General features: G+C 39.5%; 2 protein-coding genes, 1 long non-coding RNA gene and 1 other non-coding gene across 5 annotated transcripts; 3 read left to right on the top strand and 1 right to left on the bottom strand.

The window, feature by feature from the left end:
* The first annotated feature begins 94,487 nt into the window (after positions 1–94,487).
* Positions 94,488–431,860, top strand: LEKR1 (leucine, glutamate and lysine rich 1). Its single transcript, XM_089910962.1, has 26 exons — positions 94,488–94,578; positions 95,219–100,233; positions 101,220–102,053; positions 105,013–105,102; positions 109,183–109,222; positions 138,158–138,372; positions 222,295–222,414; positions 230,729–230,904; positions 244,683–244,868; positions 286,701–286,782; positions 301,575–301,652; positions 301,990–302,193; positions 329,720–329,813; positions 350,488–350,649; positions 354,178–354,477; positions 370,052–372,291; positions 378,763–379,970; positions 380,417–380,516; positions 383,965–393,046; positions 397,144–397,228; positions 412,666–412,803; positions 415,079–415,252; positions 419,494–419,638; positions 425,915–426,140; positions 428,645–428,954; positions 429,050–431,860. Exons 3-16 carry the CDS (start codon positions 101,584–101,586, stop codon positions 370,463–370,465), a joined length of 2,631 nt encoding a protein of 876 aa, XP_089767088.1. The 5' UTR covers positions 94,488–94,578; positions 95,219–100,233; positions 101,220–101,583; the 3' UTR covers positions 370,466–372,291; positions 378,763–379,970; positions 380,417–380,516; positions 383,965–393,046; positions 397,144–397,228; positions 412,666–412,803; positions 415,079–415,252; positions 419,494–419,638; positions 425,915–426,140; positions 428,645–428,954; positions 429,050–431,860.
* A 38,895-nt stretch (positions 431,861–470,755) lies between these two features.
* CCNL1 (cyclin L1) lies at positions 470,756–483,417 on the bottom strand. 2 transcript variants are annotated; one of them, XM_022573640.2, is made up of 11 exons: positions 483,008–483,417; positions 482,635–482,709; positions 482,019–482,128; positions 476,336–476,456; positions 475,037–475,101; positions 473,223–473,322; positions 472,993–473,097; positions 472,755–472,896; positions 472,409–472,520; positions 472,198–472,296; positions 470,756–471,566 (listed from the first exon to the last, which is right to left on the bottom strand). In XM_022573640.2, exons 1-11 carry the CDS (start codon positions 483,311–483,313, stop codon positions 471,218–471,220), a joined length of 1,584 nt encoding a protein of 527 aa, XP_022429348.1. In that variant the 5' UTR covers positions 483,314–483,417; the 3' UTR covers positions 470,756–471,217. The 2 variants fall into 2 exon arrangements, with proteins under 2 accessions (XP_022429348.1, XP_089767087.1); XM_089910961.1 differs by lacking the exons at positions 482,019–482,128; positions 482,635–482,709; positions 483,008–483,417 and adding an exon at positions 480,226–482,012.
* On the top strand, positions 483,341–484,880 carry LOC149749404 (uncharacterized). The gene is made up of 2 exons (XR_016393098.1): positions 483,341–483,596; positions 483,812–484,880. It is a non-coding gene; the product is annotated as an uncharacterized LOC149749404 (long non-coding RNA).
* A 14,612-nt stretch (positions 484,881–499,492) lies between these two features.
* On the top strand, positions 499,493–499,599 carry LOC115802403 (U6 spliceosomal RNA). The gene has a single exon (XR_004022869.1). It is a non-coding gene; the product is annotated as a U6 spliceosomal RNA (small nuclear RNA).
* Positions 499,600–576,716: the final 77,117 nt, after the last annotated feature.

The following is a 576,716-nucleotide window of genomic DNA, read 5'->3' as shown; positions in this document are numbered from 1 at the left end:
GCTTCAGTAGTTGTGGCCCGTGGGCTCAGTAGTTGTGGCTCGTGGGGTCTAGAGCACAGGCTCAGTAGCTGTGGCGCAGGGGCTTAGTTGCTCGGCGGCATGTGGGATCTTCCCAGACCAGGGCTCAAACCCGGGTCCCCTGCATTGGCAGGCGGATCCTTAACCACTGCACCACCAGGGAAGTCCTGGAGCTTTTCCACTTTTAACATTTGAAATTAATTCCAGCCAGAACTGTGATGTGTAAGTACACATGAAAAGAACTTTGTATGAAGATTATATATAACTATACTGCAATGCTCTATTTTTCAACATGTTTATCAAATAGCTAAGACATGCACAAGTAAAAAATGCAAAAGTTACAAGAGAATATATAGAGTTTCCCTAATTCTCCCTTAATCCCTGTTGAGGCAAAAACTTTGTTTCTTGTATACCCTTCCAAAGATAATGTGTATATATATATTTTTTCAAAGATGATAGCATATTGAACATAATTCTTGCATGTTTTTTCCTCGCTTAAATTTATCTTGGAGCTCAACCTCATTCTTTTTAATGACAAGAAATTTCTCTCATATGAATGTTCCATAATTTACTTAGCCAATCTCCTAGTGATGAACTTCTGGGTTGTTTACAGTCTTTTGCTATTATAAGCTATGCTGTGGTAAATATCCATATATATAGATAGATAGATAGATACCCATATATCTTCCTGCATATATGCCATTGTTTCCATAGATTAAACTCCTACAAGTGGGATTTTGGGTCTAAGGATAATTTATTTTTGGCCATGCAGCGCAGCTTGTGGGATCTTAGTTGCCCCACCAGGGATCGAACCCAGGCCCCGAGAGTGAAAGAACCAAGTCCTAACCACTGGACCACCAGGGAATTCCCAATAATGTATTTTTAATTTTAGTAGATATTGCAATTTTGACCTCCTTAGAGACTGAACCGATTTACAAGCATTCCTTACATACCTCTCCCAATTAAAAAAAAAAAAAAAGTATGAAAGAGCAATGCTCTCCTAATAAGTCTCTTTGCTCTATTTGAGTTTGTGTTTGTGGAATTGCTTTAAATATAGAGAATATCAGACTATAACACAACTGACATAATATTATCACTCAGGTCTCAACTCAAATGTTGTTACTCCCTCCACAAAGCTTCCCTGACCACCCAAAACACACATCCCCAAGCACACTCTAGCTCACTCTCCTTTGTGTATCACCGTCACTTATCGCTATCAGAAAATTACTTTGCTTCTTTGTTTATTCTCTCCCCCTACCCTGCCACCTCTCACCAGAGGGTAAACCTTGGGAGAACAGGAAGCACGACGACCCAGTACTTTGAACAGAACCTGGCATGGAATTGACACTCAACATGTGTGTGTTGGGTGAAACCCTGGCTTCAAAGGTACCTTTGTTACCCGTGGATGTGAGTTTACTCTGGAATAACTTTCCAGAGCCCTCCAAGAAAGGGGATGGGAGTTGCTCAGAGGAGTTTCTAACACATTCAGGGAATACTTTACAGGCCTCAGAGAGAAAACAGACTCCCACAATTTTGAGGAAAATAAATGGGGCTGGTAGAAACCATCCAGTTCTTTGATTTGGGCCCGAACAAAAATCACATTATCCTTAGTTCTGAGCAAACTATGGGTCAAAGTGGAATAGAAATTAATATTTGTAAAGTGGTTTGAAGAGTGTCAAGCACCATTGCTACGGCTATTAAGAGAATAGAGAGATAGATATTCTTAATGAAAAACAAAGAAGTGGTTTTTGACTTTCAGTTCATAAAGTGCCCCCTTTTGAGGAAGTTCTGTCAGGTGGTATCTGCTGGAGAGGTGATTCACTAAATACAGGTGGTAATAAATGAGTGTTTGTCAAATGGGTGTTTCTAAATCCTCTGTGGGTTATTAGCTGGGTGCCGGGTATGGCTGGCAGGCTCAGCTAGCCCTAATTAATTAGATTCAGCTGTGTGGGAAACTTTAGTAATGACTGTTGGTATGAATATTTCTCACTGCCCATTAACTGGCTTGGCACCAGGAAGACATGAAAATACCATTTGAGCTTTCTAGACGTTATATATTCCGGGAGATACAGGATGTTATATATTCTGGGAGATACAGGCGATACCATGTGAATTTTCCCATTGGAAAAGATTTTTCAGTCTTAATACAGGAAGTAGATTCATCTTCATTGTCCAAGAAAGTACATTTCTCAGAATTCTTAGAGAAGCTTGCTACTCAGTTCCTTATATAGAACTTGCATGTAGGCTTTCATGAGCCAGTGCCATGTCAAGGGGAGGCTTCTGGGGTTTAGACCACTTTAATCCTCATTGGAGTCACCTTTGCCAATTCTTTAAATGGACAGTGAGTGTTTTCTCAACCTTAAAGTGTTATGAAAGTGCAGCTTCCTAGACAAGTCTCCCAGCTACATGGCTGGCCCCGAGCACCCCCATAGAGCAGTCCTGAAGGCACCCTTGGGCCTGGTCCTCTAGATCTGAAAGCCCTGGAGAAAGCAGTCCTGGCAGGGCCATCTGTCCAAAGACAGCCTCGATTGTCAGCTCACTACTTCCTCCCCACCAGACATACCACCTCCAGGGAATTCAGTCTGGGTGGCCTTTCATAGAGTTCCCTGTTCTGATCTCAGCAAACCCAGGGCCTAAGTGAACTTCTGACTCTGGGGAAGAATGTTGTGGGACTGGGTTGTCCTGTGTGGAACAGAACAGGTTCAGGAGAACTTTGCTGAGTCTGCCAAGGGGTTTCTTCTCAGGCCCAGGCTCTACAAGTGGAAACTTCCAAATATTAACTCTTAGTAAAAGGGCCTGATAGTCACACAAGACCCTCCCTCCAAGAGCGGCACAAAACCCTGAGCCCCCCTAGACTGGGCCATTTGAGCAGGTGCCGTCTCCAAACCTGGGAGGAAAGTACAAAGCCAAGTCGGGAGTGACTAGAGGCATTCAAGATTTATTTGAAACACATGATTTCTAAGATGTAAGGACCAAAGTTGATCTGAAGGATTCAAGATATTCCTTTTCATACCACATATTTTCCAGGCCTTTTGTAGAACACCCTCCAAAGAAAAATGAAGGATATATTTGTGTTTAAGAAATACACAAGATTTTGAAAAAAGGTTAATGCTAGAATCCTGCCCCATTTAAGATTCTCCCGTAGATTTCCCTTACAGGTTATCAAACATCCGTCTGCCTGCCTTAGATTTTCTGTCCAGGAAATAAGAATTTTCCCACAAGTAACCTAAGCTGCCTAAGGGGAAAAGGTGGAGAGACACACATACTTCCTGGCATGTGGAATGAGGAATGATGTTATGATTCCCACTCACATGATCCACTGAGATTGTTGCTGAAACAAAATGCCCTCTAATTAAGAGCGCTGCCCCTTAGAAAGGCTCATCTTGCCAAGCCCTGCTTACAGTACTAACAATGTCTGCCTTTTGAATGAGTACCTAATAAGAACCTGTGTCTCCACTCAGTTTTGCAGAGATGAGGCACAGTGTAAGGACATGGCTTTCTTTTTTCCTTTTTTTTAAAAGTCCTGTACAGAACTGTTCTGTCAAGGACCTGTAGCCAGGTGACCAGTGTGGCTATGAATAGCCTAACCCTGAGTCAAGTTTGTATGAGAAAAGCCTATGTGGGATATTATCTTAGTCAGCTGGGGCTACCATAGCAGAATACCATTGCTCGGTGCCTTAAACAGCAGAAACTTATTTTCTCACCGTTCTGGAGGCTGGAAGTCTGAGATTAGGGTGCCAGCTTGGCCAGACTCTGGTGAGGACTCTCTTCCTGGTTCACGAATGGCCATCTTCTTCCTGTGTCAGAGACAAAGAAGAAAGAGAGAATATGAGGGACCCACCCAAAAGCCACACTACAAATACCTTCACCCCTGGGGGGTGCAAGGCTCACAAAGGCACCAGCCAGACAAGGCCCAGCTATCCGCACTGAAGGCTAAAAAAACACAGTCCAAATTCCTTCCTCCTTCGTCTAGTATTTATTGAGCCCCTACCGTGAGCCAGGCACAGGTCTAGGCAATGAGGATATGGCGACCAAGAAAGTATTGACATTCCCTGCCCTCATGAGGCTTCCAACTTATATATTCCACCAAAAGCCTGGCCCTCAATAATTCTGATACAGAGCTAGAGGCTCTGACAAGCTAAGGTCTAAGCACTCAACCAGTGTTGCATTTTTAAGATGTGCATTGTTTCACGTTTCTTGCCTTTGTCGAGTTTTGAGACACCCCAGGAGTCACATTCTGCTCCCAGGGTGGGAGCAGAAGCCCATGAGCCTCACCCCATGAGTACTGCTTGGCCCTGTGGCTAACATACTTGCCGCCTGGCTGTTGGGCTGCACACTGCAGACCTGTGAGCCTTGTAGTCGTCCAGTCTAGAGACTGAAGGAAGAGCAGAGACATCAACGGCTTATCAGGTAGGGGGACTTTTAGGCAAACATACGGCAGGCAGAGAGCAGAACATACCAGCCATCCTCGCTACCTGTGGGAGGAGACTACTATTTATAGAGGGGAATTAATGTCAGGTGGACTCAGTTACCAGGGACTAATTAAGCCCTATAATTAAGAGAACTGGGTAGTCATGTGAGAGAAGCTGGACCTGGTTGAGCAGGGCTATACAGAAGGCAAAAGAGTAGCCATCTTGAATGGCCAGATCATATATTGGCCCTGGACCAGACGGTTCCAACATGCACCCGTTTCTTCACTGACAAAGCGGGGATGATGCTGTTTACCTGTGTCCTAGGGATGTGTGTGAATCTTACCCACCAGTCAGAGATTGGAAAGCCCACTTAGGTGGAAAGACAAGTAAATGAGCTTTACAACTTGCCTTTGCGCAGCTAACTTGCTGCCTGCCTTTTAGGAGATCCGCGTATAAACACAGGACCATGTAATTAACCTGATGTCAACACCAGCTGAACAAAGGCACAGGGCTGAGGAGGGCCAGGTGGCCCAGGAGAGACACATTTGGGCAGAGGCTTTGGGAGAGAAGGAGCCCTTTCTTCTGGCTCCTCATTCAGATCCCTTCAAGGGAGGAATGACCTACCAAACGTGGGCAAACGGTTCCCAGAACTGCTGAGTTTCATTCACACAGAAAAAAACACAAAAAGTTACCCCTGGCAGGCATTTATTTTCCAAGAAGCCATGGGCAGCCAGCGGCTGTGGGCACTTGTCCAGATACTTCAGGTGGAAGCTGCCATTACCTGATATGGTGATGTCTGCTGTGCTAAATAGGGCGTGGAACATGAACTGCATTTGGTCCTGTGACTGCTGACAGAGATGGGGGAGGGGTGGGAGTTAATGGTTAAATTTCTATCTCCCATGTTGTCCAATGTTCTTCTTCACTTGGGGAAATAACTAATATTGTGATGAGATGATTTATAATGAATTTTAAAGGCATAAATGCCTTTAAAACACAAGGTGTGAGAGAAAGCCATGTTGTCACTATAGTAATAAAAAATGCAAAGGTAGGGCTTTCCCGGTGGCGCAGTGGTTGAGAGTCCACCTGCCAATGCAGGGGACACGGGTTCGTGCCCCGGTCCGGGAGGATCCCACATGCCTCGGAGCGGCTGGGCCCATGAGCCATGGCCGCTGGGCATAACCAGAATGGTTATCAAAACAGAACACAAGTAACAAATGTTGGTGAGGATGTGGAGAAAAGGGAACCCTTGTACAGTATTGATGATGGGAATGTAGATTGGTGCAGCCACTTTGGAAAACAGTATGGAGGTTTCTCAAAAAACAAAAAATAGAACCACCATATGACCCAAAAATTCCACTCTGGGGTATATATATCCGAAGAAAATGAAAACACTAATTCAAAAAGATACATGAACCCCAATGTTCATAGCAGCATTATTTACAATTGCCAAGATATGGAAGCAATGTAAGTGTCCATCAACAGATGAATGGATGAAGAAGATGTGGCACATATATACAATGGAATACTACTCAGCCATAAAAAAAATAATAATAATGCATTTGCAGCAACATGGATGGACTTGGAGGGTATTACACTAAGTGAAACAAGTTAAAGACAAGTACTGTATGATATCACTTATATGTAGAATCTAAAAAATAAAACTAACTAGTGAATATAACAAAAAAGAAACAGACTCACAGATGTAGAGAACAAACTAGTGGTTACCAGTAGGGAGAGGGAAGGTGGGAGGGGCAAGATGGCGGGGTTGGGGGGGAGTGGAAGGTACAAACTATTATGTATAAAATAAACTACAAGGATATATTATACAGCACAGGAAACATAGCCAATATTTTATAATAACTATAAATGGAGTATGACCTTTAAAAATTGTGAAGCACTATGTTGTACACTTGTAACTTATACACTACTATACATCACTATACTGCAATTAAAAAATAAAAAGACATAACGAGCTCAAAGACTGTCAGGGCAAGATGTGGCAGCATTAAGGAATCGTCTCCCCAAGGCTCTCCCACAATTTAAAGGAAACTTCCTTCCTTCCCTCTTCCTCTCCTTTCCGTCCTTCATTCTTCTCCCTCCCTGCTCTTAACCATGATTAACAGGTTTTAGTGCTTTAAATAAAAAGCAACACCTTTTTGACCTCTCTGTCCTCCGAGGTGTTCCAAGTGTGTCACCTGCCCAGTGTGACTGCACAGGAACGAGACAGACTTCCAGGTCTGGCTTGAGAAGATAAGTCTCATCACTTTGTGGTCACAGAACATTGTTTCGGGGGGATTATCAACTCCTAGGGAGGGAGTCAGGCAGGCAGACAGGCAGGCTAGTGACCCCGCAGGAATGCGAGCTCTGGTGAGTTTTACAATAAGCCAGCTTCCACCATGGGAAAGCCGTCCCTTCTAGAAGGCCCAGCAGGCACGCAGTGGGATCAGGTGCCTTGCAGCCTTCTTTGGGCCAGGTGTCTGACTGTATGTGTTCGTGGGGTGGGCAGGGCAAGAACAAAACAAAACAACCAAAGCAAACACACTGCTGCCCTCACCTTGAGTCCCTGCACCCTCTCTTCATGGGTCCCAGATCCCCTGATTTCAGGGCCCCTGCAACACATCCTTCCCGACACCCCAGGAGTTGTCCTCTGCCCTGGGTTCATAGAATGAGACCTAGATGATGCCGAATTCTGATTTCTACTCTGAACAGTCAGCAGAGCTGAGTTCTGAACAGCGTTGTTTGTTTGTTTGGGGTACAGTCTCTCTTTACAGGTTGGTCTGCTTTCCATTCAGTGGTTAACTTTTTAATAAATAGACATTAGGAGCTGTGAGTTCTCACTGGGGGTATTAGTACATCAGACTGGTGATTCAAGAACTCTGAGCCTTAGAAACTAATGACAAGCAACACAGGTCACCTTGTAAATGTGCTCACGTCCCCGGGTCTGTCGTGAACAGCCTCACATTCTGGAATAACAGACCTTCTTCCCAGCACGCCGGGCCCAGGCTTTCAGTCTCATAGCACTTTCTCTACCCCAAGGAGAAGCTGCTCTGACATAGTGTTCTGCGTAAAACATGCAGTCCAGCTGGAGGGATGGGTAGACATGATCCCACTTTATAATTTTTCCAGTTATCGCACTTCCTGTCCTCAGAGCAGCGAGTCTTTCTGTGCTTTTTGGAAACACATGTCTCAGTTGGAGTTAACGCTACAATGCCACCGATGGGGTTAACTATGGTCCAGGCAGTCAGCTTGTTTGTGGACATACCTTGTGGACTCAGGGGCTGGTCAAGATGATGAATTTTATACAGTCAAAAGGAGAGTCACTATGTTCATCTGTCATCAGGGTGCTGACATAACACTGGGTTTTTCTAGCATGCTTTTTTCACCTTCCCAAAAAAGGTAGCATCGACTCTCAGAATGTTTAAAAAATACCAAGCATAGGTTACCATAGGAATTACATTTCTTATCATTGAAAAAAATTGAACAAAATTACAAAAAGGCAAGGCAATATGTTGATCCTTATAGAAGCTAGGTAATACATACAGGGAGAGTTATTATACCATTTTCTATACTTTTATGTGTGTTTGAAAGCATTTAAATAATTTTTTAAAATAGACTCTGAACACCCATTTGAAACGATACAAGGACAGCTGACGTGCAAATTCTTACTCAAGAACTATTAAGAGCTGTCATTTATGGAACACTCAGCCTTAGATCTGAGGATCTTCTATGTGCGAAACCTCCACATGTGATTTCCAAGCCTCACAACAACCCTGCAAAAACAGGATAATTAATCCAATTTATAGGTGAGACTCACAGAGCCTAAATGATTAGCTCAAGCCACTTGTCAAGTAACAGAGTCAGGACTGGAACACAGACCTGTTGTTGTTCCCTAAGAAGAAGAACTTTCCACAACTCCACACAAACTTCAGCTTTCTGTGGGTGCAGAGTGCATGATTCCCTAGACCCGTGATTCCAAGGTCAAGAGTAAGGCAGGGGAAAGCCATGTTTACCTCCAGCTGATTCTCATGGAAACAGAATTTAGGCAATTCTCCAATTCTCCTTGATTTGAGGCTCTTGGATTCCCCCCTCCCCCCACCAAAAAAAAAAAAAAAAAAAAGGGAAACTTGTTCCTCAAAGTGTCCCCTCTTCAGAGCCTGTCTTTTAAAAATGTATTGCTTCTGGGTGGCATAAAACATTTCAACACATTCCTAATTCTTTCCCTCTGAGTTAATTTATTCCGCAGCTTCATTTTTTTTCCCTGTTGGGAGAGAATGTCCTAAGAGCAGGGACATCTGGGGCAGCGGAGTCACTAAGAGGTGATAAAAGGTTACAAAAAAGGAAAGTGGGGAAATCCAGCGTCCTTTCCTTTGTGATTTCGCCTAAGCTGCAGCCAACACCACACCCTTATGGGTGTATATTTGGTCTTTATACACTGTAAAGTCTAAAAATAAAAGAACGGTCTTTGAAAGGGAACACTGTGCCCTCAGTTTTTGTGGAGGATTTGAATCCAGTAATTAATTCTATCTTTCAAAGGCCAATTTTGATATCTGGATTTTCTTCCTCGATGCCTCTTCCTTGCCCGAAGCAGCGAGTGTTTGTCGAATGGTTGCAAGGGTCAGTTCCAGGCCAGAAAGAACAATGGGCGCATTAGAATTGCCAAGGGTCAGAAACTGAAGCATTTCACATCATAGGTCTGAGTTCCAGGAAACCATGACATTCGAGAGCTCTTTGGAGATACCGGCATTCAGAGGCATGGATGATTTCAACTTAATTTCAGGCCTGGGGGACTGCATCAGGTTGTGAAGATCTTCAAGAACTAACACCAAAAATAGATGGCTAGTGGGAAGCAGCCGCAAAGCACAGGGAGATCAGCTCGGTGCTTTGTGACCACCTAGAGGGGTGGGAGAGGGAGGGTGGGAGGGAGGGAGACGCAAGAGGGAAGAGATATGGGAACATATGTATATGTATAACTGATTCACTTTGTTATAAAGCAGAAACTAACACACCATTGTAAAGCAATTATACTCCAATAAAGATGTTAAAAATATTTATCCTTCCCAATACCATATCCACCCTCACTGTGAGGGATCCAGAAGGGCCTCATAATATGCCACTGTGAGAGAAGGAAACCAACACTGGATTTTTCCCCCATGTGCTTGCTTGCCAAGGCTAAGAAAACATTCAAGCCCATGGCTTCTTCTTTCAACCAGCTGAACCAAGGGTAGGGGAGCGAATGAGAGCGGGAGCCTCAGTAATTCCTACATCTGACCTCAAGTCCAAAGATGACGTCCTCCTTCAAAGAAAGAGCTCTTTGAATGTGTCCATGTAATCTTGAGACAGGGGGTGCAGGCGGCTGAGGCCTACAGGCACCCAGAGTAGCAGTGGCTCTCGTGTCCTTCCAGCCTAGGATGCCAGGTTGGCTGGACAAATGTAGCTGTAGGAATCAGACACACCACGGAGACACGGGGTCGATTATTATCAGTCGCTCTGAGGAGAGACTGCATGGTCAGCTGCTGTCCCAGAATTCCCCTCTTGGGCCCTGACGGGGGACTCTGAAGGCATCCAACAGGGACACTGGCAGTGCCACTAGACAACCTCCTCAGAACCATTTATAAAGTTCTATGACCTTAGAGGCCCAGGCCTCCGAGAATACAGACTCTCAGACCCAGAAGGCATCACAGGGCCATCCTGTCATGCCCAGTTAGGGAATACGATAGATCCTGTAACTGAACTTTCTTCTTATCCCTTTGAGCCCTACAAAATCTCTGGTAAGCCACTTTTGAAGGAAGCATTTCTAAATGATGTTATCTACTAACCTGTTTTATAAAACAGGTGTTAACGAACATACAACCTTTTCATAAGAACTTGACATCACCCTTAAACTTCAGTTTTCCCATCTATAAAATGTAGAAAACAATAGCCCTGACTTAATAGGGGTATTGTCATTATTGAATGAGACATGACATATGGAGTGCCTAGTACAGCCCCTTACCCATTATCAGTGTTAAATAAATGACAGCAAGAATTGGGATACCACTCAGTCCTAGCAGCTCCAACCATCAGATATCTCCTTGACTAGCAACACTGTGACTCTCCAGCAGCTCCCTGCCACACCCCTGCTAAGTCTGCTGTTTATCTACTGTGGACTGGGAAACTAGACAAATCAAACATGTCCAGAATTATATGTGTATATGCTCAATTAGAATCAATAAATCTCCAAATAGATCAGCTCGGTGCTTTGTGACCACCTGGAGGGGTGGGATAGGGAGGGTGGGAGGGAGGGAGACGCAAGAGGGAAGAAATATGGGAACATATGTATATGTATAACTGATTCACTTTGTTATAAAGCAGAAACTAACACACCATTGTAAAGCAATTATACCCCAATAAAGATGTTAAAAAATAAATAAATAAAAAATAAATCTCCAAATGAGTGGTTAAATGTATAGCTGTGTGAGTGCTTTCCTCCACCCAGGAATACAGTTTTTGTTTTGAAGGGTTGAATATATCATATATCAGCTTTCCAGGGTCTAGATGAGTAAGCTGTTACTGTATTTATTATTCCCTACATATACAAGCATGTATTTCTTTTTATAAAGTAGGTTTTTTTTTTTTTTTTTTTTGGTTGCGTTGGGTCTTTATTGCTGTGTGGGCTTTCTCTAGTTGCAGTGAGCAGGGGCTACTCTTCTTTGCGGTGCGTGGGCTTCTCATTGCAGTGGTTTCTTTTGTTGCGGAGCATGGGCTCCAGGCATGTGGGCTTCAGTAGTTGCAGCATGTGGGCTCAGTAGTTGCGGCACTCGGGCCCTAGAGTGTGCGGGCTTCAGTAGTTGTGGCTTGAGGGCTCTAGAACGCACTCAGTAGTTGTGGTGCATGGGCTTAGTTGCTCTGCGGCATGTGGGATCTTCCCAGACCAGGGATCAAACCCATGTCCCCTGCATCGGCAGGCAGATTCCTAACCACTGCGCAACCAGGGATGTCCCTATAAAGTAGTTTTAATCACGCATCTTTAAGGTCTTGCTAAGAAGTTACTCTTTTTCCACCTCCTGGCAAAGAGACACACCAGAGCACGCAGAAGTGATGTATTGTGATTAATAGAAACCAAAGCCATGGCTCCTCCAAGGACCATCCAGCTTTAGAGATATCAGATGCTTGTCGACCCAGAAGAAATCTCTAGTCTTGACTGTGCAAAACAAATCTCACAGAGGAATGTCTACCCCTGGCTCTGTAAGAAGGGGTAATGGAAAACAATGATGTGTTTCTGGGTTGGCAGTTTGGCATTGTCACTCTTCATCATAGGGGGGTGAGTGTAATCGTCTGTTATGAAACCAGACAGATACAGATGTGCTTTTGTAGTGAACTGTGGTTGATTTTGCCGGCTCAGCACCATTCAGCCTTCTTTTGGTAACAGCACTTCAGTCCAGGGATGGGTACGTGACTTGGGTCTGACCAACCAGAGCACCATATCTGAAAGGGATCCAGTGATTGGTTCTGAGATAAATATTTTAGCCAATGGAAGCCCCACTGGCATTTTTGTTGGTGCTAACTGGAAAGAGGCAGTTTCTTTCTTTTAAACTGGAGATGCAAGCCTGGAGCAATGGGCGGTCATCTTGCTACCCCAAGAGGAAATCTTATCTGAGAAAGAGACAGACCTTGGGGACATCATTTAAGTACCTGTATTCAACCGTAGCAAGGCTTTTCAGTTATATGTGCTAGTAGACACATTCTCTTTTATCTTTTTTCCCCCCTTGGGACAATTTGAGTTGGATTTTGATCACTTGCAACTGAGGGAGTTCTGATCATGCATCCTGATAATAGGCAGTTCTTGCCTCTCTGTGACTTCGTGTTAGCCAGCCTCCAAGACGGCCACCAGTGAACTTCACTTCCTAGTAGTCACATCCTTGAGTAGTCTGAATTAGGGCTGGTCTGTGTGACTAGAGGATGCAGCAGAAGCAGTGATGTATGACTTCCAAGGCCAGGTCAGAAAAATGCATTGCAGCTTGTGTCTTGGCTATTTGAGTCTCTCATTCTGGGGGCAAACCAGCCACAGTGTCGGGAGAACACTCAGGAAGCTCATGTGAAGAAGTCCACACTAAGAGCACTTAGGCCTCCTGCAAAGAGCCAGCACCAGTTAGCCAGGCATGTGCACGAGCCACCTTGGAAGTGGACCCTCCCACCCCACTTAAGCCCAGCTGACATCTTAACGGCAACCTCATAAGAGATCCTGAGCTGCAACTACCCTACCAGCTTGATCCCAAATTCCTGACCCACTTTGGGAAACTGAGAGATAATAAATAATTATTGTTGTGTTAAGTCACTAAGTTTTGGAGTAATTTGGAGTAACACAGCATTAGGTAACTACCAGACCTCTTCTGCTATTTCTCACGTCCTGACCCTGATGAGAAAAACAGGATACTGTAACACATACGTCCCAGGCTCTCATCCCTCAAAGTCTCACTCTGTTTCTGAGAGTTGCCAGAAGGGAAGTGATTATCATAGTGGAGTCCCTCCCACCATGGGCCCTCAAGTGCCACGCGCCACCATCACCTCTGCCAGGCAGCACCATCACTTTCCCAGCGGTCGGTGTCTCTGCCAAGTGACCGGCCCTGAGGCCTCCTCTACGGCAGCCCTCAATTCCCCATAGAGGAACTCAGGCCTCCTGGACGTTTGTGAGCTCAGGGCTCACTGTGTCCCCTGCAGGAATGACGTTGCCTCTTGTCCTATCTCTATGTCACTTTAACCTTTGACTTGCCCATGAAGTTTGGAATGTGTAATTTTGTACACACCATATGATATCTCAGAGGTCCAGCTTGACCATTTTCTCTTCAGTCATTGGAACAAATAACTTTTTCTTTGAAGCAGAGTAGCCGAATAGAATTTTCTGTGAAGATGAAAATGTTCTATATCTTCACCATCCAATACAGTAACCACTAGGCACACGTCATCACCGATCCCTTGAAATGTGACTAGTATGATATGAGTCGGATTTTTGATTATATTAAAATAGTCACATATGATGAGTGGCTTCTGTATTGGACAGTACAGCTTTAGATGCAGTGGTTGTCAAACAAAAACTTTTCATCTTGAGCAGACAGTCTGCACTAAGATCAATGTGACTTTAGAGAAATGCTTTAACTCCAATGTCTTAACCTAATTTTAATGGAAGTGGTTCCTTTGGGTTTTACTTTCAGAATTTCCTCCCACCTTCCCCTCAGGACTCAGACAGGAGCCCAGGACTGACTAACCCCTCTGTCCTCCAGACATGCCAACACACAACTGAATCCCAGTGACGGATGTGGCCCGCTTTCAAATGAATACCCTGCTACCATCAAATTTGGCATCTCAGGGTGGGAAAGGATCTGGAAGCTTATCTAGGCCACACTTCCATGGGCCCCTCACTGCTTATGATTGCATAACCATTCACTGAGCAGTCCCAACTCTGTTGGGTCTAAACACGAAGTGTTTTTTTTTTTTTTGCGGTACACGGGCCTCTCACTGCTGCGGCCTCTCCCGTTGCGGAGCACAGGCTCCGGACGCGCAGGCTCAGGGGCCATGGCTCGCGGGCCCAGCCGCTCCGCGGCATGTGGGATCTTCCCGGACTGGGGCACGAACCCGTGTCCCCTGCATCGGCAGGCGGAACTCTCAACCACTGCGCCACCAGGGAAGCCCACGAAGTGGTTTTAATTTTTCCAATGACTACCTTCAAATTTGATTTGCTCTGAACCAAACAAAACAAACTAACAAAAGAAAAACAAAAAGCTTTTCCCTTAGCACATCTTGGGCAGATTCCATTACTCTATTGTCACTTTCAGCCCATTAAAAATCCCCTTCTCATAATCTAATTCAGAATCCTATGCCAGCCTACTTCTCTGTTAGTTTTAAGATCCTCCAGCCTGTTGGAGTGGAAAGGGGTCAGGAAGAAGGGACCACATTGTTCCCTGATCTAGGAGATCCGATCGATCGGTGAGGCCTCCTCGCCACCTCTCAGCTCTGCCCTGGGTGGCTGACCACACAACCTCTTGCTGCCGGGTTCCTTTACCAGAGGGCAGCCCTCTGGAATGGATCCTGGCGAGAAAGCTCGAGACCAGCAATTTCTCTGGGTACTGACGCCCTGCCACCATCTCTAACTCAGGCAGGCAAAGGAGGAGATCTGCAAGTCCACAGCCCAAGCCGTTGTCCACCTGGGGAGGGAGATGCTCTCTCCCCTCTTTCAGCAGTGACCCCCTCCCATTTCTCTTGCCTGGGGCAGGGGTGGACTGGGGCATAGGGAGGGAATCACTTCCTACTGTGAACCCTGCCCACCGCTGTTGACTTAGATGACTCCTGCTCTTTTCCATGTAAAAAGAAGTAGGAAGGTGGTAGGGTGGATGTTGACTATGGAAGCCTAATATGTAGCCTCTTAGAAAGGGCAAGGGGGAGGGGAGAGGGTTGTAGTGTGGCTTTTGGTTTCTACTAATTCCCTTTTTATTTTCCCAGGGTAGAGATAATATTTTATTTCATACATAAATGCACACAATATGACTAAACTATGAAGGGCTGGCTCTGGGGTAGTAGTCACATTCAATTCTCACAAGCCAGGCCAGTGGAAACAGTATGTTTTGGGGGCTTAGGGGTGGAGGGGCACCTGGCGCAATGAAATATATTAAAAAATATTCTTGTGGCGGGATTTTTGAGGGACTCCTCTGCTTAAACATGCTAAAAGCATATTGCTTAATTTATGCATTTGTTCATAGTGTATTGACCCCTGAATCCATCCTCAGAGTGTGAAGCATTTAGCACCTTTTTTCAGGTGGGACTCTAAATGCCAGTTCCAGAGTCCCAGGAACACCCTCACTTCACCCTCCCCCTTCCTGATTTGGTTTGGTTTAAGTGGTCTTGAGCAGGAAGAGCGGATGTGCAGGGATCTTGGTGAGACACTGGATGGTCTCAGGTGAGCTGCTCGCAGAAGGGCTGTAGACAGAGACTGGCCTGGATGCTCAGAGGCTGGACAGAGACCCCAGCATGAGGCAGCAGCTGTCCTGGTGTCCTCACAGTGGGCAGGGGCTGTCCTGCCCCATGAAAGGCCAGGCAGAAGGGCTCCCAGTATGCTGGCCCAGGCCAGAGGGTTAAGCTCTTTGCTAGAATCTGCTGACTCACAGATGCATAGAAGTTCCAGCCTAAGTGACAGAAACCTCTGGGATCAATATGCCATTTATGGGGCATAGGGTGGCTTAGTGACCAGTGGTGGCTAAATTTCCCTGGAAGCAAACCCTGAAGGGCATGTCTAGGGGCAGAGGTGGAGGCTGGGCAGGATGGAGCTGGTCAGTTCACAGTGCTCCTTGGGAGTGGACGTTGCTCCAGCATTGGGGCGGCCTGCACTCGTTATCAGGAAGAGCCCAGCTATGGCCATTCTTAGTGACCTGCACATTGGTTCATGTACACAGACACCTGCAGAGGCCAGGAAGCTGGGAGTGAAGGCTCAGGCCTGGCACCAGCATCGACCTGCCTCTTCTGTACCCAAACCACCACTGTGTCCCAGACACGTGAACCCTGCCCCCACCCCACCCAGGAGAAAACCCTCCTCTGCCTTTCTTACTTTTCTCTCTCTCCCTCTTCCTTCTTCCTTTCTGTTTTAAGCCCAGCGTAAAGGGACAATTTACTCTATACCCACCATTCACAGGGAGGCTTGCTTCGTGGATTTCAAGGTGGTTTTCTGAGCTAGCTTATATTTTGAACTGGCACTTCTCTCACTAAAGAAGAGAAAAGAAAAAAAAACCAAATTAAGTCTCCAGGACTTGGCTCCAACAGAGTACCTGCTCCCTATGCACACTTGAGTAAGAGAAAGAAAAAAACACCATCGCTCTTAAAGTATTCATCTCCAGCTGGCTTTTGGCAGTCTTTTCTCAGCCTGAATATGTCCCTGTTCTCAATACCATCTGTTCTCACACACCTGCAGCATTTAAATAGGCCAAATGTTCCTGTGACAGGTAATAGGAATGATTTCCATAAGCAACATACCCTGTAAAGGAAATGTGGTTTCTTTAAACTCACTGGGTTCTGAAATTTATTTAGAATATATAGGGAGACCATCCCAAATGAATTCTTAGTAAAAGATATAAAGCATGATTGTCTTGTCTCTTTATTAAAAAGAGGATATAGAGCTGAAAGCTGGGTCAGCCATTTTTTTTCTCTTTCAACTGTTTTTTTCCTTGTGGCTTGGCTAACTTTTGAAAGACTTCTTTTTTTTCTAAAAACAATATTCTATTGATTCTTAAAAGATGAGAAGGTTTCACTCACTGCACTCAAGTTTACATTTTCATTAGAATTATGGTGGCGTTGTTCATCGTTCATTTTCTCACAACAGAGACACAACACAGTGTGGCCCCATTTTATTTATGAGAACACTGAGGCATGGAAATTTAGGAAATTTTCTCCAAGGTTATGTAACAATTGACTGACCTAAGATTTTTAAGTCATCATGCTGTCCCCAATATTTAAGCAGTTGTGCCACTGTTGACTTTCTGACTGGCTGAGAGATTTTCCTTTAGTTCTTGATGTCAACCCCTTGACCAATGTTATCAATTTAAATTCTCTTACAGTAGGTTCAGATTGATAAGTATATTAACTGGAAGTGTCTTGGTTTTTACAGGCGCCTAAGGAAATATGTCAGTAGATGTGGTCAGATTTTTGTCCCAATTTTAAATATATTGTATCAGCATTGATCTCACTGGCAAATCATATTTCTAATGCTTCTGTTTTAAATGAGAGGCCTTTCTAGCCTCCTGGAGTAAACATGAAAGGGAATAATCATTTCAAGTTGCTCCCCTTCTCATTGCTTACCTTCTATATGAATGGATCTTCTTTTATGTTGTTTTTTCATGTGTATCATTAACATCTTGTCTGTGTGTTCCTGCGTTCTTTTCCTATTTGGTTGTCTCTGATTCTCCTAAAGCCACTCAGATTTTCCCTCTTTTTCTACAGATGCATAGCCAACTGGCTTTCTCTCCTTCTCTCTCCTTCTCTCTGTTTGCTTTTATTTTTTTTTACTTTTCTTTAATCTGTAGTGTGTGCCCTATAACATGATCAGGAGATTTAGGAAACTGCATTTTTGGCCTTGGTCACATGGGCACCAACACAACACCTCCAGAGAGTAAAAGTTTGTGCACCCCGACTGCTCCAAGTTCTCAAATATTCAGGCCAGCAGTGTCGGTGTGAGCTGGTCATTCTTGGTCATAGCAGTAGGAAGCTAAATCCTAGGTGCTTTTGCTGGGGATGGGGGGAGGGGGTAGAGTGGGGTGAACAGCTCCAGGCAGCTCTCCTAGGCCATCTGCTCCCCTGGAAACTGGTAAGAATCTCTTCTTTCCAGAAACTTTTTGTGTGGCTACTACGTCGTGGCACCTGAGGAATGTGGGGCTTTGCCTCACTTATTTGCCTAGTAGCTGTCCTTTGACCCAACCTGGGAATGTTCTGACCCAATCTTGACTTCTGTGAGCCTCCATTTCACTCTTTTAAATAAAAAACATACTTTAAAAATCACCAAATTGCTCATCTCTTAATTTAGGCTGTGGAAGATTAAGACCACAGCCTGGCGAAATAAGGAGTGGCCTGAAGCCACGTGGACCACTTGGAAGACACAGACACTATGGCAAATTAAGTGCAAGCTAGCGTGGGGTGAGGGGGAATACTCAGCACTTGGAGAGACAGAGAGAGACAGAGAGAGAGAGAGAACACGTTAGGATTGAAAAGCATCTGCAACCCATCAAGTCCAGTAGTCCCAAAAGCTTATCTTAGCACAGGGGAGGACTTTGCTCTCTTAAAATGACCAATAGAAGGAGGTGCTGGAAAAGAAGGCTTTGCAAAAAAATGTATTTCTGGTCTCCAGGTTTATGAGCCACTAGAAATTTCACCTTCTCCCAATCCCCAGTTTACAGGTGATGCCCAGGACAGGATGTGAGTTTTCCAATATCTATGATCATTTAGGGCAGAACTAGAATACAAATTCCCCCAGCTTATTGGTCCATTTCTCCTTCTAGTACAACACAGAAATAATGTACCAGGACTGTGCTTGGGGGTTTGAGAGTGAGGGAAGAAAGCATTCTGCCAACAAAATAATAAGAGCTAAAGTACTAAGCAAAATCCCACTGTGTACACACCACTAAATATAAAATCAATAACCAACAAAGACCTACTGTACAGCACAGGGAACTATACTCAATACTCTGTAATAACCCATAAGGGAAAAGAATCTGAAAAAGAATAGATATAAAACCGAATCACTTTGCTGTACACATGAAACTAACACAACATTGAAAACCAACTATACTTCAATTTTTTAAAAAAAGATAAATAAATATTTTTTTAAAAAGCTCACTGTGAAAGGGGCAGTGGGACATGAGGATGTGAAGGCAGATTACCCAGAATACTGTTTGTTCCCAAACTCAAAAGCATTCAGAGGCCAGGCATGTCGCACAGATAAAACTAACTTGATCCAGATCTGGGAAATTATTGCCCCAAGTATGTTTATAGCCCCTGCTTCCTCCTCCTTCCCTTCCAAGACTTGGGCTGGCTTTGATGCATGGAGGTTAGATGGATTCCCTGGGAAGATTTAGAGACCCAGAGCCCAGGAGATCACTACAGCTCTTGTGTTCCTAGCACAGAAGTGAGGGTAGGAATGTATGACGCAGCTGTCTTTTGTGTTTAAGGAAAAAAAAAAAAAAAAAGGCCTGGGAAACCCTTAAAGAAAGAATATTTTAGGTCAACTATTAGGAAAAACTTGCTAAAACTCAGAGCCAGTCCTCTGATGATCTGGGGGCTTCCTTCTCTGCCATATTCAGATCACGATTTTTTTTTTTTTTACAGCAGTGCAGCAGCAAGGTAGAAACTACCATTCTGCCGAACAAATTCAGGTCTATCTTTCGGGTTGTCTGTCTTGTTTCTGCACTTTAAGAAATCCATTCAGTACATATAGCAGGCCAGTAGCATGACTGGCCCTTTCCCCAGTTTGAGTCAGCCCTAAGCATCGCTGCTTATAAGGAACAGGATCCTTTTTTAACCCTTCAGATGGTGCCAGGGCAAATTCCTCAGTGTATTCATGAGTCAAGGGACAGTATATCTGGCAGACGTCTAGCAGGCTGAAATTTCTGGGTGGCTTTTCCCACTGTAGGGATTCAAGCAAACCATTGTCATTCTTCCCTCTCTAGCAAGGGAAAGGAAAATCCCAGCTCTTAGAGCATTAGTTCTGGCTCAAGAACATGGGTTTTCTTTCCTGGAAACAGGGTCTGGCTCAGTGCGATGCCCTCGGAGTTAGTGCTTTGTGTTGCCAAGATGCCTGCTTCTGGCAAGCTACCGGAGAAAGAGGCTGCTTGAGAGAGAGGGTCTTGATGCCCCTCAGAATTACACAAAACCTCCATTATTTCATAGTTATTTAGCACGAAAGAACTTTTATCCCAAGAGAAAGGCTTAGACAACTTCACGAATAGGAATATTTTAAGAATTATAAACAGAAATCAGATCACGTTAAATAGTGGATTTCTGAGTACCAGTTAAATTGCCTAGTGGGCTGAGTAGGGAAACAAAGAAGTTAGTTGTGGATTTGCAGTGTTGTGAGTGTGTCTATAACTGGCAGCACATGGACTGGGTAAGCCAATTTCCTGTGCCCTCCAGCCAAGGCCTCACAAACACCTCAGCACCTGGACACTCCTAAGACTCCTCTGTTAATGGCCCCATGTGATGCAGCCACTGGGTCAATAGTGAAGTTGACCCAGATGCAGGGGCCAGACTGTGATGTAACACAGAACTGAGTCTCTTCCAGGCCTTTGCAATAATCACTTTGTATCCAGAACTTTTCCTAAGAGGTTTCATTTACCAAATTATCACCCACTGTAGCAGTTCTCCAAGTGTGGTCTGCGGACCCCTGGGGAGTCCAAAACCATTTCAGGTGGCCCACAAAGTCAAAACTAGTTTCAGGATAATATTGGGTGGGCCAAAAAGTGCATTCGCTTTTTTAAGTAAAAATAAAAGACACATTTTTCATTTTCACCAAGAACTTTATTGAACAACATATTCACCCTTTTTTTCCACTACCTCCTGCTATTTTTCAGGCAACTTCATAATTCCATCTTCCCAAAACTTTTTATCCTTTTGAGCAAAGAACTGCTCCAGATGCCTTTTATAGTCTTCCAGAGAATCGAATTTTTTTCCATTAAGAGAATTTTGTAAAGACCAAAATCAATGGAAATCCAAAGTTGCAATGTCTGGTGAATATGGCAGATGAATCAGAACTTCCCAGCCAAACTGTAACAGTTTCTACCTGGTCATCAAAGAAACATGCGGTCTTGCGTTATCCTGATGGAAGATTATGCATTTTCTGTTGACTAATTCTGAACACTTTTCATTGAGTGCCACTTTGAGTTGGTCTAATTGGGAGCAGTACTTGTTAGAATTAATCATTTGGTTTTCTGGAAGGAGCTCAAAATAGAGGACTCCCTTCCAATCCCACCTTATACACAACATCACCTTTGGATGAAGAACAGCCTTTGGTGTGGTTTGTGGTGGTTCATTTCGCTTGCCCCATGATCTCTTCAGTTCTACATTACTGTACTGTATCCACTTTTCATCGCCTGTCACAATTTGTTTTAAAAATGGAATGTTTCATTACGTTTCAGTAGAGAATCGCGTGCGGAAATATGGTCACGAAAGTTTTCTTCACTTATGTTGAACCCAAACATCAAAGCGATTCACATAACCAAGCTGGTTCAAATGATTTTCAACACTTGACTTGGATATTTTGAGTATGTCGGCTATCTCCCATGTGGTATAACGTTGATTGATCTCAATTAATGTCTCAATTTGATCGTTGTCAACTTCAATTGGTCTACTCGACTGTGGAGGATCATCTAGCAAGAAATCTCCAGCACGAAACTTCACAAACCACTTTTGACATGTTTGATCAGTCACAGCATCTTCTCCATACACCGCACAAATCTTTTTATGCATTTCAGTTGCGTTTTTACCTTTCTTGAAATAATAAACATAAGATGCCGAGAATGATGCTTTTTTTCTTCCATCTTCAATATTAAAATTAAAACACAAAAATTGACCAATTTAGATAGGTCTTTTTTTACATGCACATTGATATGACAGCTGTCACATACAATCTAATGAAATTGTTTCAAATGAAGTTAAAGACAACTAGGTGGTACTAGAGCCATCTTACAGAAAAAAACTGAACAAACATTTTGGCCCACCCAATAAGATGCCATTTATCTTTTTCACCGTGTTGACATTTACACTGATGATACACAAGCCATGGTGGAGAAAACCACTGGCGTTTTAGCTCAAGTCCAGGCAGTGGTACCAAACTATACTAGCAGTTATTGCATTCACTGCCACACACTCGAAGTGCCAAAAAAAAAAAAAACCCTATCGGTTTCATTTAAGAATGTCCTTAGGGCTTCCCTGGTGGCGCAGTGGTTGCGAATCCGCCTGCCGATGCAGGGGATACCGGTTCGTGCCCCGATCCGGGAAGATCTCACATGCTGCGGAACGGCTGGGCCCGTGAGCCATGGCCACTGAACCTGCATGTCCGGAGCCTGTGCTCCGCAACGGGAGAGGCCACAACAGTGAGAGGCCCGCTACCACAAAAAAAAAAAAAAAAAAAAAGTGCTTTCTTTAAGAATGTCCTTAAAAAAAAAAAGAATGTCCTTGACAAAGCCATTAACATTATTCATTGTATTAAATCTTGACCTTTAGGTTCACATCTTTTTAATATTCTATGTGAAGAAGTGGGAAATAAACATAAAGAGCAAGCATAAACAACAAATCTCTCTGAAGAAGAGAGATTTTTTTTTCCCATTTGTGGCTTTCTCTTAGGAAACTGAAAACTTTTTCTAGATTGCCCCAGCCTACTTACCCTCATATTTCATTGACCTGAATCTGGTCTCATGTCCATTCCTGAACCCACCCCTGTCCAGAAGGATGGGCTGTGCCTTTGACCAATCAGGTCCACTTCTCAGGTGGGGTCAAGCTTCCCTGAGGCACAGGCTTGACAGGTGAAGGGCTGATAACTGAATGAAATCAGGGCTTTGTTAGGAAGGGAAAAGGGAGAATAGAGGCAACCAGTAGGCCAGGGTTCACTACATTCAGTACATGGAAGTCTAGAACAGTGGGTCCCAATGCTGGCTGGCAGACTGGCTACGTAGAAATCACCTGGGAGCTTGTTTTAAAATATAGCTCAAACTGTGCTGTGCATGTGAATTACCCTGGGATCTTATTAAAATACAAATTCTACATTTGTAACAAGTGCTCAGATAATGTAGCCAACCACTGGTCAAAGAACCCCACTTTGATTCGCAAAAATATAGATTGCCCACTTCCAAATTACTTAGTCTCCAGGTGACCATGGTTAGAGAATTGGGTTCAATGTGATCAAACATCAACAATATCAAGATTGGCATTCATTCATTCACTCATTCATTCATTCATTCAATAAACATTCATAGAAATAGAAACCTCTACCCTGCCAAGTCCGGTGCTTATTGTTGAAATTACAGTCCACATTCGGCTGCGGAGGGAGAGCGGGCAGATCTACAAGCAGATGTTGTTAATATAATGTGAGAAATGCTCTAATAAAGCTATGTACTGTGATCGAGGGACAAGGGACAAGGAGTGACTCACTGGTGAAGGTGAGGTGACAGGTAGGGAAGGTTGCACAGAGAAGGACATTTAGCTGGGCTTTGTTTGGTGCCCAGAGTGAGAAAATGTGGGTGCATAAAAGCATGGAAATATGAATGGACAAAGTACATTCGGGCACAGTGAGAAGGTCTCCCTCTGTGTCTCATGTACAGGCTGAGGCAGAGGTGGAGAAAGAAAAGAAAAGGTCAAAAAGTTTGGCTGGGGCTAGATTATGGAGAGGCCTCAAGTGCCATCCTAAATCACTCTATAGCTGTTCCCACGCTGGCTCCTTAGAATCACCTGGAGAGCTTTAAAAACTCCTGATGCCCAGGCCACACCTGAGGTCAGTTAAATCATACTCTAGGAGTGGGGGAGGGTGGCAGGGAGGCAGCATCAGTACATTTTAGAGCAGGTGGTGCAACGTGTGGCCAAGTTGAGAGCCACAGCGCCTGCTCAACCTGTTTGCATAGAACACGCTCTTCAGCATGGATACAGCCCATCCTTCCTAAACGCACTTTTCATTTCAATTTGATATTCAAAATCAGAATTATTAAAAGGCTTTTATGCCACAGAGGCCATGTGATGGGCATTGGAATGACGCTCCCCCTGCACAGGGGCCTCTGGGGCGCGGGCAGATGAAGCCTGCCCTTTGTTCTCCTGCCTGCATCTGCGAAAGCTGATCCCTGCGAAGCTGCAGCCAGGCGGAGGGCACCTCTTTCTCTCACTAGCCTAGACCACGGGGATCTTTGGGTGAGGGTGCAGAGCGTTTGCGGAATGAGAACACCTCCCCCGCTCCCTTGTATGAACTGAATACCTACTCGGGAATTGGGGCATATTTTTATTTGATGAGATGAAAAGATGAACTCTCCATATTGTGAAAGCTGACAGAAGAATCTTTTTGTAGGCGCTTCACAGTGTGAATTTGGAATGCCTGCCCTTGGTTTTGATCTCTGTATACAGCTGCTAAAATGTTTTCGTTAATGAAAGTTTTCCCTTCTCGTTTCTCACCGTTAAAGTCCCTGAAGTAATCTTGAAAGTGTCCAAATGTTGCTCTGAAACTTTTGTAGTGGTTGTCCCCTCAAGTTGCAGAATTTCTGGAATGTTTTGAATTAAAAAAAAATATTTAAAACTGTCCCATGTATAAAACATAAACACAACTCAAAAACAGCACTCCAAACTTGTTTACCATCCGGCTCAGGCCTTGTTTTTAGTCAATAAAATATTCAGGCATCTTTAATGGAATGGAACAAGTTCTTCCTGTGGGAGACAATGGAGACTGGAGACTGATGTATGCAAATAACACAGCCCAGCAGGTTCCTGGGAATGCACGCCTGGCTTTGGGCTGACTTCGGTTTGGCCTTAGTGCCTATTTTGACTGTGTCCTGTTTTACAATTCCCCACCCAGCACACGGGAGGTGAAGTGCTGCTTTATTTTCCGAATTAAACTGTCTTCCAACAAGCCTCCTGGGGTCCCCTCTGCTTTTCCTCAGAGAGGCCCCCAGACGAGGGAGGCACTCCATCCCTCCTCCACAGCGATTCACAGGCCTTCGCTGCATACTTTTTAAATAATTCACCCAGCCTCTTCCCTTCGTGATAGCCCAGGCTTCCCCACAACCAAAGGATGTGTAATCACCTTGAAAAGGAAAATAAAACAAACACTTATCTGCAGCTCTGACTCAAAAGAACTGGATTCTATGGAAATTACAGGCTTTCACTCTGGCTGAGCAGATGTGACCAGGAATCCACGCCGTAGCTAATGCAGGAGGGGAGCTGGCCTCCATGTGCATAGAGTGCCAGTTTGTGGGTGGCCCGGGCCGGTGGGAGCAGCCAGCTCCGCCTGGATAGGCCTGGGATGGGTTGAGTCCCTGAGCAGGAAGCCCGGCTGATGCCTGACCACTTACAGGGAGAATATGTAATTAGTAAACAAAACCTCAACAGCCTCCACCTGGAGTCTGCATTTCCAGAGCCTCAGTGGTGCGTGGCCTCCCATTCCTGTGGCTGCAGCTGCTCCGACCCAGCGCCTGGCTCTCCCAAGGCCCCGCTCGGATACAAACAAGCTGGCCTTTGATGACAGGAAGGGAGTGGAGTTTTAATCTTGGTTCGAGGAGATGTTACCTCCCTCTTTGTGGATCAGTGATTGCTTTCAAAATACCGGGAATCATTATTTTACCTTACAGTAAGGGTTAATCTGTGCCATGATTAATTTAGCTAAGGCTCTTAGAAAACAAAGCTGAGTGGCCTTATTAGTCCCCATTTTAAAAAGCACTTTAACATCCCTGGACAGCAGGTCTGATGAGAAGTTCTACTTATCGTGACACTCATGCACCTTCCTTCTTCTGAGCTGATTCTCATGGGGCTTTTCAGTTGCTCTGATGAAAATGCACTGGTTCCAAATGAAATTTTTATCTTTAAAGAAGATCAATTTCTGTTTCTAATGAAGGAAAAAGAAGATTTCATTTCATGCTAACTAGGAGGGAGACATCTCGCATTTTGGAGAAAGGTGGAACAAGGGTTTGGGTTTAAAGTTTAATTAGAAAATGTCTACTGAAAAGAAAACCTCAATTTGAAGCTTGCTCACAGCCTGGGGCCCCAGATTCAAGCTATTCTCATCTCTTCTCACTGCCCCTTGCCCTTCCCTTCTTCATTCCCTCTCTCTCGCTCTCTCTCTCTCTCTCTCTCTCTCTCTCTCTCTTTCTCTCTCTCTGCCTCTCCCCCACCCCCAGTGAGGAATAGCACAGGGAAGGAATGAGTCTTTACAAAACACAGCAGTACATTTTGGGTGGTGCAGAAAGGCAGGGATTACAAACGCAGGGGATGGGTTGGCAGAGAGAGGCACCTCTCCCCAGCTCTGTGGATTCCACATTCTTCCCTGAGGGGAGCGGCCCCTTTGCCTGCAAACCTATACCACCAGCAGCCAGGGCGTCAGCAAGTGCCCTGAGAGCTGAGTTTCCAGAGTTTTCTGGAAACCGGTCCGAGCTGTACCTCTGTCACCAAGGATGTACCAGGATGTGTGAAATGCTTATTCCACTTGACAGTTTTAAAATTGCCATTTATATGTGCTTTTAAATTTTATTTAATAAAGGAACAATGCTTTATAATAAAAGCCCACTTGGTGATTAAAATCAGTTTATTGATGGCTAACAAACACAAGGAAAAGCTGATATAAATCTTTATGAGGCCCACAGCTGCTTGTCGACAATCACTCCGCTCCCAACCATGTTTTCTCTGAAGCATCGTGTCTCTCACTTTCCCCCAACTTTGTTTTGGCCTAGTAATTCTATCCTGTTGCACAATTGCTCATCCTTTATCCTCCTGTTTTTGATTACCAACTGTTCTTTATTTTAAATGTAGTTACTGGCTAATTAAATAGAAATTAACTACATTTAGAGACAGGGTTCCCAATTATTGGATTATTGCTTCTTCCTGTGGCAAATATTCATTCTTCTTTAGGCAGTTCTGACAGCAGAAATCCCAAAGGCAAAGTCCGACACCCTTTGTCAAGGCCCCTTAGGACAACTACCTGCTATACCCAGAGTTTCAGGAAGTAGGGATGGGATGCTCTCTTCACCCATTAGGACCTAAGCAAGCTGGGCTGTAACCAGAGCTGTTTCCTGTTGTGATTCGGTTAAACCATTTCCGATTTAAGGCTCTCCTACCAGAAGGTCAGGTTTATTTCACTGAAGAAGGGGGAAAAAACCATCTTCTGATTTTCTTCATTTTTGGAGACAGCTGGAATGCATCTTCCTTTCCACCCAAACACTGAACACTGTTTGGTTGAGTGAAGCAGAGGCTGGCTCCCTTCCTGGGTTGGGTGGAGCATGTGGACTAAATCAGTCAGATTCAGGGAACAGCTGAGCTGAAGGCTTCCTACTTTCAGGTCAGATCCATTGTGCTAATCACCTAGATAATCTGATACGGATATCATTTATTCCAAAATAAGAACAAGAAACGCATCGGTGACAGAATTCAATAGTCCAAGCCTTTTTCAATCTTAACATGTGCTTCTGTAGATTGCACAGATGTATATAAATTCTGCAGGGGTGTGTCTCCTCATTAACATTGCCTTCTCATCAGGAGATGTCTTCTCCTGTCTTTGCCTATTGTTAAGCTACCCATCTATCAAGGTTCAGTTCAGGCCCATCTCCTCTTTCATGAAGACTTTCTCTAAGATACTGAGTCACGTCCCAGCTCCATTACTTAATAGCTGTGTGGTCCTGAGTTAACCCTCTGAAGTTCTCTAGTTCTTATTTTCCTAATAAGGAAAATGGGGCATTATCGTTAAGATCAAAATGTTTAATAAGTGTGAAGAATATTGTTAAGTTCTACACAGATGTGAGACACCATTATAATTCCATTATAACTCCTTATTATTGCATCCTAGAATGCTATTTTGGGCATTCATTTTATCATACCTTACATCATTACTTAATTGTTCCTGATATGCCTATCTGTTCTCTCTTTAGGTTGTAAATGACTAGAAAGTAAATAATCAAAGATAGATTTACCTAGAAGGGGGACACAACCTTGTTTATAATAGCAAAAAAATGGAAAATTGCCTAAAAGTACAATATAAGGGACTGGGATTGGTTTTAAAAAGTAGGTTACATATTCATTTAATGGAATACAGTTTGGTCAGTAAAATGAAAGGGAAGGATGTAAAGAGCTAGAAGGAGCATCACTCTTACTCTCACAATGAGCGTAATTAGATTATCTTCAAAATCACAACTTTTCTATGTTAACTTATCAAAGAGCTGAGGTTGCAAATCAAACAACAGATCTAAATCCTAAGAAGGGATAATGTCTGCAGAGAGAAAGGGAATGCAAAGTACTCACTTGGGGTAGATGACACCAGACACCAGTAAGTGAGTTCAAATAAAATAGCCGATAAGTTGGTGAAGATGGAATACAGGCTGACAGACAAGTGTGAAACCCCTGAGGGTCACAGAATTTATGGGATTCTATACTTCTTTCAGGCTCTTTCTCCACAACCTTTACAGATGCTCACAGAAAAGATCGGAAAGAGCCCTAAGTTGGATCCATCATGTTGAAGACCTAGGAGAGTGGTGAAGCCATTTTGTGGGAGGGGCAAGAAATACTTGCTGCATCCAACTCTCCTACTTCCAATAGGGAAAAAAAGCGCCTTAATCTGCAGAAGGAAAGTGCACCAAGCACTGCTGCCCTTAGGGCATTGGAGAAAACTCATTGCGAATGGGTGAAAGGAGACAAAGGAAAAAATCAGGGAGGGATAGGATTACACACTGGGCCCGCAAACACAGCCGGGGTAGGGTAAGAGAACTGAAAGGCCATATCCCATATGGTGCAGGCCTAAGACTAAGGCTTATTCAGAACACAGAGAATAGATTCCCACACCACACTTCCCCCACTGCAAGCTAGCAATAACAAGTTACTTGAATAACAAATAACAGTAGAATACTACTGAGAGAGAGATGGGAGAAAAATAAGAGCAAGCAAAGAAACTCTTGCTGAGGTACAATGCAAAGAGAACACCTAAAATTCAGAATCAAACAGACGTTGTTCTGGTAAATTCACTTCCAACCTAATCAGTAGGTCTCTATAAGAAGTTGAAGTCTGTGATGCATTGAGGATAAGCATAGCAATCCAAACCTAGAATGCTTCAAGCCACTACATTAAAGGCTAACAGAAGAAAGGTACCCTCATATTAAGGCTTAAAAACTACTTACTCAAGTCTCTACTAACCTACACAAGATGATAAGCTTTCACCAGAAAATTACCAGACATATGAAAAGGCAAGAAAAAATACACTCCAAAGAAACAAAGCAAACATTGGAACCAGATACAGTTATGATACAGATGTTGGAACTATCTGACAGGGAATTTTAAATAACTATAATTAATATGCTAATGGCCCTAATGAAAAAGGTGGACAACACGCAAGATCAGATGGTTAATTTAAGCAGAGAGACAGAAACTATGAGAATCAAATCAAATCAAAATGGTGGAAATGAAAAACACAATAATAGAGAAAATGATGCCTTAGACAGTTTCATTAATAGACTCAGATAGATGGGGCATGAATCAGTGAACTGGAAGGTAGCTCAATGTAAATTACCAAGAATGAAGCACAAAGAGAAAAAAAGAGTGGGAGGAAAAACAGAGCATAATATCCAAGAGTTACAGGACATTATTAAATATTCTAACATATGCATAATTGGAATCCTAGAAGTAGAAGAGAGAGAGGGGGGCACAAGATACATCTGAAGAAATAATGACCAAGAGTTATCTAAACTTAATTTAAACACTAAACCACAGATCCAGGAAGTTCAGAGGGCATAAAAGTAGGATGATACAACACACATACAACACACCTAGCCATATCATGAGATTCAAACTGCTGAAAACCAATGACAAAGAAAAAAATATTAAAGGAAGCCACAGGAAAAGAAACATTACATACAGGGGAACAAAGAAAAGAGTTGCAACAGAACCAGTGCAAGCCAGAAGACAGTGAAGTGACATCTTTAAGTACTAAAAGAAGAAAATAAAACAAAACAAAAACCTGTCAACCCAGAATCCTATACCCAGCAAAAATGTTTTTCAAAAAAGAAAAATACTTTTTCTGACTTACAAAAACTAAGGGAATTTATTACTAGGAAACATACTCTATAAGAAATGTTAAAGGAAGTTCTTCATGCAAAAAGAATATGATATTGGACTGAAGCTTGGATCCACACAGAGAAATGAAGACCTTGTAAATGGAATAAATAAATGAAGGCAAAATAAAATTCATTTCTTTTCTTATTTTTGATTGCTCTAAAAGATAACTTTTCAATGTTGGAAACAATGATAGGGGCAATGTAGTCTGTGTTCATAGCACATGTAAATGTGAAAGGCATGAAAATAATAGCACAAAGGATAGAAGGGAGGAATTGAGACTATATTTCTTCTAGGTCCTTACACAACACATAAAAGACTATAATATTTGAAGGCAGGCCAGATTAATTAAAGGTGTATATTGCAAACCCTAGAGAGACCACTAAAAATATTTTTTAAAGAGGAATGAGTAATAAGTCAACAGGGGAGATGAAACAGAATAAAAAAACATTCTCAATTAACACAAGAGAAGGCAGGAAAAGAAAAAAAGGACAAAGGGAATAAATGAACTCACATTAATTATAAAGACAGATTGGTTAAAAGTAAAAGGACGAATGAAGAAAAATATGCCATGCAAACACTAATCAAAAAAAGAAAAAAAAGCTGGAGTAGCTATGTTATCAAAGAAAAACTTCAAAACAAGAGATATTATCAGGGATAGAGAGGTATACTACATAATGATAAAAGGTTTACTTTTTCAAGAAAATGTAACCAATTAATTTGTGAATGCACCTAACAGCACAGATTCAATAGACATGAGGCAAAAAGAGATGGACCTGAAAGGAGGCATATACAATTACCTCTCAGTAACTAATAGAAGAAGCAGACAGATAATTATCATGGAAATAGAAGACCTGAACAACGTGATTAACAATCAGACCAAATTGACAGATATAGAGCACTCCACCCAACAATAGCAGAATACACTTTCTTTTCAACTACACATGGAACATTCACCGATATGTATCATATTCTGTGAAATAAAACAAACTTTAAAATATAGAAACCACTCAAAGTATGTTCCCAGACCATAATGGAATTAAACTAGAAATTAATAATATAAAGATATCTGGAAAAATCCCCAAATATTGGAAATTAAACAACTGTCTTCTAATAATCTATGAACAAAAGAGAAAGTCTCAAGGGATTAAAAAAGAGTTTTGACTGAAAGAAAATAAAAACACACATATCAAAACATGTGGAATGCAGCTGCAGTAGTGCTTAGAGAGAAATTTAGGAATTAAATGCTTACAAGAGAAAAAAGCTCTCAAATCAATAATCTAGGCTTCCATCTTTATAAACTAGAAAAAAAAGAGCAAAACACACTTAAGTTACACATAAGCTGAGGAAAGAAAATAATAAAAATTAAAAAAGAAATCAACAAAATTAAAAACAGAAAACAATAAAGAAATATTAATGAAACCAAAAGCTGATTCTTTGAAAAGACTGACAAAATTGATAAACTTTTGGCCAGACTGACCAAGAAAAAAAGAGAAAAGATATAAATTACCAACATCAGGAACAAAAGAGGGGATATCATTACAGACCCTACAAATATTAACAAGATTGTAAGGGTATATTTATGAACAACTCTATGCCCAGAAATCTGATAACTTATATGAAATGGAATCCAGCAAAGGTACAAATTACTAAAGCTCACTCAAGAAGAAACTAGATAAATCAACAGTCCTATATCTATTAAAGACATTTAATTTGTACTTTAAAAACCTTCCAAAAAGAAATCTCCAGGCCCAAATAGATAGAATAGATAGAAGTCAACAGTGAATTCTATCAAACATATAAGAAAGAAATAATATAAATTTAACACAACTTTTTTCAGAAAACAGAAATGACACCAGAATTGCCCTAATACCAAGGCCAAAACAACATCGCGAAAGAAGAAAACTACAGAGCAACATCCCTCATGAATACAGATGAAAAGTAATTCTTACCAAAATGTTAGCATATTTAATGCAGAGAATATAAAAAAGATAATACATCACGGCCAAGTAGCCTTGCTCACAGGAATGTAACACTGGCTCGATATTTGAAAATCAGTCAATGTAAGGCACCGTAATAACAGACTAAAGAAGAAAATAGATGCAAGAAAAGCATTTGACAAAATTCTACCCCCATTCATGATTAAAACTATCAGCAAACTAGTTAGAGAAACTTCCGAAACCTAATAAAAGACATCTGCAAAAAGCCTTTGCCTAACATCATTCTAAATAGTTAAAGACTCAATACTTTACCTCTAAGATAGAGAAAAAGGCAAAAGATATCCACTTTCACTACACCTATTTAACATCATACGGGGGCTCCTAGCCATTACAATAAGACAAGACATGGAAATAAAAGGCATGTCATCTATTCACAGCCTACCACAACAAAGAATTATCCAGTTCAAAATGTCCATGTAGAAATTTCCAAATAATCTACACAAAAGCTCTTAGAACAACTAAATGAGTTTAATAAAGTCTCAGGATACAAAGTCAGTGAAAACAAAACCGTGGTATTTCTATACACTAGCACTGAACAACTGAAATTCAATATTAAAATAACAATACCATTTACAATTGCGCCAAAAAACCCAACTTAGGTATAAATATAAAAAAATTATGTGGGTTCTGCATGATGCAAAGAACAAAATACTAAAGGAAAAAAAGTAAGAAGACCCAAACTAATGGAGAAACAGATCATGTCCTTGGATTAGAAGATTTAGTATTATTAAGATGTTACATCTCCCCAATTCATTATATAGATTAAATGCAATTCCAATGAAAAAATCCAGCAGGCTTGTACATAGGTATTGACATGGTGGTTTTAAAGTTTATATGGAAAGGCAAAGGAACGAGAATTGCCAAAAAAATTTGAAAAGAATAACAAAGTTGGAAGACTCACACTATGTAATTCGGTGTTACTGTAATGCTATAGTAATCAATACAGTGGTTATGGAGAAAGGATAGACACATAGATCAATGGAACAGAAGAGAAAGACCAGAAATAAAACCACATAAATACAGTCAACTGAGTTTTGACAGTAAGGCAACTACAATTCAAGAGAGAAGACAGTCTCTTGAAACAAATGGTTCTAGAAAAACTGAATGTCCATATGCAAAGGGAAAAAAACCTCCTCAGCCTGTATCTCATACCTCACACAAAAATTAACTTAAAATGAAGCATAGACCTAAAATATAAAACATAAAGCCAAAAGCCTTCTCAAAGAAAACACAGGAGAAAATGATGTGCATGGCCTTGGATTAGGCCAGTGATTCTGAACAAAGTCACCTTTATATGCCAGGGGACATTTGGCAATGTCTAGAACGTTTTTGATCATCATGAATAGGTGGCAGGTGTGGGGGAGGAGGGAGTTCTACAGGCATCTAATGGGTAGAGGCCAGGGATGCTGCTAAACATTCTACAATGCACAGAACAGCCCCTCACAGCAAAGAATTACCCAGTCCAAAATGTTAATAGTGCCACCATTGAGGAAGCCTGAGTTAGGCAAAGAGTTGTTTTTTGTTGTTGTTGTTGTTGTTTTTGCGGTACGCGGGCCTCTCACTGTTGTGGCCTCTCCCGTTGCAGAGCACAGGTTTCGGACGCGCAGGCTCAGCAGCCATGGCTCACGGGCCCAGCCGCTCCGCGGCATGTGGGATCTTCCCGGACCGGGGCACGAACCCGTGTCCCCTGCATCGGCAGGCGGACTCTCAACCACTGTGCCACCAGGGAAGCCCAGGCAAAGAGTTTTTAAGATACAACAACAGAGTCATGATCCATGAAAGAAAAAAAGTTAATAAACTGGATTGTATTAAAATAAAAAAATTTTCTCTGTAAAAACTTCTGCTTTTGATTAAGAGAATGAAAAGGTAAGTCAAACTGGGAGAAAATATTTTAAAATCATATTTGTAAAAGGACTTTATCCAGAGTATATAAAGAACTCCTAAATCGTAACAATCAGAAAACAACCCAAAGTTTTAAAACAGGAAAAGAGCTGAACATATACTTTACCTAAGAACATATTCAGATGAAAAACAAGCATAAGAAAAACCCTCACCATCATTAATCATTAGGGAAATATAAATTAAAACCACAATAAGGTACCACAATATGCCTATTAGAATATTTAAAATGTAAAAAACCTGGCAATACCAAGTGCTGATGAGGATGCAACATGGCACAGCCACTTTGTGAAACAGTTTGGCTGTTTCTTATAAAGGTAAACATATACCTACCACGTGACCCAGCAATCCCACTCCCAGCCGCGCATCCAAAAGAAAAGAAAAGAAAACGTTCGTACCAAAACCTGTAAGTAAATATTCATAGCTGCTTTAAAATTGGAAACAACCTAGATGTTCTACAAACTGTGGCACATAATAGAATACTTTCAGCAACAGAATAGAATGAACTACTGATTCACAAAATAGCATGCATGAATCTTACCTGCATTTTACAGGGTGAAAGAAGCCAGACCCAGAACTGTTGGGTTCTATTCACATGGCACTCTGGAAAGGGCAAGATCGTAAGGAGGAAAACCAATGAGTAGCTGATGGATCAGGGGCTGTGGGAGTTGTCTCTACGGGAATAGCAGGAGAAACTTTGGGTTGATGCAATTGTGTATGGAATGATGGTTGATAATACTACTCTATGCATTTGCCAAACCTGATAGAAACATACAGCACAAAAAGTGAATTTTACTACAGGTTAAAAAAAAAAAATCTACCAGGATGTGGGAGAAAAGATGGAATGCAGATTGTGACAAATGCATTTAACTTATTATAAATGGATCACGTAAGCACACTGAAGGGGGATGGGGAGAAAAGGAGCCAACCTAAGCAACTTTAGATAAACAGTGTTTTGATTTGATGCAAGGCTAAAGTACACAAACACTGCACTTCAGTTGTTTCTCACAGGGGGATGGGCTAGGAATTCTGACACTACTTATTTTGTATAGTTGGATTAAACAAATAGCTAAATATATTGTAGATAATCAGAGTCAGGTCTCTCACTATTGGAGAAAGAAGTTAACACATAAGAAAACAGGGAAGGCTGTGATGACTCCTGTGGTGCTCAACTGGATTCAAAGGTATCAATATGCACCCATGTTTTAAATGTTAAATTTGAAAAAGTTTTAAATATATACAGATAAATTGGTACAGAAATATAGATATGTGTGTATGCATGAGTTAATGTATACTTACACACACACACACACACACACACACACACACATTCTTGGTTCTATCTACTGAGAGGGGTTAGAAACAGCGACGCCTCAGTAACAAGGTGAACACCTAACTCCTGATGGTATTGGTTTCTAAATACCACCCTCCAATATAAGAGATCAGGGATCTTTGGAGAACTGTTTGATTCCAGGGGCTGGGGTAGTTGATGATCCTGGAGCATCTGTGGTGTTTGAATGTAGGCAGTACAAAAAGTGCATAGGAACCAATCTGAAAGAGCTCCCAATAATCAAAGCTGGAACAATTTGAACAACAAAATAAAAAGCAATAGTACAATATTAGATTTTAACAAAGAGAATAAAATAAATGTTCATGAGTCCACATGGATATAAATGATTAAATAAATATATGGGAGAGGAGGAACAGCTCTTCCTCAGAGAAGAATACTGATAAATAAATACAGAAGGGACATGAGGGAAATAGAAAATCACCATTAAAATACCACAGTAATCGTTGCTGATGGCAAGATCCACCAAAGTATGCTAAAAAGAGTAGACAAATATTTAAGTAGAAATAGCTCTGCACTATTTTTATCATTCTTCTTTAGCTCCAAAACTGTTTCAAAAAAATTTTTTTAGTAATAATGAAAAGAGAAGAATATTTAGTAACATGGAAAGATGTTTATGATTTATTAAATTTTTGAAAGCAGTATGATTCTAATTTTGTGTACACCTACACACACACACACAAACCAAAATAATTTAAACAAAAGTGTGAGAAATATCTATCTGTTGGTGGTGACAATATAGGTGATTTAGATTTCATTTTATTACTATTGTTATAATAATTATTATTATTATTGCTTATCAGTATTTTCTAAAATTTTCTACAATGACCATGCATTAATATTAGAATAATAAAAATATATTTAAAACACTCCTTGAAGGATGTGTTACATGTCTTCTGTACTTCAAGTTGTGTTGAAAACAATAGTGGGTACTGTCAAAGTGAATTCTTGAATTGAAGCACTGCCTTGCTATTCCCCCCCCTTTTTTTTAACATCTTTATTGGAGTATAACTGTTTTACAATGGTGTGTTAGTTTCTGCTTTATAACAAAGTGAATCAGCTATACATATACATATATGCCCATATCTCCTCCCTCTTGCATCTCCCTCCAACCCTCCCTATCCCACCCCTCTAGGTGGTCACAAAGCACCGAGCTGACCTCCCTATGCTATGCAGCTGCTTCCCACTAGCTATCTGTTTCACATTTGTTAGTGTATATAAGTCCATGCCACTCCGTCACTTCGTCCCAGCTTACCCTTCCCCCTCCCCGTGTCCTCAAGTCCATTGCTATTCCCTTTTGCAACATAGATAACTATCCCCCTAATTTATATTCATATACAGCACTTATCTTAGTGCTCTGCACAAAATACTCAGTAATAATAGAATTATAAATATAGATTCTGCTGTATTTAAATTAGTATAAAGTGAAGTACACCTGAAAAAATAAGTAACATATCTATATCACCTGATAAATAGAAATAATGGAAAACATTTAGAGCTAAGTATGTAGTAGCATACTGTATGCTAGGCACTATTCTAAGCACTTTACATGTATTAACTTATGTAATCCTCACCACAACTCAGGGGTTTTTCCCCATTTCATAGATGACAAAATCTAGGCATAGAGATTAAGTAATTTGCACAAAGTCACACAGCTAGCAAGTAGCAGGCAGCAATATAAAGCACTTCTATATTCATTATCATTTTACCTCTCACAGCAATTCATTGAGTTAAGTATCATTACCCGAATTATCAGATTTATAACCTGACGCGCAGAGAAATAGGTGACTAGCCTAGCTGAAAGTGACAGGAGTGGGACACCTGACCTCAAAACACATGATTTTTCAGCTATATCATGCTGCCTCATGCATTAACATGAAGTGGGCAAACCAAAACAGGAAACCACCAGAGAACTGTCAAAACACATCTCCAGTGGAGAATTCTAAACATGGATTAGTTCTTTCCCAAGTCTGCTTAAATTTCACACCATCCACCTGCATGTTTTTTTCTTCTCTACCAGCTGAGAAGGTGACATTTCCTGTTCTCTGGTTTAAATCAGAGAAGCTTGCAGTACTATAATCACCAATGAAGCTACATATTAGCTTACAGAGATTTTTTTTTTTTCTCCTTTAAATTAAAGAGGCAGTGAAAGGTACAATCTTGCTTCTGTTCCCAGACCTCTGAGAAAGTCATTGTGGGCATTCTCCGGCAAAAAGAAAGTAACTTCGTTTGTAGAGAATAATGCCCTGTTGACAAGTTGGCAGGGCTGCCTTGTTTAGAAAAGAATGTGCAGAAAACCTGAAAGATAATTAACGTGTGGTGACCTAACAGCATGCATCAGGGCCGTAGTACGCCTGGCAGAGGCAGATGTGGCCACACAGTTCATTAACACTGTATAGTTTGTTTAATTCCAGTTGGACAATTAGAGAATGGTCTAGAACCTAGATAGAACCCCAAATAGACTCTCTGATCTCAGCTGCAGTGGGGTGGTTCTAAGCCACCACCTTGGGCCCCAGGAGATTAGACCAGAATTCCTCATAAACCTATTTGCTTTTCTTTAACAATCATCTCTACATTGCCCATCATGATGGAGGAGAGCCATTGCATAGATGGTCAAAACAAAGGAGAAGTTTACAACTGACCTTACGGTGTACTACACAATGATTCCAGTATTAAGCTTACCTTTTAACTTACGTTTTGTGTCAATTAAAATCACAGGTGCTTCCAATTTTACAGAATGAATAAATTTTAGTAAAATTGTTTGTGAAGTGATTTTCTATTAATGTAATTCTGTTCTGCTTATGATTTAAGAAGACTAAAGATATGTTTCACTGGAGGAAAAAATTAGCTAGGTAGCACTGATTTTTTTTGTATTTTGAAATGCTTTATAACAATGTGAGAACGTTCATTACTCTCCTGAGAGTTCTCCTATCCCCACCTTTTTTTTCTCCCTTCCCTTTCCTAGACCATGAAAATCCTCACTTGGGCCCAAAGATGTTCTGTCTCCCCCCTTGCAACTCTTGAAATTCAGAGATCTCTTTCTGCCTCTGTGTATTTAGTGCCCAACAGAGCTAGAATGGACTATCACATACAGTCGATAGGTGCTGCTCTAAAGTATGAGGGACCCCAACCTGATATACCCACTTACGAATTCTCTCATGCAAACAGGTGTTGCATTCAATAAGTTCACTGACCTTGAAAGTCTATCAGACGAATCTGTTTACAATGCTACACTTGCAGTGTGTTTTCTCTGAGCCTGGAAACTGATGGTGAGGGAAGCAATCCAGCATTATGCTGAGCAAACAGGGAAAGCTAAGCTGCCGCTAAATATTTTCCAAAAGTCATCCTCTGTGAGGTTAATCTGCCAACAGATAAACAAGTGTCTTTGAGTCATTTTCAAAAATTAAATAAGGACAGAATTTTTTCTAGGCCACATATACAGCCTGTCAGAGCAACACGAACTACTTGCCAAATGCCTGGACCACCCCCGCCCCGCCTGTCTTTAGCTGAAGAAAGAGAACATGTGCAGATTGTGTTTATAGCTGTGGGTCAGTGTGGGGTGTCACTGATCTGATCAATGCCACCGTGTGCCCTGGGCAGAACTCCAGCCTCCCCAGCAAAGGATTGCTAGATCTCGCCAGGATTTCTGTTGAGCCATTATGTTCTCTTTCTCTCTTTCTACCTGCCTTTTCCTGACTGCCGGGAAGGAGTAAGGTGGCTTTGGCAACTCCTCTACACTCCCACATCTATTTTTCTACGGAGTAAGGCAAAAAAACATTTTGTGACCTCACTCCCACCCCTTCCAAGGAGAGGGGACCAGAATCTCCAACATTAAAGCTTACTGCTGGTACTATGCCCGGCATGGCTTCTTGCACCTAGTGAGCCTGAGCAGCTCAGTGAGAATGAGACTTTACCCAAAGCTAGCTCCATTCGGCAAATGGCGTAGGCTTCCTGGCTTTATTTCCTCAGCTCTGGAGCTCATCATGCCATAAACCACAGGGGCTTTGTAGGTATGTTATTATATTAGCACCATATGGAGAATACTCATGGAACTCACATGCAGAACGTGTGATGTCAGACCAGTTTACATGAGTCCAAATTTTGTGCAGCTGTTACAATCAGATGTTTCATTTCATTTTTTATGTCAGCACCAGCCCAATAAATCCACTAATTCTGAGACTGAAAAGTAAAGAGAGTTCTGTGTGCTCGCACGTGCTTCGGAGCTGGGAAGCTCTGTACCACATCTGTGCAGACCTGCTCTCGCTACCAGGGGTCACACCAGAGCCTTGGCTCCTGTACTCCTCACAGAAGGGCAAGAATGATTTCTATGGAAATCAGTAGAAAAGCAAATACGAAAGACAGCAACTTTCATACAAATGAGAAACTATTACCTAAGATTGAATGTGCTCTTAGAAATAGACTCTTGCAAAGAAAATATTCAGGAAAGACACTGCAGTTTCTTTAGAAGGTATTTGATAAAAACAACACATCAAAAATAATTAGCCTCTGACGAGTTAGAAAAGTGTTTGCTAACAAGTGTCGCTGACTCTACCTCTTAAAGAATCATCAAGCCTGTCTTGCGTTTGCCTTAGTGAGGGCAAGATGAATCACTGTCTTTCACTAGTAAAGTAAAACCCCAAAGGTTGCCACCAAAATAATGCTGATCTTCAAAAATAAATAACTCTTAACATTTCCTTGGAATTAAGGATAGAAGGCTACACATTTTTTTAATGTCTGAATTTTTAGATTTATATATGCTATTTATGACTCTCCATAACATGACAACACACGTTATTTAAAAATAAATGCTGATAGCACAGGGAGATCAGCTTGGTGCTTTGTGACCCCCTGGAGGGGTGGGGTAGGGAGGGTGGGAGGGAGGGAGACGCAAGAGGGAAGAGATATGGGAACATATGTATATGTGTAACTGATTCACTTTGTTATAAAGCAGGAACTAACACACCATTTATACTCCAATAAAGATGTAAAAAAAAAATGCTGAGAACCATGGATCTTCTGTGATTCATTTGGGAAAGGTTGTGGTTCTTTGTGATTTGTTTAAGAAAAAAAAAAAAAAAACCAGAAATTTAGAGGTTAAAAAAAAAAAGAGGGCATTCTCTGCTGTTCTGGACTGGTGCAGGCACAGTTTCTGGGCCTAAGTTAAGACGTGATAAAAGGTTATTTCCTCTCTGCCCCACTCTCATCGCTCTACTTCAGGGATTTTCACAGGCTCATCTCCATGCCTTGTGATGCAGCAGAGTAAACCTCTGCAAACACAACAGCCTGTCAGAAAGTGGCTCCCACATAAGAAGCATTATGGAATTGCTTGCCTGACTTGTCTCCCCTCCCTGTATGGATTTTTGAAATTCAAAGAAAACAAATCAAAACTTCTGAAGAAGAGAGTTTATCTTCTGAAGAAGAGAGAAAACATTCGGCTGCAGCATGCTGTGAACATTTCAGGGCCTGCTTCTCCTTCCAGATGCATGGCGTGCCTTGCTACTTAAGACAGAAAATCCCCTGCCTTGTTCCATAAGCAGGCACATAGAGCAGATTTCATGAGCTCCTGGGCACAGTCTAGACTCTGGTTCTTAATGCTCAGTCATTAAAATTGCTATAGGAGATGTAACTCTGTTGGGTGTTATTTGGGAAGATCCCCCCCCCGAACGGCATCTTCCCAGATATGGCGGGGAGAAGGAATGGAGCTCAATTTAGCAACAAGGAAAGGGTGCACTTGGAATGAGGCTTAATCAGCTTGCTTTGGAAGATGCTGCCCTTTGAACAGAAAGCTTTGCTCCACTGCACCATCAACTTCAAAGATTCCTGAAACTCTCTGGACCTGAGGAAGGATGCTAAGAGGCTTAACAGTCCTTTCTGAGTATGGTGCTGAGATGTTGTATATAATTCAGACTAGGTAAGTCATGTAGCAGTACATGACTGACAAGCAACTGCTGGCAATTCTCATTTAGGAATATCAGAAGATTTGCATGAGGGCCTGGTGGCAATTGTAGCAATTATACAAATCGCTAAAGTGTGAAAGTTAAATCTTGTGAAAGATTCAGCTCTTGGTGAATGAAACCCTTCTGGATGTTTTTTTACTCTTCTTTTTTCATGACTCATCCTACTGAAGACTAAGCTTTCATCATTATCTTAACAGTCATATTGTTTTCCCTGTGACAAATGTATATCCATTTAATGAGGACATGTAAGAATTTGCAGCTTAAAATAAGTCTTATAGTAAAAAAATGTTGTACTATAAGCCTGATTTCTGGAGGTGGTTTTATTCTTATATTATTGCTGTTTTTTGTATCTCTTACTCTCAACCCCTCATCCCTTAAGAGGTATGCATCTTTGAGTTGAATTAACTCTCACTGCAGAAAATCCTCCGGGTTGTTCCTTGCACGGGAATGCGAGACTTAATGTCAGATATTCAAACACATGTGATGCGAACGCATCAAATGTATAGGTGTACTAACCACCCTCCTTTCAAAAGCCACCACTGACTAAATGTGCAGCTTATGTGTCTGATAATCTAACTTATCAGGACAATACTCACTTCGAATATTTGATATATATTTTTTTAATTACACTCACTTCATATTTTGTTTATATTGGTTAAAAATGCACTGTGGAACCAAGAGGGGACACTTAAGATAGAAAAACAGTTGACTGATTTTGCCATTCAAGACACGTAAGAAGCCATGGCTGGGTTTGCTAAAATGGAGAACAAAACAAAACTCTTCCCCAAGGGTAGAATGTGTGAAATCAAGTGGGTCTTCTTGAGAGGCAATATCCAAAGATGAGTCCCAAGTCCAGCAGACAGACTGACTTTTATGAGTTCAGGAAGAAGTACACCAGAATAAATCAAAGACAAAGAGGTGGCCCAGGTTCAGATTGTTCACTGGCAAGTCCTAGCAAGCCTTCAAGATACAGATAATTTCTCTATTATTTGATCTGTTTGAGAGTATACAAAAAGATAGAAAGCCTTTCAAGATGATTGACCAAATACCCTACCCAAAATCTCATTGAAATAACACAAGAAGTATAAAAAGTCAGAATAATCAACAACAGAGCTAAGAAACCAGAAGGGGTACCGTTAGCAGGCCCAGAACAGTGAGAAAGTCTTGAAAATTACACAAGAAAAAATTGGTATAAGTATATGTAAGTATATCAGTTCCCCAGAGACTATTTCCTCAAGGAGCAGATAATTCCTTAGTTATTTAAATTGTTATAGAGCAAAGACAAAGAGAGAAAACATCCCATGTAATGAATAAGGACAACATAACCCTGATACTTAAGCTTAGTACAAAACACATACAAGTTAAAAAAAAAAAAAGATACAGTGAAGTATCACCTCATGCAGGTCAGAATGCCTATCATCAAAAAGTCTACAAATAATAAATGCCGAAGAGGCTGTGGAGAAAAAGGAACGCTCCTACACTCTTGGTGGGAATGTAAATTGGTACAGCCACTATGGAGAACAGTATGGAGGTTTCTTAAAAATTAAAAATAGACCTACCATATGATCCAGCAATCCCACTCCTAGGTATCTAGGAATAACCATAATTCAAAAAGATACATGCACCCCAATGTTCATTGCAGCACTATTTACAATAACCAAGACACGGAAGCAGCCTAAATGTCCATTGACAGAGGAATGGATAAAGAAGATGTGGTACATATATACAATGGAATATTACTCAGCCATAAGAAAGAATGAAATAATGTCATTTTCAGCAACACGGATGGACCTAGAGATAATCATACTAAGTGAAGTAAGTCAGACAGAGAGAGGCAAATGTCACATGATATCGCTTATATGTGGAATCTAAAAACAAAAAAACAAAAAAAGAATGAACTTATATATAAAACAGAAATAGACCCACAGACAGAAAACAAACTAATGGTTACCAAAGAGGAAGGCGGGGGAGGGATAAATTAGGAATTTGGGATTAACATATATACACTACTATATATAAAATATATAACCAACAAGGACCTACTGTATAGCACAGAGAACTATACTCAGTATTTTGTAATAACCTATAAGGGAAAAGAATCTGAAAAATTATATATATATATATATATATATATATATATAAAATAACTGAATCACTTTCCTGTACACCTGAAAGTGACACAACATTGTAAATCAACTATACTTCAGTTTAAAAAAGTAGTTTAAAAAAGTAATTTATAAAAGGAAAGAAAGAAGAAAAAAAATGACTACATCAATACAACTCATGAATCAGATACTTAAGAAGTCTTAAATAAAATAATAGCAAACCAAAATGCATTAGAAGAATAAAATACTGTAACGAACTAGTGTTTACATAAGAATGCAAGAATGGTTTAAACATGTTAGGAAATCTGTTAAAGTAATTCATTACATGTATAGATTAAAAGAAAAAATCCACATGATCATCTTAATAGATGCTTCAAAGCATATTAAAAATGAATGCTTGTATCTTTTGAACATTATTAGCAAGCTAAGACTAGAAGGAAAACTTTCTTATCAGAAACTGTAATAAATATTATTCATAATAGTGAAATACTAAAAGCAATCCTATTAATTTTTTAAAAGGATGTGCATAATTATCATTACTAGTTAATAATGTGTTGGGTAAATGTAATAAGGCAGGAAAAAGATATTAGATGTAAATCGTAGAAATAAATAGAAAAGTTATCATTTGTGGTTATTGTAAAAATCTACTTAGGAAACCCAAGACAATTAATTGGAAAAAAACTTAGAACTAATAAGAGTTAAAATTTACTAATGTGACCAGATATTATATCAATATACAAAAAACAAAAAGCTTTACTATAATTAGAAGAATTGCAATTACAATAGCAACAAAACAACAGATTATCTGTTATAGAAAGAATAAACCTAAAAGAAGTACACAATACCCATATGAAGAAAACTATAAAACCTTACCCAAGAGGATATAAAGGAAGAGCTAAATAATGGCAGAAATGCCTGTGTTATTGGATGGAGAGACTGAAGGTTATAAAGCTGTTGATTTTTTCCTAAATTAATATCTAAATTTAATCAACTCCAATCAAAACCCCATTAGCATTTAAAAAAATAAAATTTGACATGCTCATTCTAAATGGAAAATGGGTAAAAATAGCAAAGATAGAGTTGAAAAAGCAGAACAAGAAAAATGACCTACCTCACCAAATAGAGCATTTAAACATAATATAAAGCTATAGGAATTATAAAAAGTGATTTTTAGCACAGAAATAAATCAATAGTTCATGAAAGTGGAATTGAAGGTCCAAAAATAGTTTGTTGTAAATAGGTAGATGAAGGATAGGATTTTCAATATGTATCTTTCAATAATAAAGGTGTCATTTTATTGGGGGGAAAAGTAGACTATTTGCTAATTGGTATTAGAAAATTGTTATTAATTAGAAAATAGTAAAGTATATCTTTACCTCATAACATACACAATAATGAATTCCATATACATTAAAGAGCTATATGTTGAATATAATAAAGTATTCAAAGAAAAAAAGAATCTTTTTATAATTTGGGGAAGTTAAAGATCATCTCTAAGCAACTAAAAACCAGAAATTAAGAAAGAAAAAGAAGGGACTTCCCTGGTGGTACAGTGGTTAAGAATCTGCCTGCCAGTGCAGGGGACATGGGTTCGAGCCCTGGTCTGGGAAGATCCCACATGCCGCAGAGCAACTAAGCTTGTGTGCCACAACTACTGAGCCTGTGCTCTAGAGCCCGCGAGCCACAACTACTGAGCCCACATGCTGCAACTACTGAAGCCTGCGCACCTAGAGCCTGTGCTCAGCAACAAGAAAAGACACTGCAATGAGAAGGCTGTGCACCACAACAAAGAGTAGCCCCCGCTCACTGCAACTACAGACAGCCCACACGCATCAATGAAGACCCAACCAGCCAAAAATAAATAATAAATAAAAATAATTTTAAAATAAATAACTAAATAAATAGAAATTATTTTTTAAAAAAGAAAAAGATTGACAAAATTGATCAAAAATATTTTAAATAAAAAAAAATTTAAAATATTTTAAATATTTGAGTATAGTTAAAGGCTCCACAGACAAAGTTATGGGAGAAAATACCTGCCATGTACATAACAGACAAAGGATTACTACACGTAATATATAAAATATTCCTGTAAATCTATAAGAAAAATAGTCAAACAATATGAACAGTTAATTTAGAGAAAAAATACAAATTGCCAGGATTCCAATCTTCACTGGTATAAAAGAGGTGGGAAATAAAATGCCTAGGTTTTGATTTTTCTTTTTTCTTTTTTATCTTGCTTGGTGTCTGTGGGGCTTTGCTGTCTATAACTGATTTTGGGAAATTCTGACATTATTATTTCAAATCTTGTTTATGCCCTGTTCCCTTCTCCTTCCAGTATTCCAATCACACACGTTAGCCCTTTTGATATTGTTCCACAGTTTTTTGTTTTTTGTTTTTTGCGGTACGCGGGCCTCTCCCGTTGTGGAGCACAGGCTCCGGATGCGTAGGCTCAGCGGCCATGGCTCACGGGTGTCCCACAGTTTTTGAATGTTCTGTTTTTTTAAATTGTTTTTTCTCTTTGAGTTTCAATTTGGGAAGTTTCTATTGGGCTACTTCAAATTCACTGTTTCTTTCCTCACCTTGTCCAGTAGATGAGCCCACTGAAAACATTCTTCATCTCCATTACAGTTTTTCATTTCTAGTATTTCCTTCTGATTCTCATAGTTTCCATATTTCTGCTGACACTACTGAATTGGTTTTACATGCTGTTTATCTTTATATTAGTGCTTTTTTTTTTTTAATGTGTGGGGTGTTTATTTATTTATTTTTGGCTGTGTTGGGTCTTCGTTGCTGCGCATGGGCTTTCTCTAGTTGGGGCGAGCAGGGGCTACTCTTTGCTGTGGTTCACAGGCTTCTCATTGCAGTGGCTTCTCTTGTTGCAGAGCATGGGCTCTAGGCACATGGGCTTCAGTAGTTGTGGCATGAGGGCTCAGTAGTTGTGGCACATGGGCTTAGTTGCTCCACGGCATGTGGGATCTTCCCAGACCAGGGCTCGAACCTGTGTCCCCTGCATTGGCAGGTGTATTCTTAACCACTGTGCCACCAGGCAAGTCCTGTATTAGTGCTTTAAAACATATTAATCATAGTTATTTTGAATTCATTGTCTGATAATTCCAACATCTGTATTATATCTGAATCTGGTTCTGATGCTTGCTTTGTGTCTTCAGACTGTGTTTTTCCTTGTCTTTTAGTATGCTTTGTAATTTTTTGGTTGAAAGCCAGATATGTTTTATCAGTAATAGGTAGTGAGGTAAATAGGCCTTTAGTGTAAGGAGTTATGTTAAACTGGCTTGGAGTCAGGCTATGTTTAATGTTTGTTGTAGTTATAAGTTCCACAGCCTTCAAATTCCTCCGGTGTCCTTACTTTTGTATCCTCTCTTGGCTTTAGGCCTCCCTTTGTACTCCCACTCAGAGAGCCTTGGGCTTTTCAGATCTTACAGATGTAATCCATTGGAAGCTTATTGGAATGGCAGTAACGTATGGGGAAGGGAAGTGTTCTATAATCTGATTAAGTCCATCTTTGGTGGGCCTGTGTCTTAAAAGTGCTTCTCTCCCTCCTCACTAGGTATATAGGACAATCCCCCCACGCCATACTCCATTCCCAGTGTCCTGTTAACTGTATTTTGGGTTTTTTTTAGTTGAGACCGGAAGGCTAGGGGCTGGAGTAGGGTGGAAATCCCTGCCTCCAAGTGGGATAAGGATTCAGTGTTGTCCTTGGAGAGTGGGCCTTCGTTATGGAGAAGAATCCAGGAGGGTTATACCTTTGCTACTCTTCCCATCTCCACCCCCCCACCCCTACCCCAGGGTGAGGAGGGGATTTTTCTCAGATCCTCACCATGAGAACCTAGTGGGGTTCCTGGGGGAAAAAGACCTCGAAACTGTGGGGCCCTCCTATGATTGGGGCCCCAGGTGTTTCTCACTCACACTAATCCACACTCAGCCTCCAGCAATTCGTCACAATTATTAGTTAAATTAAGTGGTCCCACCCTTACCGCTCCAGTGGCTTCTGTTGTATCTCTCTGAATGCACCTGTCTCTCCAGATTTCAGTGTGTGGTTTACCTTGAAACTTCAATTCTGTGATGTATCTAAGAAAAGTCATTGATTTTCAGTTTGTCCAGCTTTTTCTTGTAAGTATGGGAATGGTGTTTTCCAAGCTTTTTACGTGTCAGAGTGGAAACCAGAAGTTTGCAAACTAAAATGAAATTCCATTTTTCCTATCAGACTGGCAAACTTAAGAATGATAATATTCAGAGAGGGAGGAAGTGAGTATTCTCATATAGTGTTGACAGGAAACTAAATTGGGTATCATCTTTCTTGAAGGCAATTTCACATTATCAAAGTTTAAAACGCACAAGCCCTTTGACTGAGCAATTCCACTTAGAGGAATTCTAGTCTATAGATAAGCACACACAAATGAGAAAATATATATGTACAAGCACATTTACTAAATAATTGTCTCTAATATCAATAAATTGGAAACAAAGTTCTATCAGTAGAAGAATGGTTAAAAAAACAATAACCATGACTGAGTAATTCCATGACTATTGTGTAGCATGCTAAAAGCGTAGGTAGATTAATATGCTGATATGATATGTCCATGACATACTGCTAAGCGAAAAAACATCAAGTTACAGAACGGTATGATATGATCTTCGTATAAGCAAAACATTGTGTATCTATGGGACATGGGGGTGGGTATGCACAGATATGCATTTGTATCTGCTTAGAAAAAACGTCTGGGAAGTGTAGACACCAAATTTTAGCAGTTAATAGCTTCTCTTCTGGCAAGGAAGAGAAGCTTCCCATTTTAGGGGAGATTAACACATTTTAAAGCAAGCATGTGTTATTTTTATAATTAAAAATACATACGCAAAGGAAGCAGATCCTATTCCTCAATTAAAGAGAAAGCTGTCTGGGAAAAGATGGCAATCACCTTTAGTTCATATTTCCAAACAATTCCAGGAACTTTAAACAAGTTGCATTTTCGTCTAAGTAGATGACCTCTTAGGAATGGAGCAGAGGAGAAAAGCCACTTCTCTGCCAGTGGAGCAGGTTGGTTAACGTTGGCCTGTGCAAGAGTAAGTTCAGGGACTGTGTCCATCCTGCTCATCATGGTCACTCCCGTGTCTACATTGTGTTGGGCACGTAGTAGGGCCTCCCTATATACTGGTTGAATTAACAAATGAAATGGGGAAAAAATGGCAGTGGTTCCGCGACAGATTTATTGAACTGTGTACAATAGGGAAATCTGGCAAGCAATTGATCGGAAGTTTCTCTGTTCTTACTGAGTTTAGATACTAGACTCAAACTCTAGAATTTAAATAGGAAGTTACGAGCACCGTACCAATGCTGAGGTAATTACCCAGGCCGAGAAAGAATGCTGCTCACTGACTGAGAATCTTTTTCATACTGAAATAGCAGTAGAACTTGCCTAGGCAATTTTCCCTCTGCCAGCTCACAAAAAGGATCACTGATTCAGGAAGTGACCTATAACTATAACATTTTAGTTTTAATTTTTACATTCAAAAAGTAACGTAGTGGATGGGGCCAGAATCAGAATTACCCGGGGTTTTAGTGGGTTACAGTGTGTTACTGGGATGAAAAGAGAGAGAAGAGACTAAGATTTATTGAGCATCTCCTAACGACTCATTGAGGCACTGGCTTAGTCACTCAGCACATGGCATCTCATTCAAGCTCATCACAAGCTTGTGAAGTATTGTCATCATTTATAAATGAGGAAACTGAGACTTGAAGAGCTTGGGTAACTCGTCTCAGGACATATAGCCAGAAAGTGGCAGAGCTGGCTTATACTAACATGAGAGCAGTCCCTGTAGAAGACTTCTATGGGCTTGGTTCCTAAGAACTGACTAGACTGAACCATCACTTCTGTAGAACTAATCCAGAGATTGTACACATAGACATAAGATTCCCACCCCATCTTTGGGGAAATGACTCAGTATTAACAAACAGGACTCTCCAAATCTTGAATAAGCAAAGGTGTGCTGTATATCCCCCCAAACTCATCCCAGAGCACCCCTATGCTTAGACAAATCATAGCACCTGAAGAACTGCTTATGAGGGCAGCAGTGATGTGGAGACAGTCATGTGTTATAAATACCCTCATGGAATAAAGATCTTCATTTATTTTTCCATGGTATTTGCTAACTCAGACGAAATGGTTTTCATCTTTATTTTCACCACAGCAGAAAGTTAACGTACCAGAGTGCTACAGCTTTCAGCATGTTTATGTCATCTTTGATTCCTCCTCTAATGCATTTCATACCCAGGCCATTTTCATACTGTAAATGGCCTCCATTTACAGTATATTAAGTACTATGACAATTTCCTTGTCACGCTATCCTGAACCTCTAATGTTAGAGCGCCTTGTGGCCCGGTCCTGGGCTTCCCACTTTTCTCTCCTGCCATAGCTTTACGTTATCTTTTACAAACCAATTTCACCTCCTTTTATTTCTCCAGTCTTCGGATCTCCAGTCAGGTGTCCAACAGAAATCTCCCACGTAACAGAGCTGCAAAGGATTCTCTATTCTTACCTTCACCTCAAACCTTTTCCTCCCCTCACCCTGAATTCCACTCTCCATCTCATGACACTGTCATTCACCTTTTTGAACAAAAAGGTTGTTCAAACCTTAACCTTTTTCCTGGTTTCCTACATTTCCCTCACCTTTGTATCTAATTCTTCAGCAAGTTTGGAGGTTCTTGCTTCTAAAACATCTCAAATCCATCCACTTTACTTCCTGTCTCTGCCAATATTAAGCTACTAATCACTTACCTCAATTACTCTAAGCTAGCCTTCTTGCTTCCATCTGTCTCCCATAAAGCAGCCAGAATGATAACTTTAAAACATAAATAATACTGATAGCCTGCAGTCTTTCAGTGTTTTCCAGTTGCACTTTACTGTGGTCTACAGGACTTGCATTATCTAGCCCCTTCCTACCTCTACAACCTCATCTCCCAGATCTCTTTTAGCTCACAGCCTGCAGGCACCTTGTCCTTCTTCCTATTCCTTGACCACGACAAGGTTATCCCCTTTGGGCTTTCCCTGGATGCTCCCTAGGTTCTTCCTCCAGATTTTCCATGGCTGGGGCCTTCCTCATTATTCAGGTCTAAGATCATATGTTACCTCCTGAATGATTCTTCCATAACCCCCTTAGAGCAGTTATCCCTTTCTTTGCCAGTCAGTCTCTATCAAAACTTCCTGTTTTAGTTTTTTAATTGTAGCACTTATAATCATCTATAATTATTTTTCAATTATTTATTTACCTGTTTATTTATTGTCAGCTTCCCCCTGGAGAAAGACACCTCCTCATGGGCAGGGAACTTTTCTATCTTGTTCAGGGCTGTATCTTCAAACTTAAGACTCATCTCTCACTGAAATAGTAGTAGAAGTTGCCTGGGCAATTTTCTCTCTGCCATCCTACAGAATAATAGGAAAAGACCTTAAAGTATATCATTTTCGTTTTAATTTTTGCATTAAAAATAATGTAGTGAATGAGACCAGAATTAAGGTTCTAAATCAGAATTAGACTAGCACACAGTAGGTGTTTAAGAAAAGTTTTGTTGACTATTTGAATGCACAATTGCTTGATAATGAAGACAAAGAAGTGAAATGCTGCCTTTTACTAAACTGAGGCTATTATTATTATTATTATTATTATTATTATTTTTGGCCGTGCCATGAGGCATGCAGGATCATAGTTCCCCGACCAGGAATCGAACCCATGCCCCTGCATTGGGAGCATGGAGTCTTAGCCACTGGACTGGCAGGGAAGTCCCAAGACTATAATTATGATAAAAGAACATTGTTCTCATTTTAAGCAACATTCTAATTAAATAGCACATTCTGGCTTGTATTTAAAATATACATTGCATTGTGTCATGACTTACTGGATTATTTATCATATCATTCGGACTTTGTGAAATGTTCCCTGCTTGAACTCAAACAAAGAAGAATAGTACAGGGGAAATCTGCTTTCCTAATAGTGACCAACTGCCCTTACTGAACATTCCTATTTGATTTTCATCACTTTCCGTGTCTAATATCACTTCAGAACGCTGAGACAGCTAAATACGGGCTGCCCTGATTAATGACCTCCATCTCCCCTTGAAAACAATCCCTCCCAGTTAGTTAAACTGGATCATGGCAGTCCTGGCTCCCAGCCCAATGAGCCAGCAGTAAAGAGGGCTGGCTGCCTTTGAATGCCACCTTTCCTAAGCAGAGGTCCATGGTGAGGGCACTGAGCTCTCTTGGTAGGGGTGGCAGCACTGATTTTTCTCCTTACAAATAGGAATATATTTTTTATTCTCAGCCTCACTCGCAAAACGTTATCTGAAAGAAGCCTAAGATTTCCTTTTGCCTCCTAAGGAGGACTTCTAAATAGAAGCATTTTATAAACAGCTGCATGTGCTTTTGGAGAGGAAATTGAAGGAACTGGCTGGCTGAATCAAATGAAACATGGAGCTGTATGAATGCCTTTTCTTCTGATAAATTGTGGGTAAACCTGAAGGGGCAAGAGGAGACAGCAGTCCTTTCGTTATCTGCAAACTAAGCCCAGGGCATGTGGCATGGCCCAGAGTGACTTCTCCAAATTGAAGTGAATATTCTTTAACTCTGGGCTAAAAACAACAATAACAACAGCAATATAAAATCCAAAACAATCTTGATAAATTGCAAGGAAGAGTCATTCATTTCCATTAGATTTCTCCTGATTAGGTTCAGCTAAAGTGGGCAACAATGTGTTTTGCAGCTTTTAAGAGATTTATTTCAGGATTCTCTGTCAACAAAGAAGGCAAAATGAGTTCAAGTCAGACTCCACATAGATCGGGAAGAAGAAGAACATACAAATCATAATGAATGAAGTAGACAAAGATTTCCTGAGAAGTCACAGCAGTTAATTCTTTGGTCTTTTTTGTTTTTAATCTGGAAAGGGGATGTAAGATGACTTACACCTGCAAGGGAGTTAGGCTGCACTATTAGTTCTTAAAACTCAGGGAAGCCAAAAGATAATTTGAGCTTCGTTGAGGTCTCTGCACATATCAGGACTAAAATATCTGAGGTCATGGAAATTCAGAGTTAGGAAGGGCTTTGGGGACCTTCTACTCAATTCATGGATGAGGCCACAGGTCCAGGAAGGTTTCTGTCCCAAAGCTAGAAGTCAAGTCAGTTTCAGGCTTGCACCACTTTCCTGTCTATCTACCTCTCTCTTCTTCTTTAATTTGGAAATTCTAAACCTGTTTGAAACTATAGTGGTCAGAAAACAGCTTAGGAAAGGATGCTGGCTGGACTTCATGTCATGTTGGAAACACATCTCCAATTACAAAATGAAAACCAGGAAAACAAAGTTCAATAGAGGAGACTTCTATTTAGACAAATTTGCATGAGTGTTTCTGTTTTGTGTATTAAGGAATTCCTTTATTTTTTGGAGGTTTCTAAATAAAGAGTGAAAACGAAATTTGGTATGATTTGAAGATAGTGGTTTCAGTTGATTTTAATTTCTATTGACCAGCTAATTATATTCAGTATATTATCCTGTTCCTCAAACTCCAACCACCCCATCTCCAAGGTCTGCCTCTGTGTACTCCAGAGAAGCTGGAGACAATGAGGATTCAGGCATGTACATATACTTGGTCTAGAATACTTGGACACTGGCAACTTGAAAATACTAGGAAAATATTTCAACTTGTGAAACAAAGTATTTCACTGGTCTTCTAGACATAATGACCCCCAAAACATCCTCTAGCCTACCATTAATGGTCTATCACCATTGATACCAACCGAGAAAAATGAAACTCCTTTTTTTACTAAATCATACTCTACCCTTCTCTTAAGAAAAAGAAAAAAATAATAACTCTCTTTATGAGAAAACAAGCTCTTTGCACAAAAAAGTACTCTACTGCATTGATTATAATAGTGGACCTGGAAACTATCTTAATATTCAATACTAAAGTAGTGATTAAGTAAATTGTGGCACATAACCTGCATAAAGTATTGCACAAGTATCAAAATTATAATGGAAACTGCAGGAGTATGGAAATGCTTATTTAATAATTATACACTGAGTATCTACTGTATCCCAGGACTCTCCTAGGCAGTGGAAATAAAGGAATACCACCAATAGCTTGCAGGATAGTAAGGGAGTCAGACATGAACCAAGCATTTTAGGAAGAAAGTGAGACAGGAAGGGGGCAGGGCACAAGTAGTAAAAGAATGACACAACCATTAAGAAGAACAGAATACAGCAAAAACCAGTTAGGACCTACTAGGCCCAAGATGGTGGAAGCCCTGACTCCCAGCAGACCTTGAGCCTCATTATGCACTCATTGTAATACATTAGCATATGCTAAATGACACGCCCACAGGTGCCATGACAATTCCAAGACCGACCATGAAAGGCCAAAAAGTGGGCGGTGCCCCAATTCCTGGAAATCTCCACCCCTTCTCCAAAAATAGTTGGAATATTCCTCCCTCTCTTTTGCCTATGAGATTATCTAGCCCATAAAGACTAATCACCCCCACACCTCTGGGCTCTCTCACCTTTTGAGACAGGCTGCATTCTGTCTATGGAATGTGTATCCCCCAGCGCCACTCTCAGAGCCTTCTGAGATGGCCCACATTCTGTCCCTGGAGTGTGTATCTCTCTCAATAAACCTGCTTTCACTTTACTATGGCTTGTTTTTGAATTCTTTCCTCTGTGAAGCCAAGGACCCTCACTTGGCAGCCTATCCCAGGGACTCACCTGAGACCTGGGACATGACCATCCTCTCACGCCCCATTTTTCCGACAACAAAAGGACAGTGAGCTCAGAGGCCTAGAGGTGTGTTCTGGGAGCTGAGAGCCATTCAGTATGGCTAAAATAACAGGGGTGGGAAGGAGATAAAGCCAGAGAGGAAAGGGCCAGATCAAGGGAGGCCTTGCGATTTATTCTGTAGATAAAGAGATGTCATTGTAGTTTTAGCAGGATAAAATACATAACTACTGTAGTATTCAGGCAATCATTTGATTGTTCATTTGTTAATTCAAGGATCAGTTATTGAGTGTATATTTATTGTGACAGGTACAGGTACCATAAAGATGAATAAGACAAAATCTCTACTTCTGAGAGGTTAACAACACAGTGGTGGGACACTCATATAAGAAAGTCATTATAACACACTGTGATAAGCTCTTCAAAGGAGCCATCTAAAAGGTACTTGGGGGCTTCCCTGGTGGCGCAGTGGTTGAGAGTCCGCCTGCTGATGCAGGGGACGGGTTCGTGCCCCAGTCCGGGAATATCGGAGCGGCTAGGCCTGTGAGCCATGGCCGCTGGGCCTGCGCGTCTGGAGCCTGTGCTCCGCAACGGGAGAGGCCACAACATTGAGAGGCCCGTGTACTGCAAAAAAAAAAAGAAATGTACTTGGGAGGCACAAAAACAAACACTTTGATGGGGAGGGAGTGCATAAACGGTCCAGGTAGTCCTACGTAGGGAAGGAAAATCTTTTCCCTTTACTCATCTTAGGTTTATTGGCTGGGGCTCTGCAAATAAGACTGACAAAAGACAGATTAACAAGAGAAAAACAAACAAAAGTCTATTAGTGCATGCACTGCACACATACATGCGAGCAGTCAGTGATGAGTAACTCAAAGAGGTGGTTAGAACTTGTGCTTCATAGCATGTTAACAAAAATATAATAGATACTTCAGAGAAGTGACAAGACAAAGGAAAAAGGCTTTGAATTTCCAGGGCAGCAAATAGTGGGAAGGTAAATATGTGGGGGAATTAATGGAAGATAAGGGCTAGTTAGTAAAGTCTGTTATGTAGCTACCTCTGTGGTAATTAACTTCTGTTCTTCCTGGTAGAGAAGGGAGGGGAGAACACCTTTACAAATTTATGTCTTACTTTTAGGCAAATAGGGGAGGGCAGAGAGCTTTTCTTGTATCTGTTTCTTCTCAATTGCCTTCAGCTCTAAATAATCCTTACGTCAAAATGGCATATCTTGGGGTGACATATTCTGCTACCTTTCACTTAACAGAGGACAAGTATCAGTCAGGAAAACAAAAGCACATTAAGCATTTCAACAGAGAAAATTTAACATAAGAAATTAGTTAGTCAGGTCTTGGAGAATTGAAAACGCAAAAAGGGAACACTGAGATTTCACAGAGACAGCAACTTCAGGAGGCAACTACCACCTCTAGGTCTGAGCAAACCAAGGGAAGAGATTGGGGTTATCAGAATTTAGAAGCTGAATGAAGTACTGTGCAGAGATGGGACCCAGACCTTGCAGGAGGAGATAGGGCTGGCTGGTGCTGGTGTTTCTGAGGAAGGTAAGATGAAGCTGGTTCTTCTAGGGATGGAAACAACTGCTATTGTCAGGATGAAGGGTCACTGCTGGGTGACTTTACAGGAACTGCAAGCAAATAGGAAGGAACAAGTCCCTTCAACTTCCTCAGGCCTTCTGGTCTCCCAGTCTTCCTTTAGTGCCCCCTATTGACAGAAACCAAAAGGAATTCTGCTGTCTAAAAAGAAAGCTGGTTTGCATAGCCCCAGCCCCAGAGAAATGTGGGTTTGGCACTGACGGAAAATAGCTTAATCTCCAGTTTAGGAGTTTACCTTATAAAATGAGGAGGCAGACTTAAAAGGAGGGTATTTCAGGCAAAAGGAAACTACACGTGCAAAGGCATGATGCCATCAAAGTGCTCTGTGCTCTTGGGAGGTACAAGTATGAAATCCGTTGTAGCTGGAATGCAAAATGCATTGGGAAAGTATCGGGCAGAGCAATTAGAATGACAGAAAGGGACCCTTTGGTCTGAAGGGCAGGGAATCCCATGCTAAGGAGCAGAGGAAAATATTATTTTTTAATATCTCTTGCATTTTTCAGTAGTTCAGGTTTTTTTTACCCTCATTGCCATTAAGAGTATACCTCGAATCTAAGGTCTAAGAAAGGAGGAGTATTTGATACAGCATAGAACAAAGAGGTCATTGCCTAGATTTTTGAATTTCAAAATAGTTTTTTAATTACCTAGGGAAACAAAATAGCCTGAGAGTAAGCCCTTTTGATTTGCAAAAATTTGACTTTTTGAAATAGAAAAAGATTGACTCAAAAGTACAAAAGCCTTATGAAGATCCAATAAACCATAGTTTATTCTAGGGAGCCGCAGACAAGGAATACACAGGATAGGATATAAGGCAAGTTCCTGTTCCACAGAATGAAAAAGCCTTCTGCAGCTGAGAGGAAGAACCAACCACAAATTCAGATTCAGATTCCAGGGTTCTGTGTTCCCCCCTTAGCCCACACCTCTGGGTCAGACCTGCGCAGGGCAGGGAGTGGATGGGTGTGTGTGTGTGTGTGAACTTCCTGGAGACATTCAGTGAGAAATCACAGAACAAAAAGTTTATTCCTCAATTCCTCAGCTGCAACCTGTTCAAACCGCCTGTTCCTCAGAGAAGCCCTGTGTTGATATGGGGCTGCAATGATACCTTAGCATGGGTCTTTGATAGTGTATCACCAAACAATATGATGCATGTTTTTTTGTTTTTGTTTTTGAGTGTTGCAAAAATGGTATCATACTCTATGTATGGAACTTGATTTTTCCATATTGTTTCATGTAGGTGCAGTTCATTCTTAAATGTAAAGCATTTACGCTTAAATGTAATGCATTATGAGAATGTTCTATGATTTATTAATCCATTTTCTGGTCAATGGATGTTTGTGTTGTTTCTCATTTGTACTGTTATGAACAGTGAGGCAATGAACAAGGCATCCATTTCATTAGGGTATTATCAGGGATGGAATTGTTGGGCTATGTGATTATTCAATTTTATAAAATAATGCTAATAGTTTTTCAAGTTGGTTTTAACCCATTTGAATTCTCAGCAGTATTTTCTTTTTTTTTCAGCAGTATTTTTAAGAGTTTCTGTTGATTGTATCCTTTCCAATACCTGGTATTGCTTGACTTCTTAATTTTGTCAATCTATCAGATGTAAAATGTTATCTCATTATCATCTTAATTTCCATCTTTTTTAATTATTAAAAAGGCTGGACATCTTCCCATATGTCTATTTGCCATTAAGGATTTCCCTACTATGAAATTTCTTTGTATGTTCTTTGCTTTTTCTGTAAAGCCACTTGTCTTTTGATATTGATTGGTAGGAGATCTTGAGATATCCTGGCTTCTAATCCTTTGTTGGTTGTAGTTGTTGCAAACATCTCCTATTCTACTATAGTTTGTGATTTGAGTTTTCACTTTCTAAATGGTGTCTTTTGAGAAGCAAATGTTCTTAATTTTAATGTAGTCAGATTTATCATTCTTTTTTTTAATAGTTAGAACTTTGTGTATCTTAATTTAAGAAATTCTTCTCTACCCTGAGGTTATAAAATTTTTAAAAAATTTCTCCTAAAAGTTAAAAAAAATGTTGACCTTCACTTTACATTCCCAATCCACCTGTAATTGATATATCAGGATGATGTGAGGTAGGGATTCAATTTTACTCTTTCCATATGGATAACCAGTCATTCCATTTACTGAATAATCTGCCATGCATTGCCATGCATGTCCATATATCAATGTTCCGTAACTATTTTAGATTTTTAACAAGTCTTGATATCTGATATGAAAACTCTCCCATTGTTAAGAGTAATTTGGCTATTCTAGGCCCTTTGCTTTTCTATATGCATTTTAGAATCAATTTGTCAATTTTTAAGAAATATTCTATTTGGATTTTTACTGGAATTGCATTAAATCCATTCAATCTCAACCCACTCCATTCTAGCATCAATCCCTAGGACTTCACTAAAATTGATCTTGTCAAAATCACCAAAAATCTCCGTATTGCCAAATCAAATGGATTTTTCTTCATTCTCACTTTACTTGACCTGTTAACAGCATTCATAAGAACTCTCCTTTTTGACACAATTTATGCTCTGGACTTCAAGAAACATCACATTGTCCTGATTTTCTTCCTAAACCACTGAACTAGTCTCAATTTTTATAGCTGGCTCTTTCTCCTCTGCCTGAAATCTGAAAGTTGGACTGTTGAAGGGCCTAGTTTTCAATTCTCTCTCCTTAATTTTCTTCTCGTCCTATGGCTTTAAAAGGTTACTATGTGCTCATGTCTCCCAGCTATGTAACTGACCTAAGCTTCAGACTCATGTATCTAATGGCACAACTAACATTTCCAGTTGAATTCCAAATAGGTGTTACAAACTTAATGTACATAAAAAAAAGAACTCTTCAATTCTCCCCTAAATATGTTTCTCTCTCAGTCTAAGTAAACACTCCCATCATATACCCAGTTGCTTAACCCAAAAAACTGAGATCTCAGTCATTCTAGATTCTTCCCTTTTCCTCATTCTCTGTATCTAATCCATTGACAAGTTTGTAGGTGCTACTTCCAAAATATATCTTGAATCCCTCTACTTTACTCCATTTCCACTGCCATCATCTGAGTCTAAGCCATCATCCTCTCTTGCTTTGACTACTGCAATAATCTGCTAATGGGTCTGTCTCCTGTTCTTGCCTCCCCATAATTCACTCTCCACTAAGCAAGCAGAATAACCTAAGAGTAAGGACAGAACATGTGCTGCCTCTGGTTAAAACCTTCCAAAGCCTTCTTGTTGCATTTAGAATAAAATCTTAAACTCCTCACCACGACCTACAGGCCCTACAAAGCTGACTCCTGCCTACCTCTTGGGTTTCTGCTCACTAATTCCATTCGCATTGGCCTCCTTCCGCTTCCTCAAATATGCTAAGCTGTTTCCCATGTCAGGGCTTTTGCATGTGTTCCTCCAGATGCCTTCAGCTCACTGGATGGCTTATAACTCCTTATCATTCTTCTATCAGTTCATATATCCTCAGAGGGGACTTCCCTGACCCCAAAAGGTCTGGAATTATTTTATTTATTTATTGGTTTACATATTTATTCCCAACTAGAATTAAGTTCTTGGAGGACTGGGGCCTTAGGCTGTCTTGTTCATCATTATATCCCAGCACCTGGAACAGTGCTTGGCACACAGGAAGTGTTCAATAAATATTTACTGAATGGATAAAAACTTCTCCCAGAGGGATAAGAAAAGAGGATAAGTAAAGAGGACAGATGACTGAGGCTTATTAAGCATCTTACTTTTTTTTTCAACCACTATGCAAATAGACTTGATATAGAAATAAACAAAGAAAAATTAAAACAACTGATGTGTTAGGGTATGAGTGCTAATGGTATTTCCTTCCTTCTAATATTGTTGTTATGCTATTTGGGTAATACATTCAAATTAGTAGAGCAAATTAACTTCTTTAAATTTATATATTCTCATAATGAAATGGGCCACAGTCAGCTTAGGAAAACAATTTACACTTTTGACTTTGCAAGAAGAAGTGAAACCTATAAGAGGGTGTTCACCTAGGTGTTCTTTTCACTTTGTCTGACAATCCAATTTAGGTCTAAAATACTGAACTTACACGTTTGTTTTAAAATCTTAAGTAGTACTTTATCACTAAGAGTGTGGTTCTTTAACCCATATTTTTTGTGTCTAATCTATTTTAGAGAAGGAGAGGTTTAGACAACTCTCAATATGTTATTTTTCTTTAATTATTGTCTTAGTAAAATATAAGTTGGATGTGTAACTGAAAGTGTACTATGGCTAATACAACATTCTGTTTAAGAGATAGAATATGCTGGAATAGTCAGTAAATGATAACAAATAGGTACTTGTATGTTTTACTTATTTAACACATCCATACAAAATGCTTAGTATGTGTTAGGCACTGTTCTAAGTACTTTAAAATATGAACATGTTTAATTCAATTCTTATAAAAACCCTACGACATAGGTACTATTATCATCCATATTTTATATATGTGGAAAATGATATGCAGAGAGGTTAAGTAGTATTCCCAAAGCTCACATAACTAGTAGGAGATGCCAAAGCTGAGATTAAAATCCAGGCTATACTTGGTACTGGATATTCACTACAACTGAATGTGATAGCGACTGAAAAGTTGGTTAAGTAAATGAAAATATGTTTTCTTTGTCAAATTGAAATAATTTTGTGACGTGCTTGTTATTTTGAATAGTTGCTTGTTCTGAAATACAAGAAGAGCTAGTAAGACAAGCAGACTGCTGAAGTATCATTTACCACACATGGTATTCTGAAAGGTATCACTAATATTTCTATGGGCACGGTCACTATGGACTATTTTGTGACTTGTGCAGTGTACAACTCCAGAAGGCACCACCCACATAGGTTCTATGTGAATGGCACCCCTTAGACTTGTTTAGGGTATAACCATCTGTAGTGGCCCTGCCAATGGCCTAAAGATTTATTGGCAGTCTCAGTGTATGACTTCCAAGCAGGAGACCCTTCTCTCTACATAATCCATTTTTAGTTTTACACCCATCAAAATTTATTACTATGAGAATATATTAAATGCCACTTTGTGTACTGGATAATGGTCAAGTCTCTTCCATTTTAAGCTTACTAGAAAGAAAAAAATGCTTACAGGTCTCCATAAATGGTGCACTATAGAAACCCTTTTTCTTTTTCTCTATGAAACGTTATGATTTTAAATGCCTTTCTTGGTACTTTTAGAGATGGCAACAAATCTAAGCCAAGATTTCATGAAAGGCCAAATCCATTTCATAGTCCACTTGCCTTTAGATAGTTCTGAGAACATCTTATTAAATTCTCCATTTAGCTAACAGGCAGTCAGCTGGTTTGGTACTCCTGGTCCACTGAACTTAACTCCAAAAGGTGGGTGTTGTCATTGCCAGAATGGGCAGAGCTAGAGAAGTCATGGTTACATGGGGCCTGAGTTGTCATCTGGCCTAATTTTTCCTTAGACAGGTGAAGAACCTGAGGCCTGGGAAGTTGATAGCAGTCCAACTGTACACAGCTGGTTGGTGGCAGGAGTGAGACTTGAATCTGAGATTCTAAACTCTTACTTTTTGGCCTTTATCTGTTACACCTCACTATATTCTGTTCCCCTGTGGAAAACACAAACGTTATCTTGTGTAAATACTTCAAACCACTATGTCCCAACTTTGTTATTTGCCCTTGTCCACATTCACTGGTACAATCAGTACAGTCCTTTGAGCATTAAATGTGATCCACCCCATTTTTAAGGAAGGAAAAATCCATTACTAGCTCAGAAATATAGACTTGTGGTTTATTGGTCATCATTCAGGAGTCAGGGCTCCACGCGCCATTGTGTGAATTTAATTAAGTGGTCAGTTAACTTCTATGGGCTTTCCCCAATTATGAAATGAGAGGGCTGGACAAGTGGCCTGACATGTACTCTGCAGCTCTTGTATTTCATGTTTCTGTGAAGTACCATTGTGATTCTCAATTATCTTGTCCTTAAGGTACATTTGGAACATGTAACATTCTTTTTAGGTCTTATTTAAATTAGATCATGATTTTTAGTAGCCTAGTACTTTGCTGCCTTATTTTTCACATGTTGCTTTCGATACTTAGTACCCTAACCCTCTAATAGTCTGTTCTTTTCTTCCAAATTGCCACTACATATATGGTGACCTGTCATTCTGCTCTGGCTAGCCTAGTCTTACTTTTTTGTTTTGTTTTGTTTGGGAAAGGATTGTTGCTAAAACGAGCAGAGAAGGAAATATTCCAGGTGGATTCTTCAGAGTCCCAGGGACCTGCCAAGGATTGCCATGCTTAGGAGCACATGACTGGTTAAACCAGGGGTTGTTGCCTGGTCCACAGGGAACACATGGGGGGCCTGGATTGAGAACTTAGTCCAAAATAGATGCTCAGAACTAGACAGTAACCAATGGACCCAAACAGATCCTCTCTTGGAGCCTTTGAATGGAGGCAAAAAGTGGGCTATAAGCAGGAGAGAACAACAAAGACCTAGAGACATGCCGTTCAAAGTCTCAAAACAGAAGTATTGAGGTAGTAGAATCCATGAGGTGGGGGAAAGTTAGTCAGAAAGAAAGGAAAATAAATGAAGATAGAGAGTAGCTGAGTCACAGTAATTGAGTCTAGTGGGCTCACTAGAGCAAGGATAAATAAGCCTGAGGCAATGACCAGATGACCAGAGCTCTTGTTTCATGAGGGTGTCAGAAGCTCTTGCTGCATACTGTACTATGTTCTAGTTCTCTGTGAGCCAGCTAAAAGCTGCTTTTTATAGCTCCATAGTTCCCCATCTATCTTTCTAGTAATTTCCATCTCCTGAAGTATCCCAAATAGGCCTCTGTACCTTGCCACTTGAAAAAGCCTAAATAACATGGTGTCTTAGTTGAATCCACACACCAGGCTCTTAGAGTGCCTGCATGCTGCATCGTGCCATCATATAAGAAGCTCTCAGTAGTGTTTGCCGAATGAAGCTTTGAGATGTACAGAACTACTTTGGGAGTAATCGAGTCCAAGTTAGGCTGGTGAAAGAGTAGTTCTGTACAAGGATCAAAGTGTATCCAAAGTTATCTGATAAGTCATGGGCTGGAGCAGAGTGGAGCCTTGTGAGCAGGTGAAGAAAAAAGTGATTTATGTAGCAAGATTACCAGCAAGGGCACCTACCCCAAATATTCTGCCTCCAATTTGCCACACTGCCTGAAATTCATACTGAGAGATTGACTTCTTCAGTGGAAGTCAAAATCTCCCCAAATGTCCACTTATAAAGTACTTATGTTCAGAGATAGGATTAACACTTAAACTTGTTACCAGTATTTCACACCAAAGTGTGCATTCATTCAGTAAGAGCATTCCTTGCAGTTTGTTCTCTTAAGGGACTGAGGAAATAAGAGTTTTGATGGTGTCGGGTCATGGGAGGTAGAGAGGGGATACTTTCAGAGCGCGAAGCACTACTGAAGGAAATTATGGTGACCAAGTGGACAAAATAAACTCTGGCTAATGTCAGTGATGGCAAGAGCAAAGGAAACAGTAGGGATGAAGCCAGATGTGAAATACCTCCAGGCATCATTCTAGATGATCCAATTACCAAATATAATACAAAAAGGACAACCTTCAAGGATGATGTATGTTTAAGAAGATCTGAGCTCTATGTCCACTCTCTACTGCTTGTTTATTATACATATAACTTGGAGTCTCTGGACCTCAGTTTCTCCATCTATAAAATGGGACATAATAATAATATATAATTCTTCAGAGGGAGGTGGTAGGGACCAACTAAGAGGATGGAGGTCAAATGACGTTGAAATTGCAAACTGCTGCTAATGTTGCTAAGTAGTTTGATCCAGGAGCTGATGGAGAGGGCCTTACCCCCAGGGTAGAGCCTTTTTGCTGTTAAACCCTCACCACCACCACCCCCCCCCCCCACGCCTGGGCCCAGGGAGGGATACATGGATTGACTTGTGTCCCACCCAACATTGCTATGGTGGCTACTCATCGTTGTGAGACATTTTTTCCTCAACCTGTTCTCAGTAGCAATCACTCTTCTTTTCCTTATTGGTCTTGCTCTTTTATACTTAGTTATGAAATTAACCTTAAAAGTAGCCCATTAGATTCTCTCTTTATCCTTTTCCCTTTCTTTTATAAATATTTTCAAACAGATAGAAGCTTTGGTTGCAAATTACAGAAAAACTGAATCAAGCTAGTATAAACAACGTGGGGGTTTAATGGTTTATATTGTTAAACGGTCTAGAGATAGATCTTCAGGTCAAGCTTACTCCAGCAGTAAAATGATGACATCTGGGACCCAGTTTAATTCAGTTTCTCTGTTCTGCCCTCCATCATATTGGCTTTATTTCAAGGCTAGTCCCCATTATGACCCTACGATGACTGCCAATTGCTTCAGTGTTCTTGTCTACCAGGAAAAAGAGAATGACTCTTTCCCAGAAAATGCCTCAAGATTCACTTTGATTGGATGAGCTTAGGTCACGTGCCTCCTTTGAACAAATCCCTGTGGCTGGGGAACAGAATGCATTGACTAGTTTAACCTGAGTCACATCCTCTATTCCTGGGGCTGGAAGAAGATTAAGTTTTTCCAGAGCCTCATGAATCCCCAAACATTTTCTGGGCTGATAAGGAACTGAGTAGGGAGCAATGGATGCTGAGGAGGCCACTAACCAAGGACCACTGCAAAAGGTTAGAAAGAGATACTATCCCTACATGAAAAGCTGCAGCGAGTGGCCAAATGCTTAAAGATTTTCCATTTGAAAACTAGAGCACATGCTGTTTAAACCAAATCTGATGTGTCTAACGTGATACAAATTGACTTTCATCAGCAGGCATGAAGAACAATCATTAACCTTTCAATTTTGTGATTTTATAAGGCATTGAATTGTATACTTCAGTGCTCTCATGAGGGAGGCTTTTTTGTTTATGCATTTTAGCCATTTTCAACATGCCCTAAATTGAAACAGAGAATGTGTGGGGTTTTTTCCTTCTAGTGTAAAATCAAATAAGCAACAGCACACTGCAGGAAGTCAGTCTAGCCACAGCAAATCTGTACTTGTTTTTGTGAGAGAGGATGGGAGAATGAATATTTGCCCTGTGGCATCAATTTCCTGTTTAATGTTCTCCAAGAGGCATTTGGAAAATGCCCAGCAACACAGATGTACATAAATACCACACATAACTTGTTTTCGTGAGTGGAAAGAGGAGTCTGTAAAATTATGACAAGACTGATTTACCCTCATCGCCTGGTAGTTGGTGAGTCACTCTACCTTTCACTTAATAATTTGGAGGATGGATCATTCCAGAGTGTGGCATTGGAAGGACAAGAAGTATAGGAATATCATGGCATTTGGCTTCTTAGCCCAAGTTCTTATTCATTTAGGGCCACTTACATTCCAAAGTTTGCTTGTGCCTGCTGGAAGCTGCCTTCAGACTGCCTGTAAGAGATATATATCTATATCTGTATACATATATATATAAAATGACAGTTTTCTAAAAAAAACAAACAAAGAAAATAACACGCCCCATCTGTAAGATTTGCAGACACAAATTTGTTTGTTTTCAAACCACAGAAAAACATATGCACATACCACATAGTATCTCTCAAGGTGTGGGAAGATGTGTTCTCAGTTCTGTACAGTCATATTACCCCAGAACACTCACACACCATTTTTGGACAAATTTGAAAGGTCATGGCTTGGTTGCAGAACAAAACTCTTATTTTCGTTTCAGAAACTAACCTCTAGGGCTACTATATAACTTAAGAACTTGACATAGAAAGGAAGATTCAGACTTAAAGAATCCATCCTCTAACTTACTCTTTTGAGCCACTTCCTCACATAAGGCAAGATGAGAAATAATAGTTATGATCTGTTAAGTATCTACTCGGGTGCTTAAGAAGGACTATGCAAGGAAGGCCTTTATATATCTCAATGTTAATCCTTCTCATACCCCACTATTTGTTTCAAGTCTCCCCATCTTATAGATGAGGAAACTAGGACTTACAGAAGATAAATTACAGCCCAAGGTCACCTCAATAACTAGTGGAACCAGTAGTCAAGCCCAGATCTGTCTGGCCCTGAAGCCCATGCTCTGTTCTCAAATTTAGAAATTATTAATTTAGGATTCATGGATGGGCTTCAGAAGATTCACAAGAGCCTAAAATTAAATGTATATATATGCTTTTTTTTCTGGGGAGAGGGTCTAGAATTTTCCTCAGACTTATCAGCTGTAATTCCAGAGCCTGACATAATCTTGAATACAGTAGGCATATGATAAATACTTGCTCAATTAACAATATGGGTCCAAGACACAAAAAAGGATTAGTACCACTGCTTGTCCCATTATCTGACCTACAGCTTAATAGATTTGAATTTCCAGTACAACTGGCTTTGTTTTGGATACATAAATTCATTCCTTTAAAGAGTTAAAAATGCTGAATTTAGTTGATATTCCATTTGAAACTATTTGATATTTATATAAAAAGATTAAACATTTTTAGAGGCTATTGTCCAAGGAGATTTTTTTTTTCTTAAATAGAGCTTGCTAAAGCAAAGGAATGGAAACTATTTAGACCACTATAGAATAGAAATATAATGTGAGCCAAAAAGGCAAGCCCCATTCGTAATTTTTAACTTTCTAGTAGCCACATTCAAAAATAGGAGAAAGAAACAGCTAAAGCTAATTTTAATCATGTTTTATTTAAGTCAATACGTCCAAATTATTCTCATTTCAACCTGAAAGCAATATGAAAAATTATTAATGAGATATTTTACCTTTTTTCATACTAAGTCTTGGAAATCCAGTGTGTATTTTACACCTACTTCAGACTGGCTTCATTACTTATGCTCAGTGGCCACGCTGGCTCGTGGCTGCTGTATTGGGCTGTGCACATGGAGACCCGGGTGGTTGAAAGCAGTGGGCAGTGTTGATGAAGCACAGAGTAAAGCAGGAAGAGAATGAGGCAGGTTTGGGCACGTGGGGACATGCTCTGACAATCCAAGATACAGTGACGTTAGGTTAGGTTGCCAGCTCGTATTGCCGAAATTGTAGCTCTGCAGGTGATTATTAAGACAGGTTCTAGAAAACAGTGTAAAATCCAGCATTTCAGCAGAAGTCTTTTCCTATTCCTGCAGTCACCTTCTTTTCTTGGTAACAGACGTGCAGATCCAGGGTGCACATTTAGGGGAAGATTTGATGTAGAGTGACTAAAGTTACACCTAGTAATTATAATAATTTTGTTCTTTTAACCACCCCTAGAGCAAAGGATCTGAGTTTTATAGTACATAGCTCAGGCTGTCTCCACGTCCTGGAGTTGCATTCCTCCATTTGACAGACCCAGGAAGGAGGCTGCAGAGCCCTGAGGTCATACACTACAAGAACAGACAGGGCCATAAAACAGCCCAGGAAATTTTGTTCTGCACCCTGCCCAAGCTTCACTCGTGTTCTTTTATGTGCTTTTTGAGGCTGTCCTAAGGCTTTTTCACAGGGTGGTCCTAGTCTACGCTTCTGTCTGCCTCTTCTAAGGCTGAGATTGAGCTCATTATAACACCTTTTGCTCCTGTGCGCAGCTTGTGATCTAGAAACACATCTAGAAATACTTTGTTGATATAAAGTATCTTTTGGAGTTTCTTCTAAATAGTTCAGTTACTCAACATGACAAGCATAATATTGTATTTCTCCATAAAATACTTAGAAGCCATTTGGGGGTTGACAGTCTGGTTAGCACAGGTACCATACCTAGAATTCCCAAGAATTGAGAAGTTACCTGAATCCATATGACGTGGTTTCATTTTACCTCTGGCTTTATGTTAAATGCATTTATTTTAGGCAAGTGGTAAAAAGATATTTTAAAGGAAAAACAGATAACCAAACATATGAAGACCTATGCCACTTGAGGAAAATAGAGATACTGTATATTTGGGAACTTTCAATTTTAACGTCATACGCTCCTGATAAACTATGAAACATTGACAAGATAAGTTCAAATTTATCAAAGTAAAATGAATTCCTACATCCATACAAATATTTGCTGGGTGAGGTGCCGATGTAGTTGAACAGATTCTTTCCACCATCACCACAGTGGTTACCACCACAGTGGTAACCACCACTGTTACCACCACCACAAACATGCCTCTCCTTCCATTAACCTACTTCAGGTAGTCGGGAAAAAGAATCTAGGGAAACAATACTTCATGGAGAGTCACCTCTGTACTCAGGGCCATGTCCTCCAGCAGGTTACTGGGTCATAGAGTGGTATGAATTGGAAAATGCAGCATTTCTAAACCAATCTGCAATCCAGACACTATCTTCTTCCTCTATAATGATGCAAAGTTATTTGCTGAGGTAGACATCAACTAGCGTAATAGAAGAGTCTAAAGAAAGCAATTAACTAGGAGGGTGAAAATACAAGTCAGAGATGATTGTGGCTGAAAACCCTTGGGGAGTAATGAGATAGGAATTTCTTAGGATTCAATTCATAATGGAGAGCGTCAGAGTGTGGAGGAGTGGATGGGTAGGTGATGATTCATATCGCCTGCTCAGGGTACGACCTCAAAATACTGAGGTTGCTCCTACAAAGCATATATGAAAACCAGTCTCAGAACTGCAGTCACTACTCACCATTGACCATTGACTCTGTGCTGGTTAATTTCTAAGATTGCTTTTATAGCAAAATAGTGCCTTGTTCACAGCTAGTTTACAAGCAGAAGCCGTTAGGAGGATGTTCTTCAACATGTGTGATCTGTTTCTTAATTCTCTGAGTCTCAGTGGCTTTATCTGTAAAATGGGAATAATGCAGTATAAATTAGAAGATGCAAATAAAATAAAATTCAAAAAAAAGAAGATGCATAATTTATTACACAGGATCTTCAACATATATTAGGAATGATCATGATAACATGGACCTTATTTACTAAGAGAATGCTTGCCTTATCTCTATTAACCTCTTAATATCTCTAGGAAATAGATACTATTATCACCCCCATTTTATAAGCAAGGAAACTAAGGCTCAGCAAGGTTAAAATCACACAGCTTGCAGAAAGATTTCTTCTACTCTACTTTTCACTGTTGGTGCAACTAGATTTCTTTAATTTGCAATGGTTTAGACATCAATGGAAGATGAAAATTATCCAAACCCAAATATAAATACATATAGAAAAACTCACTAATCTGGACCAACTGGGCCATTTTGAAGGAAATGCAGCTTTATTACTTTCAAGTACATACAGTAACCAGAAAAATGACTAACAAGTGCTGGCAGTTCAGACCTAGATTTAGTTAATAGATAAAAATGATTATTGTATCCAAGAAGTTCTGGTCTTGCCTACACTTTGAATAGAATGTTTTATAAGTAAAAGAAATCTCAAGTGTTAGAAGACAAATTATTTTCTTTGATAAGTAAATGCTTTCTTTCAGATATTATTTATACTGTCATTATTTACTAAGCCATTTTTTCATAGATAGTATAAAAGAACAGACCAGCTCAGTCCCTGCACACGTGATAAAAAATTTAGAGGTTAAAACTGTCCAAATTAAGTGCTGACATTTTTAATTAGCTTAACTTATTTGTCTTTTAATTCTTTACAATATAATGTTCCAAATAAATGTAAATTTCTAAAATGTTTTTCAAATATTACGGTTATTCAAAGTTTATAGAAAATATTTATTCTGGTATTAATATGAAAGGCATAGTATCAACTATGTCCTTTGTTACCATAGACAGTTTTTGAGGAATGTAGTCTTTTCTCAAATGAAATATTTATGTTATCTATGAGTACTCTTTATAGTAGAAAATGGAAAAATGGAGAAGGAAGTGTTCAGACTATAGTCTTTGACAACCCTGGTGCTAAATCTGCTCTCAGTTACAGACCTGAGACTTCCATTCACCTCAGTGTACAAAGTATAGCCCAACTTCGGTGTGGAATCTTTTAGCTGTTGCTGTTAATCCATGGAAAATGTTTTAGTGTGATATGTTCCCATCAAAAGTTAACGAATTGTTGCAAAAAGAATAAAGGGATTTATTAAATATGGTGGTCTTGTACCATGCCAAATATTTTGTGGTTTTGTGGGAATACAGCAAAGGTAATAATTGGCATTATAACAAATGAGGGTCTCAGCAAGTCCCAGCTGTTGAACACATGATTGTTACTTGGGAGGGCAAATAGCAATATTTTTCCATCTCTTAAGTATAGTCTGCTCTTGATACGTCCGCATAACTACAATGAACCATTAGTGGGAGTTACATACAGAGAAAGGAGACTGAGGGACTACATTTCTTTTCTCCTGCCTAAATGCAACTTCATCTGGTTGGTATCTGTCCAGAGTTAAATTTTCCATATCCACAAACTCTGTGTCAGTATTATAATTGCATTTGATAGGATGTCTTTCTTTATAAAAGCCAAACAAACATTTGTAATAAATTTTTCATTAGGTAGTATCTGTTTTTTTATTGCATATTTGTGTATATAACTAAATTTAATGTTCAACAAACAACTTTTTTTTTTTTTTGCCCACACCACACAGCATGTGGGATCTTAGTTCCCCAGCCATGGATTGAACCCACGGCCCCTGCATTGGGAGCATGGAGTCTTAACCACTGGACTGCCGGGGAAGTCCCTCAACAAAAAACTTTTAGGCATCTGCTTTATTCCCAGCACTATAAATTGCATAAGCAAAGAAAAAGAACCAGGCACTGTCCTTCAAGAACTTTAAGTCTGGGTAGAGAGATAAGACATATTTATCCAGCATCATAGAGTTAGAAGGGACCCCAGAGGTGATACAGTCTTTGGGTTATATATTCAAACTCTAACGGAGAGTTAGCATAAACAAGTGAAGTGCCCAGGTCACTAGGGTACCATGTCACATCAGAGAGTTCCTGCCCTGTGTTAAGGGACAGTTACTTTGCTTCTCGATGGATTTGCTGCCATGCAGAAATATAGGCTTCTTGTTGCCCGATCTGTTGATTTTTTTTTCAGAGAGGGTAGAATTCCAAGCTTTCCAAAAACTTCCCAATTTTTAAGCATTGCCAACTATTTTGAATTTTCCTAAGGCCAGATGAAACACATCTGTGGGCCTTATTCAACCTGTGGGCTGCCATTTTGCAACCTCTGGTCTAGATTAATTCTTCCATTTTACAGATGTGGGAAATGGCCTGTTCAAAGTCTGGAATTGTTCTCCAGGACTCCCAGTCCAAAACTTCCATCACTTAACTACACCTTCTCTCAGTAAGCAAACAATTTTAGATGACTTCAAAAAGAAAAAAAAAATTACAAGGCAACACTGATTTTTTTTAAAGCACAAGATAATATCATGAAAATGATGTGGTGAATCTGTGGGGGAGAAGTAATAGAATGCTCATGGCAGGAAGAATTTGAGAAGGGTTTTGCATTTGTGCTAAATCTTGAAGGAAGTGATTAATACAAATTCATAAGGAGGAACAGTAAGGCGAATTCAGTAGAGGGGAATAGAATAAAGAAAACACATGATTAATAATTTGTTAATGTACATGCAATACAGCACAGAGTATGGCTTGACTTAATCAGGGAGTAAAAATCATGTCACTATCATTCACTCAAAAAATATTTCTTGAGCTCTAACTGTGTGCTAGGCACTTGTCTAGGCCCTGTAGATACAGCAGCAAACAAGAGAGCCAAGGTTTGGTTTCTTGTGGACTGTTTTGTCCAGTGGCACAGACAGGTAATAAACAAGTAAAAAATAATATAAATATGAATAAAATAAAACTAAGAGATGTGACAGTAGCAGCTATGAATGCACATTAGAGAGGATGGTCAGGGAAGACTTCTCTGAGGAGATAGCAGCTGCACTGAGTCCCAAATGATGAGAAGAAGCCAGTCATGCAATAACCTGGGCAGACAGCTTTCAAGTCAGAGGGAAAAGCTAGTGCAAAGGGCTTTGGGCAGGAAGGAGCGAGTGAACTAAAGCAGAGTGAGCTGTGGCAAGTGCGGTAGGAAACAAGGTCAGAAAGATAGGCAGACACTTATTAGGCCTTGGTAAGGAGTCTGGAGTGAAATGAGGTTTCCCACAGGGAAGCAACATAATTTGATTATAAATTCTCAGTTCTTAACAAGAAAGTAGCATAATTTGATAAGAAAAGGAGGTAAATAACGGAAGTTCTTAAATGGAAGCTGATAAAATACAGTTAATTTTAGGGAATTGCTATAGATTCCAATGGGCAGAACAAAGATGAAAAGGGTGGCTGAGAGTCTACTCTGCCTGCCGAATGCAGAATGGATTGGGGTCAGGAGCTCTGGGTGGAGGCTGTGGACAATCCAGGGATAAAGGGGATTAGGATTCAGTCAGCAGTGGTGGAAATGAAGGAAAGTAAGTATCACAAAGAGAAAAGAATGGATTGATGCAAATTAGAACAACCAGAGGAGAAAAACTGTTGTGAGGAACTCTCAAGTTTCAGAGTTGGAGGCCATTTTGGGAGTGGCCTTGGTGACTAAGATGGGAGAAAATTCTATCAAGATACTAACTCTTAGGGGATCATGAGACATATAAACAACTAGAAATATAAAATTAAAGAGGCTTTGGGGGTAACAGGGTAGGACAGGAGAGAGGTTTGGAACTACTCTTTGTAACAATAGAAACTGAGGCTAATAGAGAAGCAGAACTCCCAGGAGGTAATGTATTTGTTTTGTTTGTTTGTTTGTTTGTTATTTGGCCACAGCAGTGAAAGCCCAGAATCCTAATCATTAGGCCACTAGGGAATTCCTCAGGAGGTAATGTAAAGAAGAGAAACAGGTCAAAAAACTCAACCCTGATTATATCCATAGCAAGGCTGAGAGTACAGTATAACTAGGTGTTTGTTTTTTTTCTTTTTTTAATTGATCTGTTCAATCAAGGAAAAAAGCACAAAGCCCATTTGTCAACTAGGGTTTGGGAAAAAATAGCTTGCTAGAAGCATGCAGCTATTCTACATCAGTGTAATAAACACTAATATGTTTTACTATAAGAAAGTGTTATTTGAAGCAAAATTTAAAGGAATACAAAACTTAGACTTGGATGGCTTCTCTCTCATTTTCACTTACTATTGATGATTACTTAATATTTGAATGTAAACCTGAGTGTTTTCCTAGAATCTGCAGCCTCTCTGTATAGTCTAGGAAGGCTGATAGTCCTGAACTTGAAAGCTCTCAGTTTGAAAACAAAACAAACCAAAATTTCAGGCAGACTTTTAAACTAGCTCTTTACTCTTAACATAGCAAAGCATTAATTTTATATTTTAAGAAAAAAATTTAAAAAATTTTATACCCACAAATGTTTATTCAGTGCTTATGTGCAAGAATGAAGAAGATATGGTTGTAAGCGCCCATGGAGCTTACAATTTCATCAACAACAAAAAAATTGTTCTTCAAAGTAGAGGAATTACTTTTAGCAGAGCAGAGAGTGAGGGTTAATTTAAAGAATAAGAAGTTGATTGTTTTATAGGAAGACCCATGGTATTGTCAGTTCCTTTTAAGAATAATCAAGCTCATAAAATGAGTGGAGAGGAAAAGATCAAGGAGCTATTTTCCCACTCAAAATGCCAAATTGTGCCTTCCTCAGAAAAATTCTGAGGAAATTTGCTTGGTCAATTAGGAAAATTCTAAAAGATTTCCTTCAATTATTTTATTTATTTTAGTTTTTGGCCACACCCTGCAGCATGTGGGATCTTAGCTCCTCGACCAGGGTTCAAACCTGCACCTCCTGCATTGGAAGGCAGAGTCTTAACCACTGGACTGCTGGGGAAGTCCCTCCTTCAATTATTTTTAAAATGCTTTCAAATTTTATTGTTTTGATTTTGAGGAAAATCACTGCTGCTTTCATAAACATTAACATGTTCATCAGTGCTTGTCATGAAGAATTCAAACAATGAACACAGTACAAATATGAACATGAAAAAAATCATCTCACTTCCCACTAGTTCATAATGAGATCATCATTATTATGAGCAGCAAAACATCATCTGGGTGCTTATACTCAGATAGAAGGATAGATTAGAAGGGTAAAAAAGGAGACGGGAGATAGGGACATATTTTTATACAAATTAGGTTCTGTGTTGCTATTTTTAATAAAATATATTACATTTAATTGTATCTGAGCTTCACTGGAAGAAAAGAAAAACAAAAAGGCAAAAATAGAAGGGAAAGAAAGATGGAATAGAGTGTGAGAAACACCAGAAGCCACTGAACTCTGGCCTCTAGTGCCACACTGCTCCATACTAGGTGTACTAATCTGTGATTTAGTAGAGGTTTTTATTAGCTTTATTTATGTTATGTTAAGGTACATGTTTAACACTTCACTTTGATGTATTGCCCTTATTAATCTTCCATGTTTAATCCAGTTCAGTTATAACATATGAGATAGCTTTCTATCATGAGCACATATTTTTCCATTAATATATGCTAAAAACTAACAAAGATGATGTAGAATAGGCAGTCCTCTACATGGTTCTGACATGCGTGAGTTTCAGTACCACACTTTAATTACATAACACCAGGGCCCCAATAACACAGTTCATTTTAGTTAGCATGCTACGTGGTATATTAACTGTGAGTAACTGCATAAAGTACAAACTTCGCTCCTAGCACTTCAGCACACAAATCACTATGTAAATAACAGATGCGCATCATGATCCATGACTAATCACATCACTTCCTCCAAAGTCTGTATGGTCACCTCACATCTGTTATTCAGTTCACCCAGATCTGTTTGCTATCACACAGATAGCAAAGTGTGCAGTTGCACTGCTTCCTTGTCTCCCAGAGATAAACCTCCGTGACATTGTACAGAAATGGTCAATCAAAAGAATGAATTGACCAACAACGATGAAAGCACAGCAAAGTACAAAAAGAGATAAAGCTGGAATTGAAATCCGAATGGGGATTGGGGCTATAGAAGAAATAGCTGACTGTGGCAATGTTGTCACTGCTCCAGTGTGAGTCCCTCTACGTATGCAGCAAGCAGCACTTAGTGAAGGCAAACTAATGACATTAAAGAGGAAAGTGGTTGGGATGAAAAGGATGACGATGTCCCAGAGGAAGTGAATCCTGTAAAATACTTCATATTAAGGAAGCTCTTGGAGACATGTCACAACATTGAACATGCAAAGGATAAAATGTTGGAAGCTGATCCAGACTTAGAAAGAAATATGACAATTTTGCCAAAGCAAGGAGAAGATCTATTGTAAGTTGTACGATAAGACAGTAAGTACTGCTGAAACTACTCTCGGTACGTTCTTTACAAGGAAGTAAAATGCTTTAATCCTCAATGTTTCTAATGCTTTAAATTATAGTTTACTGAATATCTGTGTTTACTACTTTTTTCTTCTCCCTATACATTTATAACTGGCCTTAAGAGGAGTTTTAATGTTTTCACAAACAATTTTAAAGGTCTTGGAATAATCATAATATTTCCTATTGATTATGAAGATCACTTGGCACGGCTTCAGCTCGCATAGTCATTTTTACGTCCTATACTCCCAAGCAAAGTGAGATCTGCCTTACTTAATTACACCATGCAAATTAGCACTTAAATATATTTTGTCCCCATTTTGTGTATCTTGACTCCTCAACTGGAGTTGAAACTGCTTAATTGAGAAATAAGGCAAACCCTATTACTTCTACATTGCCTACTCCACCTAGCATAGCACTGAATATTTGGTAATGGCTTAAATAGCACTTATTGGCTTACTAAATAGCTACTCTTATGGCGAACAATAGGGATTTTATAAAATCTGAAGCCATAATAATAAATATTATTCCTTTTATGAGAGTGTAAGATTTACCCATTTTATTTTCCACTGTTAGGGCAACAAAGTATGGCTCCCAAGGTTGTGTATTCCTAGCTCACAGGTACACTGTTCCTTTGGTTGATGAGGTAAATGGTGGCCTGTGGATTTGCTTTGTACACAGTTTGTATAATCCCACAGGCAGCCCCGACTCCTACCCCTAGCACCTAGAACAATGCCTACCATACCGAAGGCACATGATAAACATTTATCAAATGAATGTAATTAGTAATAATTACTAGGACTGTGCACTGCACATTGTGCCAGATTTTTTATATATATTATCTTATACTATCCTTACCACAATCCTATGGTCCCCATTTTATAGATGAAAAAAGCTTGCCTCGGAGAGATTATGTGACTCACCCAGCAAGGGCCTACTAGAACTGGAATTTGAATATAGGGCTGTTTGATACTAATTCCACCACACTGCCAATAAACTGACATTAGTGACATCAAATGATGTGCAAATGGATTAGAGAGAAAGAGATGATGCAATTAAAAATCTCTTCAAATTCATTTCCTCTTATCCCAGGCCTATTCTGACAAGGGGAGAACTTCTCATCAGATTTTTTTTTTTGCATAATTTTCCAGTTATAATTTCCCTTGTGACATTCCTTTTTTAAAAACCAATTTTTCGAAAGAATCACAAAAACTTATTTCCTATACTAGCTTAAAGCAGAAATGATTGTTAATTATTATTATTTTTTGCGGTATGCGGGCCTCTGACTGCCGTGGCCTCTCCTGTTGCGGAGCACAGGCTCCGGACGCGCAGGCTCAACGGCCATGGCTCATGGGTCCAGCCGCTCGGCGGCATGTGGGATCTTCCCGGCCCGGGGGACGAACCCGTGTCCCCTGCATCGGCAGGCAGACTCTCAACCACTGCGCCACCAGGGAAGCCCCAGAAATGATTATTTAGAACAGTCTCTATATTTACATCATTTTATGACGCTTTCAGTATATAAAAGAAGGTGTGTGTGTGTGTGTGTGTGTGTGTAACATCCTTTATATTTTAAGAAGTTCATGTTTTAAAAAAATCAGTTCCTTTTCTGCTTTGGTATTTCCCTACACAAACACTTTATAGGTACTTCTTGGCTAATAAACTAGTGATCACAGGAGGAGACATACCACTGTAACATAATACACTACATAAATTTCTATTAATTTCTTATTCTAGTAGCAACACATCAGATCAGCCACAGCAGGCTCTTCATGCGAAGGGTCAGGAGGCACATGAAACCTGAAGAGGCCATCATGGGCCATCAGAGACTGTGATGTACCTGGGCAAACCCACTGTTTTTTTGGAGGGCTGCTATCACTGTCAACTCAGCAAATGCCCCTGCTTCAAACTTGAGTTAGTTTGAATCCACTGTTGAACAGAACACGGTTTACTGTCTCATTTCTCTCTGTCTCCTCTTTGTATCTGTCTCTCCCTGACTCTCTTTCCTGCTGTCTCTCCCTGACCACATCCCCCCTGCTGCCCCATCCCTTTTCTCTTCCCAGGATTCTATGCTAAAATTGCTTTTTAAAATCAGGCTTTTGTTCTTTGGTATTTGTTCTACTTTTAGATTCTTACTGTATGTCTTACAATGCTCTTTCCTGGCTGTTCACTTTGCCTCCCTTCAAATTTTCACACTTGTCTTCCTTTCTCTCTCTCTCTCTCTTTTTTTTTTTTTTTGTGTGTGTGTTTTCAAGTTCTAGACAGATGGGAGAGAAAAATATAAAAAACAAAACAGAGGTGGAAGCCCATCTAGGCCAAACTTAGTACATATTACAATTTTTATGACATTGGAGCTGGCAACATTCTGATTAAAGATCCACGACTTCATTCAAAAGCAAACGCTAGCTTAGTATAATATGAAATAATGTAGTATGAAATAATATAGAATAGAATAGAATAGAATAGAAATGCCATGATTCAAGGTGGAACTGTGAAAACCATACTTCCAAAAAATACTGTCTACTTTCCTCTCCATACAAGGTAGAATTTAGAGGGCAGGTGCTCCATGGTGAATGGCAGAATGAAGAGGCATAAGACAGCAGTGTAGTTGTCAGGATTAACTCCTCTCTGGGAAAGAAGCCACAAGAGAAAACACTGAAACTCTTTAAAAGCAGTAGATCTTTTCCAGTCTCTTGAGACATCTATCAGCCTGCATGGCTCAAGAGAAAATTTTACTTGCACTCTTGTTTCCCTTTTCTGTTCTGTGCAGTGAGTGGTCTTTGATCCTAACTTCAAATCATGTACTACTTCTTATTTTAATTAAATTTGTCCTCAAAGTCAGGCATTTCAAAAGGATGCAACTTGGCCGTTCTTCTTGTCTGCCTAGAACTTCCTGGTGTAACCTCTCTCCTCTGTATTAAACTGGGTAATATTTTCCCATGGGTCACTGAGAGGGTGCCAACTTTATTATTTTTTTAATTTTGGTTTTCTCTATTCTCCTATTCAATATTCTGTCAAGTCCCTGAGTGAAATTTTTATTTCACACATTATGCTTTCCTTTCTCTTTAAACTAAAAGATCTGTTGCCTGAGCATTTAGTCAATGCTCCATTAAGGTGGTAGCTTGGCTTGTGCTCAGGACCTGAAACAAAGAGTTCTATCAATTGTGGTCAGTTAGTGGGGTTTTTCCATCAATATTCTCTCTCAAATACGTCACTCTCCTTGGGGCTTAAACTATATCCCCTCCGTACAAATTCAGTTGTTCAACAAATATTTATTGAGCAACGACTACGTGCTAGGCCTATAGATATGGTGGTAAACAGAACAAATAATTTCTTACCTTCATTGAGCTTACATTTTAGGGGGGATGACATTAAACAGAATAGTAAATAAAAGGAAAAGCAATATAAATTTTGATAGGTAAGTGCTATCACAGGGGAGGAAAAACTTTTCCTCTACTTTCTTACAATCTGTCGCTAGGACCTGCAAATTAAGCTGACAAATGACAGATTAAACAGCAGAAATTATTAACATATACATTTTATCTGATGTTAATAATTTCAGATGGCACAGAGGCTTCATAGGAAAGAGGTGAAAACCCTAAAGAAGCAGTTAGACTTGGGGGCCTATATACTGTTTTAACAAAGGGTGATAAATTGTGGAGAAGTAACTAGAGAAAGGAAAGGGGTTTGGGCTTCTAGGCGTGGTAAATTGTGGGAAGGTGACTAGGAAGTATATGCGGGTACCTAATGGAAGGGACAGGTTATTTTAATAAGACTTGTTTGTGAAGATTCATCTTGGTATCAACTCCTCATCTCCAGATAAGAATGTTTTGTTCTTTCTGGTACCAGGATGGCATCTTTTTCACTGGAAATGTATGCCCTGCTTTTAGGTAGAAATGGGGAAGGGCAGAGAGCCCTTCTTGCATCTGCTGTTTTTCAATTGCCTTCAGCTCAATATAATAAATATGGCCTAAGCAGTGTATTTAGAGGTGCATATTCTGATTTCCTCACTGTGAAAGCAGTAAATGGGTACTATGATGGGGTAGAGATGCACTGCTTTAAATAGGGTCATTAGGGAAGGTTTTTATTAGGAAATGACATTTGCTCTGAGAGCTAAAAGCTGATATCCTGGACTGTCAATTCAAGGTCCCAAGAAAGAAGTCTGCAGGTAGAGGGAACAGCATTGCTACCCTGTGGCAGCAATGAGCCCCAGAGGCTGTCTTGCTGAAGAAAAGAAAGGCAGCCAGAGGGGCAGAGGAGAGGTGAGCAAGGGTGAGTGTGGAGGAGGTAAGGTCAGGGAATCATCAGGGGCTGGATCCTGTGGGGCCTTTGTGGGCCATGGGAAGGAATTTGGATTTTATTTTAAATGCCATGGGAGACCTCTGGAGGGCTTACACTTAAGGGTGACAAGAGCCAGTATACTTTTAAAAGCTTACTCAGAATATGTGTGGAAAACAGATTTTAGGAGGTGGGATGGTAAATCCAGGAAGTCTAATTGGGAGGTGAATCAGTAGTCCAGGTGGCTTGGACTAGGTGGTAGCAGTAGTGATGGAAAAGTGTACAGATTTAAAACACATTTTGGAAGTAGAACTACCAGGATGTGCTGATGAGGTAGATAGATACAGGAGAAAGGGGAAAGGGAGGAGTAGAAAATGGCTCTTAAAATTTCGGCTTGACCACTATGGTGTGTTTCCTGAGACAGGGAGGACCAGCGGAGGAAGAGTTTGGGGAAGAGGAATGAAGAGTTCTGTTTGTGCGGGTTCAGCGTGAGGTGCCTATTAGACATCCCAGGGGAGCTATGTAGAGCTTGGAGTTCAAGGGAGGTCGGCATCTCTTGCCCTTAAGTTTGGAGGAAATTTTACAGAGCAAATAGTGTAAGAGAAATAACAATACATCTATCTTGAAGTTAGAATTATATCTTCATTTATTAATGTTTGAGTCAACTGCTTTATTTTGGAAAGCAAATGACTGGTGATGGCAGGTTAATACAAGAGGAGGACACTTTTGACATTTGCTGTTAAATCAATGTAGATAGTATTTTTCAGAGCAGGATTCTAAGTGTTCATCTGGGAATGTTCCAAACGATTTCCCAGTTTATTCTGATGTTTGACTGGATTTAAATCCCAACTCTATCACTTACTAACCTTATGATTGTGGCAAGTTATTTAAGTTTCCACAGCACTGTTTTCTTGTGAGGAAATGGAGATAATACTGACCTCACAGGGTGGATTTTATCAGCGGCCTCTTTAGTCTTACGTGGACGTTATGTGAAGGGAGACAAAAGATTAGTGAAAGTTATATTTGCCTATGGCTCCCAAAGATGACCTAGATTCAAGCTGGATCGGCCCAAGAGGGGCCAGCTAAGGCGCTCAACACAGCACTGCAAGGAGGCCTCAACCCTATCCATCACCTCCTCCACTTTGAGATGCATTATGAGGATAGTGAGCCCTGCTGGCAACCTGGAGTGGATGATCATTTAATAAGCTCAGAGGAGGGTGTGGAGTTGATCCCTGACTCTAAGCCTGGGGCCACTAAGACTTGCCTTGAGAAAGAGACACATGTTTCTTATTCAGACTGATGCCCCTAATGCAGTGGTTCTCAAATTTAAGTGTGCATCAGAATCCCCTGGAGGGTTTGTTAAAGCACAAATTGCTGGGCCCCACTCCCAGAGTCTTAAATTCAGTAGGTGTTGGATGAGGCCCAAGAATTTGCATTCCAACAAGTTTCCAGGTAATGCTGATGCTCTGAGAGCCATACTTCGAGAGAACCATTGCCCTCCTGCAACCCAGAGACCTAGGCTGTATGTGTGACTGTGACCTCATACTCTGTACCTGGTACAGGCAAGAGTTATCCATCTTGGCAACAATGTTAACAATGCATACAACAATGATGATCTCATACAACAATCCTCAACCTATGGGGAAAAACTCATCTCTAAACACAACTTCTCTCAGCTCCAGAGAGAAAATTAGAATCCTGGCTTTCAAGATCAATTGGATCCAAAACCCATATGAAATGAAGAATATAGAAAAGTAGAAAACTGCCTTAAAAAGCTATATACCAATCCAGGGCCTGGGACCCCTGCCGCCTCCACAGTTTGCATCTAACCATAGGAATTGGGCCCAGGCAGTAGGCTGGACCTGAGCTACTACAGCTCCCATGTCCTCTCTGAAATGGTACCCTACCTCATGGAGATTGTATGGGATACATTAAAAATTCCACCTGGGGCTTTCAATCATACCACAGGCAGTCAAACTTGGCCCAGAGGAAAGAAAGGGCTTGAAGTTTCTCTTAGTCCTATCCCCAAAAGACTATTTCATTTCTACTCTACAGACAACTAAGGGACTTTTGCTCTTTTGTGCATTCTGAATTTTGTGTCCTTTTTCTCCCCTCCTATCTCCTGAAGGAAAGTCATCGTGTAGGTTTGCTCCATTTGGCGCCTCTGATCCTGGATTTTCCTGTCAGAGCCTATATTGTTCCCGTTGGAGGTTTTCTTGATATCTGACTGGCACCTAAATTTCCTGTCTCGTTGTGCCACAATCTACTTGACTTGTATTTCCCCTCCCACACATCCCTACTACTGCTCTCTCTGGCTTCTGGAATGAATGTCTTATCAGTCAGGTCAAGCTACATTATGGTGCAATAACACATGATCTTGATATTTTAGTGGTTTACAACAACGAACGTTGTTTTCTGATTTAATTTCTCATTCATGTTCTGTTCCACGTCATCTTTATTTCGGGGCTTGGACTGAAGGAGTAATCCCTACCTGTGACACACTGGTCATTTTACAGCAGAGAGAAAAGCAGTGGCAGAACCATGCAATAGCTTTGAACGCTCTGCTAGAAGTGTCACATGTCCCTTCTACTCACATTAGTCAAAGCAAGTCAGAAAGCCAACCCTAATATTGGTGTGTGGAAAATATAATCTTCTCTCAGTATAATCCCTCCTGTAATATAATCCTCCCCTGCTGGGAGGGGCTGGCAGGGTGGAGCTGGACTTGTGTTTGTTTTTACAAACTGATACAAATTAAATTCTAACTTTATGGACATCTAGGAGATTCAAGTTAGCAGTGATCTGCTCCACCCTTCTTCCCTTTTTACTTTTGCAGCCTCCCTGTTTTCACTGGCCATTCTACCCATTTTCCTTCTGTCATTCAAGCCATAATCAGCTTCTTTGGACTCTACAAATTGATCTTAAACTTTCTTTGGTTGAGAGGTTGAGAAAGGGAAGAAAAGAAGTGAAACAGGGAGAAAGAGGAAAGGAAACTACTTTAAGAATCTTAAACCAATGTACTTTCATAGATTTAAACAAAACTATGCTCCACAGGAAAATTTCATCTGTCCAGCGTGGTACAGACTAATGACATTACCAGTTGTCAGTGGCCATCTTTTAGTCACTGCCATGTTTGCTGTGATCATGCCTATATATGGGGGTACTTTATGAACCCTCTTGACTCTGTTTTGTCCAGAAAGTACAAAGGCCATGGGACCGTTGGAAGAGCTGGTAAGAAGACACATATGGCTGTGATGGAAACCAAAGTGGAGAGAATAAACATTTTAAATGAGAAAATGATGAGAGTTGCATGTGTACAAGGGCTGAGTTGCTTCCCAGAAGGAATAGTTCTGAAGGACAAAGAGAATCAGGCAGCAATTGAAGAGCTGGGCTTTTGCAATCAAGAGTAATCAGCAAGAGATGAGGCACAGTGATTAACAAAATGGAAAGCCTTGCCCACGGAGATAGAGGATCAGAATCAACACAGATGTCCTTTAGCCTGTGTTAATTCAGGAGAAGGCCAAGAGTTTGTTTGAGAACTTAAAGGCTAAATATGTTTGTGGTAGACCAAGGCCAGGCCCGCCTACAAAATAAGTGGAAAACTCCTACACCCTGCCGCCCAGGTGTAGATAAGGAGTGACTGCCCCAGGCTGGGCACAGCAAGCATTTCAAGGTCTGGAATCTGGACATTAGCCTGAATGAAACAGCTTAGTGAGTAACTACATTTTTGCCTTATACGGTAGCATAAATTTTTTTCTGGTTGCTAATGTGTGTGGAGGTATGAAAGACAGTGAGTCCACACTTCTGGGCTCCCCTGACCTCCCAGACATCTCACTCTCTTCAGGCTGCCAAGACCACCACATTTATGATGTCTCTGTGAAAAACAAAGGAGGCAATGGACAGCTGCATCTGCCTTACCTCATGTCTATGCTTTGCACTGCCTACACGATGCTTTGGAAATAAATCAACGGTCAGCATCTTTGAACTGAACTCGAGATGTCATTCTTGCCCATTCTCTCACCTAGACCAGACTCCGTGTTCTGACTCTGCATGGGGTGAAAGTACTGCTGAGGAAGCCCCTGTTAAGAGCCACAAGTGATCCATTAGTTTAAGGCTGGGCCCCATCTGCACTGTCAAATGACTAGGTAAGTGCAGATATTATATCTGTGAAGGTCAAGGGATTACTGCCTCAAGAGGTTTTCAATGATCTATTCTGGTGGAGAAAATGCCCAATAGCACACATGTGTCAGTAGAAAGGGGGCGAATGATTTAAAAGTTCTGAGAACCATCTAACTCAGGTAGAATGTGCTTAGTTATTATAAGCTTAAACTCTTAGTCACATTAGACAGTGGCAATGCGTCCCAAATCCCACCCGCTTGGTGTCTCCTTCTCCCTCTGAAAGTCTCTCCCCAGGCACCTTTACAAACCCCGGGGCTCCTTACACCACAATATGAATAGCACTGCCCTACCTTATGCAATATTAGTAAGTTAGAGTCCAAACTGGGACATTTTTGAGCATGAAAGGGAGCACGGCTGGTAATGATGCCAGACCACAGACCTAACTTGGGACCATCCTGGGAAAACTGGGATTACAGTCACCCTATAGATGTCCTAATCCCAGTATCTGCCTGCTGAGGCTCCTTCTGAAGGAATCCTGCTCTGTCCATAACCCCTGCTGGAGAGGCAGCCCCGGGCTCATCAGGCTGACCCTGAGCCACAAGACTGAATTCTAGTTGAGCATGCGACCCAAGGCTGGTAAATAACCCTGGGCTAGTGACTCTGGGAGACCTTGAGGCTTGGCTGGACACAACAAGCCTGGTCAAGCCGATTCTCTCTTTCATAAATCAGAAATACTGACCAAAGTAGCTGGGGGGTATGATGATTCTATCTTTTCTGCTTCCACACTGTTAACATGGGGAACAAGCACTGCCATTGTCAGTAAGTCACATCTGTCATTATACTGCAACAATTCTCAACTGCTAGGGAGTGGAGCGGGGAAGCGGCAATGTAAAAATTTCCAGCAATGTCTGCTAAAACCACAAATGTACACATCTTGACCAAGTAATTCCAAGCCTAGAAATTTATCTGACAGATATCCTTGCACATTTGCAAAATGATGTAGGTAGATGCTGTTCATTGCAGTCATGTTTTACTAGCAAAAGACTGGCCCCCCCAAAACGCTTAAATGTTGATCAATAGGGAACTTATTAATATATTATGTAGGACCATAAAATGTAAAAACTGAATGTACTAAATGGAATGACTTTCAAGATATATTAAGTGAAAAGAGCAAGTGTGAATAATATGCTACAGTTTGTGTACAAGGTAGGACAGAGGAAATGTTTGCGTGAGCGTGTGTTTTTTCCTGTATATGCAAAAAATAATAAGGATAATAAAGGTTGCCACCAGGGAGGGAAACTGGATGGCTGGGGAGTGAGTTGGAGAATTCTTCCTGGACACTTTCATACTTGTTGAATTTTGGACCATGTGAATTTATAACCTATTTTGAAAATGAGTAAATAAAATTAGAGACCTGGGATGTATGACAGCTCTTAGGTAGGAGGTATTTAAAAGAAGTTGTCTTAGAAATATTAACTCTATCCTTGCCAACAGGGCTACCTAGGATTTCTTTGGGCACAGTGGGCTCAGGAACAATGAGATTTGGGGATTGGCAGTTTGGGGATTGGGTGACAAAGTCCTGACATCCAGCAAATACGTGCTAGGCTCTATGGGGATTACAGATATTAATAAGATAATTTACAGGTGCACAACAAAGTAAGTATAGTTAACACTACTGAACTGTACATTTTAAAATGGTTAAGATGGTAAATTTTATGTTATGTGTTTTTAACCACAATTCAAAAAACAAGGTAATAATAATACGAAACCAAAACAAAACAAAAATTTAGTCTTCTTAGAGCCTGGATATAATCCAGTATTTTGCCCATAGATGATGCTCAACAAATGTTTGATAAATGGAATAGAACTGGCAGAAGAGAGAATTAAAATAATAAATTAAAACACAAAATGGAGTGAAATAATTGCAATGATAAAAGGATAAGCCAAGTGCTGAAAGAGGGGAGGAAGGGCCCATTAATTCTGATGAAGAGGATCAGGGGTATGCACATTGTGATGGAAAGGAACAAAATGAAGGTTTTTGGATCTTACAGTCCTGGGATCCATTCCTGGCTTGACTCTTTTTCTGGCTAGGTGACAATTTCTCATTGCTGCCTTGTATAAAGCAGTGATACTACCCACCTTTCAAGTCTACTGTCCCTTGTAAATGAGGTAACTCAAATAAAGCACCTAGTAAGATGTGTACTTTACATATGTTGGACCCCCAGTGAGATTCAGTAAGAACCTTAAAGGATGAATAGAAATAGACAGTCTGGAAAAAATCTAGGAAAAAAGTATCTCAACTCAAAGGACTATTATGATTGGGTGAGTCAAGCAAGAGAAGCCTTGGGATTTTCATGAAAAACATTCAGAGGACTTAAGTAACCTTTGAATATGGCTAAATGCCAGTGCAAGACCTGGGTCTCCTCTTTCCTTTTCATTTTTGCTTCTGCTAATTTTCTTCTTTTGATTTCTTACAGTTTTTTTTTTTAAATCCTTCTCCTCCTTTCCTTCCTCCTCCTTTTTTCCCCTTCTTTTTCCTTTTTTTTTAATATCAGAAGGTAGATTCTATTCTGAAGACCATTATTATTTTCCCAGGTAGTTTCAAGGAAACTACAAAACTTTTCTGAAACAGCGTAGTTTCATAGGAGTTAAGACCTGGGAGGAACGTGCTTTCAAATTTAAAACAGGGAGGACAGAGTTATTTGCTCTACTGAGACATAATTTACAAAGGAACAATGGTAACATCTCCTGTGTACTGAGTACCTGTTAGGTGCTTCGCATGTGGTATTATTATTTCTCACAACTGCAAGGCAGATATTAGCCCCATTTTACAGAAGAGAAAAATCAAACCTGGAGAAGTTAAGTGCTTAGACTTAGTGGAACCAGGGTTTGAGCCCAAGTCTCAGTTCAAAGATCAAGGTCTTTCTTGTGTACTATCTTCCCTCCCCAGACTCCTTAATTTTCTCCGGTCTCCTGTCTCTAGCCTTCTAGTAATGCTTGCTGTCCTTAGTTCTGGAAGACATAGTCAGGTTTAACAGAAAAGAGTGCTTGAGATAGGTCATCTATATAAACTAGAAAAATGACAATAGTATTGCTATCTTTTTGTTGGTTCTGAGAGTAGAATTGTATTTAATAGAAGCCTAAGTTATTAATAGTTTATTAAAGTACATGAAAGACACAGGAACGCCTTTGATTCCACCAGATTCTCATAATGATTGATACTGAATCAGTGAACCCCCCTTCCTAAACCATTTTGTTTTTAATGCCTGAGGTCATATAGCTGGCCTCTTTCTGTAATTCCTTTTGCTTAAACCTACTATGCAGTGAACAGAATTATCACCATGCAGAAAAACATGGAGAGTGTGTCCTCTATACTCAGGAGAAAAATGTATTGTTTTGAGAATTTAACAACTATTGTACATATTTTATTCATTTGTTCTCTTAGTGACTATGTTTTTACACTGGTGGCCTGCTTTAAATGCTGGTGTGTTTTCTTTAATATTCCAAGTATTGTTTGTAAGGCTCAACAGTTTTTTAACTGGACTGTGCTCATGTCTGAATACAACTATAATTGGAACAACTTCTTGGGAAGTTCCTTTGCTTATGAGAGAAATGGTTCAAGTATGAATGTGTACAATTGCTTAATTACTCTTTGTTTTTATTTTTTATGAAATGCTTCTCTCTGGCTTATGATGTTCTGATGTAACTTTACCATTGGTGTCTACACACACACACACAAACACACATATATCCCTACTTCTTATCACATTTCTAAGATAATTTTTCCCCTGGAGGAAGATAAGACTTCAATGTTGAAAGAGGAGGAAACTTATGGGCTTTTTGCTAGAATTATAGAATATTTGTTGTAGAAATGGCTTTAAAGAATATTTGTCTAAAACTTTCATTTTACAGATAATGACAATGAGACCCCAGCAGGCAAAGTTACATACCCAGCTAGAGGGTCACTGAGGCAGGATTGGAATCTATTTCTTCTGACTTCCAGGTTGAGATATGGTAGATTGATCAGAGGGAGCAAGCCTTAAAACAATTTGTGTTAAAGGTGTCACTTTGAAACCATGTTCCCTTTGCTCCTGGTGACCTTCTGCTCCCTCGTGTTTCCTTATCAGTACTTTTGGTTGAAATTTATAGCCCAGACTCTTCTGTGCCTTTCACCTGCCTGCAGCCTTTCTTTTATCCTTCCCAACTCTACTCCAATTCTTATGTGTACTGCTGCTTCTTCTTACTGGGCAAGTATTTTACAAACCTGCTCAAAATTCAAAGGGAGTCACTGAGAGAGGCATTATGTAATGCAAAAGACTAATGGTAAAAATTTAGACAGCAATGGAAGAGAGGTTTTTATTTGTTAATTACATTAATTAAGTACATAATGTTGGTTGGAAGAGGGGAGAGCTTAGTTGGAGAGTGGTTCTCAGCCTTTAAATAATAACCCTCTAGTCCACTGTGAACCACCAAACCATACAAACACCTTTGTATAAATTAAGCTTAAAATCCATAGCAAAAATGAGAACTAGGATTTAAAAGATTGCCCTTTAAGCCTGCAAAACAACTAACATTTTTTATAGTTCCTTACAGTTTACAAAGCACTTACACATTCATTTTCCTCTTTGGGCCTCAAACAACCAAGTGAGCTCAGTAAGGCAATCAGTGTTGTCATCTAGAGGAAAAACAGAGGTTCAAAGTTGGAGAGACTTACCCAGGGTAGACTCAAATCTAAGTCTTCTAATTCTATAAATCCCAAGTTCCTATCATCTGGCCACTCTGTCTCCCAAAAAGTCCAACTGCAAACTCACAGTTTTAGAAATTGAGGAAATTGGACCAAATCTGTTTAGAAGGTATGATGGTTAATTTTATGTAGCACCTGCAACAGGTCCAGGCTGCTGTGCAAGCTGCTCTGCTGTTTGGGCCACACGATCCCAGAAGGTTATATTGATATTATAAGACACTATTTCCTGGGTGCTGTGGCAGGTGAGGTCAGAACATGAGGCACAGATATGCACAATGGAGAGAACTTGGCTGGTTTGGGATGGTTCAAATACAACAGTAAACACTTGCTTACTTACTCTTATTTTTATGAAATGCTTCTCTCTTGCATACATACAGACAGAGATTTTATTGATGAGAAAGCTGATATCTGACAGTTACCTTCCTCATTTAAAACCCCAGTATGAGACTTCTCTCCCCACTCACAAGACCTAAAAAGGCCTCCTTCTGCCCTGTTCATCATTGGGCCTGGAAGAGCAAAGAAGAACAAACATTCCCTTCAGGACAGCTCAGTCCTAAAGAAGAGAAGATGCTGGGCTACTCATGGGCTGTTACTCTTTCCAAACTCAGATGTCGAGAGAGGAGCCAGGATGTTTACATTTATGGAGCTCCCTCCACACAGGAGGAGACGACAGGGGTGGGAAGACACATTCCACCCTACTATAAGTTAGTGAAGATTTCAAGAGCTAATGTAGGTGAAACACTTAGGGCCTGGTCCAGAGTCAGTACTTGATCAATGCAAGCTCTTTTAATTAGACATCCACAGACTTATTTCTGGTTCCAGCTCCTCCATTAACTGTATGATTCAAGGCAAGAAACCACATCTGTTTGGTTCACTGCTGAATGCCCAGAAGCAAGACTGGTGCCTTGAATAGCACCTGTAATACTAATAATAATTATTATTTTTTAAAATAAATTATCCTCTCTAAATTTGTTTCCTCACCCATAAAATGAGGAATTTGGTGTCTTGATGCCATTTAGATTTCTTCTTTGCTCTATTGATATACTTCTATAATAGGGAGTTGAAGCAAATCTCATACACAGTTTTTTTGTTTTTTTTTTTTAAAGATGAACGGGTTTTCTGCCAGCATTGGCATCTAGTCTTTGCATATTGAATTCCAATATTCTGAAAGGGCAATTCACTTAGAATAGCAACATATGTATAATTCTCTAATAATGTTAGGGTTAATTAATTTTGCTCTATCCCCCAAATATCCCAGTCAATAGTGCCAGCATTTTCTTTTATTCTTTATAATTTTTCAAAAAACTTTCATTTGGGGGTGATAAAAAGCTTAACTCTATTAGTAAAACGTCTACAGCTATGCTACTATAAGTTCTTCTCACTTTAAAAGTTTAGGATTTTATGGAACAAATCCAATGTTGCCAAGCGTATAGAAAATTGTTTTAGAAAATAGTCTCCTCCTTGCCCTCTGAGCCAAAACCAAAACCATCCTCCAATTGTTACCGTATTAGAGATGAGAAAATAGGCTCGGGTAGTAATATGACTGGGGCACAAAGCCAATAAAGGGCTGTACCTTGTTCTGAGCTTTATAAGGTGTCTTTGTATCTTATTACTATCTTATCAAGCAGTTGATACTTACAATCATGTGCCCCATTTTCCACTACACAGCTGGAGAGTTAACATGCTCCAGAAGAGAACATGCACAGAACATAGTAGAATTCTGAAATTTTCCATTAGAAAATATAAAACTCCTTACTTACATTTGCACAGATTTGCCAACAAAGACAAATATAATCAGTCTAAAGTGGACAGCCTCAAAAGGCACAGTGAAAAATACCACAGTAGGTGAATGAATTCAGCAATTCCAAACACAAATGTTCTTTAAGACTCAGATCTCCTTTATGCCCTGCTGTTTAGTTTGGAGTCTAAAAGACTATCTATCTACTTTGTGTCTGACTTATTTTCCTGTCAGACAGGAACTGGAATTTGAACTTTGCTCTCCAAAAGCCAAAGGCCAACTAATTTAGAAGGAGACTCTCAAAATCAGTGATGGTTTCTTCTAGTTTCATTAGTTCTGTCTAAAGTGATTAAAGGATTTGATTCCCAGATAACCATGATCCTTACTGCTATTTTTACAAATCACATTAATTTCTATACTTAATTCTGATCACTTGTGGCATTCCTGAGGCAAGTCTGGATTCATGCAGCATTCCAACCTTGAGTGCCTTTTCAAGTTTCCAACAGAATCCTGTGCTGGTGAGTGATGATACCTTTATTGTACTAGCCCCAAGGTGTGGAAGTTGTTTCCTGTGGCCTAGACTCAGCCCAACCCCTCCACTTGTTGAAACATCTGCAAATATTTTGTTCATTTCAGAGGCATCTGACCACAGCTAGCCTCCCATCCGCATTGCTTCCTTTTTCCTGATTGCTCACGTAAGGCATCAATAATCTGGGAAGGCACTCAGCAAGAGAGAAACTGGGAGGGCCTAGGGATTAGAGTGAAGTGCTTGGAGGATAGTTCTTATGGGTTTTCTCTCATACTCATTCATTAATTGATTCATTCAATCATCACCATTTATTGGGTGGTACTAGGGCGATGCAAATATCAACAACAAGCAGTCTCTGTCATCGAACAGGAGACAATCTATTGTGTGCTACATTTATTGTCTCAAGTAGGGAATTATATTAATCAGCTTATAATAATAAACTATATCTACCAGGTGTCTTCTATCTGTAAAGTTCCACAATTGCTTTAATTCTTATCTTTGGTAGGCATAAGGTTTATAGAATCTTTCATCTGTTTCTCCACTTTGAAACTACATAAAACGGAAAGCAATACTCTCTAAAGGATTTTGTAGATAATGATCGTTAATTAATTTAAGAAATACCATAGGAATCTTTACTTGATAAGTGAAATGATAAATTGTGTAGTGCTGAGTAAACACATTCCTTCGTATGTTGCATTTGCTTTAGTCCTATATGTTAAACTACAAAACTATCTGCTTAACTATTATTGGAAAGGGACTATATTTTAAAAGATGCTAATGCAGTTGGATCATTTTTATGCATATTAATTCCATGTTTTAAAAATATATCTATCTTATGCACACATTTGCACGTTTTATTAAGTTTATTATAATCAAATCATACAAAGATCTAATTAACCCATCCCCTGAGTTGTTGAGCAATAATTATACCTTCAGAGAACCAGGAGATTTAAGGTGTATACAGGGTGGGGCCCATCCACCCAGGATTTCAAAACCACATGGTTCTTCAGGTCCTGTTGGGGCTTATCTATTTGCACGTCTCCCCTGCAGGAGTTTGGACTAATCAGGTCACTACATCTTGACTGCAGTCTCTACCACTCATTGTCTGCAACATGAATTAACATCAACAGGCCACAGAGAAGTTAGCAATGGGAAAAGGAAAAGGCTTTAATACCAAGGTTGTCCCCAGGGTTCAGCAGGACATATATCTTCTATCAAGTCATCTGACATCAAATCCTACAAATAAGGGCAACCAAAAGGTTGAGCCATGTTGTCTGATGATATCGTGTTCTCCGGTTGCAATGCAGTACTGAGCAACCTGTTGTGGGTTGACAGGTCTTCCAGTTTGCTAAAACGGAAAAGGCAGGTTGTTGCTCCAGCATTGTTTCACTTTTGCTGCAGAACATTCACACAGCATCATGCCTTGGCTAGTCTTCATTGATCTAGATTTTTTAAAAAATAAATTTATTTTTGATTGCGTTCGGTCTTCGTTGCTGCACGTGGGCTTTCTCTAGTTGTGGTGAGTGGCGGCTACTCTTCGTTGCGGTGCGTGGGTTTCTCATTGTGGTGGCTTCTCTTCTTGTGCAGCACGGACTCTAGATGCGCGGGCTTCAGTAGTCGTGGCTCTTGGGCTTAGTTGCTCTGCGGCATGTGGGATCCCGGACCAGGGCTCGAACCTGTGTCCCCTGCATTGGCAGGCGGATTCTTAACCACTGCACCACCAGGGAAGTCCCCATCGATCTAGATATTAATTGGACATCCTGGAAGCTGACGGGCTGGTTCATTTCTCCTTCAGCCTTGGCTTCTCCCCATCCCCCAGTGCTCCCTGTCTTGCGACTCATAACAGAGCAGTGCTATTAAATACAGTATGAAAATACACGTCAAGGGGCAGATGGGAGCTAGGTGCCTGAGAACTCTGAAGAACAAAGAGAGCCCCTGTGCCCTATGGTGCTTTGTTCAAATTTTTAAGAAGGCACCCCTTCCTCAGGTGGATGGTATGTATCTTAGGAGGTGAAGCTAGGGGCTGGAGTTCAAAGCCTCTCCACCTCCTCTGCCAGGCACCATTATGCAGTCAACAAACCGCACAAGTGTATGGCGGCTGGGCAGAAAAGGTATGCAGAGCCTTACAATGATAGCAGAGGACATTAAGAAAGATGTGGGCAACTTTGAAATGAAGAATAATGGAAAACAGGCAGTACTGAGTGATTTCGTCTTACGATTTTCTAAATAGAAGAGGCTGATTAAGCATGGTATCTGCCTTCTGATTCAAGTTAAAACCACTTACCACTCTGTAGTGACTTCCTTTCCCTCTCAGATCTCTTCTAACAGCTGAGATGACGAGCTAATTTTACATTTACACAAGGATGTACGTACTGTGTTACTATTCCTAAGGTGGTTTGCATTTAAATAGAGGCAAAAACATTTAAACATTAAGTAATCAATCAGTTTTGTCTGTTTCCTGCTCTATCCCCAACATCTATAACAATGCCTGGCACACAGTAGGTCCCTTAATATGTTGATTAAGTAAATCTCTAATCCTAGACTTTCAGTCACTGAGCATCAGGAAAATACACCAAGATGGTCTCTTGCTTTCAAGATTCCACAGATCAAATTAGAAAGTCATCAAAAATAAGTTTTCTTCTAGGCACTTCATAGGCCAGAGGTCTCAGCTCTCTTATAAAATACCAACACCACAAATACTACTCAAATATCAATTATTTAAAACTTCCATTGCAGGGAATTCCCTGGTGGTCCAGTGATTAGGACTCTGTGCTTTCACTGCTGAGGGCCCGGCTTCTATCCCTGGTCTGGGAACTAGGATCCCGCAAGCTACTCGGTGCGGCCAAAAATAAATAAATAAACATCAAACTTCCATTGCACATCATGAGCTTTTTGTCAACTGACAATAAAACGTCTATAAACCAAATAGATTACGTAAGGATGCAGCCTCCCACACTGTAGTTCAGTACTTGATAGACAAAGTACAAACAAACAAAAATTGGTGGCACAGTTGTATTTAAATATTATTTTATACTTTTCTAATTTTATATATGGGCCGTCATAATTGCAGTGTATTACTTATAATATTTGAATGTATCACCTTCCTCCAAAGATCTCAAAGCACCTTTGGTGAGTAAGGAATAGTCCTCCCCACACCTCTGAAGTAGGTATGCTGTAAGCATTATTTCCATCATACCAGGATCCCACATGAGTCAGTGGCAGGGCTGCATTACTCAAGACATTTTAGTTCACAGCTCTAACCATCAGAGGACTGCCTACACATTCATTCATTCACTCATTTTTTACTTCATTCAAAACATTCATTTGATGCAGTTTGCTAGGCACTTAGGTTCAAGTCCCTATTTCCTTACTGAACTTGCATCATACGAACAATCTGTTAAAAATTTTTTTCTCATAACAAATATTTAAAATTCAGAGCAGAGATTTTTCTGCATTTTGTGATTAATTCTATTTGTTTCATAGTGGCATACCTAGCAGTGAGTCACATGTATACTAAGGAAATGACTGAAATACAAAAAAATTTAAAGATGTATCTCTCTTATGTTATGGATGTCAAGCATGTGTCTATAACATAAAGCTTTTTTATTTTTATGTTTGCCTGGTGAGCTAAATACTCGCGCTTTCTGTGTCTAATTATAAGTTTCTGCTGTGTGTTATAGCTGAGTTGGTGCAAGATGTTCAAGACCATGAAAGGATGAATGTAATGGCTTCCTCGTGTCATGGTCAATTTTTTTTTTTCAGTTCATTTGTCCTTTTAAGTAATCATACTGTTTGTACCCTGACTCTCGTACTGAATTCACAATTATCCCTCTTGCCAAACCATGCCTCCTGACTTGACTGTGTAGACTGAATTTCATGCAAGCATATGCAAACCCTGTGCACCGCCTGTCGAACGAAGTAATATAAGCAAATTAAAGGCACATTTTAACGACTTTTGAGTTCCGTGTTTGAGTGGTTTTTAGACAGTTACCTACTGGGCAAAGTATAAGACACCGATTCACAGAGGTCATCATCAGTGTGCGCCTCCCAAACGGGTTTGCTCATGGAATCCACCCGTAACTGTGCACGTCGCATTTTCTGGCCCCTGGAAGGGGCTGATTCACCCCCAGCTCCCTCTGCCAGAGCCGGCGCGTCCAAGCCGCCGGGTCAGGGCCGGCGCGCCGCAGAGGCCGGGGTGCGTGACAGGCTGCACTTCCCAGCCCTGACGCTGTGGTAACTGACTAAGCTCATCGCCGCTCGTCACGACACGCGCAGGCTCGGCGGCACGCGGCATAGCGTGAGAGGCGCCGGGGCCGCCGGCGCGCCCACCCCGAAGCCTTCGTGCAGACGCGCCTCGCCGCTCCTTGGAGACCCAGACTGCCTGTCACCATGCCGCCGTTCTCAGGCTGCAGAAAGACGGCCTCCGGACGTCAACAAATAACCTGACCTCCCAGGCGGTGGCCTTCGTTCTTTTCAGCCTCGACCCTGTCCCTCACCGCCCCCTGACGCACAGCTGCCAACCCCCTCGGAGTGGGAAAGTACCGGGTCAACGTGGTCAGTCGCCCGGCAACGCCACTCGCCTCACGTGCGCCCCGGGTTCCCGGCAGGCGGGGCTGCGGTGGGGCGCTGGGGGGGAGGGCGCGCGACCCCGTTCCCGGGCGTCCCTGTCCCGGGGCGCAACATCGGTGGGGCGCGAAGCTGCTGTGGCTCGCGACCGAGCTCCCGGGCAAGGCAGGCAGCGAACAAGCGCCGGGGCAGCTCAGGAAGCCGACAGGTGTCCGCGGGGCGAGACCGATTCCTCGCCTGCGTTCCCCTTCGCCCTCGTCCCGCCGCCCGTGCTGTTTGCTTTACAGCAGCGGAGCTGGGCACTTTTCGGCCTTAAAATGAGCGTATCAGCCGGTTGGGCTCAAGTCGGCGGCGGGGGCCGGGCTGAACCGGATTCTTCGCGGGCTTAGGCGGGCCGGGTCGGCACGCGAGGCGGGCACTTAGCTGGCCAGGAAGCCCGGGTGCGCGCGGAAGCGGCGAGCGCAAACCGCCGGGGGCGGGGCCGCGGGGTTGCGTGACCCTCCGCCCGGCAGCTGCACGCACTTCGTGCCCCGGTCCGCCCTCCTAGCCTCGCCGGCAGCCTCGCCATCGCGAGGCAGTAGCACAGGTGCAGGAGGGCGGCGCCCAGTTTCCATTTTTATAACCGCAGCCGGGAGAGGAGTCACGCTATACTTCTGGGACGGGGAGTGAGTTCACCGGAGAGGACACGGCGTCTCCTTGTTATCGGAACCTGGGTAACATTTGGTAATAAAACCCGCTCAGACAGGATGTATTAAACGAACTGGGAACCAGAGCTGCTCTATCAATAAGCAGTCGTTCCGGGGAAACTTTCCAACGAAAGCTTTACATTAAGAGTCAGGGCACACAGGTGCGGTTCGTGTGACATGCTATCACAGGAAGGAATCAGAGCAAGGACGGTGGCTTTGGGACGCAAATTTTGTGCACTCTGCGCAAGAATTAGTAACAGAGTTGTGATGCTGTGCAAACTGTCATTCCTCCTAGAAGCGTTCTTGCCAGTGTTTTATTTTAAAAGAAGAGGAGCCTGATTTTAATGACGTAGTAACTGGAGAGCCCTCTATTACATGTTGACTCGAGAGTCCCAAGGACATTTAAAAGGAAAAAAAGTGACTTCACAGGACGCCATAATCCAAGTTCCTTCTCAAGATCATGTGCGGGAAAAATGTTTTTTTCACTCAGATATCTGTTTATATAATTCAAATATTTGTTGATTTGTAGATAAATCAAGTTTGGAGAGAAAAACAAAAATATTAACACCAAGACAGTTTAACACACAAGACCACTCCAGTCGTCTAAGCTCTCAAAATTCCACATTAACTGATTTATTTAGAGTTTGATTTGGTGGATCTATGCATTTATTTATTTCCCTATTATTACCCTTGGGCCTGTGGTGCCTAGTTACACACACACTTGTTACACAAGTAACACACCATTATATAAGAGGGGTTTCTCCGGGGTTAGGATACCTATCATAAACTCCCAGAAAGCTCTTTCAGAAGACACATGTTCACCTCTCAATTTACCACATGTGGAAAGATAGCAAGATTCGCTGTTTAATTTTAAAATGTTCTCCCAGCTAACTCAGATTCTCACTTGTGTATGTAGGAACGTTTATTTTATCTGCCTAGCACTCTTCCTGTCTTCTGGGACAGAACTGCCCCTTCTCGGATTCTGCTTCTGCCTTACTCTTCTAGACATGTAATTAGAAAGGGAGGTGTCATCATGTGTGGCCTTGCCTCCCTGGTCACCACAATTGGTCAGGAGGCAGGTACATGTCTCCTCCTGGCTTCAGTGATTTGGTCAAGGAATCGGTGTGTAACTCAAGGTGTGCTAAACAGTCATTTCCTGGCATTTTTCTAACTGGAGGTTGGGAATAGAAGCCCCTTTTCCTCTTGGTGTCAAAACTGGACTGTCAGCCACCACTGCCCTGCCACATGCAGACACTGTAAAAGAGAAAGGAACCAACTTTCAGTAAGTGGTAGATTCAAAGGGCTGAGACTTTCCATGACTTCTTAGAGTTCCAGAGTTCTCAAAGCAGTCCTGTTTCCTGCTTTCTTGAAGCTTGGTTATTTAGCTCTTCTGTTGATTCTGTGAGGTACCTTGACATTCTAACAGAATATACATTGATAGTAATAATTAACAAAATGTATATTTAGAATGCTGTGTGGAATACGTTTTAAAAATTTATAACACTATTTGTAACTTGCTTTTTTTTCATAGAAAAGAAGAATAGAATTCACTGGGACATTCATCACCAATAAACTACATCATCATTTTAAACAGCTTCACAATCTTCTTGTTTGATAAGTCAATTTATTTCATTTTGGTATTTCAGATTTTTAAACATTATAAACAAGACTGTGATGAACACTAAATATATGTGCTAATAACAAAGAACTCTCCCAGAAGCTTCCAGCAGCCTTCTCTTGGAGAACTGGGTCATAGGCCCATTCCTGATTTAAATAACTGGTAAAGGGGAAGTGGCCAGTAGAATTGACCTAATCTGAGCTCATTCCTGGAGTTGGGCTGATTCACGTGTGCTTAGGGGTGGAGGGAGGGGAGGGGAGGGTGATGAGGTCTGGATTCCTGAACAAAAGGAAGAAGGGGGAATCAGGTGTCCACTATAATAGTTTTGAACATTTCAAGGTGTTTAAAACATAATGTATTAAAATACATTAATTTTTTCACCCTAAAAGCAGTGTTTAAGAGTGCTAGTTGCTCTACACCATTGCAAACCAGGGCTACTATCATTACTTTAATCTTTTTTCACCTGTTTGATAGGGAATTCCCTGATGGTCCAGTGGTTAGGACTCTGCGCTTCCACTGCACGGGGCACAGGTTCCGGGAACTAAGATCCTGCATGGTGCAGCCAAAAAAAAAAAAAAAAAAAAATCAAATGTTTGATAGGTCTGATAATAATGTTTGATTTTAGTTCATAAGAAAATCTCTTTAAGATGATTCACAACTCCTTATTTAATGGTATTAAAATATTCTATTAATAGAGATATAACAAAATGACAGGAAAATTGCCCTAATTCGATTCTTATAAATTCCATAGCTACCTAAAATTATAGGTGCAGAATCATGAACTTCATCTCTATAAAAGTAGAATGAAATCACTTCTGCCAGTCACGTATCAAACATGTTAGGCTCTTAGGTGCTTCATTAGAATCTTATGAAAATCTCAGAAACAAGTAATAATTTCATTAAACAAGCAAGTTCTTTAAAAAGTTGTTTTTTAAATGCATAAGGCAGTTGTCTATGTTCGGTCTTTGAATTCATTAACATTTGTTATAGGCTAGATATTGGATGCTAAGGTTTAAAGAACTATCAGTGCCATATTTTTGAGCATCAAATGCATTACAAGAGTTTTAAGTCACTACCTTAGAGGTTTATTCTTTTTGTGTTTTTAAATATATTCATGAAAATAAGTCCTAGGGATGTAATGTTCAGCATCGTGACTGTATTGTATATTTGAAAGATGCTAAGAGAGTAGATCTTAAAAGCTGTCATCACAAGAAAAAAAATTTGTATCTATGTGTGGTGATGGATGTTAACTAGACTTGTGATTATTTTACAATATAAACAAACATTGAATCATTCTTTTGGATACCTGGAACTAATATAATGTTATATGTCAGTTATATCTCAATTAAAAATAAACATATTCGTTTGACAAATATTAAACTATATTTGGCACGCAGTACATTTTTGGGTAAAGCTCTTACCAATAGTGAACAGGCCACAAAAGAATACATTTATGATCATCAAAAGTTTCACTGTTGAGCTTGACTTTTAATATTTGAAAGTAGATGTTTTATTGCTTTAAGGTCTAACTTGTCTCATTGGAAATTTTGTTCAATAATCATATTCTTAGGGCTAAAAAGAGTTCAGTACACAATTTATTTCTGCACAGATGACAAAACATTTGAACTCCTAGAGAGAAGCTCTATTTAAACATTGTGACCTTCATTTTATTAGGTACTCTAGTTTACACTGCACATGTGATGGATTCAAAAATATACAGAGTCTAAACCCACAAATAGTATTTTGTGTTCAAGCCACCTCTAGACCAGAGTTATTTGGGGTTCAAAATAGACAAAGCAGTTTTACAAAGGAGTCTAACTATTGATTAGCAGTTTAAAAAAAACAGAAGAGAAAATCCTATCCACATTTTGGTGGGAATAAAATGTGGTAAGTACAAAAAGCAGGTGGTCACTTGTAGCTTTTTCTTTTTTTAATGAAGCTGTATGGGAAAAGTTATGAAAAAAGTAAGTATAACACAAAGTTACATTTCCAGAATTAAATACTTCTTGGGTATTTACATGTGACATCCATAGCAGGCTGAGGTCCCGTGGATACTGGCTGGCTGGTAGAGTCAGCTAACCCAATACAGGAGTCCCAGGTGCTTCTGCTTACACTCATATTCGGTCCAAGTATACTTTAGCGCTCAAGTGTTGGGTCATGCCCTTGGCCACTTCCATCATTTGAGTGAGAGTAAACAATAAATAGGATCTGGCTGAGTTATGTTTGGAAAGATTTCTCCATAAATGAGACATTGTGTATGAAATGCCAGGAAAGAGCCCAGTAAATGTTAGCTTTTAAAAAATTCTGCACTTGCATTGGATGGAACCCAGAAATAGCAGTGAAAAGCCATTGTTGCTTCCAATCTGGGAAGCCCGTCTGCAACGATTTTTTTCAAACTCTTGAGGATCTCAGTGTTGTGTTGTACTGTGTTCTGATTCACAGGATAACAAAAAAGTTGGGCTAACTGTAATTTTGTCATGCTCCCTTTGTACAGTTTTGAGCTCACTTTAAAATAAGCAATCTTGGGTAGACTTCCTGGTCTTTGTATCAGACTTGCAGACAAAGTACCTATTCTCCCAAATGCTTTTCATGTGGGCACAGGGAGAGGAGAGGAGGGGGCATAATATTACTTACCAGAATGAATGGGATGAATGACAATGCCTTGCTGGATAAATATCTTAGGTAAATTCAAATTCATAACAGAAGCATAGACACTGTGTTCTCACAAATGTTAATGCTGCAACACAAAGGTGTGCGGACCATGTGGAAAGCCCTAGTTTATCACTTTACAGAGACTCTACTTCCAAAACTAGGGAGTATTTTTTTTTTCCCCCGCTCTCAGGGGTCATTGACCCACAGGAGAAAAATAATAATAAAGGGTCACAGAAGGGGTTAAAAGGAACTCAATTTGGTTCTCACTGATTATTTTTAAAATATTTTTAAAAGTCACAATAAAAAGTGAAACTTACCTAGTTTAAAATTTAAGAAGAGGATAAAACAAAACTTTATTCAGTATGTCCAATGATGGAAATGCTTTAAATTCTGCTTCAGTTCCAGTATGGCCCGTAATGGGGTGGGGAAAAGGACTGGAAAAACAAAAGGGACAAGGATAAAAAACCTGGAGAGGTAAAGGGAGAGACTGAGACCAAGAAAGAGTCAAGAAAAAACACACACCAACAATGGGAAGAGGCTTTTTGGATTACTTTTTTTTTTTTTTTTAACTTTTTAAAAAACCTGTTTTGTAAAACCCTGTTACAACTCTTCATCTTTTTTTTTTTTTCCTTCCAGGCAAGGCTTTGCGGGGAATCCTGCTGTAGCACTAGGGAGCGAAAACAACAGGTTCTCTTGCTTGCTCCCTGCAGGGGTGGGGTGGAGGGGGTGTGGGGGGCGAGCTGGTTCCTTATATGGAGTGAGGGTAGGGGTGGGTCTGTGGTGTTCAGGAATACAACTTTTCACTGCTACTCTTTTAACAAGGTCTGTTCTTCACAATTTATCCACTCTGTTTATCCTGTAAATTCTTACTGGGTCTACCAGTGTTCAGCAGAACTTTCTTTGATGATGAAAATGTTCTATATATGTGCTGTCTCATGTGGTAGTAACATGTGCCTACTGAGGACTTGAAATGTGGCCAGTGCAATAAAGGAATGGAATTTGAAATTTTATTTCATTTTAACCAAATTAAGTAGTCACATGTGCCTATCTTATTGGACAGTGTGAAGGTCTAAGGGACATTTACAGTGGAAGGAAAATCGGTCTCAATGTCACTGTACAGATGAATAAGCACAGGTGAAATGAGACCACACAATGAATTACAGCCTTGCAGCTGGATCTTCTCCCATCCTTAAAGTGTTTCCTTATCATATATACAAAGTACTCAATAAATATTATTAATGCTAATAATCATACAATAGCCAAACTAGCCTCAGAAGAGTGATCTTGCTTTAGGTGTGCAATTTCTGTTCTAGATAAAGCACTCCATGGATCTGGATGCTAAACCCCCTAACCTAAACCCCCATTGTTACAAAATGAGAACAATCCTACTTCATTGTCCCTCCAAGAAACATGCTGAGGATGAACAGCTCTGAAAGTTCTTTGCATTTCTCATAAACATGCTGTACTTGACCACTTCTTTGGCTGTCCTCTGCTTCCCTTAACCCTCTCTTCCATCCTCTAATTATTGCTTATCTTTTCCAAATGAAGAAAGATACTCTCTTTTAGGGAGTGGAAACAGAAAGTCACTGGTAGACGTTGGGGCAAAAATATCAATCAGGTTAAGTGTATTTTGTATTTTCTTTGTATTTACTCAACCTTATTTCATTCAATAGTAGTAAGTCTCTTACCCGCCTAGCAAGCTGCGAATGTTCTATTTCTTGGAAGGGCTGCATTTCGGACCTCATAAAATCCTCAGAGGAGAGATCTGGACTATGAACGAGTTCCCTGCATGGATTCAGTCACTGAGCATCACCCCAGCCTGGTATGCAGTTGCTTATTACGTAGTAGGTCATCCATAAACACTTTCTTTTGAACGAAGAAAGGAAAGTAAGTCACGTGTAAGGGTGGGCAGCCTTCTATAAATTGTGGACTAGCGGGTCTCAAGATATCTTTTGAACTAAGACTTTCATCTTGACTACTTTTGGACTAGTATGAAAATTTTACCAACACCTTCCCAATTAACTTGCCCTCCCTGCAATGACTGAGACCAGAGCTTCCCTTTACACCCATGACCTCTACAGGCATCTCTCTTCTTTCCGCTCGAGAACAATAATTGCTGCGTCAGCCACAAGGACTCTGGGGCCTGACGTGAGAGGTAGGCGGACTTTGGCCTCCACCTCAGCCAGCGTCTCTCCAACCCGCCGCACAGCTGGGAACGTCTCCCTCCCCCACTCCAGCCCGCCCTCCCCCCCCTGCCTCGCCCTTCTCACCCATTGCTTCCCTCTCACAGCCCCCAGCGTAAACCCAGCCCTTTCTCCGAGCCCCGCCGCGAGATTTCCCGCCTCCGCGCAGCACTTGGGAGCCCGGGCGGCGCCCGGGAGTCCCACTTCTGCGTTGGGGAGCGGCGTGGGCGTGACGTCATCGCGCCCTGACGTCAGGCCGACGTACAGCACTGTGTCCTGGGAGACCGGGAAAGCCGTTTCGCACCCGGCAGAATTGAAGTCTAGGTGAGAGACAATGGAAGGTTTCTTTGAGCCCTGGGATGACCCGGTCCCCGGGCGCAGTTCCGGAGCGGAGGCGTGCTGGCCCCCGGGGAGAGGGCCGGAAAGCCGAGCCGTGGTCTCGCGCCTAGTGGATGGGCCCGGCGCCTAGCCTCTGACCCCAGCTGCAGCCCCTGTAGTGTCTCCGCAAGCCCGCCGGGCCCGACGCCCTCTTCTCCCCGCGAGTGCGCGGCTCGGCTTCACCCCGCACCCTCCTCCTCCTCCTTCTCCTCTTCCTGCCACCGCAGGTCCCGATGGAACGGGGTTAGAAAGGGACAGATTTCAAAACCCTTGCAGCCGTTTTGGCTGGACTTGCAGTTGGTTTCTGTTTGGAAAATCCCGCCTCTTTAGAAAAGTCTTAGGACGTGAACTTCCGCTTCACCTGACCCTGACCTACTCATCTGTGGGTGATTCACACCAAGGGAATAGTTCTTTAGGGAAGGGCCTGAGAGCTGAACGTGAGTTAATGGCCCAACGTGACACTGGTGTCAGGAAGGGAATCGAAAGTGAGCAGTCGGGGACGTGTCTGTATTTTTGACATCTGCCTCGTGATCCTGTCAGAGAGGTGGTTCACAAATACCTACGCGGCTGATGCTGGTTATCACCTCACCTCCTGTCTAAGGGCAGTCTACAAAGTGTGTAATGTGAGAGAATAAAAGGGTCTCTTTTGATAAAAAATGTAAAACAATGCAAGAGCAAATTAAAAATTAAAAAATTTCCCTCTTGCCTAAAGGGAAAGAGACCTCTTGCCTCCCTTTCTTGGGAAACCTCTTATTTGTGAGGGCTTCCTCTATTCCTTTAATATGTATGCACATATTTTAAAGACCCAGAATGTTCTTCTGGAGCACCTGGGAGCCATTTCTTTAAAATGTAAACATCAAGGAAGATAAGGCCCCTATCTCCATATTACCTTGAGAGTTTCGTACTTCTAGTAACCACCTGCTTTGTCATAGAGATATGTATTCCTTAGAACAAACGCTCTTAGCTAGCACAGGTGGCTACTTCAATTACCAGTTGAATTGAAAACAAACTATGAAAGAGAGTACAGCAAGCTGTGTTGAGGACAAGTTATCATTTATCTTGAGAACATTGTATGTAATGGAGTGTATCCGTTTGGCTGTATTAAAGAGTGGGATTTCCTTCTGTCTTTGTAATCTCATTAGCAGATTAGCTGTGCTGTGCATCACAGTCTAGTTAAATGCTTATTCAGTAATAAAATTGTTTTCTCTCTGCATCATGGAGAGATTTTCTGGATTGGCAGGATATTTTGTTTTTAATTTTTCCTCAATAATCAGACCTACCAATTTTTCCCACTCGGTATAATAAGGCCACAAAATTGGAATAGATTTAGAATAATGATACTGTTCCACTATACCTTGTTTATAGTGTCTCTAGATCCATGCTCTCAAATGAATTTATGCGTGAAATTTAAAAATGAGATTTAGTTGGTAATTTTAGGAAAAATTCTGCTCCCAGTAGAGTTTAATTAAGATGATGCCATCTTATTTTACTGATGGTGAGCCCATTGTAAAATGGCAGAAATGAGAATAATGAGCTTTCTGTGAGGAATGAGCTCTTGCCACATCACCATGACAGTCTGCCAAACATCAGATGATTATGTACTTGGCCATGTGGGCCTATGTTAACTACATCAGTTAACTTTACCCCCCATCCCCGCACGCAGAAACACATTATGTTGATGTCAGAAGACAGCCCATTAGCTATTTGTTTTAAACAGCAGCTCGTTAAAATGTGGAGCTCTGTGCTACCACAGGGGATGGGAAATCCTCTCTTCCACCAATACTCGCACAATTAAAAAAAATACTGCCTCTACAGGAATTTTTGTCAACTACGATTTTCCTGGCACCTTGCTATGTTGCTGGGGTTACTGTCTCTGATAGAGTACTATGCCTCTTCAGTCTCTCTTTGTCAAAATCTTGTCCTGATCAAAAGTAAACCACCTCAGGTAGCCTTCACTAATTCCCTACTCCCATGAGAAAGATAAGACATTTTTTTTCCTGAACTTCTAGATTTGTTCCTTGTCTACAACTCCTGGCCCTCAGGCCTTCTTTCCTGCTATGGAATTGTGCCTGTATCATCTTACTCTGCTGTCCCCCTTCACTACTCCTCTGTCTCTCTCTCTCTCTCTTTCTATATATACATATCTCTCACTCCTGAAACTGGACTGTCTATTCTTTCTCCACATTTGGGAAGGATTTTAAAAAAAGAACCCAAAGTGCCCCTTCATTCATCTTGCGTGGTTTTATGAAAGTAGTGATAGAGTTTTGTATTGAATTGTTTCATTAGAAAATGAAAATCTATTAAAAGTAAAACATCTGCATAAAAATTATGTAAATGTCCATCTGTGGTAAAATTGGCACTTGGCTTCTCATGCTTTGATGACTCTTCTGTTCAGTGCCTGCATATCATACTTAACCTGATAACTCTAAATATCTTTTTCTGCACTTCATCATTTAAACCAGCATTCATGTCACAATTGCTTTTCTTATCTGCTGAACTAAAATACTCTATTTAGATATTTTTTCTAGCAGCTTTTCAGAAAAAACCACTTTCTTTTAAATGAAATAAATCGATCCGTTTAAAAGTTTGTTATCCTTATTCTGTATTTGCAAAGCAAATAACTAGTAGTAAACCACCACAGAAGTTACAATTAGACTATAAAGTTCCAAAGAGAGAAAGTATTATTTCTAATTCAGTACTCTCTCTCGAGGTCTTTCCTGTTCTATTGGCCTCATAACTAACTGAAAAAAACCCATTTGTACCTTTTAACTTTGAGTTGATGAAACAAACATCTGTTGAAACAGTTATCACCATTGATCCCCAAATACTCCTAGGAATTTATTTCTTTTAATTTGAATTTTCTTCACATTGTTTTAATTCTGACTATCACCATCAATGTTTTTAGATTATTTTACTTCAGAGCTCCCTCAGTATATCTTGAGAAATTATGGATCGTCACATTCCCATGCATGCATTACCTGAAGAAATCCAAAAGGTATGATATTATGTTATTACAGCACAACATTAGGAGCATTTTAACAGATAATTCTAAAACATGGGAGAATGAATTCAGAGGTTTTATATTTATTTTAGTCAGAGGATCTGCAGTGAATTGGTGGGGTAAGGAAGGGAATAATTGTAATGGTCAAAACTGTAGAATTCAATTCAGTGCAAAGAATGTTCAGCCTGTGAAAGAAGAGATATATAATTCTGGCATGGTATTTGACCAGGTGTTTGTGGACCTCTTGTGAAAAGAGGGCTCCAGCAATGGCCAAATACTATATTTAGATATTTTTCTAGCAGCTTTTCAGAAAACAAACAAAAACTAATTTAAAAAAAATCAACTGACATTAATGGGTCTGTTTAAAATTTTAAGTGATATTTATTCTATATTTGCAAAACAAATAATTAGTAGTAAACCACTACAGAAATTATAATTAGTTTGTAACTTTTTATGATGCAAAAATTTTAAGTGTGTCTCTCTATAAGGGTCTATTTCAGTTTCACCTTAATTCTTATTTTACCGTGTTTTAAGGCCTTACATATATATCAACTCATTTAATCTGGTTAACAATCAATTCTTTTTCACCGTTGCTATGCTACTTTCCTCCCCGTTAATTTATAGCTGTCCTCAGGCAAAAGCATTTCTCCCATGTTTAGTTTGGCAATGCATACATTGCTAACAGCATAATTAAAAATATATCTCTTTGAAACTGATTGACAAATTATGAATTAAAACCTCAAACCTTAACTGTCATTAATCATTCAGTTTTTAAAGTAAATCTATAGTCAGCTCTTAATTAATCACCAGTCGTTAGTTTTTAATTAAAAATTGCAGTCAGCTCTCAGATATGCTTTTATCCTTTGTGCATGTTGTTTTGGGCTGCCTGTTAACATTAATCATGCCATTGATTTAACTTGATGCTTACTTCTACTGCATGTTCTTTAGATTTATGTAAATGGCAATCTAGCAGTAACTGGAAGGGAAGTCCAGTTACTAGATAAGACCTTTTAAACCATTGCATTTAATTTGCTTCACCTTTTAAGTATGAGAGAGTAAGCACAGAGGGAACTCAGCTCTGCTATGCCTACCTGAGAAATGGTGCCTAGATGTGTTTGAAGACATGGAGTGTCCTATCTCTCCCTCAACTCAGTTACTTCCGTGTACTAGCCTGTGTGGTAGAGATTAAAAGAAACAAAACAAAACAATCTGCAAGAAACAATACCCATACTCAGATACTAGTCATCTGTCAGGAAGCAGATATATAATGACATGAAAAAAAAAAAACCCTCTAAAAGATAGTGTTTGATTTAAATGTCACATAAGATAGTATCTTCTCTGAAAATGGAGAAGGTGGGGAGAGGAATCCCTGAGTATTAGGATGGTCAAGGGAGGATCTTTATGCAGGAGATAGAACTGGAATTGGCCCCTGAAAGCTAAATATTTCTAGAGACAGACAGGGAATAGGGCATTCTGGGCCTAGAGAACAAAAGCTTACTGGTGAGGAGAAACTGGCCAGGTTACAGAATGTTTAACAACGTAAGTGTTTTAAATGCGTGAAAGAGTATGTATTTATTTTAACAGAGTTTTTATGACTTGAAGAATGCGTTTGTTTTTTTTTAATGTTTAAGTAAATTGTTTAAAAACGCTAAAACCAAGCATTTTATAAATATGGTTATATTCTTAAAGCTTGAATGGCAGGCAGCTGTCCATATAGTGCAGAGAGGTGAGGAGGCCAGGAGCAGCTCAGTTGCCTAAGGTCCTGGACAAGTGAGCTGATAGTAGCCCTTGGCCTGCTAAATGTTTAGAGTATAAAGTGCAGCTTTGCACTTTTTCAGACCTAAGTTAGATACACTTGTACAACAAATATTTATCAGGTGCCTATAATGTGCCAGACACTGTTTTGTGTACTTGATGATAAAGCAACCAAAAATATGTACATGCATCCCACAGCCTATTAAAGCTAAGTCTGAGCATGTCAGTTACTTGTTTTCCATAACTTCTTACCTATATTTGATTCCTCTAGATTGTCCGTAATATAACTGGTTAAATTGTCTAGTGATCAGCCAGTATATCTATTTAGTCAGCTTGCATACATCATTCTATACACAATCATGTTAGATAGATATATAGCTTATAATAGTAATAGGAGTACTTCAGATTACAACCATTTCATTATTCAGATAAAACAAATCTTTGTGTTTCATAATGGCTTGGAAATTGTGCTACAGTTCTTTATTGGATAGAAAAAGACATGAGGTGGGTGGATCAGTGTACAGTGACAGAGAGGTCTTTCAAAGGCTTTTTTTTTCTTGTTCTTTTGTTAACTTTTTATGTTAGTTTTTATGCTGGCTATTCTTTCTAGAGAAGGCCCTGCTGTGTTTCCTTTTTTTCTGTGTGTAGTCAAGGAAGGTTAGTGTAGAAATCAAGGAAGGGAGGGGAAGGGGAGTCTTTCCTCTTTATTTCTTTCTGTACTTTTGCTGTATGATATGGAAATGGGATGGTTGATGAAATACATGAGATATGTGATAAAGGAAATGAAAATGGCTGTACTACACTGTACTACTAATAGTAAAATAGGTAGCAGTAGAAAGAGTTGCAAGAAAAAGTAAATGTGTGTGTGTGGGGCAGGGGGAGATGGCCACCAAAGGAAAAGTGTGGAGAAGAATGCTGATGATAATAAGCTCTAGTTAGAGAGTCCATTGCCTGATTAGAAAGCGAAGATTGTTAAATCATGCCCCCCACTCCCTGCCCAGTCTTATCTTAGGGAAGAAAGAATAAGATAATCTTTTGACTATCACTCCCTAATCTTTTTGCTTTTTATCACAATTTCTGATTGAGCATAAAACATGTTTCAGGTTCCCATTTCCCCAACTGGCAGAAAATGTAAAACAGGTCCATGGGCTGGATGGCAAGACCATACTTAATCCCCTTTGCTGCTAGACTCCACAGCTTACTTCTATATGTACTTAGATCATATCTGTAAATCTACTCTCTAGACGGAGCTGACTCCTACCTGTCTCTGACCTCCGATAAGCAGTAGCTTTGCTAGAATTTTCATCTAGCATTCTGAAAGCAGAATGTACCTGTAATGATAGTATAGTTCTGTGTTTGGGATTTTATTGCCACAGTTTAAAACTAAAACAACATTTATAGATCAGCAAAGTAATAATTCTATATCTCTTCGCCCTTGAATGTCCACCTATTTCAGAGACATATGGACTCCTCTTTTTAGAAAAAAAGCAATGAATAACTTTCTTTTTTGCTGTTTTTGCTAGAAGACATACACAGAAGTCAGAACAACCTCAACAAATCAGTGGAAAAATCACTTATTTTGCAAAAGTAGAACTGACCTCTTTTTTTTTTAAATGGTGACAAAATGAGCACTTGTAATAGGATTTTAGCTTCAGGAGATATTTATTACCACAGGACACAAAGTAAAATAAAGAGACCGGAGTTATTTATTTTACAAAACAGAAGTGGCAGTGCAAGGGCTGGAGAGCACACTGTTCTTTCTGGGATAACAATCCCTTTCCCTACCAGTAACAGCTCATTTTGTCCTGTTTCAGTAAAGTAATCTTAGTACTTTGGAACTTTGAAATTTATTCAGAATAACAGTTTTATATTTCCAAGCACAGATTGTCATTGCCAGAAAAAATAAACTTAATTTTCCAGGTCATTTTGGGCCACTGTGGCTAGGGACAGATTTTGTGTTCAGTTAAAGTAGAGAAAAAAAGAGAAAACTGTCTTAGAAACATTAGTGCTAGCATCCTGGAAAAGTAGTGATGTGTGTATGTGTGTGCAGGTATATGTGTTGTCTTTTTAAGCAATTGTGCTTTTGAAACTAATGACAAAAGAAACATAGGTGTGTCATGTATAATTTGTGTATGAAAACAACGTTTCTTAAAATTGCTCAATAAAATTTCTTTATGGATTAATCTCTGGTATTTTAGTCCCAGATTTGCATATATATATATATAGCCTTAAACCATTATCATTATTGTCAACATTATTTTTTTTTTCAGTGATACATATACATGTATCTATTCTTTTTCAAATTCTTTTCCCATTTAGGTTGTTACGTAATACTGAGCAGAGTTCCCTGTGTTATACAGTAAGTCCTTGTTGTTATCCATTTTAAATATAGCAGTGTGTACATGTCAATCCCACACTCCCTAACTATCCCTTCCCCCTAACCTTCCCAACTGGTAACCAAAAGTTCTTCTCTAAGTCTGTGAGTCTGTGTTGTAAATAAGATAAGTTTGTATCATTTCTTTTTAGATTCTGCATATAACCGATATAAGATATCTCGCTTTCTCTGCCTGGCTTACTTTACTCAGTATGACAATCCCTAGGTCCATCCATGTTGCTGCAAAGGGAATTGTTTCATTGTTTTTAATGGCTGAATAATATTTCATTGTATATATGTACCATAACTTCTTTATCCATTCCTCTGTCAATGGACATTTAGATTGCTTCCATGTCTTGGCTATTGTAAACAGTGCTTCAATGAACATTGGGGTGCGTGTATCCTTTAGAACCATGTTTTTCTCCATATATTTGCCCAGGAGTGGGATTGCAGGATCATATGGTGGCTCTATTTTTAGTTTTTTAAGGAACCTCCTTACTGTTCTCCATAGTGGTTGTACCAATTTACATTCCCACCAACAGTATAGGAGGGTTCCCTTTTCTCCATATCCTCTCCAGCATTTGTTGTTCGTGAATTTTTTGAAGATAGCCGTTTTGACTGATGTGAGGGGATATCTCGTAGTTTTGATTTGCATTCCTCTAATAATTAGTGATGTTGAACATCTTTTCATGTGCTTCTTGGCCATCTGTATGTCTTCTTCAGAGAAATGTCTATTTAGGTCTTCTGCCCATTTTTTGATTGGGTTGTTTGTTTTGATGATATTAAGCTGCATGACCTGTTTGTAAATTTTGAAGACTAATCCCTTGTCAGTCACATCATTTGCAAATATTTCTCCCGTTATGTGGGTTTTCTTTTTGTTTTGTTTATGATTTCCTTTGCTGTACAAAAGCCTTTGAGTTTAATTAGGTCCCATTTGTTTATTTTTATTTCCATTATTCTGGGAGATGGATCAAAAAAGATATTGCTGCGATTTATGTTAGAGAGTGTTCTTCCTATGTTCTCCTCTAAGAGTTTTATAATCTCCAGTCTCACATTTAGGTCTTTAAGCCATTTAGAGTTTATTTATGTGTATGGTGTTAAAGAATGTTCTAATTTCATTTTTTTACATGTGGCTGTCCAGTTTTCCTAGCACCATTTATTGAAGAGACTGTCTTTCCTCCATTGTACAGCCTTGCCTCCTTTGTTGTAGATTAATTGACCATAGGTGCAGGGGTTTGTTTCTTGGTGTCCTGTCCTGTTCCACTGATCTATATTTCTATTTTTCTGCCAGGACCATACTGTTTTGATGACTATAGCTTTGTAGTATAGTCTGAAGTTAAGGAGCCTGATTCCTCCAGCTCCATTTTTCTTTCTCAAGATTGCTTTGGCTATTTGGGGTCTTTCATTTCTCCATACAAATTTTAAGATTTTTTGTTCTAGTTCTGTGAAAAATGCCATTGGTAATTTGGTAGGGATTGCATTGAATCTGTGGATTGCCTTGGGTAGTATAGTCATTTTGAAAGTATTGATTCTTCCAATCCAAGAACATGGTATATCTTTCCATCTGTTTGTGTCATCTTCGATTTCTTTCATCAGCATCTTATATTGTTCTAGTTTTCTGAATACAGGTCTTTTGTCTCCCTTAGGTAGCTTTATTCCTTGGTATTTTATTCTTTTTGATATGATGGTAAATGGGATTGTTTCTTGAGTTTCTTTTTCTGATCTTTCGTTGTTAGTGTATAGGAATGCAACATTTCTGTGTATTAATTTTTTTTTTACATCTTTATTGGAGTATAATTGCTTTACAATGGTGTGTTAGTTTCTGCTTTATAACAAAGTGAATCAGTTATACATATACATATGTTCCCATATCTCTTCCCTCTTGCATCTATCTCCCTCCCTCCCACCCTCCCTATCCCACCCCTCCAGGCGGTCACAAAGCACCGAGCTGATCTCCCTGTGCTATGCGGCTGCTTCCCACTAGCTATCTACCTTACGTTTGGTAGTGTATATATGTCCATGCCTCTCTCTTGCCCTGTCACAGCTTACCCTTCCCCCTACCCATATCCTCAAGTCCATTCTCTAGTAGGTCTGTGTCTTTATTCCTCTCTTACCCCTAGGTTCTTCATGACGTTTTTTTTCTTAAATTCCATATATATGTGTTAGCATATGGTATTTGTCTTTCTCTTTCTGACTTACTTCACTCTGTATGACAGACTCTAGGTCTATCCACCTCATTACAAATAGCTCAATTTCATTTCTTTTTATGGCTGAGTAATATTCCGTTGTATATATGCGCCACATCTTCTTTATCCATTCATCTGATGATGGACACTTACATTGTTTCCATCTCCGGGCTATTGTAAATAGAGCTGCAATGAACATTTTGGTACATGACTCTTTTTGAATTATGGTTTTCTCAGGGTATATGCCCAGTAGTGGGATTGCTGGGTCATACGGTAGTTCTATTTGTAGTTTTTTAAGGAAACTCCATACTGTTCTCCATAGTGGCTGTATCAATTTACATTCCCACCAACAGTGCAAGAGTGTTCCCTTCTCTCCACACCCTCTCCAGCATTTATTCTTTCTAGATTTTTTGATGATGGCCATTCTGACTGGTGTGAGATGATATCTCATAGTAGTTTTGATTTGCATTTCTCTAATGATTAATGAAGTTGAGCATTCTTTCATGGGTTTGTTGGCAGTCTGTATATCTTCTTTGGAGAAATGTCTATTTAGGTCTTCTGCCCATTTTTGGATTGGGTTGTTTGTTATTGAGCTGCATGAGCTGCTTGTAAATTTTGGAGATTAATCCTTTGTCAGTTGCTTCATTTGCAAATATTTTCTCCCATTCTGAGGGTTGTCTTTTGGTCTTGTTTATGGTTTCCTTTGCTGTGCAAAAGCTTTGAAGTTTCATTAGGTCCCATTTGTTTATTTTTATTTCCATTTCTCTGGGAGGTGGGTCAGAAAGGATCTTGCTGTGATTTATGTCACAGAGTGTTCTGCCTATGTTTTCCTCTAAAAGTTTGATAGTTTCTGGCCTTACATTTAGGTCTTTAATCCATTTTGAGCTTATTTTTGTGTATGGTGTTAGGGAGTGATCTAATCTCATACTTTTACATGTACCTGTCCAGTTTTCCCAGCACCACTTATTGAAGAGGCTGTCCTTTCTCCACTGAACATTCCTGCTGACCATATGTGTGTGGGTTTATCTTTGGGCTTTCTATCCTGTTCCATTGATCTATCTTTCTGTTTTTGTGCCAGTAACATACTGTCTTGATTACTGTAGCTTTGTAGTATAGTCTGAAGTCAGGGCACCTGATTCCTCCAGCTCCGTTTTTCTTTCTCAAGATTGCTTTGGCTATTCGGGGTCTTTTGTGTTTCCATACAAATTTTGAAATTTTTTTTTTTTTTTTTTTTATTGCGGTACGCGGGCCTCTCACTGTTGTGGCCTCTCCCATTGTGGAGCACAGGCTCTGGACACGCAGGCTCAGCGGCCATGGCTCATGGGCCTAGCCGCTGTGCGGCATGTGGGATTTTCCTGGACTGGGCTACGAACCCGTGTCCCCTGCATCGGCAGGCGGACTCTCAACCACTGCGCCACCAGGGAAGCCCCCAAATTGTGAAATTTTTTGTTCTAGTTCTGTGAAAAATACCAGTGGTAGTTTGATAGGGATTGCATTGAATCTGTAGATTGCTTTGGGTAGTAGAGTCATTTTCACAATGTTGATTCTTCCAATCCAAGAACATGGTATATCTCTCCATCTATTTGTATCATCTTTAATTTATTTCATCAGTGTCTTATAATTTACTGCATACAGGTCTTTTGTCTCCTCAGGTAGGTTTATTCCTAGATATTTTATTCTTTTTGTTGCAGTGGTAAATGGGAGTGTTTTCTTGATTTCACTTTCAGATTTTTCATCATTAGAGTATAGAAATGCCAGAGATTTCTGTGCATTAATTTTGTATCCTGCTACTTTACCAAATTCATTGATTAGCTCTGGCAGTTTTCTGGTAGCATCTTTAGGATTCTCTATGTATAGTATCATGTCATCTGCAAACAGTGACAGCTTTACTTCTTCTTTTCTGATTTGGATTCCTTTTATTTCCTTTTCTTCTCTGATTGCTGTGGCTAAAACTTCCAAAACTATGTTGAATAAGAGTGGTGAGAGTGGGCAACCTTGTCTTGTTCCTGATCTTAGTGGAAATGCTTTCAGTATTTCACCATTGAGGACGATGTTGGCTGTGGGTTTGTCATATATGGCCTTTATTATGTTGAGGATAGTTCCCTCTATGCCTACTTTCTGCAGGGTTTTTATCATAAATGGGTGTTGAATTTTGTCGAAAGCTTTTTCTGCATCTATTGAGATGATCATATGGTTTTTCTCCTTCAACTTGTTAATATGGTTTATCACATTGATTGTTTTGTGTATATTGAAGAAACCTTGCATTCCTGGAATAAACCCCACTTGATCATGGTGTACGATCCTTGTAATGTGCTGTTGGATTCTGTTTGCTAGTATTTTGTTGAGGATTTTTGCATCTATGTTCATCAGTGATACTGGCCTGTAGTTTTCTTTCTTTGTGACATCCTTGTCTGGTTTTGGTATCAAGGTGTTGGTGGCCTCGTAGAATGAGTTTGGGAGTGTTCCTCCCTCTGCTATATTCTGTAAGAGTTTGAGAAGGATAGGTGTTAGCTCTTCTCTAAATGTTTGATAGAATTTGCCTGTGAAGCCATCTGGTCCTGGGCTTTTGTTTGTTGGAAGATTTTTAATCACAGTTTCAATTTCAGTGCTTGTGACTGGTCTGTTCATATTTTCTATTTCTTCCTGATTCAGTCTTGGCAGGTTGTGCATTTCTAAGAATTTGTCCATTTCTTCCAGGTTGTCCATTTTATTGGCATATAGTTGCTTGTAGTAATCTCTCATAACCTTCTGTATTTCTGCAGTTTCAGTTGTTACTTCTCCTTTTTCATTTCTAATTCTATTGATTTGAGTCTTCTCCCTTTTTTCTTGATGAGTCTGGCTAATGGTTTATCAATCTTGTTTATCTTCTCAAAAAACCAGCTTTTAGTTTTATTGATCTTTGCTCTCATTTCCTTCATTTCCTTTTCATTTATTTCTGATCTGATTTTTATGATTTCTTTTATTCTGCTAACTTTGGGGTTTTTTTGTTCTTCTTTCTCTAATTGCTTTAGGTGCAAGGTTAGGTTGTTTATTCGAGATGTTTCCTGTTTCTTAAGTTAGGATTGTATTGCTATAAACTTCCCTCTTAGAACTGCTTTTGCTGCATCCCATAGATTTTGGGTTGTCGTGTCTCTATTGTCATTTATTTCTAAGTATTTTAAAATTTCCTCTTTGATTTCTTCAGTGATCACTACGTTATTAAGTAGTGTATTGTTTAGCCTCCATGTGTTTGTATTTTTTACAGATCTTTTCCTGTAATTGATACCTAGTCTCATAGCGTTGTGATTGGAAAAGATACTTGATATGATTTCAATTTTCTTAAATTTACCAAGGCTTGACTTGTGACCCAAGATATGATCTATCCTGGAGAATGTTCCATGAGCACTTGAGAAAAATGTGTATTCTGTTGTTTTTGGATGGAATGTCCTATAAATATCAATGAAGCCCATCTTGTTTAATGTATCATTTAAAGCTTGTGTTTCCTTATTTATTTTCATTTTGGATGATCTGTCCATTGGTGAAAGTGGGGTGTTAAAGTCCCCTACTATGAATGTGTTACTGTGGATTTCCTCTTTTATGGCTGTTAGTATTTGCCTTATGTATTGAGGTGCTCCTATGTTGGGTGCATAAATATTTACAATTGTTATATCTTCTTCTTGGATCTATCCCTTGATCATTATGTAGTGTCCTTCTTTGTCTCTTCTAATAGTCATTATTTTAAAGTCTATTTTGTCTAATATGAGAATTGCTACTCCAGCTTTCTTTTGGTTTCCATTTGCATGAAATATCTTTTTCCATCCCCTTACTTTCAGTCTGTATGTGTCTCTAGGTCTGAAGTGGGTCTCTTGTAGACAGCAAATATATGGGTCTTGTTTTTGTATCCATTCAGCCAATCTGTGTCTTTTGGTGGGAGCATTTAGTCCATTTACATTTAAGGTAATTATCAATATGTATGTTCCTATTCCTTTTTCTTAATTGTTTTGGGTTCGTTATTGTAGGTCTTTTCCCAGCAAATATATGGGTCTTGTTTTTGTATCCATTCAGCCAATCTGTGTCTTTTGGTGGGAGCATTTAGTCCATTTACATTTAAGGTAATTATCAATATGTATGTTCCTATTCCTTTTTCTTAATTGTTTTGGGTTCGTTATTGTAGGTCTTTTCCTTCTCTTGTGTTTCTTGCCTAGAGAAGTTCCTTTAGCAGTTGTTGTAAAGCTGGTTTGGTGGTGCTGAACTCTCTCAGCTTTTGCTTGTCTGTAAAGGTTTTAATTTCTCCATCAAATCTGAATGAGATCCTTGCTGGGTAGAGTAATCTTGGTTGCAGGTTCTTCTCCTGCATCTCTTAAATATGTCCTGCCACTCCCTTCTGGTTTGCAGAGTTTCTGCTGAAAGATCAGCTGTTAACCTTCTGGGGATTCCCTTGTGTGTTATTTGTCGTTTTTTCCCTTGCTGCTTTTAATATGTTTTCTTTGTATTTAATTTTTGACAGTTTGATTAATATGTGTCTTGGCATATTTCTCCTTGGATTTATCCTGTATGGGACTCTCTGTGCTTCCTGGACTTGGTTAACTATATCCTCTCCCATATTAGGGAAGTTTTCAACTATAATCTCTTCAGATATTTTCTCAGTCCCTTTCTTTTTCTCTTCTTCTTCTGGAACCCCTATAATTCGAATGTTGGTGCGATTAATGTAGTCCCAGAGGTGTCCGAGACTGTCTTCAGTTCTTTTCATTCTTTTTTCTTTATTCTGCTCTGCAGTAGTTAGTTCCACTATTTTATCTTCCAGGTCGCTTATCTGTTCTTCTGCCTTAGTTATTCTGCTACTGATCCCATCTAGAGTATTTTTAATTTCATTTATTGTGTTGTTCATCGTTGTTTGTTTCATCTTTAGTTCTTCTAGGTCCTTGTTAAATGTTTCTTGCATTTTGTCCATTCTATTTCCAAGATTTTGGATCATCTTTACTATCATTATTCTGAATTCTTTTTCAGGTAGACTGTCTATTTCCTCTTTATTCATTAGGTCTGGTGAGTTTTTATTTGCTCCTTCATCTGCTGTGTGTTTTTCTGTCTTCTCATTTTGCTTATCTTACTGTGTTTGGGGTCTCCTTTTTGCAGGTTGAAGGTTCGTAGTTCCTGTTGTTTTTGGTGTCTGTCCAGTGGCTAACGTTGGTTCAGTGGGTTGTGTAGGCTTCCTGGTGGAGTGGACTAGTGCCTGTGTTCTGGTGGATGAGGCTGGATCTTGTCTTTCTGGTGGGCAGGTCCACGTCTGGTGGTGTGTTTTGGGGTGTCTGTGGACTTATTATGATTTTAGGCAGCCTCTCTGCTGATGTGTGGGTTTGTGTTCCTGTCTTGCTAGTTATTTGGCTTAGGATGTCCAGCACTGTACCTTGATGGTCGTTGAGTGAAGCTGGGTGCTGGTGTTGAGATGGAGATCTCTGGGAGATTTTCACCGTTTGATATTATGTGGAGCTGGGAGGTCTCCTGTGGACCAGTGTCCTGAAGTTGGCTCTCCCACCTCAGAGGCACAGCAGTGACTCATGACTCCAGCACCAAGAGACTTTCATCCACACGGCTCAGAATAAAAGGGAGAAAAAGTAGAAAAAAAGAATTAGTAGAAGAAGAAAGAAAGAAAGAAAGAAAGAAGGGAGGGAGGGAGGGAGGAAGGAAAGAAGGGAAGGAAGATAAAAAATAAAGAAAGAAAGAAGATAAAATAAGATAAAATACAATAAAGTTATTAAAATAAAAAAATATTAAGAAAACAAAACAAAACAAACAAACAAAAACGGACGGATAGAGCCCTAGGACAAATGGTGGAAGCAAAGCTATACAGACAAAATCTCACACAGAAACATACACACTCACAAAAAGAGGAAAAGGGGAAAAAAATCATAAATCTTGCTCTCAAAGTCCACCTCCTCAATTTGGGATGATTCGTTGTCTATTCATGTATTCCACAGATGCAGGGTACATCAAGTTGATTGTGGAGCTTTAATCCGCTGCTTCTGAGGCTGCTGGGAGAGATTTCCCTTTTCTCTTATTTCTTCTCACAGCTCCCAGTGGCTCAGCTTTGGATTTGACCCCGCCTCTGCATGTAGGTCGCCGGAGGGCGTCTGTTCTTCGCTCAGACAGGACGGGGTTAAAGGAGCCGCTGATTCGGGGGCTCTGGCTCACTCAGGCGTGGGGGGGGGGAGGGAGGGGCACGGAGTGCGGGGCGAGCCTGCGGCGGCAGAGGCTGGCATGTTGTTGCACCAGCCTGAGGCGTGCTGTGCGTTCTCCTGGGGGAGTTGTCCCTGGATCCCGGGACCCTGGCAGCGGTGGGCTGCACAGGCTCCCCAGAAGCGGGTGTGGATAGTGACCTGTGCTCGCACACAGGCTTCTTGGTGGCGGCAGCAACAGCCTTAGCGTCTTATGCCCGTCTCGGGTCTGCGCTTTTAGCTGCGGCTTGTGCCCGTCTCTGGAGCTCCTTTAAGCGGCGCTCTTAATCCCCTCTCCTCGTGCACCAGGAAACAGAGGGAAGAAAAAGTCTCTTGCCTCTTCGGCAGGTCCAGACTTTCCCCTGGACTCCCTCCCGGCTAGCCGTGGTGCACCATCCCCCTGTAGGCTGTGTTCACGCCGCCAACACTAGTCCTCTCCCGGCGCTCCAACCAAAGCCCGAGCCTCAACTCCCTGCCCCGCCTGCCCCGGCAGGTGAGCAGAGAAGCCTCTCGAGCAGGTGAGTGCCAGTCGGCCATGATCCTCTGTGTGGGAATCTCTCCGCTTTGCGCTCCACACCCCTGTTGGTATGCTCTTCTCCGGGTCTCTGAAGCTTCCCCCCTTCGCCGCCTGCGAAGGGGCTTCTAGTGTGTGGAAGCCTTTCCTCCTTCACAGCTCCCTCCCACTGGTGCAGGTCCTGTCCCTATTCTTTTGTCTCTGTTTATTGTTTTTTCTTTTGCCCTACCCAGGTACATGGGGGGTTTCTTGCCTTTTGGGAGGTCTGAGGTCTTCTGCCAGCATTCAGTAGGTGTTCTGTAGGAGTTGTTCCACGTGTAGATGTATTTCTGGTGTATCTGTGGGGAGGAAGGTGATCTCTGCGTCTTACTCTTCCGCCATCTTCCCAGAAGCTATGTGTATTAATTTTGTAACCTGCAACTTTACCAGATTCATTGATGAGCTATAGTAGTTTTCTGGGAGCATCTTTAGGATTCTCTATGTATAATATGTCATCTGCAAATAGTGACAGTTTAACTTCTTTTCCAATTTGGATCCCTTTTATTTCTTTTTCTTCTCTGTTTGCCATGGCTAGAACTTCCAAAACTGTTGAATAATAGTGACAAGAGTGGACATCCTTGTCTTGTTCCTGATCTTAGAGGAAATGTTTTCAGATTTTCACCGTTGACTATGATGTTAGCTGTAGGTTTGTCATATATGGCCTTTATTATGTTAAGGTGTGTTCCCTTTATGCCCACTTTCTGGAGAGTTTTTATCATAACTGGGTGTTGAATTTTGTCAGAAGCCTTTTCTGCATCAGTTGAGATGATCATATGGTTTTTATTCTTCAATTTGTTACAGTGGTGTATCACACTGAATGATTTGCAGTTATTGAAAAATCCTTCCATCCCTGGGATAAATCCCACTTGATCATGGTGTATGATCTTTTAAATGTATTGTTGGTTTCAGATTGCTAGTATTTTGTTGAGGATTTTTGCATCTCTGTTCATCAGTGATATTGGCCTGTAATTTCTTTTTTTGTGGTATCTTTGCCTGGTTTTGTAATCAGGGTGATGGTGGCCTCATAGAATGAGTATGGGAGTGTTCCTTCCTCTACAATTTTTTGGAACGGTTTCAGAAGGCTAGTTGTTAGCTCTTCTCTAAATATTTGATAGAATTTACCTGTGAAGCCATCAGGTCCTGGACTTTTGTTTGTTGGGAGTTTTTTAATCACAGTTTCAATTTCATTACTTGTGATTGGTCTCTTCATATTTTCTATTTCTTCCTGGTTCAGTCTTGGGAGCTTGTACCTTTCTAAGAATTTGTCCATTTCTTCCAGGTTGTCCATTTTATTTGCATACAGTTGCTTGTAGTTTTTTATGATACTTTTTATTTCTGTGGTGTCGGTTGTAATTTTTCCTTTTTCATTTCTAATTTTACTGATTTGAGTCCTCTCCCTTTTTTTTCTTGATGAGTCTTGCTAAAGGTTTTTCATTTTGTTTATCTTTTCAAAGAACCATCTTTTAGTTTCATTAATCTTTGTTGTTGTTTTCTTTGTCTCTATTTCATTTATTTCTCCTCTGATCTTTATGATTTCTTTACTTCTACTAACTTTAGGTTTTGTTTCTTCTTTCTCTCATTGCTTCAGGTGTAAGGTTAGGTCATTTATTTGAGATTTTTCTTGTTTCCTGAGGTAAGATTTTATTGCTATAAACTTCCCTCTTAGAACTGCTTTTGCTGTATCCCATAGGTTTTGGATCGTTGTACCTTCATTTTCATTTGTCTCTAGGTATTTTTTAATTTCCTCTTTGATTTCTTCAGTGATCCATTGGTTGTTTAGTAGCATATTGTTTAGCCTCCACGTGTTTGTGTTTTTTACTTTGTTTTTTTCTTGTAGTTTATTCCTAATCTCATAGTGTTGTGGTTGGAAAAGGTGCTTGATATGATTTCAATTTTCTTAAATTTACCAAGGCCTGCTTTGTGGCCCAGCATGTGGTCAGTCTTGGAGAATGTTCTGTGTGCACTTGAGAAGAATGTGTATTCTGGCTGCTTTTGGATAGAATGCCGTATAAATATCAATTAAGGCCATCTGGTCTAATGTATCATTTAAGGCCTGTGTTTCCTTGTTGATTCTCTGGATGATCTATCCTTTGATGAAAAGTGGGGTGTTAAAGTCTCCTACAGTATTCTCTTATTTTTAAATCAAACTTTTTATTTTGAGATCATTGTAGACTCACAAGCAGTTGTGAGAAATGATACCAAGAGATCTCATGTACCCTTTCCCCACCTTCCTCCAGTGGTAACACCTGGCAAAACTATACTATAATATCACAACCAGGATATCGACATTTACACAGTTAAGGATTCTGCCACAGCAAAGATTCCTCATGTTACCCTTTTATAGCTGCATTCACCTCAGCCTCCCCTTTTACACACCTCCACTCTCCCTCTTCCAATTCATGACCCCTGGGAACCATTGATCTGGTCTCCAATAATTTTGTCATTTCAAGAATGTTATAAAAATGGGATCATGCAATATGTAGTCTTTGAGATTACTTTTTTTCTCTCAGCTGTAATTCTCTGGAGTTTTATACATATTGTTGTTGTGTTTATCTGTAGTTTATTCCTTTTTATTGCTGAGTAGCATTCCATGGTATGAATGTAGTACAATTTGTTTAACCTGTTGAAGAACATCTGAGTTTTTTCCAGTTTTTGGCTATTATGCATAAAGCTGCTATAAATATTCGTGTATAGGTTTTTATGTGAACATATGTTTTTATTTTCCTGTGATAAATGCCCAAGTACAATTACAAAACAGTGCCAAACTTTTCCAGAGGGCTATAACATTTTACATCCTCACCAGCAGTGTATGAGTGATCCAGTTTCTCTACATCTTTAGCATTGATGTTGTCATTAGTTTAAGAAAATTTTTTTAGTGAGGTATAGTCAATGTACAAAATCATATAATTTCAGGTGTACAACAGATTCACAATTTTTAGAGGTTATATTCCATTTACAGTTACTGTAAAATATTAGCTATATTCCCTGTGCTGTATAATATATCTTTGTGGCTTATTTATTTTATACATAGTAGTTTGTACCTCTTAATCCCCTACCGCTATCTTGCCTGTCTTCCTTTCCCTCTACCCACTGGTAACCACTGGATTGTTCTCTTTATCTGTGATTATTTTTCCTTTTTCGTACATTCACTAGTTTGTTGTATTTTTTAGATTCCTCATATAAGTGATATCATACAATATTTGTCTTTGTCTGACTTATTTCACTTAGCATAATAGCTGCCAAGTCCATCCATGTTGTCGCAGATGGCAAAATTTCATTCTTTTTAAAGGCTGAGTAGTATTCCATTCACATCTTCTTTATCCATTCATCTGTTGATGGACACTTAAGTTGTTTCCATATCTTGTGGCTATTGTAAGTAATGCTGCTATGAACATTGGGGTGCATGTATCTTTTTGAATTAGTGTTTTCATTTTTTGGGGATATGCACCCAGGAGTGGAATTGCTAGATCATATGGTAGTTGTATTTTTAGTTTTTTTTGAGAAACTTCCATACTGTTTGCCACAGTGGCTGCACCAATTTACATTCCCACCAACAGTGTATGAGGGTTTTTTCTTCTCTGCATCCTCGCCCACATTTTTTGAGTTCTTTATGATGACAGCCATTCTGACAGGTGTGAGATGATATCTCCTTGTGGTTTTTCATTTGCATTTCTTTAATGGTTAACAATGTTGAGCATCTTTTCATGTGCCTGTTGTCCATGGGAAAAGGTTTATTCATGTCTTATGTCCATTTTTAAATTGAGTTATTTGGGTTTTTTTTGATATTGAGTTGTGTGAGCTGTTTATATTTTGATTATTAACCCCTTATCAATATTATCATTTGCAAATATTTTTCCCATTCAGTAGATTGTCTTTTTGTTTTGTCAAAGGTTTCCTTTGCTGTGCAAAAGGTTTGATTATGTCCCATTTGCTTATTTTTGCTTTTATTTCCTTTGCTTCAGGAGAAGGGTCAAAAAAATATTGTTGTAATTTATGTCAAAGAGAGTTCAACCTGTTTTCTTCTAGGAGTTTTATGATTTCCGGTCTTACATTTAGGTCTTTAATCCAGTTTGAGTTTATTTTTGTATATGATATTAGAAAATGTTCTAGTTTCATTCTTTTACATGTAGCCGTCCAGTTTTCCCAGTACCACTTATTGAAGAGACTATCTTTTCTCCATTATATATTGTTGTCTCCTTTGTCGTAGGTTAATTGACCATAGGTGTGTTAGTTTATTTCTGGCTCTCTGTTCTGCTCCACTGATCTGTGTGTCTGTTTTTTCTGTTTTTATGCCAGCATCATACTGTTTTGATTACTGTAGCTTTGTATTATAGTCTGAAGTCAGGGAACATGATACTTCCAGCTCTGTTCTTTCTCAACATTGTTCTGGCTATTGGGGGTCTTTTGTATTTCCATACAAATTTTAAAATTATTTGTTCTAGTTCTGTGAAAAATGCCATTAGTATTTTAATAGGGATTACATTGAATCTTTAGATTGCCTTTGGTAGTATGGTCATTTTAACAATATTAGTTCTTCCAGTCCATGAACACAGTATATTTTTCCATCTGTTAGTGTCATTGTCAGTTTCTTTTATAAGTGTTGTATAGTTTTCCTTACCTCTTTGGGTAGGTTTATTCTTAGGTATTTTATTCTTTTTGATGTGACTGTTTTCTTAATTTCTCTTTCTGATAGTTTATTGTTAGTGTATAGAAATGCAACAGATTTCTGTGCATTCATTTTGTATCCTGCAACTTTACAGATTCATTGATGACCTCTAGTAATTTTTTGGTGGCATCCTTAGGATTTTCTATCTATAGTATTGTGTCATCTGCAAGCCATGACAGTTTTACTTCCTCCATTCCAGTTAGAATTCCTTTTATTTCTTTTTCTTATCTAATAGCCATGGCTAAGACTTCCAATACTATGTTGAACAAAAATGGTGAGAGTGAGCATCTTTGTCTTGTTCCTGATCTTAGAGGAAATGCTTTCCGCTTTTCACCATTGAGTACGATGTTAGCTGTAGGTTTGTCTTATATGGCCTTTATTATGTTGAGGTATGTTCCCTCTATGCCTGCTTTCTGGAGAGTTTTTACCATAAATCGGTGTTGGATTTTGTCAAAAGCTTTTTCTGCATCTATTGAGATGATCATATGGTTCTTATTCTTCAATTTGTTAATGTGGTGTATTACATTGATTGATTTGCAGATATTGAAAAATCCTCGCAACCCTGGGATAAATCCCACTTGATTATGGTATATGATCCTTTTAATGTATTGTTTGATTCAGTTTGCTAATATTTGGTTGAGCATTTTTGCATCTATGTTCATTAATGATATTAGCCTGTAGTTTCTTTTTTGGTTTGTGATATTTGTCTTGGTTTAGTATCAGGGTTATGCTGGGCTTATAGAATGAATTTGGAAGCATTCGTTCCTCTGCAATTTTTTGGAATAGTTTGAGAAGGATAGGTGTTAACTCTTCTCTAAATGTTTGGTAGAATTCACCTGTGAAGCTATCTGGTCCTGGACTTTTTTTTTTTTTTTTTTTTTTGCGGTATGTGGGCCTCTCACTGTTGTGGCCTCTCCCATTGTGGAGCACAGGCTCCAGACGTGCAGGCTCAGCAGCCATGGCTCACAGGCCCAGCCGCTCCGCAGCATGTGGGATCTTCCCAGATCGGGGCATGAACCCGTGTCCCCTGTATTGGCAGGCGGACTCTCAACCACTGTGCCACCAGGGAAGCCCTGGACTTTTGTTTTTTGAGAGTTTTAAAAAACTGATTCAGTCTCATTACTGGTAGTTGATCTGTTCATATTTTTTATTTTTTCCTGGTTCATTCTTTGGAGATTGTACATTTCTAGGAATTTGTCCATTTCTTCTAGGTTGTCCATTGTATTGGCATACAGTTGTTCTTAGTAGTCTCTGATGATCCTTTGTATTTCTATGGTGTCTGTTGTAACTTCTTTTTCATTTCTGATTTTATTGATTTGGGTCCTTTCTCTTTTTTTCTTGGTGAGTCTGGCTGAAGGTTTATCAATTTTGTTTATCTTGTCAAATAACCAGCTCTTAGTTTTATTGATCTTTTCTATTGTTTTTTAAAGTCTCTATTTAATTTGTTTCTGCTCTGTTCTTTATGATTTCTTTCCTTCCACTAACTTTGGGTTTTGTTTGTTTTTCTTTTTCTAGTTCCCTTAGGTGTCATGTTAGATTGTTTATTTGAGATTTTTCTTGTTTCCTGAGGTAAACTTGTATCGCTATAAACTTCCCTCTTAGAACTGCCTTTTTACTGTATCCTGTAGATTTTGGATTGTTGTGTTTTCATTTTCTTTTGTCTCCATGTATTTTTAAATTTCTTCTTTGATTTCTTCAGTGAACCATTGCTTGTTTAGTAGCATATTGTTTAGCCTCCACATGTTTGTGTTTTTTACAGTTTATTTTTCTTGTAGTTGATTTCTAGTCTCATAGCATTGTGGTTGGAAAAGATGCTTGATATGATTTCAGTTTTCTTAAATTTACCAAGGCTTGTTTTGTGGCCTTGTACATGAACTATCCTGGAGAATTTTCCACGTGCATTTGAAAAGAATGTGTATTCTGCTGCTTTTTGATGGAATGTTCTATGTGTATCTATTAAGTTCACCTGGTCTAGTGTGTCATTAAGGCCAGTGTTTCCTTATTAATTTTCTGTTTGGATGATCTGTCCATTGATGTAAATGGGGTGTTAAAGTCCCCTACTATTATTGTATTGCTGTCAACTTCTCCCTTATATCTGTTAGTATTTGCTTTATGTATTTAGATGCTCCTATGTTAAGTGCTTATATATTTGCGATTGTTGCATCTTCTTGGATTAAGCCCTTGATCATTATGTAATGTCCTTCTTTGCCTCTTGTAACATTCTTTGTTTTAAAGTCTATTTGATGCAAGTATTTCTACCCTGGCTTTCTTTTGATTTCCATTTGCAATGAATACCTTTTTCCATCCCTTCATTTTCTGTCTGTGTGTGTCTTTAGATCTGAAGTGAATCTCTTGTAGGCAGCATATATACAGGTCTTGTTTTTGTTTCCATTCAGCCACTCCATGTCTTTTGATTGGAGCATTTAGTCTATTTACACTTAAAGTAATATTGATATGTATGTTCTTATTGCCATTTTGTTAATTTTTTTAAGGTCTTTTTTGTTCCTTTCTTTTTCTTTTGTTCTTCTTGTGATTTGATGACTGTCTTTAGTGCTATGTTTGGATTCCTTTTTCTTTTTTTTGTGTGTATCTATTATAGATTTTTGGTTTGTGGTTATCATGAGATTTATATATAGCAATATATATATATTTGATTGTTTTAAGTTGTTGATCTCTTAATTTCAAATGTATTTTAACAACTTTGCATTTGTACTCTCCTCCCCTCATTATTATTCTTTTTGACATAGTATTTTACATCTGATTGTTTTGTGTATCCCTTAACTGCTTATTGTGGGTATGGATGATTTTATTACTTTTGTCTTTTAACCTTCCTACTAGCTTTGTGCCTGGTTGATTTTCTATATTTACTGTGAGTTTACCTGAGCTTTTTCCTGTTGTAGTTTTCATGTTTCTAGTTGTGGCCTTTTTTTTTTGCTTATGGAAATCCTGTTAACATTTCTTGTAAAGCTGGTTTGGTAGTGCTGAACTCTTTTAGCTTTTGCTTGTCTGTAAAGCTTTTGATCTCTCCATCAAATCTGAATGAGTGTCTTGCTGGGTAGAGTATTCTTCATTGTAGGTTTTTCCCTTTTATAACTTTAAATATATTGTACCACTGTCATTAGTTTTTATTATAACCTTTCTGATAGGTGTGAAGTGATAGCTCATTAAAGTTTTAATTTGCATTTTCCTAATGGCTAATGATATTGAATATCTTTTCATGTGGTTATTTGGCATCTATGTATCTTTTTGTTTAATTTTAATTTTTTAAATTTTTATTTATTTTTTTATTATTTTTTAAAATTCTTTTTAATTTTATTTTTGGCTGTGTTGGTCTTTGTTACAGTGCGCGGGCTTTTCTCTAGTTGCATTGAGCGGGGGCTACTCTTCGTTGCGGTGCGTGGACTTCTTATTGTGGTGAGCTTCTCTTGTTGCAGAGCACGGGCTCTAGGCACGCGGGCTTCAATAGTTGCGGCACGTGGGCTCTGGAGACCGTTGTGGCACACGGTCTTAGTTGCTCCACGGCATGTGGGGTCTTCCCAGACCAGGGCCTGAACCCGTGTCCCCTGCATTGGCAGGCAGATTCCCAACCACTGCGCCACCAGGGAAGTCCTTTTTTAAAATTTTTAATTAAAAAAAATTTTTTTTTTTTTGGTCTGCATTGGGGTTTAGTTGCTGCGCGCGGGCTTTTCTCTAGTTGCCATGCATGGCCTTCTCACTGCAGTGGCTTCTTTTGTTGTGGAGTCTGGGCTCTAGGCACACGGGCTTCAGTAGTTGTGGCACACGAGCTCAGTATTTGTGGCTCGCGGGCTCTAGAGCACAGGCTCAGTAGTTGTGGTGCATGGGCTTAGTTGCTCCATGGCATGTGGGATCTTCCCAGACCAGGGATTGAACCCATGTCCCCTGCATTGGCAGGTGGATTCTTAACCACTGTGTCACCAGGGAAGTCCCATCATCTGTGTATATTTTTAGGTGAGATGTCTCTTCATGTCTTTTGACCATTTTCTGATTGGATGTTTTTTAAACTGTTGAGTTTTGAGAATTCTTTATATAATCTAGATACTAGTCCTTTGTCAGATATGTGGCTTGCAAATATTTTTTCCCAGTCTGTAGCTTGTCACTTCATCCTCTTTACAGGGCAAAAGTTTTAAATTTTGGTGGAATTCAGGTTATCAATTTTTCCTTTTATGGTTCATGCTTTTGGTATCAAGTGTAAAAACTGTTTCCCTAGTTTAGATCCTGAGGATTTCCCCCTAAGCTTTTTTCTTCTGAAATCAAATTTTTATGTTTTACATTTTAGTCCATGACCCACTGTAAGTTAATTTTTGTATGGGGTGTGAGGTTTAGGTTGAGGTCCTTTTTAAATTTTTTTTTAAACCTATGGATATCTAATTGTTCCAGGACCATTTGCTGAGAAGGCTATTTTTCCTTTACTGAATTGCTCTTTTACACCTCTGCCAAAAATCAGTTTGGCATATTTATACAGATCTATTTCTGGGTTCTCTATTCTATTCCATTGATCTATGCATCTATCCTTTGACAAATACTACACAGTGTTTATTAGTATATAATAGTATGGCTTGAAATCAGGTAAAATGCTTATCCCATTTTATCCTTTTTCAAGACAGTTGTAGCTTTTCTAGTTCCTTTGCCTTTTCATATAAATTTGAGAAGAATACTGTCTGTATCTTAAAAAACCCATATTGCTGGGAATGTAGGTTTAGGGGTTTTGGGTAGATGGTTGTTACCAAATTGATTTTTAAATTGGTGGTGCAGCCAGTTGACTTATTGAAAGGAAGGGTCTTGATGGCCTTATGAAATGGTCAGGTGGTCTGTGTTGCTAATGACTCAGAAGGTCCACTGTCCTGCCTCAAAATGTTTCTCCCAATCTGAATGAAATACACTAGCTAGACACTCATTGTTTTGAGTAAAGGCATTTTTTTTTTAATGTAAAACTTCTTAGAAAGGTCAACATTTTATACTGCTGTCATTTTTACAGCAGTGGAATAGTTTCTCTGTTTCTTTCCTCCTTACGCAAGCACAAAAAGCATGGGATGGGGGGGAAAGGAAGGAAGAACAATTTTTGAATCAGAGAATGCTTCGCTTGCACAGCAGGAGGTTACTGAGTGCTTTTTCCAGTTGAAGCACAGACAGGAGTTTTGAAAATGATCTGAAGCCTAATTTAACCTTTTAAAAATTTTGCATCATTTTTATATTAAATAACTATAATTTTAAAAGTATAGATACTACATTTGAGAAGTTTATTTTACAATTTATTTTCAAATGGCTCTGCATTTGTTTAAAATACTGCATTTGTTGATGCCTCCTCCAAAGTGCATCTTGTAAAAAGCAAAAGCATCCTGCTAATGATAGCTCTTTTCTCAAGAATGACAGCATGTTCTTATTTTACTTACACAACGAGATGATATACCACCAAGTTATAAGAATGAAGCACACATTATATTTCACAAAAAACATCTAAGTTTTACTTACCTCATCTGGGAACATAATTTTCGTATTTCATATCTTCTCAAGTTTCACAGAAATGTCCTAAGTAATTAGCCTATGTAGATACAAAGAATTTGAAAGCGTTATTATATTTTCCTGTTGCAGTTTTACTTACAGAAAACTATTTACAATTTAATAGCATTGAAAACTTTTGTTCAATATATTTGTTTTACACAGTGATTCAGACTGTACTAAGTGAAGTATAGAGTCTACTCCTATGGACCTATTACTTTGTAATTTGTCTTGTTTCCTAGATCATAATGAGTATCATGTTTTGGCTTCCTATCCTGAACTTTTAGAAGACCTGTTCTACAAAATGTATATTTCACTTATTTTCAGCTTTCCCCACCATGATTGCTATGGTGTAATAACATTTTGATAGCTTTCACAATTGTGAAGTTTATACTGTTTGTATTTTGTACATCAGGCTGCACAGAAGCTCCATCCTGCAAGAGTTTTATTTAAAATAAGGATATGGCACTTTCCCAGGAGCAGGGAAAGAACTGTGATTAATAGGTTAAGGATGAAATTTCCTTAGAGTAAGAATATAATTTTCAAATTGATGAGAAGGAACCAAAACTCATGATGGGCAAAGGGATTGTAAGAAAATACCCTTATTCTCTGCATTAGTTCAGGTCTCTTGACCTGGATGAATTATATTCCTGGGGACTGATAGTACCTTTCAGTGGGATTGCAAAGCCACTCTTGATGATCTCTGAGAATGCGTAGAGAGTAAGAGGATAGTGTACAAATACCATTCCATGTATAGAATGACCATAAATTACAACCAGTGAACTCCCAGACAGGATTCTAGAATATAATATTAAAGGGTGATTTGTGGGCTTCCCTGGTGGTTCAGTGGTTGAGAATCCACCTGCCAATGCAGGGGACACAGGTTCGAGCCCTGGTCCAGGAAGATCCCACATGCCATGGAGCAACTAAGCCCATGTGCCACAACTACTGAGCCTGTGCTCTGGAGCCTGCGAGCCACAACTACTGAGCCTGTGTGCTGCAACTACTGAAGCCTGCGTGCCTAGAGCCCATGCTCCACAACAAGAGAAGCCACTGCAATGAGAAGCCCACGCACCGCAACGAAGAGTAGCCCCCACTCGCCACAATTAGAGAAAGCCCGTGCACAGCAATGAAGACCCAACACAACCAAAAATAAGTAAATAAAATAAATATATTTATAAAAAGAAAAAAAGGTGTGACTTGTGAGGAGATATTAGAGCAAATACTAACCCTTGAGCCAATTTTATGTTCTTGAAGAGAACCAGCACGTAGACCTTGCCATTCCATTTTGTGTAAAGTCACTAGATCCAGGAACTGTAGTTGACATAGAACATATGGACTTTATTAAGGCATTTGACAAAGTTTGTCTTAATATTCCTAAAGACAGTATGAATAAATACAAACTGGTTACACAAATAATTGTGTAGTTTAATAACCAGCTGAAGCGCTGTATCTGTAATGTGCAGAGTAGTGGATTAGTATCAACCAAGCGGATATGACATGCCATAGCCTCAACTTTGTCATATTCAACATTTTTTATCAATAAATTAGATGAATAAAACAACTTGCAAGGATCAATTTTGCAGAAGATACAAAGCTTAGAATTTTCTGGGTACTGAAGTCACTAAGGTCTGAGTTTAAAACATACATATGGGGCTTCCTTGGTGGTGCAGTGGTTGAGAGTCCGCCTGCCGATGCAGGGGACACGGGTTCGTGCCCCGGTCTGGGAAGATCCCACATGCCGTGGAGCAGCTAGGCCCGTGAGCCATGGCCGCTGAGGCTGCATGTCCAGAGCCTGTGCTCCACAACGGGAGAGACCACAACAGTGAGAGGCCCGCCTACCTCAAAAAAACCCCAAAACAAACAAACAAACAAAAAACATACATATGTATGTGTATATATACATAAAAAATATATTTTATTTATTTATATTTGCAGTTATATTTCTTGTTGTGCCCTTGCATCTGAAAAGCCAAATGCTTACATAATAGAATGAGGGTTATTGGTTGTAAGGGATAGGTAGCTTCAGGGGAAAAAGAGAATAGTGGAGGAAGATTGGGCATGGATCCTGAAGGGCAAGTAGGGCAACTAGGTCTCAGCAGGGACTGAAGTAAGGAATTGGAAGTTCACTGGGTATGAGACACTGACTGGTTCCATATTTTCCTCTCTTACTCTGGATCCACAATGTCTTTTTCTCATCTTCTCTCTGTGTGTCTGCTCATTTTTCTGTCTCATCCCAATAATGTGGCTTACTCTGTACATTGCACGTGACCCTTCTTTATTATGGCCACCCTAAAGGTGTCCAAATTGCCTGGTCTTCAACACTTACAAGCCTAGCTGGCTCATCCCAGCTCAGGGCTTGGTTCTTCTAGGTCTTATGTCCAACCCTCATCCACCACTCAGCCATGGTAGGGTGGATGGGTGGAGGGGGTTTTAGTCATATAACCACACAGAGCAACCAGGACTGTGGAAGGTGGATTCTCTACAAAAGGGGAAATAAGTGGGAAGGAACGGATTGGTATATTCAGTATAATGAGACATGGTTTTACAGTGCAGTGTGTTTTTTTTTTTTTTCTTTTCTGCGGTACGCGGGCCTCTCACTGCCGTGGCCTCTCCTGTTGCAGAGCACAGGCTACGGACGCGCAGGCTCAGCCACCATGGCTCACGGGCCTATCCGCTCCGCGGCACGTGGGATCTTCCCGGACCGGGGCACGAGCCCGTGTCCCCTGCATTGGCAGGCAGACTCTCAACCACTGCGCCACCAGGGAAGCCCAAGTGCAATGTGTTTTTAAATAGGGGCTTTATTTAACATAAAAGCCAGTTATAGTATATAATAGCAACATATAATTGCCAAAAATACAAAAGACCATTGTGATCTAAGGTTGAGTAAGATGATGTTACTAATGGTATTATTAATGAGATATTATAATGAGGGAAGTTTGAATCGTCTCTTATTCTGCTTTAGTGAGACCAGCTGAAGTATTCAGTTCTGGGCACCATACCTTGAAACAGATAGAGAACACTGGAACAAGTTCAGAGAAAATTATCTAGAATGAGGAAGAAATTCAAAACCATGTCATATGGGAAACAGCTGCAGGAATTGGAAGTGTTGACCTGGAGAATTAGAAGATACAGAGTGTTCCTAATAGCTGTCTTTAAATATTAGAATAAGGCCTGGGTTATTCCTCATAGTTGCCAGGTGGTTTAGGACCTGTGGATGCTGCAGGGAGGAAGATTTGGGGTCAGCAAGAGAAAGAATTTCGTCATAGACAAAACCATCAGAGGATGGAACAGGCTGCTTTACAAAGTAGTTTCCCATCACTTGGGACGCTGAAATAGAGCCTGGATAACAACTTATCTAGCTTGGAATAGTCTCAGTGAACCCATCCAGAGCTTGAACCAGGTTATATTTATGATTTCTTTCAAACTTCTTTTATAAATCTGTAAATTTGGTGTCAGTGGCAGTTAGGTGATTGATGTAGTCATTCATCTGTATCCCGTAGTATTATATCATGGTTTTTAATTTGAATTTTTTATTATTTAAGTTTAAATGAGAAAAACGTTAATGTATAAAATTTTTTTTTAATTTAATTTTATTTTTTTATAGAGAATGTTCTTATTAGTTATCCATTTTATACATATGTCAATCCCAATCTCCCAATTCATCCTACCACCCCCCCCTACCACTTTCCCCACTTGGTGTCCATACGTTTGTTCTCTACATCTGTGTCTCTATTTCTGCCCTGCAAACCGGTTCATCTGTACCATTTTTCTAGGTTCCACATACATGCGTTAATATACGATATTTGTTTTTCTCTTGCTGACTTACTCTGTATGACAGTCTCCAGATCCATCCACGTCTCTACAAATGACCCAATTTCGTTCCTTTTTATGGCTGAGTAATATTCCATTGTATATATGTACCACATCTTCTTTATCCATTTGTCTGTCAATGGGCACTTAGATTGTTTCCATGACCTGGCTATTGTAAATAGTGCTGCAATGAACATTGGGGTGCATGTGTCTTTTTGAATTATGGTTTTCTCTGGGTATATGCCCAGTAGTGGGATTGCTGGGTCATATGGTAACTCTATTTTTAGTTTTTTAAGGAACCTCCATACTGTTCTCCATAGTGGCTGTATCAATTTACATTCCCACCAACAGTGCAAGAGGGTTCCCTTTTCTCCACACCCTCTCTAGCATTTGCTGTTTGTAGATTTTCCAATGATCCCCATTCTAACCAGTGTGAGGTGATACCTCATTGTAGTTTTGATTTGCATTTCTCTAATGATTAGTGATGTTGAGCATCCTTTCATGTGTTTCTTGGCAGTCTGTATATCTTCTTTGGAGAAATGTCTATTTAGGTCTTCTGCTCATTTTTGGATTGCATTGTTTGTTTTCTTAATATTGAGCTGTGTGAGCAGTTTATATATTTTGGAGATTAATCCTTTGTCCATTGATTCATTTGCAAATATTTTCTCCCATTCTGAGGGTTATCTTTTCGTCTTGTTTGTAGTTTCCTTTGCTTTGCAAAAGCTTTTAAGTTTCATTAGGTCCCATTTGTTTATTTTTGTTTTTATTTCCATTACTCTAGGAGGTGGATCAAAAAAGATCTTGCTGTGATTTATGTCGAAGAGTGTTCTTCCTATGTTTTCCTCTAAGAGTTTTATAGTGTCCCATCTTACATTTTGGTCTCTAATCCATTTTGAGTTTATTTTTGTGTATGGTGTTAGGGAGTGTTCTAATTTCATTCCTTTACATGTAGCTGTCCAGTTTTCCCAGCACCACTTACTGAAGAGACTGTCTTTTCTCCATTGTATATCTTTGCCTCCTTTGTCATAGATTAGGTGACCATAGGTGCGTGGGTTTATCTCTGAGCTTTCTATCCTGTTCCATTGATCTATATTTCTGTTTTTGTGCCAGTACCATACTGTCTTGATTACTGTAGCTTTGTAGTATAGTTTGAAGTCCGGGAGCATGATTCCTCCAGCTCTGTGTTTTTCCATCAAGGCTGCTTTGGCTATTCGGGGTCTTCTGTGTCTCCATACAAATTTTAAGATTTTTTTTCTAGTTCTGTAAAAAAATGCCATTGGTAATTTGATAGGGATTGCATTGAATCTGTAGATTGCTTTGGGTATTATAGTCATTTTGACAATATTGGTTCTTCCAATCCAAGAACATGGTATATCTCTCCATCTGTTTGTATCATCTTTAATTTCTTTCATCAGTATCTTATAGTTTTCTGCATACAGGTCTTCTGTCTCCCTAGGTAGGTTTATTCCTAGGTTTTTTATTCTTTTCGTTGCAGTGGTAAATGGGAGTGTTTCCTTAATTTCTCTTTCAGATTTTTCATCATTAGTGTATAGGAATGCAAGAGATTTCTGTGCATTAATTTTGTATCCTGCTACTTTACCAAATTCGTTGATTAGCTCTAGTAGTTTTCTGGTGGCATCTTAGGATTTTCTATGTATAGTATCATGTCATCTGCAAACAGTGACAGTTTTACTTCTTCTTTTCCAATTTTCCAATTTGTATTCCTTTTATTTCTTTTTCTTCTCTGCTGTGGCTATGACTTCCAAAACTATGTCGAATAATAGTGGCAAGAGTGGACCTCCTTCTCTTGTTCCTGATTTTAGAGGAAATGCTTTCAGTTTTTCCACCATTGAGAGTGATGTTTGCTGTGGGTTTGTCATATATGGCCTTTATTATGTTGAGGTAGGTTCCCTCTATGCCTACTTTCTGGAGAGTTTTTATCATAAATGAGTGTTGAATTTTGTTAAAAGCTTTTTCTGCATCTATTGAGATGATCATATGGTTTTTCTTCTTCTGTTTGTTAATTTGGTATATCACATTGATTGATTTGCGTATATTGAAGAATCCTTGCATCCCTGGCATACATCCCACTTGATCATGGTGTATCATCCTTTTAATGTGTTGTTGGATTCTGTTTGCTAGTATTCTGTTGAGGATTTTTGCATCTATATTCATCAGTAATGTTGGTCTGTAATTTTCTTTTTTTGTAGTATCTTTTTCTGGTTTTGGTATCAGGGTGATGGTGGCCTCATAGAATGAGTTTGGGAGTGTTTCTTCCTCTGCAATTTTTAGGAAAGGTTTGAGAAGAATGAGTCTTAGACTTTCTCTAAATGTTTGATAGAATTCACCTGTGAAGCCATCAGGTCCTGGACTTTGTTTGTTGGAAGATTTTTAATCACAGTTTCAATTTCATTACTTATGATTGGTGTGTTCATATTTTATATTTCTTCCTGGTTCAGTCTTGGAAGGTTATACCTTCCTAAGAATTTGTCCATTTCTTCCAGGTTAAACATTTTATTGGCATAGACTTGCTTGTAGTAGTCTCTTATGATGCTTTGTATTTCTGCGGTGTCCATTGTAACTTCTCCTTTTTCTTTTCTAATTTTATTTATTTGAGTCTTCTCCCTCTTTTTCTTGATGAGTCTGGCTAAAGGTTTATCAATTTTGTGTATCTTCTCAAAGAACCAGCTTTTAGTTTTATTGATCTTTGCTATTGTTTTCTTTGTTTCTATTTCATTTATTTCTACTCTGATCTTTATGATTTCTTTCCTTCTACTAACTTTGGGTTTTGTTTGTTCTTCTTCCTCTAGTTCCTCTAGGTGTAAGGTTAGATTGTTTATTTGAGATTTTTCTTGTTCCTTGAGGTAGGCTTGTATTGCTATCAACTTCCCTCTTAGAACTGCTTTTGCTGCATCCCATAGGTTTTGGATCGTTGTGTTTTCATTGTCATTTGTCTCTAGGTATTTTTTGATTTCCTCTTTGATTTCTTCAGTCATCTCTTGGTTATTTAGTAACATAATGTTTAGCCTTCATGTGTCCGTGTTTTTTAATGTTTTTTTTCCCTGTAATTGATCTCTAATCTCATAGCATTGTGGTCACAAAAGATGCTTGATATGATTTCCATTTTCTTAAATTTACTGAGGCTTGATTTGTGACCAAGATGTGATCTATCCTGGAGAATGTTCTGTGTGCACTTCAGAAAAAAGTGTAATCTGCTGTTTTTGGATGGAATGTCCTATAAATATCAATAAAATGTACCTGGTCTATTGTGTCATTTAGAGCTTGTGTTTCCTTATTAATTTTCTGTTTGGATGATCTGTCCATTGGTGTAAGTAAGGTGTTAAAGTCCCCCACTATTGTTGTGGTACTGTTGATTTCCCCTGTTTTAGCTGTTAGCAGTTGCCTTATGTATTGAGGTGCTCCTATCTTGGGTGCATATATATTTATAATTGTTATATCTTCTTCTTGGATTGATCCCTTGATCATTATGTAGTGTCCTTCCTTGTCTCTTGTAACATTCTTTATTTTAAAGTCTATTTTACCTGATGAGTATTGCTACTCCAGCTTTCTTTTGTTTTCCATTTGCATGGAATGTCTTTTTCCATCCCCTCACTTTCAGTCTGTATGTGTCCCTAGGTCTGAAGTGCGTCTCTTGTAGACAGCATTTATATCTATCTTGTTTTTGTATCCATTCAGCAAGCCTGTGTCTTTTGATTGGAGCATTTAATCCATTCACGTTTAAGGTAATTGTTGATATGTATGTTCCTGTTACCATTTTCTTAATTGGTTTGGGTTTGTTTTTGTAGGTCCTTTTCTTCTCTTGTGTTTCCCAGTTAGAGAAGTTCCTTTAGCATTTGTTGTAGAGCTGGTTTGGTGGTGCTGAATTCTCTTAGCTTTTACTTGTCTGTAAAGCTTTTGATTTCTCTGTAGAATCTGAATGAGATCCTTGCTGGGTAGAATAATGTTGGTTATGGGTTCTTCCCTTTCATCCATTTAAATATATCATGCCACTCCCTTCTGGCTTGGAGAGTTTCTGCTGAGAAATCAGCTGTTAACCTTATGGGAGTTCCCTTGTATGTTATTTGTCATTTTTCCCTTGTTGCTTTCAATAATTTTCCTTTGTGTTTACTTTTTGTCAGTTTGATTACTGTGTGTCTCAGCGTGTTTCTCCTTGGGTTTATCCTGCCTGGGACTCTCTGCACTTACTGGACTTGGGTGGCTATTTCCTTTCCCATGTTAGGGAAGTTTTAGACTATAATCTCTTCAAATATTTTATTGGGTCCTTTCTCTCTCTCTTCTCCTTCTGGGACCCCTATAATGCAAATGTTGTTACGTTTAATGTTGTCCCAGAGATCTCTTAGGCTGTCTTTATTTCTTTCATTCTTTTTTCTTTATTCTGTTCCACAGCAGTGAATTCCACCATTCTGTCTTCCAGGTCACTTATCTGTGCTTATGCCTCAGTTATTCTGCTATTGATTCCTTCTCATGTATTTTTCATTTCAGTTATTGTATTGTTTTTCTCTGTTTGTTTGTTCTTTAATTCTTCTAGGTGTTTGTTCTTTAATTCTTCTAGCTCTTTCTTAATCATTTCTTGCATGTTCTCGATCTTTGCCTCCACTTTTTTCCCGAGGTTTTTTTTTTTTTATCATTTTCACTATCATTATTCTGAATTCTTTTTCTGGAAGGTTGCCTATCTCCACTTCATTTAGTTGTTTTTTGGGGTTTTATTTTGTTCCTTCATGTGGTACATATCCCTCTGCCTTTCCATCTTGTGTATCTTTCTGTGAATGTGGTTTTTGTTCCACAGGTTGCAGGATTGTACTTCTTCTTGCTTCTGCTGTCTGCCCTCTCAAAAATTATTATTAGTTTATTTCAACTGTCTCTTGTATAATGGCATGGATAGGCACAGATGGTGGATGGCATTGATAGGCAGATATGGTGGCATCACTCAGTTATAGGAGCAGTTTCTACAGTCCTAAGGGAGGTTGCATTAAGAGTAAGCATTCCTTGTATAATCTAAGAGTTTTAGTGCCCTGGAGCAAATATTTAACAAAGCTTTGTCCTGTCTTTGTGAATAGCGAGACAAGTAGAGGCCACTTGAAGAATATTTGTATACTTGAGACAGAAAAAAGAATTACCTTTCTCTTGACTTTGCTAAAATTCCGTTTTTCACTGCCCCTATCTGGCCAAAGATATATAAGCATTTTATCTGAAGGAAGTAAGAGGATTTAGCTGACATTCATATGGTAGATAAATATGATACAAATGGTTACAGGCATAAGTGCTGATTTTAAAATAGACTTGGGTTTAATGCCGACTTCTCTACTTAGCAGCTGGTTATCTAACTTCAGTAGTCCCCATTTCCTTAAGTGTAAAATAGGTATAATCATACCTACCTGAGGGGAAAAGTACTATCTGATTTAGGCAGAAGAGATTAGGTTCAAAGTGTTTCTCCTATATCTGGTTTTATGACAGAATGTTAAATTCTATAAAAATCTTAAAATGTTAAAAAACTGAACAGGAACTTAGAGTTCATTTGGCCCAATGCCAGAATTTTATAAATGAGGGAAATGAGATCTGAAGAAGCTAAGAAGCATCTCCAGGATCACAGTGCAGTTGGAAGTGAAAGGCCAGTGATTTATTCCCGCATCGTGGAAAAGTCATCTTAAAATAATAATTGTAAAGATGTTTTCATCATTTTTAGTTTTATTTTATGGAAAATATTTCAAGAGTAAATCTTTCTTAGAGATACCATGGAGAAATTATTACTCTGAACAACCCTATTCTAATTCCAAGATTTTGTGTCAGTCGATATCATGCCAGTTTTTAAAATTTTATCCAGATGTATGCCGTGTTGCAAGTATTACTCCATGGCATAGCACAGTATACATTTACTTCATTTAACCAACATGGTTACAATAACATCTTCAGCTGAACGTTATGTTTTAGAATTAAAAAACTATCATTTCAGTAAATGTCTGTTCTATTTTCTAGATGTCTCCAGAAGAAAAAGTTTGTAAGTACTGTGGAGTCAGCTATCTAATTCTTCATGAGTTTAAGGCTATGGAAGAAAAAGTGAAAGCGATGGAAAAAGAGATGAAATTTTATCAAGGAAGTGTAGAACGTGAAAAGAGCCTTCAAGAAACACTACAGGCTCTTAGCCAAGATTTTGAACAGTACAAAATTGACAGTGAATCCAAAATGGAAAGGTTAGAATATGTTATTCTTTTCTGTCATTTATTTAGTTTGGAAGAAAAGTACAGAGTATAGACTTGACTTTGTTTTTCTAGAATTTCTCTGCATCAAGTATAATTTATACCTTAATACATTTGAGTTTGTTTATTATTACTGATTACTAAATGTATATACTTCTTAAATATAATTTGAGCATTCCTTTGAGGTGTATATTTCTATCAATAATTAGAAACCAATTGATTCAGTAACTATAAGTTGTGATGGGTTTATTTAACTTTTCCCCAGATATATATCTTAATTTTATCATTAGGAAAGTTTATCTATCAAAAATCAGGTGAATTTTGGTAGGTTTGATATCTAACATTTGTTTTTAAACATGCTTGAATATTTAGATTTATATAATAAGGCTTTCATGTTATGAAAAGGAGGCCAAAACATTAAAACTGGCGCATGAGTCTAAATCAATGAAACTGGAATAAAATTAAAGATTGGTTTCCTAATGTTGAGTCTAATCAGCAAGTTAGTCTCCCTAAAGACACCTCACTGAGTTTATACAAACACTTCTACAAAAGGGTTTTTGCTGTTGTTTCATGGCTTTTCCTTTGAATGAATATGTCTCCATTTAAAATATCGACAGTTGGGGCTTCCCTGGTGGTGCAGTGGTTGAGAGTCTGCCTGCCGATGCAGGGGACATGGGTTCGTGCCCGGGTCCGGGAAGATCCCACATGCCGCGGAGCGGCTGGACTCGTGAGCCATGGCCGCTGAGCTGCGCGTCCGGAGCCTGTGCTCTGCAATGGGAGAGGCCACAACAGTGAGAGGCCCGCGTACCGCAAAAAAAAAAAGAAAAAACAAAAGAAAATATTGACAGTTGATGTTAGTAAACTATGAACTAATGAATATAATGAAATCGTGTCCTTTATAAAGTAGAAACTTTCTTAAATCTCTTAGGGTTAAGTACTCCTATTAAATTTCATTACAAATTTGAATAATTACATTAAATACCAATTCTTAGTCCTTTGCTAAGAAAATTTTGTTATATTTTCTTGAATTTCAAGTCTGAATAGTAAAGTATTTAATAATGTTTGAGTGGAAAAATTAAAAATATTTAGTTTAAAATTTTAAATTTGGAGGGTTTTTGCCTGTCAGATTCTTTTGTTTGGTGTTACTCCCACTTTCTTGAATAATATATTATATTATATAAATAATACATAAACATACGAAATAAAAGAAGTATTGATATATAGAAGAAAAGGCAAGAAAGTCCTTTTTTATCCTTCTGATTGCTTTCTTCTTACTGGAGATAAAAAAATAAAAAAACACCTTTAATGGTTTGGTATATATCTTTCTAGATCCTTCATTTTGCTTTAAACTTTATTATAGATATATCCTTTAAATATATGTAATGTTTATATATACCATGTAGTTTTAAAACTATTTTTAATAGACTCATTTTTAATATAAGTAATATAATAAATATATTGGTCTGTGACTTTTGCCACTTAATTTTATATACTGGAAATTGTTCCATGTTAATGCATATAGATCTATCTTGTTCTTAACTGCTGCAAAGTCTTCCTTACTAAGAATATGCTATAATTTACTTAACCATTTCTCTTTTCAACATTTAGATTATTCCAGTATTTATGATTACACATAGTAGTTTTATTTATATTCTTGTGTACATATGTTTTCCATAGGATAAATTTCTAGAAGTGGAATTGCTGAAAAGAAAGTAAATACCAATTTAAAATTTTGGTGGACATTATACCAAATTGTCCTTTGAGAAGATAGGGTTAATTTGTATTTGGCCAATAGTTTATAAAGTGGTCATTTCCTTACATCTTGTTAATACTGGAGTCTTCTTAATTTTTCTCAAATTTTCACATTTTTCTTCAGCAGAAAAAATGTTACTTCATTGTTATTTAATTTGTGTTTCTTTATTGCTAGTGAGGTTGAACTTTTTTTATATGTTTATTAGATATTTATATTTTGTCAGTGAGTTACTTGTTCATATATATTGTCCAATTTTCTACAGTATTATTTGTATTTTTTGTTTATATATAGGAGTTTTTAATATAATATAGACTCATACTTTGATTACATATTGCTAATATTTTCTCATTGCTGCTTATCTTATTGTTTATTGTATTTTTTTTCTGTATCAATTTTTTAAAAATATGCCAAATTCTGGTAAGGGCTCTGAGTCAAGTCCTTTTGGTTGCAAACAACAGAAACTTACTCTGGGTTTTGCTAACCTAGATTCAAGCAAGTTGAAAAACAACATAAGTTTAAAACATTTATAGTGTTGTTGTTCTGGTAAGGCTTTTAATGTATGAGTTAGATTTATAATTTCATGGGATTTTTTGTTGTTGTTTTATAAATATTTATTTATTTATTTATTTATTGTTGTCCCAATATCATTCTTTAAATTCTTCATCCTTTCTCACTTGATTTGAAATGGCACCTATTATAGTCTTATTCTGGACTCTGTTTTATGCTATTGATCTATAATCTATCACTGGGTGTCTTAGTCCATTTGGGCTGCTATAACAAAGTAGTAGACTGGGTGACTTATAACAATATTATTTATTTCTCACAGTTCTGGAGGCTGGGAAGCCTAGGATCAAAGTGCTAGCATATTTGTTACCTGGTGACAGCCCCTTCCTGGTTCATAGACAGCTGTCTTCTTGCTGTGTCCTCATATGGCATTGAAGGCAAGGGAGCTCTCTGGAGTCTCTTTTATAAGGATACTAATCCCATTCATGAGAGCTTCATCCTTAGGACCTAATCACCTCCCAAAGGCCAAACCTCCAAATATCATCACATTGGGCAATAGATTTCAACTTAAGAGTTTTGGGGGGACACAAATACCCAGTGTATAGGAGTGGGTCAGCAACACACTTTTAACTACTTTTGCTTTATATGTTTTGATATTTTGTAGGGCAACTGTTTGTTTTGCTTTTCATATTATCCTGGCTTTTCTAACATATTTTCTAGATGAATTAGAATCAGCTTATCAGATTCCATAAAACATTCTATATTATGATTTAGATTGGAGTTGCATTTGCTTTCTAGAGCAATTTGACATCTTAAGAATTTACATCTTTATAATCTTCAGTCTTTTTATCCTGGTACATGGTAATTTACCCCCATTTATTCAGGCTTTGTTTAAATCACTCAATAAAATTTTGGAATTTTCTTGCACATTCCATATTAGTTTAATTCCTGGACATGTAACTTTTGTTGCTGTTGGGGATGGGATCTTTTTGTTCATTAGATTTAAAAATTTTTCTGAATGCTATTGATTTTCATATATTGACTTTGTAACTAGCTCACTTATTGAATTCTTTTATTACTTGTATTTGTTTTTCAGTTGATTTTCTTGAATATATTACATATATTCATTTTATATATACACAGTACACATATATAAGACAATCACATTATATGCAAATAGTAACTGTCTTACCTTTAAATTTCTAATAGTTCCCCATTCCCCGTCCTTTTTGTCTCGTTAACTTGGATTAGACCTTTAGAACAGTATTGAACAGTAAGCTTGTAGAGTGCATCTTTGTCTTATTTCTGATTTAATGTGAACCCATCTAGTGTGTTTCTATGTTAAATTGGGTGTTGGCTATAGGTTTCTTAAAGATGACTTTTATCAAAGGAATTTCCCTTTTTTTCTAGATCCTTAAGGTTAATATTTTAATCAGGAATTGAATTTTAACAAATTCTTTACTATCTTCTTGGTTGTAAATTAATTGTCCCTATATGCATAGGTTTATTTCTGGGCTCTCAATTCTGTTCCATTGATCTATGTATCTTTTTCTGTCAATACCATGCTATTTTGATTACTATGGCTTTGAAATATTGTTTGAAATCAGGGCGTGTGATACCTCCAGCTTTATTCTTTTTTCCTCAGGATTGCTTTGGTTATTTAGGGTCTTTTGTGCTTCCATATACATTTTAGAATTTTTTGTTTTACTTCTGTTAACAATGTCTTTGGGACTTTGATGGGGATTGCGTTGAATCTGTAGATTGCTTTAGGTAATATGGACATTTTAACAATGTTCATTCTTTCAGTCCATGAGCATGGAATATCTTTCCATTTATTTGTGTCTTCTTCAGTTTCTTTCAACAATGTCTTAGAGTTTTCAGGTCTTTCACCTCCTTGGTTAAATTTATTTCTGGGTGCTTTATTCTTTTTGATGCAGTTGTAAATAGAATTTTCTTAATTTCTCTTTCTGCTAACTCATTATTAGTGTATAGAAACCCAACCGATTTTTATGTTGATTTTGTACCCTGGAACTTTACTCATTTATTATTTCTAATAGTTTTTTTTCGTGGATTCTTTAGGGTTTTCTATATCTAAAATCATATCATCTGCAAATAGTGAAAATTTTACTTCTTCCTTTTCAATTTGGATGCTTTTTACTTATTTTTCTTTTTTTTTTTTTTTTTTAAACATCTTTATTGGGGTATAATTGCTTTACAATGGTGTGTTAGTTTCTGCTTTATAACAAAGTGAATCAGTTATACATATACATATGTTCCCATATGTCTTCCCTCTTGCGTCTCTCTCCCTCCCACTCTCCCTATCCCACCCCTCCAGGCTGTCACAAAGCACCGAGCTAATATCCCTGTGCCTTGCGGCTGCTTCCCCCTAGCTATCTACCTTATTACGTTTGTTAGTGTGTATATGTCCATGACTCTCTCTCGCCCTGTCAAAGCTCACCCCTCCCCCTCCCCATATCCTCAAGTCCGTTCTCCAGTAGGTCTGCGTCTTTATTCCTGTCTTACCCCTAGGTTCTTCATGACTACTTATTTTTCTTGCATGATTGCTCCAGTTAAAACTTCCAGTATTATGTTGAATAAGAATGGTGAGAGTGCATATCCTTGTCTTGTTCATGACTTTAGGGGGATAGCTTTCAGTTTTTCACCATTGGGTATGATGTTAGCTGTGGGTTTGTCATATATGGCCTTTATTATGTTGAGGTACATTCCTTCTATACTAACTTTATTGAGAGTTTCTATCATAAATGGGTGTTGAATCTTTTCAAATGCTTTTTCTGCATCTATGAAATGAGATCATGGTTTTTATCCTTCACTTTGTTATAGTGATGTATCACGTTGATTGATTTGTGGAAGTTGAAGCATCCCTGGAATAAATCCCACTTGATCAAGGTTATTATACTTTTAATCTATTGTTTTATTAATCTAATATTTTGTTGAGAATTTTTGCATCTATGTTCATCAGAGATATTGGCCTGTAATTTTGTGTGTGTGTGTGTGTGTGTGTGTGTGTGTGTGTGGTCATTGTCTGGTTTTTGTATCACAGTGATGTTGACCTCATAAAAATGAGTTAGGAAGTCTTCCTTCCTCTTCAAGTTTTTTTTTTTTTTTGTGGTACGCGGGCCTCTCACTGTTGTGGCCTCTCCCATTGCGGAGCACAGCCTCCGGACACGCAGGCTCAGTGGCCATGGCTCACGGGCCCAGCCGCTCCATGGCATGTGGGATCTTCCCAGACTGGGGCACGAACCCACGTCCCCTGCATTGGCAGACAGACTCTCAACCACTGCACCACCAGGGAAGCCCCTCTTCAAGTTTTTTGGAGTAGTTTGAGAAGGATAGATATTAAATCTTCTTTGAATATTTAGTAGAATTTACCTGTGAGGCCCTCTGGTCTTCTGGTGGACTTTTGTTTCATGGGAACTTTTGGATTACTGTTTCCATCTCTGTACTAGGGATTGGTCTATTCAGATTTTCTATTTCTTCATGACTCAGTCTTGGAAAGTTGTATGATTCTAAGAATTTGTCCATTTCTAGGTTGTCCAATTTTTGGCATATAGCTGTTCATTATATTTTATTATAATCCTTTGTATTTTTGTGGTATCCATTATTATTTCTTCTCTTTTGTTTCTGATTTTATTGATTTTATTAACAGAGCCTCCTCTCTCTCTTTTTTCTTAGTTTAGCTAAAGGTTTGTCAATTTTGTTTATCTTTGCAAAGAACCAGATCTTAGTTTCATTGATCTTTTCTGTTGTGTTTTTAGTCTCTATTTCATTTATTTCCTCTCTGATCTTTATTATTTCCTTCCTTCTACTGACTTAGGACTTTATTTGTTCTTCTTTTTCTAGTTCCTTTACATGTATGGTTAGATTGTTTAATATTGTTCTCGTTTCATTGAGACTTTTCTTGTTTCTTGAGGTAAGCCTGTATTGCTATAAACTTCCCTCTTAGAACTGCTTTTGTTGCATTCCATAGATTTTGGTATTTTATATTCTTATTTTCATTTGTCTTCAGGTAATTTTTTATTTCTTCTTTCATTTCTTCATTGAACCAATAGTTGTTAAGTACCATGTTGTTCAGCCTCACATATTTGTGACTTTTCCAGCTTTCTTCTTGCAGTTTATTTCTGTTTTCATACCATTGTGATTGGGAAGGATGATTCATATGAATTCAGTCTTTAAATTTATTGAGACTTGTTTTATGTCCCAACATATAGTCTATTCTTCAGAAAGTTTCGTGCACACTTGAAAGAAAATGTGTATTCTGCTGCATTGGAATGGAATTTTCTGTACAAATCTATCACATCGATCTGGTCTAATGTTTCACATAAGGCCAGTGTTTCCTTGTTGACTTTCTGTCTAGATGATCTATTTATTGATGTAAGTGGAGTGTTAAATTCCCTACTATTACTGGGTTGCTATCAGTTTCTCCCTCTAGGTCTGCTAATAAGTGTTTTATATATTTTTGCGCTCCTAGATTAAGTGCATATATATTAATAACTGTTATGTCTTCTTGATGAATGATCCCTTCATCATTATATACTGTCCATTATTGTCTCATGTTAACTTTTTTGGCTTGAAGTCTGTTTTGTCTGATGTGAGTATGTCTATACCCACTTTCTTTTGGCTGCCATTTGCTTGGAGTATCATCTTCCATTCTTTCACTCTGAGCCCGTGTTTGTCTTTAGAGCTGAGGTGAGTTTCTTGGAGGCAGCATACAGTTGGGTCTTGCTTTTTAATCAGTCCAGCCACTCTGTGTCTTTTGATTAGTGAATTTAATCCATTTACATTTAGGTTGATTATTGATAGGTGAAGACTTAGTACTGCCATTTTATCTTGTTTTCTGGTTGCTCTATTTCTCCATTATTTCTTTTTCCTTGTGATTCTGCCTGCCATTTTGGTTTAGTGGTTTTCTATGATGTTTTTCTCAGTTACCTCTTTTTTTATATTTCATGTCTCTGCTCTAGATTTATGTTTTGTGATTACCATGAAGTTTGTATAAAATGTCTCATAAATAAAATAGTCCTTTTTTAGGTAACATCTTATCTTCACTTAACTATATATTCACTCTATCATGTTGTTGACATCACTTTCTCCTAATATATTTTCTAATATTAAGCTATACTTACGTTTTTGGTATAAAGCCATTTGGATTATGGTGTGTATTTCAGAGTTCCCTAAATTTTATGCATTTGCTTACAGCTATGAGCACTCTGTACTATTTTTCCATAAATGCTCCATTTAATATATATGTTTAAAGGAAATTTTCTGTAAGAAAAGTAAGTGGGAAAACATTATCACTTGCCATAAATAGAAGGTTAAAAATAAAGATATAATTATTAAAATAAAATGTCTTTGTACCACTAAAATAATTATCCATATTACTAGTTATGTGTGAGAGATTTTATGAAAATTATTTATATTTAATATGGTGCTGGATTAATTTGCTAATGTTTTACATAGATTTTTGCATCTGTATTCACAGGTGAGGTCTTGTTTTATAGTATAAATACTGGCTTAAACTAGCCTCTTGAAAAACGTTAAGAAGCCTTTCACCTTTTGTGTACACCAGACATGTTGAATAACACATGAGTTGCCTGTTCCTTGCAGCTTTGGCAGATATCCTTCATAAAGAGTGTGCTTGTATCTTTTTTGGGAAGTAGAATTTTGATGGCTCATTATGTGTCCTCTGTACTTATTGGTTTATTTGTGGATTTTACCTCTTCCTGAGTCAATTTTAGAAATTGATATTTTCCTAGAAAAACAAGTATTTCACTTACATTTCAAGTTTCTTGTTAGTTAGTAATATGTGGTATCCTTTTATTTAAAACTTTTCCTCTGTATCTGTTATGACCCCCTTTATCTTTTCTTGGGATGATTATTTGTGTTTGATTAAGAGAGAGACAGGATAAAGAGAGGGGAGGGGAAACTTTTTCCCTAAGAAAAGAAACAGATCTGTCTATTTTATTGACCTTTTCAAAGAACCAGATTTTAGCTTAACTGATCAAATCTGTTTCTTTACTATTTCATTAATTTACACTCTTATTTTTATTTATTTATTATGCTTTAAAAAATTTCTAGTTTTCTTACTAGTTACCTCACCAAAGCCTTGGCTAATTTCTCAGTCTCTTTTCCTAGTAGTTACATTTAAAGTTATTAAGTTTCCTTGTGGTAATAAGTTCTCACAACAAAATTTTGATAATAGTGTTTTATTTTTATTTACTTTTAAATAAGATGGGAGTTCAGTTTTATTTCCTTTTTAATCTAAGACTCTTGGAAGAACATTTTTTAAGTTTTCTAAGTGGATACCTTTTTTTTTTTTTGCTGTCTTTTTATTTATGTCCATTTTTTATTCCACCATGGACAGAGAATGTGACTTATTTAGAAGAACTTACTGAGAGTTTAAAAAACAGTGAGTTTTTGGAACTACCCCATAACTACTTGAAAATGAGGCATGTTCTCAGCTAGGTCCAAGATGGCAGAAGACTCAACTTCCAGTGAACCTTGAGCCTCATTATATGCTCTTTGTAATACCTTAGCATGCTAAATAACATACCCACCAGTGCCATGACAGTTCTAAGGCTAACCATAAAAGGCCAAAAAGTGGGCAGTGGCCCAATTCCTGGAAATTCCCTCCCTTTCCCCAAAATAGTTGGAATAATCCTTACAGTCATTAGGCTATGAAATTACCCAGTCCCCCAAAACTAACCACCCCATGTTTTGGGGCCTCTCGCCTTCTGAGATGGTCCACACTGTCTGTGGAGTGTCTATCTCTCTAAATAAATCCACTTCTTACGTATTTTGATAAGGTAAAAAAAAAAAGAAAATGAGGCATGTTCTTTGTATTAGGGATATAACTTTTTAATAGATCCATTAAAGTGCACCGGTTAATTGTGCTATTCAAAATCTGTATGTCTTTGCTTATTCTTGCCTATTTCACTTGGCAAATCATAGGGGAATATTAAAATCTTCCAAAATGAATGTGGGTTTGTCCATTTCTATCTATTGCAAAGTTAGGTTGATGGGATTTTTAAGACCTCTCTTTTTGGATTACATATGTTTTAGTATAGAATATTTTTCTTGACCTACTTTAACTTTTCTAGCACTTGATTTTTTTAAAAAAATTATTTATTTATTTTTATACAGCAGGTTCTTATTAGTTATCTATTTTATACATATTAGTGTATATATGTCAATCCCAGTCTCCCAGTTCGTCCCACCCACACTCCCCCACCCTGCTTTCCCACCTTGGTGTCCATACGTTTGTTCTCTACATCTGTGTCTCTATTTCTACCTTGCAAACTGGTTCATCTCTACCATTTTTCGAGATTCCACATATATGCATTAATATACGATATTTGTTTTCCTCTTTCTGACATAACTTCACTCTGTATGACAGTCTCTAGGTCCATCCACGTCTCTACAAGTGACCCAATTTCATTCCTTTTTATGGCTGAGTAATATTCCATTGTATATATGTACCACATCTTCTTTATCCATTTGTCTGTCGATGGGCATTTAGGTTGCTTCCATGACCTGGCTATTGTAAATAGTGCTGCAGTGAACATTGGGGTGCATGTGTCTTTTTGAATTATGTTTTTCTCTGGGTATTTGCTCAGGAGTGGGATTACTGGGTCATATGGTAGTTCTATTTTTAGTTTTTTAAGGAATCTCCATACTGTTCTCCATAGTGGCTGTATCAGTTTACATTCCCTCCAACAGTGCAAGAGGGTTCCCTTTTCTCCACACCCTCTCTAGCATTTGCTGTTTGTAGATTTTCTAATGATGCCCGTTTCTAACACTTGATTTTTAAAATTATATTTTGTAACCTTACACTTCACAAATGTTTTATGCTGGCTTTTTTATTGAAGTATAGTTGATTTATAATATTATATTAATTTCAGATGTACAGCATAGTGATTCAGTATTTTTACAGGTTATACTCCATTCAAAGTTATTACAAGGTAATGGCTATAATTCCCTGTGCTGTATTCTTTGTTGCTTATCTATTTTATACATAGTAGTTTGTATCTCTTAATCCCATAACTGTAATTTGCCCCTCCCCCTCCCCTCTTCCCTTTGGTAACTGACTTAAAAAAATCAATAAACTTTAATTTTTTGAGCAGTTTTAGGTTCACAGCAAAATCTAGTGGAATGTACAGAGTTCCCATATACCCGCTGCCCCTACACACCTACAACTTCCCCCACTGTATACATCCCACATCACAGTGAAACATTTGTTATAGTCAATGAACCTACCTTGGCACATCATTATCACCCCAAATCCATAGCTTACATTTGGGTTCACTCTTGGCACTGTACATTCTATGGGTTTTGACAAATGTGTAATGCCATGTATCTACCATTGTAGTATTATACAGTATAGATACGCTGCCCTAGAAATCCTCTGTGTTCTGTTCTGCATGTTTGTCCCTCCCTCCCCTCTAAGGACGGACAATCAGTGTTCTATTTGTTGTCTCCATAGTTTTGCCTTTTCCAGAATGTCATATGGTTGGAATCATATAGTGTGTAACTTTTTCAGATTAGCTTCTTTCAGTTAGTAATATGCATTTAAATTTACTCCACGTCTTTTCATGGCTTGATAGCTCGTTTGTTTTTAGCACTGAATAATATCCCATTCAGTGGATGAACCTCAGTTTATTTATCTATTCACCAACTGAAGGACACCTGGGTTGCTTCCAAGTTTTGGCAGTTATGAATAAAGCTGATGTAAATATCCATGTGCAGGTTTTTGTGTGAACACATATTTTCAGCTCCTTTGGGTAAATACCAAAGAGTGTGATTGCTGAATCATATAGTAGAAGTATGTATAATTTGTGAGAATCTACCAAATTATCTTCCAAAGTGGCTCTATCATTTTGTGTTCCCTGCAGCAATGATTGAGAGTTCCTGTTACCAAATTCTCACCACGCTTTGGTGTTGTTGGTGTTTTGGATTTTGGCCATTCTAATAGGTGTGAAGTAGTATCTCATTGTTGTTTTAATTTACATTTCCTTGATGATATATGAGGTTGAACATCTTTTAATATGCTTATTATCTGTATATCTTCCTCGCTGAGGTGTTCGTTCAGGTCTTTTGTCCATTTTAAATCAGATAGTTTGTTTTCTTATTGTTGAGTTTTAGAAGTTCTTTGCATATTTTGAATAATAGTCCTTTATCAGATGTCTTTTGCAAACATTTTCTCCCAGTATGTGGCTTGTCTTCCATTTCTCTTGACATTCTCTTTTGTAGAGCAGAAGTTTTAAAATTTAATGAAGTCCTGCTTATTGTTTCTTTCATGAATCTTGCCTTTGGTGTTGTATCTAAAAAGTCACTGCTGTACCCAAGGTCATCTAGGTTTTCTCCTACGTTATCTTAAAGGAGTTTTACAGTTTTGTATTTTACATTAGGTCTATGATTCATCTGAGTTAATTTTTGTGAAGTGTGTATGACCTATGTCTAGATTCATTTTTTTTTCTTTGCATGTAGATGTTGTCTAGTTGTTTCCATCTCCACACATCTTTGCTCCATTGCATTGCCTTTGCTCCTTTGTCAAAGATCAGTTGACCATATTTATTTGGTTTTATTTCTGGACTCTGTTCTGTTCCATTAATCTATATGTCTTCCACCAAAATCACAGTATCTTGAATATTGTAGCCTTATAGTAAGTCTTGAAGCTAGGCAGTATCAGTCCTTCAACTTTGTTCTTTTCCTTCAATATTGAGCTGTCTATTCTGGGTCTTTTGCCTCTCCATATAAACTTCAGAATTTGTTTGTCCATATCCACAAAATAACTTATTGAGATTTTTGTTTGGGATTGAATTAAATCTATAGATCAAGTTGGGAGGAATTGATGTCTTGACAATATTGAATCTGAACTATGCACAAACATGGAATATCTCTTCATTTATTTAGTTCTTTGTTTTTGTCCATATGAATTTTATAGTTTTCATCATATAGTTCTTATACATATTTCATTAGAGTTTGTATATTTATACCTACATTTTTGGGAGGCACTAATGTAAATGGTAATGAGTTTTAATTTCGAATTCCATACGTTCATGGTATATAGGAAAGTTACTGACTTTTGTATAATTAACCTTCTATCTTGCAACCTTGCTATAAGCACTTGTTAGTTCCAAGTTTCTTTGTTGATTCTTTCAGGTTTTCTGTATAGGTGATCATGTCATCAGTGAACAAAGACAGTTTTATTTCTTCTTTCCCAATCTGTATACCTTTATTTTTTTTCTTGTCTTATTGCATTAGTTAGGACTTCAGAAACAATGTTAAATAGCAGTGGTGAGAGGGGACATCCTTGTTTTGTTCTTGATCTTAGCAGGAAACCTTCAAGTTTTTCACTGTTAAATATGATATGAACTGTAGATTTTTTGTAAATTTCTTTTATTTATTTTTTTTCCGCTCTGTGTGGCATGTGGGATGTTAGTTCCCTGACCAGGGATTGAACCCGTGCCCCCTGCAGTGGAAGTGCAGAGTCCTAACCACTGGACCGCCAGGGAATTCCCTAAATGTTCTTTATAAAACTAAGGAAGTTTCTTTCTATTCCTAGTTTGCTGACAGGTTTTTTTTTTTTTTTAGTATTTATTTATTTATTTGGCTGCATTGGGTCTTAGCTGCAGCATGTGGGTTCTTTCATTGCAGTGCATGGGCTTCTCTCTAGTTGTGGTGTGCAGGCTCTAGAGCACGCGGGCTTAGTTGCCCCACGGCATGTGGGATCTTAGTTCCCCCACCAGGGATTGAACCCACGTTCCCTGCATTGGAAGGCGGATTCTTAACCACTGGACTGCCAGGGAAGTCCCTGCTGACAGTTTTTAACATGAATGAATGTTGGATTTTGTCAAAATATTTTTCTTCATCTATTGGTATGATCATGTGACTTTTCTGCTTTAGCCTGTTGATGTGATGGATTACATTAATCGATTTTTGAATGTTGAACGAGGTTTGATACCTGGAATAAATCCCATTTGGTTGTGGTGCATAATTTTTTAAATATATTTTAAAATTTGATTCACTAATATTTTGTTGAGAAGTTTTACATCTATGTTCATGAGAGATATTGATCTATAGTTTTCTTTTCTTGAATTTTTGTCTGGTTTGGTATTAGGGTAATGCTGGCCTTATTGAATGAGTTGGGAAATATTCTCTTCACTTCAATCTTTTGGAAGAGAGAATTGGTATGACTTTTTCCTTAAAAAATGGTAGAATTTTTTAAGGAAATTAAAAAATTTGGTAGAATTTATCAGTGAATCCATCTGGACCTGGTGATTTCTGTTTTGGAAGTTTATTAATTGTTGATGATATTTCTTTTATAGATACAGTTATGTTCAGATTGTCTATTTATTCTTGTGTGAGTTTTGGCATTTCTTTTAAGGAGTTGATTCATTTTATCTTGGTGATCAAATCTGTGGGCCTGGAGTTACTCATAGTATTTCTTTAAAACATTTTTTTATACTTTTTTCCTGTTGAAGTATAGTTGATGTATAATATTATATGTCACAGGTGTACAACATAGTGGTTCTAAATTTTTAAAGGTTACACTCCATTTATAGTTATTATAAAATATTGGCTGTATTCCCTGTGTTGTACAGTATATCCTTGTAGTTTATTTTATACATAATAGTTTGTACCTCTGAATCCCCTACTCTTGTATTGCCCCTTCCTCCTTTTCTCTCCCCACTGGTAACCACTAGTTTATTCTCTATATCTATGAGTCTGTTTTCATTTTGTTGTATTCATTAGTTTGTTTTATTTTTCCACATATAAGTGATATCATACAGTGTGCATCTTTCTGTCTAACATGTCATTTAGCATAATGCCCTCCAAGTCCATCCATGTTGTTACAAATGGAAAGATTTCATTCTTTTTTTATGGCTGAGTAGTATTCCATTGTATATATATACACCACATCTTCTTTATCCATTCGTCTCTTGATGGACACTTAGGTTGCTTTCATATTTTAGCTATTGTAAATAATGCTGCTATGAACATTGGGGTGTATATATCTTTTTGAATTAATGTTTTCATTTTCTTTGGATATATACCCAGGACTGGAATTGCTGGATCATATGGTAATTTTGTTTTTAGTGTTTTGAGGGATCTCTAGTGATGACTCCTCTTAACTTCTTTCTTTCTTTTTTTTTTTTTTGCGGTACCTGGGCCTCTCACTGTTGTGGCCTCTCCCGTTGCGGAGCACAGGCTCCGGACGCGCAGGCTTAGTGGCCATGGCTCATGGGCCCAGCCGCTTCGCGGCATGTGGGATCTTCCCAGACTGGGGCACGAACCCGTGTCCCCTGCATCAGCAGACGGACTGTCAACCACTGCGCCACCAGGGAAGCTCTCCTCTTAATTTCTGATACTAGCAATTTGTATCTTCTGTCTTCTTCTTTGTTCGCCTTACCTGAAGATTATCAATTTTATTGATCTTTTTAAAGAACCAGCTTTTGGTTTTATTGATTTTTCTCTATTGATTTCCTATTTCAGTTTCATTTATTTCTGCTCTAATTATTATTATTTCGTTTCTTCTGCTTACTTTGTATTTAATTTGCTCTTCTTTTTCTAGTTTCCTAAGGTGGAAGCTTAAATTATTGATTTTAGATCTTTCCTCTTTTCAAATAAATGTTTTCAATGCCATAAATTTCCCTGTAAGCACTGCTTTGCTGCATCCCACAAATTTCAATACATTGTATTTTCACTTTCACTTATTTCAAAGTATTTTTAAATTTCTCTGTGATTTCTTCTTTGATACACCTGTTAATCAGAAGTGTGTTGTTTAATCTCCAAGTATTTTGGGATTTCCCAGCTCTTTCTGTTTAATTTCTAATTTAATTTCATTGCTGTCTAAGTGCAGACATTGTGTGATTTTTATTCCTTTAAATATGTTAGGATGTGTTTTATGGTCCAGAATGTGGTCTATCTTGGTAAATGTTTCGTGTGAACTTGAGAAGAATGTATTACACTGCTGTTGTTGGGTGAAGTCATCCATAGATGTCAGTTATATCAGTTGATTGATGATGCTGTTGAGTTCAACTATGTCCTCGCTGATTTTCTGCCTCCTGGATCTGTCCATTTTTGATAAAAGGGTGTTAAAAGTCTTCAACTGTAATAGTGAATTAATCTGTTTCTTCTTGCAGCTCTATCAGCTTTTGCCTTACATATTTTGATGCTCTATTGTTAGGCTGTCTTCTTAAGGATTATTATCTCTTCTTAGAGCATTGACCCCTTTATCATTTTATAATACCCCTCTTTGTTTTTTTTTTTAAAGCAATGCATTCTTTTTTAAAAATTTAATTAATTAATTAATTTTTGGCTGTGTTGGGTCTTCGTTTCTGTGCAAGGGCTTTCTCTAGTTGAGGTGAACGGGGGCCACTCTTCATCGTGGTGCAGGGGCCTCTCACTGTCGTGGCCTCTCTTGTTGCGGAGCACAAGCTTCAGATGCACAGGCTCAGTAGTTGTGGCTCACGGGCCTAGTTGCTCCGTGGCATGTGGGATCTTCCCAGATCAGGGCTTGAACCCGTGTCCCCTGCATTGGCAGGCAAATTCTCAACCACTGCGCCACCAGGGAGGCTCCCCCTCTTTATTTATGATAACTTTCCTTGCTTTGAAGTCTTCTCTGTCTGAAACTAATATACTCTCATTTTCTTTTGATTAGTGTTAACATGATATATCTTTCTCCACCCCTTTATTTTTAGTCTGTATGTGTCTTTATATTTAAACTGTGTTTCTTGAAGATAGCATTATAGTTGGGTCTTGCTTTTTGATCTACTCTGACAGTCTCTGTTTTTTAATTGGTGTCTGTAGACCATTGATATTCAAAGTAATGACTGATATAATTGGATCAACATCTACCATTTTTTGGTTATTGTTTCCTATTTGCTGCCCTTTTTCTTTGTTCTTATTTTTGTCTTCCACACTTTTTTTCTGCCTTTAGTGGATTTGACAGTATTTAATACAACAATTCCATTTCTCTTTCTTAGAATATCAGTTATACTTCTTTTTCTCACTTTTTTAAGGTGTTGCCTTAGAGTTTGCAATATATTTTTATAACTAATCCAAGTCTACTTTTAAATAGCACTTCATTGCTTCATGGGTAGTGCAAGTGCCTTATAATAACAAAGGATTCCTAATTCTTCCCTCCCATCCTTTGCATCACTGCTGCCATGCATTTTACTTATAAGTAAGCACATAAAATATCTATATATGTATAGATATAGATATCTCATAGGTAATCAAATACATTGTTGCTCCTATTAGTTTGAATAAACTGTTACCTATTAGACCCATTAAGAATAAGGAAAAGTTTTTATTTTGCCTTCACTTATTCCTTCTCTTATGCTCTTTTTCTTTATGTTGATCTGAATTTCTGTCCTATATTGTTTTCCTTCTTTCTGAAGAACTTCTTTTAAAATTTCTTGCAAAGCAGATCTACAGGCAGCAAATTTCTTCAATTTTTGTTTGCCTGAGAAAGTCTTAATTCTCCTTTACCTTGGAAGGATAATTTCTTAGGGTACAGAATTCTAGGTTGGTGGTTGTTTTCTCTCTCAAACTTTAAATATTTCACTCCACTATTTTTTGCTTTCATGATTTCTGTGGAGAAGTTGGATGTGTTTCATCTTTGTTCCTCCGTAGGTAAAGTGTTTTTATCCTTTCATTTCTTTCTGGAGTTTATCGTTGATTTTCTGTAGTTTGGAGATGTTAAGTCTTAGTTGGCATTTATCCTGCTTGGTGTTCTCTGAAGTTCCTGGATCTGTTGTTTGGTGTCTGACATTAATTTGGAGGAAATTGTCAATCATTGTTTCAAATATTTCTTCTTTTCCTTTCTCTATTTCTTCTCCTTCTGGTATTCCTATTATGTATATGTTATACTTTTTATAATTGTCCCAAAGTTCTTGGATATTCTATTATTTTTTAAAATTTTTTCTTTGCTTTTCAGTTTCAGTAGCTTTTCAGTTCTATTGTCGTATCCTCCAGCATAGAGATTCTTTCCTCAGTGATGTCTAGTCTACTAATCAGCCAATCAAAGGCATTATTCATTTCTGTTATGGTGTTTTTTTATCTCTAGCATTTTTTGATTCTTTCTTTGAAGTTCCATGTCTCTGCTTACATTATCCATCTGTTCTTGCATGTTGTCTGCTTTTTCTATTAAGTCCCTTTTCATAGTAATAATAATTAAAAAAAAATTCTGGTCTGATAATTCCAACATTCCTGCCATATCTCACTCTGGTTTTGATGCTTGTTTAGTCTCTTCAAACTGTTTTTTTGCCTTTTAGTATACACCATTAAGTTTTTCTTGATAGGTGGACATGAAATACTAGTAAAAGGAATTGCAGCATATAGGCCTTTAGTAATGTGGTGGTAGTGTCAAGGGAGGAGAACTGTTGTACAGTCCTATGATTATGTCTCAGTCTTGTAGTGAGCCTTTGCCTGTGGACTGTGAACACAGATATTTCTCAGTTGCCATATCTTCCATCCCCACCCCCCTGACCTTAGGTGGGACAGGATTTCTAGAGCTGGGCTAGGGCTGGGTTTTTCCCTTTGCCAGGTTAGTTAGGCTCTGATAATATCCCAGCAGGTTAAGTTCTGGTAAAATAGTTTCTCCTGAGGGCGGGTCTTGTTAAACATAATAGAAAGCTTTGGCATATTTAAAATATTTGCTTTTCCCCTTCCCCTGACAGAAGCCCAAGTAGATTTTTCTTTGGATATTAGAAAATTTCATTCATAAATTTACTCTCTTCACTGCTTTAGTTATGCTGCACATATTCTGATATGTTGTATTTTCATTTTCATTCAGTTCTGTGTGTTTGTGTATAATTCTTAACATTTCCTTTGAGAGTTTTCCTTTGATATACAGATTATTTAGAAGTGTGCTGTTTAGTTTCCAAGTGTTTGTAGACTTTCCTGTCATCTTTCTGTTAATGATTTCTAGTTTGATTCCATTATGGTCAGGGAACATATTCTGTATGATTTCAACTTTTAAATTTTTGTTGAAACTTGTTTTATGGACAAAGATAGGCACTTGCTTTGGTGACTGTTTCATGGGTACTTGAAAAAAAATGTGTACACTGCTGTTGTTGGGTGAAGTTTTCTAAATATGGCAGTTAAAACCTGGTGTTTGATGGTTTTGAGTTCTTTCATTTCCTTGCTGATCTTCTGTCCAGTGATTCTGTCAGTTGCTAAGAGTGGAGTATTGGAAGTCTCCAACTCTAACTGTGGATTGTCTGTTTCTCTTTGAGTAATATAATTTTTGCTTCACGTATTTTGTAGCTGTTTTGTTTGGTGTGAACACATTTAGGATTGTTATGTTTTCCTGGTGGATTGATCCTTTTATCATTATGTAATATTCTTCTTTGTCTCTAGTAAAATTGTTTACTCTGAAGTCTACTTTGTCTGATGTTAATATAGCAACTCCTGCTTTTTAAAAAAAAAACAAAACTGTTTAGGGCTTCCCTGGTGGCGCAGTGGTTGAGAGTCTGCCTGCCGATGCAGGGGACACAGGTTCGTGCCCTGGTCCGGGAAGATCCCACATGCCGCGGAGCGGCTGGGCCCATGAGCTATGGCCGCTGAGCCTGCACATCCGGAGCCTGTGCTTCGCAACAGGAGAGGCCACAACAGTGAGAGGCCCGCATACCGCAAAAAAAACCCAAAAAAACAAAAAAACAAAACTGTTTACATGGTATATTTTTTCCATTTTACTCTCAACCTACCGATGTCATTGAATTTGAAGTGGGTCTTATAGCATATTGTTAAAGTATTTTTTTTTTAATCCACTCTGCCTCTTAATTGGTGTATTTAGATTTACATATATATTTAGGTAATTGTTGATATGTTAGGGTTTACATATGCCATTTTATTTGTGTTCAGTTTGTTTCTTCTGGTTCTCTTCTGTTTCTCTTTCTTACCTTCAGATTGGTTTGTTGAGCATTTTTAGGATTATATCTTGACTTATAGTGTTTTAAGTATATTGCTTTGTATAGATTTCTTAGTGGTTGCTCTAGTTATTGCAATATAGATGCATAATTTATCATAATTCAATTATGATCTGTCTTAACGTGGATTTCTTTGGGTTTATTCTGTTAAGATAGAATGGGATCTTCCCTACAGCTTGTTGAATCTGTAGGTTTATATCTCTTGCCATGATTACAAGTTTTCAACCATTATTTCTTTGAATATTTTTTAATCCTACTTCCTCTCTCTCCTCCCCTTCTCAGACTCTGATCATATGAATGCTAGCTTTTTTGTTATTGTCACACAGGTCTCTGAGACTCTGTTAATTATTTTTTCTGTCTATTTTCATTCTTGTTCAGATTGGTGAATTCTGTTGATCTATCCTAACATTCACTGATTCTATCTTCTGTCCTTAAACTCTGCTGTTGAGTCCCTCCAGTGAGGTTTTTTTCTTTTTTTCTTTCAGTTATTATATATTTCAGTTCTATCATTTCTGTTTGGTTTTTTGTAACTTCTATTTCTTTGTTGAGATTTTCTTTTGTTTCAAGAGAATTTTTCATTGCTTTTAAAAGAATTTTTATGATGGCTGCTTTATAATCCTTGTCAGATAATTCCAACATCTGGTTCATCTCAGTGTTGGGTCTGTTGATTATCTTTTCTCGTGAACATTATGATTTTCCTGGTTCCATGATGAGTGATTTTCCATTGAGCCTTGATTATTTTGGAGGTTATACTGTGAGACTCTGGATCCTATTCAATCTTTTTTTTTTTTTTTAGCACACATTCCCCTTGTTGAGATAAAGTGTGAAAGCCAAATGGGTATGTTTGTTCAGCTTCCTGCTAGGTCCAGTGTCACTACTTTAGCAAAAGTTGGGTTTTGACTCACACTGCCTTGTATAAGACTAGTGAAGTTGAAGTTAACATATTGCCCTTGGCCCCATTCACACCTTTCTGGCAAAAGTAGGTCACCAACTTGCACAGCCTTGTGTCTCTGCATGGTGATATAAGATCAGTTCCCCCCTGAACTCACTGTCACCAGGGAGGGGGGAACCAGAGAGCTGTCTCACACTGCTTTTTTGCAGCAGGGTGGGAGCAGAAGCTTGGTTTCTCTCTGTGCCCCACTGACACCAAAGGATGGGAGAAGTAGGGTGCCAACCAGCCCTGATTCTGCCTCATTGATGCCAGCTAGGAGTAGAGGCTCAACTCCCTGCATGTCCCACTGGCATCAGAGGAGGGGAAGCAGGGTGTTGACTACTCTGTATCACTACCTTTTTCTACCTCACTGATACTGGGTGCAGCTGGAGGCTTCTGACTGACACCCTCTGAAACAGGATACGGGTAGGGAGTCAGAATAAGAGTGCCACCAGTCCTGTTTTTCACTGCTTCCTTTGGTCTCTTTGCTGCCAGTTGGTTTTAGTTCCCCACTGGGCCTCACTGACACAAGGAGTGTAAGGAACGTGAGAGCTTACTACTAACAACTTGTGCTGCTTTGTTCAAATTCATTGGTGCAGGGTTGGGATGGAGGCTCAGCTCCCCGTTGGCCCCACTGACACTACCGTGTGGGGGAATGGGAGCATATCTTGCTTCTACAGAGGGGAACGGAAGATCGGCTCTCAGCTTACCCCACTGATACTATACCGGCCAGGTGACCTGGAGTGCATCACCTGCATCTATGGAGCAGGGCTGTGGTGGTGTGGAAGATCAACTCTCTGCTCAATTGTGTCTGCCCTTAAACCGTGAGGTGGGGAGGGGGGTACAGTTTTACAGTTGATATTTGGTGAGAGAAGGCAGCTATTACCAAGATTGTTTTCTATTGTTTAGTCAGGCTTTCCCTGATCAGCTAAGTAGATCAGACTTTTCTTATTTTTTTTTTGTTTTTGTCTGTGGCTGTTGGTGGTTCTGGGTTGGAAACTTCTGTAGCACTCTGTGAGATGTATGGGAGACAATAAGCAAACTCAGGGATCTCATTACCTTGGCGTTTCTCAAGTCCTGAAGCAGTGCTACTCCATCTTGGTTGTGACCTTGTGCTGATTTTTTAGTCAACTTAAATATTGCTTTGAGTAACTAAGAACATTTTTTTAAAGTAATGGCTTAAATTCTCACAATGTTAATAGGTAGCTCACAAAAGTTAGTAGTTAGATATATGCATCTCTACATGCCTGCTAAATATTTCCTTTTTGATTTCTCTTTTGCTTATGCCAAATTGAGATGGTGCATGGAAATTTAAGCAGTGGAAGGCTAGGCCTGTCCATGAGGAACTAGACTTAAGAGTTCTGTTGATCATAATTGGCCACTCTCACAAATCAGATTAGCTGTAGAAGTCAAATCTAGACCAGTCAGCCCAAGAAAGGGGCATAGGTACATACCAAGGGTTCAGAGAGCCAGATTGAGTCCACAATTTGGGATCAAATTAACAGAGCGTCTACAAGTTTATAAATGAAGACAGTTGGAGGAAATAGATGTACCTGGCTGGAGTAGAGGATAATGGGGCAAACAGGCAGATTTTGTAAGTCATTATCTTCCTCTGCCAAAACTACCTCCCTCATAGACCAGTTATGTCAGTTAGGAATACATTCTGGAGCAAGTGGCTCAAATGGACAAGGTTTTATTTGTTTCTTGAATCAAAAATAAGGGTGTAGGCAGCTCAGAATGTCACCAGGGATGCAGCCCCTTTCCATCTCTCATTCCGTCTTTCTCAGTGAGTAGGCCTTCAGTCTCATGCTGATCTCCTCATGATCTCAAGATGGCTTCTGCACTGTCAAAAGTACATTTCTAGGCAGAAATATGAAGGGGGAAGCAGTCAGGGGAAATGCCAGTGACAGGAGGTCCAAAGCTTTCCCACAACTGCAGGGGAGTCTGGGGAACTGACTTCAGGGAGTTGGCTCATTGCTTCCTGAAATAACAGGGTCTGTTGTAAGGAAGAAGACACTAGCAGGGCCTGCCTCTCTGGACATTACATTTCCCTCCAGAAAATAACACATGGCTCCTTACTTTAGTTCCTTAAGAGGGGGGAAAAAGTAGTTACCTCAAGGAAAGAAACCTATCAGGGCCTCCCTTTTTTAAAGGTCTTGTCTTTTGCACACGTCTTACTCAGGCTCAGCTTTTTTACTTGTACAGTACTCTCTGTTGTCTATGGAAGTAGTGTAAGAGGCATACATGTTAAAAATGTTTGGGACAACTGAATTTTGAATAATCAAGATTTTATAGAACAAAGAACTGATGCAGAACTGTAGCTCTCATGGTTTGGGCATACTTCCTAGGCATTCATTTCACATATCTAGGAGCTTTCTCAAACCTTCACCTCTCTCCTAAGATTCTGATTTGCCTTTTGGGGCCAAGTGGGAATCTCCGCAGTGAAATAAAAGCTGTTACTGATGAGAGTGTGATAGGGCATATGAACATGGGGAAGGCAGGAAAAAAAAGGTTGAGTACCATTTGGAAGAGCATTGGTTCTTTGTCAGGCTACTGAAAAATGACTCCAATAGACACAGGGTGTTAGTAGCAAATAATTTAAACCTAGATGTTTATATCATGTTTCTCTTATTCTAGATGTATGGATATGAATTTATTATATTGATATGTGTACTATGTATTACTTAAACTTTGAGAAACCTAAACAGGTTTTATTCATACCGTGTAGCTCTAAGACCAGCTAATCCTTTTATTATCTTTTCATTTTTCTCCTGTACCAGCACTAATTGTGTTCCAGACCAAAGTACTTAGGTATAGAGCATACTGTTTTCCATTATTCCTTTTCCTTGTGGACACATACAAACAGTAAATACTAGAAGTTGACAGCTGGTTTTTACTGTTGATATAAATAATATTTACATGGGTTTCTCGTTACCAGATCTGGCAAGGTTATGGAGATTGATATTTACTCAACAACATTGATAGACCTATGTATTCATGTATATCTTTTATTACCAGTATAACTTTGAAAGCTCTTCTGTGTATCATTATGTTGTTGCTATAGCAACATTGTTACCAAAATAAAGTACATTTTTTCTGCTTTGTGTTTTTAAAGGAGGTCTTTTTATCCCTCAAGCTTTTTAATCAACACGGCAGATCAGCGGTCCCCAACATTTTTGGCACCCGGGACCAGTTTGGTGGAAGACAGTTTTTCCATGGATGGGGGGGTTTGGGGGGGAGATGGGGGGATGGTTTAGGTGGTAATGCAAGTGATAGGGAGCGATGGGGAGCGGCAGATGAAGCTTCACTCGCTCTTCTGCCACTCACCTCCTGCTGTGTGGCCCGGTTCCTAACAGGCCACGGACTGGTACCACTCCCCAGGGTTGGGGACCCCTGCTATAGAGTTTCTGTCCCAGGCATTCAGTATTCCTTCTATTTATCTTTCCTCCTTGAATTTTCCTTACTTAAAATTAGTTATCATTATAACATAAAATACAGTTTGTATTGGACTAAATCCTAGTGGGATTACAAGAATAAATGAAGCGAAGCAGTGTATGATATAGTATAAACAGTAGAGGCTCTGCTATTGCTTAGCCCCATGACCTTGCCTCGTAATCTTTTTGTACTTTTAACATATAGCTTTTCTTTTTTTTTTTTTTTTTTTCCGGCCGCACTGTGGGGCTTGTGGGATCTTAGTTCCCCGACCAAGGGCTGAACCTGGGCCCTTGGTAGTGAAAGCACTGAGTCCTAACCGTTGGAGCGCCAGGGGATTCCCTCTTTTTGTACTTTTGATTTTTCATCTATAAAGTGGTCAGAGACATAGCTACTTCACTGGGATGATATATACATTACTCTGTGCCTGGCAGGAATTCACTTTTTTTCACTTCCCTCACCTTCCTTTTTTTTCCTTTCTGTGTTTTTTAACTAAGGTTAATAGCATACAGTCCCCCCCCCCCACCATAGATAGCATCACATTCCCACCTACTTTGGATATCTAAACATTGCCCAATATCACAAGGGAAGTTCTTGTATCTAGGAAATATCCTGATCTCAGCTCTATCATGACAATTAATTTCAGTTTAATTGGGGGTTTTAAAATGCCTAGCCCAACTTTGATTAGGTTCATACCCTGTGTTTTCTGCTCGGTGGAGTAGAGATTTTGTAGAAAGCATAACTTTAGAGCTTAATTGTTACTTTTATTTATCATACCCCCTTCTTTCCAAAAAAGGTGTGAGGTGTTTTAAAAGGACATAATAAAATTAACAACATAGGGGAAAAACGGAGGGAGCTGTTGGATAAAAACCAAGAAACGGAATATGTAAATCCTGAGGGTCAACAGTTAAGTGCAGCTTTCCTGCAAATCCTTCTACCTGAGCTTTAAGGGATTTCTGAAAGGCTTTTTGTAGGAGTAGGATTGGAAGAAGGGTTTGGGGAGGTGGATTTTATTTATTTCTTTTTTACATTTATTTATTTAAGCAAGGCTGACTTAGCACTAGAAGAAATCTATGAGAGCTCTACGGAAGTAATTCAAGAGGGCAGTGAGGCCCTAGTGAGAGCCCGCACTATCTGCCCTATTGAGGGCAGTCCTATCAGGCGCTAGGTAGCTGCCCTCTAACACTCGAGGCAGCAAGACCATTCTAAACCACCCAGCCCTGCTTACCTTTCCGTTAGTTTTCTTTCTATCCTCACCTTTCCACCCAGCTCCTTACTGCCTCACCACCAGGCCTGAACAAACAAGTCAGGACATGTTATTTTAGCTTAGGAATAGAATGATATTTATTTGTTGTGGGTTCGAATTAATGCATCTTCAAAAAGTGTGCATTTTTGTTTCTTCTTAGATTCTTCACTATTTACATATTTCTAAATGGGAACACTTTCAAATTGGAGAAAACTGAATTAACTCATTGGGTGAGCTATGATTAGAAACTCCTGTCATATCCATTTTATAGATGGATAAGCAAACAAAAAGATTAAATAACAGTGCTCACACAGTTGATTAAATTCGTTGTCTTTTCTGTAGCATCACTATTTGGGTTACTTGAAGAAACCAGACAAATATGGCTATGGCAAGCGATGGCATGAAGCCACTGTCATTGGAGACCTGCTCTTTTCTATTTTGATTCTACATTTTCTCTTCAGTTTCCAGCTGCTCTTATCCAGTCCCAAGGCCTCAGTTACTCTCTTTGTGTTGTGGGCTTGTGAATCTCCACTTTTACTTCTAAGTTATCCTCTGAGCTCCAGGCTAATCTATTCAACTCTCCAATCAACATCTCCACCTGGCTGCATCACAGGCTTCAACAGTGCCCCAAGATGAACTGGTCGTCTTCTGTCCACATCTGCTACTCTTGTCTTCTTAATGCCAGGAAATGTTTCCCCCATTATTACTAGGCAGCATTTAAGGTAGTGTTGAGAATCTGGGGTCTGTAATCAGATTGACTGGGTTTGAATCTTGGCTCCACAGGTTATTCGTGTTATGGACTTGCTTCAGTTTCCTAGTCTAAAATGGGAGTAATGCTGCTACATATATCACAAGGTTATTCTGAGTATTAAACAGGGTTGTTGTGAAGTGTTTATATATATATGTACATTTAATAAAATACATAAATTTCTTATATAACAAGTTATGATTATTATCATTCCTGGGCATTCCTTGATTTTTCCTATTTTATCACCTTCTTCCTGAATATCTCTTCAATCTGTCTATATGTTTCTCAATCCATACAGCCACCATCCTGGTCCATTCTTTGTTTGGACATCTACAGTAGTCTCCCTACATGACCTGAATGAATCTGTTCTTTAGTCTGTACCCAAGATGGTTGTGTGAAAATACATATCTGACTATTACACTCTACCACTGTACCTGCCACAGGTTTGCATTTGCCTTAGAATAAAGTCCAAAATCCTCCTTATGGTTTGAGACTCTATATGATCTGTGGCCCTTGGTTATACCCCAGCCTCACCTGCTTTGTTCCAGTCATCCTAGACTTTTTTTTTTCAGTTCCTAAGATGTACCATACTCTCAACCATACCCTTTGAATGTACTGTACTTTCTCCTGGGGACTCTTCCCCCTTCCACGTTCTTCTATTTCCTTTTGCAGGTCTCAGCTAAAATGCCAGGTCCTCAGGGATTCCCTGACCCGTGATGGAGCTCCATGATATTCTTTGTTTTCCATTTTTATAGTGCTCTTCATACTTATAGTTATTTGTTTAACGTTTGCATTCCTGGCTTTAATGTGAGTTCTGTGAAAACCAGTCTTATTCTTTGCTTTATCTATCCCCAGCACCTAACAGAGTATCTGGCACATAGTAGCACTCCCAAATATTTTTTTGATTTGATTAATTTATAAGCAGATAGGAAAAATGTATAGCAGCTTCCTGTGTTGGAAAATTTCTCCACTCTTTGATTCTTGTAAGCAGTAGGGCTGACCTTTCTCTATAGATGTTGAAAAGGCTAGACACTCACTTTCCCAGCCTCACTTGCAATTAAGGGGGACTTTCTATGAACATACTATCAATTAGGTGTAAGTGAAAATCTGCTGGGGATTTGTGGGAAATTTTACACTCCTCCTCCCCTTTGTGGTTTCCTTTTTATTTTTCCTACCTGAAATTCAGAGGACAGGCTGGAGGCAGATCAGCCTTCTGTAATGGTGAGGTTAATTTGAGGAGGGTGAGCATGACATTCTAAGAAAGACAGGAGGAGTCTGGGTCATTGATGACATCTTAGTACCCTTCTACTGTCCCTGAAATGCCTCTCCCCAGACTTCTTCTTATATGAGAACAATTAACCACTATATGGTTAGTATACTGTAGTCTGTTTTCTGTTGTATGTAACCAGATGCAATCCCTGATAAATCAACTTGCTACCTACATCACTTATTTGGTACCTAGCATGTGCTCTTTTATGATAGTGGATGAATGGATGGATGAATGCATGGATGTATGGGTGGTTGTGATGGATGAGACGGATGGACAGATGTGTGGATAAACAGCAACCAATAGATTATACTGCTGGAGAATCAAGACCATATCTTATTTTTTGTGTGTCACCCTTTCCCCACCCAACCCTATCCACCCTGAATACTGCGCTGCATATAGTAGATGCCCAGCAAATGTTCATCGATGATGATGTTGATTGTGGAATGAAGATGTTATTTCATTAGGGAAGGCTATGAATCAGGTTTAATTTGGTTTCTAACAGTGAAATCCCCTAAAATGGTAGCTTCTATACTTTCACAATCTAAAAATGCTCATAGACATTTGGATCAATCTTGTGGTGGTACATCCCAGATAATTTAGAAATTTACATGTTTTTATAAAAGTCAGAATCAAGGATATATCTTGGCAAAGGTTCTTCTCAATGGTGTTTAAAACAAAACAACCTTTATTAAATGAAAGGATGTCATGTAGTATAATTCTCTGCTGAAACAGCACATTATAAGAGGACCATAAAATTCATATCCAAATTGGGAACTTTATGAGAGTCAAATGGATGTTATTAAGAATTATTCTTTGAGACTTTATTTTTTAAAGCAGTTTTAGGTTCACAACAAAATTGATAGGGAGATACTAAGACTTCCCATATCCTCTCTTCTTCCACACATGCATAGCCTGCCCCATTATCAATATCACTCACCAGAAGTGTACATTTATTTTTTCCAAGGATCAACCTATATTTACATATCATAATTGCCCAAAGTCTGTCGTTTTTCTTAGGGTTCCCTTTTGGTGTTGTATTCTGTAGGTTTGGCAAATGTATAATGATGTATATCCATCTGTTGTATCATACAGAATAGTTACACTGCCCTAAAAATTTTCTGTCTTCTACCTGTTCATCTACCCCTCCCCCCAGCCACCACTGATCTTTCTCTTGAGTCCATAGTTTTACCTTTTCCAGAATGTCATATAGTTGGAATCATACAGTATGTAGCCTTTTCAGATTGACTTCTTGCACTTAGTAATATGCATTTAAGGTTCCCCCATGTCTTTTCATGGTTTCTTTTAGCTCTGAATAATATTCCATTGTCTGGATGTACCACAGTTTATTTATCCATTTACCTACTGAAGGAAATCTTAGTTGCTTCCAAGTTTTGGCAATTATGAATAAGGCTGCTATAAATATTCGTATGTAGGTATCAAGGAGCATGATTGCTGGATCATATGATAAGAGTATATTTAGTTTTGTAAGAAACTGCTGAACTGTCTTCCAAAGTGCCTGCATTCCCATCAGCAATGTATGACAGCTCCTGTTGCTCTACATCATCACCGGCTCTTGGTGTTGTCTGTGTTCTGTATTTTGGCGTTCTAATAGGCCATCTCATTTTTGTTTAATTTGCACTGATGACATATGATGTGGAGCAGCTTTTCATATGCTCATTTGCCATAACTTCTTTGGTGGGGTGTCTATTAAGGTCTGTGGTCCATTTTTTAATTGGGTTGTTTGTTTTCTCATTGTTGAGTTTAAAGAGTTCTTTGTATATTTTGGATAACAGACCTTTATCAGATGTGTCTTTTGCAAATATTTTCTCCCATTCTATGTTTTTTCTTCTAATTCTCTAGGTATTGCCTTTTGCAGAAGTTTTTAAATTTAATGAAGTCTAACTTATCAGTTGTTTCTTTTATGAATCTTGCCTTTAGTGTTGTATCTAAAAAGTCACTGCTGTAACCAAGGTCATCTAGGTTTTCTCCTATGTTATCCTCTAGGATTTTTATAGTTTTGTATTTTATGTCAGGTGTATGATTCATTTGAGTTAATTTTTGTAAAGGGTGTTAAGGTCTGTGTCTCCATTCATTTTTTTGCAAGTGAACATCTTGTTCCAGCACCATGTCTTGAAGAGACTGTCTTTGCTCCATTGTATTGCCTTTGCTCCTTTGTCAAAGATCAGTTGACCATAGGGAATTCCCTGGCAGTCCAGTGGTTGGGACTTGGTGCTTTCACTGCCAGAGGCCGGGATTTGATCCCTGGTTTGGGAATTAGGATCCCACAGACCGTGTGGCATGCCCCCCCACCACCACCAAAAAAAAAGAAAGATCAGTTATCCATATTTATGTAGTTCTACTTCTGGACTCTCTATTTTGTTCCATTAATCTATTTATCTATTCTTTCACCAGTACCACACTATCTTGATTATTGTAGTTATATAGTAAGTCCGGAAGTCAGGTAGTATCTCTTTCAACTTTATTCTGCCTTCAGTACTGTGTTGGCTATTCTGGGTCTTTTGTTTCTCCATATAAATCTCAGAATCAGTTTACTGATATCTATAAAATAACTTGTGGTACTTTGACATTGAATTGAATCTATACATCAAGTTGGGGAAAACTGGCACCTTGACAATATTGTCTTCCTATTCCTTCCTAAACGTGGAATATTTCTTAATTTATTTAATTCTTCTTTGATTTCTTTCATCAGAGTTTTGTAGTTTTCCTTATATAGGTCTTGTACGTATTTTGTTAGATTTATACCTAAGTATTTCATTTTGAGGGGTGCTAAGGTAAATGGTAATGTGTTTTTTAATTTTAAATTCCATGTGTTCATGGTATACAGGAAAGTGATTTACTTTTGTATATTAACTTTGCATCCTGTAACCTTGCTGTAATCGCTTATTAGTTCCAGATTTTCTACATAGGCGATCATGTCATCTGAGAACAAAGACAGTTTCATGTCTCCCTTTCCAATCTGTATACATTTTATTTCCTTCTTTTGCCTTATTGCATTAACAAGGACTTCAATATGATGTTGAAAAGGAGTGATGAGGGGTGATATCCTTGCCTTGTACCTGATATTAGAAGGAAATCTTCAGTTTCTCACCATTAAGTATGATTTAGTTATAGTTTTTTTGTGTGGATTGTCTTTATTAAGTAGAGAAAGTTCCCCTCTATTCCTAGTTTACTATGAATTTTTACCATGAGTGGATGTTGGATTTGTGAAATGTTTTTTTCTGCATCTATTGATATGATTATGTGATTTTTCTTTTTGAGGCTGTTGATGTGATAGATTACATTAACTGATTTTCAAATGTTGAATTAACCTTGCATACCTGGGATAAATCCTACTTGGCTGTGGTCTATATATTTTTAAACTTCTTTGGATTCAATATGCTAATAATTTTTTGAAAAATTTTGCATCTGTGTTTATGAGAAATGTTACTCTGTAGTTTTCTTTTCTTGTAATGTTTTGACTGATTTTGGTATTAGGGTAATGCTGGCCTTGTCAAATGAACTAGGAAGTATTCCCTCTGCTTCTATCCTCTGAAAGAGATCATGAAGAATTGGTATAACTTATTTCTTAAATATTTGTTAGAATTCACCAAAGAACCCATCTGGGCCTTGTTGTTTCTCTTTTGGAAGGCTGTTAATTATTGATACAATTTCTTATCTAGGTATAGTCCTATCCAGATTGGCTATTTATTCTTGTGTGAGTTTTGACAGTTCTTTCAAGGAATTGGTGTGTTTCACTTAGGTTATCAAATTTGTGGGCATAGAGTTATTCATAGTATTCCTTTATTATCCTTTTACTTTTTTTATGTTATCTGTAGTGAAGTCTCATTTCTGCTATTAGTAATTTGTGTCCTCTCTCTTTTTTTCATAGTTAGCCTAGTTAGAAACTTATTGATTTTATTGATTTTTATCAAGAAACAGCTTTTGTTTTCATTGATTTTCTCAAGTGATCTTCTGTTTTTAATTTCATTTCTGCTCTAATTATTAATTCTTTTCTTCTGTTTATTTAGGATTTAATTTTCTCTTCTTTTTCTAGTTTTCTAAGTTAGAAGATTAGATTATTGGTTAGTAGATCTTTCTTATTTTCTAATATATACATTCAATACTATAAATTTGCTTCTAAACACTGCTTTTGTTTCATCCCACAAATTTTGATAAGGTATGTTTTCATTTCATTTAGTTTGAAATATCCTTACATTTCTTTTGAGATTTCTTTTTGGACTCATGTTATTTAGAAGTGTGTAATTTAATCTTCACATTTTTGGGGATTTTCCAGATATTTTTCTGTTATTTCTAGTTTAATTTCTTGTAGCCTTAGAGCAGACTCTACTCTCGTGTATGATTTAATAGTCTTTTACATTTGTTAAGATGTGTTTTATAGTCCAGAATGTAGTGTATCTTGATGAATGTTCCATTGATCTTGAGAAGAATGTGTATTCTGTTCCTGTTGGATGAAGTTGTCTACAGATATCAATTATATAGTTGTGATGGTGTTACTGAGTTCAACTATTTCCTTACTGATTTTCTATCTACTGGTTCTATTCATTTCTGATGGAGGGGTGTTGAAATCTGCAACTATAATAGTGGATGCATCTATTTCCCATTATAGTTCTATAACTTTTTGTCTCAGGTACTTTGGTGCTCTGTTGTCAGCACCTACATGTTAAGAATTGTTATGTCTTGGGAGCTTCCCCAAGATGGTGGAGTAGGAAGACTCTGAACTCACCTGCTCTCACAGACACACCAAAATTACAACTGTTTACAGAACAGCTATTTATGAGATGACCCGAAGAGTAGAAGAAAAGATGTTGACAACTAAAGAGATAAAGAATGAACTACAACAGGATGAGTAGGAGGGGTAGAGATGCAGTTATAGTGAAGAACCACACCCCTGGGTCAGCAACCCAAAAATGAGAGAGATATCACAACTGCAGAGGTCCTGCCTGAGGAGCAAGGGGTCCTGAGCCTCAAGTTGGGCTCCCCAGCCTAGGGGTCCTGCACTGGGAAGATGAGCCCCCAGAATGTCTGGCTTTGAAAACAAGCAGGGCTTAAATTCAGGAGAGCCAGAGGGATATAGGAAATGGAGACTCCACCCTTTAAAGTGCAGGTGCAAAATCTCACGTGCTCCAAGTACCAGTACAGAGGCAATAGCTTGAAAGGAGCCTGGATCAGACCCACTTGCTGATTTTGGAGACCCTCACAGAGAGGTAGGACTCCCCCTGGTGTTGGAGACACTGGAAGCAGCCATTTTGGGCAGCTCATTCTACTGTGATGACACTGGTGCTGGGAAGCACCATTTTGGAGTTCTCTCTCTAGCCAATTAGTGCTGGGGGCTTGCCCTGCCCATCAGCAGGCCTGCAGCAGCTGCATGCCCTTGGGCCAGCCAGATGCACAGGGAGCCAGCCCTGCCTACCAGTGGGTCGGCAGCTGCTATGTGCCACCAAGATGCACAAATAGCCATGGAAGGAGCTGGTTTCATGAACCAGTTAGCCCCCAGCAACCACGTGCTATTGGACCACAAAGCCAGCTGTGTGGGGAGCCTGCCCCACCCACCAGTGGACCACAGCCACCACACAAGGCAGGGCCTTGCAGCTAGCCGGGCTGGGGGCAAGCCCCACCTACCAATGTGCCCACAGTAGTTGACCCCACCACAACAGAAGGGTGCATGTAGTTCCCATAGGTAATATCCCTATAACATATACCTCTGGTGATTAGAGGTGGTGTGCTGCTCTGCCCCATAGGAAGTCTCCTACATAAGGCCACTTCTCCAAGATCGGGACATATAACTGACCTACCTAATGCATAGATATAAACAGAGAATTGGGCAAAATGAAGAGACAGAGGAATATGTTCCAAATGAAGGAACAAGACAAAACCTCAGAAAATGCACCAATGAGATGGAGATAAGCAGTCTACCCAATAAAGAGTTCAAGGTAATGATCATAAAGATGCTTATCGAACTCAGGAGAAGAATGGATAGACACAGTGAGAATTTATAAAGAGTTAGAAACTATAAAAAAGAACCAAACAGAACTGTAAAATACAATAACTGAAATAAAAAATATATATACTAGAAGGAATCAACAGTAGATTAGAAGATGCAGAGGAACTAGCCTGTGATATGGAAGATAGAAAAGTGGAAATCACCCAAGCTGAACAGGAAAAAGAGAAAAGAGTTAAAAAAAATAAGGATAGTCTAAGAAACCTCAGAGACAACATTAATCTTAATAACATACAAATTATAGGAGTCCCAGAAGAAGAGAGAGAAAGGGGCAGAGAATTTATTTAAAGAAATAATAGCTGAAAACTTCCCTAACCTGGGGAAGGAAACAGACATTAAATTCCAGGAAGGATAGAGAGTCCCAAACAAGATGAACCCAAAGAGGTCTGCACCAAGACACTTTAATTAAAATAGCAAGAATTACAGAAAGGATGTTAAAAGCAGCAAGAGAAAAGCTACTTACCTACAAGGGAACTCCCGTAAGACCACCAGCTAACTTCTCAGAAGAAAATTTGCAGGCCAGAAGGGAGTGACATGATATATTCAAAGTGCTAAAAGGAAAAAAAACCTATAACAAAGAATACTCTATCCAACAAGTTTATCATTCAGAATTGAAGGAGAGGTAAAGAGTTTTACAGACAAGCAAAAGCTAAAAGAGTTCAGCACCACTAAACTGGCCTTACAGGAAATGTTAAGAGGACTTCTTTAAGTGGAAAAGAAAAGGCTACAACTAGGAATAAGAAAATTATGAAAGGAAAACTCTCATTGGTAAAGGCAAACATACAGTAAATGTAATGGATCAATCAATTATAAAGCTATAGGAAGGTTAAAAGATAAAACAAGTAAAACCATCTGTATCTACAATAAGTAAGGGATACACAAAATAAAAAGATGTAAAACGTGACATCAAAAACATTAAATATGGGCGGAGGGAGGTTTGTTAGAATGTGTTCAAACTTAAGAGAGTTTCGAGTTAAAATAGTCACCTGTAAATATAGGTTGTTATATTTCTATAACCTCAGAGTAACCATAAAACAAAAACTTATAATGGATGCACACACACAAAAGAAATTAATGCAAACCTAACACTAAAGGTAGTCGTCATATCAAAAGGGAAGACAGCATAAGAAGAAGAAAGGAACAAAAAGAACTACAAAAAGAACTAGAAAACAATTAAATTAAGAGGTACATACCTATCAATAATTACTTTAAATGTAAATGGACTAAATAATCAAAAGACATAGAATGGCTGAATAGATTAAAAAAAAAAAAAAGACTCATACATATGTTGCCTACAAGAGACTCACTTCAAACCCAAAGAAACAAACTGAAAGTGAGAGGGTGGAAAAAGATATTCCATGGAAATGGAAATGAAAAGAATGGTGGGGTAGCAATGCTTATATCGGACAAAAGAGACTTCAAAACAAAGACTATAACAAGAGAGAAAGAAGGACATTACCTAATGATCAATGGATCAATCCAAGAAGAAGAAATAATGATTGTAAATATATATGCACCCAACATGGGAGCACCTAAATACATAAAGCCAAATATTAACAAACATAAAGGGAGAAATAGACAGTAATACAATAATCGTAGGGGACTTTAACACCCCACTTATATAATGGACAGGTCATCCAGACAGAAAATTAATAAGGAAACACTGGTCTTAAATGACACATTATTTCAAATCTCGTTAATAGGCATATACAGAACATTCTATCCCAAAACAACTACACATGGAATACTCTCCAGGATGGATCACATGCTAGGCCACAAAACAAGTCTCAATACATTTAAGAAGACTGAAATATCAGGTATCTTTTCTGACTACAAAGGTGTGAGACTAGAAATTAAATACAAGAAAAAAAACTGTAAAAAGCACAAATACACGGAGGCTAAAAAATATGCTACTAAATAAACAATGGGTCATTGAAAAAATCCAAAAGGCAATCAGAAAATGCCTGGACAAAAATGAAAATGGAAACAAAACAATCCAAAATTTATGGGAAAAAGCAGTTCTTAGAAGGAAATTTATAGCATTACAGGGCTACCTCAGGAAACAATTACAGTATTAACCAAGCTAATCTTGCACCTAAAGGAACTAGAAAAAGAAGAAAAAACACAACTCAAAGTTAGTAGAAGGAAAGAAGTAATAAAGGTCAGAGTGGAAATAAATGAAATAGAGACTGAAAATAGCAATAGAAAAGATTAATGACACTAAGAGCTGATTCTTTGAAAAGATAAGCAAAGTTGACAAGACTTTAGACAGATTCATCAAGAAAAAAAAGAGGAGAGGATCCAATCAATAAAATCAGAAATGAAAGAGAAGTTACAAGCAACATAGAATAAGAAAAGATCATAAGAGATTACTATGAACAATTATATACCAATACATTGAACAACCTAGAAGAAATGGATAAATTCCTGGAAATGTACAATGTCCCCAGTTTACATCAGGAAGAAACAGAAAATATGGACATACCGATTTCCAGTAATGAAATTGAATCAGTAAAAAAACAAAACAAAATGAAAAAACTCCCAACAAACAAAAGTCCAGGACCAGGTATCTTCACAAGTGAATTCTAATAGACATTTAAATAAGAGTTAACACCTATTTTTCTCAAACTATTTCCAAAAACTGAAGAGGAAGAAATGCTTCTGAACTCATACCATGAGGCTAGCATCATCACTTTGATACCAAAACCAGACAAAAATACCACCAAAAAAAAAAAAAGAGAGAGTTAAAGACCAATATCACTCATGGACATAGATGCAAAAATCCTCAACAAAATATTAGCAAACCAAATTCAACAATACGTTAAAAGGATCTCACACCACAATCAAGTGGGATTTATCCCAGGGATGCAAGGATTGTTCAATATTCACAAATCAATATGATACACCATATTAACGAACCAAAGAATAAAAATCATGTGATCATCTCCATAGATAAAGGAAAAACTTTTGACAAAACTTAACAATCATTTATGATAAAAACTCTCACCAAAGCAGATATAGAGGTAACATACCTCAACATAATAAAGGCTATATGTGACAAACCCACAGTTCACATCATACTCAACAGTGAAAAGCTGAAAGCATTTCCTCTAAGATCAGGAACAAAACAAGAATGCCCACTCTCACCACTTTTATTCAACATAGTATTGGAAATCCTAGGCAACGCAGTCAGACAAGAAAAAGAAATGAAAAGAATCCTAATTGGAAAGGAAGAAATAAAACTGTCATTGTTTGCAGATGACATACTATATGTAAAAAATTCTAAAAAAGCCATCAGAAAAACTGTTAGAAATAATAAATGAATTCAGTAAATTTGTAGGTTACAAAATTAACATGCAGAAATTTGTTGCATTTCCATACACTAACAACAAACTATCAAAAAGAGAAATTAAGAAATATTTCATTGTGCATTTGTATCTCACATCTTCTTTATCCATTCATCTATTGATGGGCACTTATATTGCTTGCATATCTTAGCTATTTGTAAATAATGTTGCAATGAACATTAGGGTTCATGTATCTTTTTGAATTAGTGTTTTTGTTTTCTTCAGATATATGCCCAGGAATGGAATTGCTGGATCATATGGTACTCCTATTTTTAATTTCTTGAGGAACTTCTATACTGTTTTCCATAGTGGCTGCACCAATTTACATTCCTACAAACAGTGTACAAGGGTTCCTTTTTCTGCACAACCTTGCCAACATTTGTTATTTGCTGTCTTTTTGAATAATAGTTGTTCTGACAGGTGTGAAGTGATATCTCATTGTGGTTTTGATTTGCATTTCCCTGATGATTAGTGATGTCAAGTGCCTTTTATTGTGTCTGTTGCCTATCTGTAGATCTTCTCTGGAAAATTGTCTTTTTGGGTACTCTGCCCATTTTTTAATTGGGTTTGTTCTTGGTATATTTTGGATATTAACCCTTTATCAGATATATTGTTTGCAAATGTCTTCTCCTATTCAGTAGGTAGTCTTTTTGTTTTGTTGATAGTTTCCTTCACTGTGTAAAAGCTTTTTAGTTTCATGTTGTCTCATTTGTTTATTTTTAATCCTTTAATCTGCATGTGTCTTTATATTTAAAGTAGGTTTCTTACAGACAACATATAGTTGATTAATTTTAATTTTTTGTTTTTTGGATCCACTTTGATTATCTGTCTTTTAATTGGTGTACTTAGACCTTTCCCATTCAAAGTGATTATTGATATAGTTGAATTAATTTCTGCCGTATTTGTACTGCTTTCTACTTTTTGCCCTTGCTCTTTGCTCTTTTTTTTAAAATCTTCTACTCTTTTCCTATCTTTTGTGTTTTTAACTGAACATTTTATATGATGCTCTTTTCTTTCCTCTTTTTGACATATCAATTCTACTTCTTTTTTTACATTTTCAGTGGTTGCCTTAGGGTTTGCAATACATATTTACAGCTAATCCAAGTTCACTTTCAAATAACACTATACCTCTTCATCAGTAGTATTATGTGTACCTTATAATAATAAAATAATCCTGATTTCTTCCTCCGATCCCTTGTATCATTGCTGTTATTCATTTCACTTATATGTACATAAGCATATATATACTGATAAGTTATATACATAAGCATTCATAATCAAATACATTGTTGCTATTATCATTTTGAGCAAACTGTGACCTGTTAGATGAATTAATAATAAGAAAAACATAAGTTTTTTTTAACCTTAACTTATTCCTTCTTTGATGCTCTTCCTGTCTTTATGTAGATCCTAGTTTCTCACCTATATTATTTTCCTTCTCTCTAAAAAACTTTAAAAATATTTCTTGCAAGGCAAGTCTACTGGCAACAAATTTCCTCAACTTTTGTTTGGAAAGCCTTCATTTCTCTTTCACCTTTGAAGGATAGTTTCACAGCATACAGAATTCTAGGTTGGTGGGTTTTTTCCTCTTAACTCTTTGAATATTTATCTACTCTCTTCTTGTTCACAAAGGTTTCTGAGCAGAAGTCACATGTAAATCTTATCTTTGTTCCTATATAGATAAGTGTTTCTGCCCTCTGGCCTCTTTCAGGATTTTAAAATTTATCTTTGATTTTCTTTAGTTTGGAGATGATGTGCCTGAGTATGCATTGTGGGTTTTTTTTTTTTTGTTTATTTTTTATTTGTTTGTTTGTTTTCACTTATCCTGTATGGTGTTCTCTGAGGTTCCTGGATCTGTGCTTTGGTATCTGACATGAATCTGGGGAAATTCTCAGTCATTATTTTTCAAATATTTCTTTTGTTCCTTCTGTTTTTCCTCTTCTCTTATTCCCAATATGCATGTGTTATACCTTTTATGGTTGTCCCACAATACTTGGATATTCTGTTCTGTTTTTTTCAGCCTTAGTTCTCTTTGCTTTTTTAGGTTCAAGTATTCTATTGATATATCAAATATATATTGATAACTTAGAGATCCTTTCCTCAACTGTACTGTCTACTAATAAGCCCATCAAGTGTTCTTCATTTCTGTTATAGTTTTTTTTGTCACTAACATTTCTTTTTAGGTTTTTCTTAGGATTTCCATCTCTCTTTCATTGCCCATCTGCTCTTGTATTCTATCTACTTTGTACATTCGAGCATATTAACCTTAGTATATTAATCATAGTTGTTTTAAATTCACAGTCTGATAATTCCAATATCCCTGCCGTGCCTCGTTCTGATGCTTGCTCTGTATCCTCAAATTGTGTTTTTTTGCCTTTTGGTATGCCTTATAATTTCTTCTTGATGGCTGGACATAATGTACAAGGTAAAAGGAACTGCTCTCAATAGGCCTTTAGTAATGTAGTGGTGAGGTGTTGAGGGAAGGGAAGTGATCTGTAGTCCTATGATTAAGTCTCAGTCTTGTAGTGAGCCTTTGTCCTATGAACTTCATAAGGTTTCCCACCTCCACCCCTGCCCACCTTCCATCCCCAGCCCTTATTTGGGACAGGATGGCTGGAGTGAGCTGGAGTTGGGTATCTCCCTTAGCAAGGCCTCTGATAATACCTCAGCAGGTTAGGTTCTGGTTGACTGGTTTCCCCTGAGTGCAGGTCTTGTTAAGAACAAAGTGCTCTGGCATATTCATTTTCCATTCCCTCTACTAGAATCAGAAGGAGAGGGGGTTTTTTCTTCAATATCTACTATGGGAACCCAGTCAAGTTCCTAGAGGTAAATTGCACAATATTATGGAGGCAGTGCTATGACTAGGTCCCTTTCAGAGTTGTCCACAGTGAGCCTTCAGCATTTTGTCATTTGCAATTTAGGTTTTCCTCCTCTCAGTAATTATTCTTGAATAATAAGCTTAAACTGGAACTATCCTAGGACTTACGATTAATCTTGGGAAAATAACTCATTTGCATATGTAAGAAGTCTGTAATTTTGATACAGATATGAATTAATATAAAACTTTCTGAGGCCATTCTCATTTGTGTGTTTGCACATATTTTTTCCCAAGCCAAAATAAACTACCCATTTCATTTCTTTCTTTTTGCTTACATTATTTTGATTCTTCAAGATCTTTCTTTTTTATGATGTTACCTCTGTTTACTCCAGCCCATAATAATCTTTTTGATATAATATAGCACTTACATTTTCAAGCAAACCATTTAGCAGTTCAGTAGGTACAGTCTTATTTTGTATTTTTGTAGGTGTTTGTTCTTAAGTCTTGCCTTTTTAATATGTCAAAATCCTTGAGGGCAGTAACTGTCTTTATCTTCCCCTACATTACCCATAGGATCTAGCACCTCGTGGTGGTTGCATGGGAGGTGTTTGCTAGTTTGTTGAGTGATTGAAATGCATGATATTAATCATGAAGCCAAGGTTTTCATATTACATTTCATTTTGATTTTACCACTGTCCACAAAGAAGAAATGTTTACACACCTCCTGGAAAGTAATCAAGCTTATGTGTTGTTCTGTATTATAAATGATATTCATGTCAAGGATGGAGAAATGGAACATATCTCTTGCTGCCACCTTTGTTTTCCGTTAACAGTAAATGCGTGTAGGCCTCTAGATGGCTGTCTGCTATGAATTGCATCATTTACACTGGCTTTTAATATGCCTCCTGGCATTTCAGTTTCTGTTCTCAGCAGGCAACCTCACTCATGCTGAATCCTCTGATATTTGTACCCAGATAAATGCTTAGATTGCTATGAAAGATGTTCTCGCTTTGCTTCTTCATGGTTTCACATGAATGTCAGTGACACATTGGAAAGCACATCATTCAATATTATTTAAAATATTGAATCATAGCAATTTGCTAGAATTTATATTCCATGTTTCTGTTAATGGACATGAGTTTTTATACTGAGTTTTGTGGCCTGTCTATGATTACTCGTGGGTTTTGTCATCATCTGCTCTCAGAAGAGGAGGGTTGTATTTTACCTGCTACCAGCCAGCATCCTGTGGAATACCTGTGCCTGAGTTCAGAAAGGGGAACAGAGAAACAGAGAGAAAGGAAAAATGGAAAATGATTTATGACATCTTCCTTATCCAAATTGGGGATGGAGTGTTGCAAGGAAGCTTGGAAGAAGGAAAATGCATATTTAAGTGTGGTATTAGCTTTTAATCAAGGCTCAGAGAACAAGAAAAACATTTTTACTTTGTAATAATTATACATTTTTCATGTGTCAGTAATTATGTAGATGAACTTAAACATTTTTTTAAAGCTTTTTTTTTCGTCAGGACCCTTTGTGTTCAAAGACTCACGTTGTACACGAGATAAAGGTAAAAGAAAATCACATTTATTTTCATGGAGAACGTTCTTTTTCAAATTATATGTTAGTAAAATGATATAGTTTTTTTTTCAGGGAACAAGACTTCATAATTAAAAACATGTATTCATAAATATTAGGATTATTGTTTAGATGTTTTGTGTGGCCATCAGAATGGTAGCTTTGAATTCCGATTTCTCTATTGAAAAATATTTGAATGATACTTTCTATATTCTGCTTTATTGGTATATTAATGAAAGTCCCCTGGTTATTGCTCAGGGGAGAGCACTCAAATAGCAACTCATATAATTTATATGAGTTATAATCCTAATGTTGATCTAATTTAGAATCATTTTTATCTACTGGAAATTTTTTTAAAATTTTAAATGGAACATAATTATTGTGGTAACGTGCTGGAATCAGGGTAATTCTTCTGACCCTCCCCTTGCCATTTGAAAAAAAATCTGTAGATAAAGATTTAGGTTAACTTGTTCACTCATTTATTCATGAATGACTGATCGTTTTCTAATTTTTTCCCGGTGGTATATCTTAAGAAAGACATATGAATATTCATTTGTATATATTTTGCATCATTCTGTTATTATTTTGACAAACTCAAGAGTTGTTCAGTCCATGTTCTGTCATTAACATGCAAATAGAATTGTGATAACAGTGAACATAATGATACAATCAGGGAATAGGGAGGCAAGGTAGTATGTATGGCCAATCTTAACAGCAGAATATATCCTAGACTCAGGCTTGGATTGGAAATACAGTATGGCCAAGAAAATAACTAGTGCCAAATTCACAACACTCACTGAGCCGTGCATAGATCTGTGATTTATGTTGTCCTTATCCTTTTGTTAATAACCTTGGTTTTGTAAAATAAGTAATTTTGTGAAATGAGGTTAATAGCTTTCTTTTGATATTAAGTCAGAAGGTTTTGGAGAGGCACAGAGAGATAAACAAAAATAAAAAGATTGCAAATGCCTAGTTAGAATATCCAGCAGATCTGCGGGGCTGCTAATCTGAGGAAAGGGATAGCTGATTAAATGTGCTGTGTCCTATTGCTCCTTTCCTTTTGCTTAGATTTATTTGTTTTCTCTTTCTTTAATCTTTTGCTTTTAGCCTTTTGCTGTCTTTTATTTCTTTTTAAGTTGTGTCTGTTAAAGGCAGAATTTTCTTGGAATATTTGTCACCATTGTTCTGTGTCAGACTTTATCCAGTGTTTTCAGGTCTTTCTCACCAGTGTCACATTCCAAACACAAGCCTGTCTTTTTTTCCTTTTTTTTTTTTTTAACTTAATGAAAAGCTAATTAGAATATGAGCAGAAAAACATATTATGTTTATGCCTCTGAAAAAAGAAACATTAGTATAACCTGTTTTAGAGCTCTTATTTTCTGAAATGGAAAGCTTATCTTCTTGTAAATGTTAAATCCTAGATTTCTTTATTAATCTTGTTTTCTTTGGCTAGATATTTTATTCACTCATATCTTTATATCTAGAAGAATAGGTTATAATTTTCTCTATTTCCTATCACTTTTAGAGGAAAAAAGAAGTTAGCTATAGAAAGTAAAACTCAAAATTGTCAGTGAGTTAGAAGCCAATCATTTAGTACATCATTTACACTATAATATTGGCCTGGGGTTTTACGCTGTTGTGAGAGGGAAGCTGCAGCTCGAGAGCTTTCTAGGGTTAATAGCAAGAATTATACTAAAAAAATATGTTTCACATAATTATAAGCATGTTTTGTTTGTTGCAGTAGAAAAAGATAGCAACACCAACAACCCTCCTTATGCCCCTTTCCTCCAGTGCCTTTCTTTCTTTTGCCCAAATCTGAAGCCAATTTGGAGGAAGTTAGAAGGAGATGAAAGAGATTTGCTGTGGAAGCTAGAATATTAAGCGCTTTGGCAAGCATTTGGATTTCTCTCTAAGGAGGAAAGGAGCAGCATGCCAAATTCTTACCGTGCTGAAAGACAGAGACTAACTGGGGTTGATTCTGAAAACATTTTATGCCCATGAAACAAAGGTTCGTGAGAATTACCAGTGAACTCTTTCTCTCTGTGAACTCCTGGGTTTTGTGTGGGGATTTAAAAAAAAAAATGTATATTTGGGAATATGTGTAAAGTTAATCTTCTGCTTAACTTCATGCGCATAACATTTTTAGCTGCCTGTCATCCCCCTTTCTTAATAAGGCCATTTCCTACTCCTCGATTCATGTCAGTCCCCATTAAGTATCAATTCAATCAAGACAGAAGTCAAAATGCATATAAAAATCCATCTTCTAAAGTGATATGCAAATAAATAATCAAATGTACAAATCAGAGCAAAGTATGGTCAATTCCACGTTAGTAGCAGGATGAGAGTTAGGCTGCCTGGGTTCAAATCCTGGCTCCATCCTTGCTTGTTGTGTGGCCTCGTTCAGCTTGTTTACCTCTCTGCCTCTTCATTCCTTTACCTGTCAAATGGGGCTGGTTATGAATTAATCTCATAGGAATATTGTGATGTTTCATGTAAATTATTAAGCACAGTGTCTGGCACTCAGTAGAGTTAATTATTATTTTTGTTGTTATTATTGTCATTGTTATAAAAGTTTTCTGAACTGTAGGAAGATATGATTTTGAAAAATAAACGTTTTACTATCAATAAAATAGCAACATATAAAGCAGCATACTGAACTAACTCATTTATTTAAATGCCAAAATTAAGAGAAGTAAAATCTCACAAGTGGTAATTGACCTCAAAATTCAGTATTGTTTGCCAAGAGCAATCTAGATTACTAAATATCTAAATGAGAGAATGTTTAATATATAGTTTTAATTCATTGAAGTATATATAAGTAATAAAACCAGGATGACAAAGCACTGTGTGATTTAATACTTCACCAATTTGATTTAATAACCCTTAAGCCTAATGTTAAACTTTTTAATTATTTCTAAATGTAAACAGTTCATACTTAAATATTTTTCTGAAGTTTGTAAGTGGTTATTAAATTAATATTCCCCTCATAAATAATGCAGACAAACTTTAGCCCAGTCTTTTGTTCCAACTATCAGAAATTCCCTGTTAGTATATTTGGAGTCAATTAAATTGTAATATTGCATTATATTTACCAGGCAACTCTGCGGTGTCTCTACGCTGTTGATTGAGATCAGCACTATCAGCCTACCCCTGATAGAGCATTACTTTGACAGGGTGGATAAGAAAAGAGGCAGCAACCTTGGATATGGGCAGTTATTTTCTAAAAGTTGTGTTTTTTTAAAATCAAAGATGACAGCACTGTTTATGGGAAGCTAGATAAGTATCTTTTTGCTTGTTTACACTATGACACTCTAGGAGAATTTTTTTTTATTTTACAAGTTTCAGGTATGCAGCATTATAATTCGATATACACTACAAAGTGATCATCACCACAAATCTAGTTACCATCCATCACCAGACAATTGACCCCCTTCACTCATTTTGCCCACCCCTCAACCTCTTTCCCCTCTGGTAACCACTAGTCTGTTCTCTGTATCTATGAGTTTGTTTTTGTTTTGTTTGTTTATTTTGTTTTATAATCCACATGTGAGTGAAATTTGTATTTGTCTTTGGCTGACTTATTTCACTTAGCATAATACCCTCAGGGTCCATCCATGTTGTCACAAATGGCAGGATTTCATTCTTTTAGTGGCTGAGTAGTATTCCATTGTGTTTACATACCACAGCTCCTTTATCTGTTCATCCATCAGTGGACACTTAGGTTGTTTCCATATCTTGGCTACTGTAAGTAATACTACAGTGAACATAGAGGTGCGTATATCTTTTTGAATTAGTGTTTTTGTGTCCTTCGGATAAATACCCAGAAGTGGAATAGCTGGGTCATATGGTAGTTGTTTTCTTAATTTTTTGAGGAATCTCCATTCTGTTTTCCATAGTGGCTGCACAAATTTACAGTCCCACCAAAAGAATAGGAAGGTTCCACTTTCTCCACATCCTCTCCAACATTTGTTATTCCTTGTCTTTTTGATAATAGCCATTGTAACAGGTGTGAAGTGTCACCTACAAATTGGCACTTGAAATGGTCATGTAATGCCTCCCAAACCATGGTCGAATTTATGACCATGAGGGGGCCCTGTCACCTATAGATTGGCACTTGCCATCTACCTGTACAAGAATCAAATTATGAGCTGCTGCAGCTGCTGACCTTCAACACCCCCTGAAAGGAGTTCAGGGTGGAGATCAGGAATGAGGCACTCTGTGCTCTGGGAAGAACTGGCAGAATAGGTCTTCAGATAGTTAGATATTTTCAGGAGATGATTTTATGAGCCCTATTCTTGCATCTCCTCATATCTAGAAAAGCATTAAATCCTTCATGGTGACGTCTGCTCCTTGTGACTAGCAGTAACCTTCATGAGACTAGCAAAAACCTTCTGCAAAAAATATGTGCTTGATTGCATGTACTCCCCCTTTACCAACATCACATACACATACACCCTACCTCTTTGGAGCAGTTTCTCAGAGCTATCTGAAATGCTGTCTTCCGGGCTGTAGTCCTCATTTTGCCCCAACTAAAACTTAACTCACAGCTCTCACATTGTGCATTTTTTTTCAGTCAACAGAGGTGATATCTTGATTTGCATTTCCTGATGATTAGTGATATTGAGCACCTTTTCATATATTATTGGCTATTTGTATGTCTTCTTTGGAAAAGTGTCTGTTCAAGTCCTTTGTCCATTTATAAATCAGGTTATTTGTTTTTTTGATATTGAGTTGTATGAGTTTCTTATATAGTTTGGATATTAATTCCCTATTGGATATATGGTTTGCAAATATTTTCTCTCAGTCCATAGGTTGTTTTTTCATTTTGATAATGGTTTCACTGTACAGAAGCTTTTTAGTTTAATGTAATCCCATCTGTTTATTTTTGCTTTTGTCTCCCTTGTCTTTGGAGACAGATCCACAAAAACATGGCTAAGACCAATGCAATGAGGTTACCACTATGTCTTCTTCTAGGAGTTTTATGGTTTCATGTTTTACGTTCAAGTCTTTTATCCATTTTATTTTTTTGTGTATGGTGTAAGACAGTAGTCTAATTTCATTCTTTTGCACGTGTCTGTCCAGTTTTCCCAACACCATTTATTGAAGAGACTATCCTTTCTCCATTGTATGTTCTTTGCTCCCTTGTTGTAAATTAATTGTCCCTATATGTGTGGGTTTATTTCTGAGCTCTCAGTTCTGTTCCATTTATCTATGTGTCTGTTTCTGTGCCAGTACCATACTGTTTCGACTATAGCTTTGTAATATAGTCTGAAATCAAAGAGCACTATACCACCAGCTTTGTTCAGGAGAATTTTAATTTTGAGAAATAAATTCAAAATTACTAAAGGGTAAGAAAAAGTATTCGCCTTTGCCTTCTGGATTACATGATTCCATATTCAATAGATTATAAATCCTACAGCATAGGCCCAATACTATCTAGTTCTTTTTTTTTTATTAATTAATTTGTTTATGGCTGCATTGTGCTGAGTGCAGGCTTTCTCTAGTTGCGGTGAGTGGGGGCTACTCTTTGTTGTGGTGCGCAGGCTTCTTATTGCGGTGGCTTCTCTTGTTGCAAAGCACGGGCTGTAGTGCACAGGCTTCAGTAGTTGTGGCTCATGGGCTCTAGAGCTCAGGCTCAGTAGTTGTGGTGCACGGGCTTTGTTGTTCCACAGCATGTGGGATCTTCCTGGACCAGGGCTTGAACCCATGTCCCCTGCATTGGTAGGTGGATTCTTAACCACTGCACCACCAGGGAAGTCCTATCTAGTTTCTAAGAGTGGAAGAATTGAAGCATTTATGAATCTTTTAAATCTGGATAAGGGAAGGAAACACTTAAAGGGTAGCAAAGGAGAAGTATAACATGATTATTTTATGGCATGCAACGTAAGATTTAGGTGTCAGTGAGGATCAGTCTGAGGAGCCAGGTTATCATCTGAGAGAACAGTTAGAATAAATGGCAGTTATCACCTTCCTGAGCTCAAGTGAAGGTTGGCTTGGTTTCTTATGACAAGCATATAGCTTACTAGAAGGGGCTGGGACCTGGAATTACGCTCATCCATTGGCTAGAACAGGTGCTAAGGAAAACAGCCTCAGCCTTATGTACTGTATAGGTGTAGACTTTTAATACTTGCTCTCCTTCCACACACATCCCTTGAATTTCTAAGTTGATGTGTTGGATAAAAATTAACATGAGAAGTTCAAGTCAAAGTACTAATAAGTTTCCCCAACAGGTAGCAGGGCTCATGTTGGGGAATCCAAAAGTTGATATAATCACTCAGTCAGTGACAATTAGAGAAACTGAATTGTAAGACTGTGATCCTAGCCTGGAAAGAGAATATTAAGGATGTAGTCTTAGGTGGGGTTACCAATAGAAGAAAAGATGACAAGAAACCAAGATAGAAGCCTATTTATTAATGGAGCATAAAAAATTCAACAACAAGAATGAATTGGTGCAGAGAGTTGTGCAGGGCTGTTGAACTCAGGCCTGGAGTCAGAACTGGTGTCCTAACAAGTAGGAAAGAGAGGAGGAGAGAGGAGAAAGGCATGAGGGCAGGAGTTCGAGTCTCTAAGTGGGGAAATCATGTGGCAGTAGTTGTGAAGTAGAATAAGCACTGATTGATGCTATCAATCAATGAGAGCATCTATAAGTTGAGCTGTATAGGAGAAACAAGATTCTAAAGGAGAGGACTCAATTGGAGGATATACTGATAGGAGGAGGGGGTTCTCCCCCTCAAATATTCCTGAGCCTAAGTCTTTTTGGAAGTTTTTTAGGTGACTTCTGGCAGAGCAATCTTTCTAAAAGTTAAATCTGATTCCTGCCTCAAATCCCTCAGGGGCCCCATAGCACTGAGGGAAAAGTGTACATTCCATAACGTGGCTCACATGATCTTCAGTTTGCCCTTAATTGTTTTCACTCCATGGGAACCACTAAGAATTAACCAGAATATGCCAGTTTTTCTCAAGCTTTTCTGCTTTGGCTAATGCCCTTCTGAAATTACTTGCTTATTATGCCCTCCTCTGCTCCATACTGACCCTAACTCATCCTTTACCATTCTAACTTCCTTGACTGAATCCTCTTCTGTGCTCACAAAAAATTCTGTGCATGCCTGCTGCTATAGTACTTACCTTTAATGCAGGTTGACCAACCAACCAGTCTTCTAAATTAACTGAAGTTCTTTGATGAATGAATAAATGAATAGGTGAGACTGAGTGGAGAGAATTATTGCTAAGATTTAGCCTGGTGTGATGGTCAGCTAGTTTGAAGCACCTCAGGCCTACTAATGATAGCTTCCTGTTTGCAGTGAAGGAACTATCCAAAAACTTTCAAGAGGTCTCCCTTAGCTGGCTTCTATTTCTCAATAGAGCCCTTTGTGGGACACTGGAGCCTTGTTAGGTCAAGATACATAGGAGAATCTCTGTTCTTGAGGGGCTCAGGAATTCTAACTATGCCTTTGCTATCAGGGGAGGTTTCAGGTTCTATATTTTGGAGAGCGGAGAAGTCTAAAAGAAATAATGTAGTTTCTGTCTTCAAGATGCTGGTGAAGGAATGGCATTGGAAAAACCTTCCTTGGCTATAATTTGTATCCATGGATCTTGAAGTTCATGGTGTGGGCTGCTTGGGAAATATGTGAAGATCAGATAGATCAGATTTTGTGGATTTGACAACGTGACACGTTGTGGGTATGACAATATACTCTTCATTAGCTCACTTCACGTATCTTTTGGATTGGCCTTACTGATCTTTAACAAGAAAAATATTAATATTCAACTTCACCAAACTTATAGGAACAGCATCTTTATTTTATTTATTTTATTTTTTTGCCAGAGTCCAAGAATTGATCATTTTTTTACAGGAACTAATTCACACTGACTGTACCTAATGACAATCATCTATTATTATCTCTCACTGTTCTGCGAATTGACTGGATCAGCTCTGTGGTGCTTTTTTTTTGGGGGGGGGGAGGGGAGTGTATTTTTACTTTTCTTTTTTTTCCTTATTAGTCATCCATTTTATACACATCACTGTATACATGTCAATCCCAATCTCCCAATTCATCACACCACAACTCCCAACCCCCGCCGCTTTCCCCACTTGGTGTCCATATGTTTTTTCTCTACTTCTGTGTCTCAATTTCTGCCCTTCAAACTGGTTCACCTGTACCATTTTCTAGGTTCCATCTATATGCATTAATACACGATATTCGTTTTTCTCTTTCTGACTTATTTCACTCTGTATGACAGTCTCTAGATGCATCCACGTCTCTACACATGACCCAGTTTCGTTCCTTTTTATGGCTGAGTAATATTCCATTGTATATATGTACCACATCTTCTTTATCCATCCGTCTGTCAATGGGCATTTAGGTTGCTTCCATGACCTGGCTATTGTAAATAGTGCTGCAGTGAACATTGGGGTGCATGTGTCTTTTTGAATTATACGAATTTTAAGATTTTTTGTTCTAGTTCCATAAAAAATGCCATTGGTAATTTGATAGGGATTACATTGAATCTGTAGATTGCTTTGGGTAGTATAGTCATTTTCACAATATTGATTCTTCCAATCCAAGAACATGGTATATCTCTCCATCTGTTGGTATCATCTTTAATTTCTTTCATCAGTGTCTTATAGTTTTCTACATATGGGTCTTTTGTCTCCCTAGGTAGGTTTACTCCTAGGTATTTTATTCTTTTTGTTGCAGTGGTAAATGGGAGTATTTCCTTAATTTCTCTTTCAGAATTTTCATCATTAGTGTATAGGAATGCAAGAGATTTCTGTTCATTAATTTTGTATCCTGCAATTTACCAAATTCGTTGATTAGCTCTAGTAGTTTTCTGGTGGCATCTTCAGGATTCTCTATGTATAGTATCATGTCATCTGCAAACAGTGACAGTTTTACTTCTTCTTTTCCAATTTGTATTTCTTTTTCTTCTCTGATTGCTGTAGCTAGGACTTTGAAAACTATGTTGAATAATAGTGGTGAGAGTGGACATCCTTGTCTTGTTCCTGATCTTAGAGGAAATGCTTTCAGTTTTTCACCATTGAGAATGATGTTTGCTGTGGGTTTGTTGTATATGGCCTTTATTATGTTGAAGTAGGTTCCCTCTGTGCCCACTTTCTGGAGAGTTTTTATCATAAATGGGTGTTTAACTTTGTCAAAAGCTTTTTCTGCATCTATTCAGATGATCATATGGTTTTTCATCTTCAATATGTTAATATGGTGTGTCACATTGATTGATTTGTGTATATTGAAGAATCCTTGCAGTAAATCCCACTTGACCATGGTGTATGATCCTTTTTATGTGTTGTTGGATTCTGTTTGCTAGTATTTTGTTGAGGATTTTTGCATCTATGTTTATTGGTGATATTGGTCTATAATTTTCTTTTTTTGTAGTATCTTTGTCTGGTTTTGGTATCAGGGTGATGGTGGCTTCATAGAATGAGTTTGGGAGTTTTCCTTCCTCTGCAATTTTTTGGAAGAGTTTGAGAAGGATGAGTCTTAGCTCTTCTCTAAATGTTTGATAGAATTCACCTGTGAAGCCATCTGGTCCTGGACTTTTGTTTGTTGGAAGATTTTTAGTCACAGTTTCAATTTCATTACTTGTGATTGGCCTGTTCAAATTTTCTGTTTCTTCCTGGTTCAGTCTTGGAAGGTTATACCTTTCTAACAATTTGTCCATTTCTTCCAGGTTGTGCATTTTATTGGCCTAGAGTTGCTTGTAGTAGTCTCTTAGGATGCTTTGTATTTCTGCAGTGTCTGTTGTAACTTCTCCTTTTTCATTTCTAATTTTATTTATTTGAGTCCTCTCCCTCTTTTTCTTGATGAGTCTGGCTAATGGTTTATCAATTTTGTGTATCTTCTCAAAGAACCAGCTTTTCGTTTCATTGATCTTTGCTATTGTTTTCTTTGTTTCTTTTTCATTTATTTCTACTCTGATCTTTATGATTTCTTTCCTTCTGCTAATATTGCATTTTGTTTGTTGTTCTTTCTCTAGTTCCTTCAGGTGTAACGTTAGATTGTTTATTTGAGATTTTTCTTGTTTCTTGAGGTAGGCTTATATAGCTATAGACTTCCCTCTTAGAACTGCTTTTGCTGCATCCCATAGGTGTTGGATCATTGTGTTTTCATTGCCATTTGTCTCTAGGTATTTTTTTATTTCCTCTTTGATTTCTTCAGTGATCTCTTGGTTATTTAGTAACGTATTGTTTAGCCACCATGTGTTTGTGTTTTTTATGTTTTGTTCCCTGTAATTGATTTCTAATCTCATAACGTTGTGGTCAGAAAAGATGCTTGATATGATTTCAATTCTTAAATTTACTGAGGCTTGATTTGTGACCAAGATGTGATCTGTCCTGGAGAATGTTCCATGTGTACTTGAGAAGAAAGTGTAATCTGCTGTTTTTGGATGGAATGTCCTAGAAATATCAATTAAATTTATCTGGTCTATTGTGTATTTAAAGCTTATGTTTCCTTCTTAATTTTCTGTTTGGATGATCTGTCCATTGGTGTAAGTGAGGTGTTAAAGTCCCCCACTATTATTGTGGTACTGTTGATTTCCTCCTTTTTAGCTGTTAGCAGTTGCCTTATGTATTGAGGTGCTCCTATGTTGTGTGCATATATATTTATAATTGTTATATCTTCTTCTTGGATTGATTCCTTGATAATTATGTAGTGTCCTTCCTTGTGTCTTGTAACATTCTTTATTTTAAAGTGTATTTTATCTGATATGAGTATTGCTACTCCAGCTTTCTTTTGATTTCCATTTTCTTGGAATATCTTTTTCCATCCCCTCACTTTCAGTCTGTATGTGTTGCTAGGTCTGAACTGGGTCTCTTGTAGACAGTATATATATGGGTCTTGTTTTTGTATCCATTCAGCAAGCCTGTGTCTTTTGGTTGGAGCATGTAATCCATTCACGTTTAAGGTAATTGTTGATATGTATGTTCCTATTACCATTTTCTTAATTGGTTTGGGTTTGTTTTTGTAGGTCCTTTTCTTCTCTTGTGTTTCCCACTTAGAGAAGATCCCTTATCATTTGTTGTAGAGCTGGTTTGGTAGTGCTGAATTCTCTTAGCTTTTGCTTGTCTGTAAAGCTTTTGATTTCTCCATCGAATCTGAGTGAGATCCTTGCTGGGTGGAGCAATATTGGTTGTAGGTTCTTCCCTTTCATCACTTTAAGTGTATCATGCCACTCCCTTCTGGCTTGTAGAGTTTCTGCTGAGAAATCAGCTGTTAACCTTATTGGAGTTCTCTTGTATGTTATTTGTTTTTCCCTTGGTGCTTTCAGTAATTTTTCTTTGTCTTTAATTTTTGCTGATTTGATTACTATGTGTCTCGGAGTGTTTCTCCTTGGGTTTATCCGGTATGGGACTCTCTGTGCTTCCTGGACTTGGGTGGCTGTTTCCTTTCACATGTTAGGGAAGTTTTTGACTATAATGTCTTCAAATATTTTCTTGGGTTCTTTCTCTCTCTCTTCTCCTTCTGGGACCCCTGTAATGCGAATATTGTTGCCTTTAATGTTGTCCCAGAGGTCTCTTAGGCTGTCTTCATTTCCTTTCATTCTTTATTCTGTTCTGCAGCAGTGAATTCCACCATTCTGTCTTCCAGGTCACTTATCCGTTCTTCTGCCTCAGTTATACTGCTATTGATTCCTTCTAGTGTATTTTTCCTTTCAGTTATTGTATTGTTTATCTCTGTTTGTTTGTTTTTTAATTCTTCTAGATCTTTGTTAAACATTTCTTGCATCTTCTCGATTTTGCCTCCATTTTTTTTCCGAGGTCCTGGATCAACTTCACTGTCATTATTCTGAATTCTTTTTCTGGATGATTGCGTATCTCCATTTCATTTAGTCGTTTTTCTTGGGTTTTATCTTGTTCTTTCATCTGATACATAGCCCTCTGCCTTTCATCTTGTCTTTCTGTGTATGTGGTTTTTGTTCCACAGGCTGCAGGATTATGGTTTTTCTTGCTTCTGCTGTCTGCCGTCTGGTGGATGAGGCTAGCTAAGAGGCTTGTGGAAGTTTCCTGATGGGAGGGACTGGTAGTGGGTAGAGCTCAGTAAAACTTTAATCTGCTGGTCTGCTGATGGGTTTGGCTGGGTTCCCTCCCTGTTGGTTTTGTGGCCTGAGGCAACCCAACACTGGAGCCTACCCGGGCTCTTTGGTGGGGCTAATGGTGGTCTCTGGGAGGGCTCACTCCAAGGAGTACTTCCCTGAACTTCTGCTGCCAGTGTCCTTGTCACTTGGTAAGCCAAAGCTGCCCCCTGCCTCTGCAGGACACCCCCCAACACTAGCAGGGAGGTCTGGTTCAGTCTCCTGTGGGGTTACTGCTCCTTCCCCTGTGTCCCAATGCGCACACTACTTTGTGTGTGCCCTTCACGTGTGGAGTCGCTGTTTCCCCCAGTCCTGCCGAAGTCCTGCAATCAAATCCCGCTAGCCTTCAAAGTCTGATTCTCTAGGAATTCCTCCTCCCATTTTCAGACCCCCAGGTTGGGAAGCCTGACATGTGGCTCAGAACCTTCACTCCAGTGGGTGGACTTCTGTGGTATAAGTGTTCTCCAGTTTGTGAGTCACCCATCCAGCAGTTATGGGATTTGATTTTATTGTGATAGCGCCCCTCCTACCATCTCATTGCAGCTTCTCCTTTGTCTTTGCATGTGGGGAATCTTTTTTGGTGAGTTCCAGTGTCTTTCTGTCAATGATTGTTCAGCAGTTAGTTGTGATTTGGTGTTCTCGAAAGAGGGAGTGAGAGCATGTCCTTCTACTCTGCCATCTTGAACCAATCTGAGGGATGGCATATTTAGATACGGTCCTATAGCTCTTCTCTCAAAATCAAAGAAAGTGTCTAGGTCTGAGGAAGAAATTTGGTTTTGGGGAAGGGAACATGCCCCAGTTGCCCCCTGCAGGCGGAGGACAGGATTGGGCACATTGGCCTGCTCAAAGAGTCTTCCAAGTTGAAAACAGTGGGCCAAGCGTGAACTTAGAGGTGAAACAAAGGATTCAGAACTGGAAACCAGTTTGATTATCAAGAAAGCTTGGAGGGCAGAGCCTCAGACCACCCCTGAAATAGTATGTAGGGAAAGGAAGCCTTTAATGGGGCAGAATACATCCTGGGCAGGAGTCCCTCTGAAGGGGACAGCTTATGGGGCCAGATGTGAGTCCTCTTCAGGACTCAATAGGAAAAGAAGAATCTCTATTCTTGTTGGGAGTAGCTGCTATCTGCTCGACTTTCTGCCTTTTGCTGATATATTCTGATACCCTATTGAAATGAACATCACTTTAAATAAAAGTAACCACTTAGAGTGATTATTAAATTAATACTGAAAATAGAACACGCTCAAAGTGTGTTCCAAGGGATTCCTGAGAAATGTTACTGAGAAAGTATTCTATGGTCAAATTTTAAGTTTAGAACATTCTCTACATTTATCTTTTCTTGGTGATTCTCTTTACACATTAGCATAGTAAAAGCTGTGAGAAGTCTTACAGTAAAGAAATCTGTTTTTACTAATCTTAGTTTACTATGAAACCATTATAATTGTGGTGGGGGCTTACTGTAGAACACACCTTGACAACATTAAAATAAGGGTTAATGAAACATTTGATCTGGTGAAGAAACTGCTAAATATCTGGTGAAAATCCCTTGATTGGAACTGAAAGGAAATTGAGAAGCTGGCGCTAAACCCCAAAAGATTGCAATCAGAATATCTGTAAAGCATGTTGCATGGGCCTTTTGTATAGTTGGTGCTGGGCCACTTCTTGCTGCAGTTGTTTTTGTTTTTATTGTTTAAAGGGAAAGGAGATGAAAAAGGCCTATTCTTGCCAGCTGTGGTTGAACCAAATTGCTGTCAGTGTGGTAGATATCAGCTAATCTTTCAATTAAGGAACCACTGCAGTTTTGGAGCAGTCATGATTTCTCCTTGCCTTTAAGTTTTAATATCTTGGTAACTGTCCGTATAAATTTAGATTTTTCTCTATGGTTTTACCATTCTCTCTCTCTCTCTCTCTCTCTCTCTCTCTTCCTCTCTTTCTCTCTGGATAGATAGATAGAGATAGATATATACTTTTTTGTTTTTAAAAATAAAAATAGAGTTCATTTATTCTACGGAATCCCTCAAGTGAATGGCAGGCAACCACCTTTCGTAATGTTCAGAGAAAAAAATATTTGAAGTAGCCAAATGCTCATTCAGTTGGGCTCATTTTAGAAGTAGGCAGAATGGCAAATCAAATTCCTATGGAGCAAAACAGGTATCCAGAGTAAGTGAACAAAACAGGCTGGATGTGAACTACAGTGATTGGAAAAGTACAGGCTCATTAAATGAGGCAGCTGCTCCAGGAGATAGAAATGTGGGCCACTGTTTCTGAATTACTTGATTTTTACAGAAAAAGCAGAGAATCTGGATCTTTATGTAAAATCCCTCAAATTTTCAACTGGTGCTCATTAAAAAAAAAAAAAAACCCACTCTGCAAGTCAAATAAAACATGTTCAGGAACTGGTTTGCAGCTTCTAAATTAGGCAAATGTAAGATTGTTCACAGCAGAACCCGGGCAAGTCCTCACACCAGCTTAGTTCTCTGTTCTGTCTATAACTGAACCCTTTACAAAGAAACTAGTGTAACAATGTTCCTAGCCAACCCTGTAGCTGAGGTGTCTTTTGTGAACCTTATACGCATCTGCTTAAAATTAATTTGAGGCCACAGTACCATTATATGATGATCGAAAAGAGTCACATTTCCTACTGGCATTGCCATTAGGAAACTTTCAATTTAAGGTTGTAGGATTTGAGTTAGAAAATATTTAGTAAAACAGTGATAGCAGAAAAAGTGGCCAAAAGTAAAATAGTTTTCTTAACTGCAAGAATATTTTGGCTATTATATTTTTATGTGATTTAATAATTTTCAGTTGAAGAATATTTCATAACTTTATTTCCTCAGAATATGGCAGGCAATAAGTTGAATTTTAAATAAATACTACTTAAATTTTTTTTCCCTATTTTTCTTATTCTCTTTGAATGGTGAAATGAAGAGCATGTAATACCTTGTTGAAAAGATTTTTCATGCATTTTAAATGTCACTGCAGTATTGATGAACTTCTTTGAATGACCTTTGATTTGGGAGTAACCACAATAACTCTTTTTTTTTTTTTGATGATCATTAAATATTTTGAGAAGGAAATTAAGTCTTTCTAACAAATCTTCATTTCTTCCCTCCATTACGCTTGGCGGACCTCCTCCCTCTTTCCTCTCCCCTCCCTTCTTGCCTGTTTACAACAGCATTTATGATGAAATCAGAGAGACTTCTCTAATCAGAAAGTTCTTCATGCTTTCCAGGACACAGAAACAACAGCTGATTACTTGCCTTTCTCTGCCTCCTCTCATCTGCCTTTTTCCTTTACCATTGGTATAGCAATGTAACTACCTTCTTTTTTGCTCTCTGCCACATCTAACCATGAGTCCCTCGAGGACAGGTACCATTCCTTTCTATCCAAATAAATAAATGGTGTTTGGTGTGGTATCATGCACATCGTGGGCATGTAATACATAGTTTAAAATGAATGACTTTCATCTTTCTTTTTTCTCCTTAGTGTAATTACAGTTTTATCAGAAGATACAAATAGTGACCTGAAGCTGTCACATCCTCTCTTTTCCTTTTATTGAACCAAGGTTACTATTTCAAACCTAAAAGTGGGAAGAAAAGGAAACCTTAAATTTTAAAGATTCTTTGAACATCTTATAGTTGTATATGTTATTTCTAGAAGCTTACGTCCAGCTCTCTTGAACCTCTTCAAAGAAAAATAGATGTTAGACTAGTGTTTAAAACAACTGAGGTAATCTAATGATATTTTGGGGCACATTAATAAATGGGTTATCATACTGTATTTCAGATATACTCATTTTTTCATCATTTCAAATGTTAATTTGTAGATGATTTGCTGATCTAGTATCTATTCTTTAGAAAAAATTATCTGTCATATTTTTGCTGTACACATTATGGAATATTAGGAAAGTAGAAAGTAAGGACTTCCCTGGCTGTCCAGTGGTTAGGACTCTGCGCTTCCACTGCAGGGGGCACGGGTTCCATCCCTGGTCAGGGAACTAAGATCCCGCGAGGCATGCAGTGTGCCAACCCTCCCCACCAAAAAAAGAAAGTAGATGAAAAAGATTACCTTAATTTTACTTCCTATGATAGCAGATATTAACTTTTAGAGTCAGTTTCTTCTTTTAAAATGTGTTCATTGGGGGCTTCCCTGGTGGCGCAGTGGTTGAGAGTCCGCCTGCCGATGCAGGGGACATGGGTTTGTGCCCCGGTCCGGGAAGATCCCATGGGCCCGTGAGCCATGGCCGCTGAGCCTGCGCGTCCGGAGCCTGTGCTCCGCAACGGGAGAGGCCACAACAGTGAGAGGCCCGCGTACCGCCAAAAAAAAAAAAAAAAATGTGTTCATTGTATTACCCCCCGAAACTTTAAAAATCACACTTAAAAAAAGATATTTCAATGAGAAAAAGAGATTTAGAAGCTGAGAATTTCACAATGAAAACATTGCTTTTTCTATAAGAATTTTAATAAAAGTTTAAAAATCTTTTATAGACATTTTACTACTGCAGGATAAAAATAATAAATATAGTTTAGCTAAGGGACAAACATATACTTAAATATCACTGAGAACATCCAGAACAGCCTGTAAAACTATACTGAAATTGGGTTTCTAGGAATTGTGCGTCAGAACCACCAACAGTAAAGAAAGGAGGCACCCGACTCAACAGCCAGCCCCTTACACAGAGTAGCCGTGTGTTCCTGCATTTGGAGAACAACAGCTTTTATCCCTTCACACAAGGTGCTAATACCTGTAGACATTAACTTTTCAGTAAAATCAGTCTTCAGAATGCAAATTATGTTCCCTGTTAACCTATTGAATAATATCTAGCTTATATTATAAAAACTTACAGTCAAAGACATGCCTGAATTATTTTGTTTATATATATAGTTTTAAAAACATTTAATTTTGCAATCTGATATTCTGATTTTTAAAAATCCAGTACCATAATATAAGCATTTTTCTGTGTTATTACACACACTGACTATAAAATTATTTCTAATGACTAATACTGCATTGAATAAATTAGTAAATCACTTTCTTACCAAGCATTTGTATTACTCTCAGAATTTTGCTACTGCAGATTACTGGGTGATTGGCTTTCTTCCAAGCCAAAGCAAAGAAAAATGTTTTCTATATTAGGGCTAGATCCGAGCAGTGCAATTTCTGGGTCAAAGAATATGAATACTTTTAAGCTTCTTAATGCATAGTTTCAAAATATATTATAAAAACAGTTTATAAAAATTTATTCTTCCACAAATGATGTAAGAGAATGCTGTTTCATTGTAACTTGCCAATATTGGATATGCTCATTTTTGTTAAAGATTTGTTAATTTATTAGATTAAAATATTATTGTTTCAGTTTCCATTTCTCTGAATTTTAGTGATATACATTTTTTTGGGTTTTTTACTCAGAATATTACTTTCCTCTGAATTGCCCATTTATTGTCATTTGCTTCTTTAACTATATGTTTTTCATTCTTAAGGACTGGTAGAAAGCATTCAGTCTTCAAACACTTTTAGTTAGGACTCTTGGTTGTAAGGACTAAAATCTAGCTTGAACTGGCATAGGCAGAAAGCGTTTAATAGATCACAGATTTCAAGGAAAAATTTGAACAGTGGAAGGGTCTATGAAGCTAGGCTTCAGGAGTAACCTGAACAAAGGACATGACCAGCCCTAAGATTTTCCTTTTGTTGTCTTTCATTTCTGCTTTTCTTTGCATTTTGCCTTTATTCTCTTAAACTGCTGATTGGCTTTCTTTACCTAAAGGAAAAATTGTTGCCCACAATGCCTAAGTTTTACTTCTTACATCTACTGCCACCTGGGAGGGACTGTCTGCTGTTTTCTGTAGTTCCAAGAAAATAATCCTGGATAAGAGCTCTGACCCAGTTTGGGGCAGGTGTTTCGTCCACTAAGCCACTGGGGTTGGGTCATAAACATGGAAACTTCTGTCTGTGGCAGTCATATGAATGGTTGGATCTGTAAGAGTGGGGTGGAAGGAAGCATTGATGATTCCTAAAAGAAAAGGAATATGTTAGGTGGACAAAATGGTAGCTAACTACTACATGAAAAGGAGAGGATATCCAAGGATTTTATATGCTTTTTCATCCTTTAGAGTTAATCAATAGAAGAATATTTATCAATGCCTACTATGCTACTAGAACTCTCAGGAGAGAACAATTAGGGAAGTAAGAAACATAAGGTCTTGCATTAAAGAATAAATAAGGTAATTTTTATTCAGAGTACTTTAAAGTGATGGTAGCAATATTTAAGACAGTATTTTATATAAACAACGTGATTTTATTAAGAGCACTTTAAAACAATGGAGATTTCAGTTTTTCTCTAAATTGTCTTTTATTTCTTTACTTTCAAGAAAAATACATTAAAACGTTTTGCCTCCATTTTATGAACTATATATATCAACCCTAAAATACAGAATTGTGTGTATTTTATCAGTTTTTTATTAAGTCAGGGTTAAGGGTTTTAACTTCTGCTTCTGCACTAGTAAAGCTTAACATTATCGTATTTAATCAAGGGAAGATCTATTATTTTAATAGACTCTCTACATATTAAAGAGACCGGGGGGATATAAGTGAATAATCAAAGACTGAATAAAGCTCAAATGAGGTTAATTAAATGAGGTTAATTTAACAAGCAATGTAGATTCAGTCCAATGCAAGGTACCATTCCCTCGCCTTATTGGGAGAGGGTGGGGAGAGACAGAGACAGAGGGGAGAGGAGAGAGGAGGGAATGAATATGAATGTGTATCAAAGTCAAGCGATGGCTTATTAATGTTAGACTTTTGAAACCCCTACCTGTTAGCAAAGCTAAATATTCCTGACCCTTAACTCAATAAGGCAAGCATGTTTTAGAAGGAGTCAAACTAAAGGAGTACATTGTAGAGGGTAATGACTCTTCAGGATAAATTTAAAACTACTTTAGCAAAAGAATATATTTTTATATTATATATAAAATTTTTTAAATAAAATAAATTTTTAAAATAAAACCAATAGAATGCCACTCAAGAGGAAATTGTTTGTATTCACAAATAATTTTGTCTTGAATATTGCTACTGTTCTATACACTTGTATGTTAGTGACATTTCTGGTCCTGTGCAATCTCCTGTTGACATTTTTGAAGTTGCCATAGGTCCTGATAATAGGTAAAGAAGTTTGGGTTCTGCCTCTGGAGTTTCACAAAGTACTTATGACTTTTCTCTGCGAAATAAGAATTCTTTCTAGTTTTATTGAATCCTAAGTGATTTATCTACCTGTATATGTGGGCTTTCCACCCCCATTCTTTATTTTCTAGAAAGGGAATTTAATTTTCTGGATGCACTTAGGTAGTGATTGATTCCAAAAAAGTGGTTACAGAAGCCACTTCTTGGCAGTCGTATGTCAATGTCTAAAATCCATTTCCCAAGAACCCTTGAAGTACTATCTTGTTTTGATTGATTTCTTTGTTGCAGTTCTAATTTTCCCCTTGATAGTTAGATGCCTTTGCCTGTCAGATCTTGGTAGGATACAATCCTAAAAATCCCCCACTTTATTTTTTTCAGACCCTGAACTTCCACCTGTCATCTCAGATTGCTGCAAAACCAGTTTGATGGAAAGACTAAAAATAAATGAATCCTTAGAACCAGGAGCTTAACAAAAAAGAGTTTAGGTTTCAGGTGGTAAAATACCCAATGACGCGATCAGCTTTCTGGTTGTCTTTTCTAAAGTGTTTGACTACAGAGTGGAGGGAAGTTAAAAGGACATTTTAAAGTATTTTCCTTTAGAATATTTTCATTACGAATAATGTCAATAGATGATCCAAATGAAAATAATTAAGGAGACAGTAATACCTTTCCCAAATTTGTTTTACAACTCTGTGATTCTTACCACAATCCATTTTGATCAAGTTGGCTACAGGAAAAACTGGAAAATAGATAACAGTAATAAATGTGTTGCTCTCATGGTTGCGTTGGCAAGAGGGTTATAATACAAGTCATCTAATTCCAGTACAGGACTCTGTCCACTAGAACATGCTGTTAGTCCCACTGTTTTTGGAACACCCTCTGACTGGACAACAGCATGTCCTCACATCAGTCAACATAGTGTTCAAATTCTGTGCAGAAGAATTATGACTCTTAGAGAAATCCGTGTGCTTGCACAGTGCACATTGGATTGCAATATTTTGTGAATTATTTATTTCATAAAGTTGATATAATATATACAGTAAAAGTGAACATAAGAACCTTTCAGGCATGTCATTTTTAACCGTATCAGTTTGATTTGAAAGAAGTGGAGTTAGCAGAGCCAGAACAGAGTCAACTAATGTGACCTAACTTCTCAGGGAGTGTTGTCAGAGGGCTTGAGATGCTATTTATATGTAACATTCATTTGGGGAATATATCAAAATAAGTGACCTTGGAAAGTGTTTTAATGTGTGTTTTTTTTTTCTTTTTAAATTATAAAAAGAAAAATGTTTTGTTAAAAAACAGGCTTAGAATTCTTTTCTGGGTAAATCTTAATAGTTGGAGTGGGCTTTTTAAAAGAATTTTATTTTTATACAATTTTTAAAGGTTACACTCCATTAACAGTTGTTTTTTTGTTTTAAGTGGTAGCACTGACGATAGCTCCAGTCAGTTTTATTTTTTTAAATTTTAATTTAAAGGATATACTATATAGCATAGGTAATTATACCCATTATCTTGTAATAGCCTATAATGGAATATAATTTTCAAATATACTGAATCAATATGCTGTACACCTAAAACTAACACAATATTATAAATCAAGTATACTCCAATAAAAAATTAAAAATTTTAATTTATTTAATTCTTATTTAAATATGGTTAATGTATCATATTATGCTAGATTTACGTGTACTACATAGTGATTTGACTTTTTAAAACATTTTTATTGGGGTATAGTTGCTCTACAATGTTGTGTTAGTTTCTACTGCACAGCAAAGTGAATCTGCTATACCTATACATATTTCCCCTCCTTTTTGGATGTCCTTCCCATTTAGGTCACCACAGAGCATCGAGTTCCCTGTGCTATACAGTATGTTCTCATTAGTTATCTATTTTATAGAGTATCAATAGTGTATATATGCCAATCCAAATCCCTCAATTCCTTCCACCCACTCCCTTTTCCCCTTGGTATCCATACATTTGTTCTCTATGTCTGTGTCTCTACTTCTGCTTTGAAAATAAGATCATCTATACCATTTTTCTAGATTCCATATATATGCATTAATATACAATATTTGTTTTTCTCTTTCGGACTTACTTCACTCTGTATGACAGTCTCTAGGTCCATCCATGTCTCTACAAATGACCCAATTGTGTTCCTTTTTATGGCTATGTAATATTCCATTGTATATATGCACCACATCTTCTTTATCCATTCCTCTGTCAATGGACATTTAGGTTGCTTCCATAACCTGGCTATTGTAAATAGTGCTGCAATGAACATTGGGGTGCATGCATCTGTTTGAATTATGGTTTTCTCTGGGTATATGCCCAGTAGTGGGATTGCTGGATCATATGGTAATTCTATTTTTAGCTTTTTAAGGAACCTCCATACTGTTCTCCACAGTGGCTGTATCAATTTACATTCCCACCAACAGTGCAAGAGGGTTCCCTTTTCTCCACACCCTCTCCAGCATTTATTGTTTGTAGACTTTTTGATGATGGCCATTCTGACTGGTGTGAGGTGATACCTCATTGTAGGTTTTCTTTTCTTTATTATTATTATTTTTCTTTGGCTGCGTTGGGTCTTAGTTGCGGGACATGGGATCTGTTCGTTGAGACGTGCAGGATCTTTTGTTGGGGTTCACGGGCTTCTCTCTAGTTGTGGCGTGTGGGTTTTTCTCTCTCTAATTGTGGTGCATGGGCTCCAGAGCATGCCGGCTTCAGAGCGCATGGGCTCTGTAGTTGCATCACCAGGCTCTCTCATTGAGGTGTGCGAGCTCAGCAGTTGTGGCGTGTGGGCTTAGTTGCCCCATGGCATGCAGGATCTTAGTTCCTCAACAAGGGATCAAACCGGTGTCCCCTGCATTGGAAGGTGGATTCTTCACCACTGGACCACCAGGGAAGTCCCCTCATTGTAGTTTTGATTTGCATTTCTCTAATGATTAGTGATGTTGAGTGTCCTTGCATGTGTTTGTTGGCAATCTGTATATCTTCTTTGGAGAAATGTCTATTTAGGTCTTCCACCCATTTTTTGATTGCGTTGTTTGGTTTTTTGATATTGAGCTGCATGAGCTGTTTGTATATTTTGGAGATTAATCCTTTGTCAGTTGCTTCATTTGCAAATACTTTCTCGCATTCTGAGGGTTGTCTTTTCATCTTGTTTATGGTTTCCTTTGCTGTGTAAAAGCTTTTACATTTAGTTAGGTTCCCTTTGTTTATTTTTGTTTTTATTATCATTACTCTAGGAGATGGGTCAAAAAAGATCTTGCTGTGATTTATGTCATAAGAGTGTTCTGCCTGTGTTTTCCTCTAAGAGTTTTATAGTGTCTGAACTTACATTTAGGTGTCTAATCCATTTTTAGTTTATTTTTGTGTATGGTGTTAGGGAGTGTTCTAATTTCATTCTTTTACATGTAGCTGTCCAGTTTTTCCAGCACCACTTATTGAAGAGACTGTCTTTTCTCCATTGTATATGCTTGCCTCCTTTGTCATAGATTAGGGGTCCATAGGTGCGTGGGTTTATATCTGGACTTTCTATCCTGTTCCATTGATCTATATTTCTGTTTTTGTGCTAGTACCATACTGTCTTGATTACTGTAGCTTTGTAGTATAGTCTGAAGTTGGGGAGCCTGATTCCTCTAGCTCTGTTTTTCTTTCTCAAGATTGCTTTGGCTATGCATGGTCTTTTCTGTTTCCATAGAAGTTGTAAAATTTTTTGTTCTAATTCTGTGAAAAATGCCATTGGTAATTTGATAGGGATTGCATTGAATATGTAGATTGCTTTGAGTAGTATAGTCATTTTTACAATACTGATTCTTCCAATCCAAGAACATGGTATATCTCTCCATCTGTTTGTGTCATCCTTTATTCCTTACATCATTATCTTATAGTTTTCTGCGTACAGTTCTTTTGTCTCCATAGGTATGTTTATTCCTAGGTATTTTATTCTTTCTGTTGCAACAGTAAATGGGATTGTTTCCTTGATTTCTTTTTCTGATCTTTTGTTGTTAGTGTGTAGGAATGCAAGAGATTTCCGTGTAATAATTTTGTATCCTGTGGCTTTACTAAATTCATTGATTAGCTCTAGTAGTTTTCTGGTGGCATCTTTAGTATTTTTTATGTATAATATGTCATCTGCAAACAGTGACAGTTTTACTTCTTTTCTGATTTGGATTCCTTTTATTTCTTTTTATTCTCTGATTGCCATGGCTAGGACTTCCAAAACCATGTTGAATAATAGTGGCGAGAGTGGACACCCTTGTCTTGTTCCTGATCTTAGAGGAAATGCTTTCAGTTTTTCACCATTGAGAATAATGTTTGCTGTGGGTTTGTCATATATAGGCTTTATTATGTTGATGTAGGTTCCCTCTATGCCCACTTTCTGGAGAGTTTTTATCATAAATTGGTGTTGAATTTTGTGAAAAGCTTTTTCTGTATCTATTGAGATGATCGTATGGTTTTTATTCTTCAATTTGTTAATATGGTGTATCACATTGATTGATTTGCATATATTGAAGAAACCTTGCATCTCTGGGATAAATCCCACTTGATCATGGTGTATGATCCTTTTAATGTGTTGTTGGATTTGGTTTGCTAGTATTTTGTTGAGGATTTTTGCATCTATGTTCATCAGTTGTATTGGCCTGTAAGTTTCTTTTCTTGTGGTATGTTTGTCTGGTTTTGGTATCAGGGTGATGGTGGCCTTGTAGAATGAGTTTGAGAGTGTTCCTCCCGCTGCAATTTTTGTTTTTTTAAAGAGTATAGTGGTTTTTTAAAAAAATTAATTAATTAATTTATTTATTTATTTTTGGCTGTGTTGTGTCTTCATTGCTGCGCACACGGGCTTTCTCTAGTTGCAGTGAGTGGGGCTTCTCTTCATTGTGGTGCATGGGCTTCTCATTGCTGTGTCTTCTCTTGTTGTAGAGCAGAGGCTCTAGGTGCACGGGCTTCAGTAGTTGTGGCACACAGGCTCAGTAGTTGTGGCCTGTGGGCTCTAGAGCACAGGCTCAGTAGTTGTGGCACATGGGCTTAGTTGCTGTGCGGCATATGGGATTGAACCCGTGTCCCCTGCATTGGCAGGCGGATTCTTAACCTCTGCACCACCAGGGAAGTGCCCCGCTGCAATTTCTTGGAAGAGTATGAGAAGGATAGGTGTTAGTTCTTCTCTAAATGTTTGATAGAATTTGCCTGTGAAGCCATCTGGTCCTGAGCTTTTGTTTGGTGGAAGATTTTAAATCATAGGTTCAATTTCATTACTTGTGATTGGTCTGTTCATATTTTCTATTTCTTCCTGATTCAGTCTTGGCAGGTTGTACTTTTCTAAGAATTTGTCCATTTCTTCCAGGTTTTCCATTTTATTGGCATATAGGTGCTTGTAGTAGTCTCTTATGATCCTTTGTATTTCTGCAGTGTCAGTTGTAACTTCTTTTTGATTTCTATTTTATTTATTTGAGTCCTCTCCCTTTTTTTCTTGATGAGTCTGGCTAAAGGTTTATCAAATTTGTTTATCTTTTCAAAGATCCAACTTTTAGTTGTATTGATCTTTGCTATTGTTTTCTTCATTTCTATTTCATTTATTTCTCCTCTGATTTTTATGATTTCTTTCCTTCTACTAGTTTTGGGTTTTGTTCATTCTTCTTTCTGTAGTTGCTTTAGGTGTAAGGTTATGTTGTTTATTTGAGATATTTCTTGTTTCTTGAGGTAAGATTGTATTGCTATAAACGTCCCTCTTAGAACTGCCTTTGCTGCATCCCATAGTTCTTGGGTCATCATGTTTTCATTGTTATTTGTTTCTAGGTATTTTTTGATTTCTTTAGTGATCTCCTGGTTATTTAGTAGCGTATTGTTCAGCCTCCATATGTTTTTTTTACAGTTTTTTTTTCTGTAATTGATTTGTAATCTCATAGCGTTGTGGTCAGAAAAGATGCTTGATATGATTTCAGTTTTCTTAAATTTACTGAGGCTTGTTTTGTGAACCAAGATGTGATCTGCCTTGGAAAATGTTCGACTTGCACTTGAGAAGAAAGTATTTTCTGTTGCTTTCAGATGGAATGTCCTATAAATATTAATTGTCTGGCCTAATGTGTCATTTAAATCTTGGGTTTCCCTATTTATTTTCTGTCTGGATGATCTGTCCATTGGTGTAGGTGGGGTGTTAAAGTCCCCCACCATTATTGTGTTACTGTCAATTTCCCTTTTTGTGGCTGTTAGCACTTGGCTTATGTATTGAGGTGCTCCTATCTTGGGTGCATAAATATTTACAATTGTTATATCTTCTTGGATTGATCCCTTGATCATTATGTAGTGTCCCTCCTTGTCTCTTGAAATTGTCTTTATTTTAAAGTCTATTTTGTCTGATATGAGAATTGCTACTCCAGCTTTCTTTTGATTTCCATTTGCATGGAATATCTTTTTCCATCCCCTCTCTTGCAGTCCGTATGTGTCCCTAGGTCTGAAGTGGGTCTCTTATAGACAGCATATATATGGGTCTTGTTTTTGTATCCATTCAGCCAGTTTCTCTCTTTCGGTTGGCGCACTTAATCCATTTGCATTTAAGGTAATTATTGATATGTATGTTCCTATTATCATTTTCTTAATTGTTTTGGGGTATTTTTTGTAGGTCTTTTTCTTCTCTTGTGTTTCCCGCCTAGAGAAGTTCCTTTAGCATTTGTTGTAATGCTGGCTTGGTGGTGCTGAATTCTCTTAGTTTTGCTTCTCTGTAAAGCTTTTGATTTCTCCGTTGAATCTGAATGAGATCCTTGCTGGGTAGAGTAATCTTGGTTGTAGGTTTTTCCCTTTCATCACTTTAAATATGTCCTGCTACTCCCTTCTGGCTATCAGAGTCCAGAGACCTACCTGGAGGTATTGGAGGGCCTCCTGGGGAGGTGGGGATTGGCTCTGGGCACTGTGGGACCAGCTCAGACAATGCCCTGCCCCAACTCCCACGTGTACTTGTCCCCAAAGTCCACTGCTGCTAAGGCTAGACCAGTTTCAATTGTGGGAACACTCATTGTCTATTCAGGTATTCCTCAGACGCAGGATTTACCAGGCCGATCTCAGGGATTTAATCTGCAGCTTGTGCACCTTCACAGAAAGATTTCCACTCCTTTTTCTTAGTCTCCCTGCCCCTGAGGCTCAGCTTTGGCTTTGGGCCCATCTCTGCATGTGCATCACTCTCAGGCATCTGTTCCCTGCCCAGGTGAGAGGGAGAGAAAGCAGTGGCTGATTAGGGCACACTTACTCCTTCCACCTAGGGAGGGGTACAGCAGCCACACCTGGGGTGTGTGCAAGTTGCCTGTGGTGGCAGGGACCAGCAGGCAGTTGCAACAGACTGTGGCATGCTCCAGTGCCCACGGAGGCAAGAGCTGGTGTGGGGGGGGCAGTGGCATCCCCATCCCTTGCATACCTCTCAACAATGGTGCCTCATTTCCTCGTCAGATCACGCTTCCTCTAGGGGCATTCCCAGCCATGGAGCCCCTCACTCCCATCCCCTCTGTTGAATTCACACAGCCAACAGCATTCGTCTCCCCAGATCCTTTCTCTTAACCCCTCACTTTAGTACTCAGCCCCCACCAGCATTGGCAGATTTCCATCTCATGCAGGGGCACTCAGGACCCCAGAGCCTATGCGGGCGGAGGAGGCCTTGGGTTGAGGGACAGGCGAACTACTCAGATGGGAGCCGTTTCCAGTTCCCGTGGAGGCCGAAGAAGCTGGAGGGTGGGGAAAGGAGTTGTAATAGTGGCCCCGCCCCTTGGGCACCACTCAACAATGATGCCTTGCTTCTATGGTGTTCTGGGCTTTTTTCCACAAACTTTCCCGGTTGTGCAGTCCCTTACTCCTGTCGCTTCAGGCTATCTTTATACAGCCAACAGCTGTTCCCTACCTGCGTCTGGGCTCCAAACCCCACTTTCCAGCACCCAGCCCCCCTCAGCAACAGGTGACTCACGATTCAGGCTGGGATGCACAGAGCTGCAGCGCAGACTATGCACGCAGTTCTTACTTTGTCCTGCCTTCCACAGGCCGTCCGCTGCATTCTCCTTTGGTCTCCTGAAGGTCTCCTTCTGTCCCAGCTGATTTCCCCACCATGACGGATTTTCTGAGTGCGGGGACCTCCCCTCACCTTCAGCTTCCCACCAGGGTTGCTGGTCCCTTTTTTGATTCCTCTTTTCTTTTTTTTTCTTCTTTCTTTTGTCCTACCGAGTTGTGAGGGGATTTTTCTTGTCCTTTTAGGTGTCTGAAGTCTTCCCCTAATGTTCAGCAGGTGCTCTGTGAGAAGTGTTCCATTTATGGATGTATTCTTGATATACTTCTGAGGGGTGACAAATTCTGCATCCTCCTATTCTGCCATCTTGCCTCCTCCTTCCATTTACAATTATCACAAAAGATTGGCTGTATCCCTCATGTTTTATTAAGGAATGTTTAATACAAATTTCATTTAACCCCGCAATGTACTATATAAGGTTAAAATCCTTCTAATATTTCTGGACTTTTTTCCCTATTTATCAACCTTAGATGTACTTACACGTAATGAGACTGTCTAGGTGATTCTTTTAATTCTACTTTATTTAATTTTTAATTTTTCTAATTTTTTTATTGAAGTATAACATATATAAGAGAAAAATGCACAAATAATACATGTACAACTAAATTAAATTTCACAAAGTGAATTTCCCATGTAATCAGCATCCGGATCATGAAACTGAAGATTAACATCCCCCTAGAAGCTCTCTTGTACTTATCTTACTGTCACCCACCCAAAGGAAATCACTATCTTGAATTATAACACCATAGATTAATTTTGCCTATTTTTCAACTTTATGTGAATGGAATCATATGGTATGTATTCTCTTGTCTGGTTTACTTCACTTAGCATTATGTTTGCAAGAAGCATTCATCTTGCTATGGGTAGCTGCTGTTCGTTCACTCTTATTGCTGTTCAGTTTTCAATGGTATGAATATACCACAATGGATTTATCTATTCTACTGTGGGTGAGCATTTGGCTGTTTCCAATTTGGGGCTATTAAAATCAGTGCTGCCATGAACATTTGTGTGCATGTCTTTGGTACATATTTGAGTACATTTTTCTGTTGGGTATGTACCAGGTGTGGAAATTCTGGGTCATGGCATTATGCATATGGCCAGGCTTAGTAGATCCTACTATTTATTCAACGTAGCTATGTTAATTTACATTCCCAGTAGGAGTGTTTGAAAACTCTTGTTGATCTGTAAATTACAACTTGCTTTTCTTTTTTCTTCTTGTTAAGTCTTAGTATTCTTTCCATGTCAGGACATAGAGATCTACTTCATTCTTTTTTTTTTAATATATATATATATATGGTATTCCATAGGAATATAGGTTACTTAATGTTTCTCTAATATTGACCGTGAAGGTGTTTTCTTTTATTTTTGCTATATAAAAATGCGTAACTTCCAAAATTTAAAGTATACCCACCTTTTTACACCATAGTTTATAACAGATACATTTGACATGTACAAATTATTCATTAAATATGTACAAGTGATTTTTTTAACTTTTTATTTTGAAATAATTTTAGATTTATAGAAAGTTGCAAAAATAGTACGGGGAGTTCCCATATACGCAGCTTCCCCTAATGCTAACAACTTTCATAACTATGGTACAATTATAAAAACTAAGAAATTAACATTGGTATAATACTATTAACTAACCTACAGACTTTATTTCATTTTATCAGTTTTTTCACTGACATGTTTTTTTTTTCCACTCCAGGATTCAATCTGGGATCACTGATTGCATTTAGACCTCATATCTTTTTAGTCTCCTTTGATCTGTGACAGTTCCTCAATCTTTCTTTGTGTTTCATGACTTGAGGTTTTTGAAGAGAACTGGTCAGTTATTTTGTAGAATCCCCTCAATTTGGGTTTGTCTGATGTTTACGCATAATTTAATAGAGATTGTTCATTTTTGGCAAGAATACCACAGAAGTGATATGCCCTTCTCAGTGTATCATGTCAGAGTGTATGTGATGTCAATATGTCTTAATACAGATGATGTTAAATGTTGATCACTTGGCTAAGGTGTTGTATGCCAGGTTCCTCCACTGTAAAATTATTATTTTTCCCTTTACAATTAATAAATATCTTGGGGTAGAAACTTTGAGAATATTCAAATATTCTGTTTCTCCTCAAACTTTCACCTACTTTTAGCATAGATTTTGCTTGCAACCATTATTACTGTGCTCTTCTAACAATTTTTTCTTTTTCTCATTCCTTCTATGTTTATTAATTGGAATTTCTCTGTAAGGAACAGCTGTTCCTTCTCTCCCATTTGTTTAGCTATTCAGTTATTTGTTAATGTCAGTATGGACTCATTCAATTTTATTTTGTGGGTTATAATCCAGTACTACAGTTATTTATTTTGTTGCTCAGTTGTTCCAGTTTGGCCATTAGGAGCTCTTTGAGGTGGCACCTGTGCCCTTTCAACATGCCTCTGTCTTCCTTTGAACTCTTCCTTACTTTCTGGCATCATAAAATGTTCTAGGCTCATCTTAAATTTTTCCTGCCCCACCCCTGGAATCAACCAGTTCTCTAAGATCTTCTGATGTCTTTTACTGGAGAATAGTATTTAGAAACCAAGATATTGGCTTTGGGTGTGCTCATTGCGACTGGGGTTGCCTTGCTTCTGAACATTCATTGTTTTTTGTCATTTATGCTTTTCTCCTGGATTGTGACATTCAGAGTACACATTCATTGTTTTTTTAAAGTAAATATTTAAAGCTATAAATTTTCTTCTAAATACTTTGATAAATAGTGCTTCCATTATCATTTATTTCTAAATAGTTTATAACTCGACTTCTGTTTCCTCTTTGGCCCAAGGTTTATCAGATGTATGTTGAAGTTTCCATGTATGTGGTTTTTGACGACTGTTTGTTGTCGATTTTCATGTGATTTTATTGTGGACAATGAATGTGGGTGTAATTTTTTTTCTTTTTATGAATATATTAAAATGTCAGTTGTGGCTGATTACATGGTCAATTTTTGTGGTTATACCATGTGTTTGGAAGAAATGATTATTAGATATAAGTTCCGATTATGGCCATACATTAAGCTTGTTAATTATGTTATTCAAATCCTCAATATCTTTACCTATTTTTCATGTCATTGTGACCATTTCTGTGAGAAATGTGTTAATACCTTTTATTATGATTATCAATTTGTTCTTATTGGATTTTTAACAGATTTTTCCTTTATATAATTTGAGGCTATGTTTTGGGTATACAAAGGCTCATAATTCGTATTTTTCGTGGTAAATTGGGCTTTTTATCAAAATAAAAGTGTTGTTCCATTTAGTGTCTTGCTAGTTATTAACATTAATATATATCTTCTATCGTTTTAAAGCATCTGTCCGGTATATATTTTCTTAACCTTTTTTCTACGTTCCTCTGTTAAATTATTTTTTTAAGGTGTGACTCCTGAAAACAAATTCAGCTGATTTTTTTCCTCTTAGTATGCTTAGAGAAATACTTTCAGGGTACAAAGTGGGAATGGAAATAGTACGATCCATGAAAAATATTTTAAAGGTGCATTTAGGCTTTTCAGAACTTCTTCCCAGTATACCTTCCCAAAGGCTGATAATTACCCTTCCCTGACTCGGTCAGATGGCATAGGTACTATCAAAACAGCTAGTTCCTCACCTGATTTCCCCACAGTGAAGCCCATCATTTAACAACTACTGTACACACATACACACACACACACACACACACATACACACACAAGCTTACAGACAGCATTTCAGTACCTCATTCATTCTTTTTTTTTTTTTAAATATCTTTATTGGGGTATAATTGCTTTATAACAAAGTGAATCAGTTATACATATACATATGCTCCCATATCTCTTCCCTCTTGCATCTCCCTCCCTCCCACCCTCCCTATCCCACCCCTCCAGGCAGTCACAAAGCACCGAACCGATATCCCTGTGCCACGTGGCTGCTTCCCACTAGCTATCTATTTTACGTTTGTTAATGTATATATGTCCATGCCTCTCTCTCGCCCTGTCACAGCTCACCCTTCCCCCTCCCCATATCCTCAAGTCCGTTCTCCAGTAGGTCTGTGTCTTTATTCCTGTCTTACCCCTAGGTTCTTCTTGACATTTTTTTTCTTAAATTCCATATATCTGTGTTAGCATACGGTATTTGTCTTTCTCTTTCTGACTTACTTCACTCTGTATGACAGACTCTAGGTCTATCCACCTCATTACAAATAGCTCAATTTCATTTCTTTTTATGGCTGAGTAGTATTCCATTGTATATATGTGCCACATCTTCTTTATCCATTCATCGGATGATGGGCACTTAGGTTGTTTCCATCGCCGGGCTATTGTAAATAGAGCTGCAATGAACATTTTGGTACATGACTCTTTTTGAATTATGGTTTTCACAGGGTATATGCCCAGTAGTGGGATTGCTGGGTCATATGGTAGCTCTATTTGTAGTTTTTTAAGGAACCTCCATACTGTTCTCCATAGTGGCTGAACCAATTCACATTCCCACCAATAGTGCAGGAGTGTTCCCTTTTCTCCACACCCTCTCCAGCATTTATTGTTTATAGATTTTTTGATGATGGCCATTCTGACTTTTGTTAGGTGATACCTCATTGTAGTTTTGATTTGCATTTCTCTAATGATTAATGATGTTGAGCATTTTTTCATGTGTTTGTTGACAGTCTGTATATCTTCTTTGGAGAAATGTCTATTTAGGTCTTCTGCCCTTTTTTGGATTGGGTTGTTTGTTTTTTTGTTATTGAGCTGCATGAGCTGCTTGTAAATTTTGGAGATTAATCCTTTGTCAGTTGCTTTATTTGCAAATATTTTCTCCCATTCTGAGGGTTGTCTTTTGGTCTTGTTTATGGTTTCCTTTGCTGTGCAAAAGCTTTGAAGTTTCATTAGGTCCCATTTGTTTATTTTTGTTTTTATTTCCATTTCTCTCATTCATTCTTTTTTTTTTTTTTTTTTTGTGGGTTGTGGGCCTCTCACTGTTGTGGCCTCTCCCGTTGTGGAACACAGGCTCCGGACGCACAGGCTCAGTGGCCATGGCTCACGGGCCCAGCCGCTCTGCGGCATGTGGGATCTTCCCGGACCGGGGCATGAACCCGTGTCTCCTGCATCGGCAGGCGGACTCCCAACCACTGCGCCACCAGGGAAGCCCCATTCATTTTTCTAAAGAGAACATAGTATAATAAATACCCATTAACACGGATTCAAAAATAACCAAGATTTTGTTATATGTGTTTCATCTGTTCCTATTCTTGTTTGCTGAAGTAATTCAAGGCAGATCCAAGACTCCATACTGTTTTCATCCCTGTTTACTTCAGTTTGTTTTTTTTTAAAAAAATAAATGTATTTATTTATTTTTGGCTGCATTGGGTCTTTGTTGCTGCTCATGGGCTTTCTCTAGTTGTCAGAATGGGGGCTACTCTTCATTGCGGTGCGCAGGCTTCTCATCGTGGTGTCTTCTCTTTGTTGCGGAGCACAGGCTCTAGGCGCGTAGACTTCAGTACTGGTGGCTCGCAGGCTCAGTAGTTGTGGTTCGCAGGCTCTTGAGCACAGGCTCAGTAGTTGTGGCACACAGGCTTAGTTGCTCCATGGCATGTGGGATCTTCCCAGACCAGGGCTTGAACCTGTGTCCCCTACATTGGCAGGTGGATTCTTAATCACTGTGCCACCAGGGAAGTCCCTACTTCAGTTTGACGTGCCATTTTCTTATATAACAACAGTATTATTAGCCCCAAATTAGCAACAGTTCCTCAGTATTATCTAATTCCCAGTCCATAATCAAATTTCCTCACTTCTTAAAAAAGAAGTATATTTTTTTACAGTTTATTTGTTTGAATCTGATTCTGTACAAGGTCTATGTATCCCATTTGACTGTCACTTTTCTTCTCTTTTATCTTGAAAATTCTCTCCCCCCTTTTCTCCCTTTGTCATCATTAACTTGTAGAAACTGGACCAAATATCCTTTTAAGTGCCTCAATCTTAAATATGAATAGACAATAAAGGATCTCCAGACTTCTGAGAGTTGCCTCAAATGTGAAAGACAGAAAGTGAAGAGAGAAACAAACAAACCTAAAGGAAACAGAAGCAATGCAGTGAGCTGAAGAAAACTTTAAAAACACATTATAATTGATAACCTCAAAAAATAAACAGAATAAATGGTATCAATGAAACAAAAACCAGGTACAGTAAAAAGAGGACCTTTTGGAGAATAAGAATTCTTGGTAATTAAAATATGATAGCAGAAATTAAAAATTTCATAGGCAGGATGGAAGATAATGAAAGTAGAACAAAATTTCAAAAGTGGTAAGATGGCAAAGAAAGGGTAAGAAAATTAGATCTCTCTGGGAAGCCCCACATTCAAAAAAATAGAAAGGTACTCCAGAGATAAAATAGAGAAAATGGAGGGGAAGGAATCTTTCTCCTTTTCCTAGGGAAAAATTCCTGGAATTCAAAGACATCCATTTCCAAAGGAAGTATTCACCATGCGCCCAGTACAGAGAATGACAAAAGACTAACATGAAGATATATTGTGATCAAATTTAAGAATACAAAGTGAAAAGAGAAACTTTTAAACCTTCTGAACTGGGGTGGAGACAGGGTGGGGAGCACCTACCATGTATCACACAAAGCAGTAGGAATTAGAATGTCATTGGACTTCTCAGAAGCAATATTAAGAGTTAGGAAACAGTAGAACAAAGCCCTAATTTTCTGATGAAGATTACTTTCCTCATCTATGATTCTACATCCAGCCAAACTGTTCAGTCTGAGATCAAATAAAGATATTTTCAGATTATCAAGGTCTCAGATTTACCTCTCGTGCACAAAATGCTCTTGGAGGATTTACTCCACCAAAAGGAGTAAACCAAGGAGGAGGAAGACTTTAGAACCAGGATACAGGAGATCTGACATGAAAGAAAGCTGAAATAATAAGGAAGGGAAGTCCCAGAATGACAGTTGTATAGTCAAACCAGAGCATAATGAGACTAGAGCAGGGGAGTAGAGAGCTCTAGGAAGGCTGCCTCTGGAAAAGAAATGATATGGAAGGATTATTTGCTGTGCTGAAGGTATCGAGAGAGGAGGATTACACCTCTGTAAGATTCAGAAGTGATAGGCACACAAAAAACTAAGAAGGAAGAAAAGGAGATGTTTTTTAATCCAGGGGCAACAAAAAGTTGTACAAAAAAAGAAATGTGATCATGGCATAACATGTAGCCCATAGTGAAGAATAATATCAACACTGGATAAAAAGAGTGATTTAACTATATTGGGAGGATGAGGGGAGGAAGGCTCTGTGTGAGTGCATGTGTGTGCATGTGTGTGTGTGTGTCTGTATAGGTGTGTAGATATGTACAGGAGGGTTAATTCTTATTGCTATTGTGTTAGAGACTGCAAGGTTCTTATCCCAACGTACATTCTTCTTTCTTCCTTAGAAATAGAACTATGGATATATCTGGGGGTTAATCTTTCCAGTTAAAAGACTACATTTCTCAGCTTAACTTGCAGCTAGGTACAGCCAGGTGTCTAGGTTCAGCAGAAGTATACTGTGGTACTTCCAGGAAATATCCTTGAAAGGGACAGAGGAGTCTTCTACTGCTGATGGTCTGGAATGGGAAAGTGATAGTTGGCATTTCTGCCATTATCATAGACCATGAGAATAATGGACACACACCAAAGACAGTAGACCACAGAGCTGGAAGGATCCTGGGGCCCTGATGACACTCTAAAGCTATCATATCAGCATTGGACTGGCTAACAATACATTTGTTTTATGTAAGATAATATATTGATACCTTTGTATATTTAAGTCATCATATTCAGGTCTCAGTTATATTAAGTAGCAGAACCAGATTTAACTGATTTATTCACTAGACAATATCTAAAATGAAATTTAAGAAATAACAGTATAAGCATGTTATTTAATAATACAGAGTTAAATACTAGAAGAAAAAAAGTTGAAAGTTATTTTGGGCAGTGAGAATTGGGGTAAAATCAAATGATTACTATTTTTTCTTATAACTCTTTTAGAAATATTTGACATTTTAAGTTATGTACATGTATTACTTTGATAAAAGTTATATTATTTGTTCAGGTACATTTTAATTAGTATTACAAGTAAAAATACATGTTCATTGCAAAAATTCAAACAATACAAAAGATATAAAGTTATGCTTCCCTTCAATATTTGTTGCCTTTTCCTTGCCTGAGAATTCCATTCTCCTCCCCACGAAAAATGGCTATTTTGTATGTGTCTCTCTATACTTTCTCTGTACATTCATTTAGCATATAAGAGAAGCATAGTTTTTTTTCTTTTCTTTTTTTTTAACATCTTTATTGGAGTATAGTTGCTTTACAGTGTTGTGTTAGTTTCTGCTGTATAACAAAGTGAATCAGCTATATGTATACATATATCCCTATATCCCCTCCCTCTTGCACCTCCCTCCCACCCTCCCTATCCCACCCCTCTAGGTGGTCACAAAGCACCCAGCTGATCTCCCTGTGTTGTGTAGCTGCTTCCCACTAGCTATCTGTTTTACATTTCGTAATGTATATATGTCAGTGTTACTCTCTCACTTCGTCCCAACTTACCCTTCCCCCTCCCCGTGTCCTCAAGTCCATTCTGTATGTCTGCGTCTTTATTACTGTCCTGCCCCTAGGTTCATCAGAACCATTTTTTTTTAAGATTTCATATATATGTGTTAGCATATGGTATTTGTTTTTCTCTTTTTGACTTACTTCACTCTGTATGACAGACTCTAGGTCCATCCAACTCAGTACAAATAACTCAATTTCATTTCTTTTTATGGCTGAGTAATATTCCATTGTATATATGTGCCACATCTTTATCCATTCATCTGTAGATGGACACTTAGGTTGCTTCCATGTCCTGGCTATTGTAAATAGTGCTGCAATGAACACTGTGGTAGATGTCTCTTTTTCGGTTTATGGTTTTCTCAGGGTATATGCCCAGTGGTGGTATTGCTGGGTCGTATGGTAGTTCTATTTTTAGTTTTTTAAGGAAACGCCATACTGTTCTCCACAGTGGCTGTATCAGTTTACATTCCCACCAACAGTGCAAGAGGGTTCCCTTTTCTCCTCACCCTCTCCAGCATTTATTGTTTCTAGATTTTTTGATGATGGCCATCCTGACTGGTGTGAGGATGGCCTCATTGTGTTTTTGATTGGCATTTCTCTAATGATTAGTGATGTTGAGCATCCTTTCATGTGCTTGTTAGCAACCTGTATATCTTCTTTGGAGAAATGTCTATTTAGGTCTTCTGCCCTTTTTTGGATTGGGTTGTTTCATTTTTGATACTGAGCTGCATGAGCTGCTTGTATATTTTGGAGATTAATCCTTTGCAAATATTTTCTCCCATTCTGAAGGGTAGTCTTTTCCTCTTCTTTATGGTTTCCTTTGCTGTGCAAAAGCTTTTAAGTTTCATTAGGTCCTATTTGTTTATTTTTGTTTTTATTTCCATATCTCTAAGAGGTGGGTCAGAAAAGATCTTGCTGTAATTTATGTCATAGAGTGTTCTGCCTATGTTTTCCTCTAAGAGTTTTATAGTGTCTGGCCTTACATTTAGGACTTTAATCCATTTTGAGTTTATTTTTTGTGTATGGTGTTAGGAAGTGTTCTAATTTCATTCTTTTACTTGTAGCTGTCCAGTTTTCCCAGTGCCACTTATTGAAGAGGTTGTCTTTTCTCCGTTGTATATTCTTGCCTCTTTATCAAAGATAAGGTGACCATAGGTGTGTGGGTTTATATCTGGACTTTCTATCCTGTTGCATTGATCTATATTTCTGTTTTTGTGCTAGTACCATACTGTCTTGATTACTGTAGCTTTGTAGTATAGTCTGAAGTCAGGGAGCCTGATTCCTCCAGCTCCATTTCTCTTTCTCAAGTTTCCTTTGGCTATTCAGGGTCTTTTGTGTTTCCATACAAATTGTGAAATTTTTTGTTCTAGTTCTGTGAAAACTGCCATCAGTAGTTTGATAGGGATTGCGTAGAATCTGTAGATTGCTTGGGTATTATAGTCATTTTCACAATGTTGATTTTCCAATCCAAGAACATGGTATATTTCGCTATCTGTTTTTATCTTCTTTAATTTCTTTCTTCAGTGTATTATAGTTTTCTGCATACAGGTCTTTTGTCTCCTTAGGTAGGTTTATTCCTAGGTATTTTGTTCTTTTTGTTGCAATGGTAAATGGGAGTGTTTCCTTAATTTCTCTTTCACATTCTTCATCAGTGGTGTATAGGAATGCAAGAGATTTCTGTGCGTTAATTTTGTATCCTGCTAATTTACCAAATTCATTTATTAGCTCTAGTAATTTTCTGGTAGCATCTTTAGGATTCTCTATGTATAGTGTCATGTCATCTGCAAACAGTGACAGCTTTACTTTTTCTTTTCTGATTTGGATTCCTTTTATTTCTTTTTATTCTCTGATTGCTGTGGCTAAAACTTCCAAAAGTACGTTGAATAACAGTGGTGAGAGTGGGCAGCCTTGTCTTGTTCCTGATCTTAGAGGAAATGGTTTCAGTTTTTCACCATTGAGAATGATGTTGGCTGTGGGTTTGTCATATATGGCCTTTGTTATGTTGAGGTAAGTTCCCTCTGTGACTACTTTCTGGAGAGTTTCATCATAAATGGGTGTTGAATTTTGTTGAAAGCTTTTTCTGCATCTATTGAGATGATCATATGGTTTTTATCCTTCAATTTGTTAATATGGTGTATCACATTGATTGATTTGTGTGTATTGAAGAATCCTTGCATTCCTGGATAAACCCCACTTGATCATGGTGTATGATGCTTTTAATGTGCTGTTGGATTCTATTTTCTAGTATTTTGTTGAGGATTTTTGCGTCTACGTTCATCAGTGATATTGGCCTGTAGTTTTCTTTTTTTGTGACATCTTTGTCTGGTTTTGGTATCAGGGTGATGGTGGCCTCGTAGAATGAATTTGGAAGTGTTCCACCCTCTGCTATATCTTGTAAGAGTTTGAGAAGGATAGGTGTTAGCTGTTCTCTAAATGTTTGAGAGAATTCACCTGTGAAGCCATCTGATCCTGGGCTTTTGTCTATTGGAAGAATTTTAATCACAGTTTCAATTGCATTACTTGTGATTAGTTGTTCATATTTTCTATGTCTTCCTGGTTTAGTCTTGGAAGGTTGTGATTTTCTAAGAATTTGTCCATTTCTTCCAGGTTGTCCATTTGATTGGCATATAGTTGCTTGTAGTAATCTCTCATGATCTTTTGTATTTCTTCAGTGTCAGTTGTTACTTCTCCTTTTTCATTTCTAATTCAGTTGATTTGAGTCTTCTCTCTTTTTTTCTTGATGAGTCTGGCTAATGGTTTATCCGTTTTGTTTATGTTCTCAAAGAACCAACTTTTAGTTTTATTGATCTTTGCTCTTGTTTTTTTCATTTCTTTTTCGTTTATTTCTCCCTGATCTTTATGATTTCTTTCCTTCTGCTAACTTTGGGGGTTTTTTTGTTTTCTTTCTCTAACTGCTTTATGTGTAAGTTTAGGTTATTTGAGATGTTTCTTGTTTCTTGAGGTAGGATTGTATTGCTATAAACTTCCCTCTTAGAACTGCTTTTGCTGCATCCCATAGGTTTTGGCTCATTGTGTTTTCATGGTCATTTGTTTCTAGGTATTTTTTGATTTCTTCAGTGATCTCTTGGTTATTTAGTAGTGTATCGTTTAGCTTCCAAGTGTTTGTATTTTTTACAGTTTTTTTCCTGTCTCATAGCATTGTGGTTGGAAAAGGTACTTGATACAATTTGAAGTTTCTTAAACTTACTGAGGCTTGATTTGTGACCCATGACATGATCTATCCTGGAGAATGTTCCATGAGCATTTGAGAAGAAAGTGTATTTTGTTGTTTTTGGATGGTATGTCCCATAAATATCAATTAAGTCCATCTTGTCTAATGTGTTATTTAAAGCTTGGGTTTCCTTATTTATTTTCATTTTGGATTATTTGTCCATTGGGTAAAGTGGGGTTTTAAAGTCCCCTACTATTACTGTGTTACTGTTGATTTCCCCTTTTATGGTTGTGAGCATTTGCCATATATGTTGAGGTGCTCCTATGTTGGGTGCATATTTACAATTGTTATATCTTCTTCTTGGTTCGATCCCTTGATCATTATGTAGTGTCCTTCTTTGTATCTTGTAATTTTATTTTAAAGTCTATTTTGCCTGATATGAGACTTGCTACTCCAGCTTTCTTTTGATTTCCATTTGCATGGAATATCTTTTTCCATCCCCTCACTTTGAGTCTGTATGTGTCCCTAGGTCTGAAGAGGGTCTCTTGTAGACAGCATATATATGGGTCTTGTTTTTGTATCCATTCAGCCAGTCTGTGTCTTTTGGTGGGAGCATTTAGTCCATTTGCATTTAAGGTAATTATCGATATGTATGTTCCTATCACCATTTTCATAATTGTTTGGGGTTTGTTTTTGTAGGTCTTTTCCTTCTCTTGTGTTTCCTGCCTAGCAAAGTTCATTTAGCATTTGTTGTAAAGCTGGTTTGGTGGTGCTGAATTCTCTTAACTTCTCGTTGTCTGTGTAGGTTTTAATTTCTCTGTTGAATCTGAATGAGATCCTTGCTGGCTAGAGTAATCTTGGTTGTAGGTTTTTCCCTTTCATCACTTTAAATATGTCTAGCACTCCCTTCTGGCTTGCAGAGTTTCTGCTGAAAGATCAGCTCTTAACCTTATGCGGATTCCCTTGTATTTTATTTGTTGCTTTTCCCTTGCTACTTTTAATGTTTCTCCTTTGTGTTTAATTTTTGATAGTTTGATTAATATGTGTCTTGGCGTGTTTATCCTTGAATTTATCCTGTGTGGGACTCTCTTTGCTTCCTGGACTTGATTGACTCTTTCCTTTCCCATATTAGGGAAATTTTCAGCTATAATCTCTTCAAATATTTTATCAGACCCAGGTCTTCTTCTGGGACCCCTATAATTTGAATGTTGGCATGTTTAATGTTGTCCCAGAGGTCTCTGAGACTGCCCTCAATTCTTTTCATTCTTTATTCTTTATTCTGCTCTTCGGTGGTTATTTCCACTATTTTGTCTTCCAGGTCACTTATCCGTTCTTCTGCCTCAGTTATTCTGCTATTGATTCCCTCTAAAGAATTTTTAATTTCATTTATTGTGGTGTTCATCATTGTTGTTTGCTCTTTACTTCTTCTAAGTCCTTGTTAAACGTTTCTCGTATTTTTTTTCATTCTATTTCCAAGATTTTGGATCATCTTTACTATCATTACTCTGAATTCTTTTTCAGGTAGACTTCCTATTTCCTCTTCATTTGTTAGGTCTGGTGGGTTTTTACCTTACTCCTTCATCTGCTGCATATTTCTCTGTCTTCTCATTTTGTTTAACTTACTGTGTTTGGGATCTCCTTTTCACAGGCTGCAAGTTCATAGCTCCTGTTGTTTTTGGTGTCTGCCCCTAGTGGGTGAGGTTGGTTCAGTGGGTTGTGTAGGCTTCCTGGTGGCGGGGCCTGGTGACTGTGTTCTGGTGAGTGGGGCTGGATCTTGTCTTTCTGGTGGGCAGGCTGTGTCTGGTTTTGTGTTTTGGGGTGTCTGTGAACTTAGTGTGATTTTAGGCAGCCTCTCTGCTGATGGGTGGGGCTGTGTTCCTGTCTTGCTAGTTGTTTGGCATGGGGCATCCAGCACTTGAGCTTGCAGGCCGTTGGGTGGAGCTGGGTCTTAGCATTGAGAAGGAGATCTCTGGGAGAGCTCTCGCCAGTTGGTGTTATGTGGAGCTGGGGCGTCTCTCTGGTAGTGCAATGTCCTGGACTTGGCTCTCCCACCTCGGAGGCTCAGGCTTCACACCCAGCTGGAGCACCAAGACCCTGTCAACCACATGGCTCAGAAGAAAAGGAACAAAAAAAAGGGAATAAAATAATAATAATAAAATTTTTAAAATTATAAAATAAAGAAATAATAAAAAAAAGAGAGCAACCAAACCAATAAACAAATCCACCAACGATAGCAAGCACTAAAAACTAAACTAAGATAAACATAAAAATCAGAAACAAATCAGTTGCAGACAGCAAACCCCTAGTCTACAGTTGCTCCCAAAGTCCAGTGCCTCAATTTTGGGAATATTCATTGTCTATTCAGGGATTCCACAGATGCAGGGTTCATCTGTTGATTGTGGGAGTGTAATCTGCTGCTCCTGAGGCTGCTGGGAGAGATTTCCCTTTCTCTTCTTTGTTCTCACAGCTCCTGGGGCTCAGCTTTGGATTTGGCCCCGCCTCTGTGTGTAGGCCGCCCTCAGGCGTCTGTTCCCCACCCAGACGGGAGAGGGTTCAAGCAGCGGCTGATTAGGGCCGTTTGCTGTCTCAGGCCAGGGAGAGGGAGGGGGATGGTAGTCATAATTGGAATGCGATGGGAGCATGCAGCGGCAGAGGCCAGCGTGACATTACAACAGCCTGAGGTGCTCTGTGTGTTCTCCCGGGGAAGTTGTCCCTGGATCTGGGGACAGTGGCAGTGGTGTGCTGCACAGCCTCCTATGGGGTTGTGGGGGTGGGTATGGGTAGTGACCTGTGTTTGCACATAAGATTCTTGGTGGCAGCAGCAGCAGCGTTAGCATTTCATGCCTGTCTCTGTGGTCTGAGCTGCTAGCCACAGCTCATGCCCATCTCTGGAGCTCACTTAGGTGGTGCTCTGTCTCCTGTGGGCACACATGGAAGGAATCCCGTCTCCTCACACCCCCCGAAACAATGGTCTCTTGCCTCTTCGGCAGGTCCAGACTTTTTCCCTGACTCCCTCCCAGCTAGTTTTAGCACACCAGCCCTCTTCAGGCTGTCTTCACGCAGCCAACCCCAGTCTTCTTCCTGGGATCTGACCTCCGAAGCCCAAGCCTCAGCTCCCAGCCCCCACCTGCCCTGGCGGGTGAGCAGAAAATTGTCTCAGGCTGGTGAATGCTGGTCGGCACTGATCCTGTGTGCAGGAATCTCTCCACTTTGCCCTCTGCACCCCTGTTGCTGCGCTCTCCTCCATGGCTCCAAAGCTTTCCCCCCATCCACCTCCCTCTCTACCAGTGAAGGGGCTTCCTAGTGTGTGGAAACTTTTCCTCTTTTACAGCTCCCTCCCAGAGGTGCAGGTCCTGTCCCTATTCTTTTGTCTCTGTTTTTTCTGTTTTCTTTTGCCCTACCTAGGTACGTGGGGATTTTCTTGCCTTTTGGGAAGTCTGAGGTCTTCTGCCAGCATTCAGTAGGTGTTCTGTAAGAGTTGTTCCACATGTAGATGTATTTTTGGGGAGGAAGGTGATCTCCACGTCTTATTTCTCCACCATCTTGAAGGTCCCCCCCCATAGTTTTCTTTTATTTTTATTAAAAATGGATTTAAAATTAAAAAAAAATTATTTTGGAGTATAGTTGATTTACTATGTTGTGTTAGTTTCAGGTGTACAGCAAAGTGAATCAGTTATACATATACATATATCCACTATTTTTTTAGATTTTTTTCCCATAGCCCATTACAGAGTACTGAGTAGAGCATCCTGTGCTGTACAGTAGGTTCTTATTAATTATCTATTTATATGTAATAGTGTGTATATGTCAATCCCAATCTCCCAGTTTATCCCACCCCTTCCTTATCTGCTGGTAACCATAAGTTTGTTTTCTATTGATACATCTGTGACTCTACTTCTGTTTTGTAACTACATTCATTTGTCCCCTTTTTTTAGATTCCACATATAAGCAGTATCATAATGATATTTGTCTTTTCTGTGTCTGACTTACTTCACTCAGTATGACAGTCTCTAGGTCCATCCATGTTGCTGCAAATGGCATTATTTTGTTTTTTTTATGGCTGAGTAATATTCCATTGTATATATGTACCACATCTTCTTTATCCATACCTCTGTTGATGGACATTTAGTTTGCTTCCATGTCCTGGCTATTGTAAATAGTGCTGCAATGAAAAAAGTGGATTTAAATTTTGATAAAGTACTCATGAGGAAATATTTAGGCTTATAACAGTTGTTATTTGTTTATATTTTTAGAATTCGAGATGCAAGCATGCAGTTAAAAAGTCACCAAAATGATTTTCAGAGAGTACAGAAAGAATTGAGTCAGTTGCAACATGAGTTAAAAATTAAACAAAGACAATCACAAATCTTCAGGTAAGATTATCTTTAAAGAATTGAATATTATAGTATTGAAAATATACACTCATTTAATACTAACTTTATAAACATTCAAACACCTTTTAGTAATATAGTTTCTATGTTTATATAGTTTAATATTATAGTGTTGTTGAAAAAAATGGAAACACTTCACTTTTTTTTAAACTGTTATCTCAACTAAATAGTTTTGCCAATAACATTTAAATTAGGCAAACACCTTGTTCTGATTTTGCAGTGACATTTAGAATGAAAGCACAGTAACTAATTCATTTTCCTCTTGGCCAGTATTTCTTGGTATACTTGATCTCCTGACCAACCGTCCAGTGACATGAAAAGAGTAGAATGGGGAAACTTTCTAACTGGATAGTAATAGACCTCCTAAATTTAGAAATTTCCAATATAAATGGTGTTAAGTCTGCTTTTATATAATCTTTGAAGGCTTTATAATAACTAAAGGTAAAGCCCAATGTTCTAAAGAAAATAGGAAGTACTTTTTAAAAATGGAATTGAATATATTGAGAATATCAGAAAGAATGATTAATTTTTAAATTGAGTAACTTTTAGCTCTTAGAAAAGGAAAATAAGTTAAATGAACATTATAAATAGACACAGGTTCAGGATGACTAAAAAACATATGCCAGGTAAATACTTTTAATGTTCTTATTTTTTCCAGTCTACTTATTATTATTGGGAATATTGTTCTGTTAAAAAAATTATCTGGGCTAATAATTTTTTTATGCAATATTTGGTGATAACCTGTTAGCCATCTAACCTTTCATTAATGCCTTGCACATAACTGATGCTAAATAAATAATTTTTGAATTAATGAATGAGTCTACTCACAAAACAGATGACAATTTTTGTCATCAGAAATCTTCTCTGTCCTTTCCTAGAAATCTAGTATTGAACCAGCAGGATATCACCCCGGTGACCCCAACTCTCCATTTTAGTCAGGACCATCAGTATTCAGTCTTGGCCCCAACAATAGCTTTGGCTCAGGTCCACTTGGGAAATCCCATTTGTTTTATCCAGAGATGCCATTATGGATGGCAGGATTGACTAAATTTTAAAGGCTAGACTAGGACTAGATTAGACAATTAACGCTGCTTCAGGATATTATGGACTGATAAAGTCAGTCTTTATTATTCACATTTTACATGTAATTTGTAGTATTTTAAATTCTTGAAGAAGCTTATACATATTTAAATGTTATTTTTATTCTATGTTGTAATTTTGTCATCATTTTGCATTATACTTTTACTGCTTATTTTTTAAAATGTTTTCAAAAGATCTGTGGTTTTTGTTTACTTTTAGATAAAAGATCACAAATTAGGAGTTTCGGATCTGATTTATATAAAAAAGTAACACTAGAAGTTTTAGAAGTAACCATTTAACTAGACAGTATAAATAAAAGTTTGTGACAGATGAATAAAAATAATTACATGTTTTATTAATACTCTCACTAGTAGGTACATTGCATGGGAGAAGGCAGCCTGGTGAAAATAAAATCAAACCAAAAGTTGTAGAGTTCAGTGATTTTGTTGCATTACTAAAAGCTCATTTTAAACTAGTTTACTGATTATTTAAAAAAAATATCTACCAGAACGTAAAACTTCGAGTTTGCTGTGGATAAAGAAAAGGAGCTTATAATCTTCTCTCTTAAAGTGGTAAAGAAAAGAAGCTTGAGCTTTAGCTACTCAGATGTAATCATCTTTATTTACGGAGTCCAAAAGGAAATGCACTATGTCTTTGAGTCACTTTGCTCTTTTTATTCTCTCATTTGTTTAATTGCAATAGGGCTTAATCACCTAGCCTCCAGCAAAGTGTTCTTCATGCTTTGTATTTTCCCTGACCTCATTTCCAACCTGTCTCTCGCAAGGGGTTGATGAGGAGTAGCTGTGGTATGCCTCAGTTGGCTCAGCACAACTGCTATTCAGAATAAAGTGTCTTTTGAGAATGGAAATTAACTTTTGAAAGCCTGTAAAATAGATACTAAAAAACAATAGGTATACTTCACTTTATGTAAAGTTGTGTATAACTCCAAAATTCCAAATCAATCCATATTTGAAATATTTTGGTAGTGCTTACTTTTATAGGATTCTTATTGTAAATCTTTGATAAATTGTTTGAAATATACTTATCCTTTAATTTTTCTTGTTTGTAAATCCAGACTCTGTCATCTCTGAAATTAAGCCAACTCCCCAAATCTCTCACTTTCACACCAACTCTTCAGCCACATTAAGGCTTCTAGTTTTGTTTTGTTTTGTTTTTCTGATTTTCCCAGCCATTTCCTGGCCTTACTTTGTTTTCTAGCCTTGATCCCATAATCAGCTCATGTCTTTTTTAAACAGCTGTATTGAGATATAAGTTACATACTACAAAATCCACCCCTTTTAAGTAGACAATGTAATGATTTTTAGTAAACTTACTGAGTTGTGCAACCATTACCACATGCAATATTAGAACATTTGAGTCATCCTTAGAAGATCCTCATGCCATTTGCAATCTCTATCTTCACCGCCAATCCTAGGCAATTGCTTATCTTCTTTCTGTTTCTGTAGATATTTCTCTGGACAATTCAAATATATGGAATCCTACAATATGTGGTCTTTTATATCTGACATCTTTCAATAATGTTTTTGATGTTTATCCATGTTGTATCATGCATCAGTACTTTGTTCCTTTTTATTGCTAAATAGTGTTCCATTGTCTGAACGTACTACATTTTATTTATGCATTTATTAGTTGAAGGACATTTGGATTGTTTCCGCTTGTTGGCACTTATGAATAATGCTGCTATAAACATTCACATGTAAGTCTTTGTGTGGATGTATGTTTCATTTCTTTTGAGTAGATACCTAAGTGTAGAATTACTGAATCATATGGTAAATTGATATTTAACCTTTAAGAAACTGCAAAACTATTTTGCAAAGTGGCTGCACTATTTTACATTCCTACCAGGTATGAGGATTCTACTTTCACTGTGTTCTTGACAACATTTCTTATTGTCTGTCTTTTTTTTATAGTAGCCATTCTAGAGGCTGTGAAATGGTACCTCATTGTGCTTTGATTTGTGTTTCCCAAATGACTAATGGTGTTGAACATCTTTTCGTGTGCTTATTAACTATTTTTATGGTTATTTGGTGAAATATCTATTAAAATATTTTTTTCTATTTTTCATTGGTTTTCTTGTTATCAGATTATAAGAGTTCTTTGTATGTTCTGGGTACAAGTCTTTTATTTGAAATATGATTTGCAAATATTTTCTCCCAGTCTGTGGCTAGTCTTTTTGTTTTTGTAATTGTGTCTTTTTGAAGAACAAAAGTTATTATTTTTAGTGAAATACAGTTTAATCAATGTTTTCTTTTAGGGATTGTGCTTCTGGTAATGTATCTAAGAACTCTGCCTAACCAAAGGTCACAAAGATTTTTTCCAGTAGGTTCTTCTAAAGGTTTTATATTTTTAGCTCTTACCTTTAGGTCTGTGATCCATTTTAACTCTTGTGAATGATGTAAAGTAAGGATCTAAATTCATCTTTTTTTTTCATGTGAATATTCAATTATTCTAGCACTGTTTGTTAAAAAGACTATTCTTTCCCTATTGAGTTGCCTTGGTCCCTTTACATAAAATCAATTCACCATGAATGGAAGGAATTATTTCTGGACTCTCTATTCTGTTTTATTCATCTATTGATGTATATCTATTCTTAATGTCAGTACTACACTCTCTTGAATATTATAATTTTTAGTGAATTTTGAGATCAAGAAATGTAAGCCCTTCAAATTTCTTTGTTTTCAAGATTGTTTTGGCTATTCTGGGAACCTTGTATTTCCATATAAATTTTAGGATCATCTTGTCAATTTCTGAAAAATAGCCTACTGGGATTTTGATAGGTATAGCATTAAATCTATAGATCAATTTGGGGAGAATTTCCATTTTTAAAATGTTGAATTTTCAATCCAAGAATCCATATATCTCTCCACTGAGATCTTTAGTTCTCTCAGAAATGTTTTGTTTTTAGTATACAAGTCTTGCACTCCTTTTATTTCGTTTATTTCTAAATATTTAATTCTTTTTGATGTCATGACAAGTGGGATTTTTTTCTTAACTTTATTTTTGGGATTCATCATTGCTAGTAAACAGATTGGTTTTTGCACATGGTTTATGTATCCTGTGATCTTGATGAACCCATTTATTCTAGTATTTGTGTGTGTGTGTGTATATTCTTTAGGATTTTCTTCATAGGGTATGTTTCTGCATAGAGGAATTTACCAATACTCCAGCTACTCTTACCTCTGCTTATTTACCCTTAAAACCCTCAGTCTTTATACCCACTTACAGGTTGTTAAACACCAGGTCCTCAATTTCTTCAGTACTATTCTAAATCCTCAATATTCTGCTTAAAATTCTTTGTGCTACTCATCTCTCACCAGCTGTGTGTCTTGCCTTGTATTTCACAAAGAGAGTTAAAGTTATCAACACAGGCGTATTTCCTGTGAGTCAAATGATACTTAAGTTTCAGAACCCCGCACTCAGGACCCCCTTCCAAGCTTCTGGGAGGGCCCCTGGCAAAGTAAGATGGTTTTAAATTATAATTGTAAAAATTCTGTCTCTTTGCACTCTGATTTCCCTTCTTCTACTTCTGATGTCAGTATGCCCTTGGAGTAGTCCCTGGCATTTGAGGGATCTGAGAGAGAAAGTTGTGTTGGGAATATACATTATAACTGCCATTTGGAAAGACATTTTAGACTGCTTCAATTACACAAACAAGACATTGCAGACTAAAAATAGGGATGTGTATGAATTTATTATTATTATTATTTTTTGCGGTACGCGGGCCTCTCACTGTTGTGGCCTCTCCCGTTGCGGAGCACAGGCTCCGGACGCGCAGGCCCAGTAGCCATGGCTCACGGGCCCAGCCGCTCCGCGGCATGTGGGATCTTCCCGGACCGGGGCACGAACCCGCGTCCCCTGCATCGGCAGGCGGACTCTCAACCACTGCGCCACTAGGGAAGCCCTGTATGAATTTTTTTGAAATAATGGAGTAAAAGCAATAAAGATGAACAATTTAAACAATAGAAATTATTCTGTCATAAAAAACAAATTATAACATTTTTTCAGATTACATCATAAGTGATACATTTTCAATAAAATCTCTTGAATTATTTTGTAATCCATTCAATGAAGAGGAGTTAATTATTTGAATACATTGGAGAAAGATTTAAGTTTCTTGTTGATTTGACCAAAGCTGCTGACATCACTGAATATATCATAAAAATCATAGTATACCACTTCAAGGACATCTGAGATAAGCTGGTTCATGAGTTTCATCATTTCAAAGACAATTTAAGATGTCATTTTCCAAGAAAACTTGAAATGCCAAAAAATTTATCATATATGAAAAATTTTTATAAGGATTTTCCCAAATTTGACAATGCTTAATATTTACATGATATTACCAATAATGGGCTATGAAGCTAAAAGAACCTTTCTAAACTACCACAGATAATAAAACTAATGGCCTTGCTAGATGAAAGGCTGTATAATTTTTATATTCTCTCCACACAAAGTATTATTATAAAATGGTTCTCATATGAAAAGGTGCTTGTAAAGCATGTAGCCAAAAATTATAGACAAAAGAAGTATTGTAGAGCTGTTACTTATTAAAAAGTTATACTGTTTTTCTGTATTTTGTGATATTGATGAGATTTATTAACTTTTACAATTTTATTTGTAATGATTTTTCTCAATCTATAAGTGCACACTTTTAAACCTAATTTTGTAGTCGTCTTTTACAAGAAAGCCATCCCTCTATCCACACCAATCATATAAGATCTAGGCCACACAAAATGTGATGGATCTGCTCTTCGCTAAGTGGCTTGATTTTTCTGTTTCCTGCCTTTTGTCCCTACAGAAGCACATGCATCCGTATCTAGTCTTTCTTCTATTAAATATCCCTTTAGGCCTTGACCCCCATGTTCATGACTTGCTCCCAGCAGCTGCCTTACATTGGGCCCATTAGGTCTTTAACCTTGACTTAGTTCATAGTTCTTGTCTCTGTCTTACCACTTCCTGGCTTCGCATTCAGACTTCCCATCCTCACCATTGCTCCCCTTTGCTTTAGTGATCTGTTGGACTCTTTCTTTGATTTTTTTTTTTGACTTGTTTTTAATAGAAATATAGTTGATTTACAATGTTGTGTTAATTTCTGCTGTACAGCAAAGTGATTCAGTTATACATGTTATATACATTCATTTTTATATTCTTTTCCATTATGGCTTATCTCAGGATATTGAATATAGTTCCTGTGCTATACAGTAGGACCTTGTTGTTTATCCATTCTATATGTAATAGTTTGTTTATCCATTCTATATGTAATAGTTCAGATGTAATAGTTTGCATCTGGTAACCTCAACCTCCCAACCCATCCCTCCCTCACCCCCACCCCTTTCTTTGATTTTTTTTTTTGAAATCAACATCTCTCTTAGCTGCCAGGTCTGCATGCTGATTGAAGATTCCCTGTGGCTTTTGGTCACTCAAGTGGACCTTATTAACTAACCACACAGAATGACACCACCCTTCTTCTTCCTGGCAAAGGCTAATCTTTCAGCCTTTGTTTTACACCTGTCCTTTCTTTCTAGCTCTCTGCACAAAAAATGATCACATCTCTTGCCTGTGTCTTTTAGCCTCTGTGACTGTACTCATACTGTCTGCTCAGCTCTGTAAACACTCAGGTATCTCCCATCCTAACAAACCATTCTACTGTGTATCTTCCTTTTTCTCTCCTTGCTGCCTCAATCAAGGTTCTTGATTGCTGGTACCACATAACTATTTTCTCATTTCTGCTTTACTGCTCAGTCTTTTCCTACCTGAAGCCTCTCTCTTAGGTCACCAAAGACCTCCTTAATACCGGATATAATGGCCCCTGTTCAGCCTTTGTCTGAGGCCTTAAACGCTCATCACTACTCTCTACTTTAAATTCTCTTATCCCCTGGCTTTTCCGATGTTATCTTTTTGGCTTTTCTTCACTGGTTGCTCCTCCCTCATCTCCTTTGAGGGTTTGTTTTCTGATTTATTCCCATAAATATTAGTGTTGTCCTGTATCTTATCCTCAGTATTTCTTCTTTATTCCTCCAACAGAGTGATCTATTTTTTTCACTCATTCATTCATTCATCAATATGTGTTGAGTACATACTATGTGGTAGGTACTGTACTAGGTGCAAGGGAGACTGTGATGAACAAGACAGATACAGTCTCTGCATAATAGATCTTAGTCTACTTAGGTAGATAAATATTAACTCCCATGGCTTCAGTCATCATCTTTTTGCTGATAACACTCATATCCATGTCTGCATCTTGCTTGATTATTAGGTAAATGAGAGCCAGGACATCTGAAGTAATAAAAATCATTGAGATAGTAAAAAACATGTGGTTACTTTGAGCTGTGGCATTTGATGTGGGAAAAGCACTGGATCAGTCACTTAAAAAGGTTTCATTTATTATTACCCCAGGTTTTACACTGCCTGTAGGACTCTAGCACAGGAAGAATGCTGTCTACAAATCTGAGATTCTCTTTTAGGCTCAGTGACTAAGTCACTTTTTTATTTTATTTATTTATTTTTGGCTGCATTAGGTCTTTGCTGCTGCAGGCGGGCTTTCTCTAGTTGCGGCGAGCGGGGGCTACTCTTCATTGCAGTGTTCGGGCTTCTCATTATGGTGGTTTCTCTTGTTGCGGAGCACGGGCTCTAGGCGCGCAGTCTTCAGTAGTTGTGGCACGTAGGCTCAGTAGTTGTGGCTTGTGGGCTCTAGAGCACAGGCTCTGTAGTTGTGGCACACAGGCTTAGTTGCTCCACAGAATATGGGATCTTCCCAGACCAGGGATCAAACTCGCGTCCCCTGCATTGGCAGGCGGATTCTTAACCACTGCGCCACCAGGGAAGTCCTGACTAAGTCACTTTTGACTGAATTTCCTTCACTAAATGTTTGCTGTTAAATTAATTTTAAAAGATTAATAGAAAAATGTGTATGAAAGTAGTTAGCTATCTTTATTTATAGTTAAAATATTATAACACAATGGAAATGAGTTGGGGTGACCATATACCTCAGTCTTCCTGGGATAACCCCAGTTTATATGTTGTCTCAGCATAATGCAGATAGCACCTACTTTTACTTTCATAACTGTCTCCATTTAAACGGTAGATTGTATGGTCACTCTAAAACCATTTTTCAAAGAAAACCTTTTTTCAAATACATATTTGTTATTATGCTTGCTATTTTTTAAAATCCTAATTTTTCCTTACTTCTTTACAGTCAGAGATTGACAGAATACAAGTATCTCTGGAATAAGACTCTTTCATTACTTACTTTTAGTAAAAGAGAGCTAACCAGTATTAAAAATGAAGTATATGATAATTTTCAAAACTGGACTTCACTGAAAGGAGAAGTTTTTCTACAAATTAAATCCATAAGTGAAACAGCCTTGACAGGTTTGTTATATATATTTAGAACATAATCATCCTTTTTTTGGTAAATGGTATATCATAAGTAATGAAATAATGATACTTCATTTTATGTGATGGGAATTATGATTAATTTTAAACCTGTTATTTGTTAGTATACTAGATGACCATTAAGATCTATTCCACCCCTGAAATTTAATAATTATAGACCTGATCTAAGATAAGCTCTGATACATCAATCTTGAACTGTGACCAGAAGTCTGGTTATTCCTGTTAAATGTACAAATTTGTATTTTAAAACTTTTTTTCTGTTAATGGCTGAGTAGCTCTAATTAGATCAGATTTCCCACAGATAACAACTATAAATTCTGGACAAAGTACCTACCTAAAAACACTGGAGAGTGACCAAGACCAAGCACATGGAGGGAACATAAGAAAAATTGAAAGAAGGCCTATTACTATTTGAAAAAAGCCAATCTAAAACGGTTATGTACTGGATGATTCCAACTGTAATATATGACTATTCTGGAAAAGGCAAAACTATGGAAATAGTAAAGAGGTCAGTGGTTGCCAGGGTAGGAAGGAAGGATGAATAGATAGAGCATGGAGTATTTTAGGGCAGTGAAACTATTTTTGTATAGTATAATGGTGGATAGGTGTCTATACATTTTGCCAAAACGCATAGAATATACAACGCCAAGAATGTACCCTTAATGTAAGTTACAGATTTGGGATGGTAATGATGTGCCAATGTAAGTTCATTAATTGTAAAAAAATGTACCACTGTGGTGCAGGATGTTGATGGTGGGGGAAGCTATGCATGTGTGGGGGGCAGGGAGTATCTGGGAATTCTCTGTACTTTCTGCTTAATTTTACTATGAACCTAAAACTGAACTAAAAAAATCTATTATTTTTTTAATTGAAAGAAGGGGATAGCACTGGGTGAATTCCTTGTTTGTTGTTGTTGTTTGTTTTGGTGTTTTTTTATGGCTGTTAGATTGAGGGCAGGGTACAATCTATTCCAGGCAGGGAAGCTAGAACTTTGATAGAAATCTATAGTCTTTTTGGCTTTAGGACTGGAGAACAGAGATCAAGGCAGTCCCAGCTTTGAGAACTGAGAGGATATCCTCGAAAAGAGATAGAAAGTGAGAGCTCAAATTACGCATATAAACTCTTCCCAAATCTCTGGCTTATCCCTAAAATACGTGTGTACAGGGAAGACTCTTAAGTAGCTCATCTAAGGCTAAAGCGATTGACATTACCTGCTACCTACCCTAGGGGATACAGTTTTTAGTATATGAGTTCAGCCAAGTTAACTACCTGTTAAAACAAAGCAATACCAAAAAAAAAAATCAATACTCTAGAGGACCATAACAGAATCCAGAGTCTCCATAACATAATATCCGCAATGTTTAGGATACAATCCAAAACTACTTGAACTGGGAAGAAACAGGAAAATGGCTTCTACTCAAAAGAGTAGATAGTCAATAGAGACCAACCCTGAGGTGGGCCAGATGATATAATTAGCTGACTAGGATTTCAAATCAGCTGTTAACTATGTTCAATGACATAGAGGAAAATAAGCTAATAATGAATGAAAAGAGAGAAAATCTCAGCAAGAAACTATTAAAAATCGGAAAGTCAAGAATTAAAAAATGCAATATCTAAAATAAAAATTTACTGGATAGACTTTTATAGCATATTGTGATTACCAAAGAAAGAATCAATGAACTTTAAGATAGATTAATAGAAATTATTCAATTTGAAGAAGAGAGATAAACACTGAAAAAAGTGAACAGAGCTCCAGGGAAGGGTTAAAATGTACCATAAGTAATAAATATCAGTAAATATGAAACTCTTTTTTCCTTTGAATTGAAAAACTGCCTATGCTCATTTAAAGTAAGAATTATAATATTATATGGTGGAGGTTATAAAGTATATTGATTTAACATATGACAGCTAGAGCATAAAGGACGGGGGATGGGGTAATAGATCCATATGGTTGCACGCTTTTTGTATTTTATGTGACATGGTGCAACATTCATTCTATGTAGACTAAGAAATTAAGGATGTATAATCCCTAGAGCAACCACTAAAAAAAATACAAAAAGCTATATAAAACGCTAATAATAATGGAGAATTAACATCATCTGACTCTAAGATTTATTATAAAATCACAGTAAACAAGTCAGTGTAATACTGGCATATGGATCAACAATAGATCAATGGAACAAAATAGCCTTGTAAATGACCCCTGTTGATAATGATCATTTCACTTTTGACAAGGCACCAAAACAATTCAATGGGAAAAAGAAAGTCTTTCAACAAATTGTGCTGGAACAACTGAATAGCCATATAGGACAATATACCTTGACTCCTTAACTCCATAAAAATTAATTCAGGATTAATCAGAGCTAAATATAAAAGCTAAAACAATAAAAGGAGAAACAGGAAAATATCTTCATGAATTGATAGTAAATGAAGGCTTCTTGGATAGGACACAGAAGTAAGAATAACAAAAGAACAAAAATTGATGAATTAGACTTAAAGTTAAAAACTTCTACTCATCAAAAGATGCCATTAAGAAAATGAATAGGTAAGCCACAGACAGAGAAAATATTCCAAAAATCTGTGACAAAGGACTGCTGTCCAGGTTACATAAAGAACACCTACAAGTCAATAGTAAAAGGACAAGTGATCCAACCAAAAATGGCCAAAAGATTTGAATAGACACTTTACAAGGAAAGATAAACAAATGGCCAATAAGGACATGAAAAGGTGCTCAGCATTATGAGTCATAGGGAAATGCAAGTTGAAACCACAGTGAGATACCAGTACATACACACTACATTGGCTAAAATGAAAAAAAATGACAACAGCAAATTTTGGTGAGGAAGGAGGGCAACTGGAACTCTCAAACAAATTGGTGAGAGTATAAAATGTTACAGCCGCTTTGAAAAAGGATCTGACAGTTTTTTTTATAAAACTAAAGATACATCTGTCTGATGTCTCTGAAATTCTTCTCTTTGGAATTTACCATCTCCCCCAAATGAAAACATATGTCCATAAAAATATTCAGCAATTTTATTCAAGCTTTATTCAAAATAGCCTTAAGTTGGTAAAAGCTGAGAAGTACATCAGTAGAATGGATTATCAAAAAAACGGCTGAATAAACAATGGAATATAGAATGAACTACAGTAATGCAGTAACTTGGATAAACATCAAAAATATTACGCTGCCTGAAAGTAACCTTACACAAATAATGCACATTGTAAGATTCCATTTATATGATGTTCTAGAATAGGCAAAACTAATCTATAGTGGGAAAAAAAACAAAAAAACAAAAAACAGAAGTTATCTCAGAGGGGAGGATTGACTAGAAAGGGGGCATGAAGGCGCTTTCTTTGGTGATAGTAATGCTCTCTATTTTGATAGAGGTTTGGGTTACACAGTGGATGTATTTTTCAAAACTCATCTGTTGGTACATTTGAGATTTATGCATTTCTTTGTGGGTAAATTTCACTCAAAAATTAGAAATCTATATTGAACGCTAATTAACAGTGTGCATGCTGAAGTATTTAGGGAGTCAAATATATTGACTTATCTTGAAATGCATAAATATGTAAGATGGATAGAGGAATAACTATGTTATAAAGCAAATAGAGTAAAATGTTAATTGAAGAATCTAGGTAGTGTGTGTATTTGAGTTCACAGTACAGTTCTTCCAACTTTTCTGTATATTATATATTTTTTATAGTTAAATTTTAGAAAAAGAAAGCATTCTAACCATATAACTTCAGTTTCCTAATTTTATTATATAATATGTGCCTTTAGAAATGAGTTGTATATGATAATACTCTTAAAATTTTTAACTAATTTTGAGAATTAAATTTGGACAAATACAGATGAATATTATAACAACCATGTTTTCAACTGCAAAAATTGTTAATTTTTAATACTTTACCTTTAAAAAAAGTGTCTTAGTTCAGCAGACATTGAATCAAAGGTATAAGTGCAGGTAGTTTATTTGCGAAGTGAATGTCATGCAGGTATAGGGACAGAAAGGCAGCCAATAAAGTTTGCACTATTGCAGTGGGCAACTGGAGCTTAATCCCATGAAGAAACTGAGAAATGGTTTAAAACACATGCCTCAGAATTCCTCACTCAAGGAGTGAGGGAGCTGGACATCAACTCCCAAGAGTCATTGGTTAAGGGCTGCTCCCAGACAGTGTAAACTCCTTGGCACCTGTGGTCTGCCATTTGGTGGGAAGTGCTACTTTCTGCAGTTCCAGGGAAAAGATTCCTCCAGCACAGAGATGCAAATAGTGGGAACTGGAAGTCGGTAGAAGAACATTGAAAGGTTCAAGGGATATGGGCGGGGCACTGACAGTGTCCACTACAGTTAATAATATAGATATACTCTATTTTATGCATCATTTCCATTATTTGAACATTCACATATATCTTTTAATGAATATATGCCTTTGTTTCTTTCTGGTAAATACCTAGGAATAGAATGGCTGGGTCTTATGGTAGGTTATATTTAACTTTTTAAGAAACTACCCAATAGTTTTCCAAAGTGGTTGATCCTTTTAAATCCCTACCAGCAAAGTATGAGAGTTCTAGTTGCTCCATATCCTTGTCAACACCTAGTGTTGTCAATCTTTTAAATTTTAGCCATTTTAATGGGACACATATAGAGGATATTAATCCACATTCAAATCACTTCTCAATAACTTTCTCATTTTTGAGTGTCTTGTCACATCTTATTATAGAATATTTACCTCATGATGTCAGTAATGATGAACTCAGTCATACCAGAATAGAAGAAGCATCAGCTCTACCTGTTTTTGTTTTCATTTTTGTTGCATTATCAGTATCTTCCCTAATGCATGATTTCTTTGGGGGAATCTTTTAAGCTAATTGTCAACTTTAAGACTTAGTTTAGGTAAACCACAGAGGAGCACATAGACTGAAATATGTCACAATCACAGAAAGAGATAGAAAAGCGAGGAGGTACTGACAGCCCCTCTGCATGGAGGAATATTACTCCTTCCTCACTTTAAAAGCTCAGTCACTTTATTCTCTCTGAATGTGACCCATATAATATAAGGACAGAGGGAAGTACTGCAGGTACATGAAGGGGAGATTAGCTAAGGGTCTCCCAGAACAAGTAGCTGCCCTTTCTTATGACTTACGTCTTGGTTCAGATGTCACCTCTTCAGAGAGATCTTTGCTGGCCATCCTAGTTAAAGTAGTCTTCCCTTACACTTCTCTATCCTATTTTTCTGTTTCATTTTTAATAACATTTATCACTGTCAGAAATATTCTTATCCATTTACTGATTTGTGTGTTTACTGCCAGACTCCTCACACTAGGCTATAATCTCCAGGAGGACAGGAATTTTGATGGCTTTGCTGAATGCTGTCTTCCTAGTGTTTTAAGAGAATTTTGCCTGTCACAGAGTAGGTGCTCAGTGAACATTGTAGAATTTAAATGGAAATAAAGGACACCCAAATTTTAACCCAGATTAAATCTGATAATTTTTATGTTCCTTTTAAAACCTCTGAGTATTTTCTAAATGTTTTTGTTAATGCTCACTTATTACTTCTATATCTAGGGAGAGAGAGTAAGGAGAAAGGAGAGGCTTTGTTTATGAGTTGCGTCTGTCTGCAGCCATGGGTTACTATCAGTAGTAAAATTCTCAATCTGATTTTTAAAGCTTGTTTGAAACTTATTTTTTGAACTTTAAGGAGGGAAATGCAAAACTTGATAATTCTTTTTTTTCCCTCAAATTCAAATGCCTTTAAGGATTTTTCTGACTATAAACATAAAATAGCCTCAATGTTAAAACATAGAAAATACAGAAAAAGAACAAGGAAGGAAGTGAACATCATGTACAATCTCATTACACAAAGATATCTGCTGTTAACATTTTAATATAGAACTTTCTAATCTTTATTTTCACTGCATAGATATATATACTTAATAATATATCATGTAAATATACAGTCATGCCAACTAACTGTGTAAACTATGTTGACATAGCATTTCATTGTAGGAATGTATCTTACTTAACCTATTTAACTGGCTTTCTATTTGTGGACATTTAGGTTGATCATAGTTTTTGCTTTTATAAATAAGGTTTCAGTGAACATCTTTACTCATGAATCTCTATGATCTTGTCCCATTTTTTTAATTTAACATAGTTAATTCCTAAAAGTGGTATTGTAGAATCAAGTAGTATTACATTTTACATTTTATCTAACATGAGAAGACGGGAGGTAGTTTTCAACCCTTAACTTTAACATTTACCATTATAATAAATCATATTGCTTTTATATCAGAAGTGTGAGGGCTTTGTTTGGAATTTACACAGTGGTGATTGCAGAAGCTCAGAGATGGAAATACATACACAAGGACAGTATATTTAATTTCCAAGCAAGAGCTTAGTGACCATAACAGTTGGGGTGTGTGAAAGTGAAGCTATATTATTGTAAGGGTTTTTCCCCCTCTTTTTAAAAAAATTTCTTCTTACTCAATGTTATCAGCACAATCGAAGCCTCAGGGCACACATATACAAACATGTACCAGTACATGCAAAATGACAAATACGCTGATGCTTGCCTTTTTATAATCTCTGATCAATTTGAGCACACTTTAAATTTAGCAGCAGTTCTAGAAAATATATAAACATGCCAATTTCACAATATAGAATTTTAAGTAAATAATCTTTATCTTAAATTTAGATTCAGAGAAAATAGAGTGTAATGCTTTTGAAGGTTAATTCTTATAAAGCTTGAGTAACTATCACACCTACACAAAAAGATGACCAAAAGTCTAGGAAGTATATAGACCTACATTGTCCAATATTGTAGCCACCAGCCACACAGAGCTATTGAGCACTTTGAATGTGGCTCTAGCCTCTCTTTGAAATGGTAGTATTTTGGATATGTGGAATTAAAGTACACTGTTAAAATTAATTTTACATGTTTCTTTTTACATTTTTAATGTGGCTGCTAGAAATTTTTAATGTATATATGTGGCTTGCATTGTATTTCTGTTGGACGATGCTGGTATAAATAGTGAAATGAACTTTTTATACTTTAAAACTGTTAAAATGTTATAATTTTATTTTGGTTTATTTCCTATTTACAAAAATTATAAGGGCTTAATGTCAGTTATAATGACACCCTTTTATTTTGTTACTGTTTCTTATTTCTAGTTTGTTGTCTTGACTATTCAATTAAGCTTTTACCTAAGTTTATTAACACTAACTCCAAAATATATCTGTACCCCTATGTTCATAGTGGTATTATTTACAATAGCCAAGACATGGAAACAACCTGTATCCGTTAATGGGTGAATGGGTATGTGTGTGTGTGTGTGTGTGTGTGTGTATATATATATATATATATATATATATATACACAATAGAATATTATTCAGCCATAAAAACGGAAATCCTACCATTTGGGACAACATGAATTGACCTTGAAGATGTTATGCTAAGTGAAACATTGGGATGGTCAAAAATGTCATTCGGGTTTTTCTGTTACAGCTATGGAAAACCCGAATGAACTTTTTGGCCAACCCAATAAGTCAGAGAAAGACAGATACTGTATGATCTCCTCATATGTAGAACCTAAATAAATAAATAAACAGATAAGAAAAACTATACACCAGACTCATAGAAAAAGAGATCAGATTTGTGGCTATGAGAGGTGGAGGTGGGGAGGGAGAGGGGGAGTTGGAGTAAGGTTGTCAAAATGTACAAACTTGCAGTTATAAGATAAATAATTACTAGGGACATAATGTACAACATGATGACTATAGTTAACACTGCTCTATGATATATAGGAAAGTTGTTAAGAGAGTAAATCCTGAGAGTTCTCATCACAAGGAGAATTTTTTTTCTTTTTATTGTATCTATATGAAATTATGGGTGTTACTAAACCTATTGTGGTAATCATTTCACACTCTATGTAAATTAGACCATCATGGTGTACACCTTAAACTTATACAGTGATGAATGTCAATTATTTCACAATGAAATTTTAAAATTAAATATATATGTATATATATTTATTTAGACCCACACGAATATGCCCAACTAGGTTTTTTTTTTTATTGAGGTATAGTTGATGTACAATATTTTATAAGTTTCAGGTGTACAACATAGTGATTCACAATATTTAAAGGTTATATTCCATTTATAGTTATTATAAAATGTTCACTATGTTCCCTGTATTTTACAACATGTCCTTGTAGCTTATATGTTTTATACAGCCCAACTTGTTTTTGACAAGGGTGCACGAGCACTTCAGTAGAGGATAGCCTAGCCTTTCAACAAGTGGTGCTGGATATCAAAAACTTTGATCCAAACCTCACACCTTATAAAAAATTTAACTCAAAATGGATCATAGACTTAAATGTAAAATATAAAATTATTAAACTTTTAGGAAAAAAAAGAAAATCTGTGTAACCTAGGATTCTTAGGCTTGAACTTAAAAGCATGATACATAAAAGGAAAAATTGGTAAATTGGACCGCAGCAAAATTAAAAACTTTTCCTCTGCGAAAGACCCTGTTAAAAGAATGGGAAGGCAAGTTACAGACTGGGAGAAAATGTTTGCAAAGCACATATCTGACAAATGGCTTGTATCTAGAATCTATTTTTTGTAAACTCTGAAAGCTCTACATCAAAAGAATAGTGCAATTAGAAAATGGGCAAAATAAATGAGCATAAATTTCATCAAAGAGGATATACAGGTGGCAAATAAGCACAAGAAAAATATGTTCAATATCATTAGTCATTAGGGAAATGCAAATTAAAACCATAATGAGATACTACTGCATATCTACTACAATGTCTAAAATTTTAATTGAGCAAAGCAAGTGCTGGCAAGGATCAGAGAAACCAAATCAATATTGCTGGTGGGAATGTAACATGGTACAGCCATTCTAGAAAATAATTTTTCAATTTCCTCTAAAACTAAAAAGGCACACACTTATCACATGACCCAGCTGTTGCACTTTTAGGCATTTGTCCCAAAGAAATGAAAACCTAAGTTCATGCAGATACCTGTACATACACGTTCATAGCAGCTTTATTCATAATAACCAAAATTGGAAACAACCCAAATATCCTTCAGTGAATGAAGAACAAACTGGGATACTACTCAGCAATAAAAAAGGTACAGATTATTAATACATGCTCAACGGACTATGCTGCATGAAAAAAATCCAGCCTCAAAAAGGTTACATATTATATGAGTCTATTTATGTAGCATTCTTGAAATAACAAAATTATAGAGAAGGAGAACAGATTAGTTGTTTCCAGGGATTAGGGATGGTGGTGGGGATAGGAGTAGGTGTGGCTATAAAGGGGTAGCAGGAGGTAGCTTTGTGGTGATAGAATAATCCTATGTTTTGGTCGTGTTGGTAGTTATACAAAGCTACATATGTGATAAAATTGCATAGAGCTATGCACACACACACACACACACACACACACACAGAAAGGTGTGTATAACTGGTGAAATCTGAATTAGCTCTGTGGATTATGCCAAGAGCAGTTTCTTAAATTTGATAAAGTACTGTAGTTATACAAAATGTCAACATGGGGAGAGGAGGAATAAAAGCAGCACAGGACCTTCCTATACATTTCTTTACAATTTCCTGTAAATCTCTTAAGTATTTCAAAATAGTTTTTTAAAAAGTAACCTATATAGTGTTTTATGACTCCTTCATTAAATAATAAATCTAGTGTTTCAGAGTTTTTTAATATTATTTTATATCAGCTTGCCTTGGTAATAAGGTTATAGAAGCTTCCTAAAAACTTAACGATATAACATAATTTTAAGTTCATTGACTAAGATAACAGGACTAAGAACAACAGAAAAATTTTATCAAGGCAAAAAAATTGATTGTATGAGATTAATACTAACAATTATACTTGCATCAGCTAGCAAATTCTGTCACACTTACTTTAAAAGCTAAAAACATCTATCGGCTATAAACTTTGACAATATTACAAACATTTTAAATAACATACTTTTTTTCAATACTAGCTTTTATTTGTGATCACATGGATATATCCTTACGGTGTGAGTTGATTCTGCGTGGCATAGTTCTTCATTTGAAAAGTTGATCTAAAATAAAACTTGAAACATTTTTATAAGAAGTAAAATAAACTCCTAATTCCTCTATACTAACTCAGTTGTTTTCAGTTTTCCATTTTATCTTCTATACTCCACATGCTCACCTATTTTTGCATATTTTTAATCACAACATAAATGCCAATAATTATTCTAAAGTATAACATTATGGGCTGAAATGTATCTCTCTCAAATTCATATGTTGAAGTCCTAACTCCCTGGTACCTTGGAATATAACTATATTTGGAGTTAGGGTTCTTAAAGAAACAATTAAATTTAAACGGGTGGGCTCTAATCCAAAATGACTGGTATCCTTACAAGAAGAGGACATTTAGAAACAGACACACACAGAGAGAAGACAATGTGAAGACACGGGGAGAAGGTGGCCGTCTACAAGCCAAGTAGAGAGGCCTGGAACAGATCTGTCCTTTATGACTCTCAGAAGAAACCAACCCTGACATCTTGATCTCAGACTTCTAGCCAACAGAGCTGTGAGAAATGAATTTCTATTAATTAAGCCACCCAGTCTGTGATACTCTGTTATGGCAGCCCTAGCAAACTAATAAATGTAGTAAACCCCGTATACACTGCACACATTATTCAGATACTTTAAAAGATTTTCACATTAAAATTAATTTACATTTAAAATCAAAGTCCAAAATAGGAAGGAAGTTTCTAGAAAAATGCATTGTTTAATATTTTCTTGCTGACAAAGTATGCTGAATATTAAGTAGAAGATACAAGTGAAGTATTTCCTATTCTTCTAATTAGTGGTTATCACTTTATGTAATCAATATTTTTAAGTCTGAGTTTTCATAGATTAGGTTTTCTCAGATCAGAGCATAGCTATTTTAGTAGAAGAAATTTCAGAAAAAAATAATATTTTTACCAAGGCAGAATATTTTAGCAAGCATAGAATCAGTTTGCTTCCACTCTCAAAATAGCTCTTGACCGAATAGCTCTTGAACTTTTAAAATTCAAGTTCTGAATTAGGCTTAGAAATGTAGTCCACATTTTTTTTATAAAATTGATGAAATTGGGGATAGAATAGGCCTATTTGCTTATCCTATTAAAAATGTTTCCTTCTTTTAGATGTGTGTGTTTACTGCCTTATCAAGTCTTACATTAAATAATTTGCGGCTCAAAATGCTTGCCTCTGAAGTGAAGAGAGAGTTAAGATAAACACATATTTAGGATTTTCAACTAGTGGTATATTAGAAGTTTTGTGCAATAATGCCTTTACTCACTTAGTAGCTATTTATTGAGCTTCTGTTAATTCTAGAATGTTGTGGCAGAAATTATGGGAGGAATAAAAAATGAATGGGATATTACCTCTGGCCTAAAATAACTTACGGTCAAATAGTAGGTCACATGTATGCATATGATCAGTGCCATAGAAATAGTGTAACTGGTGCAAGTTACAGATCTGGTCAGGAAAGATTTCCAGGCAGAGATAGCCTAAGAGCTGTGGTAGGTCCACACATATGAGGCTAGGAGGACCTTCTTTATGGGGCGGTGCAAAGACAGGGAAAGTGTATGGTGGGTACAATGACCAGAATAGGTTGATCATAATTTATGAACCCAAATTGGGACACATAAGTGGCAATTATGAAGTTGTATTAATGATGAAAGTAGGATTAAGTATTTGACACCAGGATTGCCATAGGTACAGGGGATATATAATTTGCCAAGGGTGAGTTGGTGAGTTAATTGACCCCCATTGAGTTTACTCTCCTATTTCCATGTTAGAAACCTCCTGTTAAAAATCTTACTGTACTTTTCCATGTGTTAGAATATATTTCACAAATGAATTTGTATTACAAATTCTTATGCTTTTAATGTCAGATAGAAAGTGACATTGACACAAGGAGTTATTTTAGAGACAGATAGTAGTGTACACTAAGAGAGTCAGCCTGTGAACCTAAGCAGTACCATTCTGGCAAACGATAAATAGGTCACAGCATGTGCGCACTCCTCTGCAGTGTCATTCGGACTTAATCATAGACAGATATGGTTACGGTATGGTACAGTTTATTCAGCCATAAGAAGCTACCATTATGGCTAGAAAAATTACCCAGGAAGACTTCTTGGGCCTGAAGAAAAATTGCAACCTCCTTATTTCTTTAACTACATAAAAAAAAAAATTCTATGTACTACTGTGTTAGTAGCTTTCCTCACACAAATGGGAACATATCCATAAATTTTTAGAAGCATATAGCTATTCCTAGGGGAAAATATTCCCATATAAAGGAACCATTGGAATATAGTAGACCCCCACTTATTTGATCCCTGCCAATTTATTTCTCTAGGTTTTCCATTTTGAGTAGGAATTAAAGGTGAAGATGGTGCCAAGACCCCTTGTGTTCGTGCCCTAGGTCTACCTTAAATGCCACTTTTTCTTCCAGATGTACTTTCTTCCCACAGAAAGGCATTTTGCTTTTCTCTCCTTATACCACATTCCTGATCCTACTCATCACCATCCCTTGGGGCATGCTCTCTTCTCTGTGCTCTGTTCAGCGTACTGCTTTACTTCTTCTGCAACCATTTACTGGCCATATTGCCTCTGCAGCCATGTCTGTCCCATGGATGTCTACTTCTGGTCTTCGCTGGCCCATGTGGCTACTATTTCTGCTGTGATGGCTCCAAGACCAGTAAACCAAGCCAACCTCCTTTGACACCCAATAACACACTAAACCCATCACATAGTCCAGGATGAGCTAAGCAAGGAAGAAATGCCAAGTGAGCTCTCTGAAAAAGCACACTGTCCAGATTTTCATGTAGATCACATCCTCATCAGTTCAGTTAATTGTTGTTGTACAAATTTTATAGTATTTTTATTATTATTGCATGTGTGTTTGTATATTTTAATGGTGGCTTAAGGCAGCAGTGCTGAAAACACTAAGCAAAGGAGACCTTGATAATTAGCATTCTGAAGGATAAAATGTTCCATGAATTTCTCACAAAATTATATAAAATTAGCACATTTAAATCTACATAATGCTGTGAAGGCATATTGTTATTAAACTTAATCTAAGTAGATAGAATAATGAGAATTGATTGCTATGATGAAATTCTGCCCTTATTTTGAGGGGACAGAGTGTTATTAGAACCATTAAGATATATTAGCTAATACTTTCTGCCCATAAATTTATTAGTTTTAGACACTATATCCTTTTATTTCTCTCCACCCCTACCACCTTTCTTCATAATTTGTATAGAATATGTCCTAGTTATCTCCTAGAAATACTTCCCAACCAGCTCATGCTAACACATTTAAATTTACTTTTCTGAACCATGTTGCCAAGAAAACAATTTAATTTCAATAAAACCCAGAACATTACATGGATATTATTTTATTCATTCATGTATTTAAAAAGCAGGCAGGATTGCCATTTAATACAATTTAAAGGCTTAAAAAAACTACTAAAAGGTTTCATGCATCATTTAGCAATACAATCCTTTTTTCACTTATTTTTCAGAATAACTACTAAATTAAAACTTAACTTTTTGGTTAGGTGTCACTATACTCTCAGAGAGGTCATGTTGGCTTTCAACTATTCATTTTCTAAAAGAAAATAATCATTTTTTAAGAAATGTTTTATGATCCAGTGTTATCTATTTGTAAACTTTGAATTTTCTTTACAGAAATAAAGATGCTAAATAAAAGTTTGACAGTGTCCCAGAGAAATAATGTATGCCTTGAAGAGGAAATGAAAAATCTGAAATTGTTGTCAGATGCAGCCATATTGAGATCTCAGCAAATTGAGATATCCAAACAACAGGAAGTAAACTTGCAAACCAGATGCCATGACTTGCAAAAGGAAGTACTAGGTAAAAGAATTACTTTTTGCTGCTGTTAGCAACTAGACATAATAAAATAATGTCTAAATTTTTATTTCTCTCATGATCACAACAAAATCTTGTTTTAACTAGTTTGTGTTGTAGATATGCCTAATTATTAATAACAATGCCAATAACTGTTTCTGTGATAAATGTTTGCTATCATCCATTCCTATTCTGCCATTTAGATTGGCAAGTATTAAGTGAATATATTAAAGACATTTCAAGTACAAAGTGAGATTTCAGGAAAACAAAGTAGAATTTTCTTTTGTATATCATTATTCCCAGTGGATGGTGGTTTAGAGTACTGAAGGAAAATATAGCATATGCTGTTATATAAGGTGATTCCAAATTTTTAGGCATTTCTTCATTTTCCCAAATGAAAAGGTTAAAAATTATGTTTTGGGAACCTTGGGCAAGGCTTTAAAATTTTTACCTTAGAACAATGAGTATGTTAGCAGTAAGGCTATGGGGTTTGTACTTTTTCCTGAAGGCAGTAAGCAATCTTTGAAAATTGGTAATCAGGAGAATGATATAACACAAGCAGTGTTTTAGCAAAATTAAGCTACTATCAACATATGGGGGTGTTCCAAATATCAAGAAATTGGAGTCAGGTAGCCATTTAGAAAATATCATTGCTGGTAACCCGGTCCCTAGACTAACCATAAGAAACTGAAGTAGGGTAGAGAACTAACATTTTTTAGGTCCTAATGTGTGCTAGAAACCATGTTAGCACTGTACATAAATTACTTCTGTCACTTCTCACAATGATCATGAATAGCAGGTATAATTATCCCATCTTACAGAGGAGAGAATGAAGGTCCAGAGAGGTAACATACTTGTTCCCACATAGCTGGTAAATGGCAGGGAGTGAAAGCAAACCTAGTTGGACTCCAAGACTCATGCTCGTCCCACTATGTCTCCTTGGCCCTCTCCATGGCCACACTGGGAAGGCTTAAATAGAATCAGGGTTGAGAGGACTACCCAGGAATAGAGAGGTAAACACCTGGCTGAGTAGACAAGGGCGAGAAAGAAGTCACAGAGGGCTCTGAACTTCTTTGCTTGGAAGTCTTTAGTGATGGGAGCACACCACAGACTAGAGAAATCTGGAGAGGAACTGATTCTGAAAGAGAAGAGAAGTTGTCACATGAACTTGGAAGCAATATGGAACTAGATACAAACTTTAAAATCAGATATTTTAATTTTTCTCTTGTGAATTACCTATTCGTAGATTTTGCCAATGTTCTATTGTATTACTAGAATTTTCCTTAACAATTTTAAGAGGGGTTTATATAGTAAAGTAATTATCTTCTATATTCAATTTTTTTCTAATGTATAATTTGTCTATTGACTTTTCACAGTAAATTGCACCATATCAAAGTTTTTCTTTTGGGTATCATCAAATTAATGTCTTTTATTGTTTCTGGTTAGTCTTGGTTAAAACAGTCCATTCCATTCCTAGATTATACATATGGTCTCTTGGGTTTTCTTTCATTTAAGTCAGTAGCACGTATGGAATTTATTTTTTATATGATGTGAGATTTGGGGCTCCAGTTTTATTCTTTCCAAATACATAGCCAGTTGTATCAGTATTATGTATTAAATAATCCATCCTTCTCCCACTAAATAAACCTACTACCTGTCATATGTCAAAATTTCACAAATGCTAGTATCTATTATTGTATTCTCTTTTCTGTTCCACTAATTTATTAGATGTACCATTAATATCATATTCATTTGACTTAATAGTATATTCTCATAGCTGGTAAAGTTTATTCTCTCTCCTTTGTTCTTACTTTTTAAATATATATTTGAAGGCAGTTATTCTTTGATTTGAATTTTAAGATCATTTATTTACCTCTAATCCAAAGACTCTGATAGATATCTAGTAAAGTTTTTCTCTTCCAGTCTGTATACGTTTATTACATATTCACAGCAGGTATTCTTCCACATAAACTTTAAGATAATATCATTAAATTCTGATATTAACAGGGATTCTAATTGGGATTACATTATATTTATACTAATTTTTAGAGAATTGACATTTTTAGTGATACTAAGTCTTTTTAATATTATAAAAGTTTATTCATTCAAGATATGGTATGTCCTTATGTTGTTTTATGTTCTTTAATATAATTTTATAGTTTTATTTGAATGTTTCTTTGCCATTCTTTTAAAACTTATGACTATCATATTTGCATCTACTGTGAATGAACTATTTGCTCTATCTCGATGTCCTGATATTGATAGATGAAAAAAGGCTACTGATTTTTATATATTTGTCTCATATCCATTAAATTTACAAAATTCTCATATTACTTCTAGTGGTTTTTATTTAGTGTCTCTTGGATTTTCTAGCTGTGCATTTATATGACCAGCCCCAATGCCCCCCAAAAAGAGTTCATCTATTCTTTTCCAATGTTTATATATTTTATCTTATTTCTTGTCTTGTTCATATCTTATTAAATCTATTTGAACCTCTGAAACTGTGTTAAATAATAATGGTGACAGTGATCATCCTTGTCTACTTCCTGATTTTAATTGAAATCATTCGGTGTTTTTCCACTTGGAATTATATTTGATGTTTGGTTTTTGGTAAATATTGTTTATTTTTAATCAAATATTTTCCTTCTATTCCAACTTTACTTAAATGTTTTATTAGAATGCTTTTGGATTTTGTTATATGCCTTTTCAGCATCTATTGATATTAAGCATGTTTTTTCTCCTTTAACCAGCTGGTAAAATGGATTCGTATTACTAAATTTCCTGATACTACTTTTTTACATATCATTTTCTACATGGTTATATTTTATTTATAAGTTCAGTACCTACATTTATAAATGAGATTGGTCTATAATTTTTCTTTATTAAGGGGCACTAATTAGAGTTTTGTGTTAAAATTAAGTGATGTTAATAAATAGGTTTAATAACATTTGATTGTCTGTTTTTTAAAGGTTAGATAAAACTTGAATGTGAACCCAGTATCATTAAGTAAAATTCAATTATGAACTCATCTGATTCTGGTGCCTCTTTAAATGGTAATTATTTAATGTTTCCAGAGTTTTCTGTAGTAATTTGACTATTTAAATCTTCAGTTCTTCTGAGCTGTTTTTATTGTTTATATTTTGACAGGAAATCATTCATTTTTCTCTTAAGATTTCAGATTTGTATCCATAATATGGCATGTAATACTCTTATTTTTAAAATATCTCCTCTATCTGTGGTGATACCTGATTTCTGATTTTTAATGGTATCTACTTTTATTTATCTCTTATTATTTATCAGGCTTTCAAAGAACTAGCTTTTGGGTTTTTTGTTTTTAATGCTTTCTACTGCTTTTATTTTCCATGACATTACTTTTGACTTCTATGTTTATTAATTTTTTCTTCCTGGTTTCTTTTTGTTTTTTGTTTTCATTTTTTAGACTTCTGAAAGGACTACTAAGTTCTTTTATTTCTCATCTTTTTTGTTTAATAATAGAGGCATTTCAAAGTATAAATTTTTGTTTGAGTAAACTTTGTATCTCATAACTTTTAATATTATTTTTTTTTCAATGCTATCTAAATACTCTGTATTTCTTATTTTTTCTTAGATTAAAGGTTATCTAGGAATATATTTCTTAGTTTCTAATTTGTTTTGCAAGGGAGTTACTTTTTTATTATTTATTTAACTTAGGGACATTCTGATTAAATAATGTGACATAATACCTCTGTGAATTTGTTAAGCTTTTCTTTATGTTGAGTACATGATCAGGTTTTGTAAATGTTCCTCAGAAATTCAAAATAAAATATAATTCTCAACTTGATGGATGTAATGCTAACTTAGCTAGGTGTAGAATACTTGAGTTCTTTTCTCTCAGTAGACTGTTTATGCTAATGCTTTGACTTCTAGCTTTCAGTGTTGCAAATGAGAAGCCTACCTACAGCTCTTATTCTTTTTCCTTTAAAGATAACTCATCCATTTACCTGGAAGCTTGTTAGATTTCCCTATCTTTTTTTTTTTTTCGTTGGACCTCAGGATTATTCAGTTGGATCACTCAGTTTGTTCATGACATGTATACTGGCTAGGACTTCATATACAGTTTTGACTAGAATAGGGATAGTGGGCATCCTTGTACCATTCACAATTTTACAAAAACACACTGCTAAATAACTTTGGGGTTTAAGCAGAAATTATAATGAATATAAAATATCTGCAATTGAATGGTATTAAAAAACACTATGCATCAAAAACTTGTGGGATGTAGCCAGAGTGGTGCTTTGAGGGAGATCTATAGCTTTAAATACTTACATCAGAAGGAGGGAATAAACTCAAAGAACATAGAAGAAAAAATACAATAAAAATAAAAGCAGCTCTCAGTGAAATAGAAAACAAAAATATGATAAAGAAGATCAATAAAACAAAACATTGATAAAAAATAAAATAAAATAGACAAACCTCTAGCAAGTTTGATCATAGGAAGAGAGAATATACAAATGAAAAATATAAGGCATGAAACAGAAACAGTGACTACAGATAAAAAGTAAAAAGAAAAGTGAATGCTGCCAACAACTTTGAAATCTTAGATGAAATGGACATATTATTAGAAAAATATATCTTACCAAGACTTACTCAGAAAAATTAAATGTTCCTATAACTATTCAAGAAATTGCAGCAATATCTTCTCACCAGGAAAGGGCTAGATTATTTAACAAGCAAGTTCTACCAACTTTCAAGAAACAGAGGATCCTAATTTTACACAATATTTTCTAAACAACCAAAAATTGGAAATATTTCCCACCTCACCCTACAAGGCGAGGGTAACCCTGTTACCAAAATCAAGACAAAGATATTAAAAGAAAAGAATATTATAGACCTATTTATATTACGAATATCAGTGTAACAATTTCAACTGTATATTTGATACTTTAAAAAATATTTTGAACCACTTGAATGTATTACTCATTTAAAAAATTAATGAAGTTATAAGTAAAAACTATGCCATGCTATTATTTTAGACTTCAGAGAGGAGAACAAATTTAGGACAGATTTGCTAAAATATCCATTTCACAGTTATACATAACTTTCCCAAAAATGCAATTCACCCCAAAGATTATTATCCTTATTTCTCTTTTATTTCATCGTTTTAATGTGGTTTCTAAGATAAGCCACTTCCTTGAATGTTTTAGTTTCTTAAAAGAACAGTGAGACATTAGGGAACATATCTTATATTGCATGCAACAGGTAATTAAGGGTTAAGTCAAGTCACTACCTTTCTGTGTTTGAAAAAAGAAGTGATTTATGGGAATAAAGACAAGAGAAGAAAGGGAAAACATTTTCACTAACTAGGAACTCTCTCTGTGTCAGTCATTTGACTAGCACTAAGCATTTGACTAATTTTCCCTTATCTAATCCTCACAGTATTCTAATGTGAAAGCTTTTATTCTTCCTATCAGACATAGAGACGTAGGCCATGGTCACACTGCTGAGATTCAAACCCAGGTCTCTGTTGGGACAAAGCCTGTTAGCTCATTAATCATTTCTGTCAATTCCAAAAAGGCATATGAAAACACTGAACTCCTTTTCCTTTAAAAAAAAAAAAAAGAGGTGGTGGATTTTACCCTTTTCACAAAAATGGACCATTGGCCTAGCAAGTCTTCTAGGAATTAAAGCTAGGACAGTGTTTTCCAAAATTGCCTGACCACAAGAACATCTGGGACTGTGGAAATGCATGTGTGGGGATAATAAAGGAATGTATTGAAAATGAACATTCTTGCATATCAGTCGGAACATACTGAGCATCTCCAAGATTCTAAGACTCTCTACTTTTAATAAGTGCTCGAGGTGGTTCCTATGATGAGGAAAATTTGGTACTAACTTAACAATAAGAATAAGGAAAATAGGAAAAAACATGTTCACGTTGAGCACAGTAAAAAAAAAAAAGAAAGAAAGAAATGCCTTAATTTAAAAGAAGTGCATTGGCACTGGCCCCACTATCCTTTGGCTTTTTAAGATTCGGTGTTTTGTCTCTTCACTCTTTACTCAGATTTAAGCCTTACAAAGGGAGCCTCTGGTCTTAACGTTTTGATGAAGGCTGGTAGCTGTGAGGCTGACGCACTGAAGAAATTAGTAGGAACGAAAATTGTAGAGAAGGAGTATGGAAGATGAAGATCTGGGACGCTTATATTAAGCTTTAGAAAACAGAGCAGGCCCGGCCCCTCGAGCATCAGGGCTACTGGATCGCCGGGTCCTGGGGCTTTCCATCCTCTGCCACTCGAGAAATGGCACTTTTTAAAATAGAAAAATGGGTGTTATTTTTATTTACTTTTTTGTAAAGTGATTTTACGTCTTCTCTTTGAGGCTTGGGATGATCCTTTGTCTGCACTGTATACAATAATTGTTTCCCTCTGACTCATTGCTTGCAGCTCAGTGGGCTGTGTGCTGAGGATCCGTCCGCTCCTGGGACGCGTTGCTGTAACAATGCTAATAAAACGTCTCTTTGTAAAAAATATATATAATAGATAGAATAGAATAGAATAGAATAGATTAAGCATTAGTGAGGTTTTTTAGTTGCAAGTACCAGAAACTAACTCTAATCATCAAAGAAATTTACTGAAGGGATATTATTTATATATTCAGAATCTTTGAGAAGGTGGAAGAATCAGGCCTAGAAGATGGTTAGAAAACCGTGAAGCTAGAACTGCCAGAAACACAGCCAAAATCATGCCACAAGAACCATCTGGAAGGGTACAGCTGCTGTGTCCTTAAAGCACTGGACACCCTGCACGATCCCCTACTTACTCCTATGGTCTTGAACACAGATTGATCTTGGAATGAATTCTCTACTGCTTCTGCTGCTTGGTGTCAATTGCTGTCATGTCAGATCTTGGAAAAAACATATTTTTTAAATAGTCTGGAAATAAGAACCACGTTTGGCTGCCTAGCTCTAGCATATTTTGAATATGTTATTATAGGAGTGTGTAGAAGCTGTAAAAATGGCAATGTTATTTTTAGAACAGAATAGCAAATACAGAAGTAGAATCTATTTCAATATAAGGATCATTAACAAATGGGAAAAGCAAAATTATGTAATAAGTGGTGTAGGGGTAACTAAAACAAAATAACCCAAAATACACCCAAATAAACCTCAAATTAAATAGAAAAAAAAATAACAGGAAAAACTAGCACCAAAAAAAGATACAGAACTTACCCTAATCACAGAGGGATAAAGCAGCACTTCAGAAATTGCAAAGAGTAATATTAACAGATTTTGCCTATAAAAAAATATAATCTCTGAATTCAAAAACTGCCAAACCTAAAAATAGAAGATGGACAAAAAAATATTTGTATCATATATGGTATGCAAAGTGTTACTATCCATACCATATAAAGAATTTATTCAACTGTGTGAGAAAACTTCAAGACCCCAAGCAGGCAAATGGTTGAAAAACAGAAACAGATAATTAACACAGGAAATTTGGTAAACAAGCAAGAAACATTGAATTACCAATAATTAAACAAAAATAAAACATTTAACTCCTTTTAAATTAGTACAAAGACTTTAGTGATAAAGCTTCCCTTCCTTTGGTGATAAAAAATTGTTATTATATTTCTCTAACCCATAAAAATATTTGTGATCAAGTAATCTCTTTGTGAATTTATGTTTAGAAAACTGCAGAAGAACGTTATTTATATGCAAAGATCATATTTTTAATAGTGAGTGATTAGGAATAATTTATTCCCAACTCTAATGAAATGGGTAATAAATTATCATATACCATCACTTGGAACATTATTTAGAGTTTTTAAAAAATATTTTTGGGGGATAGTTGATTTACAATGTTGTGTTAATTTCAGGTGTACAGCAAAGTGAATCTGTTATACATACACATATATCCCCTCATTTTTAGATTCTTTTCACATATAGGCCATTAAAGATCAGTGAGTAGAGTTCCCTGTGCTATACATTAGGTCCTTATTAGTTATCTATTTTATATACAGTAGTGTGTATGTGTCAATCCCAATCTTCCAATTTATCCCTCCTCCTCCTTACCCACCAGTAACCATAAGTTTGTTTTCTACATCTGTAACTCTGTTTCTGTTTTGTAAATAAGTTTATTTGTACCCGTTTTTTAGATTCCGCATATAAGTGATATCATACGATATTTGTCTTTCTGTGTCTGACTTACTTCACTCAGTATGACAGTCTCTAGGTCCATCCATGTTGCTGCAAATGGCATTATTTTGTTCTTTTTTATGGCTGAGTAATATTCCGTTATATATATGTACCACATCTTCTTTATCCATTCCTCTGTCGATGGACACTTAGGTTGCTTCCATGACCTGGCTATTGTAAATAGTGCTGCAATGAACATTGGGGTGCATGTGTCTTTTTGAATTATGTTCTTCTCTGGGTATATGCCCAGTAGTGGGATTGCTGGATCATATGGTAGCTCTATTTTTAGTTTTTTAAGGAACCTCCATAGCATTCTCCATAGTGGCTGTACCAGTTTACATTCCCACCAGCAGTGTAGGAGGCTTCCCTTTTCTCCACACCCTGTCTAGTATTTATTGTTTGTAGATTTTTTGATGATGGCCATTATGACTGGCATGAGTTGATACCTCATTGTAGTTTTGATTTTCATTTCTCTAATAATTAGTGATGTTGAGCATCTTTTCATGTGCCTCTTTGCCATCTGTATGCCTTCCTTGGTGAAATGTCTGTTTAGGTCTTCTGGCCATTTTTTAACTGGATTGTTTGTTTTTTTGATATTGAGCACCATGAGCTGTTTGTATATTTTGAAGATTAATCCTTTGTTGTTTCACCTGCAAATATTTTCTCCCATTCTGAGGGTTGTCTTTTTGTCTTGTTTATGGTTTCCGTTGCTGTGCAAAAGCTTTTAAGTTTAATTAACTCCCGTTTGTTTATTTTTGTTTTTATTTTCATTACTCTAGGAGGTAGGTTGAAAAAGATCTTGCTGCAAATTATGTCAGAGAGTCTTCTGTCTATGTTTTCCTCTAAGAGTTTTATAGTATCCAGCCTTACATTTAGGTCTTTAATCCTAAATCCTAGGGTGTGCTCTAATTTCATTCTTTTACATGTAGCTGTTCAGTTTTCCCAGAACCACTTATTGAAGAGACTGTTTTTCTCCATTGTATATTCTTGCCTCTTTTGTCATAGATTAGTTGTCCATAGGTGCCTGGGTTTATCTCTGAGCTTTCTATCCTGTTCCATTGATCTATATTTCTGTTTTTGTGCCAGTACTATACTATCTTGATTATTGTAGCTTTGTAGTATAGTCTGAAGTCAGGGAGCCTGATTCCTCCTGCTCCATTTTTCTTTCTTAAGATTGCTTTGGCTATGTGGGGTCTTTTGTGTTTCCATACAAATTGTAAAATTCTTTGCTCTAATTCTGTGAAAAATGCCATTGGTAATTTGATAGGGATTGCATTGAATCTGTAGATTGCTTTGAGTAGTATAGTCATTTTCACAATGTTGATTCTTCCAATCCAAGAACATGGTATATCTCTACATCTGTTTGTGTCATCTTTTATTTCTTTCGTCAGTATCTTATAGTTTTCTGAGTGTAGGTAGTTTTATTCCTCAGTATTTTTTTTTTTTGATGAGATGGTAAATGAGATTGTTTCCTTGATTTCTCTTTCTGATCTTTCATTGTTAGTGTATAGGAGTGCAAGAGATTTCTGTGTATTAATTTTATATCCTGCAACTTTAGCAAATTCATTGATGAACTCTAGTCATTTTCTGGTAGCACCTTTAGGGTTTTCTATGTATAGTATCATGTCATCTGCAGACAGCGATAATTTTACTTCTTCCTTTTCAATTTGGATTCCTTTTATTTCTTTTTCTTCTCTGATTGCCATGGCTAAGACTTCCAAACCTGTGTTGAATAATAGTGGCAAAAGTGCACATCCTTGTCTTGTTCTGATCGCAGAGGAAATGCTTTCAGTTTTTCACTATCGAGAATGCTGTTTGCTGTGATTTTGTCATATATGGCTTTTATTATGTTGAAATGGGTTCCCTCTATGCCCACTTTCTGGAGAGTTTTTATCATAAATGGGTGTTATAAATAGATCAGCTGCATAAAGTGCAGCTGATCTATTCAGTTCTACATGTAGAGATTGGGTAGTTATAGATGTAATACAGATTCATCTAAAGGACAGTGTAATTGCAGAGCAAAATGGCACATAATTTCAAAACTAAATTAGGGTTTCTGCTGCTGGTGTTGAATAGATTCACTCCATGGGTAACAATATCCAAACTGTGTTAACAGAGAAAGAAACTATCTTAAAAGGCTATCTGTCACCTCTCTCTTGGTTGAAACCATTGAAAACTGGTATGTCAGAGTGGACAGGATCATTAAAGTTTCTCTTAATTCAAGATGACAAGTACCACTTCCTATGAACCTATCCATGAAGGGCACCAGGTTTTGTTGTTGTTGTTTTTGTTGTTTTACCCCACAACAATCTAATTCCCATGTTAAGTTCTCAGTAGAAATGTCAGACCATTTAGAAAAATGTTTATTAATATGCCTCTTACTTTATCTACAAGTACCTTCTGGCAAACTGATTGCACCAATGTATTGTTTCTCTCCAATTCATTTTTCAAAAGTGGTTACAGTGGTTTAGGAAAGCTATAGAACTACAAGTGCAGGAAAGACAGCAAAGTTTCCATCTCAGGTCTTGGCAGTGTTGTATTCCCATACTTGGTACACTTTCTTCTCCCCTCTAGGGTCTATTGGGGACTTTCACAGGTGTTCCCACCTCCAGTGGTCCAGGCCAGCCCCTCTGCTCCCCTCCTCTCAGTACCTATTTTCTATTTGTTATAATCTGCCTTTATCTCTGCCCACTATCCATTGAACCAGCCTCTTACCACAACTCATCTGTTCCCATATGTTGGTGCTGGGCTGACCATATCCTGAGAATAACTTCATTTTTCAGCAAATATTTATTCAGCATTAACCACATGCCAGCCAGCTGGCCTCGACTTCACTTTGACTTCTGGTGTGCAGGTGCTCTCCACCTGTTCACAGGTCTTCATTGGATGTCTGACCTCCTGGCTCCATACTGGTTATATGTGCCAACACTCTTAATTTTAGCCATTCTTAACAGCCTTTTTTTTTTTTTTTTGTCCTCTATATTAAGAATATGCTATAAATTTCTCTAGCTCAAATTTTGTTGCCATTCAAATTACTTTACTTTTACTTTCTCTACCATGTTATGACATTTACTTTTATAATTTTCATGAACTTCAACAATCTTGCTTTAGTCAGCTTTCTTTTAAATGCCTGCCTAATTTTTCTATTACTAGCCAATTAGTGTGCTTAAGATTTTCTGTTATCTCAATAATTATCATCGATAGCTTTTCCAGCTTATTAATATCTTTTCAAAATCATGTCAATTATTTGAGAAGAGGAAAAACCATGCATCACAGTGAATATCTTCTCCCCAGATAAATCACTGGGTTAACATAATGGGCATAGCATTTTAGATTTTCTTTTGGCAAATGAAAATAAGGGCAGACTGATAAACTACTCATCTCTTGACTCTCCCTGTGTCTTGTTTGAAGAAACATAATTATTTGTTCAAAGCATACAATAGAAAGTATTTAAATTGACTTTTCAATATGAGCTTTGTAAATGGCTTTTTATAATTAATAATCTTAAGTCCAATTCTAAGCATTTGCATTCTTTATATTCTTTCTTACAAGTCATGTTACTGGCTTCTCCACAGTTGCAGAACCAGCTTTAAGTGATAAGCATCACAATAAGGCTTCTTTTCTAGTCCTAGTTGAATAGCTCCCCTTCTGTTTTACTAGGCTAATTTTCTGTCCCACCTTCTGTCCCCTGTTTTTTCTTTCAGAGTATTCAAATGCTTTACTATCTATTTCCCCTGTATCTTGCAACCTCTTAATTCATCTCACTTGAACTTCTGTACTGTGGCCTGTTATTATTTATGCTGTTAGTTGTTACTTATTCTCTCTTAGGTTCTCTTAATAAATGAGTTAACATGTCATACTTTTAACTAACATGAAACATATTTTTATGTTCTGAATTTTTGTTTGTTTGTTTGTTTTGCGGTACGCGGGCCTCTCACTGTTGTGGCCTCTCCCGTTGCGGAGCACAGGCTCCGGACGCGCAGTCTCAGCGGCGATGGCTCACGGGCCCAGCCGCTCTGCAGCATGTGGGATCCTCCTGGACCGGGGCACGAACTCGTGTCCCCTGCATCGGCAGGCGGACTCTCAACCACTGCGCCACCAGGGAAGCCCCCATATGTTCTGAATTTTTAAACCTGTGCTGAATACTATGTCATTATTGTGTTTACTTATAAATAAAATTTAAAGTTCTAATATTTCATAATCCCATACCTCCTACTTTTAGAATAAATTTATCTTTCTCCATTTTAAACTGTCTGTTGTGTCTTCCAGCCTCTACCCCTCACCCACGTTCCCCACCAATGTGGTCTTAATTGAAATCATGCTAGGCCAAGAATCAGAAGATGATAACCCTCTATATATTAGCCAGGTGGCTCTGACATGACATTTAGCCACATCTAAGTAACTAATGGGTTCGACTAAGACCTCGGGGGCCCTTTCGGGCTCTCATAGGCTGTAATTCTTATCCTAACTCTGAAGCCTTTTGCTTGTTTCCAATATTACATAAATATTTGTATTTCTACATTGATACTTTTTTCTTTTAAATCACCGCTGAACAATTTCAACTTTTATTCAGGAATATAGTCTTTATGATCGTTACTTTTCTACATAAAAATTTTAACTTCGTTTTGCCCACATTTCCCTTTTGTCTTTTGAGACATAGATGCTTGAAAACTTAAGAAATATGATAAGTCTAGTCCATATATTTAATAGTGGTTTAAGAGTATATCATAGACACTAATTAGCAGCCTAACTATTAATGCCAAACTTTCATCTTTTTCATAGGAAAGTAACTTATAAAATGAAATTTTAGAGGCTAAATTCTTGGTTCCCTTTTAAAGATTTATTTACATAACTTTTGTAATTTTATGTTTAGCTCACACTAATATAACTTCCAAAATGTATAATTTATCTCAATTGATAGTACTCCTCGTAGAGGTCATTGTGACCCACAAACCTGTCTACTTAAATGATTTTCCTTCCACCTGATAGAAAAGAGTGTCCTTTACTTTTTGTCAGCAGTCACAAATATTGGAAGACACAGTTCAGAAAAATCACTTTAGCATTAATGTTCTTCCTAAAATTTATTTGACCAAGTTTCATATTTATTCCTAGTGAAAACACTTTTGGATGGATTTTTTTTCTTTCAGGAAGCTCTTTGGTATAATAAATAATACATAAATATTAATTATTTTGCACATAATGTTTTACCATCCTATTTGAACTTTTTAAAAATAGCCTTATTGAGAAATATTTTAAATATCATAAAATTTGTGCATTTTAAGAGTACAACCCAGTGGGTTTTAGGATATTTACAGAATTGTATGACCATCACCATGATCTAATTTTAGAGCATTTCTATCATTCCCCAAAAGAAACATCCTAGTCATTAATAGTGATTTCCTTTGCCCTCCTGCCCCTCCCCACCAATAATTAATTTACTTTCTTTCTCTATAGATTTGCCTGTTCTGGACATTTCATGTAAATAGTATCATATAACATGATCTTTCTTGTCTGGTTTCTTTGACTTACCATAATGTTTTTGAGTTTTATCCATGTTGTGGAATGTGTAAGTACTGCATTCCTTAATTAGTAGCTCCTCAAAGTGAAAGAAATCAAAATGAGTGATATGGTTCATTTAAAAAAAAATACTGTCCAGGAGTCAAACACTTCCACTTTCTGGCAAGTTTATGCCTTTTACAGGACTTCTGGATACATTATCAATTTCTTTGACTCAGTTACTTCATCTATAAAATGGGAATATAATAGCTTTCTTTAACTACCTTGGAGTGTTAGGAGAATCAACAGATAAAATGTAGGAGCACAAAATAACTACGCATATAGAAAATATTAAACCACCATTCTAAAGTGGTTTTTCTGGTATGATAGCAAACCAAATGATTATATTTAGGATAAAAGTAGTAGAATTTCCTTAAATGCTCCTTTAATGACCAAGGAAAACTATGAATTTTAATTTGTTTACCCAAAGGTCCCTTTGTCTCCACTAATTTATTTTACAGTCAGCATTGGTTAGTTGTAACAACAGTTTGCCTGCTCTTAGAACAGGATGCTGAAGAAGGGAGTGGCTGTGATTAATTCAGAAGTCATCTATTGCATGGCAGATGGAAGAGTCTCTGAACAGAGTTCCACTCTGACCTTACCTGCCAGGCATGATTTTCACAGGGAGTTCACTGTGGTGAATTGACCAGCCCTATGATTCCTTTTGAAGCCTTGAACTCCTCCAGAAGGAATAATGTAACCTTGGCTTCCAAAAAAAGAAGTGCTGATTTTACAAACAGAAAAACAAGGAGGTTTGCAGTGATCCTTAGTTTTACTATATCCAACAGCTCTTTTTTTTTTTAATGGAAAAAAATGCTTTATTTCAAAAACAGGTTTTCTCAAAGAGAAAGAAGTAGGAGTAGAGGTAGGGAAGGAGCTTATATTTATACTCTTTTTCAAATTCTTTTCCATTATGGTTTATCATAGGATATTCCAACAGCTCTTAAAAGAGGCTAGCTTGACATTGGGATACTGTGGGATGCTTGGTTATCCTAGGGACTCTAGACCAGTTGCAAACCAAATGGTCTTAACTAGCACTCAGAGAGTTCTTATGTAAAACCAGGTCACGACTGGAATATGGAGAGTAACAAGGGTCTCCTGTAGAAGCCACTTCATCTTTGATCACTGGTGTCTTATAAGATTATCTTTGTTTCCTTTATTTTTCATTTGCTTCCAACTTTGAGCTTTCCTATAAAGATTATCTCTGTTTTACATATTTTCTCCATTTTACAAATGTTTGAATCTTAGAATGTTCTACAGTGACCTTAAGCATCCACTCCTTAGGGTGGTTTCCTCTTCTCTGAGACTTCTTTCTCACCTTTGAGATAGCGGTAATTCTGGTTTATTATCTAGTCATGTTTCACCTGTGCCATTGCAACCTTCTTCCTCTCCTCATTCTGCCCCTGCAGCATGGTTTTTCTCTTTTAAGGCTAGGTCTTAGCCTTACCACTTTCTCTGACTTCTCCTAAACTGCACCATCCTCCCCAGGTCCTTGGGTTAAATTTTATACATCTTTTTTTTTTTAATCCTGTGGACTCTGTCCTTTGCTTCAATTCCTAAGTCTCCCTCTCTCAGAAAGATTCGGACCATTCATTCTTTCTTCATTATTGAAATATAGCTGACTTACAATATTGTGTTAGTTTCAGGTGAATGACATAATGATTTGACAATTGCAGACATTGTGAAATGATCACCACAATGTCTAGTAACCATCTGTCCCCATATAAAGTTATTACAATATTTTGGACCATCTTCCTAATGCTGTATATTATATCCATGTGACTTATTTATTATGTAACTGGAGATCTATACCTCTTAATCCCCTTCACCTATTTCACCGCCCCCTACCCCTTCCCTCTGGCAACTACCCATTTGTTCTCTATGAGTCTGTTTTCATTTTGTTTGTTTTGTCTTTTACATTCCACATATCAGTGAAATCATGCATATTTGTCTTTGTCTGACTTATTTTACTTAGCATAATACCCCCTTAGACCATCCTTGTTGTTGCAAATGGCAAGATTTCATATATTTTAGGGCTGAGGAATATTCTATTGTATATATATACGACACCTTCTTTATCCTTCTTTATCCATATATCTTTATCCATATATCTTTATACATATATCCAATACAACTATTATCCCTCCATTTATAGATCACCTACCAGAGAGTGTGGGTCTTGACTGTATTGTTTCTCTGCCCCTCCTATTTGTCTCATTGTAGTTCCTTCTTTATATCTTTAGTTGTGGAAAATCTTTTCTGTTAGTCTTCAGGTCATTCTTATAGATAATTACTCTGTAAACAGTTGTAATTTTGGTGTGCCCATGGGTAGGAGGTGACCTCAGGGTTTTCCTACTGCACCATCTTGGTCACTCCTTGACCCATTTATTCTTTCTTCAATTCTGTACTTGTGGCGTAATGTGATGCAGTCCTCTTTCTAGGTCATCTTCTGCCCATTCGGTCACCAGTCAGTTGATTTGGTCATTCAGCATTATTAATTAGACACCTATATCATGAAGTCTAGGCTTGATTAGGAGCAGATCTTCTGTATTACACATAGCTTCTACACTAAGCATGCTGCATTCTCAGGAAAGCTTCGGCCGACCAGTGAGAGGAGGGAGTGATCCTCTGCCCTGTCCCTAACACCCATATGAACACACTCCTGACAACACTCACAGCCACTCTTTCACACATGGACTCACCCAGGCACACAGCACACCTGCTGTTCATAGACATTTAAAAATCATCCACATTTATGGGCCATGAGTAATAGCAACACTAACTGAATGAGAAATAAATGACCCATCCCCCTTCCCCGCCCCTTGTTCAATGTCTCACTTCTTACCAGCATCTCTTTCCTACTAGCTAATCACTAATACTCTCCTTACATCATTAAAAAAAAAAAAGTCATTCCTATGAAGTAAAGTAGCTTTCCTACTACAGTCTAAATAATAGCTAACATTCACAAGGCATTAACCACATGTCAAACACAGTGAAGCCACTGTGTACCCCCTTATTATAATCCTCCTGCGCTAAGCCCTTTTATTATCTCCAGTTTACAAATGAGATTACTGAGGCTTAAAGGAGTTAAGTCATTTGCCCAAGGCAACAGCCACTAATCAGCAGAATTGGAACCTGAGTCCAGAGCTATGCTGCCAAAACTTGGGCTCTTAACTGCTTGAACTCCACTGCTTGTGAGCATCAAAGCATACACATTGTTATATTAACTTACACTTCAGAGAAAGCTACTATACCAGGTACTTCCAGTACTGGCAGTAAAAACAAGTTTCTATAAGGGGAAGGCAGAAGAGGTCCAGAGAATAGTAGACACCTGGTGGTGGGTTACACAAATGCTTGATAGGTTATGAAATAGGTTGTAAGATGGGTATATGTATATTATGTTGTTCAGTGTTAGGCCACCTTAATATGATTCTTTTGTTCTCTATTACCAAAATAAGCCATGTTCACTATTGATTAGGAAATTCCAACATTCGCATAGTTTTATAAACATTTGATATGTATCCTCCTAGACTTTCTGTTTTGAAAATATATATTTTTATGAGTGGAATAATAGAGTTTTATAATATCCATCTCCTCCATTTCTTCCATTATGAAATCTTTCCATGTCAAAAATATTCATAATATTCTGAATTTGGATGAATCATAATTTTTAATCATATCTTATTTTTGGACAATTGTTTATACTCTTTTCTGTTAAAATATTGCAATAAACACCCCCATAGCTAAGTCTTTTCACATATATGTTAGTGTTGCCTTCAGATCATTCTTAAAGTTATAAAATATTTTTGGTTTTATGCTTGCTACCTTTAAATTATGTAATTGTGTGGTAGACTTTTTATTATTTTATTTTATTTAATAGCTACCCGAAGACAATAGAATGACATTTTATTTTATTTTTTTTTTATTTTTGGCCATGTCCATGTGGTATGCACGGTGTGGCATGCAGGATCTTAGTTCTGCAACCGGGGATGGAACCTGTGCCCCCTGCATTGAGAGCACAGAGTCTTAACCACCGGACTCTGAGGGAAGTCCCCATGGTAGATTTTTTTTTTTTTTTCTTTGGCGGTACGCAGGCCTCTCACCGTTGTGTTCTCTCCCGTTGCGGAGCACAGGCTCCGGACGCGCAGGCTAAGCGGCCATGGCTCACGAGCCTAGCCGCTCCGCGGCATGTGGGATCAGACCGAGGCACGAACCCGTGTCCCCTGCACTGGCAGGCGGACTCCCAACCACTGCGCCACCAGGGAAGCCCCCCATGGTAGAATTTTTAAATGCAATTAGCACAAAGTAGTTTTGTAGCATGGAAACATTCTTTGGAAGAAATTCTTGCCCTTTGCCTATTTTGCTGCCATCCCAGCACAACAAGGAGAAAGGGAGCAGCAAAAAGAATCAGTACTCTGTGTGGCTGAAGATGCACTCCATCTCCTTTCCAGTTTGCATAGAATCAGTGCTGCACACAGGAATCTCTGTAAGCATTCTGATTGTAAAACACACTAATTAAAGAAAGTTGATGTTTATATGATTATGTGACTTTACTTGAAAATCTCTTAAATATTTTTAGATCTAAACTTCTCTCTATTCCATTTATTCATTTACTTTATTATTAACCCTGTCTTTTTCTTTTTTAATCCCATACATGTTTTCAGCTAATATTCTGTTCAATATAAGTCCCTGTCCCTTCCTACTTACTTCACTCTAGGCTATCCATATCTATTACTAATATATTTCAGTCTTGAAAAATATCATTATTTTATATATAAAATAATATATAAATGCATATATAAAATTTGTACATACATAAAATAATGAGATATATATAATTTTGTGAATTTACTTATTTGTACAAATTTATCAGAAAACAAAGTAATGTTCTATTGTATTCAGAAGTTTCTAAATCATGAAGATTGCCAGTTGAGAAAGAGTGGTTAAATGATTTTTAGAATTTAAGACTCCTTCTACCTTATCCATCCATGATTTGTAATATTTTATAAGCCCCCATTAGTGATAATTATCTTTATATTATATTTGGCTGGTTTTAGTCTTCAGAATAAAAAATACAGTGGAAGTTTAGAAGCATCTTTTTTGCATTCTGAAGCAAATTCTTGATCCTTGGTATTAGAAGAAAATTTATTTCCAAATTTTAAATATCTGATTATCTTCTTAGCTTAATTTAATGCACTCTCCCCTCCCCACACAGACCCAGATAAATAATTTTCTGATTTTAATATAACCACATCTGGACCAAATTATAACTTATTAGCTGTATAGCCACACCTGTTCTATCATCTGATTTATAAAAATCTCCAAATGTTATTTCAGTCCCTTCTGGCATTATGCAGAAAATGTTAATGTACTTGAAGTATACTTGTTTCAGAATAGATGTGAATTAAACCTCTGAATATAAACCCTAAAATGAAATGAACTTTCCAAGTGGCTGTATTCACCATCTGAGCTTTATGAAATGTTTGCTTAAGTTAAAATATGTTAATTTGCAATTGATATAGTTGAGTACTCATTAAAGAACTTTCTTGTATTATTGGTATAGATTCTTAAATCTGTAAAGGTTTTCTCTGTTAATGCTCATTTAAAAAATTAAGTGATATATTACTTTTGTGAAGCACTAAGCTCATCAAACTGTGGTACAATAATTTATACATATAGATGACATCTAAATGCAAAATACTGATTGTGTTCATTCACATCAGTTATGTCTGATCAGAAATCCCACAACTTCAGCCACGTAATTAACTAACAACATAACTAAATAAAATCATTTAAAATTATAGAAAAGTAAAACAGGTTTAAGTTTAAAGGAGTTATTGATTTGTAATTTAAAACATAATCTATCATTCATGAAGGAAAATGAGACACTTGCTTATAATTTCTCTAAGGACAAGGAAATATATCTTATTGATATTTGTACGCTGAATCTAGCTAGCATGGATCCTACCTAAACAGAGTAGGTAGTCAATAAGCGTCTATTGAAATAAAATAACATATTTATAAGAAACTTGCCTTTTAACGCCAAGATACATATTAGGTGTTACCAATGAAAACTGCACAACTCTTTCAGTTCCATCCACTTTAATCTTAGGTACAGAATTTTAAAAGTTTATTTGCTGGAATTCTTATTTCTAGTATTTCCAAAATTTCATTCATTCTTTCAACAGTAATTTGTTGAGCACCTTCCTTGTCTCAGACACTATGAGTATAAAAGATAAGGTTCCCACTCTCATGGAACTTACATCCTAGTTAGTTTACATTGGGAAGATTAAATGAATGTAATGCACTTAGAATGTAGTGTCTGGCACATAGTAAATGCTCAGCACTTACTATCTGTGATGGCGATGATGATGATGACGCTGATGATGATGATGACAGGAGATGTGAATATAAATGCTATTCAAAGCTATGAGACTAGATGAGATCAACTAGGGAGGAAATGCAGGCAGAGAAAAGGGCTAAGGACTGAACCTCTGGTGATTTCTAATATTTAGAGTGTACCTAAGAATAAGAATCATCAATAGAGACTGAGAAGTAGCCAATGCAAAAGTGAACAAGGGTGGAGGAAACAAAAGAGTATAGTGTAAAGGAAACCAGAGGAGTGTTTCAAAAAAGTAAACACTCCATGACATAAATCACAGCAAGATCCTTTTTGACCCACCTCCTAGAGAAATGGAAATAAAAACAAAAATAAACAAATGGGACCTAATGAAACTTAAAAGCTTTTGCACAGCCAAGGAAACCATAAACAAGACAAAAAGACCACCCTCAGAATGGGAGAAAATATTTGCAAATGAAGCAACTGACAAAGGATTAATCTCCAAAATTTACAAGCAGCTCATGCAGCTCAATAACAAAAAAACAAACAACCCAATCCAAAAATGGGCAGGAGAGCTAAATAGACATTTCTCCAAAGAAGATATACAGATTGCCAACAAACACATGAAAGAATGCTCAACATCACTATTCATTAGAGAAATGCAAATCAAAACTACAATGAGGTATCACCTCACACCAGTCAGAATGGCCATCATCAAAAAATCTAGAAACAATAAATGCTGGAGAGGGTGTGGAGAAAAGGGAACCCTCTTGCACTATTGGTGGGAATGTAAATTGATATAGCCACTATAGAGAACAGTATGGAGGTTCCTTAAAAAACTAAAAATAGAACTACCATACGACCCAGCAATCCCACTACTGGGCATATACCCCAAGAAAACCATAATTCTAAAAGAGACATGTACCAAAATGTTCATTGCAGCTCTGTTTACAATAGCTAGGACATGGAAGCAACCTAATCGACAGGTGAATGGATAAAGAACATGTGGCACATATATACAATGGAATATTACTCAGCCATAAAAAGAAACGAAATTGAGTTATTTGTAGTGAGGTGGATGGACCTAGCGTCTGTCATACAGAGTGAAGTAAGTCAGAAAGAGAAAAACAAATACAGTATGCTAACACATATATATGGAATCTAAAAAAAAAAAAAAGGTTCTGAAGAACCTTGGGCCAGGACAGGAATAAAGACGGAGACATAGAGAATGGACTTGAGGACATGGGGGGCAGGGGAAGGGTAAGCTGGGACGAAGTGAGAGAGTGGCATGGACTTATATATACACTACCAAATGTAAAATAGATAGCTAGTGGGAAGTAGCCACATAGCACAGGGAGATCAGCTCAGTGCTTTTTGTCTACCTAGAGGGGTGGGAAGGAGACACAAGCAGGAGGAGATATGAGGGTGTATGTATATCTATAGCTGATTCACTTTGTTATACAGCAGAAACTAACACACCATTGTAAAGCAATTATACTCCAATAAAGATGTTAAAAAATAAATAAAGCAAAAAAAAGTCAAACGCTGCTGAAAGTTTGAATTAGATAATAACAGAGAATTAAATTTTGGAATTGCTGACATAGAGTCATTCATAACCTTGAAAAGTGCTATTTCTGCAGAGAATGAAGAAAACTATTGAAATGGATAGAAAAGAGACTGGGGAAAAGGCAAATCATGAAAAGGGAAATATGAATGACTAAGAAGTATAAAATGAGATGATCAGCTTCAGTAGTAAGCAGAGAACTGCAAACTAAACCAACAATGAGGCACTACCTTTGCACCCTAAAAAAAAGATTTTTTTTTAATACCTCTTCTAGTAAATATCAGGAAAGCAAGAACCATCATTCAGTGAGCTGATGGTGTAAGCTGGTGCCTCCATCCTGGGAACCATTTGGCATTATTTAAGTATGTGTATCCCTATGACCTCATGAGTTCGCTCCAGGGATTATACTACAGAAAAACTCTGCTATAAGTACACAAGAAGATGGGTTAAAATCTTTTTAAAAATTATTTATTTATTTTTTTAAATTGAAGTATAGCTGACTTAGCAATATTATATTAGTTTCAAGTGTACAACAGAGTGATTCCATATTTTTATAGAATATACTCCATTTAAAGTTATTATAAAATATTGACTATATTCCCTGTGCTGTGTCTTAGTCCCATTCTTGTATCTAATTTATTTTGTACCTAGCAGTTTGATCTCCTTCCCGCATTTTGCCCCTCCCTTCACACCTCTTCCAACTGGTAACCAACAGTTTGTTCTTTGTATCTGTGAGTCTGTTTCTGTTTTATTATTTGTTCATTTTTTTAATTTTTTAGATTCCACACATAAGTGATAACATACAGTATTTGTCTTTCTCTGTCTGACTTATTTCACTAAGCGTAATACCCTCCAGCTCAATCCATGCTGCTGCAAATGGCAAAATTTCATTCTTTTCTATGGCTAATATTTCATTGTGTGTATATATATATACCACTTCTTCTTTATACATTCATCTATTGACAGGCACTTAGGTTGCTTCCATATCTTGGCTATCGTAAATAATGCTGCTATGAACATTAGGGTGCATATATTTTTTTCAAATTTCAAATTTTGTTTTCTTTGGATATATACCCAGGAGTGGAATTGCTGGATCATATGGCAGTTCTATTTTTCTGTTTTTAAGGAACTTCCGTACTGTTTTTCATAGTTGCTGTACCAGTTTACACATCCTCATCAACACTTAACATTTTTTGTCATTTTGACAATAGCCGTAGTGACAGTTGTGAGGTGATATCTCATTTGTTTGATTTGCACTTCCCTGATAATTAGTGATGTTGAGCATCTTTTCATGTGTCTGTGAGCCATCTGTATGCCTTCTTTAGAAAAATGCCTATTCAGGTTTTCTGCCCATTTTTTAATCATGTTGTTTGTTTTAATATTGAGTTATATTAGTTCTTTGTATGTTTTGGATATTAACCCCTTATCAGACATATCATTTGCAAATATCTTCTCCCATTCAGTAGGTAGGTTGCCTTTTCATTTGGTTGATGGTTTCCTTTACTGTGCAAAATGTTTTAAGTTTTATTATGTCCCATTTGTTTATTTTTGCTTTTGTTTACCTTGCCCAAGGAGACGGATCCAAAAAAAAAACAAAACAAAACTCTAAGACCTATGTCAAAGAGTGTACTGCCTGTTTTCTTCTAGGAGTTTTATGGTTTCTGATCTTACATTTATATCTTTAATTCATTTTGAGTTTATTTTTGTATGTGGTATGAGAAAATGTTCTAATTTCATTCTTCTTCCTGTAGCTTTCTAGTTTTCCCAATACTACTTGTTGAAGAGACTGTCTTTTCCCCATTGTATATTCTTTTGGTCATAGATTCATTGACCATATGTGCATGGGTTTATTTCTGAGCTCTCTATTTGGTTCCATTGATCTGTGTGTCTGTTTTTGTGCCAGTACCATACTGCTTTGAATACTGTAGCTTTGCAGCATACTCCAAAGTCAAGGATCATGGTACCTCCACCTTCATTCTTTTTTCTGAACATTGCTTTGGCTATTCAGGGTCTTTTGTGATTCCATACAAATTTTAGGATTATTTGTTCCAGTTCTGTGGAAAATGTCATGAGTATTTTGACAGGGATTACACTAAATCTGTAGATTTCTTTGAGTAGTATGGACATTTTAACAATATTAATTCTTCCAATCCATGAACACAGGATATCTTTCCATTATTTGTATCATCTTCAGTGTCCTTCAACAATGTCTTATAGTTTGCAGAGTATTGGTCTTTCACCTCCTTGGTTAAATTTATTCCTAGGTATTTTATTCTTTTTGATGCAATTGCAAATGGATTGTTTTCTTAATTTTTCTTCCTGACAGTTCATTGTTAGTGTATAGAAAAGCAACAGATTACTGTATATTTATCTTATATCCTGCAATTTTACTGAATCATTTATTAGTTCTAATAGCTTTTTTGATGGATACTTTAGGATTTTCTGTATATAATATCATGTCATCTGCAAATAGTGACAATTTTACTTCTTCCTTTCCAATTTGTATTCCTTTTATTTATTTTTTATCATCTGATTGCTGTGGCTAGGACTTCCCATACCATGTTAAATAGAAATGGCAAGAATGAGCATCCTAGTCTTGTTCCTGATCTTAGAAGAAAAGTTTTCAGCTTTTCACCATTAACTATAATGTTAGCTTGGGTTTGTCATAAATGGCCCTTATTATGTTAAGGTATGTTCTTTCTATAACAACTTTGATGAGAATTTTTATTATGAATTAATGTTGAATTTTGTCAAATGCTCTTTCTGAATTTGTTGAGATGATCATGTCATTTTCGTCCTTTATGTTGTTGATGTATATCACAATTTCACATAGATTAATTTACAGACATTGGACCATCCTTGCATCCCTGGGTTAAATCCCATGATCATGATGTGTGATCCTTTTTATGTATTGTTGAATTCACTTTGCTAATACTTTGTTGAGGACATTTGCATCTATATTCATCAGAGATATTGGTGTGTAATTTTCTTTTTTTGTAGTATCTTTGTTTGGTTTTGGTATCAGGGTAATAGTGGGCTTATAAAATGAGTTTGGGAGTTTTCCCTCCTCCTCAATCTTTTGGAATAGTTTGAGAAGGACAGCTATTAACTCTTCTTTATATGTTTGGTAGAATTGCCTTGTGAACCTGTCTGATTATGGACTTTTGTTTGCTGGAAGTTTTTTGATTACTTATTCAATTTCAATACTAGTAATGGGTCTGTTCAGATTATCTATTTCTTCCTGATTCAGTCTTGTATGCTTCTGGGAATTTATTCATTTCTTCTAGGTTGTCCCAATTTGTTGGCATATAACTGTTCGTAGCATTCTGTTTCTCTTGTTTGTATTTCTGTGATATCAGTTGTAACTTCTCTTTCATTTCTAATTTTGAGTCCTCTTTTTTTTTTTTTAATGAGCCTGGCTAAAGGCTTATCAATTTTGTTTGTCTTTCAAAAAATAGCTCTTGTGTTCATCAATCTTTTCTATTTTTTTTTCTATTTTATTTATTTCCACTCTGAGCTTTATTTATTTCCTTTTTTTCTGCTGACTTTGGGTTTTGTTTGTTCTTTTTCTAATTCCTTTAAATGGTAGGTTGTGTTGTTTATTTGAGATTTGTCTTATTTCTTCAGGTGGGCCTGTATCACTCTAAACTTTCCTCTTGGAACTGCTTTTGCTGTATCCCCTAGATTTTGGAAAGTTGTGTTTTTAATTTTCATTTGTCTTAGGTATTTTCTGATTTCCTCTTTGATTCCTTTCTTGAATCCTTGGTTTTTTAGTAGCATGTTGTTTAGTCTCCAATGTTTGTGTTTTTTCCATTTTTCTTCCTGTTACTTATTTCTAATTTCATACTGTTGTGGTCAGAAAAGATGCTTGATATAATTTGTATCTTCCTTAATTTATTGAGACTTGTTTTGTGTCATAGCATGTGATCTCTCCTGGAGAACATTCCATGTGCACTTGAGAAGAATGTGTATTCTGCTGTTTTGGGATGAAATGTCCTATAGATATCTGTTAAGTCCAGCTGGTCTTCTGTGTCATTTAAGGCCAGTGTTTCCTTATTGATTTTCTGTCTGGATGATCTGTCCATTGATATAAGTGGGGTGTTAAAGTCCCCTAGTATTATTGTTGTACCATCAATTTTTCCCTTTATACCTGTTAATATTTGCTTTATATATTTAGGTACTTCTGTATTAGGTGCATATATGTTTACAAATGTTATATTCTCCTCTTGTGCTGATCTATATCATTATATAATGCCCCTTTTTGTCTTTTATTGTAGACTTTGGGTTTGTTTTTGTGTTTTGTTTTGTTTTTTGGCCATACTGTGTGGCATGTGAGATCTTAGTTCCCCAATCCGGGATTGAACCCATGCCCCCTGCAGTGGAAGCATGGAGTCTTGACCACTGGACAACCAGAGAAGTCCCTGTAGAGTTTGTTTTAAAGTCTACTTTGTCTGTTATGAGTATTCCTACCCCCACTTTCTTATGGTTTCCATTTGCATGAAATATCTTTTTTCATCCCCTCCCTTTCAGTCTGTGTGTGTTTTTAATCTCTGAAGTGAGTCTCTTGTAGGCAACATATATGGGTCTTGTGTTTAATCCAGTTAGCCACCCTATGTGTTTTGATTGGGGCATTTAGGCCATTGACATTTAAAGTGATTACTTATTGCCATTTTGTTACTTGTTTTCCAGACATTTTTGTAGTTCTTCTCTGTTCTTCTTTTAGTCTCTTCCCTTTGTGGTTTGATGATTTTCTTTAGTGTTATGTTTGCATTTCTTTCTCTCTAATTTTTGTGTATCTATTGTAGGTTTTTTGATTTGTGGTTACCGTGGAGTTTATATATATTGGCCTGTAACTATATCTACTTGTTTTAAGCTGATAGTCATTTAAGTTCAAACACATTCTAAAAGATCTACAATTTTTACTCCCTCCCCCTCCCCAGTTTGTGTTTTTGATGTCATATTTTACATTTTCATGCCTATCCCTTAGCTATTTATTGCAGTTTTAGTTGATTTTGCAATTTTTATCTTTTATCATTCATACTAGCTTATTTAAGTTGTTGGTCCACTGCCTTTACTATCTATTTGCCTTTACCAGTGGGATTTTTCCCTTCCTAGGTTTTCTTATTTCTGGTTGTAGCCTTTTCTTTTTTACCTAAAGAAGACCCTTTAACATTTCTTGTAAGGTCAGTTTAGTATTGATGAACTCTTAGTTTTCCTTGTCTGGGAAGCTCTTTATCTCTCTAATTCTGAATGATAAACATTCTAGGTAGTATATCCTAGGTTTTAGGTTTTTTATTTTCAGCACTTTAAATATATCATGCCACTCCTTTCTGGACTGCAAAGTTTCTGCTGAAAAATCAGCTGGTAAACTTATGGGTGTTCCCTTGTATGTGACTCTTTGTTTTTCTCTTGCTGCCTTTAAAATTCTCTCTTTAACTTTTGTCATTTTAATTATGATATATCTTAGTGTGGGTCTCTTTGGGTTCATATTGTATGGGGTTCTCTGTGCTTTTTATACTTGGATATCTGTTTGCTTCTTCAGGTTAGAGAAGTTTTCAACCATAATTTCATCAACTACATTTTCTACCCCTTTTTCTCTCTCTTTTCCTTCTGTGACCCCTATAATGCAAATGTTAGTACACTTGATGTTGTCCTAGAGGTCCCTTAAACTATTCTCATTTTTTAAAATTTGTTTTTCTTTCTGCTGTTCTGATTGGGCAATTTCCACTGTTCTATCTTTCAGACCACTTATGCATTCTGTATCACATAACTTTGCTGTTAATTCCTTCTAGTATATTTTTCACTATAGTTACTGTATTCTTCAGCTCTGACTGGTTCTTTTTTATATTTTCTACTTCTTTGTTGAAGTTCTCATTGTGTTTGTCTATTTTTTTTTCTGAAGTTCAGTTAGCATTCTTATTACTATTGCTTTGAACTCTTTACCAGATAATTATTTATCTCTGTTTCTTTAGAGTTTTTCAGGGGATTTATCTTGTTCTTTCATTTGAAATATATTCCTCTGTCTTCTCATTCTGTTTAATTTTCTCTGTTGTTTTCTATGAAATTAAGTGAACCATTTACCTATCCTGGTCTTGAAGGCATGTTGCTATGTGGAAGTGTCCCTATATAGTATGCATGTGTCCAGTGGCTTTGCTAGGAGAGCTGGATCTGAAGTGAGCACAGGCCAGATCTTCCCCCAGGGTTCACTGGCAGCTGCCACTGTGGTGCAAGTTAGGGCTGGATTCGGAGGGGCTGGAACTAGAACCAGGTGTGAGCCAGGGCTCTTCCTAGGCTCCATGGAAGTCAGCACCCTATCAGGGGTTGGGCCAGGGCCCAATGGACTGGAGCAAGAGCCCCAAGGGAGTTTAGCTTCTCCCTCATGTGATGGCAGTCTCCAGCTTAGTTGGGGGTGTGGCTGTGGCCTGAAGGATTTGGGCTGCACTTCTGAGCTGGTTCCACTTTTTCCCTGGTATGCACGCCTTGGTTAGAAGCTGGGTCAGGGCTGGAGGGGTTGAGTCACACTACTGAGCTGGTTCCACTCCTTCCGAAGTGTGTGTTCTCATGGCCATGGTGGTGATGGTAGTCTCCACTGTGGAACTGGTTCTGCTCCTGCCTGACTGCTCAGGGTCCTTCTACTCTGCCATCTTGATCCCACCTCTGGTATAAAGCTTTTATTGCAGGATTATTTGTTGTGATACTAAGTTGTAAGCAGCCTAGGTTTCATCACTATTGGACTAGATCAGTAAAATGTGGTATGTGCACACAATTAAATATTACATATCAGTCAGAAAGAAATAAATCATATCTACATATAGCTATATGGATAGGTCTCAAAAACAATGTAGTTAAAAAAGTAAGAATTAAAATGAGATTTATAGCTTCATATCATTTGTGTAGTTTTTTAAAAACACCTGCAAAAAGTACTATTTTTTCACACATAGGTACAGGTTAGAAGGCATACATTAAATTCACAAGTGTGGGCACTCTCTAATTAAATGCAAATAAATATGTCCTGATATCTTAAAACAAAAACAAAATAAAGAACCTTCCTCATTACCATATCCCCCTTCAACTGCGACTGAATTTCTCTGCTCCTTATTCACAAAATCAGATAGCTTGTTTTTACAGTTTCAACCTCATCCCCCACCCCCACCAAGCTCTATTCCCCTTGTGTTCTTTTGTACCCTGGACACACAGAACTGAGTTGATTAGACTCCTTAGTACAGAATATACTATTCTTGATCTGTACAAGCAAGACCGCTCCCTAAACAATACATCTATAAAATAGTCAAACACTGAAAAATACGGAGAATAATATAACAAATGTGTGTGGATTCATCACCTGTATTTTATAAGTTTTAACATTTTGTCATAGTTACTCTGTAGTTTTTTTTTTTTAATATGTAAAAACCTTCATTTTTACTCTTCCCCATACAAAGATAACCACTGATGACACCAGGCCCAACCGCAAGAATGAGGTCCTCAGGCAAAAAGTGATGAGACTCAGAACAGAAGTGAGGGGAGGGGGGGTGGCCTTATTACCACCCCCAATGATGATAACCGGTAGTTATGTGTGCCTGGCACTGTTCTCCTCCTTACATATATTAAGTAACTTAATTCCCAGAACAATCCTATGCTGTAATAACCATTTTATAGGTTAAGAAACTAAAATACCTAAAGTCACTTAGTTAGGAGGAAGCAGAGCCAGGATTTGAAGTTAGGCAGTCTGACTTTAGAGTTCCTGCACTCCACCTCTATGTTACCCTGTCTTAGGAGTGTATTAAAAGAGCAGTGAGTTTTTGTTTTTCCTTTTCATCAATTATCTGTACCATTTTAAATATATATATAGCCTTCACCTTTTCATTAAAACAATTCTCCTGGATCTGGATTTCTGGGTGCCAATTCTCCTGCCTGCTTGTTCCTCCAATCTGCTGCTTGAACCTGGAATCATTTTCTTTCATATTGCACTTTGAATCAGATTTTTTTTTTTAATTTTTTGGTGTTTTCTTTATCCAGAAAGTTTTAAGCTTGAAATATCTTTCCACTATAAAGATTTTGTTTATTGTTTTCTCAAACAGTATACTAACTTAATATACCCTCCAAGTGACTGTAAAGTTTTATATCCTGCTATAAAATAGCTAACTATGAATACCTTTTGTATTTGTAGATCCTAGAAACCTTTTGGAAAAGCAGGATTCTCTTAAATGACTAATTACCCCAAATCTGATGCCTATGTAATGCTATCCAGCGAGCAGCTGGCTTCATATGAAGAGAGGCTAAGAGCTCCTTTTTGTCTTCATTTCAAATCATTTGCTTCTTATTTAATATCTGCAAAGAACGCAGTCACATTATAGTAGAATTTGCTGTTGTAAATTTTGGATTGTTTCCATGGGTTCCGCCTTACATCTGCACGGTGTTTAAAGCCAATGCTTCCTTTCTTTTTGTAGGCATTCAGGGCCTTTTGCCTCATAATCCAATGTCATGCTGAATGACAGAAAATTGAAGTTGAATTTATTTAACTATAGAGAAGGACTACACAGAACAATACACTTATTTAAGAACTCCTTGCATCAGGAACTGAAGGAGCTGTCTTATGCAGGTGGCTTAATCTCTCTGCTGCTTAGCTGAACTATGTGCCTTTATTTATTAAGGACAGGAACTGGGCACTCTGCTTCCAGAAACAAAAGGACCCCACTGGTCTATCAGAACCAATAATAAACCAATAACATGCTTATACTTCATTCAGAACAGTAAAGATATGTCCTATGTATTTCAGAAATAATTCTTAGCACTTCTTTATTACAGAAAATATATTCAAATGTAAAAAAAAACAATGAAAATATATTAACCAGCTTCTAACTATACACTGGTGTGCTGTTTACATTATGGATTATTCATAATACATCTATTTTTCTTGATTCTATGTGGTATCTTCTCTCCTTAAGTAAAATGATTTATTTGTTGACATTACTTATATTTCCACATGACAACCTCCAGAGGTTTCTGTGTTTTAAAGTAAAACATTTATTTGCTTTCCCGGTTTTTACTTAGAGATGCTGTAAATACATAGTGAATAATCTGAAGGAACTGGCTTCCCTACTCATTGGGTACTGTGATTTAAAGACTAAGGATCTAGGGAGAGTGGGAGGGAGGGAGACGCAAGAGGGAAGACATATGGGAACATATGTATATGTATAACTGATTCACTTTGTTATAAAGCAGAAACTAACACACCATTGTAAAGCAATTATACCCCAATAAAGATGTTTAAAAAAATAAATAAATAAAGACTAAGGATCTATGTTTATCTTGAAATAGGGAGAAAGGGAGATTTAGGTGGGTATGTAGAGAGAATAATACTGGAAAATATAATAGCTTTTCCTTTCTTGAGTTGGGTCATGATTGTATAGTTTATTTTCCTTTAAATCTAGTAAATTCTGGAACTTTGGTACACAAGTATATTCAAATGTGATCCTAAGAATACTTCACAATGCTGTAAAAATGGGTTTTGAATTAGCTACCATTTTTACTGTCTACTGTTCTATCAATTATTAGGTAATTGAGAATTAATAGCATAAAATTCACATATCAGGAACCAATTCTTTGGAGTTTATTTTTAAGATAATCAGTTTTTCCTCTTACCAATACCTGCATTTAGAAGTAATAACATAGAATTTATCATGTGGGCTCAGATCCATGCTTCATCTAGTTTAGGATTATATCCTGACAAAAGCAGCAAGGGACATTTAACAGAAAGGTATAATTATTCTCTCTGATGTCAGTGTTATTAAGTCAGTCACAAGGATACCATATTTGTCTTAATATCTTTCATTAATTGTATTAATTTTTAAACTATCTAAACCACCTCTTGGAATTAGACATTAGACTAATTCATTACATATTTTATGTAGTAATAAATAATACTTTTCATTTGTCTTAAGTATAACTCTTTAAATATTCTAGGATATACTAAACAAATGTATGGCCACACCAACCACATTTTCATGGACAAATATCATATCTCCTTGTAGCTTTTATATTTTTGACAGTCAGTGTAACAGAGTTAGAAAGATAAAGATTTGGTGATGAAGCCAACCTCAGTTTGAATCACGGGATCACTTCTTTATTTTTTTTTTTTTCGGGATCACTTCTAACTAGCTCTGTGACCTTTAAAAAGTTAGTTAATTACTCTGATTCTTAGAGCCTTCTAGTAAAAATAAAATGTGTATCTGTTTTTAGTTTGTTTTTTTTTTACATCTTTATTGGAGTTTAATTGCTTTACAATGGTGTGTTAGTTTCTCCTTTATGACAAAGTGAATCAGTGATACATATACATATGTTCCCATATCTCTTCCCTCTTGCATCTCCCTCACTCCCACCCTCCCTATCCCACCTCTCTAGGTGGTCACAAAGCACCGAGTTGATCTCCCTGTGCTATGCAGCTGCTTCCCACTAGCTATCTATTTTACATTTGGTAGTGTCTATATGTCCATGCCACTCTCTCACTTTGTCACAGCTTACCCTTCCCCCTCCCCATATCCTCAAGTCCATTCTCTAGTAGGTCTGTGTCTTTATTCCTGTCTTACCCCTAGGTTCTTCATGACATTTTTTTTTCTTAAATTCCACATATATGTGTTAGCATGCGGTATTTGTTTCTCTTTCTGACTTACTTCACTCTGTATGACAGACTCTAGGTCCATCCACCTCATTACAAATAGCTCAATTTCATTTCGTTTTATGGCTGAGTAATATTCCATTGTATATATGTGCCACATCTTCTTTATCCATTCATCCGATGATGGACACATAGGTTGTTTCCATCTCCTGGCTATTATAAATAGAGCTGCAATGAACATTTTGGTACATGACTCTTTTTGAATTATGGTTTTCTCAGGGTATATGCCCAGTAGAGGGATTGCTGGGTCATATGGTAGTTCTATTTGTAGTTTTTTAAGGAACCTCCATACTGTTCTCCACAGTGGCTGTACCAATTCACATTCCCACCAGCAGTGAAAGAGTTTTCCCTTTTCTCCACACCCTCTCCAGCATTTATTGTTTCTAGATTTTTTGATGATGGCCATTCAGACTGGTGTGAGATGATATCTCATTGTAGTTTTGATTTGCATTTCTCTAATGATTAATGATGTTGAGCATTCTTTCATGTGTTTGTTAGTAGTCTGTATATCTTCTTTGGAGAAATGTCTATTTAGGTCTTCTGCCCATTTTTGGATTGGGTTGTTTGTTTTTTGGTTATTGAGCTGCATGAGCTGCTTATAAATTTAGGAGATTAATCCTTTGTCAGTTGCTTCATTTGCAAATATTTTCTCCCATTCTGAGGGTTGTCTTTTGGTCTTGTTTATGGTTTCCTTTGCTGTGCAAAAGCTTTGAAGTTTCATTAGGTCCCATTTGTTTGTTTTTATTTCCATTTCTCTAGAAGGTGGGTCAAAAAGGATCTTGCTGTGATTTATGTCATAGAGTGTTCTGCCTATGTTTTCCTCTAAGAGTTTAATAGTTTCTGACCTTACATTTAGGTCTTTAATCCATTTTGAGCTTATTTTTGTGTATGGTGTTAGGGAGTGATCTAATCTCATACTTTTCAATGTACCTGTCCAGTTTTCCCAGCACCGCTTATTGAAGAGACTGTCCTTTCTCCACTGTACATTCCTGCCTCCTTTATCACAGATAAGGTGACCATATGTGCATGGGTTTATCTCTGGGCTTTCTATCCTGTTCCATTGATGTATCTTTCTGTTTTTGTGCCAGTACCATAGTGTATTGATTACTGTAGCTTTGTAGTATAGTCTGAAGTCAGGGAGCCTGATTCCTCCAGCTCCATTTTTCGTTCTCAAGATTGCTTTGGCTATTCGGGGTCTTTTGTGTTCCATACAAATTTTGTTCTAGTTCTGTGAAAAACAATGGTAATTTGATAGGGATTGCATTGAATCTGTAGATTGCTTTGGGTAGTAGAGTCATTTTCACAATGTTGATTCTTCCAATCCAAGAACATGGTATATCTCTCCATCTATTTGTATCATCTTTAATTTCTTTCATCAGTGTCTTATAATTTTCTGCATACAGGTCTTTTGTCTCCTTAGGTAGGTTTATTCCTAGATATTTTATTCGTTTTGTTGCATTTGTAAATGGGAGTGTTTTCCTGATTTCACTTTCAGATTTTTCATCATTAGTGTATAGGAATGCCAGAGATTTCTGTGCATTAATTTTGTATCCTGCTACTTTACCAAATTCATTGATTAGCTCTAGTAGTTTTCTGGTAGCATCTTTAGGATTCTCTATGTATAGTATCATGTCATCTGCAAACAGTGACAGCTTTACTTCTTCTTTTCTGATTTGGATTCCTTTTATTTCCTTTTCTTCTCTGATTGCTGTGGCTAAAACTTCCAAAACTATGTTGAATAAGAGTGGTGAGAGTGGGCAACCTTGTCTTGTTCCTGATCTTACTGGAAATGCTTTCAGTTTTTCACCATTGAGGACGATGTTGGCTGTGGGTTTGTCATATGGCCTTTATTATGTTCAGGAAAGTTCCCTCTATGCCTACTTTCTGGAGAGTTTTTGTCATAAATGGGTGTTGAATTTTTTCGAAAGCTTTCTCTGCATCTACTGCGATGACCATATGGTTTTTCTCCTTCAATTTGTTAATATGATGTATCACATTGATTGATTTGCGTATATTGAAGAATCATTGCATTCCTGGAATAAACCCCACTTGATCATGGTGTACGATCCTTGTAATGTGCTGTTGAATTCTGTTTGCTAGTATTTTGTTGAGGATTTTTGCATCTATGTTCATCAGTGATATTGGCCTGTAGTTTTCTTTCTTTGTGACATCCTTGTCTGCTTTTGGTATCAGGGTGATCGTGGCCTCGTAGAAGGAATTTGGGAGTGTTCCTCCCTCTGCTATATCTTGGAAGAGTTTGAGAAGGATAGGTGTTAGCTCTTCTCTAAATGTTTGATAGAATTCGCCTGTGAAGCCATCTGTCCTGGGCTTTTGTTTGTTGGAAGATTTTTAATCACAGTTTCAATGTCAGTGCTTGTGATTGGTCTGTTCATATTTTCTATTTCTTCCTGATTCAGTCTTGGCAGGTTGTGCATTTCTAAGAATGTGTCCATTTCTTCCAGGTTGTCCATTTTTTTGGCATAAGGTTGCTTGTAGTAATCTCTCATGATCTTTTGTATTTCTGCCATGTCAGTTGTTACTTCTCCTTTTTCATTTCTAATTCTACTGATTTGAGTCTTCTCCCTTTTTTCCTTGATGAGTCTGGCTAATGGTTTCTCAATTTTGTGTATCTTCTCAAAGAAACAGCTTTTAGTTTTATTGATCTTTGCTATCGTTTCCTGCATTTCTTTTTCATTTATTTCTGATCTGATCTTTATGATTTCTTTCCTTCTGCTAACTTTGGGGTTTTTTTGTTCTTCTTTCTCTAATTGCTTTAGGTGCAAGGTTAGATTTTTTTTTCGAGATGTTTCCTGTTTCTTAGGGTAGGATTGTATTGCTATAAACTTCCCTCTTAGAACTGCTTTGCTGCATCCCATAGGTTTTGGGTCGTCGTGTCTCCATTGTCATTTGTTTTTAGGTATTTTTTGATTTCCTCTTTGATTTCTTCAGTGGTCACTTCGTTATTAAGTAGTGTATTGTTTAGCCTCCATGTGTTTATATTTTTTACAGATCCTTTCCTGTAATTGATATCTAGTCGCATAGCGTTGTGGTCGGAAAAGATACTTGATACAATTTCAATTTTCTTAAATTTACCAAGGCTTGATTTGTGACCCAAGATATGATCTATCCTGGAGAATGTTCCATGAGCACTTGAGAAAAATGTGTATTCTGTTGTTTTTGGATGGAATGTCCTATAAATATCAATGAAGCCCATCTTGTTTAATGTATCATTTAAAGCTTGTGTTTCCTTATTTATTTTCATTTTGGATGATCTGTCCATTGGTGAAAGTGCGCTGTTAAAGTCCCCTACTATGATTGTGTTACTGTCGATTTCCCCTTTTATGGCTGTTAGTATTTGCCTTATGTATTGAGGTGCTCCTATGTTGGGTGCATACATATTTACAATTGTTATATCTTCTTGGATCGATCCCTTGATCATTATGTAGTGTCCTTCTTTGTCTCTTCTAATAGTCTTTATTTTAAAGTGTATTTTGTCTGATATGAGAATTGCTACTCCAGCTTTCTTTTGGTTTCCATTTGCATGGAGTACCTTTTTCTATCCCCTCACTTTCAATCTGTATGTGTCTCTAAGTCTGAAGTGGGTCTCTTGTAGACAGCATATATATGGGTCTTGTTTTAGTATCCATTCAGCCAGTCTGTGTCTTTTGGTGGGAGCATTTAGTCCATTTACATTTAAGGTAATTATCGATATGTATGTTCCTATTCCCATTTTCTTAATTGTTTTGGGTTTGTTATTATAGGTCTTTTCCTTCTCTTGTGTTTCTTGCCTAGAGAAGATCCTTTAGCATTTGTTGTAAAGCTGGTTTGGTTGTGCTGAACTCTCTCAGGTTTTGCTTGTCTGTAAAGGTTTTAATTTCTCCATCAAATCTGAATGAGATCCTTGCTGGGTAGAGTAATCTTGGTTGCAGGTTTTTCTCCTTCATCACTTTAAATATGCCCTGCCAGTCCCTTTTGGCTTGCAGAGTTTCTGCTGAAAGATCAGCTGTTAACCTTATTGGGATTCCCTTGTTTGTTATTTGTTGTTTTTCCCTTGCTGCTTTTAATATGTTGTCTTTGTATTTAATTTTTGACAGTTTGATTAATATGTGTCTTGGCATATTTCTCTTTGGATTTATCCTGTATGGGACTCTCTGTGCTTCCTGGACTTAACTATTTCCTTTCCCATATTTGGGAAGTTTTCAACTATAATCTCTTTAAATATTTTCTCAGTCCCTTTCTTTTTCTCTTCTTCTTCTGGATCTTGTCTTTCTGGTGGGCAGGTCCACGTCTGGTGGTGTGTTTTGGGGTGTCTGTGGACTTGTTATGATTTTTGGCAGCCTCTTTGCTAATGGGTGGGGTTGTGTTCCTGTCTTGCTAGTTGTTTGGCATAGGATGTCCAGCACTGTAGCTTGCTGGTCGTTGAGTGAAGCTTGGTGTTGGTGTTGAGATGGAGATCTCTGGGAGATTTTCACTATTTGATATTATGTGGAGCTGGGAGGTCTCTTGTGGACCAGTGTCCTGAAGTTGGCTCTCCCACCTCAGAGGCTCAGCACTGACTCCTGGCTGCAGCACCAAGCGCCTTTCATCCACACCGCTCAGAATAAAAGGGAGAAAATGTAGAAAGAAAGAAAGGATAAAAGAAAATAAAATAAGGTAAGGTAAAATAAAATAAAGTTATTCAAATAAAAAAATAATTATTAAGAAAAAAAAAATTTTTAAGTAAAAAAAACGGACGAATTGAACCCTAGGACAAATGGTGAAAACAAAGCTATACAGACAAAATCTCACACAGAAGCATACACATACACACTCACAAAAAGAGGAAAACGGGAAAAAATAATAAATCTTGCTCTCAACGTACACCTCCTCAATTTGGGATGATTCGTTGTCTATTCATGTATTCCACAGATGCAGGGTACATCAAGTTGATTGTGGAGATTTAATCTGCTGCTCCTGAGGCTGCTGGGAGAGATTTCCCTTTCTCTTCTTTGTTCTCACAGCTCCCAGGGTTCAGCTTTGGATTTGGCCCCGCCTCTGCGTGTAGGTCGCCGGAGGGTGTCTGTTCTTCGCTCAGACAGGCGGGATTAAAGGAGCCGCTGATTCGGGGGCTCTGGCTCACTCAGGCGGGGAGGAGGGAGGGGTACGTAGTGCGGGGTGAGCCTGCGGCAGCAGAGGCTGGCATGACGTTGCACCAGCCTGAGGCGCATCGTACGTTCTCCTGGGGAAGTTGTCCCTGGATCCCGGGACCCTGGCAGTGGTGGGCTGCACAGGCTCCCCGGAGGTTTGGAGAGTGACCTGTGCTCTCACACAGGCTTCTTGGTGTTGGCAGCAGCAGCCTTAGCATCTCATGTCCATCCCTGGGGTCTGCGCTGTTAGCCGTGGCTCGCGCCTGTCTCTGGAGCTCCTTTAAGCAGTGCTCTTAATCCTCTCTCCTCTCCCACCAGGAAACAAAGAGGGAAGAAAAAGTCTCTTGCTTCTTTGGCAGGTCCAGATTTTTTCCCGGACTCCCTCCGGGCTAGCCGTGGTGCACTAACCCCTTCAGGCTGTGTTTGTGTATCTGTTTTTCGTGATATTTGTGACTATGAATTAAATGAAATAGGAGAAAGCACCCTGCACAGTGCCTGGAATAAGTATACAATCAACAAACATCAACTTCCTTCCCTCATTTTTCAGAGGATAGGCAGAAATGTTTTAGCTGTGCCTGTGTGAATAGAACCCTCTGGAAGCCCACATGTACTTAATAACAAAGCAACACATTATGCAACATTCATTAGAGATTGCCTTGTTTCAACTGGTTACCCTCAAAACTAAATTCTCTACGTGTACGTTATTTTATCTTTTCTCTCATATAATGATATCACTTGATAAGTGGAAAAGATGTACCATACAAATATTATCTACCAAGTTAAGTCCATATTGAATTATTTATTTATTTAAGGAGCCATTCTCTCAAATAGATCCCCTTACCCAAGTTTAAAATCTTGTCAGTTTGACTGCTGGCTAATGCATTTATTCAGTGTAAGATACTAGGCAAGAGAATCAAAGAAAATCTCATTTCTCATCATCTGAAAAATGGGGCTGTTTGCACTTATGTAGCAATTTGAGGGATAACATTAATATATGTGAACATGCTGAATAAACATAAAAATTTATACCAATATCTAGTAAATTCTAATTAAAATATTTGTTTAGAGTGAATTTATATTCTGATTTAAGGAACTGCCTCATTTTCATGAAACAAAGTTAAGAAGGCAGACTGAAGATATGTATAGAAATTTTATATATTTGTATGGATGCATAAAGTTTTTAAAGTTTAACTCCCAAATTCATTCTACGCAGCCACCATTACCCTGATAACAAAACCAGAAAAATATATCACAAAGAAAGAAAATTATAGACCAATATCACTGATATTTGGTAAGGTTGCAGGATACAAAATTAATGCACAGAAATCTCTGGCATTCCTATATACTAATGATGAAAAATCTGAAATGGAAATCAAGAAAACACTCCCATTTACCATTGCAACAAAAAGAAGAAAGTACCTAGGAATAAACCTAGCTAAGGAGACAAAAGACCTGTACTCAGAAAATTATAAGACACTGATGAAAGAAATTAAAGATGATACAAATAGATGGAGAAATATACCATGTTCTTGGACTGGAAGAATCAATATTGTGAAAATGACTATAGTACCCAAAGCAAGCTACAGATTCAGTGCAATCCCTATCAAACTACCAATGGCTTTCTTCACAGAATTAGAACAAAAAATCTTACAATTCATATGGAAACAAGAGACCCTGCATAACCAAAGCAACCTTGAGAAAGAAAAACGGAGTTGGAGGAATCAGGCTCCCCGACTTCAAACTGTACCACAAAGCTACAGTAATCAAGAGAGTATGGTACTGGCACAAAAAGAAAAATATAAATCAATGGTACAAGATAGAGTGCCCAGAGATAAACGCATGCACATATGATCACCTAATTTATGATAAAGGAGGCAAGAACATACAATGGAGAAAAGACAACCTCTTCAATAAGTGGTGCTGGGAAAACTGGACAGCTACATGTAAAAGAATGAAATTAGAACACTACCTAACACCATACCCCAAAATAAGCTCCAAATGGATTAAAGACTTAAATGTAAGACAATACACTATAAAACTCTTAGAGGAAAACATAGGAAAAACACTGTTTGACATAAACCACAGCAAGATCTTTTTTGACCCGCCTCCTAGAGTAATGGATATAAAAACAAAAATAAACAAATGGGAACTAGTTAAACTTAAAAGCTTTTGCACAGCAACAGAAACCATAAACAATACAAAAAGACAACCCTCAGAATGGGAGAAAATATTTGCAGATGAAACAACAGACAAAGGATTAATCTCCAAAGTATACAAATAGCTCATGGAGCTCAATATCAAAAAAACAAACAATCCAGTTAAAAAATGGGTGGAAGACTTAAATACACATTTCACCAATGAAGACATACAGATGGCCAAGAGGCACATGAAAAGATGCTCAACATCACTAATTATTAGAGAAATGCAAATCAAAACTACAATGAGGTATCACCTCATACCAGTCAGAATGGCCATTATCAAAAAATCTAGAAACAATAAATGCTGGAAAGGGTATGGTGAAAAGGGAGCCCTCCTGAACTGTTGGTGGGAATGTAAATTGATACAACCACTATGGAGAACAGTATGGAGGTTCCTTAAAAAACTAAATATAGAACTGCCATATGACCCAGCAATCCCACTACTGGGCATATACCTTGAGAAAACCATAATTCAAAAAGAGACGTGGGCTTCCCTTGTGGTGCAGTGGTTGAGAGTCCGCCTGCCGATGCAGGGGACACAGGTTCGTGCCCCAGTCCGGGAAGATCCCACATGCTATGGAGTGGCTAGGCCCATGAGCCATGGCAGCTGAGCCTGCGCGTCCGGAGCCTGTGCTCCACAACGGGAGAGGCCACAACAGTGAGAGGCCTGCGTACCGCAAAAAAAAAAAAAAAAAAGAGAGAGAGAGACCTGTACCACAATGTTCATTGCAGCACTATTTACAATAGCCAGGATATGGAAGCAACCTAAATGTCCATCGTTAGATGAATGGATAAAGAAGATGTGGCACATATATACAATGGAATATTACTCAGCCATAAAAAGAAATGAAATTGAGTTATTTGTAGTGAGGTGGGTGGACCTAGAGTCTGTCATACAGAGTGAAGTAAGTCAGAAAGAGAAAAACAAATACCATATGCTAATGCATATATATGGAATCTAAAAATAAAAGGGTGGTATTGATGAACCTAGTTGCAGGGCGGGAATAAAGAGGTAGACATAGAAAATGGACTTGAGGACATGGGGTGGGAGGACGAAGCTGGGGCAAAGTGAGAGTAGCATCGACATATATACACTACCGAATGTAAAATAATTGGCTGGTTGGAAGTAGCAGCATAGCACAGGGAGATCAGCTCAGTGCTTTGTGATGACCTAGAGGGGTGGGATGGGGAGGAGGGGAGGGAGGCTCAAGAAGGAGGGGATATGGGGACATGTATATGCATATGGCTGATTCACTTTGTTGTGCAACATCAACTAACACAGTATTTATTGTGAAGCAATCATACTCCAATAAAGATCTATCAAAAAATTTTTTTAAAGATTTTAAAGTTTACTGTTAAAAATATGTTATTAAAACACCTGAACAGATGTAACATGGAAATTTTATAAATTTCAATGTTTAAAATTATTTTCTTCATAGAAGTCAGTTAATCCACCTGTGTAAATTTGTTTTCCACCTTTTCCCAAAAAGAGTACCAACAAAGGCTGTTATTGGGGCTGGGGTTCAGATCTTAGTCCACACACACAGGCTAATGGTGGGTCTCAGATCATTCAAGCCATATGTTCTTTCTGCTTTAGTTTCAGTTCTGCATCCACACATGTGAGACGTGGCTGCCTGAATAATATTTCTCAAACACTACTTGAATTCCTCAGTTCAAGACTCTGTGGAAGCCAATTGCCTGCTTGTATTTTCTTGGCTTGAAAGTCATTAAAATGCCTATTAGACACTACCCAGAGTTAACAGATTCTTTACTGGAAGCCTTGCACGTGGTTTATCTATTTCAGTTCTACTGGGAGGCCTTAGCAATACTTCTAAGTTCCAGGCCACAAGAGCTAGCTCAGAAAGTCAAGTGTTTCAGAAGTGAGCCATATGACCAAAAATTCATATGTGTGCCAGTGACATAAATTTCCTTTGAAAACATCAGTAAAATTTAGCCTATTAGCTGTTTGAAAATTAGCATGATGTTGGGGGCAGAAAGAGGCCAATAAATTGAGTCTGTCAAAACCTATTAATTCTGTGGGATTTCAGAGTAGGGATGAACTACATATGGTCATCCAAGCAAAGTGGAATAAACAGCTGCATGATTCTTCAGGAGGTGAGTGGCAATGCTAAAAGAATGTGGTTTACTCTATGAAAATATCTGGACACTTAAAGTGTACTAATCAGAAGAACACGTTATGTCATTCCAGATTTACAGTGTCAGATTGAAGCAAGTGGGCTAAAACTTCAGAAGGCAGTGACTGAGATGGACAGCTACAAAGAAAAGCTCATGTAAGATGGTAAACATTAAACAGCCTGTAAGAATTTAGAAAGACCCCCATGTATTCTCTGTGACTCTGGACAGTAATTTGGATGTGTTGGTATGGTCTACTGCAATTTTTCTGAGCTACTTTTCTGGCCTATATTGAAGGACCTATAAATATTTTTAAATATATTAAATGTTTCTTTATCTCAGTAAGAAACTTACCTATCCAGGTATTAAAGCTTTCCCTGATTATTCAAATGTAGTAACTTAATATTCTCTGAACTTTTTGTCTTATTATCTCTTTATTATCTGTCTGGAAGAAACAGCATTGAAAATGTTTTATAAGATTATTGGGATTGACATATATACACTAATATGTATAAAATAGATAACTAATAAGAACCTGCTGTATAATAAATAAATAAATAATCAATTTTAGGCTCAAAAAGACAGTTGAGTAACTTTGAAATTCTGGAGTGCTTATGCCTTATATAAGTGAGAAAGAAAATATTAGAAAACAAATAAGAAAATGCCCCTGTAAAATATCCAGAGTACTATTTCTTTTATTTATTTATTTTTCATCTTGTTTATGGTTTCCTTTGCTGTGCAAAAGCTTTTAGGTTTCATTAGGTCCCATTTGTTTATTTTTGTTTTTATTTCCGTTACTCTAGGAGGTGGATCATAAAAGATCTTGCTGTGATTTATGTCATAGAGTGTTCTGCCTATGTTTTCCTCTAACAGTTTTATAGTGTCTGGTCTTACATTTAGGTCTCTAATCCATTTTGAGTTTATTTTTGTGTATGGTGTTACGGAGTGTTCTACTTTCATTCTTTCACATGTAGCTGTCCAGTTTTTCCAGCATCACTTATTGAAGAGACTGTCTTTTCTCCATAGTATATCCTTGACTCCTTTGTCATAGATTAGTTGACCACAGGTGCGTGGGTTTATCTCTGGGCTTTCTATCTTGTTCCATTGATCTACGTTTCTGTTTTTGTGCCAGTACCATATTGTCTTGATTACTGTAGCTTTGTAGTATAGTCTGAAGTCAGGGAGTCTGATTACTCCAACTCCATTTTATTCCCTCAAGACTGCTTAGGCTATTTGGGGTCTTTTGTGTCTCCATACAAATTTTAAGATTTTTTGTTCTAGTTCTGTAAAAAATACCATTGGTAATTTGATAGGGATAGCATTGAATCTGTAGATTGCTTTGGGTAGTATAGTCATTTTCACAATATTGATTCTTCCAATCCAAGAACATAGTATATCTCTCAATCTGTTGGAATCATCTATAATTTCTTTTATCAGTGTCTTATAATTTTCTGCATACAGGTCTTTTGTCTCCCTGGGTAGGTTTATTCCTAGGTATTTTATTCTTTTCATTGCAATGGTAAATGGGAGTGTTTCCTTAATTTCTCTTTCAGATTTTTCATCATTAGTGTATAGGGATGCCAGAGATTTCTGAGCATTAATTTTGAATCCTGCTACTTTACCAAATTCATTGATTAGCTCTAGTAGTTTTCTGGTGCCATCTTTAGGATTCTCTATGTATAGTATCTTGTCATCTGCAAACAGTGACAGTTTTACTTCTTCTTTTCCAATTTGTATTCCTTTTATTTCTTTTTCTTCTCTGATTGCCATGTCTTGGACTTCCAAAACTATGTTGAATAATAGTGGTGAGAGTGGACTTCCTTGTCTCGTTCCTGATCTTAGAGGAAATGCTTTCAGTTTTTCACCATTGAGAATGATGTTTGCTGTGGGTTTGTCGTATATGGCCTTTATTATGTTGAAGTAGGTTCCCTCTGTGCCCACTTTCTGGAGAGTTTTTATCATAAATGGGTGTTTAACTTTGTCAAAAGCTTTTTCTGCATCTATTCAGATGATCATATGGTTTTTATTCTTCGATTTGTTAATATGGTGTATCACATTGATTCATATGCGTATATTGAAGAATCCTTGCATCCCTGGGATAAATCCTACTTGATCATGGTGTATAATCCTTTTAATGTGTTGTTGGATTCGGTTTGCTAGTATTTTGTTGAGGATTTTTGCATCTATATTCATCAGTGATATTGGTCTGTAATTTTCTTTTTTTGTAGTATCTTTGTCTGGTTTTGGTATCAGGGTGATGGTGACCTCATAGAATGAGTTTGGGAGTGTTCCTTCCTCCACAGTTTTTTGTAAGAGTTTGAGAAGGATAGGTGTTAGCTGTTCTCTAAATGTTTGATAGAATTCACCTGTGGAGCCATCTGGTCCTGAACTTTTGTTTGTTCGAAGATTTTTAATCACAGTTTCAATTTCAGTGCTTGTGATTGGTCTGTTCATATTTTCTATTCTTCCTGGTTCAGTCATGGAAGGTCATACCTTCCTAAGGATTTGTCTATTTCTTCCAGGTTTTCCATTTTATTGGCATAGAGTTGTTTGTAGTAGTCTCTTAGGATGCTTTGTATTTCTGCAATGTCTGTTGTAACTTCTCCTTTTTCATTTCTAATTTTATTGGTTTGAGTCCTCTCCCTCTTTTTCTTGATGAGTCTGGCTAATGGTTTATCAATTTTGTGTATCTTCTCAAAGAAACAGCTTTTAGTTTTATTGATCTTTGCTATTGTTTTCTTTGTTTCTATTTCATTTATTTCTGCTCTGATCTTTATGATTTCTGTCCTTGTGCTAACTTTGGGTTTTGTTCTTCTTTCTCTAGTTCCTTTAGGTGTACAGTTGGATTGTTTATTTGAGATTTTTCTTGTTTCTTGAGTTAGGCTTGTATAGCTGTAAACTTCCCTCTTAGAACTGCTTTTGCTGCATCCGATAGGTTTTGGATCATCATGTTTTCATTGTCATTTTTCTCTAGGTATTTTTTTATTTCCTCTTTGATTTCTTCAGTGATCTCTTGGTTATTTAGCAAAGTATTGTTTAGCCTCCATGTGTTTGTGTTTTTTATGGTTCTTCCCCTATAATTCATTTCTAATCTCATAGCATTGTGGTCAGAAAAGATGCTTGATATGATTTCAATTTTCATAAATTTACTAAGCGTTGATTTGTGACCCAAGATGTTATCTATCCTGGAGAATGTTCTGTGCACACTTGAGAAGAAAGTGTAATCTGCTGTTTTTGGATGGAACGTCCTATAAATATCACTTAAATCTATCTGGTCTATTGTGTCATTTAAAGCTTCTGTTTCCTTATTTATTTTCATTTTGGATGATCTGTCCATCGGTGTAAGTGAGGTGTGAACGTCCCCCATTATTATTGTGTTACTGTCAATTCCCTCTTTTATAGCTGTTAGCAGTTGCCTTATGTATTGAGGTGCTCCTATGTTGGGTGCATATATATTTATAATTGTTATATCTTCTTCTTGGATTAGTCCCTTGATCATTATGTAGTGTCCTTCCTTGTCTCTTGTAACGTTCTTTATTTTAAAGTCTATTTTATCTGATATGAGTATTGCTACTCCAGCTTTCTTTTGATTTCCATTTGCATGGAATATCTTTTTCTATCCCCTCACTTTCAGTCTGTATGTGTCCCTAGGTCTGAAGTGGGTCTCTTGTAGACAGCATATATATGGGTCTTGTTTTTGTATCCATTCAGCAAGCCTGTGTCTTTTGGTTGGTGCATTTAATCCATTCACGTTTAAGGTAATTATCAATATGTATGTTCCTATGACCATTTTCTTAATCGTTTTGGGTTTGTTTTTGTAGGTCCTTTTCTTCTCTTGTGTTTCCCACGTAGAGAAGTTCCTTTAGCATTTGTTGTAGAGCTGGTTTGGTGGTGCTGAACTATCTCAGGTATTGCTTGTCTGTAAAGGTTTTAATTTCTCCATCAAATCTGAATGAGATCCTTGCCGGGTAGAGTAATCTTGGTTGTAGGTTCTTCCCTTTCATCACTTTAAGTGTATCATGCCACTCCCTCTGGCTTGTGGTGTTTCTGCTGAGAAGTCAGCTGTTAACCTTATGGGAGTTCCCTTGTATGTTATGTGTCATTTTTCCCTTGCTGCTTTCAATAATTTTTCTTTGTCCTTAGTTTTTGCCAATTTGATTACTATGTGTGTCGGTGTGTTTCTCCTTGGGTTTATCCTGTGTGGGACTCTCTGCGCTCCCTAGAGTTGGGTGGCTATTTCCTTTCCCATGTTAGGGAAGTTTTTGACTATAATCTCTTCAAATATTTTCTCTTTTTCTCTCTCTCTTCTCCTTCTGGGACCCCTATAATGCGAATGTTGTTGCCTTTAATGTTGTCCCAGAAGTCTCTTAGGCTGTCTTCATTTATTTTCTTTTTTTTTTTCTTTATTCTGTTCTGCAGCAGTGAATTCCACCATTCTGTCTTCCACGTCTCTTATCTGTTCTTCTGCCTCAATTATTCTGCTATTGATTCCTTCTAGTGTAGTTTGCATTTTAGTTATTGTATTGTTCATCTCTGTTTGTTTGTTCTTTAATTCTTCTAGGTCTTTGTTAAACGTTTCTTGCATCTTCTCGATCTTTGCCTCCATTCTTTTTCTGAGGTCCTGGATCATCTTCACTATCATTATTGTGAATTATTTTTCTGGAAGGTTGCTATCTCCCTTCATTTAGTTGTTTTTCTGGGGTTTTATCTTGTTCCTTCATCTGGTACATAGCCCTCTGCCTTTTCATCTCATCTATCTTGCTGTGAATGTGGTTTTTGTTCCACAGGCTGCAGGATTGTAGTTCTTCTTGCTTTTGCTGTCTGCTCTCTCTATTTCTTTTAGAAATGATTTTATTTCAGAAATTTCAAAAATGATAGTATAAATATAGTACATCTATAATTATAACACTAAAATAGAATTTATATAATCTTTGAAAAGTAAATAAATTCTTTTACTTTGTGGTATGTAATCTGGTAGCTTTGGTTTTCAGTTCCTGTGTTTTAGAAGGATGAGACTCATAAGAAATATAAATACTGAAAATTCTTAGCAACTAAATGTTGTGTTGACCATGGACTATTCCTAAGAACAATGTGTTCAACAAAATTCTTAACAACACAAGGAAGAACAAATTCCAAAAATACTCTATCAAATTAATGTATAAATTGATTATTTGTAGCAAAATAATTTATTTTCAAAATCTAAGAAAAACCAAATATTCATGCTTTATAACACTGTGGTCAATAGTTCAGTAAATAATAGTTCAACTGTCTGTATATGATAGTTGGGGTTGAAGGAATAAGTGGGAAAGAGGTCCTAGCATGACTCACTGCACCCAGCAAGAACTTTCTGATGAGAAGATACATGAAAAAAAGAAGCAAGATGGGAATTGCCAGAAAATTGTTAATCCCCACCCTCTAGTTACATCAGCGAGGGCTTTGGCCTCATGAATGTCTCATGCGGGAGGGCCTGCCTCATCAGACCACAGCCCGTTTAATATTAATACATGCTTTGTGATATTTTTGTTAATTTTAATATAATTTATAATATGAGTGCTAAGAAATAAGAGTCAGAGTAGATTGGAGTTGGAGGGAGAAAATACCACTCAGTAAAGTCCATCAAATGAATTACCTGGAGGAAATCACTGTAGAATTGTAGAAATACTGATGCTGTTGTTTCAGTTTATAATAAAACTGGTGCTTCCTACCTGTGTGAGAACTTTTTAAAATTAGAAAATGGACAGAGCATCCACTTTTAGAAAACTTGATGAAAGATAGAGCCAGTTAAATGGTCTCACCTGATGGAGACCTTTCTCTGTGCTGCCTGTACCTAGCTCTTCCATCTCTACTCCGTCTACCCTCCTTCACTACTAGGATGAAGTTGAAGTTGAGTAGGTTAGGCATGTAGGATCAGAGCCTGGGACTGCTCTGGGTACTCAGAGCTCAGGAAGTCCCCAGTAGTATGTAAGTACTATTTTATTTATAGATTAAAACCAAATTTTCAACTTGGCCATTGTTTTATGGTAAATTCAGTTTGAAGTCAAAATAATTCACTCAAAATTTTTGACATGCCATTTCTTAATAAATTGAAGGTTTGCTCTATATACCCAAACCTGTTTGAACTTCCAGAAATTGGAAGGTGGTGTGAAATCAGATTTTTAAAAAATTTTAGTCCTCACTCTTTGTGGGGGCTGGGGTGAGGAATGAGTTTCACCCATCCAGCTTAAGATAATTGTTTTGTTTAAAGATTTTTAAGTGTTTGGATATACGTTTTGTGGGTTTTTACTTACGGGGAAAAGGCAGTTTTTAAATGGATGAACTTCGGGTTCTTTTTTTCCTAAGATTTATAAGAAAATATTTTCCAATGTTTATAAAAACTTGTTGTATATTTGAAAATAGAGATTTTATCACTTAGGATTCTTTGAGCTATAAGTAACAGGTAGAGTGGTTTCAGGTTTAGTCAATCCAGTGACTCAACAGTATCACCAAGGATCTTGATGCTCTTTCTGTCTCTATTCTGCTGCCCTCAGCACTGGCTTCACCCCAAGGCTAAGTCCCCTATGATCATGACATGGCTGCAATTCCAGGTACCACATCCAAATGTAACCACCCCAGTGGCAGGAAGGGCCTGTTTTTCTGGTGTCTCCTTAGAAGTGAGATAAAAATTTCTCAGAAGCCACCAAACAGCCCTCTCCTTCCATCTCTTGGCTAGAACACTTTACATACCCTCTCCTAAATGATCACTGGCAAGGGGAACAGGACTACCACAGTTAGCTCAGGTCAGGCAGGATTTACCCTGAGAACAGATGATAATGGGGCTCTGATGGCCAGGAAGATAGCTATAGTACATGTCCAGAAGGTAACTAGTAATGTTTACTAGAGGTAGAGTGTTAGTGATGCTCTGAAAATTGATGACATTTTCTACAAATTTATTTATGTCATAATATCTAGATTAATTTAGGGAAGACCTTCCTGAAGTAATGAAAAATATTGATGCTGTGAAATGCAACTTTTTTACTTTTAAATATTTATGTAGAGAGAGAGAGGGAGAGAGAACTAGGAAATAACACTTTTATTTTATATATATGTATATAGGATAAGATAAGTAAATAAGACTAATAAGAAAGGCTGCTATAGAGGGTGAGAAGTTTTTAGGAATTCCTGAAAGAGAATACATAGGAAGGATAATAAAAAGGGTCAACTCTGCAGAGGAATAAACTAGAGGAAAACCAATTGTGTGGTGGGCATGTGACGGGCAGGACTTTACCTGGAATCAGTTAACACAAAGAGAAGGGAGTGGGATAAGGCAAATCATCAGAACAGTGGTTCTCAAACTCCAATCTGCAGAAGAATCCTGGGTAGTTTACTGAAACTGTGTATTACAGTATGACCTCCCTCACAGACCCAATCCCAGGATCAGTTTCTGGGCTCCATTCCCACAGACATTCTGGCTTTAAATTTGGGTTTGGGGTGTCCCTGAGCAATCTGCATTTGTAATGCACTCCCCCCCCTACACACACACAATTCTGATTCAGGTGATCCAATGAAGCCCACTCTGAGGGATCATATTTGGAACATTTAAGCCACTGGCCCCTCACCAGCCCCACCCCACCCCTAATCAACAGGTCCCGTGTGAAGCAGCATTTGCAAGGCATCTGCACCCAGAATAAAGCAATGAGTGTGGGTACTGGAGCTGGGGAGCCTACCAGCTACTGGACCCCAGAGGCCACGGTCCCCACATCCCAAGACAAACCTCCAGTGCCCCCACCATACTCTGCCCCTTCATCACAACCTTCAGAAACAATCTAGGGCAACAATAAACAGCAAAGCAGACAACAAACCAGAATCTTAGGCTTAGGATGAACACCCAACCAAAGATTACCAGATATGTGAGAAAAACCTTCCCCCAGCCTTGTTCACATGGCTTTGAATTCACACAGAAAAGCTTTAACACCTAGAGAAATTGTTAAATAGCAAACAGAAGATGTTAAGATAAATTTTTAAAGTTAGGATATACTTCAAAGTATGTCCAGGATTGTAACCATTAAAGAAGAACAGGATGTTACCAAAAAAAAACTATTAGGAATTTTAGAGATTAAAAATATGACTCCAGAAAAATGATTCCATTCATGTTAAAAATGTATATGAATGTACATACAAATATGTATGGATTCAAATTCATTGAATAAATGATTGGTAGGATTACAACAGTTCCTTCTGGAAGTGAGAGTCAGGGGTGTATAGAGACTCTTATTTTACTCTATATACTTATATATTGCTTAAATAGCTTACAGTGTGAATGTATTCATTTTCACATATGTAATGAAAAGAACAAAATTCACTTTAAATGATTTATAATTTATCAGTTACTAGTGAATATGTCTAAAGTGGTGATATGAAATATACTTTCTAATTTGGGGAACTTTGTTACATGCTTACACTTTAATTTTATTAGCAGCCACCTCCTCCTCATTTAACTAATAATTGTAAGCAATAATCAGCCATAACCAGCATAAATTTCTTGTTTATAAAGCTCTTGACCAAATAACAGCAACATTTTGCACAGTTGAGATGTTCTTGGAACATTATTATTGCCTTCTAAGATATAATGTTCTCCTGATTTTCCTCTTCTGTCATCATTCATGAGAATTTTTTGCCTAGAAAGCAGGTGGCCTGGTGGCAATCCAGTGTCAGAGTACAGATACACTTTCACATGATCCTAGATTTAACAGGCTAGGTTTCCTTCATTGACTCATTCAATACAAAATGCTCATGGAGAGGCAGTTATGTGCCATAACTCTTTTGTGTACAAGCACTAGATACTGAAGTAACAAGATTGACAAGCTACAATAGGTAATTTCAGGTAACGTTAAGTGCTGCAAAAATATAAAACAGGCATAAAAGAATGTGAGTGTTGGGGAAGAGTGGTATCCTTTTGATAGAGTGGCATCCCTGGGCAGATGACCTTTTTTTTTTTTTTTTCGGTATGCGGGCCTCTCACTGTTGTGGCCTCTCCCGTTGCGGAGCACAGGCTCCGGACGTGCAGGCTCAGCGTCCATGGCTCACGGGCCCAGCCGCTCTGCGGCATGTGGGATCTTCCCGAACCGGCGCACGAACCCGTGTCCCCTGCATCGGCAGGCGGACTCTCAACCACTGCGCCACCAGGGAAGCCCCAGATGACCTTTGAGTTAAGATCTGAGTTACAGAAAGGAGCTAACAGTGCTAATAAGCTAACATCCGGAAGCAGAGAGATCAAGGACAAAAAATTCTTGGGAGTGAGTTTTACAAGTTAAAGGAACATGAAGGCCAGTTGTGGTAGATGGAATAACGGCTTCCAAAGATTTTCATGTCCTAATCCCTGAAATCTGTGAGTACATTATCCTATGTGGCAAAAGGGATTTTGCACATGTTTAAATTAGGGATATAGAGCTGCAGAGATTATGTTGGATTATTCAGGCAGGCTCAATGTTATAACTGCAAAGGTCCTTATAAGATGAAAGCAAGAGGGTCAAAGTCACAAAAGTGGATGTGAGGATGGAAGCAGAGGTTGGAGTAATGTGATTTGAAGATGGAAGAAGGGGCCACAAGCCAAGGAATGCATGTGGTCTCTAGAAGCTAGAAAAGGCAGGAAAACAGATTCTCCTCTAGAGCTTCCAGGGGGAACACAGCCCTCAAGACATCTTGATTTTAGGACTTCTTACCTTAGAAATGTAAGATAATAAATTTGTGTTGTTTTAAACCCCTACATTTGTGGTAATTTGTTACAGCAGCAATAAGAAATGAATATACCAGTGTGTCCAAAGCCCAGTGAGGATTTTGGATTTATGCAGAGGGCAGAGGGAAACTCTTGGAGGTTTGGCAATAGAGAGAACTGATTTGATTTGTTTTAAAAGGGTGGCGTGGCTGCTGCATGGAGAATGGACTGAAGTGGGAGTGCAAGAGCGATCAGGGAGACTAGGTGGGAGGCCCAGCGTACATGCAAGTGAGAAGTGGCTGGTTTAGTGTAAGGCTATAGTGTGGAGATGGAGAGAAATATATGCCAGGGGTCGCTCTAACAGGATTTACTGATGGAGTAGATGTGGCCGGGGAGGAAGAGGGCTGGAAAAGAAAGGAAATAATAAAGGATGGGGTTTGGGGCTTTTCAGCATCAGGTAGACAGTTGAGAGGCAGTAGAGTATAGTGACTAACAGCCTGGAAGCCAAATCCAGACTGCTGGGGCAGTACTACTTAGCATTATGTCACCTTGGGCATGTTACTTACCTCTCTGTTTTCAGTTTCCTCAACTGTAACAAGGGCTGAGTAAGGGCAGGCTTGAGCTTCGTGTGAGATATATAAGGTGTTACCTATTAGTATCATTATGAGTTGGTGCCATTTCACGAAGTGGGAAAATTTGTAAAAGAAATAGATAGGGGGGTGAGGGAAATACAAAACAATGCTTTTGATCTGTTAGATTTGAGATGCCTTTTGGACAGCAAAGTAGAAATATCAAAGAGGCAGTTTAAGAATGGCTATTTCACATAAAGAAGTGGAATGGTATGACCCTTGCCTTTCAAATTAGAGGAAAATATCCAACTACTCTATCTTATTTCCTTTGCTTTGATTGGCAGGAGCAGCAGGGGCCTTTCTGAAGGCTTATTCAAAGCAGTTGAAGAGAAAGGATTAACACTATTTGCTGAGGGTAAAAGAAGGAATGCAGTGTTTAAAGAGATGTAGGCATTCTTTCTGTTCCTTCCAATTCCTCCCATCCTAATGAAGGGGAAGATAACAGTTGGGCAGTGAAGGGCAGACCATAAAAAGAGTGGCTTAACTGGCGTGGGGGTGGGAGATGACCATAGTGAGGGGAGTTCTTGGGATGGTAGACTGCCCAGGGACCTTTTTTTCTTAAATTGCAGCCAAAATTTATTGGCCACATAGTAAAATAACCACTTAAAGGTGTTCTGCTGTCCCTGACTCTAGATTTGGAAAAGTGTGTATAAGAGTCTGAACATAGAGTGAAAGTTGTGGCTGGGGCTGCTGAATCTCAAAGCATTTCTAAAAGGAACATTGTTGTTTGACTTAAAAGTAAATGTATAAAACTTGGCAAATACGGGAATCCACAAAAAAACCCATCATCTTTATATTTCGATATCCTTATAGTCCATTTTTCTAAGTAATACATATTTTAAACATATTTTCACTTAGTAATATATCCTGGATATTTTCCCATGTCATTACATGATATATTTATAGTTATCAAATAGCTATGTAGTATTCTAATCTGTGGATGAATCATAACTTATTTTCTAATCCCTTGTGTTTTAAAATTTCCAAATTTTTCACTTTTATAAGCAAGGTATTTTGAAATTCACAGAGATAAATCTTTCTATTCACATGCAGTTATTTCCTTAGGATAATTTTTGCTGGACTCAAACTTGCATATTTTTAAGACTATTAATTCATAATGACTCATTACCTTGCAATAAGATTTTATTGATTTATAATTCCAGCAGTGTTTGTAAATACCTATTTCTCCACTTCCTAGCTAATACTGGGTAGTATAACTAAGAAAAAAAAAAAAATCCTAGTTTAATGAAAACTTGTACCCCTGCATCTTTGGCTCTTTGTATTCTTTCCTTTGTGACTCACCTGAGTACAACCTTTGCTCACTTTTTAATGGCATGTTACTCTTTTCCTTATTCTTTATTTTCTAATGTTTTACTTGGAAATAATTTCAAACTTACAAAAAGTTGTAAACATGATGATAGTACAAAGAGCACACAAATAGGCTTTACCCAGATTCATCTATTATTAATGTTTTAACCCATTTGTTTTTTCCCCTCACCCCTACCCCTGTCCCCTCAACCTTTTCTCTCTCTCTCTCTCTCTCTCTCCCCCTGAAACCCACACACAAATTTTCCTGCACCATTTGAGGATAAGTTACATACAGCACGACCCTTTACTTCTAAATAGTTTAGCCTGCCTTTCCTCAGGACAGTGATACTTCATATAACCAGGAGGGTAATCAATGTTATAATTTTACATACAATAATTACATTAATAATATTCTAATCTAGCATCCATAGTCTAATTTTCTGAGTGGGCCTTTATAATATTTTCTCCTCTAGCACATAGTCCAGGTAGGGTCAGCCTACTTGGTATGTCTCTTTAGCCTCCTTAAATCTGGAATATTTCCAGTCCATCTTTGTCTTTTTATGACATGGACATTTTTGAAGAATGCAGAACCCCTCATACTTTTTTAAATAAAATTTTTTTCATTTTGTATTTTTCTGGTTTCCTCTTGATTGGATTAAGGATATGTACTCTCAGCCAGAAAACCACATAGGTGAGAACGAGCACTTCTCAGAGCACCACATCTGGAGGCACATGATCATCTGCCTCTCATTGGTGATGTTAATTTTGATCACCTGGTCAAGGTAGTGCTCAATTTTCCCACTGTATTATTACTGAGGGGTTTTGTTCCCTTTCAACCAGTAAGCAGTCTATAAGAGACACTTTAGGTACATACACATGCTCTGCTTTTCATCAACACTTATTCCTAGATACAGCATCCATTAATAATTTTTACCTCACCTAATCTTTATGACAGTCATTGCTAGATGATGATTTTTCCAACTCCAAGTCTCCCTGACCCTTTATTAGTAAGCCCTCAGCATTCTACTTTAAATAGGAGCCTCCCTTCTTCCCATTATTTATTTACTTATTGGTATGGATTCATGAACTCCTGTTTTGTTCAATGGCTTATAATTCATTATTGTACTTAATTATTTTGGCACACAAATTGTTCTAAGCTTAGCCACTGGGGGCCACTTCCGGCTGGCTCTTATGACATTGGAACATGATCCCGTCCTCTTTCATAAGCACTTCCTTACTTTCGGTATAACAAACTGTTTCAGGTATAGCTACTCTGCCCCAGCCTTGGAATCACCCATTTCTCTGAGTAGTCCTTGTTCCTTTGAATGTGAATGGTATTAGAGACCAGTATCTAGGCTCTAAGTATGCTCATGTGCTACTTGATTACGGTGATGGTTTCATGGGCTTGTACGTATGTCAAATCTGCCAAATTGTGGGCAGTTTATTGTATGTTAGTATAATACTTAAAACTATTTTACAAAAAGTGGATAATAAAGGAAACAACATGTTTTTAAAAACATTTTTTCATAAAAGAAAAAGTAGAACTAAAGTATATTGTTTAGGGATAAAACTTGGGCAATACAACTCCAAAGAAAATCAGTGATTACCATAAAATTCATGAGAATGATCAATTTAGGGAGGAGGGAGTTGGCTATTATTGGGCCCAGGACATGAAGCTTCTAGGCTAGCTGATTAGGTTTTATTTTTTTACATGGATGGTAGTTGCAAAAGTTTCTTCCTTGTAATAATTCATCATATAATTGTTTATGTAATTTTCTGTAGCTTACAATTTTATCATTGTAAGCTAGAAAAGAAAATAAATGAATAAAGATAAATGCTGTTAGTATTCATGATATAAATAAATTATTGTTTATTAGGAATTAAAGTTATTCTGCAAGTAGGGCAAACCCATTAAGAATCTAACATTTTTTGTACATTTATAAACTTATTAAATTAGCTTTCAAAGCTATTTTAAGGTACATTCATATAATAAATTATTAATGAGAAGTCTATACAAACAAACTGGAATATTAATCTTTCTTAATATGTTAAATTTTTGAGTATTGTTACAAAACCAAATCATATAAGATCAAGACAAATGTCTATTTCAGTTTTAGAATTTCCATTTCGTTCTTTTTAATGGTTTCTATTTCTCTGCTGAGGTTTTTTATCTTTTCACGAATTAAAGTAGATTTTCCTTTATGTCTTTGAGCGAGTTATAACTGTGCCTTCAGAAATCCTTGTCTGCTAATTTCAGTATCCGGGTCATCTCAGAGTCAGTCCCTATTAACTGTCTTTTCTCTTTAGAATAGGTCATGCTTTTCTATGTCTTCCTATGTTGAGTAATTTTTTTATATTCTGGACATTGTGAATGTTATGTTATGGAAATTCTAGATTCTGTTATATTTCTCTAAATACTGTTGGTGGTGGTGGTAGGGGTGGTGTTGCTTTAAGCAGACAATTAATTTGGTTGGCCTCAAAATACAAACTCTGTCTCTATGGCAACAGCTCAAATCTCAGTTCAGTTTTTTCATCTTTAACTAGGCTGCTTGGAGTCTGCCCAGGGCACCTGTAGTTCAGGGCTCAGCCAGACATATGGGCAGAGTTTATATGCAGTATTTGGGATTCCCTCCCACTAGCTCACTCCCATTTGGGGTTCACTTTTCACTTTCCTGCAGCTGTGGTTGTCCCCAAACACTGTCTTGTAGTTCTTCAAGCCAGAATGACTGTGAGTTTTCTACCAGTTTTCTATCAGAATTTTGGTTCTCCTGTATGGTGCAGACTGGGGCCTGCCCTCAGGTTTAAAATCATTTTTTAAAAAAAGCAACAAAAAACCCTGACCCCATGGCTGTCACCTCATTCTCAGTGTCAACTTTCCTCCAGAATCTTCGTGCTTTTGGTCACTTTCACATAGGGGTATTTTCTTTTGTTTGCTTTTTAAATGTTGTCTAAAGCTTAGACATTTTAGTTAAATGCAGATCAGTCTGACAGGAGATTACTTGGCCATTATAGAAGTGGACTGAATATTTATTTCTTTAAAGAAATAATAATGTGAAGATGCTAAGAAATTTTTTTATGGATGAGTAAAGTAATGATATGGAAAAGCACATATAATTGGACTAACAGATTAGGTTATTTTTTGGCAAACAAAAACCCTTTGACTATATATTTCTAATTTCAAGGAAATCTGCATATGTAACCACAAATACAATATAAAGATAGGAAAAGTAATAAAGGAAAAACCTGTTTTTATAAAAGGGAAAAAAGTTACACTTCAACTATTTTGAAATAAAATATTTGAACCTCTTTTGTATTATTTTAGGAATAAATCTAATGAAGCTGATGAGTGTCAAAGAGAACTTAGAAAACTGAAGTTCGAATCCATTATTTCTGAGTCACGGTATACACTGCAAATTTTTTATTTAATAGTTTTAGTAATTGAATTTGAAACCATATTTTAAATAACATTTAAAATGTACTTAGCTTTTCTTATTGTATTGTTTACATAAACAATACCTAATTCAAGTTTATAATATATTGAAGCTATTCATTGATTTTGCCTTTGCCTGGATGGGAAAATGTTTAAATCGCAGAACTATTCATTTACATAACGTTCTTATTTTAAAAATTAAAGTTATACTCTTTAGTTTTAAATGAGATATTTATATATCTTTGATAAACATAAAAACATAGTATTTAATGCATATTGGTTGGGTTTTTTTCTTATTCCATTTTAGGCACACCAGATTGCTTAAAGAAAAGGAAGACTCTTTAATGACTTGTCAACAAATATATAAAACTTTACAGGAAGAACTGACTGCAAAAGAAAGGCAAGAAGCTGACTTAAAAAGAAGAATTAATCTTGCAGAAAATGAACTGGAAATAACCAAAACTCTTCTGAATCAGACAAAGCAGGAGGTTGTAACACTGAAAAGTGAAAGGTGCAGTCAAGAATAATTTCTTCCAAATATATTTTATGTTTAAGTCAGTATTCCATATATATTTGAAACACCAAGGTCCTATATATTTTGATAACAGTAAAATCACAGGATTAAAGATATATTTCACCTGAAAGGTCATTGCATCCCACCACCTCATTTTACAAGTGATTAAACTGAATTCCAAATTGGTTAAATGACTTGCTTAACATCACACAGTTAGTGCAAGTAGAGATGGAACCCACATGGCATTTGGTGTTAGATTTTTGTTGAAAAGAATCAAAAAGATCATGTGTGGTACTTATACTACTGAGCTTTACCTCAGCCAATAATTGGTGGATTCTATCATTTTCCAATAGAAAAACATCTTTTTATGTCACTTTTTCCTTTTATTAGCTCCTACTTTTCTTCTCTCTTTGTTATTTGTCAATACCTGTTATTGGGGACTCTCCACGAGCAAAGATACCTCTGGTGTTGCATTAGTATCAAGGATACTAAGAAGCATATTCCTCCACACAATCTAGATATTTTTGCTCAGTTAATTTGTCTTTAAATTAAACTTACCTGTACTTAGTATCTCAACCCTGCTTTCTTTCTTTTTGTTTTCATTTGCCTGATAATGTCTTTTATTCTTTCTGAGTCCTTTTGTTTTGAATTCATATTGATATATAGCATAAATTTGGGGGGTTTGTTGCTTTTTATTAAATCTAGGAGTCTTTAAGGGGACATATTATGCCATTTACATTTATTGATATAACTATTATATTCCATAAGAACAGAAGTTCCATAAGGGCAAGAATTTTTGTCTTGTATTATTCTCTGTGTATAGAAGGCACAATTGGCTATTTGTTTTTCATTCTTCTATCATATTCTTTCCATTAGAGTAGAATTGTTTTACAATGTTGGCTTAGTTTCTGCTGTACAATGAAGTGAATCAGCTATATGTATACCTATATCTCCTCCCTCTTGGACCTCCCTCCCACTCCCTGCCCCATCACACCCATCACGGAGCACCCGTCACAGAGCACCGAGCTGCGCTTCCTGTGCTTTATAGCATGTTCCCACTAGCTAGCTATTTTTTATGCATGGTAGTGTATATATGTCAATCCTAATCTCCCAGTTCATCCCACCCTCCTCTTCCCCCTCTGTGTCCACATGTTCGTTCTCTATGTCTACCTCTCTATTCCTGCCCTGCAAATAGAGTCATCTGTACCATTTTTCTAGATTCCACATATATGCGTCAATATACGATATTTGTTTTTCTCTTTCTGACTTACTTCACTCTGTATGACAAACTCTAGACCATCCACATCTCTACAAATGACCCAATTTCATTTCTTTTTATGGCTGAGTAATATTCCATTATGTATATGTACCACATCTCCTTTATCCATCTGTTGATGGACATTTAGGTTGTTTCCATGTCCTGGCTATTGTAAATAGTGCTGCAATGAACATTGGGGTACCTGTGTCTTTTTGAATTATTGTTTTCTCAAGGTATATGCCCAGTAGTGGGATTGCTGGATCATATGGTAATTCTATTTTTAGTTTTTTAAGGAACCTCCATACTGTTCTTCACAGTGCCTGTATCAATTTACATTCCCACCAACAGTGCGAGAGGGTTCCCTTTTCTCCACACCCTCTCCAGCATTTATTGTTTGTAGATTTTTTGATGATGGCCATTCTGACTTGTGTTAGGTGATACCTCATTGTAGTTTTGATTTGCATTTCTCTAATAATTAGTGATGTTGAGCATATTTTCATGGGCCTCTTGGCCATCTGTATGTCTTCTTTGGTGAAATGTCTATTTAGATCTTCCGCCCATTTTTTGATTGGGTTGTTTGTTTTCTTGATATTGAGCTCCATAAGCTGTTTGTATATTTTGGAGATTAATCCTTTGTCCATTGCTTCATTTGCAAATATTTTCTCCCATTCTGAGCGTTTTATTTTCGTCTTGTTTATGGTTTCCTTTGCTGTGCAAAAGCTTTTAAGTTTCATTAGGTCCCGTTTGCTTATTTTTGTTTTTTATTTTCATTACTCTAGGAGGTGGGTCATAAAATATCTTGCTGTGATTTATGTCAAAGAGTGTTCTTCCTATGTTTTCCTCTAAGTGCTTTATAGTGTTCGGTCTTACATTTAGGTATTTAATCCTTTTTGAGTTTACTTTTGTGTATGGTGTTAGGTTGTGCTCTAATTTCATTGTTTTACATGTAGCTGTCCAGTTTTCCAGGCACTACTTATTAAAGAGGCTGTCTTTTCTCCATTGTATGTTCTTTCCTCCTTCATCATAAATTAGGTGACCATATGTGCATGGGTTTATCTCTGGGCTTTCTAGCCTGTACCATTGCTCTATATTTCTGTTTTCTGTTTTGCCAGTACCATACTCTCTTGATTACTGTAGGTTTGTAGTATAGTTTGAAGTCAGGGAGCTTGATTCCTCCAGCTCTGTTTTTCTTTCTCAAGATTGCTTTGGCTATTCAGGGTCTTTTGTGTTTCCATACAAATTATGAAATTTTTTGTTGTAATTCTGTGAAGAAAGCTATTGGTAATTTGATAGGGATTGCATTGAATCTGTAGATTGCTTTGGGTAGTATAGTCATTTTCACAATATTGATTCTTCCAATCCAGGAACATGGTATATTTCTTCATCTGTGTATGTCATCTTTGATTTCTTTCATCAGTGTCTTATAGTTTTCTGAGTACAGGTCTTTTGCCTCCTTAGGTAGGTTTATTCCTAGGTATTTTATTCTTTTTGTTGCAATGGTAAATAGGGTTGTTTCCTTAATTTCTCTTTCTGATTTTTCCTTGTTAGTGTATAGGAGCACCACAGATTTCTGTGCATTAATTTTGTATCCTGCAACCTTACCAAATTCACTGATTAGTTCTAGTAGCTTTCTGGTGGCATCTTTAGGATTTTCTGTGTATAGTATCATGTCATCTTCAAACAGTGATAATTTTACTTCTTCTTTGCCAATTTGTGTTCCTTTTATTTCTTTTTCTTCTCTGATTGCCATGGCTAAAACTTCCAAAACTATCTTGAATAAGAGTGGCGAGTGTGGACATCCTTGCCTTGCGAAACTGGACATCCTTGTGTTGTTCCTGATCCTAGTGGATATGCTTTCAGTTTTTCACCATTGAGTATGATGTTTGCTGTGGGTTTGTCATATGTGGATGACCTCTATTATGTTAAGGTAGGTTCCCTCTATGCCCATTTTCTGGAGAGTTTTTATCATGAATCGGTGTTGAATTTTGCCAAAAGCTTTTTCTGCATCTATTAAAATGATCATATGGTTTTTATTCCTTGTTAATATGGTATATCACATTGATTGATTCGCATATATTGAAGAATCCTTCCATCCCTGGGATAAATCCCACCTGATCGTAGTGTACAATCTTTTTAAGGTGTTGTTGAATTCTTTTTGCTAGTATTTTGTTGAGGATTTTTGCATTTATGTTAATCAATGATATTGGTCTGTAATTTTCTTTTTTTGTGATATCTTTGTCTGGTTTTGGTATCAGGGTGATGGTGGCCTCATATAATGAATTTGAGAGTGTTCCTCCCTCTGCAATTTTTTGGAAGAGTTTGAGAAGGATGGGTGTTAGCTCTTCTCTAAATGTTTGATAGAATTCGCCAGTGAAACCATCTGGTCCTGGACTTTTGTTTGTTGGAATATTTTTAATTACAGTTTCAATTTCATTATTTGAGATAAGTCTCTTCATATTTTCTAGTTCTTCCTGGTTCAGTCTTGGAAAATTGTACCTTTCCAAGAATTTGTCCACTTCTTCGAGGTTGTCCATTTTATTGGCATATAGTTTTTTGTAGTATTCTCTTATAATCCTTTGTATTTCTGCAGTGTCAGTTGTTACTTCTCCTTTTTCATTTCTGATTCTATTGATTTGAGTCTTCTCTCTTTTTTTCTTGATGAGTCTGGATAAAGGTTTATCAATTTTGTTTATCTTCTCAAAGAGCCAGCTTTTACTTTTATTGATCTTTGCAATTGTTTTCTTCATTTCTATTTCATTTATTTATGCTCTGATTTTTATGATTTTTTCCTTCTACTGACTTCAGGTTTTCTGTGTTCTTTTTTTTCTAGTTGCTTTAGGTGTAAGGTTAGATTGTTTATTTGAGATTTTTCTTGTTTCTTGAGGTGAAATTGAATTTCTATAAAATTCCCTCTTAGAACTGCTTTTGCTGCATCCCATAGGTTTTGGGTTGTTGTGTTTTCATTGTCATTTATTTCTTTGTTTTTTTTTTTTTTTTTTTTTTTTTTTTGCAGTACACAGGCCTCTCACTGTTGTGGCCTCTCCCGTTGCGGAGCACAGGTTCCGGATGCGCAGGCTCAATGGCCATGGCTCATGGGCCCAGCCGCTCCGCGGCATGTGGGATCTTCCCGGACCAGGGTATGAACCCGTGTCCACTTCATCAGCAGGCGGACTCTCAACCACTGCACCACCAGGGAAGCCCTCTTTGTATTTTTTGATTTCTTCTTTGATTTCTTCAGTGATGTCTTGGTTATTTAGTAGCACACTGTTTAGCCTCCATGTATTTGGTTTTTTTTACAGGTTTTCCTGTAATTGATTTCTAATCTCATAGCATTGTGGTCAGAAAAGGTGCTTGATACGATTTCAGTTTTCTTGAATTTTCTGAGGCTTGATTTGTGACCCAAGATGTGATCTCCCCTGGAGAATGTTCTGTATGCACTTGAGAAGAAAGTGTATTCTGCCACTTTCGGGTGGAATGTTCTATAAATATAAATTAAATCTATCTGGTCTACTGTGTCATTTAAAGCTTGCGTTTCCTCATTTTCTGTTTGGATGATCTGTCCATTGGTGTAAGTGGGCTGTTAAAGTCCCCTACTATTATTGTGTTACTGTCGATTTCCCCTTTTATGGTTGTTAGCATTTGCCTTATGTATTGAGGTGCTCCTATGTTGAGTGCATAAATATTTATAATTGTTATATCTTCTTCTTGGATTGGTCCCTTGATCATTATGTAGTGTCCTTCCTTATCTCTTGTAACAGTCTTTATTTTAAAGTCTATTTTATCTGTTACGAGTATTGCTACTCCAGCTTTCTTCTGATTTCCATTTGCATGGAATATATTTTTGCATCCCTTCACTTTCAGTCTGTATGTGTACCTAGGTCTGAAGTGGGTCTTTTGTAGACAACATATATATGGGTCTTCTTTCTGTATCCATTCAGCCAGTCTGTGTCTTTTGACTGGAGCATTTAATCCACTTACCTTCAAGGTTATTGTCGATATGTATGTTCCTATGACCATTTTCTTAATTGTTTTGGGTTTGTTTTTGTGGGTCTTTTTCTTCTCTTGTGTTTCCTGCCTAGAGAAGTTTCTTTAGCATTTGTTGTAAAGCTGGTTTGGTGGTCCTGAGGTCTCTTAGCTTTTGCCTGTCCGTAAAGCTGTTGATTTCTCCATTGAATCTGAATGAGATCCTTGCTGGGTAGAGTAATCTTGGCTGTAGGTTTTTCTCTTTCATCACTTTAAGTATATCCTGCCACTCCCTTGTGGTCTGCAGAGTTTCTGTTGAAAAATCAGCTGATAAGCTTATAGGGATTCCTTTGTATGTTATTTTTTGCTTTTCCCTTGCTGCTTTTAATATTTTTTTCTTTGAATTTAATTTTTGTTAGTTTGATTAATATGTGTCTTGGTGTGTTTCTCCTAGGGTTTATCCTGTATGGGACTCTCTGTGCTTCCTGACTTGGGTGACTCTTTCCTTTCCCATGTTAGGGAAGTTTTCCACTCTAACCTCTTCAAATATTTTCTCAGACCTTTCTTTTTCTCTTCTTCTTTTGGGACCCCTATAATTCGAATATTGGTGCATTTAGTGTTGTCCCAGAGGTCTCTGAGATCGTCTTCAATTCTTTTCATTCTTTTTTCTTTATTCTGCTCCTCGGCAGTTATTTCCACCATTCTGTCTTATAGCTCACTTATTTGTTCTTCTGCCTCAGTTATTCTGTTATTGATTCCTTCTAGTGTATTTTTCATTTTGGTTATTTTGTTGTTCATCTCTGTTTGTTTGTTTTTTAATTCTTCTAGATCTTTTTTTTTTTTGCAGTACGCGGGCATCTCACTGTTGTGGCCTCTCCCGTTACGGAGCACAGGCTCTGGACGCGCAGGCTCAGCGGCCATGGCTCACGGGCCCAGCCGCTCCACGGCATGTGGGATCTTCCTGGACCGGGGCACGAACCCGTGTCCCCTGCATCGGCAGGCAGACTCTCAACCACTGTGCCACCAGGGAAGCCCTAATTCTTCTAGATCTTTGTTAAATATTTCTTGTATCTTCTCAGTCCATGCCTCCATTCTATCTCCTAGATTCTGCATCATGTTTACTATCATTACTCTGAATTCTTTTTCAGGTAGATTGCCTATTTCCTCTTCATTTATTTGGTCTTGTAGGTTTTTACCTTGCTCCTTTTTCTGTGACATATTTTTTTGTCCTCTCATTTTTCTTTTTTTAATGGGTGGGATTGTGTTCCTGTCTTACTGGTTGTTTGTCCTGAGGCTTCCAGCACTGGAGTTTGTAGAGCTGGGTGTTGGTGCCGAGATGAGAACCTCCAGGAGACCTCACTCCGATGAATATTCCCTGGGGTCTGAGGTTCTCTTTTATTCCTGTAGTTTGGACTTGGAGCTCCCACCACAGGAGCTCAGGCCCGAACCCCGGCTCGTGAACCAAGATCCTGCAAGCTGCACGGGCAGCCAAAAAAAAAAAGAAGGAAAGGAACAGAACAATAACAAAGAGTAAAAGATAAAATAATATTAGAAAACTAACAGATATTTAGAAAAAACTTAAAATATTAAAATATAGATGAAACAACAATCTGGAGGTAAAACAGAACTACAGTGGCAAAAAAGAGGAGGATTTAAAAAAAAAAAAAAAGCCTGAAAAGTCCTTGGCTGTGGAGGATGGGGCTTATGCAGGGGCAGGGTTTAGGCAGTGGACGGGGCCTATGTTTAGGACCCACAGGGCCATAAAAGGCCCCAGGGGGAGTGGGGCTTTTGCTCAGTGTGGCAGGAGGGACCCAGGAGTGCCTCTGGCCTTGGAGGGTGGAGGACCAGGTCCGGGACCTCAGCAGGCTCCCCGGGCCCAAGTGGGTAGGGGAAATGCTAGGCACACTCTCCCCTGATCCTCCAATCCCGGAGGGCCCCTCCCCATCCACCTCTCCTCTTCTTCCCCTCCTGCCCAGGACTAACACAGACAGAGGGGGCCCCAGAAGTTGGAGGACCTGGCCTGGGACCCCAGAAGGCTTCCTGGGGCCCAAGTGTGTGGGCAAAATACCCACTGCACCTCCCCTGATCCTCCAAGCCCCCTAGGGTCCCTGCAGGCATGGGAACCCCTCCCCTCTCCCAGCCACCCCTCAGGGGTGCTAGTCCTGTCCAATCTCCACTTCTCCTCCCCCCTCACTGCCCCCTACATCCTACCCGGCTGCTCGGGGGTCCCTTCTCTCTCCTTGGGCGTCAAGGTCCCCCACCAGCGACCAGCAGGTGCCCTAGTTGTGGTTCGTTTTTAGTTTATTTTTTATTTTATTCATTTTATTTTATGAGTATTTGACTGCTTTCTAATTTAGAAGATTTATAATTTTGTTTTCATTCTTTTTAAGGGCAACTATTTGCTCCCAGAGGAGTCTGGGAGTGGGGCCACAGAAGTGGGTAGCAGGCAGCTTAGAATTAGGTTCTAACCAACAACACTATGCCCTAGATCACATCTGTCTCTACTCCAGGCTAGTCAGAGGTCTGTCTAGTTCACAGAGAAACAAGGCTTGTCTCTGGTCCCCTCTGGGATGATATACATTTACTTCTCTTTGGTTTAGTAAGATGAACAAATGCAGAGCTTATTGCCATCCACCATTTCTTCCTCACCCTGCCACACCAATAAACTGCCTGTCGCTAAGACGTTTTGTCTTGTAGTTCCGTGACTCTTCATCCCACCCCCACTTCTGCCGTTTCACAGTTGTGTCACTGATAAGCCCAGAGCATATTAGAAGCAGTAATTTTATAAGCAGGAAATTGGCAAGAGCCAGGCTTACTAATAACAAGAAGGAATGGCAGCTGAAAGATTGACCATGCATAAGAAGAAAGAAAATCTATAAGTGCCAACAAAAAACTTTAAAAGAATTGCAGTTTGGCCCAGTATACAATAGAGACAAACAGCCTTACACACATCAGTAATCATGAGTGCCCTTATATTTATAATATGGGTTAGTAATTGATGGCCATAATGATGACTGAGTCAGAATGATTAAAATCAGCTGTATACTCTATGTATGTGAAAGGTACAGAATACCCCATTTCCAGTGATGTCAGATTAATTAGATCTAGCTGTTTATCCAGGTGAATTCTGTCTCCTTCATACTGGTCATTGAGAAGATCCTATCTTTGTTCAAACATTTCTGGAACTCTTTTTTGAAAATTGGCTTAAGTGTGCATGTTTTAGAATATCCTTAGTATGATGAATCTTTGACCTTTAGGAATGAATTTGATTTTTAAAACAATCTCAGTAGGTCCAGTGAAAGCAAGTTCAAGGAGAATGATGGGAAATCAATCTGGGAAATATCTTTGGGGATTAAAAATATGTAAAATGTTTTCCTTTTTTCTATGCTTAATAAATTATCTCTGGCAGCAATTTGAAGACAGCAGTTTCATGAATGTTTTGAGGATTAATAACATCATTCGAATAAATATAGAGCTTTCTTAGGGGATTGATTGCTTTGAAATAGCACACTATATTTGCCATATTTTTAAAAAATTTAGTATGATTCTAATCTTACCTTCTATTATAAGTGGTAAAGATAATTTCTTTGTTTTCAGAGAACAGAGACATCACTGGACTACTTCTTCCTCTCTTCTCCCCTCTACCCCCCTGTTTTTTTCCTCTTACATCCTTGCCCTTTTTCTTTCTTTTCTCTCTATACTTTAGTCGATCCAAAAGCAGGCATGGTATTACTTAGTCGTTTGGTGGCACCAAGTTTACTGACATGATGTGTGTCACATAATAAAAATTAAAATGTGCTTGCAGCCCAATAAGCTATCATATTATCATAGGATTACTCCTAGATATAAGCATTGTTTTGGTTTTTTTTCTTTGTCCAAGGCCGCTTTCAGATTTTGCCTGCCTTGTCTTCTATTGTATCCTCAGAATCTGGCACATGTATTCACTCAATAAATATTTGTTGAGTCAATGAGTGACTTACTTTGGATAATTCAGTCAGTTAACAGTTATTTGTTGAGCATTTACTATGTGCCAGGTACTACGTACCCTGGGGATACAATGGTGAATCTGAAACATCCCTGTCCTCATGAAGTTTACATTCTAATAGGAGAGACAAACAGTTAAACAACAACAAAAAAAAAGTAGAGAACTAACCAGAATAATTCTAGATTGTGATAACAGATATAAAGTAAGTGAAGGGGTGTTGTAGTAGAGACTCATAGAAGGGGTACCTGCTTTGGAAAGGGTGGTCGTAAACGTAACTTCCAAAATGGTACATAAAGGAAGACAAGTAAGAGGTTCCCACGCCAAGGGCCAGGGAAGAGTTTTACAAGTGAAAAATGAGCTTGGTAAGTTCTCGGAAGTGGCAGTATGACGCGAGGCCTAGCAAATGTGAGGGGCGAAGGTGAAGGTCAAGTCATTCGGGGCCTCACAGGCCCGTAGAAGTTTGGGTATTAGTTTCAGTGCAATGAAAAGAAACCATTGGAGGGACTTAAACAAGTACCGACACTATGGAAAGATGGTTCTGGCTGCTGGGTGGAGAAGGGATTGGCAACGGGCAGTGGGGGCAAGTCAGGTCATTTACTGTTTTGATATTCATCAAGGGGTTTTGTGCATAGCTAAGCCTAAGAGACATGAGAAAAATGAAAATCTTTAGCTCTCACCCTCTGCCAGTTTCTGTTGGGTTATTTGAATGTCTGTACCAAGTGAATGAGAGCAAACAGCCAGGGCTTACTCCATGTTGAGCCAGGGGGAGATATGAGAGCCAGGTTAAAAAGATATCCTGAAGAACAAGTGACCTTTCGGAGGCTTTGACGTTATTGTCTAAACCTGCCTTAAAACTTTGTCTTCCTTTGGCTTCAGGGGCAACTTGTTATCCTGCCCCTTTCCTCTCTCTGTTTTGGTTCTTAGCTCTTCCCTCCTGCCATCACCTGACAGCAGACATTTCTTAAGGCTCATGCATGAACTTGGCTTTCCTCCCTCTACTTTCTTTCCTTCAGTAAACTCTCAGCTGAGCAAATTTGCCCTTGGAGCTTTGATTTGAAGCACCAATGGGATCTCTAAACAGAGGTGTCCTTAAGAAGTTGGAGATGTGAAAGTCCTTCCCGAAAAATAGAAGCTGGGCTCAGGAAAAAACTTAAAATAGAGATGCTTGACAAGACCAGCAGAGATTCTAGTTCAGTAGGACCGGGCGGTGCCTGGGAATCTGCTGCACAGCAAGGTCCCAAACCACCGCTGTGGAAGGACAGCAGCCAACCAGGCTGCCAGATGTGCTCTCCAAAGGCCAAAGCCCAACTTACTCAAGGTGCCAGTGTGGGCTTTGCAAATTCAGGCAGCCTTCGCACACTGCCCCTCCTCCCCCACCCCTCCCCACAGCAGAGCCACTTGCCCTTGCTTCCATTGGGATCACTGTGGAAAATGCGAGGCTTAGAAGGTATGTAGTTTCAGAAGAGGAGGGAAAAAAGATATGAAAAGCCAGAACTGACCCTAGGAAAAAAAACTGGCAGAACTTCTGAATTTGAAGCAGGAAAGGAGCTAGTGACTAGGAAATAACTCATACATTAGTACAAATCTAATTAGTTATGCATTGCTTTCTCCCCCACACTCAGCTGAGGAAGCTCTCTTAGGAGAAGAGGCTCCACTGGAAGGACGAGAAGTAGGTCCTTCAGGATCCTGGATGCTGGGGGTAGAGAAGGCCTGGCCAGCTTGGTCACAGGCACACTGGGCCTGGAGAGAGGGGTCTCCTTGCTGGATGGGGAGGACCGGGGCAGGGCAGAGGGACAGTGCCAGAGAAAAGTGTGGCTATTTTTAAAATTCTGTGTAAGGAGAGCCCTCAGCTCTCATGCTTCTGGGCTACAGGGTCTCTTCGGCCAGGGCCAGAACTCTACCCAGAACTATGAATTTGTGATACCACTTCAGAAGTATTGTGGATTAAATAGGGTTTTGCGGGCTGGCCTGCAGGCCTAATTCCTTTTTTATGGAAAATTATTTCTATAGTAAAATGTGTTGGGAATTTCCCATAACCAGCTCACAAATACATTTTAGAAGGGCATATGTGTTTAAGCTTGGAGACTGCCCACGTATAATGCTCAGAGAAATTCATTTATGCAGTAGGGTGTGGCCTAAAACTGGACTGCTGAGACACACAGCTGTTTGTAATAGTCCGCACCCTATGCGTTCCTCCCCAAGAGCTGTGTTGGCCCTATCTTGGTAAATTCCAAGAAAAAATATAGAAAAATACTTATTATGATTTACTTGCCAGTAACATGACAGGATTAGTGAAGAATGTCGTTGGAGGAAAAGCTTCATTGTGACCAAAGTTGGGGGCAAGTGGCTTATGTGTAAATTGTTCTGTGAAATAAGCAGTTATCTGTCTGTCTCTAACAGCTAGCTCTTTACTTATCTTAAGTGAGATTTACTTAATTGCTCCCCGTCCCCCTGAAGCATACCTTTGAGGCTATAGGGAAGGATTTTATTCCCCCTCCTACACCCACAACATTAACTTATTTTTCAATTTCCTCATCCTCTTCTCTTTCTCTTTGTTTTTTCTTTTTTAATTGACAGCTCTAAACCCTCACCTCAGAGAAATGCACATAAAATCTAGCAAATTATTTCAGGAGGTTCATGGAATTTCCCATTCTGTATATGACACAACCCCATGGTCAAACATACCTGTTTCTTCAGGCTCTCTCTTCCCTTCCTCCCTGCTTCCTTTCTTCTTTCCTCCCCGCTTGGTCCCTCTCAAGCTCTCTCACACACCATCCCCAGGTTTCACAGTCATGGGGAGCCCTCTTGGTGCTCTGTGGACATGATCTTGTCTTCACACTGCCCTGAGTGAGATGCATCGTTGTGTGGTGTTCATCAGAAAGGGTCAGGGGCCTGAAAACCAGCCTGAACTCTGCTCTCCTCACCACTTGCCACAGAGGAAGGGGCTTATTTTTCTTGCATAAGCATGCCATTCCTTCCTAACCAAGCTCTATGTACCTGGGTCGGCCCCCACCCAGAGGGAGCACTTTTTCTAATTCCCCAACCCAGAGGGCAAGCCATTTTCAAATTTGCACAAAGGCCCTGGCTAACAGAGCTGTGACCCTCTCTTGTGAAGCAGGTATCATTTTCCACATTTTACACTTGAAGAAACTGAGGTTAAGCAAGGCTAAATGTCTTGCCCAGGGCTACATAACTGGCAAAGACAGAAATCAAGCTCTGTTGTATCTAGCTTTATAAACTGTGTTCCCTCCACTACAGTTTACACAGTTCCCTTAGCATTTGTCTTGAAGGGATCAGTTCTGTCAGCTTCTCTTTCTCAATCATGTTGTAACACTGAGTCTTCAGGGGACTCCCAGCCCTGCAGAAAGCAGAAAATCCAAGAGTACCCCCTCTTTTCCTCCTCTTGCCTTCTTACCCCACCTCCCCACTCTTTCAGGATTCTTCCATTCATTTAATAAATATAAGATGGTGACTTTTGTCTTCCTTTCTCTAGTGCCTTAGCAAAGTCAGAAGGGGAGCTATATCTTCAGAACAAAAGTAGGATAAAAACATTTCACAACACATTCTATAAGAAGAGAAACTTGGTGTTTAGTTACTTTGATGAGGCTTGTCATACTTTCATGAAGGCTACAAGCAATAAGAAGTGTAGAATATAAAAAGGGATATGGAAGCAAGGTTTCAAGGTTCTGTTACCTCGTGGTAGTGTGGCTTAGTATAAAAAGAATGGACTTAGTTAGGCAAACATAGGTTTAAATCCAGTGTCAAGTTTGGACAACTGGCTTAACCACTTTAAGGGCCATTTTCCTTATCTGTAAAATGGGCATATTAATAATAGCTACCTTCTTGTGAAGATTAAAGCATCTAGTATCGTGCCTGGTAGGTTGTAGGTGCCCAGAAAGTATTAATTTCCTTCCTTTCATCTTCATTTAGGTTGCTAACCTCTTAAAGCAACATATCTTTTATACCCTGCATTGGTGATGTAGATATTCAGTAAATATCTGTTGAATTCAGTGTTATCTGCTTTACTCTTTGAGTTGTAAAGATTAGTCCATGGAGTGATTTATTTTGGATGCAATTCTGTTAGTTTAGAGTGTTACGAAATGAAGTGTTCTAAGTAATATCATTCTAAAATAACAAGCCTTATCAGGTATTTTTCCCAAGACATACCTCTTTCTCTGATTTCCTGTCTATCAACAACTCTCAGAACAAGAGACTTGCCAAACTTCCCATGATATCACAGACACTGCTTTTAACAGTGGCAGGAGTTGTGGCAAAATCAAAATTATCTCTTTGATTGACAGTGTGAAGACATCTCTAAAAGAACAACTTGTGAAACAGAATTTAAAGCTGTCATTTGGCATTATGGTTTGACATTTGTTTGCAGTTATGTTTTTAACTACAATTAAGGGAATTAGATTTTTGCATGTATGTAAGAAATTAGGTTCTCATTTTCTTTTTGGTCTAAGAATTTAAAAGTTAATGCTTTTTTAAAATAAATACTCTTAATTGTGAGTAGATCCTAATTTGCCTATTGTGCCAACTCCAAAAATGTTATTTTTTTAAAAAATCTGATGAAATTACAGGGTAGAGAGCCCTAGGCTGGTACAAGCTTGAACCAGCTTTACCTCTTGTGAATTATGTCACTTTATATAGTCATTTACCACTCAGGATCTTCTAAAATTAGGAAATTGCATTAATATATTTCCAGTGAGTGGCAAGAAAGAATGACCATATCCCTAGAGACTATCCCTAGTGCCTGAGACATAGTTGGGTACTCAATAAATATTTGCTGGATGGATGTATGGATGAGTAGGAATGAATTTAATCCCAGTTAAACCACCGATCACAGGATTTAAAACTCGGAAGCTCTCATTGTCTGGTAGCAAAACAGCTTCTGACTTGCCAAAAATCAACTCAAACTCCTGGATTCTAGTGATGATCTTCTCTATCAGATTCTTACTAAAATCCAAATATAGGACCTGAATCTGTGTTGTTTCTTATTATTCTAAAGCATGAATACCTCTAGAACTGGCTGTAAAGAGGAAATTGGATATCTGTATGATGTTCAAAAACAGGTGCACATTTTCAGCTTTTTAAAATATGAATATGCCTCTAACAATATTTAATTTCTAGAAATCCTCTAAATTTCTCTCAGAAAGGCTCACTAGAGTCAAAGTTGATCCTTTATAGTTTCTTTCAAGGCAAGACTGCTTTTTCTTTATCAATGTCTTAAAATGGTTTTACATTCCTGAATAATGTGCAAGCTCTTTCTTGAGTTTACTATATAAGTGTGATTTTTATTTTTGGAATCAAGATTATCTTTTTCACACATATACTCATCTCTGTATACATTACCCAGTGCCCATTCCATGGTAATCAAGGACAGTGTGTTTGTAACATCATTTATAATCATTCTTTCTGCCTTGTCTCATTAAAGAATTGCACTGAAGAGTTGAGAACAGAGGCTCAGCAGGAATCAATGAGATATGAAAGTCCTAATTTCTGTAGCTTTAATGTCAAGCAAAATTATCATCACAAATACAAGTTCATAAATTTTATAACAGTTCACTCAAAACACCTTATATTCTGTGGAAGTGTCATAAGGAACTTTATGACTCTTTGTCAATTCAGTGAATGATTATCACTTCATTAACCTTGTTTGAACCTTGGCTTACTATATTTTGGCTTCTGTAATCTGCTAGCCTAGGCTTTCACAGTTTTTATTCTAAAGGGATACATATAACAGCAGTGTTTTGTACTGGGTCCCTCAGAGGAATGTATATGGAATGGATTCTACTTTTGTTGATATCAAAATTATAACTGTCTCCAGGGAGACTAAAATTTGAGCATCTCAAATATTCAGTACCATCCATTTTATAGTAAAGGTAACTTCTAATGTACTCACCGGCACCCATCTGAAAATGCTCATTGGAATTTTCTAATCAGTAAGACCTTTTTTCAAATAGGAAACCTGGCTTAAGAAATAAAGTGGATCAAATTGCCAGGACTCTGCTGCCTAGCCACTTCTAACAAGCACATAGCGAGCCACATCCATTCTATGGTACTGGTATTTTGAAAACCAAGTGAAGAGCTACTTTATTTGCCTTGACTGTTGCTCCTTATTTTATCAAGTTTACTATTATAAGATTCTACTCTTATACCTGAAAGTTGTGTAATAACATTTGAAGGTAAACCAGCATCATTTTCTATCTCTGCTATAACAATTACCACAAACTTAGTGGCTTAAAACAACACAAATTTATACAGTTCTGGGGGTCAGAAGTCCAAATGAGCGTTAAGGGGCTAAAATCAAGATGTCAATAGGGCTGGCTTTCTGGAGCCTCCAGGGGAGAACCCATTCCTTGCTTCTTCCAGCTTTTAGAAGCTGCTGGCATTCCTTGGATCCTGGCCTTATAAATCTAATCTATGCTTCCATTGTCACATCACCACCTTCCCCCCACCCACATTAACCTTCTTGCCTCTCTCTCATAAAGACCTTGATAATTATACTTAAGGCACATCCAGGTGAACCAGGATAATCTCCGTATCTCAAGATCCTTAATGTAATCACATCTGCAAAGTCCCTTTTGCCATATTTACAGACTTTGGGGATTAGGACATGGATATCTTTGAAGGCAATTATTTAGCCTACCACAACTGTGACAAGTTAAAAATAGCTATTATCAACCCTAGAGCAACCATTAAATAAACTAAACAAAGAGTTATAGCTAATATGCCAACAAAGCAGATGAAAGTAAATCATAAGCCATATGCAAAATCCAAAAGAAGGCAGAGAAAGAAGGCCAAGGAAACAACAGATGGGGCAAATAGGCAAGATGATGGATTTAAGTCTAACTGTATCACAATTCAATTAAATGTAAATTGTCTATACATTCTAATTAAAAGACAGAGATTTTCAGATTGTATAAAAACCTAAGATTCAGCCATATACTGCCTACAGGAAATGTATTTGAAAAATATACAAAAGGCTAAAAGTAAAAGAATGGAAAAAGATATACCATGCTGACACTAATCAAAAGAAGCTAGAATGTGTTTATTAATATCAAGCAAGGTAGATTTTAGAACAAAGACTATTACCAGGAATAAATAAATTCATTTCATAATGATAGACCAGTTCATCAGAAGGACATGACGATCCTAAATGTTTGTGCCTCTAATACAGAGCTTAAAAATACGTGAAGCAAAAACTGATAGAACTACAAGGAGAAGTAGACAAATTCACAGTTATTGTTAGAGATGTCAATAGCTCTCTCTTAACAATAGATAAAACAAGTACACAGAAAAATTAGTAAGGCTATAGAAGACTTGAACTTTACAATCAATCAACTTAACCTAATTGACATTTATACAACATTCCACCCAACAGCAGCAGAATACACATTTTTTTTCTCCAAGAGCATAGAAAATATTCACCAAGATAGACCATATAATTTGGCTATAAAACAAAACCAAAGAAAATTTAAAAGGACTCAAATCATACAAAGTGTATTCTCTGGTCACAATGTAATTAACTTAGAAATAAATAACAGAAAAGTATCTGTAAAATCCCCCAAATATTTGTGAACTATAACACAATTCTAAATGAGATATGGGTCAAAGAAAATATCAAAGGGGAAATTACAAAGATTTTTTAACTAAATGGGAACGAAGACATCAAAATGTGTGGAACATCTCTAAAGCAAAACTTCAGGGAGAAAATTTATGGCAATAAATGTCTATGTGAAAAAAGAAAAAAGGTCAGCTTCCGCCTTAAGAAGTTAGAAAAAGAAGAGCAAACAGAGCCCAAGATAAGCATAAGAAAGTAAATAATAAAGATCAGAGCAGAAATCAATGACAGAGAAAACAGTAAAACAATATAGAATATCAATTAAACAATCAGTTTCTTTGAGGAGATCAATAACATTAATAAACCTCAAGTCAGACTCATCAGGAAAAGATAGAGAAGACAAAAATTTACCAACATCAGAAATGAGAGTGGTGACATTACATTCTTCAGATATTAATACATTAATAGAGGAATATTATAAACAACTTTATGCCATTAATTTTTTTAATTCAAAAATACTTTATTGCTAAAACATGCTACCCACCATCTGAGTCTTCAGTAAGTAACATCAAAGATCACTGATCACAGATCATCATTACAAAATAATAATCATGAAAACTTTGAAATATTGCGAGACTTACCAAAATGTCACAGAGAAACAAAGTGAGCCAATGCTGTTGGAAAACTGGTGCCACAAAGCCATTTGCTTGACTATGCCATTAATTTTGACAACTCTGAAAAATGGATACGTTTTTTGGGAATATAAACTACCCAGCTTCACTAAAATGAATAGATGACCTGAATTTATAGTTTAAATTTTTCCCACAAAGAAAACTTCAGGCCCAGAAGGTTTCACTGGTGAATTTTATCAAGCATTTAAGGAAGAAATAGTATTAATTCTACTTAAACTCTTCCAGAAAATGAAACAGGAAGGAATAGTTCTTAACTTACTTCATGAGGCCAGTATTACCCTGATATCAAAATCTGACAAAAGCATTACAAGCAAATTAACAGACCGACATCCCTCATGAGCACAGATGCAAAACTTCTAAACAAAATTTTAGAAAATTGAATCCAGCAACATAAAAAAGGAAAGAAATCATGAATGTGTGGAGTTTATCCCGAGAATGTAAGATCGGTTTAACATTCAAAAATCAATTATTGTTATCCAAAAAGTAAAAAAGAAAAACTCAATGATTATGTCAATAGCAACAAAACAGGCAGTTGGCAAAACAGAACGTTCATTCCTAATTTTTAAAAAAATCTCAGCAAAGTAGAAATAGAGGAAAACTTGTTCAAATTGATACTGGGCATCTAAGAAAACTGACAGACAACATCATACTTAATAGTGAGAGACTACATACTCTCCTCCTAAGATCAAGATCAAGAAAAAAACACCTGCTGTCATCAGTTCTGTTCAACATTGTGCTGAAAGTTTTAGTCAGTACAGTCAGGCAAGAAAAAGAAATAAAAGGCATCAGACTGGAAAGGAAAAATAAAATTTTTTTATTCACAGACGATATGCTCACTAACATAGAAAAACCCCATGGAATCTACAAAAGGAGTTACTAGAACTAATAAGTGAGTTTGGCAAAAGGTTGCAGGAAAAAAAGTCAACATCCAAAACCCAAATTAATTTCTATATGTTTGCACAGAACAATCAAAATTTAAAAAGCAATATTTATCAAAATATTTCAAAACACTTAGGAATGAATCTGACAAATAATGTGCCAGACCTGTACATTGAAAACTACATAACATTGCTGAGATAAGTTAAGAGGATCTAAATAAATGGAGAGATATACAGTGTTCCTGGAACAGAAGCCTCAATATTGTTAACAGTTATCCCCAAATTGATTTATAGATTCAACGCAATCACAATCAAACCTCCAGCAAACATTTTTGTACAAATTAACAAGCTAATTTTAAAATTCATATGGAAATGCAAAGGACCTAGAATAATCAAAACAACTTTGAAAACACTTTGAGGAGCCAAAAGATCAAAGTCACTACCTAACTTCAAGATTTATTGTAAAGCTACAAGTAATCAAGACAGTGTGGTATTAATCTCAAGATAGACAAATAGATCAATGGAACAGGATAGAGAATCCAGAAATAGGCACACGTGTATGGTTAATTGATTTTCTACATGGGTGCCAAAGCAGTTCATTGGAGAACACATAGTTTTTTTCACCATTGGGGCTGGAACAATTGTATATCCATATGCAAAAAATGAACTTTGATTCATACTGTGAAATGTATATATAGAGATTAATTCAAAATAGATTCTAGATCTAAATATAAAACCTAAAATTATAAAACTTATAGGAGAAAACAGGAAACATATCTTTGTGACCTTGGATTAGGCAAAGATTTCTTAGATTCTACCCCAAAAGCCCAATCCATAAAAGAAAAAAACCCTGATAAATTGGACTTCATCAAAGTTAAAACTTCTGTTCTTTAAAAGGCACTGTTTAGCGAATGAAGACAAGCCATCGTCATAGATATGCACAATATATATGTCATAAAGGACTTGTCTTCAGAATATATAAAGAACTTTAGAAACTCAGATGACCATAAACAACCCAATAAAAAATGAGCAAAAGATTTGAACAGGCGCTTCACCAAAGATATACAGATGGCCAAGAAGCACATAAAAAAGATGTTCAACATCGTTAGTCATTAGGGAAATGCAAATTAAAACCATAATGAGATACGACCACACACTTCTATTTTTTTTTTTTTGGCCACACCTCACGGCACGTGGGATCTTAGTTCCCCGACGAGGGATGGAGCCCATGCCCCCTGCTGTGGAAGCATGGAATCTTAACCACTGCACCGCCTGGGAAGTCCCACAGGCACACACTTTTAGAATGGCTAAAATTTAAAAACCTGAACATACCAATTGTTGGCAAGTTGTGGAGAAACTGGAACTCTCATATTCTGCTGGTTGGAATGTAAAACTGTACAACACTTTGGAAAACAGTATGGAGGCTTCTTAAAAAGTTTAACATACACTTACCTTGTTACTTAGCCATTTCACTCCTAGGTATTTACCTAAGAGAAATGAAGGGACATATCCATACAAATACTTGTACACAGATATTAATAGCTATATTTATAATAGCCAAAACCTGTGAAACAAACTAAATGTCCATCAGCAGGTGAATGGATAAACAAATTGTGGTATATCCATGTGATGAAATACTACTCAGCAAAAAATGATAATAATGAACTATTGATTCATGGTACAACATGGACAAATCTAAAAGGAATTATGCTAAATGAAAAATGCCAAACACAAAAAAGAATATACTGTATGATATATAGAGAATTTTTATAGAATTCTGAAAGTGCAAACTAATGTATAATGACAGAAAGCAAACTCTTGATTGCTGGGGGCGAGAGGGCAGGAGTGAGGGATTAAAAAAGGGCATAGGGAAACCTTGGGAGATGATGGATATATCATTATTTTGATTGCAGTGATGGTTTCACACACATATGTTTATGCATATGTCAAAACTCATCCAAGTGTATACTTTAAACATGTAGTTTACTGTTTTCAATTATATCTCAATAAATGTTGTGTTTTTTTTTTTTAATTCTCTTGGAACCATTTCTCCTCCAAATCTTCTGTGGATAGGAAAGAAGTTGAGAAAACTGTCTCTCAACAGGGCAGAATTTCTAACACCCTCTTCTGATGTGGCAAGGCTGTAGGATGGAAAAAAAAAATTACATCTCAGAGGGAAAGCCAGGAGCTACGGAGAAAAATGGTTTGAGAAATCACTCCCAAGTGAAAGAACCACAGTCTAAGCAAGGAATGTTCTCTACCTCCAGGGTAGAAATCCTCAGTCGTTTCCAGTAGGATTTCAGAGTTGCGATGGACTCCACCTGATGCCAGGTGACTTACTGTGCACCTCCCGGTGAGAGGACTATACTATCCACACCTGATTCACATCAGACTTGGCCATTTGATTTGTTCTTGCCATTGAAATGGGAGAGGAGTGACATGCACTGATTCTGAGCAGAAACTTTAACAGACCCTATGTTTTCGCAGTTTTTCTTTTCTATCACAAAAGCAGCATTCCCAGGTAAGAATTGTTCCTTGGGCTACATCCTGGAACAAAACATGCAGAGCAAAGCAGCAGATTACATATATCATGAACAAAAAATAAACTGACCTTGTTAGCCTCTGGGATTACAGACATGTTGAGTTTTGGATGACTCTGAAATATAAAAGTAGAGCAGTCAGGTGAGAGTTGGAAACATGAGTCAGATACTCAGAGAACAGATGTGAGCTGGAGATAAAATCTGGGAGTTGTCAGCAACTATTGCATTTTAACCATAGGCATGGATATGATCACTTAGAAAAAGAGTAGAGAGAGAGAAAAAAGAGGCCTCAGAACAAAGTGCTAAGGAACACCAAACATGTAATTGACGGCAAAGATGAGCCTTCAAAGGAGACGGGAATGGCCAAATATTTGGAAGAAAGCCAGAATTGAGGTGTTTTTTTGTTTTATGTATTTATTTATTTATTTTTGGCTGCTTTAGGTCTTCATTGCTGCACATAGGCTTTCTCAAGTTGCGGTGAGTGGGGGCTACTCTTCGCTGCAGTGCGTGGGCCTCTCATTGTGGTGGCCTCTCATGCTGCCGAGCATGGACTCTAGGTGCGTGGGCTTCAGTAGTTGTGGCATGCAGGCTCAGTAGTTGTGGCATGCATGCTCAGCAGTTGTGGCATACGGGCTTAGTTGCTCCGCGGCATGTGGGATCTTCCCGGGCCAGGGCTCAAACCCATATCCCCTGCATTGGCAGGCTGACTCCCAACCACTGCGCCACCAGGAAAGCCCAGAATTGAGCTTTTAATGTAATCCCACTTTTACTATCCTCATTCTTTGTTCCTTCTGCTTCCTTTCTCCAGCCTAGAGACTGCCGAGCAAGCATCAGAACCTGCTAGGTCCGCCTCACATTTTAAAAGATAAGTGTTCCTTTTACAACATTGCTGGCTTTTGAGCACCATTTGGACAGGGACCCTGCCCTTATTCACCTCTGTCTCTCCAGGTACTGCCTTGTCCATAGTGTGCATAGTGGGCAGTAAACCCCACCCTGCTGCTCACTTGCCATTTCCCTCTCCTTGGTCTTTCCCTTTAGTTCTCTTTTCTCCAGATGCCCATTCTACTCTATGCTTAGGCTTTATCATTAATTGTTTTTATAAATACTGAGTAGTTACATAAAAGGTTTAGATAGGTATAAAGTATGAAGAACTACAATATAATGAACGCTAAGTTTAGGAAAAAGAGCCTTACCATTAACGTTGAAGTCCCTTGGTGCTTCTCCTTATTCCACCACATGGCATCCTTGCTCAGAGGTAACCACCAACCTGCATTCTGTGGTTCTCAGCAAACTAGGAAGAGATGGGAACTTCCTCAGACTGATAAAGAGCGTTCGCAAAAACCTACAGAAAACACTTGTTATTCCTTTGCTTCACTCTATAATTTTACACGTATGTTTGTATTCCTAAAAAAAATTAGATTTTGCATATATTTTATCTTCATGGAAATAAAATTATACTGTATATATTAGTCAGTGATTTATTCTTTGTGCTCAAGATTATGTCCCTGGGATTTTTGTCCATGATGTTACATGTAGCTGAAGATCATTCATTTCTTCATCTGTTTTATATTCTGAAGTATACCACAATTTATTTATCTTTTCTGCTTAGCTATATTTCATAAATTTTGATGTGTAGAAATTTTATTATTGTTCATTTCTAAGTATTTTGAAGTATCAGTTATGATTTTTCATTTGACCCAAGAGTTATTCAGAAACACATTTTTTAAAAGCTCCAAATACATGGAGATATTTATCTTTTGTTACTGACGTTTCTTTGTTTTCAGAGAATATGGATTATAACAGTGCTGTTCAGTAGAAGTATAATGTGAGCCACATATGTCACTTTAAAAATTTTAATTGCCATATTAGAAGAGTAAAAATAAACAGGTAAAAGTTATCTTAATTAATATATTTTACTTAACCCAATATGTAGGGTTAGGGATAGGGTTTGGTTTTATCAAGCCTGTTTCTCTTAACTCATGAGTTTAGTTTATTTGCCATTATTATGATTGTTACTTTAAGTTTTCTATCAATATTTCTCCCTCTTTTTCTACACTCTTTTCTCCTTTTGGGCCTTGGGCGGGGGCAGTATTGTTGGAGTTTCTTTTATTTTCTTAGTGCATCTTCTTCTAATGGCGTATTCTATTCTTTTAGTGGTTACTTCTGAGATTTTACCATGCATGCTTAATGAAGTTTAAAATTAAAATCTCAAACTTCTCTTGAATAATGCAAACTTCTCTTGAATAACACTGGCACCTTATAGTTGCCATCCTGCCATCCTATATTCTACATTTTTGTCTAGTGTTCTAGTTTTATACTTTTGTTAGCCCCACTGATTACACACAGTCAAAACTAATATTTTATACAGATGATATTTATTTACAAGTACTTACATACAAGACTGGCTACATAATTTTCAGGCCCAGTGTAAAATGAAAACGTGGAGCCCCTTCAAAAAGAGAAAGAAGCTTTTTCCTTTCCTTCACCATCTTTCTCTCAGCTTGTCAGGGTCTTTTTTTTGTTTGTTTGCTCTTGAATCTTGTGCTCCCTTGGGCATGGAGAAATCGTAGCATGGATGCAGGCTCTCACAGGCACCCAAGGCCTGCCCCAGACTCAGCCAAAAGGACACACATGGCAGACCCAACATTCCCCATGCCTGTGCCCACTGAAGCAGAGGATGACAGCAGATGCTGGGCAAGGGTCAGGGAGAAAAGGGTTGAGAACCATCCTGGGGAGGCAGGGAGGTGTCGAGAGGTAGGACTCTGTGGGCGCCGAGGCTCCAAGGCCCCAGCATGTGCTTGACTGTCCCATTAGACCTCACTTACAAAACACAGACTCAAAGATAAAGTTATTAAGAATTTCTCAGTGGTGACCACCGAGCATTAAATCTGAAACCCAGGGCCCCCTTCAGAACATGGGCCCTGTACAGCTGTATTGATCACACACCCAAGAAGCCCTCCCTGCCTGTGTGTTTGCCAGTTCCTTTGCTCACCATTTTTTCTTGATCGTCTGACCTTCCTTCTGAGATCATAATCCTTCCTGCAAAGCATATTTTTTAGAAGTCGTTTAGCTGGCAGTAAACACTCAGACTTTATTTTTCTGAGCATATTTTATTTCGGCCTCTTTCTGAAAGATAGTTTTGCTGGGTACCCAACTTCAGATTGATGGTTATTTTCTCATGGGATTTTTAATATATTATTTTGCTGTCTTTGGCCTTCCTTGTTTCTATTGGAGAATAAGCTTTCAATATGTTTGAGTTCCTTTGAAGACAATATGTTTTATTTCCTCTCCAGTGTCTTTTTTTTTTTTTTTAAATATCTTTATTGGGGTATAATTGCTTTACAATGGTGTGTTAGTTTCTGCTTTATAACAAAGTGAATCAGTTATACATATACATATGTTCCCATATGTCTTCCCTCTTGCGTCTCCCTCCCTCCCACTCTCCCTAGTCTCCAGTGTCTTTTAAAATCTCTTTTAATTCCAATATTCTTCATTTTCACTACCAGGTGCCAGATATGAGATTTATTTTTATTTATCTTGCTTGGAATCCTTTGGGCTTCCTAGATTTATGGGTTGGTATTTTTCATCAATCTGTAATGTCCTTCCTCTCCCTTTCTCTCTCATTTGCTTCTGAAATGGTAAATAGAGAAATATTAGATCTTTTCACTCTGTCCTCCATATATCAACCTCGTTTATATTTTACATATTTTTGACATCATGTTCTGCACCCTGTATAATTTCTTTGAATCTCCCTTTCAGTTTATTACTTCATTTTTAGCTGTGAATAATCTGCTATAGGACCATCTACTGAGTTTTTCATCTCAGTTATTATATGCTTCATTTCTACAAGTTTGATTGGTTCGTTTCAGATTTCATTAGTCATTTAAATTAATCTTTTATTTCTTCCAACATATTGTACATCCTTACTTATATTCAATATCTGAAAATACTTTAGAATTTGTGGCTTTGATTATGCTATCATTTGTGTCTGCTCATTCTTCCTCTTACTAGCTTTAAAAAAAATAATTTTGTTTCTTAAAATTATGGTCTCATACGTCTTGAATTTTTATCTGTAGGAATCTCTGAGTTTCAAGCTGAAGATAGGTTTCTCCCAAACATATTGGTGTTTTTCCTACCAGGCATCTGGAGGCAAGGTTATCCTAACACCATTGTAAGATATCTCCTCAATATGAAGCTTTTTGGACCACTCAGGTAGTGTGAATTCAGGATACAAACCTGCACTGGGATTGGCTTGTGTTTGCAAATTCTTGTGGGAGATTTGTATTTTCCCCTCTACCTAGCACCAAACTTCAAAGCCGGAAATTTCTTTTGTGTTCTTTGAGAGGGGATGTTATTTGTATTTTACACATACTGGGTGTGAATTTCATATTCTTACAAACAGTATGACAAAAATGCATACTGCATTTGTCCCTCTTTGAGATGCAGTTTTATGCAGGTGAGTTTCCTCTCAAGCTCTTCCTTTCTCTCCTGACTCCAGTGCCCTTCATGGCTGTAAAATTTAATGCTCAAGTACATCAGATTTGGAAAGTACCTTCAAAGTGAGAATTGGCTTCAATGCTCTACTTATTGTTGGGGTTCTTCCTTTTACTTCATTTTTTTTAAACCATTAATTTGGAATAATTTTGTATTTAAAGAAAAGTTACAGAGACAGTACAGAGAATTTGTTTCCCTCTTGTCCATTTTTCATAATCATGGCACATATGTAAAAACTAAGAAGTTAATATGGGTATAGTACAATTAACTAACCTATAGACTTTATTCAAATTTCACTAGTTTCCACTGATAACCTTTTTCTGGATTTGTGTTTCCTGCATCTTCCTAACTTTTTGTCCAGATCACTGATGAATTTTAAGATTTTTTTTATAAGTGAAAACAAAACTTTACTTATTTTCAGTAGGAAAGTTGTACCTAGTCTGACACAGTTCTGAAAAAAAAAGTCTGGGGAGTTTTGTTGTTTTCAATCATTTTCCCGAAAATAATATTCATAATCCTGGTTACCAAGTTAATGTGTCTTTATGTTCATGACCTTAAAATTTTCTAGCCTAGAAATGTAGGCACTATTTTTATTAAAAAATGTCTAATAATACTGTAAGAGTGAGATGAGAATAGAGATCAAGATAGATTGACAGTCTATTACAATACTCTTGGTGGGAAATAAAGTCAAGAACCTTAACTGTTAGTAGTCGGAAAGGAAGGGAGGAAATAGTTTGAGGTGCACCAAGGGGCAGAATACATAGAACTTGTTACTGAATGGATGTGGTAGAACAAGAAGAAGGAAAAGTCAGAGATGACTCAGGGATTTCGAGCTAAAGATTGTGACTGTTGAAGGTTTCAGAAGTGAAAAGGAAAGGCAAGACCGTCGGAGACGATGATGAATTTGTTTTTTGATGTGTGGAATCTTTGGTGTTGATGGCTCACCAGGGTGGAGATGTCTAACAGGCAGTTATAAATGAAAGTCACAAGTCTGAGAAAAGGGGTCAGAACTAAAGGGAAGAGGGTGATGATGGAAAACAAAGGGATTAGAAAGAGGAATAAGCAATGGAAAAGAATCACCTACACAGAAAATAAGAAGGTTATGGTGATTATAGAAGGGGGCGGAGGGACCCCCTGATCAACAGGCATACTTTTGCCACCACTTGTGATATTTAAAGTCTTAACTTCAGGGCCCCTGGAGAAATGTTCTCATGAATCTCCCACACTTACTTCCACCCAGAAGGTCACAAACTTAGCTTTAAGACCCAATTACGTGGGGACTTCCCTGGTGGTGCAGTGGTTAAGAATCCACCTGCCAATGCAGGGGACATGGGAAGATCCCACATGCTGCGGAGCAACTAATCTCGTGTGCCACAACTACTGAGCCTGTGTGCCACAACTACTGAAGCCCGCGCACCTAGAGCGGGTGCTCCGCAACCGCAATGAGAAGCCCGCACACCACAACGAAGAGTAGCCTCCACTAGCCACAATTAGAGAAAGCTCGCGTGCAGCAGCGAAGACCCAACACAGCCAAAAATAAATAAATAAATAAATTTATTAAAAAAAGATCCAATTACGTGGATTAAAATATTAAAATGTTCTCTGTGTTTTCTCTCCTATTTTCTAGTACGTTTTGTACTATACCACATTTCAGATATTACCCTCTGCTTAATTCAATCTGTTCCTATTAGCACTTGAGATAAATAAAAGAAAAATAAATCTAGCAGGAACCACAAACGTGCTGATTTTGTGTCATATCCCAACACATTTTCCTTTTTTAAAGAAACAAAATATGACCTAGTGTTAGAATTTAGTCATAAACTTTAGAACCACAATGTGTAGTATTTTATTATATTTGTGACTACACATATGTTGTTACTATTTCATGCAAAAATAATATTACTTATTAAGCAAAAATTAAGCCTTAGAAAATACTTACCTTGTTGCCAGTGTTTTTAAATTGCTGTTAACAACAGTTAAAATAGTATGTAGTAGCAGTACACACACACACATATGTATATATATATATTTCTAAAGAGAAGAATAAACAGACTGAGTTGTGAAATAATCCCTGAGCCACGAACTGTAATTTAAGAAGGGTGTTAAGGGTGTGTCTTGACTCATTTGTTGTGTTTATGATTTTCAGGGAATTGATGCTGATTTCACATCAGAAAAGCATGGAGCAGTTGCAGGAAACCCTTAGACAGAAGATGCTGAACGGTGATAACTGGAGGGAGAAGGTAACAATAATGTGGCTTTCAGCAGCATGTGTCTTATTTGTTTTTAAAAAATTCTGTCCATTTTCCAGGCTACTTCAGATAGGTCTCTTTGCTTCTATGCACACCTTTGATTCTTTCTGGAATTTCCTAGACCAAACGTGCTTACAATATATGTTTTTTACAAAATATTAGACAAGTAGGAAGTTAAAACATAAGAATAGAATTTGAAGTCTTATAAGATTAAGATAGCTGTTAGTTCTTATGTAAAAGCATAATTTTTACTTTTAAATATTTACCCGTTTTCCCATAAAATGACAGAATCTGCATTTGACTACATCCTTAAAAGCAGGGGAATATTAATTCATTCTTATGATTTCTCTGCTTTTAAGAAGATAATACAAGAGAATGAACAATGACCAATGAGTTAAAATTATTCAGTTATAAACTTCTGGCAAATAAAATGAATAAGTATTTAGCTCACTATTTACAAAGAAGATGTTTGCTTTTAGAGTATGAAAAAATTGCATTGACTTTTGTCTTTGGACTTTTCTATATTTTTCAAACTTTCAACAGTGAATATGTATTGCTTTCATAATTTTAAAGAATACAAATCATACTTTTAAAATTGTTAGCCCCTGCCTTCTCAGGCCTTGCACAGCTCTAGTCATTGAGGCTATAGACATCATCTTCCTGTCATAAACTTCTCATACTTTTTGATTGATCCCTTGGCTTTATCATGCATACTGTGCTGAAACCTTCCAAGCTGTTTCTTTTCCCCCACCAGTACCTAATCCTAGCTCTAGCCTTCTGCCTTGGTTTTCTGATTTTGTCTTACATGTGCATCTAGAACTAGAGCTGGCTACTGAAATTCAGATTGTTTGACTGAAGTCCCAACAATGTATTTGGTTATCATCAGATGCTTCTCCTTGGTGACTAGACCTTATAACTTGTAACCTCAGGCAACAATTGGTGGCCACCTTCAAACTAATGTCTCCATCTGGAATTCCCCACTCTGCCATCCACAGATGAAATCCTTTACGTATTGTTGCTGGGTCAGGTTAATTCTAAATTTGTCACTTTCATTTCCAGTCTTCACACAGTTGGCCATACTCAACCAGTCTGGCCCTCTATAAATCAATCCCCCTTCCCTTATCCTTTGGGGACAGCACATTCAGGCTATAACAAAAATGATCTCTATAGCAACAGTTCCATATGGGCAACAATTAAAATTTGAGAATATGGACTAAAGTTGCTCTAAGTGTCTCATTCTTTTGTTTTATTTTATAGCATAGGCTTCTTTTTATTATAGATCTTTATTGCAGTATCATTCCTTCACAATACTGTGTTAGTCTCTGTCGTACAACAAAGTGAATCAGCCACATGCACACATACATCCCCGCAACCCCTACCCCCTAAGCCTCCCTCCCCTCCTCCCCATCCCACCTCTCTAGGTCATCACAAAGCACCAAGCTGATCTCCCTGTGCTATGCTGCTGCTTCCCACTAGCTAATTACTTTACATTCAGTAGTGTATATATGTCGATGCTCCTCTCACTACACACCAGCTTCCCCCTCCCTCCCCCGCATATCCTCAAGTCCACTCTCTATGTCTACGTCTTTATTCCTGCCCTGCCACTAGGTTCAACAGTACCATTTTTTTTTTTTTTTTTTTAGATTCCATATATATGCGTTAGCATATGGTATTTGTTTTTCTCTTTCTGACTTGGTTCCATGTCCTGGCTATTGTAAATAGTACTGCAGTGAACATTCTGGTACATGTCTCTTTTTGATTTATGGTTTTCTCAGGGTATATGCCCAGCAGTGGGATTGCTGGGTCATATGGTAATTCTATTTTTAGTTGTTTAAGGAACCTCCATACTGTTCTCCATAGTGGTTGTATCAATTTACATTCCCACCAACAGTGCAGGAGGGTTCCTTTTTCACCACACCCTTTTTCCTAGATTTTTTGGTAATGGCTGTTCTGACCGGTGTGAGGTGATACCTCATTGTAGTTTTGATTTGCATTTCTCTAATAATTAGTGATGTTGAGCATCTTTTCATGTGCCTCTTGGCCATCTGTATGTCTTCTTTGGTGAAATGTCTATTTAGGCCTTCCACCCATTTTTGGATTGGGTTGTTTGTTTTTTTGATATTGAGCTCCATGAGCTGTTCATATATTTTGGAGATTAATCCTTTGTCTGTTGTTTCATTTGCAAATATTTTCTCCCATTCTGAGGGTTGTCTTTTTGTCTTGCTTATGGTTTCCTTTGCTGTGCAAAGCTTTTAAGTTTAATTAGTTCCCATTTGTTTATTTTTGTTTTTATTCCCATTACTCTAGGAGGTGGGTCAAAGAAGATCTTGCTGTGGTTTATGTCAGTGTTTTTCCTGTGTTTTCCTCTATGAGTTTTACAGTGTATGGTCTTACATTTAGGTCTTTAATCCATTTGGGGTTTACTTTTGTATACGGTGTTAGGTGGTGTTCTAATTTCATTCTTTTACATGTAGCTGTCCAGCTTTCCCAGCACCACTTATTGAAGAGGCTGTCTTTTCTCCATTTTATGTTCTTGCCTCCTTTGTCATAAATTAGGTGACCATATGTGTGTGTGTTTATCTCAGGGCATTCTATCTTGTACCATTGATCTATATTTCAGTTTTTGTGCCAGTACCATACTGTCTTGATTACTGTAGCTTTGTAGTATAGCTTGAAGTCAGGAAGCCTGATTCCTCCAGCTCTGTTTTTCTTTCTCAAGATTGCTTTGGCTATTTGGGGTCTTTTGTGTTTCCACATGAATTGTAAACTTTTTGTTCTAATTCTGTGAAGAATGCCATTGGTAGTTTGATAGGGATTGCATTGAATCTGTAGATTGCTTTGGGTAGTATAGTCATTTCACAATATTGATTCTTCCAATCCAAGAACATGGTATATTTCTCCATCTGTTTATGTCATCTTTGATTTCTTTCATCAGTGTTTTATAGTTTTCTGAGTACAAGTCTTTTGCCTCCTTAGGTAGGTTTATTCCTAGATATTTTGTTCTTTTTGTTGCAGTGGTAAATGGGATTGTTTCCCTAATTTCTCTTTCTGATTTCTCCTTGTTAGTGTATAAGAGCACCACAGATTTCTGTGCATTAATTTTGTATCCTGCAACCTTACCAAACTCATTGATTAGTTCTAGTAGTTTTCCAGTGACATCTTTAGGGTTTTCTATATATAGTATCATGTCATCTGCAAATAGTGACAGTTTTACTTCTTCTTTTCCAATTTGGATTCTTTTTATTTCTTTTTCTTCTCTGATGGCCATAGCTAGGACTTCCAAAACTATGTTGAATAAGAGTGGCAAGAGTGCACATCCTTGTCTTCTTCCTGATCTTAGTGGAAATGCTTTCAGTTTTTCACCATTGAGAATGACATTTGGTGTGGGTTTGTCATAACATGGCCTCTATTATGTTGAGGTAGCTTCCCTCTATGCCCATTTTCTGGAGAGTTTTTATCATGAATCAGTGTTGAATTTTGTCAAAAGCTTTTCCTGCATCTATTGAGATGATCATGTTTTTTTATTCCTAAATTTGTTAATATGGTGTATCACATTGATTGATTTGCATATATTGAAGAATCCTTGCATGCCTGCGATAAATCCCACTTGATCATGGTGTATGATCCTTTTAATATGTTGTTGGATTCTGTTTCCTAGTGTTTTGTTCAGGATTTTTGCATCTATGTTAATCAGTGATATTGGTCTATAATTTTCTTTTTTGTGTGATATCTTTGTCTGGTTTTGGTATCAGGGTGATGGTGGCCTCATAGAATGAGTTTGGGAGTGTTCCTTCCTCTGCAGTTTTTTGGAAGAGTTTGAGAAGGATGGGGGTTAGCTCTTCTCTAAATGTTTGATAGAAGCCATCTGGTCCTGGACTTCTGTTTGTTGGAAGATTTTAAATTACAGTTTCAATTTCATTACTTGAGATAGGTCTCTTTATATTTTCTAATTCTTCCTGGTTCAGTCTTGGAAAATTTTACCTTTCCAAGAATTTGTCCATTTCTTCAAGGTTGTCTATTTTATTGGCATATAGTTGTTTGTAGTAGTCTCTTAATAATCCTTTGTATTTCTATGATGTCAGTTGTCATTTCTCCTTTTTCATTTCTAATTTTATTGATTTGTGTCCTCTCCCTTTTTTTTCTTGATGAGTCTGGCTAAGGCTTTATCAGTTTTATTTATCTTCTCAAGGAGCCAGCTTTTAGTTTTATTGATCTTTGCTATTGTTTTCTTTGTTTCTATTTCGTTAATTTCTGCTCTGATCTTTATGATTTCTTTCCTTCTACTGACTTTGGGTTTTGTTTGTTCTTCTTTCTCTAGTTGCTTTTGGTGTAGGGTTAGATTGTTTATTTGAGATTTTTCTTGCGCCTTGACGTGAGATTGAATTGCTGTAAACTTCCCTCTTAGAACTGCTTTTGCTGGGTCCATAGGTTTTGGGTTGTTGTGTTTTTGTTGTCATTTGTTTCTATGTATTTTTTAATTTCTTCTTTGATTTCTCCAGTGATCTCTTAGTTATTTAGTAGCTCACTGTTTAGCCTCCATGTATTTGTGGTTTTTACAGGTTCTTTCCTGTAATTGATTTCCAATCCCATAATGTTGTGGTCAGAAAAGATGCTTGGTACAATTTCAATTTTTTAAAATTTTCCAAAGCTTGATTTGTGACCCAAGATGTGATCTATCCTAGAGAATATTCTGTGTACACTTGAGAAGAAGGTGTATTCTTCCACTTTCAGGTGGAATGTTCTATAAATGTCAATTAAATCTATCTGGCCTATTGTGTCATTTAAAGCTTGCGTTTCCTTATTTATTTTCTGTTTGGATGATCTGTCCATTGGTGTTAAGTGGGGTGTTAAAGTCCCCTACTATTATTGTGTTACCGTCGATTTCTCCTTTTATGGTTGTTAGCATTTGCCTTATGTATTGAGGTGCTCCTTTGTTGGGTGCATAAACATTTATAATTTTTATATCTTCTTCTTGGATTGATCCCTTGATCATTATGTAGTGTCCTTCCTTATCTCTTGTAACAGTCTTTATTTTAAAGTCTATTTTATCTGATATGAGTATTGCTACTCCAGCTTTCTTTTGATTTCCATTTGCATGGAATATCTTTTTGCATCCCTCCACTTTCAGTCTGTATGTGTCCCTAGGTCTGAAGGGGGTTTCTTGTAGACAACATATATATGGGTCTTGTTTCTGTATCCATTCAGCCAGTCTGTGTCTTTTGGTTGGGGCATTTAATCCATTTACATTCAAGGTTATTGTCGATATGTATGTTCCTATTACCATTTTCTTAATTGTTTGGGGTTTGTTTTTTGTGGGTCTTTTTCTTCTCTTGTGTTTCCCGCCTAGAGAAGTTTCTTTAGCCTTTGTTGTAAAGCTGATTTGGTGGTCCTGAATTCTCTTAGCTTTTGCCTGTCTGTAAAGCTTTTGAGTTCTCCATCAAATCTGAATGAGATCCTTGCTGGGTATGGTTGTAGGTTTTTCTCTTTCATCACTTTAAGTATATCCTGCCACTCCCTTGTGGCCTGCAGAATTTCTCCTGAAAAATAAGCTGATAAACTTATGGGGATTCCTTTGTATGTTAATTTTTGCTTTTCCCTTGCTGCTTTTAATTTTTTTTCTTTGAATTTAATTTTTGTTAGTTTGATTAATATGTGTCTTGGTGTGTTTCTCCTAGGGTTTATCCTGTATGGGACTCTCTGTGCTTCCTGACTTGGGTGACTCTTTCCTTTCCCATGTTAGGGAAGTTTTGCTCTATAATCTCTTCTTATGTTTTCTCAGACCGTTTCTTTTTCTCTTCTTCTTCTGGGACCCCTATAATTTGAATGTTGGTACATGTAGTGTTGTCCCAGATGTCTCTGAGATTGTCTTCAATTCTTATCTTTTTTTTTCTTTATTCTGCTCCTCGGCAGTTATTTCCACTATTTTGTCTTCCAGCACAGGTATTCGTTCTTCTGCCTCAGTTATTCTGTTATTGATTCCTTCTGGTGTATTTTTCATTTAGTTATTTTGTTGTTCATCTTTGTTTGTTTGTTCTTTAGTTTTTCTAGATCTTTGTTAAACATTTCTTGTATTTTCTCAATCTGTGCCTCCATTCTATTTCTGAGATTCTGGATCGTCTTTACTATCATTACTCTGAATTATTTTTTAGGTAGATTGCCTATTTCCTCTTCATTTATTCTGTCTTGTAGGTTTTTACCTTGCTCCTTCTTCTATGACATATTTTTTTGCTGTCTCACTTTTTTTCTTTTTTTTAATGAATGGGATTGTGTTTCTGTCTTACTGGTTGTTTGGCCTGTGGCTTCCAACACTGCAGTTTCCAGGCTGTTGTGTAGAGCTGTGTCTTGGTGCTGCGATGAGGACCTCTGGAAGACCTTACTCCAATGAATATTCCCTGGGGTCTGAGGTTCTCTTTTAGTCCAGTGGTTCAGACTTGGGGCTCCCACCACAGGAGCTCAGGCCCGACTCCTGGCTCGTGAACCATGATCCCGCAAGCCATGCAGGCAGCCATGCAGGAATCAGGCTCCCTGACTTCAGACTATACTATAAAGCTACAGTAATCAAGACAGTATGGTACTGGCACAAAAACAGAAAGATACATCAATGGAACAGGATAGAAAGCCCAGAGATAAACCCATGCACATATGGTCACCTTATCTTTGATAAAGGAGGCAGGAATGTACAGTGGAGAAAGGACAGCCTCTTCGATAAGTGGTGCTGGGAAAACTGGACAGGTACATGTAAAAGTATGAGATTAGATCACTCCCTAACACCATATACAAAAATAAGTTCAAAATGGATTAACGACCTAAATGTAAGGCCAGAAACTATCAAACTCTTAGAGGAAAACATAGGCAGAACACTCTGTGACATAAATCACAGCAAGATCCTTTCTGACCCACCTCCTGGAGAAATGGAACTAAACACAAAAATAAACAAATGGGACCTAATGAAACTTCAAAGCTTTTGCACAGCCAAGGAAACCATAAACAAGACCAAAAGACAACCCTCAGAATGGGAGAAAATATTTGCAAATGAAGCAACTGACAAAGGATTAATCTCCAAAATTTATAAGCAGCTCATGCAGCTCAATAACCAAAAAACAAACAACCCAATCCAAAAATGGGCAGAAGACCTAAATAGACATTTCTCCAAAGAAGATATACAGACTGCCAACAAACACATGAAAGAATGCTCAACATCATTAATCATTAGAGAAATGCAAATCAAAACTACAATGAGATATCATCTCACACCAGTCAGAATGGCCATCATCAAAAAATCTAGAAACAATAAATGCTGGAGAGGGTGTGGAGAAAAGGAAACCCTCTTGCATTGTTGGTGGGAATGTAAATTGATACAGCCACTATGGAGAACAGTATGGAGGTTCCTTAAAAAACTACAAGTAGAACTACCATATGACCCAGCAATCCCACTACTAGGCATATACCCTGAGAAAACCATAATTCAAAAAGAGTCATGTACCAAAATGTTCATTGCAGCTCTATGTACAATAGCCCGGAGATGGAAACAACCTAAGTGTCCATCATCGGATGAATGGATAAAGAAGATGTGGCACATATATACAATGGAATATTACTCAGCCATAAAAAGAAACGACATTGAGCTATTTGTAATGAGGTAGATAGACCTAGAGTCTGTCATACAGAGTGAAGCAAGTCAGAAAGAAAAAGACAAATACCGTATGCTAACCCATATATATGGAATTTAAGAGGAAAAAAATGTCATGAAGAACCTAGGGGTAAGACAGGAATGAAGACACAGACCTACTAGAGAATGGACTTGAGGATATGGGGAGGGGGAAGGGTAAGCTGTGACAAAGTGAGAGAGAGGCATGGACATATATACACTACCAAACGTAAGGTAGATAGCTAGTGGGAAGCAGCCGCATAGCACAGGGAGATCAGCTCGGTGCTTTGTGACCGCCTGGAGTGGGGGGGATAGGGAGGGTGGGAGGGAGGGAGATAGATGCAAGAGGGAAGAGATATGGGAACATATGTATATGTATAACTGATTCACTTTGTTATAAAGCAGAAACTAACACACAATTGTAAAGCAATTATGCTCCAATAATGATGTAAAAAAAAAAGTAGAACAATAACAAAGTGAAAACTAAAATTAGAATAGGAAACTAACAGGTATGTTAGAAAAAATATAAAAATATAGATGAAACAACAACTAGAAGGTGAAACAGAACCACAATAGTAAAAAAAGAGGAGGAGGAAAACAAAAAGTGGAAAAGGCCTTGGCTGTGGAGGGTGGGGCCTAAGCAGCGGTGAAGTTTGGGCAGTGGGCGGGCCCTATGCTTAGGACCCAAAGGGCTGGAAAAGGAAGTGGGGTGGGTGGGTGGGGTTGTGGGAGGGGGCTTGGTCTCAACAGAACAGAAGCCCCCAGGCATGCCTCCTGCCTCTGTTCTTAGAGGGTGGGGGGGCCCCATCTGGGAGCCCAGCGTGCTTCCTGGGCTCCAGTGGGTGGTGCAAATGCCCTCTCCTCCTCTACTGCTCCTCCAGTCTTGAGGTCCCCTCCCACCTGCCTCTCCTGATCTCCCCGCCCTCCTTCCTATGCCCCCAGGACCCACGCAGCCTGGAGGGGGCTTTGGAGGGCGTGGGACCAGCCTGGGGGCTTGGCAGGTTCCCAGTGCCCGAGTGAGCGTGGCAAACGTTCTCTGCTCATTTCCTGATCCTCTGGTCCTGGAGGGCCCCTCTCGACTGCCTCTCCTGTTCTCTCCTGGCCTCCCTCCTATGCCCCCAGGACCAACCTGGCCCAGAGGGGACCACTGAGCGTGTAGGACCCAGCCCGAGAGCCGGGCAGAGTTCCCCAGCTGACTGGGCAGGGGAAATGCTGGGCCCGCTCCGCCTCTGATCTGAGCCCCTGAGGGTCCCTCCAGGCGTGGGAACCCCTCCCCTTCCTGCCTCTCAGTCACCCTCAGGGGCGCCTGTCCTGTCCAGGCTCCACTTCTCCTCCCCCCTCAGTGTCCCCACATCCTACCGGTGCTCTTGGGGGTTCTTCCCATCTCCCTGGACGTCAGGGTCCCCCACCAGCATCCGGCAGGCACCCTAGTTGTGGGGAAGATGCGAACTCTGCATCTTCCCACACCACCATCTTGACTCGGAACCTCCAGCATAGGCTTTTTCTTCTCCTTCTCTAAAGCCCGCACTTCTTTAATTACTTCTATTTTTTTTAGCCTCGGTGTACTAAGTTGATTAGTCTATCCTTATTCACTTCCCCTACCCTTACCAATCCATGTTTAAAAATATGAAAAGATGACCCACCTATCTAGCAATCAAAAATATTCAAATTAAAGCAAGGAGAGATTATTTTTTACTGCTTCAACTTTGTCTTGTGGTGAAAGTCTAGTGAGATGGTCTTTCATTTTTACTCTTTAAGGGACTGGAAATTACACAGCCTTTTGGAGGGCAGCTTGACAATATGTATAAAGAGATATTATAAACATCCCATCTTTTGAGTCAGAAATTTCACTGATGGGTACTTCCCTGGTGGTCCAGTGGTAAAGAATCCACCTTACAATGCAGGGGGATGCGGGTTTGATCCCTGGTCAGGGAACTAAGATCCCACGTGCTGCGGGGCAACTAAGCCCACAAGCCACAACTACTGAGCTCACATGCCTCAAGTAGAGCCCGCTTGCCGCAAACTACAGAGCCCACACGCTCTGGAGCCCATGCACCACAACTACAGAGCCCACGCGCCGTGGAGCCTGTGCACCACAACTAAAGAGAAAACCTGCATGCCACAACTAGAGAGAAGCCCACACACCACAATGAAGATCCCACATGCCTGAAGAAATATCCTGCGTGCCGCAACTAAGACCCGATGCAGCCAAAAAGAAATTAATTAAATAAATAAATAATAAATAAATCTTTGAAAAAGTAAAAGAAATTTCACTGATGGAATTAGTGAAATGCAGATGGAGATTCACAGATCATTCCTTTCCCTCAAACTCCTGAGCTCCTCTTAGATTGACAAAATGAACTTTCCTGCCTTTGCTTATGTAGAAGCTCCTCATTTCTTTGGTCACACCCCACCAATGACCTTCAGATATAATCCACTGGAAAAGAAGTCTCTGCATTCACGATCCACTCTAGTACTGCTGCTTACTGTGCCCTATCCCTGAGGTGCTAACACAGCATGCCGACCAAGTTAGTGTTAGCATCTGACCATATAAAACTATATGTTCTTGCTTTATGCTAAGTTAATTTGTTGATGAAAATAAACATATGTGAGATTCTCTAAGTTCTTATTAAAACCATGATATCTTTCTAATAAATTAATTATATCATAGATGTATTTTGGCCTGTGTAATTTTCTTTAATATAAATGGACATTTCATTCTTTTGAGAGGACATGACTTTTTGTTAATAAACCTTGTAATTTAGCTTAGTAATAAATCAAGATCCAGACCAGTAAAGCCAGTGAATGATAATTACGCTTGGCTGTGTTAGTTATTGAGACTATGAATTAAGAGTTCCCTGAAAGTCCTCTCATGAGAAAGGAGAATCGCTAATATGACATTGTCATCTCTTTCTTGGGTCATTGTGCCTTTGCATAGGAATGAAATGTTCCCTTTACAAATGTGTAATACACATATTAGAATAAACTTCATAACTTAAATGCTTTTAACAGTCAAAAAAAGTAGATAGCAATTTATGCCCTTGCTTAATTATTTTAGAGTATGTAAAAAGCACGTAATAGAAGCAATAGTTGCTATGCAACAAGGATGGCACATTTTTAAATAACTGAGTATTTACTAATTATCATGGATTTTTGTTTATTTCAAGTATTGCTTTGATGTGAAGAAAGCAAATTAATGTGCATGCTGAACATTTTAAATTGGTTCCAAATGCAGTGTTGTTACTTTTCAGTTAAAATGTTGTAATTAAGGGCTTCCCTGCTGGCGCAGTGGTTGAGGGTCCGCCTGCCGATGCAGGGGACACGGGTTCGTGCCCCGGTCTGGGAGGATCCCACGTGCCGTGGAGCGGCTGGGCCCGTGAGCCATGGCCGCTGAGCCTGCGCGTCCGGAGCCTGTGCTCCGCAATGGGAGAGGCCACAGCAGTGAGAGGCCCGCGTACCGGGAAACAAAAACAAACAAACAAACAAAAACTGTTGTAATTAAAACATTTCCCACAGCCAGACTGCTTACAATAAGTGATAGTCACCTATTGACTATCACTTTATAGTGCCATAAACAAATTCCAACCAAATATTTTCTTAGATTATTACTAAAATATCACATTATGGAACATCTTAGGATTATACTATTGACCTCATTTTAAACAGTACATAGCGTTTTGAGAAACCAGTAGTTAAAACAAACAAAACCTTAATTCCTGACTAAGCAAATGGATTTATAGTGAAAACTCAGGGAGAAAAAGTTTACTTCAAGAAATAATTCCAGCATTGAAGGGTGAGGCAAAAAAAATCTCAAATTCTTCTTTAAAATGGAAGAGCCAAATGGCCTAATAATTCCTAATGTACCTCAGTGTACTGTTAATAGAATTTAAAAAAACAACTTGTAAAATACAATTTGACAGAGATACAGTCGTCATTTAAAAAATATCAGTTTTCATTTATGTGTAATTAATGTATGGTTAAAATGAATATTGAGGGTACACTTTAATTTTTTAAATTATGCCATGTAATTTTCAAAATTGAATTAATAAAATCATAAAATTTTAGGTCTGGAATAGCCTGCAAAGATCATCTGATTTAAACCCTTAATCTACATAATAAAAATAGTCTCTATTATTAGAGTGTTTACTATATGCCAAGCCTTGTGCTAAATGTTTTTCATCAATATAATTTTAATCATTCTAACATTATTATTCCCATTGGCACATGGAAAAAAATAAAGCTCAGAGAAGTTAGGTAATTTTCCAAGGTTGTATAGCCAGGAAATGAGAACTGATACAACACCCCCACCCCCTTCAAAAATGAGAGCTAATACAAAGTCCAAAATGTCTGTATTTGGCTTAGGTGGACTAACAGGAACCAGATTTACCCTCCTTCCTGAAACAACTAAAACACTGGAGAAAAGATAGAAACAATGGTTTCAAGACACTGGACATCAGGCAATGAAGGACAGTGATTCTTGGAGATAAGAGACAAACAAGATAACCCCTGTGATTGCCCTAACTTAGTGCCTTGAAATAAATTTAAGGCCATGGTACAGGGAGTGGGAATCCAGGTGGAGTGTGGCAGATTCTCTGAGTTGAGGAGACCTTATGAAGAGTGCAGGGAATCTAAGTGGCTAGAATTCACAGGATAGTGTTCTCAGGAGACAGCTGCACAGAGAAAGAATATTGGATGTCTACAAAGAATCCCCATTAATTATATGTATGCTCAGTGCATATAAATGGGGAAACTACCCAGAGCAAGGGAGACCATCTGAAAGGATCAGAGATAATGCTTACACAAGGCCAATAATAATGCCTGTTCTCACCAGCCAGACTGGAAAACCTATAATTCATAGGGCAGTAGGTAGAGTTCTCAGAAGGGTCTTGCATCAGTAGGAGGGAATAATTAGCCCTAGACTAAATGCTGAGCTGGTCCTGCTCAACAAACTTTAAAAGGAAGGCATTAAAAAAAATCAAGCTGATTCCAAGAAACTTAACTACATCCCAGAAGAGAGTTCAAGAATATTTATAAGAATACAAAAATATCCAGCATTTAACAAGATAAAATTCACAATGTCTAGCATCCAATCAAAAATTGCCCTGCATGGAAACAGGAAAATAGGACTCAAAATGAGAAGAAAGGTCAACAAATAAAAATTGACTCAGAAAGGCACAGATGTTAGAATTAGCAGACAAGGACATTAAAACAGTTATGATAACTGTATTCCATATGTCCAAAAACTAGAGGAAAAATTGACCATGTTAAGCAGAGATGTGGAAGATATAAAAAAGACCTAAACTGAATTTATAGAGATGAAAACTACAGTTGTCTGAGATGAAAAGTATACTGGATGGGATTAATGGCAGATTAAGCATTCCAGAAGAAGAGATTAGTTAAATTGAAGACACAGCAATAGAAACTATGCAATGAAATAAAATAGAAAAGAGACTCAGAACCAAAAAAGGGCATCAGTGAGCTGTGAGACAAATTCAAGTGGCCTAATATATGTATAATTGGACTCCTCAAAGGACAGGAGAGGACAGAAAAAATATTTGAAGAAATAACAGTTAAAAAAAACAAAATTTGATGAAAACTATAAACCCACAGATTCAAGAAGCTCAGCAAACCTCAAGCATATTCAAGAAGCTCAGCACACCTCAAGCATTATAATCCAATTGCTCAAAATTATTAATAAAAAGAAAATCTTAAAAGCAATCAGAGAATAAAAGACATATATGAGGAACAAAGATAAGGGTGAGAGCTGATTTTTTTTATCATAAACAATATAAGCAAGAAGACAGTGGGACAGAAAGTATTGAAAGAAGAAGGGTGGGGCAGGGGTGAGGGGGTGGTGGTAGGAGCTGTCAACTTAGAATTCTATACAAAGTGAAAATATTTTTCAAACATGAGGGTGAAATAAAGGTCTTTTCAGAATGAAAAAAACAGAAAAAATGTATCTCCAGCACAGCCACACTATAAGAAATGTAAAAAGAAGTCCTTTATTCAGAAGGAAAATTATACCAGATGGAAATATGGATCTATACAAAGGAATGTAGAACACCAGAATTGGTAACAATATGGATAAATATGATATTTTTATCATTTAAATTTCTTTAAATTATAATGGACTATTTAAATTAAAATATTAATAATCTAATGAGATTTATAACACGTAGAAGCTAAATATATGACAACAATATCACAATAGCTGGGAAGGGAAAGATGGAAGTATACTATTGTGAAATTCTTTTCTTTCTTCTTTTAAGTGAAAATATAATTTATTGGCTCTCGTAACTGCAAAGTTCAGTGGTGGGCTACCTTCAGGCACAGCTGGATTCAGGGCTGTCAAGCTGGTTTTCTGCCAGATTGGTTTCATTTTCAGACTCAGAGTTGTCCTTCCTGATGGCAAAAAGGGAACAGTAGCTCCTCCCGTCTCTTTTCTGCATTCTTAGCAAAAAACTCACTGTAGCTGTCAGATTCTAACTGAATCATGTTCTTAGTCTTGAACCAATCACCACAGCTGGCAAGACTGGGCATGTTGATTCATTTGGACCTGGGTCACATGCTCACCCTTGCAGGACAGATTCCCACTCAACCATATTGACTACAATAGGGGAAGAATGAATCCCTAAAAAAAAAAAGAAAATAAAATAACAAATATCCCCTCAAGTTTTCAGTTGAAAGATGGGCCAAGAGATAGGGCAATGGGTAGGCAAACTGACAATGAGCTGGGAAATACAGTGGACCCTTCTGGGCGTACCTTCCTGGCAGATTACCCTTCTCTGAGAATTTCTCCGTCTGCCTCATGGGTTGAGCCAGATTCCTTTCATTTGCCCCACTCTGGCCACTCTACACCCTTGAAACCCTGCTTTCTATCCCCAAAGCCTGAATTGAATGGATGAAAGTAATAGTTCCTGGACCCTCTGACTTTTGGTTGGGGTTGGTGAGTATGGAACAATGGCAGGAGATCTAAGGAAGGGAAGAAGGGGTCCTTTCATTTTAGTTTTATCCCTCAACCGACCATCACAGCCCACTTTTTCCTCCAGCCTTATAGAGATATTATTGACATGTGACACTGTAAGTTTAGTATGTACAACATGATGATCTGACACACACATATATGTGTTGCAAAATAATTACTACAATAGGGTTAGTTAACATATCCTTCACTTCACATAATTACCTTTGTTGTTTTGGTAGTGGTGGTGAGAATATTTAGTTTCTTATACAATATATGAAGTGATATATCACAAGAAGATAGATTGCAATAAGTTAAAAATATATTCTATAAACTCTAAACCAACCACAAAAATAGAAAAACAAAGAGTTACAGCTAATAAACCAGCAAAGGAGATAAAATTGAATTTAAAAAATAATCCAAAAGAAGACAGAAAAAGAGGGGAAAAAATGAGATGGGCCAAATAGAAAATGCATAGCAAGATAGATTTAAAGCTAATTATATCAATAATCAAATGAAATATAAATGGTCTAAACCAGGGTCAGCAAACTTTTTCTATAAAGGTCCAGTTAGTAAATAAAATATTTTTGGTTTGTGGAACATACAGCCTCTGTTGCAACCAGTCCACTCCATCATTGTAGCTTAAAAGCAGCCATAGATGATATGCAAATAAATGGGCATGGCTGAGTTTAGTCTGTGGACCGCGGTTTGCCAAGCCCTAGTCAAAATACCCCCATTAAAAGACAGAGATTGTCATGTTGGATGAAAATGCGAGACTCTACTATATGTTGCCTATAAGAAATGTACTTTTATATAAAGAAATATTTTTAAAAATAGGTTAAAAGTAATGGATGGAAAAAAGATATGCTAGAACAAATCAAAAGAAGCTAAAGTAGCTACATTACAATCAAAATAGATTTCAGGGAAATAAATCAGAATATTTAGAATATTACCAAAGATAAAGAAGGTTATTTCATAATGGTAAAGAGATAGGTTCACCAAGAAGACATAATAATCCTAAATGGTTTTTCACCTAGTAACAGAACTTAAAAATTAAGCAAAAAATGATAGAACTACAAGGAGAAATAGACAAATCTATAATTAGAGTCAAAGATGTCAATAACCCTCTCTCAATAATTGATAGAAAAATATCCAGAAAACTCATTAAGGATATAAACTATGGAAAATAGTATAATAATTTATTTTGAAGAGATACAGTAAACACTATTACCAAATATGACCTAATTGATATGTATAGAATCCTCCATTTAACAGCAGAATACACATTCTTCTCCAGTGCACATGGGACATTTATTAAAGTAGATCATATACTGGGAGTAAATATGTCTCAATAAATTTAAAAGGATTCAAGTCATACAAAGTATTTTCTCTAACCACAATGGAATCAAATTAGAATTCATTAACAGTTATCTGGGAAAAAATCCCCCAATATTTTGAAACTAAATAAATACCAAGTCCATGTTCTTAACCACTATGCCATGTAGATGTGTAGGAAGACAGCTGTGTGGAAAAACTCACCACGCTGAGCTATGGAGTCCACCAGAGACACTCAGGTGTCTCTCCACCTCATAGTAGCTCTAAGATCTTTGTGAAGGCACTTAATTTCTCTGAGACTATTTCTTACTGTAGACAGTGGGAATAATAATTATTGTATGTTCTTTCCAGGGTTGTTGTAAGAATTAAATGAGTTAGTAGATGAAAAGGGCCCTGTACCATACCACCTAGCCTGTTTGTTACTTGGTGAACATTCTCTCCTTCCGCCCTCAGCTTACTCAGTTCTTGGCAGGACTTCAGTGCATAGTCTGATTCCTTAGCATTCGTATTTTTTTACTACAATACAAAGCCCAGTATTTGAATAGTCATCTACTTTTATAATATATTTATTCAGTGGTTAATTTAGAAATAATCTGAAGTATTAGTTTTCAACCAGTATTTGTTTTTAAACTTTTAGAAAATAGTATAATTTATTTTTAGGAGATATATTTTGTTTAATGATATATGTACATCAAATATAAACAAGTGGTCTGATTTCTACTTTGACATCAGAAACTCCCTTGGTTTTAAAGGGATCATCAAAGTAATCAGTGATTATATTTGGTGTTTGGCTCCACGAACAGTTAGAAAATGATATCAAAATCAACCACAAAGATCTCACTTGGAAAATAGTTAGTGGAAAAATAGCATTTTGCACACTAGTATTAGACACAAATATTATAAAACTCTAATTATGCATTTCAACAACAAATACAAAAGGAATTAAAAAACAACATACTCAGAATGCTCTGGAGTCATCAGAAGGCCTTCAGGGAGGAGACAGAGTTTGAGCTAGAGGAAGATATGGATGAATTAACATCTGGAATGTGTACACAGACAATAATTGATTTTTGTGTAGCTCTTGAACTCATGTATTATTCATGCTGTTTTTTAGAGATTAGAATTTTTTCATGATTTTCAAAATTACTATGTTATTGTATAAAGCAGTTCATAACATATGTATGCACCATCACCTAATTCATTTATTTTGCATAAACATAAGTCCTGCCATCTAAGGTACTTTAAACAAACAGCTCTTATCAACATGTCAAAAACGTAAACATGGCAATTTGGTATGAATTCATCTTTTCAATGACAATATACCAGCTTAAGCAAATCATTGTTTGTGGGTTCATCACTTTGTTCAGACTCTTCAGATCGTGAAGGAACCAGTAGTGTCATCTCTCTGTGCTACAGAGTCAACACATTCAGATGGCTTTTGGCTTCCCACTGCAGCTTCCTTAAATGTTTAGAAATCCCACCTGAAGCTCATCAGGTTGCTTCTCTTTCTCAGGTTGTGCAAATTAAAAATCAAATCAGAAATAGTAAATCACTCTTCTTTTTATCTACAGTGTTTTTTCTTTCCCATCCTCCATCTATTCCTTCTTTTTCCCCTTCCCCTTACCTACACTAGTTCATTCCAAGGAACAGTTCAGGGGCAAGAAGATCTCCTTTCTTCCTGACACAGGTAGAACAGAACATTCTTCTCATTCAACCAGTCAGCCACCCCCTTTCCTTCCCTGAACTCTTCCTTTGTTTCCTCTTCATCAAGGGACTCTGCTGATTTGCTAAATGGCCTCTTCCCCATAATAAATTTAAAGAACTTCTGTTTTTAAAAGTTCTTCTCAAGTCCTTCTGTCATCTAATTTCGTTTGTCCTGTCCCACATAGTTTATGTACATCCTTGTTCTCTTAATTTGAATCCATATTTTGAAATATGTCTTTTTATCCTAAAATAACTCTGGCTCTACCAATTAACCACACAAGGAAATTTTTTTGAACACTTGATATTTTAGTACCTTGGCACAAATTTTTCTTGAGTTTTTCAAAAAATGTTTGTTTACTCTTTTTTTTATATAGTGTCATGGTATCTTGTGGGCTATTAACTCTTGAAGTTTTCTGAATGTTTTGCATTTGATTTCCTCCTTTCATGTGTTCTTGACTTATCTATTCCAGTGTGGCTGGAGTGCAGTAATCAAATGGGAAAGGCAGTAAAAGTCAGGTTGGAGAAGTCCAGGGCCACCATACATGCTGTTCAGTTTGCATCGTGACTAATAGCACAGGCCAAGGGAGAGAAGGGAGCTGGAATCCGGCCTGGGCTCTGCTCACCAAGTCTTGTGCCCTGCCCAAGGCTGTGTTCATCTAAGGAAGGCATGCTTTTTTGATTTACACAAAGGTGTCATATGGGCTGATGGTGGTCCTGTAGAAGATCGTGTATGGAAGTTTGGATTTTATACTAATGCATTGAAAAACCACTAAGAAGGAATAAAATCATCCAATTTATAGTTTGTGAAGAACACTCTGCTGTGTATCAGGTGTTGGAGAGAGGCAGGAATAGAAGTAAGGAGGCCACTCAGGAGGTGGTGGTGACCACAACTAGGGTGGTGGAAGTAGAGGTGTAGAGAAATGGATGGATTCGATGCATCTTTTGGAGGCAAAATGAACAGGACTTGGTGCTGGATTAAGTGTGGAGGGTAAGGGAGACAGAAGTGTGAAAGGTGATTACCCCAGTTACTGACTTGAATAACTCGATGGGTGACGGTACTGTGTCCTGAGATGGGGAGCATTGAGGAAGGAACAGGTGGGGAGGGAATTGTATCAAGATCTCTGGTTCAGACAGTTTTTTTGAGATACCTGTGATGTATCTAAATGGCTACCAGGAGGCAAGTGAACACAAGTACCTGGAATTCAGAAGAACATCTGCTCTTTTTTCTGAGGGCCCTGAGGCCCTCCTTGTCTTTTGTAATCTGCTAGCAACACACCTGAACAGTTCTATCATGTTCCTAAATGATTATCGGTATCCTTTCCCACAAACAATCCAGAAATTTATTTTGAGAGAGCCAAAATAACTCCGTGCATTGAGTATAAACGTAACTGTTTTGCCTTGACGCAAATGATCAGTCCTATACCCAGTGCAATAAATCCCACAGACCCCACACTGGGACTAGTCTTCTATGTGGATTTTATGTAATTTAAATGGCTTCCTGAAAACTTTCTTAGCAAACTTTCTGTTTCCTGGTACCCTAGTTTCAGTATCCCCTTGAGAAATTCAGGTTGACCTCTCTCCTTCTCCTCTTAGTGGCCTGAGAATCACAGTCACAGTAAGTCATGTTTGACGGTTTTTCTCCCAAGTTATCTGGCATTTACTCCCTCTTAGAATTTATAATCATGGCACAATGTAAATCTCGAGCCAGCCTGTCACTGGGATCCCTTCTCTACTCCACTATATAGTCTCCCAGGGCTAAATGACTCCAGGACTCATAGATTTGTTCTCTCGCTCCAGTAGACAGAGCCAAAACCAATGGTTAAAAACCATGGGGAGAGAGATGTTGGCTCAACTGAAGGAAAAACTTCCTAATGCTGAGCGCTATCTGAAAATGGAAACGCCTGCTGGGGAAGGAGTGAATTATGGTTTCTGGTGGTGTTGAGGCACAGAGCAGACAATGATTTGGTGCAAATTCCACGGTAGAGACTGAAGTCAGGGTGTAGAAATAATCTCCACTGACTATTGAATCCCTGCTTGTGCAAGAGCTTTACACAGATGTTTCATCTCATTTATAATCCTCATAACGACCCCCAAGGGAATTAGTTATAACCACATCAGGAGAGGTTACAGTCACAATTTAAGATCACACAACTAGAGTGGCAGAGCCAGGATTTAGAGCCAGGATTTAAACTCAATCCAAAGCCTTTGTTTATTCTTCCACAATTCATGGAAGCTTGAGAAAACGAACTAGGGGATTTCTAAGGTCCCTTCCAGCACCGTGATTTTATGTGAGTCAAAATCTGGATACGGGCATCACTGACTATGTTTTCCTTCAATCAGCCTTCTGGCCTCAATCACATTAAAATGATAATCTTTGACCCCAAAGCTGTCTCATCTCTATCAAGAAAGGACCATTTTTAAAAAATCGACATTTATTCCTTGTATCCACTCTTAGTTTTCAGCAGAACTTAGTGTAAGAGCCTCAAAATCTTTTGTTTTTTCCTTATAGGGTTGCTGGCAAGGACTGAGTTTACACCATAAATGTACAGAAGATTAAGCTTTTAGTATTTCTGAAAACTGTTATAATATATTGTACTAACTTCTCTACTCATTTTACAGGTTTTGATGGTCTTAGAGGATGTAACACTATTTGACCTAAGGTCAACTTTTCTGGCCCGAGTTCTGAGTCAGGTTGTTTTTAAACATTAGAATTTAAAAATTAATATTAGGATTAGAATTTTTAAAATTATTAGATCCTGAGTTCTCATCACAAGAAAAAAAATCTATTTCTTTAATTTTGTATCTATATGAGATGATGGATGTTCAGTAAACTTATTGTGATAATAACTTCAGGATATATGTAAGTCAAATCTTTATGCTATACACCTTAAACTTATACAGCACTGTCAATTATATCTGAATAAAACTGGGAGGAAAAATATGAGTCTGAAAATAGGCTTAATTTACTTATCTTAAGATAAAATGGCTCTATTTGTGCGTTAAATGCTATTTTCTAGGTTGAAGCTGAACTCGCCAAGGAAAGGGCCCAACATTTAGTTGAATTTCAGGAGCAAGCTCTTCTCTTTAAAGAAGTTAAACTGGAACTCGATATTGAAAAGGAAAAACACCAAGAAATAATCCAAAAGTGTAAGAAAGAAAAAGAAGAACTACAAATGAAGGTCTGTCATTATGATGTTCATCATTATTTAATGGGTTTGAAACTGTAGATGTTGGTTATTTCCTCCTAAGGACACCACTATATTTATAACTCCTGTAGATTTTCTCATGGCCATTGTGCCTTAGTTTTAGGTAGATAGAATGGTTTGGCTATTCTCCAGAATGAATGACTGAGATAAATTATATAAGCATACAATCCAGCTATGTATGGTATTTTTTCCTACTAAAATAAACTTATTTTTAAAACAGCATAAATTATGTAACTAATAATTAGCATGGTTAGATGTTCCAATACCTCGAGTATCCAACAAAAGATAATGAGGTGTTTCACATAATTAAAATTTTACCAACAATTAAAGCCTATCCCCTTTAATGGCAAATATTTTCAACTCTAAATATTTTTGAATGAAGGGAAATATTTTTTAAATGTAATCACACCTCCATAATTTCTTTTTTTCAAAGTATCATTTTAACTTTATTTTATTTGTTTTTGGCTGCGTTGGGTCTTTGTTGCTGCGCGCAGGCTTTCTCTAGTTGCAGTGAGCAGGGGCTACCCTTCATTGTGGTGCACGGGCTTCTCATTGCAGTGGCTTTTCTTATTGCAGAGCATGGGCTCTAGGCACGTGGGCTCTAGTACTTGTGGCTTGCGGGCTCTAGAGTTCAGGCTTAGTAGTTGTGGCGCACGGGCTTAGTTGCTCCGTGGCATGTGGGATCTTCCCGGACCAGGAATCGAACCCGTGTCCCCTGCATTGGCAGGCGAATTCTTAACCACTGTGCCACCAGGGAAGTCCCCATAATTTCTTAAGCAATGCATCCTAAACATAATACAAGGTTTTGTTAAGGTTCCCTTGTTTTCATAACACCTGAGAGTAGAATGTGTGTGTGTGTGTGTGTGTGTGTGTGTGTGTGTATTAACCAAGACCCAGTGGTGAAGTCATATTTTTGAATAAACTCATTAAGAGTCTATGTAAATTAGCCTTAAGTGAGACTTACTGGCCGCTACTTTGGTGTATAGAGGGTATGGTACAGCCTTTTCAGTAGCTCACTGGGAACGATAGGCAGGGCTAGCCACGTGAGTGTAGCACCATAGGTCCCCACACTCAAAAAGGCCTTTCAGTTTTAACATTCTGCAAATGCTGTCTTGAAATTCTTAATAATTTTACATCTGGGGGGACTTCCCTGGTGGTCTAGTGGTTAAGACTCCCCCTTCCAATGCAGAGAGAGGGTTTAACTTCCAATATGAGTTGGATCCCTGGTCAGGGAGCTAAGATCCCACATGCCTTGGGGCCAAAAAGTCAAAACATAAAACAGAAGCAATATTGTAACAAATTCAATAAAAACTTTAAAAATGGTCCACATCAAAAAATAAATTCTTAAAAAATTTTTTAAAAAGTAATTTTATCTCTTAATTTGTGTTTTGTTAAGTGAAGTCATTTTGGGACAATGGAGTATGCGCTGGGAACTTGTAACCTGGCTCACCTTAGGCCCCTCCTCTTCTGGACAGATTCTATCCTAGACAGACCTCTTGCTTCCTGGCTCCTGCCCCCCACCCCACTTTTCCCGTAACCTTGTGACTGCTGTTGCAGTCCCCAGGTGGCTCAGGACCAGCAGCAGGGGAATGCTGAAAGGCAGGCCCCAACTTACCAGGGCTACAGTCTTTCAAGAGAAATCATAAGTCCAGATTTTGTGAGTGAATTCTCTTGATTTTTAAATTTTTTTTTAAAGGAATATTATTCAGCTTTATTTACTTACTTATTTTTGGCTGCACTGGGTCTTCATTGCTGTGTGTGGGCTTTCTCTAGTTGCAGTGAGCAGGGGCCATTCTTCGTTGCGGTGTGCAGACTTCTCATTGCAGTGGCTTCTTTTGTTGCAGAGCACAGGCGCTAGGTGCACAGGTTTCAGTAGTTGTGGCACACAGGCTCAGTAGCTGTGGCTTATGGGCTCTACAGCACAGGCTCAGTAGTTGCAGCGCATGGGCTTAGTTGCTCCGCAGCATGTGGGATCTTCCTGGACCAGGGCTCGAACCCGTGTACCCTGCATTGGCAGGTGGATTCTTGACCACTGTGCCACCAGGGAGGTCCCTTGATTTTTAAAATGTTGACTCCCTTTTTAAAAAATCAAAACATGTTTGTGGCTATGTGAGCCTCCTCTCCCCAGGATAACCTGCTCTGTTTCAGTGTCAGCTCTCCTCTGGATGAAGGAAACTACTGTTCAGACCTAGCAGTGGCCCTCTTCCTTCCTGGATTAATTGAAGAAAATGGAATATTAATTTAATTTATAAAATTACTAATGTGGTAAATAGATTTCTTGTAAAAGTTATTCTTAATGTAAATTTAACATTTGAAACAAATTTTGGATACATAACTTAAGTAATGGTTCACAAAATCCTTGGAACTTTGGCCTATGAATGTTTTCCAGATTCTTCATGGGCTGATTTCTTGTACTAATATTTATGTGACAATATCCATAGCATAAATAATAAGGATATGTTTCATCAGGAGTTTTGCTCTTCCTGGTCTGTTTTCTGTTATTTGTTTTGCTTTTTAAGGAGAAAAAATTAAGTAATCTTTTCCCTTCTAAAGAATTTCATGACTTTGAGGAGAAGTTTCTCAAGTTATTCTTTCCTCTCTTCGTCTAGAGGTACCACCTTCAGAAGCAGTATATTTTCTAAGTATTCTGGTATCGTCTAGAACTGCACTGTCTAATGTGGTAACTTATGTGTCTACTTAAGTTTCAATTAATTAAAATTAAAGTGAAAATTGAGTTCCTCACTCATGTTCGCCACGTTTCAAATGCACAAGAGCCCATACTAACAAGCGAGAGCCTATTATGTGCATTTCTTCCCAAGTTAACGAACAGTGATATCACCTTCATAGCCTGGAACTGGCCATGGTGAGAGTATTCACACCATGGAAATTAGATATAAATCTGGCTTTTGTGTGTGTATGTGTGAGTCCGTTGTCAAACATTTACCAGCACACCACTATCAATAGTCACATGTGGCTAGTGGCTACCATATAGGACAGCACAGAATATTTCTATCATCACAGAAAGTTCTGTTGGGAAGGGCTTCTATAGAAGGTGTAGTGTCTAGGGTACCTCCAGTCGTCATATTCAAGAAAGAAAAAAAATATATCGAAGGAAAACTTGTATGGTTTGAGTAGACTATAGGTGTGGTGCTCTCCTACATGCATCCCCAAACATCAGGCATTTCTAGGTCCCAAAGCCACCCTAAAGTGAGTCCAGACAGGCACTTGATCAAGACTTGAGCTGTCCTTGGTAGCTCAGTTCAGCCACAGAGATTTATGTATTTCCAAGTATGCCCAAGTGATTAATGCAATTCCATTTTAGTTGATAAAAATAAAATTTTAGTCTTAACTTTTAAAATCTTGAAGCCCTATATATGTCATAGGATTTGTTTTCATCAGATCAGAACACCAATTATTTAGAATAAGCCTCTTAAAACCACGAGAATTCTGTGGATACCTAGAGACTATCACCCACAAACTAATGCAAGATTTATCTTACAGATATCTGACTTAATTGAAGGCTCTACTAAAGATCTAAGGCTGAAAGTGGCTGCTCTTGAAGAAAAGCTCCATGAATCCCATATTCAATATACTGAAGAATCTGAGTTAAAGGAGAAAGAAATCGAAAACCTTAAAAATTTGGTTGCAGAATTTGAATCACGCTTGAAGAAGGAAATTGACAGTAATGATTCAGTTTCAGAGGACTTGAGGAAGGAAATGAAACAGAAGTCAGATGAACTGGAAAGAGTAATGCTGGCACAAGCACAACTGATACAGCAATTCAACCAGTCCCAGGAAGAGGTAAGAAGCAGGTGATGGTACCATTGCAATTAGTGAAAGAGTGCATGTTCTTTCAACAAACAAAACAGGAAAGGTAGCTTGGTGTCATGCAAAGAGTCCTGGACTATTAATCAGAGATCTGGGGTCATATCCTGGCTCTGTCCTTAACTAGGCAGGCACTTAACCTCTCTGGACCTGGCTTCCTTTTCTGTAAAATGAATAATACATTTAACTACATAATCTCTAAGGTTTCCTGAGCCAGTTCTACTGTGTTGCAAATGACCATTTAAAACCTCTAAGATTAGAAATCTTTATAAATTTATGTCTTATTTGTTGTGACATTAAATCTTTGCCAAAGAAACTTTTAGAGTACTTGCTGCTTAAGTTAATATTTTGGACAATATATTTTAAAAACAATTGTTCTTTAGGGTTTTATTTTTCTGTCAATCTAAAGTTATAAGATAATTTACATGTAGTGGTCTTCTTTCCTATGTATGCATGATTATTTCAGCAGTGTTTTTATTTAAACCGGAGTAGACTTATTTCGATTTGAAATTTTTTTCCTAAGAAAATCTTATTTCTGAACTGCTGAACAGTTTAGAAATGGTGGATGCTATGGAATGAGTGTGTGTGTGTCCCCCCAAATTCATATGTTGAAACCTAATCCCCAGCGTGATAATATGTGGAGGTGGGTCTGTGGGAGGTGATTACATCTTGAGAGATGAACTAATTTCCTGAATGGGGTTAGTGCCCTTATGAAAGAAAACTTCCTCGCCCCTTCCACCATGTGAAGACACAGCAAGAGGATGGCCATCTTGAATCAGGAAGCGAGCCCTCACCAGACACCAAATCTGCTGGCACCTTGTTCTTGAACTTCCCAGCCTCCCAAACTGTGAGAAATAATGTTTGTTGTTTGAACCACACAGCCTCTTGTATTTTGTTATAGCAGCCCAAACTTATTAAGACAGTGGGGCAATTTTCCAATAGCCAAGAATTAGAATATTGTCACATTAGAATATTTGATCCCATTTATGACAGTATAGCAAATAAAGGCAAATGGAGGAAGATTCTGAATGTTAGTGATGAGTAATTTTTGGGGGGTTTTATTGGCATCTTAATAAAAGAATAAAAGGAAAGTGCTAGTAGTAATATTGATCGTTAACAAACATACCATGTTTTCTTCCTGTATTTAAATTATCAACCCAAATTAAAAGTTTATGCTATCATTATAATTATGAAGTGAACCTATTGCAAAGAAATTTTAAGTTAAAATGTAGAATTAAGAGAATACTGGATCAAGAATAATGCCTAAAACCCTATAGAGTAGGAATTATTTCCATGTTACAGATGAGGAACTGACTCAAGATATTTGAATAATTTGTAAGGTCACACAACATGGTGGAGTGAAGATTCAAATATGAATCTCCAAGATTTGACTCTCCAAACTTCATCTCCATGAATCTCTATACTTCCTCTTTTAGGATACCAGAATTCTAGTTATTCTGCTTCCAAATTTCAAAGTGACCTCAGGCTTGGCACTCAACATCTCCAGGACACACACACACACACACACACACACACACACTGTCTCTCTCTCTCTCTCTCTCTCTCTCTCTCTCTCTCACTTTTAGAATAACAACAAACACACTAGTGCTTACTCCACCAGATGGTTAGGGTGTTACGTGATTGAGTGTCTCCTGTTGGAACACAGCAGCACAGCCTCCCTTGAAAAAGGGAGCTGCTCCACCAGTCCAGGCAGGAGTGGCAAGAGCGAGCACACATGGATTCAGCTCTGCTGGAGAAGGAGAGAGGTGATGCTTCAAATGAGACAGCAGTGTTGAAGTTCAAGAGGAGGAGGGACAGCAGATTAAAGGAGAAAAAACTCAAAGTTACTAGACCAGCAGGTTTTCTAACTCCTAAATCCCCAAAAGAAATGGCAATATGGAAAGTGACGAGTAACTTATAAACTAGGACATGTAGAAAAAGACTGAAGGGTCAAATCCAGTAAATATATAATAGGCAACTATTCAAGTGCCAGGCACTGTGCTGATCATCAATATGCAATTATGAACAAGACTGGCAACTGCCATTCCCTGCTTTCAAAGAGGAATTTACAGAAAATATTATGTGAGCAATTAAATTGACATCCAGAGGAAGGAATGGCCTAAAAAGAAACTTCTCATATAAAACTCACAGACTAAAAGCTAAAAAATTGGCCATAAGGACTTGCATTAGTTTTCTATTGTTGCATAACAAATTGTCATCAAAATCAGTACTTCAAACAACATTTATTATCTCATAGTTTCTGAGTGTCAGGGATCTGAATGTGGGGCTTAGCTGGATGCCTCTGGCTCAAGGCCTCTCATGAGGTTGGTGTTAGGGTGTCCCTTAGAAGTTAAATAATTACAGCTGAACTGTAAGAGTAAATAATTAAGGCTGCTTCTCTGGTTAAGAATGCTAAAGTCCAGAATATTCTTATAAAAATAGGAAATGAGCTAATAAAAGTGATAGGAGTTATGAGCAAGAAAGAATCAAGGTTGTTAACAGGTAAAGTGAAAAGCACTACTTTTTTGTGACCATGCATTCCAGACACTTGAAATTTCTCAGGTTCTGGAGAAAAAAAAAGCTTCATTTAAGTGGAGAACAAATTCCCATTAAAAAGAAGATAAATTAATGGTCTAATAAGGAAGCTAATTAAGGGGAGGAAAGCCCTGCTCTCATTCAAGAGGCCAGAGAATAGATAGAACTTTGTTTTTAATTGTATAAAGAAAGTTCTCAAGGATAGGAGGAAAGCCATAGCCTCTAAAGGGCAAAATGGACATTCCTGCATGGAGCAGGGATTAGTGGAGAGCTGCCACAGAGACAAGGGTCAAGAAGGTGAGGCGACAAGGGTCAAGAAGGTGAGGCAACAAAAGGTGCAGGTCAATAAGAAGAAAGAAAATGGGAAGTAGAACTGTATGGGAAATGTAAATGTGAAAAGGGGGTTCCTGAAATTCTATATAGGGCAAAGACACAGACATAAAAATTGGAACATTAAAAAAAAAAAAGTAGCAAGTCAGAAAAGAAACATAATATGTTAGAGAATAGGACATTATCATTTAAAGTCAGGTTAAAATAGATCACATGCTTCTTGCTGCCAGTTTTCCTTCCTACTAGCTCTGTATGAGTCCTATCAAGACAGTGTGGCCCCGATGTTAGGGGCCTTGTGATCCAGAGGAAGAACGTGGTAAATCTGAAAAAACAGTTCATGTACAACTATCAAAGGAAAGCCAGTACAGAGAGTTCAATATTTTTGTTGTCTTAAAAGTATAGATAAGGAAAACATAAGGGGCAGAAGTTTTAAATTCTACTACTTCCTGCAGCTATTTGATGAAAATGGAAGATTCAAAAATAGGAGGGATTGCTCTTGGTTAAACATGGAGAATTGAATGCATATGTTTATCTCTGCTTCCATGCCAAACACCACTAAAATGACAGTAAGTTAATAAAAAGTGAATAAATCCATAAGGAAAAAAGAACAAGAAAGGAGGTGACACTAGATGAAAAAGACGTTGACTAAATTTTGGAAAATGGAAAGTAAGGTATGGATGAGAGGTAATCAGCAGGCTACGGCTATTGAAACCTAATGCCTGTGGAGAGTGTGGGAGTACGCGGAATCCTAAAAGGAGCAAACCCAATCACGTGACATGACACTGGAAAGGCTCAGGAATTGAGGACACCAGATACCTCTGAAAGAGGGAGAGAAGAGTGGATCTGAAAACAGGGCTGTTTGAATTATTGTAAAAGGAGCAAATAGATGCTTAGATGCCCTCTCTAACCCCCAAGCGGCCCCCACCTACCATCCTGGCAGGATACCAAAGGTTTACACTCTAGAAAAACTGAATGCAAGAGGCTTTGGTCTTGAGGATACACAACAGCAGAATATGGGATAAGGCAAGAGCTGGACTGAAGGTCTGTGTATTATAGGGTGAGACGTCCCAGTCCCTAAAACCCACTCACTTTCCAAAACACAGACAACCAGGCTTATCTATCAATATCCAGGAAATTGGAGGAGCCTTCTGTGGCGAAATGAGCTAGCTCAGAAGAAAAGACCTCTGGATACTGATAATTGGGGCCTTTTAATTAAAATGTTTTTTTTTTATTGGAGTATAGTTGCTTTTCAATGTTATGTTAGTTTCTACTGTGCAGCAAAGTGAATCAGCTATACGTATACATATATTCCCTCTTTTTCGGATTTCCTTCCCATTTAATAGGTCACCACAGAGCACTGAGTAGGGTTCCCTGTGCTATACAGTATGTTCTCATTAGTTATCTATTTTATACATAGTATCATGTATATATGTCAATCCCCATCTCCCAATTCATCCCACCTCACCATCCCCCTTGGCATCCATACGTTTGTTCTGTACATCTCTGTCTTTATTTCTGTTTTGCAAATAAGGTCATCTATACCATTTTTCTAGATTCCACATAATATGCATTAATATACAATATTTGTTTTTCTCTTTCTGACATACTTCACTCCATATGACAGTCTCTAGGTCCATCCACGTCTCTACAAATGACCCAATTTCATTCCTTTTAATGGCTGAGTAATATTCCATTGTATACATACACCATATCTTCCTTATCCATTCCTCTGTTGATGGACATTTAGGTTGCTTCTATGTCCTGGCTATGGTAAATAGTGCTGCAGTGAACATTGGGGTGCATGTGTCTTTTTGAATTATGGTTTTCTCTGGGTATATGCCCAGGAGTGGGATTGCTGGGTCGTATGGTAGTTCTATTTTTAGTTTTTTAAGGAACCTCCATACTGTTCTCCATAGTGGCTGTATCAATTTACATTCCCACCAACAGTGCAAGAGGGTTCCCTTTTCTCCACACCCTCTCCAGCATTTGTTGTTTGTAGATTTTTTGATGATGCACATTCTGACCAGTGTGAGGTGATACCTCATTGTAGTTTTAATTTGCATTTCTTTAATAATTAGTGATGTTGAGCATCTTTTCACGTGCCTCTTGGCCATCTGTATGTCTTCTTTGGAGAAATGTCTGTTTAGGTCTTCCACCCATTTTTTGATTGGGTTGTTTGTTTTTCTGATATTGAGCTGCGTGAGCTGTTTGTATATTCTTAAGTAAAAGTTATATCTATGTCCAATCTACCCACTGAGACATATACCGGTAAATAAGCCCTTATGCAGGCACACAGAGCTTCCAGTAACATTTTGAAGACTCATTTTTAAGCCCAAAAAGCCAAGAATCCCCAACCATTTGAGGAGCACCTCTAACATGAAAGGCAGAAGTCAGGATCAAACAAATAAGCAAAAAAAGAACTCATAGGAGACAGATACAAAACAATGTGGGAGGGCTTCCCTGGTGGCGCAGTGGTTGAGAGTCCGCCTGCCGATGCAGGGGACACGGGTTCGTGTCCCGGTCCAGGAAGATCCCACATGCCGTGGAGCGGCTGGGCCCGTGAGCCATGGCCGCTGAGCCTGCGCGTCCGGAGCCTGTGCTCCCAACGGGAGAGGCCACAACAGTGAGAGGCCCGCAAACCGCAAAAAAAAAAAAAAAAAAAAAAAACAATGTGGGAAGCAAAAGTGAGCTTCAAAAAAGAGCACAATTAATATCCTTAGAGAGAAAAGAGAAGATATTGTATCCATGAAACATGAACAGAGGCTATTAAAAAAAAAAAAGAACAGGAATCAGTATTAAAATACAAGAACTGAAATAAAAAATTTAATATTTGGCTTAGATGATAAAGATGAAGAAATTACCCAGAAAGTAGAAGGAAAAGGCAAAGAGATGGAGAGAAGAAAAAATTAGAAGATCAAGCCAGGATGTCTAATACCTCATTAACAGGAGTTCCAGAAAGAGAGAACAGAGAAAATGGAAGGGAGAAAACTACCCAGGAACTAATCCAATAATTTTTCGAAGTACTGAAGGGCATTTCTGTATTGAAAGGGTCCACTCAGCATGATGGATGGCAAAGCAAACACATCATGAAATGTCATTACCTTAAGGACAAACGTAAGTACTTAAAAGCGTTCAGGAAAAAAAGAGGGGTCACTTAAAAAGGATTAGAAATCAAAATGGCATCTTTACAACAGCAGTAGAAACTAGAAGCCAATGGCTTCCAAATTCTGAAGGAAAATTTTTTCCAACCTAGGATTCTATATCCTGCTAAATCATCAATTAAATGCAAGTGTCAAGGATATTTCTCAGACATTAAAGTTCTCAAAAACGGTACTTCCCTTGCAGCCTTTCTCAGGAAACTGTTAGAAGATATACAACACCACAAAGAGGGAGTAAACTAAGGGAGAAGACACAGGAATCAGGAAATGAGTGTTCCAGCACAGGAGAGAGGTAGAGGAATTCCCCAGGATGGTGGTGGGAAGAAATCCAAGGATGACAGCAGTGCAACAGATTTAGAGAATAGCCAGGTTGAGTTCTGCAGAAGAATGGAGGGTTTTTAGAAGTATGTCTCTGATAAAAAAAGAGAACTGATAGATTACATGGAGTGCTTGAATATGTTGAGAGGATATTTACACGTCTGTAAGTAGGTTTGGTGAAAAATTAGTTATCAACACCTAGAAAATTAAGCAGATAAGTAACGGGATAATAATAAACTCTAGAACGAAACTTTGCAAGAAAGAAAATGTAATCATAGTACACTGCATGGCTACGATGTACATAATATTTATATACTATAATCATATAAGGTGTAATATAGATTTGACTGAAAATTGCTATAGAAATTGGGAAGATTTTCCAATAAAATTGTGATAGAAGCTTCTTCCAAAGGAGCAGAAACATCTCCTAATGGGGGGAAGAGAAACAACTGTTACGAGTTGAAATAGGAAGTTAAATCCTTGTCTTTCATTCTATGAAATCAGTAGATAATGACTTCAAAACTGAAAACTATGAGATAGCTGTATAATGATATTATTTAGGACTATGGAGACAAATATCATAAGAAACAGCTTAAAAACCTGAAAATGGTTGTTCCTGGGAGGCAGAGCTTGTAAGTGTGAAGGAATACTTTATTTCATTATAATTTTATAGTATTTTAATTCTTAACTATGCATAATATATTACCTTAATTTTAAAAAATAATTTAAAATAATGGAAAGGAGTAAATTATAAAGAGGACCTGATAGAGAGGGCAGCAGAGGAAAGGATAAAGGACAAGGTTATAGAAGAAAAACCAGGAAAGTTATAAGTAAAGCAAATAAACAACAGAATACGAAGCTTAATGAGATATGTTTTAAGATTATGAGAAATTTAAAAATTAAGACAAAGCAGATTCTAGCTTAAATTTCAGTAACAGGTGCCTGACACACTTCTGTTTATTCTTCAAGTCTGAACAAAAGGAGAGCTCCTCCATGAACCCACAGAATCCCAGAGGCAAGCTTGGATATACATCTGTGTGCCTAATGTGGCTGTTTTTGTTTTTTTTAATCTTACTTTTTTATTGAAGTAGAGTTGATTTACAATGTTGTGTTAGTTTCTGGTGTACAGCAAAGTGATTCAGTTTTATATATATATACATATATGTGTATATATATATAATATACATATATATCCTTTTTCATTATAGGTCTAATGCAGTTGTTTATGCACTCATTTAACATGTAAGTAGTTGTTTTCTTGTTTTTGTGGTACACGGGCCTCTCACTGTTGTGGCCTCTCCCATTGCGGAGCACAGGCTCCGGACGCGTAGGCTCAGTGGCCATGGCTCACGGGCACAGCCGCTCCGCGGCATGTGGTATCTTCCTGGACCGGGGCACGAACCCGTGTCCATTGCATCGGCAGGCGGACTCTCAACCACTGCACCACCAGGGAAGCCCCAATAGTTGTTTTTTAATAGATGCTAAGAAGAAGTATTAATTTGGGTAAAGGCATACTTTCTGAGGGAGATGTGCTGTATTAGATGGGGCAGTCAGAGGACTCTCTGAGGAGATAATATTCAAGGAGACCTGAAGTGAGGAAAAGAACATTCCAGGCAGAGCGAACAGGAAGTGTAAAGGCCCTGTGGCTAGGAACATCCTGGGAACCTTCAAGAAACCACAAGGAAGTCAACAAGCATTGCTGGTGCTTAGTAAGCAAGGAGGATGTGGTAGAAAGCAAGGTTGGAGGGGCCAATTCATGTGGAGTCTTTGAAGGCAGTAAAGACTTTGGATTTTTTTCTAAGTGTGATGAAAAGCTACCTGGGAATTTTGAACAAGTGAGTGACATGATCTTACTTATTTTTAGAGAATAACTGACTGCTTTGTGGAAAATAGGTTGCAAGGTGGCGGGGGAAGGCAAAAATGAAAGCAGAAAGACCTATTACAAGGTCCTTGAAAAGGTCTAGAAAAGCATTGATGGTCATCGTGGTAAAGGAGGTGACAAGTGGCCAGATCTGGTATATATTTCCTAGATGGTGGCAACAGAAGTTGGAGATGGGTTGGATGATATGAAAGACCAGGAAGGGTCAAGGATAACTCCAGAGTTTGGAATCTCAACAACTGAGAGTGAAAGTGCCATTTACTGAGATGGGAAACACTGGTCAAGGAATACAACTGGGGAGGAATGTCAAGAATTTGATTTGGGACATGTTAACCCTAATATGTATGTTAGATATCCAAATGGAGGTGTCGAATGGGCGGTATGTTCAGGGGAAGGCTGACTAGAAATGCTGATTTCGGAGACGTCCACGTGTAGCTGATACTTATGCCTTGGGGCTGAATGAGATCACCCAGGGCATGAGGTAACAAAGAAGAGGGTGGAGAACTCTTCAACTCTGAGAGGCTGGGAGGAGGAGGAGGCTAGGCCATGGTGACAGAGAGGGAATAGCTAGTGAGGTAGGAGGAAAAGAGGAGACTAACAAGGACTGTAAGGAAAGAAAGTGTCTAAGGAAAGGAGCATGCAACTTAGGCTCACAATCTCCTGTATAAGAACTTTGATTTCAGATAGGTTTTGGAATTCAACTTTGAATTTTAGAAAGTTAACAAAATGCACATGCCCCTGGAGATCTAGAGTAGCCTCTTCCATGCAGTGACATTAATATTTCTGCAGTGAAACACAGGAATGGCCCCACTGAGTGAAATAACAAGACTATCAGTCCAGTCAGATTTTATTACCAAATGTTACAAGTTAGACACATTTTTCTTTACTGAGCTTTTTGGATGTCAGAATTGTGGCTAATGCATTGTAGATGTATATTTGCTTTCTTTCTTTACAACAGCTGTTTTTGCTGTTTCTGTTGGTTCACCTGACCATCTCTTGGCATCCTGGATCTGTTTTTGTTTAAAAAACAAAAAAGGGGAGTATATGTGTTTCTCTATAGGATCACATACATAGAGAAATGTCAGGAAAAAGTGAAGGGAGAATTTTCCCCAAACTATTTACAGTGGTCACCACCGGGGGATAAGAAGAGATGGGCAGAGGTTTCACTTCTTATAGCTTTTTAAAATTGGGGGGATTATGGATGACTTTTAAATTTTTTGGTGTTCTGAATATTTTCCAAATGTAAAGCCTATTTAAAAAAAAAACCTATTTATTTAGGAAAGTTTACTAATACATCTGGTAAGGATGGGTCTAATTAAAATTTAGGAATACATACATTTGAAAACATAAATAGTTTTCTGCAAGAGGGATTTGCCTAGTTTTAAGATATGCATTTACTGTATTTCTGTATTTATTTGATATAGAGAAAATGCTACACATTTCTCTGGTAACTCCATTTATGAGAAACCAAAGTTAGTAAATTAAAAAATGAGTAGCTCTCAGTTTGGGCCTGAGTAAAGAGAACATCTGAGTCTTTTCCAAAGAGTAAAGGGGTAAATGGGAGGTTCTCTAACTTCTGGCTCCACAGGGAACAGGAGAGGATGGGGTGTAGGTGTGGAGGGGCTGTTCCTAGGGTTGGTTGGCAGGGGTAGAGAGCTCAGATTGAGGATCTCCAGTCGTGGAGAGGCAGATCTAGGCAAGACTGTCTTTCACGTATTGGAGAGTCAGCCCTGATGCAGAGTATGGATGACAGAAATTTGACAGAATGAGGAAAAAATACGGAGAAATTGTTTTTTGTTGTGGTTAATTAATACTAATTAAGTCTCAATTAAAGTTGGCTTACTGACTTAGAAAGTAAATTCTGAACACTGTGTCTTCATGGGCTCTTCCTCTCCATCCTGAAAATCCGCTCTTGAAGCCTATCAGTCCAAGGGAGTATTGCCCTCTGTTTCTACTTCTGGTTTGAAGTCTGCCATAGTTATTTCACAGTGTCCATTATGTTTGCAAGCACAGAAATACAATTTTAAGAACAACCTGCCTGACATCCGTTTTGCTTCTTTCCTGGAAATTTATTCAGATTCTCCTTCATGCCTTTCCAAAGGGCCATTTCCACTGTTTTTCTGCAGTGTTTGGGGCTGATCAGATTCGTTGAACAGAAGCCTTGAATGGAAGTTTGGGCACGTCCTTTGCTAACTCCTACTCATCTTTCTGGTTTCCACACCTTTTCCACAGTCTCCTTTCGCCTCAGCTCCCCACCCAGTTGGCCACCCTAGGATAGATCTAGTTTGGGTTGGTGGAAACTGTAATCTGATCAACGCATGACTGGTTCAGACCTAACTGGGTGTAATAAAGCATGAACAAAGACACCCATCTGTGCTTCTTTTTCACTGAGGACTTGCCTTCCTGGCATGTTCCCCCCAAATTATGCCAAATACAGCTGATTGCCATCAGAAATGGAATTCTCACCTTCAGAATGATCAAGTTACCCAGCAAAGCCTTCTCTTGCTTCTTCCACTGTTTTTGGAATTGAAAGCAATCCAGCTGTCTCTAAGGATAAAATTGAAAACAAACATAAAAATAAACCACTCTTACATTGCAAAGAGTGGGGGAAATTGGCCATTTTTTAATATTAGAAATTTCAAACAGATGGTGAGCTAATTTATATTTTCATTTTGAAATTTACTTTCCCAGTGGGAGTGCAATTAAGCCATATTTTAAGTCCATTCAAAGTGGCCTTCATCTGAAAATGTTGTAGACATATCTATAGATAATGCTCTCAACCAATTGGCAGAGGTTAAGGACCCAGGAATGCTAGCTCCCCCTCTCCTAGACCACCCTAACCAAGGGGCCCTTGGGATAGGAACCTCCTCCATGAAAACTGGCCTCCTATCCTCCCTGCCTCCCATCCTGCCCACTCAGGGCTACTTTCTACTGAGCTGGCAAAGCAGTCTTCCTTTGTTGCAGATTTGACAATGCCAGCCCCCTGCTTGAAATAAACCTTTCAATGACTCCATATGGCCCTCAGAATTAAGTTAAAACTCTAATATTTGCAGGTTGTCAAAGTCGTCCTTGATCTGATCCTGCTTATTCCTGCCTGCCTCAGTCCTGGTCTCTCCTCCCATTCTGCACTCTGCCCTTGAGTCACACTAAGCCATGTGTCATCCCGAGATGTGACTCTCCCTCTCTCACTTCCAGGAATTTGTACTCGCTGTCCCTCTTCACCTGACTCATGCCTCCCTTTCCGTTTTGACTTACAGTCTAGTTGCAATCCAGTGATAACACTATTTTACCATGCTAAAATATGGCCAAGATACTTTTACCTAAAGCATTTAGAATGCTATAGCTTCACTGATTATACTCATGTTTGCCCATGATTTCCATCTTACTGAACATATTCCATCTTAGACATTTTCCTGTGTTGTTCAGTGAAAACACATATTAAAATTCTGCAGCAACACAACCTTACAAAAAGATCAACAACCCCAAAAGACAAACATTTTGCCTAAATTGCTGAAAGCGATCTAACCATGAGTGAATGATTCTTTTCCACATATGATGGAATTTTCCACTAATGTGTCTCCTTGACTCTGGCCACATCCACGTGTGCTCTTGTCATGCCTTGTCACACACACTCCACCTCTGAAACAGCAGTCCCTTAAACTGGATGTGTTCTATTTCCATTTGTTTATTCCATGATTGAATAAATTCTAACATCTGAACTACATGTTATACAAAACTGAGTTATAATCCAAATTTTAAAGGAGGAAGTAATGGTGGCAAAGGATATACAGATATTGTAAGACTCATCTGAGATTTCATAGTGTTTATGACAAAGATAAAAATAGAAGTCCTATCTTTGGATCCTGTTCTCAGTTTAGAGGTTCTCCTGGTTTGGGGAATAAGAGAAAAGAGAGAATTTGTCCTTTGTTCTGGAAACTGATAGCCTTGAAGAAGGATGAGTTCCAGAGCAGTGGGCCCCAGACCAAGACGGTCAGCAGCTCTTCCAAAATTCAATCTGGAGTTGACACGTAGAATGGGTGCTCCCACTGTACTTGTTATGGGGACATCTTTGGGTTCGCTCCACCTTTCCATTTCCTCCTTCAGTGTAGTGTCACTTGCCCAAAATAGCTTTTAAATGACTTGCTTTATGGATGTTTTCCATAGAGTACTACTCCTTTCCTTTGAGACTTGAATTTATTTATTTATTTATTTATTTATTTATTTATTTATTTGTGGCCGCGTTGGGTCTTCGTTGCTGCGCGCGGGCTTTCTCTAGTTGCGGTGAGCAGGGGCTAGCTACTCTTTGTTGAGGTGCGAGTACTTCTCATTGCGGTAGCTTCTCTTGTTGTAGAGCATGGGTTCTAGGCACGTGGGCTCAGTAGTTGTGGCTCACGGGCTCTAGAGCACAGGCTCAGTAGTTGTGGCACACGGACTTAGTTGCTCCGTGACATGGGGGATCTCCCTGGACTAGGGTTCAAACCTGTGTCCCCTGCATTGGCAGGCAGATTCTTAACCACTGGGCCACCAGGGAAGTCCCTGAATTTAATTTTAGTAAATGGATTGAATTTTATTTTTCTTTTAATGAGAGCCGTTGTCATCACATCACCCATCATTTTATCCTTCCATATTTGTGTATCTTTTATTCATGTCACCCATTTATTGACCGCATTGTTAACTTCTATAATTTTTTTCTTTTATATATTCACATAAAGTTAACTCTTTCCCATGGCTTTCTTTTTTTGTTTGTTTGTTTGTTTTTTGCGTTATGCGGGCCTCTCACTGTTGTGGCCTCTCCCACTGCGGAGCACAGTCTCCAGACGTGCAGGCTCAGCGGCCATGGCTCATGGGCCCAGCTGCTCTGCGGCATGTGAGATCTTCCTCGACCGGGGCACGAACCCGTGTCCCCTGCATCGGCAGGCGGACTCTCAACCACTGCACCACCAGGGAAGCCCTCCCATGGCTTTCTTAATCAAGAGAGTTTTTATACTAACTTATTTAAAGCCCTGTAAATCTAATCACTTCAATACATTTTGCCTGTTTACTAGTGGGGAACAAAATGCATTGATGCTTTTTCCTTTTAAAAGAAAGTTTAGTTTAAGTTTAGAAAAGTTGGGCAAAACCAGATGTGATGTCTTACTGTTTTTTATTGCTTCAGTGTTCTGGAACAAAATGGCCCCTGCATGCTTGATATAATTAGACAATTAATTTAGGCCTAGGCAGCTTGGAGCCAGGCTCTGGAGGCAGGCAGGGACCCCACCATTTCAAAGCTGGGTTACTCTCAGCAAGTTACATACCAGTGTGATCTTCAGTGTCTTTCTTTGTCAAATATAATTGTTGGGAGCAAGAAATGAGATGGAGCCTAACAAGGCACTTTATTAACCTCTTCTCTAGCCCTCCCTCTCCTGCCTTTTTAACAAGTATTTCAGGAACAGTTAATGAGAACCAGATGATAAAGCCACAAACACCATCCTTGGTCCCCTGTTCCTCCAAAATAATAATAATAATAATAACTGGAAGCAAGTAATTAATCCCCATGATTTGAAAAAAAATGTGAATATATGGCTCATATATGTCTATTACTAATATATGTAAATGATGAGGTTTTGTTTGACCCAGACATGCCACTGATTTTATAGAATATTAGTGTACAACGGTTAATGTGAAATTGCTCCATATTCTGCAACTTTAATTACCAAATTTGGAATTGGATGGAGTTCTGACCATAATCACAAGAAACTCAAATACAGGAAGATGCTACTTTCCCTGATGCTTTGTTATTTAGTTCCACTGACAGCAGATTAGTCAGTAAGCCCTTAGGAGGATGCTTTCCACTGAGCCTCAGACTTGGGAATGCCTTGGCTGTTTTTACAAACAAGCTAACCTGATGGAAAGTCATTTTCAGCTGAAGAATCCTACAGCACAATCACTTGAATTGTGTTTACTTATTTGGATACCATTTTGAAGTGTTTACTTTTCAATCTCTTTTTTGACATCCTGCAGCCATGAATGTCAGGACATTAGGGAGATCCAAGACCTAATTCTTACCACGGGGCTTGAAGTAATTTTGATGAATTCCATAGATGAAAGATGGCTATCATTCTTCAACTAGAAATGTAGAGTCTCATCATTTGAAGAAGTTGCAATGATCTCTAGTCTAGTCACACGCTTGAAGCTTAAATTTGCTCCAAAACCTCCCAGTCAAGTGAGATTCAACCCTTCAGAGTATCCTTGGACAGCTCTGGCTATTAAAAAATGCTTCCTTCTCTTAACCCTCATAGCTTCCACCCTTGGCTCCAACCAGTGTTGGGGACATAAAAAGCAGCTCTGCTCAAACTTATGATGCTGCAAACTTCTTGAGGGCAGGAACTGTATCCACTACAGCTTCTAGTAACTTGATACATGATTGCCGAGTGGAGTTCAAAGCAGATTTTGTTCTTTATTTCAATATATATCTTACAAAAGAGCAGATCATCAGTATATTTAAGTTCTACTGAGAAAGCATCACATAAAATTACTGATTTTATTATCTAAATGCTAGAGCTGATATATTTTATTCTTTCAATTTTATAATTCGAGCAATTTTTATCTGTCACGTACTGCAGTTTCCCTTCATTATAAAATAACATACTTGGGACTTCCCTGGTGGCACAGTGGTTAAGAATCCGCTTGCCAATGCAGGAGACATGGGTTCGAGCCCTGGCCTGGGAAGATCCTACATGCCGCAGAGCAACTAAGGCTGTGTGCCACAGTTACTGAGCCTGTGCTCTAGAGCCTGCGAGCCACAACTACTGAGCCCGCGTGCTGCAACTACTGAAGCCCGTGCGCCTAGAGCCCGTGCTCCGCAAGCCCCCACTTGCCAAAACTAGAGAAAGCCCGTGCACAGCAACGAAGACCCAACACAGCCAAATAAATTAATAAATTAATAAATAAATGTGTTTAAAATAAATAAATAAAATAACATACTTAATTGCACTACAGATATTAACTACAGACGTCACACGTGCAGGACAGACTGTCTCAGGCCCAGAGGAGTTGAAACCCCACTGAAGTAGGCATTGGACATTCTGGGTTCTAGCACCAACTCCACCACTATCATCTGAGTGACCCTGACTCTTGGTTCCTCTTCTGCAAACTGTGAGGATTGAACCAAATGTTCTCTTAAAGTTCTTTCCAGCTTTACAGGTCATTTGCATTTTTGACTTATTTATCCCTGTCAAAGAACATAGACCTCTGATTTCCAGTTCAGTTCTCAATTTATATTGCCAGTAACTATCCATATGTACACTGTTTAAAGCTAGGGCTGCTTTTTCTTTCCTTTTTTTCATTGCAGAACACTTTTCTTCAGGAAACAGTGCGTAGAGAGTGTGAAGAACGCTTTGAACTGACGGAGGCTTTGAGTCAAGCCAGAGAACAGCTCCTGGAGCTCAGGAAGCTCGGCGGACGGTCACCCCTATCACCATGCTCCCTCAGCCAGGGCAGCCTAACCTCCTCTGTTGCAGCTAGCAGCAGTCAGGGAGAGAAGAGGCTCGCAAGACTGAACTCCGAAATGAGAATCAAAATCCCCAGCCTGCACGGAGTGTCGAAACCCACCGCTTCCCCAGCCTCAACTCAGACCAGCAGGGTCAGCAGCTCAGGTTTGCCCACCCTCCCCCAGCCACACCCTCCCCGGGGTCGACCGTCTTCAGTCAGTGAGACCCGGCAGAGACTGGCTGTCATTCTGCAGAGGAGACTGAGTCAGCAGTGATGGAGCCAAAGTCAGGAGCAGCTCCACACAGCATGCCTGTCTTTCCCAGAGTCCAGAAACTCACTGTACGAGGATGAAAAGGATCAAATTACTACCACAGATTAAGAATGCATACTTACAGATATTTTTAACAAGACAGTTGGAAAAGCTAAAGAATTGTGAAACCACATTTTCCAAGAGGCCTTTGAAACTGCAACAGATAATGAAGTTGTTGGTATTCCAGAGGGCCAATTTCTATATTTATGTATTGTGTGTTTCGATGTGCTCTATGAATATGCCCTTTTAGAGATCATAGGTAAAATTTTTCACCCATAGCATCTTTTCTACTTTTTTGCACCATTACAAGCAGATCTACTTCCACAAAATAATAATAATAATAATAGATTTTATTGGTTTTGTTGGTGTTTGTTCATTTGTTTGTTGAACTGAATAGGTTAAATAGATGTAATTAGTATTCCAAATAGAAAATGAAAGGACTTAATCCTTAATTTGATAATTTTCAAAATGCTTATTCAAATATTCACAAAGTTCTTCATAATCAAAACTTTCTCTTTTTCACCTCACAATCTAACTGGTTAATCTAATTTCTTTTTTTTTTTTTTTTTTTTTCGGTACGCGGGCCTCTCACTGCTGTGGCCTCTCCCGTTGCGGAGCACAGGCTCCAGATGCGCAGGGTCAGCGGCCATGGCTCACAGGCCCAGCCGCTCCGCGGCATGTGGGATCTTCCCAGACCGGGGTACGAACCCGTGTCCCCTGCATCGGCAGGCGCACTCTTAACCACTGCACCACCAGGGAAGCCCAATCTAATTTCTTTTTAAGTGTGGTCAGAAGTAATGATAGGTGATCTTTAGGAAGACAGTCTGGGGACCCTCTAGAAAAAGGGACAGAAACTCCAATTCAAGAAAAAAGTGGTTTATTTCTCAAACTATAGAGATTATTTTCGATAACAAGGAGCCTGGCCGTGAAAATATTACTTGGTAGAGATTTTCTGCATTGAATGCTTTTTGGTATTCCAGGTCAGATTTTGGTTTTAACTAGTATTCTGGAGCCATTGTGTAGAGAACTAATTCATGACAGTTTAGTAGATGCATGTAGTGCTAATTTGGGATTCAAATTCATTGCCCCTGAAAATGGGCATCTTGTTAAAATGTTTTCTATTTTCAGAGTGAAAAATTAAAACCAGAAAGCAGACCAGCTATTTTACGTAATCTTAAAGCTTCAGGCTCCTCCCGTTTCTTAAAACACAGCTCTTTACCTTACGCTAGTATTTATTTATCATTTTATCCATCTAATAATAGTGTATTTCTCTTCCATGACTGATTTTACTCAAATCCTTCATCTGACTGCATCATAGATATCCAGGCTTCTTACTCCCAGATTAGAATGATACTAACACGTGTGAAATATGGCACTTAAAATTCTGCTATTTGGCCACCATATAGATGAGAGAATCCAAAGGTACTTGGAATCCGTTCCATGTGCAAAAAAAGTAAATTTACTAATCAAAATCAAGTTTATATCCAATCTTTCAAAGGATTTATCTAATCTAGGGTGTTTTAACCTCAAAAAATTCCACATTAGCACCACTAACTTCCCTGACTAGTTTAAGTGAGCACATCGTGTATAAAGTCTTAACAATGCTTGCTTTTGTTTTACAGAGATTGACGTACTTATAATGCATTTGACAGGAGAACATAACGTCATCTAATGGTGGCGCTGGAGTGGATCTTAGAGGCCAACCCCAACAATCTCTCTCTTTTTTTTTGCCAGTTTGTTCGTGTTTTATTGACGCCTGGATGCTCAGTCCTTGATCGCGCACTTGCATGGTGGGTGTGGCTCCTTCCGCAGCTGCCTCTTGGCCTTCAGGTTCCCTTCGGGTTTGTTCAGCCGGCGTCACGTGGCACAGTTTCAGGGGTTTATACTTCTCGCCCTTATATGATTTCCTGAGGTTCTCCTGGTTGATGACGGTGAGAACATGGGCGATGGATTTGCTAACACCTCGGACCTTGGAGAGTTTAGAAGCCGCGCCTCTTGTCACTTTAGCGACGCGCTGCTGAGACAGCGCCACCTTCAGGCCCTCCAGTTGTTTCAGCAGCTCCTCCTTGCCTCCAAGGTCTCAGGCCTTAATCTTGGCCATGGCTGTACAAGCGACCTCGGCCGGCTTCTTAGAGGGAAAGAGAAACAGTCTCTTTACAAATAAGGAATAGATGCTCAAAGAAGTCTAACTTGGCTAAGGTGGGACAGCTAGTTAGTGACTGAGCTAGAACCAGAACCACTACTACCCGAACCCAACCTTTCCACCTCACTTTTGTGCTTACCAGAGAGTCCCAAACCTCCATCATGACTTTTGTCAGAAGCACCTACACTGTGGTTACCTAATATTTTCTTTAAATGCACTCAATTTTTAAACTTAAATTTATATAAAAAGGAAGCTTGACCCAAGGAGGAATAAAGTAATGAGTTTAATATACTTTAAGATAAATATGTATCTATTAAAATACAAAATGTTGTTAACATACCCCCTAAAATTATCTTGTATAATGCCAGCAGTACTCATGCCACACTCTGGAGGCTACTCCACCAGACCTCAGTGTTTTTGATCTGGTGTTTGCATGTTCAGATTACAAATACTCATGACATAAGGCGGATGGCAAAAGCTAGTGGAAACTCTAGTAAAAGCACAGGAGAATATTTTGGGCAACAGTCTTTGTTGTCATATTATACGTGCTTTTCCACAGTCTTGCAATTTCAGTTCTCTCTTCAGGAACCATGGGGATACATTTTTTCTAAATTATGAACATATTTAAATTTGTAAAGAACATCACCCATAAGCTTTTCAAAAGTGACATACAGACCATCCATGCAAAACCTGGTTTCTCAATTTGTTGTTACACTCTTACTTTACAATGAGTAATTTGGTAAATAGGCACTCTGAGAATAGAATCATGATCTGCAGTCAGGCTGTATTATATTCCACACGTATGTCAGGGAGGTAATTCCATGGATAAACATAGAGACAATATTTACATTTATTTCAGCCTAGACCATCTGAAGCAGTCTAGGTTGTGTGCTTATATCTTTTGAAGAAAGACACTTAGAAAAGAGAATAGCATTAGAGTATGTAACCTGAGGGTTAAGAACACATTCAAACTTTCCTTGATTTTTGCACTGATTAACTCCTGGCATGAAAGAGTATCAGGAATGTTAAGAAACCAGTGAATATTATGGCAAAATAGGGCTCTCAAATGCATATAATGGATATTAAGTCTAATAGTTTTAATTTCCCTATAAGACATACATTTTCCATGACTTCAGTGGAAGAATTTATAGGTGTCAAAAGAAAAGAATAGCATAGAAAATATTCCTTAGGAAATTATAATACTATTTGTTTCTTTTCTTAAACTTAGATTGGTAGACAAAGATGGGGGAATTTTTCTATAGTTAACAGATTTCTCAAGCACTATTTTATAAAAGTTTATTGAATTAAATGACTATAGTTAGTCAGAACTACTTAAAAGTTATATTTTCTGGCAATAGAATTGACTGGAAGAGAAATTAATATTGAAAATTATGTTAGCTAAGATCTTTTAATGTTCTATTAGTCTAAAAGTTTTTGTAATATTACAGATTATAGCCAATTTCCTTTTGATTATGCAACAAGTTTTCTCAAGCTTTATCTTTTAAAGTTCTTATGATTATTATAATATTGCACTTATAGATCAACCTAGTACCCTAAAAGGGTTAATTCTCTGTAGCTGAAAATTCCGAACCATCATGTTGAGTCTTATTGAGCACGGGAAATCAATTTGGTGTGTGTCCAAAGTTCACAAATCCCACAGTAATTATGGATTTTTTTACTTTCATGTTTTAAGATAATAATTAGTGTATACTGTAACTTGCGCAGGGCACCTTTAATGATCCCAAACCATGATAAACAATAACGGAAGCATTCCTAAGGCAGTGTCTGTGGTATCTTAAGGAAGAAATTCTACTTTTTCTTTTGAAAATATTAACCCTGTGTAATAATAAATTGTAAGGCCAGTGTAATTGTGTTGCATCTTTAGAATCTGAAATATAAATTATATCATCTTTGTATATTCTGAATTAACAGATAAAAAATTTTAACAATAGTTGAATCTGAAACACACTTATCCTATGGCAATATTTACCATGATCCAGAAAATTGAAAGTTTTCTCTCTGCTCTAGCATTTATATAGTATAAGGCTTTATATCCATTAAGTGAGTAAAAAATGTACTAAAAACCCCTTACCCTCATAATATAGCCTTAATACTTAGGCTATATTATATATTCACTCATTTCTTCAACAGATATGGAGAACTGAAAAAGCACTGTGAAAGTTACAACAATAATTAAGATGTACTACAGATGCCCAAGAATTGTATAATAGAGGGCAGTGAGGAAGTGTATGCAGAGATTATAATATAGGGCAGCAGGTGTTGGGAAGAGAATCAAAAACAAGGTGTTATATGAGTTCAAGTTTTTGATGGAAGAATCAGGGAACACTTTAAGCAAGAATTGGAATTTACAATAGGTCTTGAAGAATGGAGGAGGGTTTTATAGAAGAAGGTATACCAGGTAGAGGACATGTATAAACAGAGTCATAGATATGTAGAAAATACTTGGTGAAGGGAAGTAGTGGGAACCTGAAAAAGGTAGGTTGACCCCAGAGCTTGGAGGTGTTGAATAAGAGCCCAAAGCAGGATTTTGACTTAGAAGTGGCATGCACTTTGTTGAAATTTGGGAACATAGCTCTGGCAGGGCTGTATTGGAATAATTATAGAGTGAAAAGGCTGGAGGTGGAACACCAATCGGTAGATTTGTAAAGTAGTCCAAACAAGAGTTAATGAAGTTCTGAATAAAGATGCTGATACTGGGAATAAACAGGAAGCAGCTGACTCAAATTCTATTCAGAGAAGGGAAAGAATTTGTTCCCTGTTAAATGCACTTTGAAACCATTACCAGCCATTGCCACTTAGCAGGGGTGCAGTGTATGAAATTGGTTCCAATTAAAGGATCACCCTTTATTTAAGAATATTACAGCTTCTCTGAAAATGTGAAATCATAGGAGCTACTTTTTCATTTGGGCAACAGATAACTAACCCACAGATTCAGTATTCATAAGAATTCTCCTTAAAGCAAACTACAAATCTGAATAGTGTTCTAAGAATTATGAGAGAAGAATGTGGAAATTGACATTAAAAATAGCTATCATCTTGGCTCAAAGAATGCAAAGCACAACTCAGTGGTGAGCTTTGGGAGTGATACAATGCAATAAACTTCTTTCCGATTTTTGCTTACCATTTATGAGGGAAAATACAGAAGATAGCAGCCAAAATAAAAATAAGGATTATCTTAAAGTCCTTAAATTTTATAGTTCTGAAGGGACCTGACACATCCTCTGGTCCAGACCTGTAATTTTACAGAAGGAGATAATAGGTCCCTTAAATGTTGAATAGTTTTCCATTCTTACAGTTGCTTAACAGCTGACTTGACAAGAGAGCCTGGGCCTCCAACTCTTGGCCACACATCTCATTTCTACACTGGAAGAACAGTATCAGTGCTCTAAATTTTTGCTACTCAAAGTGCTTCAGCAGGATCAGTGTCTCCTGGGAGCTTGTTAGAAATGCAGAATATCAGGCCTCACACCCAAACCTGCTGCATGAAATCAGATTTTAATGAGACCCTCAGGTGTTTCATATACATGTTAAAGTATGAGAATCACTGCTCACAGTGGTGCCATTGCCCCTGGCATATTCCACCTCTCAGAGCTGTGCGTTAGTGTTAGATGGAAATTGCCTCGCCATACTCGGTTCCCTTATGCCTAATCTGAGACCGCTGCTACCCACATCGTGTGGACCCATTCAACATCTCAGCTTCCAGTGCACTCAATTCTACTTCTTTGCCTATTGACTGTGAATCTGTAACTCTCCAGGAAAACTAGTGAATTAAAGGAAATCTATATTCAGCCAATATTCATAAATAGCTTATATCATCACCCAAATTTCTGAGCCTGAAAAGAACTAGAGATTTGTTATTTTAAAAAAAAAAATCCAGTAGAAATACTTTCATTTTGATCATTGGCAAGTCATTGAATAACCTTACATTTTAATCTCATAATGATATATATTTGGATATCTGATTCCCAAAAGAAAATTCGACAATACTGGTTTTCTTTTGAGGCTTGTGAAACAGAATACTTAGATAAGTTCTTAGAATTATGAAGGAAATATTAGAGTATCATTATTCCCCCTGAAAGTAGTTCTCAATCACTTAAATATAAAACAGTAACTTGCAGTATTACACCGAGATCAGTTTATTTTAAAGGTAGAACTGAATGAGAATTTGATTCAGATTCTCAATTTCAAAATCTGTATTTAACACAGTAAGGCACTATGCTCACTTGTCTGTGAGCATTAAGTCAGCTCATCTCATTATACCACAGGGTGGCCATATTCTCTAATCTTTTTGAATCCAGAAAATAGTGAAAGGGATTGAATTCATTTGCTATTAAAAAGTTTTGAATACTCTTTATTAACATACTTACTGCTGTTATTTAACTTGTATGGTTATTTGTTATTACTATTAATTCTCATAAATATAATTCAAACCCAAGAATTAGACAGACATATAATTTAGAATATTGAAGCACTTTTAAGTAGAGGCTTTCATATGACTTAACATTGGAAATATATTTGTTTTCTGAAAAATACGAACATCTGGCTTTGCATTGGGCACCATGGAAAGATACATCCACCTTTCTCCCAAGTGAGCTTGATGTGGTCTAACACATTAATCTAAAGAGACACCTTCTGCCTTCTGCCTTCTTAAAGTGAATGGGTTCTACAGTTGTAATTTCCTATCTGGAACCTTAAATTTCTAGGGAATAAAGGTTACTGTCAAGATTCAAGTGACTACTTCTTTCATTTAAAGCAGAATTTCTTAAAACCCAGGGCAGCCAGGTTTCCATTTTCTATTACTAGACTTTTTTTTTTTTTTTTAAGATGTTGGGGGTAGGAGTTTATTAATTAATTTATTTATTTTTGCTGTGTTGGGTCTTCGTTTCTGTGCGAGGGCTATCTCTAGTTGTGGCAAGCAGGGGCGACTCTTCATCGCGGTGCACGGGCCTCTCACTATCACGGCCTCTCTTGTTGCGGAGCACAGGCTCCAGACATGCAGGCTCAGTAGTTGTGGCTCACGGGCCTAGTTGCTCCGCGGCATGTAGGATCCTCCCAGACCAGGGCTCGAACCCGTGCCCCTGCATTAGCAGGCAGATTCTCAACCACTGCACCACCAGGGAAGCCCTATTACTAGACTCTTTAAATGGTTGACGTTTAAGCTGGGATCTCATGGGATCTCAAAGTTAGAATCTTTTTATTCTTCCAAGGGGCACATGGTACTCAGTACAGAACTGAGGTTAGTGAGAAGAGGTGAAGTTAGGGAGAAAAGAATCCACTACCTTATTTAATAGCAGTGATTAGGTAAGGACTTAATACACATGTTCCCTCCAGAATTGTTGGTCAATCTTTTTGCCAATGGACCCTGAAAAAAAATTTTTTAAAATATGTACCTCTTGCACATTTTTAGGTTGACATCTAAAACATTTCATCATAAATTTAAATAGTTGCAAAGGATCTTGTAATGATAACCAGTATATTATAAATATGGACATTTAAAACTAAAACTGTTACTTTAATATATTTTTATAATTGTAAACCTTTTATTGCTCTCCTATCATATTAAATTACTACAAAAGCATGTACATAACTTTACAAAGTTCTTCTGGATTGAGTTGTTACTACAGTTATTAATATACTACTATTAAAAATAACATAAATATATTATAAATTTTGACAAATAATTTAAGTATAAAAGTTAAGTTTTGCTGACAATGCATTTCTTGATACCATGAATCAATATCTAATGTTTCTCTTTACATTTAATGTAAAAGAAGGTAGATGCAGTCAAAAATAATTGATCTGTACATAGGATCTTATTTACTTTTTATTAGTAGGATGTAGAAAACATTAAACATTTTATGATGAAATAAGATGAGGATTTTACTGTATTATAATAAACATTTGAAACAGTATCTGGTAAAAAATTGTTTTAACTACTTCATAGAATAATAAGTGCCAAGTGGAAAGATGTCATAGGAAGTTTACCTAGTGTATCTCCAAAATTTTGATAGTCTAAGAAAACATTCTAATTACATTTAAAATAATTAGTGACACTAACCTATACTGCTTTGCTATTTAAAGTTTCTTTTCTTTTCAGATAAGGAAGTGTCCTGGGGACAAATATCAAGAAGACCTGAGATGCTTCCCTGGTGGTGCAGTGGTTAAGAATCTGCCTGCCAATGCAGGGGACATGGGTTCGAGCCCTGGCCCAGGAAGATCCCACATGCCGCGGAGCAACTAAGCCCGTGTGCCACAACTACTGAGCCCGCACTCTACAGCCCTCGAGCCACAACTACTGAGCCCACATGCCTAAAGCCCGTGCTCCGCAGCAAGAGAAGCCACCACAATGAGAAGCACACGCACTGCAACGAAGAGTAGCCCCCGCTTGCCTCAACTAGAGAAAGCCCACGCATAGCAACGAAGACCCAACACAGCCAAAAATAAATAAATTATTTATTTATCTTTTTTTTTTTTTAAAAAAAAAGAAGACCTGAAAAGAGCTGCTTATATTTAAATGCATTGCAGGAAGGGGAATTTTTAACAGTCAGCCTTTCTTACTAGTGTTATTTTCGCCTTGCTTTCATGAGACTGTCGTCCAAATGCATACTTTGACAAAGCCAAGGCATTGAAAAAAAGAGACCCATCAGTCCAAAATTGTCTAATTCCCATGGCTACAATCTACTTGTATGTGAACTCAGAAAATCCTAGCGTGGACTAAAATATCATTTCTAGCATGACACTTTATTTCAACAGGAATATTTATAAGTTAGGGAAATCCAGGAAGCTCTATGAACTTAAGATCATCAACCCCTTCAAATACCCCTGGGGTACACATACTCCATGTTAAAGGCCACTGTTCTAACTTAGCAAGTCAAGTCAACCAGAATCTTGTTTGCATTGAAGCATTAGACCTTCTGGGCATAACTTAGTAGGGTACCTCAGGTCAGAGGGTTGGACTCCCAGACCTCAGATCCAAGACAGAGGCTGGGCTCCCCTCCCTGGGCCTGCCTCCACCCAAGAGTTCCCAATGTCAAGGAGAGGACCTGAGAGCCACCTCCTGCCTCTTCTGGTCATAAGCCCAGATCACAGAAGAGGAAATTTCTGAGTGCAGCATCAGTGGGGTCCTTGTGGTTCTCTGCGACCATGTCCCCATGGAACTCTTAATATACTGTTAACCGGAGAGACCCCAGAACCGACCAAGCCCATCCACTTTATGCAGTGTAAGGCAGACCTGCAATCACCAAGAAGAAAACGTTCTCCTTCAATATCCAGCTGGCAGCAGTAGGAGAAGCAGTGAAGAGAAATGTGAGAAACAAAGATCAAGTTTGGGGTCAGGGAGGGCTTAAATTCTTTGTAACTACGCGGTTGAAACTCTGAGCCAATAACCGTTAATGTCGTCAAATTCTCTATATGTACATTACATTAACTTGGGGAAAAGAGATTATACTTGTTTTTACCATTTGTGCCCTGGACACAGTGTATTGGTAGGGAAAGATGGCCCTATTTGATGGAAAGAGATATTTTTCCATGTTTTGATTTTATTATTTATGATCAAATATAGTCATACAACCAATATGAGAATTTATTTTGCTTATGTATTAAAGGCCCTTGAAAATGTTTGTCAAAACATCTGTAATTTGATGTTTTAAACTGGTAATAATGCATTTCAATAGCATATATATATAGAATCTATATTGCTATTCCTACTTTAATTACTGATGTCCCAAATATTTCTAATACTAACTTAATAGGTGCACTCTTTAATTATCAATGGCCCCCAGATGCCCAGAGTCTCTGCAACCATCCAACCCCTCCAGGATTGGGACAGATGTTGGAAAGACACCAGAAAGGGTGAGCATCTGGCTGGGTCTGAGGGCATGTGACCTGACTGAGTATATGATCCTGACTGTATTTCAACCACAACATCTTTATGAACTGTCCATTTATTTATTTTTGTTGTTTACGCCTCTTCTGACCTTCCTTAGTGTAAAAGCAGCTAAACTTTTAATGAAGAAATTGTATATTCATACAGTATTGAAACTCAGTCATTAAAAGTTTAATGCAAACCTTACTCTAAATGTAATACCATGAGTTTCAGGACAGCTCTTCTTGTAAAGGTTCTGAACTTTCCTGAAAATATGATGAGAATGTTGTCTCAGCAGTTTTCCTTGGCTGCCTTTGGATTTGGTCCTAGTACTCCTGAGGGAATAATTTACCTCAGATCTTCTAACTTATCTAAATGTGTGTAAAAATGAGGCTATTATACTCCTTGAGTTAACGCAGGTTAGGATCAGGGTCTCGTTGCAGGTTAGATTGAGGGGTTTTCGTTCATTACCAAAAGGGCATGAATAAAAACCATGGAGTCCTCCTTGCCTGGTGAAAGAGGAGGTCTTCACAGGCATCAGGCTTATGCCCACACTTTGTGTCCCTGGTTTAAAAGCAGAAAGTAGATTTCCAGTGTAAAATGGCATGGCATCTAACAGGCCTTGATGCAACCCCTTCCAATATCCCATTAAAAGCCCTGTGATGGAAAAGAAAAGGTCACATACGCACAGCACACAGACAACCAAGTCACAGCAAGAGCCTGGCCCCCCATTGCTGTGCCACATGGGTGCTGCCCCTCAAGGCACCCAAGCTACTTTGCTGGGAACGTTCTGAGATGGCCATTCCTAAAAGAAAAGAGGAATCGTGTCTGAGTGGTGGTGAGGAGGGAAAGATGGGCAGTGATGCACTATACCCTAGGAAGTGGGATTCTCTCAAATAGCAGTGGATCAGCACAACAGAGGCTGAGCAGCCAGGTAGAGAAATACACCTGATGGTACTTGTAGGGGTAGTAGTAGCAGCAGTAACAACAGTTTAGTACTAGCAGTAGCAGTAGCAGTAGCAATAATAATAAAGAAAATGATAATAGCAGACATTTATTGTGTATCACGGGCAATGTACAACACTAAGGGCTTTAAAAGTATTTCATTTAATGCTCCGAGAAACCGTATGAGGTTAACATATTTATTAGCTTCCTTTTACAGATGATAAAACTGAGGCATAGAGAGGTTAAGCAGCTCACCCAAGTCACACAGCTAGGAAGTGACAAAGCCTGGACTGGCAAATAGGCACTGTAAGCTGAAAACTGGACCAGGGACCAAGTACATCACCTTCCCCCCCACTCCCAAGTTTTGTCTCTGAGAAGGGATGTTACCCTCATTCCAGAGCAAACTTGAGAGATGTCTCTGTAACCTATCTGTTGAAATAAAGATCTAGCTTCATTTGAGAGTGGGCAATCAAGAAGGAAGGCAGAAAAGAAGGAAGGAAGGAAGGAACAGCTTAGAAGCTATGAAAAAAGCATTACAGAACAAAGGAAAGAAAGTAGCATATAGGAAATAACAAAACAGACCTAAGGAAAGATCTACTGCACAATCTTATGAGGCCCCTCTAGGAAGTGATTTAGCATCCTGTAGAAGCAAAATATTATCGGCCTCACATTTCTTTTTTTAAAATATGTCATTTTCTATATTAAGTCTTTAGGTCCTGTGCTTCCTGATTTATTTCTAGAATATGGTGTCCTAGCTATAGCCTTAAAAAAGCAGTTTCTTTTAAACACAGACAAAGGAGAAAAAGAGTATTAAGACTGGTACAGAAGGAAAGAGAAATAACAAATTATACAGCTGTTCACAAGATAAAACTCTCCAGATAAAGACAAAGGTCAAAATTTATAAGAATAAAAACATGTTCTAAATTTAGTAATCATAAAAGTGCTCCTAAAAATTGTATATAAAAGTCCATTTTTGAGACATAGATCTTCAAAAGTTAAAGTTTCTTTTAACTTTAAATAAAGTTAATATAAAACAGAAGGCCTTGACGCAGCCCCTTCCAATATCCCATTAAAAGCCCTGTTATGGGAAACATTGTTCTCTGATAAGCTGAATGGTCTCTGATATGCTGAACTACTACTGTACTTGAGATGGTTGAAATTAAAGCCTTTCGTTCTCAAAAGTCATTTATGCTCTTTTTTCATTGTTAACAGTATGAAATTATAGAGTGAATGAACATTTTAGAGTGTGTATGGACTCCCATTGTTTTGTTTTGGAGCAAAGTACCTTAAGACTCTGTCTTTGCTCTTCTTCCTTTGATGTATTCCTACCATCTTATTATGTGCTTTCCACTCTCTCTCTCTCTTTTTTTCCTATTTGCCATCTTCTGAATAGATTTTCCTTTTTCGTTTCTTTTTCTTATTCCCACCATCACGCCCTACTTCTGTCCCTTTGGAAGTAATTCTCTCTACAACTATTTTTAGGAGTTACCCAGACTTTTTTTTTAATATTTTATTTTATTTTATTTTTTACTTTTTGGCTGCATCAGGTCTTCATTGTGGCATACAGGCTTCTCTCTACTTGCGGCGTGCGGGTTTTCTCTCTCTGGTTGTGGTGTGTGGGCTCCAGAGCTCTCAGGTTCTGCAGTTTGCAGCACGTGGGCTGTCTTGCTGAGGCATGCGAGCTCAGTAGCTGTGGTGCACAGGCTTAGTTCCCCCATGGCATGTGGGATCTTAGTTCCTCGACCAGGGATCGAACCTGTGTCCCCTGCATTGGAAGGCAGATTCTTTACCACTGGACCACCAGGGAAGTCCCAGGAGTTACCCAGACATTTTAACATGCTTACTTAATCTCTTGATGCTTCACCCAAACAATACAAGTACCTTAGAATATTATAACTACAACTTTCACAGTGTTCCAATTTATATTATATTTTGACCATATTTGAATTATATCTTGTTTGTTTAACCTCACAAATTAGACATGACTATTATTGTTATATGTAGTCAATGTTCGTCAATTTCTTTGCTCACCATTTGTTCTTGCATCTCAGACTTTCCTCCATTTGGCCTCATAATCTTTCTGCATAAAGCAGTTTTCCATTCTAAAAGTTTTACTCAATTTTTCTCCAATCTGCTAGATATTTTTTAAAAATTCTCTTATTCCTTGTTCACAAACTTTTCATTTCTTTAAACATACCAAACATGCTTATTTTATATTGTGTCTGATCATCTTTACAGATCAGATTTTTCTGCCTGTTTCTGCTGGTTCTCACTCATGGTGCTTTATTTTCTTGTGTGGGGTGGGGGGAAGGGCAGAATATGCCTATGTGTGTTTTTATGTGAGCTTAAGTTCCTTGGAACTTTATCTATAGGAATTCTTTGAGACCTGGGTAGAGACTGCATTCTTCCATAAAAGATTTGCATTTGCTCTTGATTATACAAACATTCTTGGTGCACTTATATTAAAATTCTCTTCTTTCAATTTTTCAGATGCAGATAAAATAAATTCATACAAAAAGCCACATGAGGGCCAGGCGGCAGGTACAGATTCTCAGGTGAGAATTCATCCCACTCTCCTCCAGCATAAAGATCAAATCAAGATGCATGGCTGTCTCCTGCATAGCAGGTTATTTTTTACTCATCCTTTGAACTGAAGGTAAAGCCCTTTGAGATTCCAGCTTTATCTGAAAGTCTCCTATAAAACTTCCAATTTTGCATGGGCCCAAGGCTTCATCTCCTCCCCTCCACTATCAAACATTTTCCAAAAAGTTCAAGGTTTCCAGGTTTTGGCAGAAATACTGAGAGAGCTGGCTTTGGCTCTCCTCTCCCAAAGTCGCTACTTCTGTCTTGTTTTTGATTTCTGCAGATTCCATACTTCTGTGCCATCTGTTGATGCCTTTAAAAAGTGTTTTCTTTGTTATTTTGTCTAGCATTCTGGTTGTTTTCACTGGGTGAATCTTTTAGCATATCTAGTTCAGCAAACTAAAGGCAGTAAATATTCTGTGGAGATGGGGGGACATCCCCTCCCCGCAGTATATGTGCTGAATTGAAGACCTCTATAAAGCACTGTGTCAGAATACAGAGGTCTGGGAACCAAAGGATAGAAACAAAAGTGGCCTCATTTACCATTATTCCAATGACCACCTTTCTCTTTTTTTGTAATATAAGAAGTTAAAGCTAGAAATTTCCTCCAGTCATCTGCTTCTGGGAGAAGCAAATCCATATAGTGTTTAATGTAGAATATATTTTTCTGTTTGGAAAATACCCAGGATATATTTTATTTATTTTGATTTTTTGGTTATTTTTAGTCCATAGCAAATTAGAACAAACATTGCTCTCTAAAATTAATCCTGAAAAGAAATGCTGATTTTTAAGTAAAATTATCCATACTTTTTAACTTTATATTATTTCTCTTCATTCATTCATTCAACAAAGATTTATTAAGCTCTTTGTGCTAATCATTATGCTGAGGTGACAAATTAAGAAACATCTGTACCAGATAGTTAATTTCTTGCATTAAATACTGTAAAAAGAGAGGAAGATGAAAACCTGCTTTTCTGCAGATAACAAGTCAGTGTTTGACCACAAAGCATTGGTTACCTGATTTCAAATCGCTTCTAAACAATTCTCCAACACATTTTGAATGAACCCCAGGAGCTCCAATGACTGTGTCATTAATAAACTGTTGAACTCATAATTATTTACAAAGAAATGGATCAAAAAAGAAATTTCTTTAAGAGGTGAAGAACATAAGTTACATATTGCCTGTTGAATGAATTCTCCACTAATTCATTCAGTATAGATTCATGGCTTCAGGAAAAGAAGAATATAAAAAATACGTTTAATCAAAAAAGCCTAGATTAAGACAAAAATTAGTAACAGCATCCCTCACTTTGGAGGCATTTCCAAACTCTGTTTCACTTACTATCACCATTTGCCAAGGGCATGCACCATCTCATTTGCTTTTCCCCCACGGTGCACAATGGCAAAGGCCTGGACATGCTACCTATTCACTGGGCTGGGTGAGAGTATTAGCAGAGCTCTCCTGCTTACCCCAAACAATCTGTGACTGTGCAGCCTGTATTTCTCATTCAAAGTAAATTCCAAGTTAGTCTGTACAGAAACACCTTTTGAAGTCATGAAAAGCATGGCAGAGTTGAAAGAAGTGATGATCTAAGTGGTCTTTGTTTGGCATTGGGATCAAACACTACATTTGTTATCCAAAAAACGAGAGTATTTTGAGCTTTATCTCTTTATACAGCATTTAGGCAAGAAATGGGCTGTGTAAAGATATTTTATTATACTCTGCTCCTTCCTGAGCTGGATAGTTTTTATGTCATGACATCAGTTTTCCTTACTTACAATTATCCCTTAATCTCTTACGTCAATAACATATTCACACATATTGAGTCTCCTTCTGTAATTAGCATTGACTGAATTCCATACCTAACGCCTAAGTAACTACCTGGGGTATGGTTTAAGAAGACAACTCTGAACTGCCTGCATCTGCTGCTACGTCATGCCTGGGAGAAACAGACTCTCCCTTATTGATCTACGAATAATTTAAAAAGAATGAAAATCAGAGTTTATCAAGTTCATGTTACTATCTTTATGTATTGGCATTTGGAAAAGTCTCTAGTCATGGTTTTTCATTATCACTATGGCTTTTAAAGCCTCCAATATAGTCATTTTGGCAAATGAATTAACATCAGCAACGGCATGAGAACAATGGCCTCACTTTGTGGTGTGATGTGGGGAAAATATTTTTTAATTTTCTAACAGGTGCTGGGCAACGAGTCTGACTCATAGAGATAGTAATTATACCTCTTTTCTAAAGTGAAGCAGCAGAGAGAGAACATACTAAAATTAATGAAGAAAGCAAGACTTAGGTTCATTTTTTTAGGTTCATTTTTTCTATCTGGAGAATTCATGATCCTGAGAGGTTTTTAAAATGAATCATTGCTTTGTGAAGTATAGCTCAGGAGCAGATATTTGTCTTTGTGTCAAAAACAAGGACTCTTAACAAATTGAATCTCTTCCTACCTTTAGATAATTCAAGAAAGATGAAATCTTGAGGGCTTTATAGTACTGAGCAAGGATACAGCCTTCTTACAGACTGGAACAAAATTCTTACCAGTTTTAACTGGCAGATAAAAATGTATTTCAGAACTGATTTTCACATAAAGAACATTATAATATTAGAACACTCCATGCAGCCAGGGTGGTTGGTAATTGTAAACATACTACATTATGTGAAAATGAAAGCTGATTGATTCTTGTGGAACATGCCTTAGTGATAGCGTGAATCAGAACAAGAAACGTTTTCTCATTCCTTAAGAGGTGAGAGTAAGGTGGGAAGAGGGGTGGGGAGAGGGTTGGTTTGACAGTGAGGTAGTATGACAAAGACCAGCTGAAAACAAGGGCAAAAATTGCAAGGTAGGTGCGCTTTAATTTGAATTGCAAAGGGCAAGTGTATGACCTTGAATATTTGCTCCATGCCTTATTCAGCACCTGTGGCTCACAGATATGGATGTAAAATAGTTCCAAGTCCAATTCAACTCAGTAGAAGATTGTGTTCTCTCTCTCTCTCTCTCTCATGTTTGGAATGTGATACAAAACAAAAGACATTGCTAGGAATTAATTTGCGAAGAAAAGTTCTAAAGACTAGCTGCCAGTCACCCTAGCTCCTGGCATTCCTGCATGTCCTTAAATCATCCTCTGACTGCTGATGACAGCTTCCCTCCCAAGCCCCTTTTTAGATGCTGTTTATTCAGCTATTGTAAACTGACCAGGTTGCAACAGAAGAGCACCCACTTGTACACAGTGGCATGTCGTGCGTCACTTTGCAGTCAGCACTGCCTTATACTGAAGATTTGTCTGTGGTTTCCTTGGGCACCAAACAGAAAACAAGCAAACAAACAAAAGCTACCTGAGATCAGATCTTGCCATTGGCTGTGGAGAAGGACAAGTTATCACAGATGTCTATCCCCTAAGCAGGTCATCATGTAAAGGGATATGGGAGCAAGAACAGCATAAGCCTGAACTTACAGCCAGAAAAGTACTTGTGGGTAGAATGTAGATCACTGAGCTCATTCATCCTTTTCACTGACATCTACAACTACAGGGAGTGTAAACTACAGGGAGTGTAAATTACAGGGAATGTAAGAATCCACTGTGTTATGGACTGAATTGTGTTCTCCCCAACCCTAAATTCATATGTTGAAGCGCCAATTTCAATTATAACAGGATTTGGAGACAGGACCTCTAAAGAGGTAAAGATAAATGGGGACATAAGGGTGGGACCCTAATTCAATAGGACTGTATCCTTATAAGAAGAGGAGGAGGGCTTCCCTGGTGGCACAGTGGTTGAGAGTCCGCCTGCCGATGCAGGGGACACGGGTTCGTGCCCCGGTCCAGGAAGATCCCACATGCCATGGAGTGGCTGGGCCCGTGAGCCATGGCCGCTGAGCCTGCGCGTCTGGAGCCTGTGCTCCGCGATGGGAGAGGCCACGACAGTGAGAGGCCCGCGTACCGCAAGAAAAAAAAAAAAAAGAAGAGGAGGAGACACCAGGAATGTGCATGCATGGAGGAAAGACCATGTGAGGACACAGTGAGAAGACTTGCCGTCTGCAAGCCAAGGAGAGGGGCCTCAGAAGAAGCCAAACCTGCCAATGCCTTGTTCTTGGACTTTCAGCCTCTAGAACTGTGAGAAAATAAGTTTCTGTGGTTTAAGTCACCCCGCTGTTATGGCAGCCTGAGTAAACTAAGAATCGGGATGGTTTACAGGCCTAGTGCCATCCCAGTGCATCCCGTTGCTGCACTGAGTTGCAGCCCAGAAGCATGGAGATAGCCAGAACTCCATGAAAGCCTGAGGCACACACCAAATTTGGCTTCTCTGTCAATTCTTGTCTCTCTTGTGCATTATACTAATAGAAAAAGGAATAGAAGGACCATCAATTAAATTCCATGTGCTGGACACTGCCCTGAGGATGCAAAAGTGACTCACACAGTTGCTTCCCTTAAGGAACTCATCATCTGGAGAAAGCCAAAGGCAAGATGAGTCAGTACTTCGATATAGGTATAGAGAAGGGCTTTGGAAAACAGGAATGACTAATTTTAATTTAGGACATGGAATTATGGGAAGGACAGGAAGGATCAGGAAAGGCTTCACAAAGAGGGAGTTTAAGGAGAAATGTTTTTGTATCCACTGCTCTCTAACCACTTCAAACTTAGTGGCATAAAACAATCACCATTTTATCATGCTCAGGAAGTCTGTGGGTCAGGAGTTTGGATGAGACACAATTTGGACAGCCTGTCTCTGCTCCATAGTGTCTGGACCCCAGTTGGCTAGCAGTGACTCAAACAACAGGGGGCTGGAAGCATCCACTTCCAAGGTAGCTCTTCACTCATGTGCCTGGCACCTAGAATGAAGGACAGGTTCAGCTGGAATGCCGACCAGAGCACCCTAGATGCCCTCTCCAAAATGGCAGCCTTGGGGTGGTTGAGCTCTTACACTGCACTTCAGGGCATCAGTATCAAGTACCCTCAGCGAATGTGGCAGAAACTGCATGGCTTTTTATGACAGCCTCAGAAGTCACAGAACATCATTGCCACTATGCCCATTGGTTGAAGCAGCCCCACTTAAAGGGAGGAGACACAGACCCCACCTCTCTTAAGAAGGAGCAATCAAATATTTGCTACCATGTTTTAAAACTGCCATATGGACCCTAAAGCATGAATAGGATTTCAATGAACCTCATGCACTGAAGCTTTATTGCCTAAAATGTTTTTTTTCTGATTTTACATGAATGCACATTCATTACTTAAAAGAAATGAAAATTATGGAAAAATAAAAAGAAACTTCCTCATTACTTCACCAGGCAAGCTATATGACTGGACCTGAGCTAGGAATTAGAGCTTTAACTTTAAGTAAGACATAGTTCTTACCTCAGAGGGTTCCCTACTAAACCATAAAGAGATAACCACTGCTAATATGTTGGTGCAGTCCTTCCCAATTTGAATAAAATGGATTGAGATGATTCCGTACTTACAGGTTTGTGTCCTGGTTTTTTTACACCTGGTACACAGATAGTGTGAGTTTCCTCATAGCATTAAATATTCCACAAAACTGTGATTTTGAATGGGTGTATCACAAATCATCATATGAACAGACCATTGTTTATTTCCCTGCTGCTAGACATTTAAGTTGTCTTCAAGTTTTGGCTACTACAAAATAATAATGTAATAAATACGCTTAGTCATCTTTCTGCTTCTCTGAAAATTTTCTTAGGATAAAGTCCTCAATTAGTTGAATTACTAGTTCAGAAAGAAAGAATGTTTTAAAAGCTCTTGATTATGGTTTTGCAATTTTGGTTTGCAAAAATATTGTCCCAGTTTGCATTTCCCTAGTGTGTGTTTGAGGAGCATCAAGGAGCAGAACACGTGGGAAGCAAGTCTGTTCCCCAGGTACAGGGTGGAAAGATTTGGCCCAGTCTGAACTGAGTAAAAGAATACTGCAAGAAACCAAAAGGCAGGTTAGAAACCATAGTCAGCTAATAACCAGCATGGGCTTGGCAACTAAAGAGATGGATGCTGGGAGATGATTACTATGGAGTCTGGGTAAATGAAAAGACTTCCCTGGCTTCAACTTTGGGGCAACATTCTGAAACCAAGTGTGACTTAAGGGATGCTCAGAAACCCAGGTTCATTGTGCGTGTGAATTAGGGCTCCTTGGGTGGTAAGCAACAGAAACCAACCCTGGCTAATCTACACCAAAAGGGAATTTACTGGAAACACGGCTAATTTCTCAATGGCTAGGAAACCAGGCTCAGAAACCAAGACAAAATGGACAGGAACTGAGGAACTTCATGGGCAGGAAGCAGCACAGAATCAACGGTCTAAGACACAAGAACCCCTCACCAGTGTCACCTGGGCACAGTGCTGTGGATAAGGAATGACCTCCAATTGGATTCTGTCTTTTGATGACTTTGCTCCAATTTCGGATTCCAGGGAAGGCAGATCTGACTAACCTCAAAAAATCTGAGTGCCTGACCTTGGGCCAGGGGCAGGCACGCACCTCGACTAACAGCTGCTGGTATGTGGAAGAAGTAATTCCCAGAGGTGACTCAGGGCACAGCCAGCCCAAACCAAAAATTATCTACCATACCACTTTACCTGGCAGGGGAAGTACACTAATACTTAACCAGCGTTAATCTCTGAGCCCAGAGTCACTTACCAGACTGAGCCCCTGCCTCCCCACCCTGCCACGCTCCCACCAAAGTAGGGTTCTGTGGAAATGAAAGAGACTCAGGGACCGTCAGGTTTTGATGAGACATGGATGAGAAATACTAAATTTGAGCCACAATGTATGAGGCACTGTGCTGGAAGTCAGCATGAACAAGCAATTACAATAAATCCTGCTTTAACTTGAACAGAGTTTTTAGCCTCTTCCCCTCCCCGCTCCTTTCTCATCTGGAACACTGGGCTTTGACTGATTAAAAGCAACCAGGGAGGGCTTCCCTGGTGGCGCAGTGGTTGAGAGTCCGCCTGCCGATGCAGGGGACACGGGTTCGTGCCCCGGTCCGGGAAGATGCCCACATGCCGCAGAGCGGCTGGGCCCGTGAGCCATGGCCGCTGAGCCTGCGCGTCCGGAGCCTGTGCGCTGCAACGGGAGAGGCCACAACAGTGAGAGGCCTGCGTACCGCAACAACAACAAAGAAAGCAACCAGGGAGCAAGTGGACTGGAAGGAATCTTGACAGCGGGCCAAAGCCAGGACCCACATGCTGCCTTCTGCTTGGCTGGAGTCCCCTCCTCCGCCTGGTGAGCCGAAGCGGAACAGAGGAGCCAGAAGATATTGTCACCTGGCTTTGTTGGGGGGATACTGGACACGGGTCAGGACATGGGCTAACTTTAGGAAGCTGGCTCTCCCCAAGAGCTCTCCCCGTTAGGGCAGTATCTCCCAGCCTTGTCTTTCCCTGCCAGCTGATGGGAGTTACTCCTCATTCTGGGGTATGAACAGGGTCATCAGCCCTGAAGGTGCATCTTGTACTTGGGAACCGGAAGAAGAGACCAGATTGCCCTGTCAGATACCCCATCATTCAGCCAGGCAGTGACAGAACGAAAAGAGGGCGCGTAAATCTCAGGCACAGAAGCAAGGTGACAAAGATTCATTGCACTTGGGAGACACAGAAAGTCACAGGGTCAGGGAGGTGCTCCTAGGATGGGAGAGTGTCACAAAGGGGAAGGAGGGCCCGTTGGGACAGGAGGGTGGTCAGCAAATGGCAGCTCTGCCCTTTCTGGGAAGAGGGCAGCAGCCCTGGTCTCAGGTTCCCATCGTTTCTCTTACTGGGAGAATCATCATGGGATGCTGCTGAGTAAGACATTCCCTCTGGTGATCAGGACTATAGTTAATTAATTGCTCCCTTGGGAAGTGGGTGTTGGGGCACAAGGTGGGGAGAAGGGTCCTGCATTGGCTGCCAGAGTCAACGTCTGCCTTCAAGGGCACGTTCTAGAAAAAACTACAGGATCTTCACATCTGCAGGGCTGCGGCAAGATCCCAACACCTCCCTAGAAAGACCTTCCAGCACCATGGAGGGGACTGGGGATGTGGCCGTTGTTCCAGGCCCCTTGCTGAGCAGGGGAGGGTGGCCTTGTCATCAGGAGCCAGGGTCAGAGCAGGACGGAGAGGGCAGGAGGGGCTACGGTGGCCCCAGCACACGCAGAAGTGAGAGACTGCCCGGCCGTACAATGTGTAAAGACACTAACAACGTTCTGATTTTTCCCGTGATGAACACTTCAATATTTTTTTCTGAAATATGAAATTATTTCCAATTCTTTCCTCCCACTTTCCAGGGCTTTGTCTGCTTAGTGTGCTTTGGGGTAACTAAGTGCTGGGTGTGGCCCCATGAGGCCCGACCAGAGGGACTTTGCTAACTGTGTGGAGGCAGCCTGCATGCATCACAGCAAGAATTGAGTCTAGACGTGCAGCGCTCCCTGCCTGGAATCTGTGAGTCACCCGGCTGCTTTCCCGAGGAAGAGAATGTCTGTCCCGGCCAGCTCTGCCCTCCCCAGGGCTGCTCCAGGGGAGCCCGTCAGCCCCATCTGGGGGCAAGGCTGAGGGACTGAGAGCAGGGAAGAGTCTGCAGGGCTATCCAGGGTGGACTGTCACCCCGGAACTGACTTGTGCCCATAGCCTCCTTCTCCTCTGGGCCCCTCAGTCCTGGTCAGAGGGTCCCCGCATCCCGGGTGCGGCCACCTTGCCCTCACCCAGATCCCACGTCCCCTTCAGTACCTATTTTGCAGACTCGTCCTTAGAAGTGCAAAATCTTCCTTCAGCACCTGTGCTTCAGGGCAGAAACTGTATTTCATGTCATTCTTGCCCTTGTTCCCATGTTTGCTCCTGATGCAACAGGGCCTTGCTAAGTCCAACTGCATCTCAGCAGAGTTTCTCTTTCAGTGTCAGAGAGGAGCGTGTGGTATCGACAACCTGTTTGTTGCCTCCAATCTTTGATTTTCTCATCAGAGGCCCCCAGCTGGCTCCCCACATCTGAAGGCAGCCAACAGAAATCAAAGGTGAGAGCAGTCAGGTGGTTATCACTGCTGCAGGCAGACGTCCTCTCAGCAGCTGTGCTAACATGCGCTGCCCCAAACCTCAGGCCTTTCCTCAGCCGTCCCGCCTCTGCAGCTCTGCAGGCCTCACTCCCCCTCTCCCCACCCCCCAACTCTCCCCACCCCCAGGCCCCGGGAGGTACATGATGTGATGAGGGGGGCTTGCGTGAAAGGGCAGCGAGTCAACACCTTATATAACAGCTCCAGTTTCTACATCAGCATGAGATACATGGAATCAAAGTCCCTGTGCAACCATTAATGTGTAATGCCTCAGTCACTGCTTCACAAACCAATCTTTAACACCTCAGCGAGGAAAAAAACAATCCCGCAGTTCTCCCGGGCCCTGGACCTTGAGTCCATCACGGCCACTGGGGCCTCACTCAGACTCAGTTCCCTGACATGAAAGAGTGTCACAGCGTAAAAGAAAAGCAAGGGTGGGGGTTTGTGCCAACACCGAACACTTTGCCATGTTCGAGCCAACGCACTTCATCACAGTTCCACCTGCCTGTGGGCTGCCGCCTGGCTGCTGGATGGCCCCAGCATCTGGAGGCCAAAGGGATGACCCGTGGGGTTACCTCCCTGCACACCGAAAATATTCCAACCATCTCCACCCACAGCTCTGTGGCTTGTGCCAAAATAGGTGAACACCTTCCCTGAGTTTGTATGTGTTGATTTATTAAGAGTGATGTCTCCCCACATCCTGCTAAGAAAAAACGTCTTTCATTTCAGCTTTTGTTGTTGTTATTTTTTGCCTGTTCTGTCTTCCTGGCATGACCCCAGGCACCTCTTAGTAGCTGTTGTGCTGTCTCCAAGACGACAACCTCCCAGAAAAAGATATTCATATTTCACAGAGGATGGGCCTTACCCTGTTCTCTCTTTCCACACCCCACTTAAGAAAATTCCAGTGTTTGGCAACCTGTCAGTGACAGCCTGTCAGAGTAAAATATTTGTCCAGAAGCTATAAACAGCTGCCTTCTGCTGATGTATTAAAACAATAATGATTATAGGAGTAAGGAGCAGGTCTGGGCAGCTCCTCACTGGGCAAGGTGCCTTATACTTCCTCTCAGGAAGGTTCCCTCTCCTTCGGGAATCACCTACATCAGTGGTTCTAAACTGGGGCCATTCTGACCCCAAGGGACATGGACAATGTCTGCAGGTATTTGTGGTTGTCACAACTTGAGGGGAGGGGGAATGCTACCGGCATCTGGAGGGTGGAGGCCAGGGATGCTGCTAAACACCCTGCAATGCACAGGACAGTCCCCACACCAAAGAATGATCCGACCCAAACGTCTCTTGTGCCAAGGCTGAGAAACCCTGACAATATCTGCTAAGTCACCCCCACTCTTATATGACATTCCAAGTAGTCTGTGGTATATACAGAGAAACCTAGAGTGGAGGTATTGTCACCCTTCTTCAATTCACTTAAACTTCATTAAAATGTTCAAACGTGTCTACTTGTGTAAGCGTCCACAGATAGGATTGCATCTCTGCCTTCCGGAAGTCTAATCCCAGCCGCGGAGACAGACACATATACAAACCACACGAGGGAAGATAAGCCAGCGGTGTTGACAGTTGTCTCCTCATACGAAGGGCTGGGAACCTGAGACAGAGAGATGAATTCCCCCTGGCCTGGAGGGCAGGCGGGCTTCAGAAGTCCTCAGAAAGGAGAATTCACACTGTGAATTCACGCTGTGAATACAGACGAGGAAACCCATGCCTTCAAAGTGGGACAGGAAGCGCTGAAGGCTTGGGAAGAACTGAGCAAAGATAGGGGCCTGCCTGGTGGGAGAGGACCAGAGGGCTGTGCTGGTGGCTGGCATGGGCTGCATGGTGCTTTGGGATGGAGGATGAGGCCAACTTTCTTCTTTTTGTTGCATTTACTTTTTTTTGAATAACAGGCCACATATTTCTGTGTCAGATTTTCATAGTTTCCCCTTTGTTTGCTACGGTAACATTACTAGTCAGTCGAGAATCTTGCCATTTTTATGCAGTATTTAAAGGGGAGAAGAGTTTTCACCTAAAATGTAAATTATCAAGTTCCTCCTGGAGCCAGAACCAAGTAAAATTCTGTACTTGGTTCAGTTGTTACTAACTTTGTGTGAGATCCAATTTGTTTTTAGAAAAACTCACTTTGAGTGTGTATATTTGGAAGGATCTCAGAATCATGAGATTCTAGGAATGGAAGAAACCTCAAGAAATGTTCAGGTTCAGTTTTGTCCGGTCCATCAGACAAGCGCTGATCATCACCCTTTCCACACGTGAGACCATTACATTTCTGTATATTTCAGACAGAGAATAAACCTATACTAAACGGCAGGATTTTTTATTGGAAACATTGGCTAAGGGGTACAGTTCTTCAGATTTGGGGGAGTAACCATTGTCCAAGTGGTTCTGCCCAGAGTTCATGGCCCAGAGATCAAGGAGATAATCTTAGCGCACTCACGTGTGTGTGTGTGTGTGTGTGTGTGTGTGTGTGTGTGTGTGAGTGAATGCAGGGCTAAAGGGCAATAAGAAGCCACCAATCTCAAGATTTATGGGGGTGAGGTGTCCTCATCTCTGCTGATTGAGGGAGCAGAGCCAGTGAGATCTCCTATAAGCAGATGTGTGGAACAGTTGGGACTGTTAATAGTCAGCAGCTAAAGTCCATCTGGAAAGTGTCTGTCCAGGGATTCCTTGGATACTGGAGCCATTTTAGGAAATTCAGGCTTTTGGCAGAGCAGACAGCCTCCCTTGGGGGTGGCAGGGGTGGAGGGTGGATCTCCCCAGGACCTTGAGTGCCTGTGGCTACCAAGAAGCACTCCAACCCAGGTTTCCCTGAATCCAGGCTCCCTGGGGACCCTCCCACCCTGGTTCAGAAGCTCTGCCTTGATTACAACTTGAACTGAGATGACCTTGTATTTTCCTGTGAAAACTGCACCCCTATTCACGTCAACATCCGCAGTGTGGGGCTCATTGCTGCATCATTTGTCCCACTCCAGGGCAGGACCCACCCAGGAAAAGCCCTGATTTTCTTTCTAAGGGACATCCCTAGTTTACCATAGCAAATGGATTATTTCCTCAATAGTAGGCCACTCAGCGTGTGACTCAGAGAGCTGCTTTTGTCAGGTCATGAGATGAAGGAGGAAACAGTGTGGGGAAACACCAGATCCTTGGCTACCCCATTTCCTAAAGTGAGCCTTACCCCTGGCGTCATAAAATGACTTTGGCAGCCTTCTACCTGCCACAAATGAACTGAAAAGACAGATGTGTAAAAACCAGATCCTTTTTGTGTGACAACATAAATGCTTTACGAGATCCCTTTACGGCAGCCACTAATCACTTACTCATCTTTTGCTCAACCCAGGGATGGTCCCCTTCTGCTCAGAAGAAATAGAAGAAAGGCAACTTCCTATAAAAACAGACTTGGGAGGAATCCACGGCAGGGAGAAGAAAGTGGGGAGATCATTCCTGGACATGGCTTCTAGGGATTGGCGGTACCTTCCAAGATAACGCCAATCAGGGTCATAGTGGCTGCCTCCCTCCCACCCAGGAGACGCCCAGGCTGCCCTATGGATTTTCAGGCTCCTGGTCACTGGCTCTCTGCAGGAAGTCAGTTGTGCATTTGCACTGGAATGAGTGCTTAGGGCAAAGGCACCAAGCTGTCACTGGTTAATATTTCTTTGGAGTAGAAACAGGTACACATCAAATCTGCTGTGTGTGGCCCTTCACATCTCCTGAGCTTTCTAACACGCCTGGTGACATAGGAGTGATTTACCAAAGGCAAAGGGCATTTGTGTTACACCGAGGGTCTGTTTCCACCTTGGATCCCTGGTCTTCTTGTGTGAGTCTGGAGGCCTGCATCCTTGTTCTCAGAAACTGTGGTTTCAGGGGGCACCTTATTCCCCAGGCGGATCCCCCCAGGTGCTCAGCTGCGGCCTGACTGTGGCCATCACTTCTGGAGTTTGAACTGCAGATTATTCGTCAGAATCTTTGTGATGCCCTGATGCCCTGCTCAGAGCTATCATTTACCAAGCATTGATTCTTGCAGGGTGTTTACATGTCATCTAACTTAATCCTCACAGGGATCCTGTGCGCACTTTACGAGAAAGGAATTCTGTCCACGCCGGCCACATTCACCCAAACTGACCCACGTAGACCCAGCTAAAGGTAGGAGACCAGACAGCCCCTGTTTGAGCATCCTTATGGCACTTGCTGTCTCTTTACGGGTTTGATTTTTCAAATCGAGTTGCTATTTGATACTCTAGTCCTACTACTGGGAAAGTGATACCAGGGAGATGGGGGTGCCTTGGGTATGGCTGGCCTGAGGTAGCAAACAATCCAAGGTGGGGAGCAGTAAGTCTTGGGAAATCCCAGACAGCTGCGCCAGTAATTCAGCTTCTGTTTCCCCCAAAGCAGCTGAAATCTAGGTTTTGTTTTCGTTTTATATAAGAAAACTTCTAGTTTTAAATGTTGCAGCTGATTTAAAAAATGAACGAAACAAAACTTGTTTAACACCCTGCAAGCGAAATAACACATTTGGGAGCTGGTTTGCAACTTCCAGGTTAGGTTTTCCATGAGATATAGAAATTCAAACATGGGATAGAACAGGACCCATTTTCTTTTCATGAAATATACTTTTTATTAGAGTGTATTAAAGTCCTCAAACTTCAGAACAAAGTTCTAAAAAATATAAATGCTTAGGTATTTTTGTCACTAACTTTATTTTCCATATTAATATCACCTTCTATTCATACGACAGTTTACACGGTGCATTAAGATCGAGGATATTGTCCCATCTATTGCTCACAAGGCAGCTGTGAGGTGTGCACTGTTACTTCCATGGGTGCAGGCAGGGAAACTGAGGCTGAAAGAGGCTCAGCCACTGACTCAAAGCCCCAGGACCACACACTGTCAGCCTGAAACCCAGCCACAGCTTCCCAACTCTTCTGTTCTTTTCATTCAGTAAACCTTGAATTTTAGTTTCTTTCATCAGCACTACTATACCAATAAGTATTCTTCACTCCAGGCCACACAATTTTTTTCCCAAGTCAGCTCTAGCATGAAATAGAAAAGAAATCATAAACTCTCCTTTAACCTAGCACTGAGCTTTTTTTTAAGAGGCCAATAAGGGAGAGGGTGATGGCTCTTAACCCAAGGTTGGGGGGCCTAAGAGTGAGTGGAAGGAGGAAACCTGTACCCCCTGCAATTGTCTGCAACACTGTGTGGAGAGGTGCCCTGGGCATGTTCTGGGGAAGGAGACTGTAGCTTCCTCCGGAGGGTGTCCAGCTTTCTTGCAGAGGGCGAGAGCTGTGCAGGTTTGACTCCAAACCCTTGATCTTTATCGATACTGAATCATAACTTAAGCAACCTTCCTAAATCTGCAAACTGATTTTTCCCCAATACGCTCCTCTATCAGGAAGATGTAACTCAAGCCACTTTGCATCTGAAATTGGTCACCACCAACTAATTTAATCCCTTGCTTATCAATGGCTTATTACTATGGACCCGGCTGTGTTCCTGCAGGACAGGCCTCCGCAGTTGTTAGGACCTTGATCAGCCCTCAGACTTTATAGTTGGTTTCTTCTTAAAAGGCCCAAGCCCTTTTTTCCTGTAATGAACATTGCAAAACATTTTTGAACAAAATATAATCTTTTCATGAGGAATAATTACTTTGTGCTAACATGTTAAGAACCCTCATACACTGTTGATGGGAATGTAAATTGGTGCACCAACTGTGGAAAACAGCATGGAAATAGAACTGCCATATGACCCAGAAATTCTACTCCCGCGTATATATCCAAAAAAAAAACAACAAAACACTAACTCGAAAAGATACATGCACCCCATTGTTCATAGCAGCATTATTTATAACTGCCAAGATACGGAAGCAACCTAAGTGTCCATCAACAGATAAATGGTTAAAGAAGATGTGGTATATATATACAGTGGAATACTACTCAACCATTAAAACCATTAAAAGAATGAAATTTTGCCATTTGCAGCAACATGAATGAGCTTGGAAGGCATTATGCTCAAGTGAAATAAGTCAGAGAAAGACAAATACTGTATATCACTTATACGTGGAATCTAGAAAATACAACAAACTGGTGAATATAACAACAAAAAAAGAAGCACTCACAGATATAGAGAACAAACTAGTGGTTACCAGTGGGGAGAGGGAAGGAGGGACAATATAGGGGTCGGGGATTAAGAGCCACAAACTATTAGGTATAAGCTAAACTACAGGGATATACTGCACAACACGGGGAATATAGCAAATATTTCATTATAACTGTAAATGAAGTATAACCTTTAAAAATTGTGAATCACTATAGTGTACACCTGTAACTTATCTAATATTGTACAACTATACTTCAGCTAAAAAAATTTTTTTAAAGAATATGTAAAAAGAAGAACAAAGTAAGCAATAAAGTAACAGGCATTTCTTCTGTTAAGAAGTCTTTCTGGACAATGCAAGAACCCATAGCAGGAACTTCTCACTAGATGGTACAAAGAGCACCCAGGGCCTAGAGTGTCACCTATTTCATCACCTTTGCAACTGTCTGTGGGAGACAACGTGCAGAGAATTTTTATAGCAGGGGGTGAGGAGCCCCCCAAAGATGACATCATAGGGAACCACAGCACAGGTGTGGAGTCGGGTGGCCTGGATTTGATATTCAGCCTTGCACCAGCTCATGGTGTGACTGAGGATGTCATCTTACCTCTCCAGGGCTCCTGAGCTCCTGTCTCTCTGACAAAATGACCTCTAGGGACAAGAAGGTCAGAAGGGAAAAAGGAAACAGGAGTAATATCTACCGAGAACCCACCAGGTTACCAGGTCCCGTGCCTGGTATTATCACACTCATCCTCTCATTTAAATCCTCACAATGGAGGGGCTCCCCTGGTGGCACAGTGGTTAAGAATCTGCCTGCCAATGCAGGGGACACAGGATCGAGCCCTGGTCCGGGAAGATCCCACATGCCACGGAGCAACTAAGCCCGTGCGTCACAACTACTGAGCCTGCGCTCTAGAGCCGCGAGCCACAACTACCGAGCCCGCGTGCCACAAGTACTGAAGCCCGCGCGCCTAGAGCCCGTGATCCACAACAAGAGAAGCCACCGCAATAAGCCCGTGCACCGCAACGGAGAGTAAACCCCGCTCACCGCAACTAGAGAAAGCCTGTGTGCAGCAACGAAGACCCAACGCAGCCAAAAATAAATAAATAAAACAAATAAATTTATAAAAAATTAAAAATTTTTAAAAATAAGTAAATCCTCACAATGGGACTTTTGGATCCGTGCCCAAGGCCACATGACTTGTAGATGGCATGGCCAGAATCCAAAGCTGGGTCTGTCCAACCCTAAATGGCACAGTTCAGGGGATCTCAAACTCCGCCCATGAAGCACCTCCAGCAAGAGAAAAGACTGACCCCTTGGATTAGTTTGCTCAGAGCTCCTGTAACGAAGTACCACGGGCTTCAACAAAAGAAATATGTTGCCTCACGATTCCAGAGGCCAGAAGTTTGAAATCAAGGTGTCAGCAGGGTTAGTTCCTTCCAAGGCTGAGAGGAAGGATCTGTTCCAGGCCTTCCCCTAGCTTCTGGGGGTTTGCTGGCAACCATTGGCATCCTTGCCTGTAGACACATCACCCCCATCTCTGCCTCCACGTTCACACAGCCTTCTCCCCGTATGCATGTCTGTGTCTCATTTCCGCTTTTTATAAGGACGCCCGTCACACTGGATTAGGGGCCCACCTAAGGAATTACATCTGCAATACCCTATTGCCAAATAAGTTCATATTCTGAGGTCCTAGGAGTTAGAACTTCAACATATTTGGAGAGACACAATTCAACCCATAATACTACCCACTTCAGGAGTCTCAGGGGTGTGGCTTATGGCATCTGCTACCAGCACAAAATGTTTCTGAAGCATCGTGCATTATCTTTAAAATGTATGCAAACTGAGCACACAACTCCATTGTTAGATCACTATTTCATATAAAACAACGTTTCCCAAAAGTCTGTGAGTAAAATTAGTGATCCAGAAAGCTGCTCCATGTTGATCCTAGGGATCCGGGACCTCACATCTTTTCATGTCTGTAGAGGATGCTCACACCAAGTGTGAAAGCCTCTGAGAAGCAGAGACACCGGTAAGGAAGAAAAGGCACATTTAACCTAAATGAGCATGAAGAATATTGACTGAGACAGGGCTGAACAAGAAGTCATGTGAACTAGATACACAGAGAAAATACAGAACATCCCTGACCAAGATCCCTGACCAACAAACCAGACCAGTGTGGAAACAACACTTGCAGAGAGCCCTGTTGCAACCACATGGCTTTTTTTCATTCTCTCCTCTTTCCTTTTGAACAGAAATCAGCGTAGCACAGCACTGTTCATCCTGTTTCCCCAACACAGTGGCTTTTGAAGTGCAGGTGCCGTGGGGACAAAGCTGACGGTTGTGGTAGTAACCAGCTTTGTAACACACTGGTCAGATTCACATTTTTCTATTATAGTAAATGTGCCTCAAGTAACAGAACTTACTAGCAACACTGACCATGGCCATACTGTTCTTTTACTTCCTAAGAAATAACATTTTCAGAAGTGACAAAGGACTCCGACAAAGGCCCAGCAATGGAAGTGAGAATGACTCAAGTGGCAAAAAGGGCTCTCGATGTGATTCGCTTATTGCCCCACTTGGTTTGTGACAGAAAAGTGGGTCGAGCTGATGCATTTCCACATGCTGAGGACCTACCGCCAGTCCCGTAGAGCTGCACTCCCTCCAGAGCCCAAGCTGGAGAGAGCCTCTGATGGACAAGACTCCAAAGACAGCACCAGATACCTTGATGGCCTGGAAAAAGAGGTGGCTTTCTGCTTTCCTTGCTTAAAAACATGGGGACCACGGTGTTCTTTTATTTTTTTTTCCCGGCCCCTCTATTAGGAGACATACGAACTTCACAAAGGCATTCCTTGTCCACTTAGCAGAAATGTCTATCAAAATCAGACCACAGTCAAGGAGAAGACATCCCACAGGATGTGGCCAAGTGACAAGCCTGGAGAACACACCTGACACAAGGTTATCACTCAGGGCAGCCATGAGGCTGCAGCTCCACTCAGGAAAAACCCCCACTGATGCCTGGGTTCTGAAAGCTGTGCACAGAATGCCAAAGGTCACTCCTGAGAGACCCGGCATTAGCAAACACAGTGGCCAGACCCTTGAGTAAAGTATATAAGGACAGAGGAAGATGGTCCTCAAGGGAAGGAGGGAGATAGGGATCAGAAAAACCAGAGCCTGCAGGGGCCATCAGCCCCCTCCGGCGAGCGATCAGCTCCCCCAGGGCAGTGGGGACTGTTCCCTTCTCTAGGGAGATGAGCTTTCCTCAGAGCCAGGGCTATTTCATCAGGCTTTCCCACAGCCCGAAGAGAATATCTCATGAGATCATCCGAGTCCCTCTGTCCTGATCCCACATCCATCACAGCTATTGCTGTTTCCCAGGCCTCCCGATAACGGAAGGCATGGTGTCTACTGGAAAGGTGTCTGCGCAGGAGGGGTAACCAGCGCTCGGCCTGTAATGTAGCAGAAGCTGTAAATGATGTCTAAGGATTGTGCACATCTTTCAGCTCTCACTGCGCTCTCAGATCCCAGCCTCCTCCCTCCCTCCCCCATCAGCCCACAAGGGTCATCCCTGGGCAAGCTGAGACAGACAGAAGGGGCCAGGTACCCAGCCAGGGCCTGGAGCCTATGGCCTGGGGGCCCTGCATGCACTCTGGACCACATCCACGCTGCCCACATTCAGAGCTCAAACCCTGGGTAGAGCTCTGAGGAGATGAGCATTTTAAGGCAATACGGTCGCGGTCTGGTTTGCAGCCTGGTTTTGTGTGAGTTATTGCCCCCAGTGGCTTATTAACTCCCAAGGAAGAGATAAAAATCTAGTTTTTCCCAAAAGGGAGGAGCAGATCCCCAAGCACGATATCCTCACCAGGGCAGTGTCCAGGCTGGGGACAGCAGGCAGCCCTGCCCAGCACCTCTGGCCAGCTGCCTCTCCTAGAGGTTCGTCGTGTGCCCCTCAGAATTTGTTGAAAGTCAGTGGGATTCCTGAAACAAGATGGGATTAAGCCACAGAAAGCAGGGCCCAACCCAGTGGTAATGATGGGGGGAAAAAATGGCCCCTAAGGGGCAAAGAAAGGCAAAGAGGTGAAGTACTGTAATTTAAATGCATTTTGGAGACTCTCCCTGAAACTGGCTAGGCCAGGGCACCAGACTGGTTATATTTTTCTAAAAAAACCCAGAAAACCTCCAAAGAAAGGAAGAAACCTTGGTTATGATCATTCTTTCCCTCCAGCTTTTATCCCTTAGACAGTGGCTCCCCAGCAGCGTGTCTGCCCCCACCCCAACTAAAAAGGACACTTGACAATGTCTGGAGACGGTTTTAGTTGCCGCAACTGGGGAACACGACCAGCATCTAGTAAGGGAGAGATGAAGAATGTTGTTAAACACCCTGCAACACACACGCCAGCACCGCCCCCACCTCCCCCCCCACCCCGACAAAGAATTATCCCAAAATGTCAAAGAGCCGCTGCTGAGAAACCTTGCCTTCAGAGAGTGATTTTCCTGGTCTCTCACCAACTCACGTGCTGCTAAACCAAACAAAATGTATATGGGGGATTCATAACAAGAGAGGGCTCGATGGTGACCGAGAACATACAGCAAGTCCTGGACCATCAAACACTTTGAAGAACACCAGCAGTCAGCTCTAGGGAGCCACTTCTCTGATTTTAGGCATCGTCTTCTGAAGTCCGTTAAGCATCTAGCCTCTCACTGTGTTACAGTCAAGTTAATTGGCAAAGGGAGTTCCATGGAACCTCTGTCCTCTAAGAGTTTACAATATGAGATGGAGAGTAATAACTGGGCAGCGCTTTCTATAAAGCTGAGATGAACAAATAAAGGGAGAAGTCAGGCCATGCCAATTGTACAAGCTGGGAGCTGAGTATATTCTGAGAGATGGTGAGGGAGGATAAGAGTCAGCACAAGTGAGTAAGGTGGCACTGAAGGAATGTAAGAGACGGCCTTCAGATGGTGCCCACCTGTACCTTCATTTATCTATACTTTCCCTAAAGTATGCACTGCATGCTTCCAGGCAGTAAAAGTACAGAAGGCACAGTCTCTGTGCCCCTAAGAGTCACACAAATAAGCAAAATACAAAAATGTCATTTTGAGAGGTACAGCAAGTAGATGTTTTAGTGTTTGGTGAAGGGGGTGATGCCTGCACGTGGTAGAACTTGCATTTGACCTGGGCCCGGAGCCTGGGTGCCGCTGGGGGCAGCTGAGCTTGCCTGAGAGCCCCAGACCAGGGATGCAGGCTGGGGATTAGGTATCATGCTGACAAGAATCTCTGTAAAGGGCGTTCTGATTTACGGTATCTGTTCTGGCTTGTCTTTTGGCCACTCAGCAAAACTCTCTGCACTTCAGTTTCTCTCTCCTTCCCGTTTCCAAGCAATTAAGACCATACCTACTCTTATTAGGAACCACGACCGTGTGAAGCCCTGTGGAGCGTAGTGGCAAGATGATCAACATCAGTGAGGTTCAAGAGAGATGTTAGCAGTTCTTACTCACGGGGCCTCTAGTGTTGTTTACGTGCCTCTGACCCTCACTCAGTAACAGCAACTCAGAAACCTACCCAGGCAAAAAGTCACACGCTTTGAAGACATACTAATGTTTCAATGGCCTAAACATTTTCCAGGACCAAGTCTTTACCAGAGCTGCAAACAAGCAGTCAGATGGACTGCCCTGTGAGCTTTCTCCTCTACCATGAAGCCACAGAAAGGTCAGCAGCCGGACACAGAAAGAGGAGAAGGGTCCTGAATAAACACAGACAGTTTTATCAACCATGAAGAAAACCAGGAGTTGACTGAAAGTGCTTTGTCAGGAAGAGAAGTGAGGCCCCTGCCCTCAGAGAAAGGCGAGGAAGGTTGGAGGTCATCTAGCAGCAGAGATGGCCACTGACCACAGAGGCCACTGCGGAGGCACCAAGGGCCTGGTGGGGATGTCAGGGAGGGGAGGGGTGGCAACCAGCGTTTGGCTATTTTCCAAAGAATAGGACAAATAAACGTTCCCTAGAAAGAAAATGGAATTTTAGCTCAATAAGAAGGGAAGATACTGTTTTAAAACCACCATAATTACTTAAGAGTTGGTTACTCCTTCAAGCTTATGTCCATCAAGCCTGTCATTTCTGATTCCAGACTCCTCAGGGAATTTTAAAAACTGGTTTATTCAAATTACATCAGTATCCTTTACTTGCATCTAAAAAAATCAAGGTCAAGCTATGTTGATGTGAGAAAGAGAATTTAGATGAATGATGGCTGACACCGAGTCTCTGGCCCTGTAATTACTTTCTCTGTAAACCTGAATACCGGATCAGATGGATGCCTTCTCCACACTTTTTGTCGTATTTATGGAATACCTTTAAACAATGGAATCTGGAACCTCCAGCAACGTTGTGTCCAAATATATCCAAGCCTGTTTGTTTATGTTTTTAATTGAAAGTCAAACAATTTTAGACCAACTTGTCTATGGTATCATTGGAAATGCATATTTTTAGAAAATTCTTGAGAATTTTGCATACCATTAAAGTAACTTGACATCATACTTTATATTTCCCAGCTGTGATTGCTGTTGGAATGAAATCAGGGGAAGCATTCCAGAAAGTCTTCAGCCTGAAAGGTTTGCTTAAGAATTCTGATTCCACTAGAAAACCGTTTCTTTTAAGATGGCTTTACCATTTTCCAATGGCTCATGTAATATGGTTGGTTTGTTCTCATTACAATTAAAGATGCAATTCATTCAAGAGTCTTTAACTTCATTAAAGCAAGGCTTTCTATTAATGTTATCAAGCACTGATGGGCTTCTAATCGGACATTCTCAGCAGGTAGGAAAACAACTTTCAAACCCTCTGATTTTGTATGAAGCAATGCTCATTTCTACACAAAGACTTTCATTTCTGTGATCTGGCCTGGTAAAATGTTGATTCCTTCATGCTCAATCTAGTTTATTTGAGTCCCAGGTCTGTGGGCCTGATAATATGTAGAGGAGGATAATTTATATGGGAAGACAGTTGTGCTGTTTATATTCAATACTTGAGGATTAGGAAAAATTTAAACCAATTAAGAATTCCCATCATCAGGAGTTTCTTAGAAGGAAATGACTTTTCAAGGCATGTGGGAATTATCAAGAACGTAATTTTCCCCTGAGATGATGTGTTGGTACACAAGAGGAGTGTTGGCAGGATATCCAGAGGAACTGATAACTCGCACATGAGGAAATGAGTCGCTACTTTCAAGGCTACATGACAGGAGACCAGGGCATATTTTCCCCATTTATCTTTTCATTTTAAAGAGTAGTGGAATTCGGTTACATCTTGATTGTTCAGTATAATAAAGGATATGTGAGACAGGGATAGAAAAACCACAAATGGTGAGTAAAATAAGAAAACCAGGGATTACTTTTTTTTCCTGTTTATTAACATTCACACCGAGCTGTGTACTTTGGTTACCATGGCCCCGTGGTATCTCATGTCACAGGCCACACCGTATAAAATCACAGAGGCCACGACAGGCAGGAAGAGAGGCGGGGCCTTGTCTGAGTAATACAAACAGCCCAGTGTGTTGGATGTGAGCCTGGGTGCACTGCGGCCTGAGGCGCCCAGCCGAGGAGCCGGCTGGCTGCCGCCCCACCTCTTCTCCTGCCTCCGCCTGCCCCCTAGTGGACGGCCGTGGGAAAGCGCGGGAGTCCGCCTGGGGGTCTTTGCGGGGGCTGAGATGCGACTCCCTGAGAGCGGGCCTCCCCCAGCCCTGTTCCCAGGCACTCTCGGTCAATTTCCTGGAGAATCAGGGTTCCGCCTGGCATGCTCTGAAGTCTCCCTAGGATGAACACCATCATTTCCTATGTCGTCTTCCCCATTTTCCTCTGCTTCTGCCTGCCTGATCCCCCGCTGCCCGGCACCTTCCCGTGTGCAATCCCCACATGAGACATGCCTTTTCTAGAAAGGACAAATTATTCCTTCTTTGGGTCCTGCAAACTGTAGAGAACCAACACAGTACGGTGCTATTGAACCCATTCCCACTGTAGGGGCCTCTTATGCCTCCTATATGTCCCTATAGCCATTCATTTATTCATCGGGTACCTACCAGATGCCGCACCCTGCGCCCGGCCCTGGAGACACGGAGGAAACCGGGTCAAGGTTCCCGCCTGCCTGGAGGAGCACACAGCGCAGAGGGACAACTCATCCATCAGCTGCCATGTGACGAGGCTCACACCTCTAAAAAGACAAGAGTGCGGCGCTGCGGGAGCGAAGGCGGTGAGGGCAGAGGCTTTCTGGATTTGTTGTGGGTTCTCGTCACAGCAGGCTTAGCCCCACAGCTGCTTTGTTCGAACGACTCAGAAAAGTAAATGCGGCTGGCACGGGCTGTCCGGACCCCACACACCCCTAGGATACCCTGGCTGTGCTGCGCATTTTCATCCCTGCCCAAGTCACAGAGATCCGATGGTGCTGACAGGAGGCAGACATCACCCGGAGCCCCTCAGATGGGGCTCGATTTTCCCACCGTGGCAGCCCTCAGCTCCTGCCAACACTCTCCTCTGGCTTGCTCACTTCAAGCCTCCCTGAATTTTTCTGAGGCCCGGGTTTCCCACATCGCTGATTCACAGAGATGGAAGACCTAGAAAAGAAAAAAAGGTAACTCTCTCAAATGACTCAGGAGCCCTCTTGGACCCTGTGATCTGTGTATCGACCTGCACTGTAAAAGCTGAGAGTAATAATATTGTCAGCTGTGTAAGGAAAGCTGGAAGAAAAACAGATTAACATTCTTCTGAACTCCTGGCTCCTGGCAAAAATTAGTGTCACGAGGATGGATTCTCAGGCACGATCTGACAGCGGAATACCTCATCCAGAGGTGAAGGTACCTGTAAAGACCCCCGGAAGATGACAAGTTCCTGGGGCCTGGGCCGCATTTGCTCCTTCTCTCTCTCTTTCTCTCTCTCTCTCTCTCTCTCTGATGAAGTAAATGTTTGTGGGATGAATGGTTGCCCTCTCTCTCTCTCTCTCTCTCTCTCTCTCTCTCTCTCTCTCTCTCTGATGAAGTAAATGTTTGTGGGATGAATGGTTGCCACCTCCAGCCCTGTCAAGCCCTGGAAGAAACACGGACTAGGAAATGAAACCAACTGGCAGGCCCTAGACGCTTGCATTTAAGATTCATGAACAAAGAAGAGGAAATGACTTGTGTGCTACGAAACTACTGAGAGATGTGACGGCCGAGGAAGGATGGGAATCGCCTACGGGAGAGGAGCGGGTGGGGGGACGATTCTCCGCCGGGGTCGGGGCGGGGGGTGTGGGGCGCTGGTAAGAGGGCGCAGAAGCACCAGCGGAGAGGTGCTTGCACCAGAGCAAGGCGGTCATTTCGCCCCCAGCGGAGAAGGGTGGAGCTGCGGATCAGCAGCGGATGGCGCCTGCGAGGTGTTCAGAAGGCAGAGCCAGAGACCTCTGGGAATTGACCCGAAATGCTTGGTTTTCCCTGAGGCGGCTGTGGCCTGGGGGAAGGGAAGTTACACATAGCTATAAATGTTGTGCACTCTGCAACTTTTGCAATTAGTCTAAAGAAACTCCAACATCCTATTTTAGGACGGCGTGCATTCAAATTATCATCCTGTGCCCCAGGTCTGGGTTCCATGAAGTCCTTATTCTTCCCGCATTCCTGCTTTTCCTCCATGTACCCTTAACAGCACCCATAATTCACTCACTTCAAGTCAACAAATATGGATTGAATGCCCACTCTTTGCCGGGTCATACTAGGTACCAAGAATACAACGTCAGCAAAAACAGACATGATCCCTGCCCTCATGGAACTTACACAATGGAAAAGGAGACGACCTTGATCAAATAACCACACAAATTAACATGACACTGCAATGTGTGGTGCCCCAAGTACGTAATAAGGGGTTTGATTTAATAAGGGATATCAGGGAAATCTCTGGGGAATTGATGAGTGAAATGAAATCTGAAGGAATAGGATTAACTAGGGCAGGCGGGTCCGTGCATCTCCGTGTGGCATGGCGCTTGTGTCTTCAAGGTCGTGAAAGACTCGAGTGTGACCACAGCACAAACAGGGAGGTGGGCAGCATGCATGATAGGGCTGGATTCGAGCCAGGCCATTCACAGGGAGCCACTGAAGTGTTTAAGTGGACAGGCGATGTGATCAAATGTGCATTTTAGAAAGATTGCTCTGGCCACAAGAGTTTGGAAAGAAGAGCTTGGAAAGGGTCATAAGTGGATGTCATGAGACCAGTTAGGAAGCTGTTATAGGTGAATTCAAGACTAGGAGAAGAGCCACAGAGGAGAGAAAGGGGGAAGATTCTATATAGGAGGCACAACTGTCAGGACGTGGTGACAGAGTAGATAGGCTTACAATGTATTCCACACCTATACCATCTTCCAACAACCTCCCCTGCAATGAGCCCTCTCTTCATGGGCTAGATTGCTATACAAATACAACTGAGATACAAGTACAACTTCCCCCTCTTCCAGGTTTACCCCTAAGGATGCCTTCCTTCATGGTTTCTTTCTAGCTTCCTCTAGAAATGAAGGGAAGGAAGGTCTGTGATGCCTGGAACATATCAAAGGTCATGGGTTGAAATGACAACTCAGATTACAGGACTGTCAACTCCCGTGACCTTAACTGAAGGGCTGAGGAGTTGATAGCAGACCAAGAGAGCCTTACAACACTGCAGGCTGCTACAGTGTTGGATCTGCTGATTGAGTTGAGTGCTTAAAATTCATGTATTGTCCAATTAATCGAAGTATTCTTCCACCACACATTTAGAGGATGCTATGTAAAATTTCTGCAACAGCTGGGGGTGGAACTAGCTACCTAGGATCCTTGCTTCTGCAAAACAGCCATTGATCTGTTCCAGAAATGGCGTTTTATCACTGCGCTGTGCTAACAGGGACTGGAAGGGACTGGAAGATGAATAAAAGTGTCCTGCCTTCCAGGAGTCGCGATCTAGCCCGTCTGCCAATCAGGACAGCACAGCGTGAGTGATAAAGTACAGGCAGAGGCGAAGCCCAGGGCAGGGGACAGGAGCTCTGTCTGGCGGCGTTAGGAAGGTTAGGAAGGTTTTCCAGAAGACACATCTGAGCAAGGTGTCAAGGGGTGAGCAGGAATTTATATGGAGACAAGGAGACTGCTTATTTCAGGCAGAAGAAACAGCTCATATAAAGACACAAAAATACCTAGGAGTAAGATGTAGCCAAAAAGTGGGCCCAGAGGTGATGGCGGGGGCTATAGCAGGAGGTGAGGCTGGAGACAGACCTCTGGTGAGGTCACTGGAAGCTCCTAACTACCTGCTTAAGGGAATATTAGTATTAATATTAGTATTTCTGTTGTATAACAAGTCACTCCAAAACTTAGGGGCTTAAAACAACAATCATGTATTATCTCACAGTTTCTGTGGGTCAGCAGTTCAGACGTAGTTTAGTGGTCCTCTGGCTCCGGGTCTCACAGGCTGCAGTCAAGGTGTCAGCCAGGGCTACGGTCATCTCAAGGGTCCACTGAGGGAGGCTCCCCCTCCAGGCTCGCTCACATGGCTGTTGGCCGGCCTCAGGTCCTCACTGGCTCCTGGCTGGAGACATCGGTTCCTTACCACATGGGCCTATCCATAGGGAAGCTCACGACATGGCAGTTATGGCAGAGAGACAGACAGAGATAGAGAGATAGAGAGGGAGAGAGAGAGAGAGATGTACAAAAAGACGTCTCCTGTTATCTAATCTCAGGAGTGACATCCCATCACTTTTGTCATCTTCTAAAGGGTCACTAGGTCCAGCCCATATGGGTCACTAGGTCCAGCCCATATGAGAGGACTAGTAGGTGATGGATCCTTGGGCCGTTTTAGAGGCTGCCTGCCGTAGGTACCATAGCTATTTCAGGCGCGATCCCAGCATTATCGCATTCTGCATAAATGATAGGGAAAGACGTATAATTTCACTGCATATTAGTTTGTTTTTGTCAGTGGGTACACTCTGGTCCCCAGGAGCCCTGAAGAACAATGTGCTTCATTTCACATCTCTCCCTAAGCATTTTATACAACCCACTTGGCACTCATGCTGTTATTATTAGAGGGATTCAGCCAAAGCTGCCTGTGAGGATAGAGATAGATGGGAAGGTAGGGAGGCAGACAGAGGAAGTGATCAGGACCCCAAAGTGAATAAAGAAAAAGGTTACACGCCAACTGAAAATCAGAAATGAATCTGAGTGGAACTAAGTATCGAGGTTGACAGCTCATAACACGATGCCAACTTACCACAGCTTGGCAGTGCCCTTGGTTTTCCCACATGCAACTGAAAATAGCTAGCATTCATCCTGAGGGAGTGCTTCTAAAATAAGTAAATACTGGGAGCTATACCTCACTGCTTATTCAGGCTGGAAGCAGTCTGCAATTATTTTGCTGAAATTAGATACAAACTAAGTTGCCACTCCCGGAACCCTTTCTCCTGTACCATATCTCAGGAAAAAGACACTGAATTTTGAACTCGAATAGTTTAGATTTCTTAAAAATAAATGTGATAGCTGATAGGATATATGCAAAGGCAGATTATTAATACTAATCTCTTGTGAGACCTAATCTCTTCAGGAGCCTGGTTTTCTGATCTTCAGACCTGGGTTAACTTGCTAGGGACACAGTGACAGTCCGGTAAAGGTGACTGGAGGGATGGATCAACTTGCCCACACTTGAATATACTGCGTGGCACCACCTTAAGTTAAACCTGTTGGGGATAGAAGAGAGGGGACTAGCATAGGATCGTCCGCTGGGATGGATATGGCTGGCTGTGCTCCCACTTTTCTTAGTGATCTGAAAGCTCTCAGGGTCTTTATCCATTTGGATACAGAAGTTCTGCTATGTTTTTAAAAGCCAAACAGAATAAACAAACATACATGCAAACAATAATAATGATCATTTTGGGGCATTTCCCCTCAACCTCGGCTAAAAAGGAACTGGAATACAGATAATGGGGGTGTTTGGCGGCCGGGGCAGGGGGTGGTTTCTGCTATGAAAGAGCCCCTGAATCGTACTGTCTCCTTAATAAAACACCATCTTCTTTGACCTGCCTTTGGAAGAAGTGGATGAATATCTAAGAGCCCAGCTGTGCTGGAACCTGGGAGGCTGTGGTACTGCTGGGTTAGATGCTTGTCCACAGCTTTGACTTCCAACTTCCCTTTGCAGAGGGAAAGATTACTTTCTTCTCTTTGTGGGAGACATCAGTCACAGATGAAGCACGTTCATCCCCCACACACGCATCCCCAGCCCTATACCCTTATTGTGATCTGGTGCATCTTCGAAGTGCCAGATGAAATAAAGAGCTCCAAGTAACCTTTCCTCCTCAGTAAGGGGTTTGTTTTGTTCTGTTTTTGGTCACCATAATTCTCAGACAAAAACTTCTAAAAGGTTCCCCTAAGCAAACTCTTAAGATGGTAACCTCTACAACCTCCCTTTGATGTCAGGGGTCATTTCATGCCTCGTTTAACTTTTGAAATTATTTTCTGTGCCTCCTTTTTCCAGATTTGTCAGGGCTTGGGGAGGAAATGAAATGAAGTTCAATGGAATCAAAGTAGCCTGAGTGGTGTGAAGTGAGCTGATGTCAGCAGTGGTTCCCCACGCAGCTTGCGACCGTCTCCCATAGCACATCTCCTTGGACTGGTGAGTTCAGCACCATATTTATTCTGACAGACGAAAGCACAGGCACAGGCTCTGGCTGCCTCGTATCAGGTGAACATTGAAAGCAACCACCCTTTCTGGACATCCTTCTGCCTTCCCAGAACTTACCATGGTCTAAAAATCCCCGTTTGAAGAAGCAGGGCTTTCAGGACAAAGTCATACAGTAAACAGTGACAACCTGAATAGCATCCTGGTAGAAGGGCTCCTCTTCCTCATCTCCTTCAGCCCACTGACCCAAACCTCCATGATCCCTGAGTAGAGAAAAGAAAATTCAGGTCCGTAACCTCAGACCTGCACATTCAAAAGATGGCAAACAAGGGGAGAAAGGACTGAGGAGACCGACCGACAACGGCAATTTCAGAATGTTGAGATCTCATTTATTTTCACCGTTCAGGGCACTTTTTGATTAGCGTCCTTCTTCCTTTTCTGATTTCAAAGTAATAAATAATTCTTAACTTCCGGGGAGGGAATCCGCATTGGGAAGAGGAATAAGAAAGCTCACAGGATGAGTAAGGAAGAGGCTGCACTTGCTGTCTCCCTAGGTCCTCCCCCCTGTTGCTCCCACCTCCTCCCGCAACTCTCTCTCTCTCTCTCTCTCTCTCTCTCTCTCTCTCTCTCTCTCTCTCTCTCTCTCAACCAGTGTAAAAATAGCTGTCTAGGTTCTGTTATTCATCCCTAAGCAGCAATGAAGGTTGGGCCTCCCTGCAGTGCCAGCTGCCCTTTAGGAGCTTCTACTATCAGGAGATGTCTCACACCTCCCATTCCCCACTCCTAGTTGGATAAATGTCCTTGGTGACCTTAGACGTTTTCATTTTAATCAGCAGTATGGTTTTCGAGAGGAAAGTCCTCCCCGGCTTCCCGAGTCAACGGAGCTGCGGGGCCGTCCCCTCCTCCACACCCCAGGCAGCAGTGCTAGGGGAGCGTTTCCATCTGTGTTGGGAAAGAACGGCCTCTCTGTGCTGCCCAGCACGTCCAGAGCGAGGGCGCAGAGGCTGGAACACACTCTCCCGCACGGGAACAGCTTTCCAGGGGCCTTGGGGGAGGCTGTGGCCTTTCCCAACGAGGGCCAGGCGCATCCCCCGTGGGCCCGGCTCGTTTCTGGCAGGATCACCCCATCCCTACCGAGGACACTGATTCCGCCGCGTCGGGGCAGGGAGCCGTCTCTGCACCCAGGGCCCGCAGTCGGGCCACCAGGCCTTGCACATGCACGTAGAGGGGCCGCGTTGCTCTGGGCTCGGCGCGAGGGCGGCGGGCGAGGGCGCATGCGTCAGCGGTAGGGCAGGGGAGCGCCCGCAGAGAGTACTGCCCGTTTGATCACGCTCTCTGTCCAGATTCCTGGCAACGTGTTGGGGACACTGCACTATTGGAATAGAGCCACCGAATGCTACAGGCTTCTTGGAGGGCACTTGCTTCGTGCCTCCATTTTACAGATGAGGAAACTGAGATACAAGGAAGCATTGGGAACCGCCTAAAGCTGCATTTCTGAATTCTGCCAGCTGGGACCGGATCCAGCTCTTATTAGCGTGGTTTAGGCACTACTTCCCCGAGCGCTTATCTAGCACCTGGATGTATCATGTCCTAAATGTATGTATGGTATGGAAGATAACCACGAATACATCAGAAGCAGTGTAACCGTGGCCACCCCAGACTTACACATAGAATGATACAGACCTGGGTTTGATTTGATGATTTGCAGGACTACACTGCTAGCTGGATAGTCTTGTGAAGCAATTAACCTCTCTAAGCCCTAGTTTCCTCGTCTGCAAAGCGGAGATAAAAAACAGGACCTACCTGCTAAGGTCGCAGTGCTTAAATGAGATAAGGTGCACATTGCTTAGCACAAAGCCTGCACTTGGAAGTCACTCAAACATATTCATGCAGTGTTTTGAGAAGTCGAAAGTGCTAGGCGCACAGGCTTTCATGAGACAGTCAGGGTACTCATTTCCAGACAGAAGTCGGCTGCAAGAGAGGGAAGGTACTTTCCCGCACGCAGCGCAGCACTTGGGAACACTCACACAGGGTTACGTGACCTGGCAAGACAGGTAAAGGAGGAAATGACCTCTGTTTATCTTTCCTGCTACTGCCCCGTCCTTCCCGCTCCCTCTTTCCTTCCTCCCCTCCCAACCCTCACTGTGACTCCTGGTGGCTGCAGGGATACATCGGGACCTCTTATCAGGGTGAAATGTGTTCTGCGAGGTGGTGCAATTTACGTTTGAAGTTCTACTTTATCACAGGGGCCTCTCTCCTCTTTTCCTAGGCGGCACAGGCACAGGAAGGAGCAATGGGGTTAAGTGGATAAGAAGGAATGGTGGTTAAGCGCCTAAGGTAACAGATTGGAGTCATCTTGAATCATAGATGACCAGCGGTGAAGACCACCTGGTACAATGATGGTCCCTCTTGTTAAGGAAGAAGCAGTGAAAAACTGTGAAAGGTAAACCGGCATCAAATTTTAGACTCGAGGGCTTCCCTGGTGGCACAGTGGTTGAGAGTCCGCCTGCCGATGCAGGGGACAAGGGTTCGTGCCCCGGTCCGGGAAGATCCCACATGCCGCGGAGCGGTGGGGCCTGTGAGCCATGGCCGCTGAGCCTGCGCGTCCGGAGCCTGTGCTCTGCAACGGGACAGGCTACGTCAGTGAGAGGCCCACGTACCACAAAAAAAAAAAAAAAAAAAAACACTTAAACCTCAGAATTGAAAAACTCTTTGGAAAAATAAAATCATTAATCACAATAAAGGAGAAATAAACTCATCCTGCCCATTTTGAGTCACATAATTAATTCAGAAGGGACTGCCTTTTTCATGTGGAATCCAGGCATTCATCAAGTATCTATCACAGGCTTCGTAGCTTCTCTGCACTGTGCCGGGCACTGGGGTGTAAAGGTGGGTAAGACAGCTCGTGTCTGGGAAGAAGAGATGGTGCCGCTGGGTCGGGGTATGACAGGCTTAGGGGGTGCAGGAACAGAGGGGACAATCCCTTTTTCAGCAGGGTGGATGGCTGAGTCCAGCCAGATTAAGAAGCTGCCGGAAGGCTTTGCCTTTTCCACACCCAGTGCAGTGCTGGGAAGCCCTGGTAGACGTTTTATTGCCCCGGCTAAGATGGAGCAGGTGTAGAAATCCTCTTTGGCAGCCCTGAGGCGGCTGGCCTCTGTGACAGCTGAGAAATGAGAGCTCCTGGCCTTCCCAGCGCCTCGGTGTATGCGCTCTGGTGCTGCCTGCCAAGGCCGCGGGCGTTCCACTCATCCGTTCCACAGAGAGTTATTGAGCACCCACCATGGGCCAGGTGCTCAAGCAAAGCAGCCTCAGGTCTCAGGGAGCTCACTTCTCTACTTGGAGAGGGGGACCCATAGGATATCAGAATGGTGATAAGGGCTATGGAGAAAAAGAAAGAATGGGAGGACCAGGAATGTGAGGTGGGGGGTATGTGGTATAAAATAAGGTGTTTAAGAAGTCCAACTGAAGACTCAGTCCCCCCTACCCTCACCCCTGCATTAACTGAGCACCCAAGAGCCATGGCTGCTGGTACGTTAGGAGCCCACCCAAGAAAGTGACAAGTCGCCTGACCCCAGGAAGTGGCCAGCTCAGGAGGCCAGGCTGGTGTGCATCCCCTCCCTCCCATAAAAGAGTTTCCTCATCTGATGAGTGGAGCTGGTACAGCCCAAGTCTAGGGCAGTCGAGAGAGTTCAAGCTTGGGGAGGAAATGGGGGTCAGGAGAAGGTTTGTTTAGATGGAGGCAGGTCCCCTGGCAGCATCTTGGGAAAAAGAGACATCCAGCTCCCCAAGAAGAGCTTTGGCAAGGCCACAGTAGAAAGTCAAGGTCCTGGGCCAAGAGGGCTGGGGCCAGGACTGGGTGTGGATCCCTGCTGGGAACTGGAGTGTCAGTGAGGAAGGGGGGCAGACACCAGGTCATTGGAATGGGCTGGGAGGGACAGCTGTGTTAGTGTGAGCACATGGGGGCACAGGCCCCACCCCTCTGGGCACCAGGTTACACTGGGGACAGAATGAGGAGAACTCAGGGTCAGGACCTTTCTGCTGGAGCAGAGGGTTGGTGTAGGGTGGCCAAGCTGTAGGGGCTTCGGGAACCGAGCCGAGGGGTTTGTGTTTTTCTCAGATCTGCTAACCCTGGCTAAGGTTGACCTGCTTGTTCTCTCATCTGTATAAGCACCATGGTACTTTTAACCACGAGCCAAATAACATGGAGATAAATTATGAGTCTAATGGGAGGGAGCTAAGAGGGTGAAATGGCAAGGAATCCCCAGCTTTTTATGTTGAAAGCATAAATCCAAATAGAAACCAAGCAGAAAGAGACTGAAGTCTCTGGGGAGGAGAAAAGTACGTACAGTAAACACTGACCGGCACAGTGTGCCCTGCTGTAGGGACGCCAGGGTCAGAACAGCGTGTCACGTTGCCACTTTGATCATGGGATTTGGATCAGAGAGAACATGGGATTTGGACTTTGCTCTGGGTTTGGCCGTCTGCCGCCTGTTGGCTGCGCAACCTTGGGTAAGTTCCTTTCCCCTCTGAGCCTTCCTTTCTTCATTGGTGTAGCTGGAGCCTGCACTGGGATTCAGTCCCATCTGCTGAGCTAGTGGGGAAACCCCAGGGGTCGGAGTGGCTGCCAGGAGCCCAGCATGGTGAGCTCGCCAAGGGGCAAAGCATGCAGGTCCAAGAAGGGAGTAGGTTTGAGTACACTGTGCTAACAGCGGCTAATCTATCCTGGGCCCTACCCCAAGTCTGATCCCTGGGCAAAGCCGTCTCTAAAAGCTAACAGATTGTTTGCAGAGGTACAAGCTCACCGTAATGGGGACCCCAGAAACGAGCATAACAGGGAGAAAGGCATCTTCTCCATGGTGCAGTCTTGCCTGGACGAAGAGGCAGAGCAGGGAAAGGGGTGGGACCTGGCACCCAGCCATGGATTTGTTGGTGAGAACGGGTAAGACATCTTCCCCCAGGGCCTCCCCGAGTGTACAGGAGGGAAGGCGCTTTGCTGGGATTAAGTTCTGTGTAAGAGATGGTGGTAACAAACTAATATCTGGATTATTAGTCTTGGTGTGGCTTCATTTGCCACACACGTGGTGAAGGAATCTTGGTTTATACCTATCCCTTGGAGATTGCACAAGCCATCCCCAGGGCTGAGCCTGGACACGGCGAATGCACAGCAAATGTCAGATTCTCTGCAGAAACCACCTAGAAACCCTTGGGCCCCTTGGAGGACTGTTTGGGACGACCCCTGGTGCGTTGGAGTGTTGCACCGCATTCCCATGGCAAAGATTTGTAATCAAAACGTAACCTAACGTATATTTTTGAGCACCTGCTATGTGCCAGTGAGGTATACATGCTAAGAGGAATTTGAATTCTTTTTTTTCTCAGCACTTTACAAAATACTCTGACATGCATTTTATTCACATTGGTCTTTATAACAACCTAACGAGGTAGGATCCCCATTTACAGATGGGAAGACTGAGTTTCAAAGAGGCTAAGTAATTTATCCATAATAACCCAACTAATAAGGGGTGTAGCAGGGCTCAAACCCGTCCTTTCTTTGGCGGGAAGCTGAGACCAAAGAGATGAAGGAATGAGGGGAAAACCCAGCAAATAACAAAGCCTGAGGTTCTGATGGGAAGAGCTGGAGAAGTCAGCGGGGACTGGAGCTGGACCTGACCAGGGGTGGACGGTGGGGGATGGTGTGTAGGATGGAGGCCGCGTGTGGGGATGGCTGGGCTCCTGGGGACCTTGCCTGTGCCCCTGGAGCTGTCCTCGACTTATCACACTTCACAGAGAATTCTTAAGGAAGCTTTCAAGAGGAAACTGCGGCTGCTCACTCCTGCCAAGTGTCTTTGCTCCTGTCTTTCTGTCTGAGCGTACAAACCACCTCTCCTCACTTCAGTGACTGCTGGCCTTGGGCTCTGTATACTGATCATTTCTAATTTTTCCGGGAGGATTATTTATGACCTTCTAAAAGCAAAACCACATACTGAAATGTGCCAATATTAGAAGATTAGTAAGCCAGAAATGATGCTCATTTCAAATAGCAGGGGGAAAGGGAGAGACGTGAAAAGGAATGCGCCTCTATGGGTCAGACTCTGTGCTGGCAACTGTGACATTCGTGATCTCTTTCAATATTCACTACTATGCAATGTGGAAGATCGTATCAATTCCACTTTGGCAGTCGAGGAAACATTCAGAGAAGTGCTGTAACTTGGCCAAAGTCACGCAGCTAATAAGTGGCGAACCTATGATTTGAATCCAGGTCTGACTTCCAATAAACCACAATTTACAGCCTGTGGAATTCAGGTGGAATCAAGAGAGGATGAATAAATACAGTTTACTGGACAGTAAAACTCTTGACCCTTTTTATTAATTCAAGTTTGCAAACAATGCAGTTTCAAAATTACCAGCTTCCAGAGAGTTCTTAAATCAGTGAAGTACTCAGAATTCATGAAATCCCAACAATTAGAGCTTGACACTGCCTGAGACGCCACTAGAGGACCCGACACGGAGGTGACCGATTCTACCTATGAATTTTCAGTTTTGAGAGTGTCCTATCAGAAACGAGGCCCCTGTTGCACTGGGTAGAGGATGTGGTAGAGATTCTCCGATAAACCTGATTTCTTTAAACGCTGTTTAGGACATGTGCCAAAGCTTGACACATCCTAATCACTTTACTTTCTTTGGCAGCTCCAACCTTGACGAGAGAGTAGGAAATACGTCTCCGCTTTGACAGGAACAATGTGTGACATGAAAGACCTCAGATGCTGTGCAGGTTTGTGACGGTTCTTCAGAAGAAAGCACCTCCTGCCCGTTCTGTTCAATGCCAGTCCAGGTGAGTCACTGCCAGCCAAGCAAGTATTTTAAGACATGAGGAATCTAAGCCAGAACCAGCAAAGCAAGGTGAAGGATGGATTATCGCCATTCGCTTTGATGGTTGTCATGGTGCTGGGAAAACCTTTTCTGGTTAGGGTCCGGCTCACCGCTATTTTGCTAGTGGCCACCCAGACACGGGTGTGGGACAGGGCGTGTGCACACACACCTGCAGCAGACACCCACTCTAGAGGCTCCCGTTGGTTGGGCCGTGGTTCATCGGCTGTGCTCGTGTGAATGGTAAATCTGCGCCCGACATCAGCTTGCAGGGAGCCAGCGTGCCCCCACCTCCCGCGACATCACTGGGTGTTTTGGAGCAGAGTCCGCGGATGCAGGAACTACCTCACTCTTCGCTCCCTGCTTCAGCATGTGGCTCTGGAAAATGCCCCATCGCTGTCCCTTAAATACGATCCAAGGCTCAGGTCTTCTGCTAATCTGAGGGACGAGGAAAGCTTCCAGGTGTCCAGGAGCTGGGGAGAGGGGCAGGGGTGCTGCGCACGGGAAATGACTGGAGCCCGAGGTCAGGCTGCACCCTGGCGCTGCCTGGGAGGACGGCCTCCCCTGCTGGCACCTACACTGCAAAGCTCTGCCTGTCTGCGCTGAAGGGGACCCCGAGGCTCTGAGTGGGAAAGTATGCTCTATGTTGCCCTGTAGGATGACCCACACTATAGGAGCCATCAGGATGCACTGTGCTCTCCCCTCCAACTTCCCATAGGGCTGCCCCTCTCTCTCCAGCTCCTCTTTCACCTATTTTTGGGGTGGGGTGTCAGAGGTTGGGGAGGAGACTGCAGGGGCAGGTGGGGATGTGGTGGGAGCTACCATGCTACCTGGCTTTTCCTGAATCTCTTTAATTAAACTAAGCCTTTATATAAATGTAAAAAACAAGCAAGCTCCATACCTGGGGCCTGCAATCCCCTCCCCCAGATTCTGATTCACAGGCTAGGGGGGCAACCTTATTTTTATTAAGGGCCCAAGTGATTGGACTCTAGGTGATCCTGGACCACACTTCGAAAAACACTGGGGCAGGCATGAGCCAGCATGTGTATGGGGTACAGCTAGTGTGAGAGGTAAATTCATCTAGTGTCTTAAAATAGTGGCAGGGGCTGAATTGTGATCCACACCCCCAAATTCATTTATTGAAGTCCTAACCCCTGGGACCTCAGAATGTGACTGTATTTGGAGACAGAGACTTTAAAGAGATAATTAAGTTAAAATAAGGTCTTTAAATGAGCCCTAATCCAATATGACTGGTATCCTTATAAGAAAACGAGATTAGGACACAGGCACGCACAGAGGGAAGGCCACGTGAGGACACAGGGAGAAGGCAGCCATCTATGAGCTAGAGAGGGGCCTTAGAAAAAAAAAACCTGCAGACACCTTGATCTCAGACTTCCAGCCTCCAGAACTGTGGGAAAATAAATCTCTGTTGTTTAAGCCACCCTGTCTGTGGTACTTTATTATGGCAACCCTACCAAACTAATACAAATAGGAGACCTGGTTTCACTGAATAATCCTCTCAGAAGGTAGGGAGTGCTTCAGCTTACTGTATAAACAAGGCTAGTTTTAAGGACCAAAGGACATGAGTCCCAGCCCTGGTGTGTCAGAGGTGGCTCAGGCTGCACAGAAAGCACAGCTTCCAGTGTCAGACATGCCTGCACTCAGTGGCCAGAACCTTCTCTCCTGGTTACCACCTGAGTGGTTTAAACAAGACAGTCATTATTATTTTTTTATTTTATTTAAAATATATGCACATAGTGCTTACTATGTGCCAGGTAATGTTCTAAGCACTGTGCAAATATTAACTCATTTAATCCTCATTACAATCCTGTGATAGATAGATTGACAGACAGACACACAGACAGAAGGTTCACGATCAACTTAATTCAAAATATTCAGGGCTTCTTTCTCTAGTTGCTTTAGGTGTAGGGTTAGGTTGTTTATTTGAGATTTTTCTTGAGGTGAGACTGAATTGCTATAAACTTTCCTCTTAGAACTGCTTTTGCTGCATCCCATAGGTTTTGGGCCATCGTGTTTTCATTGTCATTTGTTTCTATGTATTTTTTATTTCCTCTTTGATTTCTTCAGTGAACAGGACCAGTAGGAAGAAGAACAAAGAAAACCCAAAGTCAGTAGAAGGAAAGAAATCATAAAGAACAGAGCAGAAATAAATGAAATAGAAATGAAGAAAACAATAGCAAAGATCAATAAAACTAAAAGTTGGTTCTTTGAGAAGATAAACAAAACTGATAAAGCCTTAGCCAGACTCATCAAGAAAAAAAGGGAGAGGATGCAAATCAATAAAATGAGAAATGAAAAAGGAGAAATGACAACTGACATCGTAGAAATACAAAGGATTATAAGAGACTACTACAAACAACTATATGCCAATAAAATGGACAACCATGAAGAAATAGACAAATTCTTGGAAAGGTACAGTTTTCCAAGACTGAGCCAGGAAGAATTAGAAAATATAAACAGACCTATCACAAGTAATGAAATTGAAATTGTAATTAAAAATCTTCCAACAAACAAAGATCCAGGACCATATGGCTTCACAGGTGAATTCTATCAAACATTTAGACAAGAGCTAACACCCATCCTTCTCAAACTCTTCCAAAAAATTGCAGAGGAAGGAAAACTCCCAAACTCATTCTATGAAGCCACCATCACCCTGATACCAAAACCAGACAAAGATATCACCAAAAAAAGAAAATCATAGACCAATATCACTGATGAACATAGGTGCAAAAATCCTGAAAAAATACTAGCAAACAGAATCCAACAGCACATTAAAAGGATCATACACCATGATCAAGTGGGATTTATCCCAGGGATGCAAGGATTCTTCAATATATGCAAGTCAGTCAGTGTGATACACCATATTAACAAATTTAGGAATAAAAAACATATGATCATCTCAATAGATGCAGAAAAAGCTTTTCACAAAATTCAACACCCGTTATGATAAAAACTCTCCAGAAAGTGGGCATAGTGGGAAGCTACCTCAACATAATAAAGGCCTTATATGACAAACCCACAGCAAACATCATACTCAATGGTGAAAAACTGAAAATATTTCTACTAAGATCAGGAACAAGACATGGATGTCCACTCTTGCCACTTTTATTCAACATAGTTTTGGAAGTCCTAGCCACGGCAAGCAGAGAAAGAAAAAGAAATAAAAGGAATCCAAATTGGAAAAGAAGAAGTAAAACTGTCACTGTTTGCAGATGACATGATATTATACATAGAAAATCCTATGATGCCACCAGAAAACTGCTAGAACTAATCAATGAATTCGGTAAGGTCGCAGGATACAAAATTAATGCACAGAAATTTCTTGCGTTCCTATACACTAACAAGGAAAAATCAGAAAGAGAAATTAAGGAAACAGTCCCATTTACGATTGCAACAAAAAGAATAAAATACCTAGGAATAAACCTACTTAAGGAGGCAAAAGACCTGTACTCAGAAAACTATAAAACACTGATGACAGAAATCAAAGATGACATAAACAGATGGAGAGATATACCATGTTCTTGGATTGGAAGAATCAATATTGTGCAAATGACTCTACTACCCAAAGCAATCTACAGATTCAGTGCAATCCCTATCAAACTACCAATGGCATTCTTCAAAGAATTAGAACAAAAAATTTTTACGATTTGTATGGAAACACAAAAGACCCCAAATAGCCAAAGCAATCTTTTTTTCTTTAATAAATTTATTTATTTATTTATTTATTTATTTATTTATTGTTGGCTGCGTTGGGTCTTTGTTGCTGCGTGCAGGCTTTCTCTAGTTGCGGCGAGTGGGGGCTACTCTTCATTGTGGTGTGTGGGCTTCTCATTGTGGTGGCTTCTTGTTATGCAGCACGGGCTCTAGGCATGCAGGCTTCAGTAGTTGTGGCACTCGGGCTCAGTAGTTGTGGCTCGTGGGCTCTAGAGCACAGGCTCAGTAGTTGTGGCACACAGGCTTAGTTGCTCCATGGCATGTGGGATCTTCCCAGACCAGGGCTCGAACCCATGTCCCCTGCATTGGTAGGCAGATTCTTATCCACTGCATCACCAGGGAAGCCCAAGACAAAGCAATCTTGAGAAAGAAAAACGGTGCTGGAGGAATCAGGCGCCCCAGCTTCAAACTATACTACAAAGCTACAGTAATCAAGAGAGTGTGGTACTGGCACAAAAACAGACATATAGATCAATGGTACAGGATAGAAAACCCAGAGATAAACCCATGCACATATGGTCACCTAATTTACAACAAAGGAGGAAAGAACAAACAGTGGAGAAAAGACAACCTCTTCAATAGGTGGCGCTGGGAAAACTGGACAGCTACATGTAAAAGAATGAAATTAGAACACTACCTAACACCATACACAAAAATAAACTCCAAATGGATTAAAGACCTAAATGTAAGACAAGATACTATAAAACTCTTAGAGGAAAATATAGGCAGAACACTCCATGACATAAACCACTGCAAGATCTTTTTTGACTCACCTCCTAGAGTAACAAAAATAAAAACAAAAATAAACAAATGGGACCTAATTAAAGTTAAAAGCTTTTGCACAGCAAAGGAAACCATAAACAAGATGAAAAGACAACCTTCAGAATGGAAAAAAATATTTGCAAATGAAGCAACAGCCAAAGGATTAATCTCCAAAATATACAAACAGCTCATGGAGCTCAATATCAAAAAAACAAACAACCCAATCCAAAAATGGTCAGCCGACCTAAATAAACATTTCACCAAAGAAGACATACAGATGGCCAAGAGGCACATGAAAAGATGCTCAACATCACTAATTATTAGAGAAATGCAAATCAAAACTACCATGAGGTATCACCTCACACCAGTCAGAATGTCCATTATCAAAAAATCTAGAAACAATGCTGGAAAGGGTGTGGTGAAAAAGGAACCCTCCTGCACTGTTGGTAGGAATATAAATTGATACAACCACTATGGAGAACAGTATGGAGGTTCCTTAAAAAACTAAAAATAGGGCTTCCCTGGTGGTGCAGTGGTTGAGAGTCCACCTGCCGATGTAGGGGACACAGGTTCATGCCCCAGTCTGGGAAGATCCCACATGCGGCAGAGCGGCTTGGCCCGTGAGCCATGGCCGCTGAGCCTGCGCGTCCGGAGCCTGTGCCCCACAACGAGAGAGGCCATAACAGTGAGAGGCCTGCGTACCGCAAAAAAAAGAAAAAAAAAAACTAAACTAAAAATAGAACTACCATATGACCCAGAAATCCCACTACTGGGAAAAGCATAATTCAAAAAGAGACATGTACCACAGTGTTCATTGTAGCACTATTTACAATAGCCAGGACATGGAAGCAACCTAAATGTCCATTGACAGAGGAATGGATAAAGAAGATGTGGCACATATATACAGTGGAATATTACTCAGCCATAAAAAGAAACGAAACTGAGTTATTTGTAGTGAGGTGGATGGACCTAGAGTCTGTCATACAGAGTGAAGTGAGTCAGAAAGAGAAAAATATGTATGTTATTTTTGTATACTATGTATGTATATAGTATGATCTTATGTATGCTAACGCACGTATATGGAATCTAAAAAAAAAAAAGTGGTACTGATGAACCTAGTGGCAGGGCAGGAATAAAGACATAGACATAGAGAGAGAATGGAATTGAGGGCACGGTGGGGAGGAGGAAGCTTGTTGAAGTGAGAGTAACATCGACATATATACACCACCAAATGCAAACTAGATAGCCAGTGGGAAGCAGCCGCATAGCACAGGGAGATCAGCTTGGTGCTTTGTGACGACCTAGAGGGGTGGGAGGGAGGCTCAAGAGGGAGGGGATATGGGGATATATGTATGCATATGGCTGATTCACCTTGCTGTACAACAGAAACTAACACAGCATTGTGAAGCAATTATACTCCAGTAAAGATGTATCCAAAAAAAAATATTCAAGGCCAGCAGTGTTTGCTGTGTCAGAACTTGGGGACTTGAGAAAGCAAATGCATTGCATGTACTGTAGGCTGCATAATATCCTGTAGCATCTGTGACAGCATCCTGTAATCAAACGTACTCATTTCTGTAGTGAGATGTATATAGTGCATAAATAAAGTAGCCTCATGTAACTCAAGACAGGTTTCTCTAGCAAATGAGTTTATTTCAGATCAGGTTTTGCTGCCAAATGAGTTATAAATTTTGGCATTTGGAACTTTTAAGGTTTTGAAATTATATTCTCCCTGTTTCTTCAGATGAAGACACTGAGGCACAGGGAGGTGAAACAGTGTCCCACATTCGTTAACTCGCGGGAGGTGAGGCTGGGCCACCAACCCGGGCAACCTGGCTCCAGACTCCAAGCTCTTCACAGCCACCTGGCTGTGCCCCTCGGTGCTGCCCACTTCTCGAGCGGGGCCTGACCCATCCGTAGAATATGGATCATGTCAACCTTGCAGCCTTGCTCTGAGGACCAGATACAATGTAAGTAGAGTTCTGTTATGGGTTGAATTGTGTCCCTTCCCCCACCAAATTCATTTGTTGAAGCTTTAACCCCAGTACCTCTGAATATAACCTTATATGGAAATAGGGTCATTGCAGATACAGTTAGTTAAATGAAGATGAGGTCATTAGGGTGGGCCCTAATTCAATCTGACCTGTGTCCTTATTTAGAAAAAGAAATTTGGACACAGACAGGCATGTGCTCAGGGAGAACGCCAGGTGAATATGAAAGCAGAGGTCAGGGTGATGCTTCCACAAGCCAAGGAACGCCCGAGATTGCCGGCAAAGCACCGGAAGCTAGGAGAGAGAGGCATGAAACGGCCTCTCTCAGTCAGCGCTCAGAAAGAACCAATTCTGCCAACACCTTGATCTCAAACTTGTAGCCCCCAGAACCGTGAGACAAATTGCTGTTGTTCAAGCCTCACCCCACCCCCCGAGTTTCTGGTACCTTGTTACAGCCACCCTAGCAAGCTTGTACAGGTTCTTTACACAAGCACTGGGTTCCGAGTGGGAGGCCAATAAATGGTAGGTAACCAGGCTTACTATATTTTTATTATTTATTTATTTATTTATTAATTTTTGGCTGCATTGGGTCTTAGTTGTGGCACGCGGGCTCCAGGGCACATGGGCTCTCTACTTGTGGCATGCGGCCTTAGTTGCCCCGTGACATGTGGGATCTTAGTTCCCTGACCAGGGACTGAACTGGCATCCCCCGCATTGCAAGACGGATTCTTAACCACTGGACCACCAGGGAAGTCCCCACTCTTATTATTTTTATGATGGAGGCTTCAGATTCTTCACAGAAAAATAATCAGTCAGTTAGATGATCTCTAAGGCCTCTTCCACTTTCCAGGTCTAATTTTGCATGATTATCCCACGAGGACAACTCAACTCCGCTTGTCACTTGCACCAATGGTCCAGGTCTTATAGCATTTCTTTGCTGTTTTAAAGATGGGAAAGGTGGTCTTAATAAGAAAAACAAAACAAAACGACGCAAGGAATTTCTCTTCCTGTGTTACGGGTTACATCCCTATACGTTACAACTGAAACCCCTGAGCCCTAACTTGCCTGCTGATGTCCCTGCTTGTATCATCAGCTCACTCAGCCGTGGGGTTTTTCCGAATCCCTTCCCCTTGTGCCTTTGGGGCTGCCGAGGTTAACCCACAGTGTGTGCTGGGCTACAAATTCTGCAGAGGAAAGCAGAAATCTAAGGTAGAGGTTGTTTCCTGTCAGTTAAGAGTGTATCATTGGAACCCTATTTAGACCTGGAAAGTTTGGGTTCTTCAGGTGGAAATGTGTCCTCACACTGCCATGTCACTGAGCAGATAAAAGCTGCTTTAAGAGAGTCTAAAAGCTGTCGAACACTTTTTCTCTTCCTAGGACAAGGCACCGTTGGCCCCAGTGTAGGGAAAGAGGTAAAATGCCAAACAGTTTTCCTTAGGCTGCAGTGACAGGCCCCCCCCATTGTCAAAGCTGCCACATGGTATGCGGGATCCTTAGTCTCCCCGACCAGGGATCGAACCTGTACCTCCTGCAGTGAAAGCACGGAGTCTTAACCACTGGACCGCCAGGGAAGTCCCCCTCTGCCTTTTAGATTCTACACATCAAGTCAGAAAGTGATTTGCTGTAGGTGGGGTGTGGCCCCCAAGTCCCCATCTGTGGAAATAGGACTTTAATGGCTGTGCATGTTCAGAGAAAGGACTTCAGGTTCCTTTGGCATCCCTTTGCACCTGTTCTCAAGGCTGCCTCTCCGACGCCCTGTCAGCCCCTGAGCCTTGGGCCAGGGGGCTGCTTCCCACTGGTTTCCTGGAAGCACTTCCTGACCAGGCCAGGGGGCCTCTCTCACCTCCCTGCAGCCCAGGCGCCATCCCAGAGCCAGGAGTGGCTTTAACATCTGCTTAAGTCTTTTCATCTTTTTTTTTTTTTTTTTTTTTTTTTTTGCGGTATGCAGGCCTCTCACTGCTGTGGCCTCTCCCGTTGCGGAGCACAGGCTCCGGACGCGCAGGATCAGCGGCCATGGCTCATGGGCCCCGCCGCTCCGCGGCATGTGGGATCTTCCTGGACCGGGGACGAACCCGTGTCCCCTGCATCGGCAGGCGGACTCTCAACCACTGCGCCACCAGGGAAGCCCCCAAGTATTTTCACCTTTGCTGCCTGTTACTGGTTACCCTCCCAGGAAGTTTAGGAGAATCCGTACCTTTTCTTATCATAGCTGCAGCCTGCTGGAGTTCTGTTGGGATACAAAAATGCTTGCAGAGTGGGAGGTTTTACTTTGAGGAGCTCATGATTGGTGATTCCATCCAACACCAAAATGGGAGATTTAATTAAGCAAGAGTAAGTGCCTAATAGATGGAACTTCTCCGAAGTGGAGACCACACCTTGTTCATTTTTGAATCCTTGGTGCCTAGCCCAGAGCTTGGCACATAGGAGATGCGCAGTAAAATTGTTCGTTGAGTGAATGCACCTTTGTTTTCTTTCTTCTTCAGAAAGATGTCTGATGTGTGTTAAGTCCGAGAATCATGACCACAAAGAAGGCTGGAGAATGTTTCTGCTTTGTAATAGCTCTCATGGGTCATGTCTAAGGAAAAGGTCCTGAGGCCAGAAGGCAGAGGTCCAGGTCTGGCTCAGCCATTATCCAAGAAACCCTGGGACCTTTGGCCTCCCTGGAACTCAGCGTCCTCCGCAGCAGCATGGAGGTCATCCAGGCTCCTCTGCCTGCCTCTCTGCATGGTTATGAGAACATGACGCGAGGATGGATGTAACAATTTTCTGAGAATTTCAAAGACCGTTCCGAAGGTATTACTTTTATATACATATTTCTTTGTTACAGATATTTGTAGACTTGAGCTGCTCGTGATTATCTTTTTTCTCAATCTCTTTTCTTCTACAAGTTCATGCTTAGGAACCAAAGCCAGGTTTACCTCCTTCCCCAGCTAAAGAAATATCCATCCTGGTAGGCCAGGCACTGCCAAGTGCTGGCCTCCTTGGAGTTCAATCGCCTGTCTGGTCAGCAAACATTCCTGCATCACAGGTGGCAAGGGACAAGTTAAGTCGCAGAAGACTGGCTGACGAATAGTTGCCAAAGCCACCGAGAGCAGAAGCAGTACGGTCTTCTCCCCAGAGGACTGTGCTCGTGCTCCCCTACACCTCCTTGAGCTGCGTCCAGAGAGCACTTGGCGCCCATTCTGTCTAGAACAGGCCCAGGGAGGAGGTAAGTTGTGCAGCCAGCCAGGGACCAGGAGAGCCTGGGCAGGACCCTTGCCTCCTGACTTCCGAGAGCTGCCTCCGCCCCCTGCACCTCTCCAGGGACTGATGGATGAGGCCGTGGTGGGCGGTGCTTGGCCTCCTGCTGTCTCCTGTTGCTAAAGTAACTGAGTGAGATGAAAGAGAAACAAGCCACGTGACCTTGCTGCCTCCACCCATGCATCCAGACAGCCCCTGTCTCAGCCAGAGAGTCACAGTCAGGCCAGTCGATCCGGGCTGAGCGTGGTTTTGGGGTCAGGGACCCCCTCCCCGAGGAGAAATGCCTGAGCTGGGTGGCAGCCGATATTCTCTGAACACTGTTCTCGAGCAGACAAGATGTTGAAGCGGGGGTGGGTTGGGGGGCAGAGGTTGAGGGATCAAAATGATTTGAGAGTGCGGCTGCCAGTATGTCACATAGCTGGAATTGTGCGAGGCCTAGGATCTAGCTGCCTGTCCTTGGTTTACTCAGGGAATCTATAGAACGAGAGGGCAGAGGGCATGGCCTCTAACCCTCACCTTTGAAATCTGTGTCTCTAGCTTTCCCGCTTGCCCCCAGGATGGGCCCTCCCAAGCTTTCAGATAAGGGCATTTCATTTTTTTAAAATAAATAAATTTATTTATTTATTTATTTATGGCTGTGTTGGGTCTTTGCTGCAGTGAGCAGGCTTTTCATCGCACTGGCTTCTCTTGTTGCGGAACGCGGGCTGTAGGCGCGCAGACTTCAGTAGTTGTGCCTCACGGGCTCCAGAGCACAGGTTCAGTAGTTGTGGTTCACAGGCTTAGTTGCTCCGCCACATGTGGGATCTTCCCGGACCAGGGCTCGAACCCGTGTCCCCTGCATTGGCAGGCGGATTCTTAACCACTGCGCCACCAGGGAAGTCCCAAGGGCCTTTCTTAAGAGCCACATGATACCATGGGGATGAGGGCAAGGTCAGCTGGGAAAGAGGTACCTCCTTGCAGGCCACAGAGAGGGGAGCTAGTCAGAGGAGAGGAGAGGAGAGGTGCTGGGCAGGGCACCACATAGACAACCACTGCAAGGTCTCCCTCCAGCCTCAAGGCCCAGCTCAACGATGACCTTCTTCTAAAGCCTTTTCAAAGCCACCTGGGCTGGAAATACCACTTTACTCCTCTCTACTTACCCAGCGTTTTCATCTGCGTCTCCCTGTACACTTAGCACCTGTTTACCATGTACTCACGTTTTGAATAACTTTTGTTACACAAATACTAATATGTGCTTACTGAAGGAAAAATTAGAAACACAGACACTCACAAAGGAGAGATTAAAAACCGCTCAAATGTGCTACCTGGAGGTAACCACTGTTGGCATTTGGGGGTGTTGGCCCTGTTTAGATTCATGTCTCTTTTCTCTGCCTGCATTCAGCTCTTCTAAAGCCAAGTCCAAATCTCCCCTCCTCTCTGGGTGCCCTCACAGCCACCATAATGCTTCCATTCAGCAGGGTCTCAGTTCGTGTGTTTTAAATAAATGGATGGATAAACAAAGGAAAGCACAGATGGATGAGTGGACAGAAGGTGGGGGAAAAAATGTTCTGCTACCCAAAAGTAGCCCCAGCAGAGGAACCAAGAAGAGAAGAGGAGGCGTCAGCCCTCAAAGTCACCTATAGCCGCCTTCCTCTCCCCTCCCCAGCCCCTCTGCTCCCATCAGAGCAGAATCAATGCCAGGAAGTGAGTGTGCACAGAGAGTGGGCCAGATCTGGACAATAATTATTAGTGCAAAGATAAAGATGAAGCCCGATCCCTGCCATCTGACTTGGAAACATCAACCATGGCTTAAGGGAAAAGAGGATTCATGGAAACAGCCAAGTCAAGGTCGCCACGTGTGTGCAATATTTTAGGCTCAGCAAGCAATCTGGCCAATTCAAAGCTGCTGGTAAATGGGTTCCAAGAAATCTGATTTCATCAGCGCCGTGGACACGGGAGTACGTCCCCATGACTTGCCCCTCACTGGGTTGAAGATTATCAATGATTTATCTGGAGCAGAAACAGCAGGATTCCACATTACATCTTGGAAGGCAGCCGGAGCAAAGGCAGAAAATTAACAAACCTTTATTATTAATTCCAATACCGCAACGCCCCATAGGTTCTGCAGCAAATCACGGGCTCTCTTAACAGGAGTTTCTCTGTGTTTAAGTGGAGCTGATTTTTTGTTTGTTTGTTTGTTTGTTTGGGGGGGGGTTGTTGTTGTTTTAATGGGGCTTGTCCTCATTCTTAACTATAAAGACAACCTCAAAGTCACAAATGTTCATTAATCATGCACAAGTCCAGAGCATGCTATGTGCTACAGGAAAAGCAAACTAAGTCAGACAGTCCCTGTATTGCATTCACACAAACATCAAACATTAATTGAGGCTGTTCTATGTGCCAAACACTGTGCAAGGTGTTGGGTTTTACAGCACATTACAGTTATGATCCTGTTTTAAAAGCGGAGAGGGACTTCCCTGGTGGTCCAGTGGTTAAGAATCCACCTTCTGGGACTTCCCTGGTGGCGTAGTGGTTAAAAATCCACCTGCCAATGCAGGGGACACCATGGGTTTGATCCCTGGTCCAGGAATATCCCACATGCTGCAGAGCAACTAAGCCCGTGCACCACAACTACTGAGCCTGTGCTCTAGAGCCCGCGAGCCACAACTACTGAGCCCATGTGCAACAACTACTGAAGCCCGTGTGCCTAGAGCCTGTGCTCCACAACAAGGAGTAGCCCCCACTTGCCGCAACTAGAGAAAGCCCGCGTACAGCAACGAAGACCCAATGCAGCCAAAAAAAAAAAAAAAAGAATCCACCTTCCAATTCAGGGGACATGGGTTCCAATCCTGCTTGAGGAACTAAGATCCCACATGCTATGGGGCAGCTAAGCCCGCACGTCACAACTACTGAGCCCGTGCACTCTAGAGCCTGCACGCCACAACAAAGATCCCACATGCCACAACGAAGATCCCAAGTGCCACAACTAAGACCCGACACAGCTGAATAAGTAAATTTTTAAAATAAATAAATTAAATAAATAAGTAAATAAAAAATTAACAAAAAATAAAAGTGGAGAGATGAGCCTCGGGGAGGTTACACAACTTCCCCAAATTGCCCACAGGCACAGAGTTTGTAAGAGACTTGGGATTAGAATAAAGGGAAAGAATCTGACAGTTTATTATTTTTATGATCATTTTAGCTCCATTTCAGTAACCTTAGAAATACTCAGCCAACATTCGTGTGCACTTCCCTCTCAGTAGCCCAGAACAAGCCCCAGTTCATGCCAGGGGAGTGGGAAAGAGGTCTACCCTCATTTACTCTCCCACTGCTATGTGCAAAGCCAAATGTCAACTGGGCCCTGCTCTCTGCTTATTCACAGTGATCTGCTGATGCCTGCCCTCCACGTGGTGCCCAGAGATGGCCATGGTGCAAGGGCTGATCATGGGCCCAAAACCAACAGCAACAAGCAGGAGAGGAAGGCAGTTTTGCTCCCAGCTTGAGTGTTTTTTCTCCTCAACCTCAGAGCAGCATTCAGGTGCTGAGGGAAAGGAGCCTGAATTTTGGAGCCCTGCAGACTGGGATTCAAACCCCAGCCCAACCTTTTGCAAGTTGTGTGAGCTTGGGCAAGCCTTTCAGCCTCTCTGTGGCTTCACTTTCTCCCCCACTAAATGGAGGCCATACCTACCCTGCAGAGGGTTTCAATGCGGTAACGTCAGCCCGCTGTTGCTCAATCAATAGTAGCCATTTAGTATTGTCCAAACTAGACTCCACCCAAGAAGCAGAGTCATGATTTTTTTTGGGGGGGGGGTGGTACGTGGGCCTCTCACTGCTGTGGCCTCCCCCGCAGCGGAGAACAGGCTCCGGACACGCAGGCCCAGCAGCCACGGCCCACGGGCCCAGCCGCTCCGCGGCACGTGGGACCCTCCCGGACCGGGGCAGGAACCCGTGTCCCCTGCATCGGCAGGCAGACTCTCAACCACTGCGCCACCAGGGAAGCCCCAGAGTCATGGTTTTTTAAGCCGTGAACTAACAAGTATTTATTAAAGATCCATGTTTTAAGCAGGAAGATGAAGAGAAACCTTGCCCACCCTCTCCAGGCATGAGGGACCCAGGCAGGGAGTAAATAAAACCCATGGCAATGTGCAACTCTCCTGCAGCTCAAGCATCCGAGATACAGGAAGTGAGATAAAATTCTCCGGAGTGTCTCCAGCTTTGGAGATAAAGACCATGAGTGTGGGCCGATGGAGGCCCCTAGGAGACCCCTAAGGCTGCACCACAGGTCCCCCTCACCGGCTTTCTTTCCACTCCCTGTTCCTTTCTCCCTGTTCCCCGGAGTCTGCTTTTTTGCTCGAGCAGGTATTTTCCTTCCCAAGAGTCACCGAGGACCCCGAGTATCCTCAGGTTATCTGCCCCGGGCCAGCCGGCTCCTCTCCGGCTCTGACCTCACCTCGGCGTCAGTCTTATCAGGTGTGGACAGAACTGTCTCCCCACTCTGGGAGCTCCAAGCCCAGGATTCTCCCCACACCCAGGCAGAGGAGGGCCAGCCACCTCTGGCACTGAACGTGGTGGCCACCTGCCAAACCGGGAGCGACCATAGGGGTCTGCGAGCAAGGCCGTGAGGCCCAGAGTCGGGAGGAAGGGGGAGGTTTACGTAAGTGTTGACAAGGAACAGAGCAGATGCTGCGCTCCGCCGAGCAGGAGAGAGGGAGGGGGCGTGGCGACTCCCGCCGCGGCTCCCCCGGGGGCAACACGCAGAGGGCAGCGGGTCAGGGTGGGAATTCAGGCTCCTCTGGGAACTTGTTTCCTCCCAGGCAGCAGGGAGATCCAGCTGAGCCCAGTCTTCTGAGAAGTGGGTCTTGGAGGACTGGGACAGGAAGTGAGGAGCCCGCTGGGGAGCAGGGAGGTGGTGGGGGCCTCTGCTCACGGGTCCATGTCATGGACGCCACTGCTCTGTGTCAGCCCCTACGCCATACAGCAAGGACACTTCATATCCAGGCCGCTCTGGTTTGTTTAGGTTTGTGGCTTGAATACTCCCTGGGGTTCATGGCCCGGGGCTGCTGCCGCTGCCGTCGGGGCAGGGTGTTTGATTAGAATTCATTCGATACAGGCTCCTGTGTCCTACTGCCCCAGACACTGGTTTGTTTGTACCAGGACTCTTGCCTTTGTTGGCCTCGTTAGGGTCTGTCAGTAAATGATAACTCATCTGAACTGTCCCCAGAATCACAGCTGTATACTCGCCGGAAGCTTCTCATGTCAGTGTTTTCACATTCTAGTGCTTGGAAGAGAGGCGGGGGCAGAGCTCCCCTCACCGTGGTGTCCTGGGCGGTAGAAGTCCAGGTGAGCTGCACAGACTCAAGAGGGCTCATTCCTGGCAGGTTTGCCCTTGTCAGCAGAAGAGACAGGTAGGGACACTGTGGGGATATGCAGCTGCACAGCTGTGGCCCACAGAAAAGAGGCAGCCCGAGGAACAGAAAGCTTGTCCTTCCCTACAGCTTGGGTTCCGTGTGGTGCCCCACTGTGCTTGTACCCTGGGAACAAAGCTAGGAATTTGTCCTCCAGAAATACCCCCATGTGTACCGATGATGGAGTTCATAGCAGAAGACTGGAAACAATCGAAATGCCATCAACAAAGGCCTGATTAAGAAATGTATGGTGTGTGTATACAATGGCACGCTGTAAAGAAAGCTCCTTGTGCACTGGTAGGGAATGATCTCCAAAATACAGTTACGTCCAACAAATATGACTAGGTTAGGAACTGTATGTTATTGTTTGTTTAAAAAAAGAGGGGAGGGGCTTCCCTGGTGGCACAGTGGTTGAGAGTCCGCCTGCCGATGCAGGGGACATGGGTTCGTGCCCCAGTCCGGGAAGATCCCACATGCCGTGGAGCAGCTGGGCCCGTGAGCCATGGCCACTGAGCCTGCACGTCCGGAGCCTGTGCTCCACAACGGGAGAGGCCACAACAGTGAGAGGCCTGCGTACCGCAAAAAAAAAAAAAAAAAAAAAAGAGGGGAGTGGGGAAGGGAGAACATGTATTTATATGCTTGTTTATGCATGGACTGTCTTGGAAGGCTGCACAAGCTGCTAGTATTATATCCCCTGGGAAGGAATGTTCCCCGAGCGGGTGGGAGAGCTGGGAAGGTAGCAGTTGACTTGTGCTGTACAGCAACCCAGGCCAAACTTAGTAGCTGAAAACCATCACCATTTTACCCAGTTCACATTTATGTGGGTTGGCTCGGCTGGGGCTTCTGCACATGACAACAGAGTCCCTAGAAGCAAGAGAGGGAGCCCAGTGCACAAACACTTTCAAGCCTTTACCTGCGTGATGTTGGCTAAAGTCCCCTTGGCCAAAGCAATTCACACAACCAAGCCCAAATTCAAGGTAGAGAAATGGACTCTGTGTTTTTGTTTTTTGTTTCTGGGGGTTTTTTTGGCCACGCTTCTTGGGATCTCCCTGACCAGGGATTGAACCCAGGCTCTTGGCAGTGAAAGCACAGAATCCTAACCACTGGACTGCCAGGGAATTCCCCACTCCGTGTGTTACTGGGAGGAGCTACAAAATGCAGTGGACATTAATCCACCACACAGTGAGGCAGAGGCAAGGACGGAGGGAGCGCCTTTCTCTTTGTAGCCTTTCGTACTTTTTAAATTTGAGTCGTGCCAATACACCCTCCTCAAAAAGAAGTAAACATTTTAAAATTTAAATAGATTCCCTGAGATTAGCTTTGAAATAATCCAGTTGTTGAAGGAAACATGGGAGGGAGAGAAGAGGTGGAGATACAAGTGAGACAGGATCAGCCGTGAGTTGATAACTGCGGAAGCTGGATGATGACTGAATGAGACTCGTAGTGCTCTGCTACTCTGTGAATGTGGAAATTTCCTGCAACAGAACATTTCTTAAATAAAAGTAAAACAGGACTAATACCCAAAACTCAAGCTTATTAAAGCTTACTTCCACGGTGAGAGCATTGGCTGCATCATCCTCTCTCGCCTTCCCAACCGCCCTGGAGGCGGGGACTGTTTGCGCCCTGACTGCGGCCTTCCTGAGGGTGCTGACTGCAGAGGTCAGCTGCAGAGTGGGCCCACAGGGCAGGCCCAAGCAGAGACACTGGGCCTTGAGGGATTGTCTGAGAGCAGGGAAGAAAGGAGCCTCAGGGAGCTGACTCCACAGCGTGGGCAGGACTAGAGGCTGAAAAATCCAAGAGATGGGGTGGTATTGGTGGTGGCAGGGGAGGGGCTCTTTCTGAACCATGTACGGAGCTTCTGAGGGTGGGGAGCGAGAAGGGAGCCTTTCCGGGGATTCCAGACAAAACATATAGAGCGTATGGGCACATCCGAAGGAAAATAGCTCAGTGAGAAAGGTACGTTTTCTTGCCTCTTCTTCATCACTCAGGATGGCCACATGTGTGCGCTGGCGGTGTGCCCAGGGTGAACCTTGAGCCGCCCACGTGGCCTGGGCCCGGCTCTGAGGGCCCCCAGCTTGAAGCAGCTCTGAGAATGCTAAGCGCCCCAGGCTTCCCTTCTGTGGGCAGACAGGGAGGTCTTTCACCATCTCTACACAGTCCTGTGGAGGCCCTAGCTAACCCTGAGAACTTTCTCCTCTGTTCCAAATGTCTACTAAGAGGCAGCTACCAGAGGTTCTACCCTCTGAGGCCACGCTCACTCGCTTTCGTGTGCATGCCTGTGAATGCCTGTGTGTGCATCTCCTGTGGCCACTACAGGACAAGGAAGTGAGGGACATGACCGTGGCACTTTCTAGGCATCCAACTGTGTCCCCTACCCCACCTCCAGGCCAGGTTAGTTGACCCTCCCGCTCATCGTGCCCTACACCTATCTTTATTGCTGGATTCCCACATAGCTTAAACTCGTTCCTCACTAGTTAGAGACCTAGTATTAAAGAATTGCTGTTACATCTTGAACTACGGTAATGGTGTTGTGGTTATGTTTTGTTCTGTCTTTTTATTGAAGGATAATGTATACACTGAAACAAACCATATGTGTTCAGCTGATGAATTTTTTTAAAGGGAAAACACCCAAATTGCCAGCCTGCAGATCAAGAAACAGACCACTGCAAGCATTATAGGATGTTCTTCAAAGAAGAAACATTGTTTTTTTAGTAATACATTCTTAAACATCTACAGATGAAATGATATGATGTCTTTGGTTTGCTTCAAAATAATCTGCAGTTGAGGAAAGGTACAGATTAAACAAGGTTGATAATTATTGAAGCTGAGTAATGTTTACATACACGTTTTCTGTGTCTCTCTCTCTCATACACACACACACACACACACACACACACTTAAAATTTCCATGATAAAATGTTTAAAACAATCACCGTGGAGCCCTGGCTTCGCCTCAACCCAGTGACTGTGAGAAGGCATGAGGTAAAAGCTGAGCAGGTGGGGTGAGGAATGTCTCTTTGGTATATTAGTTGCTAATCAAGAATCTGAGAGTCTAATGGGTTTAATATGCAAATTATTATTTTTTAAATGGGTTTTCAGGTGACTGTCTCCTCTGTGTAACTGAGAGCTCCCTACATGTGCTGGGCTTTATTCGTGTCTGTATCCCTGACCCTTAGCACAGTGCCTGGCACACAATAGGTGCTCATAAGCATTTGTTGAGCAAGTGAAAGCTTGAATTCATATCTTCCACAAGGCCTGACGCAGCCCCAAGATGGCACAGGTGCACAAACTGCTTCATACAATCAATACTACCAACCTCTCTTTCTTCTTTGCAGCTGCTTTCAAACAATAAATTGTTCAAATCCTAAACTGTCAGAATTGAGAGGGACTCAGAGACCACTGTGTACAAACTTCTCATATGATAGATGAGGAAACCAAAGTGCAAAGAAGAAAGTGACCTTTTCAAGGTCACACAGCTGGTAGGGACAGAGCCTGAATCGGAACTCAGGCTCCTAGAGCCCAGGCTGGCCTCTTTTTGTTCTACCATCCAGCTCCACAGCTGTGAATTCGACACGTACCCACAATTCTATTTTCACAGGTAAAGAAAGAGAACTTCAAAGAAGTAAATACAATTTTCTCACGGTCTTGGGTTATTGTGACTCCATAGCTTTCTCCAGAACAGTGTTCTCCACATTGTATTTTGTCTCTTACTTCAAGAAAACTTAAAATTCGAAAACCTTAATTTTCAAAACAAACAGAGGGGTGATTATTCTCATTAGAAACGGCTTTGGTGCACATTTCTTTTAAAGAGGTGAACTCTCTCAAGTGTCTTTGAAACATGAGTCAGTTTTTAACAATTCCATCTGCATCCAGCTTGTTAGGAATGAAGCAACTGAATAAAATCAGGCACAGCCCAAGCCACAGCCTCACAGTCCTGTCATGTCAAGTGTCACGAGGGCACTTTCAACATACCCAAGCCAAAAAATAAACAAATCAATCAGAGATAACACACCAAGAGTGGAAATAAATGGAAAACACACACACACACACACACACACACACACGGAAAAAAAATCAAGCACTTCATAACATATCTTTTAAAAAACATATGTTGATTTAAAGAAGTTTTTAAATTAAAGTATTAGGATAATTTTGCCTTATAGTTTAATTTTGTTGGCACTAAAAGCAGCATAACTCAAAAAAAAAAAAAAAGCAGCATAACTCTAGTGATCTTTTGTATCACTCATGTATTCATGTTCTGGGCTTTTCCATGCAAAAGTATTTTGCAGCTTTGCCCAGTACTTCTTTCAAGAATCTTGTGACACTTCCATCCCCCGACCCAACAGGGGCGGCCAGATGTCTCTGCTGTTAAGAGGATTACTGAGACGTTCTCCTTTATATAATCCAGAAGACTGGGAATAACAGGAAAGAGCAAATAAGAGATGTCAAGGAGAGAGGTTACAAGCAAGGGCTGCTCTTCAAAGATGCTCTCTAAGCAAGGAGAGGTCAAAACATGTTTTAACGGACACTGATAAAGCAGGGGCTCGGGAAGCTGGGTACCCGGCGCGAGTTTCCTAGGCAAGCAGAGGGGTTAGCTTACATCCTCCATTAAGGGTTAAGCTTTAAGCCCAAGAGCTTTGGGTGAGTCAGGGCCAGAGCCTGGTGAAGAAAGGAGACACCTTATCTCTAATCAGCCCGGCCTCAAAATAGCTCTCTCTTCCCTCGGGCAGAGACCCGTCATCCCTGCCCAGCACAGCAGTGTGGAGGTGCCCCAGCCCACTGAGTCAGAAAGTCAATGAGCGTGTTTTATTCATCTCTTGCACAAGTTAGAGCTCTCTGGGTGAAGCATTGCAAAATTTAGCAACCTTCAAGATGGCTTGACTAGAATCAGGATGTTCCAGTCAGGAAGGACCTTACAATTTACCTGGATCAACCGGTCATTTTACAGATGGATAAACTGAGACCCAGACCCAGCGAGAAGAAATGATTTGCACAAGAAAACACAGGGAGTCCATGGCTGGGCCAAAGGCGAAAACCTGGAACTAGAGCAGACATTCTCTTTCCCTGGCAGTGCTGCTGTACTTGTCTGAAAAATGAATGAAACACTCATGCCCCCCGGTCAATTTTTCTTCCATTGTTAAGGAAATCATTTCCAGTGCTCCCAGAGCTTCCAAGTCAACACTCTCACAGACAGCTGTTGTTAAACTCTTCCATTGTGAGTTTCTCAAACTTCATCTTCTATCTTCATTATCCAGGCAGCTTTACTTTTGAGGTTCTATATATGCGATGCCACGGTGGTTTTCCCCCCACCCAGGCTGCTGGAAGAGAATGTTACAAATGGGTAATTGAAGGACTCGGGGAGTTGCTTAGAATGGGGTCAGACAAAAATGCCCACCAGCCTCATCAGCGGCTCACCCCTGCCGAGGGTTATGACTCACAGCTAGGGACGCACCCTCCCAGGGCCCATCTGTGAGATGGCACAGCTGAAACATTCCTGCTGCCACACTTCCTACACGGCCATTTGCATACTGTGCCCTTTTGTGCAGCCGCTACACAGTATGGGCTCTGTCGAGAGCTGTAGGAGGCACACAAGCTCTAAGCAGGGAAGGGGCCAAGCCTGGGGCTTGCAAATGCTGCTGGAAACTGCGCAAAGTAATGGGATGTAGAATGGGGACGAAGGGCTGGAGTGTGCAGTTAGGAAATGCCTGGCTCCGTCGAGCTTTACGCAATTTTGTTTCAGGTTATCACCATCCAGGACTTTGTGTCTGAGACCAAAGAGAAATAAAGCGCTAAGAGGCAGAAATTGAAGTTCTCCATGGTTGTCATCTCTTACATGTTCCCAGTTATTTCTTGCATGAGTCACTTGGCTGGACTTATCACAGCTCTTAGGTGGAAAGTGGCCCCTAGTTGTTCCTCATATGTGGGATTTATTTTTTTCTAGATAGGCTCTAAGCTACTCCCCATAAGGCCCAAGGCTTTGCAATTCCCCTAGGGCCTCCCACTATAGTGCTGGGCACACAGCAGGTGCTTAATAAATATTTAATAACTATGTCCTACTGGGTCAGCATCACAGTTCTACACTCACTTTGTCCTAAAGCCAGATCATGCCATGAAGGCCTTCATTTTACTCATGAGAAGGCAAAGGGCAAAGACAAATGATCATCTAGGGTTTACACACGTTCAGTGGCAGAGCCAGGCCTCAATCCCAGGTCTTTTGAAACTAAATCCAGTCCATCTATCTGTCTATCGTTTGTCATAGTATGGAGACAAAAAATATTATGCTAAAGAACTTTAGGCTAAAGTTAGTGAAAAAGGGAAATAGTATTAGCTCATTGCTTGAGGGGTCTTAAAATTGTCATGTCAAATTTTTAAAAAGGATATTTTAACTAATATATCCTTAGCTGATTACATGAGTTACATGAGCATTCTCAAACATTCATGTAATTATAAAAGTATTTCTTTCCTAGCAGGAGTTCAATCATAATCAATTGTTTTATCAGAATAAAAATGTTTCCTTTTTAGCTGAAGATCTAAAAGTTGGATGCAAATTAATGCCTGGTAAGATTAATCTCTCTCTATGAGGTAAGGTCTTATTGTTCTAATATCAACCCAACATGGATTTTGAACTTCTCAGTAACATTCATATTCATGTTCAAAGACTATCCTATCAAAGGAATATCAACAAGTATTCAGTGGGTGCCTACTGGTTGCACTGCATGGTTCTGACTGGCCTTTAAGTTTGGCCATTAACTAACTAGCTTTGAGACCTTAGGTACATTCTAAAGGACCCAACATTTTTGAATGTCAACTGTGTGCCAGGAACCTTGAAACACACTTTACATATGTTATTTCATTTAATCTTCATGACAATCTTATGATTTACAAATGAGGACTCTGAGGAGGAGAAAGGTCATTAACCTAATGAAAATCACACTGCTAATAAATGGCAAAGCTGGGCTTTGACCCAGATATGAGTGACTCTAAAGCCCATATTTTTCCTGCTATACCAGAGCTTCTCAATCCTAGGTCATATTAGTATCACCTAAGGAACTGTTAAATAATACAGATGGCTTGGGTCCCACCACAGACCAATGGCATCAGAATATCTGGGGGTAGAACCTGGATTTCTAAAAATCCCTAGATGATTATAATATGCAACTAGGGTTAAGAACCACTGTATGAGGTACACTGAGCTTCAGTTTCTTCAAGAAGAAGTTTAGATGGACAGCTCTAAGCTCATATCTACTTCTGTAGTCTAATTCTGTAGTCACCACGTCTACTTCTGTAGTCACCAAAACTGTGGTGACAGCTGTGGGGGACGCATTGCTCCTTGAGAAGTCCCAATGTACTGGGAGTAAGCAGCTGTTACCCACCCTGCCAGGTACTCCCCCAACTTTATACTTCAGTGTAGGCTCTGAGTAAAGCTAGTCAAACATCCAGGGATAAGACTTTAAAGTATACAATTATTTCATGTATTTTTGAAATTTCATCTATTTATTTATTTATTTATTTATATTATTCAGAACAAGGCCCTAACTCTAAATAGATTCCCCATGCCATCTTTCCCTTTCTGTCTCCTTTTCAGGTATTTTCATAGTTCCTCGTTGAAATCCCTATTGCTCCAAACTATCTTAATGCTACTTCTGTACATCATTATATCAAAAAGTCTTTTGAAACTGTTCACAAACTTTGACCCAGAGTTCCTCTTCAGGAAATCTATTCTAAGGAGGTAAACAGCAGAAAAACTTTATGAAGATGTTCATTTCAGTATTATTTATTATAGTAGAACATTGGAAACCACTCATACGTCTAATAGCAGGGGAATGAGTTAGTAAAATATGGTATAGCCTACTAAATGGTGAAATAGCCATCACAAACGATCTTTACATACAGACTTTTAAATGATGTGGAAAAATACTAACACTTATGATACTGAATAAAAAATGTAGGGCATACCAAATTACACAGAGTTAATCTATGAGTGAAAAATTACATGGAGTTGAGTAATCTCAACTATGTATGTTATTGAACCAAACTTGGGTCTGCTTGCCCACGTGCAGTAAAGCCAATTTACTGACACCAGGCTGTGGTGAAGGAAAGTGCAGCATTTATTGCAGGGTGCTGTACAGAGTCCAGGACAGCTAGTGCTCAAAAAGCCCAAACTCCCTGATGGGTTTCAGCAAAGCATTTTTAAAGGCGAGGTGAGGGAGGGGAGTCCCAGGGTACTTCATCAGCTCGGGCACAATCCTCTGATTGGTTGACGGTGACTATGAGGTAACAGGGCTGAGTCACAGGGGTGAATATAATCAACCTTTAGAAGCCAGTAGGCCTGGGGGCTATGTGCTCATTATCATCAACTAGTTAATTTCTTCCATTTGGTGGGGGTTTTAGTATCTGTAAAGCAGCTCAGGAAATGTGCATCAGATACTATTATCTAGGTACTTCAGAGAGGAGCCAAAGCAGAGGATATGGGGGAGGGGAAGGCCCCATAGGGTTCTGCTCTATTACATGTACTTATTTTTATACATAGAAAAATGAAGAAAAATACTCAGGCAAAGGTTAAAATACCTGAAATTGTTTTCACCATCAACCCAATTCTAAATGTTTGGAGAAGAGAATATAAGTGGTTCTGGGGACTTCCCTGGGGGTCCAGTGGTTAAGACTCTGTGCTCCCAATGGAGGGGGCACGGGTTCCATCCCTGGTGGGGGAACTAACATCCTGTATGCCCTGTGGTGCAGCAAAAAGAAGAAAGAAAGAAATTTAAAAAGTAGTTCTAAAACAGGCCCTGTCCAGAAAATCTTACATTTGGCCCTTGGCCTATAGGCCTATGTGGACATAGGACTTACAAACATTAGAGTAGAAACATGAAACCACAGGTCAAATAATTCTTTTAGGTGTGGGAAGCAAAGATCCCTTTAAAATTAGAATCAATATAAGGGAAGAGAAACTGAGAAAACCTACTGGCCCAAATCAACTCTAATCTAGGAAGGCTGTTAAGAAGGAAATGGGATTCACAGGTGAGTTAACTTAGGACAACCAAGGCTCCCATTTTCTAAGTATTTTCACATCCCTCTAATGCGGGTAGGACGCTTAGTGTTGGGCTTGGCCCCATCTCACTGATGAGGAAGCCAGAGCCTCAGGAAGATGCAGGGACTCGCTGGGTGTCACGGCAGCGGCAGCGCGCGGTCCAGACCCAAAGCTCCGTCCTCTGCCGCCACCGCGGGCCGAGACGGGCGTCGGGAGGAAGGCAAAGGCCCCGCTGCGGCTTTGTACCGGGGGTCCCGCTGCCGGCTGGGACTTTAGACGTTATCAGCTCGTCAGAAGCAAGGTAGGCCCCGCGGGCAGGAATCCGAAACCGGCTGGGGCGTGTGGTTGACGGGCTGGGGCCCGAGGGTCACCCACCGCGTGAGGGACGACCGAGAGAGTTCAGGCCTCCTGTCCCGTCTCTGCCCTGACGGCCGCAGGCGGGCCTTGACCTTGCCTGGGCTCGTCGTGGGCCCCGCGTGCCTGTGTTCCTGTGCTTCGGTGTCTGGTTTTCCCTCTCTGACAAATTGAACCTTGTACTTTTGCAAACGACCTGTGTTTGTTCAGCAATCGACCTGCAGCGGGAAAATTGCAGGCGGCGGCCGGGTTTGTGGAGGGCTTTCCAGATGCCAGGAGGTCCTGGGGGCCCTCCAGGCCTTCAAGTCAGCTGGTGACTTGAGCTGAACCCCAGGTGGCTGCCCTAAACTGAGGGTTCCTAAAGCTTCCTTAGGCCAAGATTTGTAATGAAGGATGTCCTAGGCCACAATTCAGTGACCATCTAGTATATTTTGACCATCTGAAAGCCCTCTTTAGCCTTAAGAAGCAAATATATTTAATGATGATAATGATAGTAATACATTTAGGAAGACTATGGTGATTCTTTTGTCCTTAACTTCTGTCTCCCCCTGCTTCTTTTAAATGCAAAACAGGTCCCCTTTTTGCTGTTGTTAGCTTCAGAAACCAAAGCAAGCTATTCCAGCTTTTGTTCAAAATAGGGCTTAATCCACAATGGAGGTTTTGTTTTTCTAGATTTGAAAATCTATTTGGAATTTACACAAATGGCTTTCACCTCAACACCTTTTGTCCAAATAGAAACACAAAACTGTACTTCTCTTTCCTTCCACAAACTGCATTTCCCGATATCTTGCGTACACGTCAAATTGTTCGCCCTTAAACACTCTTATTAAAGAGCTATTAAGTGCTGCTCTCAAATAATGTTTATCTTTGCATTTTTTTAAAAAGGGAGTTAGATGTTGCCAAGACAATCGGCAAGGGTAATATGTAAGGTACTTGGCAATTCTCTAAACTTTTCCTTCTCTGGAATCACAAGGTTCTCTTCCTGGATTAGATTACTCTGGTACTCAATAGAGATGTGTTCTCAGATCGTTTAACATCATGCCCCTAAGCTTTTATCCGATGTCATTTTAAGAAATGGTCAGGTGAAGAACAACTTTAAATTCTCTGTAAAACTGCCATAGACATTGATTATGTTGCTGAATATAAAAAAAAAAAAACCCTTGCAAATAGTTTCCACTTGTACTTCAGTACTAAGATAAAGTTTGGCTGTGTTTTCTTTTATCAATTAATGAAAGCCGCGGAAGGTATCATACAGTTCTTTTTGCCTTCAGCGCCAGGAATCTCAGAGCTTCGTTTTCTGCTCCATCTCAAGAATCCCTCCTAACCTAGCTTTTCTGGATTAATTCCCATTCTATGACCCCTTTTCCCCAACCACCACCAGATTTTGCTTTTTCTGACTTATTTATACCGTCTTTGTTCATATGTTTTTTTTATGATCCCCTCGAAACTTCCCAGAAGTGAGAGGATATAAAAATTCGTTATTCTAGATTGCCTCAAAATGTTCTTTCAATCTGCCTCCAACACTATCTTCTATCTTTTTTAGTTTTGTTGTCTGTTCAGGTGACATTCACTTTCAAGACTACCAAAGGCCTACCCAGAGCTGTGTACAGTCCCAGCGATCCTTAGCTCTGCTCCTCTCTCTTCATTCAAGAAAGATAGCTAGTCGAATGTATTACTGTTTCAAGTGAGTCACTCACAAGCCTCAGTACTTTTTTTTTAATTAGTAACAACTGACACGCAGCACACCTTGCAGCTCTGGGGGCCTCACCCAGCGCCCGGACCCTGGGTGCAGTGCAGCTGGGACACCGCAGCTCATGAGTCATTCCTTATTTTCCCTCAAGTGGTAGCACAGATTTCCTTAATTCAAGTGTGCTCAACTCATTGTTCAAGAAAGCCTGACATCTGTGCTTCCTTCCATACTGCAGGAAAACTTTCTCATTTCCCTAGAATTTATTTGCCAGCTGTGAGGAAAGGAGTATTAGCAAAGTTACTCAGGAAGCAACTGGGAAAAACTCTTGGGGTTCTGAGGACATTTAGAGGAATGGCTGATGGAGAAGGGAAGGAGAATAAACATTTCTTGAGCCTCAGCTGTGTGCCAGACACCATATATGTCGAGTACTAGGCAAACTTTTTTAACCTTCCCTGCAGGACTCTGAGGGAGGCACATTTATACTCATCTTTCAGATGAGAAAAAAAGCTCGGAAGGGCTAAAGGACTTGCTCAAGTTACATCGCTATTAAGTGCTGAGTCCCGGATTCTAACCCAGTTTGATAGATGATGGGGGCTCATTCCATGTTCACTGTAAATTCTCTCAGAGAGCAAGACTGTTAATAAACTACCACGAACTGAGGACACAGGGTCCTATAGTGCAGGCCTCAGGCAGGGGCTCTGAGACCAGGGTGCCTGGGTTCAAAGCCCAGCCCTGTCACCAGGTGCATGACCTTGGACAGATTACTTAACCTCACGGACCGCCTGTTTCATACATCTACAAAATGGGTACAGTTGTTGTGAGAAGCAAAGTAGTTAATCCTGGCACAGTGTCAGCCTTCAATAGGTGTTATTTGTCATTCCCCAGTTATACCCCCAGTGTTATTTTATTGCTGCTTTCTTGCCCAAATGATGGTGTTTTTATGTCTGCCTATGTTAAGAAATCATTTACTTGGAATGGTAGATCTTGATAGTGGGGTCATCTTTGGAACTGCCTAGGTAGGTTTTAAAATATTGATGCCTGTTTCCCACCCCTAGAAATCTGGATTCAGTTGGTCTGGGGAGTAGCCTAGGCAGGGGGAAGAAGGTTCTTGGTGGTTCTTAAAGTGTGATCCCTGGACCCGCAGCTCAGTATAACCTCAGAGCTTGCTTGTTGAAAACATAAATTCCCAGGCTCCACCCTGGACCTATTGAATTAGATTCTTGGGGAGCAGAACTCAGCAAAACAGGTCTTCTGGGTGATCTGGCATCCATGAAAGTCTGAGAGCCAATGCTCTAAGGGGAGGCAGAGCCCTGAGATAACCTCATCCTAAATACGAGGCCTGGAGACTGAGGCTGACCTAGAGGACCTATGTATTCGTTTACACTGAACAGTGAACCGCTAGTACACTAGTCTCCCTAGAACCCTAATATGCTGTGACTCGATCAGCCCATCCTCTCCCAGCCCCAAGGAAAGCCAGGTCCCCACCAGAAGTCTCTTTATTAAATGTCGAAGGACATCAAGCTAAAATAGCCCAATTTGCACATTTCATGGTGGGGATCATGAAACCATGAACCAAAAATGTTGAATTCCTCTGAATCCACATTACCAAGAGTCCATTGGCTACAGCCCCTCCCCTCATATCAGAGTACCCTGCCATAGGCCTGTGGGCCCTAAAACTCCCTCCCCTCTTCTGGGCACTGAGGGACAGGTACTGCTGTCCTTTGCCTTGGTTACTCTCCTTTTCCTTTGCTCCCACCACCCTGCCCCCTCTCCCATAATCGGTGCCGTCTTGTATTAATACACTTCAGAAGGTTTTAGTTGGATATTGCAGTCCATAGAGCTACTCCGTCCCTTCTAGTGACTCTGTATAACTCTGTTTTGACACCTGACATGATGCTCCGACACTCTCAGAGGCATGGATGTCTATTTTCCTCTCTTCCTTATAGGCAACTCCCAGAGCACTCAGAATTCTTCGGCACCTGTGTCTTGTTCCTGCTCCTTTAGCCATCATTAGTCTCTTTTGAAAATAAGAAATGTTTGCATTAAACTTTTGCCTTCAGTGTCTGTCCAGATTCTGTGGAACTTGTGATCAGAAGATGTCTCTCCAATGTCATACAATGTATCTTTCGTCATCTGATTAAAAGAGAAAGGCCATTGTAGCTTGGAGTAAAACAAATGCCATCTGTGCATCTTTGGTGGTGTAACTTCTCACAGGAAAAACACTCCTGTTTTTCTCATGCCTCATGGAACTATCCACGGAGAAACTTGTAGTAAAACTATACTTTTTTTAAATGATTCATTTACTTCGAGATTACTTTGCCTCAGCTTCGCAAGTGAATGAGCAACAGAATCGTGAAAGCAAGGACAAAGGAACAACAGCAGAATGTGGGTGTGTGGGTAGGGGGAGCAGAAGAGAGAAGGTGTGAATGAATTAGCAGGGAGGCGGGGGAAGGAGGCAGAGGGAGAGACGGATCCAGGAGTATCCAAACTCTAGGCCAAGGAGAGGTTACTGCAGACGGGTGTTAAACTTAGTCTCAGCAATAGAGGCGAAAAGGAAAACAAGACAAATTCTGTTGCTTGCTCTGTAGCGGGATGTTAAGGGGGGTCTTTTCCTCCTGCTGCAGAATCTCAGCCGATCCCTTAAAGCTAAAAACAAGGGGTATTATGCGGCCATTCCACATTCTATGGAGGGCAGAAGACCATCCACACAGAACTTGCTAAGCAGTGACCCGTAAAATGGTGCTCAGTGACCCTGAGCCCATCACCGTGGGATGTGGGGAGGAAGGGAGGGGTTTGATGAGGAAGACAAGAGTGGTGAGTTGTCAGTGCGCTGAGAGCATGACTCTTGACCTCAAGCCAAGTGGAGGGAGCTCCCAGAGAACCACTGGGAGAAGGTGGGGTGCCTCCAGGAGGGGAGGAGGGGAGATGGACATCTTGTCTCCTGGCTGGTCCAAGCAGAGCCATGGAAATGCCGTGCCCCACGCTGTCACAGGACTGGGACAGAATGTGGGAGGGGCTTCTCAGGAGAGCTTGACCTGTGTCCCCAGGTGTTTAGGAGGGCTGGACCCTGACTGTCATAATGTCTGTGATATACACTGAAATGCTTCTGACTAGGCAGGGTGACGCGGTGTGTGTTAAACTGTGCCCTTCCGCACACTCTAGAGGCAGCTACCACAGGAGGATGTACAGTTATCTCTACCTTTGAACAATATCAGAGGCTTTGCTAATTAGCATAATGAGCATAATAAAATGGATTTTATTTTGTGAAATGAACAGGACTGGAGTTATGTGGATTGGCCAAGTGTTTGCGACTCTCCTCACACTTGTGTGAACTGAGCGTGGATCTGGGGGCCTGTAGCCTGTACCCTAAAAGGCACCAGAGGTTTGATCCCTAAAGGGTCCTTTGGCTAGCAGTTGGTTCGAAGGAATCTGGTTGTCTGATGTGCTAAACCTGTGGTTTATTTGAATCTTACCTCTACGACACTGTGACGTTTCCCTTGAGTGAGTCTCTTGTGCAAAGACAAAGAGCCTTCGTGATGACCTAGTAGCAGAGTTGTGAAGAAATAATCAACCTCACCTGCGCCTAGGGGTCAGCAGCTGCTGTTGCCCCCCACAAATAACCCAGTGGTCGTGCCAGGCCAGATCGGCCGGGATGGTTCATAACACTGAGACTGACCCGGAACATCTACAGGTGAGACCCTGGCTAGAGCTGCCTGGGACAGGAGAGTGGAGAGGAAGGGCCGAGGGAGGGTGGCCTGCAGGTGCTGTGCTGGGTGAAGCAAAGAAGTACGTTCACTGTGGTCAAGTGGAGACTTGGCAGGCGTCCCCACCCAAGAAGATGGAGTGCAACACTTCTGATAGAAAGTCAGGTTCTTTCCGGGCACACGGTGGGTGGAAGGACTGACGGAAGAGTTTGGTGGGAGAGGGCCAAGGGTTGGGACACTTTGCTGGAGACCCATGTGGTTGGAGATCTCCAAAATGCTCCTTGAGCAAGGAGCAGTCATTTGGACATCAGCCACTTCCGAGTCTGTGAAATCGACCTGCCTCTTGCCTCCCCACCTTGGGAGCAGGAGCCGGCCAAGTGAGTGGCAGACAGTAGGAAAGTCAGGTGGGAGACCAGTCAGAAAGCCAACCACCTTTGTGCCCAGTGCCCGGCTCTGCACGTCTGCAGGCTTCAGATGGGGAAAGCTTCCAATTAGATGAGAGCTTAAAGCTCTGATGGGAGACTGGACTGGACTTCCATACCTAAAAATGAGATGTTTCTTAATACCGGAAAGTGACTGAAAAAGCTTTAGGATACGCCCCACATTTCACCCCCGAAAGTTGAAGAAATAATTCAACAGAGGGGGCTTAAAAGGGTGCTGATGAGAGGAAAATTGTTTATTTTTTATATCCAACTGAGTCCAACTTGATCAAGTATGTACAACTCTCACTGAAGAAAAGGGACTTCATATTTTTATTGTAACCTTCCAAATTATGTTTATATCACATTAAGTAGAAATCCAGGGGTGGCAAATTAGTTTTCAAACATAATCTTTAAAGCCACCGACTGAATAGCAGTGGGAAGGAGGGGTAAGGAGACATGTGTCAGTTACCCATTGCTGCTATAACAAATTACCACAAACTTACTGGCGTATAGCAACACAAATTTATTATTTTACAGTTCTGGAGGTCAGAAGTCCGAAATGGGTTTCTCTGCACTAAAATCAAGGTGCAGGCAGGGCCGATTCCTTCTGGAGGGGCCAGGGAGGAATCTCCTTATTTTTCCAGCTTCTAGACCCTGCACGCCTTGGATTGGAGCCCCTTCCCCCATCTTCAAAGCCAGCAGCCGAGCATCTTCCAATCTCTCTGACTCTGCCTCTCCTGCCTCCTTTCACTTATAAGGATCCTTGTGTCTGTGGGATTATCACCCAGATAATCCAGAATGAGCTTTCATCTCAAGATCCTTAACTTAATCATACCTGCAGAGTCCTTTTTGCCATGTAAGGTGATATATTCACAGGTTCCCGGGACTAGAGGGTGGACGTCTGTGGAGCGAGGGCAGGCGGCATTATTCCGCCAGCCACCGCACAGGCCCAGGCACAGGAGCTGGCCTGTGGTTCATCTCTCAGAGGACCCCTCACCCTGGCCTACTGGTGAGCCAGGCAAAACGGTGGCCACGAGGAAATAACCTCTGTAATCTTGGGAAAAGCACATAATCAGTCCATACTTCAGTTTCTTCATCGGTGAAATAGTGCAATGGGCTCTAAAGCGTCTTCCAAATCTAAACCCTATGCTCCTCTTTTCTTTGGCAAAATAAGCATTTGAAGAAATCTGGTTGCTTAACTCAAGAAGCCAAACTGATGTTCTTCCAGTGCACGCTGCCCAGCCCACAGCCCCGCCCTGGGCCGCGGAGGCTCCGACAGCCCACTGGACAGGAGACTGGGAGAAAGCAGGCAGCCCTTTGCTCTCCCAAAGGCAGAGGAGGGGCCTGGAAGGCACAGGTGGGAGGTTCCGGCTGAGAGACCTCTCCGGGGGGGGGGGGGGGGAAGGCAATGCGTTGAGTCACCATCAAAGGCCTTGGGTGATGGTGCCAATCTCAGAAATGGCTGCTGACTCAGAGCTGCTCCAGTGGTCCAGGGAAGCCCCAGCAGGATGAGTCACGGCCCTCTTAGGCCTGCTCCTCTCAAGTCGGCACACAGGCTGCCTCTGATCTCCTTGGAGCCTCAGGCTCCTAGAACAGCACGTCTCTAAACACTGGAGATGGATGGAACTTCAGACACCATGTCACAGATATCCTTCCCTGTCACGTGATCTCGAGCTGGTTGTGTTTTGGCTCTCCGGCTACTCGGATAAATTGTAGTGTTTTGGTGGCCCACCTCCCTCCCTGGTTTGGCCTTAAAATTAAGGTTCACTTTGCACCCTCAGCCCCATGGGCCTCAGAGAGGCACCCCAGGTCCTCAGGACTCCTGTAGGCCACCTACACCTTCCATTTTTGAGGTAGTGTCATCTATCAGCAAGAGCTCTGGGCCATAGATCAGGGAACCAGGGCTTCCCATTCCTGTCCTCTGAGCAGCTCTGGGGCCTTCAGCAAGTCACACTATCCCTTTGGGCCACGTAGGGGTTTGATGATATTTCTTCCAAAGCCCCTTCCAGCAGCCATCTGAGGGGATCAGAATAGATCATCCTGAAAGTCCTCTTTGGTTCTGGAAGTCAGTCATCCTCTGTCACAGAATTCCTGAATATGGTGAGTCTGGCTTGGCTTGGGGAAAGCCACAGCTACCCCCAAATGCCAGCCTTACTTGGATTAGCTTTTCCTGTGGCTCTTGACCGCCACATCTGTCCCCCTGCCACGAAGCTCCTGAGCCACAGCCTCTGCACCCAGGCATTCTGCCGAGGGCCCCTTTCCTTTCCTGAGCAGGTTTCTCAGTCCTGCCAGCCTATCTAGGTGATAGGCTAGACTGTCACCTCTACGTGCCAGTCCCCTGGGGGAGGCGGTCAGAGGTACGACTGTGGAGACCAGAAACTGGACCGGGACTTATTATTCATCCACATGACAAGCCTATCGTTCCTCTTTCATCGTCAGGCCTGCCTAACCAGACCAGCGCTGGGGTCACCGTGTGTGAGAGATAGGAGAGACTCCTGCCTGTGTGGTAACTCCGAGGGCAGGCACTGCTCAGCGGGTGGATGTCACCTCTGTCCCTGGAGCCTCTGGAGCACCCAGAGCCCTCATCCACCCACTCCGCCCTTCTAGGGCCTCTGTGTAAGGCCTCATCCCCCTGCCTCAGGCTCTGCCACACTTTGCCAAGGTTCCAGAACCTTCTTGCCCCCTTTGAACCAAACAGGTGCTCTCTGAAAGAGAACAGGGTTGCCTTTTGCCACATCCATTTCAGAGTCAGCGGGCATCTCATGCCTACCCTTAAAAGAAAAAAAAAGCAATCTTTTTCTGCTCATCCAACAGGGAGAAGCATGTATTTATGTCATGGGTTTAGGCACCACCCTCACCTCTGCAGAAGGACACAACGCAAATTATGTATGTGGTAAACTAGCTTCCCCTGGGGTCCAGGCTCCGTGCAGACGGGGCCTCCAGGAGAGGGTCTGCCCTCCTCCTGGACGTGTGCCCAGCTGCGGGAAGGGAGAAAGGCCTATTGTTCCCGCCGGCCACGTGCTGGGTGTTCCCCCCGAGAGGCAGAAAAGCCTCCGGGAGATCTGATCATCTCCTGCCTGGTGTTCTGTTTGGTTTTGTTTCTGGTCTTTCCTTTTTTGCTGTACCTCCTGGCCCAGGCCACCCAGCCCCCCGCCCCGCGCTGAGTCCGTCCTGTACCCTGTGCACAGCGAACGCCTTGCGTGCGCCTTTGATGTCCGCACTCAGTTCTGGGGGGAGCGGAGGGAACATCTCCCACCTGCGAGGCTCCCCGGGGGGCCGGGCAGAGCGAGTGAACAAAGGCACGCGGGGTGGGGCTGGGGTGGGGGGCAGGGCCTGGGTCGCAATGCAGGGTCACCCCCCCACCCCGATGCCGGGATGGGAAGGGGGGCTGCTGCTCCCCGGTGAGTGTTGGGATGCGGGACGTGGCAGGGCTGCGCCGCCAGCATCACCAAAGTCTCAGGTCTTCGGAGCACCCAGCCCGCCGAGGCTCCGAGGAAGAGTCTCGCAGGAGGAGCCAGGAAATTCTGGTCGGCCGTCTCTGTCACCGTGTGACCTCGCGCGACCCCGCGCCTCCCAGGGTGAGCCTCTCTGCCCCGAGAGGGGCAGTAAGTCCCGCCCCGCCCGCCTGCTTCCTGGGGCTGAGAGGCGCTAACACAGCCCTCTCCGAGGAAGCGCTGGGAGAAGCAAAAGGCCTTTGTGAGTCAGCGGTGGGAGTCCAGTGGCTCGGTCCTCACCCACGATTTACCCGCCACCCCGGGTCCCATAAGAATCTGGTGAGCTCGTGCTGCCCCCTAGTGGCTAAACCGCTCCTCATAATTCATTTCTCTTTTTTTTTAATTTATTTTTTAATAAATTTATTTATTTATTTTTGGCTGCTTTGGGTCTTCGTTGCTGTGCGCGGCTTTCTCTAGTTGCGGCGAGCGGGGGGCTTATCACGGTGGCTTCTCTTGTTGCGGAGCACGGGCTCTAGGCGCGCAGGCTTCAGTAGTTGTGGCATGCGGGTTCAGTAGTTGTGGCTCGTGGGCTCTAGAGCGCAGGTTTAGTAGTTGTGGTGCACGGGCTTAGTTGCTCCTCGGCAGGTGGGATCTGCCCGGACCCGTGTCCTCTGCATTGGCAGGCGGATTCTTAACCACTGTGCAAACCAGGGAAGCCCATAATAAGTTTCTTTCCAATTAAATTTCAATCCTCTCAAAATCATCAGAAAAATTAAGGATGAATATGTAATAATGAACCCAGCGTGGATTCAATCTATTTTTATACCAATGCAGTCATAAAAATATATGTTAAAATATTTTTTAATGGAGGAAGTGGCCCATGAGGGCAAAAGTGCATAAAGCAGCCCTGGTCCCAAGGTGGGAAGCATGTTGGAGCTCGCCCTTCCCCAGGCTGCTACCCGGCTGCTGCCTGCTCCTCCAGGCCCGCGGGGAGCCTGCCCTGGGAACTGATGGTGGCCACTTGCCAAGGCCATCCCCAAAAGGGCCTGTGTTTCCCCCAAGATGATGGAGATAAGATGGAGGAACAGATGGAGAAAGCAAAGCAACTTGTCTGCTTTTGTTCAGCCTTTAAAAAGCCTTTTAAAAACCCCAAAGATTACAAAATGCCTTGATAAATAGCTACCTTTCTCTTTGCTGATACTGAGACAGCACTAGTTGGCCTGGAGAGAAATTAGGGCTCTTGCATATTAGCAATAACAAGTGACCAATAACAGTTGGGTTCCCTCTTTATGAGAAGTGTGCTCACAGCAGCCCCAGGTAGCAACTGCCCCTGTTTTCGGATGAGGAATTTGGGGTCTGAAGGGTCACATGCTGGTGAGAGTGGAACCATAGCTTGAACCCAGGGATTCTGGCTTCACACCCTTTGCCCTCGAGTGTTGGGAGTTGAATCACCCCCGCTCTGCATGGTGGAGAGGAGAACGCTGCACAAAAAGTCAACAAGCTTTTTTCCCCCATACCTGTGGAATTAGTAATCTAGTCAACACCTGTGGAATTAGTAATCTAGCCAACGGTCACCCTCTAGTCATGATGAATTATCAGCTGAAATCTCGTGCCCTTTCACCTGGTTAAGCCCTGTCCTTTTCCCTTCTCATCTGACAGAGATTCCTTGAGAGCCTTGGACATTCCAGACAGCTCTTCACACCCCTCCCAGGCCTCTTCCCGGGCTTCAGAGGAGCTTCCTTTTAGACTTAGCCTCCTGGCATTGGGACAGGGATGAAAGGTTGCTGGACTTCTGGAGGCTTCCCTCCATGGCTCCCTCCAGCCCCTCCTCCTAAACAGGCAGGATGATGGGCAGAACTGAAAAGAATGTTGTCAGTTTGGTGCCAAAGTATCGTCTTGCTTTGAGGAAGCTAAGCACAACACTGAAAAACGTGGACTGACAGTGGAGCGGCAGGTGGGCAGCCATGTCACAGAGGACTCAGGGACCCAGGAAGGCAGTTGACAACCCATCATAGCTGCTGGGTTTGCTGAGAAGGGCTTCTGACACCCACAGTGCAGTGAAGTGACACAAAGACTTGCTTCTTTACCCATATGAGGCGTGAAAATTCGAGCAAGCGTGCAGAAAGCCTTCTTCCAGATCTTTGATCTCTGGTGGAACTAAGTGAGATTATATGTGGGTTCTTACACAGGCTAGGAATACTCACATTTCATAAGCCTCTCTTGCATACCAGCCCCTGGCCTTTTTGCATATGTCAAATCATTTAACCATTGGAAACCCCTGTGAGGTAGGGATTATCTGCCTGGCTTTACCTATTAGTAAATTGAGGTTCAGAGAGGCTGAGAGATTTGGCCAGGATCACAAAGCTAATTAGGAGAGTATCAATTCAGGGCATAAGATAAGCTCCAGAAAATGTTTTGTTTTGGTTTTTTAAAATAAATTTATTTTATATATTTATTTTTGGCTGCTTTGGGTCTTCGTTGCTGCACGCGGGCTTTCTCTAGTTGCAGCAAATGGGGGCTACTCTTCGTTGCAGTGCGCGGGCTTCTCATTGTAGTGGCTTCTCGTTGCAGAGCACGGGCTCTAGGCCCCTGGGCTTCAGTAGTTGTGGCACGTGGGCTCAGTAGTTGTGACTCGCTGGCTCTAGAGCACAGGCTCAGTAGTTGTGGCTCACGGGCTTAGTTGCTCTGTGGCATGTGGGATCTTCCCGGACCAGGGCTCGAACCTGTGCGTTGGCAGGTGGATTCCTTAACCACTGTGCCACCAGGGAAGCCCTAGCTCCAGAAAATGTTGCACCCTTGAGACCATAGTCTGCCTGACCCAAGACACCTCTGGATACTTTTCTGCTTTGGGGCCGAAGTGAGCCCCTCGTAGCATGTTAGGTTAGTGTGTATGGTCTCCCCACTGATTGGATTTATAAGTTGAGTGATTGGATAACTTAGTTATGCATTTGTGCCCGTCCCCGCTCCGCTCCCTGCAGCCTCGGCCTTTGGCCCAGTTTCCTGTTCCCTGCCTCCACCACACATGAAGGCCGAGTCCCGACTGTGTCAATCCCAGTGGCCTCATTTGTCTGTCTGCCACAGATGTCTGGGCAGCTATGGGCAGCTGACCAAGATAAGAATGGAAAGTCCATGGGCTTTGGAGCCAGGAGGGCTTGAGTTTAAATTCCACCTCTGCCATATTTTTAGGAAAAACAACTCAGATTTTAGGATAGCGATGGGGATGAGGATGTTACAGTCAGAACCCTGTGGTCTCAGTTGGCTGCCAAGTAGAGGAGGGGAGGAACCAGGGCCAGCCCTCTCCAGAGCAGGCTGGACCTTCCTGCCCCGAGATGGGGAATGAGCCCACCGCTGGCAGCTGGCAGCCTTCAGCTCAAGGGGTACAATTTCAGGGCCCAAATAAGACTCCGGTGCCTCTGGTTCTCCAAATTCTCTCCCACACAGTGGTCTAAAACTCACTTTTTTTTTTTTTTTTCGGGGGGGGGTGGGGTACTCGGGCCTCTCACTGTTGTGGTCTCTCCCGTTGCGGAGCACAGGCTCCGGACGCGCAGGCTCAGCAGCCATGGCTCACGGGCCCAGCCGCTCCGCGGCATGTGGGATCCTCCCGGACCGGGGCACGAACCCGTGTCCCCTGCATCGGCAGGCGGACTCTCAACCACTGCGCCACCAGGGAAGCCGTAAAACTCACTTTTAAGGCTCAGTGTAACCATCCCTGGGATGGGACCACACTTTACAATGTTAAAGAGAAGCAGCATGGGGTTCAGGGGAGCATTTGCATGGAGCCCATCAGAATCTGTGCTTTACACCTGATCCGTGGCCTCTGTTTTCTCATCTTTAACGTATAAAGCTAATACTGTATGATGATAAAGCTAATACTATATGATGATAACTAACACTGCTTCTCTCGACGCTTTTTTTTTTTTAATTTTAATTTTTTGGCTACATTGGGTCTTCATCGCTACACGCAGGCTTTCTCTAGTTGCGGCGAGCGGGGGCTACTCTTGGTTGCGCTGCGCAGGCTTCTCATTGCGGTGGCTTCTCTTGTTGCGGAACACGGGCTCTAGGCATGCGGGCTTCAGTACTTGTGGCACGTGGGCTCAGTAGTTGTGACTCGTGGGCTTAGTTGCTCCGCGGCATGTGGGATCCTCCCGGACCAGGGCTTGAACCCGTGTCCCCTGCATTGGCAGGTGGATTCTTAACCACTGCGCCACCACGGAAGCCCCCCCGGTGCTTTTTACATAAGTTAACTCCTTCTGTGCTTTCAACAGCCTGATTCCCATTTCCTGGCAAGGCGGGCATGTAGGTCAGATCAGCCGCCCAGGGTCACAGGGTGAGGAGCAAAGCTGGACTTTGAGCTCAGGCGGCAGAGGGCCTGCTCTTGGCCTCAGGTTCTTATGGGAATAATGAGACCTTCTGCTCAGGTGACAGGGCAGGATTAAGAGAGACCCTGCATCTGAAGCTTTGGGCACAAAGCACGAACTCAGTTAATGCTCTTTTCCTTCCTGGCCTTTTGGATCTGTGAGGAGGGAGCCACAGCCTACCTCTCTCAGCAAAGGTCTGCCTTGCGCATGTAGGTCCTGGATCAGTCTCTGAAGGAAGAATGAAAGGGCGAGTTTTGACAAGGTGGGTGGCAGGGAGGAGGGGCGGGGGGCACCAGAAATAGAGGTACATATGCGAGGCCGCGGTCAGAGGGCTGAAGCTGTGGCCGGTGCCATGGTTCTCCCAGGGCCTGGCCTGCACACCCAGGTGCCACCACGCTGGCTGCGGGTTCGAGTCCATGAGAGGGGACTTCGGCTCCTACTGCCCCTTACATCATGGCATTAGCCTCAGAGAACCCCCGGCGCCTGGGAGCCCCAAACAGCTGGGAAGCCACTCGTCCCCTTCTAGTGCCGAGAGAGGGCAGAGGCTACTCCTTGGGCTGGTGGTGTGGGCGGTGGGTGGAGCCTGGGGGGCTGGTGTGAGGAAATAGGGCTGTTCTGTTCCAGGCCTAAGATAGCCCAGGCCCACACCCAAGCAGTGGCTGCCCTACCCCTGTTCTGGCCTGAGTCAATGACTGGCAAATGGAGAACCAGAAAGAGGTCTCTGTAGGGGCCAATGGAGACCAGCTCTCTGATGGAAGGACTCCAAGCCCTGCTGGCACAATTCCGCCAGAACCGGGCTTCACCAACCCAGGCAGTCTGGGCAATGGTTACTGAGGTACATTCATCTCTGTTTATCGAGATCACGCGGGCCAAGGCCAGGTGTTCCCCGGGCCAAAACAAGCAGACCTTGACCGGACAACATACCAATGTATTGGTTTCACCATGTTCTCTCTGAATGTCCCTCAGCTCAATGGATACAGCGTGATCAGGATGGTTTAAGATGACAGATGCACTGCCGCACCCTGCTCTGACATTAGTTGTGTGCTCATAGGCACAGCCTGCTTCTCCGATGCACAGGAAGCAGGGCAGGTTTTTTCCACAAAGTGGACTCACTGAATCCCAATGACTTGGATGTTTTGGGAGTGGTTGTTTAAAAAATCCTACCCATGGCTTCAGTTTGCGCTGCTCTTTGTAAGGACAGTCACAACCCCAGACTCTGGGAGGGATTAATCCACTGTCCTTGTTCAGTTTCTTCCCACATAACCAGCTGAAATGAGCTTTTCTTGTTCAAGATTTGCCAAGGATAGTGGAGATCCTGCTTCAGTTGCTGGCATTTCAGAAGGGTTCTTGAGATGACAGAACCTTTGCACTCTCAACGTTTTCATCATCGATGAATATTTATGAAGGGCCCACACCGAGGTTGCTTGACGTTCTGAACCTAGATAAGAGGGAAGGTTCTTTATTCAGTTGCAAAGGGTGGGGAGGGGTTTACTCAGTCAACTGTGTTTCTTTTATCTTCTGAAAGCCTTCCTTTTCCTGGAAAAAAAAAAAAGTCATTTTGTTTTTGCAAAGGAAAGAGTAAAGCTTTTGCTAATGCATAGTATTTCTTCAATTATCATTTGGGTTTCTGGATAGGGCTTGTTTTCTGAAACCCTCAAATTACCTTATTCCTTTGCACTAAAAATACTTAGAGTCACTTGAACATTGGTTGAACTCCTGACTGTGGCAGCTTGCGAATTCAACAGATGGTTTCATTTTTTCCGACCCGTTCTCTTTCCTTTTTCCACTCCACCCAAGAACAAATCATGCAGACACCACATTGCTGGAGTGAGTCACCAGGGAACCCATCACTGACTGAGTTCTCCGCCGCCTGCGGTCTAACACTGCCCCCTCGTGGTGAGGAGGGCGTGGCTATCTCCTCTCTCACCATCTCTTACCCCCGGGCCCTCGGGCACTAAAGGCTATGTTATGTGCTCTCCAGGGTGAAAGGCTCTGGGCTGTGGACTTTGCTTTTGCCTCCTGTTTGAAACGCAGTGAACCAGACTGCCTCGACCAAGAAAGCCCTCCCCTGGGAATCGGATGCTTGGAAAAGTGCACGAACTATTCCAGGCCTTTGCAGAAAAATTTAGCCTTAGCAGGAGCTCCTTCAGTGGGAGGCTGGGTTTTAATCTCCTCCCTGTTCCCAGAGGCTCACCCATGGCCTGACACTTGGTAAATACTCCATAAATACTTGTGAACTGACTTCAGTTAGTTTCTGTCATCAACAGTCATGTGCTGGGCACTGTTTTGGGTCCCTGATTAAGACGAGGTGTCTAGAGTTTGTATAAAGGACCGTCCCAGCTCTGATTGGAGTCGAGTAGTATAGGCACAAGAGATGACACTTGCCAGTGTTTTCATTGCTCAAGAAATAACACAGGCAGTAGGAAGCACCCGTGTTTGGTAAAAAGGAGAGCTCCACCGAGGCTGTGACATCAGGTTCAGCTGTTCTGATTGGTGGGGATTGGGCTGTGCCTTTAAGGAAGTGAAAATAGTCAAATCTATCAAGTACCTCCTACCCTGTACTGGTATCCTTTATGTATATCATTAATTCTCACAGCCTTCAGGGAAATGTTATCACTGTCTACGCAAAGATGAGGAAACTCAGGCTCAGAGGAGTTTAGCAATTCTATCCAAGGCCACACAGCACTGATCAGGACCAACGGGTTTCTAATGCAGGCTGGTCTAACTCCAGAACCCGTGACCCTTCCACCACCCACTGCCAAGGAGGAAAGACCTCAAACCTTATCTATCTTTCTTTGGGCTTAATTTGAAGCAGCTTCCAAAGCAGGCTGCTACTGCTTCTAGGAAGAAAGGGCCAAGTGGGGGAAAGCTGGTGGCCTCGGATACTCTGGGCATGACACTGAACAGGGCCACAGGGTTACTGGGAGCAACCCCAAGACTAGCCAGCTTGCCGCCACAAAGGCAGGCTGGGCTGAGGTGTGGGCCAGGGCACGGCTGCTGGACGAGCTCCCAGGGCACAGCAGGTGAGCGGCATCCACTGCCAAGCTATGAAAGGCTCGACAATTTCAAATCTCATTATGTGAGCAGTTTATAAAGAGGCCAGTGATTCCAGGCTTGATATGGAAAGATGGGATCAAAATGGGACTCTAGCAAAGCCATGCAGGTGGATACACAATACAGTGGGTGAGTATATGAGCAAACCATTTCGGGTTGAATCCTGGCTCAACCACTTACTAGCTGGGTGAAGTCACCTCCTCATGGGTTCCCCACCACCACAGGGTTTTTGAAAGATGCTAAATGAGTTACTATATGTGAAATAGAATGGCACCTGGAACTCGGTGCACATATATATTGGGGTTGCTGTCTCTTCTTCTGCCAGCAGAACTTAGCAAAGGCGTATACTCTTGGAGTTGTTATCAAGGATTCAAGTCTGATTAAGGGCCCAAATGAGGCTTAAGTGGACATGTCTAAAGATACTGTTGCTCCTTTGAAAACAGACAAGTCCTTATTGTGTTCAGAATAAGGCTTACGATTCCAGCTGATCAGAGTGAGATCTTCCAGCGCCTCCAGCCAAACAGTGACCTCTAGTGGCGGTAGTGCTTATTACTACCTCGTACTGCAAACTAAAAGGCTCCTGTCAGGAAAGAACAGATTGTCAGAGTATGGAAACTTTTATAATCCGTGAGGGAGGGAGGTTGTCCTGGACTGGAGGACAGTTGTTCTGGAAATTGCAGCCATGAGGAGCCCTAAGAACTGGCCGTGTGTAGGCATCTTGACCTTCAAAAGTCACTTCATGCCCTCTAAAGCCAGTGCTGATGAGAAAGCCCGAGAACTTCTTGTTTTACACTTCCAGAGAACGTACAAATGGTGGAATATTTCGGTAAATCATACATATGAAGAAAAGTTTTTAAAATGTTCATCTCAAAGCTTAAGGGGGTTCCCATTGGCCACATTTGGGATAATTTGAACAAAATACATAATGATAGTAATGAATTACAACCCACAAAATTAGTCCATTTACAAATGAAGAAATGCTCTTCCTTCCAGTGAGACTCTAACTAATACATGTAGAAGGGATGGTATTATAGAATTAGAAAATTATTTTATTTATTTTGGCTGCGCTGGGTCTTAGTTGTGGCATGCAGGATCTTTTAGTTGCGGCAGGCGGGCTCCTTAGTTGTGGCATGCAAACTCTTAGTTGCGGTATGCACGCGGGATCTAGCTCCCTGACCAGGGATCGAACCCGGGCCCCCTGCACTGGGAGCGCGGAGTCTTACCCACTGGACCACCAGGGAAGTCCCAGAAAATTATTTTCAGTAAATGTTTCTGGCAAAAATCATCAATGGATGCTAAAGTTAGCAGGCAGAATTATGATGAAAATATATGATCTTAAAGTATCTGATTACAAAGGTAAAAATAGTAACATTTAAGTAGAGAACACTGGCAGACACTACCTTAACACAATGATCAAAGCTGACACCATCAGTAATGGGACAAATCGACATGATATGCCTCCTAAGAGGGTGCACTGAGAGGACACTCACTTCTGTTGTATCAAACCCCATATCTAACCACAAGGAAAATCCCCAATTAAGGGACATTCTACAAAACCACTGTTTTACACCGGGCGGGGGGACGGGGGGAAGAGGGAAAGAATCTTATAGTGATGGATTGGAATCAGAAGTTTCATACAAAAAGGTGTAGAAACAATGACACCCCAATAGCCAGAATTTGGTCCCTCCCTTAAAAGAACCTATACTTCTTAGAGGAGTGGCTCATTCCTAGGTTGAAAGCAGAGAAAGTACCAGGTGAGCCTGGATAATCTTGTTGTACAAGAAAGTAATGTAACGCCCCAAAATAAATGGGGGCATATCGAAAGGTCAAAGGAGCTGGCTTAAACTGGCATGGCCACTGGCCTAATTTGGCATGATTTCAACATCATAATGTATAATGATAGGAATGAATTATAACACATTGAATTTTACAAATCTATGAATCCATAGATACTTTAAAATATTAAGGAGGTGGAGGGACTTCCCTTGTGGCACAGTGGTTAAGAATCTGCCTGCCAGTGCAGGGTGACACAGGATTGAGCCCTGGCCTGGGAAGACCCCACATGCCACAGAGCAACTAAGCCCGTGCGCCACAACTACTGAGCCTGAGCTCTAGAGCCCGCGAGCCACAACTACCGAGCCTGCATGCCACAACTACTGAAGCCCGTGCGCCTAGAGCCCGTGCTCCGCAACAAGAGAAGCCACCGCAATGAGAAGCCCATGCACCGCAATGAAGAATAGCCCCCGCTGGCCACAACTAGAGAAAGTCCATGTATAGCAGCAAAGACCCAACACAGAGGGAAAAAAAAAAAATTGAAGAGGTGAAGGGAAAGCTCTTCTTTTCAGAAGAATAAATGTTTAAACAAACTAGAATTGGAAAAAACATTTTCCAGCCAAGGCCATGAATGGATGGTAAAGCCACTGGTAAAAACTCTCAAGGAACAGGAAATTCACTGTCTTCATGTATAACCCCACAGAGTACAGATTAAAGATACCTTTACAGTGAAGAGATCTGGTAGACACCACCTCGGTCAAGTGATCAAACTTAACATCACCGATAGTGGGCCGAATTGACATGTGCCCTCTGAGTGATACACTGAGAATATGCAATCATCTATGTAGTATGCTTCCCAAAACTGTTTAACATGAATCTAATCACGGGGAATTTTCTAGATTAATGTGGCCTAAGAGATACTCAACTAAATACAATAGATAATCTTTGATTGGATCCTGGATCAAACAACCAACCCACAGTTATACAGGACATTACTACAACTGTCTGGAGAATTCAAACATAAACTGTGTATTACATAACTATATCAGTGTTTAAATTTCCTAAGCATGAGGACAGTTGTATTGTGGCTATGTAGGCAAATGTCCTTGATCTTGGGTGTTACACGCTAAGGTATTTAGGGGTGAAGTAACTCAAATCGTTCAGAAAAGAAAAAGAAAAATATGTGTCTACACATAGATACGTAGAGATACGAAGCAAGTGTAGCAAAACATCAACTATTAATGAACCTTAGGTAATGAATATAAGGGTAGTGCTTGTACAACTCTTACAACTTTCCTTAAAGATTTGAAATTTATCAAACTATCATATGGGGAAAAATAAAACAAATCTCCCCCAAACAAAAATGTTAAAGTGATGAAAGACAGACTGAGGAACTGTTGCAGATGAAAGGACTAAAGGCATCGTGTGATTCTAGATTGGATCCTGGACCAGGAAAAGGACATTGGTAGGAAAATTGGCAATATGTGAAAAATGTCAGTGATTATAGTTTGGGATCAATTAAGTTAATTTCCTGACTTTGATAATTATATTGTGACTACGTAAGAGAAATGTCCTTGTTTTTAAGGGAGTATGCACTGAGATACTTACAGGTAAAGGGACATCATGACTGTAACAACTTCCTCTCAAAAATATCAGATCCATTACATACACATACACATGTGTGTATGAGGGAGAGAGTGATAAAGCAAGTGTGGTAACATGTTAATATTTGGGAAACCTGGGTGAAGGATATACAGGAATTCTTTGTAGTATTTTTGCCAACGTTTTTATGTCTAAAATTATTTCAAAATGAAAATGTTTTTTAAAATGTTTCCAATTTCTTTCAACATTTTTTTTCTTATGTCCCTGTAGTGAGTTAAATAATGTCCCCCCAAAATTCACATCCACGTAGAACCTTAGAATGTGACCTTATTTGGACATAGTGTCTTTGCAGATATAACTAGTTACGATGAGGCCATGCTGGATTAGGGTGGGCCCTAAATCTAATGACTGGTGTCCTTATAAGAAGAGAAGAGGACACATACAGAGAAAAAGGCCATGTGAAGATGGAGGCAGAGAATGCAGTGACACAGCTACAAGCCAAGGATTGCCAGAAGAATCGAGGAAGGATTCTTCCCTAGAATCTTCAGAGGGAGCATGGTCCTGCCGACACCTTGATTCCAGTCTTCTAGCCTCCAGGACTGTGAGGGGAAGACACTTGTTTTAAGTCATCAAGTTTGTGGTAATTTGTTAGGGCAATCTTAGGAAAATGATAGCCACCCATCTGCTTAAAACGGCTCTCCGGTCTACAAGGCACCTTATTCTGGCATCCCCAAGCCTCCGATGACGTTAATAATGATAATACCATTATTTATTTAACACTTACTACAAGCCTAACACTGCACTAAGTGTATTATATGCACGATTCCTTTAATGCTTATCTGAATACAGCAGGTTGAATGACTACTTCACGGCTGGGAAATGGAAGCTTAGAGGGGTTAAGTAGTATGTGCAAAATTAGACAGCAGACCCCAGGCAGTCTGACTCCGTAAGCCTCACCATTTCTGCTCCAATATTAGTTCATTATGCCCCTAATGAGCCCCTCCTGTAAGAGCAAACAAGCCTAGTGTGCCCTCTCGGGGCACACTCCAAGCTGCCCTGAGTCTATAACTCGAATCTTGCCTCAAGGTTACACTGCCTCTTCCTTCTTATCCTTTTAAATCCTTCCCATCCTAGGCCCAGTCCATGCTCCCTATTCTCTATGAACTTTCCAAGGCGCCTAGGCCACAGCGGTCCCTCTTCCTTCTTGAACTCAGCCCTCAGTGTACTGCTTGCTTGGACCTAAAATATACTCAGGATTACTTTGGATGTTACTTGGCTTTTAAAAAACGTATTTGTCTCCACCCAGATAGCAAGTATCCTGCAAGCAGGTGTTAATTATATGCAGGTTATCTGCCACATACCTGAACATCAAGACTTTCGCTACCCTTATTTCTCTAGGTAGAAACCTATCATGAAAGCTATCATCAGGTGTATATGCAATTACAGTAGAAACTTGACATTTGCAATTTGACGGTTTTCAAGTTCGCTGACTCTCACTTTCAATCGTGTATAAAATGTCGTCTGCTACAACAAAAAGACCACAAATAAATGCTGAGGAGGGTGTGGAGAAAAGGGAACCCTTGTACAGTATTGGTAGGAATGGAAATTGGTGCAGCCACTGTAGAAAACATTATAGAGGTTCCTCAAAACCTGAAAATAGGACTACCACATGATCCAGCAATTCCACTCCTGGGCATGTATCTGAAGAAAATGAAAACATTAATTCGAAAAGACACATGCACCCCAGTGTTCACAGCAGCATTATTTACAATGGCCAAGACATGGAAGCAACATGTGTCCATCAACAGAGGAATGGCTGAAGAAGATGTAATATATATACACACACACACACACACACAATGGAATACTCCTCAGCCATAAAAAGAATGAAATCTTGCCATTTACAACAACATGGATGGACTTGGAGGGCATTATGCTAAGTGAAATAAATCAGACAGAGGAAGAGAAATACTGTATATCACTTACATGTGGAATCTAAAAAATAAAACTAGTGAGTATAACAAAAAAGCCTCACAGATGTAGAGGATAAACTAGTGGTTACCAGTGGGGAGAGGGAAGGGGGAAGAGGCAAGACGGGTAGGGGATTAAGAAGTACCAACTATTATGTATAAAATAAATAAGCTACAAGGATATATTGTACAACACAGGGAATACAGCCAATATTTTATAATAACTACAAATGGAACGTAACCTTTAAAAATTGTGAATCACTATGTTGTACACCTCAAGTTAATATACATCAAATATACCACCCCCCCATATATATGTGTATATGCATACGTGTGTGTGTGTTATTGTCCAATGAATGAAACTTGGTTTTTTTCAAAAAGCCCAAGAAAAGAATATATTTTGAGCGGAAAATTAGTTTTGTAATTTAGGGTGGAATACTAAACCTCAGGGTGGCTTAGCATTATGATGTGCCTTGTGCTCTGTTCAAAGATCTCATGTGTCATATGCTCTATGTAAAACCAGGAAGAATCCGCTTGTGGAATTTTTCTGTGAGTGCTCCAGCAATGAAACAGCTGCCCGAGTGAGGAATTCCAGTTTGAAAAGGGAAACCACATTATACTGCAGGTAACTAGTGGAGAGATTTTGGGCACAGTACACAATCTGATTTTCAACTGACCCAGGAGCCTATACAAACAATGCCACATTCACAGATGTGGGGATTCATATAGGTCTTGGATATCTTTCGAGATGTCAGGGGTCTACTGCAACGTTCAGGCAGGTAACACCAGTGAGCAAAAGCCGTAGGATCCAAGAAAGATACCGCCGTCCACACAGTGATAAATGCAAACTGACACCTGCTTCGCTGTTGCAATTAAGAGGGAGTAGACAGAACTATAACACACTGTAGTGTGCACACCCCAACCGGAGGGCTGCTTGGTGCTAGTCAGTTGTTGCCTTGAGGGATTGTAGATCTCACGTATTCTAATTTTTATAAAAAAGTTGGAGGTCTAGGTTTTTATGTATTTCCAATTAAAAAATGTTAGCAGCTAGTTCACTAAAACAAACATTGCACAAACCAAATACCCGTGGCAAGCTAAGATTCGGCCCATGGATCACCAATTGGCTACCCCTGGGCTGTAGTTTATTTATCTGCCCCCTTTTGCCTGTGAGCTCCAGGACCCTAGAACCTGGTAAAAGGAATATACACATTCACTGAAGGGCAGTTGGAATAAGAACATGCACTCAAACTTGAAAGATGAGGGCTTAAAAGCCTCATTCAGCAAATTAGTGTATGTGAAATTCATTCATTCCTCATTATTTATTGCATATCCTAGTACAGGCCAGGCACTGTTGTAGGATTAGGTAAGGGCCATACAGTAATGAATAAATCACATTTCTGCTGCTCTCTTGAAGCTTATATTCTAATAAGAGAGCCAATGATAAAGTAAAATAAGGTAATTTCAGATAGTGGCAAGCATTATGAAGAAGTAAATGTTAGCAAGGAATAGAACGTTGATGGGGGTTGTCAAGAGGGGCTTATTTCTGGAGAGGGGACCTGAATGATGAAGCCTATCACACAAGATATGGAAGAAAAGCATCCCGAGCAGGGAGGACAGCAAGTGGGAAGGACCAGGAATAGATGTGCACATTTGAGGAAGAGGAGGAGAGGTTGGTTGATGGAAGAGGCTGGCAGGGGTCAGATCACATACAGCTGGAGTCGGGTTTGTAGAGTGAAGTGAGAAACCACTGCAAGTTTTATGTATTAGAACAACATGGGATTAACGTTTCCAATACATCATTAGCTACTGTTTGAAGGACTGTGGCAAAGACGTACAGATAGAAATGCTACTATACCTACTATTGAGATGATAGTTGATATAGGAGAGGAATTTGATGACATAGAACCAGGCAGGTTAGGAATTTCCTGTCCTTAAAACTGAGTTAGAATTATCCTGAGCAGAGGTGGCAAAAACAGAAAGGTCAAGAGGACAGCTGGAATCAAGGAGACTGGTGTTTATTTCATGCTTTATTAAAATCTTGTACTATTCAGATTCAGAGCTAATCTCAGTGAGGCAGCATTCTGAAACAGCTGTATTTTGAACTGTGTTCATAGGAAATGTAGAATTCAAACTTCTCTAAGTAGTTGGGTGCTTTCTAACATTGTTTGGATTGTAGGGGTAAAAATAGAACCCCCTTATGTCTAACACACATACTGTGTACAATGCTGGGAGGTAAAGGGCCAGTTTGCAGACAAGAGGTTAAATAACTTGACACATCACCTTAGTAGATGAATGACTTGAATGCAGAGCTGACATGGAAGCCCATGTTCCTTTTATTCCAGAAATGGACAAAGTTCAAACGGTTACAAAGTCAAGCTGTGTATTCCAGCCACAGGAGTGGCTACTCTAAGGGACACGAGGGGATCAAGGCTGGACCTAGAATTGATCATTACTTTTGGAGCCAAGAGGTGGGTACTCGACTTTCCCCAAGAAAGGGCTTGTATTAAGAATCATTAGGATGAATACTAAACATCTTATTTGTAGATTTACAGCTGCAGTGGAAACCAAAGGTGAGCGGACAGACACAAATGGGGCGCATACACACAAGGCTGTTGAGGTACAAGAAGTAATGTATTAACATCAGGAACTTGGTGAGATACCTGGTGAATGAGGCCGCAATTTAGTACGTTTAGCCTGGGTTCCCAGACTTCTGAACTTCAGTTAAAAAAAAAAAATTAAAGTTACCAAGCCTTGAGATCTACAAGGAACAGAAAAATGTGTTCAGGGACACCATAGGGTTACAATCAGCCAACCCAGAATATGGAAAATTCCAAGACAAATGACCCAATTTCTTTAAATTTCAAGGAAAAAAAAGATGGACAATCTGTGATTTAAACCAAATACAGACCTTGTTTGAACAAACCAATTATAAAAACAAATGAGAGACAGTAAGGGAAATCTGAATACTAAGTTAGACACACTGTTACTTTAAGTATAATAAAAATATTATGGACATTTAAAAAGCCCTTACCTTTTGGACTGAAATACATGATGAAATCATTTGTCTGGGATTTTCTTCCAAGTAAGGGTGGGAGGTGGAATGGTGAGGTATAAACAACATTGCCTGACCTAGAACTGATCATTACTTTTGGAGCCAAGAGGTGGGTACCCGACTTTCCCCTAAAAGTCTGAAAATTAAGTTTTTCAATTTGGGTACAGCAGCATAACGTTGTCAAGATCTTGACAACCTAGAAAACGGATTCACTAACAGCACAGGACAAAAATTAGGACACAAGGAAAAGTTATCTTAAAGCAACGTCTAACATGCAACCCTCACCTCACATGCAGATGTATCCTCCATACCTTCCATCTTCACAAAACCCCTTCACCCGCGTACTACTTCCAAACAAGGATAGAGCAGGTAAAAATTTCTACACTATTAAGAATTCAGGATTAATTTGTTAAACAGGGCCTTGACATTTGCCTGTGCTTTTCTTCATGCCAGTCTTGTAAAGGAAAGAAACTGTTTGCTATTTAGAGGCAGTTTAAGCTCTGCACAAATACTGTTACGGTTTAGCAATTTTATCATAAAAGCACATGTACAAAGAACACTCTAAATGAACACTCTAAATCCTTCCAGAAGTTGCTCATTCATACTAGGCCATGTTAGTTAGTTTTTATAGTCAGAAATGTAACTGATTAAGTATCATACCCGACATTTCTATATCCAAAATCTTGTCTCCCTGTGAGGCTTTCTACTTTTTCCAGCCCCAATGCCCGCCACTGCTGAAATGTATTCGGAAATCTTTGGAATCCTCTTCAGAAGCTGTAACTATTCTTTTTAAACATCCTTAGTGGCAGTAAATCTTCTCTTTGTGGGTGTATTTGATTTTTTGAAACAGCAACAAGTCATTTGGAGCCAAGTCTAGTGAACAAGGTAAGTAATCAAGATGGGTGAAAATTTTAATGGAAAATTTTAACTATAAAGCAATATTTTATTTATTAGCCTTTACGATCTCTAAATTGACTTCCAAAATATTGGGGAAATAACTCTCCATGTGAATAATTCTAAAAATATTCTTTGGCTATGACTTCTGCTTTTTTTCTCTGTGGTCAGACTTGACTTTAACAGCCAGCCCGGGCGGGTGGGTGGCTCACCTTATCACTTAAGCTCTCCTAGCTTAGATAAAAATCGTCATTAAATACCTCAAGAAAAATGTTAACGCTCAGTAGTTGTCTCTAATTTGCTGTCATGTTGAAAGTTCTGGTTTGCTCACCCTTGCAATAGTACTTAAAACCGACTTAAAATAACCTTATGGTGCCAGTTATGTGCAAATCAAGTTCTTAGTTTCATGCTACAATTAAACATTTAATGTTACATTGTTGGGCCACACCCATTTGCTTTTTCCATATATACAGAGAAGATTTCTATGATAGCTCCCAATGCAGGTAAGAATTATATTTTAATCTCCAACTTTATGTAATGGAAGAAGGAACAGGTCTGTCAGAAAATCAGTACAGCCATTTTACTATTAAAACTTTTCTTTTTAATAATTTATTTAAATAAGATGTATGAAGCAGTTTAGAAAAACAAGATTTGTATTTTATTTCCTTGTAAAAATCTTTACACATGCAGACGAACCAGTGTTAAGAAAGTATTCACCATCATTTAAACAAATAACCACTTAAATAGAACAGTGTCTGCAATTTCATCTGTATAAAAATAAGATACATTTTTACAGAATTCACGCTCCAGTTCTTATAGCAATAAACAATACACAAGTATAATAATTACAATTGAACCTGACCATGGTTTTCAATTAGATACTGCTAGGGCATTTTATGTGCAAAAAAAAAACCAAACAAAAAAGAAACATAGTTCTTTTCAAAAGAAAATGTCCTCAGTGTTTCTAGAGACCTAGAGAATTTTAAGAAATCAAATCCTAATCAGTTTACTTTTAATTGTTTGTTTCAATTATGAGTCCATACATCACACTGTAGATAGCCAAAATCAAAAGTTGATGCAGGCTCAAAGGAAGAAATTCAGCGCCTGTGCCTGCCATGTCCTGAGCGACTGCCACCATGGTGCTTGCCTTTATGAGACCTCTCAAAGGAGCGAGATCTTTCACGCCTGTCCCTATGGTGTCCCCTTTCATGCCTGTGTTTCTTGACAGCGTCTGAGTGATCCCGAGACTTGCTCTGAGATCGAGAACGAGACTTTTTCCTTTTATGACCATGTCTATTTGAACTTTTTAAATCATCTCTGGTATGCTTGGCTTTAAGGTGAGGAGAACCATGATTATGATGTCTTCTTGGGCTTTCACTGTGACTGCGGGACCTGCTTCTTGATCTCGAGCTGTATGTTCCAGATCGACTCCGCCTATTATTATAACTTAGATAATAGAAATTTGAGGTTTAGATTCAGTTTCTACTGGGAACAGATTAGTTTTGGTGGTGCTCATCATAGCAGGTTCAAAACAAAACTATCAAATGGTGTCAGTAACAGGCCAGACTGAAGACTTTTATAGTATTTCCCCACCCCTCACTACCTCTCCTCCAGCCTGTTCACATATTAGACAAATCTTGAACAAATTTTCTGTATGTCTATATTCCGAGGGGAGTAATTAATTTTTAGTGCCCTAGATAGCTATTTATTGAATTATCTCCCACACGCTCACTGAAGAGCCACAAGTAGCTAGCCATCTAATTATAAAGCTAATTAATGAAGATTCTTTGGCTATGACTGTCCTGATTATTGGTTATTAATTATTAAGTGGTCAGCCAGGCCCTACACTTCAAAAAACGTGGACAAAAACAGAATAGAATGCCATACATACACCACCACAAAACAAAAAAGCCACATGCCTACAGAGCGTATTTCCAAACTCATTTCTCACAATTTACCTCATTATTAAGACTAAATCTAGCCTAACTTTGAGAACAGTCTACGTGCAATTTTTTTAAAAAAAGCCAGAACCTTTACTCCAAATAAGACTGCTTTCCCTAAGAGAGTATTTACTTACTGTCTTCTTGGAGTGTGTGATCTAGAACGTGATCGTGTTCTTGACCTTGATCGACTTGCACTTCTGCTATTTCTACTTCTCTTGCTGTCTTTTCTTACACTTAAAAAAAAAAAAAAAACCCACACAATATTTTAGTTGCATACTAAGTATGTTAGAAATTAAACACATAAAAAGATTCCTCAGGCCATTTTTCTAACTCAAGTATACTCACCCATTATAAGGGCTTTTGGAAGCCTGTTGTCTATCCTCAGGTTCTTTTTTGACTGTCTTCACATTAACGGAGATCGGCGACTTCTCTTCAGCTTTTACTTCTCTTGGTGATGCTGTTAAAAAAACATAATAAGGCATGTTAACTATTAGATTTTACAGAGGGCCAATTTTGTTTCTAAATGTGACTCCAAATACCATCCAAGTATCAGTCCTCAGTTGGCTGTCATGAGAGAAAACAGTAATAGCTTCTTAACATCTTTGTTTCTATGCAACTGTTAAGTGCTAAGGCTTTCTAATAACCATACATCTTCAGTACTCAAGTCATTTCAATCCTGAATTAATCTTACATGGTTTAGAGGCTGGAGAGAATCCACCAAGGGTTGAAAGGGCTGGAGTTCCATCGGGATTCAATCCCTTTGCTTTTAATTTGGCTTCTTGTAAGGCCACTTTTCTTTTCTCTACTTCTTTTTCCAGCAATTCATAGTTTGGCTGTTGAAGAAAGTGAAGTTAATATTTCTCTTTTACAGAAGTTTAGATTCTTAGCACTGACAAAATATTAACACAAACACTAGTAAACAGAATTACCTTTTTTCTGGTATAAAGCCTGAGCGTTTCTATGCAGATTTCCTGGATATCCTCTTCGGTAGTACCAAAAAGAAGAAACCAATGGGGACGAGTTGGCAATGGAATCTAAACCATAAAAATAGAATAGTTTACATGAAATTTTCACTGTTTTTATTAGGAGAACTGATACTTCTTGTGATTTACCCTACAGGACTATAGAATATATATATCAGGCTATATATATAACCTACCTGAAGAGCTCTAGCTGCAAGGTAGATGCAAGCACATGCTATAGTCTCTGGTTGAAATCGAACAAATACATTGGTTCGAAGACTGTCATTCATATAATTCCTGAAAAATATTTCAACCATAAGCTTTGTATGTAAATAAACCAGTTCTTCTGAAGCTTACATAAAATTGGAGACTCAATCTACTTTATTCTTTTTTCTTCTCATATTTTTATCTTCAATATTCTAGCATATAACAATTCTTAACTCAAAAATCAGTAAGAGGTAAGAATTTAACACTAGAATCATTCTTCATGTCTCCTATATATAAGCAAAGTCCTTTAAAATAATTCCTTATTATTCCAAATAGAACGTAAAGTTTTTTAAAAACATATTTCTATGAAAAGCAATGAAAGTCAGTTCTGACATGACCAGTTTCAGAAATAAACCACTCCAACAATACTTCAAGCCATTAATTACTGACCATCTCTCCTTTATCCACAATGAAAAGCAGTGTCAATCAAGTTCTTTCAAAAACTCAATACTGTGAGAGGGGTAAAAAAGGCATTTTCAGTAAGCACTCACCAAATTATATTAAGAAAGCTAAGTAAGCTACTTCAGAAAACCTGGGTTGGGAAGTGAAGAGCAAACACATACAACAGCCTTGTTTACATACCTTTTTGTGACTAAGTATAAATAAAAGCAGTAACTACTTCAGTTAACAAATTACTGGACTTTTATATTAGTGAACCCTCCCCACAAAATTCCTAAAGTATTGAAGAAATTTTACAAATAGTTCAAAAGGTTAACTAAAAGACTATTTCTTAAAATTCCTTACCCATGAAAACTTCTAAAAATCTGTTTTATAGAACATATATTAAAAAATGTCATGCATTTTATAAAAGTAATGAGACTTTTCTAGTATTACTAATATTTATTGAGCCCAAAAAGCATGGCAGTCATAAGTCCAGAACATAAGAATTACATCACTTAAGTACTGCACATCATCAACAGTCTTAAGACAGTAGTTGTGGCTGAACCACGAACTCCTTGTTTTAACTTTAAATAAGTCAGCACTGCAAATCACACAAAGTAAGTTCTAAAGTGCTATGTTAATATTAACATCTCTTAAAAATGAAGTACTTCTTTCTTCTAATACTATTGCCTCCAATAGCCCAGCAGCTATGAATTCAAGTATGGTAATGGTGCCCACTTTAAGCTGCCGTCTCCTTTGGTAGAATTCATGCTATACATACCAAAAAAAAATAGAAATCTAGTCAAACTCCTAACAAAAATCATTTAATTCATAATGGCTGGACAACAAATCTATCAAAAATGAACTATTCATTTTGATAGTTACAGGTATACATTAAATACATAGGCATGTTGAAGAGTTACTTCTAGAAGCAAATATACAAATCCTTTTGACACCCCGACAGAACTAGAAGATGCTGCCAGATGGATATGGACCACTTCAGTGAATCTCGGATGAGAGCTTGCACTGGATTGGCTGGAGAGCAGGGCAGCCAATCAGGCCATCCTGAGGTCATGGGCTGAAGTGCAGAGGGCAGAGTTCTATGACTTACCATCATGGACTACCCTTTAATTAAAGAGTAGAAAAAAGAACAAAGTTAAATTGAGTTCTCCATTAAAAGTAATTAGTCAAGCCAAGAAAACAGGAAGCAGAAATAAGCATTATTTACCTTTTCATTAAAAAACAAAAAAACAAAAAGCACCAAAACAAACTCATCTCATTATTTTGGAAAGGGAAAATGAAACTTACTTTATTTCTGCTTCTGTTTTCCTGGCTAGGAAAGAAATGTAAAAAAGCAACTTACCAGGCAGTTTGAACCAGGGTTTGATTACGTTCACATTCTAAGACTTGTAAATACATAACAATGATCTGAAGGACAAGGGAAAAAAACTCAGTTTAGCATACTGGTGGTTCTTTCAGAGTACAGAGTTCAATGAACATAAGTAACTGAAAATGTTAGGTGCAAGTTTTAATTCTTCTATAAACTGTATAAATAATACAGACCAACTAAAATGTACCTAAGAGTCAATGTAGGTTATTATGCTACTAGAGTTCATACGGAGACGTAATGTTCCAAAATCGTGCAGGAAAAAAAATGGAAGTTAAATCAGTTAAGAACAGTATCTAAGTTTCATGTGACAGGCACTGATTATTTAATTTCCCAAGGTACAAAAACCCTAGAAGGGCTTCCCTGGTGGCGCATGGTTGAGAGTCCGCCTGCCAATGCAGGGGACACGGGTTCATGCCCTGGTCCGGGAAGATCCCACATGCCGCGGAGCGGCTGGGCCCGTGAGGCATGGCCACTGAGCCTGCGCTCCGCAACAGGAGAGGCCACAACAGTGAGAAGCCCGTGTACCGCAAAAAAAAGAAAAAAAAAAAACCCTAGAGACTGCTATATTTTTAAAGTTACACAATGGGTATGATACATATTATGTATGTACAACTCAGAGTGGGTAAGTAATCAAACCCTAATATTTCTACAGTGAAGCTTATCACACTAAAGTGTGATAAATTAAAAAACTCATATAAATGAGTTTACCTCAGTTCTGATCTTTCTGGACCTGTATTATTACTCGCCTTTTACAATTTTAGAGATGTGGAATCTGAGAAACATATCTGCCTAGGTCACACAGCTAATAGCAGAAACAAGTTTCTATGCGCAGATGGTCCTGCCCCCAAAGCACCTGTTCTCTTAACCATTGTGCTACAGCTTATGTTGAGCATATGGAAGCCAAGAGACACTGGAGAAACCTAAGAACATTCAATAATGCTAAAAGTGAGCAGCCACACTCAGCATTTCACCATGCAACAGGGTAGCATACTGTCAGATACTTCTGCAGATACACGTATTATTTATTCCTTGGCTAATATCTAAAAATCTCCGTTTTCTAGGTATGGAAACTGGGTTACCTCAGAAGCAAAAAGAACAAAATAAAGAGTGAAGATTTGAACCCAAGTCTTTTCAACTCCCATTTTACTGATAAATATCAATATCCAAAAAGTTGCTTTTTACAACCAACTCTCAAATATAAATTCATGTAAAATAAAATTTTAAGAAAATCCCTAATACTTACGAATGTTATTTCTGTATTCTACAACTCACCTTATGGGGATGCTTGACATGAACACAAAATCCCAACTCCTTTAGCACCCTCCTCTCTGCCTTGATAACTTGATTTTTGGTGTTAATGTAGTTCTGATCAAGGATCAGGGGGCTTGGAGTCCTATAGTTTGTAAGAAATAAAATCAAAACTGTTTTGCACATCCAAAAAATTTTATTTCTGGCATCTCCATTTTCCCTTCCAACCAACTATTGGCAACAGAAACCAGCTTTTTAAACTCCTGCAAACAAGTTAAAAGCATTAATCTTGTGCTGTCCAAGTTATACTAATTAAATATATACTTTCTCGACTCAGTTCCTAGTTTACTAACAAAACCCTGCAATGAAAAAAATTCACTCTAATGCTCTTAGATACATCCTTGTTGATTTTTTTCATCCAGATATTTTAGGTATATATATTAGGTGATAGACAGCCTGATTTATTTCCACAAACCTCGTTAGTCTCCATAGACTCCAGGAACAAAACTAATGTGCTCTTGAAAATATGTATTATAAAGACCTCATAAGATTATAGTGATTTTACTCATTTTATAAAATATCAACTCTTGGCTAGTTTAACGCCAAAATTAAAATTAGGGGATAAAACGGTGGGTAGCTAATTCAGATTCCCCTAAATGGGCAATTTGTTTAAATAAATTGATCTAAGAATCTCTGTTAAAGAAAATAATCTGTAAACTATAGATTCAGCTCAATTACCAAAGAAATATTTTTAAAATCAGATTTAAAATTCGAAGTCATCAATAAAACCAGGCCAAAATTTGGTCAGAGTTGTCATTATTAGGTACTAACTTTAGTATGCAATGGCAAAAGAGATGGGAAGACCAACCATAATGAAGAAACTAGAAGAGTACTCAAGGTCTCTGTGCCAGACTAAATTATGATAGCTTCAAAAGTTATGATGCAGAAGGCGATATATATCAGTGGTTCAATGCTTTGGGAAAAAAATGCTTTCAATTAAAACATCTTTAAGTCTTAAAATTGAAAACTAGTTTCTTAATGAGAAGTCAGTCAGGACTTAGACTTTCACTTTAAAGCCTATAAAATGTCCCAATGTCCTTCATTTGAGACATTCTTAGATCCAACCAACAACAAATACGTTTTTATTAAGACCCTGATAAGGTATGTATCTGGGTAGAACAATTAAATACTCTTCCCCATACTCAATTCATTTTCAGCCAAAAGATTCAAGAGTTTTTGCTCTGGGCAGAACACAACATTTTAAAAAGACAGTCATTCTGAACATTGCCCCCACTTTATAACTCATTTTACCATGCACACCAAATCCAGAAAAATTTAAGCCCATGTTAGCCAAAAACCTAGATATCCATTTGAAGATCAGAAAACAATCTGAAATAAGCTACATTATCCTGTAGTGATATGCTACCAGAGTAAAAACAATCAGCTACCATATTTATTTTCCATTCTTTCTCCTATTTCAAATTATAAAACTGGAATGTTTAAACTATTTTAAATTATTCTATACTATACGATTTCTATCAAGTTGGATATAAGACAAAAGTTGGCAAAGCTGACAAGATGGAAAACGGCATGTTAACAACATTTAAAATGGCCTTCACTCAATTCAGTTCTTCTTACAGCTTTGAAAGGTGTGAGAAATGCGGCCACCAATTGGGGAGGGAGCTGATTTCTAACATAAAAACATAATAATGAACCCATTTTTATCAGGACAAATAGGCTACAAGTTCATTGTTCTTTGGAAAAAAATCAAATTTAACTCAAATGATAACAATTAATGTATATATGAAAACATATTCCAAAGATCTTAAGGTTTATGATTTTTCAGATATTAAAACAGAAAATTTGGAAAAAAAGTCAAATGGACTAGTTATCTGATGGCCCCTTCATCAGGCATTCATTAGCAGACAGAATACCTCTGGTGTTATAGCTGCGCATCACCTTAACCCTTAACATACAACTCAAACAGTAAACTGCACCATTAGAATCCTTATAAAATTATTATAAAAGCAGTTTTGTGTCATTTTTTCCCACTTATGTTGAACGAATTCATTATACCTCTTACTAAACTTGCTTTAAGAGTTGATTTCAAATTCTGTTAAAATTCATTTTCTTGCAATCAACCCACTAAACATTTGAATTATGGCTTAGTCCCAAATCAGGTTTAATCATTAATTCTGCTTACGCGAATTACTTCCCATCCATTCTGCCACAATCTTTACTTTCCCATTTTTTTGTGTCAAAATCCCTACATTAAACCAATTAAGCAAACCAAACTACTATCTACTATAATTCCACTAAGTACGCAGCTTATTGCTTAGGCCTACTACTGCCTGTAGTCTTCAAAGTTAACTTTGTAGGTGTATAATCTGATACCTTCTTTTTGTTCAGAACTGGTTTTACCTCACAAATCAAAGGCTCGATGAATATATAATTTACACTACTTACAAAGACTATTTTGTATCAGAAGTAGAAAAATGTGTCCCCATATAACAGCAGTAAGAAAAAATTCAGACTGCCTAAGCAAATGATTTCTTTAAAGTATCAACTAGTACCTTACGTGGTAACAAGTACATCAAATTGAATTAAGGCTTACTAGAATTTCTTCCTCCCCAATTAGGTGAACGTTCCTTTCCAATAAAAGTTTGAAGAGGTAACATTTTAAATCTTTTTAAAAGAAACCATCTGTTCAGAAAACAATTTTCATGATCAAAAAATACCCAAACCTAACTCTACCTACCTCCTCCTCTTTTAACTTGGTCAGATTTTTCAGATTAACTTATATGAAAAGAACAACTTTCAAATTTTAGTCTTAGTATGAAATTCTGAGTTCTGGTCATTTGACGTTTATTATCTGGTCTCTCAGAATAGCTATTTTTCCTTCAGCATGATCTTGAAATACAACCACCACAACAAATTTAGGAGCAGATCCAAACATGGTTTGTCTCACTCACGTGGTACAAAGGACCAAGAAAATGAAGAACAAGTTCTTTAAAAGACTGTACTTAAATGAGATCAGTTTACAAGAAGGCAGACTGCTACTCAACCTACAGAAATTTGTTAATTCCTACCTCAAAAGAACGTTCTTTCTTTGGCAGTGTTTAAACAAAGTTTTCGAGCCACCAAAATAAAATGCAGAGGAAGACTGACTAAATGACAAGATCTCTTCCCTTCCAACTCTAATCTATGATCTATATGCATGTTGAAAATACCACACCATATTCACCAATGAGTGGGTTGCACCAGGCTTCGAATATTTGTCTTCTTTTAGAGAAGCCTTACAGTATGAAGGTAGGTGCCTTAAAACTACATAAAACTCTTAATTTGCTGGGAGTATGCTACATCTCAAAAGCAAATTATAATCGGAAATTATTGAAACAAAAAAGCAATCTTACTTTTTAAAATTCAGCCATTTATTCCGAGCTTAAAAAACCAAACTACAAAGAACTGAAGAGAGGAAAAAAAAAAAATCCAGGATGGGGCTTCGGCATTAGTTCTAAAAGCTCCTCTGGTGATTCTAATATGTAGTCAGGACTTAAATCCAGTGACCTAAAGTCTACAAATACGATGCCTCTGTTTTTTTTATTACCAAGGTCACACTTCAATTTAAAGCTATTCATAAACTAAATTAAAATAAATAGCACCAATAAGACAAACTGATACATACTCTACCTAACTAAAGTGTGATATTGATAGTACTTTCTAATAACATTAACCTATGCAAAAAATTACTAAACTATTGTTCTAATAACTTGGACAGCAAAGACAAACGCTTATAACAAGAAACAGGAGTTTTTCTAAATGGTTCACCAGTGGCCAACCTGTTAGTCCCCGATTCCAGTGACCTATTCTCAGAGCACTGGCTTCTCCTTGGGGATTTTCGATACTTCACTCACTGTTGCCATGACGACAGCTTCATCGCTATGTACCACTCCACATCACCCAGGCTTTGGTAAATGTAGCTGGTCGCTGTATAGTCGGTTGCAAGGGAAAAAAGAGTTGAAGTTAATAACATATACAAGCTACCTGTCTGAGTAAACTTGTAATATGCATAGAACACTTTTACATCCTGCCTTAAAAAAAAGACTTCCATGCAATTAACAACTCCTTTTAAATTTCATGCTATAATCAGACTTCTAAGATTGAGACACAATCAATTTCTCTGCGATAATGACCGAAAGAAAAGGGAAAAAAAAAAAAACCACAGTTACATCAGACACGACAGTCAAATCAGGTGAGATGTTTTAAACTCCAAGGTTTTTATAGTTAAGAGGACCTACTCTGAAATCAAGGAAGACTACTCAAAGAAAAATTTCAAAGTAGATAATACTAAATGATAATAGTGAGCTCAATGGTCCAAAGAATACTAACAAAACTATTTCCTTTAAGCAAACACAGAATCCTTTGACGAAAGATACAAAACCTTTTTATCAGTGTCATTTTGTTTAAACACCCTGAAGAATCACCTAGATCTAAATATAAGTTTTAGCTCAGAACATGCTAAATACCAATTTGAAAACTTCCCAATTTTCAAAGATTCCTAAGAAACGAAAAGATATTTTAAAATGAAAACTAAAAAAGTAGTCTATCCCTGGAAATGGTTACAGCTAATGAGAAAAGATGGCAGAATAAAGAATGCAGAAAACTGAAAAATGCTGTGAAAACTATCTGGGTAGCAATGTTTCAGATTTTAAGGTTACTACTGGCTTGTCTCTGAATAATTCCATTACTGCCAACTTACAGACTCAGCAAAAAGACCACTCACGTAAGATACTAATTGGGTACTAACCGGTTACCCAACCCCAAAACGACTTAAAATCCTTTTATAACTAACTTCCTTTCAAACTCAGTACAAGTTTATCTAACATCACAACAATTCCTTAAAAAGCGAACACAAGAACTAATCTACACCAAGTATATTCTTTTGTAGCATATACTAGAGATCATCTATAGACAAAAGCACTGCAACTAAAACTTTTTGGTACTGCCTCGCATGAACACAAAGTGTTAGCAGGTATCCACGACACCTAAAAGACAACACTATTTTGGTCTCTGTTTTCTTATAAGATCAGATAAATGGGCCTTATCTAAATGCAACCCACTCACTGAGACTGTCACCTGACCAAAACAAAATACCTGTTTAATCCCTTTGACTCCAAACTTTATCATCCTGCAGTCCTTTCAGATCCGGTATTATAGGATATATCGTAGTTCAATGTTGAGAAGTATTCTAACAAAAGCCAACCTCAATTGGTAAGGAATTAACTGGGACTTCCCATGGAAAAACAATCTACACAAAATTTTGCCACAGTATTAACTTGAACTGCAGTGTTTACACTTCCAGCCTTCAGTCTTCCAGAGAAGGGAGGGGAAAAATAACTTACAGAATACACTCACACTTGAGTCAAACGTATTCCCTTTCTTGTTTAATCTTAAACCACAGGACTGGCTTCACAGCACTGTTAGGATTGTCCATAAACGCAACTGCCTCTACAAACTTTAGATAACTGGTTAATTGTGATTTTTCAAATTAAGTATCAGCGTGTTCCTATGTGAATTTTAACACCTAAATTAAAGTCAGTTTTCCCTTGCATCGGTTTTAACTTGAGAGGAAAGAATGTTTTGATCTGATGATTGGTGCACAGCACAGTTGTATCAAGAGATCTGTGTTCAATAATGCCAATCTTACCTTTTTCCTCTTAACTGGCGTAGATGGTGAAATACATTAATCACATCTCTTATTCTTCTAGGTGCTTCTTCGATTTTTGATGCAAGATTAATACATGCCATGGCAACAATCTGAAAGAACCACGATCCAATAAAAAGTTGTGAGATTATGGCACTACAGAGTACTGCTAGAAAAAAGTGCCCCTCTCAAAGTCTAAGGAACTTATCCTGTTGAAAAAACTTTAGGACACAGCTGAGAACTTTAAGACCTTTAGTGAAATGAAATCGCAGTTGACATTTCTAGGCCATAGGCTTACCAGCTATGCTAGTGTAATGCTTTCTTTTTATTGCTTAATTCCCCTTAATTGTGAATCCAGAGCCAAGCTCAATCTCACAGGAATTTTGCATTTGGTTGAAAATTCTAATCCTTGATAACAGGGCACCTGGGCTCAGGATCCATCTTCTGGTTCTAAAACACTTTCCTCAAGTCCCTACTTCCCGGTGGGTGAGAGCTAGGTACAAAGGCCTGAAACTAACCACTCCCTTTCTGGAAAAACTGGCTGCTGACACCACCTCCGCCCTCCTTCCCATTTCCGGATGAAAAAAAATCCCCCTTCACCCGCCCCCGCTCTGCTTACCTCGAAACTGTGCTTGACGAAAGATTTGGAATAGAAAAAACGATGAAACAACACCTGCCCCGTTGCCATCGCCACCTGCAGACAAGAAAGAAGAACGGAAGCGCAGGGGTCAGGCGGGCCCGCACCAGGCGCCGCCGCCATTTTGTGCCGCCGCCGCTCGCTCCCCTCCCCCTCCCCCTCCCCGCCGCGAACAGCTCCCGTCCCCGTCTTCTCGTCGCCCAGCGCCCTCCCACTCTCGACACGCCCGGGCTCCGGCTGGGACCCGCGGCTAGAGAGCCCCAAGGGGACACCCCCAACCCGGCCGGGACCTGGCGGTACCGGGACGCAGCGGAGAAGGAGGCGCAGCAGGTCGGCCCGGGGCCGGAGCACTGACCTGCGGCAGCCGAAGGAGAATGCCGGCGGCCTGGATGAGCTCGCAGCCCAGAATGCGCAAGTCCGTTTCGCTGGGCAGGTCGAGCCCGTCCTGCATGGACGGGGTGGGCGAAAGCCGCTCCTCCGGAATCAGCGAGTGGTCGATGGTGAGCGAAACTTCCGAGTACAGGCGGTCGCCGATTAGGATCCCTCCCGTCGTGGTCGTCGTCGTGGTGGTCGTGCCGGAGCTGGAGCCGCCCGCGCTCGGGGCGGCCGACGATACGGCGGCGGCGGCAGCGGTCGCGGTGGGGTGAGGCCCGGACGCCATGGTCTTAGCGAGCTGCACGCACGCCCAACGCAGCCGGAACCCGGAGAGAGACTAACCAGCGTCCTCGGCGCGACGGATATTCCCGTGACCGCCGGGTTCTGGGCCGCTTCACGCAGCGTGCGCTTCCGCCCTGACGTCACCACGCCCCTCCGGCGTGCGCCAACTAGTCCCTTCAGGCCTCGACTCCACCCGCGGCGCCTCAATTCTGCGCTGGCCGGGGAGCGGCGGGACGCTCGGGTACCCTGGGTTCCCTCTCCGCTGGGCTTCCAGAGTGGTCGAGGAGGTGATCTATTTCCTAAAACAATCCCAGGCCGCCTCGTTTGTAATATTTTAAACCACAAGTATAATAAGGGAGGCTAACAAAATAGCTTTACAAGATACCTTATCCCCAAGTTCGAGTCTGCAAAATTTACTGTAACCCCTGCGCGTTGACAACTTGTCTAGAACGTGCGTCCCTGTGCTCCCGTCTCTCTTACTCTCCTAACTTTTCGCATTTAGGTGGCGCAGTTTCGGCGAGCACAAAGGGTCGACCGTCGCCCACATTGGCGGGTGGAAGTGGCTACTCCGATGTCGTGTACGGACGAACTTGTAATTTAAAGTGACCCGCAAGGAATCTGGAGAAAGGTGCTTTACAGTATTTTTAGAAAACAGGAATGTGAACTACTTCGGCTCAAAAAAAACACAAAAAACAAAAACCTCCCCGATGAGCGTGTGGTTCACAGGGGTTTCGAAGTAAGGCGAAGGCTTCGTATTGACTGGGAGGGCAGCTGCTTTAGCAGCTTCGCTTGCGAAACTCAGGCCTGAGCCAGTGACAACGTCACAGCTTTCGCTAATCTGGAAAATCCCTAGTTTCCAAAAATAGTCTTACGGCGAGACTTTACAGAGGTAATTTGATTATGCCTGGGGTCTATGTATTCCTGCGTGGTTACTCCAATTAGGTAGTATGGGAGAAATAAAATCTCCATTGTATACATATTTTTCCCTCTGTGATATTAGCAGTTCTCCAAGTTTCCTCAAAATTGAAGTAAAAACAATGATACTGATCCAGACTACTAGAAGCTAGAGTGGGAGAAAAAGGAGTAGATCTTGATTTACTCCAGCCATTTCTTGTCCCTTGACTGAACTTCGGAGACGTCCAGGGATGAGAAGTCCCATTGCCTTTCTATTACATAGCTCAGTTTTAAGACTTAGTTTAATTATAGAAAATTGAAGCCTGGATCTATAGAACAAAGGGAGCTTGAATACATTGAAATATTTGTCAGTGATGTCACTAAAGCAAAACATATTCAAGGGACTTCCCTGGTGGTCCACTGGTTAAGAATCTGCCTTCCAATGCAGGGGACGCGGGTGAGGAACTAAGATCCCACGTGCTGCAGGGCAACTAAGCCCGTGCGCACTAGAGCCCAAGCGGTAACTATGGAGCCTGTGAGCCTTCACGCTCTGGAGCCTGTGCGCCACAGCTAGAGAGAAGCCTGCGCGCCACAACGAAAGATCCCATATGCCACAACGAAGATCCCGTGTGCCACAGCTAAGACCCGATGCAGCCAAAAAAAAAAAAAATTCAAAATTCTCATTTTTAAAAAAGCATTAAATCAACCTTACATCAGTATTTCTGAACTCTGGCTGCACATAAGGATCTTCAGAGGAGCTTTTATTTATTTTTGGTCGAGCCACGGTGGCTTGTGGGATCTTAGTTCCCTGACCAGGGGTTGAACAGAGTCCTAACCACTGGACTGCCAGGGAATTCCCCAGAGGAGCGTTTTAAAACATACTGATGGCCTGAGTCTTACTTGTAGGGGTTGATTTTATTGATTTGGGGTGGGCCCAGCCAGTGGTTGAATTTCACCCATCCTCCAGATATTGGAATGTTCAGCCAGGATTGAGAAACATTGCTCCAATAGAGATACCAGACCTCTCTGCATGTCATGTTCACCTTTCTGACTAGGCTGCTTCCAAGGAAACTTCCTTCTCCAGTATTCAGCAGGGATTTAAAATGCTTTAACAAACTTTGAAATCTTTAAAAATTGATGATATGCTATTTTCATGGTTCTGATCATCTAGTATGGTTGTGTAAGATAGTATCAGTGGGTAAAGCTTCAATTATCTCAAAATAAAAAGGGGAAAAAAAACCCTAATTGGTGATATGCTCCATTGAAACATTGAGCTTCAGTGAAATCACCACCTATATTTGTAATGACTTAAGAGTAATATAATTTATTTTTAATTTCTTAATGGAACATTTTTCTAATATTTAGAGGGTCTCCCACCATGCCTCTCCAGTAGGCTGATGTGGTGATATCTTGATATATTTTATAATTATTTTTTAATCTCTAGGTCTATGATTAATCTAAAAAAGTTCACAAGCATAGGAGTGAGAAGTTCTGGGACAAAGAGGGGTTACTTGCTCTACTCCTGATATCTTTTCCCAGCGGACCTCCCTGTTCCCCACACCTCCTGTGTCTGGCAATCATTTCCAGGAGTGCAGAACCACCCAAACTATTCCACAGCTTTGTGCTCATTTCCCATTCCCTTCTGACTGTACCCCAAATTATATCCAATAGACACGACTATTTTCACTGTTCCTCCCTTCAGGCTCAACAATGGTGGTAGAGGAAGTGGGCCGATGTTTTAAATACTTAGCATTAACTCATTAAACTGTGATGTTGTTGATACTTATAATTTAAACTTTAAAAAAAAAGTTCATGACTAATCCAGAAGATCGAAAGTAATGGGTCTAGTGGCTCTGCTCCACAAGGTTGTCTAAGGCCCGGAGTTGAAAAAAACTTTTGACTATCCTTTTAAGAGTCAAATTCCAGAAAAATCATGGTTTGAAAAGGTTGTTACATTATTTCTGAGTTGTTTTGAAGGAAGTTGCTTTTCCATGTACCTACTTCCAAAACATCAACATTAAAATGTGGAAAGACTAAGACCTATTCAGAGTTATAAAGGATCCAGAATTGGGAGGGATAAAGCATATGTTTTAATTGCATAAAAGCTTTAGTAGCAATGAGTTCAGACAAGTGAGACTGTTCCATTAAGAAGGTAAATGAATATGAAATATATATATATATATGTATAACTGAATCACTTTGCTGTACAGCAGAAATTAACACAACATTGTAAATCAACTACACTTCAATAAAATAAATTTTTTAAAAAAGAAGGTAAATGACTGAGTTGTCATTCAAAATAAAAATAGAATGGTAAGTCTATAATATATTTTGTATATTCTTTCTCAACAAACAGAGGTCCTAGTACTAGTATGCCCTGAGTTCATCCATGTCTAAAAGGAAATCAACGATAATTAAAGTTGCATTTTTACTAACCAAGACCTGCAGGCTTCAGATGATGACTGAAGAGAAAAATGGAATTATCTGTGACCTGGGGGCTACTGAAGAATCATATTCCTGATACTTAAATCAGTTCTCATTCCATTAGTCTCTGCAGCCTCTCAGGGGAGCATGTTTTTCATTAATATTTAAACGTTCAGGTTCTTTAATCCTAAAATTACAATTGGCATAATTTCATTAATTTCTTCAGCAATTGGTTAGACCAGCAGAATTTAATAACACAACAGTGTAATTTAGGCTAAGGACAAATGAAATGTAAGTCCCCCGCCTAGATGGAGGTACACTCTTAATAAAGGGAATGGTACACACACAGACAAATGTCAGGGTGACTATTAAGTGCAAAAAGCAGTCAGAGAAGGTGTAAGTCATTACGGTTAATGTCAACAGGGATCACTTAGAACCTTAAGAAGTTGCTCATCAAGTTTCTATTTATGGCCGAAATCAGAGACTATCTGACTTTACACATGACTTTATTCACGTAGTTACATGACTTTTTCATTTAGTCCTGTGGCAGCTATATGACAATGCATTCTGGTCTGGTTTCCCTCATCATTAGAAATAGTCATTCTGGGGGATTCCCTGGTGGTCCAGTGGTTGGGACTGAACATGATTTATATGTAATTAACACTTAGGCATATACTGCTTGGTAAATCTCATAATAGCACTGGCCTGGGCATTCTGCTGCTGGCTCTGCAGAGAACCAGTTCTGACACTTAACCACAGTTTTCTCATTTCTTAAAGTGAGGCAGTCCAATTGGACCCCTTGCAGGTCTAAAATTCTTTGACTCTGGTCATCCAGACATCTTAAACCTCAGACTCATCTTTGGTTATTTCTTCTTTATTGTATTTTAGTCACTAAGTCCTGTTGTTCCTTCCTTCAAAGAAGGAAATTGTTCTTGAACCTGCCTGTTCTACTATATCTGCTGTTATCTCATGCCTGGACCATCACAGTAGCTTTCTAAATGGTCTTCTTGCCTACAGTCTCTCCCATCCTTCGTTCAACCTGGGACATCTCTAAATTGCTCTTGATGTATCAGTTTACTTCTTCCACTTCCTCAAAAAAAAAATGCTGAAGATAAAAGATAGAGATCAAACACCTTTCGGCAACTGAGGCTTTCCACAATCTTAACTTACCTTGTCACTCATTTCCATATCCCATTACCACCTGACCTTATTCCCCTCTATGTCTCAACTTGAACCAAGACCTAGCATTTATGACCTTTAGTATATATTTTGACACATGATTCCATACTATCATGCATTGTTGTTACTTGATCAGTTCATGGGTGAATTCATTGACTCCTTAAAAATAGAACCATTTTTGCATTTATTTGCATTCTCTACAGAACCTGATAGACACTGTGTATATGGTAGATACATAATCAGAACTTGTGGACTGAATTGCGTGTTTTTCTCTGAGGGCCTTCCATAGGCAACCTGGTCTTGCCTTCTCCTTTCCATCCAGAAGTCAGTTCCATCTTCAGGTGCCTGTCCTATCACCACAGCCCTGTCTCCCTAACGGAGAGCTACAGGTCCCAATTTATCCTGTTATTTTTGCAGCACTTTGTAGCAGATCAGCCATGTTTCCACTTCTGCTCTATTGTGTCCTCACAGTGGGCTACTTAAATAGCCCACAACCTCTGTTCTGTATAGGCCTGGACTGCAGAACAGAAGGCCTGTTGGAATTGCTATACCCAGAGTTGCAATGGGGGGACAGGAGCTCACAGAAACAATATAGTGAAGTCGTTTGGTGACTGAGTATGGACCAAAGCTCTGAGACAGTTTTTGGAGGTGTTTCCAGAAACTGGGCATGTGTGACCAAGAGTTAAGGCCAGTGCCAATTTGATAAACTGAACTGTAAAGCTAACAAAACCACAGGTTTGCTTTTGGAGCTAGATTAAAGTTAGTATCTACTCTCATCTCTTTTATTCAAGCAAGGAAATTAAGGTCCAAAGATGAGGCTTCAAATAGCTACTCAGTAAATATCTGCTGATTGCAAATAATCCAGTCAAGCGGGTCCTTGGATGGATTTATTCTTTATAGTACTTCATGTCAAAAATTGGCCAACCAGTCTTAGTTTTAGTCAGCAGTTCAAGAGTAAGAAGAGCTTATTGGCATGACTTCCAAACAGACCACATCAAAGGAGTGTGACCCTGCCAACACCTGGGTTTTGGCCCATTGAAACTGATTTAGGGCTTCTAACTTGCAGAACTGTAAGATAATATAAATTTGTGTTGCTTTAAGCCACTAAATTTGTTGTAATTTTAAACAGCAGTTATAGAAAACCAGTGCAGTGAGAGTTGCCATTTCCTAATATTCTTTAAGAAGTGCTTCTCAAACTTTAAGATGTATACAAATTACCTGGGTGGAGACTGAGAGCCCCATTTCCAAAAAAACTCCCAAGTGATGCTGATACTGCTAGTCTAAGAGCTATACTGAGTGGCAAGGCTTTAAAGCACATTAGATGATTTTATCTCTTTTAATAATCTCAATATGGAGGAAGTGGAACCCAATGGCTGAAAGTATTGGAGGCTCTGTAGTTGACTTACTGGGAAAAAAAAATCCTGTCACTCGATAGCCATGCAAATATAGGCAAATTATTATTATTATTATTATTATTATTAATTATTTATTTTTTGGCTGCATTGGGTCTTCGTTGCTGTGTGTGGGCTTTCTCTAGTTGCAGAGAGCGGGGGCTACTCTTCATTGTGGTGCGCAGGCTTCTCATTGCGGTGGCTTATCTTGCTGTGGAGCTGGGCTCTAGGCGCACGGGCTTCAGTAGTTGTGGTGTGTGGGCTTCAGTAGTTGTGGCACACAGGCTCAGTAGTTGTGGCTTGCGGGCTCCAGAGCACAGGCTCAGTAGTTGTGGCGCACAGGCTTAGTTGCTCCGCGGCATGTGGAATCTTCCTGGACCAGGGCTCAAACCCATGTCCTCTGCATTGGCAGGTGGATTCTTAACCACTGCACCACCAGGAAGTCCCGTGAATTGTTTATTGTTAGATTCAACAGACATAAAGTTCTATCAAATTGCCAAAACAAGTTTTAGACTTACTCTCAATTTCTGTACTTATTGAGGACTGTAACAAACAGTTCAGAGTTTGGTGACAGTCCATGGGCCACTCTTTGAGTGATATTACTCTTTGAATTTTTTAATAATGAATATATATTACTTGTATAATTGCAATTAATTGTTCTAAAAAAAATCCAGTTCAGTCTGATAATAATAGAAATAGGTATGAGGTATAGAAACAGTTCCAAGGATGGAGTAATTTTACAGACAAGGTGGCAAAAAGGAGGTGACATGTGATCTGGCTTTTGAAGGCTACACAGGTATTTGTCAGAAGGATAACTGTGGAAGAGCATTTTAGGCAGAGGAAAAACAGGGGCCAGGGCAGGGAGGTATGAGATTGCTGGGTGTGTTGAGAAATACAGCGGACACCTGTTGTTTCAGCCTGCCCAGCATTCAGTCTCCCTTCTTTCATTTTCCCTGGGGGACCCACAACTTCTCCGTTCTCGCTGTAGGTGGCTGAGGTGGGGCTGACCCCTTCCCCACTTCCTCCCGGCGACTGGTTCAGGACAACAGCCAAGTCCAGGGCTTTGGCTGTACTCCTGGCCAGGGGAGGGGAGAGAGCTGCTTGTTGCTGCTGGGACTGCTGAAAGGAGGACATAAGCCTGGAGCTGCAGAAGAGAACCAGTTTGAGAATGAAGTCAGCAGAAAAAAAGAGCAGAGACCAGAGATGGAAACCCAACCCAAGACTTCATATGGGCCCCTCCCTGTAGTCATAGCCTATATGCTACCCCTGGGATTTTCAGTTATGTGAACAGATAACTTCCTTTTTATTCATTTCATCTTAAACCTACCTTAATTGAAAGAAGACTTACACAAGGAATATTCTGGTGTGTGAGAATACAGTGTGTGTGTACACCAGGGATTGATGAGTCTGCAGAGGTAGGCAGGGGCTGGAAGGTGAAGGACTCAGGAACAGGCCCTCATTTCTAGAGGCTCTCAGGACCTCTGGAGGGTGTAAAGCAGTGATTACCTCAAGAAAATCAAGAGCTATATTAATAAAATAAAAGAATAATATTAAGAACATTTACTTCCTCAAGCTTTTCTAGTAGTTTCTTTTTTTTTTTTACATCTTTATTGGAGTATAATTGCTTTACAATGGTGTGTTAGTTTCTGCTTTATAACAAAGTGAATCAGTTATACATATACATATGTTCCCATACCTCTTCCCTCTTGCGTCTCCCTCCCTCCCACCCTCCCTATCCCACCCCTCCAGGCAGTCACAAAGCACCAAGCTGATCTCCCTGTGCTATGCAGCTGCTTCCCACTAGCTATCTATTTTACGTTTGTTAGTGTATATATGTCCATGCCTCTCTCTCACTTTGTCACAGCTTACCCTTCCCCCTCCCCATATCCTCAAGTCCATTCTCTAGTAGGTCTGTGTCTTTATTCCTGTCTTACCCCTAGGTAGTAGTCTCATTTTTATTATTCTTTGCCTGTTTCCCTCTAACTGGGCCTAGGCAATTAAAAATAGAAAGGGCCAGCAAATCCCTAAAAATGACATTTTAAAAATGATTCCATTTTCCTTTTAAGGATTGAGTTATAATTTTGAGCAGCGAAGTAGCTGACCTCATTTAGTAGTGTTTTCTGTTTCCAATAAGTGTTTAACACAAGCGGTCTTTCACGGAAGAAACTTTTAGGAATAATAAGAATCAGCTTTTCTGAAGCTCTCTACACATTTAGTTTTCTCAGAGCGAACAGGAGGTAACTTCTGGGAATCTGAGGACCACATTAGCTATTTTGAACATTATGAAACAAAAATAAATAAGCCTCATTAAAAAATAATAAAATAAATGAGCCTCATATCAAGTTCCCTGCATACAGTTGTCACATTTCTTTAATTTAGAACAATTCCCTAAGGTTTTTGTCTTTTATGGTATTTTTCATGATTCCAGGTCAACTATTTTGCAGCATGTTCCTTAATTTGGAGTTGTCAGTGATTAGATTATGATTAGATTCAGGTTAAATATTTTCCCAGGAATACTCCATTGATGATGTTGAATCTTTCTCTAAGCTTCACAGCAAGGGGCATATGATGTCCAATTATTGTCCAATTTTTGGTTAATTTTGATTATTTGATTAAGGTGGTGTCAAGATTTATCCTCTGTAAAGGTACCTGTACACCTCTGTAATAAGTCATCTATGGAGTGATTCTTTGACAATAAATAGCATTCTTAATAACAGATCTTACATGTATTGTTTCAAACAATAAAAATGGCTCAACATCAAACTCTGTAGAGTTGGAATTATTTCAACAAACCTCTAGTGAGTACTCACTAAATTATGTTACGCTAAAGGGCTAAGACCAAAGCGAGAAAGCCTGACCAGCAAACAGAATTCAGGAGAGTGACAAACCCACATTAAATGTGAGGAAAGGGAAATCCAGAGAAACGAACGATTTTAGACGATTTTAGATTGAGTGGCAGGGTTAGATTAGAACTCTGGTTTTTCTGATGCCCAATCCAGTGTTCTTTCCATGACAGCATCCAAAGGCTCTGTTGTAACACTGTTTCTCCCTGGACCGGTGTAACATTGGTTGCTACAGTGAAAATAATTCATCTTACTATGTAACTAAAAGAACAAGCTTTCTCCAGGCCCACCACAAGATGCTTTAGAGGAATTGTTATTTGGATTGATTTAAATTATGTACACTGTGACATTAAACTCACTGGCGCCCTAGTCCAGTTTTGTCTCAGGGAAATGTTTCCTCATAGTCACAGTGACACATGCACACTACCGAACCAGATATTGCTCCTCTGCCACACCTTAAAACTACCACAGACTTCTCTATTCACAAATCACGAAACAATTCAGAGGTATCTAAATCCTACATCCTGAGAACTACTTAGAGCTGACATATAATTGCTTTAGAGTGTACAGTGTTTTCATACATATCACTGGAATCTCAAAAGCAATCCAGTTACTCCTTAAGGTGGGAAGCATGAATCAGTGGTAGATGTCTGCTGGGTTACTAACTGTTTTGCCTTTAGGTTTAAAAATATCTAGTGCGTACCTAATTTTCAGAATAGAAACATAACGGACAAAGTCTTATACATACGTTTAATCACTAGTGTATATTTATTCATTCACTCCCAGCAGGACTATCTCAGCTTCCAATTTAAAAAAGGATCTGGAGATGGGCTGTTTTAGGCATTGTTCATGTGATTCCTTCTAGGCTGCTTTGGATCTGTAGACCCAGAAATCCCAACCTGGTCTCTCTGTTCCCTGGGCCGAGGGAGTTCAGGGAGAAATAGGTAGCGGCGGGGAAGAGACAAGCTGGAAAAGCTCCACTGTATCCCCTCAACAGTTTCAGGAACTGTTTTTAAAAGCGAAGACCAAGCATCACTTGCCCTTTGCTCGCCCTTCTCAATAAAGAACCTCACAACATTCTGCCTGCTTTGCGGAAGTGAATTTAATTAGTTATTACAGCATTCACAATTTTTTACGGAAGGACTCTGGCGGTAACTCCCTTCTCCAGCTGCTAAAGGGCCATCCCAGATCTAGAGGCGGGTTTCCCGGAGGGCTCTACCGTGGGGGAAGTGAACGAAGGGGGTGGTCAGTTGGAAAGCCCTTCAACTAACTCGGCGTCAGCCTTGGGCCCACACCCCGCGAGACAAGTGCTCGGACTGAAGACCCCACCCCCGCCCCGACCCGCCCCAGGCCCCGCTACCCCCGCAAAGTTTGACCGCACTCGGCCCGGGTACAATGAACACGTGCAAGACCTGGCTGGGCTGCCGTGGACTCCGGGGGCGTAATGATTTCACAACGGTCATGAGGGAGAAGAGCGCCAACCCCATCATTTCTAGGAAGGCCTGAGGCGGCCAGGCCGCGAGGGCGGCCGGGAAGAGACACTCACATGCCGGAAAACCTGCAGAACTACAGCCACGCCCCGCGCACGCGCGGCGCGCCCTGACCTCGCGTGGCCGCGGTCGTGCGGCTCCCTCCGCCAGCTGCCGGATCTAGCTCGCCTGCCTTCGCCGTCCGACCGCCTTCCGCCCCTGCGCAGTCGCGTCGTCGCCCGCCCTTCCCTCCGCCCCTCGCAGCCGCCGGCTCTTTTGACGTCAGCGGCAGAATGCTGCCGCTTAGTTCTAATCTGATGCCGAGTGCTGGGCGGGGTGGGTACGAAGGTCGCCTGCTCCTCCCCTGGCCTGAACCTCTCTTGGAAAGGAAACCTCTTTTGTAATTTCCTAAGACTTCGAATTAAGCCTTTAAACTGTCCCCGTTTCCTAATAAGGGTGAACACGACCTCTCTCCCTAGTTGATCTTCCAACCTGGGAGTTCTGTTAAAAGGGAACTGTAAAATGTGTTGTTATTTGGGTTTATTTGAAGGCTTTCGCTTGTCGTTTTTATGTGTGCCCTTAGGGTGTAAAGTGGAAGAGTGACATCCATAAAATGACGACTTTGTGTATGGAGGCTGGGATAAGCAGTACCTAGTCCGGCTTGATGAGATTAATGTGATTTTAAGTTAGTTTCCATTTGAATAATCCAGGGGTGGCATTTTGAAAAGATGGGTATAAAAAGCTGTTAAAGAACTTGAAACCGTGGTTAATCATTTTGTAAGCTGCTTAAAGACAACGTGAAAAGGTATCAGAAATAAAATGAGAATTTAAATTTATAAGGGGCAAAGGTTTTGTCTACCTTTTACAGGCAATGAAATTGACCCAAAGATTTCTGTGATTTGCCCTGAGAGGGGTGGAATTCAGGCCACTGCTTTCACCATGCCAGTACTCTGGCCAGCGTGACTAAGGCTGTCTTTAGAGCCCTCTGAGCTTGATCTTTTATTGCCTCTTTTCTTCCTACCTCACTTGTCTTTTTCCACTTTCCATGATTTTTGTTTTCTTCCGGAGTTCTCTTTCTCCCTGCCCTCCCTTTGCTTTCTCTATTTCTTTAACTTCCTCTGTTTTTTTTGTTTTTTTTTGTGATAGTTGAGCCAGCCTTTCCTTCCTCCTTTAAATGCCTCTCCCTTAAATGACCATAAAAGGAAATAGAAGAATTTTTAAAGTTTATTTTCTTGTTTTAAGGGTGTTTTGTTTGGGGGGGGATTAGTTAGATATATAGTATGTATATAGTTAGATATAAAATTTCCTCTTCTAAAAGCTGCCTCCTACTTCTTTCCATAGATGTTCAGTGAAAGTAGGAGTGTGTAAGAGAGACAGTAGTGAAGGAAAGAAAAGAGAGGGAGAGATAGGAGAGAGGCCGGAGTGTGTGGTGAGCTGTTTAGAATCAGAAAGAGGAGAAAAACATATATAAACAGAGACATGCTCTAAATTATACAAAACTCAACGTAAAATAACATAGCTGTAGGTAGGTTCTATAAAACTCAAGAAACACATCACTTTCAATCAATCCCTGCACATGCCTCTGTGACGCATTGCCTCAGATGAGTTGTGTCTTTCACAGAATAAACCTGTAGCGTTAGCTGCTCCAGAAGAAACAATCACAGGGGTTCTACCTATGAAATAATAATATACCAGTGATTGCAGACTACATGCCACCCCATAGGCTTCTCAACGTGTTGGCCCCTGTGCCCAGTCCTGCCAGTGGTTTTTGTTTTTCCTTGTTCTACACTTGGGGAACCTAAAGCCCAGAGAATCCCTTGCCCAGTGTTATAGGAGGCAGAACCTCTGCTGCTATTTCCAATTCCATAGTCTCTGAGTGAATATGTATAATAATAAGGAATTAACATCTAATTTAAAATGAATAATAGAGTTCATTAAAGTACACTATTGCCAACTGACTGAAGTATGCTCTCTTATTATCAATTTCTCTCTTTGGTGTCTGTCTTATTCTGCTTGGTTAACAATAACTTGCAGAAGTTGGTTGGAAACATATTTTGTATTCTGCTAAAACATTCAAAGGTACTCCTGAAGTGTGGTTTATGTCTTAGTTCCCTTCATGAAAGAAAATACACTGCTCTGTATTCCATCATTTAAAAATAATCGGAAGCTTGAGGGCATTATGCTAAGTGAAATAAGTCAAATAAAGAGGGACAAACACTGTATGATCTCACTCGTATAACCTTAAAAAGTCAAACTCAGAAACAATAGAATGGTGTTTACCAGGGGCTGGTAGAAGAAATGTGGAGATATTAGTCATAGGGTACAAACTACAGTAGTAAGAGGAACGCATTCTGGGCATGAAATGTACAGGATGGTGACTATAGTTAACAATACTGTATTATATACTTGAAAGTTGCTTAGAGAGTAGATTTTTTTATTCCCCCAGCTTTATTGAGATATAATTGACAACATTGTATAAGGTGTGCAATGTGCTGATTTGATACATCCATATATTGCAAGATTATTACCACCATAGTTAGCTAGCACCTCCCTCCTGTTACATAATTACCATTTCTTTTTTTGTGGTGAGAATATTTAGTATCTACTCTCTTAGTAACATTCAAATATAATACAGTATTATTAGTTATAGTCACCATGCTGTGCATTAAATCCCCAGAACTTGTTAATCCTCTAACTGGAAGTTTGTACCCTTTCAACAGTACTTTCCCATTTCCCCCACCCCCTAGCTCCTGGTGACTCTGCTTTCTGAGTTTGGCTTTTTTAGATTCCACATATAAGTGAGATCATACAGTATTTGTTTTACTCTGTCTGACTTATTTCACTTAGCACACTGCCCTCAAGTTTCATCTACGTTGTCTCAAACAGCAGAATTTCCTTCTTTCTCATGTCTGAATAGTATTCCATTATATATACACCACATTTTCTTCATCCATTCATCAATTGATGGATGCTTAGGTTGTTTCCAGATCTTGGCTATTGTGAAATAATACAGCAATAAACATGGGAGTGTGGATATCTTGATGAGATCCTGATTTCAGTTCCTTTGAATATATATCCAGAAGTGGAACTGCTGGATCATATGGCAGTTCTATTTTTTTTTTTTGCGGTACGCGGGCCTCTCACTGTTGTGGCCCAGCACAGGCTCCGGATGCACAGGCTCAGCGGCCATGGCTCACGGGTCTAGCCGCTCCGCGGCATGTGGGATCTTCCTGGACCGGGGCACGAACCCGCGTCTCCTGCATCGGCAGGCAGACTCTCAACCACTGCGCCACCAGGGAAGCCCGGTAGTTCTATTTTTTAATTGTTTGAAGAAACTCCATACTGTTTTCCATAGTGGCTGCACCAGTTTGCATTCCCACCAACAGTGCAAAAGGATTCCCTTTTCTTCACACCTTTTGCTGACACTTATCACTTGTCTTTTTAACTATGGCCATTCTAACAGGAATGAGGTGATATCTTGTGGTTCTGATTTGCATTTCCCTGATGATTAGTGGTGTGGAGCACCTTTTCATGTGCCTGTTGACCATGTGTATGTTGTTTTTGAAAACTCTATTCAATTCCTCTGCCTACTTTTTAATAAGGTTTTTTGTTGTTTTTGCTGAGTTTTATGAATTCTTTAAGTACTGTGGAACCACTTATCAGATGTATGGTTTGCAAGTATTTTCTTCCATTCTGTAGGTTGCTTTTTCATTTCGTTGGTTGTTCCTTTTGCTGTGCAAAAGCTTTTTAATTTGATGTAATCCCACCTATTGAATTTTGCTTTTGTTGCTTGTGCCTTTGGTGTCATATCCAGGAAATTGCTGCCAAGACAAATGACAAGGAACTTTTCAGCTATGTTTTCTTCTAGGAGTTTTAGGGTTTCAGGTCTTATGTTTAGGTCTTTAATCCATTTTGAGTTAATTTTTTTGAGTGGTGTTAGATAAGGGTCAAATTCTTCTGCATGTGCTTATCCAGTTTTCCCAGTAAGAGTAGATCTTAAATGTTCTCAACATAGTAACAACAACAATAAATGGTAATTACTGTATGTGAGGTGAAGGATGTGTTAACTACTCTTATTATGGTAAACATTTAGCAATATATATTTGTATCAAGTCATCACATTGTGCAACTTAAACTTATGTAATATTATATGCCAATTATATCTCGACAGAGTTGGAGGAAAAATAAAAACAATTATTCATTTCAATGACATTTGGTAGCTGAATAGTAAAAATAAAAAAATGATAAATTCGATTATTCCCATAATAGCTGTGTAATACTATATGTCTACCTTGAATTCAACAATTCACAGAAGCACTGTTCTACTTTTTTTTCACATCTTTCTTTTTCTGAATTTTATCTTATTTATTTGTTTTTTATACAGTTCACATCTTTATTGGAGTATAGATGCTTTACAGTGTTGTGTTAGTTTCTGTTGTACAACAAAGTACAACAAAGTGAATCAGCTATATGTATACATATATCCCCATATCCCTTCCCTGTTGAGCCTCCCTCCCACCCTCCCTATCCCATCCCTCTAGGTGGTCACAAAGCACCGAGCTGATCTTCCTGTGCTATGCAGGTGCTTCCCACTAGCCATCCATTTTACCTTTGGTAGTGTATATATGTCAGTGCTACTCTCTCACTTTGTCCCAGCTTCCCCTTTCCTCCCTGTGCCCTCAAGTCCATTCTTTACGTCTGCATCTTTATTCCTGCTCTGCCACTAGGTTCATCAGTACCGCTTTTTTAGATTCCATATATATGTGTTAGCACACGGTATTTGTTTTTCTCTTTCTGACTAACTTCACTCTGTATGACAGATTCTATGTCCATCCACCTCACTACAATTTTTTTTTTTAATTCTACATTCCAGGGTGGTGATTCTTCAACTTGTATATCTTGTACCTTACCATAAGTTGAGAACCTGGATTCCAGGATGGTAGAAACACAAAGCTTGCTGATTCTAATGAGCATTTATATATTTATAGGACTTTATCATTATCCTTATCATATACTGTGTTTTAAGGACAAAAAAAAAAAAGCATGAGCATTGTTGGGGGTTAGTTTTATTTTTTGTGGCTTTAAAATACAAACAAAAATAAGGATCATATTAGTTTTTAAAATGTCAGCAATAGTATTAGCATTTTTACTGCTAGAACTGTGAAACATAGAGACATGAAATAGCATTATCACCTGAGAAGTTATGCTAATCCATTCTGTTATTAGGAAGCTTGAGGATGCAGTTTACTCACATCTGCATTCATGGGATAAAATTTGAAATGCGGGTTCAAACAGCAAGCCTGACTAACTTTATCCTTCTGTCTTATGACTAAGATAGAGGTTTTCACAATTAAGAAGCAATTTGAACAGAAAGCATGAGCAAGGGATGGGCTTTATATGTTTCACTGCTCTGAAGCTATAATAGAAAACAAGTACAAAGATTATTCCAGATTATTTTGGAAAAACTTTTATTCCAAAGTATTGTAAACTTCCATTCTGCAGTTGACTGGAAGATTTTTGGATAATGAATCTACCCATTCATATTGATATGTCTTTGACCCTCATACTCTCTTGCAGTTACTTTTGCTGCATAACGAATTGACCCAAATTCAGCAACTTGAAACAACTATTTGATTATGTTCACACGTTTTGTGGGTCAGGAATTAGACTGGGCACAGCAGGGATGGTGGACCTCTCCTCCTTGAGATTTCAGGTCTCATCCCTTGGGCTGGGCTGCCTCAGGGCCTGGGACTGCCAACAGAAGTAACTGCACTTGTCTTCTTTATGTGGCTTGACTTCCCTACAGCTAATGTTCTCAGGGTAGTTAGACTTTTACATGGCAGCTCAGGGCTCCAAGCTTGAGTGTTCTAGTGTGTAAGGCTGATGCTGCATTCCCTTTTATGACCCAGCCTCACTATTGTGTCCACTGTAGTCTCTTGGTTGAAGGAGTCACAAGCCTGCCCAGATTCAAGAAGTGTGCCCAGTGCTCGCTTCGGCAGCACATACACTAAAATTGGAACAATACGGAGAAGATTAGCATGGCCGCTGCCCAAGGATGGCATGCAAATTTGTGAAGCATTCCATATTTTTGGCAACTAGAGATTATCATACTAAGTGAAATAAGAGAAAAACAAATACCATATGATATCACTTATATGTGGAATCTAAAATACAGCACAAATGAACCTATGTACGAAACAGAAACAGAATCACAGATATAGAGAACAGACATGTGGTTGCCAAGCGGGGGGGATGGGGGGATGGACTGGGAGTCTGGGGTTAGTAGATGCAAACTATTGCATTTAGAATGCATGGACAACAAGGTCCTACTGTATAGCACAGGGAACTATAACCAATCTCCTGGGATAAACCATAATGGAAAAGAATATAAGAATGAATATATGTGTTTAACTAAGTCATTTTGCTGTATAGCAGAAATTAATATAACATTGTAAATCAAGTATACTTCAATTAAAAAAAAAAAAGAAGTGTGCCCATAGGACCCCCACCCACCATAACCTCTCCATGAAAGGAGTGTCAAAAGACTTGGGGCCATGTTCTAAAACTGCCACTTACTCCAATACCCAACTCTCCCCCATTCAACTCTAAAAGAATTTTCCTTCAGATGTTTTCTCAAAGTGAATACAATGTATTAATAAAATTCCTTACATGGGATCCAAGGCCACTGAAACTTCCATGTAATTATTTTTCTTTCTCAGGGGAAGCAGATGGAATTATCAGACTGTGATTACTGTTTTTAAACATGGCTGCCAATATCTGTATGTCCCTCCTGAGAGATGGGCTGCATTTCTGCAATGAGGGAGGAAAACATGTAATCATCCCTTGTTGAAGAAATCAACTTTTTATTTAAAAACCATGCTTGTGTGAGCAGACGCAAGAAGAACTACAACTCTGAAGCCTGTGGAAGGAAAACCACATTCACAGAAAGATAGACAAAATGAAAAGGCAGAGGACTTTGTACCAGATGAAGGAACAACATGATCCCAGAAAAACAACTAAATGAAGTGGTGATAGGCAACCTTCCAGAAAAAGAATTCACAATAATGATAGTGAAGATGATCCAGGACCTCAGAAAAAGAATGGAGGCAAAGATCGAGAAGATGCAAGAAATGTTTAACAAAGACCTAGAAGAATTAAAGAACAAACAAACAGAGATGAACAATACAATAACTGAAATGAAAAATACGCTAGAGGGAATCAATAGCAGAATAACTGAGGCAGAAGAATGGATAAGTGGCCTGGAAGACAGAATGGTGGAATTCACTGCCGTGGAACAGAATAAAGAAAAAAGAATGAAAAGAAATGAAGACAGCCTAAGAGACGTCTGGGACAACATTAAATGCAACAACATTTGCATTATAGGGGTCCCAAAAGGAGAACAGAGAGAGAAAGGACCTGAGAAAATATTTGAAGAGATTATGGTCGAAAACTTCCTTAACATGGGAAAGGAAACAGCCACCCAAGTCCAGGAAGCGCAGAGAGTCTAAGGAAGGATAAACCCAAGGAGAAACATGCCAAGACACATAGTAATCAAATTGACAAAAGTTAAAGACAAAGAAAAATTATTAAAAGCAACAAGGGAAAAACGACAAATAACATACAAAGGAACTCCCATAAGGTTAACAGCTGATTTCTCAGCAGAAACTCTACAAGCCAGAAAGCAGTGGCACAATATATTTAAAGTGATGAAAGGGAAGAACCTACAACAAGATTACTCTACCCGGCAAGGATCTCATTCAGGTTCAACAGAGAAATCAAAGCCTTTACAGACAAGCAAAAGCTAAGAGAATTCAGCACCACCAAACCAGCTCTACAATGAATGCTAAAGGAACTTCTTTAAGTGGGAAACATAAGAGAAGAAAAGGACCTACAAAAACAAACCCATAACAATTAAGAAAATGGTAATAGGAACATACATATCGATAATTACCTTAAATGTGAATGGATTAAATGCTCCAACCAAAAGACACAGGCTCACTGAATGGATACAAAAACAAGACCCGTATATATGCTGTCTACAGAAGACCCACTTCAGAGCTAGGGACACATACAGACTGAAAGTGAGGGGATGGAAAAAGATATTCCATGCAAATGGAAATCAAAAGAAAGCTGGAGTAGCAATACTCATATCAGATAAAATAGACTTTAAAATAAAGAATGTTACAAGAGACAAGGAAGGACACTACATAATGATCAAGGGATCAATCCAAGAAGCAGATATAACTATTATAAATATATATGCATCCAACATAGGAGCACCTCAATACATAAGGCAACTGCTAACAGCTATAAAAGAGGAAATCGACAGTAACAGAATAATAGTGAGAGACTTTAACACCTCACTTACACCCATGGACAGATCATCCAAACAGAAAATTAATCAGGAAACACGAGCTTTAAATGACACAATAGACCAGAAAGATTTAATTGATATTTATAGGACAGTCAAAAATGTCCTAAACAAGAGATTACAAAAACAAGAGATTACACTTTCTTCTCAAGTGCACACGGAACATTCTCCAGGATAGATCACATATTGGGGAACAAATCAAGGCTCAGTAAATTTAAGAAAACTGAAATCATATCAAGCATCTTTTCTGACCACAATGCTATGAGATTAGAAATCAATTGCAGGGAAAAAAACGTAAAGAACACAAACACATGGAGGCTAAATAATACGTTACTAAATAACCAAGAGATCACTGAAGAAATCAAAGTGGAAATAAAAAAATACCTAGAGACAAATGACAACAAAAACACGATGATCCAAAACCTATGGGATGCAGCAAAAGCAGTTCTAAGAGGGAAGTTTATAGCAATACAATCCTATCTCAAGAAACAAGAAAAATCTCAATAAACAATCTAACCTTACACCTAAAGGAACTAGAGAAAGAAGAACATAAAACCCCAAAGCTAGTAGAAGGAAAGAAATGATAAAGATCGGAGCAGAAATAAATGAAATAGAAATGAAGAAAACAATAGCAAAGATCAATAAAACTAAAAGCTGGTTCTTTGAGAATATAAACAAAATAGATAAACCATTAGCCAGACTCATCAAAAAAAAGAGGGAGAGGACTCAAATCAATAAAATTACAAATGAAAAAGGAGAAGTTACGACACCACAGAAATACAAAGCATCCTAAGAGACTATTACAAGCAACTCTATGCCAATAAAATGGACAACCTGGAAGAAATGGACAAATTCTTAGGAAGGTATAACCTTCCAAGACTGAACCAGGAAGAAATAGAAAATATGAACAGACCAATCACAAGCACTGAAATTGAAACTGTGATTAAAAATCTTCCAGCAAACAAAGGTCTAGGACCAGATGGCTTCACAGGTGAATTCTATCAAATATTTAGAGAAGGGCTTCCCTGGTGGCACAGTGGTTGAGAGTCCGCCTGCCAATGCAGGGGACATGGGTTCGTGCCCCGGTCCGGGAAGATCCCACATGCCGCAGAGTGGCTAGGCCTGTGAGCCATGGCTGCTGAGCCTGCGCATCCAGAGCCTGTGCTTCACAATGGGAGAGGCCACAACATGAGAGGCCCACGTACCGCAAAAAAGAAAACGAAAACATTTAGAGAAGAGCTAACACCCATCCTTTTCAAACTCTTCCAGAAAATATCAGAGGAAGGAACACTCCCAAACTGATTCTATGAGGCTACCATCACCCTGATACCAAAACCAGACAAAGATACTACAAAAAAAGAAAATTACAGACCAATATCACTGATGAATATAGATGCAAAAATCCTCAACAAAATACTAGCAAACAGAATCCAACAACACATTAAAAGGATCATACACCATGATCAAGTGGGATTTATCCCAGGGATGCAAGGATTCTTCAATATATGCAGATCAATCAATGTGATACACCATATTAATAAACTGAAGAAGAAAAACCATATGATCATCTCAATAGATGCAGAAAAGCTTTTGACAAAATTCAACAGCCATTTATGATAAAAACTCTCCAGAAAGTGGGCATAGAGGGAACCTATCGGAGCATAATAAAGACCATATATGACAAACCCACAGCAAACATTCTCAATGGTGAAAAACTGAAAGCATTTCCTCTAAGATCAGGAACAAGACAAGGATGTCCACTCTTACCACTATTATTCAACATAGTTTTGGAAATCCTAGCCATGGCAATCAGAGAAGAAAAAGAAATAAAAGGAATAGAAATTGGAAAAGAAGATGTAAAACAGTCACTGTTTGCAGATGACATGATACTATACACAGAGAATCCCAAAGATGCCACCAGAAAACTGCTAGAGCTAATCAATGAATTTGGTAAAGTTGCAGGATACAAAATTATTGCACAGAAATCTCTTGCATTCCTATACACTAATGATGAAAAATCTGAAAGAGAAATTAAGGAAATACTCCCATTTACCATTGCAACAAAAAGAATAAAATACTTAGGAATAAACCTACCTAGGGAGACAAAAGACTTGTATTCAGAAAACTATAAGACACTAATGAAAGAAATTAAAGATGATACAAACAGATGGAGAGATATACCATGTTCTTGGATTGGAAGAATCAGTATTGTGAAAATGACTATACTACCCAAAGCAATTTACAGATTCAGTGCAATCCCTATCAAATTACCAATGGCATTTTTTTTACAGAACTAGAACAAGAAATCTTAAAATTTGTATGAAGACACAAAAGACCCCGAAGAGCCAAAGCAGTCTTGAGGGAGAAAAACGGAGCTGGAGGAATCAGACTCCCTGACTTCAGACTATACTACAAAGCTAAAGTAATCAAGACAATACGGTACTGGCACAAAAACAGAAATATAAATCAATGGAACAGGATAGAAAGCCCAGAGATAAACCCACGCACATATGGTCAACTAATCTATGACAAAGGAGGCAAGGATATACAATGGAGAAAAGACAGCCTCTTCAATAAGTGGTGCTGGGAAAACTGGACAGCTACATGTAAAAGAATGAAATTAGAACACTCCCTAACACCATACACAAAAATAAACTCAAAATGGATTAGAGACCTAAATGTAAGGCCAGACACTATAAATATCTTAGAGGAAAACACAGGAAGAACACTTTTTGATATAAATTACAGCAAGATCTTTTTTGATCCACCTCCTAGAGTAATGGAAATAAAAACAAAAAGAAACAAATGGGACCTAATGAAACTTAAAAGCTTTTGCACAGCAAAGGAAACCACAAATAAGACGAAAAGACAACCCTCAGAATGGGAGAAAATATTTGCAAACGAATCAACGGACAAAGGATTAATCTCCAAAATATATAAACAGCTCATGCAACTCAATAGTAAAAAAGCAAACAATCCAATCCAAAAATGGGCAGAAGACCTAAATTTCTCCAAAGAAGACATTTCTCCAAAGAAGACATACAGATGGCCAAAAAGCACATGAAAAGATGCTCAACATCACTAATTATTAGAGAAATGCAAATCAAAACTACAATGAGGTATCACCTCACACCAGTTAGAATGGGCATCTTCAGAAGATCTACAAAAAACAAATGCTGGAGAGGGTGTGGAGAAAAGGGAACCCTCTTGCACTGTTGGTGGGAATCTTAGTTGATACAGCCATTATGGAGAACAGTATGGAGGTTCCTTAAAAAACTAGAAATAAAATTACCATATGACCCAGCAATCCCACTACTGGCCAGATACCCAGGGTTTTCATAATTATGAAAACCATAATTATGGTTTTCATAATTCAAAAAGACACATTCACCCCAATGTTCATTCCAGTACTACTTGCAATAGCCAGGTCATGGAAGCAACCTAAATGCCCATTGACAGATGAATGGATAAAGAAGATGTGGTACATATATACAATGGAATATTACTCAGCCATAAAAATGAACGAAACTAGGTCATTTGTAGAAGTGTGGATAGATCTAGATTCTGTCATACAGAATGAAGTAAGAGAAAAACAAATATCATGTATTAACGCATATATGTGGAGCCAGGAAAAATGGTACAGATGAACCAGTTTGCAGGGTGGAAACAGAGACACAGAAGTACAGAACAAACGTACGGACACCAAGCGGGGAAAATAGTGGCGGGGTGGTGGTGGTGTGATGAATTGGGAGATTGGGATTGACATATATACACTAATATGTATAAAATAGATAACTAATAAGAACCTGCTATATAAAAAAATAAAATAAAATTCAAAAATTCAAAAAAAATTATCATGCTTGCTTGCTTTTACTCTTTGTTCTTTGGATATACAGTACATGTCTCTGCAAAATGACTGAATGAGAAGGCTATGTGTTAGCAATTGAATAAAAGTAGTTAAAACATGCCCCAGGGCCTGGATTTCAGGGGCAAAATTTAAGGGGGTGCCAAAAAACTCATTTATCAAGATATTTTAATGTAGTATTTTAAAAAATCAAAATTAATGCCAGACAATCCATAATAAAATGTCAAAATTTTAAATAAAGCCATATCAGTTTCCTAGGGCTGCTGTAACAAAGCACCATAAACTGGATGGCTTAACAGAAATGTATTGTCTCCCTGTGCTGGAGGCTGGCCACTTGCAGGGAGAAACCTCATGCCTCTCCCCTAGCTTCTGGTGATTGCTGAAGTCTTTGGACTTTCTTGGCTTGTAGCTGCACCACTCCAATCTGTGCTTCCATCTCCCCCTGACCTTCTTCCCCGTGTGTCTCTGTGTCTTTCCTCATCTTCTAAGGACACCAGTCACTGGATTTAGAGCCCACTCTAATCCAGTATGATCTCATCTCATCTTAATCTAATTATATTTGCAAAGACCCTATTTCCAAATAAGGTCACATTCTGAGGCTCCGGTGGACATAAATTTTTGGGAGACACTATTTAACGCTGTAGACAGGATAAGTATTACTGATTTTCCCTTTTGCCTCAGGACCTAATATGACTCAGCGTGGTCTCCCCCATTTTAGTAGCAAGCATAGGCTGGCCACTGCCCAGTGAGCTGCTATTACATCATCTTTGTGGTCCAAGACTTAGAAGGCGGCTGTGTGTGTTCTTCCTGAGAACTTTTACCTACTCACCTGCCTCAGCTTCCACATACTTGTATGATGACTCTGAAATCTATTTCTCCAGCCTTGCTACTTTCCTGAGTTCTGGTTTCCAGTATGTTCTTTTTTATATTGTATTATTTATTTATTTATAGATAAGATTTTTTAAAATATTTATTTTATTTATTATCATTTATTTTTGGCTGCGTTGGGTCTTCATTGCTGCGCGCGGGCTCTCTCTAGTTGCGGTGAGCGGGGGCTACTCTTCGTTGTGGTGCGCGGGCTTAGTGTGGTGGCTTCTCTTGTTGTGTAGTACGAGCTCTAGGCACGTGGGCTTCAGTAGTTGTGGCTCGCAGCCTCAGTAGTTGTACAACACGGGCTTAGTTGCTCCGCAGCATGTGGGATCTTTCTGGACCAGGGCTCGAACCCGTGTCCCCTGCATTGGCAGGTGGGTTCTTAACCACTGCACCACCAGGGAAGCCCCTCCAGTATGTTCTGATTACCTGTTCTATGCATATAACTATACTATACCCCCCTTCTTCAAGGCTTTTAGGATCATTTCTTTATCCCAAATGTTCTGAAATTGTACAGTGATGTAACTTAGATTTTTTTTTTTTAATTCAGTAAGCTGGGTATTAAGTAGATGCTTTCAATCTGGAAACTCATTTCTTTAAGTTTGAGGGAATGTTCTTTTATTATTTACTCAATAATTTTTTTCCCTTTGCTTTAATCTCATTTCTTTCCAGAACTTCTATTAGTCTAACATTGGGGAGCCTGGATTTTTCTCCTAATGTTCCTATCCTTTTTCCCTTTTTGTTTTTTGTTTATTTTAAGGGAAGTTTCCTTAAAATTCTCTTCTAACCTTTCTTTTGAAATAGTTTTCATTCTGGTTATTATACTATACCCTAATTAGGGTTAGGGTTAGTTTTCAAAAGCCCTTTCTTTTTCTCTGATTGCTTCTTTCTTTTTAAACAAAACTTTTAAGTAGCACTTTATTCTTGCATCATGGGTCCAACAGTTTTTCTTCTTTTTCAGAGGACACTAATTACTTTGAAATTTTCTTCTGTTGTCTGCATTGTCTCTGTTTCTTCAATTTTTTTTTCCTTTTTGCCTTGCTCTGTGTCTCTTTTGCCTTGCTCTGTGTCTCTTATGTTGGAGATTTCCCTAAAATGTTTGGTGATCCTTGGCTGTCTGTTTGTACATAAGAGTGAGGATGGAAAAAGCTGATTTTGGTGGGAAGGGGAAGCCTGATGCATGGAGGATTAAGGCGGGAGTAAGCCAATCTCTAGAAGCCTTGCCCTCTGTTAGAGCACAGGAGGATCTATGGCCCTCTAGTTTTGGGGGGGGTAACTCAGCCTGGTCAGAAAGCTTTCAGGGAAATGAGTGGGCAAAGGGGCTGGGAAGTCTTGCAGACCAGTATGTAGGTTTCCCCCCAAATTATTCTATTTTCAATTTATTTCTGGCCCCTGCCTTTCCACTGGCAAGGGGGAGTGGCACTTTTGATCTCTGAGTCTCCAGAATCCTGGGATGGGATAGGCTTGCTAATCACTGCTCTCTGCTCTGCTGGTGCTTTGGTTTCAGCTTTTTCTAGGTTAGTCACATTCAGCTATTGGGTTGCCAGCTTCCTAAAAATGTGAGTTGGTCTGCTGTTTATATTTTTCTTTATTTCCTTGTGGATTTATAACTTTTACTTTCCTTTTCTGTCTTTTGAGGGGAGTTTGAGAGAGGAGATAAAAAGCATATGTTCAATTCTCTATCTTTTAGGTAATTAATAATTCATTATTAAACTTTGTAGATGATCACTGCATGGTTTTCCCTTAGAAGAGGACTTCTTCGATCACAAATATAATTAAATATGTCAGTACTTTATTTTATCATGGGATTAAATGTTCCACCGGTTAAAGGAACTCATATGTATTAGGGCCATCTAGTGGACAACTTGAATTTAGCACCAAAGGCTTTAAATGCAGCAGGGCACTTTCTGAAACCTAGGAAACGAGCTAGAAAGCATCACTTACTACCATCACTTACCTTGGTGTCTGTATGCAAAATCTCCCCAAATAGAAGTGTTTCCTCTATAATATGGAAAGAACATACACACATTTATTTTGTAGTTTTAGTACATATTTTATTTCATATTTATGGCTATCTTAAAGTCTAATTGTTGAAATTTAAAATGTTTCTCTACTAATATCCTTGTGGGAGATGAAAAAATAACTGACCTGACTGTCCTCCTTTCTTTATAACAGGCTTTTTATTCAATGAGGATTAGATTCTATTTCTTTATCCTCTGGGATATTTCACTAGTCTATGGCTGGCCTTTCCTAGGAATTAATTGAAAAGGAAATGGCAGATAGGATTAAGCTGCTGGACCCAGCAGAATATTAGAGGCTAGGCTTGGAGGTACCTGTGGCCAGCTGAGACAAGGTCCTGTGAATCGTGCTGCTCTGTGGTTATTAAGACTTCACGTTACACCAGTGAATTGAAAAGATGTAAGTTATCCAGTCTCTCAATCTTACTCTCAATAATTTACTTTAAAAAGAAAAAACCCTGTTCTGGAGATTTCAGGCAAAGATTTTAAATTACTTCTCTTTTTTCATAACTCAAAAGGATTTTATGATTTTATGTCCATAGCTGCACGACCTGTTGTAGATATTCCTAAGCCTCCATTCAGCCAAATCATGAGAGTTCCCCCCAGTGTCAAAATATATGAATAGCCAGTGCTTGAGCCAAGTGCAAACCAATTAGGATTTTAAATAGATCACGTATGAGCTGAAACTTGCTACATAATTTAAATGCCATCTAGTGGCCAAATGTCATTTTTAGTCCTCAATCAAAACAGTTTTGGTGCCTTCTAGTATTTTTCTTAGAGTGATTTACCAGATAGTTTTGAATTAGGGATATTATAGCTGCTTCTGCTCTTTGAGCGAAGTGGAATTGGAATATTTCCTGACCATAAAAAATGTTTAACAGCTTGAAATGTGCCTAAGTCCTAGCTCTTATTCCAGATGCATCTGCTTGTATGGCTGCAAAACAAAGAACTGTTGCTTGGTTTGGCTACTAGGTCATTAAATAGCACCAGTAGTTATAATTTATTACTTTGTAACTGATAAGTAAAAAGAAGTGTTATATGTATTGTGAGGTAACTACTATAGGAACAAAATTCTAAATAATGATGGCCAAAGGGTTTAAAGGATCAACAATTTTCAGTCTCAGAAAATTGAAGAGCTATGAGAGAGACATATCATTTGCCCTAAATGAGTGCCATGGGCAAGCAAATTAGTGTGATATAATAATGGTGGTGGTAGTAGCAGCAGCTAACATATTGAATGCTTAAGTGCCAGACGCTATTCTGAATGCTCTGCTTGCATTAACTCACAGCCTAATTAAATAGGTACTATTGTTATACCCAGTTTATAGACAAAACTGAGGCACAGAATGCCCACTAGTGAAAGGCTGAGTAGGGATCAGAATATTTGGAGTGTCCTTTGGTCTCTTAGCTGCTTTGGATTTTAGTTAGTACTACTTTGGTTGAAGGATTTTTGGAGAATCATGAAAGTCCCTTTAATAGAACCAGGGCACAGTCAGCCTTGACCATCCTGGGCTGGGGCTCCACGTAGGGTTGGAGATGTTGGCTCAGGGATGAGGTGGAGCAAACAGGGTTCGCTCTGGTCCCTGAACTACCTGCTGGTTCCTTGATCTACCTTGGTTAGACCTACCTGCTCTCTTGGCTCTGTGGAGGTAAACTGCCCCTGGAGAATTGAAGTAAATTTGACTTTTGTATGATTGTGGTCTGAGGTTATTTATAACCTCCTCTTCAGCTTTTTACTCCAGATAGTAGAGAGTTGATTGAGTGTAACCAAACTAGCTGTCTGTGTTTATGCAATAAATAGGACATCATTAAGCATTCTTTTTCTTGTTGGTCACAAATCTGGTTCTATTCTTTCACTTCTGGCATGTGACCAGCTAAAACCTTAATGATAATAAATAAGTTAATACCTCACACAGTACTTTGTTGATTTCAGTGAGCTTCACAAAGTATTTTTGAGGTCGATAACAATGGTTCCATTATCCTCAGTATACAGATAAGGAAACTGGGACTCAGAGAGATTAAGTGGCTTGCCAAAATACACACGACTGCTGGCATAAAATTAAGACTAGAACACCTAGGCATTTCATTGCATTTATTAACACACACACACATTTTGCCAGGCACGCAGATGAATATGTGTGCATGAATAAATGACGATGCCAACGGCGTGTTAAGTAAGGTAGACTCATATAAAAGTGAAACCAGGCTAACTGCAATTTTATCTGCTATCTCCTACTTTCTCAGTTACTGTTAGAGATCTTTGAAAGGAAGTCAGACAAATCAGTGCTATAGGTTAGATAATTTAGATGTTTTACACTCTCTCTCATAGGCAGAATCTAGGTAATCTTTCAAGGCTTACTCTAGTCCTCTAATTTTATTTTTTAATGAAAAAAATGTAGGATTATATTTCTTTAAAAAATGTTTTACTTGTATAAAATAAGCAGTTTTACAAGCTTATCATGCCTAACACGATTTATCCAGAAGGAGGCAGCATTTTACTATTAAATTGATGCTTCTGCAAAGATTCTAACAAGTTGTTTTTTTCTCCTTTTCTTTAAAGTTGTAGACTACCTAATCAAACACATCTAAAAAATCTTTCAGGGCAAAGATTCTTGGATATCACCAGAGCTCTGCATATTGAACAGTTATAAAATCCAAATCCTGCTCAGATTAAACACATCTAAAATTACAAGTAGCAAATCCGTTGATAGGAACTCTTTTTCAGTAAAGATAATAATCAAAATATAGAGTTGGACAGAAGTTGCAGTAGAAGAAAGGGAAAATGAATGGTTCGATTATTGTAGAAACTTGTAGAAAATAGGTATTTAATCAATAAAATATAAACTTTAGATTAAAAAACGCTTTAATTCATTCAGAAATAAGGATAATGAATTAGTTTTAATCATCTACCTAGTTTCATAAATGTAACTTGATTTTTTTCTTTCCTTGTTTTCATAGAATCGCAGGATCTTTAGAAGGGATCTTGAAATTTCAAGTGACATATTTCAGTGATTGCTGGTTAGAACTCATTTCACCCATCAGGGGAAGCGCGTCTATCTGTTTTCAAAGAATTAGGAAGAAAGGGATTCCAGTATGATAGGGGAAGTGCAATTGTGAGAATGACAGGATGGCAAGGGGGACTTTTTCTATTGCCCTGTGTTTGACAAAAAGGGCCCAGAGCTCAAAACACTAACTGGGGTCTGCCACTTTCTCCAAAGTTTTCCTAAGGGTCTGAAGAACTGGGCATTAGTCCCCACCTACACCCCCTGCCCCTCAATACTCAGTCCCTGGTCTATAAAAGATGAGGGGAGTAGGTGATTCCTCCCCTTCTCCTGACTCTCATTGCCAAATGAAGAAAGAGGCTCCAAGAAAATGGCTTTTAGGGTCTACCCCTGGTGACCTCTGCTTGGATAGCAGAGTTGCTGGGCTATCCATTCCTACCAGAGCAGAGAAGATGGAAGCCAGGGAGAGCTGGCTGGCCATGTGGAAGAGGTGACAGTGGAACAGTGATCTTGCCCACCCTTATGTGGCATGGCCAGGGTGTGAGAAATTCCTTGGAACAAGGGAACATATGGAAGGCAAATATTCTTGAGCCACCCTGCTGTACAACTCCCCGCCCACCCCCCCAGGACTATGCACCATGACTTGGGTTATATTACTAAGATAACTGAGGGCATGGGTGGGAGAGGTCCAGCTAGAGCTGAACCTTCCAATGGGAAGATCCCTCTGGATAATTTTCACCTGTGCTCCCAGAGAGGTGGACTTTGGATACTGACATGCACACTCAGGGCTCACTGGAGAAGCAGAGCAGCCAACAGAGAGACGGCTACGGCTGCCCCTTTCCTTCCCCTTCTTCCTGATTCCAACACTTGAGAGAGAGAAGCCCGGCCTGGGACAGATAGGAGAGGGTGTTTTGCAGCCAGGACTCCCTCTAACTCCATCTCACGCCAAGCAGTCAAGATTCCAATTCATGCCTTCTCTGGAGTGGTGCACTATGAGGAGACAGAATTTACATAGAGTTTGAAATTGAAATTTTATACATTTTTGAATAACCAAAAGTGAATAGAAAGTGATGGAATCTGGCCAGGATGTCATGGAGTGATAGGAAAGGGAAATGTGGAGTATAGATGAAGGCAGGTACAGTTCTGATCACCAGTTCCAGTGGGTCTAGTTTCCCTAGAAACAGACTGGGAAAACTTCAAGACTTCTAAGAGAATCACCATATCCAATATGGAACCACCCAAGCAGCAACGTAGAAATGGCTGAAGGTAGCATTTAAACATAGACAGGGTTAAATACAGAGTCCCAAGAATCCCTTGGCCTCTATGTGATGTGGAAGGAGCCAGAAGTTTCTACTTGACCTGATGAAGGGAGAAACCAGAAGCCTGCTTGGGCTGTGGTAGCAATGGGTGGGACCCCAGTGCAGGCTTCTCTTAGGGGCTGCTGGAAGATGAGGTAGAGATAGACTCAGAGGATTTACAGAGCCAGCCTGGGATAAGGTGGAGCCAGTTAAGAGGAAAAGACCCTCGAGACCTCCAGCTTTGCCAAAAGATCTGACCACAAATGTCTCCAGCAGGGTATGAGCAGGTGGTGCAGGGGACATCTCTGAGGACTCCAGTCCTGGAGTCAACCACCCCCTTCAGCTGCCCCCAAGGATATACAATCTCTGCCCTACCTGTAAGTCCCCATCTTGGGAGGAGGGAGGAACAAGAGAGGAGAGAAAAGTCTTAGAGGGAGTTTGAACTTCAACTGACTGCAAATTTATCTGGGACTGTTTAAACCAAAGTAACTGATTGATTCTTAACTGGTAAGTTTGTATCTCCCTTTATCCCATCCCATTCCACCACCTCAAAAAGTGGGAGCGGGGATATATTAGACTTTGGGGCTTCCATAACAAAACACCACAGACTGGGTGGCTTAAACAGCCCAAGTTTATTTTCTCACTGTTCTGAAGGCTGGAAGTCCAAGATCAAGGTGCCAGCAGATTTGGTTCCTGGTGAGAATCCTCTTCCTGGATTGCAGATGGCTACCTTCTCACTATGTCCTCACATGGCAGAGAAAGCGGGCTCTCGTGTCTCTCCCTCTTCTTAACAAGGGCACTAGTCCCATCATGAGAGCCCCACTCTCATGATTTCATCTGAACCCAACCATCTCCCAAAGGCTCCATCTCCAAACACCATCACATTGGGAGTTAGGGCTTCAACATCTGAATTTGGAGGAGGGACACAATTCAGCCCATAGCAGTGGGCTTGTGAGGAAGTTTATATCATTTATAGAAAAAGCATGACACCACCATCTTTTGGTGTGCCTAAATTATATTGTGTCGTTAAAAAACAAATACCTTGTAAACCTCCTGAGGGCAGAGACTTGATTTAGCTCACTGCTGTGAGCTAAATCAAGAACCTACCACCATGACTGCCAGTGAGTAGCAGTCAATAAATACTCATTAAAGAAGTAAATAAATAACAGTTTTCTTTTCATTTAACTGTTGAATAAATTCAATAGAGCTAGAGATTTCTGATTAAAAATGAAAAAAGAAATTCTACCACAAGTGCTTTTAGTTCCCCACCTTCCTACTGTGGGAAAGGTGTTTGTGTGGGGTGGGTAGAGAAAAAGAGGGAGGGGTGGTGGGAAGGAGAGAGGAGGAAGTACAAAGAGGCTGGGAAGGAGAAAAAGTAAATTAGAGGGAGACCAGGAGGAAGAGAGGGAGTGACCTGAGGAAGGGGGAGAGAGATAGTGGGAAGGAAGGAGAGACCTGGGGTGGGGGGGGGACAGGGACTCAGAGATGATCGGAGTAGTGGAATTTGCCAGAAGGATTGGAATTTGGGGGGAAAGAGGAATTAGAGAGGATTTGCAGGGAGTCTTGCTCTATAATGTGTGGTGTGACACCCTGCTGATCTCCTCAAGACCTTTTGTCAAGAAACACATTCCTCTTCCCCTCTTTTCCAGTTGCTTTCCTGTTTCCATCATGATACTTGGGTGTGTTGGAGGATTCGGTGTTACACACTCTTCACACAGTGGTGATCCAGGCTAAAGTTTAACAGTCAGATGGAGTCTGTCTTATGTCTAATTCCTTGTGATGACATTCATGACATCCTTTCCTGTTTTGTCCTATTGGAGAGCAGTCTGTCCCTGACCTGTTTAACAGCCATTTTAAACTGAAGGCTTATTGGAAACCAGCCTCCCAATTTTTCTTTCCTCACTGGAATACCTCAATTTCTTTTCTTTCTCTTCTTTTTAGGCTGCACTGTGCGGCATGAGGGATCTTAGTTCTCCGGCCAGGGATGAAACCTGTGCCCCCTACATTGGGAGAGTGGAGTCTTAACCACTGGACTGTCAGGGAAGTCCCTCAGTTTCTTTATTCTTTCCTCCTAGGCTGCTGTAGGCTCTCCTTCTGAGTCCTTTAATCATCTTCAGCCTTCTTTGGACTTGCCGTGGACTTCTTCAGCTAATTAGCCTGGAGGAGGATTAGCAAACACCACAAACAGTGCTTGGCTTGTGTATTTCTGAGCCATGCCCTATCTCTTTCAATGACTTTATATTTCTTCAGACTTATTTGCTTAATTAAATAAAAGGCCAAGTTTTAGTTACAATGGTCCCAGTGATTTCAACTATCAGCTGAGTTATTCTAATTCCTTCATACTTAGATCTCACTGCCTTTTGCAACAACATTGGCTGGAGTGTCGAGACTGGTGTTATATGAGTTTTTTTTCCGGTAGTCTATTTTCAATGTAAAACTCTTAGTGAATATTTAGAAGTATGATTTATTAAAACGTTTAGAGTACATGTTTACTTAAAACTAGAGAACTTTAAGTCTATCATAAATGTCTGTTTTGCATGATGACTTGCCTAATGAGGCATATTACTTTAAAAATGCTGAACATTCCATTCAACCATGTGGGACAAACTGGGAATTCTGAAGGATTAAATTTCAGTCCAAGAAAATGGGAAAATTCCATATAATTAAGAGGAGACGGGAAGAAGGAAATGGTAAGTTTGTAATTTTCTGGGAAAAAAAATTAAAGAAGTTTTTTCTGTATAGAAAAGTAGGGGAAGGGGTTATAGAATTTTAAAATATATTGACTTTGTGTCTCAGGGTAAATTTTGTGGTCCACTTTAAGGTTTGAAAATAATGTTTGCAATAACCAATTGGATTAGTTATACTGAGAGCATCTTTCACAGTAAAAGACTATGTGGAGATAGTCCTGTGACGTTCGAGAATATTAACAAATACTTCAGTACACATGATCCCAGGCATGAAGTAATAGATGTGGTTTTAAAGGCTTTCTGGAGGCTCTGTTGAAATTTTTTGGATAAGGGCAAAGGTATTTTGAAATGTCAAGTACTTTATTTTGTTTTTGACCAAAAGAATAGAAAAATAAAGCTATGCTTAAGTCAGTGTTATAGGTGCAAAGCAAAGTAAAAATTTGAGCTGATTTTCTACGTAAGAAATAAGAAAGTCTGAAATATTCATTTAAAGGCAAAAGTGAGTTCAAGTTGAATCCTTCATTGAATTGACTTTGTTCTATGGAGAATCAGCCTCAAAACTGGGAAGTGATAAGATTAGAAATGATTTTGTTTGTTTTCTGTTTGCATCATTTTGGAGGCAGATTATTTGAGCCTTAGTTGAAGGGTACCCAGCCATTAGGGTATATTTTCTCAAAGTGCCCACTTCGGTTATTTTAATTTCTTTGACTCTTCCCTTATTTGTTTCCATTAATTCTTTTGTTCAAAATGGAAAGAGAATGGTCAGGGATGTGCATTAGTTGTCAAGTTTTCCTATTTATTTTCTCAGAGTCAGTGAACTCATTAATCATAATGCAGTCCTTGGTGAGAGAGGACCAGAGATGCATTGTGAAAGAAAATAAAAAGATGAGGGCACAGAGAGAAGATGGGACAGATTCAGTTTCCAGTGCCCCGTGGTTATATTAGACTCAGAAAGTAAAATTAACATGCCTGTGTCCAGATCACACATATCTAGTGGCATCCACTTACCAACACCCAACCCCCAAAAAATCATTAAATCACCTAAAGGATACATTACGTCTTGAAAAGTGTGACACAGGTGCAGTTCACCTACCCTGAGTCCCCCTGTCTCTTCTGGCATTGATTGTGTGTTTTCCATCACTGTAGGCAGACCAGAGGTGACATCACATTTGAGGTGCAATGAACACAATTAGCAATTAGGTGGGATGTAGGCAGTTCTGGAGAGCTGGACCTGATGTCAGGGGAGGGCAATCTTGTAAGCTCAGAAGAAAGGACTATCAAACAGCGCACATATTTTGGGGACCTTGACCTAATAAAGCACACCACAGCACACCCACCACTACAATATTTTACATTTGCATAACAATTTTGGTCTAAATATATTGGACATTTTTCAAGAAAAAGCATTGCTATTACAGTTCTGTTTTTATGTAAGTGGGAATAGTGGATGGCAGGAATTAAAGTAACTTTTTTTTTTTTTTTTTTTTTTCTGTACGCGGGCCTCTCACTGTTGTGGCCTCTCCCGTTGCGGAGCACAGGCTCCGGATGCGCAGGCTCAGCGGCCATGGCTCACGGGCCCAGCCACTCCGCAGCATGTGGGATCTTCCCGGACCGGGGCACGAACCTGTGTCCCCTGCATCGGCAGGCGGACTCCCAACCACTGTGCCACCAGGGAAGCCCTAAAGTAACTTTTAAAGGCAGTGTTCAGTGCTAGGTGAGGCCAGGAGTGGGTAAGAAGTATACAAATTAAGGAGAAATGTATATAACAACATTAGCCAAAATAAATCTGGAAATGTAATTCTAACAAGTCTTCACTTTATTTCATTTTTTGCCTCTTTCCTTCCCAACAGCTCAACATTCTTATATTTAATTAAACCTGATCTTAAGAATGTTCTAGAATCCAGTTTGTGAATTTCAGCCAGTATATTACGTCCTTTAGAGATACATTATATTTTAAGTCTTTTCTTTCTTTCTGAAAGATAAGCTTTGTCCTCAGTAAAAGGAATTTCAAAGTCAACAGAGGGTGACGAAGAACTTTTTTTTTGAAGTAGAGAGTCCTTGCTAGTACAGTTCTGCTTGCCTCATCTGTATGTATTGATAATTTTTGTCTATAAATATTTCTTCACATAAGTAAGGTACAAAAAGTCAGAGAGTCCCAGTTGATAAAGTGGAAACTCATCAAGTAACTTTGAGATGGTCATACTATTAATAGAATTTTTTGGCCGTTCCCTGACATAAGCCAAGAAGTCTTCACTGGTGTGTTTTCTGGCAATATTGCAACAGCATATGTTACCAAGTTAGTAACAGTTCTTCCCCAATACATCTATCCCAAGAGTATTGGGAGAGACTTTTTTTTTTGAGAGACTTTTAATTAAAGAAAAAAAATAGCAAATTTGTAAAATAGAATATACTAAAAATCTGGACTATTTAAGCACAATGTTTTAAAAGAATGACTCTATTATACCTGTGAAACATCACCCATATTCTGCCTGGTAAAATAAAAAAGGAAATATTTGGTTGAAGACAAGAGCAGAGTTCATGTCTTCATGATCACATATCTCAAAATCAAAATATAAATTCATTAAGTTCATTCCAAAGATTTGTCAGTTTGCATATGATTTATTCTTGTTAACAAGGGCCAATATATTGAATTAAAGCTTTATATCAAACTTCTGTCCTATAGGACTTAAAGTAAACCAGTCTGGATGACACATGGGTATGATGCAGAAAATCACTAATGAAAATAAGGCAGGATTCCAAGTATATCAGATGTCTATGTTTGTGTATGCGATATATTAAATAATGGATTTGTGATTGTGTAAATCTAAGGTCTTGTCTTGGTTTTAAGATTTTGATATTTCAATGACCCATCCAGACCCTTTCATCATCATTCCTTGACTATCCCTAAGCCTCTACTTCTCCACTTCTGCCAACCCTTGGTATGTTCATACCCTAGACCTCATCATCACATGGAAGTACTTTACCACTGAATTTTTTTTTCCCTTTGACCACAAGTTTTTCTTCAACCTCCCCCATTTTTCAACCCTTCTGAAATGGTTGTTCTTTCAATCTCACCCTTGGCACTCCTCCATGTAGCCTGCAACAGGCCCATTCTAGCCTCTTGTCTCTCTCTGTTCACTTGGGTCCTGGAATCTCATCTAGACCAGACTTGGTTCTTGAGAATGTGTATTTAGGAAGGAGAACAGCCTTGATCTCATTGTGATGTCCTTCCCCTTAACACCTCCCTCCCTCTTCTTCCCCTCTGTTGGCCCACCATACCTTTTGCTCCCAGCTTCATGTTTGGTAAAGAGAGAGCCTGGGGAAAGCACATCAGATACGTAACTACCTCTGCTCAGAAGTGACCCACATCAATCACTTCTGCTTACATTCTATTGTCCAGTAGAGCTGCAAGGGAAGCAGGAAAATGTAGATGTACACAGAGATATCCACGGGCATTAATAGTTTCTCTGACATCTACCTTGTAAGATTGTTTTGAGAATTATATACAATAACATTTGTAAAATATTTAGGTCAGTGCTTGGTAGACAGTTTTCTCAATAATTATCTGGTATTTTTTACTTTGATGAAAGTTGTTTTTCTCACTGTAAGTGGATGAATTAGCATCCCACTTTATATATTTCTGTGAGTTTCGTTAATGCGAGCCAAAGTCAGAGAGGCTGCTTCATACTCAGAGTGTTGATAAAACCATATTTCTGGTTCTGCATATACAAAGACTACCTAGAAACCACATAGAAACACCACCTTGTGAAGTCACATCTTGGGGACAGTCATCTCTGAGGTGAAATTGCTCAGTCACATTTTTCCTTCTGATCTTAGCTGGGCTTTCAATATTAAGAGCCCTGGGGCAGAGTATATATGTATCTATCTATCTGGATGTTTGTGGTTGTCCTTAGTTATCTCTAGCAGGCTCCCTGTCCTATTCTCCACAGCAGTTCCTGAGGTTTTTGTAGGATACTTGCTATGGAGTTTCCTCCTGGCATAGCTTGGTGTGGGGTTTGCCTGGAGACCCTGCTGCTCATTCCATAACTACCAATACTCCAGCTGTTTTACCTGCTAATACTGACCCTGAATATGTCACCCTTTTTAATAATTTCATGCCTTTATATCTTCTAATGTTTCTGCCACTTGCTTCCCAGATCAGGTCACCCCCTGACCTGATCTGGGAAGCAAGGAGGGGCATGGCACATCTGCCCCAACATCAATTTTACTCAATGGTGAGAAATAAAAACTATTATTTTTTATTTTGGAACAAACATAAATACATTAGGAAATAGAATGTAAATCCTCTTGAATTTTAACTCTAGAACTACAAGAAAATTTCTTCTATAAAAGGGGTGGAACTCTGGCTCTGTTTCTAGTTTGATTTCCTTTGCTGTGTGGATACACTGTGGGGAGAGGTAAGGAGCACATCTTTTCTCAATTGCCCCCCTGGTTAACTTGGACTTGTTCTTGCTTAGTCTCATATAGAACCTGTTCCAGCACGGTATCTTCTGATTGATAGGCCATTCCTGATGTTCTCTGGCTAGCAGAGATGCCTCTTTTTCATTCTCAGAGTCGTGCAGGGTTCTCTTATGGACTTTGTTTATAATTTTATTATTTAGTTATTTAACAAACACATGCAGCACTTACTAAGGGCAAGGCAATCTTCTAAGCAATGAATATGTGTTAACTCACAACCACCATATGAAAGAGGAACTGCTTTGTGTGTGTGTGTGTGTGTGTGTGTGTGTATTTGTGTGTGTGTAGGTACAGTTGACCCTTGAACAACACAGGGGTTAGGGGCGCTGATCTTCCACATAGTTGAAAATCCACGTGTAATTTATAGTCTGCCATCCATATCCCCAGTTTCTCTGGATCTGAGGAGTCATCAGCCAATCACAGATTGGGTAGTACTGTAGTATTTACTATTGAAAAAAATCCCCGTTTAAGTGTATTTAAGTGGAGATCTGTGCAGTTCAAACCTGTGCTGTTCAAAGGTATCTGTAGATATGTGTGTGTGTGTGTGTGTGCACATGCGTGCGGGCATGTATGAAACACCGAGGCACAGAAGTCAAATAACTTTCTCAAAGTCACACAGCCACTTACAGGCTACAAGCCAGAGCCAGAATTCAAACTCAGATATCTGACTTCTAAACTACTATGTTTGCTGTCTCTTGCATTAATTGTTGGGTAACTTCTCTTCTTCTCTAGACTATTAGGGCCTTGAGGACAGAGTTTTATTGATCCCTGTGTCCCTCCAGCCTAGAATGAGGCCAGGCACACAATAACGGTGTAGCAAATGTTGGCTAACCCTCTTTACAGAGAGGGTGGAAGTCGCTAGGACTGCATGCCTGGGCTGAGTTTTACCCACTTAATCACCCTGTCACTTTCTCTATGTAAATAGCCCATGACCTCTAATTGCTAGAGGAATCTTAAACTCATTTCATCCTGGGGCTTCCCTGGTGGCACAGTGGTTAAGAATCCGCCTGCCAATGCAGGGGACACGGGTTCGAGCCCTGGTCCGGGAAGATTCCACATGCTGCGGAGCAACTAAGCCCGTGCGCCACAACTACTCAGCCTGCGCTCTAGAGCCCGAGAGCCACAACTACTGAAGCCTGCGTGCCTAGAGCCCGTGCTCCGCAACAAGAGAAGCCACCGCAGTGAGAAGCCCGAGCACTGCAAGGAAGAGTATCCCCCGCTCGCTGCAACTAGAGAAAGCCCGCAAGCAGCAACGTGAAAGACCCAATGAAGCCAAAAATTTAAAAAATTAAAAAGAACCCCCAAACTCATTTCATCCTGTGCTTAGTGGAACAAGATGTGAAATTTTTGTATAAAATAACTTTTGACATTTTTCTGGAATATTTCAATAATATCTTTGACTGGGAATTGTAGGATCCCAATTTCCCTCTCCACCCTGTTGTTTATGATTCTAGGAAGTTTGGTTTGGTTGTGCCTGTTCAAGGTTTGTGGAAGTTCGGGAATCTGCATGCCAAGCTCTGAGATTTCAGTCTGTATAACCTGCCCTAGAGCCATGATGTCACGGGCAGACTCCACCAAAAAAAACAACAACACCCAAAACACCACCACCACCACCACCAAAACAATGACAGCTTTAAAGGATTTGGAAGTAGAAGAAAATGTCACTACCTGCAGCTTCCCTTGAAATCCTTCCTAAGCCACATCTCGAGAGCGTGTTTTGGAACCACAACTTTATATTTCCTGTAAGCTAAAGCATTTTGGAAACATACTTGTTGCAAGTGATGACTGGTTGGAAAGAAATTCACCAACTGTGAGCTCCAGAGAGAAGTAATCATCAGAGCTGAAGAAATCAAAACCATATTTTTCTTAGAAAATATGCTTTTCATGAGTATCAAGCTGGGGATCTTCCTAATTTTGTTTATAATCAAAGGGAGGGCTTTGCATTGAAGCACATTTTGACTCTCCTGTGGTCCTGGTTTTCTCTGGCTGGCCTCACCTTCTCTCTCTCTCTTTCTCACACACACACTTTTTTGTTTGTTTGTTTCTATTTGGAATATTTTGAGAAAATGTGGTCTCCCTGCCATCAGCCCCCATGTCCACATTTATTGATTCACTAATATGGTAAACCGCTGTATAACTTTTACCATTACCTAATGTGCATCTGATTTTCTTTTTCAAAAACTGGAAGTAGTTATACATGTCTTTCTATGAGCATATAGTTAAAATTATGTCAAACTTATTCTCTCTCCCTGTTTCCCTCCTACTCTTGCCCCTCTTCTCCCATCTCCAACTCTAGAAACAAGTCATGGATGTTTTTACAGTCAAAGAGTACCTTGAGGGAGGAAATACTTCTATTTCCCCTTGAGGGCAATCTAGAAAATTCTGCTAACACTCTAAGAGGTGTGAATCACTACAGCAAGGCCAAGGGGATCATATAGTTGAATTCAGATCCTGAAGCAGTTACTTTGGATAGAAATGGCTTTGCCACTAATTGCTCAAGACATATTAAGGGCTATGGGCTGCAAAGATTATAAATAACAAGAATTTAGGGTAGTACATTTTAAGTTATTTGTTGAGTATTACCTGTGGTAGGTAGACAGGGTATGAAAAATACAACTGATAGTCAAAAATCAATGCTTCACATATTCACAATAAGAATGTATATGTATGTATATATAAATAAATACATACATATATTTATTTATGGCCTTGCTTATCCCCCAAAGGATTTAAGAGTATTTACCAAAATAGACATGATATAAAGAGATAAATAAAATAGAAAGCAAGTGGATGAGGGGACCTAAGGCCCTAAGAGGGTAGGAAAGATGCAGATGAAGCTAGGAGTGATATTAGTACCTGCAGTGTGCTGTAAGGATGGGTCTCTGCTCATGTTGGGCTACATGGGCTCTTTGCTACATGTCTCTTTGCTACATGTTGGGTTATATTTGCTCAGCAGCTAATATAAAAAGAGACATAGGCCCAAAACTGACGTAGCAGGAGAAAAGCCATTTCTGATGCTAAGAAGAACAGGAGAACTTCTCATAGAGGGTATAGTAAAATAATAAACAAAGTCCTCAGCAATATCCCCCGAGTAAGTACAGTGATGAGTTTTGTTTGGTTGTTCCACAATCCAGAGTGCCCTGAGGCTGGCTGATACTCACTTCTCCAGAAATAGTTGTTTTTCATTTGTGAGCTGCGTATAGTTTACTATGGCTCAGGAATCTTTGAGGGAGGGAAGGTGGCAAAATGTTATTGTTTTTCTAGATTAAAATAGGCAACAATACTTTGGCAGCTGATATATAGCCAATGTAGAATCAAAAAAATTACATATATATTTTTAATCCCAGAGGTAAATACAATTTTTCTTAATTTCACTGAGTAGTTATTATTATTATTGCTTACTGTCATTCGATGCTATTTATTTGAATATTCCTCCTATACCTTCTAGCATGTGTATAGAGGAAAGAGGGCAGAGGTTAAGAGATTTAAATAAAATTTCTTACATGTTTCCTGTGTTTGCATTAGACTCAAATTTTTTTATGAAAGTGATACATGTTCATTGTAGAAGATTTAGAAAATACAAGACAGACAAATCGTTTAAAATCTCACCATCTAGAAATACCTTTGAGGTGTTACATAGTGTATGTCTTTATGTGCGTGGTGTATGCATTGGCTTAGTTTCCTAATTTTATGAGGGCTACCTAACCACAGCCCTAGAAACTAAACACCATAGTTTCTCTACTTATGACTAAGCAAGGCTATTGATTTTCTATTTACTTTGAACACACAAGTAATGTGGAATGGGAAGAAAAACACAAAAACAGAGCTTTGAGTATAAGGCCAAAACCTGAGATAAAGTCTGACATTCACAACTGGCACCTACCCCTTTCTTAAAAAAAATAAATCCTTTTAGGTCTTCAGCTTCCACAAAGCAAAAATGTTACCAAAGTGCTGGTGCTTCAGAAAGTGGGATGCATACTCTTACCACTTCTATTCAACATAATGTTGGAAGTCCTAGCCACAGCAATCAGACAAGAAATAAAAGGTGTCTAAATTGGAGGGGGAGAGGTAAGATTGTCACTACAGTAAGTCCTCTACATACGAACGAGTTCTGTTCCAAGAGTGCATTCGTAAGTCCAATTTGTTTGTAAGTCCAACAAAGTTAGCCTAGGTACCCAGATAACACAATTGGCTATATGGTACTATAATGTAATAGGTTTATAATACTTTTCACACAAATAATACATAAAAAACAAACACACAAAAAAGAAAACATTTCTAATCTTACAGTGCAGTAGCTTGAAAAGTACAGTAGTGCAGTACAACAGCTGGCATACAGGGGCTGGCAACGAGTGAACAGGCAAGAAGAGTTACTGACTGGAGGAGGGAGAGGGGGTGGGACATGGCAGAGATGAAGGATCGTCAGCAACAGGAGATGGAGGGCAAGTTGCAATTTCATTCACACCTGATGTTGTTGGCACAGGTTCTCGTTCCTTGCTGGATTCAATTCTATCTACCCTCTTGAAAAAAAGATCCAGTGATGCCTGGGTAGTAGCTCTTTTTACCTCATCATAGATGACACAGTAGCACTGGATTGCTTTCTGAATGGCTGCTGCAACCTTTGTGTACCATTCTGTGTTCAGGTCCTGTGCCTCAAAAACTAACAGTCCTCCTTAAATAAAGAAAATCCCCTTGCCATTTCCTGCATCATGAATCTCTTCAGTTCTTCAGTTACTTCTTCTTCCTTTTGTTTCTCTTTGTCCTTTCTCTGGGCCTCCAATTCCATCAGGCCTTCATTAGTAAGCGCCTCATGTTGCACAGCAAGGAGTTCGATGAAGTCGTCCTCTTGCAGATCTAGCTCCAGCTTCTCGATGAGGGTCAGTAAGTTGTTGAAGACCTCTTTGGACTCCTCATCCACCTTCTCAAATCCACAAAAATTGTGAACAAACTGCGGGCAAAGTTTCTTCCAAACCCTATTCATGGTGATGGCTGTAACCTTACTCCAAGCAAAGTCAATGTTTTTTATGGCCTTGTAGATGTTATAGTCCATCCAAAATTGTCGCAAGTTTATTCCTGATTCATCATTCACCTTTACTGATGAAAAGTGTGACGTAAATAATATTTCCTGAAAGTCGCTATAACTCCCTGGTCCATAAGTTGGATGAACGATGCACAGTCACATCTTTGAAAGTTCACAACTTGAAGGTTCATATGTGGGGGACTTACTGTGTATATGCAGGTGACATGTACTATATATAGAAAACCCTAAGGACTCCACACAAAAACTACTAAAACTATAAATGAATTCAGCAAAGTAGCAGGATACAAGACTAACATTCAGAAATCAGTTGCATTTCTTTATGCTAACAATGAAATATCAGAAAGGGAATGTAAAAAACCAGTACCTTTTAAAATTGCACGAAAAAAAAAAAACCTAGGAATAAACCTACCAAGGAGATGAAAGACCTATATGCTGAGAACTATAAAACATTAATAAAAGAAATTAAAGAGTACTCAAAGAAATGGAAAGCTATCCCACAGTCTTGGATTGGAAGAATTAATATTGTTAAAATGGCAGTACTACCCAAAGCAATCTACAGATTTTTAAAAAATATTTATTTATTTATTTATTTATTTTGGCTGCACCAGGTCTCAGTCATTGCATGTGGGACCCTTGTTGCAGCACGTTTAGTTGTGGCACACAGGATCTGTAGTTGCGGTACGTGAACTCTTAGTTGCAGCATGCGTGCGGGATCCAGCTCCTTGACCAGGGATCGAACCCAGGCCCCCTGCATTGGGAGCGTGGAGTCCTACCCACTGGACATGAGGGAAGTCCCCAATCTACAGATTTAATGTGAACCTTATCAAATTACCCATGACATTTTTCACAGAACTAGAACAAATAATCCAAAAATTTATATGGAACCGTAAAAGACCCAGAACTGCCAAAGCAATCTTGGGGAAAAAGAACAAAGCAGGAGGTATAACCCTCCCAGACCTCAGACAATACTGCAAAGCTACAGTAATCAAGACAGTGTGGCATTGGTACAAAAACAGACATATGTATCAATGGAACAGAATAGACAGCCCAGAAATAAACCCATACACTGATGGTCAATTAATCTTTGACAAAGGAGGCAAGAATATAAAATGGGAAAAAGACCATCTCCCCAGCAAGTGGTGCTGGGAAAGTTGGACAGCTGCCTGTAAATCAGTGAAGTTAGAACACACCCTCTCACCATACACAAAAATAAACTTCATATGGAGTTTTGAGTTTTGGAGTTAAACATAAGACATGACTCCATAAACCTCCTAGAAGAGATCATAGGCAAAACATTCTTGGACATAAACAGTACCAATGTTTTCTTAGGTCAGTCTCCCAAGGCAATAGAAATAAAAACAAAAATAAACAAATGAGACCTAATCAAACTTACAAGTTTTTGCACAGCAAAGGAAACCATAAACGAAATGAAAAGACAGACTACAGAATGGGAGAAAATATTTGCAAATGATGCGACTGACAAGGGCTTATGTACGTATGTATATTTCCAAAATATACATACAGCTCATACAACTCAACAGCAAAAAAACAAACAACCCAATCGAAAAATGGGCAACAGACCTAAATAGACATTTTTCCAAAGAAAAAATACAGATGGCCAATAGGCACATGAAAAGATGCTCAACATTGCTAATTATTAGAGAAATGTAAATCAAAACTATAATAAGGTACCACCTCACGCCAGTCAGAATGGCCACCATTAAAAAGTCGACAAATAACAGATGCTAGAGAGAGTGTGGAGAAAAGGGAACCCTCCTACACTGTTGGTGGGAATGTAGGTTGGTGCAGCCACTATGGAAAACAGTATGGAGGTTCCTCAGAAAACTAAAAATAGAATTACCATATGATCCAGCAGTTCCACTCCTGGGCATATATCTGGACAAAACTATAATTCGAAAAGATACATGCACTCCTATGTTCATGGCAGCACTATTCACAAGATCCAAGACATGAAAATAACCTAAATGTCCATCAACAGATGAATGGATAAAGAAGATGTGGTACATATATACAATGGAATATTACTCAGACATAAAAAGAAGGAAATAATGCCATTTGCAGCAACATGGATGCAACTAGACATTATCACAGTAAGTGAAATAAGTCAGAAAGAGAACAAAATTCCATATGATATCTCATATGTGGAATCTAAAATATGGCACAAATGATCCTGCCTACAAAACAGAAACAGACTCACAGACATAGAGAGCAGACTTGTGGTTGCCAAGGAGGAGGGGGTTGGGGAAGGCATGGACTGGGAGTTTGGGGTTAGAAGATGCAAACTATTACATTTAGAATGGATAGACAACAAGGTCCTACTGTATAGCACAGGAAACTATATCCAGTTTCCCGGGATAAACCATAATGCAAAAGAATATAAAAAAAGAATGTATATATGTGTATAACTGAGTAACTTTGCTGTACAGCATAAATTAGCACAACACTGTAAATCAACTATACTCAATTTAAAAAAACACAGAAAGTGGGATGCACTGTGCAAATGCAAATGTTATTGTCCTTGTTAACTAACCTGGTGGCTTGGAAGTTGTGTAAGAGCCCCATGACGGGCCTCCTGACCACGTGCTCTTGACAATAATGAGGAAAAAGAGAAGTTAGAAGGAACACTCTGAATCTAGCGTCCATGATTTATGGACACCAGAGATCATGAAGTCAAATCTGAACCCCTCCGAGCTAGTCTTGTTTCCTTTGTTGTCCTTCTTATCAGCATTTCCTTCTTTTCTCTGCTTAATTTCCACTTTCCTTTTCTCTTGTTCCCTTTTCTTTCTTTTCTTCTTTCTCTTCCTTCCTCATCTCCTTCCACTCCCCTCCTCTCCCTTCTCTATCTTTAATTGACCTGCATTCTAGACTTTTTCTGTCAAAATAGGAAAAGAACAGTAGGACAGAGCCCTTAGAATTGAGTTTGAGTTTTGAATCCCAGTGAAAAACTTATATAAAGTCTATGACAATCTTGGCTTTCACCAAGCCCACAGCTTAAAAAAAAGATGATCATTTCTCCTGGACACTCATATATGAGATTTAGGGGTGGGTGGGGGAATCTATCATTCCAGCATCACTGCTGAGGGTGGAGGTGATCATCTTGGCCACCAACATGATTGCTCTCAACCATCCCTCCATTCTCAGTCACAGCTGCTGGAAATTAAAACCCTGGAAAAGTTACCTGAATTTTAGGAGAGGAGTGGACTTTTTCTCTCATGAACCCTATAGGAAGTCTGCTACTTTCGTATATAAAGCCTTCTTGAAAGCATAAATGAAAATTGAATATCAAACATATAAGGTAAGTCTAATTATACCAACTAAACACAATCTTTAAAGATGTATTTCTAACATATCATATGCTATGTGCTGTAATTTTGATCTGTTTTTCCCCCTGTAATAGAACACTCTGTCACCTGGGTTAAGTTCAATGAAAACATTTGAATAGGAATGCAATCTACAGCTTTTGGCATGTCCACTGATTTCCATCTTTATCTCAATAGTATTACTTTTATGAAACCTATATTTTTCACCAATATCAACCATTTCATTTTCCTATTTTCCACTACATTTTATAAAATGCTAATGGCAAAATATAATAAAGCGGTCAAATTCTTTCTACAGCACCGCCCTGTCATAAAGATGGCCGTGCTGGACAAAGTAAGTGGCTGACGGGCCTTAGGTAGCTCCCCATATCATGGCTCGAATCGTTTGTTTGGAAGCCAAGAAAAAATTCAGAATGTGGTCAACAAACGTCAGTTAAAGGGCCCTAATGTATGATGTGTGTAAAAAAAAAATGTGGGTTATGCGGAATTTGTATTGAGGGAAATATAGGACCTGTATGTTAAAAGGTGGATAAGGTAGGAAAAAAATAGCCTAAAGGTAAGATCTAAACAACAACATCATCATCAGCAACAACAACAATGATATGACTAAGTTGTAAGCATAATAAAGACTTTGATTGTTTAAGATATGCATTTCTATTATTTTATTTTATTTTATTTGGGGGGTGGGATGGGGTTAAATGAGATATGTGTTGAAGCAAAAAGAGACAAGTGAGAAATATTTATCAGAGGCATTGCCATTTTAATATATTTTCCCTGAAGCATCATTAAAGTTGACAGGAAAAAGTAACAATTGCAACTATAAATAAGGAAGGTGACAGAGATGTATCCATTTTCAGTTCAGCAACACTATTGTGTTCCAGGTACTTTGGCAGTACAAAGCTGATCAAGAAGCAGTCTTTACCTTTGAGGAGCTCCAGATGCATTTTAGGTAATACTGAGAATACAAAATAAAAGGTGGGAACAATCCAAATTGAATAATGAGATTTATTTCATTTTTGAAATAAATATTATATTATATTTTATTTTAAAATTTGGAACAGTAGTAAATATTTAGAAAAGTTGTAAGCACAGTGCAGGACAGAAACCTTTTTGTTTTCCTGAACAACTGGAGAGCACATTGCTCACCTGATGTTTTATCATTCTTAAATACTTCAGTGTTCATTTCCCTACAAGCACATTCTCTTACATGACCACAGAATAACCAGCAGAATCAGGAAATTAACACTGAATCATTGCTACCTTCTAATCCTCAGCCCCCACTTCAGTTTTGCCCATATCCTAATTATGTACTTTATAGTAAAAGGATCCAGTTCAGAATCACACATGGTATTTAGCAGTCATGTTAGTCTCCTTCAGTCTTGAAGTCGGTCTTTCCTTGACTTTCACAACCTTGACACTTAATAATCACATGGTAGTTGTTTTGTGCAATATCCTTTAATATGGGCTCCTCTGACATTTCTTCGTGATTATATTCAGGCCACGAATCTTTGGTAGGACTGCCACAACATTCTCTTTTCTACAGCTATCAGGTGATGTACAATTTAGATTTGTCCCATTGCTAATGAAGTTCACTTTGATCACCTAGTTAAGGTGGCATCTGCTTTTCCATTTAAAGTTACTCTTGCTTTCTTTGGTACTTTGAAACTGTTTCTCACGAAACTTTTAATTCATTCATAATTTAAATCTGTTTGGAGTCACGGTTTCCTGTTTTATTCAATAGGTTATAATTATTATTTTGATGCTCAAATTATCCCTGATTTGGCCAGTGACAGCCCCCTCCAGCTGGCTTCTCTATCCTTTTGACATTTCCCCATCATTCTTTCTTTTTTTTTAATGCTAAATTTTTTTAAAGTTTATTTATTTTATTTATTTATTTTTGGCTGTGTTGGATCTTCGTTGCTGTGCAGGGGCTTTAGTTGCGGAGAGCGGGGGCTACTCTTCATTGAGGTGCGAGGGCTTCTCATTGCGGTGGCTTCTGTTGTTGCAGAGCACGGGTTCTAGGCACGCGGGCTTCAATAGTTGTGGCTTGTGGGCTCTAGAGCTCAGGCTCAGTAGCTGTGGCGCTCGGACTGAGTTGCTCCGCGGCATGTGGGATCTTCCTGGACCAGGGCTCGAAACCTTGTCCCCTGCAATGGCAGGTGGATTCTATTTTTGTTTGTTTGTTTTTTGTTTTTGGGCCCAGCCGCTCCGCGGGATGTGGGATCTTCCCGGACCGGGGCACGAACCCGTGTCCCCTGAATCGGCAGGCGGACTCTCAACCACTGTGCCACCAGGGAAGCCCGGCAGGCGGATTCTTAACCACTGCGCCACCAGGGAAGTCCCCCCGTCATTCCTGAAGCACTTCCTTGCTTCCTGATATAATAAGATGTTATAGGCTCATCTTATACTCTCTCTGACCCAGTTCCAGAATCATCCATTTCTCCAAGAAATATAGGTTGCTGTTAGTGGAAAATCATATTTATAACTCAAGATCTGGGTGTTAGGTGTGTTCATTGCTATGAGTGTGGCTGTTCCCAAGCCCTGTCAGTGGAAAGAGACAGACATCCATATCTATATCCATATCTATATCCATGTCTATATCTATATATATCCATATCTATATCCATACCTATATCTATATCCATAGCCATATCTATATCCATACCCATAACTATATCTATATCCATATCCATATCTATATCCATATCTATATCTATCTATATCTATATCCATATCTATATCTACCTATATCTATATCTATATATATCTATATCTATCTATATCTATATCAGCATCTATATCTATATCTCAAACATAGATGCAAATGTATCTTTAAACAATATGATTTTATTTGCATGCATGTATAAAGACAGATTTGCATTTATATGCTTTTCTATATCTCTATACCCATTTATATTGAAAATCATGAGTTTACACTGATATCTCCAATTCCAGTCCAGCACCATGGGGTCCATTCTAGTTTTCTTCCTTCTCATATTTGTACCTTCCTTCTCCAACCATGGGGAACCTGACTCTTAATGTCCTTAATTTATTTACTTATTTCATCAGTCCCCTAGTAGGTAACCCACCTCTGCTGCCACCCTCTTGCCCACATGGACACTCACTTCACTCGAGTTGAGATGCCCTGTCCTGGGCTGTCCTCACCTCAGGGACACCTGATTACCCTGCTTGGGCTTCAGCATTCTGTGCTGGGCAGCCCAATGCCTGGATGTCTTCCTCATCCTGTCTGGGCTCTGACAGGCTACATACACCAGGCTGCCCTTCTGCAGACATGTTCCTTACCCAGCTCTGGCTCTGACCTCACATAGGGCAGCCATCCTGGGTGGTCACTGTCTTGCTGGATTTGAGCTCTGACACCCTGCTCTGGGCCACTGTGGCCGTCTCCTTCGAGGGCAGATGCCTGCCTTAATCTGCCACACTTCGTGGCTTCGGGACTATGTTTTGGAGGAGGGAAAGTGAGGGAAAAGGGGAGGGAGGAAACGGAAAAGAAGAGTAAGGTCTATTTGAAATTCTAAAATTTAAAAGAAATGAAACAATGTACACTACATATTTGTTTTCCATACCAACGAGAAGTGAAGCTTTCTCTAGGTCTTCTAAAAAGATGAAAAGATTAAACATGTTTTTTCTTCTGGGGACTAATGTAATGCTGGATAATTAGACTCAGATTCCTTATTTAGATTCTTATTTGGGGCCAGAAGGGAAGTCTCTTTTAATATACAATCTTTCCTTTTTTAATATGCCCAGAAGGATTGGAAAATAGTGGGAATTAACAATTATTGGTGAAGAGACTGGATTGTAAAGCTATTATAGTGTAAAATAAGGGTCAGCATTGCTCCCTCTAATCACTTCATGAAATTTCACCCCAAAGGCATTTATTCTTGTCTTTAACCATTGAAAGGCATGGTAAATACTATTAATTTAAACCAGATGAAGTCAAACAATTATTTATGACTCCATTTTGCTATTCTCTTGAGGTAATTATTACCAAGTGATCAGTGATTGAGTCTGAAGAAATGCTTTTAATTATTATTAACTGAATAACCACTGGCTTAATAAAACTGTCTTAGGATATTATACTGGGAATTAATTGAATATAATGTATCTATCTACCTTCAAGAAATTATTTCCTGAGGGAGATAATAGAGAAGGAACAATTCTTTTTCACTTAAATAAAAAGACACTTAATAAATCCTCATTAAATGAAACATTTTTCTAATATTTGGGAGCTGGGGTGGCTTAGGGTAGTAAAATAATTTTATTTATGCAAATTCTTAATATGGCAAACATCTCAAATTAATCAACAAAGGTGGACAATCCAGTGCCTTGACTGAGAATTTTAATACCTAGTTAATAAACTGGATTAAAAAAATGTGTCTATATAGTCAGTTGTCTATTTTCTTATGTAAAAAGTAGTAACAGGGCTTCCCTGGTGGCGCAGTGGTTGGGAGTCTGCCTGCCGATGCAGGGGATACAGGTTCGTGCCCTGGTCCGGGAAGATCCCACATGCCGCGGAGCGGCTGGGCCCGTGAGCCGTGGCCACTGGGCCTGCGCGTCCGGAGCCTTTGCTCCACAACGGGAGAGGCCACAACAGTGAGAGTCCCGCGTACCGCAGAAAAAAAAAAAAAAAAGAAAAAAATTAGTAACAAGATCAAATTAAGGTAAATAACTTAAAGGTAAAAGACCTAAACATGGCCACAAGACTATCCTTTTCTGTTTCTTTTAAAACTCAAGAAGCCAAGCAATTTGCTTAAATAATGATAGAGCATAAAATACAGGTTTTCTGTCCCTGACTGGCCTAACACTGCATTGTTCCATGATTCTGCCTCAGGACTCGTACTAACTATAACATGGAAGAATTTTGGGGCCTCAATGCAAGGCATGATTCTGGAACTGTTGTCTCATAAATTCAGACCAAAAAAGAAGTGAGATGTTTTGCACTTGGTAATGCACTGAGGGGTTTGAAGAGGTTATTACGAGTAAGTTAAGTGCCTCTGCTGAATACATGGAAGCTAAAATTTCTCACTGAAAAGGAAAGATGACCAAAATACCCAACAATATGTTTAGTGATTCATCATGATCTTCAAACTACATTTCACTTTTCTTTAAATGAATGTGTGTGTGTTTAAAAACATTAAAGAGAGTTGGAATATGGCTTCAAGGATTCAACAATCTTTGAAGAGCATCAAATAACAGAATCAAAAGAAACAAACTGAAGGAAATTGTGGACAAAGATGAAAGGATCTAAGTCTCTGGAAATAGTTAAGTAAAAAGATTCCTGAGCACTGAACAAGACCCCCATGCAAGTCCTGAGAAGACAGAAAAGCAATGAAGTGTTGAATCAGTAGGAAACGTACTTTGCTAAGAGGCAAGAACAACACTTCTGTTTGCAGAGGCAAACAACTCTGAGACTTCAAAGAAAACCTTTTTTTTCTGTCTTCCTTTTTCATTTCTTTTTGTTTAAATCTTTAAGAACTCAGTGGTAGAACTGTATCTGAGAATGGCTTAGTGGACTTTGGGCACTACTGTCTTATGCCCAGTATTTTAAGTCAGTCATTTGCAATAGCCCTTATCAGTCCCCCTTCTCCCACCATTTCCAGACAGACCCCATTCTGAAACTCTATCTGTATTAAAAAATGCTTGCCTGAGAAAACAGTTCTTTTAAATTTACAGACCTTAAGGTTCTTAAAGCAGGAAATTTTCCACGCACAAACCAGATTAGGATGGGAAGGTCTGTTTTTCTGAGGGCTAGCTTGTGTTCAATTCATAAATATAAAATTATTGGGACCCATTTGACAACAATTTCAATACCAGTTTAGGAGATTAAGAAAGGGATAGATGGGGATTCAGACCACTGACTAATCATTCTGAACCCAGAAGTCCAGAGAGCTTCTGAGGTTTCAAATAGATTGTATTGTGTATAATATCAAATTCTCGTACATATGAAACTCCAGTCATCTGTCTTTGAAGATCTCAATGATGTTAAGAAGTCTGATCCTACCAGCAGAAATCAGGATTATGATTCCCAGTTCTCTCCTATAATAAAAAGATACATCCATGTTCTTTGCTATGGAAATTTGAAGGGCTTCCCAAAGTAGGTGGATAATATTTTCATACCCTATTGATGTTGGGCTTGGCCATGTGACTTCATTTGGCCAATGGAATGTGGGCAGTGGTGACAGTGCCAGTTCAGAGACAAGATCTTAAGAGACAGTGCATGTTTCTGCACCCACCTCTTATATTCTGCCATCTCCATGAGAAAAACATACAGCCATTTCAGTCTGGGCCTTAGAAAGAAGACCTGAGGAGCAGACCTGAGCCCAACTGAAAGCCTCAGGTTGAACCTGGCCCCCCTGACTGCACCCAGCCAACTTGCAGGCCCATGTAGGGATATATACAGGTGTGTTGGTAAGCCACTGACTAATAAGCTCCTTCACAAGCTGGCTTTCAAACTTTACTTCTTAGTATAAATCCTAATGATCAAATGACATTACAAATGGCCTCATTATCCCTATGTATTTCTAATGGTCTTTCAAAATAAATTGCTTCAAAGTCTCCAAATATAAAAATATAATTGAATCCTAGATTAAGTTATACTTAGTATTGCTTAAACATTTTGGCTCACTTAATGTGATGGATAAACCATAATTGGACTCCCAAATTCAAAACCTGAAATCCTTTTGCTCACAAAAATAAAACTACCTTGTAGCCATTATAAAGAGAATCCCCAAACGCTAGGACAACTCAATTCTCTACCTACTCCATACCTGCACCTGAGCTGCTGACTGTGGAGAAAGGAAGCAGGTCGAGAAATGCTGCTCTGCTGGCTAGTCTCACTTAAGATTTATTGTTACTGCTGTCATACAGTCAAACCACACTTCTGTGGTACGCTTCCTCTCTTCAAGAGGGATCATCTCACAAAGTCTCTTCTCAGCCCTCCAGCACCTTCTCCCCTAGCTTCACTCTCAGCTGATGACTTTGCTTCTAAGTTTACTGAGGAAATAGAAGCAATCAGGAGAGGTGTGTCTTACCTTCCTACATCCAGCTCTGCCTGCCTCTCTCTTCCCTCTTATTACATCATTCCAACAGTCTCTGTGCCCATATGGGACAACTTCTCCACTGGGCACCACATCCCTGAAGCCCAGCTTGTCCTGCCTCCTTGAGAACTTTGCTTCTGCAGTCATGCCCTGTCCTTCCTGCACTGTCGATTTCCACCTCCTTAAGAGATCATTCCCATCAGCATACAAATGTGTAATGTCTCTCATATTAAACAACCTTCTCTTCATCCAAATTCTCCTCCGTTGTTATAGCTGTTTTCATTGCAAAATTTCTTCAAAACAGTTGACTGGATTTGCTGTTTTCATGTCCTCATTCTCTCTATAACTCACTGCAGTCAGGCTTTCATCCCTCCTGCTTCAATGCAGCTATTCTCATCAGGGTTACTAGGGTCTTCTGTGCTGCCAAACTCCCTGGTCAATGGCATTTAATACGGCTGATTACTCCTTTTCCCATGAAAATCTCTCTTCACCTGGGTTCCAGTTCTCCATCCTTTACCAGTTTCTTTCTACGTTGCTGGACGCTTCCCCGTCTCCTCTGCTGGCTTCATCTGATCTCTGGACCTCTCAATGTTGGAGGACCCTAGGGACAGTGTCCTTGACTTTTTAGCATACCCTTTACAGGTGATCTGGATCAGCCCCATTGGCCATCTATTTGTGGGTTAATCCCAAATTTATATCTCCTCTAACTCCCAACTCACACACCTATCTGCTCACTAGTCATCTCTACTTGTATCTCTAACAAGCATCTCAAACCAGACATGTCCAAAACCCAGACTTTTAACTTCCATAACCAGCTTCTTCCCCAGCCATCTTCATCTCAATGATGGTAACTCTATTCAATCAGTTAATTCAGGCTAAAAATGTAGGTGTCATCCCTGGTACTTTGCTTTCCTTCACTCCCCATACCAATCAGCAAAACCTACTGGCTCTACCTTCACATTATCTGAAATCTGACAACTTCTCACCACCTCCCATGCCTTCTGGCTTCCTTTTGGGTTCTGCCAACGAGTGGACCAGCAGGACAGCAGAGAAAGGGACCAGAGAAAGGTCAAGGTATTTCTTCCCCACTCCCTCTTTGCTTCAGGCTTGCATCTCTAGCAGTAGCTGTATCCCCACAACACCAGAGGCACCTTCTCCATGTCCCCACTGGTACTGGGCACTCCTGTGACCCTGTTTATTCCTTTCTTTGCCACTTCAGCCCTTGGGATAGTATCACCTTCCCTCTCTTGCCCTGCATCCCTCTCCGTGCCTCTGTAAACAGCTCCTTCATCAGCCACTTCATTTGAATCATCATTCTTTTCCTGCTGGCACACTGATCAACATACTACCCTACATAAAATATCCTTTATCTCCACTTTTTACCCCTTTAACTATTTTTTTCAAGTACATACTATTCACTGAAATTTATTATCTTCTGTCCCCTCCTCTCTTTTCTAAAAAGTAATCTTTCCACGAACTTTTCATTTTACTTTTCACTTTTATCCCTAGCCTCTAGAAGAATGCCTGGTATAGTGTTTCATGTAAACAGGTTGCTGGGAAAGATAATATGTTCTTGATATATTCTTAACAGCAAAAAAAGTATGTGTTAAAGAAGAATACTATGGTATGTTTCTACTGTTAAAAATCTACCTATCCAGATATAATAATTGAGCAGTAAAAAGAAACATCTGGAAGCATATACATCAAATATTAATAGTGGTTACTTCCTGGGGAGTGGATGATAGGATTTGGTTTTCTGCTTTGTACATGTCTATATAGTTTGCATTTGTAGGAGAAGCAAGCAGGACCATTGGAAGCCTACATGAAGTTTCTGGGCAAATTAGAAAAAGTCATCCCTCCACTATAGGATAGACACAGCTGCCTTGGTACCAAGAGAGCAGATTTTACCACTCTGGTACCAAATAAAGTCAATTTTCATTTAGATTAATTCAGGATTAAAATTTCCAGTTATTAAAATATCTGATAGTCTGTGAAAATGTGAGAACTCTTCTTTATGCATATAAAAACTGGATTTATAAAACAAAATGATTATAATTCTTCCAAGTTATGCTCCAGAGTCCTCAGTACTCTATTGTAGGAAAATAACTATTCCTTCACCTGTTGAGCTCACTTCTAGTGCCTGGTTTGTGTTCTTACTCTAAAAAATACTATTTAATAAAATATTCTTATTTTGGATACATCTTGTGTAGCTGTTTTCTTAAACATTCTTTATTAAAAACATCTTTGCATCTTAAGTTTGTTTTGGCAGCTTTAAGTCACAATATACAGATCTGAATTATTTTTGTAATAACGTATTGGTTTCTTATATAAATTCCAAGGCATGTCTAGGAGTCTGTCACTGCAATCAGGATCAATTTTTTTTCTGAGCAAACAGATAATCAGAAGGGCTTTAGGATTAATTACATGTTTAAACATTTAGTAGTAAAATGTCCAGAAATTCCTTATTATTCTAACTAAAGTCAGCCTTGAGAAATGTCCTTGGCTTCGTCAGGATTTAAGGAACATGAGGGTTGTTGGGAAATTCTTATAAGATTTTAAAAGAAACAGGAACACCATGCTATAAAATGTAGGAAAGGAACTCAATATTTTTGTGAGTAGCAAGTTTCCTCATAAAAATGGAAAAGAAATGTAACTTGATCTGCATGACTTTTTGCCAACTCTGGTTTATCTTGTTGCTTTTGTTCATTTGCTTGGAAGGTTTTGGCTGTTGGGTTCTTGGACTAAGGCGTGAAGAACCCTGAGCTCCAGTGCTCTCGACTTGCCAGGTGGCATAGGGAAATTGCATCTTTTCATATCTGTGAATCCCGGGACAAAGGGGATTATACCACTTACTTTTTTAGAAAGTGTTTGAGAGGCTTTATGTGAAAAGCTGAACAATACTTCGAACACCATACAGCAGCTGGAGAGAATCAGAATGGGGCTGAGGGGGCGGCTTGCTCTGCTGATCTTCTATGGGGCTCTGCAGGGCTTGCCCTGCAGTCCCGAATTCAGAGCTGGCTCCCCATGTGGCTTCCGGAGCATGAATTTTCCTCCAACCTCTCTCACTGCTGCTTCTTCAATTGCTTTGCTGACTCCCCTTTCTTGACCCGGCCCTGAAATGCAGGGTTTCTCCAAAGTTCTACCTTCACCCTCTTCTCAGCTTGCATTACCTCTGTGCTGCAGTGGTCTTTTTTCCACTTTGGAGGTTCCAACCGTATTTCCAAATATCTATCAGACATCTGTGCCTGGGTGCCCCCTAGGTACCTCAAACCCAACACTTCCAGAATTTAGCATGTCTTCCAGCCCTCCATTAAAATGCCTTTCTTTCCAGACTCCTGTTGATAAACAGTGTCACCTTTTCATAGTCTATGAAACTGGAAACGTTTTCACCTCCTTTGCCTTCCCACTTCCAATTAACGCCCAGGTCCTGTCAATGCTGTCTCAGATGACCTCTCCCCCCTCATTTCTGATAAGTAGCCATATTCCATCTACATCACCTAAAATGTTGCCAATTCCTTTCTCCTTTCTCCGTTCTGGCTTCTATTGTCCTTGTTCTCACATCATCACCTAGTGCATCAATCAACTAACTGGCCTCCTTGCCTCCTTCCCTCTTCATTCCATCCTGCATGTGGCTGCCAGAGTTGTTTTTCTAAAACACAAATCTAATAATAACGATCGTTTGCGAAAAAGCAATGGTTGCTGCAGCATAGTCTGGCTTCAGCCTCATTTTCTGGCTTCACTGCTTTTCCCATCTACACCCTGTAATTCACATGTGCTGCTTTTTGCTCATCAAGCCACCATAAACTTCCACAGCCTCATGTTTGTCTGTCCTCCTATAATGCCCTTCCTGCCTTTTCTGCCTGGTCAAATTTTACCAGTCCCTCAAGGTCCAGCTCCATTAGAAAGACATAATAAAATATGTTTACAACATAGTAGGACTCAAATATTTTGGGGCTGAATTAAGTGAAAAAGAAGATACCAAAACTTCACAGTATGAATAAAGGATGCGGGATTATTTCATTAGCCGAAAAGTATAACTGAACTTCAATGTGAGTCGAATGTATTGTCTATGATCCCCTTGTTCCCCCCAGGCTGCTGCCATTGGTGTGGCCTGCCTTGAACAATCTTTCCTTACATCCCTACTTAAAGAGAATTTCCATATTTTCCTAGTAAAAACAACGTTGCAATGAACATATTTCATGGTCTACTTTTTCAAGTATATCTGTACTGTAAGTTCCTAAAAATGAAATTGCTGAATAAAAAGCACATGGATTAAAACATCTGATACATGTTGCCATAGTGTAGCAACTACCCTTATTCAAAGTTGTATGAAGATGTCTGGTTTCCATGCCCTCACCAATAATAGGAAACTTAGATTTTTGCCAATCTTAAAGATTAAAAAAATGTTATTTTGGTTTACATTTCCATAATTATTAATGAGGTTTAACATCTTGTCATATGTGTATTGGTCATTGTATCTCTTTTCTTGCTTTCCCTGTTCTTATCCTTTGTTCAGTGTTCTGTTTGGTTGGTCATCTTTTTCTTTACTGATTATACTTGTTCCTTGTAAATTTAGGAAGCTAGCTCTTTGTTTACAGTATGGGTTTTAAACAGTTTTCCAAGTTTACCAACTGTTTTTTTCATTATTAATTTTTATTATAAATTAAAAAAAATTTTGTAGTCAAGTTTATCAATCTTCTTTATGCTTCTGAGTTTTGTGTCATTCTTAGGAAAGTCTTCTCCATTCTAAGATTGTAAATAAATAAACCCAGTTTTCTTCAAGTGTTATTATAGTTTCTTTTTTAGAGTTTAAATATTTGATCTATATGAAATTTACTTTCATATAAGAAGATGAGAATTTGGCATAATTTTTTTCCCAAGTGGTTCCTAGTTATACCAGTTCCACTTATTGAATAATCTTTTCCTCACTGGTCTGAAATGTAGCTTTTATACTAAATTATAGTATATAGTTAGGTGTATATCTCAACTCTGTAAAATTTAATTAGAGAAAATTTATGGTGCCCTAAACCACTAGTTCAGGAGCTCCAGTATTAAACCAGTGTTATTCTGGATCTAGATTGCCTAACAGGTGTAAATTTCACAATTGCAAAGTTCAGATGTGCAAAAGATGTATCTTTACTTCTCTACAACTGAATTTAATTTAGCCCTTGAGCTTCCATGTCCATTCTGTGGCAGAACACTTAATTCAGCTAATTCAAGGTATCTCTGTCTCTCATGGATGATCTAAGCTCTGGGGGCTGGGGATGATGACAACTTCTCTCTTATCCAGGCTTTTGTGAAGGGGATGAATCTGTTTAATAGCCATCTTCATATCTTTTCCTGGCATCTACAAAATGTAACTCAATCTCTCTGGTTCTTACCATTGCACACTGGCCAATGGGCCTCCATTTGCTAGTTCCAGGGCCCTGTGCTCTCCTTCCCCATTCCAGGACCCCTCTTAGCTTATCTGAGCCCTTTTCAGGGGGAGGCCAGGGAACCCCTGACTGCTTTTCCTGCACCACCCCGAGGTGCTGAGTCTCTATGAAGCTGTGCTCAGGCCCATCTACATGGGCATCTCTTAGCCTTTGCCACTTCTCCGCTCTAGCCTCATGTTGGATATGGGCTTCTCCAAGAGGCTTTCAGTGTCTCTGGGTTGTACCCTGAGATGAGAGGTAGAAGTTTCCTGTGCTCTTAGGTCCCCCTAAAAACCCAGCTGGGATTTCTCTTAGAGGTTCCCACTCTAGCACCATGCGTCTGAAGCTGGAATGCGCAGGATATGGAGATGCTTTCTCAGGAATTCATATCAATTACTCACTGCCCTGCTCTCCTTTCCCAACTACCTTCTTTCCTCAAATCTGTGAGATTTTCGTCTGGTCTTGGGGAGTGGGCAGTGGCTGTTGGGGGAGGAGAAAAATGGCATAATCATCACCCTGCACTTTCCAACTCCCTTGTTGATAGTACAAACTTTGACTATATTATAAACTTTGTGTTCAGTCCACTGGATTCTGATAGTCAAAGCCAAGCTTCTGGAACCAAAACAATCTTTTGTCTCTCAAAAGGTCAATTCATACAAATCAAAATATTTTGGCTCTTAATAAACTCAGTTCTGTTATGAATTTTAAGAGCATGTTTTGGAGCTAAGAATATGATTCTTTGTTCTTGCTGAATCGGGAAGAGTAATGGACACAAAGAAGGCTAGGAGAAGGACGCATGGGAAGAGCCTTTGTTAATATCTCAAAATTATCTGCAACACCAAGTCCTTGATCTGGCCCGTAGACTCCTGTCTCCATCCCTGTGATCACTCCACTGGCTATGGGATCTATTTCAACTAACAGCTCCCTGGGCCTCGCAGTTCCTTTCCTCTGCTCTTTCTTAGTCCCTACTGCCTTTTGAACTGGAGTCTTGCCTGGCTTCCCTCACCACCAATTCTCCCAGGGACCAGAGTCTCAGAATGTACCCTCTTTGGCTACAGCATCATTTTGACCGCAGAGCTGTCTACCTTCCAGACTTTCACCTACTCTCTCCTCTGGGAACCTCCATCTGCCTCCTGGTGCAGCTGCTGGATCTTCCCAGATCACCTCCCTACCTCACCCAGCCACTCTGCTCGACAGGAGGGTGGAGGGCACCAGAGTATTCTAGTGTGGGAGGCGGGGATGCGGGGTGTGAGGTGGCTGCAGGAGGCTGTATGTGACGAGGGCGCCAAAGAGAATTACTGCAAGAAAGGCTGCAGGGACAGAAGGCGGGTCTCCAAGAACAAAGCATCATAATGTTGCTTGAAAGGTCTAGTCTGTGAGTCCTTATGGATTAGGGCTTTGGTGTATTTCTGTAGTTAGTGACTCTTTTTCATGATATCACCCTCTTCCCTCCCATTTCATCTCCTACCCCTGAATATTCTTCAGGTCTAACTCCGAGTATTTAGTCATCGTAGGGATTTTACTTCCTTCATATCAGGGGGTAGCCATTGTCACAGTTTTTTTTGTGCCATCAGTAGCTTGATCTTATTCTCTGGAATTGTGTAAATGGCTGGGGTTTTAAAAACTCATTTTTCTCTAAAGGGAACGCTTGTACACTGTTGGTGGGAATGTAATTGGTATAGCCACTATGGAAAACAGTATGGAGGCACCTCGAAAAACTAAAAATAGAACTGCCATATGATCCAGAAATTCTACTCCTGGGTATATATTAGAACACTAACTCAAAAGGATACATACATGCACCCCAATGTTCATAGCAGCATTATTTACAATGGCCATGATATGGAATCAACCTAAGTGTCCATCAACAGATGAATGGATAAAGAAGATGTGGTACATATATACAATGGAATACTACTCAGCCATAAAAAAGAATGAAATAATACCATTGCAACAAAATGGATGAATCTGGAGGGTATTATGCTTAGTGAAAAAAGTCAGACAGAGAAAGTGTATGTTACCACTTATATGCGGAATCTAAAAAATAGAACAAATGAACAAACATAACAAAACAGACACAGACTCACAGATATAAAGAACAAACTAGTAGTTACAGTGGGGAAAGGGAAGGAGGGAGGGGCAAGACAAGGGCAGGGGATTAAGAGGTATAAAACTACTATGTATAAAATAAATAAGTTATAAGGATATATTGTACAGCATAAGGAATATAGCCAACATCTTATAATAACTTTAAATGGAGTATTATCTATAAAAATTCTGAATCACTGTTGTATACCTGAAATTAATATTGTAAATCACAATTACACTCAATTTAAAAAAATCATTCCTCTCTGACCACTAATTTATGTTGTTCTCTTATTTGCCTTTCAGTAAAAGACCTTTAACACAGAAGTTTTGATTTTGAAATAGTAATTAGGAAAGAAAACACTTCATATGGGGGCTGGAGATTACAGGGAAATGGCACAGTCTTCCTCCTCAGAACTACAGTCCAGTTGCTAAACAAGCAAGTTCAACAAGTTGCAATTTCTCTAGATTAATAATACTCTTTCTCAAATCCTGCCTCATGAGATTCACTGGGAAATTTTTGTCTTTTTTGCTAAGTTTAGGTTTCAATTATTTTTGGATCAGCTGCTTCTTTGATTGAAAACAAAGCAAAAGAAAGCAAACATGGAGTAGAATCTTTAAGCAAATGTGTCCTTACACTGTAAGAACATGGAACTTGCTTGAGAGCCCTGGATCGCTTCAAATGCCTCCATATTTCCTATACCCAATTAAACTTCCTGGAATGTTCCCCCAGGAAGCTCTCCATATTCACCAACTTTTTGAGTAATCCAGGAACTCTTACAGCCTGATAAAGGGATTAGGTAAGAACTTTTTAGATAGGAAGATGTTTCTGTATGTCTGTTTGTTAACTGGATAATATCCTTTTTCTAAGCACTAAGCAGTTGACCTCTGACTTGGAGAAAAACAGAATAGTGGCTGTTACTCATTGATGACTTTGGTGGGAGGAAACAACAGCTTGTGGACTTCTGATTCTGTCATCTTAACAGGCTAGATACCCTGAAAAAGTCTCAATAGAAAACACCTAGAAATTGAGGGATTGAATATAACCAGTAGTCTTTAAGATATTGAGCTCTTGAACACAGGAGAAACTTCCAGACACCAACGGTGGTGAAGTGGTGCTGATATCAGCCCCAACCCTGCTCTGGAACATTTGGTGAGCTTGGTAGTCAAGAGGTTTGGGTTTCTGACATGTAGGGACAGAGGCAAGGCCTTGAACTGTGAATGGTTGGGAGGTAGAACTGAGGCTCTGCATAAGTGGAGGACTCTCAAAAGGCTAGCCACTAGAAAAAAAAGATGTCCAGGCAAAGAGAAATGACAGGAAAAATTGTCTGCTTCTGGGCTCTGAGTAGAAAAAAAGAATTCAGATCTGTATATATATATATATATATATATATATATATATATATATATATACACACACACATATGTGATCAAAATAACTCCCACAGCATAAGCCCCACAAATAAACCTCACTAACATGAACTCAAACCAAAATTATAAACACATGACAAAGAAATAAGTTACTAAGAGTGAGAACAAATAGAAACAAGAAGCAATGTGATTAGAACCCCCCCAAAAGATAATAAAAATATCACATACAAGATATTTAAAATAATTAAGGCAGTAAAATATGGACTAAACAATAAAGGAATAAGATACTATTTACAAAAACTTAGAAGATTAAAAAATAAATGAAATAGAAATCCTAGAGATGAAAATAAAAGTATTGAAATGAAAACTTGGTGTATAGGATAAGCAGCTGGGTAGACACCATTGGAGGAAGAATGAGTGCACTTGGAGATAAATCTAAAGAGATTATATATAATGTAGTACAAAGAGACAAAAAATGTGAGAGATGAATTAAAACGTATGGAAGATAAAATGTGTAGGTCAAACATATATTTAGAAGGTGTTTCTAGGTGTTTTACCCAAAGGACATGAAAACATATGTCACACACACAAAAACGTGACAAGAATGTTCACAGCAGCTTTACTTGCAATAGCTGAAAACTGGAAGCAAGTCAAATGTCCATCTGCTGGAGAGTGAATAAACAAATGTTGGTATATTTGTATAACGAAATTGTACTCAGTAATAAAAAGGAATGAACTATTTACTGACACACATAATCACATGAATGAATCTTAAAAATATGGTGAGAGAGGGAGCTAGACACAAAGGAATACAGACTGTATGATCCCATTCATGTGAAGTTATGAAATAGACTAATCTATGGTGGTTGCTGCTATGGAGGAACATGAAGAACTTTCTGGGGTGACAGTAATATGTTATAGCTTGTTTTGGGTGTTGATATTGTGGGCTCATACAATTGTCAAAACTCATAAATTAAACAGTTATGATGTGTAAGTTTTATTGTATGTAAATTATATCTCAGTAAAAAATTTAAAATTTGGAGAGGAAGAAAACAATAGAAAAGATCAATGAAACTAAACACTGGTTCTTTGAAAAGATAAACGAGACTGATAAACCTTTAGTCAGACTCATCAAGAAAAAAAGGGAGAGGAGACCTTCATGATGGCAAAAGAGTAAGACACGGAGATCACTTTCCTCCCCACAAATACATCAGAAATACATCTACACAAGGAAAAACTCCTACAGAACACCTACTGAATGCTGGCAGAAGACCCCAGACCTCCCAAAAGGCAAGAAACTCCCCACGTACCTGGGTAGGGCAAAAGAAAAAAGAAAAAACAGAGACGAAAGAATAGGGATGGGACCTGCACCAGTGGGAGGAAGCTGTGAAGGAAGAAAGGTTTCCACACACTAGAAACCCCTTTGCGGGCGGAGACTGCGGGTGGTGGAGGGGGGAGCTTCGGAGCCACGGAGGAGAGCGCAGCAACAGGGGTGCGGAGGGCAAAGTGGAGAGATTCCCACACAGAGGACTGGTGCCGCCGGCACTCACCAGCCCAAGAGGCTTGTCTGCTCACCCGCCGGGGCAGGCGGGGCTGGGAGCCGAGGCTCGGGCTTTGGTCGGATCCCAGGGAGAGGACAGGGGTTGGCTGCATGAACGGAGCCTGAAGGAGGCTAGTGCGCCACAGCTAGCCGGGAAGGAGTCCGGGAAAAAGTCTGGAGCTGCCTAAGAGGCAAGAGACCATTGTTTTGGGGTACACGAGGAGAGGGGATTCAGAACACAACCTAAACAAGCTCCAGAGATGGGCGCGAGCCGTGGCTATCAGCATGGACACCAGAGACGGGCATGAAACGCTAAGGCTTCTGCTGCTGCAGCCACCAAGACGCCTGTGTGCAAGCCCAGGTCACTCTCCACACCTCCCCTCCTGGGAGCCTGTGCAGCCCGCCACTGCCAGGGTCCCGTGATCCAGGGACAACTTTCCCGAGAGAACACACAGCGTGCCTCAGGCTGGTGCGACGTCATGCTGGCCTCTTCCGCTGTAGGCTCGCCCTGCATTCCATACCCCTCCCTCCCCCAGGCCTGAGTGAGCCAGAGGCCCCAAATCAGCCACTGCTTTAACTCCATGTGAAGAACACATGCCCTCAGGGGACCTACATTCAGAGATGGGGCCAAGTCCAAAGCTGAACCCCAGGAGCTGTGCCAACATAAAAGGGAATGGGAAATCTCTCCCAGCAGCCTCAGGAGCAGTGGGTTAAATCTCCACAATCAACCTGATGTACCCTGCAACTGTGGAATACCTGAATAGACAATGAATCATCCCAAAATTGAGGCGGTGGACTTTGGGAGCAACAATATATATATATTTTTCCTTTTTCTCTTTTTGTGAGTGTGTATGTGTATGTTTCTTTGTGTGATTTTGTCTGTATAGCTTTGCTTTTACCATTTGTCCTAGGGTTCTGTCTGTCCATTTATTTTTTGTAGTATAGTTTTTAGCGCTAGTTATCATTGGTGGATTTGTTTTTCGGTTTGGTTTCTCTCTTCTTTCTTTCTTTTTATTTTCTTTTTTTTTTAATACTTTAAAATTTTTTTATTTTTAATAATTATTTTTTATTTTAATAACTTACCCCTTTCTTCCTTTCTTTCCTTCCTTCTTTCCTCCTTTCTTTCCTTCCTTGCTTCTTGCCTTCTTTCTTTCTTGCCTTCTTTCTTCCTTCCTTCCTTCCTTCCCTCCTTCTTTCTCCCTTTTCTTCTAAGCTGTGTGGCTGACAGGGTCTTGGTGCTCTGACTGGGTGTCAGGCCTGTGCCTCTGAGGTGGGAGAGCTGAGATCAGGACATTGGTCCACCAGAGACCTCCAAGCTCTATGTAATATCAAACAGAAAAAGCTCTCCCACAGAGCTCCACTGCAACTCTAAGACCCAGCTCCACTCAATGACCAGCAAGCTACAGTGCTGGCCACCCTATGCCAAACAACTAGCAAGACAGGAATGCAACCCCACCCATTAGCAGAGAGGCTGCCTAAAATCATAATAAGGCCACAGACACCCCAAAACACACCACCCGACGTGGACCTGCCCACCAGAAAGACAATATCCAGCCTCATCCACCAGAACACAGGCACTAGTCCCCTCCACCTACACAACCCACTGAACCAACGTTAGCCACTGGGGGCAGACACAAAAAACAATGGGAACTACGAACCTGCAGCCTGCAAAAAGGAGATGGCAAACACAGTAAGTTAAGCAAAATGAGAAGACACAGAAATACACAGCAGATGAAGGAGCAAGGTAAAAACCCACCAGAACAAACAAATGAAGAGGAAATAGGCAGTCTAACTGGAAAAGAATTCAGAGTAATGATAGTAAAGATGATCCAAAATTTTGGAAATAGAATGGAGAAAATACAAGAAACTTTTAACAAGGACCTAGAAGAACTGAAGATGAAATAAACAATGATGAACAACACAATAAATGAAATTAAAAATTCTCTAGAAGGAATCAAGAGCAGAATAACTGAGGCAGAAGAATGGATAAGTGACCTGGAAGATAAAATAGTGGAAATAACTACTGCAGAGTAGAATAAAGGAAAAAGAATGAAAATAATTGAGGACAGACTCAGAGACCTCTGGGACAACATTAAACACACCAACATTCGAATAATAGGGGTCCCAGAAGAAGAGAAAAAGAAAGGGACTGAGAAAATATTTGAAGAAATTATAGTTGAAAACTTCCCTAATATGAGAAAGGAAATAGTTATTCAAGTCCAGGAAGCACAGAGAGTACCATACAGGATAAATCCAAGGAGAAACATGCCAAGACACATATTAATCAAACTATCAAAAATTAAATACAAAGAAAAATTATTAAAAACAGCAAGGGAAAAATAACAAATGACATACAAGGGAATCCCCATAAGGTTAACAGCTGATCTTTCAGCAGAAACTCTGCAAGCCAGAAGGAAGTGGCAGGACATATTTAAAGTAATGAAAGGGAAAAACCTAAAAGATTACTCTAGCCAGCAAGGATCTCATTCAGATTCTATGGAGAAATTAAAAACATTACAGACAAGCAAAAGCTAAGAGAATTCAGCACCACCAAGCCAGTTTTACAACAGATGCTAAAGGAACTTCTCTAGGCAGGAAACACAAGAGAAGGAAAAGACCTACAATAACAAACCCCAAACAATTATGAAAATGGTAATAGGAACATACATATCGATAATTACCTTAAATGTAAATGGATTAAATGCTCCAACCAAAAGACATAGACTGGCTAAATGGATACAAAAACAAGACCCATACATATGCTGTCTACAAGAGACTCACTTCAGACCTAGGGACACATACAGACTGAAAGTAAGGGGATGGAAAAAGATATTCCATGCAAATGGAAATCAAAAGAAAGCTGGAATAGCAATTCTCATATCAGACAAAATAGACTTTAAAATAAAGAATGTTAGAAGAGACAAAGAAGGACACTACATAATGATCAAGGGATCAATCCAAGAAGAAGATACAACAATTGTAAATATTTATGCATCCAACATAGGAGCACATCAATACATAAGGCAAATGCTAACAGCTATACAAGGGGAAATCAACAGTAACACAGTCATAGTAGGGGACTTTAACACCCCACGTTCACCAATGGACAGATCATCCAAAATGAAAATAAATAAGGAAACACAAATTTTAAATGATACATTAAACAAGATGGACTTAATTGATAGTTATAGGACATTCCATCCAAAAACAACAGAATACACTTCCTTCTCAAGTGTGCACAGAACATTCTCCAGGATAGATCATATCTTGGGTCACAAATCAAGCCTTGGTAAATTTAAGAAAATTGAAAACGTATCAAGTATCATTTCTGACCACAACACTATGAGACTAGATATCAATTACAGAAAAAAAACTGTAAAAAATACAAACACATGGAGGCTAAACAATATACTACTTCATAACCAAGGGATCACTGAAGAAATCAAAGAGGAAATAAAAAAAACACCTAGAAACAAATGACAATGAAAACATGAAGACCCAAAACCTATGGGATGCAGCAAAAGCAGTTCTAAGAGGGAAGTTCATAGCAATACAATCCTAACTCAAGAAACAAGAAACATCTCAAATAAACAACCTAACCTTACACCTAAAGCAATTAGAGAAAGAAGAACAAAAATATCCCCAAAGTTAGTAGAAGGAAAGAAATTGTAAAGATCAGATCAGAAATAAATGAAAAAGAAATGAAGGAAACAACAGCAAAGGTCAATAAAACTAAAAGCTGGTTCTTTGAGAAGATAAACAAAATTGACAAACCATTAGCCAGACTCAACAAGAAAAAAAGGGAGAAGACTCAAATCAATAGAATTAGACATGAAAAAGGAGAAGTAACAACTGACACTGAAGAAATACAAAGGATCATGAGAGATTACTAAAAGAAACTCTATGCCAATAAAATGGAAAACCTGGAAGAAATGGACAAATTCTTAGAAAAGCACAACCTTCAAGACTGAACCAGGAAGAAACAGAAAACATAAACAGACCAATCACAAGCACTGAAATTGAGACTGTGATTAAAAATCTTCCAACAAACAAAAGCCCAGGACCAGATGGCTTCACAGAGGAATTCTATGAAACATTTAGAGAAGAGTTAACACCTATCCTTCTCAAACTCTTCCAAAATACAGCAGAGGGAGGAACACTCCCAAACTCAAAAATCCTCAACAAAATACTAGCAAACAGAATCCAACAGCACATTAAAAGTATCAAACACCATGATAAAGTGGGGTTTATCCCAGGAATGCAAGCCTTCTTGAATATACACAAATCAATCAATGTGATGCACCATATTAACAAATTGAAGGAGGAAAACAATATGATCATCTCAATAGATGCAGAGAAAGCTTTTGACAAAATTTAACACCCATTTATGATAAAAACTCTCCAGAAAGTAGGCATAATAAAGGCCATATATGACAAACCCACAGCCAACACCATTCTCAATGGTGAAAAACTGAAACCATTTCCACTAAGATCAGGAACAAGATAAATTGTCCACTCCCACCACTATTATTCAACATAGTTTTGGAAGTTTTAGCCACAGCAATCAGAGAAGAAAAAGAGATAAAAGGAACACAAATTGGAAAAGAAGAAGTAAAGCTGTCACTGTTTGCAGATGACATGATACTATTCATAGAGAATCCTAAAGATTCTACCAGAAAACTACTAAAGCTAATCAATGAATTTGATAAAGTAGCAGGATACAAAATTAATGCACAGAAATCTCTTGCATTCCTATACACTAATGATGAAAAATATGAAAGAGAAATTAAGGAAACACTCCCATTTACCACTGCAACAAAAAGAATAAAATATGTAGGAATTAACCTACCTAAGGGGACAAAAGACCTGTATGCAGAAAACTATAAGCCACTGATGAAAGAAATCAAAGATGATACAAACAGATGGAGAGATATACCATGTTCTTGGATTAGAAGAATCAACATTGTGAAAATGACTCTACTACCCAAAGCAATCTACAGATTCAATGCAATCCCTATCAAACTACCAGTGTCATTTTTCACAGAAATAGAACAAAAAATTTCACAATATGTATGGAAACACAAAAGACCCTGAATAGCCAAAGCAATCTTGAGAAAGAAAAACGGAGCTGGAGGAATCAGGCTCCCTGACTTCAGACTATACTACAAAGCTAAAGTAATCAAGACAATACGGTACTGGCACAAAAACAGAAATATAAATCAATGGAACAGGATAGAAAGCCCAGAGATAAACCCACGCACATATGGTCATCTCATTTTTGATAAAGGAGGAAAGAATATACAATGGAGAATAGACAGCGTCTTCAATAAGTGGTGCCGGGAAAACTGGAAAGCTACATGTAAAAGAATGAAATTAGAACCCTCCCTAACACCATACACTAAAATAAACTCAAAATGGATTAAAGACCTAAATGTAAGGCTAGACACTATAAAACTCTTAGAGGAAAACATAGGCAGAACACTCTATGACATAAATCATAGCAAGATCCTTTTTGACCCACCTCCTAGAGAAATGGAAATAAAAACTAAAATAAACAAAGGGGACCTAATGAAACCGAAAAGCTTTTGCACAGCAAAGGAAACCATAAACAAGATGAAAAGACAGTCCTCAGAATGGGAGAAAATATTTGCAAAGGAAGCAACTGACAAAGGATTAATCTCCAGAATATAAAAGCAGCTCATGCAGCTCAATATCAAAAAAAAAAACAACCCAATCTGAAAATGGGCAGAAGACCTAAATAGACATTTCTCCAAAGAAGATACACAGATTGCCAACAAACACATGAAAGAATGCTCAACATCTCTAATCATTAGAGAAATGCAAATCAAAACTACAGTGAGGTATCACCTCACACCAGTTAGAATGGCCATTATCAAAAAATCTAGAAACAATAAATGCTGGAGAGGGTGTGGAGAAAAGGGAACCCTCTTACACTGTTGGTATGAATGTAAATTGATATAACCACTATGGAGAACAGTATGGAGGTTCCTTAAAAAATTAAAAATAGAACTACCATATGACCCAGCAATCCCTCTACTGGGCACATACCCTGAGAAAACCATAACTGAAAAAGAGTCATGTACTACAATGTTCATTGCAGCTCTATTTACAATAGCCAGGACATGGACAACCTAAGTGTCCATTGACAGATGAATGGATAAAGATGTGGCACATATATACAGTGGAATATTACTCAGCCATAAAAAGAAATGAAATTGAGTTTTTGTAGTGAGGTGGGTGGACCTAGAGTCTGTGATACAGAGTGAACTAAGTCAGAAAGAGAAAAACAAATACCGTATGCTAACACACATATATATATAGAATCTTAAAAAAAAAAGGTTCTGTAGAACCTAGGGGCAGCACAGGAATAAAGAAGCAGACGTAGAGAATGGACTTCAGGACATGGGGATACAGAATGGTAAACTGGGATGAAGTGAGAGAGTGGCAAGGACTTATATATACTACCAAATGTAAAATAGATAGCTAGTGGGAAGCAGCCGCATAGCACAGGGAGATCAGCTCTGTGACCACCTAGAGGGGTGGGATAAGGAGGGTAGGAGGGAGAAGAAAGAAGGAGGAGATATGGGGATATATATAGCTGATTCACTTTGTTATAAAGCAGAAACTAACCCACCATTGTAAAGCAATTATACTCCAATAAAGATGTTAAAAGAAAAAAGAAAAAAAGGGAGAGGGTTCAAATCAATAAAATGAGAAATGAAAAAGTTACAACTGACACCACAGAAATAGAAAGGATCATAATACAAGCAACTATATGCCAATAAAATGGACAATGTAGAAGAAATGGACAAATTCTTAGAAAGGTACAACCTTCCATGACTGAACCAGGAAGAAATAGAAAATATTAACAGACCATTCACAAGTAATGAAATTGAAACAGTGATTTTAAAAAATCCCAACAAACAAAACTTCAGGGCCAGATGGCTCCAGAGGTGAATTCTATAAAACATTTAGAGAAGAGCTAACACCTATCCTGAAACTCTTCAAGAAAACTGCAGAGGAAGGAACACTCCTAACCTCATTCTACGAGGCCACCATCACCCTGATACCAAAACCAGACAAAGATACCACAAAAAAAGAAAATTACAGGCCAATATCACTGATGAACATAGATGCAAAATACCTAACAAAATACTAGTAAACTGAATCCAACAATACATTAAAAGGATCAAACACCATGATAAAGTGGGATTTATCCCAGTGATGCAAGGATTCTTCAGTACCCATGAATCAATCAGTGTGATACACCAGATTAACAAACTGAAGAATAAAAACAATATGATCATCTCAATAGATGCAGAAAAAGCTTTTGACAAAATTCAACACCAATTTATGATAAAAACCCTCCAGAAAGTGGGAAGAGAGGGACTTACCTCAACATAATAAAGGCCATATGCAACAAACCCACAGCTAACATCATTCTCAATGGTGAAAAGCTGAAAGCATTTCCTCTAAGATCAGGAGGAAGACAAGGATGTCCACTCTCGCCACTTTTATTCAGCATAGTTTTGGAAGTCCTAGCCATGGCAATCAGAGAAGAAAAAGAAATAAAAGGAATCCAAGTAAGAAGAGAAGAGGTAAAACTGTCACTGTCTGCAGATAATATGATATCATACATAGAATGCTACCAGGAAACTAGAGCTCATCAATGAATTTGGTAAAGTTGCAGGATACAAAATTAAGACAGAAATCTCTTGCATTCCTTTACACTAACAATGAAAGATCAGAAAGAGAAATTAAGGAAATAATCCCATTTACCATCACATCAAGAAGAATACCTAGAAATAAACCCACCTAAGGAGGCAAAAGACCTGTACTCTGAAAACTAAGACACTGATGAAAGAAACTGAAGATGACACAAACACATGGAAAGATATACCATGTACTTGGATTGGAAGAATCAATATCGTCAAAATGACTATTACTACCCAAGGCAACCTAAAGATTCAATGCAATATGTATCAAATTATCAATGGCATTTTTCACAGAATTAGAACAAAAATTTTAAAATATGTATGGAAACACAAAAGTCCCTGACAGCCAAAGCAATCCCGAGAAAGAAAAATGGAGCTGGAGGAATCAGGCTCCCTGGCTTCAGACTATACTACAAAGCTACAGTAATCAGGACAGTATGCTATGGGCACAAAAACAGAAATATAGATCAATGGAACAGGATAGAAAGCCCAGAAATAAACCCATCCACCTTTGGTCAATTAATCTACAACAAAGGAAGCAAGAATATACCATGGAGAAAAGACAGCCTCTTCAATAAGTGGTACTGGGAAAATTGGACAGCTACATGTAGAAGAATGAAATTAGAACATTCTCTAACACCATACACAAAAATAAACTCAAAATGGATTAAAGACCTAAATTTAAGGCCAGATACTATAAAACTTTTAGAGGAAAACATAGGCAGAATACTCTTTGACATAAATCTCAGCAGTATCATTTTGCATACACATCCTAGAGTAATGAAAATAAAACCAAAAATAAACAAATGGGACCTAATGAAACTTAAAAGCTTTTGCACAGCAAAGGAAGCCATAAATAGAACGAAAAGACAAGCCACAGAATGGGAGAAAATATTTGCAAGTGAAGCAACTGACAAGGGATTAATCTCCAAAATATACATATAGCTCATGCAGCTCTGTATCAGAAAAAACAAATAATCCAATCAAAAAATGTGCAGAAGATCTAAATAGACATTTCACCAAAGAAGACATACAGATGGCCAAAAAAGCACATGAACAGATGCTCAACATCACTAATTATTAGAGAAATGCAAGTCAAAACTACACTGAGGTTGGGGATTCCCTGGCAGTCCAGTGGTTAGGACTCAACAATTTCACTGCTGCTGCCCAGGTTGAATCCCTGGTCAGGGAACTAAGATGCAAGCTGCATGGTGGAAAACAAACAAACTATCAATACAATGAGGTATCACCTCACACTGGTCAGAATGGCCATCATCAAAAAGTCTACAAACAATATATGCTGGAGAAGGTGTGGAGAGAAGGGAACCCTCCTACACTGTTGGTGGGAATGTAAATTTGCACAACCACTATGGAGAACAGTATGAAGGTTCCTTAAAAAACTAAAAACACAGCTACCATATGATCCAGCAATCCCATTCCTGGGCATATATCCAGAGAAAACCATAATTCGAAAAGATATAAGCACCCCAATGTTCACTGCAGCACTATTTACAATAGCCAAGACATGGAAGCAACCTAGATGTCCATTGACAAAGGAATGGATAAAGAAGATGTGGCACATATATACAATGGAATATTAGTCAGCCATAAAAAAGAATGAAATAATGCCATTTGCAGCAATGTGGATGGACCTAGAGATTACCATGCTAAGTGAAATAAGTCAGAAGGAGAAAGATGAATATCATATATCACTTATATGTGGAATCTAAAAAAATTGATACAAACGAACCTATTTACAAAACAGAAACAGACTCATAGACTTCAAAATCAAATTTATGATTAACAAAGGTGAAATGTGGGCAGGGAGGAATAAATTAGGAGTTTGGGATTAACATATACACACTACTATATATAAAACAGATAATCAAAAAGGACCTACTATATGGCACAGGGAACCCTACTCAATATTCTGTAATAACCTATATGGGAAAAGAATCTGAAAAAGAATGGATATATGTAATGAATAACTGAATCACTTAGCTGTACACCTGAAACTAACATAACATTGTAAATCAACTATACTCCAATATAAAATAAAAATTAAAAAATAAAATCATACATCAAATTTCAATAATATTTTACTATAATTAAATCAGTTACACTTCTCTCCTTAATTTGAGAGCCTTTTATTTTGTGCCCCTGCTAGTGTTTTGTCATTATAATACTTAAAAATAAAGAGTGTTATGTGACCAAAAATGTTTGGGAAATTCTGCACTAAACCATGTGCTTCTTGGGAGAGTATTCTGGGAAATGAATTCTGAAAAGATAAGTGGTATCCAACAACAGGTGGCCTGGATGTCATACAATGAAAATCAGTAAAAGATTTTAACAAGGGAAGTTCATGAATAGATTTTTTTGTAATGATAAGTCAACTGGTACTATGGGAAATTAATTATAGGAGGAGCTTTGCATCAATGTTACCCATAACTATTATGCATTTTATGTAATCTCTAATACAATCCATTATATAAAAGAAAAATATTAAAAATTAAAAAGTGTAAAAAGAGAAACCAGCTAGGATACATGCCTGGAAAATGTAAAGAGTCCCTAAAAGCTCATGTGAAAAGACAACTTAATAGAGGAATGCGCAAAAAGTTTAAACAGAAATTTCAAAAAAGAGAAAATCTGTAGAGCCAATAAATACATGGAAAGTGTATAATCTCCCCAGTCACCACTTTGGCACCTATGAGATATAGCAAAACTTTAAGTCTGAAACAATTCCAGAATGCTGAGAAGGATGTAAGCAATGGACATCCTCATATACTGCAAGTGAGAGTTTAAATTGATAATGATTTTGGAGAATAATTTGGAAATATTTAGCAAAGATAAAATCCAATCTACCAATTCTTCTCTTGGATATATCCTCTAGCAGCAGTTCTTAAAATTTCTGGCCCCAGGACCTTTCTTCTTTAAAAAAATATTTATTTATTTATTTATTTTTAAAATTATTTATTTATTTATTTACTGACTGTGTTGGGTGTCGGGTCTTAGTGGCCCTTCGTTGTGGTGTGTGGGCTTCTCTCTTGCTGTGGCACGGGCTCCAGAGTGCGTGGGCCCCATAGTTGCGCCACTCAGGCTCTCTAGTTGTGGTGTGCAGGCTTAGTTGCCCCACGGCATGTGGGATCTTAGTTCCCTGACCAGGGATCTAACTGGCGTCCCCTGCATTGCAAGATGGATTCTTTATCACTGGACCACCAGGGAAGTCCCCCCAGGAACTTTTTAAACCTTGAAAAATCATTGAGGATACCAAAGACCTTTTGTTTATGTGAGTGATGTCTATATTAGAAAATAAAGCTGAGAAATTTAAAAATACATTTATTAAGTCATTTAAAAAGTAACAAGCCCATTACATGTTAACATGAATAACATTTTTACAAAATAATTATATTTTCGAAAACAAAAATTTTAGTGATAAGAGTGGCATTATTTTACATTTCTGCAAATATCTTTAGGTCTAGCTTAATAGAAGACAGCTGGTGTTTGTTTCTATATTCAGTCTATAGTAGTATATTGTTTTGATTGAAGTATATGAAGAAAATAGACTCACAAAGAGATGGAATCAGAAAAGGGAGGAGTATTATAGTAGCCTTTTCAGATAATTGTGGCTCTTCTTGATACTATATTCCCAAACTTAACAAGTGGTAGTTTTTTTTTTTAGTTTTTTTTTTTTTGCGGTACGCGGGCCTCTCACTGTTGTGGCCTCTCCCGTTGCGGAGCACAGGCTCCAGACGCGCAGGCCCAGCGGCCATGGCTCACGGGCCCAGCCGCTCCGCGGCATGTGGGATCCTCCCGGACAGGGGCACGAACCCGCGCTCCCTGCATCGGCAGGCGGGCTCTCGACCACTGCACCACCAGGGAAGCCCCAACAAGTGGTAGTTTTTTAAAGGTCAGTTGAAATTAGGAATTTGAAACATTATCAATGAACTTTTTATAATCTATTAAAATGTATGGTCTATCTTGTACTTTGGAAGGATTTTTTTACCCATAGGTCATTTTGTAATATTTTGTATTGGTCATTTAGAAAATATTGGTTTACCAAGTTATACAGATTTTCCAAGTGTTGATGTATTTAATTCCATTATACAACATAAAAAAAATCACTGTTCACTTCATTAGAGAAATCTTGAAATACTGAGAAGCTGTTAAGGTTACAACTGGATTCAAGTTTCAAAAATTCAAATTTTTGCTTGAAAACTCATGTCATTAATTTTGATAAAATGTCTGTCCCATACCTAAGACTGAAGTAATCACGGTTTGTCTGCCAGTTGTTCTTTCAAATAAAAAATATTCCACGAAGAAAAATTATGGTTAATGTTGCAACTCAATTGTACAAGTGCTTTTCCTTGAGACACTGTTGCACTCGGACACACAACAGAAGTACTTTGTGCTTACTTGTGACATACAGGACACTAAATAGATGAGGATGTAAGAGCTGACATTTAATAAACTAATATTCTTAAGTGGTTTTTTTAAAACCCCTAGTGTACAGTAGTAAAGAATACAATGACTGCTAGTGGTGCCACTGCCTTGGTTTGTGTAAGGCGCCAGTCATGTTGCCTACCATTGCTTTTACACCAGCAAATCTCAACACAATGGAAAAGGTAAATATATCTCTGTGTTATTATGACACTGGTTTTGACCTCATGCATTGCCTGAAAGGGTCTTGGGCCCATCAGGGGTCTGTGGACCATACTTTGAGAATAATCAGCCAAATAAGTATTTGACTTTGCACACAAAAACTCAATATGTTCATATTTTTTGTCATTGCAAAGACCAGAAACAACCATCACCCAGAAGGATAAAAAAGTGAAACAATATGCAAGGGAATAATATATAGCACTGAAAATCGACTAGAGATAAAATATATCAAGATAGATAAGTCTCACAAACGTGAGACTTAAAAATAGAGAAAGATTCATGCAGTATCACACCATTTATGTAAAGTTTAAATATATAGAGTATGAAACAATGCTATGGTTACATATATATGTAGCAAACATGTGTAGAAATGCATTGGAATGATAATTACCAAATTCAGGACAGTAGTTACCTGTGTAAGGTAGGGAATGAATTACATTTGGGGAGGAGATACATAGAGAGTTTCAAATCCATTTGCAACGCTTTCTTCATAAGTACTGGTTGTAAGAGGTTCATTTTATTATTCTTTATAGGTCTTCCTATTTTGAATAATTTCATAATAAATAATAGCCTACCTACAATCACATCCTTTCAAATACTTGCTGTGGAGTTAAGCAGTCGTATAGGTGAAACATTACTATTGAAACTGCGGCATGCAGATATATAGGCATAGTTCAGAGATATTGCGTGTTTGATTCCAGACCACCACAACAAAACATTGTTTTGCAATATTGCAATAAAGTGAGTCTCAAGAAACTTTTGGTTTCCCAACGCATGTAAAAAGTTATATTTAGACAATACTGTAGTCTATTGAGTGTGCAATAGCATTAAGTCTAAAAAAACAACGTACAAACCTTAACTAAGGAATACTTTATTGCTAAAAAGTGCTAACTGTCATCTGAGCCTTCAGCAAGTTGTAATCTTTTTGCTGGTGGAGGGTCTTGCCTTGATGTTGATGCTGCTGACTGATCAGGGTGGCGGCTGCTGAAGGGTGGGTGGCTGTGACGATTCCTTGAAATAAGACAATGATGTTTGATGCATCAATTGATTCTTCCTTTCATGAACCACTTCTCTGTAGCCTGCAATGCTGTTCAATACCATTTTACCCACAGCAGAACTTTCAGAATTGGGAGTCAATCCTCTCACACCCTGCCGCTGCTATATCAACTAAGTTTATGTAATGTTTTAAAACTTTTGTTGTTATCTCAACAATCTTCATAGCATCTTTACCAGCAGTAGATTCCATCTCAAGAAACCACTTTCTTTGCTCATCCATAAGAAACTCCTCATCAATTAAAGTTTTATCATGAGATTGCAGCAATTCAGTCACAACTTCAGGTCTCACTTCCAATTTTAGTCCTCTTGCTATTTCCACCACATCTGCAGTTACTTCCTCCCCTGAAGTCTTGAACCCCTCAAAGTCATCCATGAGGGCTGGAATCAACTTCTTCCAAACTCCTGTTAATATTGTTATTTTGACATCTTCCCATGAATCATGAATGTTCTTAATGGCATGTAGAATGATTAATCTTTTCCAGAAGGTTGTCAATTAGCTTTGCTCAGATCCATCAGAGGAACCACTATCTATGGCAGCTATAGCACTATAAAATGTATTTTTTAACTGTTAAGTCTTGAAAGCCAAAATTATTCCTTGATTCATGGGCTGCAGAATGGATATTGTGTTTGCAAGCATGAATAAATCTCATTGTACATCTCCATCAGAGCTCATGGGTGACCAGGTGCGTTATCAGTGAGCAGTAATATTTTGAAAGGGTTTTTTTTTTTCTGAGCCGTAAGCCTCAACAGTGGGCTTAAAATATTCAGTAAATCATGTTGTTAACAGATGTGCTGTCATCTAGGTTTTATTTTTCCATTTATAGAGCAGAGTCAGAGTAGATTTAGCATAATTCTTAAGGGCCCTAGGATTTTCAGAATGGTAAATGAGCACTGGCTTCAATTTAAAATCACCAGCTGCATTAGCCCCTAACAAGAGAGTCAGCCTGTCCTTTGAAGCTTTGAAGCCAGGCATTGATTTCTCCTCTCAAGCTATGAAAGTCCTAGATGGCATCTCTTTCCTACATAAGGCTGTTTTGTTTACACTGAAGATCTGTTGTTTAGTGTAGCCACCTCCATTCAGCACTTGCTGCTTCACCCTGCACTTTTATGTCGTGGAGATGGCTTCTTTCCTTAAACCTCATTAACCAACCTCTGTTAGATTTCTTCTGCAGCTTCTTGATCTCTCTCAGCCTTCACAGAATTGAGGAGAATTAGGGCCTTGCTCAGGGTTAGGTATGGCTTAAGGGAATGTTGTGGTTGGTGTGATCTTCTGTCCAGACCATTACTACTTTCTCCATATCAGCAATGAGGCTGTTTTTCTTTCTTATCATTCATGTGTTCACTGGAGTAGCACTTTTAATTTCCTTCAAGAACTTTTCCTTTCCATTTACAATTTGGCTAACTGTTTGGTGCAAGAGGCCTAGCTTTTGGCCTGCCTCAGCTGTTGACATGCCTTCCTCACTAAGCTTAGTCATTTTTAGTGTTTGATTTACAGTGAGAGATGTGTGACTCTTTCACTTGAACACTTAGAGGTCATTGTAGGGTTACAGTTGGCTGAATTTCAATATTATTGTGCTTCAGGGAATAGGGAGGCCCAAGGAGAGGGAGAGAGATGGGGAAAGGCTGGTCAGCAGAGCAGTCAGAACACAAGCAGCATTTATCAATTAAGTCTGCGTCTGATACAGGCATAGTCTGTGGTGCCCCCAAACAATTACAATAGTAACAAAGATCACTGATCACAGATGACCATTACAAATATAATAATGAAAAAGTTTGAAATACTGCAAGCATTACCAAAATGGGACAAAGTCAGGAAGCGAGCAAATGCTGTTGAAAAAATGACTTGCTTGATGCAGCGTTGCCACAGACCTTCAATTTATAAAGAAAGGCAGTATTTGCGAAGCACAATAAGGTGAAGTGCAATAAAACGGGTACACCTGTAAAGTGTACAAACTTCACGGTAATGGTGTCATTCTCCCTAGTAACGCCAAAAAGATAGTCAGCTATATGGGGCTGCCTGTTTTCCTTAGAGGTAAGGACCACTCAAGCTCACTATTTAAATAGATTACCTTCAAGTCATTCATTCTCATTTACAGAAAGCATCTCTCCATCTCTCCTTGCAGGTATAAACCAAAAGTGTCTGCTCCCACAGCAATCCAGACAGTTTAGTGGCTTCATGTTTTCAGCATTCTCAGCAGCCACAGCTCTGTGGCATCTGCTGTTTTAATTCCATCTTCAGGGGGCTCCTTGCCCTCTTGAACTTTGTAATTGAAGTGGAAGTACTTTGCTCTGCTACCGTCACTGTAGCCTCAGCAGCCTTTGAACTTTCACCTTACTCAACACTGCCACCCCAAGCCTGTCCTTTCCAGGGATTTGAAATGTAAAACAAACTGCCTGGGCTTAGTGGTAACAGACACCAAAATAATCGTAATTTCCATAATGGCTTTTTCATTTCGGGAGACAACCTCAAGAGCAGGGCAACTGGTGAGGCCTTATCCCAAGTTAAATTAGTCTCTTGATGTATTTAGCGACATTCCTTTTTTTTTTTTTTTTTTTTTTTTTTGCGGTATGCGGGCCTCTCACTGTTGTGGCCTCTCCCGTTGCGGAGCACAGGCTCCGGATGCGCAGGCTCAGCGGCCATGGCTCACAGGCCCAGACGCTCTGCGGCATGTGGGATCTTCCCGGACCGGGGCACGAACCCGCGTCCCCTGCATTGGCAGGCGGATTCCCAACCACTGTGCCACCAGGGAAGCCTGCGACATTCCTTTTTAATGTATAATTCATTTTCTTGTTTTTTTCCCGTTGATTGTGGTCTCCAGGATGAATGCGGTTTTAATGCCTTCATCCAAATCAGGGGATAATTTCCCTAGGAGGGCTTTAACCACTTCAGAGATTTTCTGTCCAGGTGGGATATGCTTCCACTTGTCCTAAAAAAGTGTCCACACAAACACTAGCAGGTTATCTGAAACTTCTTGCAGTCTAAGGCATGTGAGTAAAGTCTATTTTTCAGTCCTTGGTGGGACAGGTTCCTCTGTGTAGAGTTCCCATCTGGGGAGGTCTGACAGCAGTCTTTGGGTTATTTTTCAAGACCTTGGGGGAAGAGCTCTGTCTCCTTTTCTGGGGTTTTCATGAGCGCCATCTGTAGGCTTAAAGCATGTTCTGGTGGGACTCTGATGTCAAGCTATTCTGGTGAAAAACTTCAGGGTGAGGTCATCAGGAAGTTAATCAGCTCATTCCCCACTGTCAGTTTTACCCAGGGAGATCCTTTTGTGGAGAATTAGGCACTCAAGTCCAAGGGAGCTCCTGGGCCTCTTCAGAGGTTCCTTTCTTTCTACCATGAGAGGCTCTCGTCTTTTATTGCTCTTCTGTTTTAGCCTTGGCAACCTGTTTTCCACTGTTCCTCCTCCTTACAGTAAGCACATTGTTCCTTCCCCAATGGGGGCTTACCTCTCTTCCAGTTACTCGCCTCTGGGAATCCAGTGCCGCTGCCAAAAAAGTGGCATTTCCTTTTGCATCTTCTTTCTTCTGTTGTTGTTCCCTGTTCAACGCTTTAAAAGCAACATCTACCAGTTGAGAAGGGTTCATTCCAAATGTCACATCTAATTTTTGCAACTTTCTCTTGATACCTGAGGCACTTTGCCCCAAAAGGTCAAATTTACCACTTTAATATTTTCAGGGGCCTCGGGATCTGCATTAGTATGATGTCTGTAGGCCTGATAAATCCTTTCCAAAATTCAGAGAGGTCTTTGTTTTGCTGAACTTCTTCAAAATCTTTTGCTTTGGTTTTCCTTTTCAAAGCTCTGCCAAGATGCACTAATAAGTAGTGCTCTAATAAGGGCCTTCTTCCCTTATGGGGGGGGGGGTGCCCAGTTTGGTTCAGCTGTGAGTGCTACCAAGTGGGCTTCAGGTGTAGAGGATCCTCCCTATAAGGAGGGTTGCGATCTTTCCAACTAAAGAAGTCTGAGAAATCTAGCCGGCTGGTCGTTTGCATTTAGGCCCGCTACGAGATAATGGCACGAGAGAAATTGCACGAGAGAAATCCCGTCCTGAAATGAAATTGGGTGCCCTGTCGAGTCTTAGATGGCGATACCAGACCAAGTCCCTGTGCCAGAAACTAACACAGGATTTTCTAATCGATCCCTATAAGGAGGGGAAGCCCTGAGCCTCAGTGTCAGGAATTGGGGCTGTATAAGAATGGAAGGTGGTGGAAAGGGTGGATATATTGGCATAATGTCCAGAGCCTCTGGAACAGCTAGCTCAGCCAGAGGAGCTAAGGTTTGAAGCAACATATCCTCACTCTCACTTCCTTCTTTTTCTTATGTTTCCTGATAATAGTACAAATGCTTGCACATAAAGGATTTCACCATTCTTCCCTGCTTCTTCACAGAATAGCTATAGAGTTATTCAAAAGCCACTGTAAAACCATAGCTAGTAATTGATCATCTAACCATTAAAAGGATGCCTTTTTGCTTTGGCATCAACCAACTGGGATTACAATGCAATTGAACAGAATCTTGATTACCGCCGTGACAAACAATGTAAGATAATTAGTAAAATTATGACTGGCTTCACTTACCAGCATATACCAGAATTTTAGAAGTCCCATACAATTTCTAGAATGTGTATATTAATAACATTTACTCATATGATACAATCTAAGAAGTTTTATCTCCACTCATTTGATAATGCCTCCCACGCAGTTCAACACACCAAATAAGCCCAATTAGTTTAATATTCCTCTCTCTCAGATGGAGAGAAAACAAGTAATGGGAGGTGTTCCAGGAACCCTCCAGAAAGCCCCAGAGTTAGCCAGAGACCAAATGAAGCTCACTTAGAACTTGATCTTTGGGAATTTTGTCAAAAATGTCAGAAAGTTTTAACCAGTGATAAAAGATCTCAATGGCAAATACAGATCACTTAAAAAAACTCACAATTACCAAAAGCAGTTCAATATTTTACGAAAACTTTGACCTCTTAGAGAACCAAATTCATGTTTTTTACCACTTTACCTTTAAGATTTATTTTCTTAATTAAGTTCAATCTTATTTTAGATCTTAGTTTAGTTTCAAGTTATGAAAATCTAGAGACACTATTCTAGATAGATATTCCTAAAACATTATTCCCATAGTTTACCCAAAACTCTTTACTTCATTTACCTCTATTTTATTTAATTAAAGTCTTTTAGGAATAATAAGGTCTTATTTGATTTCTCATAAACCTAGGTATAATAAAAGTATTATACTTAAAGTTGATGACTCTAAAGATGTATCTGTATCAAACCAACAACCTTACGCTAACTGTAACACCAGATATTAATTCAATAGTGAATAGTTCCTAGATCACGTGAACCTGAAACTCATTCTGGCCATTTCTTTTAATTTGAGTATTTATATAAGAGCTTAATTTCCTTTAAGCAAATTAAATAGAGTTCTTTTACAAATTAATTTTGACAATGCCACACATCTATAAACACATGTACAAACACACAAACCTCATAGTTCCCATTCCAAAATTTTAACCATGAATTGGGTACAACAATGTAAAACCCATCAGTTGCAAAAGAGGCTGGATTCAAATTGGATTTCTGGCAGATGGGATAAATCAAGGTCACCCATCTAGATAGCTAAACCCTTTTTAACTAATATTTATGGAAAAGACACTTCTGTTTCTATTTATAGCTTCTGGTGATTTTCAAGTGGAACCTTTCTCTTCTTCCTCGGAATGCCCCACTCTTGGACAAGAACAGACAGTTTTTTTTCCTGTTCCTTTCCTCCATTTGACATCAGTAGAAGTTTTAAGTATCACAAAACTGATTTGGCTATAAATGGAGAAACAGTACCAAACAAAATGAAAAACCCAAAGAACAAACAGAAAATCCTAAATAAACCCTCAGGTTTGGTCTTGGCCTTTTACATATGCCAATGACACAGGAGACCATAAACGACGTAATTAACACAGCAAGGGTAGCAGTGCATGGTGCACAGGGTGCAGAGATAACCCTGCCTAACCCTCCTGTGGAGATCCTAACAGGTATGGCAGCCATACATTGTTACAATAAAGTATCATCTTCCTCTCACCCATGGGGTCATAGCTGTAAGCAGATCCCTCATCCAAAATGCACCTTAGAGAACTTTCTTTAGGGATAGTTGAAACATTCTCCATTTTTAAAGACAGAAATTCAAGACAAACAAAACACAAACGGCACACACAATGCTAGCATCCAAAGAAACAAAAGAACTGGTTCACAAATCGGGTAAAAGACCAAAAACTCTTTCCTCTCTCCCACAAGGTACCCCACTCAAAAACAAAACAAATTGGCTTATTCCGGAGAAAAAGCCCCAAACAGAGGAAATAAAGTTTCCGGCTGTATACACTGGAGCAACTCACCCTACTGGATGGAGCCTGTTGGCTCCCAAATGTCGATTCCTTGCTCTAACTGCCAAGTGCTGGGGCAGCTGGTGCTGCTTGGGGGAACTTTGAAGAGAAGACCCTCAGGACAAGTGGTCCTGGCAGGTGCTAGGTCTACCTCCAAAATTCCCCAACTGGGACCGGCTAGCCACGAGCAGCAAGGCTCCTGGATGGCTCATCAAAATTTGGTACTGAGCCCTAGCTTGTACTGCTTGCCACACAACAGGCCAATAAACTGAGAGATGAGTTCCTGGGGCAAGGAACAGCGACTTTACTCAGAAACCCAGGAAAGTGAGAAGATGGTGGACTCGTGTCCCCAAAGAGCCATTTTGCCTGTGTTAGACTTCAGGCTTCTTCATGAAATTTAACTCTCAAATATGCCTTTCTATAAACTGTTTTATCCTGTTGCATCTGACCATGCTCCATTACTCTGTTTTTATTTCAAAGACTAGATGTTGGATCTTTGTCAAAACTGGGGACTGTTAAATCTAAATTCATGTTTGGTATTGTTTCATTTATCATTTTCATTCATTGATAATACACAGTGATCATACATTTCTATAACACCAAGACAGAATAAAATAAATATAAGATGCATCTCTCATCCTTAATTATACCCCTCCCCCCCTCAAAATAAAAAGAATTTGGGCTTCTTTATACCAAAAGGGGAGGGAGTAAAGTCATACATTTCCTGGTTCCAGTCAGCTTCCGGAGGGTGTGTTAATTCTTCCTCCCTGCAGTCATTCACAGGTGGGCCTGGTTAGGATGTTTCCTGTGAGCTAAACAAAGGTATTTTAGCTTAATGCTCATTACCTGGAAGGCCAGGTTCCCAGAGATGGGCCATTATGTATAATTTAAGCTTATAGGCAACATCCCTTTAGTGATTAACTTGTAATAGAATACAAAAGGTTCTTCCCTATTACAATATTATATAAATAAATAATAGAGAATCCTAATTCCACTTGGAGGATCATTGTGAAAGGATGCTTGAAAGTTGTGCAGTCAATCCATTCCTCCACTCTAAAATGTATCCCTTAAAGAAGGTGTGGTACATATATACAATGGAATGCTCAGCCACAAAAAAGGAACAAAATAATGCCACTTGCATAAACATGGATGGATTGGAGGGTATTATGCTAAGTGAAATAAGTCAGACAGAGAACGACAAATACTGTATGATATCACTTTTATGTGGAATCTAAAATATGACACAAATGAACCTATCTATGAAACAGAAACAGACTCACAAACCCAGAGAACAGACTTCTGGTTGCCAAGGGGGGAGGGGGATGGGGGAGGGATGGATTGGGAGTTTGAGGTGGCAGATGCAAACTATTATATATAGAATGGATAGGCAACAAGGTCCTACTTTATAGCACAGGGAACTAAATTCAATATTCTGTGATAAAACATAACGGAAAAGAATATAAAAAAGAAGGTGTACGTATGTACAACTGAATCACTTTGCTGTTCAGCAGAAATTAACACAACATTGTAAATCAACTATACTTCAATAAAAAAATACATCCCTGACTTAATTACACCTTACCACATGCTGTCTGTCTGGAGCACATAGTTTGAGCCCCTCACCCAAATTACTTTTTTTTTTTTTCTATTTTTTTTTTTGCGGTACGCGGGCCTCTCACTGTTGTGGCCTCTCCCGTTGCAGAGCACAGGCTCCGGACACGCAGGCTCAGCGGCCATGGCTCACGGGCCCAGCCGCTCCGCGGCATGTGGGATCTTCCCGGACCGGGGCATGAACCCGTGTCCCCTGCATCGGCAGGCGGACTCTCAACAACTGCGCCACTAGGGAAGCCCCCAAATTACTTTTATTTGTTCTATATACTAGTGTTGTGCTACTGGTTTTCACTGCAGAATATTATTTTGAAAAACATGATAACAGTCTATTAACCAATAAGCTTAAAAAAAATCTCTTGTTATTAATTTGATCTCCTGTAGACCCATTTTTGCCCTCCCCTCCCACCTCTACCTTCTCATTCAGACTTTAGGAGGTATCCATTGCCTCAGAAAAGGGATGTGAAAAGAAGTTAGAAGTAACAGTGAATTGTCAGCCTTTGAATTTCAGAATAAACTTCTGAGACTCAGAGCAGAGATAATACTTTGAGAAAACAGGGTTTTAAGTCTCTCAAGTCAGGATTTTGAGGTTAAAAATTTCATGACCATGAAGTACCTTGGATATGAACCTTGTTGCATAAATAATACATTTGAGAATACTGTGGGGAAGGGGGACTAGGAAAAACCTGAATAAATGGCGACTACTCCTAATTGGCTGAGTTTCCCCTGAACCGACTAAGATGACATTTTTTTCACCAGGTGAAATGGGATCCAGGGCTCAAGATATAAATTAAGTCTAATATCAAGTAATAAAGAAAATTACATTGTTCACACGTATGAAGTCACGAGGGTGTTTGTACCTTCACACATCTCGTGAAACATGCTCCTGCCCTGAGCGGGGACATATAGAGGCTATTGTTGCTATAGGGTTCTCATGGGGAGGCCCCACAGGAAAAAATTCTTGGGTCTCAGTATCAGGAATATTTTCTTCCTCTGGGCAAATGGTTTATTTTTAGTCTGGGAAACTGTGACTCATGGATCTGATTGAATGTCTCTCCTAATTTTGGCTGCATGGAAGCGTGGAGTCAGCTCTGAACCCTACCTGCCTTTTGCAGTGGGCAGAACCTCACAGCATGCATTTCATCTGCTTACGTCATACTGGTGACTATTTTTTCTGCTCTATGCCTTTACTTACTTTCAATCTGGTTGGACTTTCTGGGAAGCAGACCTTGAGACAGAATTTATGGTGCAGGATGTTTACTAAGGAGTACCCTTAGAATCAACACCTATGGGAGGGAGTGGAGAAGAATCAAGATTGGGGAGGGGGAGAAGCTGTGCTTTAACGCAGCCCCAGTGATAGCCTCAGCTGACCCCGTGGGGAGCTCTGGAGGTAGAATGGGCCCTCAGAGCTGTTCAAATTTGTGCTGGGGCACCAAGTTCTTCACTGGAGAAGGGCCTTGGTAATCCATCAGTCTGAATGTTTGTGTCCCCTAAAATTCATGTGTTGAAACCTAGTCTTCGAAGTGGTGGTGTTTGGAGGTGGGACCTAATTTGGGAGGTAATTAGGTGATGAGGGCATAGCCCTCATGAATGGGATCAGTGCCCTTATAAAAGAGACCCCAGAGAGCTCCCTCACCCCTCCTGCCATGTGAGGACACAGCAAGAAGATGGCCGTCTGTGAACCAGAAGCGGGACCTCACCAGACACTGAGACTGCTGGCACCTTGGTCTTGGTTTTCCCAGCCTCCAGAACTGTGAGAAATAAATGGCTGTCATTTCTACACTACCCAGTCTAGGGTAATTTGTTATAGCAGCCTGAACACACTAGGACAATCAGTGTCCACCACACTTATTTTTAAAATCTACTATAAATTTTTTAAAAACTCATAAATTATTTTTGGAACAAGGGCACAAATAAAATAAGTAGTTAAAAATAAGTGACCCCTTGGGCTTCCCTGGTGGCGCAGTGGTTGAGAGTCCGCCTGCCGATGCAGGAGACACGGGTTTGTGCCCCAGTCCGGGAAGATCCCACATGCCACGGAGCGGCTGGGCCCGTGAGCCTATGACCACTGAGCCTGTGCGTCTGGAGCCTGTGCTCCGCAACGGGAGAGGCCACAACAGTGAGAGGCCTGCGTACCTCAAAAAAAAGAAAAAACAAGTGACCCTGGGGACTTCTTTGGTGGTCCAGTGGTTAAGGCTCCATGCTTCCAGAACCGCAGGGGGCTCAGATTCAATACCTGGTTAGGTGACTCTGTCCTCATTCTTGCTTACTTATGTTATGTTGTCTCTTAACTTAACTTTGATCCTGAGTCTTTGCATGCACTGTTCCCTAAGACTAGAATGAGCTCTCTCTTCTTTGACTGTGAGAGTGTGAAAGAACAGGTCTATAGTAGAAGAAAACTGGATTCCTTCTCCAAGGCCCAGAATGTTATCACCTCTTCGGTGGAGGGTTTGCTACCCCCTCCGAAGAGTCAGCTGCCTCCTTCTCTCTCTCTGCCAAGCCCCCAACATCCCACACTCATAATCCCTCCTCCACAGACAAGACTTGTCCTCAAATCTGACCCCTTTTGAGCATTCTCTTTATAGAACAGTGCCACCACCAATCCACTGGTGCCAGAATCCTGAGGGTGGGTTCCTATCTATCGCCAAGTCCTGTAATTTTTATTTTAAAAATATCTCTCTAGCCCTCCATTTCTATTTCCAGTGCCACTCCCTCCTTACAAGCTCTTATTATATCTCTTGCCTGTACTATCTTAGTAGCCCCCTGTCTTTCTCCCAGTGTCTATTCTTGCTGTCCCAGCAACCCATTCTCCACACAGAAGCTGGAGGATTCACCTAATCATGTCACCCTGTTTTAGGCCTGTCAATAGCTCTCCCTCTGGGCCTGCAAGACTTGCCCATATCCCCTGTCTCACCACCCTCATCAGTTTTCCTCTCCTCCCTGCTGTTTTCTGGACACACTGGCTTGTTTTTGATTCCTCCAATGGGCTGTGACGTTCTTCTCCCCATGGTCGTCTCTCACTGTGATCTCTCTTTCTGGCCTGCTTTTCCTTCACCTCTTCTGAAGACTAATAACTCCTGTTCATCCTTCAGATCTCAGGTCAGAAAACTCATCCTCCAGGAAGCTGTCCTTAAATTCCTAACTAGGTCAGCCCCCTCATTTCGTGATCTCTATCCATTGTGCTTTCGCGAAGTACTGGTCACATGGCAATTTCATAATTAAGAAAAGACTTTAACATCTTTCTCTTCTACTAGAATATAAATTCCACAAAGGTTGGGATATCTTGATGACCTCAGCGTTCCCAATGCCTAACACAGGCCCTGAACATAAGAGGTGCTTTCTGTTTTGTTTTACATACTGGATAAATATGTACTTATTTACTGAGTTTCTTAAAGGCATGGACAATTTACTAGTCAATGTCCTGGCATAGTATCTGGCATATGTTGGATATGCAATACATGTTTGTTGGATGAATATCTTGAATCAACTACTTGAAGGGCTGTCTTGGGGAAGAGGAAGCAGACATTTCGTGTGGCTGCAGGAAAGAGAATTAAGACCAAAGGTTAGAAATTACCGAAAGGCAGAATTTTCCAAAAAGCAATCCAAAGGATGAGTAACCTAATAGGAATCACATAATAGGATGCTTTTGGGTTTTGGGATTATGGGAAATTTTTGTTGTATTTTATTTTAATAGTCCTTTTTTGTTTTCTGCACTTTCTACAATAAATATTATTTTTATAATCAGAAAATATTAATTTAAAAAACATGTGGACTGGTGATAAAGTAATGGATTCTCTGTCCCTAGAAGTGTTTGAACAGCTGGGAATGACACCTGCCAATGATGACAAGGAAGGGACTTCTCCGTGGTTGGGGCAGAGGAGGTTGGACCCTACGTGCTCTAAAGGGTCTTCTAACTCCAACACCCCATGATACTGTTAACTGAATGATAAGTGCTGAGCCCCCTTTCTTGGAAGAACTTGGCCTAGTTTACATGGCTGTCTTACATTCTGCCAGTGACTTCCTTACACTGGAAGCTCACAATGACAGTATTGGCTGCAGTGGAATTTGATTTGTATTCACCTGAGGCTGATATAACAGGAGGGTTTCTGGACATTATAGTGATGTCAAGAACATGAATATATAGGTGAGGGATGTTTGTGTGGAAAAGCTTAAGATATCCCTCTATGAAATGTTTTAGTGAGTCCTGATTAAAATGTTCTCAAATCAGCACTTAAAGCACACATACCCTAAGGATTATACTTCATGGTTAATCTTTCAAGATAGACATTTCCAAACCGTGGTTTTGGTTAAATTAAAAAGATGGGCCTCCCTCTGATTTTTGTGTTTATGAGCTAGTTTGGGCAAACAGGATCATTGCTTTTCTCTCTTAACAGAAAAGACGTTTAGAACAATTCCTCCATATTACAATAGCTTTGAATTAAGAGGAATAGAATACTCCCAGAGGTTATCGGATGTGTAGGAGTGAATCTCAGTTAAGAACAGTGCAACACACACAAAGTTCTTCTGATTACATGAAATCCCGGCCTAATTACATAGATAGAGAGAGCGAGGGGGAAATCTAAGACAATGACATAATAAGACTGATTTCTACAAACTACATGTCAACATTGTTTTGCTGTCACAACTCCTGTGTAAAATAATATGTGTATGTATATATGTATAAATGTGTACTATACTGACAAATCTGTATTATCCTGACATAAGTGGACTGGTAGTTAAAGAATAAAACAAGGCAAAAAAAGAATTCTAAAAGAATTCAAAAAAGAAAAATTAGAATTTACTATTATCTGTCTCCTCCCAAGTTTCCAGTGAGGTCTCATGGAGCACTTGTTATTTCTATTAACAAATAAGTTTGTCATTTGTTTGTGTACTTTCCACTTTTACATTACTTGAGTATTTTATAACTCTTCTAGGTTCTCAGTACCAAAGTGAATTCTAATCATTTTATTGACTGAAAGACAAAGGAAGTGTATTTTCATTCTATTCGACGAAAGCTTTAAAAAGGTTTGTTCAAAAAGGCATCAGGAATTATGTAAACACAATGTGTCTGATTATCATCTTACAGAGTAACGCACAAGACAGTTGCAGGATTTCTGGCTCCCCTCCCCATACCCCCAGAAAGTTTTTTCTTTGAAGTAGACAAGTTCAATATGTGCTGCGTTGGGGGTGTAGAATGAGAAGAATGTCAATATGGAAACTGCTCTGCGAGGCTGGGGTTCTCATGGCAGCACTCAGGAGCTCAGGCCTCCAGTGGAGCTGGTGGCCTGTCCCACCAAGAACAAGGCTGGAAGGACTTGTGTAACCTGGTAATAGAAGGACAGAGAAGAGGAAGTGGAAACCTGTCTCATCAAAGTGCACTGAATAGAAGCTTCCTTACCCAGGCAAGTACCTGGAAAAGCCCAGCCTTGGGGCCTGTCCTGATCTGCTATAGTTCATACAGTGGATCCATTCTACCCACTCTGCTCCTCCCTGGGTCCCCAGCTTCCAACTTGGCTCCAGGCCTTGCCTCCCTACTCTTGTCTCTGGCATGACTGACCTCTATAGGACTCATCTGGATATGCCTCCTCCTTCTTGGTCTGGATTCCTCTTCAGACACCATCCCAATTTACCCCCATGCTCCCCGATCTGTGACAGTGGATGACACACCACATGCCCCTACCCTCAGCCCTGCCATCTTAGTCCACTCCCTATGGAGCTTCCCTGCCAGGGCAGGGGACTTGGATAAAGGAGAGTACAGGAAGGGAGGCACAGAGGCACCAGAAACATGGTTTGTTGTGTGGACATTAGCTATTTCTATTTCCATCAAAACAGAGGGTGTGGTGGTTAATTTTATATGTCTACTTGACTGGCCCAAGGGGTGCCCAGATAGCTGGTAAAACTTATTTCTGGGTGTGTCTGTGAAGGTGTATCTGGAAGAGATTAGCACTTTGAATCAGTAGACTGAATAGCGATCCACCCTCACCAATGTGGGTGGGTCTCATCCAATCTATGGGGACCTGAATAGAACAAGGAGAACCCTGACTAATACAGAGGGTAAGCACGCACAGGAATGGCTGACCTCATACCTTTGAGAATGGGTGCATTTTGAAAGATTTTAAAATTTCTTATATTTGCCATATGATTTACTGTTCACAAAACTTTTACATACAGTTTTGAATACTGTGGAACCCTTAAATTAATACTTACTTTTGATCATTTATTTGCATTTTTTCTCCTATTATTTACCAGTTCTGAAATTGGGATGTGTCTTACAATCAGTGGTGTTTTGCAATTGTCATCCACCAGGAATGACTGTGACCAGGTATCACTTGAACTTGGCCCCAGCTCTTTGTGTTGTAACTTCAACGGAATTGTGTACATGGTTGACACTACATGTTTAGTATGTAAACTGCTGTTTAGTATGTCGTAACAAATTATAATATGATTTGACTTTGAAACAAAAATTTATCATGTACATAGAAAAGCACAGAAATAGAGGATTGGGATGAAATGTGACATTAGTGAACCAAAGAGCCATCACTGGAGTAATGATCACGGTTCCATATGGTCATGCAAAGCAACCACCAAGTGTTTTACCTAAGTAAGGAAGATATCAACACGTAATAAAGCCATGTTTCACTGTGTTGCTGAAATAGATACCAATCTATAGAATTACCTATCACATAACATGCAAAGTACCTAAAGTCAGAAAAAAATTGCTAAATCCCTCAGAATAGATAAAAGACATTTTGGTAAAACACTACTCATTGGACTGTTATTAAGGTATTGCATCATAATTTCATTGGTAGGATTTCTTTTTTCCATAGTGGTAGATAAAAAAATGGAGTGTTATTACCAAGCACCTATTAAGATAAAGGTTCTCTGCTGGAGGCTTTTACATGACATTTAATCCTCATAACAGTTGTACTCCATAGATAATATTATCCCCAACCCAGAGATGAGAGAGGAGTGATTTTCTCAGGTTGGTAATCCAGTTTGGGTAGAAGTAGGACTCGAATCCTCACGTGTCCATGCCCAAATCCTGTGCTGCTTTCTCCAGACTCCACTGCCTGGGGAGAACTCTCCCTGATTTTCCAACCCCTTTGTCCTTCAGAAGCATCCCTGGGGAGGAACCCCCCCCATCCCCAAGGGGTCTATACCCTGGTGCTATTCTGGAACAAGACAACATCTTGGGTTTTTCATCTAAAAACTTAGTTAGCTTTTGGGAACTAGAAATCCTGACTGGGGCATCTGTGGTATTTACTTCTCTGCAACGCACCCTGAATTTATCTCACATATTCTCTTGCCTCATCTCAGAACTGTTTCCTAAAATGGGGAATGTTTTTTCAACCAGGTAATCTATATTTATGTTTAAGAATAAGTCGTAATAAATAAGCCCCAAAGTAGGCACACTGAAGATGACCCAGTAAATGTCCTTCAACATCACCAGCCAAGGATTTTCTAGAAAACCTAGTGTTAGAAAAATATTGAATATTTATTTTTACCAAACTCCAGGTTCTCAAGAAGTAACCAGATGGGAGTCTCACACATAAACATTTATGTTTCCACAGCTATCTGGGAGGAAAAAAGAGTCAAAATGAAGTAAAAATGAAAACCACTTGAATTTCTGTCTATGATTATAATTGTATTCATACCAACATATTTAAAGGTTTAAACATGTTTAGAAAAGTGGTTTCTTCGTAGGTCGGGATCAGCAACAGCAGCTCTCTTGAGAAAGGCCAATCTGTGGTAAGCCAGCTGGCCACAGGGGTGCAAGTGCCAGAAATATCAGTGGGAAGACAATGATTCTAAAATGCCTAGTGTGGTGCTGAACTCAGGAAAATCTGCCTGCATTTGGAATTACTGCATCATGGAATGTAACCAGAAAGATCAGTCTTTACATTTCATGTATTTACTTCTTTTTAGAACTGGTTCAAAGGCTCTGAGAGCTGTGCTTTAAACTAGAGGCATCTAGTTAATTAAACCACAAAAATAATTCTTTTCCTCCAAATTGAGTTCGTAGGGCCATTCTCTTCTCTTTTTAAGACAAGCATTCAGTGAAAACAGAATCAGGACGTAACCGGTGTTTTACTGTAATCCCTCTTCTGTGAAAGGTTTGAGCACATTACTGGCATTTAAATTATTAATAATATAGTGTCACTTACTACTCTATTTGTCTGTTACCAATTTTTCCTAATTGATGAAACCATCTAGGGTTACTCACTGACTCTTAAGAATGAGCTGGCAGATTTAAAAACACTATTTAGAGAATTATTTATGACTATGCGTATTCTCACCCTTTTCCAGCCCAACTTCATAGAAGGAGATGTCCCTCTAGTCCAAGGTGAATCACTTATCTAGACTCTGAATGTATACATTAAAATTAAATTTACCACCCGTCTCACCTCTCAAACTGTTGCTTTGGAATTTTCTATCTCAATGAATGCTATCATCATGCATCAAGCTTCCCCAAAGCACCTTGGAGTCATCAGAGACTCCTTCCTTCCCATTTTTATACCCCAGCTCCATCCAATCCACTAGTGTCCTGTCCATTTTATTAATTCAATATTTTTCCTGCATTTCCATTTCCCTCTATCTCCTCTGCTACTACATCGGTCCTCACTACCTTCCAAGGACCTCCCAAATCACCTCCCTGCTACAATCCATTCTCTATACCATGATCAAAATTATTTCTCTAAATGCAAATCTTAAAACCTTTCAATATGTTTTACCATCTTAAGGAAAAAATTCAAAATCCTTAGCATGGAACCAAGACCTTCATGCTATGGCCCTGCAGGCCTTTCCAGCATCATTCTGCACCATCTCCCAACAAGTCCCTTATGTTCCAATCCCAGGCGAGGACTTGCTGTTTTGCAAGTAGACCATGTTCCCTCTTCCTCCTTCACCTCTGCAAGGCGGTTCCCTCTACTGGCCATTTGCTCCTTGTCTGCCCATGACACTCCTACTAGTTCTTTAAGACAAGCTCATTCTCTAACACCTCTGGGGAACAGTAAGGGAGCCCAAGCTGAGTTCAAAGTCACTTACAGTGGTGCCTTCTCCTATGTTTCCTCAGGACCCTGTGCATACTTCCGTCAAGGCACTTGCCACATAGCATTTCAATTTTTGTTGTACATGTCCATCTCCTCCACTACACTGTAAACTCCTTGAAGGGAAGAGCTGGATCTTTTATTTTTCTATCTCCAGGCCAACCATGGTACCTGTTTCTTGGTAGCTGCTCCATAAATTGCTGTGGAAAAAAGGAGTTTTAATCGTTTTCCTTCATTTCCGGAAACTTTGCTCAAGCAAAGTTATTTTTCCTCTTTCTTTCTGTGTTTT

This window comes from Delphinapterus leucas, chromosome 4, assembly GCF_059928025.1.
Source record: "Delphinapterus leucas isolate spDelLeu-1000000601 "Yukka" chromosome 4, BTC_Dleu_Yukka2, whole genome shotgun sequence".
Taxonomy (NCBI): Eukaryota; Metazoa; Chordata; class Mammalia; order Artiodactyla; family Monodontidae; genus Delphinapterus; species Delphinapterus leucas.
The sequence above is the reverse complement of the archived record's forward strand: the minus strand, read 5'-3'. Positions and strand labels throughout refer to the sequence as shown.

Bases quoted from the DNA above. Each gene is read 5' to 3' on its own strand.
- LEKR1 (XM_089910962.1), top strand. From the start codon at position 101,584: ATGACTGAGACCAGAGCTTCCCTTTACACCCATGACCTCTACAGGCAT. The intron at 301,653-301,989 runs GTATACACTGCA...ATTCCATTTTAG, and splicing joins TCCATTATTTCTGAGTCACG to GCACACCAGATTGCTTAAAG. The intron at 354,478-370,051 runs GTAAGAAGCAGG...TTTTCATTGCAG, and splicing joins TCAACCAGTCCCAGGAAGAG to AACACTTTTCTTCAGGAAAC.
- CCNL1 (XM_022573640.2), bottom strand. From the start codon at position 483,313: ATGGCGTCCGGGCCTCACCCCACCGCGACCGCTGCCGCCGCCGCCGTA. The intron at 475,102-476,335 runs GTGAGTTGTAGA...CTTGTCCTTCAG, and splicing joins ATGTCAAGCATCCCCATAAG to ATCATTGTTATGTATTTACA. The intron at 472,521-472,754 runs GTAAGATTAATT...TTTTTTTAACAG, and splicing joins CTCTCCAGCCTCTAAACCAT to CATCACCAAGAGAAGTAAAA.